We start from the raw sequence: 576716 nt of genomic DNA on the forward strand, positions 1-576716 counted from the left end.
AAAGCCGTTAAATGAACTGAAAAAAGATTTTTGTTTGGTGGATATTTTAATAATTTTAAAGATAAATTATGACTTTGTACAAACGTAGTCAGACTTTTATATTAATCTTTTATAAAAATAAAGCTTTCGGGGCAACAGAACGGTTGGGAATTTGAAGAAATCACCTTGAATTAACTTATTTTTTTTTGTATAAATTCAACACGTAAATTCTCTCCGAAGCAGCTGCATCTTTGCGCTCATGTCCAATGAGACACTATTTCTGTTGCGGCCGTATAAATTAGTATAACCAAAGTTCAGAAGCCCTTAATCCCTAAATTACAGTGTGCTATTGTAAATGCCCTTGAGCTGGGCGGCAAATTGACTAAAACGTATTATGGATTTACCATTAACCCGTCTTCTATTGAATTCACACCATCTAAAATACAAGTAACCGAAGAGTAATTGACTAGAAATTGTGAAATGTTATCATATTAACAATATTTTTTTCGTAAAACCCTTTAATTTTATTTGATTTGTATTTAAAGATTTTTTACTAACGATAAAATCTTTAAGAGCTCTAAATTAAAATATATTTAAACTTAAATCAGTAATTTCCTGTTTATATCTATTCATAAAAATAAATTACTAAGGTCTGCAAGTCCGAATTAAACTGTTCTTAGACAAATTTGCAGGCTGGCTTTCAGCAGCTTTGTATTATATAAATTACATCAAAGTCCAGAATCCTTTAATGGAAAATACAGCACGCTATGGTAAATTCCTTTTAGCAATAGCATTGAATTGCGTAATGTGTATTCCAGATTCGCTACTATCTTCCCTTCTATTGAAATCTAAATTGATATTTATTTGACTTGTATTTGTAATAGGTTTAGATAGAATTTAGCTTAGTTTGAAGTAGAAATAATGTTTTACGAATATGTCATACAAACATTTAATATCCACTTTTCATACTATATAAATATACCGTGTGGTGCATCAGACCACGGGACATAGGAAATACCATGTAAATTCTCTACCATAGTCATATTTTAAATTTTACTAAGTTGATGGTAGATTTTGGGTATATAATATACAGGGTTGTTCACCACATACGACACTGAGTATTGTAGCCAAACGATTAGATTTTTACAAAGTTCAGATCAGATGCACAATTTAATTGTCTATCAAATTGTATTATACCATTTTTTACTCATCTCTTTAAGTTTTCGTAGAAAATGCATTTTCTTATAATTTAGACCTCATTTATCACTATACCCATGGAATATTGACATTTTACATTTTATATTTTTTTAAAGCAACATATGTACAAAATATAGAGGTGTTAAAAATAATAATATTGCAAGCCCATTTGTTTAGAAAAAGAAAATTATTTAAATCTTTGTAAAAGTGTATACCAATTAAATATACCACCATTATTTCCGCCCAGAAATTAGTTAATTACATACTTAATTGTTTTAATTTTATTCTAAATAAATGTGGATTAGACTCAAAAATCAATATAATAATAAGTTATGAAAAAGAACGTCTCTATTGTTATAAATAAGCATTCGTGAATGAAATAATGAAAAAAATGAAATAAAATTTATAAGGTGTTTTTACTTTTACCACACTGTCTATTACACATACAAAATTCATTTATTTAGGATTTGGAGCAATTATTATTAATCATCGGAAACAGTCAATTAATTTAGTTTGAATACTGGCATCATATTAATTGGTCCTCTTTAACAAAAAAATATTTAAACAGTTTTTTATTTTTTAATGAAATAAGCGAACTATATCGACAATACTAGTATCTGTACTATTTGAAAATTTGTTACACCTATAAAAATAATTTAAAATGTCAATATTCCATGGGTATAGTAATGAGGTCTAAATTATAAAAAAATGCATTTTCTACGAAAACTTGAAGAGATCGGTAAAAAATGGTATAATACAATTTGATAGACAATTAAATTGTGCATCTGATTCTCGTAAAATATACAGGGTGTTGCATTTAAATTAAACAAGTTATTGCCGCTTAAAGATAGTACTTTTTTAATATAAATTTTTGAACACTCTGTATAAGGTAGTACAATTTTTATTATTGCAAAACAATATTTGATCAATAAATAATCTTCAGTAAATATTTAGTATTAAAAACCTTGATACACTTGCGGAAATGAAGCCTTAAATTTTTTACTGCAATTTCACAAAATTGGAAATATTTCAAAAACGGTAAGGTTTAAGTGTAATAAACCTTAATCAAATTTACCTTTATTTCAATCGTAGAATCTAAAAATAGAATAATATAAAGGGTGTTCCATTTAGAAAAAAATACAATTATAATATTTTTTACTTATTTAGGACACTGTATTTGTAAAAAATATTTTTAAATTGTAGTTCTAATAGTCCTTCAATGAACCCAAAATTTAAAATTTGTAAAAATCTAATCGTTTAGCTATAATACTCCGTGTCGTATGTGGTGAACAACCCTGTATAATAAATGCCGATTCCAAATGAAACGAAATTCTAGACGAAAAAAGTGAGTAACTTTAACGCCTCCTCAAAAAAGTCTATACAACTTTTGCATAAAATTATCTGGGGAGATAGTATTTGATCTTTTTAAAATTTACATAGGATTCCCTATGTCCCTATGTCGTTTTTTGATGCATCACACGGTATATTAAATACAGAGAGTTAAAAATAAAAATATAGGTTTTTATTTTTTATGTAAAAATCCACTAGTCTGAGAATCCATATATACACAATATACATCATAGGAAAGACATACTAAAACTGGAAGTCATATTCTGAATTGTATTGTTTTCTCTCCCTATACAGATATTTTATTTTAAAATTGTTTGTATTTTTTAACGATAAACTGCTGCTGTCTAAATATTTGAGAATTCGTTATGCTATAATTAATCTTCCTATTCTAATATAGCCGAAGTCGATCCAACAAAAACTCACAAATTTCCTTTTAAAGTTTCAATAATAAACTTCGTAAATCCTTAAAATCAACTTTGATATTTGAGCAGTGAATTTGGACACACTGGTTTATTTAAGGCAAAGTAGGGAGTTTATATTGCAATCATTTCCACAGTAGCTTGTTTTCCGTAGCTTTTGTTGTAGCCTTCGGGTTTTTTTCATATCATTTTAAACATTTTTCGATATTTCATTAATAATTCTTATATTTTTTGTTTGAAAATAAGATGTGTTATATTAATAAAATGCATATATTTAATAACATTTTATAAATTAAGCACAAAAATTTTTAAAGTTTCTAAATTTATGTTAACTAAAAACTATTATAAAGAACCGTTAGCGTAGTATTATGATTAAAACTTTGATCAGTTCAGCTAAAGCTTAATGATGCCATAGTTAAATATTCAGAACGTTTTTCGTAAAGTAATGAACTCTCAAAATTGCTTAAATAAAAACTTAGACTTTTTTTTTTGTTTATAGCCACAGTTTATAACTGACAATGGAACTTCAGTTGAATTTAAATACCGGGTGGTGCATGTGGGTCAAAAACAAGAACGGTAAACTAATAGCACAGAATATCTAGCGTAGCTAGATATTCTGTGCTAATAGGATTGCTCATCCTCATAAGACGTACGTTCGCCTCTTCCCGCGCTTCAGCTGACAGTTGTGACGTCATTGTAGCCCTTGTCAAAGCCTTCGTGGCCTTGTCATGATAGTGTGTATTATTAGTTGCCTATGGTAAACTTATAAAAATAACAGCTGAGAAATTTTGAGTTAATTATTTTGTCAATTTTAAATGTGAAAAAGGTGTCTTTAAAGTTTTTAGAGCTATGGAGTGTATAAATACGTTCATTTTGTGTTGTGGATTGTGACAAAGTGCATACTAAGTGCCCACGATTTTGTTTATTAATTATTTTAAAGCAAAATATGGAAGTACTCTAAAAAGAATGCTTGCAAAAGGTGATACACTGGGAACTGCTGTTCTTAAAAATGCATTATCCGAGTATTTAATACGATTTATACAGTTAATTTTCTATACTGCATACATATAAGGTGTTTAAATAAATAAACTAAATAATGAACGTTTTACATTCGGTAACCAATAATGCACGTGTGTGTATTATTGGTTGCCGGATAAGGACTAATAACCATGACAAGGGCTACAATGACGTCACAAAGCGAGTAGTTTTCGCATGCACCTGGCGGACACTTTTGGCTGAATGAGCCTTAGACAAGGAAAGAGAGGGGACAGCTAACACGCATATTCTTCAGTGAAAAATTTTTGAGACCAAAATTTGATCGGCGGCCATACTTTGGTGACAAGATTTCGAGGTGACACCAAGCGAATTTTTATGCTTTTTGTGAATACTGTTTTGTTTTAAATTTATAAACTGTGTTGTTTAGTATGGTGAAATGTTCAGCGTATGGCTGCAAAGGCCGAAGCGAGAAAAAAGTGGCTGGAATTACATTTCACAGGTAAAAATCGACACACAACTTTTGTTATGTGGTCATAAAATGTAATTTTTTCCATTATAGCAGTAAAAATATGTAAAATGCTTTTAATATGTCTTGTACCACATACTAACAAAACTATTTTTAATAATTCCAAATAGTATTTTCAATATCCTGTGTTATAATTAATGTTTGAAACTATAAATAACGCTACTCAGCATGGATTTCTCCAGCGGCGTAGGGAATTATAATTAGAGAAATACAATTTCTGCAATAAACATTTTTTACATATTTTACACTTAAAAAAATGTATAAAGTATTGTTATCAAATAGTAAAATAATTGTAAACTATAAAAAAAATGAAAAATTCTAGTGATAAAAAATTTATATGTATATAGTTGTTATATAAAACTTAAATTTACCTGCCAAGATTTGCTGGGGGTTGACAAACTTGTGGTGGGCTACTTGTTACTATATTTTTTTAAATATTCTTTCAAGAAATTTGCTAATTTAGGTGTATAATAACAGTTTCTTCAGTAAGCAATTAATAAAAATTTAAAAATAAATAAAATAACACAAAAAGCTTCTAGAATTGTTTATTTTTTTTGGTGGAATATAAGAATATTCTTATGATTGAAGGTAACAAATATTAAAAATTACATTATTCATTGAATCCGTACGCAACTGTGAAGGGAATTGGCTAGATTCATTATTATACCGTATGATCGAAAAAAAAACGACGTCCAGTTGGCTTGTAAATGACGATCGACAACATTCCCCATATAATTTTACATATAAAATGACAGCGATCTTCATTTCATAGCCATCGCTGACGCCGTCTTTTTTCGATGTCGTTTTGTATAGTTTTTGTCATTTTATATGTAGAATTATATGGGGAATGTCATTGATCGTAATTTACAAGCCAACTGGCCGTCGGTTTTTTTTTCGATCATACAGTATAATAATGAATCTAGCTAATCCTCTTCACACTTGCTTACGGATTCAATGAATAATGTAATTTTTAATATTAATTTGTGAAATTGTCATTTCCAAACAAACAAGACACCGTTTTTTTCGATCATACGGTAATATGTATATACACATTTAAAACATATATATTTACATTATTTTTTATTTAATTATGCATTATACACACGTTAATAAATAAATAATTGTCTTGATAATCAGTCCACTGTGACTGTTAAATAAATTTTGCATTATCGACTGAGATATTCTAATATTATAAAGATGAGACTATAAAATACAAAATTGTATATGCATTACTCAAAAATGAACGATATATTAGTTTACGTTTTAATAAATATTTTATACCGTCTAGGTACAAGCTAATTTCTGATGCTACGCCATTGGAGAATTTCATGTGGTGACAACTTGCCTCACTTTCAGTTGCCGTGTTACCTGTCCCCTCTCTTTCCTTGTGTAAGGAATGAGCAGTCCTATTAGGTTAACTGTTCTTGGGTCAAAAACATAGGAAATCCCATGCAAATTTTAAAAATTTCGAAATATCGGCTACTCTATTGATTTTACAGCGAACTCGTAAATAGGTTTATTAAAGGTCTGCGTTTGCTGAAAAGACATGCCAAATTAGAAACATTTTTAAAACTGAACAAGTAACAATCAGCGAAATGTCAACATTCCTTAAGTTGCGAACTTATGATTTTGTCAATGTCAAATTATATTTCTAAACCATAGACCTTTATTTAATTTGGACAAGTTTTAAATTACAAAAATACATATCGGGCACACTACTCATAAGGTACTATAACCACGGCACATAAAACAATCGGCACGCCAACTCTACTCAGATTCCATTGTTTAAAATTTCTATAAAATTTGACCTTGTCGGCGCCATTATGGTTTCCTAGTCAGGGTCGGATTAAAACGTATTAAAAAATTTCTCAGAAAATACGACAGAGTCGTATTAAAAAAATACTGTAATTGACTGAAACTGAATTTTATTTACAATACTTTTGTCCAAACAAATGAATCGTTAACCGCGCATACTTCTCGAAAATTAAAAATGAAAAGATCAATTAAATATTTCACTGTAGAGAATAGACAATTAAAATTAAAAAACATGCAACTAACAAAAACATGCCAGGAGTTACAAACAAGAATTAAAAAAATACCAATAAAATATTTATTGAACAATATAAAGAGGCTACGTACAAATTATGCCCATCAAGGGGCGTAGCAAATTTTATTAATATTCAAATTTCACAAATTAATAAATCCACAATTTTTTTGAGAAACTTCTATTTTTTTCATGGCAGGAAACAAAGTAGGTACCGCATTGTATTTTATACGGTTACAAAGTGAATTGGTAAACATTTTAAATTCAAAGTGAACAGAACACAACCTGTACCTTTTCTGGGCCTTATTTATATTTTCAACCAAGTCTTCTCTATTAGATGCAATTGCCCATGTTCTTGCCCTAAAAATGTATTGTTAACTTGTTACTAATCTATTGTTATTTTCGATATACTCATTTTATTTATTTTTATAATTTTATTTAATAATTATTAATATAATTATTTTTGAATTTAATGTTGAATGTCTAGATACAACATTAAATTTTACTAAATATTTAACATTTTAATTTTGCTAATATTTTATATACATATAGGGTGAGTCTTGAATAAGTGCAAATATTTTCAGGGGTGGTATATTTCGACCCCAGGAACACGTTTATGAGTTTTTTTTTGCTAAAAAAAGATATTGAAAATCGTGCATTTTTTTTAACTTCCTTGTATATTTTTCGAAAACTTTTTAGAACTGCCTGTTCACCGCAAATTTTCCCACGGTATAATTTCTTAATCTCTGATATTACCATAGTTGCGGCTTTACTCTATGGTTGCGGCACTAAAAGGGATGCAAATACAGAAAAAATTCGGTGGCTCTCAACTCAACATTTAAAAAAAAATTTTTTTTTAAACTTAAATAACTCGGTTATTTTGGATTTATCTGAAAAAGTAAGGAGAAAATATGTTTCTTTTATCGAGATCTGCCAGCCCTGAAAATATTTGCACTTATTTAAGACTCATCCTATATATAAGTTTGTTAACATTTAATATAGATGCTGAACTTGTATATTTTTAATTAGATCTTTCTATTTAGCTGAATGTCCTAATATGTATACTACTGTTTTTTTAACTAAAATATGTTAAAATAATTAATCACATATGTATATACATATGTGAAACAGAAAGAAACTTTTATTGCAGTTTAGTCCTCTACTCGGGCAGTTTTTTGCTGCACAACTTCGCCCAGGCATTTTAAAAACACGTAAAAATTACGATTTAAAAATGTTCAGAAAAAAACAAAATAAATTATATAACACAAGAAACGAAAATAAACTAGAAAACCAAATATATAACACAATAAACAAAAATAAAACAACAACTATAAAATATAACTCAAGAAATAAACAAAATAAATTAATCCGTACGCTACTGACTCGAATCAGCCGAAAGTGTGCGCAGTCGATGAAAGAAACTACGACACTGGTTACTTTCTGTTGATGGAAACCCTAATGGCGGCGTGCGCGACGGTATGCGCGTAGCGTTCCCGCCAAAGAGAGTTAGCCTGCCGTGTGATTTATATGCCGTGCTATAACATAATATCGTAGGCGTAGACAACACAGCAAATTGCATTCAATCGTAGGCTGACGACTTAAGGTATATTAACATTTTTGCTTTGTAATTTAAAAATAAATGTAGTTTTTCTTATATTTTTTCTTAGATCAAAATTGTTCGAATTTGGCATGTGACGTAGACCTTTAACAATCTATTATAATGCAAAATCAACAGGGGGAGCAATATTTGGACAGTTGTCTTAAAACACGTTATTTGTTTTCGAAATAAGTCTATAAAATTGTTATTATTTTGGTTCACCCTATATAATCAAATAATCAATCATCATTAGTGTTTTAAAAGTTATCCGTTTAAGTATTTCATAGGTTGTTTTATAAAAAAAAAACAAGATAAGATTAATTTTTATGATTTTTTTGTTCTGTTAAAATCAGAGAATGGTATAATGCATTTTTTTATCTGCGGCAGTAATAGCACAGCTTAAAGTAATATTTCAATCCTCCTCAATTCATTAATAAAGGAGTGCAAATAGATCACTGCCAACTGTCACGTGTCGTTCGGAAACATGGGAGATTAATTAATTTTACTACGTGACTTAGTTGCGTAACGTAAAATCCAACAAGCATAATTCATGTGCCTGTATAGTCCATTTACGTTATTGTATGACTACTACGTTATAACAAATATACTGTGTTTATTAATCGCCTATTCCGTGTAATTCTCTCTATTTAATCAGTAATTTTCTTTATTTGGTCAGCTACACGCTCTTAAGTATACTGGCCTGCAAAAACCAAATTTTTTTTAAAAAAACCACGCATCATTTTATATCTCCCTCATTTTTATCACTTTTTGATAATAATAATAATAATTTTCTGGGACATGACTTTGGAGAGGTGAAAATAATTATTTTAGCTGTAAAAAATAATAAAAGGATCTCTATTTTTATTTGGTACTTGCTTGCTATTTATACCCTGAGGTACAACTTTCTCGTCCCAAAAACCAGCAGTGCTCCACCAACATGCTTGTTTTCCACTTCCCTGAAAATCTCTTCTCCAGCTTAGCAATATCTTGATGGAACCGTTCCTCGTATTCATCCGATACTTACCCTAAATTTTCAGTGAAGAAGTCCAGGTGCGAATGAAGGAAATACACTTTAAGAGTCATGTTACATCCTGTATATGGCCACAGAAGAAGTAATAACTTATTACTTCTTCTCTGCTATGGCCTTGTACGCTAAGCAATTCCTCGACCTGGGCGACATAATCATCCCTTTTGTAGTTACCCAAAAAATTCTTACACATGTTTTGGAAAGCAAACTAAGATCCTTTTATTTTCGATTCAGGTCTTTAATAAATGTCGAATTTTGGAAAAACTGTATAATCTGGGGACCCACAAGAACTCCTTTCTTGATTTTAGCCTCACTCATCAGAGAAGCTGAACAAATTAGGCAAAGATAATAAAGTTCCCCAGCTTTGAGTGCCAGCCCACCAAAGCATAGAAGGCAATGAAAAAGCAAACAATCTAGCTAGAAAAGGAGGGAACACTTCACGAACTGGACCATAACCATTCTGTTTCCATAAACCGGAACTCAAGAACCTGGAATAATCCATCCGTATTTTGGAATGGGAACTTTCCAACGGTCTAAGACATTGAAATAAATTTCTCAGGACTTACGACCGAGAAAAATGAAACAGATTTTCCTTAATTTAAGTAAGAACAATCTTCCGATTTTCACGGGGTTTTTAACAGGACACTATCTCCTTTACACATCACTCGATTGAAGCTAAGAAACAACGGCGAGTACAGATTCTGTGGGAAAATGGGGAAACACCAGAACACTTTATCACTGAGTTCGCCGAGACGACAACCATTCGTGCCATTGTCCATGTATCAGATACTGGCTTTTGTCAAGGCCCTGAGACTGTGACTAAGACTGTATAATGTGTCTGAGTTTGTATGATGAGTTATAACTCAAGAAAGAGGGACACAATAGATCTGTAAGGTCGCGGTGATTAACCCATACATTCTACATTCTAGTGTAATAGTCTTAGAAATATTTAATTTAGATTACATATTACCACTGTCTATGTTTTTTTTTTATTAAATATATCGTTTATGGTTGTATTTGAAGTTTTCTTTGATTTTATGAAATTTTTATGCGAATATTTTCCATAAAGGTGATGTTTTTGAAACATGTTAATAGCACAATTATTTTGCCACGAGCAAGACTGAAAGTCGATGAACGATTTGAAGTTTAATTCATGAATATTTGCATGTGTTACCATAAATAACAGAGGTAATAGATTGCTTGCAGCTGGGGTGTCTTATTAGACATTCATCCCTTTCGGACTTTGCTATAGTTTGGTCATCTACATATCAGGTTTACACTGGAATAGTTTTATGTTGCTCGCCATTATTAAGATATTAATATGATTATTCTATGAGTTGTATCTATTACCTTTGATTTAAGATTAACGATTTAAAAAAAAATTCAGTAACTTTTCTAATCGAGGGCTAAAGTAAAATAAAAATATATTAAATTTACTTTAATGATTAAGGGTACCTACAAAAATTATTTGTTAGTTTGGTATTAAATGAAAATAGTATTTTCCCAATATATTGAAATAATTATCAAAATAAATACCATGAACTTGTAATAAACTAAAATATCCTTAGGTAACGTATTTTTTTTATTAAATGGCCTATTTTTAAATAAAAAAACTCTTTCCACTATAACCTGTGTTTGTTTGATAAAGGCATAATAAATGTGACAATTTCTCCATTTTTAGTTAGAAATTAGTATTTTATTCATATTTTTGCCGGAGATAAACTGACGGTTTTACGCATTTTGCATATTAATTTGGCGTATCTCTCACAATGTTATTCCCATAAGAACGAAACTGTAGCAAAGCTCTATTTCTAATTCTAAGAGCTAGTGTTCGAGGCAGGTATTAACTTGAGGTTTAGTGCGAAGGTTCTAGAACAGTTACTTTATTAATACTGATAGAGGCAAGGCGTACAAGGACAGCTCAAAAGGAAAATTAGCCATTTTACTTGTAACAATCGATTAATTTGATTTTATCTCTGATAAAGACATTCAAATTAAAATGCTTGATACTTGCGTACGAGATAACCTGAATAAAGATATTTTTTAGTAAGTTTACTATGAATATTTTTACTGTATTGTTATCATAAGTATTCTTGGCAGTTATAAAAAAGTCCCAAACTTGATATTCTCTACTAGTATACAGGATGGTCCTAATTAGATTTGGGAAAGTTTGACAGCATATTCTGCAGATAAAAATAAGTAAAAAAGTCCGTACAAATTTATGTTCTATAATGATTTGTTTCGGAGATTTTTTTTCAAATAATTTCTGAACTATAGTCCATATTGGGAAGAAAATTGGTGTCAGGGACTTTTTTTGACATGAAAAATTTGATTTCGATATCAACATGACTCTTTCTTGTAGGGGCGCCACTTAATTATTTTAACCAGTGAAAAAATATACATTTCCGCCATATTTTACGTAAAAAAATCTCTTGGTAAAAATGGATACGAGTAATGGTTCTCAAGATATTGGAATAGAAATAATCAATACAGGTCATTACTGACAAAAATTAAATATGTTTAAATAATAAATAAATTAATAAATTTGAAATGTTTTTGTGCTACAGGTTCAACACAAACTGTTTTATCATTATTTTATCTAGAAAAAAATTATGATTAATGAAAAAAATAGAAAGTTCCCAAATTTATCATTTCAGTTAAATAACTATCTAGATAACATGTTTATTTTTTGTCAGTAATAACATGTATTGACTATTTCCATTTCAAATATCTTGAGCCCGGTTACCCATAGTAATTTTTAACAAGATAACTTTTTCAGGTAGAAAATTATGGAAATATAGTATATTTTTTCACTCAGTAGTTTTATACGCAATTACTGCCGAAGGTTTCCGAATACAAATCGGACCACCCTGTATACTAATTAAAATTGAAGTAAGGATTATAATAATGTACTCTATTTTTAACATACTGTGTAATTAATATGTTATATCTTATATCAAACATTGTATATTATAGTTTTTGTCGATTTGTATATTCTGGTTAAAAAAAACACATCTATTGACAAAAAACGCTAAAATGTATATAGTATCTGTTTAATAAATGTCTCCTGAAATCTAGAAACTAATTTCAACTTTAAAACTAAATTATTAGTGCGAGAAATTGATGCTGGCGGTTTAAAATACGTGTGAACTTTAAACTAAACACAAACTTTCAAAAGTGACGTTTAGAATAATTTCCAGAAACATTCCTTTGGTTACCTTTCATTAAAATATTTTTACACTCCTCTTTTATATGTTAAGTTTAAATACCTATGTCTTTATTAAACATCATAAGCGCTGTTCCATAAAACTGCGCTTATGATATTGTCAGAAAGAAACATTTATTTTTATTTTTACTGCTTTATTATTTAAAATAGATATTATTTTTATATCTCTTTTTATGGTTTCTGTTTAAATGTCATGTACAGAGCGAGGCATTTAAACTGAGGGCAATTATTCTAAGAGTAGGGATTCTTAAAGTAAATTCTTCTGTAAGAATACCGTATACAAATTTATGTACTAAAATAAGTGGATTACTTACCTTATTTGATGCCGGTATATATTTACAGGTGCCCGGTGGCGTAGAGGTACAGGCTCTCGTCTACCAATCTCAAGGTGTGGGTTCGATTCCCACACCCGGCATTTCATCAGCCGACTATTTTTATTAAAATAAATATAGTTTGGGTACCTAGGTCGACTCAGCCTTAAATGAGTACTTGGGATTCACAATCCTGAGGTAATAATAGACAGTTGAAGCGTAGTGCTAGCCACATTACCTTCCTTGTATACCGAACGGCTCTAGTATAGCAAGCTGTGCCTTGCTACTCCCAAGGCGTTAAACGCTATATACGGGAGCTATTATTATTATTAAATATTTACAGGCTTGGTGCATTTCAACCAATGTTTTAAAAAGTTTCATTAGCTTGAATAATAAATTATAATACAAGTTAGACCTTTTTTGAAGATTCCAAAATATTTATCTTTTTATTTTTATTTTAGAATTTTTACAAATTATACTTCCCAATAGTTTTAGAATATTGCCAAGTCTATACATGTGTCAACTTGACTTTTGAGTTAGACATATATTTCATTAGTCTAGACACGGTTTATTTTTACAGTGAAACTTCTTAATGCACGATAGGATTAAAAATTGAAGGCTGTGACACACGAGACGCGAAACGCGAGAGGAAAAGTGGTAACGATTAGAGATTACAACGGAGCGTCGTAACTCGGGTCCTATGTGATCTAGGGAGCTTAAACTCGGAGTGTAGATGTGGCTCGCACCTTTTCTTGATATTTTGACGTTTCGTGCACTACGAAACTCCATCATCAATGAATCAAATAAAAAACTCGTCCGAAATTTGGTGGGTAGGTTATGTGAGCGACGGTGCACACGGTCCCACCCTGCAAAGTTGGATACGACGTTTCGTTTATATCTTCATCAGTGTGGGACTAACGATTTGATATTGAAGAAAAATGTAGGTCGATTTTGGCATAATTGGGGACGGGCTACAGGATGACGCCCTCGACGTTTCGAACCGATGCCTCTAAATGGACAAAATCATCATGATTTTTCTTAATTATGGGTGATTGGAACCAAACTAGGCACGTGGATAGAGGTACCCGAATGGAGTGCTCAGACGGACAGACGGACAGATGGGCAGACGACAGCCAGACAAACGGAAGTAAGAAGAAGTTTCACTTCAAATATGCGCACATAGTGCCCACACAATTTTTTTAGTATCATTTTCTAAGAGTATATTGTTGTATTTCTTTGGGATTTTATGAATAAAACACCATCTAATTTTCTTTTAACGATATATTTTAACATAAAGATGGATTACAATCTGCTCTTATCTAAAATACATCAATAAAATGAACATGAAAATGATAAAATTCTAAGGCTAATACAGACCTCAGTAACAGCAGAATTTGTTTGAAATATGAACGATGCAACTGTTTTTTTTTTCTTTTCTTTACACCACATATTAATTATTTTAAAAATAAAAATGTCAACCATAACGTATACATACAATAATAGAAACAATTGTTTTAGATAATGAACTTTAGTAGTGTACAGCGATAGTTTTTGTACAGCTTGGTTATTCTCATTTTGATAAAATCACGATTCTCTCTTTACTTGTCTAACTACATTACTTAAATTGTTAGCTTATTATAGAATTCACATTATAAGCATCCCTGTTAAAAACACGTTAGATATTTTCAAATTTATTTACAAACTGAACGGTTAAAATTGTAATACTTTGTATTCTTTTTTAAAACAAGGTTTTCTCTCCAGTAATAGTATACATGTAAACAATCATTATTATTTGGTATGAGTGTAGTACAGTAAATACCTTTCCATGATTATTATGGTAGACTCTTATAACTAATACTTTATTTCTTTCTATCAAAATGCATAGGTATTATTTTTTTATTCATTTGGACTAATGAAATTATTTGTACATCTTTTCAAAATGCAATGTCATGAAGATTGTATTTTTTTCTAGACTCATCACCACTAAAACTTAAAGTCTTTGTAAAATTTGTAGGAACCCCACAAGAGATTATTTATAATGACATCACTTTACGCACTCCCTTTACTAGTCGGAAACCATTTTAATTGTGACGCCAAATATTATGAAATTATATTTATACAGACTGCCTAATTCGATGTGCCTGTTGACAATAATTAGGGTTGGTGTTATATGTTGGTAGGAATTAACCCCATGTTTACACAAATCTGATTTGCTGAGAGCCTAAATTAATTTAATTTGCAGAAATGTCAATCAGTGTCGATATAACGCTGTAGCTGACTTACCACCTATTTTGTAAGTGTGTAGTCTGATATCTTCCATCGTTTAAACACATTCTTTTTTTTGTGTATTCTATAAAATGAGATATACACTGTAGATTATTGTAGATTAAAATAAACTTCACCTTCTTAAAATGAACATTAATTAAATACTTTGTGTTTATATCGACGTCATGCAGATCTGAATTTAAATTTGCTATTATAAGACCCGGTAAACTTCCTGTTTATTTTGTTATGCAAAATCTTTTAGGACAACAAAAAACTTTTAAAAAACTACTTTTAAGATTTTTGCCACGCTAAAAAAATAATTAGGGCTATATCAGATTTTGCATAAAGAATTGCATACAACCTGTACTGACTGAATAGAGACTGCTTTTAAACATTAAAACTGGTCGTTTGCCTAATAAAAGGAAATTGGTATTTCTGCAGGCTAGGGAAAATCTAATGCATAATTATATACTTTATGGCTCTGAAAGTGCTACAATGTTTTTAATCTTTAATTAAAGTTTTACTTTCTGGAAAAAACATCAGTGCTTTGGATGTTACGATACCTGGTGAGGTACGTACAGACTCTTCAATTGTGATTTAACTATTATTTCACCGTGTTTTCCAAAGAAAAAATGATATCAGAATAGTCATAGAAATAGAATTACGGTTTAACTTTACTATGCTTTTTGCTAAAATACTTGATATAACAAGTAATATAAAAAGTAATTTCAGAAACTGTAGTAGTATTTTATGTTTAAAAATGACACGAACAAAGGCTTTATTTATTTGATATGATTAAACATTTCTTATCTAATTATAGAATCTGACTGATCTAAATGAAAAATGGCCCCCAAACAGCATCCAGTTAATTTACAATTTTAAGGAATGTCCATATTTCAGAGCAACCGTCTTTTAGAGTTAGCCTATTAGACTAAAGCCACAGCTTCAAAAGCTTTATCTCTTGTTAATTTAGTTTTGAATAATTAAAAACCACCAATAGAGAAACCGCACAAGGAAGTTGAATTTTATTTACTTTAATGGAGTGCATTTTGCTTTCTATTTGTTTTATTCAGTTTTTAAATTGAATATTAGTATATTACAGATACTATAAAAAAAATTTTCTTTTAGAAATTTTGCGAAAACCGATTTATTGTTTTATAACAAACGTTCGTCTGTATTTATCTTAGAAATTGATCATCTAAGTGTACTGAAGTCATTTTAAATACAGTTGAGTGTAATCCTTTGTCTAGACTTAGCAATCAAAGTGAGGCTTCCCCGGTCCTAAAATAATTGACTTAGGTCTTAGCTTATCTATCATTTAATAGGTGAAACAACACAGCTAAAGGAAATTAAATATCTCAAACACCCTCCACATCTATAGATTATAGAAAAAAGCTATGCACGTTTTATAGTTTTTTTATTCTTTTAGATCTGCAATTTTTATGTTGTTTAACTAAAAAGCAACGTCGCAGTAGGCTTGGAAATATTATTTTAGTTCGAGCTTTACCGTGCCTATCTCTGAAGTTTTGACGTTTAACAGAACAACAATGTTTATATATGACGCCGTTTTTATCAGATTACCTTTTACATTTTTTACAGAGTTTAATAAATATGCTATTAAATAAATAAAAAATCTTAATTTTTAAAAATCGCTAAGACCTTATTAATTTTTTCGAAGAAGCCAAGAAAACATAAAAAGTGTCTTGTATTTAGAAGCTAATTTATTTTTTTACTCCATTAAATAGGCACACAAAATTAGATATTGATCCATTCATTATATAATAGACCTGACTTTTGATTTGGAACAGAGCATTGAATACAGCAACATCAAATCTCCTGTCTAGACTTACTAATTATACTAAGAATTATTTTGTTATCATGTAATTGAGTTATCTTACTGGCTGATTGGTCATCATTTAATTACATAAATACCACTTCTTTCTGAAATTACTTATGGATAAAAGGGATAGGGTCTAGTGGTGTAAAAATGGAGACATTTTTCAAAAATGGTTTTTTTCATAGTTACCACCGTTTAAATACTAAAGTTTTTTTTTATTATAAAAGGCATATGGAGGTAACGAAACTATTGCAAAAGTAAACCTAAAGAAGTCACTATGCAGAAAAGAAAACACAAAAATTAAACAAATTATGGGGATGATCTGCTAACAATTATTGTTAAATGTTCCTAACAAGAAAACTGGCTGAATATTTTGTTAAGTTTTTAGTAGTTTAATTTGAATGTCTCATTTTTTCCCTAAATATGGCATGTCTCATTTTTACATCACTTGACCCTCCTACAGGAATGGAAGAAATCTTTATGGTTATCTAACATCGTGATAAAAAAGGGTCTACATTAAACCCATTATAAGTTAATATTTCATTTTATTGATTTACGATTAACATTATCAGAAAATGGAATGAACGTCTTAGGATACAGCGATCTGGCTTTTTAACCCTGTTTGTAAACGATACCAGAATGCCTGTTTGGATATTATTTTATAATGGTTTTCTCTCGTTTTATTTGATTTTTGAATTGCTAAACCGAATTGTTTTCAATTACTGTTCGATGTTAATATTTTCTTTATACAAATTCGACTAAAATTTAAACAAATTTTATAAAAGAAATAAGAAGAGATATAAGTATAATGATTTCCATTTTCATTGTTTGTTTATGAAACCTATAGTCTACACACACTAAACTTATTAAAAATTATATGTTATATTAGAAATCATTTTTGTAAATAAACTTTGTGAGGAAATTCTTAATCTTTAGGCTAGACGATTTTTATTATAAGATATAATAATAAAAAATTAAATAGCTTTTATAAAAGAAATAAGAAGAGTTAATATAAATGATTTTTTTATTTTGAATTTTGAGATGCGTTGAACTAGATATAGTTTTTCCGAAGTCATTGGAACACTTAATTTTGGCACTGTCTTTGTGGTCGCCATTGTCGGCATCTTCTGAACAAACGAATTAGAGTCTCAGTCATTTCCATTAGTTAAAGTTGTACCCTGATTTGTTAGCTTCATTTTAAAGCAAAATCGGTTTGCAACTAACTGCAACTTTTATTGATTGCAATGCTGCGATTAAAAATTATACCATTTTTTTGTGCAATTTAATCATAAATAATATATTTTTACGGGATTTTTTGAAAACAGTAATAACAATAATTATGAATATTTTAAGAGCATTATAGAATAATTGTAATAAAACTGTTGCAGTCGTAATAAAAGTTCGAAATTAATTAAGCCTCTAATCTTTAAGCCTAATTCAGCCTCTAATCTTTTCTGAATTCTGGCAAATTTGGCTTCTTGCTTCTAGCCTAGTGTATATTTCTTTTTTAATGAATATCGAATTTACCAGTCCTTGAAGATAATTTACCAGTAATACTATACCGCGTTTTTAGCACATTTAACGTGACTGAAAATAGTTACGTGTTAATATAATTAATTAAAATTCGTATATCCATAAAATTATTAATCCGTAGTTTTTCAATTGTCTGTTTATAAATACATTCATCTATTATGTCGGTTCTGTGGAGTGATGGGACGATAACATAATTAAATGATAAATGTCTAAAATAAATAACCTCAACAATATTGGAAATTTATAATGAGGCAGTTGAGTATATGAATAAACTGAACGTATCTTGCATGCGTTTGCATGCATATAGAACTTTAGCATATTGGTTTATCATCTATTCAGTGAATGTATAATACAAAACATTTAATATTCCAAACGCTGCCAGATGCAACGTTAAAATATCTGAAATGGCGCCGCTTTTGCGATATGCAAGTGAGCGCTGCTTTATTTGTATCATAAAAGTATGCTTTAGAAGTAATTTGCGTTACAAATTCACTGCGACTAATGAAGTTTGTATTCATTCGTTCCATTCTGTTGCGCCTTCATTTTTTTCCTCTGCAAATTTAAAAAAGATGTACATTTCGTTTACCCTTGCATTTTGATTGAAATTTTGTCCAGTTCTAAACTGTTCTGTCTTTTTAAATACCTATCAGTTACAAATTCATTATTTGTTTTATAAAATCTATTTTAGAAATAAAACAGCTTTTGACGTCAACGTAAAAGTAACACAAAGGGAGCAAATTTGAATTTGACAAATCATTACGACGATATCTGAATCTTATCCTAATATTTACAAGTAAGTTTTTTTATAAACCCCCTAACTAGCACCTATTTATAATTATTAAATTAGGTATTTAAAATATTAACGTATCGTATTATCGGATGAAAACCACATCACAGTTGGCATTGAAATTACATTTCAATTTTCATATGTCTGTCGTTGAAGTTCATTAAATGTAATTAAATTAAAATATTTTTTCTATGCCTGCTCTGTCGTCGTTTTTATTTGATCAAACATTATTTCTTCAATGCAAATCAACAGTTTAGTGACAAAATAAAAATGTATTACTTTGAGCCCTTTGTGTCGCAATAGAAAACAACCCTTAAATTAGTCAATTACTTCCCTAATATTCTGACTGCATTTAAATTGACATTTATTGGTTAAAAATAACTAGAAAAAGTATTAAAGCATCAAAATATCGTTTGAGCAAATCAATTCAAATACAGTGAGAATTCTTTTCGAAGTAATATTTGGAAATTTCCGTTAACGGCAAAACCAAATTTAACATGCTAATACCTCACTGATTATGGCCAGCGTGAGAGCAACAGTAATGGCAAACCTGGGAGGTGTGCAAGCTGCTAATCCCAAACCAATTGATAAATGGGACCATCCAGGTATGGGCGATGCTGAATTTTTGCCGCGTTGCATTGCTGCCGGATGTTCACCTTTAAAGAAATTACGTATTTTATTCCAATATAAAACCAAACAAGAGAAATATTATATCGTATGCATTATTCAGCTACATAAAATGATTTACTATCTCACGACAGAAACAGTAACTATTGAAATTTTTCTACGGAACGATATTTTATTTAAACTGGCTTATATACAGGGTGGTTCAAACAACTCGGTATGTAACTGATTTAGATATGAGTATGAACTTGGAACATGACTAATGACCTATTAATTACTTTATACAGGGTGGCCCATCGAAAACGTTCCGCAAGACATAACGGCCAGGGTAATTTTTTTTTTCAGAAAATTCAAAAACACGTCAATTTTGTTTGTGATGGGGACAATTTTTGCCCTAAAAATGATCGCAAAATCTTCAACCCTCTAAGCGGGGGTGTCATTCCCCAATTTTTTTCAAATGGGAAGGGGGGTCAAGTGGTACCGCATTGAAAAGGACTTTCTATTCTCTATACTTTCCCGCTTCGTTTTTGAAAATCGGTCGAGCCATTGAGAAAATATGAAGGATTGAAATTTGAAAAGTTTATTTAAACATTTATCAGAGTAAATGATAAGGATAAATTCCTTCGACCAATTTGCTGTTTTTTTTTATTATTTCTAGATGTTTACGCATTTTTTCACTTGCCACAAGGATGAACGATCGGGTTAGGTAGAGTGTACTTTCTTTTTGAAAGGTGTAGTTAATCGGCACAACTGTCGGTACTGGGCTGAGGACAACCCCAGGGTTTTTCACGAGGTGCACACACAAAACCCTAAGAAATTGAACGTGTGGGCTGGTATTTTTAGAAATTCTATTGTAAGTCCTTTTTTCTTCCTGGAAATCTAACAGGTGATATGTACTTGGATTTACTGGAAAATACCATCGACCCAGCCCTAACTGACATCATAGAGAACAATCCTGGATACGTTGAAGCGGAACTAATATTTCAACAAGACGGTGCACCTCCACATTACTCTCAAAATGTGCGTAATTATTTAAACAATAACTTTCCCGTTCGGTGGATAGGACGAAGGGGTGCAATTGAGTGGCCTCCCCGGTCACCCGACTTGACTCCTTTAAACTTTTTTCTATGGGTACACATAAAAAGTAAAGTGTATAGCACTCCACCCGCCTCATTAGAAGACCTGCGAAGACGAATTATTGATGTTTGTTGCGAAGTGACTCCGCAAGTTCTTCACAATGTTCTAGAACGGGTTGAAAATAATTTGTATTACTGTATGGAGGTTGACGGGCAACATTTTCAGCATTTTTTTCATTAATAAGATAATTTTTTTTTAATTAATTCAATTTATGCGTTTTTTTGCAAAAAAAAGTACTTTTCAAATTTCAGTCTTTCATATTTTCAAAATGACTCGACCGATTTTTAAAAACGAAGCGGGGAAATATAGAGAATAGAAACCCCTTTTCATTGCGACGCCACTTGACCCCCCTTCCCATTTGAAAAAAGTTGGTGGATGACACCCCCGCTTAGAGGGTTGAAGATTTTGCAATTATTTTTGGGGCAAAAGTTGTCCCCCTTACAAACAAAATTGACGTGTTTTTGGATTTTTCGAAAAAAAAAAATATCCTGGCTGTTATGCCTTACGGAACGTTTTCGATGGGCCACCCTGTATAAGCAAATCATGCAAATGCTTTTCGGTGAATTTAGGTATTGACAACTTTGTACAAAAATTGCTTTTATTTTTATCCCTAAAGCCACGCCCTTTATTCATTATTAATGGCTGATATGCCTTAAAATTATATGAGGCAAAAATTTATTCGCAAGAAGCTGAAGGGGATCCTGATATCCTTATTATAAAAAAAGCTTATAAGTTTGCCTCATTAATTAAATTAATTTATTAACAGTAGTGGGAAAAGATATCAATCTTTTGGTGGTTTTGATTGTTCCGGATTGAATATGTAGTAATACACGGAAAATGGTAGTAGAATCGTAGAATTTTCTCATTTGAGCAAGATAAAGGACCAGTGTGGCTGAACCTCATTTTGAAGCCGACAAAACTGTATCCGATCATATACCTACTATTGATAATAGTACCTACTAGTGATTCTGCACGAAATAATTGTGAATAAGAAAAGTTTCTTAAATTCTTATAGAGAAATAAAACAACTGCTTGCAACTAAATAGTAATGTTTTCAAATATTACTTATGCCAGAACGAGACTGCCGAAGTTGGAATTCTATTTCTTATAACTCGATATACCGGGTGCTTCTCAAAAGTTGATCACCCCTATAACTTGTTTATTTTTTGAAATGAATAAACGAGATTTGGTATGTTACTATACGATATAAATTAGAATTAATTGACGTATTCTATTGTTTTTGGTCACAGTGTTTCACCGGAAATTACTACAACTTTTTATTTTTAAATAGCACCCCCGGTATATTTCTACTTTATGACATATGTCAATTTTTTACATTTTCGCATATAGTTTATTTGAAATTGTAAATGCGGTTCATATTTGACTCGAAATACCAAGTGTGTGGTACCTAGCAAATTATTCGTAAAATTGTGGTATATTCTTTTTCCAATTATGCTAATGAGCTGCCACTCTTTTTAACAGAGTCATGGTACTCTTGATTGGAATTTAAACTATAATATATATTTTTTTAAGCAAAAATGTCAAAAGTCCTAATTGATATCATATACTAACATACCAAATCTCGGGTTTTTTTATCTAAAAAATAAAAAAGTAATAGGGGTAAGTCACTTTCGAGGCGCTCTCGGTATAGAAAAAAACGACAACTGCAGACTAAAATTGAACGAAGCGAAGAATTTTGAAGTATCTTTAAGTGAACATTTATTGTTAAAGTAGCATAAATATGCTTAGTTGTAGTTAAAGTATAGTACTGAAAGAAACTATAATAAATATGTGAGGGGGCGCCAGATAGGGTACTCGCCCGGTCTTAACATTTTCCTTCCGCCGGCCCTGTGTATTACATAGACAGTTTCTACCAAAAAATGTATACTATTGGTTTAAAAATATCAGGCAGAATTGTTATAAATAATATAATTAAATAAACGTTGTTATTGAATGGCGTTACCATAACATGATATGTAAATGTGTGATATAAGAATATAACAAAAGCAATTCTAGCACCGTTATTTTCCGCTGAGGATTTATTATTATTTCGCAGTGTTAGAACGCAAATAAATTCCATTTTCATTTGACTTCGTACCTCCGAACCTATTTTAATATCACACACGTTACATGCCCTAGTTTTCCATTTTATGTTTATGAATCTTTCATTTGAACTTCGGAGATTGGCTCACGCGCTACAAAAGCACCAAAAAAAGTCGTCACCTGGAAACTTTCAGAACATCCCGACGATGTTGGAGTTTTAATTAATTTTGACAGGTAACATCGAGCCTGGTAGAGCACGTTAATAGAATTAATGAGAGCAAAATCCCATTCGAAGTGAAAAAATAAAATTCTTAATCTATTATGTTAATCCGGATTATAGCCGTCTAATATAGTTTTTCGCCATTTCCATCTAACGAAAACTTTTACAGCAGTTTAAAGTTTTTCGGGCTTACCTTTACATTAACATACTAGCTTTACTTATATGAAAACGAACTTTAAACTGTTCATTTCGTTGTTTCTAATTCAAACTGTTTTATGTTAATTTGAAAACTTTAACGTTGTTTTTCTTTGGCTAGGTTTACATTAGGATTTCTCTATGTTATTGAACGGAAAGTTCTTAGTACACAAGTCCAAGAGTTTATCGAAAAATTGAAAACAAAGTTAACAATGTGTTAAATGTGTTAGAATATTCTTGAAACTTTTTTTAAATGGTGTTAACGAGACATTCTTGGCCTTCATTAATTAACGGTTTTTATTATTCCATAATTTCTTTGTGTCCATGTCTTTAATAATCATACTCATGATGGCACTCTATTAGTTTTATCTTAACATTGAGCGGCGACACTTTGATCATACTCTATTCATTCTCAGTATTCAATGTCAATTACAATGTCAGAAAAAGTTGAAGGCTGTTCAGTGGATCTCAACCTGCGTTGATACTTGCGAAATTTACAGGTATCCGGAAATCAAGAGTTGCTATCATGGTTAAATCAAAAGTGGCTACTTTGATTAGGGTAGACTGGGTACGGTTGAAAAGATTTCGCTTTTCATGCCAGGGGCGGTTGAAACAGTGATTGGGGTCAATTGAAATGCATCCATTTTTAACGTTAATTTTAATTCTAAAAACAATAATTGCCAACATTAATTAGTCTTCAGTATTTGGTTTGGTCTATAAAGATAATTCTAATTAGTTTTTTTGACCACAAGAGTAAAAAAATGGGCAAAACAAGTAAGAAAATTACTTAATAGCCACAGGATTGTTTAAGACCAAGCTGCTAAATGAAGATAATTTGAAAGTAGAGCTCAGCTACTACTCTTTACTGTTTGATCCGTACCTAAAAATGTTTCAACCGTCCCCAAACCCTCCTTTGGTAAAAGTCAGTTTATAGTAATTGTAATAATAATAACACATTAAAACTAACCTTAATTTTGATTGATATTCTACAAGTTTGGCTTAAATAACAAATACACAAAATAGTTACTTTTAATTACTAAAATACAATATGACTCACTCATCTGTCACCCGTTTCACTCTCTCCTTGAACCTTTCACTCCCCGGGTAAATGTTTGTGAGATATTTGTTTTGTTTAAACCATTCTAGCCTACTTACCATTTAGAACGTGAAGAAGTACAGAAGCAGAATCTAAATTCGATGGGCTACACGTGTAGTTTCCAGAGTCTTCGGAACTGGTGTGGAATATGATCAAAGTACTGACGGTGGTATCAGTACCTTCTCTATCTAGTCGAATATCGATGGCGTTTTTGTCGTACTTCAGTACACGATCTCCATCGTGGTACCAAAATATGTAGGCTGGTTCTTCTAGGCTTTGCGTTATGACACATTTCAGTTGGACCGTGCTGCCCATTTTTACGAACATGTCTGATTCTCCTAAAATTTCGATTTTGGGCACTGAAACAAAATAGGTTCTTTTTAGGTGGAAGCAGTCAATAGCTTTTTTCGTTTTCCTGTTATTACCGATTCTGAACTGTCCTAGAACTCTGCAGCGTATGCGCAAATGAAATAATGTCTTCATATTTCCTTCTGCGCATACGCATCACAGTTCTAGGACGGTTCAGAATCGGTAATAACAGGAAAACGAAAAAAGCTAATATTGTAACGAAGAGAATTGTAACTAAGAGAATGACAGTCGGTAGTAATTTTGGAGGGGGCAAGCCCTAGAGGTCATTTACTTGGCCCGTACTCTTCTTTATTTTTTTAATGGCGCTTATTGCCAGTTGGCCTTAAGAAGGATGTGATTTATTTTTATATTGAGTAAAAATTATTTTTAAATAACTTTTAACATCACCATCGGGGTGTTTCGATTACTGGATGTCCAGCTTAAAGAGGTTGCACTGTATATAATATGTTTTTTCGCATCAAATATCTCAAACAAATATATTTTTCTTCTATATTGATTAATGAATTATATATGTTAGCCGAACTCTTTGTATTAAACTCTATTAAAGTTAGACATATTTCCTTGAAAGTTTGATTGTTACTTTATTAAGTTTTTGCTGGTTTAATTATAAATGGAGCGGCTTAAAAACTTGAAGCAAAGGATAACTTATGAAATATTCTAGTGCCTGCCTCTCTAATGTTAATTTTATCTTTAAGTCTGAATATTAGAAGATTCATTAATTATCAGATTTTATTGGGTAATAGTCATAGTTAATTTACTAGTGGCCGAGACAGTGTAAAAGTGGTTATACTAATTAAATAAAATTTATTGTAGATAATTTACCTGGCTATTTACATATATGTTACATAAAAAATACAAAAATTACCATAGGTTAAATTTAAGTAGTTGAGAGTCAAGGTTAATAGTGAGAATTTTTTGTTTCAGGAATGATTTTCTGTCTTCAAATGATTTTTCGAGATTTCAAAACCCCAATAGAGTGAAATATAGTATTGCAATCAATAGTGTTGCAGGAATATAGAGTTTCCATCAATGTTTTTGGAGTTCTGAAAAAAGGGAGCTCTGGACATCAGGATGTCGAAAAATAAATGGTGAAGTTATTTTAGGTAGGTAAAGTTTGTCTAATAAGAGAGTACCGAGTTGTCTGGTTTTTAATTAACAGGTAAAATGTATGTTCTGTTATTGTTTGGATGTCGTCTGACGATATTATTCACTAACTCGTTGGGCAAATGGACAGACTTTACTTTAAATGAAAAATTAAAGACAGTTAAAAAAGTGTTAAGTATACTCGTTTGCCTTTATAAGCAAGATTTGTACTGCATACGTTACAAATGAAATCAGAATTGGATTATCCTTTTTTAATAGAGGAAAAGAGTCTGAGCGTTTCCTAAATGACAGGAAATACAATTTACTTATGAGTTAAAATGACAGGCACAATTTTTTCGTTGTAATGGACCATTTAACAGAATTATATGCATAAAGGACACGTTAATCATGACAAAATAAAGACAAAGTAGATATTGGATTTTATATCATAGATAGATATTGGCACTTTCCAATAAAGTCGGTTTAGTAGATATGTGACATCGTAATCATTAAAATATTCATCAAAGTTAAATTGTTTTTACGGTTAAATTTGGCCAGCCCGATCACCTTAAAAACCCGGATATGTCCGGGTAAATCCGGACGTATGGAAACTTTACATTTAAAGAAATGTAACGTTCCAAATATTTGTTGCACAACGAAATGAACAGATATCAGATTATTTAGTTTATTTATAAAAGCCATTGGAAATATATTGGATTGGAATATTAACACAACACGAAAAGAAAAACGGTGTCAAAGACGGTTACGAATCGATGATAATTTTGGTAAGGTCAATCTCTAGACGTCCTTTACTAAAAATTGATATAAAATTTGTCAAAAATTAAGGTTAATTATAGAAAGACCATTTAAAAATAATTTTTGCTAAATATAAAAATAATTGCACGCTTCCTAAGACCAACAGTAAGCGCCATTAAAAAATGAATAGTATGGGCCAAGTAAATGACGTCTGAAGCTTGACCTCGCCAAAATTATCATCGGTTTTCATTTCTATACCGTTTCAGCTATACCGTTTTTTTTTGCGATCGTATGGTATCTTATTATAATTATTTTTTGAACTGACTCTTATTGAAATTGGCAATCCGTTGGTATTTCATCTCACCACTGCTACTAATGCTAATGCTAATTATTTCTTCTAGTAATATTAATTACTTACCAACAACGTTTAATGTGATGAAATGGCTCATTTTTGGCTCGGTGCTGACTTGGCACTCGTACTGTCCAGCGTCTCTGGCTTGGACGTACTTGACTTGGAGGGTCCATGTGTCCGTGGATTCGACCAAAAAAGCTTGAAATCGATCGTCAGCGATGAAGGTGTATCTATCTACAGTGAGGATGTGGGCGTCACGTTTTCGGATCCACGAGACAGATTTGTTGCCCAGCTGCTTCACTTTGCAGGGCAAATAAGCGTGGGTGCCCAGTTGCGTTGTGATGTTTGTCGTTGTTGTAGGGTCAAAGTACGGCCCTGTGTATAACCCTGTGAATCGTTTGACTGCGTGGGCCGCCTCACTTCCAGAAAACACTGAAAAGATAAAATAACTAGGTATTTACAGTTTTTCTTTTAGTTTTTTTATTTATATTTTTTATGATTACAGTTTTTCTTTTAAGTTTTTTTTTATTTATAGTTTTTTTATGTTTATAGCTAAAACCTATAAACAAAAAAAGTTCCGTAACTCAAAGGAAAAAATGGAACCCTTATAGGATCACTTTGTTGCCTGACAGTCTGTCTGTCAAGACTTTATCTCGAGAACGCGTGGAGATATCGAATTGAAGTTAAAACTATATACTCAAGTCTACAGTTCCTTGAAGCTGTAAGAAAATCAAATTTCTAAGTTAACGTAAAGAAAGATACAGGCGTTGGTGCCGCAAAGAAGGTGTATGCAAGACTTGCAAGTATCTTGCGCGAAACCAAGACCAAGCGTATCTTGGTCTTGAACTTGTATTTGCTAATTTGGTCTGCTACTTTCCTGGAATAAATAGTATAACTGCTGAAGTTTTAGTAGCTACTAACTATATTTTAGTATTAATTTGGATTAACCCCAAAATCAATAAATAAACTTTTTAAGATAATATTTTAGACCACATTTATGTTGTATTTAATTTCTTGACTTGCGCTTGATGTTCAAAAAAAACCATTAATAAATTTCAAATTTCTTGACATCTATTAATATGCTAATAGGGTTTTGATCCAGTAGACTGCGAACAATCTGTCACTGTATTGATGCCCTTTTTTCTGTTTAATAATGTTACAGAAATTCTTTGATACATTTTTAAGCGAAAGGTTATCTTTTAAAGTTTTTTGCGTAATACAATTTAAAAACAGGAAAGCTTGTTAATTTGAAACACATTCAAGTATAAAAATTATGTTAGGCTACTAAACAAAAAATAAAATAAAATACATATGAAGAATTTTATTTTACTCTAACAAATACTTATATTTTCTGTTTTGCATTTTTAATTATCAATTCAAAGATAACTTCGTTATAATTTATATGTGTGTATATTTATATACATGCGAATTTTATATGCATACGTATAATATTGTTTATTTTTCGTTTGTGAAGTTTCAGAATTTTAAATAAATATAAATATGCCCACATCTGTCCGAGAAATGGCCTATTTTTAAACAAAAACGGAAGTTAAATTGTATTCTTTGTGGGTAGCGTCTAAAATATACAGGGTGTCCCAGAAATAAGTGCAAATATTTTAACTGGTAGTATAGTTCAACCCCAGAAACACGCCTATGAGGTTTTTTTCGCAAAAAAAATGTTGAAAATTCGAAATTTTTTGAAAAATTTTTTGGAAGTTTTTAGTTAAAAAACATAATTTCTTGATAATATGGCAACATAGGTATTAGATTAAATTTACAAGAAAGAAAATCCAGAAAAGATCCAGTGGTTCTTAAAATTTTAGCAAAAAATCATGTTTTTTTTGGAAATTTTCAAAGTAAAATAACTCCGTTATTTTGAACTTTTTTGAAAAACGATAAAAAGAAAATATGTTCCTTTTATCGAGATCTATCACCTCTTAAAATATTTGCACTTATTTCTGGGACACTCTGTATACGTTTTATTTTATTTTATGCAATATCTAACTAATTTCGTAAACTTTTTTTCAATAGTGCACAAAATCTACAAGTTCGTATACTTTTTCCTATTACTGTATATTCTGAAAGAGTTTTAAATTTGCGCATTTCCGAAATTCCCAAAGGTGTCTTTTGACGGACCTTTTTTATTCGAACCGAGCCATTTTTAACATTCAATATGTTACCAGAAAATATAATACACTATATAAGTGGAAAAGTTCGAAGAAAGTTATATATTTTTTGCGTGGTTTATGCGCGAAATTTTGTGTTTGTTTTACGTTCTATTATACAATATTATTAAACGTGATATAAGACAATAGCGTGCTTCGGTGATATTAAAGTTTCCGAAAAGTTTTATCTGATTTTACGCGGAAATTATACAGGGAAATGCAACATGGCGTAAAAATGTACAAGGGAAATTTGATATTCTCGCCACATAGACTTTGAAAGGAATTTTGTAATCATTCGGAAGTGGGGATAATACTTTCTTTATACTTTAGTTATTTATTTCTTACTATTTATTATTTATGACATTTTTTTAATAACAGTTAAGCTTACCTGTAATTTATATTGTCTCTATCTTAATTTTAGGTGATCTGATTACATTTAAACTTTTGTATTATACAAAGGAAGTCAAACCCTGAACACTGGACAGCAAATTTCTATGAAACCAGCATATTAAGAACATCACCAGAAAAGCCAGAAAGGCTCTCATGATATGCAGAAAACCGGCAGGAAATATATGGGGCTGCGCTCCTAACATTTTGTGCTGGATGTATACCATGATAATAAGATCCATGATTAATTATGGAACAGTTGCTGTACTCAAGGCAAAACCTGTGCAAAGTGCACCAGACTGGCATGCTTCTGCATCACACTGCCCAACAGCAGCAATGGAGGTCATTGTAGACCTAACATAAAAGAAGCTGAACAAATTAGGCAAAGAAAACAATATCCTCCGACTCTGGGTGCCAGCCTACCAAGAGAGAGAAGGTAATGAAAAATCAGACGATCTAGCTAGAACAGGAGCGAATACTCCACTGGACCAGAACCGTTCTGAACTCAAGAACCTGGAAGACCTCATCTGTCTCCTCAATGAACACCTTAGTAGACTGAAGCCAAGAAACAACGGCGAATGCAGATTCTGTGGGGAAAATGAGGAAACACCAGAACATCTCATCATTGAGTGCACCGAGAGGATAACCATTCGTGGCATAAACTTTGGTACGACTGATATTGGCACCTCTATAAAACCGTTTCAAATACTGGCTTTTGTCAAAGCCCTGATATGATGAGTTTATAATTCAAGAAAGGGAGATACAATTGATATATAAGGTCGCGATGTTTAACTTCCCCCCTCCCGTACAATCTACATATTCTACATTAAAAAAATATGTCTAATATATTAATTCTATAATATTCCCGATTGCTACTTTTGAAATGTTCACCCTGTATTTAAAACCTTATTGATACTTGATACTTCTGCATCGTCTTGGTATTATTATTTCTTGTTTCATGTTCCTTTGAAACATATACATTTTTGAGGACTAATATTTTTAGATAGCAGAAGGAAAACATTTTTCGCCGCAAGTTACTTGCTTTGAGTCAAACTTTTCTTATTCTCAAGATATTCGATTACAGTTGCATTTTAAAAATAACAAGTACTGTTTTGATAATTGGGTAAACATGCTTGCTATAGGTAGAAAAATATTTCTACGATACTGTTGTTAAATCCTATAAAGGTTTTTGATATATAGGTGAATGTTCTTGAAAGTATATTTGACATATTGACATCTACCATTAAAATTGATATCAGAAATCTACCTATGTAGAATTTAACGTTGATTGGAAATTGTGGCTTATTAATTCTGCAAAATACGAGAGTATAGTGGCTTAGAAATACATCGATGAAATGTTGTGTGTGTGTTTCTGTTTACATTAGCCCCAATATGCGGTATGTATGTTCAAGATGCATACACAAATACGACATTGGAAGTAACTTATTGACATAAATGGTCGAAGAATGGGGAATAATCATCGCAGGATTAATTAATATGCAGATAGATTTTGTGATTACGTAAATTAAAAAATTAACGAGCTTGTTCAATCTGACGCTTCTTGGCTAGGTCGCGCATTTTACTATCAATATTCTAAGCTGGATTTGATATGTCGTATACGGGGAAAAGTGTTCTATAACTCTGTTTTTAGTTAAAATATACAAACATGTTGAATTAATATCTATAAATAAAAATGAGATGAAGTTTGTTAGTCGAGGACCGATTTGGGTAATTTTGGCCTTAAAATATTTGTAGAAGCCAAAGGAAGGATTAAGTGGTGAGAAAATATTAAGAAATTGGAAGAAGAATAGTAACAAAATAGAAAATAAATTTGACGTTTACCAACTGTAACAAAGTTACAAATTTAAAAAGTGGCGGTGGTCGTGTGGTCTAAGGCAAGCGGTTTGCAATTGAATATTGCAAAATCTAAAACTTTTTTTGATGTTACGCGCGCTGTGTGTAAAAATTCAAGGCCGTGACACGACAGACGAGACTACACGCGGCACGATAAATGGGAGGATGTTGATTGGACCAAGGCCAACTTGACCGTGTACGACACGTGTCACTGTGACAGTTAGTTTTGACGTAATAAACGTCAAAAGTTGATGTCGTCCAATCGCGACCAAATTTGGTGGGTAGGCTATGTGAGCGACGTTGCACACGGTCCCACCCTGCAAAGTTGGATACGACGTTTCGTTTGTATCTTCATCAGGGTGGGAGTAAGGATTTTATATTAAAGAAAAATACGGGTCGGTTTCGGCCGATGCCTCTAAATGGGCGAAATCATCAGGATATTTCTTAATTATGGGTCGATTGGAACCAAACTAGGCGCGTGGATAGAGAATCCTCACACGGACAGACGGTTATTTTAATACAAATTTTGTAAAAGTTAATCAAATTATTTATTAATTTTTAATTTATTACTTTTTCCATATTTCAAACTACACATTTTCCAACATTTTCACTTCAAATATGCGCACATAGTGCACATACAATTTTTTAAAAAATATATTTGGATATAACATTTCCTCTTCAAGATTTTTCAACAAATAAATTATGATTTTACGAAGCAATTAAGTCGTGTTAATTACACCAGTCATAACTCAAGAACAACTGGACCGATTTTAATGATCCCTGTTTTGTTGGATTCGTCTCCTCTCCGTATAGCAGAATAACTATTAAAATGTTCAAAAATTCACGGAATAAATTTTTTATAGAAAATGTATTTTTTAATAAATTTGGTTTCAAACCTTCCGCAATTGACAGCTCATGTTACACATCGTTACAGCTTATTTGTAATAATTGATGTCTAAAAAATACGTGACATACTATGGGTCGGCATTTCTGGTGTTGGGTGCCGGTTTTCATGTGTACGAAGAGTACGGTCAACATGCTTATTAAAATAAGATGTACTGAATAAAGACAGAAGGCGAGTATTTTCCCAAGGCGCATGGAATCTACCGCCAGTTTAAGTAGTTAAGTAATAAATACTTCGTATTTTTGCTCACTCCGATTTACTAGATTGCCATAACGACTTACTCCTATACATGTAAACGCCGATCCAAAGGTTCGCTTGCCAGCGGGGTATACGTGACATTCAACGGAAAATAGTTGGGAATATAGCATATTCAAATCCAGAAAAATATAGAAGTTAAATCACCTCCAGGTCAAAATTCCCGATGTCGCTGATGTTGGTTTCTGCTGCTTTGTCTAGTCCCTCCATTACTTCCAGATTATTCGGTTCCCAAAAAAAACTTCACTTTAATTGTGCAAAATTAAAAATCACGGATTAATTTACTCCAAACTGAATTTACATATGATATAATTTATTGTTATACATCGCGCTATTTTCTCTATTATTATGTCGCAGCGATATGCAAACTATATATTACGTATATACGTGCATGTAACGTGTAATATGAAAAACGGTGGCGTTTTTCAAAAATAAAAAACACAGCAAATATGTACATATATCGGAGCTGGGACTTTTTCCAGGATTAACAAAATGTTTTGCAGCGGGAAAAAATCAAAAACTCGGGCGCAAAAATGAACCGAGCCAATTGGACGAGGCACTGTAACGAATCGTATTGTCTTTTTGTGACAATAACAACTCGCTATTCTAATGCCGGTGGATTAGAGCAAGTCGTTCGGCCAAATTAATCATCGCCAGTTCTTGGCAACGCCAGATTAGCCGGAATTTGGGAATGGAATTGTTAAATTGATGAAAATGTATCTATCTCAGTAATAGCCATGTATTTTGAGACGAATCGTTCGCCATGCCACTTTTTATAAGCCACAGGGTGCTGGATAAAGTCACTACTCTACAAAGAGAGAGATTGTGTAGGCAGGAGAAGAAGACTTTTAGGTTGAAGCCGCATCAGAATTAATGGCTATATAGCAGCGTATTCTTCTTGGTGACCTTTAAATCTTGGAGTAATATCCAGGTTCCCTCAAAAAGGCAAGTAATTTAGATCTTTCCCGTGTTAAAAAAATGTTGTTTAGGGAGCAAGGAAATATTTTCCTTGATTTAAGTAAGAGCAATCTTCGGGTTGTTACGGGGTTTTTAACAGGACATTTTTAACATCTCTCCGCTATGGGGAAAGTGAAGAATCACCAGAACACCTCATGCCATAAACTTTGATACGACTGATACCGGAGATGGAGAACTAACCTCTGTAAAACCGTTTGAGATTCTAGTTTTTGTCAAAGCCGTGAGATTGTATGATGACTTATAAATCAAGAAAGGGGGACATAATAGATCTGTAAGGTCACAGTGATTAATCCCCCTCCCACTCATTCTACATTCTATGTTCTACATGTGGTTATTAGTAGCAGAAAAAATAACATATTTGCCGAGTTTCACAAATGCCCGTCGGATTCTTTATTTTGAAAGAGGGAAAAAAAGGACCATCGAGTGGGTATTGTTTCGGGATTTAGCACTAGGACGGTTTCCGGTCGATAAGGTTGCAGATGTGATTACGATCGTATAAAATACTAGAATACTCTTTTACTCCGTCGCAGGGAACATATCATTAAAAGTCCCCATGCGCCAAATAAAAAAGCCCTACACAGGCCTGAAATTTATCTCGCCCCTCATTATTTGCCGAACTATTTCGCCTGAAAAATCCTGTATTTATTTATTTGATTTAGCACTTTTATCAATTGCCTTTTCATTTCAACCCTGGGCAAAAAAAATTTGGGGGCTAGTTAAGGCTAAGACAAAAAAGTAGCGATTTATTTCTTCAGACAAAGTTCAAACACAAAATACAATATATTTCTTTCAGATTTAAAAATCTATATAGAAAGAAAAAAGTAAGTGTATATAAGTATGACCATTTTAAGATTAAAATGTTCCTTCAATCATATCCAAGTATACTATATTGCATTATATGGTATTACTTTTTATATTACACAGAAGCTTTACTAGTTTCAAATAATCAAATATTTTTGGAAATTAATACCAATGCAAAATGTTTCCAAATAATTTTTTATTGTATACAGGGTGAGTCTTAAATAAGTGCAAATGATAACACGATTGTGAGGTTTTTTCGCGAATTTTTTTTTAAATTTGGAATTTAAAAAAAAATTAGATTTTTTTTTAGTTTTTAGTTTTAAAACATAATTTCTTGATAATATGGCAACATAGGTAGTAGATTAAATTTACAAGAAAGAAAACACAGAAAAGATCCGGTGGTTCTCAAAATTTTAGCAAAAAATCCTTTATTTTGGATATTTTAAATTAAAAAAACTTGGTTTGGTTTTGGACTTATTTGAAAAACGATAAAGAAAAAATATGTTTCTTTTATCGAGATCTATCAGCCCTGAAAATATTTGCACTTATTTAAGACTCACCCTGTATATTGTTTTATATTTATATTAATTATTTTTATATCATTGTTTCAGAACAATACTGAAGACGCGTTCCTCGGCAAAACCTTCATTCATTCCAATTCATAAATTTTTAATGTGGTGTTTTACAAGGCAACGAGGGGAAGCAACGTTCGAAAAATTCAGCTAAGGTATAATATTTTTTTAATTAATGTTTATTAATTTTTAATTGTCAAAAGGAGAAAGTTTTAAATTTGGCATTATCTACCCTTGAAAGAGAAAATGAGTTTTCTTTGTGTCGGAAAGAAAATTTCCTGTAAAAAAAGTGCTAAATTCATTTAACAGGACCATTTTTATATAGACACCTTGTATATTAATGAATAATATTTCAGTCCCGATGACAGCTAATTGTAACAATATTGCTGTAATAATAAAATTATCGCCGATGAACGCTGTTCGTTATTTTAATGGTTCTATCGTCAATTAAAAATTTCAACCAATTAATGTAATAGACTGGGAACTAGACACATTCACCAATATTCTAACGATTTTATGTTTGATTGCTCGTTAATTTATAAATAGGGTATTGAAAATATTTATTTAGTTTTGTCAGTGATGTTTTACAAATAAAAATTTCATGTCCTTTGAGGAAGAATATAATTATATTTAAATCAAATAAAAAAATAAATATTGCAGTTATATTCTAGAGAAGAAAATTGTTACCATGACAAATATTCAAACTTTATAAGTTTCTATTAACGGTAACGAAATTCTTGAAATGAAACTATAATAATATAATAGAATTATTATTAATTTTTAAATAGCTCCACTGAAGACACAGGAGGTTTAGGTATAGGAACATGATATATCGTTGAAAAGCAATTTTAATAGTTTTTTTGGTACAGACAAATCTCACAACATCTCACGCCTCACGTGATTTATGAACGGCCCCTAATCTATTAAATCTGAGAGTTAATTATTATGCAATTTGAGGAAGATGTTGAAAAGGATCATAGCAGCAAAAAAGCTCGAAATTCCGCCTGTAATGTTTAAAATATTTGCTTTTCTCTTCGACCGGACAACAAGAAATAGTCCGAAGTTGTGTGTTTATAACAGTTTGGCTTTAAGTAACAAAAAGTGGCACTCGCGAGTTCTGCAGCGTTTGACCCGGCAACTGGCATAGACAAAAAAGCACCAGAGGATAAGCTTTTTCGCAATGTCTAAGTGTATTCTCTTGCTTTCAACACAAGATTTCTACGTAAATGTATCAAATATTTCTTAGCTTCTTACACACGTTATTAAATATTTATCAGTCCGTTTCGCCTAAGCCGAAAATCTATTTTTTATTTGAATTTCACGTTATTTTCAATGCCAGCTTTGTTCATGTGTTTGGGTTTCTAAAGGATTTAAATAAAAATATTATACTTAATAAAGCATAATAAAAAAAACTCACCTATACTTTAATAAAGTATAATTTGCACTGATTTAAGACTCACCTATCTTTTGTAGATTTTCTCAAATATCTGAAAACCTGTTAGAGATATCGGTAAACGGTTTGCTGCAGTCAATTCTACGTAAAATGAACTATCAGTAAGAATATTTTAGTTGTGATCTGAGATATTTCGGTTTTTGACTCACTACCCCAGTGCAGTTATGACATTCACCATGTTGAAATTGCAAAAATTTTTAGAAAGCTGCGACCATTGAAAATAGTTAGCCTTAGTAACCCTTATTAACATACTAAAAGTCCACATTTCTCCGATGTGTGCGTCATCAAAAAAAATCGGCCGCCATCTTGAATTTTGGTACTTTTTGGGAAAAAATGTAAATAACTCGAAAACAGTTCGTTTTAACGAGAAACTTCAAGAGGTAAAAATTAAAGAGAATAAAAAACTCTATTAGAACCAATAAAAAAATAGTTTATTATCCTAACGCAATGACGTACAAAAAAAATTTGAAAATCGAGCAGTTTTTAAAAGGAATCACCGAAATGCAAATTACTAATTTTTTAAGCTTATTAACAAATAACATGGATATTTAGCATCAATTCAACTGAAATACAATCCTTGTGACATTTTCAAGAAATATTTTTTATTGGTGGGTTAATAATATTTCAAAATTAACAAAAATTGTAAAAGCTATCCTTTACTAAACACATGTGTACTAATAATGTGCGAAAGCAGTCTCCACCGTGTCCCGGTCGGTGCTATTTGCACTTAAACCAAGGTCTTATTGTTACCATTTTGTAAACAACTTGTTTTTAAAAATACAGTGACAGTTTGAAAAATTAGGCTACAGGTTGGAAGAAAAAAATAAAATGTAATGTAAACTGACGACTTTCAAAACGTTGCAAAAAGATCCTTATCTGCGACAAATTACATCCGCTTTTTTTTAGATCCTGCAGCACAAAAATCTGAGCTAGTCGAAGCTGGAAATACATTCTTATTTTCATTATATGGTCGACATAGGCTAGCAAAAGATTTAGATCAGTTGAGGTATTTTAAATATAAAGCCCTTACATCTCGTCAGGTACTTATAGTAAAAATTTTGATTTAGCTACCTTACCTCCAACAACTAACGCAGCTGAAAATCATTATTATAGGACCTATTTATAAATGCAGTTTTTGGCTAAATAACGGAGAAGAGGCAACAGAATGTGGATGGAGTAAAAAAACGGATACCTTAGTTCCAACAACAATGTCAAACGTAGTGGCACCAGAATTTGTATTGAAAATGATTTACTGTAATTGCAAATCTGGATGTAATAAACTATGTACCATTGCGATCAAAAAATAGTAGTACAAGAATTAGTAGTCCCAGATGGAATAGTGGAAAGTAGTCCCAGGTTTTTGGATTTAGCCAACAACACTGTTTTTTTGTTTATCCCTGATGCATCTGCAATGTCCCTTATGGGAACCCCATCCCTTAATCGCGTAAATATAATCGATTTTAGCTCTGAAGTTAAAGGCATTTTTTAAAAATTACGTGACACTGACACTCAGAATGAATATAGACCAGCAGATTAAATCATATTTTGTTGTACTATTGTTAGGATAATAAACTATTCTTTCTTGATTTTTTTTAATCGCAATGGTACATGTTTAAAATCCAATATGCCATGTTCATGCTTGTGTGGTAACTGTAATGGTATTTCTTGCGAGAGGAAACAAATATCGGTCGATGAAGAACAAATCGAATAAAATTGTAAATTTCATTTTTTTTTCTAGAGATGGCAGTTTGAAAAGTTAGGTTACAAGTTGGTAACACATTTTTATTAAAATGGTCATAATTTGAATTATTGTTATTCGATTTGTAGGGGTATGTTTTTAATGTATTTATCATAATGAAAAAGTGTTAAGATCTTAGGTTAAGATCGTAGATGATATTTATGTCAAAAAGACATTCGCAAGTAGTTTATATTACATTTTATTTTTTTCTTCCAACCTGTAGCCTAATTTTTCAAACTGTCACTGTTTTTAAAAATAAGTTGTTTACAAAATGGTAACAAAAAGACCTTGGTTTAAGTGCAAATAGCCCCGACCGGAACAAGGTGGAGGCTGCTTTCGCACATTATTAGTACACATGTACCGTATGATCGAGAAAAAACGGCGTCAACGATGGCTATAAAATGAAGATCGCTGTCATTTTATATGTAAATTTATATGGGAAATGTCATCGATCGTCATTTCCCAGCCAACTGGACGCCATTTTTTTTCGATCATACGGTATTTAGTAAAGGATAGCTTTGACAATTTTTGTTAATTCTGAAATATTATTAAACCACCAATAAATATTTCTTGAAAATGTTACAAGGACTGTATTTTAGTTGAATTGATGCTAAATATCCATGTTATTTGTTAATAAGCTTAAAAAAATAGTAATTTGCATTTCGGTGATTCCTTTTAAAAATTGCTCGATTTTCAAAAAAAATTTGTACGTCACTGCGTTAGGATAATAAACTATTTTTGATTTTTATTGATTCTGATAGAGTTTTTTATTCTCTTTAATTTCTACCTCTTGAAGTTTTTCGCTATATCCCACCGTTTTCGAGTTATTTACATTTTTTCCCAAAAAGTACCAAAATTCAAGATGGCGGCCGATTTTTTTTGATGACGCACACATCGGACAAATGGGGACTTTTAGTATGTTAATAAGGGTTACTAAGGCTAACTATTTTCAATGGTAGCAGCTTTCTAAAAAATTTTGCAAATTCAAAATTATTTGCACTGGCCTACACGTATAAATAGGTGAGTCTTAAATAAGTGGAAATATTTTCAGGGCAGGTAGATCCCGATAGAGAAAACATATTTTCTCTGTACGATTTTTCAAAAAAGTTCAAAATAATCGAGTAAAATATACTTCAAAAATTAAGACAATATATTTTTTTGCTTAAATTTTGAGAACCACCGGATTTTTCTTGTGTTTTCTTTTTCGTAAGTTTAATCTACCACCTATGTGTTACTACCTATGTTATATTTTTGACCTAAACATTAAAATAACACTCATATACTTGTTTCTGGTGTCGAAATATACTATCTCTGAAATATGTGCACCCTGTTTATTAGACTTTATCACAGGCTTTTTAAAAAATGCCAATAACAACTATTTAATAAAATAATTTGACTTTTGCCATATGCCCTGAAAATGTATCAGTACGTCTCTTTTATATCTACATCCTAGTAATTTAAACAGAACCAAACGCCCAAGCCTACTCGATATTTTTATTTTATATTAAAAAGCAAAATAATGTCATAGCTTTTGCCCTGTCATAGTATCTGATATTAATAATATTTATCGCAGAGACAAAATTGTGGACATACAGAAATACAAATATTAAATATTTTGCTGCATACCTCTCCGGAAAATCAACAAGTAAAGGAATTTAATAAATTAGTTTTTCAAAAACGTATTGATTTATTGTTTGTTATTGATATTAATTGCATCAGTACAAAAATAATTTTTTCTATGGGAGAAGCAGCTCAATCTATTGAGAGTGAACTGAGAGCAGTAAAACGGATGAAATAAAATATGTATTCCATCTTGTTTGCACACGTGGAGTCTTTATGTACGAGTATTTTGAATGATATCTTGCCATCTATTTCATAAGGCGCTTTTTAAAAAAGGAAGCTTGCAAGATAAAAGAAAGAAAATCCTCGATAAAAGAACATCAATTGCTGACATTTTTCTATAGAAAGAAACAAAATACCTTTTATAATTCGAATTATAAGAGTGATATAATGTAGAAAATAATAATTTCGATGGATTAAATATCAAACTAATACCCTTATTTCTACAGGGTGTCTCAATATCTCTTGGACATAGAGCTACTACTTATTTTTGAAACAAAAACAAATTTATTGGGTACAACTTTTCTTTAGACAAAAGTGCTTCGTTTGTTCGTTAGAGGGCATCGAATTTAAAAAAAAATAAACACATTTTTAAGAATTCTTGATATTCCCATTTGAATAAGATTTGGGGTGCTTATGATTTGCTAAGTGCTTTAACATTTGACTTTCATAAAAATCAAGAAAAAGTACGTGAAAACTACTCTGACCCCTACATAAATTTTAGTAGAAATATTTTCCAACTCCATCGACGACCGATTTTTTTTCGTAAAATGGTCCTTCTAGTATTTACTAGATTTTTTGTTGTCTCTTGTAAAAAAAAAGACGTCACCACGCATACTTTTTGAGGAAAAAAAAGTTTTTTCGAACCTGACTTCCAAAAATTGTTTCTTGTCACATCAAACTATGTAGACGCATAAAATCTATCATGCGCTAATAATCTAGTTGGCGAAAATATGTAATTTTATGTTAATATCACAAATGATATTTGACAATAAGCGTCATAAATTTGAAATCTATTAACGTTCGGATTTATTTTTCATTGATATCCTCCAACGGACAAATAAAGCACTTTTGTCTTTTGTATAGAGGTAAATCGTGAACAATTAATTTATTTCTATTATTCTATTATTCTATGTCCACAGAATATAAAAATTTGGTGGGTCTGCTTTGGGAAAAATAATTTTTTTCTCAAAAACTATGAGATGTGGCGTTCGCGTTTTTTTTACGAAAGAGGAAAAATGTAAATACTGAGAGGACTATTTTACAGAAAAATAATCGGTCGTCGGTGCAGTTGGAAAACATTTCTACTAAAATTTATGGAGCAGTAGGGGTAGTTTTCACTTTTCCGGCGCTGTTTCTTGATTTTTTGTGAAAGTCAAATGTTAAAGCGCTTAGCAAAACATAGGCACCCCAAGTATCATTCAAATCAGAATGTTGGTTAAAATATCTTAAAAAATGTATTTATTTTTTTAAAGTATGATGCCCTCTAATGAAGCACTTTTGTGTATAGGTAAATTATTTCCAATGAACTTGTTTTCATTATGCAAAAACGTAGTTCTATGTCCATGGAATATTGGGACACCCTGTATATTCAATACACATTCAAAACATGAGTCAAACAGTAACTAAGAAACGATCAAAATTACGTTTTTTCTGTTATATAATTCCATTATTACTAAAATAATTAAAAAATATGTACGGTAAAAGATTATTATTTCATAATGAAACAATATTACAAATACTTAGACTTAGCGTTATTTTGAAAATAAAAATCATCGGCTATGTCTTACTAATGTGATACGCCTAACAGCTATACGAGTACTTTAATCTATTTGGAAATTTAATTTGTTGATTTACCACATGAATTCTGTTGGTAAATATAAAGCAAGAAGTAAAAAGCAAACTTTGGTATATGAATAAAACATTGAAAACTGAACCATTGGAATAACGCCAAAGACTTGTAAACTTTATGCCCAGAAAGTACGCCAAAATTTCATAACAAATATATCACAATAGTAAGATTATGTGTTTTAAAGTAATTTATGTTATTTTGAGTCTAACTACTATGTAATAATTGAATTTTTATATAAATAGTTGAAAAAGCATTAATATATTTACAAAAAAAGTATATCTACATGTTTGAACAAGAAACAACATTTTTCAGAAAATAAATAATTATTTTGGGATCCTTTTTTGTCTTATTTATATATAAAATTTTTCCGATAGTTAAGCAGCCTTAAAAGCGATCAGCCATCAATTCGAAGTTGGTCAAAGAATGCCTACAGAAGCTGAACAATTTAGGCTAAGAAAATAAAATCCTCTTACTCTGGGTGCCAGCCCATTAAGGAATAGAAGGTAATGATACAGCAAACCATTTAGGCTAAAAAAGCAGCGAACACTCCACTAACTGGACCAGAACCGTTCTGCTTCCCAAGTGGAAACCAACTTAACGCGGAACTCAAGAACTAGATGACTCATCTATAACCTGAAATGAGGATCATCCAACGGTCTGAGATACTCGAAGAAGTTTCTCAGAACTTACGACCGAGAAAAATCATAGATTTTCAATCTTAGAACTCAATTTTAAATCATAGAACAGTCTTCGGATTGTCACGGTTTTTTTTAACAGGACACAAAATCTCCTCAATGGACACCTCAGTAGATTGAAGCTAAAAAACAACGGCTAATGCAGATTCTGTATAGGGAAATAGGGAAACACCTCCTCACTGAGTGCTCCAAGACGACAACCATTCGTGGCATAAACTTTAGTACCACTGATATCAGAGATGGAGAACTAACCTCTTTAAAACCGTCTCAGATACTGGCTTTTGACACAGCCTTGAAACTGTATGATTAATTATAACTCAAGAAAGGGGTACACAATAGATCTACAAAGTTGCGGTGATTAACTTACTCTCCACAACCATACATTCTGCATCTTTTACATATATATAAAACATATATTAAATCTCTACTTCATATATGGGTGTTTAATTAGTTTTTTTAAGTATTGTAATTCTGTATTTACTAACTATTTAATTAAAAACCTGCCAAAGCAAAAAGACGAGCAACATCCTATGTGATTACATTGTCAAATATCAAAAACATAAAAACTTTGGAATATGACGATGGACAGGGACCCTAACTCCGGCCATCCAATTTAAGTTTCTACATTTAACAAGTATGTTAAAATGTAACACGTTTTACAACTCAACTTCTTTTCCAAGTTCCCACAAAAAAACTAATTAAACTTATCCTTGCAGATTGAGAATTTTGTAGAAGAAAACATGCGTGATAAAGTCGTTTTTTAAATAATAGTTGTAGTATTAACTATTTATTTGAAACGTTTGGTTAGGCATATAAAGTAAAACCGTTTGAATTTAATATTTTTGCAATTATTAAGCTTGAAAAGATTTCCGAAAAGTATTTAAGCTGTGAACATATTCACGCGTGTTTGTATATGATCCAAATACGTATTTTATCAATTGGATCAATTGTATATTTGTATTTGTAACCTATGAATAACATTTCTAAATATAAATGTTTTGTTTGTAAACTTTGTTGAGAGGCATTCATACCTAGAAATAACATTTGCTTTGAATGTATTTTTCCATATTCTTATTGTTTATTTGGGTGAAGTTCGATATGTAATTTGTTTATGTATTATATACTTCAGTTCTCGGCGCGGCGGCGGCGGCGTACGTATTATTTTATAAACAATATTGATGAATAAAGCGATTAAAATAACATTTATTTAAAACCGAATATTTATTTTAATATCTATATATTATAATATAATTGTGTTATTGTAAAACGATTAATGGCTTATATTATCGTTTAATCGACGAGCCTATATTTAGATAGCTACCTTAATAAAGTGGGTTAAAAAGTCATATTTATGCATTTTGGTTCAATATAAAAATAATCATAGCATAATTGTTTAGTGGCGAATTTTTTGTATATACAGGGTGTCCCAGGGTGTCCCAGGCTGTACCTGCATTAGAAGTTTCTAGAGAACTACAATATCTACATCGGAGATTTTTAACACATCACCGTTTCACAACGAGATCTCTCACATTCGAAAGACTCACACCAAATTTGTCGTTTAGGCTATACAGATTTTTTGACAAGCAGTTTTTTTTCCCGAAAATTTTAAATATTTTTTTCTCAAAAACGGTTAATGTTAGATATAGAGTGTTTGATATCAAAATTCATAAATTTTACAGAAAATTTAAGTATGTAATAAAAAATGGGAGTTATGTAGGGGGTAGTTGCTGTCAACTTCCGGAAGTTCCGCCGTATTGAAAATATTTTTAATCGAATATAGATCTCGTTGTGAAACAGTAATGCGCAAAAAATCACCTCTCTAGATATTGTAGTTCTTTAGAAACTTCTCATGCACACTCAGCCTGGGACACCCTGTATATGTATCTCAAGTTTCAGTATCTACAATTAGTTACATAATGTATGTAACCTACAACTTCGTCTCATAGATACAGGTTTATCTCACCGTGGAAAGGCATAACATGAAATAACAATTTCCGAAAATGCTCATTCTCCTAACTAATTCCAAGTAGAATAACTTGCTGCGACAATTTGAACACATCCCTGCTATTGGCTTCTCCCCAAAAGGGTAAATTAGGAACCACCCACACATAAATACCGAAGGAATCCATGCCACCGCTATGATATACTTAAAATTCAACGACGTCATTACAAGAGCTTGCTCTAAATTATTTCCAGCACCTTTTACATTGCGTCGATTTTCAATTGTATAATTATATACACTGCATTATACAGCTTCGGTGTAATAAATTATGTTTTACAATTTATCCTTGTTATAGGAATAACTTAATATTTATAAAATTGTTATGTCGTTTCAATCGAGAAGTCCTTTATTGTAGTCTTACGAGAACTGTAATGGATGTAGGGGACGTTTAAGCTATCATAAAAATAGCTCAAAACAAGGCTCAAAAAAATAATTTTCCCACAAAACCAAGAAATCTAAGCCTTGATTCTGAATCAAGGCTTAGATTTCTTTTAGCTTTTTCAATTTGTAAAAAATTTTTTACAAATGCTGAAATTTTCATAATTTTATGACTATGTTTAATATTATTCTACGGTCTTTCAAAATGTGTAAAACTGTCGACCATTTTCGACATATATACCGTATGATCGAAAAAAAACGGCGTCCAGTTGGCTTGGAAATGACGATCGATGACATTTCCCATATAATTTTACATATAAAATGACAGCGATCTTCATTTCATAGCCATCGTTGACGCCGTTTTTATTCGATCATACGGTATTTTTTCCATACAACTGCTACTACGAGAGTTTAGTCTTACGAGAACTGTAATGAATATAGGAAGCGTTTTAACCATAATTAAAAATAGCTCAAAACAGGGCCCAAAAATAGTATTCTTACAAAACCAAGGTATCTAAGCTTTCAAGGGTATGTATATACAGGGTGAATCTTAAGTAAGTGCAAATATTTTCAGGGCTCGGAGATATAATATAATGAATAAGTCCAAAATAACTGAGATATTTTACTTTGAACATTTAAAAAAATATATATATTTTTCGCTTAAATTTTGAGAACAACTGGATCTTTTCTGGCTTTTCTTTCTGGTAAATTTTATCCACTACCTGTGTTGCCATATTATGAAGATTATTATGTTTTTAACTAAAAATTAAAAAAATTGACAGAATTTTTTTCTCATAGAAAAGAAACACATAGACGTGTTTCTAGGGTCGAAATATATACTACCCCTAAAAGTATTTGCAGTTATTTAAGACTCACCCTGTATATTCTGAATCTATTAATACCACAAATATTACTTGAAATGTCTCTGTCACGCATATAACTGACATGTGAAAGACGAGTTATTGGCTTTCTCTTTCTGGTTATTATTTTTTCTAGAAGTTCCCATTTGTTTTTGTCACGAAACAATATTAGAAAAATTTTAAAACGCGCGTTGCTGGTTCCCTCTTTTTCGCTCAGTGTTTTGGTTATTTTACCTTTTTTATTCTTTTCGTAGGAATAACATTCCTGAGAGGAAAAAAGGCTCTCGGAAAGCTTAAAGCACAAAAGAATCCGTTATTTTATCCCCTATATATCTTCCATTGTTTGTCTAATCTTCTTACCTCCAACGTGTTTTTCTGTATTTCCAGCTACCAGAAAATTATTCGAAAACATGTTTATTTCCTATTATTTTTTTTCAATTTTAGTATGGTAATTTCATTCAAAAAGTATTGTCGTTGCAGATATGCAGATGCTATTACACTACGTTATTCCTGCAATTTTAGTATTTAAATATGACTATAATATATTCTACATATTTTCTAGAATAGGTATGTTTATGTCTTTTGAAATCATATAATATGATATTTTCATTTATTTTAAAATATTCCATAATTTAGGTTTATTAAAAAATATAAGTTTCAATGAAGCTCAGAACCAGACAAGATAAGAGTATATAACACGCAGATGCCTAACTAAAATATATTCTTTATTAGTTAAAATATTTTGAAGTTATTGTGATTTTAATATTTTTAATTTTTTTAGAAGTAGTATCATAGTTTAAGGAAAAGAGTAGTTGCACTCTCGCAAATATTTTTTGCCAGTTTTTGCAAGCTGTCGAACATCGGCAGCTTGCAAAGCGTTTCAGTTGAATTCCGTCCGTCGAGCTGCGAGGTTCGAGCGTTGCGTCCCAGCACAGAGACGGATTGACAAAAATGAGTGCCTTACTGTGTGCTGCTATTAATTGTAGTAATAATTCAAAAAATTGTTCTTTGAGTTTTTTTAGATTTCCATCGGATGTAAATCGGCAAGCTGATAGTAATTATCAATAAACATTTAATTATATTGTTTATTTTAGAAGCTGAGATATTATGTAGTTAATTAAATGTTATTATTTTTTTTAGCATGTGGGCAAATCTTAGAAATAGTTTTTTAGATATACAGGTTGTCTCAAATATGCGCATGAAAATATTCTTTGGTCAGGGGATTTGCCATAAAATTTTTATTTCAATAATAATTTACGAGATAATTTATATAGATTGGTTTTTGAAACAATTTTAGAGTAAATATTTTGTACATCTAAAGTCTCCGCAAATTATTGATATTTTTTAAATGAAAGAATTTTATAATAGCATAATCTATTATAAATTTAGTGGACTGTTTTTTTTATTTTATTTATTTTTAATTATAAGTGGTCGTAATATAACAATATTCAAAATATTATAGACAAAATATTGAGTTTATATTTGAGGGAAGAAAAGTGCCACTCCTAGCTTTAAACCACCGTAAATATACAGGGTGGCCCATTATTGCGAGGAAGTCCAATATCGTCGTTCTTGTCGCAGATGTGAAAAAAGTTTTATTCATATGTTTCAAGGTTTAGAAAGGGTCGTATCCTAAAATATTTTGTTATATACAGGGTGTCACAAAATAGTTATGGTAAAGTTAATTTTATTTTTTTTTAAATTATTTTACATCATTCTATATACATTATTCTATATAGGGTATTTTTTATGGCGATGGCGTCACCAAAATCGGAATATTTAAAATGGTATATCTCAATTTTCTTAAATGCAACATTCTGTTTATTATTTTTCGGTCAGATGCAGAATTAAAAAGTGAACATTTTTTTAAGTGTTTCTCTAAATTTTTAACGGTTTCGCAGATATTCGCAGTATTATATTACATATAGCTCTTTCAACAGTAAATTTTTATCAAAGCCACCTAATATGATCTTTGTCTGATATTTTATCGTTGAAAGTCCCATATGCAATGAAATACAGAAAATATTTGCAAAACGCCTAAAAATTTAAGAACACTTTTAAATACAAAAATGTTCACTTTTTAATTCTACATCTGAAAGAAAAATATATACTAGGTGTTGCATTTAAAAAAAATGAGATACAACATTTTAAATATTACGATTTTGCTGACGCCATAAAAAAATAATACCCTGTATACGATAAAGTAAATTTTTCTACACGAATTTATTCTGGTGTCCTTGTCATGTTTAAGAAAACATAGCTATGTATTAATAAAGTTATATTCACTCTAGTTTTTTGCCACTTTTCATATATAATGTTTTTAACCAAAGTTTTAGTAAATAAGAAATAGAATGGCAACACCGCAGTGTGCTTTAAATAGAATCCAGTTGTCTACAGAAAATTAAACTTGTTTTAAATAAAAAAAAATTGTAGAAAATCTCTGAAATAGATAATAATATAAAAATATGTCATTATACTATATATTTTCCGCATTTCTTCCCATCAGAAGATTTTCAGATATAGAAGAATTGTTACCTACACGAAATATGAAAATATTCTGTTTTCAAGCAAGTTTTTACTCGATGATCAATTTATTTTATTTTATTGGGAACTCATATTTTTCTAAATACATATATGTGAAACTACGGCGAGTGCCACGACTATACTTTGCCTAGTTAATAGACCACAACTATACAGCTACGTCAGTGGTCACGGGAGGCAAGAACAAGGTCATATAAAGTGGCAGAAAAAGAACAAAGGATTTGACAAGGAGTAAATCTACTAGTTTCCTTATACTATGGTAGTATATTTCGACCCCTCTGAGAATTTGGAATTTTTTGAAAATTGATTTTTTTAGGTTTTTGGTAAAAAAAGCATTATTTGTTGGTAATATGGTAATACAGGTAGTAGATTAAATTCATAAGAAAGAAAATCCAGAAAAGATCCAGTGGTTCTCAAAATTTTAGCAAAAAATCATTTTTTTGGATTATTTTAAAATTATCTATATAGATGATTTTGGATTTATTTAAAAATGATAAAAAGAGAATATGTTTCTTTTATCGAGATCTACCATCAACCCTGAAAATATTTGCACTTATTTAAGATTCGCCCTGAATAATTCGCCCTGTCGTTCGGCAAATTCAATTATGTTTTTGGATGTAATGATATCTTTTTAATATAAATTAACAATAAAGAGGAGGAAATCTGTATAATACCGTTGTTGTTAATTTGCAAAGTGAAATATGATACAGAACGGTTTTGTTTAAAACTTCAAGTTCTGTGCTTCATGTCTTAAGTACTTTTTTTATATAGGAAAAACATCAAAACTGTTCAAGGATATTTGTATTTCAAAGGAATCCCAACAACGAGGAACAAAATTCTAAAGTAAAAGAAGTGTCATGTTTCAAAGGGATTGAATATATTTTCTTAATTTCTTTTGCACAGGTTTACAATAATTTTTGCTGGGGCATAGTTGCTAATAAGAATATACTTGTAAATTGTTTTGTGTATATTTTTGTTTCATTTGTTATTAATTGAAAGGCATATCAACGGAACACGTAGTTTATGATCAAATAACGGCTGGAATAAAAAGAAACAGTGTGCTAAAAAGTATTTTTTATACCGCAACAGCTAAAATGAGCTACATAAATTAATGATTCTTTTTGTAGCTAATATAAGCGCATTTAACTGGTTTTAGTCGAACACCTCGGTTTTATGAAGTGCTTTATTTTAGATCTGCAAAGGGTAGTAAAATGAATGTTTATTGTCTCATTTGCTAACTACTTTGATAATGTAGAACATATAAGGTTAAAGGAAAATGGTGTACTAGATAGCTGTTACATTTGTAGAAAATTAAACACGTTTTATAATAATTAATCTATCTGATATAATATGGACAGCAAAATATATATTTCTGAATTTAGTTTTAAGCCAGACCTGGTTGAATTTTACTCTCTCTCTGACATTTATTCACTCTAACCACAAAATGCCTTGAAACGTAATTGTACATGTTGAACCAACCTTTAATAGGATTTGCATTTAAATTCGGAAACACTACTTTACCGATCCTTCTTAGTGTCTTTGCTCTTAAATAACTCCATTTAAACCGTTTAAGTTCTATTTATACTACTTAACTGGAGTTGATAAAAATGTACGTTAGTAGACAGTATTTTTTACTTATTCTTTGGGCCTGTATATCTTGTCCGATACTGTATAAAACAAGTTGATTTTATCTGTACGCCACATTCCCTTATCTATTTGGAGGTTTTATTAAAATTACAGTGGATAAAAGCGTGAATTTGAAAATTATTTTCACGTACGCATTGCGGCAAATGTTTTTTCAAGAAATCGCATAAGGGATTTTGTGGAGATAAAAGCTGAGAGCTGAATAAAAACTGACGCTTTTTTCCATAGAAAACTCAATGATGCGGTCGATTAATCACAAAATTTAATTAGCAGCCTATATCTGCATTGACAAAATTTAAATAACCCAGATTTGGCTTAATGTTATATATAAGAAAATACCGCGTGTTGCATCGTCGAACTGAACATAGGAAATTCCATGTAAATTTTAAAAATGACGAATAAGTTCTCCTCATTTTATCAAACAGAGAATTTTATTTGAAACTTTTTAAAGAACTCCTTAAAATAAAACAAATTGTGCATTTTGAATAGTTTATACGATTTCGTTTTTGTTTTCATAACTCCAACAGGAATTTGTAGAAGCTACTGAAAATGAACAATTTACTTAATTTAAAGGAGGGATTTTCTTTAAAAAGTTTCAAATTAATTTGTCTGTAAAATAATATGGAGAAAACTTATTCATCGTTTTTAAAATTTACATGGGATTTCCTATGTTCTGGTCGGCGATGACTGTATAACAGGGTTGTTCACCACATACGACACGGAGTATTGTAGCTAAACGATTAGATTTTTACAAATTGTAGGTTTTGGGTTCGTTGAAGGACTATTACAGCTACAATTTGAAAATAATTTTACAAGATACAGAGTATCCCAAATAAGCAAAAAATATTATAGTTGTATTTTTTTAAATCGAACACACTGTATATTATTTCTTTAAAAACTTTCAAATTAATTTGTCTGTAAAATAATATGGAGAAAACTTATTCATCGTTTTTAAAATTTACATGGGATTTCCTATGTTCTGGTCGGCGATGACTGTATAACAGGGTTGTTCACCACATACGACACGGAGTATTGTAGCTAAACGATTAGATTTTTACAAATTGTAGGTTTTGGGTTCGTTGAAGGACTATTAGAGCTACAATTTGAAAATAATTTTACAAGATACAGAGTATCTTAAATAAGCAAAAAATATTATAGTTGTATTTTTTTAAATCGAACACACTGTATATTATTCCATTTTTAGATTCTAGGACTGAAATAAAGGTAAATTTGATTAAGATTTATCGCACTTAAACCTTACCGGTTTTGAAATATAATTTAAAGCTTCATTTCTCCAAGGGTATTAAAGGTTTTAATACTAAATATTTACTGAAGATTATTTATTGATCAGATATTATGTTACAATAATAAAAATTATACTACCTTATACAGAGTGTTCAAAAAATTATATGAAATAATTACTAGCTTTCAACGGCAATAACTTGTTTAATTTAAATGGAACACCCTGTATATTTTACGTGAATCAGATGCACAATTTCATTGTCTATCAAATTGTATTATACCATTTTTTACCTATTTCTTCGTAGAGAAAGAAGTTTTCGTAGAAAATTCGTTTGCTTATTATTTAGACATCATTTATCACTATACCCATGGAATAGTGACATTTTAGATTTTTTTAAAGCAACATATGTACAAAATATACAGATGGTTAAAATAATAATATGGTAAGTAAATTTGTTTACACAAAGAAAACTATTTAACTCTTTGTAAAATAGTATACTAATTATTACTAATTATTAATATACTCTGCCTATTATTTCCGCCTCACAATTAGTTAATTACATACTTAACTGTTTTAGTTAATAAATTATTTTAAATAAATGTTGATTTGACTCAGAAATCAATACAATAATAAGTTATAAAAGTGAATAAGCATTCGTCAAAAAATGAAATTAATTTATAAGGTGTTACTTTTTACCACACTATCTAATACACATACAAAATTCAGTTTTTTTAGTATTTGGAGAAATTATTGTTAATCAACGTAAACAGTCAATTAATGTAGTTTAAATACTGGGATCATAATAATTAATTGGTGCTATTTAACAAATATTTAAACAGTTTTTCTTATTTTTTAATTAAATAAGCGAATTATATCGATAATATTAGTATCTGTACTCTTTGAAAATTTGTTACATCTTTAAAAATAATCTAAAATGTCAATACTCCATGGGTATAGTGATAAATGAGGTCTAAATTATAAGAAAATGCTACTTCTACGAAAACTTTAAGAGATAGGTAAAAAATGGTATAATACAATTTGATAGACAATTAAATTGCACATCTGATTCTCGTAAAATATACAGGGTGTTCTATTTAAATTAAACAAGTTATTGCCGTTTAAAGCTAGTAATTATTTAATATAAATTTTTAGACACCCTGTATAAGGTAGTATTTTGTTTATTATTGCAACACAATATCTGGGCAATAAATAAACTTCAGTAATTATTTAGTATTAAAAACTTCGATACCCTTGGAGAAATGAAGCCTTAAACTTTTTACTGCAATTTCATAAAATTGAAAATATTTCAAAAACGGTAAGGTTTAAGTGTGATAAGCCTTAATCAAATTTACCTTTATTTTAATCGTAGAATCTAAAAATATAATAATATACAGGGTGTTCAGTTTAAAAAAATACAACTATAATATTTTTTACTTATTTGGGACACTCTAGATGTTGTAAAATTATTTTTTAAATTGTAGCTCTAATAGTCCTTCGACGAACCCAAAACTTACAATTTGTAAACATCTAATCGTTTAGTTACAATACTCCGTGTCGTATGTGGTGAACAACCCTGAATAATCTTAGGTCCTTTTTAAATAAAACACTTTGCAACCATATAGATTTTATTTCTAAGACTAAAATACTGAAGATTATCAAAAAAATCATATCTTCTTTCACGTAGACAGAAAGTCTTTGTTGGAATAGTTTGCCAAAATAATTGTCGAACTCGACAAATTCGCTGTGAATGCGCGCTTAGTCTGAGAAGTCGATTGATAAATCTTTTAATAGGGCATAATGTGTATAATTAGAAATTGATTGTGGCTGACAAATGAAACAGAACCATGCACTAACTGAACAAAAGCCATCGGGGCACAAAGGACGATATCAATCAGGCCAATGAATTAAAGTGAGCGTTTTCGCTAGATCCTAGATGAACCAATGGCGTTTTAAATGCAAAGCAGGATATCGGTAATATCTCTAAACCGCCGCGACGCTGCCCTGAAGGAACAAAACCAAACTGGACCGGACTGCTTAGTTAAAATTAGTGGGCCGATACAGCGTAATAGCCGCTGCATTTAATTTTAGAATAACAATGGATATTCCTTATTTCACGAAATATACCAAAACTCAATTATTTATTACCATATACTACATAGAATAACTGTTAGATATATAGCGATGGCCCATTAGTGCGAGGATGTCCAATACTATGGTTGTTCTATGGTCCAATATCGTCGTTCTTCACAAAGATATAAAAATAAAATTAATATAAATGTTGCGTGATGCATATTCTATTATTTTTTTGTTTTACACAATTGTAAGATTTTTCTTCATTATTTTTGTTCTTTTCAAAGATTTATTCTGTTATCACTGGTGTTTAGTAAAATACCGGATGCGTCTCAAAAGTGGCTCACCTCGATAATTTTTTGATTTTTTTAGATAAAAAAAACGAGATTTTGTATGTTTGTTTATGACATAAATTAGGATTGAATGACGTATTCAATTGTTTTTGATCACTTCCTGTTTCACCGGAAATGACTGCAACTTTTGACATTTAAATGGCACCCTCGTTTTTTTACTATATTCTATAGAAAATGATACTCTGAATAGAATGACATTCATATGTCAACTTTTGACATATTCTCATATGGTTTATTTGAAATTGTAACATGTGTGGTTCATAACAACAATTTGAATCGAAATACCAATTGTGTGATACCAAACTATTGGTAAAGAATACTTTTTCCAAATATGCTAATCAGCCACCCTCGTTTCATTTGAAAAAATTGAGATATGTTTAAAAATACGATTTTGGCATCTTTTAACCGGTCAGGACAAGACAGGGAAAATATTAGACGATCAAATCTATTTTTCCAAGGCTTCTTTTTTAAAAATTAGTGTTTTTAACACAGCCATGGCACTCTAAATTGAAATTTAAAATAGGATTTTTTTAAAGCGAAAATGTCAAAAGTTGACATATGATATGTCAATCTTCATCAGAGTGTTATTTTCTATCGTTTAAAGTAAAAATACCGAGGGTGCCATTTAAATATCAAAAGTATTAATCATTTCCGGTGAAACAGGAAGTGACCGATTAATAATTTATGTCATATGTATACTAACATACCAAATCTCGTTTTTATCTGAAAGAAATAAAAAAAACTATAGGGGTGAGCCACTTTTGAGACGCACCCGGTATAGGTAAGTTAGGTAAGTATAAATAAAGTTAAATTGACTTTTGAGTTTTTGCCATTTTTTAGATAAACTGTTTTTAACCAAAGTTAAAGTAAACAAGAATAGAAATAGTTCTATTGTAGAATTTTATACTGAACCCGGTTCTCTTAAAAAACGGAGGTTGCAATTTAAAAAAACTTACAATTTTATCATTACTTTTTTTGTAATCCTGTATAAAATAAAATTGTTTTAGGATATGCACCTGTATAAACCCGGCAACATTTATATAAAACTTTTTTTCATATCTTTGTCAACAACCACGATATTTGACTTAACTAATGGGCCATTGCCCTGTAAGTGACAAAATAGCGAAAATCTGAAAGATTGCATAGTGTATATCAATACGTTTTTGTGGTATTGAAGAAAATGAGAAGTAATTCTTTGGGTGGCATATTTTACTTAAAAGTACGCGAATTTTTAATATCGGTGGTTCTCTGAATCACCAATGTTCGTTAATAGTAGGATTCAGCAGCTGCGCTGTCACAGCCAGTTTAATAAAGATGCTCTTCGATTTACCCCTGTTCTTTTTTTTCTTTCTGGCAGTTCGAGTTTTCGCATCACCTAAAAATAAATTCGAAGAAAAAGTAGGATATGCACTTGGTGCCTCGACGAGTCAATTGTGTATTTCAGCAATTTGCGGTTTCTTCAAACTCACTCTAATTTCAACGCCTTTAATAAAATACTGAAATACAGCAAATTGTTCACTTTTATATATTGGAAGTTGCGACTAGAACCATTACGGACCCGAAGAAGAAATTATCAAATCTCTTTTTATTTTCCTTTACTATTTCGCTTTAAAGTGTACATCGTGTCTATAAAAGTAAAACTTTTTCTGCACTTGAGTTAATATATCTACTTGTTTTTTAGAATGAGATTTATATTTTTTTGTTCAAAATTCCTAGGGAACGGAAAATCTCCAAAAGAAATACTCAGAAAAGGCAACAGAAAATATCCAAACTGCTATTGAGGTGTTAGCATTAACAGCTCGTTAAGCCGCCTATATGGTAAAATAATACAAAATAAACTTTAGGCAAATGTAGGTTATAAAATTGGAGATGACCAGAGCGGATTTAGGCAAGAAAGATCATGTGTCAATAACCTGTTCATCTTACAACAATTGCTGGAAAAACGGATAATGTACAACGCTCTAAACTTTGGCTGGATCTAGAAATAATCGAAACAGATAGCTCGACAACTAGAGAACGATGATATCTTTGATAGACAAGCTTGGAGACGGGAATACGGTGTCAGCAGTAGGGACTTACCTTAAAGATTAATTTATTTTTGTAATGGGTTATGGGTTCCACCCGTAATAATAATAATAAACTTGTGTTTTTTCTGTTAAAACTTTGCGTGTAAAAATAAATCATTCTAAGTAATAAACTAAGAAAAAGGATCTATAAAAACAGTAATATAATAACTGTAATAAAAAGGTATATATGGGTTTGCCTCTAGATTATGCTTGCCATTATTTTAGATGGAAAGTATTTATACTTGTTGGTTGGGGACAGAATGAGTAAGACAGGACATTTGTCTTGGATAACAATGCAGTAAATTGGCTAAATCAGCATTTATTCTTTAAAGGAAGGAAAGAGCCATGTTTTAGCGGAACATTGTTAGAGCTTATATAGGATCTTGTTTTAAAACAGGCACTTTATATCAGTTAGAATTTTGCTGGGACTTTTCGAACATGCTTTAAAGAATTAGTTCAGTAAAATTTGTAGTAGGTATATGTCCTAATTTTGTTTAATTTATTAGATTTTTTTTTAGTTTGATACATAAGGTATACCCGTTTGGATTGTTTTCGTTTTGTTTCTGTCATGACAGAAAATCTCTTTATGATCACTATTTATATATTTTTAATATCTTTGAACATAGTGTTGGAAAAAAAAAATTTCAGATATTTTTTCTGATCAGATAATATTTTGACTAAACAGATTATTCTTTTTGTCTAAAGAACTATGTTTGTACAATTTGTTTTAAGTAATCCATTATTTCGTAATATTTACAAATCCTTTCTTCCTTTTCATTTCAAAAGTACGCAGCTAAAAGATTTTCGAATTTCCGCCGAGGCTTTTGGCAAACGAACGCGCGTGTTGCATTGTGAAACGACATTCAATTAAATTGAAACAGTAGGAACATATCTGCAATCTTATTTCAATTTGAATATTACTTTTAAATTAAAATCGTTCGGCCTTTCAGTATCGTTCCCGTCCTGGAAGCCTTCAGTGTTCGAGTTATTTAATATTTTTGCAGCTCGCCATGAAACTATATATCCTGAAAAAGTACCAGTGAATTTTTAACGATGGATCTATTATTTCGTGCAAAAATGGACTCTATTAAAATGTATAGATGGGTATGCAAAACATTTTTCATAGTTCCTAGCCATAAAAGAGTCCAATATTCCGGAGTAGCTTTTCATAAAGTGTTATGGGTGTAGTTTTCAATTTGTTTTTTATTTCTTGTCGAAGAATATGTCAGAATTGAATGTATTCCTTAAATTAATAAGAATCACTGTGTCATTTCAGTTAAAAGTGACATACATATTTCATAAAATATATTATTTATAGGGTTTACAGTTTACACACAAGTTTTTTGAAATTCCACAACAGGTGAGTTCTAAAATCCAGACAAAATCCGAACTTCATCGAGAAAGATATTATGAATACCTAGCAGTGAGAGTTATTGTCTTATAAATAATAATTACTTATAAATATTTACTCAATACAAATAGGAATTAACTATTTCTAAATATCTCTGTGAACAGTGTGGATATATCTGTTAAACTTTGACGTATACCGGCCATTAAATCGATTGACATTTAACGATAGTTACTTAATGACTTCAACCATTAAGGTAACAACCATTCTTGACAAATGTCAATCAATTTACAGTAACAAATTGGGATAAATTATTTGCGATACATCCAATAAACTGAAATATTTTCTAGAGATATTGAACAAATATATAGTGGTATTTATAATTCGGACTTCGTCTCTCTAATGTAAAATGGCTGGAGTCGATCAATTTTCAATTTAAAATTACGGATTCCAGGCAGTAAAATACACAACAATTTACTTTTTTTTTCGTTTTTAAGTTCTTTCAATATTTATTTTTGCATAATAAAGAGACCAGAGGGAGGCATTTAAGAAAAGTTTTTTTTATTCTTTGCCCTTATTTTTGTGTATAACTTAATCTCCTAATCAATTTTTGCTCATTGAAAAAAAGTCCACCAAGGCACCCTCAATTAGTAAAAAGGTTTTTCTTGTAGGCTCTATTCGATTTGTATGGCCCAATATTTCGGCTTTGAATGTAATGATAGATTAGTGTCGTAGGTGACGTAAAAAGGCGCTGGACTTATAACTGTTGATGTATTTCTTTTCTTGTTATGACTTAATCGGCCTTTAGAATTTGATCAGTTTTTTAAAAATCGATATATATCTTCTTGGACTCATTATTGTCGAGTTTGTTGGTTAAAACCGCTCATATTGCTTGAAATAAAAATACCTTCTTTTTAAATTTACGGTTTTACACGTATATAAATGTATATATCGTCCAATTTCTGGTTTGGGAAATCAATCGATATAATACAATCTGATAAGCTACCTAATTAAACTAGATAATGACGGGTTTCGGTAAATCTCATTAAATGATAAAGGCTGTACCTTGTACAATATATATCTCGATCAATGTCCGACAAAATGTAGTTAGTTATATTATTTAACAACAAAATTAAAAATTTTTGCAACTCTATAAATAATAGTTTTAATTAACTAAATAATGTTTGGCAAACTGTAAAGTCGGTAAATGCTAATTAATCATTATATTGGCTGCAATATATTGAAGTATATATTAGGTATATATAAAATAATTGTTTTGTAATACAGAGAAACATATTTTTATTTTGGGGCTTAAAAATTAACTAAATGGCTAATATTTTTGGTATAAATTACTCTGTAAGTCAAAAATTAACACAAAACCCACCACTGGCTGTAGAAGTTCTGTTGTAAAAATTTAAATTTCAGCAAGGGGTGCATAATTAACAACCATTTGCGGGGAATATATCGATCGTTTTTATTTTCTGGGGTGCGAGACAGTGTGTTATTTGTTATTAAAATGACAATAATATTTAATATTTATAGCTATGAGGTTTAGTGTACAGTCTTCAGATCAGGAATACATTGTTATACCGAAATCCCCCTTACTGAACTAGTTATCAGAACTACAAGATCTCGGAAAAATTAAGTGTCTTTTTGATTCAAAACACTTTAATGACAGCAAAATAAAACACCAAATCACTACTATACACCAAAACACTTTTACTTTTACACTGGACGCGCGTTTCGCTAGCCATGTTAGCATCATCAGCAGATGATTAAAAATAAAATCCCCCAGCCCTTAGTTCATAAGTGTTGTGTCACTGTAGGTCAGATCCTAGTAAGTCATGTTGAATCTATCTCGATTATACTTAGAAATACAATGAAAAACGTAATGAGGTTTTGAATCACAAAAAATAAACATTTTTTACCTATTTTTTCTTGGTCTAGAAATTAATCGTTCGGTTCTGACCGGACGACCTTTTTAAGATAGATGATTGGGCCTTTTAAGATAGATGTCAACCTCCTAGTTATTTTTTACTTTAACATATATAGCCGCCTGACCTTTAGAAATTTTTTTAATGGTAAAACTCCTAAAGAAAACTCCAAACGTCAATGAACCTCTTAGAATGAAGCGGAATGTTATTAATGGAATTTTTAAATATATTGATATAAAGGAAAACAAATTTATATTATAAACTAAACTACTTATTTCGAAATGAAACATACAAGCTAAAATATAAATTTCTGTAGGGGAATGAACTTTTAGCCTTTGTATAAACTACTTAACACAGGAAGATGTTAACACAAATGAAGAAGAAAGAACAAATCAGGACAATAACCGCTCCAGCAATAATAAGGTGTGGAGATAGCTTAAGGTTTCATTGTTCTATGTAACAATGAACTTACATTATAGGATCTATAAGACAAGGAAGGAGTATTGGCTCTAGATTGAGAATAGTAGTTAAGCGTAGGACTTCTTCTATATAGTACAGATTCGTTTTAAGAATTAAGTGTTATATAACGTATATGATTTAAGTAATCACATTTAGAATATTGTAAAGTTTATGAACCACTTTTTAATTAAATTTGAAAAAACACGCCTGCCATAAAATCTTCCCAATTTCATAAAGCAAACTTCAAAATCCAGATAAATATTAATTACATCAGGACATACTTTATTTTTATGCTACATGGAGATAAAAAAATCGTATTACCTAAGCGGGAAAAAGTTTTTTTAAGACTGGAAGATGGCGAAAGCTTTGATCTTTAATTATTGTTTTCCCAAAGTTTCCAAAGGGATTATATCCACTGATCCCAAGAGACACTGGGGTTGCGTGAGGATTATTATTAAGATCTTATCTTTCACGGGGCATCACAATGCGACATTATGCAGCTAAGTCCACTGTTTTTTTGATTTTAGCATGCCAGAGTTGTCATTTCAAAGTAAGTCACTCACATTTTTTTTATTTAATAAAACTAAAATTAAACATTTAATAACGCAAATGGAAAAAGAATATGCGAAGGAGGCCAACACCCGGTAGAATAAAGCTGATTTTTTTAAATGCAAAAGTAAATGACGTCTAGGGCTTGACCTCGCCAAAATTATTATCGATTGTCATCCTCCGTTTTTTTTTCGATCGTATGGTAAAAGCAAGATTATGTATCGGGACACCGATCAGACGTCTTCTGTTTTTTCTTATATGTATCGTAGGTTCATGAAAACAAACGAGAAAGCAACGATGCCCATTTTTTCTGGCCAAAATGCCAACAAATATTTAACTTTCGTAGAAGAAAAATTTTGGGATCATCATTGGGCGCCATTTTTCTTTCGACTGCTCCAGTTTAAAGATTTTAAATAGACTTGATTTATGGCAGTAAGTAAACCCCCTTAAAGCAGGCAAACATGGCTCTAGAAAAAAAAGGAGGGAAGAGAATAATATATGACTACCAAATAATTCAACCTACCTGTTTCGAATTGTTAGAGTTAGTAGATTTATTTTAATATAAATTTTATATGATAATCTAACAGTTATATGAAAACATTTTTTGTTAATATTATCACTACATATACTTAGGTACTATGTACTGAAGTTTTCCAAATTCTAAATTTTTCGCATGTTATTGTTGCATTTTCATATCAACTTAATAAAAGTAAAACGTTAACTGTTATGTGCCTGTGAGGTTCTTTAATATTCCTTGGAAATAATTTTTCGGTTTTCAAAACAAATTAATTTTGCATCGTTGTTTTCAAAATAACCGTCTGGATTAAACTGGATTTTCTGAATTTTAAGGTGCCACCGTTTGTTTTCTTTATTTTTAGTTTAGGTTAGAACGTAGAGTATACAGTGGATATTAAATACATATAAAAATATTATATCATTTTTTATTTTAATTAATATGTTTCTCTTTAAACCTGAATGTGTTGAAGGATATGAAGGCTCGTTAGGGGCATTTTTTGACAGACAGATTTGGTTTAAGGCAATTAGCAAAAGGCAAAATAGCATATTTAATGGTTCGTTGGATTTGGAATTTGTAAGGTTATGTTATGGCCCAAGTCTTTGTTCACGAATAAATGGTTAATCGGATGTTGTTAATGAAATAACTGAAAAGAACAAACTCATTTGGTCTGTTTGTGAACGAGGATATAAAAGCTTAATCCTTAATTTCTCAATTAGAGCTTTGACTGTATGCTGGAGAAAAAATATAAAATTCATTTCAGCAGGTTCAGTAAAAGACAGTTTAATGTTTTTTTTTTAAAGAATGTCTATACTTTGGTGGCGGTTCAATTTCTGAAAAAAAGTCTGAAAATTTTCTGAAAATCTAAAAAAATAAATTTTGGTTGAGTATCTAAACTAATAAAAACAAGCTAGCTTATTTCAGATTATTGCTAATACCGAGGACAATCAGTAATACATCAAGCAGACTTAAATATAATTTAACTTTGATTTATACGTTTTTAATCTTTAAAATTTAGTTTCTCTTTTAATGTTGGAGTATCATTTGTCACCCGCCTGTTAGAATTTGTACCACTCGCTGAACAAAATTGATGAACCATAGCAGACTGTAATTCTTGTATAAAAGCTATATCTTCAATGTTTTTCTCATTATTTTTTCTATGTTATTAATGATTTACTAGATGTAATTGATACGAGAGGCTTAGTTCTCCTCTTTGCGTGTCATTTATATTCGTTATTATTTAGTTTAATGATGTTTTGTTCTAATATACAGTGGCGATAAATAAAATATCGTCGATTAATTGTAGTGTTATATTCAATACATTTCATTTTATAAACACGGGCTTAATAATCAATATTGGAGATTGTTGTTTAAAAGGTATTATGAAGACTATATTACAATTAATATAAAATATACTAATAAAAAAACGATCAAAATGAGGGAAATACAAAGTAAAAATATATAACGTATTACTTTATATTTGAGTTAAGGATTTGCAAAAATGGACACACACTCTTATTTGGAAATAAAAGGATAACTTTAGGCAAAACCAAAAGAACCAGGTGGAAAAATACGAAGTTCAGGAAAGTTTATATAAAGTTCGCAAACATTTTTATCATCTAGCGTAAATATTTGGTTAGCGGGTCTACAAAGCGCTAGTTTTTCGTTTGCCTGTTCGTCAGAAGAGTGATCTTTCGGCAACGTTGCAAACTTTACAACCAAGGGTCTGATATCACTCAGGTCAAGCCAATGTCTTGTACAGTATACAGTGTGTCAAAAAAATTGTGGCTTGGTGGTTGATTCTACAGATAAAAATAATACTAAAATCGATGCATCGTAACCTTTAAACGCAAATATTTTGAAAACCGCTCACCGTTTCGAACTAAACGAAGAGCAGGCCAGTTCCTGGGGTATCTGGCGCCTACGTGCAACATTCTTTGGTGCGCCCTTTTTATATTTAAATCAATTATATAATTTGTTCAAATTACGGTATCTATGAGGATAAAAGGAGTACCATCAGTAGGACTCTCTACCCTATTGAAAAGTACCCTTTCAGGGATGTTGTGGAATTTTACACCATCGCTAAGCCAACTAAATAAAGAGCACCTCTTTACATAAAAAAGTTCTAGCTTTTTATGTCATTTGTTGAAATTACTGTATCTATTAGGATAAAAGAAATACCACCAGTAGTACTCTCTACCCTAATGGAAAGTACCATTTCTGTAATAATACAACTAAAAAATAATAAAATCTATAATAAATAAAATAATTTGTCTTTTTGATCTCACTGTAGAATTCAATAGTCAATATCTTATTCATTATTTAAAGAGAAAAAACTTTAAGGAACTTTAATAAAGAGACCAGATGACCCGCGTTTTAATCAGAAGCTTACCAGGTAGGGGCTGTGACCTAGTTCGTCTTTTTTCATACAAATCGCTCGAAGAATGACTTGCAGACTATTTTTTTCTGATTGATCAGAAGACTTCTAACAAGAGAATCTACATAACATCCTCTGGAAATAACACGTCAGCGCTACAATAGCAAAAAACTCCCAGAAAGGAAGCTTCCCTAATGGATATATTCGTTATTAAAATGAAAAAGAGACTTGGAATATACGCCTGCCCATTATTGGTAGGAAATTACCCTTAAAATATACTGGCTACAGTGTAGTGGGACTAATACTAAAATTATTTATTATATATTCTGTTTTAGCTTATATTACAGGTATCTTATTACTTTTATTTTAACTTTACGACAAGATTACAACAATTATTGTATTTTCTCTTTACCGTTTTTCAAATAAGTCCAAAATAACCGAGATATTTTAATTTGAAAATTTCATAAAATTTTTCGCTTAGATTTTGAGACCTACTAGATCTTTTCTAGGTTTTATTTCTTGTAAATTTAATCTACTACCTACATAATGTTGCCGTATTATGAAAATATTATGTTTTGGTTTGGTTGATTTTGACTAAACATTAAAAAATCATTTTTTTTAAATTCAAATTTTCAAACTTTTTTGTGAAAAATCCCTTTGAAAAGGGGTAGACCCCTTTCTGGGGTAGAAATACACCCCTAAAAATATTTGCAATTATTTAAGACTCACCCTGTCTATTCCGGAAGAAATATACTGATTTAAGTCAATCAGACATAAAAAAAACTATTGAAATGCAAAAAAATGTAAAATCATTATATAAGATAGAGGGTCAGAGGGTGGGTTTTAAATAAGTCCACATATTTTCAGAGCAGGCAGATCTCGATAAAAGACACATATTTTGTCTTTGTCGTTTTTCAAATAAGTCCAAAATAGCCGAGTTATTTTATTTTGAATTAAATTTCAAGATACATATTATGTTTTTAGATTAATATTTTTTCGTAAGATGTACCTGTACATCCTGTATACTAATATTTATATATCATTCTATAAAAGATAAGCTCTATAGTAGTCTTTCTATTCTCTGTATTTTTACCTGCATAAAAAAACTGTGTAGTTTTTATCAGTTTTTATATCTCGGGCTGCCTAGTAGTGCGTAGTAATTCACATAGTCGAAGTGATTTTTAACCTGTAATATATTGTTTTCTTGTTCCTGTGTTTCTGGATGTGCTTTATTTGGATATTATATCACATTAAATAATCTTGGTAAGCTTTATTATGAACTGTTTGCATGTATATAATTCCTAATTTTTAAGTTAAGGTTTTATTGTTCAAAAGTTTATTACATAATTATATTAATTTGAATTGCAAAAAATTCAATTTTTTTGTTTTAAATACACTTAAGTGTTTATACAAAAAACTGATCTTTTAAAAACATGTGGTAAAATTAGGGAAATATTACTTTTATTGATTTACGCCAAAAATGTGATTATTTTCATAAAAAAATATTTTAATGTGACAAAATATGAAGGCTTTTGTACATGGCATAAATCAAATTGAATTGAGTTTTTAAGAAATATTTTTTGAGTACGTCATATACAGGGTGTTACAGCTACTCTTCTTGAAATATTTTACAATATACAGGGTCCGGCAATAGTGCGTCGGGCATCTTTAGCTCCTATAATATAAAAGCTAGGAATTTTGTTCAAGTGCAAACCTAAATTATGTATTAGGATGTATTTCAGGAAAATATTTTAACTTCTATAGAGTGGCTTAAAAAAGTGTGAGTACTTTTAAAAAAATTATTAAAAACACTAGAAATGTCCTAAAATCAAAACTAGATTAGGTATTTATTGTAGTGGGTCTGTACTTACTTTGACACAAATATCGTAATCTTAAACCATACAGGGTGTCCAAAATTCTATGCCAAACTTTCTAAAGTATAAAATAGTTTTTCTTGGTTGATGGAGAACTAAAAAATAAACATTTTTTTATTTAAAGTATTTCAAAATTTTTAACGGTTTCGCAAATATTCGCGGTTTTATTACCAATAATATTAAAAATTAATTTGGAAAAAATCATCCTGATCCACTCACACTTTTTTGAGCCACCAGCAGTTAAAATATTTTCATAAAATACGTCCTAGTACATACTTTAGGTCTGCACTTCGAACAAAATTTCCAAGTTTTTTATTCTAGGAGCTATCATATATGCCCGACGCACTATTGCTGGACCCTGTATAATTTTCTTTAATTTCTAAATATGTAAAAAAAATATTTAGTGTATAACAGTTAATTTAGAACATAAAACAAAAACCTTAAAAATCTATAAAATTAATAAAAACAGATGTCAGCTACGAATGCAGTAAACAACAATACAGACAGCTAACATTTCTTACTTTGAAGCCGTTGATATTTTCAAAATATTTTAAGGTGATCGTATACTACTGTATGAACGAAAAAAAAACGGCGTCAAAGATGGCTGTGGAATGACAATTGAGAATAATTTTGGCCAGGTCAATCGCTAGACGTCGTTTGCTAAAAATTGACATACAACTTCACAATTAACACTAATTATTGAAAGATTAAAAAAAGATAGAACGTTTCCAGACACACAAATCTCTTTCAAAAAAAATATTTTTTTTCTCGAATTTTAAACTACACCATTTAAAAATAACTTTTACTCAATATAAAAATTACAGTTGAGGGTTGGAACCTTTGGCGTTACGACAGCAAAATAAAACACTAATTTACCAGAATACACCAAAACACATTTACTCTCGCACTGGACGCGCATTTCGCTAACCATGTAAGCATCCTCCGCAGATGATTAAAACTTAAGTGAGTCTTAATAATTTGACCTCGACAAAATTATCACCGATTGACATTCCCAGCCGTCTTCGACGCCGTTTTTTTTTAATCGTATGTTATTTACAGTCATAATTCTTAAGGTATTCAGTGCCATTTGTTTTAAACACATATACTGGATACCTAGAATTGTCGCCCTAGAACACACAGACAATATATAAACAACAATACATGTGTGCTGAATTCGGTGATGGACAAAAAATCAGTACGATTTATAGTGACCATTTAAATTCTTATGGGTGCGCATATATCACACTTAATTATTGCAACCGTATGAAGTTAGTGAGCATTTTGAACGTTGCTAATACCTAAGGGGCCATTAAACGGGGCGATTGTACATTAAACAGATTAGTACTGTGACATATTGCTCGTTAGATTCTAATTAAAATTATAACATTTCTTAGTTTTGCTTGCGGTGCACCGACACAAAAATTATTAGAAAAGCGTGCTCTTGATATTTTATGACCTATTTCCACGCCAATACGATACAATACATTTCTTTACTTTTTTTAAGTTGCAAATAAGCATATTATTAAAAATTACCAGATAAGATCAATATACAAAATAAATTCCATACGATAAAAAAAACGGCGTCAAGGACGGCTGGAGAGTGACAATCGATAATAATTTTGGCGAGGTCAAGCTCTAGATGTCATTTACTTGGCCAGTACTCTTCTATAATTTTCAATGGAGCTTACTGCCTGTTGGCCTTAAGAAGGTTGTTTTCTAATTTTATATTGAGTAAAAAGATTTTGTGCAGTTTAAAGTACGAGAAAAATAATTTTCTGGAGATAGATTTGCATGTCTTGATAAGTTCATCACTTTTATTAAATAGCGATCTAGATATTTACGCTGAAATTATCATCGATTATCATTGCCCAGCCGTCTTTGACGCTATTTTATTTTCGATCATACGGTATAATATAATTACAAATAATATAATAAACATACAGACTGTGTAAACCTGTATATCCCTTAGAGAAAAATAGTAAGGGAAGGTTATATTATACCGGGTGTTTTACAGTAGTTGCTCACATGTTCACCCCTATAACTTTGTTATTTTTTAGATAAAAGAACGATATTTGGTACGTTAGTATATGATAGATATCGAGATTGATTGACGTATTCAATTATTTTCGATCACTTCCTGTTTTACCGGAAATGACTATAACTTTCAATTTTTATTCTCGGAATTTTTTTACTTTATTTGATAGAAAATGACAATTTTTGACATTTTTAATAAAAAAATAGCAAGTTGAGGAGCTGTTGAAAAAAATATTTGATTGTCTAACGTTTTTTTAGGTTTTTTTTCCTGGTTACACGATGACCAAAACGTATTTTTAATCATAACTGAATTTTTTCAAATGTAACGAGAGAGGCCCACTAGCGAAAAATATTTTTTACGAATAATTTTGTATCACAGACTTCGTATTTGGGGTCAAATTGTCGTTAATTTTTTGTTGTGACACTCTAGACTGAAATATAAAATGCATTTATTTTTAAGAGAAAATGTCAAAAGTTATCATATGATATGTCATTCATTCAATTCAGAATGTTATTTTCTATCAAATATAGCAAATAAAATACTGAGGGTACCATTCAAAATTAGAAGTTGTTGTTATTTCCGGTGAAACCGGAAGCCATAGATTATATATTATCTATAAAAGTTATAGAAGTGAGATACTTCGGAAAACACCCGTTATATAATGTTATATTTATTTATTTTTTTATTATTTTTAAACCGTTTAAAAGCTATACAGTGTGACCATTCCAATAGTAGCATTCGGGAATATCTTTGTAGATAAGGTATACAATGAGGAAAATTTCACAACACATTTACAGTTTAAAATGTTGCAGTTACGTATACTTTATAAAATAAAGACAATGGAACTTCGATATAACAGTTTTCTGTTTCCATTGTTATTAATCAAAACATCAATTTGCTGATTTTTTTCCCTTTTTTTCCAATTTAAAAATTCTTCCGATACAAAGGTTGATATTTATATTAAAAAGGCGGAATTTGATTCAAATATTGTCATTAAATGTTACGTTCTTCGAATTTTAAGAAATATTTGTTTTTTGTATTCTGTCTTGTTACGATGGGATTTGTTGTAATTAATATTCCTTGTCGATATTTTGTCGTGCTACGTTTTTTCTCGCAAAATTAAGCCTTTAAAATCGATGGCAAATAAAATTAAGTTCATTAAATCTTCGGTTTAGTAACTTTTAACTATTAGTTGATATTTTTTTTCACAAGAAATGTTTCTTTTCTGAATTTATATTTTTTTTCATAAAATATTTGCCTGATCGGTTAAAATTAGCGTCTATGCCCTATAAGTCTCTGTGGCAATAAATTTACATTTGTTGACACTTTTTTTCACATTTTGAAACGAGTTAATCCCCAACCGTTAGTTAATAAATCCTTATTTTGAAAACTTCACTCTCGATAACTTTTTTCGTTGTTTTTAGCTTATTAACTCTGTGAAATATCATGGGCAAAACAATGCTTTCCCACGATTTATTGGCCGAGGAACAAAAAAAAAACAGCCGCGAAAAAAGTTTTAGTTCAAACTGTAGATTGGATATACAAATTTCCCACAGGCATATACGAAAAGTGCATTCACAACGCCAACTAAAACTTTTTCGTTTCTATTTAAATTTAAATTATTTCCTTCAAGTTCTATTTATGTTTATTTATCACCTAGTTATCTAAAAGTCATTTATTAGCTTAAATCATAAAAAATGCTCTGCCACCAAAAAAAAAATCAGATGTTGGAAATGGCATTTTTAATAAGTTATTAATCAATTTGCTTTGGGTTTTAATTAAGCTGTCAAAAATTACGTTTTAAATTAGAAACTAAATGTTATTAAGTTAATTCTAAATAATTTCTGAACTAACGTCAATATGGGGATGAAAATTGGTATCGGTGTGTGTGTGTGTGTGTGTGTGTGTGTTTTTGACACGAGAAATTTGATTTATATATCAATATGACTATTACAGTTGAGGGTTGGAACCTTTGGTGTTACACAGCAAAATAAAAACACTAAATCACCACAATACACCAAAACACTTTTATTTTTACACTGGTGTAAAATATACATTTCCTTCTTTTATTTTAGGTAAAACATACCTGCTGGTAAAAATCGCTTCGATCAACCGTTCTCAAGATATTTGGAATGGAATTTATCATTACATGTCTTTATTGACAAAAAATAAACATGTTGACTGGACAATTATTTGAGTGAAATGATGAACTTTTGGAACTTTTTATTTTTTTAAATTAATCATAAATTTTTCTAGAAAAAAATATGATAATACAGTTTCTATTCAAACAAAACAAATTCAGATTTATAATTTCAGTCTAATAACTGTCTTGGAAACAAGTTTAGTTGTTGTCAATAAGGACACGTAATAATTATTTCGATTCCAAATATCGTCAGAACTATTATTCGTAGAATTTTTACGTAAAAAATGGCAGAAATGTATATTTTCTCACTCAGAAGTGCAATACGGGTATGTCTGAAAAGTTATTATACTGTTGTAGAAGTCACATTGTCATCGAAATCCAAATTTCTTATGTCAAAAAACACTCTCACCAATTTTCATCCAAATAATGACGTTATTTGAAAAATTATTTGGAAAAAATCGAAATAATGAAAAACTTCTACACCCTGTATCTCATAAACGAATCATTTTAGAACATAAATTGCTGCAGAATATGCTGCCGAAGTTTCCTTACTACAATTTGGATCACCCGGTATAATTACAAATTCATAATTTGTGCAACATAAAACATCGGAATTTTTTTTTTTAGTAAAATTTCCCATTATGTGCGTATTTAGATACTGCATTATTATGCAGAATATTTGAAGTAATATCATATCTATTAATTATTTCTGGCATAATTATTGAGAAAATAAGTTTTATTATACCGTATGATCGAAAAAAAAAACCGGCGTCCAGTTGGCTGGGGAAATGACAATCGCTGACATTTCCCATATAATTTTACATATAAAATGACAGCGATCTTCATTTCATAGCCATCGCTGACGCCGTTTTATTCGATCATACGGTATAATATTTACCATGATACATACGTATTTACGCTGAAACGAATCAAAATAACGCATTTCCAATTTGCTAAATATAATAATACATTTTTTTAAGTTTATTTAATGACATATATTAATTGTTATTTTTTTTGATAAATACATATATGTTCAGGGTGTTCCTTAATCAAGAATCCTTTCGAAAAAATCAAGAGATAAAAAAATTAGAGAAGAATAGAGATTATGAAAATAATTTTTATATTAAGAGAAGTCACTGGTGTACCACAGTTTCCTCCAAAAATATTCAATATAAAACCTTTATGGACGACACTGGTTGAAGTAAATAAAATTCTTTGTACACCAAAAAGGTATTTTGAAGCATATAACACGTGTATCAAGTTTCATAAAGATATCTATAATAAAATCAGAACAAAATTTTACTACTTCGTATCTCAGAAATTAAGATGTTTAGGACATAACATTCATTTGAAGTTTTTCTCTTAGTAATAGGTCCAAGAATCACCGCCTTAAATATTAGCATGTCATTACGGAACACCCTGTATTTATAAATAAATATTACACTAAAATACAAAGTATTTTTTTATAAGCGTCCACACATCCCATGTGTGGGTCGTCTAACTTTCGAAGCAGATGCGTCTCGAACTCCGAGCGATTCGTTACATCAATATTTAGTTTTTAGAGGAATTTAGAACATCAAGTTTTTGCTTCAGTTTGTGCATTTCCTATTTTTTTTTAATATTCGATTTTACTTGAAATAGAATATATAAGAAATAAAAATATACAATAATACAAATACACTCTACAAACACATTTTTTTGTATGGTGATATACCTAATCGTGTAATATATTATGAAGTACATTTCTATTTTCTTGAAACTGTTCCTACAATAGAAATAAAGAATGAGTGAAAAAAAAATACATCATTTGATATACTCTCGGATATATGTACATAATCTTATAATATATGAAATGCATTTTTATTTCCTCGAAACCTAACTTATAATAGAAATTCCCAGATAAAGAACGATTGAAAAGAAAAAAACCGTGTTAAATATTAATTTATTTAATACGAGGGGTTGTTATTTAATACAAATTTTAAAACTAGCAATAACTTTTTCCTTAAAGAAAAACTTTTAAAGAGAGCTTACCAGTGATAAATATGAGGAATTCGAGGAGATACAGATGTTCCGTGATCATACAAAATTTAAAAAGTAACTATCGTAAGAAGGACACTACACAGCGCAGTCATTTCTATTGCATCGGGATTTAACTCTTGTATAGTGTGGCACGTGCAAGCCGAATCGAGTTCAGCGTGGAACTATACAGACCATCTCACTCGCCCTAGGTATAGCCAAAAGTGCGAGATAGAGACGGCGCTCTAGATTCCGCGGAAAGCTTGCAAACTGCGAGGTTTCCTGCGTGAAGTTTGCAGATTTTCCTGCAAATTGGGCTTAAGTTTCTATCGCCAAGATAGACACGGTTTTGTTTTCCGTATTTTCGCGTTTGTTTGCGGCCGAGAACCTTTTCCAAAATATTACTTTCCAATTTGATTTATATTCCAAAGTTTTTATTGGACTTAAACAATGGATAGTTATTAGTATTTTTTAAAATACGCGCTTTTAGATGTTTCATATTTGAGGGATTCAGAAATGAACTGGATCAAGTCCTAGAAGATAATTATGGAGAAAATGAGAGTTTTAAAGTTTCTTAATGCTACTCAATTAAAATAAAACAAGCTGGAGAAGAAAACTTGACACAATGATGCTTTATTATATTTTAAATTGTATAATTGAAACTAAAGTAACTCGAAATATGACTGTGGTCATTTTTAAGAATGTTTGTTTATACTTTTTTGGACTTGAACTATTTTATCTCTGAAAATATTTGAAATTTTAGATTTATATTGGTTCATCGGTACATTCTTCTTCGTCATTAAGGGATTTGTTGACTTCACATTGTCTATTGATAGTGTTTTCTTCGATTTTTATAAAAATTATGGTATATAGGCGGGATAAAGGGAAGAAAATCTTTCATGTGTTGTCTTTTAGTGTGTTACTTTACTTGAAATATGAAATGAATACGTCTGTATGAAATGATAAGATTCTTCTTATAGATATTTAAGTATTTGTAAGAAAAACAGTCTAACTTATTGATGTAATAGTAGTGAAAATAATGATAAATCATAGTATACTTTCAGAATCGATAGAATCAGACTTTTCAGATGGCTGATAATCTAATTTACTTGGTGCAAATGGTTTAGACATTGTTTCATTGTCATCCATTTGATCAAAAAAATAATTTTTTAGCTCTAAACTTCAGCACTTAGCCTCAGCAGTGTTAAAGTCGCGCACAGCTTTAAATTTTATGGACTCGATCCAGTTCACTTCTGAAAGGAATCAACAGAATATTCAGAAACCAAACAGAAACGGGCTATAGTTGCTTAACGCGTGAAGTATAAGTTGATTCATTTACAGTCTGACAAACGGATCTGAAACAACGGAGCAACGGCAAGGGGATCGCAATTTTCTAAAATCATGACCGATTTCATTCATAAAATATCCACGAGCGTGCGGTGTTTCATAAAAATATATCAGGAATTTTTATAATATTTTCCAGTAAAGTTTATAATATTATTTTACTTTAAATGTACCTACATTTTGTTTAGTCATTTGCCAAATATAGTAATATTTGTTAAAACGCGTGTACTAATTACAATCAACACAAATCAAGTTAAAGATATAAAACACAATACAATAACACCGCCACTGGATTTTTCAATAATAGTGACTTTCTACTATACCTAGAGAGGGGCATAAAGTTGGGCATAAGAATCTCGACCAATCAGACTGGATGAATCCGGGATGCCATGATGAATTTTGTCAGCGTTGCCAGCTTACCCTAAGCGGACGTTATCTTAAGGAAATACTTCCCTTTTATAATAGGCAGAATGAACGAAATCAGTTAATTAGATAAATATACATTATTACAATAAGAACTACGTCAACATATTAGCATATATATAATTATGTATGCTGAAATGAACTAAAATATATTCAATTTATAGGTAATATCGAGCAACTTTGCTTTTCTATAATTAAACGTGACAACATCGACTTTTTTACCCGAATTCCTTCCGCTGTTTTAGTTTCGGCCTGTTAGGCCTTTTTTAACAGTTTCTTAAAACAAAAAGGATTTCTAAACACATTTTTTATTGCCTCTATTGTAAATTCCTTAAATCCACCCCCAAAGTTAGTTTTAAGAAATTCTTGAAAAAAGCCTAACAAGCCGAAGCATCGTAAACATATTCGCTTGCTTCCTATAACCATATTAAAAACAGCAGTAAGAAAGTACTTCATAAGTTAAGTGTTCTATTCAATGGACGAATTTTACCACGACACTGATATCATTAATTTGTTATTAGTTTTAATTTAGGGTATTGTATTTTTAAAGAAAAACCGTTTAAAATATCTAAATACAACTATTCAAGAATAGTTTACTTTTTAGCAGATACTTCTATCATTATAAACCTGATGTTCTGTTAGAATGACATTACGATAGACTATCTGCTTAAAACTCAAAACTAAAATATTCTTGAATAGTTGTATGTAGACATTTTTTTCTTCCTAGGTTTATTTTCATAAGATTATTATTTTCCATAACAATTACGTTCAGATTAAAAATATCTTTGTGTACAATTTCCAGACATGATGCTTAGGAGGAAATTATGTTTTGGGTAGTTTCAGAAACAGTTCGCAAACTGGGAGGTTTCATGCATGAAGCTTGCAGATTTTACTGCAAATTGGGCTTAAGTTTCTATCGTCAAGATAGACACGGCTTGTTTTCCGTATTTCCATGTTTGTTTGGGTTTGCTGCTTTCCTAAAATATTATGTCGCCCTCTAATTCTTGTTACAAAATTCTCTTTGCAAATACAGGGTGACCTAATGCCCTGAAAATGCCTCAAATCGGATTTTCTATTTCAGACTTTCAATCCAATCATTTTTTACGAAATAGTTATTATTCTTGTTCAAATTGTTTTTGTCCACCTGGATGATGTAGGTTAAGAATAAAATGCGACATTTTATAATTTAACGCTTACCACAAAAAAGTTGTAAAACGAATTACTTTTAAAAAGAAATAATTTATCCTACTTTTATTCGAAAGCCTGAAATGCTTTAGTGTTGTGGAGTTTCCGACATGACAAAATTTAACTCTTAAGTGGAATGCCACCTTTTAATTGCTGGCATAAAATAGCCCGGGAAGCTGTGCAGCCTGCATATTTATACTGTATGAAACATCAGCCCATTTAAAACGAGGATTCCTTGAAACCAAGTAGTTACCTGATATTTCAGTAATTTAAGTTGCCATTTTTTTCTGTTTTTTTAATGAGATATACCCTAGTCAAACTGGAAATTTAAATAGTTACGTAATGCCGGTATTTAATTTGAATTAATTAAAAATAATTAATAGCTATACACCCGTTTTGTGAATATTTTATTGCAATGTAAATAGATAATCAAATATTTCTTTTCGATATTCTTTTAGTAATTTTGTATTTCAAAGAATTTACATCTGTCTTACTCTATATATGTCAACGTAAACGTTATAGGGGCTAATTTGAAAGTGGTCTATCAATAAGGCAGCGGCACTTTTACCAAATCATCTATCTGAATGCTTGCTTACGCGTATTGCGTTTCGTAGTGCAACAGTCGATTGATGTATGACTCAAGGCTTGGTACAGTATCGCGAAATCTATTGGTGTGCTGTATGGATTATCGCAAAATTATGACAAAACGTCCCTTTACACAAACAAACTCTAATGGATTAATATTACATAAAGTTTTCCATTTATCTATTGGATCTTGTTGATATGGATATAGTTCAGGAACAAATACTCCTTCGTACATAAAGGTCATTGGTGTTTTCTTTTTTTGACGTCAGTTCGTACGTCAATCGTGTATTTAAAAACTATTAATAGATTTACTTGAGTTTATTGAACAGAACCAAAAACAATTCTATTAAAGTTATAAGAGGACATTTGTCCAGAAATAACTATTGTTTTTGAATAAATTAAATAATTCCTTTCCAACAAACTTTGAGTAATATGTCTTTTTAGTTTTTAAATATGCTGTTATTCGTTGTTTATAATTTAAGAAAACTGTAATAATATTGAATCAAAATTACTAGCCTTGGTGGTTTAAAATTTAGACCAACAAAATCCTTTTCTATATTGTTTCGAAAGGTTTTTACATTTTATAATCATTTGATAATTTTTTTAACTAATATATTATTAATTTAGAAATTTAACAAAACTTGATATAAAATTTGAAGTCAATCTATTCAATAATAGGTTAGGGTTATCATATGATTTTTAATGGTTCGATGCTTAATAGATCAGAACTAGCAAATATGTAATTTGTCTTTAAAAATACGCCGTGAAAAATGATTTAATTTTCTAATCCACCTATTCATAATAAATTACTTTGCTTTATGGGTTAGTATACAGTAAATACCAGTTTTCTTTTAAGGTTTAACTACTTTATTGATTGATGATGTGCATTACGAAATATCTAGTGTAAGCTCGGAAGATTGTAAAACTTAGCAAGTCAGTAGAGCGGATGTTCTATTGGAATCGCTAAAACAAGAATGAAAATGGTGGAACGACTATTCGGATATGCCATAAATTAAATTCTTACTCTTATTTTGATGTATAGTTGGTTTCAAATAAATTTTAATTAGTATGTAAAATTTTCTATACAGATACAGTAAAAATATCAGATATTAGCACTTTAATATCTTATATAGACGTGGATTGACCTAATTTAAGCGCAAAAATTTAATACAACCTCTTTGTACGTATAAAAATTAAGAAAGTTATGTATTTACAACATCCCAAGCCAGGCATTTTCACTCTGTTTTTTTTCTTCGTTAATACACATTTGATATGTTTGGTTCAATCTTTTTTTGTTGTGATTCTGTATTTAATTACAAATGTATAGTTTTCAGATTTTTGCCTATACTTGTAGTATAAGACGGTATTACTTGCTAAATTTCATAGTTCTAGGTCAATGGAAAATACCCTATAGATTTTTATTCCCTTGAGAATGTCTAAATATACATTTTTTGCGGCATAAACGGCCGTATCTTTTTTACGTTAACTTAGGAGTTTTATTTTTTTTACAGACTCAAGGGGCTCTAGAGCTGAGTATATGGTTTAAATTTTAACCCGATACTTCTACGCGTTCCCGAGACAGATGGCAGACGGTTGGATGGACAACAAAGTGATCTTATAAGAGTTTCTGTTGAGGTATGGAACCCTAAATATGGACACAATTTAACTGAATACAGTTGCTGTGGTTTGTAGAGTACAGTGTTTAAAAGTAAGTTTCAGAGACATACACTTCTCCAATAAATTAACGCACCACATTATGAAATCATTTGATTATTGAAATTAAAAAAAAAACATAACGTAAAGTTAATTATAGTTAATCTGGGCTATGTTTTCTTTAAGCTTAAGAATAATTTCGAAAAACTAAAAAAAAAAAATTCTGAAATTAGCGGCAAAAGCAAAATTTTACAAAATTGACAAATGCATTTTTAGTTTGGTTTGGTTGGTTAAAAAAAGTTAACAAAAAATTGGCGCATATTGTGCAAAAACTATTCACAATATAAACTGCTGGTAGGAGTTTCTTTTTGGAAAAAAGTATACCGGGTCTGTTTTAAAATCACATCAAGTTTTCTTAAAATTTCAAAGTAGTGCGTTAATTTTTTGGAGTAAGTGTAATTTTCGTAAGAATAAACTAAAAAAATTGGGTACAGGGATATGGCTAGTACTGTAAATTTTCTTCCTCTGTTGGAATTTAATTTAGCGAATAACGAACCGTGTTAAACAGTAAAGTGGTGAATAACGGCAATTAAGACGGTGACAATTCGGTTAAGTAGTCGAATGCAACGTGCTAGACTCAATGGTAAACAACTAATTCGTACTATACGCATTTGCGCCAACAGTAACAACAAGCAATTAAGTGACGGTTGATGCAATTTCACGTGCACCACAACGTCTCGACTATTGTCGAAGGTGTACGCCTTAACTCAATACTGCCGCACAAGATCAAAGGCGGCCACTAGGAGATTTTAGGCCGGTAAATCCAAATTAGATGGACAGATCCAATTTAGGCCTGGGCCCTTAATAATGCTGGATTAAATCGCCATTCCTGTGTCCAGTCTTATTTGAATGATTTATCGGACTTAATTTAAGTTTTTCTTTGTACTCTCTACCGCTGAATGCCCTTTTAGAACTATATTTTCACCTTCTTTCCATACCATTATATTACTCTGAAATGTGGCAATTTTGGCGAGAACAGTAATGGACGTAGAGGACGTTTTAATCTTCATTAAAAATAGCTGAAAAACAAGCGCCCAAAAAATTAATTTTCTCACAAAGCCAAGGTAAGTACGCATTGCAAGGCGTATATATTCTGAATCTATATAAAATTGGCTATAAATTCTCAAATTTTCACAATGTTATGACTATGTTTACTATGTGTCTAAGTCCTTTGAAAATATGTAAAAAATAGCCAAATATTTTGGTCAATTTTTTCCACACATTACTACATACTCATAAAATTTGTAGATTTTGATGAAACTCTTGTTTTTTACTAATTAGAAAGTGTGGATCACGAAAATGTAGGCCATTTTGGCGTTACGAGTTCTGAATCACCTGCAGGCAATATTTTAGCTACTATGAAAAATCGTTCTAAAAATCAAGTTTCTTAAAAAACCTAAACACAAACCTCCAAACCATTATAGATTCTAAATCTAGTAAAATAAAACATTAAATCACCACAATACACCAAAACACTTACTTTTACACTGGACGCGCGTTTCGCTAACCATGTTAGCATCATCAGCAGATGATTAAGACTCATCTAGCAGGTGATTAAGACTCATCTGCTGATGATGCTAACATGGTTAGCGAAACGCGCGTCCAGTTTAAAAGTAAAAGTGTTATGGTGTATTGTGGTCAGTTAGAGTTTTTGTGGTTATTTAGTGTTTATTTTGCTGTGTAACATCAAAGGTTCCAACCCCCAACTGTTATCTTCTAAATCTACATAAATTTTCCCACAAATACTGAAATTTTGAAAACCAACTGATTACTATTTTGATGAAACTACTGTTATTTTCTAACAATATAATAAATACGTAGAATACACTCATTATACAATACGCCATACTTATTTGATGTATAGGATACTTCAAAAAATTGAGAATTAAGTAGAATGTATTCTAATGTTTCTTTATTTTGTTCTATAGGTCCAATTTTCATTGCAACCAAGAATTAAGAGTCCAACAAAGACAATTTTGAGTGATTTAATCAACATACGGCGTCATTATCATGGTAAGTCATTCAAAAATATGCATGTTATAAAGTATCTTTCTTTTATTTTTATTAATTGCACATTTTTAAAGAATACACCAAAATATCTTGACTATTTCAATAATTGATAACCATATTTATAATTATAATATTTACATGTATTATTATAAATTTTTTGAGAGTTTTAGTGGTTCCATATTAAAATAAAGCGAACAAAAGCATCCATTATAGCATCATTGTAATGAAATACTGAATATAATTAGCTTTTTTGTTTGGAATGAAAAAAATGTAAAGCAAAGGAGGCATGGATTGATATTTGCATATTTTCCTTCCCGACACATTGTGTGGTCAAAGAATTAACATATCTGATAAAAAAATATTGGATCATAGTAAATTATGCTGCAAGAAACTTTTCACTGAGTAAACAAATTATAAAGTTGTCACATACAGAAGTTTTTTAAATATTGTTACTGTGCATTAATTCATTGTTAGCCAGTTAGTTTAATACATGAAAATGTTAAATTACAATAGCGATTTCTCAATTATATTTGTATTTTATTTTTTCAGTTACTTCTATTTTATACATAGGTGGTATGTAATAATAACCACGATTGAGAGTATTTATTTATACATATGTTTACAGTGTATAGTTTTGATGAGAGTGTATAATAATCTGCCGTTGACAGTGTGCAAAGAAAACAGGTTCACAATTTGGGCGATTTAACTTTGTCACATGCAGAGCTGCAGATATACGACGTTGATAGTAGTTATTATGGTTCTTTATTTTCATACATTTGTTTCCAAACGACTTTGATTTGTTAGGATTTCTGTTAGTAGAATTCATTTTCAATTATTGGAAACAATAGAGAGAGAGAGAGAGAGAGACACAATCTGTATATGATCCATAAATTATTACAAAATAAAAATATGTACAGTGTGTAGAAATACTGTCCTAAACTTCAGTGGGTTTTACTACAGAAAAAAACAAAAGAAAAAGTTCTTATTAACATATGCTCTAAAATGATTCCTGGTGAAGTTATAGCTCATGAAAGGGTAGTAAAAATATATTGAACATTGCATACTGTTTTCCTCAAAACTTCAGGTAAGCGGGTCATAGAAACTTTTACTTTTATATTGATATGTAGTGTCACCCTTTAAAAAGATTGGTACACTATTCCTATTACATCAATAGGATATATGTGTTTAAAAAATCAATTTTCGAATAACTAAATTTTTAATTACCTTATATATATACTTTCTGGTATCAAATATATGCGCATTTTCTTAATACATTTCTCTACCAAGTTAAATATTTAAAGATATTTAAAATATTTTATAATGGTTAAATTACGTTTTGAATGTGCCTGTAACATTCCACATATGGCCAAAATCTAACACTATTCGGACTGGCTGAATTCTTTACATATGTATGTAACTGGGGCATCAGATTTAGTTAAAACTTTTAACTAAATAAACAGAGATTGGGTTTATACGATTGTAGTTCCCCAACTGTTTGATGTACGTTACTTAAGTTAAGGTATTAAAAATTTAAAATAAATACCCTGGTTTGTTCAAACGAGATTAAATTAAATTGCATGTTAATCTAGAGTCTCTTTTTCTCGGTAGCTAACTCGCGATATAGTTTAAATACTATGGATGAAGTTTGTCATTTTTACAAAGCTTGGCTGGTTATGAATATAGTGGCATATTTTGAGAAATATTTGTCTAATGATAATAATAATGTGTCTATTTTTACAAATTTGTTTTCTAGACTAATAAAATAAGCAATGAAAAGTAACATAAAATGGATAATGAGAATATAGAACTAATTTTCAAACTGCAAAATATTGGTAGATTATTCTTGAGCTTTCTAGAAAATTTAATGTTTCTTGATTCCCTGTCGTACCTTTTATAGGGCTTAATTTAATCTTTTAAATCCTTTTTAAAATTCTATATTTTTTGTTTTCGCTGGTGTGACTGGTCGGATAAACGTGCAGCATACGTTTGAATAAGACAAATTGCCCAAATCTTTAAAAAGTGTATATAAATAAACAAAAGCCGGGATTTAGATACCGATTTGAACGACCTTTTGTTTGTGTTTGATCCTGTTTGAATCGCCAAAAATATTTATCCTGATTTTGCTTGTCGCTCTTTATTCTTATTTTATTTTTCAAACAAAAGAAAAAGAAACAAAAAATATATTTTTTTTTAATTATGAAAATTTCTTTTAGAATTTCATTTAAATTTTTTTGTTATATTAATATTCTACATATATTAATATTATTTCAGAAATCATGTGCCATCTCTCTTGGGGAGATTCCTCACGTAAAAATAAGATTTATTTTTTATATTAACATATATGCTGTTTTGTTTCCTAGGGACAGGGGGTTAAAATCTTAATTTTTTTCTGCAAAGTGTAAGATGTTTAATGCCGATTAAAAGCTGTATCTTGGTATTTTGTCGATTCTGGTCTCCTTGATGAGCTGAATGCAATTTTATTAATTTGCCGAATTCCAAGTCTAATAGCAACCTTTAGAATTTTCTAATGTTATTAACTGTTCAAAGTATTAAATAAGTACTCATCAATTCCTCATAAAAAATATGGAAAAATGTTCCTATAAACATATGTAGGTGCGGAAATGCATTGTTTTAAAGTTACATGATGTTAAAACTTTAACAAACAGGTCGTTTTTAATTATCTTAAAAACCATTTTTTTTTAATTTGCTATAGGTATCACTGAACATCAGTGTTATAAACTTCAATAAAATTTAATAAATTTGATTAAATAAATAATTTATTAATTTTAATTTTTTTAATTCTGATTAATAAAGTCGCGTTTATCCCATCAAGAAGATCGAAATCGACAAAATATCAAGATCTAACTTTTAATCGACATCAGACGGCCTTTACATTTTTTTTAACAAAAAGTCAGTGGCGCACATGGTTTTTTAGAAAAAATATTTCAGTGATATTCCATATGCACGTCCCTGGTAAGTGTGTCGACACTTTCAGAGCATTGGACACATGTTTTTAAAACACCCTGTGTAATTATATTTATGATCCCTTGGAAACGTCATCATTATCAGGCGTAGAAATAATATTTTATTTAACTTTCCTATGTCACTGATTTTCTTTCAGTGATAATTGACAGTATGAGAGGCGCCACCCTGTATTTTAGATAAATATTTGAGGAGTATTAAAAGGAAGTGACAATGGCGATCAATCAATGAATGTCGAACCTAACGCAGCATTTAAACTTTTCTACAAAATATAAATGGCCGAAAAAAAATGATTAATTATCGGTTATAATCAGCGGAGTGGTGAAACTGAATGAACATTAAGGCCACGTCTGTGCCATTAACCTAATATCAGCTTAATCTAGGTCTAAAGTAGTTTACTGATAACAACTTCTCCAAGAAGTCCATGGATTAAAGAGTTATGTTAAAAGTTTGCCAACAAATGCGTCTGTTATTCTTTCACTCGCACTCCTTTTCTAACAACAGGAGAATACTGCGGACGCATAAAATTACTCTTGATTTGAATTAATTGAATATCTCAAATAGGGGTTCAGGAGTGGTTCCTAAGTCTAAAAAAATTAGGGTGTGAATCCTCATATGTTGACCTATTATGGCAAGAATTTTTTTTAAGAGATATTTATAAGTCCATGTTCATGTACATTTTTATTCTTAAAAACGTACAAGGAATCGCACCCACTAATTTTTAGGCTACTTAGGAAAAACCCCGTAGATTTTATAGGTTTCTGGTTTGAGATTTTTACCACAATACACAGGGTGTATAAAATAAAACAAAAAAAACATTCCTTGAAAGGTAGATGAAAATAATATATTTAATTTATTTTTAAGAACATTAGTAATTCTTACAAAACTTTTTATCTCATTTGATACAGTAATTTCACTCAATCAGTCAATTTATTAGTTTGCTAGTTTACATCCTGGATATACAATTCTAGGAAGTAATTAAAAAACAATCTTCAATATTAATGTTTTTCTGGATGATATGAGTTAACAAGTTTTTAATGATAAAGGAAACTTTATTTACTTATTCCACTCATAGAATTGGTTCAATTAAAAAAAAATGTGAAATAGGAAATAATAAATTGTCATATGGCCTTGAATCGTCATAACTAAAATAAAGGTATTTCTCTGATTAAATTAAATGTTTTTATATAGTTTTGAAAATTTGCTAATTCACTGATATTGAACTAATAATAATAATAAAATAGCATGTTTTAAAGTAGACCTACATACTAGAAACATAAACAATAAATAAACATAAAACATTATACGCTATTATTACTGAAACGGATTATCGATGAGGCGTTGCATTTGTAATAATTGATATCTGTATTTAAAATAATAATATTGTTATTTGGATAATTAATTAATGAAAAATAATAGTCGGAATTTCGGTATCAAATTGGATAAATTAATCTCTCTAAAATATACGAATTTGCATGTATTGCGGATAGGATGAGTCAACAAATGTGCTAAAGTAGATATAGAAATTTATGAATGATCTCTTATTTTGTATTGAAATAAATCAGATCAGTTCCAATAAATACCCAATATAAACTCTCGATTATAGATAGTTTTTTCTTTATCCCACACTTGTGATAATTCTATAACTATTCAATTAGAATATTACTGTTAGGTAAAGGGATATAATATTGTCTCGAGATATTGATAATGTATATATAATATGTATATTATAATTGAACATACTGTTTATCATATCTATAATTACTATATAGATTTAGATTTCATATAAATAATACATTATACAGTTACTGCGGATTTTGCAATAGCAAATCTCTTTTTTATAGTCTGTAGAGTTGTTATAATTTTTTAACAATTTATAGTCAAGAAATATGTTCATTTTTAGAGAACAATTATTATAGTTATTAAAATACTGCAAGCAAAACAAAATTAAAAATAGAGTAACTTGTTAGACTTTTTCAGTAATTATTGTTAAAAAATGGTGTTAGAACAGTTTTATTTAAATTGATTCAGTGCTTCGAAAGGCTTAAGGCTTCTCAAAGGTTATTGAATATAAGAGGGATTAATATAAGATCGAAATCTCGACTTAGATTTGCAAATATTTAAGCCCAAATTGAAGTGAACTTTTAATATTAAGTCAATACCTCATCTTTGTTTCTCTCTTCGATTACTTTTTTTATTATAATATGTGACGTACACACACTGACGTATTATAACCTTAGACTAAAGATTATAACACATTAACACCGAAGTGTTTGGAGATTTAATGTGTAGTTCTAATGAAACTGATTTTGTTATTGTTAACTTTTTGATATATAAAGTTAGTTAAGGGATTAAACATAATAATATATTAACAACACTAATTCTATCGTTTAGTAGATGATTAAACCTAACATGGTTAGCGAAACGCGTGTCCAGTGCAAAAGTAAAGTGTTTTGGTGGATTGTTGTGAATTAGTGTCTTATTTTGCCGATTTTAATATATGGTTACTCCTTATCACTAATTCTGTACATCTAAGAGTTAACAAGAGAAAAATACGTGTTACTACTGTCATTAGAACTACACATTAAATCTCCAAACTCTTCACTGTTAATGGGTTATATTACATTAACATACGCCAGTGTTAACATATTATAATAAAAAAATAATCGAAGAAATACAAAAATTACACGTATCCAGTGCAAAAGTAAAATGTTATTGTGGCGAATTAGTGTTTTATTTTGCTATATTTATATTATATTTTATTACCTTCAAATGTCATATTTAAAAATATTGCAAGTTTTGCAGCTATTTGAACATACTGTATATTAAATACCAAAATGAGCATTAAATTTAAGAGTTCATGGAGCTTTTAATATTACAATCCCGTACGTACTATTCAACTTATTACTAAACATATAACTAACATAATATCAGCAAATATGAGATGCATTTCTTTACAAAACCTGTTTTACGTTCGCCAAATGTTATTATTTTAAAATTGAGGGAGAAATATATCATAATATAAATAAGATTTTAAAAACATTTTATGAAAAATATAATATTTTCGCAGTTTTTAATGTTTTCCACAATATCTTTATTGTATGCAATTTCAATATCCACTTTTAAAGATCAGTCAGATTTTAAAAAATATCCGTCACATATAAACGGATAACGATAGAAACTCCGAATCCAAAGACAAGCTTGGATAGTTTGTTTACGTTCTTTGAATGAGTAATGGAAGCATGACATATTGATTGTTATGCAGAAAGACGTATGAGGCATAAATCGTTTTACCAAACTTTTTTCTCTAAATAGATAGTCTCTCTGATAATGTTTGTCTACATTGTATTGTTAGCAAGTTATATGTGCTTAAGAAGATTTCACTCATTTACCGAAATATGTCCTAAAATTACAATTAGTACACACTTCATAAGTTGATAGCGACATTGCGATATAATCAGGAAATACCATGTCAAATTCCTTTGGTTCAGAGTATGTGCATATATAATATAGCAATTATAACTGATTAAATTGTTTATAGTAGCTTACGTTTGATCTTAGACTGATTTCAGCATGTTAACCTGTTATCTGATGACAAACTTATCTAATAATTAGACTTATAAAAATATCGGGCTTATGCACATATCTAATTAGTTTAATCCAATCCTAACTAGATTAAATCATTGTTATTGTTTGCTATTCCTTCAAGTTAGAACTTAGTGTTGCTTACCACACGGTATCTCTGTTTGTATTCCCTCAGATCTATAATCATCAATGTCTGATACAGACAATAATAATATTCCTTTGATTAAACTATTTTAATTGAAGATAATCGATGACGCAAAATTGATTTAGCTTATTAGCAATCGGAGCACAAATATATATCTTCCTGTCATATTTACTCATATTAATCCAATATGAATAATAAGTGAAATATGCCTTGTTATAGGTATTAAATTGCATGGAAAACAATTAATTGGTGTTGAGAAAAAAATGTCATATTTATTGTTATCTACGAGAGCATTGTGATTGCGATTTATATTGTTTAATTATTAATTCATTTTTATTTCTATGTGCAAAATCATTGATGTAGATATTTGTTGTTATAAAAAAATATCTTAAAATAAAATACTTGAGTAAAAAAGTTAAAAATATTAACATACTTAATAATTGTAAAGTATATATAATAATATAAAGGTATAAATAAATCCATAATCGCTAAAATTTGCATTTTTTGAAATGTAAATAATCTAAATTAGAATTTTTAAAAATAAAATTTTGAAACCGCAATTTTTCGCAGGGTTATACAAAAATTCTGATCTAAAATGTGGCCCAATAATCTAAAATTGAACAAGGTGGTCAAATTTAAATGTGCTTTTATAACTTTGTTTATAATCTACTTTGTTTTATTTTTTATTTCCCTAGATTATTTCGTAGTCTTTTTACTTTGTACCATAAATGCTGGAGGTAGGTTCTAATATAAGGCATTTTACCAGACAAATACTATACTGAAATTGGAAGGATAACTAAAAATAAAATAAACCTATTTGTAGTTAGATAGTGGCTTGTTTTAAGGCGGCTTTACACGGTCCAAGTGTACTTGGACCAAATATCTTGGATGCTATGTATTGTATTAACTGTTTTATCCAAGTTGGAAGGTTTAGTAACATCTAAGTAGGTAGGCTGGCATCCAGCTTACTTGGATTTTACCAAGTCAAATCAAAACGCCATCAAATACGATATCAAGTTGTCGTTTGCTCTGCGGCATTAATCGCATATACTTAACGAGCTCTCCATATTTTTGTGTTGGTTTAGTTTTTTCCCAACTGGACGAAAAAAACAGAAATTCAATATTCCAATTATTTCTAACCGTTTACCAAACACGAATTACCGAAGCTTTCTTGCGCCGAGTTTTTCCAACGATATGTTTAAATTGAAATAACACGATACATCTCTGGGAGAATCCCATTTTAATGGAAACTTCGATTTCGTGTTAGGAGTTATATGCCCTTACAATTACTTTATCCAGTGGCACAGCAGCCCAATATTTACACAAATTGATACTAGACAGACGGAAAGAAGAAAATCTCACCCTAATTATTTGCCTATTGATTGGGACTGATTCAAGCCAGATTCGGTTTTGCATTTTATAATGAAATATCTCGATGGAAAATCTTTTAGTCAACGAAATTGCGCGAGAAAATACCATTTCCACGTAATTACTATTTCACTATCTTCCCAGGATGAATTGAAATAGTAAAAATGTAAATCTGAAATGATATAAATTACATTTTTGTGGTCAAATCTACAATATAACAACATTTTTTTTTAATTATTTGTGTACATTTATAATTGAAGGGCTTATTGTAATAACATGATATGCCACAAATCCATAATTCTTAATTATTAATTAAATTTGTTAAAATATAAATTGGAAGACGTTTTAGAGAACTCGCTAGTATTTTACTAACAAATATGTTGGATAAAAAGCAAGAAAAACACTATTTACTAGTTAATAAAACTAATTTCTGTGCTTGAGTGGCTTATCGTGTTATTACAATAAGCCCTTCAATTATATTTATATTATTTGGGTACTTAATACATATTTTAATAGGAAAATGATTACGGAAACGTATAGGAAATTTTATAAAGAGGTAGTGGAGAAAATAAATGTATTTTTATGTATATAAAATTAATTACATGCATTTCTGGTCTTTCTGGTCTTGGGTGCCGATTTTCGTGTGTACGAAGAGTACGGTCAACACGCTGAGCAAAATAAGATGTACTGAATAAAGACAGAAGGCAAGTATTTTCTCAAGCGCATGGAATCTAGCGTCAGATTAAGTGGTTATGTAACAAATACTTCGTATTTTTGCTCTCTCCGACTTACTAGATTGCCATAGCGATTCACTCCTGTACTTGTAAACGCCGACCCAAGGTTTCGCTTGCCAGCAGAGTATTTACAAAATTATTACAAATGTATCAATGCTAAAATTCATTAGTTGTTTTATTTGTCTTGACATTTGTTTGAAGAATATATCAAAAATTGTTTACTGTGGCCAATCAAAAGTTATTTATTTACATATCATTTTTTGTTCTATTACTTTTATTGTATTCCTTGTTGGTTTTAAGTATTAGCATACTCTAGTAATACGATGTTTTTAAATATCAAATGTTAAATTAATCTCTAGAATGTCTTGTTGAAATAAACTCTTTATAAAATATCAGTTTTAAGAAAGTAGCAATGGAATAACGAAAGAATAGTTTTTTAGAACTTTAAAAGAACACAGCGAAAATTGGCATTGCAGCTTGTTAAGCAACGAAACTTGGCAATCAAAAATAATCACGTAATAAATTCTAGCGTCAATCTGTTTAAATAACCAAAACAAAGAAGCTAAATTGAAATCTTCGTGCTGAGGGAAAAAGACTATTTGAATTGGTTTATATTTGTAAATTTTATTTAAAGCTGTTTCTACCGTCAAAGTAAATTGAAATACTAAAAATGATTTAGTGTCAGAATGAAATATACAGTGGTGCCCGGTGGCGTAGAGGTACAGGCTCTCGTCTACCAATCTCAAGGTGTGGGTTCGATTCCCACACCCGGCATTTCATCAGCCGACTATTTTTAAAATAAAAATAGTTTGGGTACCTAGGTCGACTCAGCCTTAAATGAGTACTTGGGATTCACAATCCTGAGGTAATAATAGGCGGTTGAAGCGTAGTGCTAGCCACATTACCTTACTTGTATACCGAACGGCTCTAGTATAGCAAGCTGTACCTTGCTACTCCCAAGGCGTTTAACGTTATATACGGGAGCTATTATTATTATGAAATATACAGTGCCACAGATAAAGTCCGCATCATAAGGATTTTTATTTATTTTCTCTTAATGATTGAGGTCAAAATTGACTTTGGCGTTGGTTTTTGCTTTAAAATAAGTTAAAAATGACATAATAATATAGTTACCTGTTTCGGCTGTTACTCTCAGTTAGAAACCTGAGAGTAACAGCCGAAGTTTCTTTAATCAAAGCAGAAACTATCGTCGAAGTGAAATTCAGCCAAGGCAGCAAATAAAAAAAAGTTTTATATGATGCGGACTACTTTATCTGTATGACACTGTATAAAATATTAAAATAGAACATGATCCAATCCATAACCAAATATAACATTGAAAAAACTAGACAGTACAAAATAAACAGAAATATGATTTTCAAAAAAAATCCTATTAAAACATAATAATTTGCAATTTATATTTTTGTAGGAAAAAAATAGAATGAATTTGGAAAATGTCATGCTGAAACACCTATATATTACGTGATCTTGACTTCAATTAGGTGGCATATTGAGTAATATATATTTTATATGTACAAACAATATTGCAATTCTAACATACCTCAAAGTTGTTATTCATCAATATTGGGCATTAATTTACTTCTAACTTTATTAGCTGAAGGGTTACTGCTTAGGGTTTTGTTTACTCAAGCTCATAAATAAGCGATCGATAATTTTATTATGATCAGAATTTGTATGATTATTTTTTCGCCATTCGCTTTTGCATATTTTTATTTACCCTTTCGAGTTTTTTTTCTTAGGAAGCATCTTAGGGCATATGTTTATAGAAACGTTTTCTTTTGTTTTTATCTGTAGTAATACCTACTGAAGTTTGGTACATTATGATTTTAGAGTTGGGAAATGCACATTTTAAACCTCTGTGTAATAAGTTGAGCTCTTGTTTGTCAAAGGTCTGCGAAGAAAGATTCTCTACTATGTTAATATCTCCCAGTTTGTTTTTAGAGATTTTTAATTTTTTAGCTGGTTATCTGAAGTGGACATTTTCTTAACAAATTTTGAATGGATAACCACAAACATATTTCTCTGAAAAAGACACCAACGTAACATCATTCAAGAGCTAGATAAACAAAAAAAAATAAGAAAATATATAAAAATAGCTGTAATAAACATGTGTCGCAAAGATTATTCAAATTTAATGAACATACATATGCCCTTTCTTTGTCAAGCCGAAACAAAATGCTTTACAAGGGACATTTATTTTAGATTTCGAGCAATTATTTTCATTAAACGGAAAACGAAATTAGAACCGTACATTAAAATAAAAGTTGTGTAATTCTTGGCGCTTGGAACGGTTCGAGATTTTAACCAAAAAATATTTCCTTGCTGTATTTAATTTGCACTTTAGTTCAAGTTTGCTGTTCGAAAACTCGAAAATGTTTATAGCTAGAAAAAGTCGGTAATATATAGCCTGGCCTGTTATATGGCTTGGAAGCAATCGCAGCAAGGCACATAGAACTACATTAGAACTACTTTAGTGGGACTGCGCTTGATTATAGTTATTATTTATGTTATTTTTGTCTACATATTATGGCCGATTACTAATGAAATACGATCTTATCTTTTAAAGGTTGCAGAGTCGTGGTCTCTGATTCTCAATTTTCGAACATTAGAAATTCCGAAAAAAATCCAAATTGCCTGCATAACCTCTATTATAATAAAATCGCAAATTTTACTTAGAAAAAAATACGATCAGGAAGATTTCAAATATATACCGGGTGATTGGAGAAAAATTATTGAAAAGAGTGCATTATATTTTTCTGACAAATATTCGCCCGTCGAAAAGACTTAGAATCAGGACCGTGATTTGTTAATGTTTAGAAATGGAAGCGAACATCAATTCCACGTCACGAGCGTTTAATTTCGAAAAGCTGCTGTTTAGACTAATTTAATGTCCATTTATAGCACACCTATTTTGCGTGACAGCGTGATTCACGAACATATACGAATATCGCACGTTTGATTTCACACAACAAGCTTAGTCCTCAAATCTATAAAGTAAACAGCTATTTATCCAATCAGCCAATATTAATATATGTATTGATAAAATTTTATATTAAAATTTAATTTGGTTTAATAATAATTACGGTAATAATGTTTATGGTCGAACAGGAACGCATAGATAAATTAATTCGATAATGTGATGAGATTAAATTAATAGTTGTTAATCTAAGTTATATACAAAAACAAAATAATAATATAGAGTGGAAATAAAGCAGCAATTTTTTTTAATACGCGAAGCGTTAAATAATCGCAATTATATTGCATATCCTAATTGTCAATAGTCAAAGACTACAAGCGCAAGTTAACGAACTAAATACAGTCAGCAATAAACTAGGTCTCAAAATGAATTTAGCAAAAACTAAAGTAATGTACAACAAACTAGTAGACAGAAACGACATTCTAATAAATAATACCACACTGGCAATAGTAGAAGAATATATAAATTTTGGTTTGGAAAACTAATACACAGCTCGGGATATCTACTACCAGAAATCAACAGAAGAATTAAGTTAGCATGGAGTCCTTATGGAAGAAACTCAATCATATTCAAATCTAGAATGCCACTTTATCTAAAGAAGAAAACATTCAGCATGCCCTATGCATGCGAAACCTGAACACTTAAAACGGACATTATAAGGAAACTGCAGGTGGCACAAAGCTCAATAGAACGAAATATGCTGGGAATATCCAAGAAAGACCGTAAAATAATAGAGTGGATACGACAGAAGACCCAGGTAATAGATGTCATCCACAGAATCAAATCCCTCAAGTGGCAATGGGTAGGACACCGGGCAAGAAGGAGAGACAACAGATGGACCACAAAAATTACAGCATGGTACCCGCGAGGAATTAAGATGCCTAGAAGAAGACAAAACTTGAGATGGGACCATGATATTAGAAATTTAGCAAGGATAACTTGGGCCCGCATAGCCAATAATAGACAACAATGAGCCAACTAAAAAGAGAGTATACAAATATGGCACGTTGTCTTGTATTGTCGCCAGTGATGTAAATTTACCGTAATTTATAATTTTGGTAATTTACGGTGGTAATTTACGAGTTTCTATTACCAAAATTAATTACAATCGTAAAAAATGTTAATGGTAAATTACTGTGGTAATTTACTGTAATATATTTTTGGTAATTTACTGTATAAATTACCGTAATTTACGGTCAATTACAAGTAACTTTGGAGTTTATAGAAATTATAAGAAAATTGACAATGTTTGACAAACAAAACCCAGTAAATTATTTTGGAATGAAAATACGGGGAGTGGGTTGTAGGCGGCAGGGTGAGGTATATAAGTAGTTACTGTTTGAATTATTTGTTTCTTTAATAAGAGGTGGAGGTATTATTTTTTTGTTATCATGTAATAACAAGAAGAACAGAACAACATAAAACATAAACTCACACTAACACTAACCCAAACATAAACTCACAAAAGATCCATAATACGATCTAAAATATAATAAAAAAAAACGTTATTCTATACATATAAAAAAATAAATACTAAAATTACTAAATAACGTAAAAATACAAGTACAACTACTACAACTAGTCAACTATCCTTCGACACTCCTCTATTCCTACGTCACTAAGTTCGGCTTCGCCCTCCACTTCCAAACAGTCGTCCTTGGAACAGTCAGTGATGTCAGCATCGCTATCAGAAGTCTCTGGCACAGGCACAGATTGACTCACTGATTAATCACGATCCTGCTCAAACCACTCAACGTAAGAAGCTCAATTTTGGCATATAGGTTGATTCTAGGGTGTAGAGGTTCGATAAGATGGGATTTTTCGAAATTCCAGTTCCAAGGGGGTGAAACCACCCCTGAAATATTATAATATTTTTTATTTAAAAAACGGTCAAGTTTCCGAAAAAAACGCTTAAATACGTATATTTTATTTTGTTTTTTACATATTTTAAGATTTTTTAAAATTGTATGCAGGGTGTTTCGAAAAATCTGGTCATTAATCACGATGTCTGGATTAATCACGATCCTGTTTAAAGCGCTTGACGTAAAAAACTGATTTTTGGAAAATGGATTGACTTTAGGGTGTAGAGGTTCGATAAGAAGGAATTTTTCGAAACTCGAATTTTAAAGGGTTGAAACCACCCTTCAAATATTAGAATATTTTGTATTTAAAAACCGGTGAGTTTTTCGTAAAACTGTTGTTTTACATATTTTAAGATTTTTAAAAATTTATACAGGGTGTTTCATAAAATATGACCATTGAGTAATCACGATTCTGCTTAAACTGCTTGACGTTTAAAGCTGATTTTTGGCAAACGGATTGACTGTGAGGTGTAGAGTTTCGATAAGGAGGGGTTTCTCGAATCTCAAATTCCAAGAGGGTGAAAACGTCCCTTAAATATTACAATATTCGTTATTTAAAAACGGTTTGTCTTTCGGGAAAACGCTTGGACACGCATAATTTATTTTGTTTTTTTTTACATATTTTGAATTTTTTTAAAAAATCATACAAGGTGTTCCAAAAAGTTGGATAATTGATTAACCACGATTCTGCTTAAACTGCATTTGGTAAAAAAAAATTTACCAACCAAACGGATTTTTTGAAAGTCAAATTCCAACGAGATGAAACTACCTCTCAAATATTACCAAGTTATATAATAATATCGCCATATTGTTTTTTCTCATGCTGACATAAATCTGATAAAATTTTATCCAGTTTTTATGTTAATGGAAATTCTTGCTTTGCTTTATCATCACCATTACAAATGATTAATTCGACGCGAACGGAGTCGCGGGTACACGCTAGTTTACTATATTTTTGTTTCGTTTTTTATAAGTTATTTCAGCTAAAAAATAGTTCTAATCCGGTTGTCTCATTATAAATTTTGCATTAATAATCAATATACAATGACTATTTTCTTTTTCTATTATAGGTTTTCTCTTCATTATTGTTATCATGGAAAATAATTACAACATGACAATTGTCGCTGTCATCTTCAAACGCAGCGAAAGCATTAAATCCTTCGCCGTTCCTCACAAAATTGCAGACAAATCTATTGAAATAAAGAGCTCTAAACATTTTATGATGCGCAGGCATTTATTTCTATGAATAAAGTCAAAGGGATGCTTTACAATGGGCAACTGCACCGACGCGCTTCAATCTAAAGGTGCATACACACAAAGACACGTAATCTCGTCAAGTAAATTGCACTTCATATTATTACAGAACATATTTATACGACCGCCAGTTCATTACTTTTACCGTTTGTTTGGGTTGCTATCGTTTAAAAAAACGATAAAAAAGTTAAATTAAACTCAGTTATACTCTGTTCTAAATGAGAATGATTCTCAATTTGGTCAATAATTACAACCACTACACATAATTAAAATTAAACATAATAAAGGTAAAACGTAAAAACCTAACTGAATTGTAAACATCGTCGAAATATTAAGTTTTTTTTTAATAATTTCAAAATTAAATGAAAACTGCTTTTTATTAATTGATCAATATTTGAATTAATATTTCTGTATTTGGTTCTTTTTAAAAAATATAGATCAGAAAAGAGTAGTTTTATGATTTGCAAAAATACAGGTTGTTTCAAAAAGTTATAAGCCAACACGTTGACCAACTAAATGAAAGTTTTTCCCCGAATTATTTAAAGATAAACTTATACAGGGTGAGTCTTAAATAAGTGCAAATATTTTTAGGAGTAGTATATTTCGACAGCAGAAACAAATTGGGAATTTCTTGAAAAAAAATTTGGAAATTTTTTTTATTTTTAGTTAAAAAAACATAATTTGACAACATATGTAGTAGATTAAATTTACAAGAAAGAAAAATCAGAAAAGATCCAGTTGTTCTCAAAATTTAAGCGAAAAATAGTTTCTTTTAATATCCCGGTTATTTTGGACTGATTTCAAAAACGATAAAGAGAAAATATGTTCCTTTTATCAAGATCTACCAGTCCTGAAAATATTTGCAACTATTTTAGACTCACCCTGTATAATCTAATATTTATACTTTATTAAGTACTGTTATTAGTTTCATGTTAATGACTTATTAACACCATATAATATAAGCTTTATTTTGTGCTGAAAGAATAATGACAAAAAATATTTGAAGGGCCTCGTAGACAAAATAGAAATTAGTGATTTAGCGAAAACAGTGAAATCTGTAGATAAAGCGATTGGGGAACAAAAGGTCGGTCCCTTAAGAGATCCACAAAGTGCTGACCATTAAATCCACAAGTGTAATGAAGTAAAACAAGCATTTTCTATCCTATCTGTCATATGAACCGGATGAAGGAATTAAATTAAAACGGTTTTAAGCAAATATTGTTTAAATATACAGCTTTATTCTGCATGCTGTATTTAGTTTATTATTAAATTAAAACAGTATTTATAGTTAAATAACTATAAATACATATACCGGGTGAGTCTCAAAAGTGGCTCACCCCTATAACTTTTTTACCTTTTTAAATATAAAAAAACAAGATTTTGTATGTTAGTACATGACATAAATTAGGATTGATTGACGTATTCAATTGTTTTCGATCACTTCCTGTTTCACCGGAAATGACTACAACTTTTGCTTTTTAAATGGCACCCTCGGTATTTTTTTACTTTATTCGATAGAGAGTGACACTCTGAATAGAATGACATATCATATGTCAACTTTTGACATTTTCGTAACGAAAATTTCGTTTTTTTCGTAACGAAAATTTGATTCGAAATACCAAGTATGTGGTATCAAATCATTCGAAAAAAAATGCTTTTTCCAAATATACTAACCCCCCTCGTTCCATTTGAAAAAGTTGAGATATGATTAAAAATACCATTTGAGCATTTTCTAACTGGCAAGGAGAAGACACTAATAACATTAGACGATCAAATCTATTTTTCCGAGACTCCTTGATTAAGAGTTAGTGTTTTTAACATAGCCATGGCACTCTAGATTGAATTTTAAAATATGATTTTTTATTAAGCGAGAATGTCAAAAGTTGACAAGCGATATGTCATTCTGAGCTAGCAAATGAGCTAAATGCTTTACCTAGACCGTTATTCAGAATACTTTCTAACACACAACCAGAGAATATTGGTACCCAGGTACAGTATCCGTTTATTATAATGCTTTTCGTAGCTTTAAATCAAATGTTTTTTGGTGTTTGTGCGTCAAGGCATGGTCAATCGAGCGTTTCACTTCAAAAACTTGAAAAAATAATTTTTACTTCATCACAAGCAAATATAATTAATGTTTAGTCAAGAGTCAGAATTTAGTCAAAACAAGATTTCCCTGTTGCGTACCCAGCCCGATGGGTAGGCCCCCCTGTGCTTACGCCAATGGATACCGACTCTTAAGTTAAAATACGAGTAATGAAAGAATTTTAGAGAGTTGTTATTTTAAAATTAAACTTAAACAAATTAGGGAAGTTTTCCCCGGAGCAATATTTTTGCTTGAAAAAGCGAACATTTTGGCAGCGCGTTCGTTTTTTACAACGGTGTAAAAATAGCCTTAACGGGGCGTTTTAAAAAAGAGGTGTTCGGTTATAAATAGCCTTTCCAGATTTACTTAGCTTTCGACGAACAGAATAAAACAAATTAGTTTCCCTTTAGCTGTCGAAAAGAAAAAACTGTTTTGGCGCAAATAAATATCCGACAGCGGCAATGTGCAATTTTGAAACAAGTGTTGCAAAACGGTTTTAAGCAAGAAAAATCTTTGTTAGAACGAAATCGAATATTAGCTGGCAACAGCCGGCCAAAAGACAGTAAAGTTATAAAATATCTTGAATATTCTCGGAAAGAATCGTCAGCCGAAAGCGTTGCGTCGATCGGCGATCATTCTGCTACGATGTAATTTTATTTTACATTTCTTAACAATGTTCTAAGAAAATTAACAGATAACTATATAAACATTTAAATATACAGGGTAATTACGATTGTAATGATACTACTTTTATCTAAATATCTTTACAACGCATATGAGAACCTAGGTGTTCTCACTTATTGTTGTTATAGTTTGTTATATATTTATTAGTTTTTCTTTCTAAAATCTTCTTAATTTCTACAATATCTTCTATATTTTTAAGAAGTCTTTATTATTAATAATATTATCGGCATATCAGAAAATTGCCAGAAACTTCGTTTAAATTTAATTATATTTTTTAGTATACAGGGGGGATTTAAAATGTGAAATTCGCTCAATTATAACGTCTATATATCTAACTTTCTTCATATACAGGGTGGTCCGAACTGTATTCCGGAAACTTCGGCAACATATTCTGCAGATGAAAATAAGTAAAAAAGTTCGTATAAATGTATATCTTAAAATGCTTAGTTTCGGAGATGCAGGGTGTAGAACTTTCATTTTTATTTCGATTTTTTTCCAAATAATTTCTGAAGTAACGTCAATATTTGGATGAAAATTGGTGTCTGGAAGTTTTTTGACATGAGAAATTTGATTTTGATGTCAATATGACTCCTACTAGTAGATGGTGCGATCTACATATTTTTTAACTGGTTTGAAGAGTAATAACTTTTCGTCTGTACCTGTATAAAACTACTGAGTAAAAAAATGTACATTTACCACTTTTTTTACGTGAAAAAGGTCTCTTGCTAAAAACCGCTACGAGTAATGGTTTTAGAGATATTTGGAATAGAAATTATCAATACCTGTCATCATTGACATAAATTAAACATGTTGACTAAATAGTTATTAGACTCAAATCATAAATTTGAAATATTGACGTTATTTTAAAAATTATTTCGAAAAAACCGAAATAGAAGTGAAACTTCTACACCCTGTATCTCCGAAACTAGGCATTTTAGGACATACATTTATACGAACTTTTTTACTTATTTTTATCTACAGAATATGCTGTCGAAGTTTCCGGAATACAGTTCGGACCACCCGGTATATATATCTTAAAAAGCTGCCTAGAAAATTGTTTCTGTGGGATATGGAACTTGCTTGTTTTTAACACATATATTTTGAATTTCGTGTTTTTTAATCGATATATGCAGTATGTCATTAATATATTTGATTTTGTGTCATATGATCGAAAAAAAAAACAGCGTCAAAGACGGCTGGGAAATGACAATCAATAATTTTGGCCAGGTCAAGCCCTAGACGTTATTTACTTGGCCCGTACTCTTCTTCATTTTTTAATGGCTCTTACTGCCAGTTTGGCCTTAAGAATGCTGTAATTTATTTTCAAATGGTCTGATTTAAAATTCGAGCAAATATAATTTTTTTCACGTAGATTTGTGTTTCTGGAAACAGTGGAAATGTTCTTCTTTTTAATTAGTGTTAATTTTTGACAAGCATTATGTCAATTTTCAGAAGATTGTCTTTCCCAAGTTGTCTTTCCCAAGTTGTCAATTTTTTTTTACATTTTTTTATTTTCATTAGTTCGCCATAGAAAAGTTGTTCGTCTGAATTAGTTCCAAAAATTATAAATAACTTCTATTATGAGAAAAAACAGGCTTTTCAAAAGGTGAAAGTGTTGTAATAAGGGAATGCCTTTATATCGAGCGAAGAATAATTCGATCAAAGCCGCCTGAAAATGTTTGATAATATATTGAAATGAAACCAAACGCCAGCTAGACAAAATGAAATGGAAAATGACAGAAATAAAATATATCGAAATTTTTCTTTGAGGATAAAGGTATATTTTACGAGCTTGAAATGTTTGAATTAGGTCGAGATGTATGAGAGAATCTTCATCCAGTTTTATCCATGGATGCAGACGCTTTACTGCGTGGCCTCAGAAATCGAATAAAATTTTAACTGTTCAATTTTGCACTCTTTTTAATATCGTAATTATTTTTAAATCGCGATATTTTAATATTTTTCGATACTGGCATAAATTATATGTGAGCTTTTATATTATAAATCATTTTAAAATGAATAATGATGACTTCTTGAGATGTCTTGGATTTATTCCAATATAACATAGTATTGAATTATCGTTTCACATTCTACAGGGTGTTTCAAAAATCATGTGCTAAATCGTAAAAATCGTAAAAATACGATTTATTTCTTATATCAACATATAGGTCTTATTCTGTTCTGTAGCTTGGGAAGGATTACTTAGATTACAGGGAGTTAAAATCTTAATTTTTTTCGATTTATCATAATTTTCTTCCCAGTGCTTTAACGATTCGAATGAAATTTTGAGGGTAAAAGTTACTATAAGTGTAACATATTTTAATGCTAAAAAAAGTGTCTATAGATTCACCAGAGACGTACATATGGGCTATCATTAGACAATTTTTCTGAAAACAACATCTGGCGCCACCGACTTTTTTTCTTTTGTTAACAAACTTTTGTAGTCCGTTTATTGCCGATTGAAAGTTGTATCTCGATACTTTGTTGATTTCGATCTCCTTGATGATATAAACGCAACTTTATTAATTACAATTAATAAAATAAAATAAAAATACTAGAATTATTTATTTAATCTAATTTATTAATAAACTTTATTAAAATGTATAACACTGATGTTCAGTGGTACCTACGGTAAATTCAAAAAAGTAATGGTATTTAAGATATTTACAAAAGCTATTACCTATTTTTTCCAAGTTTTAACATCCTGTAACTTTAGTATTATGCATTTCCGCACCCATGGTTATATGAACTTTTTTTCATATTTTTTGATGAGGAATCAATACTTATATTTTTTATGTATATACACTTTGGTCAGTTAATGACATTAGACAATTTTAATTGGTTCCCATTAGACTTGGATTGAGGCAAATTAATAAAATTGCGTTTATCTCATGAAGGAGAACGTAATCGAGGAAATATAAAGAGATAACTTTTAATCAAAATAAAACACTAAATCACCGCAATTCACCAAAACACTTATACTTTTACACTGGACGCGCGTTTCGCTAACCATGCTGATAATGCTCACATGGTTAGCGAAACGCGCGTCCAGTTTAAAAGTAAAAATGTTTTGGTGTATTGTGGTGATTTAGTGTTTTATTTTGCTGTGTAACACCAAAGGCTCCAACCCCCAACTGTAACTTTTAATTGGCATTAAATGGTTTATACAACTTTGCTAACAAAAGAGAAACAAGTTAGTGGCGCACATGTATTTTCTGAAAAATATTCCAGTGATAACCCATATGCACGTAACATAGTGAATATATGCCGACATTTTTTTAGCACTAAAACATATCGCACTTAAGTTAATAACTTTTACCCTCAAAATTTCATTCGATTCGCTGAAAGCACTTGGAAGAAAATTATAATGAATCTAAAAAAATAAGATTGTAGCCCCCTGTAGCTACCAAACAAAGCAGAATCGAATCTATATTGATATAAAAATAAATAACATTTTTTGTTAGCAATTTCGTAGCACAGATGGCCCATGTTTTTTGAAATATCCGGTAGAATGTTAAAATATCTTATTTCAAAAGATTTAGTTTTACGTCTTTAAACGAAGTTCCAAAGACTTCTAAAGATTAATTCAAATTAAGTAAATTAAATGCACGAAATCATTTTCAACGCCACTAGTTTATTATTATTCTCTTATTATTCCAACTCTTTTATTAATAGTTTAATCAATTTCCTTTGTAAAATTTAATTAAGTGGAAAATTGAACACTTCGTTTCGAGGCAACGTCGAACATGTTTTTCCACTTATTACATGTATCTCAACCCAGGTGTTAACGATCTATAATAATTATAGTTTTCTTGTTTCTTTAATTCCATTGCAATGGCAAGTTTATTTTTCAGGCAAAACATTTAAATCATTAATGTACATACATAAATATGCACTCATAATAAGTTGTTTTATTGTAATCGTTTTTTTTTATTAAAAAAAACTTTAGTACTTCAAAAGGATAAGGGCATAATTAAGGCAGTCATTTAATGAGTTTTAAAATTTGCCGCTGTTGTTTTGCAGAAGAAAATAATAAGAGAAAAGGATCGACCGAAAAAGGTACCCAATTAATTTTTATTTTAATTATATTTCTGAGACAAACCTTTGATTTTTATTGCAAAAAAGTTTATTTTCAACTTTACAGCTAATTAATAATTTATTGTTAAAATTATTAACTTAATACTGGAGGAAACAGAGAAATTTCGAGTTTTTGTCATATATACTATACAGGGTGCTACAAATTCGAGGTACGAGCATTGGTATCTCGGTAACCGTAATAGATACGAACATGATTAAATTGGGGCAAAGTTGCGCTTTGGGATGTTCACCAAGATGCCATCAAAAAAGTTTTAAAAATAACTACGATTAATATTATGCATATTATTTGATCGTACAATGAGATTTCAATTTCACAATAAAAAAGTTAAAAATAATATCTTTAAATTGCTGACCTGGATATTATTTATTTCAATCTTTCAATTGGCTCGATTTTCCTTATTCAATGTTATTTAGCGCTGATTAATATTGTTACGATTAATATAATCAGATTAAATAATTTAAAAATCCATAGTCGGACATGAAATTATTTTAAATAATAATTAAATAGTTTTGTGATTGTTAAGGTACCCAAAACAAAAAAAAAGTATCAAGTGTGGTATATCGTTGTACTCAGGAGACCGAGTTCTTTCAAAACATGAAACAAAAAATGCAGGTCCGTATTTAAAAAAAAATAAGTTGGCCTCTGTACCTCACAAAGTATCAGCTAATTTGAAAATCTAAAAATACTACCAGCTACCCCTAATAAAGTGGCTATGAGAATGTGGAATTAGTTTTTCGATTTTCTAAAAAGTAACGACAGGAAAAAATAAAATTGATTTTCAAAGAAATCTGTTTTTTTCGAAAAAACTGAGCAATCCTTGAAATTTTTAAAACTTTTTTGACGCCATCTTGGAGAACATCTCAAGCAGCAACTTTGTAGCACCCTGTATACTATCATACGATCGAAAAAAAAAACATCGTTTTTTTTTTCAAACAAATTTTGGCGAGGTTAAGCCCTAGACATCATATATTTGGCCTGTACTGATCTTTATTTTTTAATGGCCAGCTGATCTCAAGAAAGTTTTAATTTATGTTTATATTGAGTAAAAATACCTTCAAATGGCAATGGGCACGATACCTGGCAAGAAGAACGGACAACAGATGGACCACAAAAATTACGGCATGGTATCCACGAGGATTTAAGAGACTTAGAAGAAGACCGAACCTGAGATGGGACCATGATATTAGGAAATTAGCAGGGATAACTTGGAATAGCCAGCAATAGACAACGACATCGACAATGTGAGGGAGGCTACAGCATAATTGGAAATGGTTGAATAAGATTAAAATGATGATTGAGTAAAAATTATTTTTAAATGGTGTAAAATTAAGTAGTATATAACTAAATTACAGTATCTATAGTGGATACCTACACAAGAAAAGTGTTTAGAATGTAAAGCAGGAACATGTTTTCATGTAATGATGCATTTCCGCAGAATTTTTTTTATGATTTTGTGTTTGTGGAGGCTACTGCTGTTGGATGCTACTGGATGTTTTGTTGTTATTTTATTTCAGCTAAAAAAAAGTTCACCTAAAAAAAATCGAAATCTTCAATTTTTGTTTTTTCTCAAATATGTTTAGAAATATACGAAATTTTAAATGGTTCTAAACTGCATACTATTAGGCACATTAACTAATACACAACTTTGCCCTGTCGAATTCGTTGCTTTCGTCGCAAATTTGTACAAAAAGTATTCTTTTCTATATATCTTTTTTTAACTGTTAACCACTTACTTCGTTATATGACAGATGTTTTATTGCAACGTATATTTTGGTACATTGCTACAAATAGAATCGATCAATTAATAACGCCTTGGGACATCTATTTCTCGATATAAATCTGATTTGATAGCGGCCCTATTTTATTTGGAGCAATGAAGCTGAATGTCCGCGAACGCTTTAAGTAATCTAACATGTCGCCGAGACCACCGAGGCGCTATTGCTCGCCATTGTACTTGGGCCAAGCACAAAAGGGGATTGGATACCATAAAACTTGATGGCAAGCCGAAACCCCGGTGCAGGTGGATTTTTTTAAAGTGTCTTGGAACTTCTAAACTGTTAATGTTACGTCGAATTACAACCTTGCTTTTAGTCGTATTGATCTCTCTGTTTTTCACAGAATCCTCTTTTTATTGACTTTTATTTAATTTTATAGATAATAGAGATCTATTATAATAATAGAAACAGGGTTGGACTAGACCTGAGGGGCACGGGAGCCATTTTAATTTTAAAAATATTCTTCACATTGAGGTTAAAATATTTAGATACCTAGATTTTTTGACGATATCTTGTAAAACTTGACGTGCCCATATAATTATCAATTTTGTTATATTTCTTTTTATAAATATTGCCTTTATCATATTCTGTAGAGATGTTTCAAACAAGCAGGTAATCATTCCAATAGAAGAAGGTAGGTATGTATCTGCTGGGTATCATATAAGTATATCGTCCCATTGCTGCCAACAGTCACTAACTTACTATTTATTACTTCCGAGAAAAATGCGTCTAAAGATGAATTGCATTGCATAAAGATATTATAGTTAGTAAGTATTCGGTATTAAAATAAAACATAAATAGCCAGAAATCGTAGTTAATGACTTTTGCAATCGATTCTCCGCTTCAAAACATAGTTAGTGATTGAATTTGGATGTTCGGAAAAATGTTAGTTAGTGACTTTTGGCAGCAATAGGACGATATCATAGTCCCGTCTGAGGTTTGATCTTCCTCTAGGTCTCTTAATTCCTCGTGGGTACCATGCTGAAATTTTTGTGGTTGTATCTGATGTCCGTCCTTTTAGCCAGGGGTCCTGCCCATTGCTACTTGAGGGATTTGATTCTGTGGATGACATCTATCATCTGGATCTTTTGTTGTAGCCACTCCATTATTTACGGTCTTTCTTAGTTATTTCCAGCATATTTTGTTCCACTGAGCGTTGTGTGACCTGCAGATTATTGTGTGATTACAGAGTGAGTTTTAAATTATTTATTATTATTATTATATATTTCTTGCTTAAATTTTGGGAACCACTGGTTTTCTTTTCACTAAATTTAATCTACTATGACATTTCAATATTATCAAGATGTGTTGTGAAAATTAAAAAAAAATCCAAAAATACAAAATTTTCATTTTTTTGCAAAACCATAGACGTGTTCCTGGAATTGAATATACCACTCCTAAAATATGTGTACTTATTTAAGACTGACCCTGTATAATAGTTACTTGTTTCTGTATCAATGAGCTAAAAAATCATATTCGCTTTCAAAATTGAACTTAAAATACTTTAATTTGTGTTTACCTTGTTAGATAACTGTCATTAGTGCTGAGGAAGAATAAATGTATATAAGACACGTAGAAATAGAAGAATTCGAAAAATAAATTAAGTGGAGCCATTTTAGAATTCTCTTTCCAGATAAACATATAACTGAATCAAAGAATCATTAGGTGCTTTTCACCAGTCTGATTTACAGCTTCCTAATCAGCGACTTAGGAACTTTACTTTTTTAATTACTTTAGTTCAGGCTCAGCTAACCTATTCGACAAAAGATCGGTGCCGCTTTTATCTAGCATTGAAGACCAGCCAATTTCAAACTTTTAATCTAGCTGTACAGCGGTTTCTGTTAAAATAATTCTTACTTTTTATATGTTGAATTTTATATAGTTTAGTAGAAAATAACTCTCACGATAAAAACATACATCCTACTGTGTGACATAAAAACTTCAGCACCTAGTAAATGTAAATATATTTTATTAATATTTTGGAAAGTAGTTGGGATATATATGAATAATCATCAATTACTTTTTGAAACAAATTTATTGATAAGAATTCTTAATAATTTAATAGTGACTTGGGCGCCTCCACGGTAAGTATTGATAAACCCTTCGTGACCACCCAGCCTCTTGTACGAACCCTAACAACTAAATGTTCGGACAAACAAAAATTTATTAAAAACCTTTCATTTAATTAACTGAATTATTTACATTTAATAAATACATTAAAAATATATTACAATCTAACAATTCTTATGAGTATTTAAATAATTTAGTTTCTATAAACATTAAAATAAACTGTAGGCCAATAAATAAACAAAACGATTGCACAATATCGTGACAACTAAATGTTCGGACACTTTAAAAAATAACTGTTCTAATATGGCGTTACATCGGCATGAACTTTTGCAACCACTGCAAGTCTGTTTGGCATTGTTTTTATTAATGATTGACATACGCCAGAGAAAAATTTTGCCACAATTTTTGTTTTGTTTTATGCCATATACCTATGTTTATATCTCGATAACATTAAGGTGCGGACTGTGTGAAGGCCATGAGGGGACCTTGATGTTCATGTCCCTGAACCATTTTTAGTAGTTTTAGCCGTATGGCATGCCCCGCCATCCTGTTGAAATATAAAATTATTGTCCTGGTCTTTACCAGAACAATTGGTTACAAGGATCTTCCCACTTGACACAAGAATATTTTTCAAATTTTTTTGATTTTTTGACCTCATACTTTTCTGGGCCTATTTTGTATGTCCAAACCAAACCTTCAAATCATAATGCCTTTAGGAAATTTCACTGTCCTTTTGAGGCAATCTTTATAAAATAGACACTCTAGCGGTGTTCGATTATATTTATTATATCGATATTAAGTTGTCTCATGTGCACATGTAATGCGTGCACTTGCCATTTGCGATTGAAATTATTAGCGTCGGATTGGGAAATAATTAAATGTTTTACCTTAATGTCATTTTTGTAGTTTGTGACATCAGAAGTTCCAATCCGACGCTGATAATTCTAATCGCAAACTGCAAGTTCAAGGATTACATCTGCACGCATGCATGATCTTTATGAAAGATGGACAGTGGAATTTCCTAAAGACATTATGCTTTTAGAGTTTATGTTCGCAATGGGTCTAGGAAGGTATGAGGCGATAGAAATACACACACTAATGTGTCAAAATATCAAGAAATTTTGAAAAAATTTTTTCATCACCTTTACCAGGATGTGAATTTTATATTTCAACAGGATGGCGGGGCATGCCATACGTCTAAAACTACTAAAAAATGGTTTCGGAACATGAACATCAAGGTCCCCTCATTGCCTTCGCACAGTCCGGACCTTAATGTTATCGAGACATGTGGCATAAAACAAAACAAAAACAATTGTGCATCGATCCACGATCCCCAAGAAACCGTTGACCATTTGACGATTGTCAAATTGTGAATTATGGCAAAATTTTTAGTCTGGCGTATGTCAATCATTAATAAAAACAATGCCAAACAGGCTTGCAGTTGTTGCAAAAGTTCATGCCGATGTAACGTCATATTAGAACAGTTAATTGCGTCGTTTTTTTTTAAAGTGTCCAAACATTTAGTTGTCACGATATTGTGCAATATTTTTGTTTATTTATTGGCCTACACTTTATTTTAATGTTTATAGAAACTAAACTATTTAAATACTCATTAGAAATGTTAGATTGTAATATATTTTTAATGTATTTCCTAAATGTAAATAATTCAGTTAATGAAAATATACATTTTTAATAAATTTTTGTTTGTCCGAACATTTAGTTGTTAGGGCTCGTAGGCCTGGTTCAAATTCACTTAATTAAACGATACACTGTCATGTTGCAAGAAGCATTGCTACACGATGTTTTCAGTCCAATCAATTTCCAACAAATTCTCAAAAAAAATAAAACCCTTAAAAATTAAATAAAGTCTGGTTATTTATAACAGACTGGGATAAAAATATTATGGCTTACTACACTTCATGTAGATAATTCACAGACAAAGCATTATAAATATAGCTACGTATATACTGGGTGTCGCAATTTCTATTTCACACAGTATATTATGGATATGTATAATGAAATGTTATTTATTTAAGTATTTAAAAAAAAATTGTAAAGGTGTAGAATGCACGATTATTAATGCGTTAGTCCCTATAGGGCATATCCCGTAAACCTTAATAAATCTCAACTTGGCATATCACAAAAACAGAGGACTGAGTAACAAAATTTAACCTGCTTTTTGCCGCTCTAAATAGAACTTCCTATTCTCCCCATTATATGATATAATAGTTTATTTTAAGGAGGTTGCTTAATAAAGTCTGTTTTTAAACATAAATAAATTTTGCCCATAGAAGCAGAGAAGTGCGGAAGTATATAGGTCGATAAAAAATTAAAAAAATCCTCGCTTCGTAATTTTTAAAAGGTTTTTAGTTTGCTCAAGTGCATTAAGAAAATAATAATTTAGAAATAATCATTTTGCAAGGTCCTTGCGTAATTTATTTATAGAAGTTTTAATAGATGTTTAGTTAAATTTTTATATTATCTCTTCTTAGGATGCTTTTATATTTTTATAATTAGTTAGTTTAGTTGCTTCTTTCCAAAAGTTAATCAACTTTATTTTAGAGGTACTTAATCACTAAATATTTTTAATTGACAGTTTATATAACATTACTAATACAGTTGGAGTTGAAAACTTTTCTGCAATAAGAGCAAAATAAAACGCTACTTTTTATTATTATATTCACTTTTCTAATCATTTTGTAAATCAGTTTATTTAATAGAGGCCAAATTTTTTGCATTTTTTAATATTTTTTAATTCAAGATTTAATTTTCTGTGGCATGGGTTTAAATTTAACAAAGTAATAAAATAATTTGATTAGTTAGAGTTCATTAAAGGTATTTTTGTAGTTAAAATAAAACATGTTTTGACTATAATTTAATATTATCATATTATTTTTTATATATTCAGAATGTATATGAATATTTAATAATTGAACTGGAATTGACTAAATATAGTTTTCCGGATTTCTTCATGCACGGAGGCTGAACACTAACAAAATTATGAACTCTATAATAAAATCATATAAAGCTAGTAATAGTAGTATTTGAAGTGCATTTATTCCCACAGGCTTATGCATTTATTGATTAGTTTGTTACAGTAGTGTGAAATACGTTACATAACTATGCTCAATATTCTATGTAATTAAATTAACATTGTTAATATTTTATTTTACCCTTGCTTTCTGTGAACATGATGTGGTAAATTGATTTATTAAAGCCGAAAACTAATGGATGTTCCATTTAAATTCGGTAGATAATAGAATATTTCGACTTTATTTATTATGGAAGAGCGGATTTTTTGCAACATTATTTATGTGTCCCGGAATTTATGTTACATTTCGTTTCGTTACGTTTACCGATAGTTAAATGCCATCGAAAATCCGTAACGTTTTTAACAATTTCGTAAAATATCTTAATTAGTTTGTTTAATTTTTGTTCTTCAGCAATTTGTGTTCAAGAAACACACTAATATACATATACTAGCAAATGATAAAAATAATCGAAGTATTTTCTCTTTTTGTTAAACTATTTATTCGAACAATTGTGCTTCAGAAGAATTATTGTTCGGATAAATGTGTATCGTAACAAGAGAAATTGTGATCAAGTTAACAGCTTTATCAATACAACTCATCTCTATTTGGCGTATTATTGTCTTAATCAACTTATAAAATACATTTCGATATTTAATTACTATTTATCAATACAGGGTGAGTCTTCTACAAGTGCAAATTTTCAGGGGTGGTATATTTCGACCCCAGGAACACGTCTATGCGTTTTTTTCGCAAACAAAAGATTGCAGTTGAGTGTAGGGAGTTTTGGTATGACAACAGCAAAGGATGTTGAAAAATCGTGCATTTTCTTTTAATTTTTTCTGTATATTTTAGAAAACTTTTTAGAACTCCCTGTTTGCTGCTTTTTAAACTTTTCCCACAGTATAATTTTTTAATCACTGATATTACATGGTTACGGGATTGGCACTAAAAGGGATGCAACATTGACACATCCTACATGACCTATGTTTCTAATTATTCTATAATAATTATATATATAATATCTTAAAAAGTGACAACTTACGTAGTAGATTAAAATTTGAGAAACAAATTACAGAAAAAATTCGCTGGCTCCCAACATTTTTTCAAAAAAAAATATTTTTTTTAATTTTCAAACTTAAATAACTCGGTTATTTTAGAGATCTGCCAGCTCTCAAAATATTTGCACTTATTTAAGACTCACACTGTAGTAAGCTGATAACATGATCATAATTTTTCCTGATACGATGGACATTAATTCAAAATTCAATTTTTTCAATGGATATATTTGATTTTATGTCAGACACTACAGGTTACTCTAATTACCTGTTTTTGTTATATGTTGTTCAGAACTGGTTCATTGTATTTTTTACCTGTAACAAAAGGAAACTATTAATATCATTACATTTCTAAATTAAAATATTATCTATTAGAAATTCAGTTATAATTTTAATAACATCATAATTTCTTACATTAGCTTAATATTATTCTTAAGTAACGGGTTTGACTAAGACTAAGGAATTATATAAAAAGAAATTATTTACATGGTTGAAGAAGATATATATATTATCTTTTTTGTAGCCAATGAGTCGTATGGTTTAAAAATACTATTCTAATAAAATATGAACTGGTACATAGGTTTCAATGAAAACGTTTCACCTTTAATATGAATATCCTTTTTTTTTCTAAAGGGAAACTGATACCCCTGATGCTTGATATATTTGTTTATTAAAAATGTATAATACAAAATGGCTCTTGTCTTCCTTCGTATTAGATTTAATATAAAGGAATATTTTTTTATTTAAATGGAACTGGAATATTCTGAGAAATTTAATGAATATTGAGATCAAACTTGTTATGTTTTCGTTCAAATAAGAAATTCATTATTAATGTTCTTCCGATTGGTACTGAAAGCCCGCAGGAAAGAGAAAAACTTTTTTAATATGTAATTTACGAAATGTAAATACAAAAATATATGAAGAAGTACTTAATAAGAAATATTTTAATGTAGGTAAACTATTATACATATGTAATTACAGAGAGTTTAGATTTGTTTGTAATGTGGTATGCAAATATACTATTAAAATCAATTTGTTATTCATCATCATTTTGTAGAGACTAAACTAAATAATGTTTCTCGTTGAGGTAATTCATTTCTATTCCATACCTACTGTGAAGTAATTAAATATTTTATTTTCTTTTATTTCGGGGATTTTTACATTTTTAAGATGAAACTGAACGAATACAATCTACATATGATATAACATTTAAATGGGAAAAATTATCTCTCTCGTACTGTCACGCTGGACGATGAGTTTCATATAAAATTTACAACTTTATGCCATACCTTGAAAATGAATTGTTTTTCCGAAAAATGGATTATTTTACTGTATATCTATTCAAAAAGTGCTTGCAGAACGTAAATAATTTTTTTCTTTACTGTCCCTAGTTACTTTCATATTCGAAAAACAGCTCAAAAATTCATAATAATAGTGAAAAATTAAAAAATTATTGATTCTCAATATTGTATGAGGTTTTATTAGTAAAGTATAATTGAGAAATAGTCATTTACTTATTTTTTATAGAGTTATATTACTTGAAATTCTTTGTTTTAGTCTAGAAATATGAGCAAGATTGTAGGAAGGCGAAAATGTTAACACTTTGTCTCTTAATTTTAAATTACTGACACTAGAGATTTTTTGCCAGCCATTTCCTTAACAAACACCGATACAGGGAAATAAAGCTGACACAGTACTGATGTATTATATTAGTTTTGTGAGATTTCCCAGAAGGATTGCGCCGTTCTGCTTATTTAGTATGCATTGTTAAACTCAACGTAGCTCCTTTAGACTGTGACTCGCCATATATTCAAAAAAATCATATATTGCCATTCCTAACTTTCACGCAATGAAAGCTCAACTTAGGAGATGGCTTTTAATAATAAATTTATTTATATATTATTCTTTTTATTAGTTCAACCATAAAATTCACTATTAAAAGAGTTCTTTTCAATTAACAACACAATTGCCTATAAAAACATGACATAAAATATAGTTAATACAGCAACATTATATTAAATAATAATATAAAATATGTATTTAAACTTCAATAATATAGGAATATCAACAGCACGAACAATAAGTGATACCCTATGATCGAAAAAAAAACGGCGTCCAGTTGACTTGGAAATGACGATCCATGACATTCCTCATATAACTTTACATAATATAAAATGACAGTGATCTTTATTTCATAGCCATCGCCGATGCCGTTTTTTTTTTCGATCAGATTGTAGAATTACTACTGATTTTTAAGGGTTTATTTTAAACCGCTAGAAAAAGTATCAATTGTTTTCTCATGTAACGAAAAATATTTTTTTAATTATTGTTACCGAGTCCCGAAAGTATCGGGATTTTCCGGTTTTGCGCCTAAATTGGAACTACCATACACTACCGCTTTTGCAGATTAATAATTGTGCTTATCTTTGGATCTCTAGGTTGTATTCTCCAGTCGTGTCGTTTTCAAAAAAATCTACTAACAATTTTTTTAAATCCTCAGTAGCTCTTTTTTTCTCTTGATTATCTGGAGGTGTAGAGATATTTAGTTTTTTCCTATGGATAAAAACATAAAATGAAATTCCATTCTTTGTCCCATTTTTTGTTTCTGTCATATATAAAAAAATATTATTAAAAAGTTTAATCGGAAGTAATTTAAATCGCTTTAGCTTTGTAAATATGTAATAATTTTTCCGCTTTTTTTTATTTGCTTCTTTATGAATTTGAACTTTAGCCCAGAAACAAAAAATAAAAGATAACTTTAGGAGTCTTAGCTGACGTAATGATTACAAACGATTCGGGAAACTTTTTAAAGTGCTGCATAGGATGTTGAATATTTAAATCATTTTATATCTAGTAATGACATGGTTATCTAAGAAAATAGTTTCCAACAATTTTAATCTGAAGTTACCAAATTGAATAAAACCACGGAGATGGTAAATTGCTAAAGAAAAAATAAGAGAAAAAACCCTTTTATTGATTCTGTTAGAAATTATTCAATCGTCGAGGGAAATTTTGAGGTAGTTTAAGTGTTGCAGAATATATTAATATATTAAGTTACAAAACTAGTGTGGTATTTTTTTAGTTTATTTTTATTTTCTATAATCAACAATTAGTTTAAGAAACTTAAAAATGCCGTTTCTAAATGCATTAATATGAAAGCGGAATTATATTCAATAATATAGGAGAAAGAAAATAAATCGGTATGATCAATTCATTCGTTTTAGCAGAAAAAAAAGACTAGAACTTTGCTTTAAAAAGAGACAGGGAGATGGGAAGGCCTTTCCTTTTCCTTCCTACTTCAAATATCGACTGAGTGACTTGAGAAAATCAGACCTACATTCATCAATCAATGTCGACTTGATAGGAGATGATAACCAATATGGCGCAACTACATCACTAATCGTTGTAAGACATCGCTGTTTAAAGTTATCGCAGTCACTAGTTTTATTTCTACTTTCTTATATGTGTTTGATTTTTTTTATTTAATTCTTTTTTAACATAATTACCGCTTGTCATGTATAGTCCCACAAAAGTCTGACAACTGTGCGACTGACAGTTCATTAAACTAGAAAATTTTTATTTAGCTTCAGAATATATTGAATTTCCCAAAAAAAGTTTTCCAAGCGTATATGAACCAGCTATGTAGGTATTTTTTCAAAAGGTTTTATATATAAAATTAATATTTTACCATCAGAGTTACATATTTCTTTTAGTAAATACTACAGTATTATTGAAATATTTATTTATGAAAGTTTTAAAAGATATTTCTAAAATATTTGATATTATAGACCTTTTGGTATTTAATTTAAAATTTATTAAATAACATTCTAAAGTGTAGATCTATTTGTTTTATATATCATCGGTGTCTGGTTTTTGTCATATACAGGATGTTTCAAAAAGCATGTGCCATCTCTCGTGGGGAGATTCCTCACGTAAAAATACGATTCATTTTTCATATCAACATAGGTCCGATTCTGCTTTGTTTTGTAGCTACAGGGGGATAAAGTCTTAATTTTTTTCGATATATTATAATTTTCGTCCTAGGGATTGTAGCGATTCTAATGAAATTGTGAGGGTATAAATTAAATGGTATTTAATAAATTTTAAAAAAAAGTAACAAAAGACGTATTTTTTAAAATTTTAACGTCTAAATTGTGCATTTCCGCACCCATGTTTAAGGAACTTTTTTATATTATTAGATGAGAAACGAATGAGTACTTATTTAACACTTTGCCAAGTTAATGACATTAAATAATTAGTGTAATTGGATTAAGGCAAATCAATAAAATTGCGTTTATCTCATCAAGGAGATCGAAATCGAGAAAATATCTAGATACAAATTTTAATCGGCATTAAACGGCCTATGTACAATCTTTCTAACAAAAGGTAAAAAAGTCATGGATGGACATGTTTTTTTTATAAAATTTTCTAGTGATAACCCATATTCACTTCTCTGGTAATCTGGTGGCACTTTTTTTTTAATTCGCTAAAAGAACTTGGAAGAAAATTATAATAAATCGAAAAAAAAATTAAACACTAATTCCTTGTAGCTACGAAACAAAGCAAAATCGGATTTATGTTGATATAAAAAATAAATCTTATTTTACGTGAGGAATCTCTCCTCGAGAGATGTTGATCTTTTTTTAACACCTGTATACTATAACAAAACATCACTAACATATAAAAATGCACGTGCAAAGCATTTATTTTTATTAGGACAAATTAAAAATACATCTTAATTCCCCTTTTTTCATATATTGATTCTTTCATTATCATTTTGGCATTCTTCCAATCTATTTCAGGTCCTGTGTACCATGAGGGCTCACAAATCTTAGATTTGCCAAGATCGCCTTTTTAAATAACCTTTATATTCTCCTATTTTTTATCATTTAAATGCCTTTTACTTGTTATTTTTTATATATTTTTCTGCATTTCTTGTCTTTTTTTGTTAATGGATGTCCATTTTATACGAATTTATAAGTAATCAACTTTATCTGTTAATAATATCAAGTCCTAAACACATGGTAAGGATTAGTTGGATATAACAACCGATGTCCAAATAATAAACGCAGACAGTAATAATTTTTTGTATCAGATTTGTGACAGTTTTTTTTCTTCAATTTACGTCACGTTTTTTGACAAGCAAAATTACTATGCCAGGGTGAAATAATTTACGAATATTGACATAAACTCTCAAACGAATGAACTGTAACATATACAAATCAAAGGGATTTCAGAATAAAGTGGAAAATAAAATTCAACAAGAATGTAAACTAGGTCATGATTTCTGATACGCAATCAGCTGCAGTTACATGTTGTGTGTTATTTGTGAAGGGATTGTTTTGTTGCCCCTATGTAATATGTGATGGGAAAAAACGACGTTACAGTAGGCGTAGAAATTAATAATTATTATTACGTTTATCCTTAAAATCCCTGGCAGCTAACATTTTTAGGATTTTGTACTCAAAAGGAAAAAGCGGAACTCTTATAGGCTTGGTGCATTTCGGTTGATTTCAACAAATTCCGACCGCAGCGCTTCAACGGCAAAAATCAGAAATAATCAGTACCTATTTCACGCCGCCGCGCCGTCATTTTGATCGAATTAAAATAATATTGAAATCGTGTTTTTGTTATAATATTTAAGTATTTTAGTTTTTTGCTAGTGCAGTTATTGAGACTATAAAACACCCGGGCACGAGGTTTGTGTAATGTAACGCTGTTTCGGGTAGGAAAAAATAAATGAAGAAGAATTCGAACTAGGCGTCGTGTTGTGTTGTGACAATTCCAATGTTAATAAAGTTGCCGAAAAAATGTTAATGCGTAAAGAGCGTAATTAGGGCGTTGTTGAGTGCAGTAACATTCAGTAACTAAACTTTCCCGGATATTCAACTCTCCCGAAACAATATTTTATAGCTTCATAATTTCTTACACCGATTTGATCAATAGCAAAAATGGATTCAAGAAGTTCGACGAAACAAGTCAGAAAACAAAGTGCTCGTAATAATCAAAAAATTAAATAGACATATACAGTTTGACAAATATAGGAAGAGACTTGGGGATAGCACCGGTCGCGCACACGATAGAGAGAGAACGCATTCGGCGGAAGAGAGATGCAGTTACGCTACGACAAATCTGTTGTACGAGAGAGGATGAAATATAATTTGCAATATTAATAGTATACTTTTTTAACGAACTATTGATTAAATGTTTTATGAACATCTTCTAAAATTTTAATTCTGTACCTTTGAAAAATTTCGTTATAACCGAAATAGCTCCAATTATGCCCCACTAGCAAAACCGATGATAAAACTATGCTCGCTACCGTAGTTGAACTCATCTATTTTTTTTTAACTGGAGTGATAAATTATAATGCAAGTTAGACCTTCGGAAGATACCAAATATTTACCTTTTTATTTTTTTGTTTAGAATTTCTACAAATTACACTTTCTAACACTTAGAATAATTATATAGTATTTTTTTCGTTTACTGGCCATTTAAACCCGTGTAATTGTATGTGTTCGTTATTTACGAGTTCTCCGGCGGTGGCAGCACCGGCGGAGAATGAAATTTGGCAAGTAGTACCGTCTTAAGGCCCGGACACACCTATTATGCACCTTTCCGATCCGGCTCCGGTCCGTTTTTGCCCCAGAAGCGGATCGCTGTGTGATCGGAAGTGGTGAGTACTAGTGTTGGGAAAATTCGAATTAAATAATACGACTAATTCGATAGTAAATTAAAACTAACTAATTCGAATTATCTTTTTCGATATAATCGAGATAAAAATTAGTAGTATTTTATATTATATCTGTGGTAACCGAATTACAAATGAACATAAAACATAACCTTTTATGGACGAATACGAATATTAGTAATTAGTATAGTACTATTAGTAGTATTCTTTCGTTCTGAACGAACTGAAAATTTTCACTTAAACTGATTTATAAAGGGAATCGACAAAGAAAGGAACGATCCGATATAGAAAAATCCAGAAATCATTGTTATTTCCTATACCACGTAGGAATAAATCAGTTTAAGTGAACATTTTCATTTCGTTCAGAACGAAAGAATACTACTATTATTTGGTTCATTTCCATCTCACCCAAATTTCACCGAACACCTGCCGAACACTAAAATTGATTTTTTTCTTTTATCTAAATAATTATTGATTGCAACTGATAAAATAAAAAGAAATACGAACCGCAAGTAAACAAGAACATACTTATATCGTTTTAGAAGAAGCTTTTATTTTAGATATGAGCTTTTTTCAATAGGAATTGAAACAATCATAAACTCGGCACTTTTAAATTTAAAACTTTAAATTATGGTTTAATTTATTAAACGGCTTTGGCACAGTTAATAGAATACATTGAATAAAGAATTTTTTTTTATTTTTTATTCAGTGATAGAATATAGGTATGGCAATGGTTCAGAATTTGTTTAAAATAGCCCCTAGACGAGCACTAGCTGGGACGAATTTATTTTTAGGTTAAATTTATAATACTACTAAATAATTCGAATTATTAATTCGATTGTGAAATATGAATTATTACTAATTATTCGATGGTGAAAATAATTCGATTATTCCCATCACTAGTGAGTACACACATGTCATACATGCCTCCGACTCCTTCACGATTTCGGGCTTCGGCTGGATACAATCGCCAGTCTTGATTCAACAATCATCGCATGAAGTCGTGTGCGCAAAATGTTTAATAATTTTAGCAACAGTGATTTAGCCATGGTGGCACTTTGTTTGGTAGAAGAAGATGAGGAAGATGAGAAAGCTTTTATAGAGAACAGCCAAAAACGGAGATTTCATGTCTTTGTAGTCGGAGTTTCGGTACTGATGCTCTTTGGTCTTGTCATACAGCACTGGATATTTCCTCACTTCTTCAATTAGTTTCTCCGGTTTTACTGTTGACATTTTTTATTGTTTTAGTAAAAAACTAAAAATAACACAGCAAAAACAAAAATAAACAAAATAGTTCACACTCGTCCCACAGCCGGCATCGAGTCGAGTAGGAGCGGGGATGAATCACGTATCGGAAAGTAGAGATGGGCAAAAGTAACCGGTTTTTTGAATAACCGGTATTTTCCTCTAAAATAACCGGTTATTTAAAGGTAGTTTTTTTTCACCAATTAACCTAATAACCTTGCATTACGTTCAATAACCTATAGCCGGTTATTTTTTAAAAAATCGTACTTGTTTAAAACAAGTAACAATTAAATATTAGCTGCTTGAATCGTAAATTTCGAAGAAGCGAACGGCACGGATCTTCCCGATATTACGACGATAACGGGAGGTCCCGCTCCCGCTCCCAAAACGAAAATATATGACATCAAAGTATGACATCAAACATCAAAATTAAATCAGGCATCAAGCGAACCCTGATGATAACAATCAAAACAACGGCCGAATGGCCCTGACAGGTCAGGCCGTAAAACAAAGTACTAATGCCATAGACTATTACCATCTATTACTAGCCACCAGCTAGCCAAGTGATACGAACCTAACTTCAAATAGATTCTCTAAATTCTATATTTAAATTTTAACCGACTTTAACGGATTTTCAACGGTTCTTCAAAAGTTTTCCATGGTTTCGCCATTAGGTTTCGCCCAGTTTCACCCACGTTTCACCGTAAATATATTTTATTTGTAGTTTGAAGTCTCTCTTGAAGCTTAGACTAAGAATACAAAATTGAAGTTCAAGTAATGAATGAAGATAATCTTTCATTATTTATTCAGTCTCCTTATTTTTCTTTGGTATTTGATTAAAATAACTTGGTTGTAGATTGTAGAACTTGTGAGTTGTATGGTTTATTTGAACGTTAAGTAATTACTAGTTTTAATATCATAACCATGTCTACTCAAAAAAGTGAGGTTAGCATTTTTATTTAAATTCATTTTGTACAAATACATACTTACATTGCTACAATCTCTATTTAATCATGCGATTTAACTAAGTTTATTATCTAAATTTGAAGTAGACCTATGGAGTGTAGAGGTAAGTAAACCTATAGGAAAACTAAATATTTAGTTTTGCTAGGTTAGGTTATTTCAATAACCGGTTAATTTGTGTCAGTTAATTTTGTCAAGTTATTATTTTTTAAAGATAATTCCGGTTAACCTATAACCGGTTTTTTACCAATAACCGCCCATCTCTATCGGAAAAGGTGTAAACTACTCTGGTTAAAATAACGTACCATTTCCCTCTCATACAGTCGTCCGAAGAGCCGGATCGGGAACGTGCATGGTAGGTGTGTCCCGGCCTTTATACTACAAGTATAGGGAAAAATCTGAAAAATGTACATTTGTAATTAAATCATAAAAAATAGAGTCGTTATACGGAGTCCGGCACGCAATTCCGTTTTTTTTCTTATTCAGAGCCGTGAAAGTATACTGTTTTAACTGATAAGGCACTGTAACGTAACGGGGTTTATTTGTAGCGAGAGTAAGCCAATAGTAAACCGTTGAAGATGTAAAAAAGTCAAAGCAAAAGGATTCTGTTTGTTTATCCGACTCGCAATGCATTTTATAGTGGGTGAAAGTTCAGTGTAAAACGCGAGATGACATGACATAAATAGCCTGAATATAGCTAAACCTCGCTTTTAAAGTATATTTTTTTACATTTTGTTTTTCTTTTGTCGTTTATCCTGAATATTTCCAGGTGCTTTTCTATTTTTTCTGGCCTGAATTACTTTGAGCGAAGCACCCTTAACCAGTCCAGTGTCTTGAGTTTTTCTTTTTTTTTCTTTTCGTGAATTACTGGGTTTTTCTTTATTTGAAATTTTCTTTATTTAACAGTCGTTCTTAACCGAGCGTAGGTCTTTTTAACGAAATTAAATAAAATGCATTTTACAAGCAAGAAACTGGATATTTTGTAGCGTTTAGACTGACGTTTGCAGTTGAAAATATTACATTTTGAAAAAGCAAGTTGTAGAACTGTGCAGAGTTTAAAATTATAACCTTATCTTCTCTTAAATATTTGTGAAATATATGGTTTCAGTTATTTAAAAGATTAATTTTACAGTTACAAAGTTTATTATTAAATTGATTCATTGTTAGAAACTTATTTTTAAATTGGAAATTCTTATTTATTATGTAGTAGCAGCTAATTTAGAAATATCGTAATATGATTTACATACAAAATAAAATAATCATATATGTATTACAAATTGTTACGTCTATTTCAGAAATATATTTAATATAAACAAAATTACTATGTTTTAATTATATGTATTGAAAGTCAATTTTAAAACTTATATCGTCGGTGAAACGTGATAAACTGCTAACTCCATTATTCCTAATTTTACAGGAGAGCAAAAAAACGGTACAAAAAATATGTACACATATGGGAAGTATTTTGATGCGTTAATATGATAAATAGATAAGAATTTTATTGGCTGGGGAACAATAAAACTCAATATTTCGTGTTACGTCATTTTTTTCCGACACAATAGGGAGATAGCAGATATTCGTCTTGCAGAAATAAGAAATAAAAATATACTTCTGGAGATAGCAACCTTTATTGTTTGAAAAAGTGGAAATGAATATTTCCCAAACAGATTTATAAATAATCAATTAAATTTAAAAAATATGATATTCATAACCATATATTTATAATATCGTCGGTCTAGAAGCAAAACATTCAAGTCCAAAAACGAATAAATTTTTATTGCAAATTTTAAAATTTTTTGCATTTTTAAAGAACTGAAATAGCAGAATTTTGGACTTAATGAATATGAAAATAATTTAAAAATTAAACTTATAATTCTTAGAAGATATGGTAGAATCCTTCCATGCTTTTACTTTTCTCCTTATTTTTTTAATTTTTATAAAAATTATGTATCATTTACGTGAAAATACGTTGAAAAAAATAAAACTGATTAGGTATTATGGAAATTCTTCTACAAGTAAGTACTGTTATTTAAACTATTTATAGCACGCCGATGAATTGCTCGTATATAGAGAATTTCGTTTTTCCCGTTACCCTTTACGGATACCCCGTATTTACAGAAGGGATCGACGCAGGGTCGAACTGGCCATATTATATAGATAACTATTAGGGGGGCCCCTTATAGTTCATTAATAATTAAAGAGAATTAAGAATAATTATTATTCTCTTAACAATATTTGCTTTTGCATTGCATTATGGAATTTGCATTGCATTATGGAATTTGCATTGCATTGGTTTACCTTGCATTAGGGTATTTCCCTGATTTCTACACAGGGTGAGTCTTAAATAAGTGCAAATATGTGCAGGGCTGGTAAATCTCGATAAAAGAAACATAATATTTTCTCTTTACCGTTTTTTCAAATAAATCCAAAACAACCGAGTTATTTCACTTTTACAATTTCCAATTTTTTGCTATAATTTTGAGAATCATTGTATTTTTTTTTCTTGTAAATTTAATCTACTACCTATGTTACCATATTACAAACAAAGTATGTTTTTAAACTAAAAATTAAAAAAAAATCCCAAATTTTTTTTTTTAAATTCCAAATTTTCAAAAAAAAAATTCGCGCAAAAAAAATCATAATCGTGTTTCTTGGGTCGAAATATACTACCCTAAAAATATTTGCACTTATTTAAGACTCATCCTGCATATAATAGGGAAAAATTGACCAAAACGTAAGGCGAAAAAAATACGCCAAAAAAAACATACTAGCCCCTCCTAACATTGCCACCCAGGCCCCTTTGTCCTAGTGCGACCCTGGATCGACGTACTGTACTAAAAAAACATACGACTAAGAATCTGTGTGTTTGCTTTAGCGTGATCGTAACGAAAATTACGGAGATAGCAGCATTTCGGTGGCTATTTCAGATCACTAGGAGTTAGCAGATATTATTGAGTTAAAATAAAAAATTTTCTTTAATGGGAAAAAATATGTTTACTTTCCCTACTTATAGAGTTTTTTTTTCTCTTTCTAATGGTATAAAAAAACTTATTAACGTAAAAAATGGAGTTAGCAGGTTATCACGTTTCACTGACGATATGCCAAAAATCTGATGGTAAAATTATATATATTACATAATTTTATTTTAGATAACCTACTGAATAGTGCAGGGATTTTTTACCAGATTATTATTTTATTTGAATTTCCGTATTAAAGTGACTATTACAAATTAAACTGCATAATTTCATATTTATCCTAAAACTTAATGCACTTTTTATAATATGTTTATTCTATATGAATTATGAGCTTACGATTTGTCCAGCTTTTTAATGCCAACATGTATTTGATAACAATAGTTTTGAAAATTTATTATTATATAAAAAATATTATATATAGTGCATCATACAAAACTAAACTTTAATCTTGAGTTTTAAAAAATTGCTTAAATAAAATAAATATAGAAAGTTTGCAAAATATACAGCGTGGCACTAATTCAGTTTTTAAATATACAGGCACATTGGTATGAGGAAGGATGAGGAAGTCCAAAATAGTCGTTGTTGACAAAGATACGAAAAAAGGTTTTAGAGAGGTTGCATGGTTTAAAATAGTGCATATCCTAAAAATGTTTTATTGTATACAGGGTGGTCCAAAAAAGTTATGATAAAATTTTATATTATTTTATTTTTTTACTAAAGCCTTGGTTAAAAACACGTTTATTATTCTAGTCCTCTCTCCCTCATGGATTTTCTTATGTACTGGCCGATCGGGGCGTTTGGATGGAAAATTATATGGGTAGTAGAGCATAATCCAAACAATCTTCCAAAGTTTGACCCGATATTTCATTTATCCTTCATCAGAACCAGGCTCAAAAGTATGGCAGTAGAGAACTAAAAAGTAAATAAATAAATTTATTATTTATTTATAAAAAAATGTTGATAAAATTCAATTTTTAGAATTTAAATATGCTTTTAGTATGGTTTTTGTAATGGTAATACAGAACAATATTTATTGAAAACCCTAAACTAAAATATTGACTTAATGCATTTTTAAAATAAGTCGACGATAGGTTCTTATGTTTATAAGAAAAAAAAACGATAATTCTAAGAAAGGTACTAAAAAGATGTAGGGAATGTGCCAGTTTGAGAATCTGGAGAATCCGCGACTACTTTACTTAGCATATTAAGTTTGTCAGTGAGCAAACTAATTGAATTGGCTTGATTCGCCGGCACAAGAGCTATGTTACCAGGGACGTAATAAGGGCCATACAGATTGCTTTGGTGAAACTTAATCCAGTTATGCTCGTATCCAATCCTTTGTTCTGTCGCAAATGTATATGAGCAAAATGGCGGAACGTCGCGTCGTCAAAACCGAGTGAGTCTCAGTTGGTTGGTCCCGCGTGCACGCTCTTTTGTTTCTTTGCCGTGTAGAACGGCCAACGTCAATTAGTTCTCCACCGTTTGTACTGGCTAAGCGCCACAAATATTCGATCTGATTCTGATTCAAGAAGAAAAATACAATTACACTATAGTCCAGGAGGCAGTGAAGATTTTCGGTACTTTTTTCTCCAGTCAGCAAACACCGATAGAAATATTCGATATGTTATTCTAAGCATATTTCATTTAAATGTAGGAGGAGGGGGTTTCGATGGATTGAGGTCGATAATGCGTTAGAAAGTACAAATATACTGCACTCTTTTCTCTCTCAAATTTTCAAGTCCAGGAAAATAAGAGGAAAATTTTTATAATTTTTACAATTTTCAACATGCCACGAGACTCATTTGCCAATTTCGTAAATCATCCAGCTTTCCTTTTGATTATAGTTTATGATAGTATTAAATGATTAAGTTAACGTTAAATTCCAAGCATTGAAAAATAAGGCTTACGGATTTTAAAAATCCGTAAAATTTTCGGGTCCCTAAATTTTCAGTCAGACTGACCTTCCCCTTCTTGGTATGGAAGGTGGAAGGCTGTTATTTCTTATATTATATGATTATCGTTATATGATTTACTTTAATAAATGTCAAATATTTATAACTGGGAAAATAAGTGGACTTTCTTTCTTTTTTATCTAGTTTTTTAATTTGTTATTTAATGTAATCATCTGAACAAACTATTATAATATTCTATTCTATAATAGACTACTAGATAATAGCCCAGTTATACAGGGTGATACAAATTCGAGGTACGAGCATTGATATCTCAGAAACCGTAAGAGATACAAAGATGGTTAAATTGGGGCAAAGTTGCGCTTTAGGATGTTCACCCAGATACCATCAAAAAAGATTTAAAAATTTCAAGGATTGCTGAGTTTTTTGGAAAAAACGCATTTTTTTGAAACTTTTTTCCTGGCGTTACTTTTTAGAAAATCAAAAAACTAATTGCACATTCTCATGGCTACTTTATTAGGGCTACCTGATAGTATTTTTAGATTTTCAAATTAGCTGATAATTTGTGAGATACAGAGGTCAACTTAATTTTTTTAAATACGGACCTGCATTTTTTATTTGAAGTTTTGAAAGAACTCGATCTCCTGAGTACAATGATATGCCACACTTAATATTTTTTGTTTCTGACATTTGAACACAATTTAATTAAACTAATTTCAAGTCCGGCTCTGTTTTTTTTTTAATATTTAATCTATTCATCGTTACAATATTGGTAAGCTTTCAAACTTAACAAAGACGTGGAGTAAAACATTGAATACGGATAATCAAATGCAATTAAATAATAAAAAATAATATAAAATTATTGGGCATTACTTTATGTCTTTTTTAAAAGTGACAATACATTTCAACATTACAATAAAGAGTACAGAATGCATTCGGAAGTATAAGAAGAAGATGTTCAAAGAACTATAAATAAGATTGAACCACAGATAACACATAATCAGATAACACATTATGTGTTATCTGTGATTGAACGAAAAATACATTAATTTGTGCATTAAGGACGGTAGTAACCCTTTCGAATATGTAGAGCATTACTAGTTTTAGAAACTAGTTTATAGAAGTTGGCTTATTTATAATAACTACTATTAATATTATGCATATTATTAGATCGTACACTGAGATTTCAAAATCACAATAAAAAAAGTTATAAATTATATTTTCAAATTGCTGACCTGGGTATTATTTGTTTGAATCTTTCAATTGGCTCGATTCAATGTTAATTAGCGCTGATCCATATTGGTGCGATGAATATAATCAGATTAAATAATTTAAAAAACCAGAGTGGGACTTGAAATTATTTTAAATAATAATTAAATAGTTTTGTTATTGTTAAGGTACCTAAAACAAAATAAAGTATCAAGTGTCGCATATCATTGTACTCAGGAGATCGAGTTCTTTCAAAACTTCAAATAAAAAATGCAGGTCCGTATTTAAAAAAATTAAGTTGGCCTCTGTATCTCACAAATTATCAGCTAATTTGAAAATCTAAAAATACTATCAGATAGCCCTAATAAGGTAGCCATGAGAATGTGCAAATAGTTTTTTGATTTTCTAAAAAGTAACGCCAGGAAAAAATAAAATTGATTTTCAAAAAAATCCGTTTTTTCCAAAAAACTCAGCAATCCTTGAAATTTTTAAAAATTTTTTGATGGCATCTTGGTGAACATCCTAAAGCGCAACTTTGCCCCAATTTAACCATCTTCGTATCTCTTACGATTTCCGAGATACCAATGCTCGTACCTCGAATTTGTAGCACCCTGTATAGATAATAAATCACTTTGTATTTATGGTACTTTTAGAACACGTTTTTAAATAACAGTTTCAGTGTCCAACTCTTAAAATCTAACCACTTTGTATAACGATTAAACGAACAGTCTGTAGCGTTTAAAATTTCAAAGCTGGCGGAAATAAAGTTTGAACATTTACATGCATGTTTTCGGATTAAATGTCATTGGTATAAAACTGAATGAATTAAAGTACACTTTTAGATATGTTTCAAATAAAAGAAAGCTTTCAACAATGTTTTATTGAGCAGTGTTTCAAAATTCAGAATTTATGACTGTATAAAATAAGTAAGTGCTATACAGAAGTTGTTAAAACAAGATAGTGACGTATGTATTGAACATGGGTATAGAAGTATAAAAATATTTTTTAGTAGGTACTTTAACAAAATACTTTCGAAAAATAATGCTACTTTTGTAGTTTTTTTTAATAAATATACGCCTATATTTGATTGAAATTAAAAATGTACTTTTTAAATGGACTTTTAATCCTATGAATACTTACAAAATAAAATAAGATTTAATTTTTCAGTGTTTGTTTTAGTAGCAATAAAGTGTGGTCATTATTTATACGTATTTACTATCTTATAAAAATTTCGATGTATGTTTTGTCGTTCAACCAATAAATTTTCTGCAAAATTAAATGTAACGTTCGTATAAGAATTTTGAATGATTTGAAAGATATCGATTTCAAATCAACCTTTTTATTTGGATTCCGGGCTAACTGATAAGATATGTGAAAAATAAGGTCGTTTTACTCTAGAAATAAGATTTATAAATCATCGAACGGGGTCATATCTTTTTTCTTTTCTGACTTAAAATTTATCTGAACACTTCTATTTTTCCTAATTATAACCAAAAAAGAATTTTTCTAACGCTTCTTCACAAATACATACGCCTATTAATTTTTCAGGATTCAGTAGATACTACCTTAAGATAAAAAACGGCGTCAAAGACGGCTGGGGAGTGACTATCGATAATAATTTTGACGAGGTCAATCTCTAGACGTCATAAATATTTTTTTTTCATTTATTTTTATATGGTGTAAAAATAATTTTTATACTATATAAAAATTGACAGAAAACGCCATTATGAAAGAAAAGTACGGGCCAAGTAATGACATCTAGTGCTTGACCTCGCCAAAATTACTATCGACTGCCATTCTCCAGCCGTCTTTGACGCCGTTTCTTTTCGATCATATGGTATAATTCTGGCATTATTGAAGTTTATTTATTATTACTGTTGACAAATCTTAGGTTTGTCACCCGTCACATGGAATATTATAGGAAAAATGACATTACTGTGCTTTCTACTAATATTTTATAGTTTTTGGCTTTTAGAAGTTCTTTAATGACTTCGAAACATTATCTTTCCCGTTTTATTTCGACTCATTAGAGCCAAAACGGTATTGGCTTGATCACAAAGGCCGCATAGTTCGGATCCGATTTAAATAAAGGCGTCGAAACCGCATTCCTAATTATAGACTAGAACGGTTATATTTTATCTGTGGCGCCATTTTCTGTTGGAGAATCTAACGCGATGATCCCGTGATTAAACTGATCAACCGTATATCATTGATTTAAATCTAGACAGTCAATGGCTATTAAAGGCTTGTGCGTCTCAACTGCGTCCGACGTTAATATAGCGGTAAATTGTGATGGCGTGCCCTGTTTAATTCCCGATTCCTGATCAAAGCGAACCGTCTTTGCTCTCTATTTAGATATATATCCGAAAAAAAAACAGTCTTCAATGCCACAGCAAATTAACTAGGATTACCTTACGTTTATTTTCAAACGCAAAAAATTACAAGGACTTGAAACTTAATTTTTCACTACTACACAATACTCATTTTCATTCATGAAAACTGGTGTTTTTCATCATATTACCGATTTTGCTCAAAATTCTGTTAGCTACTAACTAACAAGTGTAGAATAAACAAAATATGGGCTATTGTAGGTTTACGAGAACAGTAATGAAAGTAAGGGACGTTTTAACCATCATCAAAAATAGCTCAAAAACAATGGTTCAAAAAATTAATTTCCTCACAAAATTAAAATATCTAAACCATCAAAAGTGTATACAGAGCGGTCCGAACTGTATTCCGGAAACTTCGACAGCATATTCTGCAGAAAATAAGTAAAGTTCGTATAAATGTATGTCCTAAATTGCTTAGTTTGGAAATACAGAGGGTGTAGAAGTTTTATTGTTATTTCGATTTTTTGCAAATAATTTGAATTTGATGTCAATATGACTCCTACTTGTAGAGGGCGCCACCTACATTATTTTTAACGGGTTTTAAGAGTATTAACTTTTTGCCCGTACCTGTATAAAAGTACTGAGTAAAAAATACATGTACGACGTTTTTTACGTAAAAAAGGTCTCTTGGTAAAAATCGCTTCGAGTAATGGTTTTCGAGATATTTGGAATCGAAATTATCAATACCTGTCATTATTGACATAAATTAAACATGTTGACTAAATATTTATAAGACTAAAATCATAAATTTGATTTTTTTTGTGCCAAAAGTAGAACAGAAACTGGTTTGTCATAATTTTTTCGAAAAAAAATTATGATTAATTAAAAAAAAAGTTCCCAAAATTGGTTATTTTTCCTCTTCAAACAGTTGAAACATAAACATGTAGGTGGCGCCCCCTAAAAATATGAGTAATATTGACATCAAAATCAAATTTCTCATGTCAAGAAACGCCCAGACACAAATTTTCATCCAAATATTGACGTTACCTCAGAAATTATTTGGAAAAAATTGAAATAAAAATGAAATTTCTACATCCTGTATCTCCGAAACTAAGCATTTTAGGACACACATTTATATAAACTTTTTTACTTATTTTTATCTGCAGAATATGCTGTCAAAGTTCCCCGAATACAGTTCGGACCACCCTGTATATTCCGAATCTACATAAAGTTACCAAGTGTTGCATTTTTTGGTGAATATCCATAATACGTCTGTGTTTGCTCTTTTTCTAAGACCTTTAAAAATGCGCAAAAATAGCCAAAAATTGGAAATTTTTCCGAATTTTTCGGAGTTATGAATATTGGCGATTTTTGTCGTATTCTGGTATTATTTACTAACTAAAAGGCGTAGAATAATGAAATATATGCTTTTGTAGCCTTACGGGAACAGTAATGAATGTAAGAGACGTTTTAACAATCATCAAAAATAGCTCATAATTTTCAGGGATAGTTCGAAATTTCTCAAGGGTATTCTGTTTATGCACAGCGTAGTGGAATGTGGAGCAAATACACCGCCAAAAGTACAATAACCTGATACGGTGTTTTCAGAAACTTATAATAGATTGCAGTATTGTTTCGGCTTAAAGAAGTTGAGATTATTCAGTAAGCGTTTGTGCTTTGGAACAAGGCGAGGATTTCGTTTTGCTATTTCTTTTTTGGAACGAACTTAACAAAAGATTAATTTGCTTTAAATAGAATCGTTACAGTATATACATAAATTTTATCACTACGTTGCGAGGGTGTATAAATTTATAATCGAAGTTACATCCAGTGAGAAAACAATAGACCAAATAATCATCGTTGTTCTTGAAGTAATTCGTTTTTTTTTCGATCATACGGTATTTTAATACATTTTTAAAACCAAACTGAAAGGTAACATACGTGTTATACCTCTTAATGTTTGTGGCATTTCTTTTGAAATACTGTGTATATAAACATCTACAATTTGGAAGTTTGCAGATCTTTTAATTTATTGTGTATTTATTGTACTTATATTTTATTATCTATTAATTAAAACATTTTCTTTTTATTTAATTCGATTTACTTTTTTTTTAATTAATTCAAATTGATGTATGTTTGTCCCTTTATATAGAAATTCTGGATTTTATTAGTTAACAAGTCAACTTTCTGTCTCTGCTACTTTGGCATTGTCAAATTAATAGTGATACATTCGAAAACCCTTTATATTACATTATTGCTAAAGTTGCAATTTACTGCCATTCATTTGATTAAGACAGTTACAATTCGCCAAATTAACCGCAAGAATATTGCCTATTTGATTATATTGAGCGTTTGCGCCCTAATTGAAAATATCTTTATAACATTAATTGTTCTGCGTAATTAAATAACATTAGTTTTGTAGTATGCGGCGGTGGAACAATTTTAGTCTATATTGTATATATCGTCACTATCCCGTTTATACTTTTCCAAATTTCCATACCGTTTTATTAAAAAAATAAAAAGCTATGGTAATATAATTTCGTTTTCATTCTTTGATAGATTGTTATTGATCTGATTTTAATTAATGTCATATATTTTTCTGTTTCAAAATGTTAAAAAAATACAAAATTTATTTAGTTTAATGCTACGGAAAGGGTAGTAATAGTTATCGGAAAATATGATACTTAACTACAACAAAAAATACGAATTTAACCAAAATTAATAATAACTCTCTATCAAAGAATGAAATAAAAATATAATAAATTATTTTTGGCTATTCAATTATATTTTCATGCTTTTTTAGTCGACCTACCAACAGGTATGTAAAGGCTATGAAGATCGGCAAAAAAAAGTTTTTTTTAATTTCACTCAAAATGAGTTATTTGGGTCATAAATGACCTAAATACAAAATATTTTCATGGTGTCTGTCTGTCTGTCTGTCTGTATGTCCGTCCGTCTGTCCGTCTGTAACACGATAACTCAAAAACCGCTAAAACGATTTTAACCAAATTTGGCACAAAAATACTGTGGCATCTGAGAATCTGGCCATTAGTTTTTGGTGGGGGTGGGGGTTGGTAAGGGGGTATGGGAGGGGGTTAAAAATTTTAAAAAGTCGTAATTCCAAAATTACAGTAGCTAGCGAAACGTGGTTTTCAATTTAAGATTAGAAATAATATTTGCAACAAAATTTGTAATAACATCAAAATCAGTCAGTCGCAGTCTTTGAGATTAAAAAAAATTGGAAAAATTCCATTGCTTTGAAACTAAAAGAACTGCCTACCAACTTTTTATTAACATATTTTAGTATGGGCGGCTATACGTGCCTCCCGGTGCCAATTTTTTTAATTTTCCCTAAAACGGCATGTAAATTTGGAAAAGCATAAACGGGATTAACAATTTTAATTAGTATTCTATTATCATAAAATGAGATTGTTAACAGAACGTCAACGATTTTTAATAAACCTGTCTGTTAAGAAAAAAAGTTCTTGAATAGTTCTGAGTTTCTTACAGTAGCGTATACCCAGAAAACTTTTTGAAGAAATAAATCTCCCACAAAGATATAGACATAATTTAAAGTAAATAGATTTTTGAATATCTTATTTAATACTTTTTTTTCGTTATTTTTACTTTGATGATACGTTTGTATTTCATTTTAATTTAGGTAAAGGATGATTGTAGATTTGCAATAATGTTTTATATAAGCGACTTTATTTTTTGTTGGAATACTTCCGTTCTAGCTCCAGTTACAAGGGTGAAAACCTGAGATCGGTCCAAAAATAGCGATTTATCACGATATCAAAAACCCTGCGTTAAATTTTGTTCGGGTCTGGAACACGTCGCTACGTGACCAATGAGATACAGGATACAGATACGGTCCATTTATTTAATATTATTTGTCTCCAGCATTAGCAGCTTAGCTTCCGTTTGGACCATCTAAAATTTATATTTTTTCGATATTCGCTATTTAAACATTGTGTTTCCATTACTTGTTGTCTAATTAATATTTTATTAATTATAGTAATACAATTATATGTAGGGTTTGCGTACATTTGGATTTACTCGGATATATAGTCGGCTTTATAACGAAAAGGCATCTCGATTTTTGCTGCTTTTCAGGAGAGCAATGTAAAGAAAATCACTTACTTTATTTGGTCAATAAATTTAAAGTCTTTAATTTTTGTATTAACACCTAAACGGAGACTTTGAGGAAACGTTCTAATAATAAATTGAGCGTAATTTCTAATAAATAATTTATTTATAGTTTTTTAGTTGAGATAGGCCTTTTTGTTTTAATATAATAAATTTATTGCCGACCGAGTAGTATACATACGCCTATGTATAATAAATTTAAAAATGATGATTAGAATTTAGAATTTAGAATGAGTGGGAGGGGGGTTAATCACTGCGACCTTATATCGATATAAGATCTATTGTGTCCCCCTTTCTTGAGTTATAACTCATCATACAGTCCCAGGGCTTTGACAAAAGCCAGTATCTGGGACGGTTTTATAGAGGGTAGTTCTCCATCTCCAATATCAGTCGTACCAAAGTTCATGGCACGAATGGTTGTCGTCTCGGCGCACTCCGTGATGAGGTGTACTGGTGTTTCCCCATTTTCCCCACAGAATCTGCATTCGCCGTTTCTTCTTAGTTTCAATCTACTGAGGTGTTCATTGAGGAGACAGTGTCCTGTTAAAAACCCCGTGACAATCCGAAGATTGTTCTTACTTAAATCCAGGAAGATCTTTGATTTTTCTTGATCGTAAGCCCTCAGAAACTTCTTCGAGTGTCTTAGACCGTTGCAAGATTCCCATTCCAGGTTGCGGATGGAGTCTTCCAAGTTCTTGAGTTCCGCCTTGAATTGAAAAATGATAAAGTGTTCTTAATAAGGAAAAAATAATACAATATTCACTTAGATACATACGAGAACAAGACTAGAATCGTCAATTAGAATATAACAATTAGTATAACAATTGATATAACAAAGAGCCCTATCTCAACAGCCTTATGTCTCTTCGTCATAACGAAGAATTCTAGAAATTGATATAGGACAAATTTTTAAATGAATATAAAATGAAAAAGGTATACTATGACTATATGGAAACTCTAATTATATTATTAGATTTATTTGAATAATGTCTATTCTATAGCATAAAGTCCACACAAGAATAAATTTCTCAGTAGTCATTAATCTAACGAGACGTAATTAAAGTATTTACACCTGGTATAATTAGATATATATGGGGTTTTTAATGAATAACATAATTTTTTCATAGTAATTTTAGGTTTATATGGAATGTAATCCTTTATATAGAACATATATTTAATCGACATTTTATAGCCAATATTCGCTGTTAATAAGGCTGATAAGATATTATGCAGAAAATTCCTGCAAGGCTAGCGTTAAACTTCTATCAGGAAAAATCTAAAAGCTTTTATAATGCAACGGTATAGTGAATCGTTTGATGATACAATCTTTATGCTGATATATCCGTTTTTGATGTTCGTATTCTATTTAAAACTGTTAAAAATAATATTTGCTTTGATAGGCGAGGTCAATTTTTCGTAATATCATTAATTAATATCTGCGAGGTTTGTGTTTGTTGTTTGTTGTTTCTTTAACACGATATTTTAACTAAGTTAATGTTTCGCGAGATATAATTGCCCCCCCCCCATACTTTGTATCTACAACGTCTAATTTACTATATTTCAGAGTAAAGAGAAATGACTTAATCCTTAAAGCGTGAAATGAATAATAAATAAATAAGTAAAATCCCTCTATTTACCTGCAAGACTGATATCCTCTAGCACGGCTTAAAATGATGCAAGACACTTAATCGCAGAGCTTTTACATATTTATTTTGACAGCATTTAATATAGTTTACAGGATATTTCGAAAAACGTGCCATCTCTTGTGAGTATCCTTACGTAAAAATGTGATTTAATTTTCATATCAACATACTAGGTCCGATTCTGCTCTATTTCGTAGCTACAGGAGGTTAGTATTAATTTTTTGTTTATTTATTATAATTTTCTTCTCCAAGTGCTTTTAGTGATACTAATGAAATTTTGAGGGTGTAAAAGTTATTATAATTGGTACATATTTATTATGTATGGAATATTTCTCTAAAAAAAATCATGTGCGTCGCTGATTTTTTTTTCTCTTATTAGCGAAATTTTAAAAGGCCGTTTAATGCCGATTAACAGTTGTATCTTGAATTTTGCCAATTTCGATGTCCTTCATGAGATAAACGTAATTTTATTAATCACAATCACAAGTAATAAAATTAAAATAAAATTAATAAATTTTATTTATTTCGTTTAATTTATTATTAAATTTTATTAAAACGTATATGATATGACTGATGTTTAGTGCTACCTGCAGTAATAAAATTATGGTATTTAAGATAATTACAAAAGGCCTATTTTCTAAAAGTTTTAACATTCTGTTTCAACAACTTTAAAACTATACATTTCCGCACCCGTGTTTATAGGAAATTTATTTCATATTTTTTGATAAGCAATCAATGAGTACTTACATATTTAATACTTTAGCCAGTTAATGACATTAGAAAATTTTAAAGGATATGCTAATACACTTGGAATAAGGCAAATTAATATAATTGCATTTATTTCATTAAGAAGACCTAAATAGACAAACTATCAAGAGACATTTTTTAATCGGTATTAAATGGCATTACTTTTAAGCATTAGAATGTATCACACTTATAGTATCTTTTACCCTCAAAATTTCATTCGAATCGCTAAAAGCACTTACAAGAAAATTATAATAAATCGAATCAAAATGAAGATTTTGTAGCTACGAAATAAAGCAGAATCGGATTTATGTTGATATAAAAAATAAATAATATTTTTACATCAGGAATCTCCCCACGAGCGATGGCACATGTTTTTTGAAACACTCTGTATATAAATCGTTGTTCTAGTTTATGACTTATTTGTTTTGAATTATAATTATAAACTAATGATCGTTGTTCGATATCGAGCTCCTAAAGTACTAAATTTTAGATGACAATAAATTACACTTTTAGCAAATAGGTTTAGTAATATCGGCTAATTCGTATTTAATAGAATATCTTGGAAGTTAACTATTGACCCCAATTAAGTAAGTTTTGGATCTTGCAACTCAGATATTTCGAACTCTAATTGTTACTTTGTATTACCGTTGCTAAATGTCATTGAATTGCAATTATAATTAGTGTTGAGCGGCTCTGGAATTCCGTACACATTAGTGCAGTGTTTTCAACTAAGTTATCGAACTATTAAATGGGGGGAGGGGGAACTGGCATTGTTTCTACCGATCTGTCAGTCATCAATTTGCCGTCATTTAGTATTACTTTATTGTTACTTATATACAGTGACTTCGAATAAACTCAGTGAATATTTTTTTTATTCGAATATTATATGCTAACTTTATTTGAGCTGAATTAGATTTTAAAATTATTCGGTTTTACCAAAAACTCTCTGCGTCACTTTTACCAAAATTAGACTAATATAATCAATGGACACGTAGATAATGCGCAAATTAACATAATTAATAAGATTTAGGAGAAAATTTTGCCTGTTCCATTTTGACAGTTTTATCAATTCCAAATATGTGGTAAATGTTCTGTTTAGACTGAATGAAAGCTTATTTTAATTTCAACGCACAATACTATACCGAATTAAATTGTTTCGCTGATGAAATAACGAATCACTAATATATGAGGCCCGTCAAATATAGATTTGGTTGTAACGAGATAAACATGCTGTCGTTGCTCTTATTTAATTATATAATGTTGTACAAAGAAAAATATAGTAAATATATTAATGATTTTGTACTGCTACTTTATTCATAATTTTTTTTAAATTGTATTATATATTGTTTTGTGCACTCCAATTCAGCACGGAATTAACAGCGCTTCAAGAGCATTCAGGAAATTAAAAGACAATTTTTTTTCCAGTTTTTGAGTTTTACTCAGTTAACAACGACAACCAAAAAGTAAAGAGACAACAAAGTAATGAGATTTTTGAATGCCCTGAAGAGAGATAACATCACGCATCGGGTTTTTCAATCACAGAAAAGCTCATGAAAGAAAACACCTTGCGTAACTATCTTCTGATGCGTGTCAAATACTCGTCAGTGAGTAATGGCAGTAAGTAAGTAGTTGTAAATATTAAGACCGGTGTCTCATATATAATGTAGATTTACTATGTCTATACTCTAATAAGATTTTATTTTCTAACATTTTTATTTTTATTTTTGTTACTCATCGAAGCCTCAGTTTTTAACCCTTTCAATCATTTATTAATAATAAATAACACGACAGACCTTCAAGAGTTGATTTAATATCGGTAAACAAGGAAAATTATTAAATAAAAACAAGGGAAATTATATTCCCATCCATATAAAACAGCCTATAAATATCCATCATAATTTTCGAGTGTTGGCAAATAGCCAAAAGGTCACTGGGTATATAACAGTAAATTTTGAGAAGTGAACAACGTATTCTTTCATAGTGGTAACCAGATAGTCATATTATATTTTAAATGGAAATATTATTCACATTATATTACACTGTAAAAAAAATTGAGTGAAATTTCACTCAGATTTCACTCAATACTTTCTCAATTTCTGTCCACACCCGATTGAGTGAAATGTCTACTCTACAGAACTGAGTGAATCTTCAATTCACAGAGTGAAAAGCACTGAGTGTTTTCACTCAATCGAGATTAGACGAAAGACTCGATTTTGATAATTTATGCAACAGACGGTACCTATAATATTTTGTTGGATATTTTTATAGTCTAATTTAAAAAAATCGATAACTAAATGTTTATATATTTTTTAAACTAAAGAATTCTCGATTATTTAGCTGTAATATTGCCAGACAAATAAACTAAAACAAAGTTATCACAAATATAGAGACAGTAGAAATGTGTGTTAGTCTATTTCTCATTCGGTAACTGTTTTCCGATAGAAAAATAGCTCACCAGAGAGAAAAAAGATCGAGATATTAATTAAGGAGAAATCTAAACCCACCCTCGGTCCTTTTTTATGGCTGTTAACCTTCACTTTCAGCGACGTTTTTATCAACAAGAAATATTAACCAGCCACAGAGCAGATATCGGAAACAAACGACAAAAAAGCTTTTTATGCCTCGGATATGCAGCCCGCTACTATAAAAATAAAACACATAATATCCCAGAGAGAAATAGAAATATATGATCGCAGCCCTATATTTATATCACTTTATAAAAATAGATATTTTTGGTAAAGAAATTTTCGATTCATACTATCAAATAACGTAGCGTCTTATTTGAAATTTCTTCAGGAAAACAAATGTAAAAATTTTCTTGTTTCTCAAAATCAATTTGTTTTATTTATTTATTAATTTATATGTTTTTTTATTTTTGTGTAGGTTGTTTTTAGGGTTTCCGGAACCGGAAACTTCTGTAGGTATGTAGGTACTACGTTTTTAAGGAACCGGGTTTTCTCAGTACTTTCGATACTAGCAAATTTTTATTCAGGGATATTCGTCAATCAGCAAGAAAAAGTAAAATCGATAAAAAAATGATTTTTTATGACTGAAAAATACATCCAATTTTATTAAGTCATGAGAAAATTAACATGCACACAAACACGAACACAAGCGAAGAAAAATACATAGGTAACTTAAAGTGCAAATCAAATAGCATAAACGAACTTAACTAAATTTGAAAAAAAAACAACTTAATTTTTTTAATTAATAATGCAAATGCTTCTGAAAAATCAGTACGAAAAATCTTCACTGCCTCATAGACTATATAGATATAATGAGGTAGATAATTAAGTTTTAATACCCGAAAATTCATAATATAGTTTTCGGGATTATCAGTTATTAGTAAAACATAAAAGTAAGTTTTGCAATATAAATTTAATCTAATACGCAATACGGATTTGAAATTTTCCTCACATTATCCCATAATTAATCCGTACTTAACATTTATTACGTTCTTAGTTTCCGAGCCGTTCAGGCAATAACAAAAAAAGTAAAACCGTGTTCGTTTTGCATTTTATAGTCCTGGATAGAGATAAAAATTCGCCGGTTCAATACTCGTTAGTGATAACTTTTCCGTTTGATTAGGATCATAAAACAGTTGCCAGTGGGACAGAGAGTCCTAAGTTATACGATTGAGCCAGCTAATTTGAATGCTCTATGTCGGACCCATAAATAACAATTTTATCGTATTGGATTTTAGTTTACACAAACGCGCACCCTATTCCTGCTCGTAATGCGCTGAATATCTACGAATTATTTATAAGATATTCTTCCGCCTACCGCGGTAAATCACTCATACAGGGCGCTCTAATTTTAACACGCATGTAAAATAATCATAATTTACATTTTAACAGCTTCTGTTTGTATTACGGTTGCCAGATTGTAACAGCTAAATTCCGGGATAAGCAAAGACAAAAAACGGCGACCAAAAAAAGAGGCGACTCTCCAAACAATTACACATCACCACCCCCTTATACAGGGTGGTCCGGATTGAATTCGGGAAATTTTGGTATCTTATTCTACTATTCAAATAAGTAAAATATATGTCCCCACAAAATAGTTCGTTTCTGAGATGTAGGGGTGTAGAAGATTCATTTTTATTTCGATTTTTTCCAAATAATTTCTGAACTAATGTAAACATTGGTATTTGGACCGATTAAGGTCTTGGTACACTAGGTACTTTTTATACTCTGTATATTGAAATAAGTATAGAAAAATATACTTAGTATAAAAACTTTCTCCCTTTGAACTTGTAACCCTTAAAATGGCTATAACTTCCTCAGGAAGCATTTTAAATATATGTTTATAGGAACATTTAATCTTATTTCTGTGTTTTCATTTAAAATATTTCTGTTCTAATATACTTATTATGACGTTTGCTCTCCCCTGATATTAAATTTCGTGATATACCGTTCTCAGGTGAAGTTTCTACAAGAAAATCAACGGTGAAAACTTTCCTGGACTAAATAACTGTGCTTTTGGGTAAACGTGTGGACTCATCATTTCCTGTTGACTTCACAGCCCATCGGAGACCACTTTAGCAGCAGTTTGGCAAACACAGGAATTGATTAATTGTAAGGTGAGTTTTCCTTTTTTTGACTACACATTTACTTACTTTATATTGGAAATTTTTAAATATACATACATTTTTTTGGAAATTTAAATTTTCAGATATGTGATTTTTTTATATTTGTAGTTTTCATACTTAGTTTTCTTACAACCTAACCATACACTTTTCATACTTTCTATACCCTGTATATTGAAATACCACTTGTATTGACATATCCCTTAAAATGGTTATAAGTTCCCCAGGAAGCATCTTAAAGCATATATTTATGTTTATAGGAACATTTAATTTTATTTTTTTCTGTAGTATATCACCCACTGGAATTTTGGTACACTATTGTTTACATCCTGTATATTACTTTTCACAATACCACAATCTCCAGAAACCTCAAAGAAACAAATAACCTGGAAGACTTTTTTTTGAGAAACTCATCACATTTTTTTAAACAGGAATTAAAAATAACTAAATAAAAACAAAGTAAAACACATTTAATTAAAGAAACAATATTTAATGCACTCACACTTTATTGTGTGAGGATTATGTGAAAACAACAATGAATTTCATGACGAACATCAAAAGCATCTGACATAAAAGGCTTGTACATCCAAAACCTAAATGTGTAGCTTTTAATTCAGCAGGGTTGCTTTCCGTTTTGTTGTTTTTACATTTTCTTTGATTTTTTTCTGTACGCAAAGTACATTTGGTTTTGTGTCTCGCATATGAAAGGTTACTGAATTATAAAAGGTCTTTTGAAAAGCGATAATTTACATGAGTATTATCTTTCTTAATGTCAACTGTGCGGAGAAACTTCCCTCGTTTAATAATTTCAGTAATTATTTGTTTAAAGTTTGCTAATATAATATTACATCAAAATGAGATAAGTTTTCTAATTACTTTCTATTAAGAACAATGAAACAACTTTTTCGTAACTTAAAATTTTCTTGTTAATAGCTTTATTAATATATTAATTTTACTGATTTTGGTACAGTAGTCTAAAAAATATTGGCGTCAAGTTACCATGTAGAATGTAGAATGATTGGGAGGGGGATTAATCACTGCGACACTTTCTTGGGTTACAACTCATCATACAGTCCCAGGGCTTTGAAAAAAGCCAGTATCTTAGACGGTTTTATAGTTCTCCATCTCCGATATCAGTCGTACCGTACGTAAGTTTAGGGTGCGAATGGTTGTCGTCTCGGCGCACTTAGTGATGAGGTGTTCTGGTGTTTCCCCACTGCCCCTACAGAATCTGCATTCGCCGTTTTTTTTGAGCTTCAAGCTAATAAGGTATTCGTGCAGGACACAGTGTGCTGTTAAATACCCCGTAACAATCCCAAAATTGTTCTTACTTAAATCAAGGAAAATCTTTAATTTTTCTCGGGCTGAGAACTTTCTTCAAGTTTCTTGGACCCTTGGAAATTCCCATTCCAGGTTACGGAAGGAGCCTTTCAAGTTTTTCTCTGCTTTTAATTGGTTTCCACTTCGGAAGCAGAACAGTTCTGATGCAGTTAATGGAGTTTTCGCTCCTTTTCTAGCTAGATCATTTTTTTTCTCATTACCTTCTATCCCTTGGTGACCTGGCGCCTAGAGTAGGGGAACTTTTGTTTTCATTGTCTAATTTGCTCAGATGCTCTAGGCATACTTTGACCAACTTCGAATAGAGGGTTACTGAGTTGATCGCTTTTAACGCTGCTTGACGATAAAAATAAGATGGCTATTTCTAGTTTCCGATAGTTCCTATCTAAGATAAGTTGTACGCATCTTTGAATAGCGTATATAGATTTCTGCCTGTCCGATTCTAGGGTAAGTGCCCATTGATTCGAAACATTTCGGTCGAGTTACCTTATAGAAGTACTTAAAATTAATTCTATAAATGCTAGTATTTTTAAAACAGGACACTATAAAAAATCTAGATTTAAGTGACCTATTTTCATTTTTTTTTTAATAGATGTAAGTTATTAAAACGGGTGTTTGGAGCTGATATTGGAATAAAAAATATTATTCCCGATCACTATATATTTATTTATATTACTTTTAATTAGAAAGTTATTAAAAGCACTACGTAAAATATTGTAATATTTTAAATTGATCTACCTTTTAAAAGATATTCTCTTCATTTTAATTTCAACTTTATGACCAATTTGATGAACTTTTTTTTCTTTGATGTTAATTAATTTTAAATTAATTTATAATACAGCGTACAACCGTTAATCTGAAATATAATTTGCTCTTGCCATGGAAAATTGAAAAACGTTTTAACACATTTTTTCCTCGCAAAAGTCCTGGGAAAACAAGTGCAAAAAAAATCAGCTGTATATACATAATAATATAGTATAGTATTAATATTATTGATAGATATTTTCGAAGTACCATACAATCGCAAAAAACGGCGTCAGAGATGGCGTGGGAATGAAGATTGTTGTCATTTTGTATGAAAAATTATTTGGAGAATGTCATCGATAGTCATTTCCAAGCCCTCTGGACGCGGTTTTTTTTATCGTACATCTTCTACCGTTACTTATATAAAAGCCAATAAATAAAAGTTATTTATTTAAATATATAAATCATTAGCTTCAAATGACAAATTATGCCCTAATATAAACCAGTAAAAAATTAAAAAATATATATTTATGTAATACACTGTGATCGAATAAAAAAGACATGGCGGTAGATCTACTTAGAAAGATAAAGTTCTTTACAGCTGATAATGAATTATTTACCCTCTTTGACGTGTTAAACTTACAATACGAAAAATATAAATAGTTTCATATTAGGTTATAAAGTTATACCATACATATAGTTCTAGCTTTTATTAATAGTTTAAATAATTCAGTTTATAGTGATCACTGTCAGAACTTCAGGGATAAATATGGTAAAACTTGATTGCCTTTTTTTATTTTCAATCATATGGTTATTTTAAGTATTAACAAAGGTATTAATTATTAACATATTTCTATAAAATAGTCAATTATCGAATATAGTAAAATTGGTAAGAGACGCCCATGTTTTCTAGTAGTTACGTAACAGACAAACATCTCAATATTTATTTATTTTTTTTTGGTTTATAAATACACAAAATTGTAGAGGTTAAGTAAATGTTACACTCTTTTTAAATACTTTTGTACGTGCTGTTTACAAAATACTTGTAAAATGTGTCAGTTTAATTCAAAATGTAAATATTTCTCTTTTAATATCCTTATTGTAACGTTTTTGTTCTCCCCTGATATTAAATTTCGGGATATATCGTTCTCAGGTGAAGTTTCTACAAGAAAATCATTGGTGAAAACTTTCCTGGACTAAATAACTGTGCTGTTGCTAAACGTGTGGACTCGTCATTCCCTCAGAAGACTTCACAGCCCATCGGAGACAATTTTAACAGCTGTTTTGGCAAACACAGGAATGGATTAATTATAAAGTGAGTTATCCTTTTTTTACTACTTATTATTTACATTTTTTAAACTGAATATATTTTCAAAATATTACGTACATTGTTTTGAAAATTTAAATTTGCAGAGGCTATGTAATTTTTTTATATTCGTTTTTCAAATAATAGCGACAGATATTAATATATTCTTCCATGGTTCTATACAGACATAATATGTATATTCTTCCAATAGAAACTTCAAAGCTATAGAAAAATAAGCATTTAATCTGAGCTTTTCGGGATTGTTTGTAAATTTATTATATTTTTTTTATAAAATGATTATAGAAAGATATTAATACTGTGTTAATACTCTAAGTTTTTTGTCCATTTACTGCTACTTTTTTGAGGCTAACTGAGGCTTCTAATATCTTCCTCTATTTATATTTCTGAGATTACATAATTTTTTTTCTTTAATCTGTAAACACCAGTTTTTTTATAAATCATTACTATCAGTTAACAGGCTTGATTTTTTTATATGTTTTGTATATAAAATCTATTTCCTCCAGGAAAGGATTTGTAATCGTTTAGCAACAACGAATTTTAAAAATATGTACTGGGAAAGCCATAAGTCCATAACCATTCTACTTATCTGCTACATTAAATTTCAGTATTTTCTTCACTTTGTCACTTCATTTAAGATAAAAAGCCGGCTTTTGCCTTTTGATACGTAGTATATCAAAAGATTTCTATCTTAATAGCCCGATAAAAGTTGGCCATCCAACCATAAAACATTTATAAGATGATATAATATATATAGGGTGACTCTGAAAGGATTGCTCAAAATTCAACAAAATATTAATGGAAATAAAATAAAGCAAGCCTTGTTTCATCTAGAAGTTATACCTCCTGGTTCAGATTTATTTCGTTTATTTTAGACCCTCATTTTAATATCACTGTTAATATTAATATATACGTTTCCATACGGATTGACCTGGATATGTCCCGGTTTTTAAGGTGTCCTGGGTTGTCCGGCCGGAATTTGAAAAAATTCCCCGAGACTAACAACCTAACTAAACTCTTTTAAATATGGAATTTTTCCATCTCAACTTAAAATTGCTCTTATAAAACCTCTCTATAAAAAAGAATGCACTACTTTCTCTTGAAAATTACAGGCCAATAAGTATACTGCCAAGTTTCTCAAAAATTTTTGAGCTAGCTTTGACAAATAGAATTATAAACTTTATGAATGCTTGCAACCTGTTTTCAGAACATCAACATGGTTTCATGAAGGGAAAATCCACACTTTGAGCCGTTTTTGAACTCACTAAAGAAATAATAAATAATATGGAAAGAGGCGAACTTTCACTAGGTCTATTTTTAGACTTATCCAAAGCATATGACTGTGTGGATAGAACTTTATTAATTAAGAAACTCCAATTATATGGTATAAGATGTAACGCATTACAATTATTAACGTCATACTTAAATGGAAGACATGATGGGAAAATATTATTTTTCTGATATAAAAGAAAATTCAGCAGTTATTGCACAGGGAAGTATAATTGGCCCTATCCTCTTTTCTATTTTTATTAACGATCTAAACGTAATAACAACTGCATCACAAGGAAAAATTGTATCTTATGCTGGGGGATGACACAAATATAATTGTTGCAGGATATACTTTTGTACATCTGCGTGAAAGAGTCTACCTAATGATATTAAAAATATTATTTGTGAAACTCAATTCAAAAAACGACTTCTGTTAATTAATCTAGAACCATACTCAGAGTTTTTCTGTAAGTTTTTTCAAATTGGATTTTATTGGACAGTCTGTTGTGTTTAAATTGTTACAAGAACTACTTGTTTAGAATTTACTACTTGTTTATAATTTAAGAATCAAGTGTTATTGTTTTGAATATCGTAATTTTTGTTTTAATTTTGACGATCATTTCATTTTGTGTTTGTGCAGGCGCTACGTTTTGTACCTACCAATTCTGAAATAAAGATTATTTATATTATTATTTATTATTATTTTATTATGTAATGGGTAAATTGGTCTAAAAATAACGGTATATAACAAGCAGTATTTAATTTAACAAATAAAATTAAGCATTTAATGTGCAAAAACGAAAGTTATACACACTAATGAAATGTTCATTTTTTTTCTAATATTAAAAGGATAATCGAATTATGATATAGTTTGTATGCAGTATAAATTTTAGTATTGCTCACAAAAGCAAAAGAGTATACTTAACACTTATTCAACTGTCTTTAATTTCCTCTTTAAAGTCTGTCCCTCTGTCCAACAAGTCAGTGAAGAATATCGTCAGACGACTTCCAAACAATAACAGAAAATACAATTTTCCTGCGAATTAAATTGAAAGACAACAATTATTATTCTCCCTGTTAGGTATTCTCTCGTTTAACAAACTTTACGTAACTAAATAAATTATTTATAATTTAAGTCCGGATTTCAGAGCTGACAAATTTTATGTGGAAACCCTATTAATATACAGAATTATTTTTAATTCTGTAAACTTTGCCTCTATCGGTACGAGACGCTACTGAATCAAAAAGACTTTATCCAGGCGTTGCCAAAATTTCCTAATACGAATTAATGCGATCGCTATGCCCGTCTGTGAATCGTAATTTTATTAATAACGCTCTGTTCATTTGCTAGGTCTATTACTAATTTACAAAATTACATTGTAAAACTAACGAATCTTCTTGATCATCCCCGGGATTATATGAGGCTAATCAATTCGGCGAGGCGATGTTCTTTTTATCATTTTCTGATGCCGTTGCTCACTTAATTCTAACAACTAACAGCTAATAAGCGCCGAATTGCTTTAACATGCTCCGGCATAAATTAATGCTATCAATATAAGCAGGTAGGCAAGCACAAGAATGCAGCACTAAAGGATTCTAGACCTAATTAAAAATGTGCTTTAAATATTTTTTATATACAATATGCCTCATTTTTGAAATTACTTTCTTCAGAGAACATGTTTTCATATTCCAGTCTTACGAGAATTAATCGTAACTAAAAGAAAACAGTGATACAGGGTTAAAAAATAGTGTATCAAACTTCAGTGGGATAAAAAAGTTCCAAACATATGCCTCCAAAAGATGCTGCCTGAAGAAGTTACATCACTTTACAAGCTTTGCATCCTTTACAGCTCTCTTACAGCTCCTCTTACAGCCCTCATTTGGATCTTATCTTGAATTTTTTAGAGCTTATCTGGTACGTGATTACACTATTAATTATTTTGATAAACGTATTTAGTAAAGGAACCAAGAAATAGCCTGGCGCATCTCCACTAAAGGGCAAGAGAGAGAGCGAGAACCTCTCACCTTTGCTCCGGCAAGGATAGAAAAAGCCAGGATGAAAAGCAGTCCAACGCCGCGCCGGGAGGCAAGGAGGGACGCATCACCAGCTTTGTCAGAACTCCAATGTAAGGATATCGAGTTGGCGAATCATCAACTCGAGGGAGTGGGGCCATGGTCAGGTCCTCACAATAGGAAGTGACCTCAAATCCAAAGAGAGATATAATCTCTATTATAGATTCGAGAGAACACCGGTATCTAGGTCTAAGGAGAGATCAAATTTAAGTGATGGAGAAAATGGAGACAGATCCTCCAACCTCCGTGAAGGTCACGGAGGGCCAAACCGCCAAACCCCAGCCGTGGAAGTGTGTATACACTCGTAGGAGATAAATGTCCATTCCTTGGAGGAAGAACATCTGCTGTCACAGGAGGATGGTTCCCACTACAACAAAAAAATTCCATGTATGATGAGCTATAGTCTTTTGGTATACTATTTCTTACACTCTGTATCTTCCCCTAGGAGATGCAAGACCTTGTGGTTGGTGGGGAAGCTCCTGGTCAGGTGCTGGGGGGAATCCCCTCTAGCACTTGGCTTGGTCTAAGAAGCATCTCACTCATCGTCTTGGCCCTGACTGTAGTGCCGTGGCCAGGGAATTGCACCAAGACATATAACGATACCGGGCGGGGCTACGGACAGCCTCAAGACACTGGGAACAGTAACAATGAAAGTTGCAAGGGGCCAAACCCAAAGAGAACTACAGGAGAGGTGGCTGACACTTGCGTGAGACCATCCTCCGCAAGTGGCATACAAGCTACCACCTCCTCCAAGGGTCGTGAGCTTACCTCCTACCTCTAAACCCAACGGGCGACACAAGCTACCGTTTCGTCTACCCGGCCTGGGTCGTAGTTCCTCGACTGTGAGGGACACGGGTCTCCGTAGGAAGTCCTGGGACTGTATGATGAGTTATAACTCAAGAAAGGGGGACACAATAGATCTCTAAGGTCGCAGAGATTAACCCCCCTCCCACTTATTCTTCTACACTCTGTATATGTAAATAAAAGTTAGTAGTTTTAAATTACTTAATAAAACAGATGTATTTACGAGATAATTTCTCAGTGGCTTTTTCCAGGGGTACAAATTTACGTAACTGATGATAAACATTTGTTAAGGTGTATACATATTTAATTTATAATAAAATAAAGGGTAATTCTAGTTCTTCGATATGGAATATTATAGGGACACTGTATTTCTATAAAATATAGGTCTTGGAATGCTTAAATGACTCTAGCTACAATTTAAAATGATTTTCATAAGGTACAGAGGCGTACCCCAAATAAATAAAATTTTATTTTAATTGGGCACCTTGTATATTATTCCAAATAAATATATATTTTATTTTAATTGGGCACCTTGTATATTATTCCAATTTTTATTTATATTTTTTTATATTAAAATATTGGGTATGTTGTAACGCCAAAAAAACGTTTCTATATTATGTCAGACATCGAATAAACTAGGCGATATTAAAGTATTTTATGTATTTTATTTAGTATACGAGGAGCTTCAAAATATAAATTCACTCAAGAGTAAAATGGTGAAATCTTTAATAAAAATAAACACTGAAACTTCTACATAAAAGTTTTCTTTGTAAATAAATTCTAAAGTCTCAAGAAATGTTTTAAGTTGCAACAGTAATGTAAATTTAACTAAAAATTTCTTCTATATTTTTAGTTTTAAGTTTACCATTTTTTAAAGTGCTTAAATATTTAATAAGATACAGGTTTATTCAAGCTCTTTGGCATAATAATATTATCAGAAGACTGTATTTCTATAAAATATAGGTCTTGGACTTGTTAAATTACTATAGCTATGATTTAAAATTACTTTCATAAGGTACCACAGAGACGTATCACAAATAAATAAAATGTTAAATTTATTTTTTATAATTGGACATCTTGTATATTATTGCAGTTTTAGTTTCTATATTTTTTTTGTATTAAAACATTATGTTGTAACGCCAAAAAAGTTCCAGACCAAATTGTATTTTTTTTATTACAAGATTCTTATTTGTAAAACATGAAATCATTCCTAAAAAAAGTTTTTTCTGATCTTTTCAAGGAAAAATGTTTCTTTCCAAGACTATAAAAATAAAAAAAGACTCCTAAAAATAAATGGTATAAAGAAAGAGTATCTATTTAAAGCTACATTTGTCAAATAAAAGAAAAAGAAAAAAAAAACAGTTACTTATGATAGCCATTATAAAATATTAAAGACAAATATACAAATAATCATAATGAATTTAGATTGATTTGAAACAGACTGGTTGTATCTATCCGTTATTTTATCTAAAATACATGTAACAATTTGAATCTTTCCCTGCTTCACGCATTTTTCATTCCTTACGTTGATTAATGCCATGTAATAAATCTATGGCGGTTCATTCGATATATAAATGAAATTTAAATAGTTAATTAGTTATAACGTGTTGTATAACTCACGGAAACGATTAAACAAAAGCAAAAACATTAAAATAATAATTATACTGTTTAATTTATCGGGTAATATAACGTAAATATTGTTGGGAGCTAAAGCTTTACAAAAACAATGAATCTTGATATAAAAATGTTTTCAGCAAAATATACGTTTCGGGTTATATTTATAGCAGTGTACGTGCTTGAATAAAATTAAATAAGTAGTTTTAAACAATAATTTATCGCAAACGCGCGACAGAAAAACTATTCCAATACTTTAACACCAGCTTGTTATCTATTCCAGGAATAATCCATATTCCATGAAGCAGCAGATCCATTTGTTTTACCTTTTTCTGGTTTCGAACCGCATACTTTTGCTCCGCTAGATATTTTTACTACAACATTCATGTATGTAAAACATGATCTCGCGAGTACAGGAATCAACAGGAACTTAAATCTTCTGTATTTGTTTATTTACGATCATTTTTTAAGTATATGTAAGGCCAGCGGTGCGAAAGATCTTAGGCACTGTCGATATACAGGGCTCCAAGTTGTCATAAAATCATAATAAATCCACAACGCAAGATTTATCCGGTCTACCATATCTTATCTGAGCTAAATGTTCTTTAAATCTAGTTAATATTGATCTTCTAGTTTGCCCAACATATTTCTGATTACAATCTTTACAAGAAATTTCATAAATACCCGAGCTTTCCAGTGGAGGTGTTTTATCTTTTGGATTACCTAATAATTGTTGTAATTTATTATTAGCACTATTCACAAGTTTATAATTGACATTCTTAAAAATTCCTTTTAGACCACGGGATAATTCTCTATCAAATGGTATCGAAAAATATTTAGACGTATCTTTCTCCACTTGAAAAGTCGAATTTTCAGAAATCATTAACCTATACCTACGTTTTCTAATTATTTTATCAACTAGTGAAGGAGAATATCCATTACGCTCAGCTACATTCCTAATGTAAGCTCTTTCTATTTCATATCTTTCGTTGGAAAGTGGAATCTATGAACTAAGAAATTTAAACTACCCATTTAATGTTCACGACTATGATATGATTCATTAGGAATTTATCTGCGTGTGTAGTGGTATTTTTCCTATAGATATCAAATTCCAGACAATTATTAGTATTTATAATAACTAATACATCTAGAAATGGTAATCTGTCGTTGTTCTCAATTTCATGTGTAAATTTAATGGAAGGAAAACGATTATTTAACTTAGAAATAAAATTATCTATGGTGTCTGAATGTGTGTCAAAAACAGCAAAAATATCATCCACATACCTAAACCATACTCTTGGAAAATACTCAAACTGATTCTTAGCCTCCACTTCAAACCTGCTCATGAATAAATTAGCCAAAATGGAGACAACGGATTACCCATTGCTGTACCTTCCCGCTGTTCAAAAAAGTTGTTATTAAATTGAAAACAATTTTGTTTCATACATAACGATGTAAGCTCAATATATTCAATCACAGTTTTGTTGTCGAGACCATTTGCGTTCAGTAATTCCTTCAAGTAGCCTAAAGTATGTGGAATTGGAACACTTCGGAACAACGAAGATACAGACTTGTCCGGTTTATGAATTTTTGGCAAAGCATACAATTTTGGTAATGAGGGATTGGATACTTGCAATTTCCTCTTTAAAGAAAGATCAATAAGGGTGTTACATTCTTTTAGAGTTTTTTTAACGTCTGCTACCATCTTAGACAAAGGATTCTTTTTCAAATTTATGTAGGGCCCATTATCGATTAAGTTGTTTACCTTATCGTAATAGTCTTTTTTTATCTAATATAACAACCTTATTTCCCTTATCAGCTTTTAGATAGAAACAATCTTTGTTACGCAAACTCTTGACAATATTGTGCTCTTTGTTAGATTTTAATGCATTACTTGAAACGATATTTTTTGATAACTGATTTCTACAAGCCTCTCTTGTAAATACTTTAGAAGCCTCGGGCAAGTGCTGCGACGATTTCGATTTCCTCCAAAGCGCTACCAGAGTTGGGCAATGCATACGTTAAACCTTTGTTTAATAAACTGAGCTCTTGTTTATCAAAAGTCTGCGAAGAAAGATTTTCTACTATGTTTATGTCTCTTTGGAAAACATGTTTGTTTTTAGAGCTTTTTAATTTTTTTAACTTATTATTCAAAATGGACATTTTCTTAACAAATTTTGAATTGATAACCACAAACATATTTCTCTGAAGGAGACACCAACATTCATACTCTACATTAGTTAGCTTATAAGTAAGTTTTTTGTAAAGTCCATAGGCTTCAATTTCAAGCATACTTCGTTTACTATACAGAAATTTGATTTCTAAATCAAGCCATTTTTGTTTTGCAATTTTCTCTACCTTATCACTAACGTTACTTTTCGGAATATCAACTTTAATAAAACTAGGATAAATTGAATTGGCTTTGCATGATTAAAGAAACCAAATATATATTGTATAGTAAAGCTCGAATTGAAACTAATTTCAATTTTAAAAGATTATTATAATAAACCCAAAGACGTAAATAGTTCAATTTAAGTTTTGCGAGACTTGATGGATCGCATTTAGTAGCAGTCTCTATTTTCATTGTTTCTCAATACGCCTTTATCTACATTTATTGCTGCGTTCCGTAAACTATGCAGTCATGGTCGTGACTAGCGGAATCAATGCCTTTTTACAATGTTAAATTCCATTCGGCACTTTTATTACTTCAAATATCTCTCTTTAGTAAGTGATACATATATTGCCTCAGAGAAGCGTTTTAGATCGCCAACAATGTAATAATATGAAACGTATAAAATGTTGAATAAAAGTAGCGAGAAGTAATTCCTGGGTAATTTTAAATGTTTTAAGTTTTTTTTTCTGTTATTTTAATGTCAAGTCATGTGTTACATGGTCAAAAATTAAAATATTCTCAAAAATATCAATTTTTAGGTATAGGAATTGCTTGATAAAACAAATAATTTTTAATTTTATATAATTGTTTTACACTGTCAGTTTATAAATGTTTTGCAACGGTGTGATTTTACTGTATTTTGATTTAAATTATATGCAGGTGTTATTTATTAGTTTAGATCAGTTTAGATTCCCTTTATTTGAGATCCACTAATAAAAAGATACATTTCTATGTCTTAAACGATAGTAGATTCTTTAAGCGTAAGTTTTGTGACTGTCTCATATTTGAGAGGTCGAAAGTAAGAGTGGGATAAAATTTTGTTCAAAGCAAAAGTGGGTTTAAATTTTCTCTAAGATCAAAAATAGCATATACATCACAACTTTGGGCAAAAGTGAATCGAATATTAATCAGCGCAAAAATGGTTCGACAAAATATTCAGGGCAAAAAAGCTATAAAATATTAACCCGTTTTTGCGCTAAGAAAATAATACGTAGATTCGATAGACGATAAGAAAATGGTTCTTTTTACCTCTGCGCGCTGCCGTATTTATGTATTATCGAAGGGACGTTTTATAATACTATTGAGTATTGAGTGCTGTTTCACATGGAGCGGACGTGCGGACCATCGTGGACCATTGTGTTTATTTTTAAGAATTGACGGAGTACTTTCACCTGTAGATCGCCCATTGGTTGAACAAGTACCATGAGTATTGAATGTATGAATACTTTCACATAGGCGCGGATGATCCGTCGAAGCAAGGGATCGACGGATGGCTGTTGGACGAAATCATACGGGCGGACCATCCGCGCCCATGTCAAAATACTCATACAAGCTCATAGTACCTCTTCAATAAACGGACGGTCCGCGCGGACGCCGGACGGCCCGCCCATGTGAAACGGCACAACAGGGACGATCAGCGCGGACGGTTTGAGCGAATGCTCCGCTCCGTGTAAAACTGCACTTCATACTAAATTTTATTTCGTGTTTTTGCACCTATTTTAGTGTGTTGTTTATCTTTCTTGTCTATGGTGTTGTTCAGTATGGCAAAGCATCTCTAGCAGAGCTGCAAGCTCACAGAAAACTTACTACGTCTTTTTTTGACTTAAATCATTTTAGTGACTTAAGTCATTTGATTTTAAGTCGATAAATCAAATGACTTAAGTCATTTCATTATTTCGAAAGATGACTTAAAACACTTAAATCTTTTTTAACGACTTAAGTTATTTTAAAAGATTTTAAATCTTTTAAAAGATACAATATGACCGAAAAAAGAACGGCGTCAGCGATGACTATGAAATGAAGTTCGCTGTCATTTTATATGTAAAATTATATGGGGAATGTCATTGATGTTTATTTCCAAGCCAACTGGATGCCGTTTTTTTTTATCATACGGTATATACCTATTGATATAGTAATTATTTATATTTTTTTGCTTCACACTGCTGTACTGCTGTTTATATAATTTTTTTTGTGTTTCACACACACATTTTTATACCTATAAGATAATGAGTTTGATATTACAAAACACAGTATTTTAGTTAAAAAGGAAAATATAAAAAGCCTAACGGCTCGGAAATTTTCAAAAGTGAAGAATATAATTATACAAAAGTTATTTCCATTGTCTAGATGTGCACTTCCGAATATAACTTGTTTAGTTTATATCTGGTCGGCACCTTTTGACTTCGGCACGCGCTTTGATATCACACACGGACCGCCGCCGCCGATGCCATTTGAAGAAAAATATATTTCATAGAAAAATTAAATTACTCCCTCTTTTTTATGCGATTTTCGAAAAGAAAATGCGGACTGGGACCACATACGTATTTGCATTGATTGTGTCCGCACGTGTAATACGGAAGAATATAATATTTTTATTTGTTTAATATTTTTTTGAATTTTGTTTTATTTTTTATTTAATATAATTTATTTACGAATTTGTATTTTGAAAAATAAATTCAGTGTTCAGTGACTTTAAGGATAATAGATAAGTAAGTACACTTAATTTCCTCATTTCATTAGTAGAGTAAAAATAAATAAATTTGTAATAAACATGCATATAATAATATAATTTTTTATACTTTTTTATGGGGCGGAGTCACAACGCCCCCCCCTTACCTACCCCCCAGCTACAACGTTGTAAAAATCAATTCATAGAACTGATTTTATGCCCTTAACAATTTAAATACACTAAAAAGAAAAAAAAATTCTTTAAAATTTTTATTATGAACTTTATAACGTCATTACATAATTTTATATTATATAAAAGCTTGTAGCGAGATTTGAGTGTACAGTTGTACGACAACTTTATCTTGTAATTCCTTTTCTAGTGGTGTATCATAAGACAAACTTTCAAAATGAGACAGGGTAGACACAGGTTTTAGATTGTCATGTATATTGTATATACTTAAAGTAAAGTTGTCGTACCAGATTTTTATGAGTGCAACTGTACACTCAAATCTCGCGACAAGATTTAATATAATATTAAAATTATGTAATGACGTTATAAAGTTCATAATAAAAATTTAAAAAAAAAAGTTTTTTTCTTTTTTGTGTGTAATGACTAAATAAAAGCTTATTTTTAAAAAGTTCTTTTTCTTAAAATTTATTTTTTACTTTTTAGTTATGCTGGTTTTTCTTAAATAACTTTCTATGGGCATCCTAATAATATGTATATCGATTTTCATTAACAAAGGAGAACTTAAAAAAAAACGACAGCTGTCAAATTTGACAGCTGTCAAACATACATACAAAGCAAGTTAAATAAAAGCTTATAAAAAGTTGATTTTTACACTACTTGTTGCATATGGTGCAAATGTTATTTTTGTATAGAAAACTAGAGGAACATGAATAAACTGACTGGCAAATACGCAAACAGATTTTTTTATCTAATAGTAAATTAACGATTTTTTCTTCGGACAAAAAAGGAATATTTTTAATCTTAGAGTAAAAGTGGCATATAATTATAACCCATTTTTACGGTAAAGTTTCTTTCTCTCATTTTTGCTCTCATTGCTACTTAAACCGCTTTTGCCCTCTGAAAAACGCAAACCGTTTTTGCCGAGAGTAAAATTTTAACCCACTTTTGCTATCAGCCTCTCATTTAACTAAGCATGTCTCATCTTTAGACTTTGTAGGTTAAATATGAGACACTCTTCTCTGCTTATTGAAAGGGGACTTATGGTATCTATATTTTTGCTTTTGCAATAGTTTTGTTACCACCAAATGCCCTTTGTAGAAGAAATATTTTTGTATTTGAATGGTTGTAACTAAGAAAAAAATGTCTCATTTTTACTCCACTTGACCCTAGCGATATTCACCCCCGGCGAATGTTACATTTTAATTCGGCTATTTAAACGGTAATGCAGAAAACGAATATATCTTGTCCGTCGTATAATATATAGGAATAACAGGTTAATGCACAATCTATGTGTGTATGAATGTAACTCACACCATATACAAATACAATGGTTTCCAATGAAGTATTATGTACTGTTCAAAACCAACCAGTAATTTAGGAAACTTCATTACTATTGTAAAGGGCACACAGATAATTCGAAATTCCGACAGATTACTATGGACGCTTTAAATTTATTGTAAACTCTCGTCTTGTTTACTTCGATGACTGTAATATGTTATTGGTTCTGCTGTATGATGTTTGCCATTTGTAATTTACAATCCTAAGTTTCCATTTCTACGACATAGCAGAAGATACAAAAGATTAAAAAGAGATATAACTTCTTTCTTGATAAAAGTTTTTATATCCTGTCAAATTTCAAATAAACTAGGTAATATTAAAGTTTTTGATATATTTTATTTAATGTACGGGGGTGCTTTAAAATATAAAATGGTTCAAAAGTGAAATTTAATAAAAATAAATAATAAAACATAACTGCATAACAGTTAAATTTGTAAATAAATTTGTCAATAATCCCTAGAAAAAAAATGTTTTAATAAAATATTAAATATTGCCACAGGAATCACAACAAGCCAAATATCTGGGAATTACAATGGACAGTAAACTTCTATAGAACAGGCATATTAAGAACATCACCAGCAAAGCCAAGAAAGCTCTTATGATATGCAGAACGCTAGGGGGAAATAGAACATTTTGCGCTGGATATATACCATGATACCCTTGATTACTTATGGAGCAATTGCTTGGTACACGAAACTAGAGCAACGTACAGCAAGGCAAAACTTATGCAACGTGGCCGTGGCAGAGACTGACATGCATCTGCATCACGGGAGCCATGAGAACCTGCCCAACATCAGCTATTGAGATCATTCTAGACCTAACATCACTGTAGATTGTCATCGGTGAATTTGCCAATGCGTCATTGATTAGAATAGTCATTGACAGAAACAGTAGTGGGAAAATTTTCCGCTCAGGAGCTTGGAATACCTTCAAAAGTAAAATTCCACACATCCAACTCACAGTGGATGATATAGGAAGAATGTACAACTTTGAGAAATAACTCAATGTAGTATTGAGTAATAAAAAGTATTGGGAAGAGATTGGAAACGTTTGATCAGCAGGTAAAAGACAATACAATACTGTGTGTGGTGTATGTATGTGGTGTATTTGGGCCGAAACTTCCATACTCCGAACCAATGGGCATCTACCCCAGCATCCTACAGTATCTACCTGTAGGATGCTGGGGTAGATCATCCTACAGGCAGAAATCTATGCTATCGTAAGACTTATCTTAACTGTCTTAGATAGGAACCGTCGGAAACAATAAATAGCCATCTTATCTGATAGTCAAGTAGCGTTAAAAGTGATTAACTAATACACATCAATTCGAAGTTGGTCAAAGAATGTCTAGAGAAGCTGGACAAATTAGGCAAAAAAATAAAGTCCTTCTACTCTGGGTGCCAGACAAGCGAAACTCAGGAACTTGTAAGACTCCATCCGTAATCTGGAATGAGAATCCTGCAACGGCCTAAGACACTCAAAGAAGTTTCTCAGAACTTCTCAGAACCGAGAAAAATCAAGGATTTTCCTTGATTTAAGTTATTTTCGGATTGTCACGGGGTTTTTAACAGGACACTGTCTCCTCAATGATCACCGAACACCTCAATAGATTGAAGCTAAGAAACAACGATGAATGCAGATTCTGTGGGAGATATGGGGAAACACCAGACGCCGAGACGACAACTATTCGTTCCAAAAGCTATGGTACGACTGATATCGGAGATGAAGAACTAACTGTAACTCTGTAAAACCATCTCAGATACTGCTTTTCGTCAAAGTCTTGAGTCTGTATGATGAGTTATAATTCAAGAAAGGAGAACACAATAGATCTATAAGCTCGCGGTTATCAACTTCCCCCTCCCATACAAACTACACCTACTCCTTAAATAAAAATCGCTTATATATTTTAATTCGAGAACCTATCCTAACTATCTCTAGCATGCTATATTAAGTACCAATTGTTAAACAGAGGCTTAAACCAAGACTTAACTAAACAATAGCAGTAGTTTGTAACTAGTTGAGCTTAATTTTACCTTGATCGTAACTTCAATATACATATAATCGCATCTTACTTTGTATGTTATGAGTATAAATAATATAAGAAGCCTACATATAATATGCAAATATATTTAAAAACTAGATACTATTTGTCTTCTTTTATAATTAAATCAATAAGTAGGTAATTAATATGCATAAGAAGAAAAAAATGCACATAAAAACTTGTTTGTATAATTATAATTATGTCTAAATCTTTTATCATTTTCGTAAGACAAGAACAAAATTATAAACAAAATTAATATTGACTAAAAGATAACAAGTAGAATGATTTGCGTCGCGTAAACGTGGGGGTAAGAAGCATGTAATTTCCGTTTGTAGATCGTCGGCAGAAAGTTACAAATTGTCTCAAAGTAAAATTCGATAAGGAAATCACCGTGTTTATTTAATATTACAAATATCTTCTATAAATATGAATTTCTTAAACCTAACAACACAGTTCTAATAAATTATATTAAATTATTCGTGTCTTAAATATAATTAGAATTTTTGAAATAGCTGAGAGACCAAACCAATCCGGAGATTATTTCAGGATTAAACAAGTGTCTCGGCGTTTCTTTTGGCTTGCATACGAATTTCAATGTTTTACACTTTAAACGTCCAGATCCGGATCTAAAGAGCTTTTCAGGATAAAATAGCTGCGGAAACCCGGGGGAATGCAACGTAGTGTTGCAGGTTCGAGACACATATTCTTGAGGTACTTCCCGGATACTATTCAAATGTTCAATTTATTCGCTTGCACTTCTCAGCGCGCGTACGAAAACTGAAACTCAATCTTCGCTAAATCGCGTTTCTTATGTCGAATTACTTTTTTCTGTATGGGGAAGTTACATTATCATTTGTATTTATATAGCTCTCAACTAGTAAATTTACTAAAAATCTGTTTAAAGGAATTTTTCTTTTTTTACCTACACACATGGCCAAAATTATTGCATATGTCGTTTAAAAATATACGGAAAGGAATTTAAAGAATCTTTTTTTATACATAGCTTTGATAATCTGTAATAAACATTTTTTTTTGTTAAAATGGATATTGTAAACAATGTTTATCGTCCAGACCCAATATTCTTGCACATTTCGATATGTGGTCTTTTGGGTTTTAGAAGAAACCTGACCATAGTTTTGGCCTTAAAATGCCTAGAAACATTATTTCACAGTTTAATAGAGTCAGAATAGTAACACTGTATCAACAGGGCTACCGACAACTTGCAATAGCTGAAATTGTAGGAGTTAACCAAAGCGATGTTTCGCGAATATTAAAAAAATTCAGGAAGACAAACGAGGTTACAGACCGGCCTGGAAGAGGTAGAAAGAGAGTTACTACTGCCGTGCAAGACCGTCAAATATCCCTAATTGCACGACGCAATCCCCTGCTTTCTAGTACTGCTATTAAAAATGAGTTAGCTCGCCTTGAAGGAGTAAATGTTTCAGGAAAGACCACAGCAAGAAGACTCCATGACAGAGGATTATATTTAAGGAGGCCTCTGCGTGTTCCGAAGCTTAATTTACAGCACAAAATTACGCTGACTACAATGGGCTGAGGAGATAGTGTCAGACTCGCGATGAACTTTGGTCTGGAGAGCATCTGGAAGACGAGCACGCTTGAATGCAGCTCAACCCCATGACGCGTTTCAAGGGGGAAGCATTATGGTATGGGCAGGTATAATGCACGGAGCTCGAACTCCTCTTGTATTTATTGATGGCAAAATGACAGGTGCCTCATATCTTAGAGACGTTTTAGAGCCTATTGTGTGTCCATTTCGAGGGGCAGTGGGGGATGAATTTGTTTACATGGACGATAATGCTCCTCCCATCGCACTTTAGTGGTTCGCGAGTTTTGTGAGGAAGAGGGTATAAGAAAACTGTGGTGGCCACCGATATCTCCAGATCTGAATGTGATCGAGCATGCTTGGGACATGCTAAAACGCCATATTGCCAAAAGGAATGACCCTCACCCCCCCCCGTACCTTAAATGAATTGAAAATTGCTGCGCGCGAAACATGGGAAGCCATTCCTCAACATCTTCTGGACAACTTAATTGAGAGCATGCCACGTCATCTCACAGCCTGCATTGAGGCTCGAGGAGGCAATACAGACTATTTGTTGTGAGAAATAAATAAAATTGTTTTCAATATTTTCTGTTTAAAATGAAATTTGTCTTTGTTGATTTTCACTCATTATGAAATAAAATTATAATAACAGCCTAGTTGCACTTACATTTTTAATTTTATATTAGTTAGTCGTGTAGTAAGCCAATATGTCCAAAAATATAAAAAGAATCATATTTCTTCTAAAATAAAATAAAAATATCGTTATATGGCAATAATGTTGGCCATGTGTGTATATAAAATTTTAGAATATTCTGCTTGCTTATTTCTAATTTTTTCTTAATATTTAACATCAAATCCATGTTGTTTATTCAGCAACAAATTTAATTATGAATCCGTTTGAAAAAGCCTATAAATTTAACTTCTACGTTGGTTATTTCTTTTTTTTTCGATCTCACTGGTTGTACGGTGATGCTTCTTAAAGCGCCGAAGCTGTCAGATCACGATATCTTCTATTGGTCTATCAGCGATTTTTCCTCGTATACGATTGGCCGCTTTTTTATAGCGTGAACCTCTTCTTTTAGAACAGTACAGCCATTTTATAGCCGCCTGAAAGGTCGTGGGATGTCTCGTTCCTCTGAGAAGATGCCTACACCTGTATCTCCTGAAGTCACGGAAGCATCTGTTAACTGCTACCTCTTGAGTGTTCATTATCAGGTTGCTTTTCCATTTTTCTCTTGTCTGAGTTGTTTACTAGTAGATCTTTTATTTAATATCACATATTTTATTATATATTTAATAAATGCATGGAAATCAAGGATATCCAGGAATATCCAGTTTTGATTTTTTCCTCGTTTAATTATAATTATTTATTTAATATTTTACATTGCGCTTTATGTACACATATAGTACGTGAAAACAAAATCTAACAAAAACTAGACTTCTAAAAGATTATACTTAGAGGGCTATAAGTTTACGTCATGTAGGATCCTATTGCCAAGAAAAATCCACTAGTAACTAAACTTTTAATAGAGATCTAAGTCACTTAGTTACATATATGCTGAAGTAGATAGTTTAAGGGCTTTTAAAAGTTTTTTAGCTTTTTTTAATTGAATTTTACATTTTAGATATATCATTTTTAGGGGAAAAGCAGTGAAATTATTCTGATTTGTATAATTTTAGTAATATTAAAATATTCGCGAACTATTAAAAATGGGTATATTTTATACTTAATAAAAGTTGAAGGGTTTTATAAAATCTATCAGAAATCAGGAAAATATTAAATAGTTTTAATATATAATAATTTACGTAGCGTAAAAAATATTAAAGAATTTGTTAGATTCCTTAAATATACGAGATATATATTCCATTCTAAAGGAACATTATACAAAGTAAAGTTTAAAATTTAAGGTAGGATTCAAAAGAAAATTTGGCATAGTTTCAAAAGATGTGCAACTGGATCTCATCATTTAAAATATTTGGGTCACTTTTTTAATCCCATAGGTATAATATTTTTTGAATAAAACCTATAAAAAAATGTAAAAAGAATGTGACATATTTTGAGATGTTAAAATTAACTTATAAATACGTGTAAATATTAATAAGTAATTAATTCAGTAATCGACTATAGGTTTATTTCCTGGTGTTATTAAGATATACTTTTTATGATTGTGATATTGTGATTTTTAGGAGAAAAATAAACGTATCATGTAGCCCTTTATACAATATACTGTATGATAGAATAAAAACATTGTCATAATTTTATTTTTGTACTATATGACTTGTAAACTTTTATACAAAAATATGCAAATAATTACTATTAATTCTTTTTCATAACAAATCTGATTCAGAATTTACGTTGTATCAACGGTTAATATACTTTAGGTATTATTTTTAATAAACAGAAAATACCCTGGTGCCTGGTTTTTGTATTCTTTTTTCTCCAAAGAACTCTACAAGCATGTAAAATTGTTCAATTTGTCAAAAGACGACGTTAAAAGCTGCCCGATTAATCATACCACTATAAAATAACTTCTAGAAAATAACGTTTATAAAATAGACTTATGTGTAACAATTGGGTCGTGAAAAATTCATAAATTTTCAAAATTATTTATCTATTTTTGTCAAGTTGTCCAAAAGCCAATTAATAACCATATCATAATATTATTATTTAAATCTTAGAGTCAGTAAACAACATTTTGCTATTTAATATCTATTGACATCATATACTCCATAGGTATTTGTGATGTATATGATGTGACTTCATATACACAAGAATTTTACACACTTTAAATCACTTCATAGGGTGTTCTTATTTCAATTCCCCTAATTCTCTGTACGGTATATTTATTGTGACTTTTTAACATAAAATAGATATATGTATTTTTATTTATAATGTCGATACTTTCTAAAGCTTGTGTCAATATTTTACCTAGATATGGTATTCATTTTTATTGGAGCTAAATCTCACGATAACAAGATCCCCTATTTTGAATTTGTCACAGTTTTCCAAAGAATTGTTTATCCTAGGAATATTTTATTTAGTGCGATGTCCATATCTTCTCTGTGCATATTCTTTTGACTGACATCTTATTAAAAGTTCTCAAATTCACGCATCTCTTGTGTTCTTGTTTTATTGAAGTTGAACGTTAAGGTCGAAAGCCAACTAATACATTTAGAACAAATAATAACTAAAATTAAACAAACAACTTTTGGTGGATGCAACTTTTAATCATGCACGCTGAAATACGCGAGATATTTTAAACTCAGAAATACGAACATGTTGTAATGCTTTTTTCGGTTGCAATCGTGGCTTTATAGAACAGGTGTTACAGGAACGGCATTTATTTTTTAATTAAAATCGAAAATAACAGTTTCCTAAAACGCGTTCTGAAATTTGTTTTATATTTTTCCTTGTTCGTTTAATTGCAAACTGCACTTTTTTGGATTTCCTTTTAGTTTTCAAAATTCACAATTTTTTTGCGGTTATATACAGAGTTGTTGATGATGATGTCGTACACGGTATAATTGAACACATAGAGTTTATACAGGAATACAATTTTAGTATTTTAACGCGTAACAGACGTTTCCTTTAATTTAAATTAAAATCCAGAAAGCAGGAGGCAACGAATTATAAGTTAGTCTGAACAGAAGTGTCATTAAACTATCGTACTTCTTCTTCATCTGGCTTCGTCCGCAACGCAACTAGGGAGCCATTAGGCTACAATATCATCTCAATTATTTTTGCAATTACCTTTAGCCAGAAATCCATCGTATATCACGGGAATTCGGATAATTTCATTTGTAATTTAAAATGGTTTAGGAGTTCAATATTTCAAAATCCTTTTATTCTTGCGAAACTTAAAATGAAATTGAATAAGTTACTTTAGCAAATTGGTACAGTACTAGAAGGTAATTCGAGCAAGAGCTCTAATTTATGAAAATGAAATTCTGCATATTGTGCTGGGTAAGCAAAATACATAAATATTAATTATTTTTTACTAGCTGGTATTTCGAAATGATCTTCGAAATTGTTTTAAACTAAATAAAATGGCACAGCTATGGTATGTTTTTTTGTTATATACTGTTTTACCATTATGTATATAACTTATACAGTGTAATAGAATAAAGACGACGTCACAGTAAAACGTAGTATTATATCTTCTCTAAATCGAGCTCCTCGAGAGAATCCTTTAAAAAAAGTAGAATAGTAGATTAGATATTGTATGATTTTGTTTGCATATGAATGTAACACCAATAAATCAAAAATTATGAATTATTGCTAGCCAAACTTCTTTAACTTTGACAGTGACTCACTCACCGTCATCAAAATTCTAAGGTACTTCTATAAGTGCACAAACTTCAAATTTCGAATTTTAGATTGCAAAAAATGATAAATCTCGAAATATCCTTATGGACTAAAAGTTAGCAGTCTAGCAGCTACCTGTAACTGACTTTCTAGTCTATAAAAAGTTAGAAAACTGGAATTAGCCAATTTGATATTATCTGATTTTATTTGTATATGAATGTAACAACAATAATTCGAAGTTTATGAATTATTGCTAGTCAAACTTTGTTAATTTTGACAGTGACTCATACCGTGTCCGTTATCAAAATTTTAAGGTACCTCTAAGCAGTTCTAGGGTACCATGCAAGCATGTATTGCACAATTATTTTACAAAAAAATACTATTTCGATTACTATGTAATTCTGAACAGTGCATTTAAGAATAAAATAGGCATTTTAGTTAGTATAATGTCATACCGTACAATTGCCAAATCATTATAATTATAACAGAAATAAAGAGATGTCTAATATTGATGATGAAAAATTTATAATAAAATTGTTGAATAGATGCTTAAATAGAAACTAAATGAAATGAACTGACTTGGTTTTACATGAGATCTCACAATTTCTTGAATTGAATTGTGTTGCGAAACTTGGCATTTTTTACATTCTATATGTTTTTAATGGGATCTATTATTACCTAATAATATATTAATATATTTATTAATACTATAACAGCGCTTTCAGATGGAGCGGAGCGTCCGCGACTTCGAGCAAGTACCATGAGTTTATATGAACAATTTCACATAGATGACGGCCATATACATAAACACATTAATATAAAAACACGCGGACGGTCCGCTCCATCTGAAAGCGCTGTAGCTGAAATCTTAGAACTGCATTTGGTGAAAACAGTAATTCTTAAATTATTTCCCTTGTCTCCAGGTGTGTTTTACGTTAAAGTAAACTTACCCCACTCCAGACAATTTATGAAAATGATATTCAGTTTATTGTGTAACGAAAATAGATTCATAAATATTAATCCGCCTTTTTTCGCTGTTTTCGTAAGTGAGCGGAAGTTGTGAGCCATCGCGTGTCGAAATCTACATATTGACAGTGACTGCGAACGCACTGTTTCGCACAGGGACTAGTAATTATCCCACATTCCAACCTCAGTTCTAATTTCTCTAGTTCCAATCTGATGCATTGCCTGATTACAAACCTCTTACTCAAAGACATTTATAATTAGACGGGTTAGTTAGTTGTCTTCGCCTTATTTTACTCAATCCATCCATAACTAGGCGGGGGTTTGCGTGACCCGTTCTGATTATGGATAACTTAAAACCATTTGTTTCCTTAATTTATTTAACAACTTCGTGACATTACTACTTAAGACCCTTTATTTTTTCTGTTAGAGCCTAAACTGTTAGTATTATAAATAACTCATATAACCCAATTAGCTCTATATTAGGCCTCAATCTATCATAGTGGATAGTTATAAATATTATTTCGTTTTAGACCTTATAGATATTTAATTTCAGTCGTCTACAAATAAAAGTAAACGTAATTGAATAAGTACCGTATGATCGAAAAAAAAAATGGCGTCCAGTTGGCTGGGAAATGAACATCGATGACATTTCCCATATAAATTTACATATAAAATGACAGCGATCTTCATTCCATAGCCATCGCTGACGCCGTTTTTTCTCGATCATACGGTATTTTTTCAGACATGTTTTTTTTAGGAATTTAAATTACCTTATGATCGAAAGAAAGACGGCTGGGTAATGACTTTAAAAAAACAGCTCCCAGCGCGAATCTAGTTACGCCACCGAGTTCTACGTGAAAACTCTATAGCCCAATATTTTCAAACTCGCCCTGTATTTCAGAAACTAAGAAGGCTAGGACAAATCTGTTTGTAGCAACTTTTTTCATAAAAGAGTAACACAGCGATGAAAACCGCATCTTTGTATACGCATATTTTCTACTCATAAAAGAGAAACCCCTTAAAATATTTGAAGTTGGGAGACCCTGTACACTATTTTCGTGTTATTCAGGAATTTAATAATTGATTTAGTCGTTAAAAGTATAAGTTTGAAATTATATTTGAAACCGATATACAGTTGATCTAATTTTGAAAACGAATTTTTGCCGAAATGTACAAATATTGGAATTGCTTGACAAAAAGAGCACAAAGGACTGAAATCAGTGGCCTGAAAACAAGCCCCAAAAATCTGTGATTGTATTAATATTCAGATGGGGATTTACAAATGATGTGTTTGTGTTTCTGTGTTATGTTGGGTTCTGTGCTGGACAAAAGCGATAAGAGTTGAAGCCGTTTCCCGTTGCAGACGGATATATATAAATTTTCACTGTAACGCTCGCACGTATGATAAAACTCATTTTTATTACAAATTTAGCGCCCTTAATAATGTTTCATTTCGGTATTTTGTCAGCTTAATAGGTTACGCCACTTTCATGTATTTCTATAATACACTGTTTATTAAATTGTATAAATTATAAATTTATATGCACAGCGGCGTTCTGACTTTTTTTTGTAAGAATTGGTAGAATATCTTTTTTAAGGATAAAACATTTATTAAATATATTTATATATTTCTTTGTTTTACAATGTAGTAAATAAAAATATACTCAATATTAAAAAGAATTGTATCGCAAAGCACACCAAGTGCAGAAGTAATAACTTAAATATAACGTCTGATTTTCATTTTTCTGACGATATAGAAATTTTTACGACTTATTCGACCGTAAAAAATATATAATAAAATTTCAAAGGTCTCTGAACTTTCTATAAATGCATTTCGATTTATTCAAGGTGTTGATTTTGATAAAAAAAAACAAACAGACAAAAAAAACTTTTTATATTTTCAGCTATTCCAAGACGGAGGCAGAAGCCAATTAATACTCAAATTATTTTTTTTAAATTACATGGCTACGACCATTTTCGAAATGTCTAATACATAGTTTTAAATACAAATTAAAAGTCTGGTAATATTTTCAAAATTTCTGCTTTAGAGTGAATCAAAACATCAATTTTTTGGGACTTTTTTGATTTGTCTGTAAAATAATTTTGTCAGCTTAATAGGTTACGGCACTTACATGTATTTTTAAAATTCACTATTCATAAAATTGTGTAAATGAAATTATAGTGATATGCACAGCGGCGTTATGATTTTTTTGAAAGAATTGGTAGGATATCTTTTTTAAGGAAGACACATTTATTAAATATATTTATATTTCTTTGTTTTACAATGTAGTAGATGAAAATGTTTACAATATACTCAATATTAAAAAGAAATGTATGGCAAAACCCCAAGTGCAAAAGTAATAACTTACATCTAAAGTCTGATTTTCATTTTTCTGTCAATATAAGATATTTTTATTGACATTTTTACGACTTATTTGGCCGTAAAAAATATATAATAAAGTTTCAGAGGTCTGTGAGCTTTCTTTAAATGTATTTGGATTTAATCAAGGTGTTGGCTTTTGTAGAACTTTTTATTTTTTTAACTATTCTAAGCTGAGACAGAACCCAATTAATATTCAAATTAATTTTCTTTCAAATAACATACTACATATAAAGTTGGTAATATTTTCAAACTGGTAATATATGTATGTATATAAACTAGTAATATATAATTTTCTTTAATATATCAAACTATTTTCAAAATTTCTGGTTTAGAGTGAATCAAAACTAATTTTTTGGGGGATTTTTGATTTGTCTGTAAAATAATTTTGTCAGCTTAATATTAATAATGAAATCACGAAACTAAAAGTAAATAGAATAGATATTTTTCACGTAAATCTAATGTCACGAAAGATATTTCCTATCCTAATATATCTTTGTAGCGGTCGAGAATATACGAATATTTTGGGTAAAACAAATTTATAAAAGAAGAAAAGTATGAATAGCATATAGAAACAGTATGTAATAAATCAAATCAGCAAGGACGGTATATTCAAATCTGACGAGCTTGTATCATTTATTTTTTATATCAATATATGACGAGATACTGAGAGGCCTTATCATTTTACTTTCTACTTTTTTCCTCGAAGAAGAAGGCATGATAGATGGTCCGGAAATTTTGTTATGTCACACGATAATGCATTTTCGAAAAATTCACTTATGTACGCTTGGATTGATAGTTTAAATTTTATGTTCTTAAAAGAATCTATTTATTAATATTGTACTATTTAAACTATTTATTTTCTACAGATGAAAAGTTATCAAAGAAAAAAAAATAAAATGTATTATTTGAAAGGCATTAGTATAGGAAATTTTTCTAGTAAGATCGTTTTTCATTATGTTGACATCAGTATAATCTAAAATGTCATTGGAAAATTGAAAACTGTAGTTTGACAACTCGTTATAATTTTTTTTCTATTTTATTTCGAGTAAGAGTTTTATTTTGGGCACAGGGAAATTGAGTTGGCCAAATAAATCATACGCCAATTCGATATAAAAGTAAAATAACACACAATAATAAATGTAAATAGCGCACGCATAGTATACTGGCAAATAAAATATTGGGCTGTTTCGAAAAAAGCACGTTCAATCTAGACTAACGAACCCAAAATAACAAAAATTTATAAGGCATTGAAGCATAATTCTCTCTGTGACAATGTATCTATCGATTGGTGTTGCAATAAAATTAAAAAGTGAAAAAATGTAACGGCTATCATTAGTAACGTTTATACATTTGAAATAATATTGCATGAACGTGATAACATAACAGTGAATCAATACAGCTATACATGACTATGTACAAGGTGAATCAACTATTACAATAATAATTTAAAAAGGAATAACATGTTTTTGTTGTTATAATAAGCATGTTCGTAGTTTTAACCGTTTATAAAAATAAATGGAATTTACTACAATGAAAGCCAAGTGAACTGTCTATTTGACGACGAATTTTGGAAAATATGATCATTTTACTCTTCACACAATTTCCCTGTATATAATGATAAAAACTTAAATTTTTACTAGTTTATTAGTGCTATTTTTTTCACATGGAGCGGACCGTTCGTTGGTTTAACAAGTACCATGATTTTATATGAATATTTTCACATGGACGTGGATGCTCTGTCTGGATGATTTCGTCCGACGGCCGTCCATTGTCGGGCCGTTGTTTCACATGCGCAGATTGACAGCACAGGTGAAAGTACTCCGTCGGATCTTAAAAATACACATGACGGACGTTCCTCTTCATGTGAAACAGCCCTTAGCAATTTTCCTGGATATATAGAGTTACCGAGAGTAAATATTTCCGAAATTGCCACCGTACCATGAGTATATTTACTGGGTGGTGTATTGTCATTAGAAACATAGCAAATCCCCTGCAAATTTTGAACTATCCAAATATTGGCACCCCTGTTAATTTTACAGCGAAGTCGTAAACATGTTTTTTAAAGATCAGCGTATGCTGAATACACGTGCCAAATTTGAACAATTTTTGACAAGCCTATTACTATACTACAAGTAATTTAATAAAAACTGCATCTATTTTTAAATTAAAACTGAACAGGTAACAATACAAGACCAGACAAATTCCAACATACCTTAAGAGATCATTCTATGATTTTGTCAATATCAAATTGTATTTCGTAAAGGTTGGGGTTTTGCCTATTTCGAACAAGTTTTAATTTACCAAAATGCATTTTGAGCATACTAGCCGTAGATACTGTAACGTAATAGCGTAGACTGCACAAATTGTAGTTAACATCAAACGCGTTTGCTTTTTATTGTTTCTAACCCTATTTTACTTTAACTAATGTACCCCTCAAGTTTAGCAAATATTTTTGAAAAAAGGCATATTATTCAAAATATTCTAGACGTATCATTTAATAGAAAACGAATTATTTTATTTAATATAAGGTGATAAGAAATGGTATTGCGGAAATTAGCTTAATCACATCACTATTAAATATTTTAACTGGTAGTATAGTCCAACCCCAGAAACACGACTATGATGTTTTTTTCGCAAAAAAAAAAATTGAAAATTCGAAATTTTTTGAAAATTTTTTTGAAATTTTCTTAGTTTTCAGTTAAAAAACATAATTTATTGATAATATGGCATCATAAGTATTAGATTAAATTTACAAGAAAGAAACTCCAAAAATGATCCAGTGGTTCTCAAAATTTTAGCAAAAAATCATTTTTTTGGAAATTTTCGAAGTAAAATAACTCCCTTATTTTGGACTTATTTGAGAAACGATAAAGAGAAAATATGTTTCTTTTATCGAGATCTACCACCCCTTAAAATATTTGCACTTATTTCTGGGACACCCTGTATATTTACAAACAAATACCGTATGATCGAAAAAACGGCGTTCCCCATGGATTTTTACGTATCAAATGACAGGGACCTTCATTTCAGTTTCAAAGCCATCGCATCGCTTACGCCGTTTTTTTCGATCATTGTGTACGTTGTACAGTGTTAACATTTTATGTTGCCCGACTTTCTTTTTTCAACATTTAGATGTAATTAACATTTAATGAACCTTAAACTGTTTGACAAGTGTATTTTTTTCTAATTCATCTCGTTGAAACGCTTTTAATAGTTTGTTTCGCCTTTTTTGAAGAAGGATATTGCTTTCCAAAAAGCCTGTTTTAGTCAGTGCAGCAAGTTCGTGTCTGTTCCATTTGCTTTCAGTACATTTCCAATCTCACTTTTTTTTCGTTAGAATATACACCGACAACTAAAAAAACGTCTTTTGTACAATACGCAAAAGTTCTAAAAAATATTTTTTACTTACTATATATTTTATTTTTGCGTTTTTTTATGAAATAAAATTAAGTTAAAGATAAAGTTGAGTATAAAGTAGGGAGTACAGTAGCATTTTTTTATTAATTCTAGTAAAATTCTTTATATAATGTAATAAATTTACCCTAATTCAGCATTGCCATTTATTCTACTATTCGGGCAAAAAACCGACTAGTTCGATAGAGAAATTAATCTGATATCTCCCTTTCTAATTCGTCTTGCGATTGAACCATCCTGTACCATGCTTGATTCCTAAAATCTTTCTTTTATTCTACTTAATCGGATTCATACAAAATGGAATTCCCTGTGTCGAGTACATGGTATTTTAAAATTTAATTTAATTTACCTATGCCAACAAGAGAATTGCAATATTCTTACATACATAACAGAGGTTTAGCCTTTTTCTCTCACTATTTCTTCTTATTCCTTTGTCTCTCGGTTCTTGTGTCGTTGAATGAGATACAAAACAACCGAAAAAAAAACGGGTGTAGGTTTTTTAAATATTTTTGTACGATGTATACAATAAAATCGGATAGTATACAGTTGATCTTTTTAAAGAAGCAACACCAGACTTCGTAACTTACATAGACTACCAGAGCGCAATGTTTGCACGTTCGAATGAAAATAAGTAAAACAACCCCAAAGTATACTAATATAATATTACGTCTATAGCTATACTTCTAGTACCTATTAGCACAGTTTAAAGAATATATACTAATATGAACAAAACAACTAAAACACTATTTTTGATTCACCCTATGCGTCGGGCGGAACACAAAACTAAAATAAACTTGGAGCGCTGTGTACACGTCGAGCAACGGATATAGACTGACCAAAGTCTACAAGACAGGCGGGGAGCCGCGGGATGGATTTTGATGAAGAGTGAGCCAACTGGTATATATTCTTTAAACTGTGTTTTTTTTGGTGTTAATTAATAATAATTAATAGGTCTATTATTTCCTACTATGAGTATTTCATTATATAGTTTAAATAGTTCACTAAACTTTAATGCCAGTATAGAGATACCGAAGTCAGTTGGAATGGTTTGAAGCTCTTAATTTCGGCACTGTCTTTGATGGCGTTACTCTCGGCACCATTTGCACAAACAAATAGAGGCTCCTAAACCAGTCTAGTGGAGTTTGGAGATATATCTCACATATTTTAATATAATTGTTTTTATCTACTAAGACTGATATTAAAACACAGATTTAAATGTTAGTTGTGTTTATTATTAATAACGTAACTATATAACAAAAATTATATTATTTTATTTTGCTTCAGGAGGAATTCTGGACTGGTTCTTGGACTTCTAAAGCTTGAACCTCTTCGTTATGGTACTAGCTGAAAAAGAGAACAGAATTAGACAGATAGGTAATGAACATATGTGTGTATGTACGACAGATATGTCCTATGAAGACGTTAATATACATACGTCTCCATAGACAGCATTTCTATATGGACCTACACGTCTCTGTAGACATTCTATAGAGACGTCTATGTACATACGTTGTATGTCTATATAGTCGGAACATCACCGTAGATGTTCATTTATATAGACATACGACAAAACCCCTTAAATATAACATAATTATTTGAACCGGACACTCTTTTTGTTAACTTATTTACTAGGTTTTTGTTAATTTAATAATAATTTAATAAATCCTTTTTTGAAAACTTTGTTTTTTTAAATTTATAAGCGTCTATTTCACCCTCTGGTGGCAAAACGTTGAACTAAACTAGGGTTGTGGTGCCATCTGGTGGCAAAACACTGAACTAAAATAGATTGGTGGCGCCCCCTAGCGGTAAAACGCTGAACTAAATTTGTGTTCGTGGCGCCCTCTGGCGTTAAACTGCTGAACTAAACGTTGTGGCGCCATCTATTAGAGGGTGGCTGAACTATAAATTTTAGTTCAGCTACCCTCTAATAGATGGCGCCACATTCGCTTTTAGTTCAGCAGTTCAACACCAGAGGGCGCCACATTCACAAATTTAGTTCAGCGTTTTACCGCTAGAGGGCGCAGCATTCTCAAATTTAGTTCATCATTTTGCCGCTAGATAGCGACACGTCGCTATTTTAGTTCAATGTTCTGCCACCAGAGGGCGCCACATAAAAATAATCTTTTAATGATAATAATAAAAATGCATTTAGTATTATATTTCCTAAGTTAGCAAATAAGTTAACAAAAAGAGTGTCCTGTTCAAGAATTATGTTATATTTAAGGGGGGGGGGGTTGCCATATCCCTATATAGATAGAACGTCCATAGAGAAGACCTGTCTATATAGAAATACCACTAAATATATAGACATGTTCTATATAGACAACTCTATCAGTTATGCTGTATATATGTTGTCTATATAGACAAGTCTATATGGACGTATGTATATATAGACTGAACGTTTAACAGATGTTCGTCTATATAGACATGTTGTCTACGGAGACGTATGTCTATATTCTATATAGACTAAACGTCTGAAAGACCTTTGTCTATATAAATATATGTTTTCTATGGAGACGTATGTCATATAGACTAAACGTCTAACAGACGTTTGTCTATAGAGACATGTTGTATATGGAGAGGTATGTATGGTGTCTCTCTAGACGTCATTTATACATAGACATTTGATGTATATATCAATGTATATGTCGACATATTGTCGATAGAGAAATAGATATAGTGTCAGGTTATATACAGGTTGTTAATTTGTTCATTACTCGCGGCAAGAGCTTTATGGTTGAAATATGGTTGCAACCTCGGCCCGCTCGTCGATAGACGACGCGACGGACGGGACGAGTCGGCAGAAAAATCAATAATGCATGCGTTCTCAATAGGCAGTGTTGCAATTCTGTTCCCCTATAAGTAACTGTCGAGTTAACAACCTGTATAATCTTGCTTTATATATGTATATTTACAATTAAGTTAAATAAAAGGGGGTTAATGGCCGTTTTCCCAGCACTTATTAAGGTTACTTTAAGTGTAGCTTTTAAGGTGACTTCATGTGACTTTTAAATTCGCTTGTCATATTCAAACCTCCGCTTAACGACATAACGTATAAAGTGTCATCGATTAGTAGTTCTAAGATTACTTGTATGTATTATGTGGGTGTAATTACCTTTGTGTATAATTACCTTTGTAATGAACAATAAAATGTATGGTTTACTACTTAAAAGTTAGCATGCTGTAGTTTCTGTTAAATGTTAGTTTTATGTAAAATATTAATTGTATGTTTGATTTGTTGCAGAAGCTGCAATTTGTGATTGTGCAGTTGATAAGAAATAAACTCAAATTCGACAAACAATAAGGAAATAATGGTGAAAGATGGAAGAGGTGAAGAAACAAATAATTTCACACACATATATACACACAGAGAGAAGAAAAATGCCAACTGAACCTGATAAAGCTCATGTTTCGTTAGAAATATGTAATCATTCAGATTTTTAATTATATTATTGTTTAACAGAACGAATTAAATTAAATTCTAATGTAAGTTTAAATTTGCTCTGTATCAGTGTTATTGTTTTTGACAAGTTATATAAATTAATAGTAATAAACTTAAATATTATTATTACTGTATTATTATTATCCACAGCAAATCCTTGGACTGTTCAATGGACCTACGCTTCTATTTCTAAACTCAGTATATGCCCAATGGCCTGATATTTATAATATTAAAACATTCATAATATATTATACAACATAGGGACGCTATAACATCACAGTTTGCCTTGATAAAAATAGCAAGAAAATAAAAATATTCTTATTAAAAAAGCATTTAAAACAAAAAAAACTGTAACGTCTAAAAATATCGCATATTCCAACATATAAAAATATGTAACTTACAGTCAACAATATACAGTCAGTCGAGATATTCAGAGTGACAAGAACGGAAAAATAAATTGAGTATCTCATCTCTGACAGCCTATATATTTACTGAGTAGTAAGGCACAAAATAAGAGTGTGATATCGAGATAACATAATTATGGAAAGAACTATTCAACCAGTTGTTTTTCCTCCTATCTTCAAAGAAGGCCATGAAATTGATTCATGGCTTACATTGCCATAAAATAATTCTAACAAAACGGTTCTTTTCAGGACCACAAAATATTTAATAAAAAAAAAAGAAATAAACCCGTCGGCACTGGTACAGGATTCATTATATAATTATTTTGTAATTATACTAAAATTAATTTGTTGTATAACAATAAAAATCTAAATTCTATTAAGAAAAGAAAACGACGTCACAGTAGATCTGGAAATAATACTTCGCTTGACCTCTACTATATGCATCTCTGAAGTTATTAATAGTTATTACAGAAGCGGCTGATCACAAGCAATAAAAAGCAATTAACCATATGAGGTATGATCTACCTACAGCCTAACAAACTAAATTGCTGTATTCAGAAACATTTCAAATTTTTATATATAGTTAAAAAATAAATAATCCCGAAAATAAAAAAAAACAAAACTGCAACATTCATAAATAAAGAATACTATTGTCACAGTATACCTACAATATGAATAAATAAAACAATAATAAACAAAATAAACCGCTTTATAAACTGTAACCGTATGCATATCTATAAAGTTAAAAATTAACTAAATTATTATGTTTTTTTCCTGTATTCTTGCTTAGCTACCTAGAAATTTTTATCACTAAAATGTCTATTGTCAAAAAAAAATATGAAATAATTTAAAGGATAAAAAACATATTAAAAATCCGCAAATAAAATTATTTATGAACTGGCAGAAAAATCTAGAAAAGAATGTATTTACAAAATTTATTTTATTTCAATATAACCTATAAACTAGTATATTTTTATATGCATTATATGAAAAATACGACAAATGGTAGAACTGCGAAAAAAAACTGCTTTCTCTTTAGTTTTGAAATTTCTTTTTCGGAAAAATATATGTCTATAAAAAACTATGGAAGAATATAGCAATAACTGTAACTCATAAATTGAAAACTAATGAATATAAGGAAATAGTACTACACAATCTTTGTAAATTTGACTATGTAAAAAAAATATTGTTTTTTGAAAATACATTCGGGCTCCAAAAAAGATGCAAATTAAAGTAACTAAATAGGGAGACAAAAAAATAAAAAAAAACCCACCTTAAAATTAATCCACTTCTTTTCCAAAATGTTGCTGCCCAAGTTGTCTCCGATCCTCTGTGAGGTCTTTGGAGGAAATGATAACACTACAACATTTAGCAGAAGCAGAGTTATTGAGTGCAGGAACGTTTTGACTAACGATTTTCTTGGTTGAGGTTCACCTAAAGAACGGAATTTCGAGAAAATTAATATCAGGAGATAAACGTTAGTAAGTATATTTTTAAACCGCGAAGTATTTACATTTTCAATTCAACTCATATAAATATACGTATGATAGCAAAAAACGGCGCCAAAGAGGGCCGAAGAATGAAAATCGATGGTAATTTTGCCGAGGTCAATCTTTAGACGCCTTTGAGTAATTGACATAAAGCTTGTCAAAAATTAACACTAATTATAGAGATTTCTAAAGCATATAACGTTTCCAGACACACAAACAATAAATTATTCAAGAAATTATTTTTTCTCGAATTTTAAACTATACCATTTAATATTAATTTATACAATATAGAAATAAATTACAACCTTCTTAAGGCCAACTGGCAGTAAATGCCATTAAAAAATAAAGAAGAGTACGGCAAAGTAATGACGTCTAGGGCTTGACCTCGCCAAAATTATCGTAGATTATCTTTCCCCAGCCGTCTTGGACGCTTTTTTTTCTCGATCGTATGGTATTATATATATTATATCTAAAAAGAGTTCAAAAGAATAAGCTAGGAATATAAAATAAAGTTTCGTAGTGCTACGAGTCACTTACTATTTAATATGAAATTAATATTAGGTGTAGTGTTAGGTTAGAGTTTGATATTTGTCCCTAAACGTTGCTTTGTTTAACTTCAAGCCTATGCATGCATACGACCGCCACTAGATTATTGGCCTAATTACCTGAACGTATGGCCAATAAACCATACTAAGTATATCCTGGCATGTAATTGTTGCACTATTGCCACAACGGCTACCAAATATTCCATCTATACTACAATTTCAAGTAATGAATTAGACAGACAAAGCTTTGAGCTATTTTGTTTACAAATAGCCACTTCAGCGAAGTAAATGAATCAAATTATGTCCCTTATTGGACGAATATGTTTAATAATAAATAAAAATGTCATATGGGAATAAACTACTTTAAAATTAAATTTAAGCTAATGTCAAACGGACATAAATATTTTATTATATAAAGTCGTTTTTTAAAAAATTAAATATGTATTATAAATATAGACAACAAAAGAATTTAAACTATACACAATTTGAATTATAATTTAGTATTTATTATTATTATTGTCATTCCCGAAATCATTGAAATCATCTACATAATATAAAATGCTAATGTTTATCTGTGTCGTCTCTACTGAAGTAACGACTTGCTCTAGAAAGTTGCTTCTTTTACTAAAAGATAGCTAATTTGCTCTTCTAAAAACTGTCGTCGCCGGATTTTTGATTTTTCATTTAATTAAAAATAAATAAATAAAAAGTATTTTTTTCTGATGTCGTGGCGGATGCGCCAGGCTTCAACTAGTAAAATAATAAATATATAAGAACCACTTCAAACCACGTGCCGGTCGCCGGAGGAACGGCTCCTACGGTGGCGCCCAGTGGCGGATACAGAGGGGTGCCCATGGGGCCCGGGCCCCCTAAAAGCTAAAAATTAGGTTAAATATTCGGCTTTTGGTTTAAAATAGCGGGTAAAGGTGTGGATCCGGTGGCTGACCTTGAAGCCCATATTTGCTGCATTTGATCATCGATTCTACGCAAGCGCACATCGTCGATGTTGCCACATTGCAGTTTATTTTCGAATTATTTTTAGTCAAAAACAAATGTTTTTTGACTGTTAATCAGTAATAATAATATTTCAAATTCTACAATTAATTTTATAATTTCAGATTTATCTTGATATCAAAAATTAAAAAGGTAAGAAGGATAATGGAGATTGTGAAGTTAAGGTATTATAATTGTAATCGGAGTTCTAAGTAATATAATAATGTAATAATAATATATTTATTTATATATTTACATTATAATTAAAAATTATCATTTTATCATACGGATTTTTTCTTATTAGTTTTAAACCTATTAGAATTATTTTGTATCATCAATATGACACATTTATTGCAGCCATTGTAGGTATATATTTTATCGAAGAATGCTGCTTCTTTCCTATATAATACCAATATCTTGATAATATGGTGAAAATTCATTTCTGATCTTATTAGACTAACTTAAAACTTAAGTTAGTTTGTGATTTATATTAAGATATTTCTTATAATTTTTTTATGTCTTAATACCTCTACTACATATTATACTTTGTGGTGTGGAGAATAAATTATAAGATATCTTAATACCTGCAAATCCTTTCCATTAGGAAAAATATTGTTTATAAATCATATTATATGCTAATAAGAAAATCACATAAATTAGGTGTAAGATAGAAAAATCTTGTCACAGAAAAATTAATGCAATATAAGCAGATACAAAATAAGGTACCTATTAATACTGCTCACTCTACAGTTATAATTACGGAGACCTTTTTAAGGCCTACGTAGTTTTAATGGAATGTTATAAAATCTATTATGAACATGATATGGTGCTACAGCATTTAAAAATTCAAAAAAAGAAGAAACTTGGACACATCTTTTAATTTTGCGAATTTTTAATAAAGCACTTTTTAACGTAGTATAATAAATCTAGAGCAATTAAATTAGAGTTTTATTTCTATTTAATTTTATTGACTATGAAAATACATAATAAGCGTTCACGTATTGTGTGAATATTAAAATAATACCAAAATAATATCGTATGATCGAAAAAAGTGGCGTCAGCGATGAATATGAAATGAAGATCGCTGTCATTTTATATGGAAAATGTCATCGATCCTCATTTTGCAGCCAACTGGATGCTGTTTTTTTTTTGATCATACGGTATACATTGACAAAAAAACGCTGAAAAATACAATATTTGTTTTCTTCTGAAAATAATTCCAAAATAATCTGCAATCTGGCAACATCCACGACGTGCGCATGCGTAGTATCTGTGACTATAAGCAGCAGAAACTCGTTTCAAGGTCAGCCACCGGATCCACACCATTACCAAATAGCGCTCTAAAAGCATATTCTACATTATTTTTTATTCGGCCCCCCCTAAAATAAATTTCTGCATCCGCCCCTGGTGGCGCCATCACGTTAGAAACAGATTATAAATTACTTAATCAAGACATTGAAAGCAATCAGATTCGTATTAAAATGTAAAAAAAAAGATTAAATTACCGATTAACCCCTCAAAAAAGTTGAAACCAACGCAATCTAACCTCTTTAGTAAAATTTTATAGTTATAAATAATCAATTTGTGGTGAAAAATAAAAATTAAGTGGTTAATTTATAAAAGGAGTTATTCCTCCAACGAAAGCCTTGGCTTGAAAAAACACCACAGAAAAAATATTCAAAGTAAAAACTTTCAAGAATCTCTACCATAGAGAAATATAGTTTCTATATGATCTCTACACATGCGCCGTAAAAGTGACAGCCACGCAACTATGCTAAGCGATAATGGACCGTAACATATGGAGGCATAAGGAAAAAAATATTCTGACAGCGACAGCTATAGCGACTGCGCAATGTATCTATGGTTTCTAAATATTAAATACTCCAACCAACTCCAACTCCAAATATTTGTCTGGAATAAATTATCGATTATAAAATTACCGGTATCGATTATTGGAACCCAAAGAATTGGTTTGGATAATTTTCTGGCAAGTTAATAAATTTTAAAACATATTAGAGGTATGAGGGAGGTCCTACCAGTCTTAATTTTTACTCGTATTCAAACAACCATGGAGACATAGAGAAGAAAGAACATTAAATATTAATATATTCATAAATTTCTTTTTGTGAATAATAAACTAAAAAGGCACAGAAATAGGAAAATGAGTGGAGTATGCGGTTCTAAGAAATATAATCATCTATATTTGATACCTGACAATAACCTGCCAATTATGGCAGAGTTTATAGAGAAACAACTGAATGATGAGTAAGTTGAATACCTACATGAGAATTTAATATGATCGAAAATTTTTATGATATAGGGTGCTTTGTATGATAATAGATTGAAAACAAATTCATAGAGGAATTAGATACAATAGAATTGTTTCAATTCCCGAAATAATGCATAAGTCAATACCTACCTGATCATAAAACTTTTTGATCTTAAATGTACAAAGTAATGACGAAGTTTTCTAATTAAACAATCCTTATTACATTTAACTGTTAAAGTAAGAGCACGCTTCATTATATAGTATCAATTATAACTCCGAAGCAAATAGGGTCAAGTGGTGTAAAAATGAGACATTTTCCAAAACTTTTTTTTCTTAATTACAATAATTTAAATACAAAAGTATTTCTTGTATAAAAAGCATTTGGTGGTAAAGAAACTATTGTAAAAGTAAAAATTTACAAAAAGAACCCCTAAAAAAGTTCGTGTGCAGAAAAGTATGTCTCATTTAACCCATATGACGTTTAAAACTGAGACATGCTGGGTTAAATATGAGACAGTAAACGCACGTTTAAACGCAGTGCTATTGTTTATATCAATTGCTGTGGTAAAGATGAGAGTAGGAGGATAGAAATTAGACATAGAAATTTATCTTTCTTATTAATAGAACTCTCTAATAAAAAAATCTAGACTAATAAAGAACCACTGACACCTACCTATAATTTAAATCAAAATTCAGTAAAATTATAACGCCGCAAAATATTTATGAACTGAAAGTGTAAAACGATTATATTAAATGAAAAATGAAGAACAAATATGCGTTACATCTCCGCTGCTGACTAACTTTGCAGGCTTTTTAAGATATTTCTCTGTATTCTTGTTTGGTTTCATTACATTTTTTTGGTTAGTTTTGAGTTATGACTAAAATTTAAAAATATACCTACATGCTATTAAGTTGTCTCATTAAGTTAAGTATATTTACCCTTAACTTGTCTCATTACTACCCCTGTGTGTGTCTCAAATTTACCCCTAATAAATTATGTGGAAATGATTATGATGATAGTGATAATGAAATGATAATTATGATGGTCTGTTAACAATTATAGTTAAATGTTCCTACGAAGAAAACTGACTGAATATATACGCCATATTGACATCACTTGACTCTACAGTAGACTCTGTTAAAGTTTTATTTATATTTGATGGAATCTTTAACAAATATTTTCTATGTTTAAGACAATTAATGCGGAGCATACCGGAAGACGATAAGTGTATAATAAGAACGTGGTATGATCAGTTGATGTTTGAGGCACACAAGAGAAAATTTTCAAAATGTTTAGAAGAATTACTCACTATGGTTCGATTTAAATATATGAAAAAAGAGTTGGTTCACAGCTGGATACGAAATATCGACATGAACAACCTCGAGCAGCTAGACCTGGACAAAATTATGGAATCTTGTGACAGATGTCCTATATTCGACATAAAACCAGAATAAAGTACCTATTAGGTATTAAAGAATGTATGTATGTCAGATTTTTAATTAAAATTTTCTTTGAACAGAGCCAAATTATGTAGTACCTAAGTTTAATAATTTATATAAACCGTCCTATAATATTTTATTGAGCATTATGCAATAAAAAAATAAAATATTTTTAATGCAAGCGAAAGACTGTATAATGTATTTATAAATTAAGATCCAAACTACTTTGAGCTTTGAAATAAAAGTTTCTATGATAAAACAAATATTTGCTTAAAGCAATAATAAGCCGAGGCGACCCGAGGCGCGACAAGAAAGGACAGTCCTAAGCAATAGCAATGTACATATCGTTAATTTTTTGTCGCGCCTCGGGTCATTTCGGCGAGCGTGTATTTCTAGCATTAGTACACACTCGCCGAGTTGACCCGAGGGGCGACAAAAAAGGACGGTCCTAACCAATAAAATGTATATATCGTTAATTTTTTGTCGCGCCTCGGGTCGCCTCGGCAAGTGTGTACTTCGAGCATTAGCATAAGCGTAAACATAATAATGTTTTGGTGTTTCAGTTTAGTCCTTTTTAGGCAGATTTTTTTTTAAATTTTAGAATATAGATCAGATAGTTTAGAATTTTAGAATATAGATCAGATAGTTAAAGGAATACATCGGTATATATTTTGGATTATATTTTGTTAGTTACCTAGTTCTCAATGTATAGTTATTATAGCTAGTGTTAATATGGTCATATTTTGAACTTAAATATTATGTATTATTGAAATATTGTAATTAAAAATAAAAATTTTGAAAAATAAAATCCTTTAATATAGTTACGGCAAGTAACTTAAATAGATAAAATCGCTATTTCAATCATGATTTTTTAGAATAACTATTCAAAAACCTTAACAAATACTCCTAGGTATATAAATAACACCGAAAATATCAAAATGATATGGGATTCAATCCCATTTTCCCGGTAGTCTAAATTTTTAAACCCCATTTTTTAAAGATTATACAAATAGCATTATCCCAAAACCTACATCACCATATTTTAGGTAGAATATAAAGTCACTCTGACTTTGAGAAATTCTATTATGTTCCTCTTTTAAGGTTTTGCCTTATTTTAGTTGTTTCTGTCTTTTTTCTTGTGTTACATTTAAAATATCGAAAAGACAAGCGTAGTTATAACTGGATTTTAGTCAAAATACCTGGAAAAAGTGACAGAATAAGTCGCCACGGAAAGATTTCAATCAATTTTTACGCTTGAGACGATTTATCTTTCTATAGAATTGTCCATGAAATGGATATTTAAGGAAACGTCAGTGTCGCATTGTTACTCTTAAGCTGTTGATATTTGCTACTGGGGATTTTCGCAGCTTGATGTATCAACATTAGCTTTCAGATACAGAGAATGTCAAAAAAGCAACACGATATTCCAGCTTTTTTCTCTAACCTTCGAATCTTTCTGTCGAGAACTCTGCATAAGAAATATTTTCACTTGGAACATACTAATTATATTTATTAAGTAAATAGTAACTATTTATATTATTCAAAAACATCATCTATTATTTATCTAAACCCAAAAGCCTCTAAAATGTGAAGTCAATAATTGTATATACTACTTATATACAGTCTCACCAATAAAGTCCCATCATATGGAACTTTTTTTATTTATCGACTTAAATTTGACTTGGGCGATTGTTTCTGCTTTGAATTAGATTATAAACAACCTAAAAAAAATTACTCTGTTGCCCTCTGGTATCTGTCAAAAAAGAAACAACTTTTTCAAATAAAGTTTTTCGAAATTCTGCCAGTAAACCCATTTTTTAGCCATTTGTTAGTTTAAACGTTAAATTTGACAGTTATCTGGGGACAATAGGCAAATTTTTCTTAAGTCATTTTTAATCCGAATCAAAGGAAAAACTATCGCCAAAGTCATATTTCACTTAGGTCAATAAATAAAAAAAATGCCGGCTTTATCTGTGACAGTGTATAATAAATTATTATGTACATGAAAACTATAAAAATATATAAATTCTTAAAATAAAAATCGAAATTAAATGGCTAGAAAAGTTAAAACGTTTACTATTTGTTTAAACAGTTTATAAAGTGTTTCAAGTTGTTGAAAGTGGATCTTGCAGTAAAGTTTTGGGCTTAAAAATACTTTAACAGATTTATATAACAAAATTAAGTTGGCTACTTCAGAATATATATTCTAAAAGTTTTATTAAGTTAAGCGATACAGTTAAGTCAAGTTCAGTTTGAAAACAAAATTTAATAAATGTTACCTTATACATTAGTTTCGATCATGATTACATCTTTTATATTTTTTTGTATTTAATAGACTCATCACCGCGCACCGGCACGAAAAACGGACACTATAAAATTTTAATGTATTTTAATATATTAAAAATAACTAAATTTTTAATATATTATTTTGAGATAGTGAGTTGATCTTGATGACTTTTTAAGTAATATTAAGCTGTATATTTTATAGTTTAATAAAAACAGCGTTATAGCAGGAGTAGATATGATAGGAATTGCATAAATTATATATTTTCAGAGAATTGTGTCCCATTACAACATATAATTTTCACACCTTTCAAGTCCATTGTGCCATTTTTAAATAGTAAAGAGACAACAACGAAAAAAAAACGAATGGTGTCGTTGATTTAAGATAATGGAAAATAATTTTGCAGAGAACTGAAAAGGGCAGCTTTTGAAAAAGACAGACCAGGTTAAAAAATCGATATCACGAAACGCTTCTAGGGTATAAATTTCGAATACGTTTTTTTAGTCGCCAGACTCTACTGACATAGAAAACGTACCACAAATCATACATTTTTTTGTTTATTATCTGCGTTAATAAATTGCATGGAACATATCGGGGACGTTCTGTCCGAACCATCATTCTCCATTGTAATTATATACTTTGTTGTTTTTTATTGTAATTTATATTACAACGATATTTAATAAATATTGTAGAGGTATTTTTCTAGTTTTTAATCATTTTTACATATCTATTACAGGAGCGAAAGTATTAGCCAATAAATTTAAATAAAAATATAAATATATTAAAGATATCTGTACATAAATCTGTATATCAAACTAGATAGAAATATAAACGTCTACTATATAATAATTACTAAAGGGTATTTAGTAATATAAACATCTTAACGTTGCGTTACCTCTTAAACGTATCTGTCAGATAAAATAGTAGACAAAGCCAACAAAAAAATTAAATGAGTGCCTCTACAACCACATAACCATGAATACACGATTTTAATTTAGTATTAATATTCAAAATTTGCTTTGGAGGTCCTTTTTCCATAGCTTTTAATTTTTCTGAATGCACCATAGAACTGAAGGATGATTGCAAAATTATTTCGATTTTATAGTATAGCCGCACTAATAATCGGTCATCGCGACGAGCGACCATATTTTTTATTTTATACCGCGAACAAGATGTGTTAAAAAAACCGTATCACATATTGACTAAAACAGCAAACGGGAGACGTAATCGCGGCAGGAAAGTTCGCTGACCCCGGCTCGCGTTCGGTGGCGTTCAAGATGTAACGAAGACAGTCGCATCATCGCGCTGTCGAGGTATTTTTATTTTTAGCGTTTAGCGTAGGTCTTAATCATCTATCAAAGAATGAAATCGAAATTATTTTACCATAGAAACCGGCTTTTGATTTTTAGGATTTTAAGAAAAATTCAACCATATTTTCATGTGTTTTGAATTTTCTCTAAAACGGTATGTAAATATGGAAAAGCGTAAGCGGAATTAACCATTTTAGAACGAGCAAATGTTTTTTATGAAGAATATATTTTTCTCAAAGTGTCAATAATTTTTTTTTTCCAGTTGTAAAGATAATCCGGTGACATACTGTAGTCTTTATTTAAAGTCTATTTATAATATGTACCTAAAATTTTGTACGGAACCCTGCGTGGGCGAGTTCAACTCGCATTAGTCCGTTTTTTGTTCAATTAAAAGGTAACAAACTACTATACAGTTGGTATTTTTTAATCTGTAAAAGAATAGTATTTACTGAAATCGACTGATAAAAAAGGTTTAACCTAATGTTTTTTGCCGGTGTTTTATTTAATTCTCTTCAATTTGGATGCCAAAAAATTCCTGTTTGAAAAAAAGCCAAATCGTTCAATTCGTGATTAATTGTAAAAGCGTTTCCAAACGGTGTAATCACATTTTCTACTCTTTTGTGTTCAGTCATGAAATAAGTAATATAGATACTGGCACAAGAGATCCTCCACATTGTACTTCAAACAGTTATAATTCATTTATTCGCCAGTTAGTCAATCATCCACGAAATTCACCCTTTGATATGGCTTTTTTCACCGACTGCTCATAATTAATTTTTAATTGTAAAGGTTTAATTTTCTTTCATTTTTTGTTGATTTCCGGAATGCCTTCAAGGATTTAAAAAAAATGTATTTTAGGGTAAAATAAAAATGATTTAAACATTAGATGCTTCAGCGAGCATATTTTATTGTTAAAAAGTCCGTGTTTTTGACTTACAAAATATTAATTTCAATCAAAAACAAAAAGCTTTAATGCTTTGAAGTACCGTATGATTGAAAAAAAAAAACGAGAAATGCCATCGATTGTTATTTTCCAGCCAACTGGACGCCGTTTTTTTTTCGATCATACCGTGCCTACTCACACACGCAACTGTTTGAATTTATTTATTATTTTTACTATATAATTATTCTAAAAGTGTTAGAAAGTATAATTTTTGGAAATTCTAAACAAAAAAATAAAAAGGTAAATATTTTGATATCTTCAGAAGGTCTAACTTGCATTATAATTTATTATTCCTTCCAGTTAAAACATTTTTTTAGATGAGTTCAACTACGGTAGCGAGCATAGTTTTATCACCGGTTTTGCTAGTGGGGCATAATTGGAGCTATTTCGGCTATAACGACATTTGTTAAAGGTACATAATTATAATTTTAAAAGATGTTCATAAAATATTTAATCACTAGTTGATTAAAAAAGTATACCATTAATATTGCTCTCTAATTATATTTCATCCTCTCATAATATATGTCTATTTAATTTTTTAATTATGTAACAAGCACTTTGTTTACTCACTTGTTTCGTCGAACTGCTTGAATCCATTTTTGCTATTGACTATTGACACAAACTAACTTAGGTTAGTCTGTGCTATTGATCAAATCGGTGTAAGAAATTATGAAGATATGAAATGTTGTTTCGGGAGAGTTGAATATCCTGGAAAGTTGAGTTATTAAATGTTATTGCAACCAACAACGCCTTAATTACGTTCTCCTTTACGCGTTAACATTTTTTTGGGCATTTTTATTAACATTTGAAATTGTCACAACACAACAAGACGCCTAGTTGAATTCTTTCTCCTTTATTTTTTACTACCCGAAACAGCGTTACATCACACAAACCTCGTACCTGAGTGTTTTATAGTCTCAATAACTGCATGACAAAACCACGATTTCAATATTATTTTAATGCGATCGACATGACGGGGCTTGAACTCACAGAATATACTAACGAAAAAGAAGCCCAAGTTCCTTGTAATAAATCGGTTCCATTTTCGTAACGCCATCTCTCGACATAGCTAACATTATAGGTTAGCCAAAGGGGTGCGGGGCCGGGGGGAATTGTAAAATACACTTTTTTATTTTAATTATTTTTATTCGCTATTCGCAATTTTATATTTATTAGAGGTGTCTACGACCACTCTGTAGCGATTAAAGGAATGTCTTATTGCCAATATATCCTGTTTTTCGCGTAATATCGAAATCGAGGTTGCGTAAAACGGGGTATTACTGTACTTGTGTAAAACTACGAGTATTTAACAGTCTATTAATTTCAAAAAAATAGTAATATAGAAGTAAAAAAGCATGTCCCTATTACTCCCGTGCAGCTAAAATCTTTATACGTATGAGCCCCACTCCAATATAACGATGGCCGGTAAAAACCCTAAACACGTATTTTAAATTTTTAACATTTCATTTAGATTCTGTGGAGGGAACCTTGGCAAAGTGGAAAATAAATGGTCGGTCCAGGCAAGGCTATAGAAAAATCAATAACCAATCTTTGTTAATTATATATAAAGGGAAAGAGATATTCGTAAAAATTGGATAACTTGTAATATGAATTCTGCATAAATAATAGAATAACATATATAAAACTATAATAATATATATTTTAGACATATACACGGTGACTCAAATATATTTTTTATTTTTTGCTAAAGTTGTGTTTTTAAGTTTACATTTTTTCGCTCAGTGTTTTTTAAGTTTACGTTTTTTCGCTCAGTGTTTTTTAAGTTTACATTTTTTCGCTCGGTGTTATTTGCACTAAAATTATCATTCAAAAATACTATAATGTCACTACTACATTTTCTGCACATTTAAAGCTGTTCTTTAAATGTGTAGAAATTTAAAACTTGGCCAGTCATGAAAATTGGCGATTTTCATCATGTCACCGATTTTGCTGAAATTGCTGTTATTTATTAAGTAAAAGGTGTAGAATCAGATAATTATAGGCCATTGTAGTCTTATGAGAACAGTAATATACCTAAGGGACGCATTTAGTATGATAAAATTGTTATCTGAATTGTCATTTTCTCGAGTTTTTTTCATACATATATAGTCATAAATTTTTGTCATGTTACCGATTTTGCTAAAACTTATTTGCTGTTATTTATTAACTAAAAGATGCAAAATAAAATATAAGCCATTGTGGTCTTACGAGTACAGTAGTAGCATAGTATAAGAAAAGTTTCCTTCTACTATGGTAGTAGTTGTTGGGGAAATTTTAACCATCATGAAAAATAGCTCAAAAACAAGAATCCCAAAAAATAATTTTCTCTTACAATCAAAGTAAGTACGCCTTCAAAGGTGTATTCTACTATATTGAATCTACATAAAATTTCCTACATTTTTCATAATTGTAAGACTCTGTTTACATCATCTATGATCTTTCAAATTCAATTTCAAATGGAGCACCCTGCAGGGGCGGATACAGGAATTTATTTTAGGGGGGGTCCAAAATAAAAAGTAATGTAGAATATGCGTTATAGGGCGCCAATTTTAACCCAAAAGCCTAGTCAATAACATAAGTCACAGATGTTAGGGTGGGCCCGGGCCCCCCCCCTCTGTATACGCCACTGGCGCCCTGTATTTTATGACATACATAAATGTAATTTTATCTTTAACTATATAAACTTAAGTTTAGATAAAATAATCAGGACATTTTTAATAGACGAGCATCGAATAGAAAAAAATATATTACACTAAGGAATATGTAGGAGTAGCACTTCGCTGTTGTTAATTAAAAGTTAAGGTAAGGGTAATAAAAGGGGAGAGTATACAAAAAGCTGAATGCTATCCTGAAATAAATTCCGGCAGTAGAAAAATACGCAACACAGGAAAAACGAGCTGTTCCTACTAACAAATAGAGGCAGTGCCATCTGCCCTATTTATTGCAACCTTTACTCCGCTATTTTAGCAAAACCGTAAAAAGAGGAGCTCTCGTTATATGGGTTAATGCCTTTCACTAAAGTTGTGCTTCATGACGAATTTAACATTTTTAACCCACATATGTGTAAATAAAATGGCAGAGTTCTCGTAAAAACTCAGTTAAGGGATATATTACTTTTCACAATACAGCCGCGTCGCAGATCTTTTAAATATTTCACCCTGAGAAAATTTCAGATACTGAGGGAATATTTTGATAATCTCGAAAGCAACGTTTTCATTGGGATAAATTCTAAATGTAAGTATAGGACACTGGTCCTCAATGAACAAAAAATATATTTTTTTTTCTACAATTTCAAACATCATTTAAAAATACAGTTGGGGGTTGGAACCTTTGGTGTTACACCAGCAAAATAAAACATTAATTCACCAAAAAAAATTACTTTTAAACACTGGGCGCGCTTTTCGCTAATCATGTTAGCATCATCACAATTTTAATCATCTGCTGATGATGCTACATGGATTGCGCGTCTAATGTTTAAAAGTAAAGTGTTTTGGTGTATTGTGATGAATTAGTATTTTGCTAGACAATTTAAAAATAATTTTTCCTTAATACACTCAGATGCAAAAAAAACGCAACGGTTAAAGACTAATGATAAAGTAAAATAAAAAAACGTTAAAAAAATAAAAAAAAACGTTAAAGACTAACGATACACTTCTGGTTTTAATAAACATTCATAACGATAACAGAACTACCAATACTAAAGAAAACTTCTCTGTAATACTCAAGTATAAAAATAAATGATAAACTTCAAAAATAAATGATAATTGAAAAATTGCAAATTGTCGGTGGCAAGTTCATTTCACTCTTAAAAATTAACCAAGGCATGTATTGACATGATCCAAAAAATAAGATACTCAGGAGACATGATTCTGACCGTAAAATTATATTTTAGGAAAATTGACACACGAAATTATTGCACAGGGTGTCTTAAATTTACTGTAAAATAAAAAATCGTTAAAAAAACTTTTAAGTTAAACGGTTTTATCTTATGTGCACTGAAAACTAGAAAATAATAATAACAATTAGGAATTTTGAACTTCTAGTTCAGAAATATTTTAGTACTAGGCAGAATAGCTTTTAGGCATATTAGACTAAAATAAAAACGTGGGGCCCCTCTGAAATCCTACCTATGGCAAAGCATATCTTTATACTTTGGTAGATCATGAGCTCGGCGTTCGCTGGTGAAGCCGCCACGGCTGGTTATTGATTGTCAAAATCTCCAGTTACGATTATGTAAGTCCATGCAATCCACACTTAGTATAGAAGAAAGTATTACAGCAATAGTTAATGGGCCCCACGTTTTTATTTTAGTCTAATATGCCTAAAAGCTATTCTGCCTAGTACTAAAATATTTCTGAACTAGAAGTTCAAAATACCTAATTATTATTATTATTTTCTAGTGTTCAGTGCACATAAGATAAAACCGTTTAACTTAAAAGTTTTTTTACCGATTTTTAATTTTCTAGTTTTTAGTATTTAACGGAAATGCCTACCGAATATTCCTCATTCTATTTAATTCATTTAGTGCATCATTATTACATGGTTTTTTACCTGATAATTTATTACAATCTGACGCTCAGGTGTTTCTGACGCTAACAACTCTCTCTGTCTGTCGCGTTCTGATGCTAGCCTAGACTCATGACGCTCAGGTGTTTCTGACGCTAACAACTCTCTTTGTCTCTCTCGTTGTGATGCCAGCCTAGACTCATGACGCTCAGGTGTTTCTGCCGCTAACAACTCTCTCTGTCTGTCACGTGATGCTAGCCTGGACTCATGACGCTCAGGTGTTTCTAACTCTACCACCTGCCTTTGTCTCTCACGTTGTGCTATTAACCTGGCATCATGTTGCTCAGGTGTTTCTGTTGCTAACCGTTCTCTTCGTTTCTGTAGTCGACTATAGGTTTCATTTTTACTTTCTTTTGCACGTTTCGTTCTATACTTTTCTTTCGCCTTTTCGAGCCTTCTTTTTCGTTGTGTAGCAGTTTCGTTTTTATTTTTGTTTGTTTTTTTATTTATTGTTTCCCTGTTGTCCCCACGAGTAATGGACATTTTAACGGTCGACCCCCCCAGAGGTTCAGTAGAGGGGCAAGGCTATAATATACAACAAGAGGCGCCCAATCTTGAGGGGAAAACGCTTGCGACATTACATTTTTAGCCACCCTAATGCCATACAGTCCTCAGCACGTTTTAACCTATTACCTTAACTTGGGTGGTAAAGCTACCGCTAACTACGTAGGTACATCTAATCACCTATATTTTTTTTATCTGTCCTTCTAACGTCACACAATCTTGGATAGAACTGTTCTGGACACGACTACTCATGCCCTCACCTAATACGCCATTTTGTAACGACGTCCATCTTGGATTTTAAATTTTGTCATAATCACAGTATTCTACTAGTGTAGCCCTTTCATTTGATACCCATATTGAGGGGGTTGTGGAAAAATATGAAATCCGCCATTTTGTACCGGCGGCCATCTTAGATTTACAATGTTATTGATATTACTATATTGTATTGTCATCGGAACTAAAGGTGTGTACCAAATTTCAGATCAATCTGACAGCAGGAAGGTACTTAAATTTCAATTTCTAATTTTGACCCAAATAAACAAACAAATAAATAAATACCGTACGGGTCGAGCTAAATAAAACCCTTTAAAAACAACCCATCGATTAACCCTGTATAATATGCTAAATACTAAAGTTAATAAAAAAACTGAGTTTACGAATTAAACTTGATATAATTGTATACAGTTTGCTAAAAAAATCATGAAAATAGGGCTAAAAATAACAAAAATAAAACACTTTAAATTTGATTAAAATTTTTGCCGTTGCGTTTTTTTGCATCTGAGTGTATAAAAATAAATTACAAGCTTCTTAAGGCTAATTGGCAGTAAGCGCCATTAAAAAATATATAAGAGTACGCGTATTTAGACAATTTTTTAGAAAATTATATAAGGACCCTTAAAAAAATTGTAGGATATTAAACAATTTTCGTACAATACCTAGTACACCCATTGAGTGCGAAACCGAAAGACCCAAGATAATTCTAAAACATTTTTCGCGAAAAAAGAAAAGATTAAAAATGCTGAGTAAGCTACTCTGAAAAATCTTTTTCAAAGAGTGCGGGTGATATATCAAACCATCATTGGAGCTATTAAATAGCGTTCTAACATATTGTTGGGTTTCGGGACACTTTGGGAATAGATAAAAAGCGTTTTTTTGCGACTTCCAACGGGAACTTTTCAGTTATGCTCTTTTTATAATTCAAATGGTGCATATGGTAACATTCTTTAACAGATATTTCACGTCAAATTCACATTTTTTCTTGCTTTATCACTTTTTAAATGTTTTAAAATAGTACTTGACATATTTTTAGTAACTATTTAAGATATAAAGTGTACAGGGTGTTCCATTTTCGTGTGTTTTATGGGAGCTCTCGCTTAAAGTAGAGATACAAAGATAAGATGCGGTTTTCACATCACTGTGTTACTTTTTTAGAAAATTAAATATGCTACATCCATATGTAGTATTTGTATTTAGTCCTAGCTTCTAATTCCCTTAATTCCTGAAATACTAAGCAACATATACAGGGTGGTCCGAACTGTATTCCGGAAACTTCGGCAGCATATTCTGTATATAAAAATAAGTAAAAAAGTTCGTATAAATGTATGTCCTAAAATGCTTAGTTTTTGAGATACAGGGTGTTGAAATTTCATTTTTATTTCGATTTTTTTCCAAATAATTTCTGACATAACGTCAATATTTGGATGAAAATTGGTGTCTGGGAGTTTCATGAGAAATTTAATTTTGATGTCAATATGACTCCTATTTGTAGGGAGCGCCACCTACATGTATTTCAACTGTTTTGAAGAGTAATAACTTTTCGTCCGTACCTGTATAAAACTGCTGGGTGAAAAAATATAAATTTCCGTGACTTTTTACTTAAAAAATGTCTCTTGGTAAAAATCGCTACGAAAAACCGTTCTCAAGATATTTAGAATGGAAATAGTCAATACCATGTCATTATTGACAAAAAATAAACACACGTTGAGTAGATAGTTATTTGACTGAAATAATAAATTTGGGATTTTTTTTTAATTTTTTAAATTAATCATAAATTTTTATTGGAAAAAATGACGATAAAACCGTTTCTGTTGAACTTTTGACACCTTTTTTACCTAAAAAACTTCGTAAATACATATTTTTTTTTATACTTAGTAGTTTTATACAGGTACGGATAAAAAGTTATTACTCTTCAAACTAATGAAAAAATATTTAGGTTAGGTTTGGTTAGGCGCGTCATGAGAGTGAAAATCCTTGCGCTGTTAATCTATTCCACAGAGTGTTTCAAACTTTCATCAAAATATCAACATTTTGTTTTCCCTCGTATAATAGACAGATGGGAAATTTAATTTAGAAAAAAATCCTAAGACGTCAAATAATTTAGCTACTAATAACTTAAAAAAACATCAAAATCGGTCCACTAGAACACGATTTATAAAACTTTAAAATACATCAAAATTGTAAGGAGCCCGTTTTTCGGGCCGGTGAGTGTAAATTCGCAAATTCCTTTGTAATCACCGGTTCTAAACGTTTGTTTTAAAACCATTTAAGATAAAACGAGTGGATTGTGTATTTATTGAAATAAATAATCCGGCGGCAATGGCTGCTTAGTTGCGAGCTGTATCTGTTACAATGCTCGGCTTATTCTAACGGAAATTCTTTATAACAGAGAAGAGTGTTTTGTACTTAATAATTAAATTATTCTGAATTAATTCTTGAAAGGAGTGTCCCAAAAATTTTCGAAATTAAATTAGTGCGCTTTGTTCCAATATTTGTTTTGTTTTGTGTGAATTTAATTATGTCAGGCACCTATTTTTAATAAAGGAATCCCTGGCTGTAGCTACAATTATCACAACTTATAATTGGCTACAATTAAATTATTCTACAACAGGAAATAAAAACTGATAATAATTTTGATATATATGTATAAACTCTTTTTAGAAGTTAAGAAATCTTTATAATCTTATTAAGTCATTTTATTAAATCATAAATCATTAATTTTTTAAACCTAGAAACGCCATACGAGCGAAAAAACGGTGTCAAAGACGGCTGAGGAATCATAATCGATGATAATTTTATATAGCGAGATCAACCTCTAGATGTCATTACTTGGCATGTAATCTTCTTTATTTTTTAATGGCGCTTTTAATTTGGCCTTAGAAGGTTATAAATTATTTTCACATTGTGTAAAAATAATTTTTAAATGGTTTAATTAATAATTGTGGAAAAAATTATTTTTTGGAAATAGATTTTTGTATCAACAAACGTTCTTTTAATCTTTCTATAATTTGTGTTAATTTTTGAAAAGTTTTATGTCAAATTTTAGAAAATGACGTCTCCAGAAGATTGACCTCGCCATAATTATCATCGATTGTCATTATCTAACGGTCTTTGACGCCGTTTTTTTTTCTCGATCATACGGTATTATTACATATCTTTTATATTTAACATGAAGTTCTCATAATGCAGTAACTTACAAACGGAACCGAAATGTATTGTAAAGAATTACCAATAAATGCTTGAGGTTTGACATCTGCGACGGTATTGAGATTGAGACGTTCTAATTCAATGGCCGACCCATCATTACCGTTAATTAATTTTGAATTTCAATATCCCTATTGAAAGAAAAGGTATTCTGCGATATTAAGTAATTAAAAGATTCCTCAGTTTTCGGGACCGCTTTACACAGAACCGAAAACTTTCTCCAATAGACTAAGTATTTTATTCATTGGCACACATTTCTTCTTGTCAAGTTTGAATTCAATTATTTAATACATTCCAGAACCTTATTTCTCTATTGCTGACGACAGATCACCCTAGTGCAAAATTTAAGACAATATAAGAATGCGACCCGGGTCGTAGAACCTTATTTTCCATATAAAAATTTCCAGTAAAATAAATCACCGAAAATATTTTAGCAGGAACATAAAAAAAGCAATATAAAAGGCTATTGTCAGGAGATTCAAATAATTTTATTTGAATTTGTTCCAATCAAATAATTTTTAAATTTAATTGGCAGGCCAGGAATTTTTTATATTTTACTTTACTAGGCAATTGTGTGTTTTTATTAAATTTTATTTTTTGATACAAGTAATATTTGAACATTCCATCCCTACAATGGAATCTATAAAATATATTTATACAGGGTAAAAAAAATAGTTTACCAAACTTAGTGAATGATACTACCCTTATACTACAAATGAAAATAAAACAAAACGTTCCTATGAATAAATGCTCTAAAATGCTTTTTGAGGACGTTACAACCCTTGAAAGAGTAAAACGTTACAACCCTTGTATAAAGATACAAATATTTTATATTTTTTAATTTTAAGAATATTGGTATGGGGGTGTCTATTAATTAAGTGAAGTAATCAAGGGGGGAGGGGGTCAAACCGTGTCTCATTAAATCTCATGTGGGGGAGAAAAAAAAATGTGGGTTCCGGAAAATATCGCGTAATTTTTTTTGGTCAAAATAGTGTAAAAATATGACGCACTCGGGTTAATTTAAAATGAAACATGTTTCTGGACTAAAATGTTTTGAAATCTGATACAATACTTTTGTATATTAAAATTCATGAATAGATATAAATTATTCGTTATTGTTAAAAAACTCCCAGACACCAATTTTCATCCGAATATTTAAAAAATCGAAATAAAAATGAAATTTCTACACCCTGTATCTCCGAAACTAATCATTTTTGGACATACATTTACACGACCTTTTTTACTTATTTGTATCTACAGAATATGTTGAGGGAGTTTCCCGAATACAGTTCGAACCACTCTGCATATTATTTTATCTACCAGGGACGGCATATTGTTTATAGAAACTTTTTCTTTTAACTTTATCCGTATTCCATCTGATTACTATTTTTTACATCCCGTATATTGATAAAAATATTTTTATTATAAAATGTGCGCTACCACTGACTTCATATCTTTATAATAAATGAGCGAAGATTTCGCTGAAAAAGCTGGCATGGTGCTTTTTAAGAACCAGCAACTATAAAATAAAGATAAACCTTAAAATAAAAATTTCATGGCTACGTTACTTTATATGACTGATTAAGTCCGACCGAGGAATATAACGCAAGTGAATAATTGTATAGATAAAACATATATGACACCTGGGATAGAGCAATAAGTAGAACTGGGTGGATTAAATCTGAGGTATGTGGTCGCGTGCGCACTGGCAACGATCCCTTAGGAATTTTAATCAGACCTAATGGCTGTTGAGAAGAACCGCCACAAAATGCTCCAGATTTATGGAACATACGGAAAATTTAATCGTGCGCTAGGTAAACCGCAAATTGTTTCGAGCGTCTTCCCCAGTTCGATACCCGATAGGGGCTGCTTTCTCTACTCACCCTTCTGCTCTCCATACTTTAAAGTGGCATTGGACAATGTCCCTACATTGTTTTAATTAAGAATAAAGGGGTTTAATGTAGGGATATATTACGTTGAGTCTTAATTTAATTACTACTATACTACGTGTACTCTACAGGGTGTAGCCTGTAGCGCACTTCAGTGGGTGATACTAGCGATAAAAATAAAAGAAAAAGTTCCTATAAACATATGCCCTAAGATTCTTCCTCATGAAGTTATAACCGTTGTAAAATTTACAGCCTTTATTTGCAATATGACCCTACATTGTTTTAATTAAAAATAAGGGATTTTAATGTCGGGATATATTACGTCGAATCTCAATTTAATTACTACTATCTACGTGTACTCTACATGGTGTAGTAAACTTCAGTGGGTGGTACTAGGTGGTACTACAGATAAAAGTAAAAGATATTTCTTAAGATGCCCTAAGATTCTTCCTGAAGAAGTAACAGCCCTTGTAAACTTTTACAGCCGTTACTTGGAATAGACCCTACATTGTTTTAATTAGGGTTCAGAACCGGGAAATCCCGGTACCGCAAGTACCAAAAATTCCCGGTTCTTTTGAGACATCAAAGAACCGGGACTGGAAATTATTAATTCCCGGTTCTTTCGGTACTTTCGGTACTCGGTAATAATAATTAAAAACATATTTTTTGTTACGTGCAGAAGACTTTTGATACTTTCTAGCGGTCGAAATCAAACTCTTCTAAATAAATAGTGATTAGTTATTTTGAAGTTTCTATAATGTTTATCAGCAATTATTGAAGTTTAAATATGTTCATCTATTATTTAGTATAATATTGCTGAATGTATTAGTTATATTTTTCTAGGCATTTGCATCTTTTATTGAAAATGTTAATTTTTTTCTCTAATTTAGTTAAGTTGGCTTCGAGGTTGGTGGATGTTGGTTGATGTAATTTTTAAGTTACCTATGTGTTTTCTTTTTTTTTCGCTAGTGTTCATGTTTACTTTCTCATTACTTAATAATTTGATATTATTTTGATTTGAAACTCATTTTTTTATCGGTTTTAATTTTGAGAACCATACCTTGCTTGCTAATTGACGAACTCCACAATCGTTGAACGAAAATATTTTAGTACGGTTCTCTAATTAATACTACCAATTAAGGTTCAGATCTTTTTGGCGCTCACAGAACCGGTGCTAACAATAATTAAAAAAATATTTTTTTGTTAACGAGAAAGTCCTTTGATACTTTTTAGCGGTCGAAATCAAACTCTTCTAAATAAGTAATTATGCTATTTCTTATTCTCCTTGCTTCTTTTCTCTTTTGAAGTTCCTATAATATTTATTATGTTATGTTTTAATAGATATTTGCATTTTTAATTCAATATTTTAGGGCTTTTGTGTCAAATTCAGTCAAGTTGGTTTATGTTGTTTGATGTGAAATTTAAGTTACCTATACTTCTTTCTTTACTTGTGTTCATGTTAATTTTTTCATGACTGATTACTTAATAATTTTATATTATTTTCATTAAAAATCTCAATTTTTTATCAATTTTACTTTGAAAAACCATCCCTTGCTTTCTGATAGATGAACTGCACCACCATTGAACAAAAGTTACTCAGTACCGAAAGTACCGAAAAAACCGGGAAATTCCGAAATTCCCAGTTCCGAAAAACAACTCCGGTTCCAGAAACCCTAGTTTTAATTAAGAATAAGGAGTATTAATGTAGGGATTTGTTGTTGTGGAGAAGAGTTGATTATGGGCGGTTAGATTTCCCGGACATTATTTCAAATTCCGGCCGGACCACCCCCGACAACTTAAATCCGGACGCATGGAAACCCTATGTAGGAGTAAACGCTTTTAAAAAATTATCCACTTAAGTTGTCTAGCCAAAACAATATTTCTGATATTTCACTTGGGCCGCGAATCGTTTAATTAGCATTTCGAGATACGGGAATTAATTCAAGGAAATCGCAGTGCGCGACATCCAATTAGAGTTGTAATTAAAACAAGCTATCGATTTAAAATTTCGAGTCTAGATCATAAATACGGTATGCGCTCCGGCAGATACAGGGCCGGTGCACCTGCTTGTACGTCATTACGGATTGTTCAAATGCTGACGTATGTCTGCGATGAGATCGCGGATGAAGCGGCTCAAATTGATTTCAAACAATATGTTTTCCTGATTTTCTAATAAATTATCCGGCTGTCGTAATGCTCCAATGACGAATTATCGAAGATATGTCTTAGTTCATTATTCAATACAAGCTTTTTTACGTAATGTTTAGCATTTTGTAATATTTAACTGTTAAATCACTCACTGTGCATTACTAAGAACTAGGGTTCAGAACTGGGAAATCCTCATTTCCTCTGGTTATTTTGAGACATCAAAGAACTGGGACTCGAAATTATTAATTCCCGGTTCTTTAGGTACTTTCGGGCAGGGTTGGCTTGATTTAAATCAAATGATTTAAATCATGATTTAAATCGTGATTTAAATCAAGTGATTTTTTTAATTTTAATCATGTGATTTAAATAAAAAAAAAAATAATTTTATTGAAACTTTATAATAAATAAAAAAATAACTGTAAAAGTTATAAAAATGTGTCTTAGAAAAGTATATAAAATATTTCTATAACAGATATAACAGATAAAAAATCGAAAAATAATTGTAAATGTGATAAAACTATATAAAAATATCTGTTCATCAATTTAAATGTTGGACCGATTTTTGAAGTAATTTTGTGTGAATCCATTAGACCGCTAAACTAAAATTTTAAAATTTATGTATAAGTGACAAAAAGTCGCTGTTCGAATACGTATCATTCGCAGTGTAGTGCAGAACAAGGTTCTTCTGATATAGAGACTATATCTTCATTCCCGAGAAATTATAATCGTTGTCAGAAAATATGTTGTTTTATATATTTTTTTTTTCAAACAGTGTATTTTTTTTGAAAATGTTTCCAAATTCCTACCGACATTTTGATGTAAGTTCCTTACACTTTGACATTAGATAATAACTTATTAATTTCATTTTCGAATTAAGACTATTTCTGAACAATAGTGTATTGTTTAGTCGGAGTAAAAATTATACTTTTTTTGACGAATTGAAGGACCATCGTAAAGTTATTCCGACGTTACAGGGAGGCACAAAAAGTACATTTTTACTCCGAAAAGGACATACTCTTTTCTTAAAACATTACAAATAATTTTTTAATCAATTTGAAACATTGCTAATAATAGAAACAGTAATCGAGCAACAATTTGTAACTCGTTGAATTTGAAATCAAATTTTTTAAATTTGATGATATATTTCATGATTTTGTGCTTATGCGTAACAGTGCTTTACTTTTATGCATAGGCGTTAAAATTACAAAAATTAATACTCTTGAGACGTTTGAAAAAAAAAATCCTTTTGGTTTGAAGCGAGCGAATTTTTATGCGGAATATATTGGTGACCGATGTGGAAAAATGACACGCGCCGTAAATTTGTTAATCTATATGATTAACAAATTTATCGGTATCGGGCAGAATTATAAAGATTTAGCCATTTATGATAGGACTTTAATTGGAAAATAAGTCCTAATCATTTGGAAATCCGATTTAAATATTGTTTTGAATTAAAATCAAAAAAATCTGATTTAAATCAAAAAAATATGATTTTTTTGATTTTTAAAAAAATATGATATATATATTTTTTATAAAAATCATGATTTTTATATATATATATATATATATATATATATATATATATATATATAAATATATATTTATATTATATATATGAAAGATTTTTGATACTATCATGATTTTTATATATCATGATTTTTTTATATATCATGATTTAAAAAAATCAAAAAAATCATATTTTTTTTATTTAAATCAGATTTTTTTGATTTTAATTCAAAACAATATTTAAATCGGATTTCCAAATGATTAGGACTTATTTTCCAATTAAAGTTGCTAAATGAAAATATTGCTAAATGTATTAGTTATATTTTTTTGTGTTATGTTTTTATAGGCATTTGCATCTTTAATTGAAAATGTTTTTTTTCGAATTTAGATAAGTTGGTTTCAAGGTTGGTCAATGTTGCTTCATGTAATTTTCAAGCTACCTATGTGTTTTCTTTTTTTTCGCTTATGTTCATTATTTGTGTTCATGTTTACTTTCTCATGACTTAATAATTTGATATCGTCCTATTACTGCCAAAAATCACTAACTTACATTGTGTTGCTTTCGAAATATACGCGTCTAAAAGGTGATGGCATTGCACAAATCAGTTATCCAATTTTATATTTTATTTTTGATATTAGCGTTGATTGAAACGATACTAGGAAATATGTCATTTTTTGAATTATATTCATTTTATAAAACTCTTTAAGATAAAAAATATGTAAAAAGTGTAGTCAATAAAATGTCAGTTAATGACTTTTAGCAGTAATAGGACAATATTATTTTCATTTGAAACTCAATTTTTTATCGGTATTACTTTTCAGAACCATGCCTTGCTTGCTAATTGACGAACTTCACAATCATTGAACGAAAATATTTTAGTACGGTTCCGGAAATTCTAATACTACCAATTAGGGTTCAGATCTTTTTGGTCATCACCAGAACCGGGCGTCGGTAACAATAGTTAAAAAAATATTTTTTACGTGAGAAAGTCCTTTGATACTTTCTAGCGGGCGAAATCAAACTCTTCTAAATAAGTAATGATGCTATTTCTTATTGTTCTTGCTTCTCTTTTGAAGCTACTATAATATTTATTATGTTATGTTTTAATAGATATTTGAATTTTTAATTCAATATTTTAGGGCTTTTGTCTCAAATTTAGTTAAGTTGGTTTATGTTGTTTGCTGTGAAATTAAAGTTACCTATAGTTCTTTCTTTACTTGTGTTCATGTTAATAATAATTTATATTATTTTCATTAAAAATCTCAATTTTTTATCCATTTTACTTTGAAAAACCATCCCTTGCTATTTGATTAATGAACTGCACCACCATTAAACTAAAATTAGTCAATACCGAAAGTACCGAAAAACCGGGAAATCCCGGTTCCTAAGAAGCGTGGTACCGAAATTTCCGGTTCCGAAAAACAGCTCCGGTTCCAGACACCCTACTAAGAACCATACGATAAAAAAAACGGCATCACAGACGGCTGGGGAATGACAATCAGTGATATTTCATCCGGCCTCAATCCGGCGCGGCGCGGCGTGAATGAGCAGTGTGTGTCAGTAAATTTTACACTCTTACCATGGAAAAACAGAGTGTCCAGACGATCACCCGTCCATCTACTCGCATCGTCTAATGTCGCTTAACTTAGGTTATCTATCGGGAACCGGTGTTTCGACGTAGCTGTGCCGGTTAGATTTGTGTGTCTGGAAACGTTCTATCCTTTTTTATTCTTTCTATAATTAGTGTTAATTTTTGTCAATTTTTAGCAAATTACGTCTAAATATTGACCACGCTAAAATTATCACCTATTTGTCTTTCCCCAGTCGTCTTTGACGCCGTTTTTTTCGATCATACAGTATTTTTTATGTGTTCTGGACGAAACAACTAAAACAAAATATAAAAGAAATAATATAAATATAGTTCCTTAACTATATATGGGGTTTCTCTGTCTTAAGTGTCTTAATAGAGTAGTTACTTAATTATTAATTATTGTAAGGAAATTTACACCGCAGGTAGGCGTAGAAACTATGCATATAAGTCAAACTGCGTGCAGTATCACTAGTGAGCGATACGGAAACTTCCGAGGCTAAACTGCCGGCAAAACTTTTCCCTCTATAAAACAAAATATTATTCTGCAGTGAAATATTAATCCTCTACTAAGCAAAACCTAAATTGTTCAAAACGCCTCCCGCCTAAGGTGTTTCTAGCTGACTGGCTAATTTTAGGATTAAAAACTTTCTCCGGTGTACCTTTTTAGCAACTTTCCGAAGTTTGTTTAGCGTCGTAGTGTAAATAGAATCCCGAAAGTTTCCGAATTTAACTTAATTTATATGTTAAAAACCATCAGCTGTAACATATGCAGCAAAGGCTAGGGCTAGTCACAAAAGAAGAGCAAATTACAGCTTTGGAACGGCCAATGTAATTCCCTTCTTGAAAAAGAACCGAGGCTCTAATCGAAATGATGTTTTCAACACAAAACTTAGTACGATAGAAAGCTTTTAATTAAGAATTCTATAGGTAAACTTCTATTAAAAATTTCAAGAGACTTGGGAGATATTTATTGAAACACTACAGAAGGTGACCCGAATATTGTAAATCGAAATTTTATAACTCATTTTAATGATAAGTTATCATAAAGACTTGTTTAACAAATTAATTTTATCTCTAATAAAATAAAAGAACAAATATAAAATAAAAGAACAAATATAAAATTAAAGAATAAAATCAATACTAATATATAAAATCCTTAACTGACTGACTCACTGATTAATCACGATCCTGCTCAAACCACTAAACGTAAGAAGCTCAATTTTGGCATACAGGTTGATTCTAGTGTGTAGAGGTTCGATAAGAAGGGATTTTTTGAAATTCCAGTTCCAAGGGGGTGAAACCACCCCTCAAATATTACAATAATTTTTATTTAAAAAACGGTCAAGTTTCCGAAAAAACGCTTAAACACGTATATTTTATTTTGTTTTTTTAAATATTTTAAGATTTTTTAAAAATGTATACAGGGTGTTTCGAAAAATCTGGTTATTGATTAATCACGATCCTGCTTAAAGCGCTTGGCGTAAAAAGCTGGTTTTTGGGAGAACGGATGATCTACACCCTAAGTAGAGGTTCGATAAGAAGGGATTTTTCGAAACTCGAATTCTAAGGGGGTGAAACCACCCCTCAAATACTAGAATATTGTTTATTTAAAAACCGGTGAGTTTTTTGGAAAAACTCTTAAACACGTATATTTTATTTTGTTGTTTTACATATTTTAGCATTTTTAAAAAATTTATACTGGGTGTTTCATAAAATATGACCATTGAGTAATCACGATACTGCTTAAACTGCTTGACGTTTAAAGCTGATTTTTGCAAACGGATTGACTGTGGGGTGTAGAGTTGTATATGTTCGATAAGGAGGGGTTTCTCTATTGTTTTTTCTCATGCTGACATAAATGTGAGAAATTTTATCCAGTTTGTATGTTAATGGAAAGTCTTGCTTTGCTTTATCATCACCATTAGAAATGATTATTTCGACGTGAACGAAGTCGCGGGTACAAGCTAGTTTCTAATAAAATGAAAGAATAAAATTATAATAAATCGAAAAAAATTAAGACTTTAGCTTCCTGTAGTTAGGAAACAAAACAGAATCGGACCTATGTTTAGATATATAAAAAATAAATCCTATTTTTACATGAGGAATATCCCCACGAGAGCACATGTTTTTTGAGACACCCTGTAATTAAAAATTGAGAAAAAAACTACTTTTTAACCCCTATAAGAATATATAACAGCGTTTTAATAGTGAGAAAAATTAAAATACTAAAACAATACAGAATTTATTATTTTGGGGGTAGAGATTAAAATAAGAGAAATATATCCTATAAACATATGCCCCAACATGCTTCCTGAGAAAGATACAGCCCTTAAACTGATAGCTAAAAATAATACATTGTTTTTATTTCTAAGGATTTCTAAGATTTTCTAAAAATTCACTAAAATTTTTGAAGATATACTCCAAGAGAGAGCTAAGGGCTGTAAACGATTGCAATGGCTGTTACTCAGGAAGCATCTTAGACCATTATGGCAAGTATATGCCATTTGTTATTGGCATATACTTGCCATACTGTGTGAGTGATTTACTTGTGCAATTATTTGTAACTCGTCGCGCCGCGTGAGCACGAAGCTTGTTGATTACAAATGAACAAAATTTTTGTTTACCAAGGTGGTGTACTTGCCAAGTACGCAAATATATTGGTGTATATTGTGGAGTCATCTGAGTCCGGCTTTACAGACAGTTTTATCTCATACTTACAAATATTTACGGACAGGTGTGGAAACCATGAGATAAATTTAAAAAAAAGTGAAGTAATCTACTGATGATTTTCAGATTTAAAACAGAAAATTCTGCACCCCGTAAAGGAAATCGATGGTGAGAAATTTCTTATCTGGAAAAATTGTAAAGATCAATTTTAAACAGAATTTTAAAGATGGAATTCAAACAGTGCCGAGCTGAGTAAACGTTTTAATTATAGAAATTGTGGAGGTATCTTCAAATGAAAAAGCCCGGTGGCTTTCCAATAAAAATGCCAATTATAATTCTCGCAGCGTCCTAGTTGGCCAGGGCACTTTCGAAACAAAATAAAAATTGTAAAGGTCTTTTTTCCGGAATTAAGATGTTGTCGTTCTTTTTTGCAAATTAATTAACCTAGTAATTTATTTTATCTCCTCTTTCCTGCTTAGAGCTAGTTCACAAAGACAGACAATGGCATTTAATTATTAAAATAACGTTATTAATAGCCCAGGAAAATCATTTATAAAATCGCTCGAAAAAGAAAAGTTAAATGGCGATGTTTCACACAAATTAGGTCTTGTTGACGAAACTTCTGATGACTTTATTGTTTCGTTTTTATTATACAGGGTGACTATTTGAAAGGGTTGGAACCTTCGGTATTACAACAGCAAAATTTAACACTAATTCACCACAATACATTCAAATACTTTACATTTAAACTCTGATAAATGGTTAGCGATACACAATACTGATACATGGTTAGCGAAACGCGGCGTCCAGTGCAAAAGTAAAATGCTTTGGTATATTGTGGTAAATTAGTGTTTCATTTTGTAACACTAATTCTCTACACACAGTCTCTAGTACATAAAAATTTGTTTGAAAAATGAGGTAGTGTTAAAAAGAATAAACGATTCAATACATTACAGTTTTCTAGGACAACCAACGTGGGCTTAAGCTGACTGACTAAGTCGTGTAAGCCGATTAAGGGTCGATTTAGAATGATTTGACTTGTTTATTTATCTACGATTTGGCCTGCGGAATTACGTCGTTTATGGAGACAAAGTAATTAAACGGAATTACATGTAAAATAAACCGACAAAAAATCGTATTGGAACATTAGAATATAGATTTTTCGCTTTGTTTTTTGTTTAACATTCAAATCGGGTGCCAAGCTCGGACAATGAGCTGCATATTTTTGCGTTATCACGACCATACATTTTCGAAACAATCTATAAAAGCTGAAATTACATTGTACAGGGCGATAATTTTTTTCGGGAATGGTATTTCTTTGTGGAATTATTTGTTTAGCTAGCTGGCCCGGCTAACTTTGTACTTTTTTTGTTAATCCTGTATATTTGAAAGATGTCATTTGTAGTTTTATTTAAATCTTTCTTCAATATCTTTCTAAACTCGAAAAAAAGCAAAGGAAAATGTTTACGTCAAATTTAAGTGTTATATTTTTTATAATTTTATCCCCACTTTCATATTTTTTTAGCGAACTGTATATAAATATAAATAAAAGATGTTATCGTGGGGACTGTAATAAAAAAGAAGAATGAAATTATTGGCCAAACCCACAGTAGATTAGCCATGAAACTTAGTCATGTTTCATCATGTTTTATAAATATAAATATATCAACTTTAAGTTGTAAACTCAATTTTTTTCATAAATTTTAGTATTTGGCTTATTATACAGGGTTAATCGAAATGTTGCTTTTTACCTTAACTTTCAAACACCCTATGCAATAATTTCGTGAGCAAATTTTCCTAAAACGTTGTTTTTCGGCTAAAAAATGTGTCTCCCGAGCATTTTCTTTTTCGGATTGTTCTCAAATATTTGTTGATGCAATTGTTACTTTTTTTGTTTATATCTTGCATTGTATGTATATTATATACATGAATATTAGTTAAACCAAAACAGAAATTTAATCAGAAAACTCTTTATAATTTGTATACTATATTATTATATACAGGGTGAGTCTTAAATAAGAACAAATATTTTCAGGGCTGGTAGATCTCGATAAAAGAAACATATTTTCTCTTTATCATTTTTCAAATAAGTCCAAAATAACCGATTTATTTAAGTTTGAAAATTTGATTTTTTTGGAAAAATTTTGAGAGCCACCGGATTTTTTCTGTATTTGCATCCCTTTAAGTGCCGTAATCATAGAGTAAAGCCGTAACTATGGTAATATCAGAGATTAAGAATTTATACCGTGGGAAAATTTGCGGTGAACAGGCAGTTCTAAAAAGTTTTCGGAAAATATATACAGGGAAATTTAAAAGAAAATGCATGATTTTCAACATCTTTTTTTGCGAAAAAAACCTCATAGACGTGTTCCTGGGGTCAAAATATACCACCCCTGAAAATATTTGCACTTATTTAAGACTCTAAGATATAGCAGTAAAATCTAGACATTTTTCCAATTTCTCGTTATCACTTGCATTCCCGTTGCCAATGATTAGAGATTTTTCTCTCACTATTTTCAATCTCCCCCTAAGAAATAAGAACCGCAGATATAAAACCTATTTCTCGTTTATCGCACAATATACATGTATATATATACATATTTTTTCTTTACAGTTTTTCAAATAAGTCCAAAATAACCTAACCTAACCTAAACAATGGCACTTTTCTAGATTTTCTTCCTTGTAAATTTAATCTACTATCTATGTTGCCATATTATGAAGATACTATGTTTTTTAATTATAAATTAAAAACATTTCCAAACATTTTTTCAAAAAATACGAAGTTTAAATTTATAATTTAATTATAATATGTTTCTAGGGTCGAAATATACTAACCCTAAAATATTTGCACTTATTTAAGACTCACCCTATGTAATAATTATTAAAATAATTGAAATTGTCTAAAAAATAAATATTAAATATTATAATTTAACCTTTATATCTATTAATTTCTCTGAGATTTACAAAGACATTATTGGTTAAGTTAATAGTTAGTTTTCGGAATCAAATTAAGTTAATAGAAAAAAATCATCCCTATCAATCCCTTTCAATGTAGACACATCATGTATATTCAGGTATCTAAAAAAAGAACACGTGTATATAAGAGCACATGCATCATTTATACCGAGTGTCAATTTAAAAAAAAAAACTTTCTACCCTAAATATCTCTCCCTTTCAGGAAATGACATTAAAAATCGGGAAAGACACATCAAGTTTAGGCCCAGGAGAGACAGGTTTAAGGAAGAATTGCAAACCTTTGGGTGAATCTCTTGGGAGTGCGGATATATACCCTTATAATTTTAAAAGAAAAGAGGGACAGCCTTGTTTAGTATGTCCAATTACACCCTAATTTATTACTTTATTATCTGTGCCTTCTCAGGAATTGTATTCCAATGCAACCTCTAATCCGGAGATTTAAACTATAGCTGTGTTTACATAATTCTGTTACTAAAATGAGTTTTCTATTTAACGAATTTAGGTCTCAATAATTAATAAATAATTGAAGTAAAGTTAATATTTGTTGTGTCCGAATAACCTAATTTTCTGGCAAATTAGATGTGTAAATTCTCAGATTTGACTTGTTTTGAATTTAATTAAATTCAGCTTATCTGTTATAGGGCAAATGCAAATGATGTATGGATAATCATTATTAAAGTAAGTTAAATTTGCGTTACAGGACTGCAAATTGACCATTGCGTAATGAATTAATTGATTCATGGCTGTTATAGATACTTTAATAGGCCCTAATTAACATTGATTATATCATGTTAAAGCAATAACGAAGAATGATTTTCATTAATCATTACACTCAGACGTGTCAATGAGATGTCATGAAGATAGTTATATAATATAATCCTGAATCCCTTGTTGGATATATTAAAAATATATCTATACCAGGACAGAAAATATAAATATTTATTCTGTATAAATTATCTCTAAATTTACCTTGAAATTTTTGTTAATTAAAAATATAAAATGATGACAGTTGTTCAGTTATATTGTAATCAGCTAATGATATTTAGTTACGAAGAAAAATTAAAATAGTTCAAAGTATTATACAGGTTGAATCTTAAGTAAGTGCAAATATATATATATATATATATATACAAAGAGGAAGTCTTGACCGATCAGTTATAACCAAAACTAAGAAGAAAATTCTTGGGGATAGCGGTCTAGAGGCAAAAAATTAAAAAATTTATTACAAACGCCGAGCTGGAGAATATATATTTCCTTTTTCAAGGCTAAAACATATCACAAAAGTCAACTGAAAATAATATAATATTATATAAACTTACGTGTAAAAAGTTTAATTATAAAAATAGAAAAATATATCAATTTCCATATGGAAGAAAGGAACTAAAATTTGTATAAAAGTTAAAATCTTCTTAAATATTCATGATTTCTGACATTACTAAAAATTATTTTGACATAGAAAGGTAAATTTAATTATTAATAAAAAACACGTAAAAAACATATAAGGTTAATCACAAATTACAAATAAAAATAAAGAAAAAATCAAATTTTAAATATTATTTTTATTTTTAATAAAATGGAGTAAGAAAGAATATATATTACTAAGATCCTCAATATCTTATCTTTTTATATAAATCTGGTGTTGTTTATAATATTAGTTGTCTTGATTGTAATCTTTCTTATATTGGACAAACTTCTACTGTTCTTAAAGAACGTATTAATAGACATATTAGTGATTTTAGATTATGTAAACGTAGTTGTGCATTATCAGAACATGTGATTGATACACTACATAATATTGATTTTAAAAATGCAAAATTTTGGATACTGAATTTAATACTAATAAAAGACTTTTCTTGAAATGGTAGAAATTTACATTTATGATAATTGTATTAATAAAAGAAAAGATAATGAGGATCTTAGTAATATATATTCTTTCTTACTCCATTTTATTAAAAATAAAAATAATATTTAAAATTTGATTTTTTCTCTATTTTTATTTGTAACTTGTGATTAACCTTATATGTTTTTTACGTGTTTTTTTATTAATAATTAAATTTACCTTTCTATGTCAAAATAATTTTTAGTAATGTCAGAAATCATGAATATTTAAGAAGATTTTAACTTTTATACAAAATTTTAGTTCCTTTCTTCCATATAGAAATTGATATATTTTTCTATTTTTATAATTAAACTTTTTACACGTAAGTTTATATAATATTATATTATATTCAGTTGACTTTTGTGATGTTTTAGCCTTGAAAAAGGAAATATATTTTCCGAAAGCTCGGCGTTTGTAATAAATTGTTTAATTTTTTGCCTCTAGACCGCTATCCCCAAGAATTTTCTTCTTAGTTTGGTTATATATATATATATATATATATATATATATATATATATATATATATATATATATATATATATATATATATATATATATATATATATATATATATATATATATATATATATATATATATATATATATATATATATATATATTCTCTTTTACTGTTGTTCAAATAACTCCAAAATAACCGAGTTATTTTACATTGAAAATTCCCCCAAAAAAATTTTTTCTTTAAATTTTGAGAACCACTGCCTTTTTTCTGAATTTTTTTTCTGGTAAATTTAATCTACTATCTATGTTGTCAGATTATGATTTTTAATTAAAAACTAAAAAAATTTCCAAAATATTTTTCAAAAAATTTAAAATTTTCTAAATTTTATTTCGTGAAAAAACCCTCAAAATCTTGCTTTTTTGGGGTCGAGATATACTACCCCTAAAAATATTTGCACCTGTATACACGACACAAACGATACATTTTTTTTTAAATTTTAGGTTCATGTGTCAATTTCGAATTATTAAAAAGGAGACAGACATATATTACTAACATCTACTGATGTACAGGGTGAGGCAATGATAGAGTAATGTTCATTATCCTTTTTTGAGAATTGCAAAAAAATGTTTTGAAATGAAAAGTTTTAGGGAACTTGAAGATACAAAATTTAATACTATTTGAGTATACAGGCTAAAAATATATTTATTTGTTATATCCACCACAATTTTTAACGCATCCTGTATAAAAAATAATTTTAAATTGTGTGTCTTCGCATTCCTTAAAATATTTTCTATAATTTTCTTCTCATTCTGAAAAAAAACAAGATAATATGAAGGGCAAGGGAAAAAGAGACGCCTGTACATTTTATAGGAATTCTTAAGTAATTAAATAATATAATTATTAAAATTAATTACATTTCAATAAAAATAAAATGAAAAATACAAAAAAATGCAAAACGTCAAGACAAAAACCCCTTACTTCAAGCAGAAACTTTTTGTCGAAATCTTTATAAAGATTTCACTAAATTATTACGAAACATTTACTTTTTGTTACATGGAGAAAAAATGTTAACGCCTTTTCAAGCACGCCCTTAACTTGAAGACATCTTTAAAGTTATAGGTTTCCAAACAAAAATGCCTAAAAATACCCTTTTTCCCCGTAGCGGCTTTTATATTATTATCTTGGTCATAATTTTCGCGCAATTTATTCAGTTAGACCGCTGTAGTAGGCTCCGACCAAAAGTTTTGACATTTTCAGGATAAGGGGTACAATTTTATTAAACCGCCGTCAACAGTGCTTAAAATTTACTCATAAACTAATAACGAAATATATTTTACAACCAACAATATACCACCACAAATTTATTGAACCTACAAGATCCTTTATAGAAATTTATAATATTGTAATATCGACTTGGAGCCTGCAATTTCTCCTAAGTGTTGATTGTTGATAGACCAACTTTTCTTTATTTTATGCTTTTAATAGGAGTTGAATTAATATTAGTGATTTATCCCATCATTACTCACGAAAATTCGCTCGAGTACTCGATTATTGAAATGACCGACATCGCTCGATTATGAACGAGCGACGCAAGTGGCGAGTTTCGAGCGAAAAATGCAAGCGATCCTAGAATGAAATAAATTGAAATCCGATTTTAATGTGACATACTTGAGAAAAAGCCGAGCGAATTTTCTACATACATTGCAGGTAGCAAATTTATACGACGTTATCCGTTGTGTGTTGGAGTGACAAAATTTTACGACCTACATCGACAATGCCTTAAATGAAATAAATCAAGAAAGCGATCAATGCGATCAAGCGAATCGCTCGTCTCTTGCTACTTGCCATTCATCACCGATATGTGCTCTGCGCACGCAACTTAGTGCTTGGCGTTACGAGTACAACAAGCAACAAGCGACAGGCGATAAACCGTATTTTTAAATACGAGCGATATTTCGCTCGATTCAATAATCGAGTACTCGATTATCAAAATCGCTTGAAACTTGAGTACTCGATTATTGAATTTAATCGGTTTTTCCCATCAGTAATTAATATAGGATATTTCGACTTAACAATATCAGTTAGGAGATATTGTAGGATACGAGTAGTTCTATGTCCAGGGAATATTGGGACATCCTCCAGTTTAATTTCAGAACGAATCGATGCTATTTAGATAAAAAAAATATCAAATAACATAATATGATATAAAAATGTACTTACAGTTCAGATGTGCAGTCATATTTCATTTCATTCCATCATTTCATATATGTAGGTAGGTGTTACATCAACTGGACTCACCTATAACAAAAATAAGATTAAGTATTATAGAAGACAGAAATAAAGATTATTAAATATTGGAAACATTTCAATTATAAAGTCTATTTTCCGTATTGAGGATAAACAAAAACCACTAGGAAAAATGAAAAGGCCGAATCAAAACAATCAGGAGTTCGACTGGAGCCGTTCAAAGTTTTCCCGCAAATGATTAAGGAAAGTTTCTCGTTAATATAAAGGAGAAATAATGTGGCGAAAAATCTGACAAACGGTTCCTTCCTTATTCAGCACCGACCTTATATTTCAAGGGGTCACTCAACCCTTCCTCGCTGAATTAATATATTACAAGGTTTTCGGCGGGCGGTTTAACATTTAAGTTCCAGAACTATTTAAAATTTATAATCCGGGGATTATTATTCCAAGTTTCAGCCAGTTGTTTTCTGTTCTATTTAAGAAAAACATTATTTTAAGTATTTTCATAAAAAATATATACTATATCTTCTTTACAGGGTGTCCCATTTTTGTGTTTTTTACACGATTTGTCGCTCATAGGTACAAAGATGCGGATTTCACATTATTTTGCCACATTTTTATGAAACTAAAGAATATATACAGAGATTTGTTCTCACCCTTTTAGTTATTTATTGTTATCTTATAACTCATGGAAAAGGTGAAAACTGAGTCTCAAATTTTTTTACGTACAGTGATTCCTAAAATGTGACCCAAACTTATGTTTTATTAATGGTATACCCTGTATATTATACTTTGATTTTATTTGACCTGTTCTGAGCTTTCTAAAATATAATAAACTCTATATTTATTCTAGAAAACAAGATAAAAAATGCATTATTTAACGTTATAACATAGGCGGCCGGTTTAAATTAAGTAATCAAAACAATCAAATAATTTGTTCGACGTCAAATTTCAGTTATTCCACACTAGCTATGTATAGAATTATCTATAACTCGAAAACTATTTGAAACTCTGATTAACACTAAGTTATCTAGAAGCTGCACAAGTTTATTTTCAGTGCAGTTTATTAAGATAACACTAAGGAAACGAAATAATCTGGTTAGATTAAATAAAATAAAATAATAATAGGTACTCTATTAAATTAGGTTGATTTATGTTAATAAGTTAAATAATGCATTTTTTAAGGCAGCTTATAACAGAGCAAATAAAATTAAGAAAAATATACAGGGTCAATAAAAAAAATCATATTTCGAAAATTACAGCTCCCAACAAAAAAACTAGTTACGCTATTGAAGTCTACGTGCATCATTCTCAAATTCGCTTTGTATTTCAGAAAACAATGCTAGGACAAATATGTGTAGCATCTTTAGTTTCATAAAAAAGTAGCAGAGTGATTTGAAAGCCGCATCTTTTATTTCTACCCATAAACATACCCACAAGAAACACACGAAAATGGGACACCCCGTATTCTATTAATAATAATTAAGAAAATAGGAGATATGTTTAAGACAAAAAAAACTAACTTTTGTGAATAGAATACGAGTATTAAAAGAATTCTTCTGGATAATTCTGTTTCCCGAACAAAAACCGCTGAACATTACAGAAACTGGAAAGAATTATAAGAAGGAATGGAGAAAAAGATACGGTTGTGTTTTTATCTTGCCCGAAAAGCGGCATGTGTAAGTAGAGGTATTAGAAGTGCATTACTGCTGGGGGTAAGAAGCTTTCAGGAAACCAGATCTTCGAGGCGATTTCAAATCAGCAGAAAGCGTAAGTAGCCTTGAGATATGACTGTGTGTTGCCTTTTTGGGATGCGGTAATGACTTAACCCACAGTGATATAAAAAAAAACAATTTAAGGAAACTATATTTGAATATATGCAGCGTTTTTAATAAATAGTTCCTGAGTCTGGTTGGTTTTTTGTTAAACATCGTTGAAATATTAGTATTTTAATAAATCACGTTTTTAGATATTTCAAGTTTAATGAGAGTAATTTTATCTCTACATATGGTTCGGCTTGTTAGGCCTTTTTCAAGAGTTTCTTAAGACTACACTGTAAAGATATACAGGGTCCGACTAGATCAGGATGATTTTTTTATTGGAACACCCTGTATATGTGTGAGGTTCAAGTTAACGTCTCCTCTCTGCTGCAATGGCTAAACTGGACGGGACCTACTTGTTTACGCGGAATCCGAACCGCGGTCCTCGGCCATATCATGGTCAATGGCCTACCGACTTAGGAAGTGTCTAAATTAACTCTTACTCACGAGATATCCGATCTCATCCGGCCTTGAACCGGCGTGAATGAGCAGTGTGTATCAATAGATTTTACACTTTTCCCTTTTTGGACAACAGCACGATGCAAAGTTTCGAACCGGTCACCCGTCCATCCACTAGCATCGCCTTACGTCGCTTAACTTCGGTGTTCTAATGGGAACCGGTGTTTCGACGTAGCTGGGCCGTTGCCCACCCTGTATATTATTGCATTTTTAGCTTCCTTCTTGATCACTTTACATAATCCTAAAATATGAGTAAATATATTTTGATAGTTTCAGAGATATTAATAAATAAAAAAAAATTATATTTTTCAACCTTCCTTAAAAAAATTATTACAAATACAAGACCTGTCCTGAAGTCAAAACTATATTAGGCATTTACTTTAGATGGTCTGTACTTACTTTGATATAAATATCATAATTTTAAATCATACAGGGTATTCAAAATTTTACTCCAAACTTTTTAAAATAATATTTCTTCGTTTTTTTATTTAAATCGAACACCTTGTATATTATTTTTTTGATAGATGGAGAATTAAAAAATGAAAATTTTTTGTTATACACGGTAAAATACGAGAAAAAAATCTTTGGGTGGCTTTGATAAAATAAGTTTACAGTGGAAAATATATCTTAGAAACCGTTAAAAATTTTGAAATAGTTTAAAGTACAAATAATGTTCATTTTTTAATTCTCCATCTATTTAATTATGAAAGGATGCCAAAAATGCAACAATATACAGGGTGTTCCATTTAAAAAAATCTCACATCCCGATCCACTCACACTTCTTTGATACACCCTATAGAAGTTAAAATATTTTCCTGAAATACATCCTAGTACATATTTAGGTCTGTACTTCAACAAAATTCCGCAAGTTTTATTCTCCCCTATTTATATGCCCCACACACTATTGCCGGACCCTGTATATTTGCTATGGTGGTGGGTTTAAGTAATTTACAACTAAGACAATAAATGGGTTCTATAATTTCACCGTTGTTCGGAGAACATAACTTATTAGGCTTGATATATCGAGATGAATTGAATTTTCTGAATTTGGTCAGGGCAACGAGAAAAAAAATTATAGTTTTTTAACCTTATTAAATTCAATTAACCCTAAAATACAATTTACTATCGAAAAAGTTATTAATACCATCAATTTTCTTGACATTAGAATTATAAAACAGTCGAAAGATACCCACTACCCACAGACATAATACACGATAACTCACACCAATCCTGGCAAATTAAAATCATATTCATTCATAGATCACTAATGCTTCCACTGAGTCCAGAGAATACTAAATATTTTTATGAATATTTTTTTTTCATATGTTCAAAGAATAATTCAGAGGTAAAAATACCTTCGTTTTGAAACCGAAACGGGCCACGATAAGTCATTTACATTCGAATCCAGGCAATTCTATGGAAAAGTCCGTCTGAAAGTCGTTTCCCATTTTTATTCCCTGGAAGTATATTAACAATGATAATGTCCAAGTTTTATAAAGCGCAGAAAGAGTTAGGGAGAAATTTTTATTCATTGTCATTGCGTATTGTGCCAGTTCAAATAGAACTGGAAGGATGTTATTGGCTGGAACCCAATGACATTCGGCAGGAAGGCAAGGAATCGATCGAATGGCCTGTCGTAACCCTTTACTACAGTCTCCGGAAGCTTGCTGGCCCGACCTGAATCATTATTACATTCTGAAAAGCAACACACTTTTCCACGTCTTTTTTTCACGCTCACCTCACCAATTTCCCTATTTTACATGTTCCTTTATCATTGGCTTTTACCATATAGTCGTTATTTCTATAAAACTACGAAATTATTAACACAGAAAAATCATACAGATGATAATCTAAAATTTAATCTACCTGGAAAATTTAATATCGTATTCTTACAAAAAAATGTTGTTCCCTTTCTTCTGACGAGTGAAGAGGAGTGAGTCAAAAATATGTCATTTTCTGTTCCTCTATACAGGGTTATTCAAAAAACAAAAGTAAAGTAAAGTAAAGATTTCAGTTAACGTCTCCTTTTTGCTGCCAGGGCTAATCTGGACGGGGCCTATTTTGTTTACGCGGAATCCGAACCGTGGTCCTCGGCCATATCATGGTCAATGGCCTACCGGCTTGGCAAGTGTCTAAATCGACTCTTACTCACGAGATATCCGATCTCATCCGGCCTCGAACCGGCTTGAATGAGCAGTGTGTGTCAATAGATTTTACACTTTTGCCTTTTTTTTTGGACAATAGCACGATACAGAGTTTCGAACCGGTCACCCATCCACTAGTATCGCCTTACGTCGCTTAACTTCGGTGTTCTAATGGGAACCGGTGTTTCGACGTAGCTGGGCCGTTGCCTTCAAAAAACATATGCCCTATTTCGTGGGGAGATTCCTCACGTAAAAATTAGATTAATTTTTTACATGAACATCGGTCCGATTCTGTCTAGCTACTGAAGGTAAAATTCTTTTTTCCAATTTGTTATAACCTGTGTTACACACATGTCTTTTTTTTATATTCCACTGATACTTATACTAAGGGTCGGCATTTCTGGTCTTGGGTGACGATTTTCGTGTGTACGAAGAGTACGGTCAACACGCTTAGTAAAATAAGATGTACTGAATAAAGACAGAAGGCAAGTATTTTCCAAGCACATGGCATCTAGCGTCAAATTAAGTGATTAAGTAATAAATACTTCGTATTTTTGCTCTCTCCGACTTACTAGATTGCCATAGCGATTCACTCCTATACATGTAAACGCCGACCCAAGGTTTCGCTCGCCAGCATGGTATGCACATCCTTGGTAAATAGTAACTTTTACCTTCAAAATTTCATTCGAATCCCTAAAAGCACTTAGAAAAACATTATAATAAATCGAAAATAAATGAAGACTTTAACTCCTTGTAGCTACGAAACAAAGCAGCATAGGGCCTATGTTGATATAAAAAATAAATCTACATATACTATACTTCTATACTAAGGGTCGACATTTCTGGTCTTGGGTGCCGATTTTCGTGTGTACGAAGAGTACAGTCAACAAGCTTAGTAAAATAAGATGTACTGAATAAAGACAAAAGGCAAGTATTTTTCCAAGCGCATGGAATCTAGCGTCAAATTAAGTGATTATGTAATAAATAGTTCGTATTTCTGCTCTCTCCGATTTACTAGATTGCCATAGCGATTCACTCCTATACATGTAAACGCCGACCCAAGGTTTCGCTTGCCAGCAGGGTATACTATATATCTACATATACTATACTTGTCTTACTACCGTGTATATATTAAAAATCAAAACATTCACAATCATTAATTATGAAGATTAAGAGACTAGTTATCTACATTATTGACAGTTAATTAGCCTTGGTTACTAATATACAAAACAATGTAAATAAAAAAAATGTTACAGTAAGCCAAGTTAAACGCGACTTCTTTGAAAACCTTGAATTGATTTTTTTATTCACAGTTTGAGAAGAATACATAATATCCTAAATCACGTATAATTTCAAACAATAACCGTAAGTTATTTTGGGTTAAATATGTATTTTTTGCCTTTTTCCAAAAAAATTCAAAATTCAGATCTATTTATTAATTTACCTTGACATCAATTCGCGTGTTGAAAAAACATAAAAGAACTAATATACTTATTAAATACGTGAAATCATTATGATGTGAAATAATATAATAAGCAAATGGTTATCACCCTTTCCAATTTTGTCAAAAAATGTTGTGGTTTCGCCTAATCATTTATTTAGTATCGTTTCAGTGATCCAGTTTTAATTACAGATGCATTTGAGCCAATAAATTTAAATAAAAAATCCGGTGCGGGATGTTATTACCGATAAAAAGTGTTTTATACGAGACTAACTTTTACAGCGTATTTATTAAATTTTATATGAATATTGCTTAACTACCTGCGAAACAAAAAAAACGAGTTAAATAAATGAATGGCTGCACCCGAAATAGGCAATAAGCTTTTATTTCCCTGTATTTTAATAATACGTTTTATATACAGTGTCAACCATAAAAAAATGAATATCCGTAATAATAAAACATGAAATACAAAAGCCTGAAGATCAAAATTAAATTTTTACACATACACACATCAAAATGGTCTAGTGGACAAAGTTAAAATTTTGTGTTCTCTGAGCTCTTTATGTTGGAGTTATATAGAGTGCACACAGTGTAGAGTGCCGTTTTCGGTTCTACGAAATATGGTGGCTGCGTTGCTGATGTTACACCAATCCCGTATGTTTCTTAGCCAGGAATGTTTTTTTCTTCCTGGGCCTCGCCGTTGCTTTATTTTTCCTTGAGAATTGGTTTAGGAATGTAATATTTGTCTCCTCTAAGGATATGGCTGAGGTAGGAAACTTTTCTTTCTTTAACTAAGCTAAGTATTTCTCGTTCATAGCCTGCAGTTCTTCTGTTAACTTCTTCGTTGGTGGCATGTGCGGTCCATGGCACACGTAAGAGTCTCCGGAGAGTCCACATTTCGAAAGCCTCTTGCCTTATGGGCTAAATGTTTACTACCTGTAGTCTATGTGCTAGCGGGAGACTGCGTGCTAATAGAAAGTTTTTAAGTTTGAAACATGTTGTTTTTGCATAATTCGTTCTAAGTTTAACTTCTTCATCGCAGTCCCATCGTTCATTGATTATGGCACCTAGATATTTAAATCGTGGTACTCGATCTATAATATTTCCATCAACCATCAATGCAATGTTGATTATAGGCTGATATAACCCTATAAAAAATCTTTATTCTACGGAAATATTATCCAACATAGGTGTTTGGGAAATTTGTCACATTTATCATTAAAGGCAAAAAGCAATAACCAATTAAGAAAAAGACATAACTTACTGCATACCAACCTTGGAGTCTAAAATTCTTTTAATTAGAAACATAGTAATTTCACCTTTGTCCCCTAGACCATTTTGGTGTGTTTATATCTAACGGATCAATACTCAAACCTGATTCAAATTGTATTTACGCCCGATCATAACAAAGAGTGCAAAAATCTCGCGCTTTTATTGGCCAGAAGCGATAAATTTACCTACGTCACCAGTTTAAAAAGTGATGATCTATTTATTAGTTGGGTAACAAGTTTTATACAGTGCGTTAAAAAATACTGTACAAGACTTCAATATTTAAGTGGATGATTCTTCAGATAAAAATAAAATTAAAAGTTTCTATGAACATATACCCTAAAATGCTTCCTGAGGAAGTTGAAGTGTCATAATCTAAGAAGTGTCTAATCTCATAATCGTGTTTCTGGGTTGGAAATGTATCCCTATAAATATTTGCACTTATTTAAGACTCATCCTGTATAGATGACAGTTTTCAATTAAGTGTTTTCAATTCTCTGTCTATAATACTCTAATATTATTTATAAAAGACAAGAAATAGTACGGCTCTGTATTCGATAACTAAAACATTTTCTTAAATAAATTTTAGTGTTTCACTACAAGAATAAAATATTCTCCTACAGAAAAGTAAACTTGTGGATACAAGTGTAATTCTGTTATTATTGTGCTAATGTAAGCAATTGATATTGAAGTGTATAGTATATTGAGTGTGTTGAATATAATGTGTAAGTTTCAATAAAATTAATTAATAATAAAAATTCATTTTTGTGCAATAAATAATCTGACATTATTCCATGATTACAATTAAATACTGAATGTTACCAAAAATAAACGGCGTCAAAGTAGCCTTGGAAATGACGATCGATGACATGCGACATATAATTTTACATATAAAATGACGGCGATCTTCACTTCTTAGCCGACTCTGACCTCAGTTTGTCTTGATCGTATGGTTCTTTTGTAAAAAAAATATATAAATACTTGAGAACCCCTATTTTACGGTTAAAATTTACAAAGTACTGTACTAAAATCCGCTTTGCTAGTTTTTAGCCTTTTTGTGCAGGTAGGTACATCAATTTTTACCACAAAAAGATAATACCTCGCCCTTAGAATATTTAATTACATTTCCGGACGAGATTTAGAAAAGTTGAGCCCCTTCTAAAAGTGATTGTATAGTTAAGCCCCATGAAAATTACATACATTTTTAATGATTTTATTAAAATTTATAAAATGTTATAGATAACTCAACATTCCAATAGACTGTTCATTCCAATCTGTTTTTATCATATTATGCTCATTATTTCATATTTTTTATGTAAAAATTATTGTTCAAATTGTAGATCTATACAGGGTGAGTTTAACATAGGTGCAAATATTTTTAGGGGCAGTATACTTCGATCCCAGAAACACACATACCTATAAGGTTTTTTTGCAAAAAAAAAATTTGGAAGTTTGGAATTTTTTTTTAAATTTTTTGGACTTATTTATGACTCACACTGTATAAAAGTAAAGCAAAATTCTCAAGATATAATAAAATTAGCAGTAACAATATCTCGTCGCCTTTTCATAATAAAGTTATTGAGAAATTCCAATTTCAGAACGCCAGAGCTAATAATTCTGAGAGCACAGACGAAATCTTTTAATAAATTTCTTATTTTTGTGCAAATATTCGGAGAGCCCTTTTGGAAATATCAATTTTTAAGTGCCTTTTCAACGCCATATTAATAGACAATATCGAAATAGAAGGAATATACTTCATGATTTTAGAGGGTAAAATATTTTCCAGCTTCTTTTTATATTTAATAGATTTTTATTCAATTAGATTTCCTTTCATACTGTGACACTTTCGAGGAAAAGCAATGTTATTAATATAAAATATATGTATATAATGGAAAATAAAGCAAAAATTCGTTTTTAGTTTTTTTTTGTTTATGTTGTGGAAAAAAAAACGGCGTCAAAAACGACTGGAAAATGACAGTTTATGATAATTTGGGCGAGGTCAACCTATAGACGTCATTTGACATCAAGTCATGATAAAAAACTTAAAAAATTAACACTAATTATAGAAAGATTAAAAAATGATTTTCGAATTTTAAACTACACCATTTAAAAATAATTCTTACTCGAAATAAAAATAAGTAAGACCTTAACTTATAAAAATAAAGAAGACTACGGACCAAGTAAATGACGTTTACGGCTCGACCTCGCCAAAAATTATCAGGGATTATCATTCCCCAGCCGTCTCTACCGGCGTTTTTTTCCGATCGTATGGTATCACTCAAAAGAGTGTACTGATGCGACAACGTAGCCAAGAACTTTTTACCCTAACCTCTAGACCAGTGGTTCACAAGGTGGAGCCCAAACCCCTGGATATGGTAGAAACGTAATAATAATAGCAGGGGGTCCAGTAAAATTTGAAAGTGGTCTACGAGAAAAAAATGCTTAGGAGCCTCTGCTCTAGAGCAATATGAAACTAGCAAAAATGTACAAGAAGTATTAAATCATGGGATACCAAATCTGTAATATATTAAAAAAAATTATCGATATAAATTATTAAGTAAATTAAATTTTGAGAGAGTAAATAATAAATTCCTAATAAAAAAGTTTCGAGATATAAAATATTACTGAAATTCAAAATTCTGTTTTGCCCTTATTACTTACAAAAACCTCGGAATTATCCTCAAAGTGTTTTCATTAGTCTGTGGGGTTAATTAAGAATTTATATTGTAGGGGTTCCTTAAACAGTGAGTTTGTAATGAACTAAGGGAAGATATGACCGACCTTTATAATAACATGTAGGTTCATGTTCAGGCTTTCAACCCAAACATACTGAAAACCCAAAAATTTCTTCTTGTTTACGATGCGCAAACAATGAAGGGTTTTGATAGACAAAAATTCGAAAAACTACCTTAAATAAATATTTATTATAATTAAAAATTATATTTTGCTATCATTTGAGTAAAAAAGGAACATAACGGAAATCAAAGAATTGGAGGTACAATGTATGCATTCCTTCGTATTGATATCTCAATAATTTATGATATTTTTATTCATAAAATGAACGCTATCAGTTTACAATGGCTGACTGGAAAGGCACAATATATGTATTTTCTTCTATTCTTCTAGCACAAGAAGATATCTGCACTAGATAGAAGGTGCTCGTGAATTCTACTTGAAAAACGGCAACTTCTAAAATATACTTTTATTTTTGGTTAGAATGCGTTAAATTCATGGAAAGAATAATAGTCAATATAATATGAAATAATCTCTTTTTGTAGATACATATGTAATGTAAAAAATGTTCGCCATTGCATTTTTACTTACAAAAATTACTATTTTCAAATAAACTGTGCATTTTGATAATTTATACCAAAAAATTTACTAACTGTAACCAAGAATATGCAAGAATGAACTCAATTTCATAAACTATATTATTATCAAATAAGCTTTCCACATGTTTTGCTACCAGCTTGACAATTTTCAGAGTAATTTAGTAATTTCTTTACCCTTATGGTTCAAATAATGTCCACTACAGTTACCTTTTCCACTTTCAAAGAGTCCTTCGTTAAGCTACCATATCTCAAATAAGTCTAATTTTCTACAATTTGATTTAATTTTGTGTAAAATTTCTGAAGCTAACAGTAGATATATTTTTCTTCAATTGAAAATACTTTTCAGAATTTTTTATATCAATTTTTAATAACTGAATAAATAAAAAAGTCACTGTGACGCTCTTTTTCTAATATTCCGGTATTTTTTAAATATTATGAAATTTAATATTAATATTAACTACAAAATTAATAGTACAGTGGAAGACAACGAAAACAATGTCACAGTAGGCGTAGAAGTAATACTATAATAATTTTAAAATTGAGTCTATTACTAAAGTTCTAGAGAGTGACAGTCAGCTGTTATAGTTTGTAACTTTCACAGCTTTGTTAATTTTTGTGTAACAACTTTAAATAAACAAATCCTACCGAAAATTCTATAAAATTGCTGCAATTTCCACGAAAATTGTAAGAAATCCATACTCAGTCTATTACAGCTTTCTGCAAAGCGATATCAGGTGACACTACTGCCACCATATGTCTCAATTTTAAGCAGAACCGTATTTCGCTGGCTTTATTTTTAACGATACGTTTGGGAAAGTCGCTTACAAAGAAGTTTTATAAAATAAACCAAAAAGAGCTAAACAGTAAAAAACGTGTACTTAAATTGTCTCAATTTTATGAAGTCACAAATATTTTTTTCAAAGGTAATTTCACTATTTTTTAAATGTGTAATTAAAACCCACAATAGGCACTATTTTAGACACGTTTTTAAATCATATAAATCAAAAAATATCGAAGACCACGCAAAAAATTAAAGAAGTTTAAGAAAAACAAAAAGTAACACGACTTACCAACAAATCATTGATACAGTATATCCAATTAGTTCAGGAGGCAGTGAAGATTTTCGGTACTTATTTTCCCAGTCATCACACTCCTATAGAATTTCATTATATGAGTGTATGTAGGGGGGTTTTCCGATGGATTTAAGCGGAAAATGCGTTAGAAACTACAAATATACTGCACTTTTTTTCCAGGGATAAAAGTAGTTCTATTAGTGAGAGATGTTATGCAGTCTGCAATATATTTTACGATAAAAATTAAAGTTGATCTTTAAAATTAGTGAACTTCTACGCGGTGTGAGCAATACTGCCTGCAAATAGTAAACAAAGTCGTATCACAGGTATTATACTATCGATTTTTTGGAATTCCTGAGCGTATCTGTATTACATAACTATTTGAAATGTTTCCACCACAGCTTATTCAGCACCAGGTGGTCAGCTTTGCTAGGTTTTAAGATTTTATAAAATGGATGACAAAAGCTGTGACAGGTGCCATTGTTTTTTATACTTGTTTGTTGATTAGAAACCATTCATATTTTTATAATGCGATTTTAACATTATACCGGGTGTTACTCAAAAGTGGTTCACCCATATAATCTTTTTTCCATATAAAACAAAATTTAAATTTCTAATTCTTCTAATTTTCAAATTTCATGACAAAACACAAAAAATTATATACTGTCAGTCGTAGTAATATCTTGGAAAGATAGAAACTGATGATCTAACCGAATAATATTGGGAAAAAGACTTAAGAAAGAATCAGGGAATCAAGATAAACGTGTTTGAGAGGGTATTAAGGGTTGCAAATCATGTCATGTCATGATGAAAGTTAAGAGCAAGAGTTTGAATCCCTTTTCACCGATGAATCAATGGGGTCAAACCATAAATAGGTATTCTGTCAGGGGCTGTAACGCAACCCTCGTTGCCTAAACCTTCTTCACGGCGTCTTATTTCCACGCCAAGGAGCAATCGCCAGTGTTTACGCTTTACGTTTGGGGCATTAAGGTTTTCGGCACATTTATTTAACTAAATGTTGGTAATCCTTTCCCGAAATTGTTCGGGAGGGACCGACAAGCATACATCTATGTATGGTCTTCGAAAGGATAGAAATTTCAGGATACTTGAGTGGTTTCTCGATAGCTTTCATACCGATTTCCCCTTTTAAAATATATACCATAAATGCGTACGAAGATGTACATATATATTCGCATAGAGATTGAAAGGTATAGCAAAAAGTACATTTATGAAGAAAATTCGAGACAGGGTTTCCATTTAATTTTTTTTATAATCTTCATTAATACTTATTGTATATAGTTTTTAGATCACCTTTTACATCAGTAATGCCAAGAATTGGGGCCATTTCGGCTATAACGAAATTTTTTAAAGGTACATAATTATAATTTTAGAAGATGTTCATAAAATATTCAATCACTAGTTGTTGTTAAAATATACCATTAATACTGCAAACTATATTTTACTTATTTACTTATTTTTTTTATTTATTTACTTACTTACTTTTTTTTATTTATTTACTTACTTACTTTTTTTTATTTATTTAAATTAAATTTTTAACTGTTGTAAAACTACATTTTATTGCCTTTTACTCAATCATTGACACACCCTGGACAATAACAGGAAGTTTGTGTATTCACAATTAATTTATTATAAAGTTCTGCAACTTGTCGTACATTTTCAATAAGAAATATATACACTCAGATTATGAATATTAACTGAAAGTTATTTCGCCAGTGGTTCTGTCAGATAAAATTATAACGGAACTTAACACTAGCACATAAATAAGCGACTTTGCCTCCCTGTTCCTTATTTCACTATCTAATTTAGGAACTTGGAACATACAAAACCTTCCCACTTGTTCAGCTAATTTGTCTTTGGTTGTTTGTCTTGTTAATAAATAAAATCCTCCCCGTATTTCTGTTCAATTTATAACGCATTCTAACTGTTTAATTATTAAATAATTTCGTAACGTAAATTCATAAGAAGCAAGCTAAGTTAAACAGAACCATTTCAGTAAACTCCAGTTAACAATTTAAGCATTTATGATTCTCCATTTTTAGTAGGAATCGGTTTGACAAAATATTTATTCGCTTAAATCTTTGAAGAATTGATATTTCATTGTTTTAATCTTTTTTATTTGTGCTTTACCACCCGATCAAAAAAAAAACTACGTCGAAGACGGCCTGGGAATAAAAATCGATGATAATTTTGGCGAGGTCAAGCACTAGACGTCACTACTTTGCGTAACACGCGTCCAATGTTAAAGTATTATATTATATTGATCATTATTTGTTCTCTTACACATTTTCAAATTATTTTTCTATAAATATAATTTAGACAGTTATTATTCCCTATTTTAATATATATTTTAAACTCTAGTTTTTGCTAGATTTTTTCTCTTTAAAACTGGGTCACACAACGTTCACTGAATTTTATCAAATTTATTATTGAAGCTTTTAGTAGCTATAGCATTATATTAAATATATATTAACTATTTAAAACCTGCAGTTAAAATAACTTTTTGTTTTCCATTTATGTTTAATAAAACTATGTCTCATTTTATTATTATTCCAAAGAAAAAGCATTTATATAGATACCCTGTGATATCAAAACGAAAACATGATAAAATATCAGTGTTACAAATTATTACAAAATACTGTAGTACTTTGTAAAGCAACTGATTACCAAATGCCGTAATATTTAGTAAATCAACTGATTACAAAGTAAAGTTATTTATTTCGTGTTACCTCTATGTTTTCCCATTTCTTTTGAGAGTCGCCTGTTATTGATAATTAATTTGTAATCAAATACTCTCTTAACGACAGTTTACATTGATTAAAGTTAAGTATCTAAACTAGATACGCTTGAAATGATTTTAAGAGTAAAATGTCAAAGAAGAATTATTAAACTTAATTTGAGATTTATACAAATATCCCTTAAACAACAGCAAAAAACTAGTTTTCCAAATACAAAAACAGATTAATTTAATTTAAGCTTGGTCTAATGACTTATTGATGTTTATATAGATGTAAAATGGGTGTATGTTAAGAACAGAAGAACATATGGTTGTGATTAGTAATATATTTCTCTTTGACACGAGGCAATTTTTCAGTAGTAGAAATTGATTTCAAATTAACTAGGCTACAAACGATTTATGTGTAGTTTACACTTGTACGTAAATTGATTTATTTACCAAGATAAAATATGTCTAAAATTTCAATTTATTTTACCTAAAGCGTATCAAATATACGCTACTGTTTAATACCGACTAGTTAAATGGGTTAAGCGCAACAAAATATCACATTCCTTTAACAGAGTTTAATATATTTTCCTTTGCTACGTCATGCACCGTGGCCAAGTTTTGTTCGTTCCAAGTGGCATTTTAATTATAGAATAACTGAAATTTAGCCCTAGGCAATTTGTAACATAACCTAATATGGGTTTAAACATGTTCACCTCCCGAACTCAGTCTATCCGAACTACATCACATTACGTATACTGTGTATCGTAATTATCGCTTATTTGTAACATAATATACTGTATATGATGTAGTAATTATTGTTATAGATGTACATTTATTTATCATTAATCAAAATAAAATCAAGAAATATATGGTAATAATCAATGCCTTATACAAGTACTCTCAAAGCAGAATTCACAACACTATTCACCACAACACACCAAAACCATTTACTTTTGCACTGGACGCGCGTTTCGTTAACCATGTTTTTTTTTAACTTTAATTTATTAGTGTAAAGACGCATTCTCACGACTCGTGTACTTGGCAAATATTTGTAATTGGTATACAGGGTATACACGGTACCTCGGGCATTTATACAGAATTTCTGAGTTTTTTTAAAGTTCCGTACCCAAAGGGTAAAAACAGGAACCCTATTACTAAGACTTCGCTGTCCGTCCATCCGTCCGTCTGTCACAAAGGACTATCTTATTAACCGTTATAGCTAGACAGTTGAAATTTTTACAGATAATGTATCCATGTTGCCGCTATAAGAACAAATACTAAAAACAGAATTAAATAAATGTTTATAAATAAAAAGTACTTTCACAAACATTATCTTTTAAGTAAGAAGTTTTACATAGTATCTTTCAAGTCCTCGGTGGCCGCGTGGTTAAAGCGTTATGACCAAAGATATTTAAACTAGGTTTGGTTATTGAGTTTAAATATCTTTGGTTAGGACTTTACGCTGCTATGACGTTGGAGCCCCAGTAAGGCAGGTTCGAATCCTAGTCAAGGCGACTTCTTTTTAATCGTTTTTTTTAAATTTTTACATATTTTTACATATTTATTTTTACTTTTTACATATTTATTATTGATTAATACAATTTTTAGTAATGTGTTTCTTCAATTTTTTAAATTACTTATACGCGCATTCAAAATTTCAGCTAAATCGGAAAAAAAGTTTATAATAATATAGTGTCTAATGTTGTATAGACAATGAATGGTACGGAACCCTTCGTGCGCAAGTCCGACTCGCATTTGACCAAACCGACATTATAAGAAAACTGCAGGCCACGCGATGATGGAACGAAATATGCTGGGACTAACAAAGAAATACCTTAAAAAATATAGTGTATAGGACAAAAAACCCAGGTAACTGAAGCCATCCACAGATCCCCCTAGTGGCAATGAGCAGGACACCGGCAAGAGGGACTGACCACAGAAAGGCCACAAAAATTACAGCATGGTACTGAGGAATTAAGAGACATAGAAGAAGCTAATAACAGAACTTAAACAGCTAAAAACTTGCAGAAAGAGCAAAATAAAATATGTATTTCTGTTGATACCAAATTTGGTAGATGTAGTATTGTTTTGTCTAAAGGAATATTCGTGTAACCAATTTATGATTATTTGAAAACATACTATATAATAAATTAAAAAATAAAAATAATGAAAATTGGAAATACATAATTGTAGGTATATAGGCATTAAAATATTTGTTAGTATTTGCCCAGCCTATAAAATTTCATATTCTTTCTTGAAAATAAGAGTGATTTTCAAAATATGACTAGCACTACAAAACACAATACTCCACACATTTTTGTATTTACATCTTTATAACACCTTTTGAGATCAACACACACTCAAAAGGCTGCCAAATGGTTGTGACATCTTCACAATCAAACTGAATTACATAACCACTCCAAGAAGTGAATATTCGTATATTTCGACTGTCCCGACTTGAAATTCGCCCTCAAAATAAATATTCGATTTATTCTCAAAGGAAGAAACGATTTTTGAAGCCAACTTTCATATTGTCAATGCTAAACACGACCCACTTTCAGCTAATAGCCATTCATTTCCGTTGAATTTATGTAAAATTACTAATTATACCGACAGCAAAGTTAAATATGTAATTAAAATAACCGAAATATATTTTAATTATACGGTTAAATTGAATATGATTCAATACGCGATTAAAATATGTCTCGTTTATTTTAATTATTTTTAATATTTTACAGCAATATTTTGACTGAAGGGGAGGTAAATTTTAGAACTGTTAAACTCTAATATTGATCAGTATAAAATTTATTTTATTACTATAATTCAAAATTAGATATGGAGTATCGTAAAAGCGATGGGATAGATTTTGCAAACAATATAAACATGTGGTAACACAAAATATTTATTTACTGCATGCGACAGATATAAATGCTGTTTTACAATTTCCTCATTAGTGACGATCCCGATAAGTTAATAACAAATAACCAGTATATTTCCACATTACACTGTGGTTAAATTTTTGATAATCGATTTTGGTATGGCAAAACATTACAAATTCAACTAGACGTTAGATTTTAAATTCTGAAAAAATATATTAGTTATAGTTTCGAACAATATTAGTGGCAACTGAAAAAATATGTATAAAATGTATTATATTAAGGTGCGTATTCACTATCCGAACGAACGAACGGATGTTCATTCGTTCGTTCTGTAGTAGTATATGGACGGGACCGGATTTTAGAACCAAACGAAAACACCTCAACCCATTCGTTTGCGAACGCCTTTGATGTACCGACTCGAAACGGATGGCCGAGCGAACGAAGAAACGAACGATGCGCATGCGTTCGGTTGAACGATGCGCATGCGCATGGTACCCTCGAGGAATTAAGAGACCTAGAAGAAGACTAAACCTACCTAGGTCCATAGTATTAGGAAATAGCAAGGATAACTTGTAACCCGCATAGCCAACTATAGACAACAATGAAGACAGTTGGAGACTACCTGAAGGAGGCTACCCCAAAATTGGAAATGGTTAAATAAATAAGCTAGAAATCATGATGAAGATATATTTTAACTAACAGTGTATCTACTTACTGATAAAGTCCACTTAAAGTTACCACCTTAAAGTTACGATGAATTTACACGTTTTAATTATAGCATGGTACCCACGAGGAATTAAGAGACCTAAAAAAGACAGAACCTGAGGAAATTAGTAGGAATAACTTGGGCCCACATAGCCAACAATGGGCTCAACTACAAAGAGAGTATCCAAATGGCTACACCATAACTGGAAATGGTTGAATAAGCTGCAAATGAAGATGACAATATTAGGTATATATAAACTTAAAATAGGAAAGTGTTCAAAAAATATTACGCGTAATTTAATATGAAAAAAAGATTCTCTTAATTCTTATAATTTAAAAAAATAATATGACAGCATAATGAATATATAATATTTTAATTCCTTGTTTAAACTTCAAACAAAACTCTTTATACTCTTGGTCAAACTTCACGGTTAACATAATTAAGGAATGATATTTTCATCCTTTGTTTAAACAGCAAAGGAAACTCTTTCCAGTGCTGATAAAATTGACTTTGAAAGATTAAATTATTACGCTTTATAATTTTATTTCAACCGTGCAGTATAATTTACATTATCCTTCCTCATGACCCTCTCTAACTCCCACGCTTTATAGAGTTGTCACAACAAAGAGAACTCATATCGAAATTAATAGGTAATATTACTGTTGTCAAGATATTTGAAATGGACATTATCAATATATGTCATCACTGACAAAAAATAAATATACAGATTGTTAACTGGACGGTTACTTATTGGGGAACAGAGTGGCAATACTGCCTACATTGCAAATGAGTACTAAGCTAAGCTGCCGACTCGTCCCGTCGCGTCGTCTCTCGACGAGCGGGCCGATGTTGCCATATTTCAACCATAAAGCTCTTGCTGCGAGTAACAAACAAATTAACAACCTGTATGTTGACTATATATGATAAGTTTGTGAACTTTTTATTTGTTTAAGCTAATCATATTTTTTTTTAATCCTGTTTTCCCGTTACAAGTTACAAGTTCGGCCACCATGTATATCGTGAGAACTGAACATCTATCGATTCTCACATTATATTTTTTATGTAATATTAGATAATTTATTAGTTCTATTATCCGAATCAGGGTAATAAGGGTGTTTTTATCAGCTGACCTAGTATTTTATCAATTGGACGACATCTTGATTAAGAATCTCAGCTAGCAGTTCAGTGGAGGGGTAAAGGGGGAAAGCAACTGACAACTTGGTCCACAAATATACGGTTAGCACCCGATAAATCCTATTAACTCGACATGAAATATCTCCGCCGCAAGGCATAGACGGCGGGCATTTTTTTGTTCCTAGATCACTGTTAAAATTGATCTTCAAACATTTTTTTCTTGTGAAAAACGTTTACACATAGAATAATAATAAAAATGTCTCTATTGACGAATAGGGTGGACATTTAAGATCCATTTTTTAGCCCAAGGCTCCAAATAAAGCGATATATCGTCTAATATAGACGTTGCGTGCCTTTTGGTAGTTAGGGCCATCGAAAAAAATGCCGTGTTTTTAATAGAATGAGTGTCTAATATCGATTCTGAGATTGAGGACATGTCGCTATTTAAAAATAACATTCATTCGTTTATATAACGACTTTTCTGATAATTGTAACGTTGGTTTTAATTAATAAAAGATATATTCGACACCAGAAATTCCGAATAAAAAAAATAAAAGGGAAGATATCTGGAGTTGTAGGTGGAGAATGAACTGTTATATAATTAAAGCAAAGGTTTTAGTTCAATTAAATATAGAAATCATTAAATTAATGTCACAGCAGAAATAGAAATAATATATCTGACAATCTACAATAGAAAAGAATTTCTAAACCTAATATATAAAATTCTCGTGTCACAGTTTTTGTTACCATACTCCTCCGAAACGGCTTAACCGATTTTGGTGAAATTTTATATGTACATATATTCAGTAGATCTGAGAAGAGGTTGTTATCTATTTTTATACCCCTAAGTGATAAGGGTGGCCTACCCCAATTTTTTTTATTTTTTGGACAAAATTTTTTATTTTAATTTTTTTATGATTTGGCATTAAAAATACATACAACCCTAAATTTTCACTCTTTTACCATCAACCCCTATTTTTTAATAAGAGTTGTTTTTTTTTTAAACATTTTGTTACCATACTCGAAACGCCTTGACCGATTTTGATGAAAATATGTATATACAGTAGGTCTGAGAATAGGTTGTTATATATATTTTTATTTTCCTAAGTGATAAGGGTGGTCCACCCCAATTTTTTTTACTTTTCGGACAAATTTTTTTATTTTTATCTTTTATGATGTGGCATTAAAAAATACATACAACCCTAAATTTTCACCCTTCTCCCATCAACCCCGATATTAGTAATTCAATAATTTTAATTTAACAACAAATTGTATTTAAAAATTGTTAGAATACCTTAAATTAAAAACGTGGGTATGATTGAATATATACCGGGTATAATGGTATTTACCCAAATTCAATATACTATTTATTGACCTTTTGGGTATACACCGGGTGCAAAAACTTGGCTATTTACCAAAACTTCAATATACCGGGTTGTAACTTACCCATCACTGACCTTAGCCATAACAAGGCGTGGTCGGGTCTGCTAGTTGATTATAAAATGTGTAGTGGTGAAATGTCAAAAATCAAATAAACACTACACTTTAACACACATATATAAAATTTTATGATATTTCCAAAACCAAAGCAGGAACGGGGATAGGACTATTTAAGCTAAAACTAAATACTCCAAACCAATGGGCACCTATCCCAGCATCCTTGAGGCAGAAATCTACGCTATCGAAAGATTTATGCAAAATAAAAATAACTCAAGAAAGGGGAACACAATAGATCTATAAGGTCGCTGTGATTAACAATCTACATCTACATATAAAATTGAAAGTAATTTGACAAAAACAAAATGATGTAGATAACTCAGAGATACAGAGATCAAACATAAATAACTATTAAAACAAGTAGAATTTCCATTTTCTAAATCAAATATCATTTTACTTTGGGAGATTTAGTTCGGCGTAAACTAACAGATTGTTATTTTGTGAAATCGTAATAAAGTTAGTTATTCAGTTTGTTTATTAAAGTCGAACTGGCAAAGTTACTAATTACAGGTAGCATCGACCTTTCTCAAAACCAAACCGAAGAAAACAAGAAATATCAATTGCCGCTTCTGGCTATATCTGATTCTAGCCTCGATATTCTCCGCTTTTATCTCATTTCCAACAAATATCTATTATTTCATAATACTTCAGCCACTGTCTCTTCTGACCTATACAGTTTCCCAGCTCTTTGAATATAGCAAATGTAAATTCGCTGATTTCGCGTTTCAAAATGCTGTGTAACTGATTAAAGCATCGATATCGTTCGTTGTTCTCATTTATACATCGATTTATATAGTTATTTAGAGGGAGTTATATATTTTAACTTACTACCAGTCATGACCAACACAACTTTCGAAATAGTAGGATATTTGGTAAAACTAATACCGGTGCTAATACACGGCTCAGGATCTCCACTACCAGAAATCAACAGAAGAATTAATTTAGCATGAAGTATACATGGAAGATACCGACTGCATAAAAAAAAAACCTTTCATAAAGAAAACTGCAAAACTCCAAACCAAACCACGATAGAAAGAAATATGCGGGGAATAACTTTAAAAATGAATGGTTATGACTAAAAAGCCAGGTAATAGATGTCATTCGCAGAATTAAATCCCTCAAATGCCAATGGGTAGGACACCTGACAAGAAAAAATGAGAACAGATGGACCACAGAAATTACAGCGTGGTACTCACCAGATTTTAAGAGATCTAGAAGAAGACCAAATCTAAGACGGTACCATGATGTTAGGAAATTAGCAGGGATAATTTGGACACACATAGCTAACAATAGACAACACAGGATACAATTACAGGGAGAATACCTAAAGGAGGCTACACCAAAATTGGAAATGGTTGAATGAATAAGCTGGAAATCATGATGAAGATATATTTTAACTAACAGTGTATCTACCTACTGAAAAGTCAACTAATTTGGACAATTTAATAGTAATTGTCAATCACATACGTGTAAGTTATGATGAAATTAGCACGTTTTTATGTTATTCTCCTTATAAATATTATCCCGTGGAGATCAAGCTCATTTAAATTAATTTATATGTAGTTATCAAGAGTAAGTTAGTTCGGTGTACTAAAATTTGTATACTAAAATTCATAAAAAAACTGCAAAACTCCAAACCAAACCACGATAGAAAGAAATATGCGGGGAATAACTTTAAAAATGAGTGGTTATGACTAAAAAGCCAGGTAATAGATGTCATTCGCAGAATTAAATCCCTCAAATGCCAATGGGTAGGACACCTGACAAGAAAAAATGAGAACAGATGGACCACAGAAATTACAGCGTGGTACTCACCAGATTTTAAGAGATCTAGAAGAAGACCAAACCTAAGACGGTACCATGATATTAGGAAATTAGCAGGGATAATTTGGACACACATAGCTAACAATAGACAACAGAGGATACAATTACAGGGAGAATACCTAAAGGAGGCTACACCAAAATTGGAAATGGTTGAATGAATAAGGTGGAAATCATGATGAAGATATATTTTAACTAACAGTGCATCTACCTACTGAAAAGTCAACTAATTTGGACAATTTAATAGTAATTGTCAATCATATACGTGCAAGTTATGATGAAATTAGCACGTTTTTATGTTATTCTCCTTATAAATATTATCCCGTGGAGATCAAGCTCATTTAAATTAATTTATATGTAGTTATCAAGAGTAAGTTAGTTCGGTGTACTAAAATTTGTATACTAAAATTCATAAAAAAACTGCAAAACTCCAAACCAAACCACGATAGAAAGAAATATGCGGGGAATAACTTTAAAAATGAGTGGTTATGACTAAAGAGCCAGGTAATAGATGTCATTCGCAGAATTAAATCCCTCAAATGCCAATGGGTAGGACACCTGACAAGAAAAAATGAGAACAGATGGACCACAGAAATTACAGTGTGGTACTCACCAGATTTTAAAAGATCTAGAAGAAGACCAAATCTAAGACGGTACCATGATATTAGGAAATTAGCAGGGATAATTTGGACACGCATAGCTGACAATAGACAACACCGGACACAATTACAGGGAGAATACCTAAAGGAGGCTACACCAAAATTGGAAATGGTTGAATGAATAAGCTGGAAATCATGATGAAGATATATTTTAACTAACAGTGTATCTACCTACTGAAAAGTCAACTAATTTGGACAATTTAATAGTAATTGTCAATCACATACGTGTAAGTTATGATGAAATTAGCACGTTTTTATGTTATTCTCCTTATAAATATTATCCCCTGGAGATCAAGCTCATTTAAATTAATTTATATGTAGTTATCAAGAGTAAGTTAGTTCGGTATACTAAAATTTGTATACTAAAATTCATAAAAAAACTGCAAAACTCCAAACCAAACCACGATAGAAAGAAATATGCGGGGAATAACTTTAAAAATGAGTGGTTATGACTAAAGAGCCAGGTAATAGATGTCATTCGCAGAATTAAATCCCTCAAATGCCAATGGGTAGGACACCTGACAAGAAAAAATGAGAACAGATGGACCACAGAAATTACAGCGTGGTACTCACCAGATTTTAAGAGATCTAGAAGAAGACCAAACCTAAGACGGTACCATGATATTAGGAAATTAGCAGGGATAATTTGGACACACATAGCTAACAATAGACAACACAGGATACAATTACAGGGAGAATACCTAAAGGAGGCTACACCAAAATTGGAAATGGTTGAATGAATAAGCTGGAAATCATGATGAAGATATATTTTAACTAACAGTGCATCTACCTACTGAAAAATCAACTAATTTGGACAATTTAATAGTAATTGTCAATCATATACGTGTAAGTTATGATGAAATTAGCACGTTTTTATGTTATTCTCCTTATAAATATTATCCCGTGGAGATCAAGCTCATTTAAATTAATTTATATGTAGTTATCAAGAGTAAGTTAGTTCGGTATACTAAAATTTGTATACTAAAATTCATAAAAAAACTGCAAAACTCCAAACCAAACCACGATAGAAAGAAATATGCGGGGAATAACTTTAAAAATGAGTGGTTATGACTAAAGAGCCAGGTAATAGATGTCATTCGCAGAATTAAATCCCTCAAATGCCAATGGGTGGGACACCTGACAAGAAAAAATGAGAACAGATGGACCACAGAAATTACAGTGTGGTACTCACCAGATTTTAAAAGATCTAGAAGAAGACCAAATCTAAGACGGTACCATGATATTAGAAAATAAGCAGGGATAATTTGGACACGCATAGCTAACAATAGACAACACCGGACACAATTACAGGGAGAATACCTAAAGGAGGCTACACCAAAATTGGAAATGGTTGAATGAATAAGCTGGAAATCATGATGAAGATATATTTTAACTAACAGTGTATCTACCTACTGAAAAGTCAACTAATTTGGACAATTTAATAGTAATTGTCAATCACATACGTGTAAGTTATGATTAAATTAGCACGTTTTTATGTTATTCTCCTTATAAATATTATCCCGTGGAGATCAAGCTCATTTAAATTAATTTATATGTAGTTATCAAGAGTAAGTTAGTTCGGTATACTAAAATTTGAATTTAACTTCCAAGCCACGACTAACCGTGCCCGAAACTAGTTTTAAGCTTAAAGTAATCCTATTTTAGAGGAAATAATCCCTGTGTTACATAAATAGACACTATAACAATCCTCATTTAAATTTGTGTTCATTGAACATTTATCCTCAATTCATTATCGAGGAAAAAAAACAACCAGAATTAAGTGAAAATTTCTTCCTGTTTTGTCTAGTTCATATTTAATCCTCGTTGTAATCTCATAATACACTTTTAGAGTAAAAATATATTGCACACTTCGCTGACCATGATAGCGTGTACCAGTATATAATTAACAAAGATTTAGATTTTGTAGATAGACAGAAAAATAGCAGAAAATTTTATAAAAAGTGTAGTCAGTAAATTTAGTTGTAATAAAAATGTATAATAGAAATAGCTTTTTCATGTGGTCTACACTAAGTCATAATTAATTTTATGATTTATATTTCCTGGAACGACTTTTGATTTTACCTAACATCCATAAGCAATAATTTTGGGCATATTATGTATATCGGTTCTGTGCAAAGTTATTTTACAATTCCCTAAAAGTATCCGAAAGTTTTACAGTTCTGTGACTAGAGACAGGGTGCTGAAAAGTCAGTTTTAACTTGAGCTGCATGTTTAAAGGCCCGTGAAATGTCCTAGTCGCCGGCAAGTAACTATCTCAGAAAACTAATTTCATTTTTCACTGCAAAGTTGTCAGGGCGCAATAAAATTAGTATTTGCCCTTAAATTAAGATTCTCCTGATTACCAGGCACTTTGTTCTATCCTAATTTATAAATTGAGGTAATAAAAGTGATGACTATTTGACAAAATATTTCTCTTTTAATGTAAATAATATTTTGATCAAATTAATATATTTCTGTTTTCTATCTTTATGTTTTTGTAAATAACGGATGTACAAAACAGATGATTTTCATTGTATATTAGCTTTCTAACGAGCTGCCTCGACAAATTGCTTTATATCATCGGAAATATATCTTCGGAAATCAAATATCTTAAAACGAAATGAAATTTGGATCTATCGGATTTCATAGACGATTTATTTTTATTGAAAAGTTGCATACACTCCAAATTGAATGCTTTAAAGCATATATCCGTTTAGTTGCCATCAGGTATATATGTCCGTAGATATATATTGAAAATGATCAAAAAGATTTTGCAACACATGGAAGAAATGTATTATATCTATAGTAATGCGTAACAAACTAAATTTATTACTTTATATACAAGGTTAAAATCAATGTTTTAAAGCTGTCAAAATTATTTATTATAAATTTTCGCTTAATTCGTCGTAGTAATAACCTTTTTCTTTATTTCAGAATTATTCTATTCGCAACATCGAAAAATGGAAAAGCTCCCTTGATTTCTTTTTCTTTTGATGTCCATCCAATTGGAAAAGTGACAGGTCGGGAAATGTCAATTTGCCAATCTGGAAATATACCTGGAAATATCGTAATTTTTTCAAGTCAAAATATGCTATTTAACAAATATGTTGCATTACATATGTTGTGTATATACCGGGTGCGTCTCAAAAGTGGCTCACCCCTATAACTATTTAATTGTTTCAGATAAAAAAACGAGATTTGGTATATGTTAGTATATGACATAAATTAAGTTTGATTGACGTATTCAATTGTTTTTGGTCACTTCCTGTTTCACCGGAAATTACTACAACTTTTGATTTTTAAATGGCACTCTCGGTATTTTTTACTTTATTCGATAGAAAATGGCATTCTGAATAGAATGACATATCATATGTCAACTTCTGACACTCTCGCTTAATAAAAAATCGTATTTTAAAATTCAATCTAGGAAATCCTATCAAGGAGCCTTGGAAAAATATATTTGATCGTCTAATGTTTTGTCCTGTCCTGGCCAGTTAGAAAATGCTCAAATCGTATTTTTAATCATATCTCAATTTTTTCAAATGGAACGAGGGTGGCTCATTAGCATATTTGGAAAAAGCATTTTTTTACGAATAATTTGATAGGTACCACACACAGTATTTCGAGGCAAATTTTCGTTACGAACCGCAAGTTATAATTTCAAATGAACCATATGCAAAAATGTCAAAAGTTGACATGTGATATGTCATTCTATTCAGAGTGCAATTTTCTATCAAATAAAGTAAAATAATACCGAGGGTGTCATTTACAAATGAAAAGTAGTAGTCATTTCCGGTGAAACAGGAAGTGACAGAAAACAATTGAATACGTCAATCAATCCTAATTTATGTCAAATACTAATATACCAAATATCGTTTTTTAACAGAAAAATTAAGGAAGTTATAGGGGTGAGCCACTTTTGAGACACACCCGGCATATAAAATGCTTTTATTTTTATAAATTATCAATTTAGTTGTTAAACCTAATATGCCTAAAAAGAAATTAATCAAATTACTTTTAGGGAAATTTTAAAACAGGCAATACCAAGATATAAACTGTCGATATTTATTAGAGCCTATTTCAAAATGCTTGTTGTAAAATGGAGATTGATACAATGACACGGTAGGTAATCCGTTTAGGTTTTTTCTGTCGGTAGATGCATCCGTAAAATCATTTTTTCGCTTCAAAAAAATGCATGCACCTATGTTCGAAAATCACATTTCGTTTTTTGCTTCGGCTGAAAATGACACTTCAAGTAAGTGGCAACTAGGTTTTGTTTTAATACCTCACATATGTTTACTGCCAAATATTAGAAAGAAACTAAAGTAAACCCTGTGCTTTACCTTTGATTATTTTTAAATATCATTAACTCAAAAGAATCAAATAATATTAAAATTTAATTTGTAAACAACTAAAAAAATCTTTTGGTTTTATTTCACTGTGTATACATTTCAGTTTACTTTATGACAGTATATACTTAATATGTCAATAAATTGAAGGACCTATCTATTGATTCGATGTTTCTTCTGAATTAATTATCGCAGTTATATAAGAATTGCCCTATTTTCTTTTTCTAGTATGTTTCCATACCTATCTTTTTTCTTGCCTTACAAACATATCAAAGAATAAATTAAAACAGAATGGTTATTCCGCAGTTAAAATTCTTACCAGTTCGAGAAACAAAAAGCTACTTTTTGTATTTTTTTAATTAGAAAAGGGCAAAATTACAACATCTACATCATTAATTCAATTAGCTTTGAAGGAGGAAAAATAAGTGTACCTAATTACTGCAGTTTTAGCGATTTCTTTCTAGCTTTGTTTTCGCATGTAGCGATTTAGAAAGCTTTAGCTTTAAATGAACTTGTATACAGCAAATATTATTGATTATGTAGAATGTATGGGAGGAGGGTTAATCATCGCGACCTAACAGATCTATTGTGTCCCTCTTTCTTGAGTTGGGGGATGGGTGGCACCTCGCTAGGAGCTTCATCACCAACGACAAGGTCTCGCATGTTCTAGAGGAAGTATAACTCATCATACAGTCCCAGGGCTTTGACAAAATCCAGTATCTGAGACGGCTTTGCAGAGGTTAGGTCTCCATCTCCGATGTAAATCATACCAAAGTTCATGGCACGAATAGTTGTGGTCTCGGCGCACTTAGTGATGAGGTATTCTGGTGTTTCCCCATTCCTTCATGCTTTGGTTTTGGAAGCATATTAAAAAAATAACCATTTACTATAATAATGAATAGTTATTCTTTTTAATAATTTATTATAATTAATTTTAGATTTTGTTTATAATATTGCGATGTTTTTCATTAAATCTAATCGAAGTTTATAATTGTAAAACTGTTTTTGTTCTTGAAAGAGAAAAAAAGAGAATGGCTTGAAAATGTGTCGCTGGCAGAAGTGTCTGAGGTGTTGATTTTCAATTGACATAGACAAGTTCGTCGAATTCCAATTTGTTTGGACGACTTTTTTGATTTGAATTTTCGGCAGTTATTGCCTTTTCCATGTCTGTTCAACACCAACTAGGTCGCGGACTTTCCTTTATAAAACTCGGCACTTTTTTCCTCAACTAACACAAATTTAAATGTCGCTGAAATCCGTTTTAGTAGAGTTAGGAATTTTACATATTTCATTACTACGTTTGAAGCGCTGTTTTAATAATAAAGTTGAAAACTACAGAATTAATACTGCATCTCTAATGTTTGTTTAGCTTTTTAATATACTTCAAATTAAAGATCCTATTTAAAAGTGCCGGTATGTAGCATGAAAATATGTTAATTCGGAATTTAAATAAAAAGGGAAAATTCTATAAAGTAGTATAAAAAAAATTGACTGGATTATTTTAAATAAATGTTTGTATTCTTGTTGAAAATGATTTCTTGGTAAACCGAGGTTTCGAATATTTCACGACACAAAACTCACGTCAAAAAATCAAATCCGGTTAAAACTGAAGTTGAATTGAAATTTTAATGCAAATTTTATTTTAGCAGCAAAGTTTGCCGGCCCGAATATGTAAAATTGATTTGTTAAATTCTATTTTCAACCGCCCGTGTTAATAAATCCATTATTCCAAATTTTACAATTTTATTTCCAATTATTACACACACACAATGCGTAAATTCCAATCCAGTAAGGAGGAAATAGAGGTAGAATTTTTGTATATTTACATTTTCCAATGCAGAAGGATTAAAAAGCAAAAATATAGACAAACTGAGAGAAAATAAATCAAAATTTACTTACAAAAAAATTGTGTGTGCACAATGTGCGCGTATTTGAAGTAAAACTTCCTCTTACTTCCGTCTGTCCGCCTGACGGCTGTCCATCTGTCTGTCTATCAGTCTGTCTGTCTGCCCGTGTGAAGACTCCATTCAGGTACCTCTATCAACGTGCCGAGTTTGGTTCGAATCGACCATAATTAAGAAAAATCCTGATAATTTCGTCCATTTAGAGGCATGGGTTCGAAACATTGAGGGCGTCATCTCATGTAGCTCGTCAATATATCAAAACCTTAGTCCCACCCTGATGAAGATGTAAACGAAACGTTGTATACAACTTTGCAGGATATGACTGTATGCATCGTCACTTACAAAGCCTATCCACCAAATTTGATCGCAATCGGATGACATCAAATTTTGACGTGGTTTCAACTAGTCCAAAGTTTAAAAACTGAAAATTATGTATTTCCGCAGAAAAAATTTAGTGACTTTCTATTTGCAAAAGTTTCAAAATACTAAATAATCAAATATTTCTTATATTGACAATGAAAATTGAGCCAAAAATTCTTTGACAAAAACTACTTTCAAATCAAAATAAAAGTATTACAGTACGCAATGGTTTTGTCCATGTGTATATATTAAACTTTAATAATATTATAAACGAAGTATATGTGTAAACTGTAAACTGGCAACAGCATTTAAATTTACGTTCCTATATTTAACATGTATACTCGGCTAAATTATGTAGATACAGAACTCTATCTTGTTATTTTATGATACCGTAAAATAAAGTAATTTTGGTTCGGGCGTTCAGCTCTGTGAGGTGCAGCAATGCTTTAACAGATATCATCCTCAGCATGGCATCTCATCATTAAAAAATAATTTTAATAAAGTATTCTTATTATGTTTTATAAACAAACATTAGTATTACATTCTTTAAATATCTATAATAAAATTAATCAAATTAAAAGTTCTAAAATAGACAAAAAGTTAGTTTATTTTGCTTAATTTAATGGCCAAACATGTCCGGACCACATAACATACAGCGTAATGTTAAAATGTAACATACATTATTTAGAATTCCATTTGATGAGGAAGCATAAAAATTTTATTATCGGATTTTACTGCTGCCGGAATATTCGATATAAGCATTCTGTATAACGTTTCTTTAATTGTAGATTATGTGGTTTTAGCCTTTATGCCATAATGAAATTAGAGGCTTAATATTAAACATAAGAAACACACCGGATACTATTGAAAGGCTTCCAAATATCTGTTTTCAAATCTAATTTTACGTTTGTTTCGCCAAGGAAGCTATTTATCCCTTATTAGGGTGTAATAATACTAAAATAAGTATATTAAGCTTTAAAGAAACTATTTTTTAAAGAAGCTTTAAATAAAGATATGCGTCTAATAATGTTTTCTCACTTATTTGGAGACAAAATAGTTTTTAAATTAAAAATATTTTACTTTTTTTCAATTATTTATAAATATAACACACATCAAAATGGTCTAGGGAACTAATTTAAAATTTTGTTTTCTCTGAGCTCTTTATGTTAGAAAGTAAAATTAAAAGATAAAACGAAAATGTCATTAGAATGTCTTTGTCTACACCAAAAATAAAAACATTTAATTCTATTCAGCTATTCTATATAATAAAATTAATAATTTTAATTAAAAAAATATAAAAACAAAATCTAATACCATGTATGGTCACCCCCTATTGTTTATGACAACTCTACACGACGAGGCATACATACTTCTAATTAAATTATCTTATCTCGTTTTGGTCAATTAGTTACCACTCCTCTCTTAAAGAGCTTTCCATCTACGCTCTACTTTGGAACACCATTGCACGATTCATAACACGTCTTTGCTTTATAGGATTTAAGTCAAGATACTGGGGAGGCTACGGCAACACGCCACGCCACGCGAAGCTATGCTACCCCACGTCATGAAGATCTGTACGTATATTTTTCCATTATTTAATTCCATGTATTGCGTACACACTAGGCAACACGCCACAGATTTCATGTGTACACTCTTTCCCACGTCGCAACACGTGGGCCCACCAGCACCTCTGCCTATAACTTACAGCATACCAATCTTGGATCCTAAAACTCTCTTATTTACAAGACGGCAAATTTACCTTTGTCCCCTAGACCATTTTGATATGATAAGTAATACAAGAATGTAACATGATCACAAAATCAAATTACTTTTAAAGATAATATTCTATGTCGTGTATAAACATGATTCCACGCCGTGTATGCATAATAAGAATGTAGGAATAAAAGAAGATTAAAATTGGTTTATTGATTTTTAACCTTACTGCACGTTCCTGAAAAGCCTCCGGCCTGAAGAAATGGCACTCCACGCAAATTGAATGAAGATTTCAGCAAGATAACGTTTCTTCTATAATGAAAACTCGAAGGAACGCATGATAAGGTAACATATTTGTTAAAAGCCGCCGAAGAATGGAGGGAGAGCAAATAATTTATTACGTTTATCAATCAGTGCGTTTCAAAAGGCTAAGTAGGGCCATTTTTTAAAGTCATTTCCCAATAAATTTATTTTCCAATTTGCGACTTTCGAATTTGATGACTTGATTTCTCTAACAGGTAAATTGTTTCTCGTGCGATAATTTTTTTTTACAAAAAAAGTAATATTTTTAGAAAAATCAGTAAATCTAGAGAAGTTATACAGGGTGGTACGGATTGTATTCGGGAAACTTCGGGAGCATATTCTGCAGATAAATAAATAAAAATGTTCGTATAAATGTATGTCCTAAAATACTTCGTTTTGGAGATACAGAATGTAGAAGTTTCATTTTTATTTCGATTTTGATCAAATAATTTCTGAACTAACATTGATATTTGAATGAAAATTGGTGTCTGAGTGTTTTTGAGATGATAAATTTGATTTCGAACTAATATTTATGAATCCTACTGGTAGTGGGCGCCACCTACATATTTTTATAACTGGTTTGAAGTGTAATAACTTTTCATCCGTACCTGTATAAAACTACTAAATGAAAAAATATACATTTCTGCCGTTTTTTAGATAAAAATATGTCTCTTAGTAAAAATCGCTACAAGTAATGTTTCTCGAGATATTTAGAATCGAAATAATCAATCATGTCATTGTCATTACTGACAAAAATTAACCATGTTGACAAGATAGTTATTATAGAAATAATAAATTTGCAATATTTTTGTGCCAAAAAAAGTCTACAACACCCTCTATTTTTTGTTGACATGTATTGATAATTTACATTCCAAATATCTTGAGGACCGTTACTCGTAGCGATTTTTATTAAGAGGCTTTTATAAGTAAAAAATGACGGAAATATAAATTTTTTCACTAAATAATTTTATACAGGCACGGATGAAAAGTTATTACCCTTGTAACCAGTTAAAACATATTTAGATGGCACCGCCTAAAAGTAGGAGTCATATTAACATCGACACCAATTTTCATCTAAATATCGACGTTAGTTTTGATTGAAATTATCTGGAAAAATCGAAATAAAAATAAAACTTCTACACCCTGTATCTCCAAAACGAAAATACTTTAGGACATACATTTATACGAACTTTTTACCTATTTTTATCTGCAGAATACGCTGCCAAGTTTCCAGAATACAATTTGGACCACCCTGTATAATATTTGCTTGATACATCTGTCACAGTTGAACAGAAATTCGAGAAATAAATAAATAATATTTAATTAATTAGTAAATACCAATTTATATTTAATGTCTCCTTTAACTATGCATGTTCTATCTAAACAAATATATTTATGTGTTCCCCTATCTGATTTATACATTTTTTGAATTTCGATTGGATTCGGAAAATTGAAAACATGCCCATTCGTGATATTGCAATGAATAGCCGTAGCAAAATATTTAATTTTTGAGGCAAAAAACATTCAAACTGCCGCACATTAATAACGGGGCTTGTTGGAAAATGACATTTTGTTAGACGGACAAATGTTTTAATTGTTCAGAAACATAAAAAGACTTTTTAACTTCTTTATATATCTGGTACTTTTGTCTACTACATAAATTTTAAATATTTTTATAAATAATAAAGTACTAGAAATAATAAATCTGTTAAGCATCCCGTTACTTTTTAATTTATTATTTAAAAAAATATATAAAAAATATTAATAAACCAGCTTTTTAGATTAATAAAAGAAACAAATGCTGTTATAATAAACAGTCATATTTTTGAAGCTTTGTTCTAATAAATTGTAGTTCAGCTAACAGTTTAATACTGTTTTATAAAATATATTTTCAATATAAAAGAATAACAGCAGTGATTGTTTAAAGAATAATGTACTGGAATATGATTTCAATGGACAAAATTAATATTTCGATTTGACTAGGTTTTCCATGGCAGATACATCAACAAATATTTAAATAAAAAAAAATTGATACACAAGAAATTGTCTGCAAACGTTAAAGATTTCTTTAATTTTGATTTAAAACTCTACCAGAAATTCAGATATGATTTTTTTTATATAAAAAACTTCATGTCTAAAAACAGTCCATCCTTATTGAATTAATATATTATTATCATATTAATTATTATTAATTAGAGAGCTGCAAATTAATAAATTTGCAGCTCTGGCTTTATTAATATCTGAAAATTGTATTTCCTTTGTGACAGGCCAAAAGGATTAATAGAAAAGGCGCCAATATTTTCCCCGGGCACGTGAAACGCATTCAAAGCTCAGGATTATTATTGAGGTAGTTTCCTTATTACTCTCTATGTTTGGAATAAATTATTAACCAGATTAATACGTGACATATAATCATTAGTATTCGTCTTGTCATTGTGCTCGTATTCATTAGATGCACCTGTATAATTGTATATGAACGCTGATGTAGCTATATGATCTTAACATTTATCCCTGTTCATACTTGATCCCATATTTCGACTAAAATAGAGAACTTCATATTACTTATTACTTATAAATGTGTCTTGACTACGATATTAAAAAATAAATTAATAAACTAATCAAAACAATTTAAGGATCAGTTATATTATGTATATCTTTATTTACTATGTTTATTGACCGATCACCCTATATTTATAGCAGCATATAATTAATTAATAAATATATCAAAAATACGCATATGCTGAAGTGGGAATCGAGCCCCTTAAATACAGAAAGAAGAAGCAATCCTACCTCACTTCGGCATTGGCAAATCCTAGCTATATAGTGAGAGAAACAATGCTATCCCTTCATATGGAAGAACATCTGCCTATGATAATCAATGAAATCCCTTTAATTAATAGAATAGCCTAAGAGCTGACGACATATTTAGAGAACATATTTTAGGCAAGCTAGAATAACTAAAAATGTATAGTTTATTAACTGGTGAACCCAGAATCCTAAGTCTGGCTGAGGGGTTGGGGGTATTTCGCTACTGCGCAACCCATAACATTTGCAAAAAAATAAATCCAAAAAACATTCTTTAGGCAACTTGAAATTTGTTTATTCTTAAATTTTAGCATCTTTTTAACCTAGAAATAAGTGTGCCAGACTTTTTTTTTCGGGTTTAAAGTGTAACCAGACCATTCCAAATATGTTTAATTATTATACCTGGAAAACATACTTTAGGCATTCTAAAATTTTTACAGCGTGTTTATTAGATGATATTAAAAAATATGTGTTAATTGCCGGACGAATTCAATGGGATTTAATACTTGCCAGACGCGAATAAAGATTTTAAATGAGCGCGATAAGAAAGTCTTATGAGTATCTATAAGCGCGAGAAAGATAGTTTATTGAGACCCGGTCCGCAGCCGATGCGGCTGACGTAACAGCATTTTGGAATCGTAAAAACTTAAAACTAACTAATATTGAATAAATAAAAAGAAACATTTTTTAATAAAAATGTATGATTGAAATCCTTTCAATAAGAAGACTTTTTAATTTAAGTATTTTGTATCTGAAAGAATAAAAAGACGAATAATTATTTAAAAATTAGCATAATATAAAATATATTTTTTTCAAACGTCACAAAAGTATAATTATTATTATACTTTTGTGAGACATATTATATTATTAATTTTGCGACCTGATTGACAATATAAAAAAGTCATTTTAACGCCTAAGCATAAAAGTCGTCATGCACGTCCAATATTTAATTTATAAATACATATTTGTACATGGTAACTTAATTCCACCCATATAATCTCTGAATTAAAAGCCTGCAAATAATTGAAATGAAACCGAAAAAAAATTGTTTTTATGAAAATTTGAAGTACATACTCCAAAATACTGTTACGTCAGCCGCATCGGCTGCCGACGGGTCTCAATAAACTATCTTTATAGATAGCGTTTATAGATACACATAAGACTTTTTTGTCGCGCTCATTTAAAATCTTTATTCGCGTCTGGCAAGTATTAAATCCCGTTGAATTCGTCTGGAATTAACACATATTTTTTAATATCATCTAATAAACAGGCTGTAAAAATTATAGAATGCCTAAAGTATGTTTTCCAGTATAATAATTAAACACATTTGGAATGGTCTGGTTACACTTTAAGCCCGAAAAAAAAGTCTGGCGCACTTATTTCTAGGTTAAATAGATGCTAAAATTTAAGAATAAACAAATTTCAAGTTGCCTAAAGAATGTTTTTTGGATTTATTTTTTTGCAAATGTTATGTGTTGCGCAGTAGCGAAATACCCCCAACCCCCCAGTCAGACTTAGGATTCTGGGTTCACAAGTTATTAAACTTTTTTTTTTGTTATTCTGACTTGCCTAAAATATGTTCTCTAAATATGTCGCCAGCTTTCCGGCTATTATGAAAATCCTCCATGGATAATACCTGAAACGGAAGTAATATTAGACCTGAATAACCTCACACGTCAAGACACTGATATATACCAACGACAGTGCCAGAAAATACTAGATCAGTACAACGAAAAAATTGTCTTTATAATTGGAACCAAAACAAAAACTGATGTTGGATGTGCAAAAATCATCAACGGCTTTCCACATCAGCTTTCCAATGGACTTTGGGAATTTAGAAATTTAAAAAAAAATAATTTTACAGTAGATTAAACATTTTTGTGAAACACAAGAGTGAAAACTTTTCGTTATTTCAAAGCAACAAAGAAATCCAATCCATTTCGTTTGGCTTAATGAATCGAAGGGATAAAACATTTTTCCGGCCACCATTTAAAAGCTCAATGTCGAATCTAATTTAAAAGTAATCAATCATAAAATTAAACCTGATATTTCGCTATATTTGGATTAAAACGATTTAATTGTGATCAATCAGGCATAAAAGTTTCAAATATTTCTTGGAATAGCTAATAAGTTAAAGCCGAGATTCTGAAAATCGCCAGTAACATTTAATGAAATATTTTATTATGCTCTTGCAATTAGCAAACTGCGTACGTCATCATCCTAGTCATCCTTTAGATAGTAAAAATGTATACAGACTGTCTCAATGCTCCCTGGACAAAAAGTAAGTATTTATGGAATCAAAATAAGTTCATTTGACACAATTTACCTCTATACAAAAATGTTTTGTTTGTCCGATAGAGGATATCAAATGTTGAAAAAATAAACACATTTTCATTTAGAACCGATATTCCGATAACCGTTACCCCGATAACTGTTAAGAACCGTTACTCCTAATAAAGACTTACTGAATAAATTTTAAATTAGTTAACGTTAATGATGTACTACTTGAACTTTAGAATTTTTTAATCGCTTTATAACATACCCACATATGTACGCTCCAATACCCTCAACATAGGGCGTTAAATCCCAAGCATTTGAGTTTAGAAACTCATTCTTAGATATGTCTTCTTTAATTCTTTAATACGTTGTTGTAGCTTTACATAACTAGGTGATTTTTCTAAATCTAGAATAATTTCGTCTCTTGTTAATAAATTAGCAGAAGATAAAATTGATACTAACCCTAAATTTGTTGCATTCCCCTTTTCACCAATAATAATGCAAAATTTGCAGTTACTTCAGCATCTTTAAAATCTGCAGGTGATAGGTCTTTACATAGAAACAATAATAAGTCAGCAAGACCTAGGGCTAGCATGCAGTCCCTCAATGTTTTGTTGGAGCACTAATATTTCAATAAAATTCCAATAAACCTTTTCATCATTGAAATCGGAATGTATATATTGGAACACGAAATATGTATATATTGGAACGCAAAATAGTTCTTTACTAATTTTATCATGTGAGAGATAGACATCTAATCGAAACTTAAGTTGCAAAGTAAAACTTTTTCACTCTTTTTGGATTTAAATTTTAAAGCATCCAGTGCCGCTTGCGTCCTTCCTGGTTCTCCATTAATAGGACGGTACCAAGTGAGGTAGGGAATTGTTAAATGTTTTCCTAACAATGTCGTATGCCTTCGGGGAATAAAAAACAGCGTTAATGCAAATGACCGAACACAATCATTATATTTCTGCGTTTTAGATCCACTCAGCATTCTTTCAAATATTTCTCTATTTGGACCTTGGAAAGAGTTACCTAAAAAAGAATATCATATAAAATATCAACATTTTTCAACCTGAATAATAGATTAATTTTTTTAAACCCACGTCAATATTTACTTACTAAATTAAAAAAAAAAAAAATATATATATATATATATATATATATATATATATATATATATACAGGGTGAGTCTTAAATAAGTGCAAATATTTTTAGGGGTAGTATATTTCGAGCCCAGAATTACGATTATGAGTTTTTTTCGCAAAATTTGATTTTTTGTTGAAAATTTGGATTTTTTTAGTTTGTGGTTAAAAAGTTTAATTTCTTGATAATATGGCAATACAGGTAGTCGATTAAATTTACGAAGAAAACTCAGAAAAGATCCATTGGTTCTCAAAATTTAAGCAAAAAATCATTTTTTTGGAAATTTTCAAAGTAAAATATCTCGGTTATTTTGGACTTTTTCGAAAAACGGTGAAGAGAAAATATGTTTCTTTTATCGAGATCCACCAGCCCTGAATGTATTTACACTTATTTAAGACTCTCTGTATATAATAATCGGATAAAGAAAGCACCGTCGTCGGTGGAGTTGGAAAATACTAATACTAAAATTTATGTAAGGGTGGGGTTAGTTTTCACCCTTTCCGTAATTCTTCTTTATTTTTGTGAAAGTCAAATGTCAAAGTATTTAGCAAAACATAGACACCCAAAATATCACTCAAATCGGCATAGCGGTTCTTAAAATATCTTAAAAAATGTATTTATTTTTCTAAAATTTGATGCCCTCTCGCGGATAGAGGTATTTTTTTTTAATATAATAAAACATTGAAAACTTGAACATCGATATAATGTTACATCCCTATAATAGGCGAACGGTTGAATGGCAAGGGAAGTTAATCGACCCCTCATGTAACCTAAGGAAGACGAGGAGGAAAATTAGGAGCTTGGTACACCCTATACATTCTACTGCCCAATGGACTTATTTTGATTCTATATCCACGGATTATTGGGATACCCTGTATAGCTATGTTAATATTTTATACGAGGAATGCTCCAAACAATAAATAACTAGTTTAAACATTGAGTGTGGCCCAGTTTTCTGAGTTTAATAAGACTATACGGAATATTTCTATCAAATGACGTCACAGTGCCTGTTATAGAGTACATCTAATACGTGTGGAAACTACGATATATGTCTTTGCGTGCTTTACTTACATATTACATACCTAATAAGCCCAGATGCAGTTCTACGAAACAAATCGCCCAATACAGTTAAGTGTTCTATTTCACCATACGACATTTTAAAAGAAAACCAACAAGACCCTTTTTATTTATTCTGTGGTACTAATAGCAATTGCACTATTACCACACTATTACTAAATGAAGGGTCCAGGGGAAAACATAATAAGAGCCATTTTACTAATTTTACAGGAGAGCCAGAAAATGTGAGAAAACTAGATTAATCATAAAACATGTTACAAAGACAACGCAAAGTTATTTGTTATTGATATATCGAAAATGATGGCGCGCAATTTAGATTTCACAAGACGAGATATTGAACTTTGCGCAAGTAACAAGGGTTTAGAAAGGCTAAATCAGAGCGAAGTTGAAGGAACAATTATTACTGAAAATCACGTGGATTTGTTGGTACCAACAGTTTCCAAAGTCTCCATGGACTGAATTAGGATAAATATTCCCTATTCATTTTAGTAGTTCTATTTAAGGTATTATTTACTGTTATCACCGCTATTTTAGATTACTATCTAAACAATCTCAAATACAAGTCTTTATTAGTAGCAAATTTCTTTTGTTAAATAAATCCAAAGCATTTATACTCAAAACTCCAATTTTGAAAGATCTCACGTTAGATTAGAGGAGAGGTGAGGCAAATCTCAAGACATCTCACCAGTGAGGGAGTCAAAAATCTTCAAAAATGCCTCACTCAATTTATGGACATAAGTCTACAATTCATATTAATTTTAATGAAATATAAATAGCCTTTTACTATAGACAAAAACTAATTTGAAAATATTTTGAAAACTAGTTTATTTAATTTTTTTTATAAAACTTGTGTAATGTAAAAAGAAATGGGCTTGAGTATTATTATTTTTTACGAATCAATTTAAAAGAATTTATATGAAAAATGGCAATTGTTTGAGCTAGTTTTTTATTCGATTGGGTACTGAAAGAGAATATCGAATGGAAGGAAGCAAATAAAAACGGAGAAAGAGCCAATAAAACAAATCGACGATAAGTTTGCCATTTTTCAATTTCCTTCAAAGGAATAGGTTTATATATACATGTCCTTGCGGTCTAGCTGACTGTATATTTAACACTCCACATCTATCTCCATTATCAAATTTAAGGGAGGTCACTCGACCACCATTCATTGTGTGGTATTTATTTACCTTTCTTTTTCTCAGTATATTTTTTTTAGATTTTTTTTTACTTTTTTCCCGTGAGCAAAATTTCTAAATATATTTATTCAATTTACCGTTACAAAAAATGTTAATATTACACACAGAGAGTGGTTTTTTTAGCTGAATTCACTTATAAAAAATCTAGTATGCGAGTTATAACTCAAGAAAGGGGGGCACAATAGATCTGTAAGGTCGCCGTAATTAACCCCCCTCGCCCTCCTTCTACATTCTACTTTAGCTAAACGAAAGCTGAGCTCCATTTGAATATCTAGTATCTAAATTTCATAGATACTAGCAGGTCAGTGATCGGCAAGTACCCGGTATATTGAAATTTGGGTAAATATCCAAGTTTTTGCACCCGGTCAACGTTTTTAATTTAAGGTACTCTAATTAATTTGTTCTAACAATTTTTAAATTAAAATTATTGAATTACTAATATCGCTACTTAAAAATATGGGTTGATGGTAGAAGGCCGAAAATTTAGGGTTGTATGTATTTTTTAATGCCAAATCATAAAAAAGTTAAAATAAATAATTTTGTCGAAAAATAAAAAAATAAAATTAGGGTGGGCTACCCTTATCACTTAGGGGTATAAAAAATTGCTAACAACCTATTCTCAGACCCACTGATTATACATATAAAATTTCATCAAAATCGGTTAGACCGTTTCGGAGGAGTAAGGTGTAACAAAAACTATGACACCAGAATTTTATATATTAGATAGATGCATTAATAAATCAATTAAATTTTATCTGTGCTGATTGTATGACACTGCCAGAGATAAAACTGTAATAAAATGGAAACGACAACAGGTAACAAAAATTATAAAAAAACCCTTATTAAAAAATAGGGGTTGATAGTAGAAGGGTGAAAATTTAGGGTTGTACGTATTTTTTAATGCCAAATCATAAAAAAATTAAAGTAAAAAATATTGTTCAAAAAATATAAAAATAACAAAAACTATGACACCAGAATTTTATATATTAGATAGATGCGTTAATAAATCAATTAAATTTTATCTGTGCTGATTGTATGACACTGCCAGAGATAAAACTGTAATAAAATGGAAACGACAAGGGAACGATGTCATACAAAGTAAATTAATAATTAATTAAATCGAATAATAAGGCAGCAAATTGGTCAGCATCGAGTGGGGTCCCTTCCTAACGGGATGAACAACTTAGCTGTCTCCAGGGATCGATGTCCGGGCATTAATATCGGCCGGTGCTGCTATCCCGAGGGCACAACCTATAAAAATTTTATACTGACGCGTTTCCCTTACATCAGTGCTTTGGATTATTCAGGCGGCGTGCTGATGCCAAGATTTTTGCGAGGTTTGTTCGATGATTATTTAAAAAGCCCTATAGAAATGCAAATTTAACCCAAAAAATAGAGAATAGCAAGGAAGCGTTGGGATATATAGCAACATCAACATTATAAATATAAATCTAGAGTAAAATGTTTGAATAAACAAGTCAATATCATATTTAACCTTTACCGGCTAAAGAGTGATCTGCTAAACACCTCGAGCAAAGAATTCCTCTTTATTTCGCAAACGCAAGCAATTGCAGCGGTGAGAATGCATGTACCTTTAAGTCAATAGGCGCTGAATAAGTTAGTAAAGCAATAAACGCGTTAGTGTTCGATTTTTTATGTAAAATAATGGATGTTTACGAAGTTCGTGAGAAAATTCAAATTGTAAAATGGTATTTCCAAAATAGGTCTTATCGGGATATACAAACAATTTTTCCACAAACTTTTGTACACAGGCCAATTCCATCTTTACCTACTGTATCAAGAGTTATTAATAATTTTGAAACACATGGGTGCGTGTTCACACAAAAACACAAAAAGCCTGATGTGTTGATTAATGAAGAACAGGAGTTAAAGCAAGTGTTCATTTGTGCTACCGCGGATCAAAATCCCACGTTTTCAAGTAATCAAATTGCTGAGGTGGTTGTCCTGCCCACAATGCCCGTATTGTTCAAGAATATTTGAACAATACTTTTCCCAACCGTTTAATTAGTGAAATGGAACTATTTTGTGGCCCGCTAGATCACCAGATCTTTCTCCCAATAACTTATTTTTGTGGGGTTATGTAAAATCCAAAGTGTATGGTCATAATAGGGCTAATTATCTGGATGAGCGTCAAATAAAAATACGAGAGGCTTTCCAAACTATTAGCCCTAATATGTTAGCCAATGTCAGACTAATTTTACGACCGCCTGGGCTTCTGTCTAGCACAAGAAGATGGTCTTTTTGAACACTTGTTATAACTTTTTTTTATTTAGTAGAGTAATATTTTATTTTTTTTTTTTGGTTTAGAGAATTTATTTAGAGGATCTCCAGCAAATAATAAATAAGATAGGGGACATGGGAAATCGTTTCGGTCTTAAAATCAACGCTGCCAAGACCAAACTTATGGTAATAGGACGCCAGCCTACAATCAACACCGCATTGACCGTGGATGGAAATATTATAGAGCGAGTTCCACGATTTAAATATCTGGGTGCCATGATCAATGAACGATGGGACTGCGATGAGGAAGTTAAACTTAGAACGAATTATGCAAAGTCAACATTTTTTAAACTTAAAAACTTCCTATTAGCATGCAGTCTCCCGCTAACACTTAGACTACGGGTAGTGAAATGCTACATATGGCCCATCTTACTATACGGCGCAGAAACCTGGTCACTCAAGGCTAGAACCCTGAACCGCATCGAGGCTTTCGAAATGTGGACTCTCCGGAGACTCTTACGTGTGCCATGGACTGCACATGCAACCAACGAAGAAGTTTTAAGAACTGCAAGCTATGAACGAGAAATGCTTAATATAGTTAAAGAAAGGAAAGTCTCATACCTCGGCCATATCCTTAGAGGAGACAAATATTACATTCCTAAGCTGATTCTACAAGGAAAGATAGAGGGACGGCGAGGCCCAGGAAGAAAACAACATTCCTGGCTAAGAAACATACGGGATTGGTGTAACATCAGCGACGCAGCCACCATATTTCGAAGAGCCAAAAACGGCACTCTACACATTGTATGAAGAGTACAGACAATCGCCAACGTGCGGCTAAGCACAAGGCACAGGAAGAAGAGAATTTATTTATTTTTAGTTTTGGCTTGTAAACACACTCCAATAATAAATATTTAAGTAATTTCAATTTAAATGTTACCTTAAGTGAAGGTAAACGCTTAATATGAAAATAATAAATACTCGGCACTCCTCGAGTCATATTCCTAGTCTGTCATGACCGACCCGTCCAAGCACAACGGGTAAACGTAAATTCGTCCGGCAACTTGCTATGTTACTAGTAGCCTGGTCTTCTCTGTATATAAAGCGCTAAGTGCCACGGCTATTAACGTTATAGAACACTGCTAAAATACCTTGAAAATGGAATGTCTGGATTTTTTTGTACGTCTGGCTAGAGCTGCTTCAACTCCATTGAAGGAAAAAGTTTGTTCAACCCAAGTATCCCAAGAGGACTAACTACAAGGCGAATATTGGAGGACACCTATGCGAAACAACAGCTAAAGAGGAGCACCTAGAAAAAAGACATCTTAGCTCTAAGTGTCATTGTAAGAAGATAAAAAAAGAACATAAAAAGAAGCACAAAGTATATATGTACAGTTTGTAAAAAAAACATTTGTCTACATTTCTCAAGAGTTTGAAAAAATATGTTTAGACTGATGCGAGGATGAAAATATGTAAAAAATTAATTTATAATCTTTACCATATACTTTTTAAAATAATGATTTCCTTCCTATAGCGATTAAAGGAAACTTAATAATAACAACCCCCGTTAAGGGTTAAAATATTACAACGCCTAAACCAATAATTTCAAAAGAAGAACTTGTTGCCGATTGACATAAAAACCACTAAAAGTATTTCAATCCAATATTCAGTTTGCTCAGTACGAGAATCGTACTCGTTATGTTTACAAAACTGTGCTCCTAAATCAATATGAAAACGTTCATAATATCAGGTTTTTACGCATTCTCTTTGCTTACTCTATGGCCACTTTTTATCTCATTGATTGTTTACTTAACTTAAAACCACTTTTATTCTTGTTTTGCATTTTACGATATTAATATCAAGTAAAAAAAAAACTTATGTCCTTATTATAACAATGAAAAATTGTATTATACTTCATTTTGTATTATATTTCATTCGAAAGTGGTCAACTTGACAAGTTGTTTAATATAAAGCTACACAGGTCTTTTCTTATAACTCCAAATCTCTGAAAGACACTGTATGAATTATGATATTATAAGCAATATTGCTGAAAGTTTAAAAAATAAAAATAAAACAGAGATATGAATATGGATGTAGAGAAAATGAGCATAAATTGCTACACTTGGCGCAATTAGTAAAATCAGGGTTACAATAAAATTACATTGATTTTTTGAGAGGCCTCTAATGAAGCATGCTTGCGTAATCCATCAATAATCCGTTTTATGGTAACAAAGGGACATTCATTAAGTGGACCAATGAGATTTTTCAATCCGTTTAAAGGATTATTAGGCATTTAGAGAGTTGTAGTCCTGCTTAAAGGATTTACTTTTGGCTAGTCAAATTTTTTTTTAGATTTTCAACTTTAGTGATAAAATAACAATGAAATTCACGGCTCAATTTTAAGGACTAAAATTAACAATTTATAAAAAATAAAATTTTTAATTTTATTTCGAGATGAAAATGGCATATTTCCGCAAGAAGTTTTTGATGTGTTTATGTGTAGAATATAAAGCAGGAACATGTTTTCATGTAACTGATTTCAGTTATTCTAAATTTGGAAAGAAGAAAATGATGCATTTCCACAGAGATATTTTTGTGATTTTGTGTTTGGGGAGGCTTCTATATACTAGATTTTTTGTTTCATTTTTATAAGTGATTTTAGTTAAAAAAATTCACACAAAATCACTAATTTCTTTTTACGAAATCTATCGAATCTAGCTGGAGATAACATGAAAATCGACTGATCTAATACAGATCTCGCGCGATTCTAATTTTCCCGTTCTAAAGAAAAAGCCATCTTCTCGTGTAAAAGGAAAACTCCTGATTGCTACTGTCTATCGTCCTCCTCGGCAAGGCGTATCCAGACCGAGGCGGTTTGGGAAAAGAATCTAAAACCTGGATTACGGCAAATCGTGGACTTCCATAAAATATTCTCTTTAAACGCTTTTGACACGCCTCAATCGCTTTCCTGTGCGATCTCTTTGATATTTAAGGTTGGAAAATAAAAAAAAAACGAAATCTAACATTCTTTCCCCTTGTTTTAATATCAATGTTCCAAATTCGACACCAGAAACGATTTTTTTTGTTAATTTTTTGTCTGGAACAATCTAAACTCTAGAATATTCTCTCTTATTATAAACAAAACATTTTTTCTCAATAATAAGGGACCGTCCTATGCCGAAACCGTAAACAGTGCGACTTGTGAGGCCTATTGTGTTTGTCCCCTTTGCATGCCTGCAGCCATTCTCCTATGCCTGTACCTTGCACCAACTTGTGCAGGTCCTTGATAGGATGGGAGCACAGTTTTCCCAAATAAAAAAAGTGATGATCCAAAGACTAGCAGTGACATATTATGTGCTCCGCTCTTTCAGCAGCAAAAACTTTCTTGATACAGGTTGAGCTTGTTGAGGTAGCACTTGGCAGCCATATATATCCTGTCAAGAGATCTGCTATCATCCGCACTTTATTCCTACTAAGCATTAGGAGTTCCTTTGTAGTTTTAGAATTAGGCCCTTGGAAAAAGGCCTTGCTGTGCCTGTGCCCCTGTCTATTTCTCAGCATAGTTGGTGATGCTGCCGCATCTGCTGGTGATACTAACATGGTAAGCAAAACGCGCGTCCAATGCACAAGTAAAATGTTTTGTGTTGAATTAGTGTTTTATTTTGCTGAAAAATTATAATAAAATAAGGATTTTTGTGGCAAATGTTATTGAAAATTAATTTCCTTAAAATAATATTATGAATGAATTATTGATTCCGGATATTCACATAAAGAAAAACTCCCAGAAACCAATATCCTATTAAAACTTTCCGATGTTTTTATATTATCCGAACGAAATCGTATTGTCCTAAGTAAATTTACTGGTCAAATACATTTCCAAATGAGAAAGGAAACCTATTTGAACTTTTAGACAACAATAAAGTTGAAAAACAAAGGCCATGCATTTCCCTACTCTCTGCCATCCTTCAGTAAAAGACCGCAACAGTACATTAGAAAGTAATTTTTTAAAACTTTTGGACACGATAATTACTTTATTTTCTATAGACACCATGATTTTGTGCAAAAATTATTTTTTTTGGAACTATTTTTTACACATTTCGGTCAAGGTCAGAATCATAATAAATATAGTCATAAAATTATGAAAATCTCAGCATTTGTAGCAAATTTTATGTAGATTCATATACACCGTTAAAGGCTTAGATACCTTATTTTTATGAGAAAATTAATTTATTGAACCCATTTTTGAGCTATTTTTGATGTTTTATCACTTTCCTAACCTACTATCACAGATAACAGAGTTAAGAGTTTAGTTACTTTAACTACTATTAATACTCTACACCTTTTAGTTAGTACGTAACAGGAGATTTAAACAAATCGCTGATTTGGCTGACTACATTATGGGGAATAGTCATCATTGTTAGCTATTCCTACATATTTTTAACGGCTTTAGCAACATAGTAAACACAGTCACAAAATTATGAAAATTTCAGAATACGTAGGAATTTTTATGTAGATTCAAAATATATACACCTTTGAAGGCTTAGATGCCTTGGTTTTGTGAGGAAATTAATTTTATGGACCCTTGTTTTTCAGCTATTTTTGATAAAGATTAAAACATCTCCTACGTCCATTACTGTTTTTGGAAGACTATGGCGCCACCACCTACAAATAGGAGTCTTTGTAATCAAATTTCCCATGTCATAAAACACCCAGACACCATTTTCATCCAAATGTCAGCTGTTGCAAATTATTTGGAACAAACCAAAATAAAAATGAAACTTCTAGAATGTATCTACCAAACGAAACATTTTAGGACATACAACTTATACGAACTTTTTTACTTATTTCTATCTGGAAAATATGGTGCCGAAGTTTTCCGAATGCAATTCGGACCACCCTGTATATTATAAGTTAGAAACTAATTTTACAGCAATCTACGATTAGCAAAGTGTTAAAAAGAATAAGAGACAGATTGCAAAGCCAAGCGAATCAAGCGAATTAGATTAAACACAACCAACAGTACGCCATTCAGTCCCTGTCTGGTGCAACATCTGCCGCTTATAACCTACTCGAGGAAATCTAATTTGGATAAGAAAAATACGATATAACATTATTCAGCGATATGAGAAAAGCACTTGATACAATAAGCAAAAACCTGTTACTTCATAAAGTAAAAAAATATATATAAACCTAAAAAACGATATTAAAAAAGGATGTTATTTAAAACTCTTTTATTCCTTTAATGTCCATCAAAATTTAGAAAAATAAAATCATTTTCATAATATGTTATGTTAACGCCCTTGGCTTTAAAACGGTTTATTAGCAATTCGGGGTAGATATATAATTATTTCATAATTCCGAGTCCAGCAATAAAAAATGTGGTTTGCTTCACGTTGTTCGCTTTATTTTGCGCCGCCTTGATGAATAAAAGGGTCTTATTTACACATTTCCAGTTACAGGGTAATTGAGTTTTTCTGCTTTGTAACATTATTTAGATGATTTTCAAAACAACGGCAGCTTAAAAAAGCTAGAATTTCGCAGCGACAATATCACAGCCACAAATCTTCATTATTATTCAAAACTTAAAAAAATTATTTAAACCACAAAACAAGGATTGTTTTGCATTCAACTGAATTTCTTTAAGAGAATATACTAAGGTCGACAAGGTATAAATTTGGGTCGAGATTTCCGTATGTAAGAAGAGTACAATGCATTTATAATGTACTGAACAAAGAGAAAAGAGTAAAAACGTTGCCAAACGTATGAAACAAACCGAGAAACTGTGCACATTGCAAATGTATCATCTTCACGATTTGATTACGTCTCATTATACTTCATTTGTTTATTTATTAACGAATTGTTGTAATTTTCCTTATAGCTTGTAAATTACTAAATGCAAGTTAGAAACACAAATTAAACACAAAAACGGTAAACGGTAAACGTGCACCTGTATCTCCGATAAATGTGACAACGCCGTAACAGCACACCGTCGCGTATTTCTCACTCCCACTTAATAATATCTCTACGCGATTCCCTTCCACACATGTAAACACCGGCCCAATAGCAAGACTTGCCAGCGAGGTATTTGCTTTTATAAAAACAAAAAAATTAAGGAAGCAAGAGAAGCAACTTAAATTTTAAGTCAGATTCTATCGATTTTCGACTTATAAGCTGAAGACTAAATATTTACGTCACTAGCAAAGGCTATTAATAAGCATTTATTAAAGTTTAGAAATAATTTATTCGAATTAGAGCAATAAATAAACTTATTAAGATCTTTCCGCATTTTAGAACAATTGCCGAAGTAATTTATACTAGAGACAATTCCCTGTCCTCCGCGTAGAGCAAAATACTTGAAAATTTAAAATACGCTTTTAGATCATTTAAATACAGTGAAATCTTACTTAACTTAATTATCTTTATTTAAGCGGGCAATTTGGTTAACATTGTTTTGGGAGATTCAGGAAGTCTAATTGAAAGAGATTTTCGGCTATTTGCAAGCCAAAACTTTATAGGGTGTTACACAAAAACGATTATGTTAATAACGCAAAATAAAATTTTTAAAAAAGAAAATGTACAAAACAAAATAGTTATTTTTTGTGAGCAGCCACTGCGTTGATCCAACAGAGATCAATTTGTCAGCAGTATTTTACCAATAAAACAAATTTGCATAATGAACAAAAAATACTTAGATCATATTAATGCTTGACATTATGGTACGTATACATTGGTGAGCTGCGCCGCGAACGCGCCGAGCGTTGGCCGCGCGTTACTTTTAATGTTTTAACGAACATCCCGCGATCCGTAGAAATCCCGCGAACATTCGTTTAATCGATAATCATGTAAATATCATCCAAGAAGAACTACAATTTTAGTAATGAGTAGTGCGACTCTTTAAACACCCCATTAATAAACAATAATCAAAGAAAAACACAAAAAAAGGAATTTATTCAAAGAAAACACACATAGTCACTGATAAATGCGCGCGGAATGCGCGCGGTGTCCTCACCCCGGCCCACAGTGTAACGAAATCGGGAAATGCGGGACATTAGCGCAAAAAACAAAAAATTTAATTCATCAAGTTTTTTTATATAGATGGATAAAGGACATCCCAGAGCCCCACCATGTGAGATATTTCTAGAGTTGACCTCTTAGTCGGGGAGTTATGGCGGGTTAAAGTTATGGTTTTCTTAATTTACCAAATCTGTACAAAAATTTCATACAATGAAATTTATTATTTTCAGAAGTTTCCTTGTGTTGTTCAATTCCAACAATTTTTTCCGTAAAGAGAGGTTTTTTACCAACAACAAACCTGGAAAAAATGTCCCAATTTTTTTCAAGTCTAGTTTCTACATATTTATTATGACTTTCAAAAAAACACTTTCATTCGCGCAAGGTTATATATACAAAATATCATAGAGTGGACCTTGTAGTATACTGTTACATAAAAATTTCATCCACCTAGATCCGAACCTGGAAGAAAAAAATACATTTCTTCGGCAATAATTAGGTTTTCCATTGATTCGACCGTAGTTTTTATACGTAATTTTTTGTGCTATATTGAAAAAGCTATACGCTTGCTATGAACATACTGAATGCTATTTTAGGGGCGAGGAACCATCCTCACATTGGGGTGGGGTACAGCTTACAACAATTCAGAAAATCTCAACATTGGAGAAAAATTACTCAAGAGAATATTTTTTCAAACCGGCAAAATGTTCTTCGATATATTTAACACTCCACCCTCAATGCTGCATCATTGTTGGTGCCAAACTATTGAAGATATATTGCACAACTTATTGATATATTCAGATCCTCTACTTTCACATCTGCGACCAAAGCACTCTAAAAATAAAAAAGTAGACTTGTTTCCGGAAGCGAAAGAGCTCTTGTATATGGATGGAGAAGAAATTGAGAATTATTTTTAAGCATGTTTTATGTAAGTGCCTTACATATTATGTTATTTTGGAATAATATACACCCCACATAAATTATCGCATCACTTATTAATTTGGAAAACTGCAAAGTATTCTTAAATTCTCTTGGTTAACAATAATCTCAAAAGTTATTTGCATTAATAGCAACTTGTAAAGAAATGGAAAGTATATCATAACTCAGGCAGACCTTAGATTTAAGTTTTTCACATAAAAATGTTTGAAGCGTTTCAAGAATAAATAATACGAAAAATATGTGTTGCCAATTTTTTTGTGAGGTGTGTATTATGGTTTCCTTTGTTGAAGTTGAATACGTTTTCTTCGCATATTATCATATTATTTAATACTGTTAAATGATATTTGCCACTTGTGTCGTTCTCTTTGAGTTTTGCAGTTTTATCTAATTTATCCCTGATTATTTGAATATTTAGGAATGTTGATTGAGTTTTGACATATTAGCGGGAGATAAATCATTGTTCGACAGTGATTTGATAACGTTTTTGGTCCATAAGAGCTATAAACTCTTCGTAAATAAAGAAATATACCTGTAAAGTCCTTTTATAAAACTTCGTATTTTTTTTGACCTTCCATTACGCCTTTTTTTACTCTTTTCGTCCTGTAGCAAAAATTCCTAGTCGTATTATTTAATTTCTGTCAAAAAATGTCAGCAAGAATAGTGATAACTGAAGAAAAATGCCAATGTCCCACTATTTTAGTTTTCGTTACACTGTGCGGCCCGGCCGTCCCAATTGAAGAACGAACATAGAAGAGCGTCGAAAAACCGACTGGAGATGGTTCGCGACAAGCTGTTTGCGCGCAGAGTGCGCGCAACTTGAAAATACGTACCAATAGAGGCGAATCGGTGCGTGCGTGCCGCGCGTTCGTGGCGCAGCGCGCCAATGTATACGTACCATTAGATTCATTTTAAGGCTCAAACGCACTGACGACCAGGTCGTAGCTTCCAGCATTTGATTCTATGTTATTAGGAAACGCAGCTGCGACCAGTAATAACATTGAATCAAATGCTGATCACGGGATCTGGTCGTCAGTCCGTTTGAGCCATAAACCAATGAACAACAAAAAATGTAATATACAAAATACCATACGAATCTGATGTGATTCTATATTGGTAAAACATCCGTTAAATGTTCGAATTAGAACATAAAGATTAATTCGTAGGACACAGAAAGACGTAGAAAAGAAGCTTTTTAATTCAATTTAATATAAATAAACCTATTGTTGAGGCATTTTTAGAGGATAGTAATGTATGCATGACTACAGCTTCTTTGATTTTAATAAACATAGCACGATTAAAAATTAAAAACAGACAAAAAATAGGCATATACAGAAAGTTTCATGCTTATTGGTTTTACCTTATTAAGTTATTGTCATTTTAACAGAACGTCAACGATTCATAATAGACGAATCTGCTAAAAAACTATTTTGTTGAATAATTGTATTTAGATATTTTAAATAGTTTTTTCTTCACACGTTAAGCATTTTTTATCCGTTAGGCTTTATTTTTTATTATTAAAATTTGTCTCCGTTAGATCAACGCAACACGCAGGGGGTTTACAAAAAATAAGTATTTAGGTGTAGATTTTCTTCTACTGGCAAAAAAGCCAGAAGTCTTTTTTGAAGAAATACACTCTCCGCAAAGATATAGACATTATTAAGAAAAAAAATTAAATGATGACAAAAACTACTAAAAATTACGAAAAAACAACTAAAACAGCTACAATTTCTGAGACAATGTCAACGCTGTATTTTTTGGCGTTTTCCTAATTCCATTCTACATTTTTGCAGTGTGAACAATATAAAAACCATTACGCCATAATTTTTGTTAACAACAGGAATTTTGTCCTTATTCAAAAACTCGTGTTGCTGAAATACACGTTTTTATTCTCCGTTTTCGCACTCATTTTTTTTTCTTTCCCGCGGTTAGCGTTTTACTGGAATTATTTCAGTTGCCAAAAAAAAAACAGTTCAAATATTTGTTCAAATAATATAACGATTTAGCCTACGACTTTTTATATTTATTTGCCTTGTATGTTTAATCTTTGGCAACCAAACCTAACAAAAACTTCGAAACAAATACAACCGATTAATAAGACATAATATATTATATATGCTTTAACCTACGAGAATCATTTTTGAAAAATAAATTTTATAAAAATATTTTTAATATTAAAGTGGAGTGGAGATATTAATTTCGCTGTTTATAACTTAAAAGGAGAAAAGAACAAAGCAGACCCCTTTGACAAAAATAAAAGTGAGGTCATTATATCAATTTCTGAGTTGATGCAGAGATGTTTTGGTAACCGTAATGGATGGACTGGTTCTATTGTGTTCTCTTGAATTAGGAACTTTGATTTACTGCCAAGAAGAGTAGAGCAGCAGTTTATTCGGTCGACAGCTTGTTTACGAGTTCATAGGAATAGATGTCGGCCGCTACGAAAACATCTTAGTAAAAGTGTCCCTTTCTTTCGACCAAAACTAACTTGGCAAAGAGAAAAAATGTCCAAACTTATTTTCAATAATGTCGTTAAAACTGATCTAAAAACTTCCAAAGTTCCAGATAGAGTTTAGAAATTATCAGTGTACTTACAGAGTGTTAGGGGTTTTTCGTTTATTAGTAGAAGTACAAATCGTAAGAGATTTAAATAGGCATTTTCAATTTCATAAAAAACTAAAACTAAACATGTAGAATATAGAATGAGTGGGAGGAGTAACCTTAAAGATTTATTGTGTCCCGCTTTCTTGAGTTATAACTCATCATACATGGCAATTTTCCTTTTGTAGGGGGTAGAGGGCATTTCCCATGCTCCTATGACAACAGATGACCTTCTTACGAGGGTATACACCCTTCCACAGTTGGGGCTTGGCCCTCCGTGTTCTTCACAGTCGAGGAGCTTGTCTCCGGCTGAGGTGCCCCTGAGGCGGAGACTGGAGGATCTGTCTCCATTTTCTCCACCTCTTTAACTTGGTTTCTCCTTAGACGTGATACCGGTGTTGTCCCGAATCTATAATAAAGGATATATCCCTCTTTGTCTACTGCCTCCTTGGATTTCAGATAAATTCTTAATGCTACCATGGCCCTCCTCCCTCAAAACTAAATAAAAATAAATGCATTATTTAACTTTTTAACACAGGCGGCCGATTTAAATTAGGTAATCAAAACATTTATTCGACGTCAAATTTTGGCTATTGGCTATTCCCTGTGTGGAGAATTAATCTATGGAAGTCTATTTCCCCTTTTCGATAAGTTATGAAATAACCAAGATACGAAGGGGGTCAAAAAATGCAAGATTTTAAAATTCGACCTGTAATTCAGGCACTAAGAAAGGTATGACAAATCTATGTGTAGCTTCTTTAGTTTCATAAAAAAAGTAGCACAGTGATGTGTAAGCCGCATCTTCATATCTCTACTCATAAGCGAGAAACCCCATAAAGCACACGAAAATGGGACATCCTGTACATGGGGTACCAAAACTATTAACATTTTGGTATTTAAACCACAAAACAAACATTGTTCTGCATTCAACTGAATTTCTTAAAAAAAAATTATATTAATTCGCTTTAATGAGAACAAACAAATTAAGGAAGCAAGGGAAGGAACTTTTAAGGGAGCGTCCACGTATTTTTTTCGGACAAAAATAGTATACAAATTTAGGAAAACCAGTTTAATTCAAATAAACATGTTTCTAGACTTAAATATGTTGAAATCTTACAAAAAATTCACATGCCTATAAACTATAAACCCCATAAAACACACGAAAAGGGGACACACTGTACAGGGTGTATCAAAAAGTTGCCAAACCAAACAAATGCAAAGAAAATGCGAAATATCGAGCAATTCAAGTTAGGAACTGGTCGCAAGGGTATATAGGCATTATTTGTATTTATTTAAGAGACACTTGTGCGTAAATTGAATTTCCAAAGAAAAATAGATGAGTAAATATAAACAAACCGAGAAAAAATAAAGCTTATTCTCTTGTTACACGAGACGAAACGGAGCAAAGAAAAACATCTCTAAGAAACGCTTAATAAATATAAAAAGCAACACGTTTAGAAAATTCGACGAAAAAATAATGCAGAAAGATACTCAATCTGACAAATAAGAGGCGCCTCGGAAAGTTTTGGGGAAAGATCGATCGAACCAACCGTTGTTTCGATAAAAAGTTTGTCATTGTGTTCATTGGAGGAAAATAAAACCAAGCCGGGGGTATTTTCTTTTATTGAAATAAAATAACCTGAAGAATTGATTTCCTTTTCTGGCGACAAACATTGATATCGATACGATCCCATAATTTTAATAAGTTAAAGTTTAGCAGAATATAATCCCATCAAAAACATAGATTGTAAAAGAATGCCAAGTCTCGCAACACAATTCTTCCACTATAAAAAGTTGTGAGATCTCATTTAAAACCAAGTCAGTTTATTTTATTTAGTGTTAAAGAGAGCACATATTCAACAATTTTGTTATGAATTGTTAGTATCAATATTAGTCATCTTTATTTCGTTAATAATTATGATGACTTGGCAGTTGCACAGCACCATAATTATAAAAGAATAGAAATTAAAAATAAGAAATCAAAAATAAGAAGAATCTCGAAGAATAGAATAATTTTTTTTTTAATAGAACAGAATATCATAACGTGCATATAATTATATAATTTGTAGGAAATTTTATGTAGTTTCAGAAAATATATACCTTTAAAGGCTTAGGTATCTCGACTTTGTGAGAAAATAAATTTTTTGAGCCCTTGTTTTTCAACTATTTTTGATGAAGGTTAAAACGTCCCCTATATCTATTACTGTTCTCGTAAAACATAAATGGCCTATATTTCCTTACTCTGCGCCATTTAGTTAGCAAATAACAGCAGTTTTAACAAAATCGGTGACATGAGGAAAATCGCCAATTTTCATGACTATTATGTATGGAAAATACTCGGAAAAATGCTCAATTTTTGTCTATTTTTTACACATTTTCAGAAGAGATTGAAAAATAGTAAACTTAGTCATAAAGTGGTGAAAATTTCAGATTTTGTAGTAAATTTTATGTAGATTCATAATATATACAGGGTGGTCCGAATTGTATTCCGGAAACTTCGGCAGCATATTCTGCAGATAAAAATAAGTAAAAAAGTTCGTATAAATGTATGTCCTAAGATGCTTAGTTTCAGAGATACAGGGTGTAGAAGTTTCATTTTTATTTCAATTTTATCTAAATAATTTCTGACGTCAATATTTGGATGAAAATTTGGGTCTGGGAGTTTTTTGACATGAGAAATTTGATTTTGATGTCAATATGACTCCTACTAGTAGAGGGCGCCACCTACATGTGTTTTAACTGTTTTGAAGCGTAATAACTTTTTGTCCGTACCTGTATAAAACTACCGAACGAAAGAATATACATCTCTGTGACTTTTTACCTAAAAAATATCTCTTTGTAAAGATGGCTACGAGCAACCGTTCTTAAGATATTTAGAATGGTTAGGTTAGGTTAGACATGTCATTATTGACGAAATATAAACACGTTGAGTAGATAGTTATTTCACTGAAATAATAAATTTTTATTTTTTTAAACTAATCATAAATTCTTCTGCAAAAAATGATGGTAAAACAGTTTCTGTTGAACTTTTGGCACAAAAACATTTCAAATTTATGATTTCAGTCTAATAACTATTTAGTCAACATGTATAATTTATGTCAATGATGACAGGTATTGATAATTTCGATTCCAAATATCTCTCAGAAAACCATTACTCATAGCGATTTTTACCAAGAGACCTTTTTCACGTAAAAAACGTCGTAAATGTATATTTTTTTACTCAGTAGTTTTATACAGGTACGGACGAAAAGTTATTACTCTTCAAATCAGTTAAAAATATGTAGGTGGCGCCCTCTACTAGTAGGAGTCATATTGATATCAAAATCAAATTTCTCATGTCAAAAAACTCCCAAACACCAATTTTCATCCAAATGTTGACGTTACTTCAGAAATTATTTCGAAAAAATCGAAATAAAAATGATAACAATTTAACAAAATCGATGACATGACCAATTTTCATGTCAATATGTATGGAAAATAGTTGAAAAAATGCCCATTTTAAATATTTTTATACATTTGCAAAGGCCTTAGAAAGACATTAAACTTATGAAAAAATAATAGAATTATGAAAACAGAATAAAATTATGAAAATTTCAGAATGAAAACATAAAAAATTAAGTGAATTCTTCGACTTAAAATTATTGAAATATAAAGGCCATATCCGTATATTTAAAGGCTCGAAATTGGAGGAAATGTTCTAGCGCGAAACATCCCTTTTGGTTTATAAACCATACATTTATATCCTATTTTATGTCTCGTGTGTATTTTATTTCTCAATTCGTTTCATAAAAAAGACATAAACGTACTAAACCCAATTTAAAACACAAAATATATTGATTTGCAAAAATATGCTTTATTCGAAAAGATTGTTGCTGGCATATTAATTATTTTATTTATCCAATCCGTTATAAATATTTAAATTTATTGCCGTAATACTGGCATATGTAGATGCAAAAAGAGAAATATGTTTTAAGTATGATATATTTTGCGATTTTACATAAAAAGCCAGTAAAATCTTCAATGTTGGAGTAGAATAGGAAAATCGTTAGCTTTTCAAACGGTCTAAATATTCTTTTGAAAGTGTTTATACTGATATATGTAACTTACTTCCAGATTCTCGCCTTCTATAATGCTTTCTAAATAAAAATTTATGTAAAAAAATATTTCAAAATTTTTGTTTCGGTTATAAATATATTTTATAAGCGTTTTGAATAATTAAAGTTAAATAAAAATAGCTATTTGTGTTTGGTAAAATTCCAAAAGATTTATACGTAACCGGAAGAAATATGTCAGATTAAACTGACCGTTTGTTAGCCGGCTATTATCCCGAATAATTTATAAAATGGTAGATTACAAACTAATTAAAATCCCACACTTTGTATTCTCTGTAATTTTTGCCTCCATTTTATAATCCTGCCTTTTAGATTTAAACGCTTCCATCCACAAATATTTGCATTTTATTATCAGCTTTTACACGAGCATTTCTGATATTTAGACAGTGTAATTTGGAGTTTCGCTATATGAATAGTGCTATTTGCTATATTAACATTTCACAGTTAGTTATATAATTCATTAATAAAAATTTGCAATACACGATAATCTAACAAGTCATCGAAATATAAAAAAATGTGTATACATTTATGCTGTTTAAACTCTACGTAAAAGTACGAAATTTCGGGGAAAATGGTTTACCAATGTTCTCAAAAATAAACAGAATATATTATTTTGATATGCCATTTTAAGGACTGTAATTTCACCGGGATGCTTCCCGCGATGCCTTAAGATGCTCTTAGGGCACAAACATAGTGAGGCATCTCGATGCAATGCTTGTCAAGATGCTTGCCGCGCTGCTCGCCAGGAAGCTAGCCACGATGCATCCTACGCGCACTATTTTAAAACGGCAAGTAAGTGCGCGTAGGATGCATCGCGACTATTGTACAAACATAGTACGGGGCATTTCATCTCGATGCGATGCGCGCCATTCACCTCGCCATCCGGCGATGCTGAATCGAACATGTACAAATTTATGCGTCAAAACATACTGGAGCCTCGCACCTCGCCACACACCTAGATGTTCAGCGCGATGCTTCCTAGGAAACAAAATTTTTGTTTTTTTCGAGAAGCGGACGCGGATGCGGACTTTACATTTGACTGGTCGTTTAGGATCACAATTTGTGTTGAGCATATGTCGAACTAGAGTCGGGTGGAATAAAATGTTCACAATACATAATATTTAATTTATCACCAACAATGTAATAACCCTGATTCTATAGGGTCCGGCAATAGTGCTGGCCGACGCACTGCAGTTCTAATAATAAAAAACTTATGAATTTTGTAGTCCAGACATAAAGTATGTATTAGGATGTATTTGAGGAAAATATTTGAACTTCTAAACGGTGGCTCAAAAAAGTGTAAGTAGATCGCGAATATTTTTTTAAATGGAACACCTAGTGTACTACAGAGTGGCGCAACTCATTCGCCTCGGTTGATTATACGAAAACGGAAGTATGTAGAAACAAAATATTTTATGGGCATATGTGGGAAGACCATGTGCATAATTTAAAGTTATTTTGAAATGTACAGGGTATGTCAGAACTAAGATTTACACCAAAGTTATATTTTTTCTAATGGAACACCCGGTATTTTATTTCATATTTGGATCCTTGGGCTCAAAATAAGGCCTTTATTATACGGGTTATTATATATTAATATGTTTAGAAGCTTTGGTTTTTGAGATATTTAAAGATATTTAAATATGCATGCTACAATGGAATCGATTATCAACACCCTGTGCATTACTTTTTAGAATTAATTATTGTGCTGAGTTTAAAGATAGAGAAATAAACTTTACTGAAAAATTGTATTGCTCCCTTAAATTTATACAGGGGTACCAAAAATTGATGATTTATTTTAAATATTTATTTTACATAAAAACCTTGTTATTTCAAATACGACAACCTGTATTATTTTAAATAAATCGAAACAGATTCAAATGCTCTTTCAAACTATTATTAGGGTATCCTATACCTATCTAGCTCAGATTTTGAATAGAGAGCAATTTTTCAATAAAATGGCAACAAAGAGGGCTGATGTCGTCATGGCAAGTTTCTAGTGACAGTAGCTATTTTCAAAATCGAAATTAGTTTATGGACTATTTATTTATAGCAAGTACTTTAATCGCTAGTTGATTAAAAAAAAGTATACCATTAATATTGCAAATTATATTTTATCCTCTCCTAGTATATGTCTTTTTAATTTTTTGATGATGTAACGAGCACTTTGTTTACTCACTTGTTTCGTCGAAATGCTTGAATCCATTTTTGCTTTTGATCAAACATATGAAGCTATAAAATTTTGTATCGGGGGAGTTGAATATCCGGGAAAGTTTGAGTTATTGAATGTATGTAATTGCACCCAACAACGCCCTAAGTACGCTCTCCTTTACGCGTTAACATTTTTTCGGCAATTTTATTAACATTTGAAATTGTCCAAACACAGCACAACGCCTAGTTCGAATTCTTTTTCATTTATTTTTTATTACCCGAAACAGCGTTACATCACACAAACCTCGTACCTGAGTGTTTTATCTCTTTTTTGTCTCAATAACTGCACTAGCAAAAAACTAAAATACTTAAATATTATAACCAAACCACGATTTCAATATTATTCTATGCGATCAACATGATGGCGTCGTGAAATAGGTAGGGATAATATCTGATTTTTGCCGTTGCAGCGCTGCGGTCGGAATTTGTTGAAATCAACTGAAATGCAACAAGGGCCTATACTAATTAATTAATTAATAACTACTTTATATAAACCAGTGTTTAACAAAACGGCGATGATAAATGCTTCAGTATGCCTACGCGCACCTATTCGCCGTTTTAAAACAGTGCGCGTAGGATGCATCGCAGCTACCATCCTGGCGAGCAGCGCGGCCAGCATCTTGGCGAGCATCGCATCGAGATACCTCACTATGTCTGCGCCCTTAGGCCTCCTCCTACTCTGGGTGTCAGCCTACCAAGGGATAGAAAAGGAGCAAACATTCCCACTAACTGGACCAGGACCGTTCTGCTTTATAAGTGGAAACCTTAAAGGTTCATTCTCACTATACCTTCCGTTTCCATTCCATATCCATTCCATTTCTTCCGTTCCTCCTATGCTTCCGTTCCGTATCAGTTCCATACTTTTTATTGTACAATTTATATCATTACGAAAGTTTATTTTAAAAATTTGTATCTTTTGAAAAAGGTAATAGATTTAATTAATTAATTATTTTAACAGATCTAGTACAAAAGTAAGAATCTGACAACGCTGTTTCCGATACGCTTCAGTTAAGATCGATTAAGATGGGCTGGTCACGTATGCAGAATGCAAGAAAACCGCATACCAAAATCACTGCTTTACGGTGAGCTTGTAGACGGTAAGAGGAGGCCAGGTGGACAACTCAAAAGGTACAAGGACATTTTCAACGAAAACTTAAAGGGGATTAATGTGCAGAATGAGTGGGAAGTAGCAGCTCACAATAGAACTCAATGGAGAAGAATTGTAAACTCAGTTAACAGCGAGAACCAAAAAGTTAAGAGGCAACAAAGCAATGAGATTTTTGAATGTCCGGAGTGCGGTAGACAAATAACATCACGTATTGGGCTTTTCAGTCACAGAAAGGCTCATGAAAGAAAACGCCTTGCGTGACCATCTTCTGATGCGTGTCAAATACTCGTCAGCGAGTAATGGCAGTATGTATGTATGTATGTACGCTTCAGTCCGTCCGCCAAAAAAAATGTGTGGAAGGAAAGGATATGGAATGGAAGGGAAGCGGAACGGATTCATTTACATGATTTAATATTTTATGTAAACGGAAGGGGGCTGATATGGAAGGCATAGTGAGAATCAACCTTAATGTGGAACTCAAGAACCTGGAAGACTCCATCCGTAACCTCCAATGCTCTAAGACACTCGAAGAAACTTCTCAGGACGTCTGGACGACCGAGAAGAAAATATTTCCGCTGGCTTTTGTCAAATCTCTGACATTGTATAATGAGTTATCACTCAAGAAAGGGGGACACGAGAGATCAATAATGTCGCAGTGATTATAACTTCCCTCCCTCATATTTATAATCTACATCTACATTATATTCACAGGAACTTTATTTTTTAATTCTTTTTATGGTATATACACTCTGTATATCTAGAAAGTTAATTAAAAACACAGTCAATTTAGACTGGGGCTGGCTTTCTAAAAAAATTCGAGAGAAAATTTCGACCCTTCAACGGCGGTCAGTTGAAAAGTGTACAAGGGGCAGCCTCTCAGGCCATTAGGGCCTTGAAAAACAATCCGTCCAGTCACAGAAACAATGGTTCGAAATCCCCCGCACCTACTTCTTGTTGAATAGTTTGGACTTTCATTATAGCTGAAAGTGGTTTACCATTAACAGCTGGTCTTAACACTTCACGGCCCTTGAATGCCTTTGATCGTTTGCCCTTTCGAAATTGCAGGAAAAATTTAAACGAATACTCCGAAGCGCCCGCAGTTCAACCATTCTTTAAAAGACTTTTTATTAAAATTCTTATATCGAAAATAATATGTACGCAGTATAAGATACAACACTTAAGAGATTTGTAACTGGTAGTTTAATAGGTTCAAATGATTTAAAAGTAGGATATTTTCATAAATTTTAGTTTTTTTCTTATCATTTGCAAACCGGAAACTATTGCAAAATAAAAATATACCAAAAGTACCCCAAAAACAGTATGCCGAATAGATTGTTTCATATTTAACCCATTAAGTCTCAAAATCAAACATGCTGGGTCACAAAAAATACATGTTTCAAAACCCTCCTATAGTTTATATTAAATGAGGAGTTATCAAAGAGCTGTGACTAAATGGATAAAAATTAGACATAGATTTTTTTTATTAGTAGAACTCATATAAAATCTAAACTAATAAAGAACACCTGCATATAATTCAAACAAAATACAGTAAACTTAGTTTAAGCTTTTCTAGACTATGTGCCTTAACTATGGAGGGCTTAACAGTATAGGGGAACAGAATGGCAACACTGCCTATTGAGAACGCATGCACTTATAGGGTTATCGACGAGCAACAATAAAGCTCTTGCCGCGAGTAATAAACAAATTAACAACCTGTATATGCACGCAACGACAAGAGTCCAACGCTTACCACTTCATACTAATGTCACTGGACAAAAGTGTGGTAGCCAGTTTTAAAAATTTTAAACCTCAAAATGAGACAATAGATTTGTAATTTCAGTTTTTCCATGATTCGCCACACAAAGATTAAACAAATAGTGAGGAAGATCCGTTAACAAAGTTTTCAGTAGTTTTATTTGAATGTCTCATTTTTTACCTAAAAAAGGTGTGTCTCATTTTTACACCACTTGGCCCTATTCCCTATTTCCCTAATCTAAACTCTTTTTATTGCAGTTTTCCACTTGATTAAATGACTCTTCGAAATAAAAATAGGAAATAAATTAAACTTAAAACACGATAGAAAACGTATTAAAGCTGGCTCAGTGTTTTGTGTATTTGTACACCTGGCAGAGTAGTGGCACAACATCCGGCAACTTTTGAAATTCAATTTGAAAAATTTAAATTACATTTGCCCCAGTGTTTCTCGAAGATGTTCCCGAGGGAACAGCCGAATAGCAAATTTCATTTATAATAAGAAAATCGTCTAATAGAACTGGTAGCCGGGCTTGCGGTTCTTTGGGGCATATACCTTTGAGGTTTGTTGTAACTTTAGTATGGGGCATTAATAATTTCTTTAGCCCCTAACAATCTCTTTTTCTTTTCAAAGAGGGAATTAAATTTGAACCAAACCAAACCAAACTACCTAAATATAACCGACGTTTTAACTAAACTTTCTTCTTCATATTTTTATTTAAGAGTATAATTATATCATTATAATATACAAAGTATAAATAAATAGGAGCGAAAAAGATCAGGAAGTGACTATGACTTTTCATCCCATAATCCTTCAGGCAGAAAAATCTACGATATCGAAAGATGCGTACAACTTATGATAGATAGAAACCTAACTATCGGAAACAAGAAATAGCTATCTTATACAATAGTCAAGCAGCATTAAAAGCGATCAACTCAGTAAGCAAGTACGACTGATATCGGAGATGGAGAACTAACCTCTGTGAAACCGTCTCAGATACTAGCTTTTGTCAACGCCCGCAAGAATGGGTGCCACAATAAATGTATAAGATGTATGTAGAATGTTTAGGAGGGGAGTTAATCACCGCGACCTTACAGATCTATTGTGTGTTTCCCTTTCTTGAGTTATAACTCGTTATAACTCATCATACAGTCTCAGGGCTTTAACAAAAGCCAGTATCTGAGATGGCTCCACAGAGGCCAGCTCTCCATCCTCGACATCAGCCGTACCAAAGTTCATGACACGAATGGTCGTCGTCTCGGCGCACTCAGTGATAAGATGTTCTGGTGTTTCCCCATTTGATAAGATGTATACAATGATGCATTTTTAAAGAATTTAAAATCCATTTTTTTCTATTTCATCAGGAATATAAAAGAACGATGAGGTAAAATACTGGAGTAAAATTTTATACATTTTACCTCACACATCGTTCTTTTATATTCCTGATCAAAATAAAACAATTTTGGATTTTAATCTGGAACAAGTGCGGGGAAGTAAAAAACTGAATTATAAATTATATATTTTACCACATCAAAATTATTTATAGAAGCATAAAAAGTAAAATAGTAAGTTTTGATATTTTTATAAAAAAAAACTCTTTATAATCATAGTATACAAGAAAACAACCTATATCTCATGTAAAGATACAGAATACGCAGAAAAATGATAATGGTAAAAAATATAGTGTTCACAGCAATATTGCCATTTTAATTTCAAATATGGCCGGCCTGTAGCTTTTTTAGGACGCAACCTATGTGAAAAACGATTTTTTATTTCAAGCGAGTGAGACAGGAATACGGGCATTTTAGAAATTAGCAATTTCACATTTTCAAAGCAATAACACAAAATTCTTTGCAATATTCGGCCATGGTGAATTCTTAATGAATTGTAGCAGCCGGTTTTTCCAAATCACCTGGCGCAGGTAGAGTAGAATAAAGCATTTCATATAAAAATTGCCTTTTTTAATTTCCAACGTGCCCATTTTTTCGCCAAATGATATTTGTTTTGCCGTTTCGAAGCGTTTCGCTAATAAAAATATAACTATGTCGAGTTTTGAATATTGAAACATATTTCGTTGTGCCACTTTTTTTTTGCATTTGTGCTATAAGTCAGCTTGCATATGCGGAGAATTTTGATTCAATTCTATTTTGTCTCGTTATATATTCTCCGCTGCAACTTGCTTGTGATATATGTATTGATATAAATAAATGATATTTTACAAGGTGATGCATTGCCCTGTATCTCCTATAGAGGTAGTATTTTCTACTTGATTCTTTTTTTATATTTTCTTTTAATATAAACAATCATAATATAACACCATAATATTAAAATTTATATAACATCTCTTCAAAAAAGTCCCATACCCTACGTGGTACATAATTACATCTTTGTTCTTTGGCTAAATATGATCAATAGTAATACATAATTATGTAGAATGTTAAACAAAAAGAGTATCCATCAAAAGAAATATGATACAAATCTGTCGCTAAAAGAAAAATACTTGTATAATATAACACAAAAAGTATTTTCTCTTAACGTACCTGTCCCATTAATTAAATACAAAAAGCATATTTTGTTACATAAACAAGCAAAATGGTGGTTAAAATATTTATAAATAAAAAAATATGTTGCAATCAAAATTCACTTACCGACTAGGTCTACATACAGTGTAATGGTAGTAGTTCGGGATATACCTAGAAACAAAAAGAAATTATCAGTAAAGAAATATATATTTAATTTAATCACTTAACAAATGTAAAAAGCAATAAACTAAAAAAATGCATAGAATCAAAAAAATATTTTATAATTATTTTCGATTTTGCAAATATGACTTAGGAAAATTATTTATTTATCATTATATTTATTTATATTTTTTATTAACTGAATGTTTACAAAAATTCTTGGTTTTCTTTAAGTAATCTTGACGATTCTTTTACAGCCTTTTGTACTTTGTAATCCTTTTTACTTTTTCGACGAAATATCTTTATATTTTCCAGAAAGGAATTTTATATCAAAAATATAGATAAATAAATAATTTTTGACAGTGAGAGTCAATTAGAAATGTGGAAAATAAAGATAGTACGAGAGACTGTTCACGAAATATATAGACATAATAATTTTATTAGAACATAAGATTTTATAAGCTGTAAGAATGATTTTACAACATGTCGTTAGACACATTTTACTCTTTCTAAAAATTATGCAGATTAAAAAAAAAGGAGAAAATGACCGGGAAAAGTAAGTAGCAGAGACAATAAATTTTATTATATTTTTCCCGAAAATTTGATCTCTTCCTCACTTTGTGCCTCTCTGTATTAGAGAGAGAAAATGAATTTTCTCCCCCTACAGCCTATTTTATGCGTGATTTAATTTGACACTTTCCCTAAACGCGAATTTTGCCACAATTGTGCCATTTTTATTCTTAAAATTCTATTTGCCGGAAAATCGTATTATTATATAGTTTGGGAATAACAGAACTTTGATGAGTTAACTTAGAAAGGCAGTCCCCAGTGTTTTTATCTCTTTTCAGATAAAACCTTCTATTAGAAGATATGTAAGAGATTTCTTTTTATTTACTTACCATAAATATATACCGTATGATCGAAAAAAAATGGCGTCCAGTTGGCTGGGAAATGACGATCGATGACATTTCCCATATAATTTTACATATAAAATGACAGCGATCTTCATTTCAGACGCCGTTTTTATTCGATCATACGGTATTTATGGAGTCCTATAACTTTTTCTATATGATTTCATTTGCATAAAAAATTAGAATTACAGATTTAGTAATTAACACACCAACATCTTCTTTATCTGGCTACAAGTTTATTTTTTATTTTTAATACACAAATATACGCTTAGTTATAATAACCAGACTTTTTCAATACTATACTATCGAAAAAAACGGCGTCAAAGACGGCTCGGTAATAATAATCGATGATAATTTTGGGGAGGTCAAGCCCTAGGCGTCATGTACTTGGTCCGTATTCTTTGTTATTTCTTAATGACCCTTTGTAATTAATTTTTATATTGAGTACAAATAATTTTAAAATGGTGTAGTTTAAAATTCGAGAAAAAATAAATTTTCGGGTTGTCTTCTTGTGTGCCTGAAATTTTAATCTGCTTTATTTTAATCTTTCTATAATTAGTGTTAATTATTTGAAAGTTTTATGTAAATTTTTAGTAAATGACGTCTATAGAGATTGCGACTTCTAAAAAATTATCATTGATTGCCATTCCCTAGCCGTCGCATCGACGCTATTTTTTCTTTCAATCATACGGAACTTGATCTGAATAATAAATCTAATAGAAACAATAACATTCTATTATTCAATATTTTTGCAAATAAAGATAAATAAAATCATATAAGTAAAAAAACGCAAGTTTACAACTTAGCCCAAAGTTTACTCTAGAGCTTTTTCTTCATCTTAAAAAAGCACTTAGAGCAACAAAAATGGCTGAGATTCCAACTATTTGCCAGGATATTCATCTGAACTTTGTGCCTGACAAGGGTTTGGAGAAATTGTTGGCTCATACCGAAAATCTTCTAAATAACAAGTAAGTTAACAATAATTTTATGAGAACAGTTCGTTTTAAATTCATCTAGTCTTACAGAAAACAACTCTATTTTATTTTTTCCCACTCTATCTACGTCAGAATCACAGCAATTTAAATTTATATAGGTACAAATTATTTTTTAGGAAGTACTATTTTAAGAGACCTTTTTATATTGAAGTTTATATATAAAAAAAATCAACTGTCATGGCTCTATGAATCATAGTATTATAAAAAGTACATGCAAATACAACAGTCTATTTTTTAATAAATAATTAGTACGAAAAATATTTAATATATTTATTTATAAATCATAAATAACAAATTTAAAAGACTACTAGAAAAAAAGTAACGCCAACTACTTATTCAGAGGCCAATTAATTCATGAAACTGAAAATCTGCTTATTAATAAAAAGAAAAATTAAAACTTTAAACATGATCAACGTTCATTTCAATGACAACTAACTTAAATTCTTTCTTAGAGAATTAACATAAACCATACAGTATTAAGTTGAATATAATATGTGAATATTCTCGAATGAAAAAAATAAAAATATCATAAATTATTTTAGGAAATGAGTATGACCTTTTAATTCTAATTATATCAAAGTATTCTACGTGTTCTGGGTCATGCACTTTCAAATTCCTTAGCCAATTTTCCACGCATACTTTTCTGTATTTCTTGAAATAATAAAGAACATGTAATTCTTCCAAGCAAATGCAGAAACGTCTTTTATGATATTCTAGTAGTAGTTTCTCGTAACGGTCTTGGATATATTTTTCTGGATAAGGTAATTCATGAATCGAATCTCTAAAAAGATTTAATTCTTTTATTGGCAGATTATAAAACGTGAAATGTACGATCAGCGTTATGTTTAACTTACGTATTCTCTAAAAGGTTCTCAGTATATCCTATCATTCCTTTCAGTGTATTGTCTGACACTAGACTCAAATAAATATCTTCAGTTAATGGGATATGACTCATTTTCATGCTTTTTGAGGCTTAAAACAGTAAAAATTTAAAAAAAAGAAGGGTTGTTTTCCAAACTGACTTTTTTGAACGAGGAATTTGACGTTTGTCAAAACACGTAACCATAGCAATCCAAGGAACCTTGATATAAGAGTGAGTTAGGCTTTTATAAAACCTAAAATGCTTCTATCTTCCATTATATATAAATACATTTGTCGAAATGAATAAATAGCATAGCTACTAGCTTAAACAATGCTTCAAAATTAATTACGTATTCTTTTAAATTCTTAAAGCATTTTTTTGTTTGTTTTGCTGACACCTATTGGTGTAAGTTGAAACTTTCTATGCAAGTTAGGGATTTTTGGAAATTAAACGGGCGTACTTTAGGGACTTTTTTATATAGTTGGAAACCCTGGCATCTATGGGTCGATAAAATCGATTTATACTGGATTTAAGGTTCTTAAGCTTAATTTTAAAGATTTTTATATTGGCTTTTAAATATTATGCGCTCTCTTTATTGTAGTATTTTACAGTGGTTTAGTATGAATTTAGTTAAGAAATAACTTAAGATTGGCATGATTCGTTCAAACAGATTTGTACAGATATTCTGTAACAACACGTGGAGGTAAGGTGTATTTTATACATTATCACTATATTTACTGATATCTTTTTTGATTCTCTCTCTTTTCTATAAGAACTACACGATTTTAATAATATTTTAGGTTTTACTAATAAAAAACCAAGGGTTTTAAATATTTTATCCATGGATTAGGTATTCCCTATTGACAATTTTATTCTCGTGCAAAGAGAAACTAAATTAAGAGCACAATAGATAATTACCTAATTAAATTACATAAAATTTAGAAACATTTTTGAATTAAAAACACCCAAAGTAGTTTAATCTAACCTAGGTAGTGAGCGTGATCTTTTACAGTCTTGGGTTATTTTATCCAGTTCTATTTCTTCCTGATTGTTTACATCGAAATTTCTCATCCACCGTTCCACATATTCTCTTCTCTTTGCATTATATTCAAAAATACTGTGTAGTTCTTCTAGACAAATCCAGAATCGTCTTTGGTGAGCTTCCAGCAACAGCTTTTCTAATCGACTTCGTATATGTCGTCCGTTATCAGGTAATGCTTGAATTAGTTTCCTAAAAACAAGTTTATATTTGTTACAGACCTTTAGATACACTTGAGACCGCAGAAAATCCACAAAAAGAACCAGTTTTCGTTGATATATATTTGTAATGGAGGAATTTGTACGTCTGAATTACTTGTTCTGTAAAAGCTTCTGAGCATGATTCATTAAATCTGCCAAACCACTGTCTGTGATGAAATTTAAATGGATATCGTCATTGATGCCTGGAATCCTATTCATTTTTGTATTTTTGGGAGTTTTTAATACAAAAAATAAAAAAATAGTGGGCAAAAAGTCTTTTTGAAACTGACGTTGTCAAAATTTTCAAAGTGATGTCTACTAGAGGTGGGTTGTGAAATCGCAGTCCGCTACTTTGTCACAGCTCCACCAACGTCGCAGTATGTGACTGCTCCAGTTCCAAGAAAATCGCAGTGACATTTCGGAGCAGTTTACAAGTTTAGGACATCTGCGCTCGTGAGTAGCAATAGGAGCAATAATTTATTTGTAATGATTCTGGTTGCTTAGACTTAATATTAATATTTATAATATATATTACATCATAATTCATGAATGAATACAACATTAGAGAATGCGTAGAAATATCATTTTAATCTAGCTTTACTATATCTATTAATATTTTTTTTATACAGTCAGAGCTGCTTGTGATTTATTTAAAGTTCTTATTAAACACCAACACTAGAATATAAATGATTTGTGAAAAAGCTATTATTTGTTTTAATCATCTATAGTTTTGTATTGTATTTTTAAATATAATAAATATATTAGAGTTAAGAACTTTCGCGACAGACAGAGGAAAGCCCAAACTCAAATGTTATTTCTACGTCTACTAACGTTATTCTCGTTATAACACGAAGAATATATATCATTATTACTAATTTCTTAAGTAGGATATGAAGTAATATTTTATAATTTTTATTACTAGGAATAGAAGATATGAGTCCGGTAGATATCCCTAGTTTACGAATAAAAATTAAATAAATATAAGAAAATGAGAGAAGTCATCCCATATGTATGTAGATAAAAGAAGTTTCTACGCATATAAGAAAACTGTATCAAATCCAATTTGTATTTAAAATAGTCTTCCTTTTAGGCCCCTCCACAGAATTTATGTAAATGGTAAGTGAAAGAAATATTTATCCTGTGTCTCTGATTACATATTTTGAGTAGATAAAAGTGTCTAAATGTATATTTTTTCACTCACTAGTTTTATACACGTACAAATATTACTCTTCAAAACAGTTAAAACACATGTAGGTGGCGCCCCCTACAAGTAGAAGTCATATTGACATCAAAATCAAATTTCTCATATCTAAAATCACCCAGACACCAATTTTTATCCAGATATCGGCTATAGCATAACCAACATGAGATACAGGCTAGAGACATCGATTTGTGACGTCACCGCAATAGTCGGGCTTTTGAATTGTACCATATGGTACTGCATATAGTTTTTGCATAAATAATAGTATTTAATATGAAAAATATTATACACAAAGGTATTAAAAAATAACATTAACTTTTTATCACGTTAAAGTAATTGAATAGCATTAAAATTTAGATCTAAAACACGAATATTAATATGAAATAAACAACAGCATAACATGAACAGAATAAAATCCAGATAATAAAAAGCATGTCCTAAAATTGCGTTAGTGAGTATTTAGCAGCTAGTAATAATATACCTTGTGATAAAGTTTCCAAATATTAAAAAATTTGAAAACTATACTTTATCGACAAGTTAAGAAAATGTATTGTATATGATAAGGGCAGAATACATTTTAAAGTTTAATTAAAAATAATTGTAAAAATCTGCCAAACATATTTAAAAAAACTGGATATCAGGTAGAATTAACTATTATCATTAAGTAATTTGTAATTCGATGTTCAAGTAACCATTTCCATAAATCGTAAATAAAAAGATAAAGATATTTTTTTTATATAAAATACTGAAATAAAGTACCATTCATTTAATTTCTTTAAAATATATTGCCATTTCATAATAATAATAATAATTTTCAATATTTATTTCATCCTGAATTTCCAAATCTTGTTTTCTTTCATCGGGATGTTTTCTCTTTATGGGAACATGCACAGTCATATAAGAGGGTTGATTTGGAAAAATTGTAGGCACAGCATCTTCTGTAGGTTTTGAACGTGACTTAGTTACAGTTAATATTGTTGGGAAAGAGAATGTAGACAGATCCTGAGGACTTATTATAATTGCTGCTACAAGGCACAGACACAGAACAATGTCGCGGCATTTTTTATTTCACAAAGTAAAAATAAAGAAACGACAACTGTTTTACCTAAAAATACACGTCACTTACGTTGGTTTAACACTATACACTAACACAAATGCTATTAATTATGTTTTTATATAAATTCCCCAACTTTTTCCTAGTCCGGACACACAGCCGGCATCGCCGGTGTTACTATAATTTTTACCGAAAGTATGGTTTTTTTTCGCGGGTACGATGTTATGAATCGGATCTAAATAGTTCACTATTCACTCAAAATTATTTAGTATAATTTTATTAGCATAGAAACGCGTAAAAACACAGATTTGTTGCGAAACTAATGAAAACAATTGGTTTGTTTACGACTACTAATTCTCGACCACTTCGGTAGAACTGTCAAAACAGTCAGGCCTTGAATATGACGTTAGCCACGGCTATAGTTATATTATTTGGAAAAAGCCGAAATAAAAATGAATCTTCTACACCCTGTATCTCCCGGAGCATTTTTGGACATAATCGAATGTGCTCAAATTATGTAATTTTTAACCGTTATGTGCAATACTTAAAAACAAGTTACAAAAATATAAAAAAAAATTATTCGAAGCTTATATTTTTGCTCAAGAGTCATATTATAAACCATATACGTCTGTGAGACGTCACGTTAGGGCTTAGGTCATAAAATTAGCACGTTAGTAGGTTTATTATGCTGTACTGTACGGGTCGGTCTCAGGGGTCGGGTAAAGAGGGTGTGTGGCCGAAGGAAATATATATTATATTTCAGAAAGGAAAATTTTCTAAGGCTTAGCCCGATCCTGTAGTGTTAAGCCACATCCAAAATTCCAAACACATGTGCTTCGATTAAGGCTTGATTAAGGTTTGCAGAGCTTCAACATTTTCCATAAAATAGCGAGCAATTTGTTACAAAACCATATAAATTATATATCACTGTAATCATAAAACTACAATCTATTTCCGTATTGTAACGGAATTTTAAATTATGTCTTTATTTTTGAGAAAATTTAGTTCAAACATAAGAAATATTTTGTTGATGTTTGACCATCAAAATCTTGGCGCTGGATGTATACCATGATAGTAAGACCCATGATTACTTATGGAGCAGTTGCCTGGTACACAAAACTAGAGCAACGGACGGCAAGGCTAAACCTGTGCAAAGTCCAGAGACTAGCATGCGTTTGCATCACAGGAGCCATGAGAACCTGTCCAACAGCAGCAATGGAGGTCATTCTAGATCTAACACCACTGCACATTGTCATTGCATATATGCCAATGCGACAATGATTAGAATGGTCACTAACGGAATTAGTACTGGGAGAATTGTCAGATCAGGGGCTTGGAACACCCTCATAAAGGAAATACCACTCCTGCAACTCCCAGTGGACGATATGCCAAGAACCTACAACTTTGAGAAACATCTCAATGTAGTATTGGGCAATAAAAAGGATTGGAAGAGCAAAACGCTTGCCCAGCAGTTAAAAGACCATACCATAACTTGGTATACTGATGCTTCCTAAACCAATACGGGAACAGGGATCGGAGTGTTTGGGCCGAGAGCTAAATACTCCGAACCAATGGGCACTTACCCTAGTATCCTACAGGCAGAAATCTACGCTATCGAAAGATGCGTACAACTTATATTAGATAGGAACTATCCGAAACAAGAAATAGCCATCTTGTCTGATAGCCAAGTAGCGTTAAAAGCGATCAACTCAGTATCAATCAATTCGAAATTGGCCAAAGAATGCATAGAGAAGCTGAATAAATTAGGCAAAGAAAACAAAGTCCTCCTACTCTGGGTGCCTGCTCACCAAGGGATAGAAGGCAATGAAAAAGCAAATGATCTAGCTAGAAAAGGAGCGAACACTCCACTAACTGGACCAGAACCGTTCTGCTTTCCAAGTGGTAATCAACTCAAGGCGGAACTCAAAAACTTGGAAGATTCCGTCCGCAACCTGGAGTGGGAATCTTGCAACGGTCTAAGACACTCGAAGAAGTTTCTGAGGGCTTATGATTAAGAAAAATCACAGATCTTCCTGGGTTTAAGTAAGAACAATCTTCGGATTGTCACGGGGTTTTTAACAGGACACTGTCTCCTCAATTAACACCTCAGTAGATTGAAACTAAGAAGAAACGGCGAATGCAGATTCTGTGGGGAAAATGAGGAAACACAGTACACCTCATCACTGAGTGCGCCGAGACGATAACCATTCGTGCCATGAATTTTGGTACGACTGATATTGGAGATGGAGAACTACCCTCTATAAAACCGTCCCAGATACTGGCTTTTGTCAAAGCCCTGGGACTGTATGATGAGTTATAACTCAAGAAAGGGGACACAATAGATCTGTAAGGTCGCAGTGATTAACCCCCCACCCACTAATTCTAAATTCTAAAAAATTCTAAATCAAAATCTTAAAAATAAAGAAGTTGTCTAAAAATGTGCTACAATACGGATATAGTATAATCCTTTATCTTTAATTTCCTTCTTCATTTGTGTAAAAATACCTAGCCAGTTTTACATAAAACATTAAATGCCGAACGGTTATTTTGCTACTTTTTCGGACTAGTGAAATGGACTTAAAGAATTAATGGAATTAAGTTATGAACAAAAAATATATTCATTAAATTTTTAAGTAGGATATACGAAAAAATAATTTTTCTCCTTAGTATTGAGTATAAAAATACGATTTTATTAGAAGATATAGTCTGGTAGGCGTCCCTAACACATCCATAAAAAGTAAGAGAAATAAGGAAATGAAAGAAAGGTCGTCCCATATTGGGCGTAGTTAACGAAAGTTTTCGAGGCCTAAAAGCGATAAACAGTCCCAGTTTGAGACGGGAACGCGATCCGGGAATAATTCCTGGAGTCGAAGTCAACATTCCATCGACAATTAAGTCCAGAAGGTCCGTCCAGGACGACTAATTTCGGGTGGGACCCGCTAACTTCCCCAGTTAGGCCGTCACGTTTACTTCATCTGTCTGTGACTGGATTCTGCTTGCCTTGCTCCTGACCATGACGTCCCGTCCGGCTAACTAAAATTTTGGAAGATACTTTAATACAGTGGAACGTGCAGCCGCAGCACCCGCTTTCCAACTTCTCTCCAACTGACCTGGATAAACGACTTTTATTTGTACGTGTTTCACAATGCACCATATTGCAAGCTTCAAATTTCTACAATTAATACGATTAACGTTGTTTTATTGCGATTTACAACTTCGGAATACGCTTCGGTTCCGATTCATCCAATTTACACGGTTTATGTTGCTCTGCCGACTGATTTACGCGCCAAGGTAATTAAAAACTTCGCGCTTTTGCCGATTCCATGCCTTTGAAAAACTTTTAATCTGCTTTTTGAGTTTTTCTGATCGCGCTTCCCCTCAACGTTCGGCGTGTGGTATTTTATTATAACTTTTTCTCCATACCCTATTATAGTCCAGTCAAATTGTAGTTAAGAGTCCATTTCACTAGTCCGAAAAAGTTAAAAAAATAAGCTTTTTTTATTAAAGTACCTACCATTGTTAATCTTTCTAAATAGATTCAAAAGTAAGTAAAAGTGCTTTACTTTTATGCTTAGGCGTTAAAATGACTTTTTTATATTGTCAATCAGGTCGCAAAAATTAATAATAATATAATATGTCACAAAAGTATAATAATAATTATACTTTTGTGACGTTTGAAAAAAATATATTTTATATTATGCTAAAATTTTTAAATAATTATTCGTCTTTTATTCTTTCAGATACAAAACACTTAAATTAAAAAGTCTCTTATTGAGAGGATTTCAATCATACATTTTTATTAAAAAATGTTTCTTTTTATTTATTCAATATTAGTTAGTTTTTTTTTTTTAGTTTTCGCGACTCCAAAATGCTGTTTCGTCTGCCGCATCGGCTGCCTAAAGCATGCCTAAAGTATGTTTTCCAGGTATAATAATTAAACATATTTGGAATGGTCTGGTTACACTTTAAATCCGAAAAAAAAGTCTGGCACACTTATTTCTAGGTTAAATAGATGCTAAAATTTAAGAATAAACAAATTTCAAGTTGCCTAAAGAATGTTTTTTGGATTTATTTTTTTGCAAATGTTATGGGTTGCACAGTAGCGAAATACCCTCACCAGTTAATAAACTATACATTTTTAGTTATTCTAGCTTGCCTAAAATATGTTCTCTAAATATGTCGTCAGCTCTTAGGCTATGAGTCTATATGAACAATTTCGCATGGCGCGTATGCTCCGTCCGACGGACGGCTATCTTGAACCGTCCGTCGTGTTTTTTCAAGACAGCCGTCATACGAACTCCGTCGGACGGAGCAAACGCCATGTGAAATTGTTCATATAGGCTCATGGTACTTGCTCGAACTTGCGGACGGTGCGTCGCGGACGGTCCGCTCCATTCAAGATAAATTGGACTCGCGGTACTACTTAATAAATTCTACGGTTTTATAATCATAATCTATAATCTGTAGAAGCACCTATTCAACAATTTTGTTATAGTATCAATTTTAGACATTAGTATCAATATTAGACATCTTTATTTCTGCAATAATTATAATGACTTGGCAATTGCACGGCACCACAATTATAAAACTACTAGCGTGTACCAGCGACTTCGTTCGCGTCCATTTAATCATTTGCAATGGTGATGATAAAGCAAAGCAAGAATTTCCATTAACATACAAACTGGATAAAATTTTCTCACATTTATGTCAGCATAAGAAAAAACAATATGGCGATATTATTATATAACTTGGTAATATTTGAGGGGTAGTTTCATCTCGTTGGAATTTGACTTTCGAAAAATCCGTTTGCCAAAAATAAGCTTTTTACGTCAAGCAGTTTAAGCAGAATCGTGGTTAAGAAATTACCCAACTTTTTGGAACACCCTGTATGATTTTTTAAAAAAATTCAAAATATGTAAAAAAAACCAAATAAATTATGCTTGTCCAAGCGTTTTCCCGAAAGACTAACCGTTTTTTAAATAACAAATGTTGTAATATTTTAGGGGCGTTTTCACTCTCTTATCGAACCTCTACACCCCACAGTCAATCCGTTTGCCAAAAATCGCTTTAAAGGTCACAGCTTTAAAGGTCAAACAGTTTAAGCAGAATCGTGATTACTCAATGGTCATATTTTATGAAACACCCTGTATAAATTTATAAAAAACCTTAAAATATGTAAAACGACAAAATAAAATATACGTGTTAAAGAGTTTTTCCGAAAAACTTACCGGTTTTTAAATAAAAAATATTTTAATATTTGAGGGATAGTTTCACCCCCTTAGAATTCGAGTTTCGAAAAATCCCTTCTTATCGAACCTCTACACCCTAAACTCAATCTGTTTTCCAAAAATCAGCTTTCTACGTCAAGCGCTTTAAGCAGGATCGTGGTTAATCAATGACCAGATTTTTCAAAACACCCTGTATACATTTTTAAAAAATCTTAAAATATATAAAAAAACAAAATAAAATATACGTGTTTAAGCGTTTTTTCGGAAACTTGACCGTTTTTTAAATAAAAAATATTGTAATATTTGAGGGGTGGTTTCACCCTCTTGAAACTGGAATTTCGAAAAATTCCTTCTTATCGAACCTCTACACCCTAGAATCAACTTGTATGCCAAAATTGAGCTTCTTACGTTGGGTGGTTTGAGCAGGATCGTGATTAATCAGTGTATGTCAGTCACTTAAGGATTTTATATATTAGCATAGATAATAATCTACCACTTCGATTACTAAGTAAATCTAAACGGTGCAATTAAAAATAATTTTTTTTAGTTAATAAAATATCATATCGTGCAATTGCCAATTCATTATAATTATTACAGAAATAAAGATATTTAATATTCATACTAACAATTTATAACAAAATTGTTGAATAGGTGCTTCTACAGAATCTAAATAAAATAAACTGTCTTGGTTTTTTCAAGAGATCTCACAACTTTTTGTAATGGAAAAATTGCATTGTGAGCCTGAAATTTTTTACATTCTATGTTTTTGATAGGATTGTTATTTATAATAAAATTGTATGGAAATAAAAACAACTTAGACCTAGAGAGAGCTGGGCGTTTCTCCGCTCAAACAAAAATAAAACTCTGGTTTTAGAATCAAGGCTCACAAATTTCTTTGTGGTTGTTTATTCGTCAACAAAAATGCTTTTAACCTGAGAAAGTGTATATATCCCCCTAAAAAATGTTTTAAAACAACTTATATTACGGTCGAGCATTTAATAACCAAACATAAGAACTGATGAGTAAAATCTGGCATTTTAACAGCTAAAAAGTTCAATTAGTTTTGTGTCGCTTTATAAGTTAAATTGAAAGCTTTATATAAGACGGGCGCAAGTTTTCAGTCGTGAGATTCACTCGTGATTAATGTGTTCGCTTGAGGAAAGCCAACCTGGTAGTCTTGGTTGTTTGTACCATATTCCGGAGTAACGTTTTTTATCATTCCTGACAGACACTTCGAAATGCAGTTTGTTTTTAAATGAAAAAGTTCCGAAGACCATCTTTAGTTTCCCGACGGGGACGAAAAAGTGCGAACGCTTTGCGGGAAACAATACTTTATTTTGAATTCAGCGATATATACATATTACAAAGTAAAATTAATGGACCCGGCAACTGAAGAATCTTTTAAAACTCGATGTCGACGTAACAATGAGGAATTGTTATTCGCATTTACATAATTCTTTATGGTCCAACATTTTCAGCAATTAATTCCAGACAATAAACTTTTTTGCTACAAAACTACACCAATGAAAAATTGCTCTTGAAGTGTTTTCACTGCCTTCCTTATTGAAACGACACCAGGTTTCATATTTCAAATGTTAAAATTTATATATATGAAGCCAGTAAAAGCTTGCATAAGTAAAACAGGAACAGTTTTATAATTCATTAACATAGATTAAGAGTTTTTCCAGTATACCGGATGTCTCAGAACTCGTATTGTAATAAAAAAAATATATTTTTACAAATGTACTTCCCTATACCTTATGAGATACACACACCGGAAAAGTCTAGGGATATTACAATTTTATGCAGCCATCGTCAGTAATTTTATTATTTGCATTTCTGATATAATAAAATTAAAATAAACAAATAGTTTACAGGACGTATTGGAAATAAAAATGCGAAATTTACCGAATTTTTCAAATTTACCTTGATTTTTATTAAACTCAAAAAAATACACACATTTTTTTTATTCTAAACAGTGAATTAAAAAAAAGATAAAATCATTTTTACTTAATAAAGGGTATGGACTCCTCTACTGTTCATTACAGCCCTACATTGTCTCTCCATGCTCCTGATCAGGTTGTCGATCTCTTCTTGAGGTACAGCCTGCCACGCTGCATTCACGGCCCGAACCAGATCCCTACGAGTTTCACGAGGCATACCCATTCTCAAAATTCTTCTTTGGACCGCGTCCCATACGTGCGCGATGGGGTTGAGGTCAGGAGATTGTGCCGGCCAGGGTAAGATGTTTAATTGATGAGCATTGATAAACTCACTTACCACTCTGGCTGTATGAGTCCGTGCATTGTCATGCATGAGAATGAAGTTTCTCCCAAAATCATTGGCATATGGTAACACGACAGGCTCAAGAATTAAATCACGATATGTGGTTCCTGTTAGAAACCTTTCAAGAAAAACGAGATCGGTTTTTCGGCCTAACTGGACTCCTCCCCAGACCATAACTGTTCCACCTTGATAAGGGTGCACTTCCTGAACATGATCCAACCGAATAAGATTTCCCGGTTCTCTTCATACCCTAAAAGATCGCGCACACTATACCTACACGGACCAGTACGGACCAGCACAGCACAAACCTGTATCCTGCATGACGTCGCACACTTTACCGCCACAGACCAGCAACATAAGCGAGAGTTTCGAAAAAAGTACAGTTGTCAAGGCTCAACTACTAGAGCGTGCAACACAGAAGTATTGAAAATGAGTAGTTCAGAGGAAGAAATTATTATTTTAGCCATGTTGTGTGAAGAAGAGGAGGAAGAGAAGGAAGCTAAGAAAAAAGAAGATTTTGGGTTCACCCTATAAATCAAAAGAAGAGCAATATGGCGAATTTCATCATTTGTTTCCTGAATTAAAAAGATTCGAAAAAAGTTTTTTTCCAATATTTTGAATGTCACAAATCAAATTTGATTATTTTTTTTTGCTATCGACTCCCATATTGCATCTTTTCTTTCTTGGTCTCTATATATAAAATGCTTGGGTCGTATCGCACAGCTCTGGATACTTTTGTACCAGTAAAATAAGCTTTTCTTCATTCATATTTCAAACGATTTAAAGGTTCGAACAAAAATAAACGAAATCTAACCTACATCATGCGACTTGAGCCAGCTAGCGTACTCGAACCCTTCAATATTTGCATGTTTGTGAAGGTGTGCTGGTTCGCTGGTGCGCACATTAGGTCGGACCAGCACGACCAGGCATAAATATTGCCTTTCATATTTGTCCCTGACCGACACGACCTGTTTTGACGGTCGTGGCTTGTGGCGGTACGTGCTGGTACTGGTCTAGTGTGCTCTACTCTATTAAATAACACGGTCACCTTCACCGGTAGATTTTACTGGTCTGGTCCGTGCCGGTCCGTGTAGGTATAGTGTGCGCGATCTTTAAGCCTTCTCGAATCCGGATGAATTCCAAAGCGTGACTCATACGTGAAGAGAACATTGGCCCATTGTTCATTCGACCACTGAACATGATCTTGAGCCCACAAATATCGTACCTCTCGATTTCCTCTCGTTAAGGGTTGAGCTCTCCAGGGGCGTCTGCTTCTTAAGTTGACCTCTCTTAATCTATTGCGAACAGTGTCAGGACTAACGGTTACATTATGTGTTTCCTGGAGAATTAAACTAAGCTCTGGTGCTGTAAGAGTCGGTCGGCGTCGAGCATTTAATTGTAAAAAATGATCTTGCTGGGAAGTAGTAATGCGATGTCGCCCTGTGTGCCTTTCAGCAACATCACCACTGTCACGGTAGCGTGCACTTAATCGCGATATTACACTTTGCGTTGTATTTAATGCTCTAGCTACGTCGATTTGGCGCATTCCAGCTTCGAGCATACTCATGGCCTTTAGCATTTCGTCTCTGTTAAGATGTATACGCTCCATAATGTCGTTTAATACTAAACAGAGTTATTTGAATGAATTCTGGACAGTTATCATAAAAACATAGCCAGTACAGGTTAAATTGGAACGATTGATGCAAGGTGCTTTTTATACATTTGACAAAAAAAACACAAACATTTCTGCAAATATCCCAAATTTAGAAATAACTAGTGTGACTACTTCGTTTCTTCGTTTTTAATCGAAGTAGAAAGAATCGGCCTACAAATATGTGGTTGTTTATTCAAAACATTTATTTTTAACTTTAATAAAATGATATCCCTAGATTTTTCCGGTGTGTGTATTTGAAATATAGTGAGTGACAATGAAAAATAAAAATTTTCGTTAGAATATAAATAAACGATCTAGCTAGAAAAGAGGCGAACACTCCACTAACTAGATCAGAACTGTTCTGCTTCCCAAGTTGAAACCAACATAAAGCGGAACTCCAGAAGCTGGTATACGATCTAAGACACTGGAAGAAGTTTCTCAGGTCTTAAGCGCGACCGAAAAAAATCAAAGTTTTTCCTTGATTTAAGTAAGAACAATCTTCGAATTGTCACGGGGTATTTAACAGGACATTGTCTCCTAAATGAAAACCTCAAATAGATTGAAGCTCTCCAGAACACCTTATCACTGAATGCGCCGAGACGACAACCATTCGTGCCATGAACTTTGGTACGACTGATATCGGAGATGGAGAACTACCCTCTGTAAAACCGTCTCAGATACTAACTTTTGTCAAAGCTCAGAGACTGTATGTCGTGGTGATTAACCCCCCTCCCACTCATTCTACATTCTAGACGAAGCATGCAAGATACTGACAATCTTGCATTCTTTTCACCTTTAAATGATATAAGAAATTACTTAATTGTTCAAAATTATTGTTTTCATTTATTACAAATTGTGTTTCTGATTTTAAATAAAGAAATGCTGATTGATATACCGATTTGGTCATCGAAACTGTGCGGTCTGGATTTTAACATGTAAGACAGTGATGTAGACAGCTTAATGGAAAATCAAATGTATTAAAAAGAGATAAAAATTGAGTCAACACATTTCTTCTATGCGATATTGCCGGATTTTGCATCAAAATTTCAAACCGCACAAGTAGGCGATAAATGTTGCATCTAGGGTTGGAACTTTATTTTTCACTATTAGTTACTCATTTTACTACAGCTGTAATAGATTATATTTAGTTTAGATATATTATCATCATTTCAGTAGTATACATGAAAGTTTTTAAAATAGCTTATATTTTTCTACACACATTTTCCTACAAACCTAAAAAACCGGCAACACTATGCCGCTTTTGATTTTGTCTCTCTGTCTATCAATCGGTCATGTATATTACTCATTAAAATCCAGACCGTATAAATTAGGTGACCGGCAAGGTATAAAAAAAATAAAACTTTTCATTAGACAAATATTCAAATGATTTCTTTCAATAGTTTTATTTGCATAAAATTACAAAAAATTCTATTTATTTAAAATGTTCTATGTGGATCTATTAAAAAGTGCATCTATTAAAAATTTATTAAAAAAATGCAAGACTTGACTTTCAGCAAAACCAAGACCAAGGGTGTATCCTTTAAGATCAAAATTAAGACTAAGATTTTCTCTGTAGAAAGTGTCTCTATAGTAAAAATGTATTAAAAATGTCCAAGATTTGCAAGTCACCAAGACTACTTATTAGACTGCAAGACCAAGACCAGGGAGTGTTAGTTTTGCATTTGCTCATAACTTGGTGCATCACAAATACAGCTTATCCGCAAACATCAGTAATAAAAAATAAGGATCTTTCAGGGGCTTATAAAATATATTATCCATCCTGTATATAAAAGTTTCGGACATTTCTGCATTTAATACAGACAGTACGCTTATCTGTATGACGGATTATTTATAGGAATAAATAAAGCGAATTGTCCTGAAAGCTGAAAACTTTACTTTTGACGCTTGATAAATTAAACCGAAAGTTTTATATAAGCCAGCCACTAGTTTTCTGTCTTTTGATTGTAAAGCCACTGGCACTTATTCAGTTTCGTGCGGCCGGCGGTAAATTACCACTGACAACACAAACACACAATTCCAACAATGTTTCGTCATAAGCAGTATCAAATGAACTCGTAATTAAATTAAATACAATACAAACTATGAAGTTTTCTTTCAAACTGTAGACATTGTTACTGTTTAACTGTGATCTAAATGTAACTATAAAACTTGAGAAGCTACATTCACCGGCACGAAAAACGTGCACCTTAAAATTTTGATGTATTTTAAAGTTTTCTAGTGGACCGATTTTCATGATTTTTTAAGCAATTTGTAGCTACATTATTTGACTTTTTAGTATCCCTTTCTAAATTAAAAATGATGGTTTCCATACGAGTTTATATACGAGGGAAAACAAAATGAAAATATGAAAAAGCGACTATTGATGATGAAGCCACTATACAGGGTGTTTCCAAAAACATGTGCCATCTCTCGTGGGGAAATTCCTCACGTAAAAATAAGATTTATTTTTCATATCAACATATATAGGTCCGATTCTGCTTTATTTCGTAGATAAAGGGTGTTAAAGTCTCAATATTTTTTCGATTTATTATTATTTTCTTCCAAGTACTGCTATCGTTTCGAATGAAATTTTGATGGTGAAAGTTACTATAAATGCAATATATTTTAAAGCTAAAAAAGTGTCAACATATTAACCAGGGACGTGCATATGGGTTACCACTGTACGCCATGGGTTACCACTGTACAGCATGTACGCCACTGACTTTTTTTTCTTTTGTTAGCGAAATAGTGTAAGAAGTTTAATGCCGATTAAAAGTTGTCTCTTGATATTTTCTCGATTTCCGCCTCCTTGATGTGATACACGAAATTTTATTAATTTGCCTTGATCCAAGTCTAATAGCAACATTAAAAAATAATATCATTAACTTGCGAAAGTTTTAAGTAAGTACTCATTGATTCCTCATCAAAAAATATGAAAAAAAAGTTCCTATAAACATGGGTATGAAAATGCATAGATTTAGAGTTACAGGATGTTAAAACTTAAAACATTTTAAAATTAGGTTTTTTGTATTATCTTCAATACCATTATTTTTTTATTTGAAATTGCTGTTATTATTTAATAGTAATAATAACTAAGAGTAATAATATTTAATAATAAATTAGGTAAAATGTATAATTCATTAATTTAATTTTTATTTTAATTTTAATTGTTATTAATAAAATTGCGTTTATCTCATAAAGGATACCGAATTGGACAAAATATCAAGAGATAACTTTTAATCGGCATTAAACGGCCTATACAATTTTGATATCAAAATAAAAAAGCCTGTGGCGCACATGTTTTTTCTTATTAAAAATATTTTATTGATAACCCATATGCACATCCCTGATGCAGTTATCGACACTTTTTTAGCATTAAAATATGTAGCACTTATACCAACTTATACCCTCAAAATTTCATTCGAATCACTAAATGTACTGGGAAGAAAATTATAATAAATCGAAAAAATATTAAGACTTTAACACCCTGTAGCTACAAAACAAAGCAGAATCGGACCTATGTTGATATGAAAAATAAATACTATTTTTACGTAAGGAATCTCCCTACGAGAGATGGCACAGGTTTTTTGAAACACCCTGTATATAGATTGTTGTGCATTGTTAGAACTGCAATGAATTTATCTATTTAGACATATAGAAATCTAATATGGAGCTTATGAAAAATTAAAGTTGACAATCGTGGTTAAAAGAGGGAACGCTGGATGATAAATCTGAAAACACTGTGAAAAAAATGGAAATAAAAATGTGCCTTTAGTTTTGCAATTATACTGCAAAACATACGAAGCTATTTACAATTTTTATGTACCAATCCTTTGATCTAAGATGAAAATTACCATTCTTTTGGCACTTTTAATCTACTGAATATTAAAGATAGTAAAAATACGATTCTGCCTAGCCGTAAAATATTTATAATCCTCAAAATATTTAAGGAACACTCAACTTCAGGGTTTGTGTATTCGAATACGTTTTAGGGTGACGTACATTATGCATTTCTATCCCGGTCAATATTCCTTCAGACCTCTTACGCTGAAACTTGCAACCTTCACATTATTACCTTCTGTTGCATACAAGATATGAAACGGTCTCGTATAGAGTGTCTCAAAAACGATGAAGAAATCAAGGATGTACCTACCAGTCCACAAGAAAAATATTTATTTTTTTTATTTGAATAGTTTTTTTATTTTATTTTAGATAGTATAGTACTTCCGGGACCAATAAAGACCTTTAGACCCAGGGTACAAAAAGTAAATTGAGGCAGCTGATCCATCAGGAACCTTAGTATCATTCTGGTAAAATTAAGGTAAATATTATAAAATGTTACTAACAAGAAGACCTATGTAGATAATGAATGACTAGTTTGTATTTAAAAAAAATGCATTAGTGTTCAGATATATCTGAATCACCCTATGAAAATATTTTCGAAATGTGTGGAGTAAAAATCTTAAATATGAACTCTAATATAATTGTGGATCACCCTGTATAACATGTGCCCCTCATCTTGGTAATAAATTCCAAAACTTCATAGTGATTATGACTAAGATTATGACGATACCTTGCAAAAAGCTTACTCAAACAATTTCAAATATACAGGATCCGGCAATAGTGCGTCGGGCATCTGTAGCTCGTAGAATAAAAAACTTAAGAATTCTGTTTAAGTACAAACCTCAAGAATGTAGCAAGATGTATTTCAGGAAAATATTTTAACTTATATAAGGTGGCTCAAAAAAGTGTGAGTGGATCTGGATGACTTTTTTTTAAATGGAACACCCTGTATATTATTTCATTTTTCGCTTCCTTTCAGAGCACCTTACATAATCCTACGATATGAGTAAATATATTTCGATAGTTTCAGAGATATTAATAAATAAATAAAAAATTATTAAAAATACAAGAACTGTTCTGAAATCAAAACTGTATTATTATCCCGGTCCACTCGCACTTTTTTGAGCCACCCCATAGAAGTTAAAATATTTTCCTGAAATACATCCCAGTACATACTTTAGGTATGCACTTAAACAAAATTGCTGATTTTTTTATTCTAGGAGCTACAGATGTCCGACGCACTATTGCCTGTAGAGAACCCGTTATAAAAATATATAGAAACATATCACCTAGATATACTGTATAAAAATACCCCCCAATATAATTAATATTCCTATATTTCAAAATAAGTCATGTTATATTTGAAAAATCCAGAAAACAACTAATAAAATAAATCCAATTGTTTATGTAATCAGAAAATAAAATTATAATACCTATTTGTGTGTGTCATTTTTTTAATTCTAAATATCAATAATGACAATACTAAAAAAATAGCAATCTTACAACATATAAAAAACAATAACTAACTTTTTAAAGCGGCTTAGAAAACTGTTTAAACCGATTTTAGCCAGTTTCACAGCGCAAAAACAAAGTTTTCAATTTTATTTTGTTGCAAAAAAATCTTATAATAAAAAATCGGGAAAAACTTACATGTTTAACAGACACAAGAATACATTTCACTACTCTATCACTTCTATAATCACTTTTTTCAAGAATATTTTACAAATAACACAAAACATTTCGCATGAATCATAACTTCTTGCTTGGCACTAGAAATTGACGTTTTTTTGCGCGCTGACGTTTTTCAGAATAATAAATAATTGAGGTTCTGCGCACGTTAAGCAGGGTATAGACTGTTTTCTACTGATAAAGCTTGATTTACATTAGTTCTAATTATAAATAAATAATAAATTGACGAAAAAATTCTCGTTTATGGTGGTTTTTGAACGATTAATCGAAATTTATGTGAAAACATGTATAAAAATACGAAAAAATATGATTAGTTAAAAATAATAATTAGTGTAGGAGTTTAAATTAAGATATTTTTTAGTTAAGATTATCAGAAAACGATAAAAAAAACTTTGGGATTTTAATATTATTTTATTTTTTATAAAAATATGAATATTATGTGCTTTGATAAGTAAATGTTGATTTACATTAGTTATAATTATAAATGAATATTGAATTGGTGAAAAAATTCGAGTTTATGGTAGTTTTTGGAATTTTATTAATTATTTATGCAAAAATATGTATAAAAATACCAAAAAAAACATGCTTAGTTAAAAAGAATAATTAGTGTAGGAGTTTTTGGTTAAAAATGAACAAAAACGATAAAAAAACTTTAGGATTTTAATAATTTACAAAAATAATTATTAATTCTTTTTTATTTTCTTTGTTTTATTTAAAATAGAACAAGGAAGACAGACGTTATTAAAATATATATTCGCTTTGTTTGAGTTTTATTAAGAATGGGAACGTATTACACTAAAATATGAAAAGTTTTTAATATAAGTGCAGCCAAAACGCCGCGACAGAAGGGCAAAAATCTAACATTAATTTATCAGGAGAGTAAAATGAAAGTTTTCAGCAGAGCGAAAACTTTCTAAATGACATAATTACACGTGATAAATTTTCGTTTTACTATTGAATAAGAAGAACTAAAAGCGCGAGGGCAAAAACACTGTTCTTTGTAACAACGCTCTGGCAATGAGGGAACCTGGCACAAGAACGGCTCTTATTATAATGGACAAAAAACAAAATCTGTTAATGTAAAAACTTGTTATTTAACAAAATATACATAGGATGACTCATATTGTATATTACAATAAGGTTAGAATTTAGAATGAGTGGGAGGGGGGTTAATCACTGCGAAGTTACAGATCTATTGTGTCCCCCTTTCTTGAGTTATAACTCATCATACAGTCCCAGGGCTTTGACAAAAGCCAGTATCTGGGACGTTTTTACAGAGGCTAGTTCTCCATCTCCAATATCAGTCGTACCAAAGTTCATGGCACGAATGGTTGTCGTCTCGGCGCACTCAGTGATAGGGTGTTCTGATGTTTCCCCATCTTTCCCACAGAATCTGCATTCGCCGTTTCTTCTTAGTTTCAATCTACTGAGGTGTTTATTGAGGAGACAGTGTCCTGTTAAAAACCCTGTGACAATCCGAAGATTGTTCTTACTTAACTCCAGGAAGATCTTTGATTTTTCTTGGTCGTAAGCCCTCAGAAACTTCTTCGAGTGTCTTAGACCGTTGCAAGATTCCCATTCCAGGTTACGGATGGAGTCTTCCAAGTTCTTGAGTTCCGCCTTTAGTTGGTTACCACTTTGGAAGCAGAACGGTTCTGGTCCAGTTAGTGGAGTGTTCGCTCCTTTTCTAGCTAGATCATTTGCTTTTTCATTGCCTTCTATCCCTTCGTGAGCAGGCAGCCAGAGTAGGAGGACTTTGTTTTCTTTGCCTAATTTTATTCAGCTTCTGTTCTCCAGCTTCTCATTCTTTGACCAATTTCGAATTGATTGATACTGAGTTGATCGATTTTAACGCTGCTTGACTATCAGATAAGATGGAAGGTTATTAGTATATTGTATTTACTAAGAGTGAAGCGATGTAAGTATACTGCATAGTGTACAAAATTTAAAAAAGTATACTTTAAATTTACCCTCCAGACCCTCCTTGAAAACACCGTGTATTGCAACTAACTTTATGACATAAATTCTACAGGGCGAGTCAAATAAATTCAAATACTTTAGGGGTGGTATATTTCGACCCCAGAAACTAAATTGAATAGAGTTTTCAGTGTTATCTCCTGTGATGTTAAGACTACATCTTTATTTCTATCTTCAGTTTCATTCTTATGCTCCAATTCTTTAAATTTGTCTTCAGTGGGTTTAACAATATGTATGGGTTTAACAATATGTATGTATGTATTAAACCCTCTCCAGGCAACGTCTTTCCTAAATCATCAATTTCTTTAAGTTAATCTCTGATACCAAGCACCTGCGCATGGTAATGCGTGGACAATATCTTTTGTCATTTCTCATCTATGTTACAACTCATTGATTTGTTCTCGTATTTGGTTTGGTTTGTCAAACCTTTCATATCTAATATGCAATTGATAAAATCGCTTAAAACAATCCTGTACCATCCATTCCTTCCATTTGGATGTAATGTAATTTCAGAAAAGAAAAAGAAAAATTTCAGTAAAAAAACACTTTAAGGAATATCTAATATAACATTTTTTAAACAGAAAAATGTCCTTGAAACATACAAAGTAAGGTTTGAAATTCAGTTTGGAAGAATTCGAGCTTATGGTATGTAAAGTTTATTTACATATATGAATAGATTTGTTGTTGATGCGGCGGGTTAAACTATAGAAAACATATTTTCGGTTGTATCTGACACCGCCGCGCCGTTTTGTTTATCAATTGTTCCAAACGAAAATATCGATAAAATTTTCTCGCTCCAGAAAGACATTTTAAGAGCCGAATATCGAACTTAGCATAAAGGAATAATATGCAATATTTTGCTCAAACTTGGTAAAGAGCATATCAGCATGAAATATCGTCAGGGAAAATATCAAAGCTTTGCCAGTGAGCTAGCGAGTTTCCAAAAAATTCGATAAAATTAAATTTTCCGCAGCAGGATTTCCATCAAAAATATCTTTTCCTCTATTATGAAAATGTTTGTGCACAACATAGCAATCATTTAAAGGGACTACGCGTGTATGAAGCGCGTTAAATGTAAGAATAAGCTTTCCTTCGGATATATACATATATTTCCAAAATTGCATATCCATAAATAGAGCATCTTTATATTTTTACAATTAAATATTCAGTATGTAGGTATTGTTCACATGTTTTGCACAAACTTATATTCATAAAATTCATAAATTTCTGCCGTGTGGATTAGTAGTATTTTAGCTCTTCTGCATTCTGATCACGCTATTATCGTATAAAAATGCCAAGAAATGCTACTTCCTACTTTAGCAGAATCCGAATAGTAACTTTGTTACAAGGTCTATCACAAGAGGAAGTGGCAGAAATTCTAAGCGTTAATCAAAGTGATATGTTTCAAGAATTAATAGAGAGTTTTGCGAAACCATTGATGTTAAGAACCGACCAAGAGGAGATCGGAAAGATCATTTTAAAGCATTAATAAATATATTGCTAACTATATATTCCATACTATAATTTGAATTTAAATAGTCTGTTGTTCACGATATGTCACAATAAAAATACCTCAATTTCTGTTAGGTTTTAAAATAATATAGTTCGTTAAAAAAAGTATCGCATTGACATTCAATATAATTTTAATCGTATATGTAATACGACAGTATATTGACTGTGGTAATACGCTGAAGCCGAGACTACGTGCATAAATGATGTCGGTTTTGCTCGATTTGGCTAAAAACTTTTTCAAACAAAAAGTTCTAGCACTGGTTCGTTATTGCTCCCCAGCTAGCTTTCCTACATTAATTAAATTTATTTTAAACTTTTAATTTATTACAATAAATGTTGAGCAAAAAATCGGTTTATTACCCTAATTTTGGTTAGATGCTAACGGGCTTGGTTTTGCGTTTAAAAAATGAAAATGCAATAAAATTACTTCCAAATTATAAGAACTATTCTCATCTAAGAATAGCTGTCTCTATTATCGTAATTTAATGCACCGTATAATAATTCATACCGTCAAAATTTCCAATGTCCTGACTATGCAGAAAATTGAGCAATTAAGTGATGAAAGTTATCTTGTAAGTGCCCTTAAAACTTCCAAGTTTTACTACGAAAATATTAACAGATCGCTGTTAATTTATTAGGTTATAATTGCTATGCTGCTCTTGTCGTCACACATTTCTAATTAGAACACGTCAGGAATTACTTGGCTCGTTATCGTGAATATCACATAATATAACATTTTAATTAATTTATTTATTTATTGACATACTTACACCTTACAGGTTAAACCCCAATTAAAAGACAGAACACATACACAGTTAATATAAATAGATACAGTGGGTTTTTTTTGTAGATCTGGGGCCTTCTCCGCCGGTTCTGCCACAATCGGAGAATACCGTAAACAACCGATATATATGCTACTGTATAAATGTCCGAAATGCGGTAAAACCTAGGATAAGCGCGCTAAACCTAGGATTTACCAAAAACATTAACTAATTAGGTTATCCTGGTTATATTTGGAGGATGTTAATGCATTGGCTAGCCTGGTTATTTGGGGGGTGTTAATGCATTGGTTAGGTGGTTATTTGGTGGGGTTGGTTGGTTTTTACTACCACTTGCTTTTGGTAAATCCTAGGTTTTACCGCATTTCGGACATTTACAGTAACATATACAAATACACGGGTTTAAATAGCGAATACACGAACAATTTTCTTTACAGATTATTATTTTAAAACTATTAGTAAGTGCAATTTGAGAACATTCTAAAAAATATGATATAAGATTATGAAGAACATAGTCAAGATCTTTGCAAAATTGCATAATGATATTGGCCTGTGATTCTGAATTAATATCATGATGAAGTTTAAACTGTTTCTCTGTAAAAAAATTATAATAAATAAATTAACTGATTTTTATCAGATTCAGCATTATAGTTTGAGAGAACCATTAGTCTACATTACGACAAGCTTTATAAAGCTTCCAAAGTTATGATTTAATATAATATGATCCAACTTAAATGGCCGCATCTCAAATTGCTGAATAATGAAATTTTTCTGCAGTACGCCTCAGCAGAAAATACTAGAAAATTTTAATTAGTTGCCTTAATTGGCAAATAATTTTTCGTAACCACTTTATAAAAGTTCTTAACTATCAATTTGACAAAGTTACTACTCAGACGCGATATTACAAAGTGCTTGTATCGATATAATGCAGATTTTGCTGGATTTTGTTGAAAAAAAGCTTACGAAATACGAAAGTTCGTACGGATTGCTGAATCTAATTTATTAAAATTATTTCAAACTTCTAATTTATTGCAATAAGCGTTCAGATAGTTTTCCTCATTATCTTAATTTCTAGTGTTTCGAGTAAAATCGTGCGAGATAATTTAGTGTCTTTATTAGGCAATAGACTTCCCAATTAATTTGTTAGTGCTTAATTAATGTTCTTGAAAATATATAAGTTGAAAACAAAATACAAAATCATGGCAAATAAAATTAAATTTGATTGAGGCATATAAAAATAAAAAAAAACAAGTAATTGGCAGAATGAATAGAAATAAATACAGAAATCAGTTTAACGTTGAAACGAATTCTAATGGGTCGCTTTACTTCAAAAGTAATTTTATGTTACCGGTGTGTAGAAGTTTTTAACTGTCAATTTAACAAAGTTGCGCCACGGATCTGGCATTAAAACTGTCTTGCATCGATAACGTGCATGTTACAAATTTTGTTCTATTCAATTAGAAAGTTTGCTAAACAAAAAGTTTGCAGTTTTGCGCTAATCCCCATTATACTAGCCTTTTCAAATATATCTCAAATTAAGAATTTATCACATTATAAGTTGATGACTTCACAAAATTAGAGTAGGTCTCTCTATAAAGTACGTCTTTAGTTTAAAGTGTTATAAATATATTAAATATTAAATGATTAATAATAAAATATATTTCAGTGGGGGGGTTTAATTATTGAAGTGTCACATTATTGAAAATAATTTTAGTAAATACATCACTAGCTTCTGAAAAAAAATGATGAACCTTTTTATTTTACAAAACAAAAATGTAAGTAAAAAGCTGCATACCCAGACAATCAATAGTAAACTCGATGATGGATAGCTGCAATCCTTCCAAATAATTTTATTTGTCAGCTTTTATTTCTCCCAAGCTTTTAGAATTTTTATCCATTCCAAGAATCCATCAAGAAAATTGAATTTGTTTATGCGTTTATTTAAGAGATTATTTGATATTAATTATATGGTTATATCGTTAAATTATTCTTGTATTGGACAATCTAAATTATTTCAGAAAATGTGTTATATATAACAGATCATTCGCAGTAAACGTTTACAAGTCTGCTGATTAATTAAAAATATTGTTGGAGCAAATTTTGTCTTCTGTGATGACAATGCACCACCATACCGGGCAATGGAAAATGGAAGTGCAACACTTTTGTGAGGAAGGGAGAATAACCAACCCTTAACTTTATGAAAATTAAGAATTACAGCAATCGAAGAATGGGAATCAATTCCACAGGCCTACCTAGATAATCTGATAGGTAGCATGCCAACCGTCTGACAGGAGGAAATACAGACTATTAATTTCATACTTTTCGTCATTCTTTGTCTTTACACTAAATTTTAATTTTAATTATTAAACTTTATAAATCAATTATCTATTATTTATTAAATTTAGTTGTAATAGAAGTGTATCATGCAGAAATAGCTTTTTCATGTGGTCTAAACTAAGTGAGGATTAACTTTATAAATTAGTATTTCCTGGAATGTCTTTTAATTTTATCAAACATTCATGTAATAATTTTGGACATACGTGTATGTAGAATTAATTTTCTAAAATAATATTACTGATAAACTGACTTAATTAATGACATTATTATCTTTAACGTAGAAGTTCATTAGAACCGAAAAGATTAGAGTCAACGAAGCTACAATTAATGAGCTGCACATTGAAACAATCGATAGAAAATCTGATGACGGATAGCCCTAATCGTTTCAAATAATTCTATTTTACAGTTACGACTTTCCTTGGACTTCATTCTCTGTCAAAAATGTTGGTTTCATATTTGTGTCTATTTTTAAGAAAACAGTAAAGATTATTTTATGTTAAGTTAAAAGATATATAGTCATACTAATATGATTAATACTAATAAGATATTTAATCAGGATCTAATTGTATGTGACAAAACAACTGTATTTATGATAGAACAACTTTCTGTAAGTTATAAATTATAAAATCTCAATTTCTTGCGATTTTAGAAAACCAAAATGCAAGAAACGAGATGCACATGTAATAATCAAATAGAAAGTCCGATGATGCATAGCTCTAATCCTTGCGAATAATTCCATTTGACAGTTTTGATTATTTACTTCTCTCCAACTATTCCTATTCTTATCCTTTTCGAGAACCCATCAGCTAGATTGAATTTGTTTACGTATTTATTTAAGCTCGCTGTAGACATTAATTAAATAGTTTGTGTCGCATTAGGTTTATAGTATTTCTTTATTTCGATTGTTGAAAGGAGTGATATACAGGGTGTCCCAGAAGTAAGTGCAAGTATTTTAACCGATAATATAGTTCAACCCCAGAAACACGTCTATGAGGTTTTTTTCGCGAAAAGTTTTTTTTTCAAAATTCGACATTTTTTTGGATTTTTTTTTTAGTTTTTAGGTAAAAACATAATTTCTTGATAATATTGCAACAGAAATATTAGCCTTATATTAGATTAAATTTACAAGAAATAAATTTCAGAAAAGATCCAGTGGTTCTCAGAATTTTAGCAAAAAATAATTTTTTTTTAAATTTTCAAAGGTTATTGGCAAAATTATTGGGAAAACTGGAAATCGTCCGACTTTCGCCAAAATTGGTATACACCCTATTTTGAGGTCGTAGATTACGAATCTGAACTTTTTTCCTGGCGGTCTCTTACCGTTTTTTCAGAAAAACGAAAAATAATTTCAACATTTAATTTTTCTTTACTTCAGCCCTATAAAGTAATAATTTCACTATATTTTCATTATATTATAGTTTATCTAAAAACCACACTTGATTGAGGATCGAAAAATGTCCAAAAATTTACTGAAAAACACTCTTCTTAACAAAATAACGAAGAAAATTGAGGCCAGATGGAAGTTTGACATTTCATATATCTTTCTTTCTCTCTCCAATGTAATGAGAGAGGCAAATATATTCTACATCTATTCTTGAAATTTGAAAATTTGCAACGTTGCCATATCTTGTAGGTATTTTTTCGGGTAATTAGGTATTTTAAATAAATTATATACCCTGACAATAGTTAAATATTAAATATACCTATATCTTGCCTATATCCACAAAGTTGCGCGAAAGAGTTTTGATTGCATTGGTTACAACTTCTATGTGGAGGGGGTTATTTTTTTTTTGTTATATTATATTTTCTAACCACGAACAAAAAAAAGATTAAACCCCTCCGCATACAAGTTGTAACCAATGCAATCGAAACTCTTCGCGGAGGGGTTTAATCTTTTTTTGACATAATATAACAAAAAAATAGATTAATCCCCTCCGCATAGAAGTTGTAACCAATGCAATCAAAACTCTTCGTGGTTATAAATAGTTAGATCTCGTTGGTAAAATAGCAGTTAAGGGAAGAAGCCGTTCCTCTGGCAACCGCCTTTCGTAATCACAGAATGAGCGAAGAAAACGCGCTAAATTTAGGTTTAGCATTGGCAACGTTGCTTTAAATGTCAGAAACACGTAACCCAACATTTTCAGATTGTTTACAAATATATTATAGCAAATTTTCCTCTATTATGCATAGAATTGGTTAAAAAAGTAACAGAAAATAGCAAAAACCTCATTGTTTATTGAATACCTAACAAAGTATGTGCTAGATGACCTTAAAAATATGAAATTAAGAAAAATTCGATGTTGAAATAATTTTCCGTTTTTCCTGAAAAACGGTAAGAGACCGCCAGAAAAAAGTTCAGATTCGTAATCTACGACCTCAAAATAGGGTGTATACCAATTTTGGTGAAAATCGGACGATTTTCAGTTTTCCCAATAATTACCTTTTCGGTAAAGTAAAATAACTCCGTTATTTTGGACTTATTTGAAAAACGGTAAAGAGAAAATATATTTCTTTTATCGAGTTCTACCACCCCTTAAAATACTTGCGGTTATTTCTGGGACACTCTGTATAACTGATCAGGAAATAAATGTTTATAATTGATAATTGATTAATAAATTTGTAAGCGCATAAATGTGAACAAGGAGATCTAGCTGAAATCAATTAAAATTAATTATTAATTTGGATGCTATCTATTGCAAAGGTTTTAAACCCTTTTTATTAGTCATTATTGCTGTATTGTTGGCTATCACCAATTAATGCCTTTATTTGCAAGCTTTTTCAGAGACGACGTCTTTTTTCCTAATAAATCCTCAGAAATTCTGTAGTGACCGCATTGATTTTCTTTCTTAAGAACTGTAGAATGTATCGGGGACCCCGAAGAAATGAAAAAGATCGGGTTCATAAATCTTAAACTCAATACAAAACGTGTAGTAAATCAAAAAAAGATTAGAATTATGAATACCACACTGGATTCATAAAATTTAAATTATTGTTATGTTGTACTCTTACATATATTTTACGGTCCTCGTAAACTCTAGCTGTTTTATTTTTACGTAGTTTTCTCTTTAGTTTATGTCAGAAGATTTTTATAAGGGTATTTTTATATTATTCTTTTAACAAGGAATTGTTATCTAATTCTCATTAACGAAAATGTACATTGATTTAGCACCTCTTTAGGCATTCCGATGAACTAAACTTGTATATCTATTTGTCAGTAAAATAACATCAATTCTTGTAATATTCCATTCTTAATGCTACGATCAAAATAATAAATAATTTTTGAGAAAGCCTTAAATGCAAGGCGAAGCGTCAAGAAGAAAACCTCAAATGCTAAAGAACCAAAACTTATTTCAAAATGGTTTAAGAAAAGATAAAAGGAACTATCTTTTTATAAGAAAAGATTCGACAAATGTATACTAGCAGTCATGAACTATACATGCGGAACCTGGACACTTGAAATGGACATTATAAGGAATTGCTTGCAGGTCGCAGAACACATAGAACGAAATATGCTGGGAATAACCAAGAAAGACCGTAAAAAAATAGAGTGAAAAGTAAAGATTTCAGTTAACGGTCTCCTTTTTGCTGCCAGGGCTAATCTGGACGGGGCCTACTTTGTTTACGCGGAATCCGAACCGCGGTTCTCGGCCATATCATGGTCAGTGGCCTACCGACTTAGGAAGTGTCTAAATTAACTCTTACTCACGAGATATCCGATCTCATCCGGCCTCGAACCGGCGTGAATGAGCAGTGTGTATCAATAGATTTTACACTTTTCCCTCGGACAACAGCACGATACAGAGTTCCGAACCGGTCACCCGTCCATCCGCCAGTATCGCCTTACGTCGCTTAACTTCGGTGTTCTAATGGGAACCGGTGTTTCAACGTAGCTAGGCCGTTGCCCTAAAATAGAGTGGATACGACAAAAGACCCAGGAGATGTCATCCACAGAATCAAATCTCTCAATGGCATTTTGTAGAATATAGAAATAGAAGAAACTCGAATTTTATGCGGACGAAGTCGTAGGAAAAGTCAGTTACTTGATAGATATTACGTCAATTTAGTACGCCCTGTATTTTAGTAATACATAGGGTATAAATTACGTATTCACTCTGATATCTATATGCATTGTCGAAATCATACAGAACCGTAATACTGTTGTTAAAACGAAGTCTCATTAAACAGAAACGCCAGACGCTATAATATTTGAACCATAGATTTCATATGCGAGTCTTGCAGAATATGCAAGTGCATTCAGTTCTCTAAGGCATATCGGATTAGTTCCTAGGTCTAAGGTGTTTACGAATCTAATTCTATAAACCTAGTCATCATAGCTCGTCAAATATAGAATAACTACAGCAAAGTGATAAAATTGGTCTGCCTAAATCAATATCGGTTACGTATTGAGCATTTCGGTGATGCGATCAAAATTAATAGTTTATGAGTATCGATGTAACTCGACAGATGTTGGAGTTAAATTAAATAATAGTTCCAGGTTTATGTGCTTGTATTATTATTAATTATGCACTATCAATATAAATGTTTAGTGTAATACTACATACTGCACATTTGGTTTGCTTGTTTAAAATTAAGAAGAAAGAATCACAACAAGCATTAAAGCAATATTCAACTTAAAAAAAAACTTTAATTAAAATATATATATTTTTGTATAACCACGGACTTTTTCTGGATTTTCTTTCTCTTAAAAAAATTAATCTACTAACTATTACTGATGGCATCTCGATTCTTTTTAGCGAATCGAATAATGGGACTTTCTCATAATAAATCGACTCTTACGATTCATTCATTTGAACAAACATTTTGCCTTTCTATCACAGTACAAATATTTTTTTTTTAAATAACTTTCATATCTCTTGCATTTTTTATCCACGACGTTTGTTTAGGACTTTTGTTCGAATCTGTTGATGCCCTATAAATATGCATTCTTCATAGATATTATTTACGGCGTTATAAATTATAGTTTATTTTATTACTAATATATAAAATTGCTATAATAGAGCATAAAATTTTATCACTAAGATAATAATTACTTATCTATTTATATATCATTGTTATTACCTATGTTACAAACGTTTGAGTACCAAAGCTCATAGTATATAATTCTAGTATTTATTTTATCTTTTTATGAATCACTCATAAATATTATTATTGATTTGATTAAACCACCATTCATTAAAGTTGTGAAATAACAAAAAAGTTTTAAGCTAAATGGAGCCTTAAATCCTTGCAAAAACGAACAATAGAAACTTATTAAATGTAAGATCCAGGAAAATAATTTCCTAGTTGAAATTCTATAAATCCGGGCGTTTTTCACTCAAAGAATGGCCAATTGAATTCTATTTAGTCTTCTGGAAACGAAAATAGCATCAATGGTGGCGGAAATTTGTTGGGAGGCTGCAGAAAAGTGGAGTTTATCCGGCAGGAAATCCCAACAAATTATCAAGTCCTAAATAGCACAAATCTAGCACAAGTTAATGCGCTGCTAATTTCTCCTTCCCCAGAGACACTGCGGTTTTGTCAATTATGAAGCTACATGTATTTAAGGCTTTCTGAGTTATAACCTACATCCAACATTTGCGGTTTACGCATGAGATAATATCCTATTTGTTTAAACTAAAAATATATACCGTCTAAAATAATTTATCATAGCCACAATCTGGAGTACTTCAAAATATACATATGTTCTTGATTTATTTCTATGAAAACGTGCCTTTCGTACATATAATTCCTTTTATTATCATCAAGTCCAGTTTTGTTAACAACAGTTGTACAGGGTGGCATTGTATTGGAATGAAATTTTGTGAGCATATTATGTAGGTTAATTTAGAGCATTTTTTAAAAATATAGAGAGTTCTACAAGGAGTCCCTAAAAAATTACACATAAGTGTGTTTTATAATAGAACACCCTATATATTAATTGATTTTCGTATTCTAGAAAAAAACAAAAGGTGAGTTATATTACAGAAGCATGTGACTTAAATGTAAAGTTTTTGACATATTTAAATTTTATAAATAACAAATTTTAAATTTCAATAAGAGCTACCTAAACTCGAACTTTACCCGGTATAGCCTAATGTGTAGTTAAAATAACCACTACTGTACTCTAAATCAAGTTAAAACTTTACCCAAAAAGTTACACAAGGTGAAACAAAATTAATATTTAAAATTGGCCAACGTTAAATGCAAGTTACTCTTTTATTTTGAACAGAACACTCAGTATATTATGTCAGGAATTCATGTCCCTTCAAAATATTATTAAGGTACCCTACCCTCCAAAAAAGCGTTTTCACAAAATCTGAAATATATCAAAATCCTTAAATTTCAGTCATATGCTACTTTAATGAAACTCACCTTTATTTTTTGTTTGTAATTCAAAAATCAATTAATATATAGGGTGTACCATTACAAAAAAACACAACTTATGAGAAACTTTTGTTGGGGACACCCTGTAGAACTCGATATATTTTTATAACATTCTTTTGATTAACCTCCTTAGAGCCTCGCGTCGTATGAGAGGGGTACTCTGTATTTACACAGTGTGCAAAAAATGGTGTACGATATAAACAAAATCCATTAAATTATATTTTACTTTGCCAATAAAGACGGTTTTTAATTTTTCCCCTGTCAGTATAAACCGACGAAAAAGTCTAATAATTTTTATGGATGGATAACTTTATATCGAGATTAAAAACTACAGCTAAGTCGGGATTTGGCAATTTTTCAACGGAAACAATAAAAACTTTTTCTCCCGGAGTCAAACGCTATTCGCAGACGATTTAGTTCGTACAAAACCGATGCTGCCACCACCTTAATTCGCTTGGCGTTTTCTTTCCTACCCCATATTAAGCAATTGCCGAATATCAGTTCAACCTGTTCGTGAATAATAACTGACAAGTTTAGTGAGACTGATTGTGCAGTGGAAAACATCATTAACAACTTCACCGAGGTACAATATGCTTTTGCCGCTAACTTATCTTCCATCTTTGTTCTGCGAATTGAAAAGACAGCTCCTTGCTGGAAATCCCAGACAATATAAGCAAAACTGGAGTATGGTGCCAGAACCACAGACGCGTCACTTGAATAAACATTAAGCAGACTTTTGTTCCTCGTTTTAATGCACTTTTAGGTAAAAAATTATTAGAGATGAGCAAACAATTCATAGCTATTAAAAATGTAAGAATAAACCGTGAATAACGCCGCTATAGCACTCTCAAATTCAAAAAAGAATTTCGTTGCAAACTAACAAATAATAATGCCCCATTTTACTCAAGACTGATGCCTTCCCTTTTCAGTCTGTGAATTAAAGTCAAATAAAAAGTTTTCAGTGAAAAAACTGGCCTTTTTTTAACGCATCGCTGTAGTGTGACTCGAATACTAAAGAGAGCGCTGTTGGATTTTTCAGTGCTGAAAATCAAACCTTTTCAGTAACGGACTCAATTATTTATGCTTTTTTCCGTCCTGTATTTCTATCTCCAAAAAATATAAGTAAAACTATATAAAAAATAATATATGTTGTATTATAGGCTTGGTGCATTTCAGTTGATTTCAACAAATTCCGATCGCAGCGCTAACGGCAAAAATCAGAAATTATCAGTTATATAGTTCACGCCGCCCCGTCATGTTGATCGCATTAAAATAATATTGAAATTTTTATATTTTAATTTAAGTATTTTAGTTTTTTGCTAGTGCAGTTATTGACACTATAAAACACTCAGGTACTAGGTTTGTGTTATATAACGCTGTTTAGAGTAGTAAAAAATAAGTGAAAAGTGTATTAAGAGTAAACAAAGTGCTCGCTACATAATCAAAAAGTTAAATAGGCATATACTATGAGAGTAAACTCTACTTAAATCAAAGAAAATTTTTGATTTTTCTCGGTCGTAAGTTCTACCTTTAGTAAAACTAAATAAAAAATAACATTAAAATAATTTTAATCTAAAGAAGAGCCTAAAATACCTTTAAAGAATAGTTTTTAACAAGATATATCGGTTAATTTGAGCTGCGTGTGCAGAGTACGTCTCTGCACTGAAACTGGAGCTGCTCAATGCCGAGTAATAGGTTCTGTTAGGGGGTAATTTTTAGACTCCTCTCTCTAATGTCAACTAATTAAAAGCTGTCTATGTTTCGCTCTACTCGATTTTGCCTGGAATGGAAAATGTGCCCAGAAAGACGAATTTTCTAGATTTCCTATCTCTGCTGTTTTCCAATAAGATTAAATGTATTTTCCCAGTTTACCTACTTTACCAGTATCAATACCAAAAAATATTCTTAAAAAGCTAGATCACATTTTTTGGTTTTCGAAGGATTGCATTACCGGTTTATCGTGTATTATGGGTAATTTTTTAGATCTAAAATCACAAATATCTTAAGGTTTGTCGATAACATATACCCGTATGAATATAACATTAAAAAAGGATCTTGTTTAATGTAGGGTAAAATTTATTAGGTGCTCCGTTTCCCATTTTATATTTTTAACAGCTTTATTCAGAAATAGTGCCCTGCTCTCACACAGCCCTTATTTTTACGTGAGCGTGGTTTAAACCACTTTGCCTAAATTAGTATTTCTTTAACTCTTTTTAAACAGGGCATTGTGCAAAAAAAAAATCTGTAACACTTCAGCAGAGCTCTCAAATGTCCATTTCCCTTTGTTCAACGTACATAACAGACGTCTGTCAGCTTAATTTATTTTTCACTCTCCACTAAACTTGGCCTTTATTCCCAAAAATTTGCAAACGCCAGATAATAGTACATTATAAAACTGAATTTTATGAGGAAATGAAGAGGAAAATCTTTATCTAAATAATGAATTTTTCAGTATTTTTATATTGGAATTGTTGCAAGGAATGGTATGAAAATATATATTTGATTTACTAAATATATAGGAAAAATACTCAACCAATTTGAAGCATTTTCATTATTAAAAAATTATCAAATGCAAAATATTTTTGTTTATATACATAAATTTTATAGATTTTCTCTATATATATTATGCTTTTCATTAACAAACATTTTTGAACCAAGCTTGGCTTTTATAATTAAAAATATCTCTTTTAAATTCGAATGTTTACAATTAAATTGAACTAAACTGTCAACATAGCACATGATGCAATGAAAAAGCGATGTCGCAGTAGGCGTAGAAATATTTCCTTTTTTTTTGCAGGTTCAAATTTCCTTTTTTTTTTTGAACTTTGTTGCATCTATAGAAAAAAAAACAAATTATATATTATTTATACCAATTCCTAATGCAATTTAATCTTTGTAGAAGAATGTAGAAAAAAAAATTAAATTCAAAAACACCTCATCACTAAGTGCGCCGAGATGACAACCATTGATGCCATGAGGTTTTGTACGACTGATATCGGAGATAGAGAACTAACCTCTGTAAAACTGTCCCAGATTCTGGCTTTTGTCAAAGACCTGAGTCATTATGATGAGTTATAACACAAGAAAAGGGTACACAATAGTGATGAGAATACCGGTTCCACATGAGTCGCGTTACAGTAGCAACCGTTCCAGAAAAATACCGCGACAAAATAACGCTATTTTGTAATCGAGGTTCCGACTTCCGCAGTGTCGCGGTCCTCGCTTATGCAGTATTTCTGGCATTAGTTACCTACTCCAAACCAGTGTTGTCAGATTCTTACAATTGTACCAGCTGTTACAACCATTCGTGCCATGAACTTGCGTACAACTGATATTGGAGATGGAGAATTACCCTCTATAAAACCGTCCCAGATACTGGCTTTGGTCAAAGCCCTGGGACTGTATGATGAGTTGTAACTCAAGAAAGGGGGAGACGATAGATCTGTAAAGTACCAGTGATTAACCCCCCTCCCACTCATTTCTACATTCTACCACCTCAAAATACATTTTGCTGAATTTTTCCACCACCTTTTTTCACAAACTGCAACTACTCCCAACCTTGCCGTTATTTCTGTACCCGTGTAAATTCATAAACAATTTCATAGACAAATTTGTAAACAATACACGATGACTAGAAGAATTTATGACAGTGGCAATACGTTAGGTTTCAATTTCAAGACCTTAAAAATAGATATAAACAATAAAACTTATATAAATGTATAAAAGCAAATAATAACATTTTTATTTTGTTTTATTCGATTTTACGTTTCATCTTTCTAACAACGCTATTTTATACCATGCCTAGTTCATACCAAGAATCGCTATTTCGAAAATAACGTAGCGACGGAAGCACCAACGCCAATAGTAACCGACCAAATCGCGACAGGCGAAAACGAAACCCTAGAAGCGCTCCAGCGACTGCTGGAACGAAGTAAGTCGCCGACGCGCCGCGCCGCCGAGGTCGAGCGTCGATAGCCAGTTACAGCAGGGACCAGTCATTTCTGTTCGCGACAGGGAACTAAAACTCTAGGAGCGCGACGGCTGGAGCGAAGTAGGTCGCCGCCGAGGTCGAGCGTCGATGCCCAGTTACAGCAGTTACTTCTGTTCGCGACAGGGAACTACAACTCTAGGAACGCGACGACTGTAGCGAACACGTCCCGATCGAGATCGCGCGGCGCTACGGACATACCAGTTCCTGATACTACTGTTGGCGACCGACGAAATCGCGACGGCTGGAGCTAAACACGTCGCTATGCGGTTACTACGGTTCGAGCTTACTTCAAGAGCGATTATAAATAATTTATTTCCAAATTATAAATAACTTATAATTTTGTCGTTATTATAATCGTCGTTCTTCAGTAACAGGTTCATGATTCGTTGTGGAGCGCGACACGACGTTACAAAAAAATACCGCTCCAAAATCGCGTTACTCAAATACCGACACATCACTAGTACACAATAGATCTGTAAGGTCGCGGCACATAATATCTAGCTACGCAACAGAAGCCTCGTTACGTGTATAAAATTGTAGGCACATTGTAGGTAGCAAAAGGAGACAGGCTTTTAAAGCCTGTCTCCAAATCAGATATTTTGATGCGGTAGTTTCGCTACTACATAATAGAGGGCAATAAATTTAAAAGAAAACAGTTTTCTACAAACAAAATTTAAAAGAATTTTGTGCAGTGTTGCCATTGTGTAATTCATATCGTAATACTTCCTGATAAAGCCTACCTTCAAATTTGCTACATCATTTAAACATATTAAAATAGATCAGAGCTATTTTTTTCAATTTGCCATGTTAGTTGGAATTAAATCTTATGAGCTAAATTACAATCACTTCCTGACGTTTGATTGTATAATTGAATCCTGAATTTTCATTGTAATTCGGCGACAATATAATAAGTATTGTTCTACTATTATGATACCACTTCCTGACGTTCGATTGTGTTCATACCAAGTTCATATCGTATAATCGGGAAAAAACGGCGTTAGCGATGGCTATGAAATGAATATCGCTGTCATTTTATATAAAAATTTATATGGGAAATGTCATCGATCGTCCTTTTCCAGCCAACTGGACGCCGTTTTTTTCGGTATCATACGGTATTTGATATATACTATTTTTCATGACATTACAATATTATGGTACCATGAAGCATATCAAGTGATACCATAATATAGTACCATATTACGATCCATGGCGTTCGATTGGGCTTAAACTTGATATACTATATCTTCAGTGACGTTGTAATATCATGGTACCATGGAGCATATAAAGTGGTACCTTCTATAGTACCATATTTGATGACATAGCAATATTAGGTACATGGCGGCAATAGGGCTTAAACTTGGTATACTACGTATTTTCGGTGACATTGTAATATGATGGTACTATGATGCATATATAAAGTGGTACCTTAAAATAGTACCATATTTCAATACCATTTCCTGACGTTCGATTGAGCTCATATTTGATATATACTTGCGTATTTTTGATGACATTGCATTATTATGGTACCATGCAGCATATCAACTGGTACCATAATATGGTACGCCATATTATGTACATGGCGTTCGATTGGGCTTAAATTTGGGATACTACGTATCTTCGGTGATATTGTAATATTATGGTAGATACCATGGAGCATAATAAGAGGTACCATATTACCATACCATTTCCTGGCGTTCGATTGGGCTTAAACTTGGTATACTACGTATCTTTGGTTACATTGTAATATGATGGTACTATGATGCATATAAAGTGGTACCTTAATATAGTACCATATTTCAATACCATTTCCTGGCGTTCGATTGAGCTCATATTTGATATATACTTGCGTATTTTTGATGACATTGCATTATTATGGGACCATGAAGCATATCAACTGGTACCGTAATATAGTATATATTACGTACATGGGGCGTTCGATTGGACTTAAACTTGGGATACTACGTATTTTCGGTAACATTGTCATATGATGGTACTATGATGCATATAAAGTGGTACCTTATTATAGTACCATATTACGATACCATTTCCTGGCGTTCGATTGGGCTTAAACTTTGTATACTACGTATCTTCGGTTACATTATAATATGATTGTACTATGATGTATATAAAGTGGTACCGTAATATAGTACCATATTACGATACCATTTCATGGCGTTCGATTGTTCTTAAATTTGGTATACTACGGATCTTCGGTGACATTGCAATATTATGGTACCTTAAAGCATATCGAGTGGTACCATAATATAGTACACTATTATGATATCATTTCCTGGAGTTCGATTGGGCACAAAATTTGGTATACTTGCGTTTCTTTATAAAGATTTGTTTAATGAATAATTTTAATTTATTTTACGAATTTTAATTTATTGTTCGATGTCGTGACAGCAACTTTTATGTTGAACTAATATATTATTAATTGTACCTGTGTCACTTTTTAAAATCTACCTAGGTCTATAACGTGGCAAACGGAAGAAATTTGTTATTATAGTATTTTTTAGTCAGTTAACATTTTTTGTACTGCATTTTAATAAATTATTTCCATTATTATTAAACTTATATTTCATTACTAACGTTCCAGCATTAATAAATATCACTATCAATCGCCCTGTATATTATTAATTTTTAAGGTAATTATAAGTTTAAGGTATTTTCTTAGTTAACATTATAAGGTAGTGTATATTAAAAATGTATATGTTTTGTAATAATATACTTAAAACTATTTTAATAGCCAAAGGAATAATTAATATAAGTGTATCTGACAAGAAAAGAAGAATATAAAGAAACACATACTGCATTATACACAGTAAAAAGAATGGGATGCCAATTCAAGTCTTTTTGAATCTGGCAACTGTGCATATTTAGCCGAGCTACAAGGCAGTCGACGAGCGGTCGATCCAAAACCGAAAGTTCAAAATTTCTAATTATATTCTGATTATGATATTGTCGCGCCATCTAGTATTCTATTTGTGCAATTTTAGCTCTTTCATTTCGAGTATTTTTCTGTTGCGTAGCTAGATATTCTGTGGTCGCGGTGATTGACCCCCCTACCCCCTACCATATTCTACATTCCACAATTCAACCTTTGCAACAAACTTACATTTTTCCAACTAACTTGACGCCGTTTTATTTTCAAACATGCGGTTAAAGTAACTTGTAAAATTAATTATATGGAAATTCAATTTTGTGTTTTATCTTCTTCAAAATTAGGCAACCAAGAACATGTGCCCAAAGAATATGTCTAGTAAAACATAAAATGTCTTTATTTTGCTCTATTTTTACGTGGCGCGTTGTAATGCCGACAGTTTTAAGCTAGATTTAGAAAAGGGAAACGATTTTCGCCCTTGAGAGCACCGTAAAAATGGTATAAAATTGTTTGAGCTGAAAAAAAGACTGAAAAAAGACAGACCCAGCAAGCAGAATTAAAATGGAATAAATCCAGACTTGTACAATTTTATATTGGACAACGAGAAGTGCAGACTACGGCAACAATCTGATATGGAAATTATCATAAACGAGGCATTTGATTATTGTGGCTTTCCAGGTAATTAGTCCATTAACTCCAATTAGCAAAGGCTTGCGTGTATGTAATTACCGTCACGCAGTGGTGACGTATATTATTTATCTTGTATCTATTAAGTGAACAGTTTAGAATGTTGAAAAACCAATTAGAACGTGTCATCTACACAAAGATTAATGCTTTTATTTAGAACAATCCAGATTTTAAGTATATGGTGATATTATTTTGTATAACAAATATTTAAAAATTATTGAAACAACTCCATAATCAAACGGAAAATAAAACAAATGTTTCTTAAATCCAAAGTAACAAATTTTCAACATGTTTTGCTAACAGTAGCTTTCTCAAAACTGACAAATTTCTACTACCTACTTTCACTATTATATTACTATAGTCTATTTTTATTTTCCTTCAGATTCCAAAGATGTTTTTTAAAAAAGGTTCAAAGCTTCTTTCTTGAGGTCTAATTGGCAGTTTAATAAAGCCTGAGAATTTTCAAGTTTATTTATCTCCAGTCTAGGCAGTCCAATTTGACACATTTTCAGTATGTAATATTTCGAAATATGTATGAAAATTATGACTATCTTCAATTAAATAAATGGAATAATAGGAGTCACTCTCAATAATGAGAGTCAATTTGGATTTGCTGTTTTTTACAAATTTCTGGTTTGGTTTTGAGTTATTTACTTTAAAGGCATTTACTTTAGATCTATTTTCAACATTTCGAAAATATATTAATATTTTTCTATTTTCTAAAGAGGAAAAAGTTCGATTTTTAATTTGTATTTTAAAGCTGATACTCTAAAAATTCTAGAAGTAGTAGCAGATAAAGGCAATTGGGCTTGTATTTGTAGAGTTAAATTTTTATTGTAAGAAAGTTGTTTCTAAAAATTATTTTGGTCTAAGAAGATTGAAAGTAATGAAACACAAATACATCGCATTGACATATGAATCCCCAGAAGAAATAAATCTTGAATTTTTTTGGGCATTATCGTGAAATGTCTATAGCTTTTGTGTCTGAAAGTATATTATTCTCCAATCAGAATAAAAAAGATATTAGAAAATAATGATCTTGGGGGATTTATATTTGGAAATGTCTTAAGATAGAACAATGCTTTAGGAATATTAAACTTCCTGTTCCAAAATTTCGCTTAGAGTCCTCTTACAGATTCTCTGATTAGACGCCTCCCAATTTTCATCTCTAAACTTCTGTTTTGCTTTGTCCTTTTCCAGGATTAGAATTATGCTCTCAGTTCCACAAAGAAATGTTTAAGTAACAGAGGATATTATTAATAATTTAACCGGACTACAGCTTTCCTGATAATATTTAGAGAAAATTGTTAGAACTTTATTACCTTTCAACTTAACTCTGTAACTCAATTTATCTCTCTTTATGGGAGGATAATACCTTTCAAATATTATTCACGTATTTTTATTTTATTTCTTGATATTTATGTTTCTTTTTGGTTAATAAAATACGGATAAATAAAAAAGCTTTAATACTAAAAAATACCTTTATATCATCATTGTAAATTGATATTTGTAAATTGTTTCAGATAGAATATAATAATTAAACTGTTGGCTGGTAATTAGTTAAGTAATGTATCATGAGAGACGGCAATTATTGCAATAATCATTATTAAAATTATCATTTTATCAAACATTTTGGACTCGAGCTCTGACATTTTCCATCGAACAGGAGATTCATTGCAATAATTCTAAATTAAATAGCAAATTCCAATGAATTTTTATTTATTACATTATCTGTTCTGGCTTCTGGAATTGGTGCAATCGATAACACATCAGTAACATTTTTCCCATGTAGGTACACACAAAAATATAATTAGTGAGATGGTGTACACACACTCAAAACTGAGTATTCAGTTTTCCAGTTATGTTTACTAGCATTTAAATTAAACATTTACATCGCTATTGAAAATTATTTGCCGCCATGCATAGTCAATTTTTTATCATCATTGATTAATTGAATATTGTTTATAGATTCCTACTATATATTTAATTTAATTATTATTATTTAACTACAATAAGAGTCTTTATTTGTGATACACTGAATGAAACTGGATGTTATAAATTAAATTTAATAATTATGTTTTGGGTAAAATACCTCGTTCTAAGGAAGACCAAAGAATATAAAATATAGCAATTTAGTTTAAGTAGTGCTTCTCTATTTTATTGCTCTATATTACTAGTTGTTTTCTTACTAATAAATCTGGCTAAATGGTTTCGCAATTGTGACTTGGATTTTGAACAGGCAATTTCAAAATATTTAACTTGCTTTTAAGTGAATTTACTACTCATGGTTTTGTAAAAATCAGCTAAATCTATGGAGGAAAATCTTTAAAAGTTATTTATATTTAACAATGTAAAACAAAATTTAAGGTACAGAAGTATGTGTTTACCTTTATTTATCATCATCATCATCATCATCATCATCATCATTTTCAGCGTATTCAACCATTTCCAATTATGATGTAGCCTCCCTCAAATATTTAGGTACTCTCTTTGTAGTTAGGCCCATTCTTGGGCATTGTTGGCTATGAGGGTCCAAGTTATCCCTGCTAATTTCATAATATCATGGTCCCATCTCAGGTTCGGTCTTCTTCTAGGTCTCTTAATTCCTCGTGGGTACCATGCTGTAATTTTTGTGGTTCATCTGTTGTCCGTTCTTCTTGCCAGATCCTGTCCATTGCCATTTAAGGGATTTGACTCTGTGGATAACATCTATTACCTGAGTATTTTGTCGTATCCACTCTATTCTACGGTCTCTATTAATAAAGGTCTCTCGCAGAATATTATTATATATAACTGTTACATGTATCAACCTATATGTATAATGTTCACCTAATACTTTGTAGAAATGTTCGCCATAATATACCTATGTATTTACTACAAAACTATTTTTAACTCAAGAGTAAAAAATAAAAATACAAAACTTTCAATTTCTTTTAAAGGACAAAATCTTGTAGACGTGTTCCTGGGATCGAAATATACAGCCCTTAAATATATTTCCATTATAAACCCACCCTGTATTGTTTATGAAATATAAAGTTTGTTTCAATACAGGCTTTCAAGGAACTTAACGAGAGACTCCTATATTCCTATTTTTGACCATGACATTTTATATACAAACCGAGTTTTTTTTTTCTATTTATTCCATCAATATAGCGCTTAAGCCATTTGCATTTATGGCTCCAACAGAAAGGGCTTAAGCCAGATATGTAAATGACCATTATAAATTTCAGCGATTCGAAAATCGAAACTAAACAGTAATCTCAAATGGTATCGAACGCCCTTAGTTCGGGATAAAGCCTTTTTTAAATGGCATTTCAATTATAACAAGATAACGCAAACAGAATTGATTCGGCTGCCATAGGATGCTCGATATTTGACTTTATCTGAATTCGGAGTGATTACTCTTGCCTCGGAAAGGGTTTTGCGGATATTTTTGAAACATTACCTTTGTTAAAAGACCGTTTCGTTTTGTTTTATGCAAAAATAACAGAGGAAATAAAAAGTTAAATTCGGATAGTATCATACTATCTTTTTAATTTGGTAATTTTAGCCATGCATTTATGTTAGTAAATTGTAGATTATATGGGCGGGTGGGAGGTTTGTTAATCACCGCAACCTTGTAGACCTAATGTGTCCCCCTTTCTTGAGTTATAACTCATCATACAGTCTCAGGGCTTTGGCAAGGTTAGTTCTCCATCTCCGATATCAGTCGTAACAAAGTTCATGGTACTAATGGTACCGTCTATTACTACATCTTAGACCGTTGGAGGATTCCCATTCCAGGTTACGGATGGAGTCTTCCAGATTCTTGCGTTGCGCTTTAGATGGTTTCTACCAGGGAAGCAGAACGGTTCTGGTCCAGTTAGTAGAGTTTTCGCGCTTTTCCTAGCTAGGTCGTTAGCTTTTTTATTACCTTCTATCCATTGGTGGGTTGGTACCTAGAGTAAGAGGAATTTATTGTCTTTGCCTAATTTGTTCAGCTTCTCTCAGCATTCTTTGGCCAACTGCGAATTGAAGGTTACTGTGTTGATCGCCTTTAAGGCTCCTTGACAAGGGATAAGATGGCTATTTCTTGTTTCCAGTAGTTCCTACCTAAAATCAGTTGTATGCATCTTTCGGCCTAAATACTCCTATCCCTGTTCTTGCTTTGGTTTTGGAAGCATCAATATACCCTTTTTACCTGATTTTTATAGTAATAATACAGGCATAGTTATATTAATTTGAGGCTATAAATTAGTTGGTAGCCAAGCTAGCCATATCGGCAATAGATTTTCCAGTCGTCAGACGTAAAAAAATTGAATCCCAGATTTTTCAAACAGATTTTTTTAATAACGAGGCTCACGGGAATAGTTTTATCACACATGCCGCCTGCCTCTGCAAAAATTGTTCCGTTTAGCTTGAGTTATTATTTGATTAAGTGCAATCTGAAATTTCTCTGGTATTCTTGCAGAGTTTCAGCCCTTTTTTCCACTCCTGTACTTTAATTATTTCGTTTCTTTTTTTTATTATTCACTTCCCTTTCTTCCATGTTTCTTTCTCCTAAACGGCGACTTTGTTAAATTACTTCTAAAAATTCCCGCCAGTTTATTCCGAGTTAATATTTTCTATTCGCCAAAAACGGTCCCTATAATAGTTTCCCAGAGAAACAGTATCACTCAGTTTTCGGAATTGTAATTTGCAGCTATTATGCTAACAAAGGAAGTGGAAAATTCTTCTTAGGCTTGCTTATTAGTACCTTTTGTAGAGTTGCAAGGTCTCGTATTTTATTTTAGTAGAGCAGTTATATAGGGCATATTTTACTTTAAATGTATAGTTTTAGTGAAAAAATGTTCATTATTTATTTTAGCTTGAGGATTACGAAAAAAAATGTAAAATAGAATTGTTTTTGAGAATGTCACGGTATATAATTTAAAATTAGATTTGAGTATACAGACTACACAAATATTTTTTTAAGAAATCAACCTGCTACAAAGGCATAGACATTAATTACCCTAATTTTTTTTGTCTAATTTTTAGATTCAGAAAAGATTATAAAATCTTAAAAATGAACAAGATTTTGTGTGATCACCATCACCCACAATTTACGCCAGGAGATGTAAGAAGTAAAAAGATCAAGTTCTCCAGGAAAAGTAAGTCCTTCAGGAGCAATTGCAGCAGTTTGCACAAAAAAATATTTTCCTTACTCGGATCAGAGCAGATATCATTCCTCCGAACTCTTATCGGAAATCAACTTTAACATTCCCTCAGTCTCAACTCGATCCCAGTTCTTTTTTATATTTTTCCGAATCGAAGCAATGTAGGTAACTTGAAAGGATTCGCCTATAAATTGCATGTGTTCGCTCTATAACAGCTTTAAAGATGATTTCGACATTTTCAATTGCAGCTATTAAGGTATAAAACTGTTTGTTGTATGTTCAGATATTAGAAATATGAAACGTAGAGTATAGGGTTATATATAGTTATTATACAGAGTGGGTCCGAATTCTATTCGGGAAATTCGGCAGCATAGTCTACCGATACAAATTTGTAAAAAAGTTCGTATAAACTTATGTCTTAAAATGCTTCGTTTAATATCAATATTTGGATGAAATTAGTGTTTAGGTGTTTTTTTTCTAAATGAGAAGTTCGATTTCGATATTAATATGACTCCTACTTGTAGGGGACATATTTCTTAACCGGTTTGAGGAGTAATACTTTTTCGTCGTTTCTCTGAAGTAACGTCAATATTTGAATGAAAATTGATGTCTGGGAGTTTTTTGACATAAGAAATTTGATTTTGATGTCAATATGACTCCTACTAGTAAAGGGCGCCACCTACATGTATTTTAACTGTTTTGAAGCGCAATAACTTTTTGTCCGTACCTGTATCAAACTACCGAGGAAAAAAATATACATCTCTGTGACTTTTCATGCAAAAAATATCTCTTTGTAAAAATCGCTACGAGCAACCATTCTCAAGATATTTAGAATGGAAATAGTCAATGCATATCATTATTGAGGAAAAATAAACACGTTGAATTAGATAGTTATTTCACTGAAATAATAAATTTGGGATTTTTTTTTAATTAATGATAATTTTTTCTGCAAGAAATTATGATAAAACAGTTCCTATTGAACTTTTGGCACAAAAACATTTCAAATTTACGATTTCAGGCTAATAAGTCAACATGTTTAATTTATGTCAATTATGAAAGGTATTGATAATTGCGATTCCAAATATCTTGAAAACTATTACTCGTAGCGATTTTTACCAAGAGACCTTTTACGTAAAAAACATCTTAAATGTATATTTTTTACTTGGTAGTTTTATACGGACGAAAAGTTATTACTCTTCAAAACAGTAAAAACACATGTAGGTGGCGCCCTCTACAAGTAGGAGTCATATTGACATTAAAATCCAAATTTCTCATGTCAAAAAACTCCCAGACACCACACACCCTGTAGGTATTTCCGAAACCAGGCATTTTAGGACATACATTTATACGAACTTTTTTACTTATTTTTATCTGCAGAATATGCTGCCAAAGTTTCCGGAATACAGTTCGGACCACCCAGTATATCTTTGAGAAGCTCATAGCAAGGCGTATAATATGATCTATAAATATACAGGGTGTTCCATTTGAAAAACCATAAATTAAGTTCATATTTTCAAAAATATTTTTTTCGTAGAAAAATAGACTACACCACTGTATTCTACTTAAAAAGTTTTACAAGTATCAGTTTTCACCTTCGAAATCATCCGGACGGAGCATACGAGACCCATGTGAAATGTTCATATAAACTCATGGTAGTTGCTCGAAGTCGCGGACGGTCCGCTCCATCTGAAAGCGCTGTCTCAGTATGTTCCGTTTGACAATTAAAGTGAGACAGATTTGTGCAAACCGCATCCTTCCATCTTTACTAATAACGGAGATACCGTATGATTTCTACCAAAATGGGACACCCTGTACAGACCATGCTTCTACGGTGAGCAAATCTGTGTAAAGTGTTTATCATATGCAACTGATTTATTTCTGTAAGTTTCAAAACGCCCGAACCCCTATTTATGTCATGTACGGTATCCTGGACACAATAAATAAATAAATAAATAGGTTTGCTATGTTTGTTTGTATAGAAGTTGAAAGGAAATAAATCAGATCCGATACGCAAATGCTACATTACTCCGAGTCGTCATAGAAAGAATATTGAAAATCGTATTACGGTACACATTTGTCGAGATTTCATTTTGACATTACCTTCAATACGTTTATCACATAACTGCCTCGTCTGTTAGAAATTACCTGGAAGGAATGGGAAGGCGACTGAAAGAAGGCGCAATACCGCAGCTCTCTGTTCAGTATTCAGCTCGGAGGCTCGCATCGACGTTTCGTCATTTGTATTTCACCCAATAACTCCCTTCAGCCCCTCTTGCTATCCTTTTCCTTTCCACTTTGTACTCTTTTTTCCCTTACCCCATCGAATATACGCGTACGTGCAACTTGAAATTCTGAATTGCCTTGTAAGATGTCGATTATTCATCACCAAATCTTTTATTATATCTGCGAAGCGATTTCGGTTTCGACCGAATAAAAATTTCCCTCTTTTGCTTTCAAACACTATTTAAATTCATTTTTTATCTCTTCTTCCGACAGAGGAAAACATCCAAGAAAACATCGTCTCAAAGTGCTTCTACACTTCAACTTTTTCATATTCGATATTCTTGTAAGGATGTACCATATGATCGAATAATATCAATGTTGTAGGACTCTCTGGAGGCCTAAAAATATCAATTTACTGCGAGCTTTAAGGTCTATTCTTTAGAGATGCACCGAATAGCGGATTTGCAGAATAGCCGAATACTTATCATTTAAGTCAAATAACTATCTACTCAACATGTTGCTCAACAATGGCATGTATTAGTAATTTACATTCCAAATATGTTGAGAACGGTTAGTCGTAGCGATTTTTACCAGAGGCCTCTTTTACTTAAAAAACAGCGAAAATGTCCATTTTTTCACTTAGTGGTTTTATACAGGTACAGACGAAAAATTATAGGTGGGCGTTCTTTAAAAATATTGCCCCCTATAATAATAAAAAATTAATTTAGGTATATTACACAGAGTGAGTCTTAAATAAGTGAACATATTTTCAGGGGTTAGGTCAGTTATATATCGATCCCAGAAACACGTCTATTAGGTTTTTTTCGCAAAAAAAAATAATTGGAATTTTTTGAAAAAGTTTTTTTCAAGGGGGGATTATTTAATCTATATTACCATATTGTAAAGTAATGTTACGTTCTTTAACTAAAAAGTGAAAAAAATTCCAAAAATGTTTTTCAAAAAATTCCAAATCCTCATTTTTTTACGAAAAAAAAACCATAGACGTGTTTCTAAAAATATTTGCACTTATTTAAGACTCGCCCTGTATAATTTTTTATCCTTTATTTTTAATTTTTATCAAAAACAGTATAAGTACAATGCTAAGAAAAATACATTTTGGCATTTAGTATTGTTTAAATAAGTCAAATAAAAATAAACATATTTCTTTGATATAATTACATTCAGTTGTAAGACACTCTGTACACATAAATAAAATTATTGATTTTTAAAATATTATTCACAAACTAGGGAGAGGGAAATCAGACAATGAACAGGATTTATAGGTGTGTTAGGTAATAGCTTTTAGACTACATTTCTAGACGCATTGATGTTATTTTGGTTTGTAAATTTTGGTGATTGTGATCAAGAATGTTTTTAAAGGTAAAGTAAATGTTTCCTTATTATTTAACTAATGTTAACTAAAGCATATATATATTTTTTTTTCTGTTGTAACATTCTGTGCTAAATCTTTTGTTGCTACAAAAATACTAATTAAAAAAAATCTTTATATAAAGTGCACCTAGAAAAAATCTGTTTAAAAAAATGTAAGACTTCAAAGAGTCCTAGGCAAGACCAAGATCAATAGAGAAAAGAGAAATGATCTCTTTTGATCTACAAAAAATTACCTACTCTGTAACCTAATGCTATTCAAATTATAATTATATAAAATTCATTCTGTATTTTTCAAATCTCAATCCTCTTTAATTATTGTTAATAGCATTTAACTTACTACTCTTTATTAATGTTTATTTATTGAACTTATTTCAGGGATGTTCTAATTAATGGATATTATAGAATCACAAAGATATATAAAAAATGGTAAAATAAATATGCATAAGAAAAAAATCAGATGGTCAATAAAAATAGGAAAATTGTTATCATATATTAAAAGTATTTACTGCCAAAAAAGGTAAGTGAATTTATTATAGTTAAAATGTCGATACGTATAATACCCTATTTTTTCTATAAATAAAATTCTTATATCGATAAGGCTATGAAATCGATACGACCCTCTCGTCCCTAATTCGAACAAATAACGCCAAAGTGTAACTGAGTTTAAAGGCTTTAAATCACGGGACTGCACAACTTAAATTTATAGAAAAGTTCTATCGTAAAGGTGGTGTGTAACTTTAGCACAAACCAGCCACCGGGTATATTTATGTCTATTTAAAACTTTAAGAACTTTCCTGCGGTTTTGATCACCCTGTTTGACTGTTAATCTAAAACCATAAACCCAAATGAGACACTAAAAGATACATTCTGGAGTAAGGAAAGTTTATGCGTGAAAAGTATTTTTCTATTTTATGTTATTGCGCTTACAATTTTCTTTCTCAACAGTTTTGTTGCCTTGTTGTTACGTGTTTTAGTGGCAATCTTTTATACGTAACGTTCGATTATTTTATGAGATGTTTCTGTACAGAGTGCTCCTATTTTATTAAAAATAAAACTTTTATAGATTATTGAACAGGCTGAGCTGAACGAGGATTTTCGTAGAGCATATTTCAATTTATTTAATTTTATTACTTATTACTTATATTTTCTAAAATTAAAATAAATATCATACCATTGAAAAAAAACAGCGTCAAAAACGGCGTTGTCAATCAGGCGCGATAATTTTAGTGAGATCAAGCCTATGTAGTCATTATTAGCCATTATTTAGTTGACTCACATTTTTCTTTGTTTTTTGCCAGCCATCTTTGACGCCGTTTTTTTTTTCGATTAAGCGGTATAAAGAACATATTTTCCTCTATTTCGAATATAGATAACCACAGAATATACATATTTCCTTCTCTTTGCTGGGAAAATCTATATTTAATGCCTGAAATGAAAAAATGTTACCGACATTCATAAGTAATGATGATGTAAAGTACAGGAAAGTTGATTTTTCTTTTACGTAGATCGGGTGACGGTTCAATTTTTCACGATGTAAAAATAAGATGTAAAAAATAAGGAAGATAAAGCTAGTACACGGTAAACACTGCATGCTATAAAGGTGTACCGTATTTCCCAATGGAAAATAGCTGAAGAAAATTACATTTTCTGGTTCATAAAATTTGAAAGGCTATGAACTAGTTTGTAAACAACTTGCGGACAAAAATCTTACGAGAGCATTGTTTTGGGTCTTTTAATTTAAAAAAAATAGTTATTTGACTTTAAATTTATTAATAAGAAAATTATTAAGTAATATCGAATTCTAGATGGCACATAGAATATAATGAGTTACAGTTACTGTTACTGTCTATTGTTGCACATTTTTAAAGATCTTAGTAAAATACTAAATATAATTTTAAAATTATGAAAATGTCAAAACTTGTAGGAGAATTTTATACATTTAGAATGTATACAAGTTTGGAGGCTTCGATACTCTCATTTAGTGAGAAAATTAATTTTTTGAACCCCTCCTTTTGTGCGATTTTTGATCATGGTTAAAATGTGTCTCCTACATTAATTACTATTCTCGTAGGGCTATATTTTCTTATTCTATGCCATTTAATTAGCAAAGAACAACAATTTTAGCAAAATCGGTGATATGACGAAAATCGCCAATTTTCTTAGAAAGATAGTAAACATAGTCCTAAAATTATAAAAATACAAGCATTTGTAGAATTTTGGGCCCTGGTTTTTGAGCTATATTTCATGATGGTTAAAACGTCCCCTAGATCTATTATCGTTCTCGTAAGACTACAATGGCCTATATTTTCTTATTTTACGTCTCTTAATTAGTAATGAACAGTAATTTTAACAAAATCGGTTGCGTGACGAATATCGACACTTTTTATGACTATATGTATGGAAAATTTCTTTAGATGTGGATAGCATACTCCATCAGCAGTACTGTAATACCGAAATCCTCCTTTAGTGAACTAGTTTACGACTTCTTCGGCAAAAATATGAAGAACATAAATTAAAAAAATTAAATTAAACACTACTAGTTACACCCAGAAGGTGTACAAGCTCCATGTCTTTAGAAGTGGAAAGCACATGCCATCAAGAGCATTGTTATACCAAAATCCCCCACCCTAATGAACAGTTAATTGTATTGCCGTCAAAAACTAGTAAATTTAACATTAAAAGTATTTTAATCGTAAAAAAAATAACTAGCAACGACCAATAATAACCAAATAAGTACCTATTACTAGGGATAATGTAAATAATAAAGCCAATGACAATTTTTAAAACAAAAAAATGCATTAGTTGCACCAACACATCCTAATAGACCACGCAAAATCGACAGTTCAAACCGTATTGAACTTTCCACTTAAACTTTCAAGCCGAGCTTAATCCTGTTTATTTTTGCTCGCAGATATTTTTTCATTAACTCTAATTTTTAACGCTGAATATTAACTTTCTCTGTATGTCCAGGCAGCGTTCGTTTTTCTTTTCCGTGCGCTTTGTGCCGTTCCTGCGTTTTTTTTTTCGTCAGGAGGTTTTTCAGAAATACAATGGATAATTTATATTTACGCTGTAGATTTTAATTATTACGTATGTTCTCGCTTTGTTCTTCCTCCGTTGTGTTCAACAGAATAGATAATTTTATTTGTATTTCAAAGACAAAAAATTGAATTTTTCTACCAGTTAAAATAATACCTATTATATAAACTTTAAAACAATAAAAAAATCAAATACATGCAAATAGTACATAATATGACTTACCAAATACATATATTGTGATATAATATACAAATATACGATATTCGATAAAACAGACCACAAAACAGACACACAAATATACTATTTTTGAGGTTAAAATCACACGCGGCTTTGCACATTCATTTACAATGAATTTCTACTCGGTTCTGGGTTCGAAAAATTATAAACAGTATAAAAACTATACAGTTTTTTTTTTCGTTTCACGCGCCCAGACCAGAATGCCTAGAAATACCTGTGGAAATACAGAGAATAGAAAGACTACTATAGATTTTATATTTTATAGAATTGATATACAGGACGAGTTTTAAATAAGTCAACATTTTTCTCTGTTATTCCAAAGATTTTTATTAATATTTCTTAAAATTTATTCCACTGTAATCTTTTCAAAAATGAAAATGATGAATTTCCGCAAGGAATTTCTTGCGTGTTTATGTTTAGAATATAAAACAGAAACGTGTATTTATATAACTGTGATTTCAATTTTTCTAAAGTTAACACCTTAATTCAAGATAAAAAATAGATGAAATATTTCCGCAAGAATTTTTTTGTGTATTTATGTTTAGAAAACTGTTTATAATGTAACGGCAGGTATATGTTTTCATGTAACTGATTTCAAGTCGGAAAAAAGAAAATGATGCATTTCCGCAGAGAAATTTTTATAATTTTGTGTTTGGAGAGGCTATATACTAAGGGTCGGCATTTCTAGCCTTGGGTGCCGATTTTCGTGTGTACAAAGAGTAGGGTCAACATGCTTAGTAAAATAAGATGTACTGAATAAAGACAGAGAAAAGTATTTTTCCAAGCGCATGGAATCTAGCGTCAAATTAAGTGATTATGTAATAAATACTTCGTATTTTTGCTCCCTCCGACTTACTAGATTGCCATAGCGATTCACTCCTATACATGTAAACGCCGACCCAAGGTTTCGCTTGCCAGCAGGCTTTACCGGACTTTTTGTTTCTTTTTGTGTAAGTGATTTCAGATAAAAAAAAATTACACAAAACCTCACAGACGTGTTTTTGCAGTTGAAATATACCACTCCTAAAACTATTTGCACTTGTTTCACGACTCACCCTCTATATATACTTACATACAGGGTGGCCCATCGAAAACGTTCCGCAAGGCATAACAGCCAGGGTAATTTTTTTTTCAGAAAATTCAAAAACATGTCAATTTTGTTTGTGAGGGGGACAACTTTTGCCCCAAAAATTATTGCAAAATCTTCATACGCGGGGGTGTCATCTCCCGATTTCTTTCAAATGGGAAGGGGGGTCAAGTGGTACCGCAATGAAAAGGGCTTTTTATTCTCTATACTTTCCTGCTTCGTTTTTGAAGATCGGTCGAGACGTTGAGAAAATATGAAGGATTGAAATTTAAAAAGTTTATTTAAACATTTATCAGAGTAAATGATAAGGATAAATTCCTTCGACCAATTTGCTGTTTTTTCTTATTATTTCTAGATGTTTGCAATCAGGTTGCACAGATATTCAATGAACGCCATCCTGACAAACACCTTTATGGCAAAATTGTTCGCCAGTTAGTAGCAAAATTTCAGGAAATTGGTTCCGTTATGAATAAAAAGAGGCAGAGGGAAAATCCTGTAGTAAATGAAGCTATGGAGGTATTCGTATTGGGCCAAGTTGCCATGGACAGTATTCTGAGTACAAGAAAATTAGCCAATGAGACCGGCGGGAATCGTACAAGTTTCCAAAGGATATCAAAAAACACAAGTTCCACCCGTACAAAATTCAGTTGGTACAAGAACTCAACGAAGACAATTTTGATCGTTGCTTGCAATTTTGTGAAACTATGAGTGAACGAGTGGCGAATGATAATAATTTCCTATTTAATGTGTGTTTTTCAGATGAGTGTACTTTCTTTTTGAACGGTGTAGTTAATCGGCACAACTGTCGGTACTGGGCTGAGGACAACCCAAGGGTTTTTCACGAGGTGCACACACAAAACCCTCAGAAATTGAACGTGTAGGCTGGTATTTTTGGAAATTCTATTGTGGGTCAGTTTAACGATATTGAGAAGAACTTCAACGCACAAGTCACAGAACAGCTATCTAGCAACTACCGCACCTGATCGTTCAACGTTGTGGCAAGTGAAAAAATGCGTAAACATCTAGAAATAATAAGAAAAAACAGCAAATTGGTCGAAGGACTTAATTATCATTTACTCTGATAAATGTTTAAATAAACTTTTCAAATTTCAATCCTTCATATTTTCTCAATGACTCGACCGATTTTCAAAAACGGAGCGGGGAAATATAGAGAATAGAAAGCTCTTTTCATTGCGGCGCCATTTGATCCTCCTTTCCATTTGAAAAAAGTTGGGGTATGACACCCCCGCTTAGAGGGTTGAAGATTTTGCAATCATTTTTGGGTCAAAAGTTGTCCCCCTCATAAACAAAATTGACGTGTTTTTGGACTTTTTGAAAAAATAAATACCCTGGCCGTTATGCCTTGCGGAACGTTTTCGATGGACCACCCTGTATATAAACTAATAAAGTGCAGAAATATGCGTTGTTTAAAATTTACATCTTTATTATTTTTTGAATAAAATTAATTTAAAGTTTATTTAGTTAATATACGCATAGATAGATATAAAATTAAATCACTAATAATTGTTGTAATTCTAGCAAGATACATATATTTATAATATTATTTGCTATTGAAAGAGATCCTGAAATATACCGAGATTTTTGTCCGGGATACCTTCAAAGAATACTTTAATTAGACAGAAAGAAACGGACAAAAGACCATCTGAGGGACTTTTATAATATTTGCGTTGTCGGACAAAGAATAAGTGTATTATTTCTGAAAGAATTCACAGAGAGCAAAGTTTGAAATTTGAAATGGCGCCGCTAAAAAACTTCACAGAGCCAGAAAAGTGTCATAATGCACCTTGAAAAAGCGTGTTCTGTCACGGCTTATATCACTTCTTAATGTCTTCCAGCAAAAGGATATAAATTTCGAATATTATATATGCAGAAGAGTAGTAAAGAGTTAATTTAGAGTCTTTTAATTATCTCTTAATTAGGGAAAAGGGGATCTAGACAGATTTAATTTAAGACTTTCAATAAAATGGTGTTCAAGTATAAAAATAAAAGCACATAAAAAAAGAGCTGAAAATAACTGTTCACATTAAAATTCACTCTACTTGTATGATGGTTTAAGTTAATAAAGCAAGGAGAACTAGATAAATTATTCCCATATATGTATCAGCAATTTTAATGAGACAAACAAAAGCATGATATAAATTATTAAACAAAAGCATGATATTAATTAACAAATGCATGTATGTATTTTCTATACGTAGGCAAACTTTACATAATATTACTAAAAATATTCTGGCTATAATACAGTTTAATATTAAATATTTTTCGAATTTTTTCATGTAGAATAATTGAATTAATAAAATAATTATAACAATATTCAAGTATGGTTACACAAAGAAATAGGTTAATTAAAGTTATTTTTATTTCCTATAAACCTTTATTATAATTATACGTTGTAATTAGTAATAGAGTTTCATTTTTTTCCAATTTTGCAGAAATTTGTATATCCCACTAAAAAAATTGATGTAAAAAAATGTTCGCAACGCAAATTCTTGCATTAAAAAAAGTTATGAGATCTCACGTAAAACCAAGTCGGTTTATTTGATTTAGACCGTGCACATACGGGTCGTCTCAGACTCGAAGCGGAAGCGTCTCGAACTTGGACCTACTCAACAATTTTGTTATCTATGAATTGTTAGTGTCTATATTAAACATCTTTATTTCCGTAATAACCTTTTATTATGATTTGACAATTGCACGGCAGCATAATTACTACATACATTACTATTATTAATCATATACCATTTCGATTACTAAGTAAATCTAAACAGTGCACTTAAGAACAAAGAATATATTTTAATTAGTAGAATATCATAGGCGTGTATTACACTCTTTAATGCTTTTTGGAGCAATTTTTTTTTTATTTTTAACCATATTATATTATGATTTGGGCGCCTTTTGAATCTGCTGTCCGGGCAGTAAATTCTCAATTAATTTTGATGCATTGTTTTAATTCATTTTGTGAACTGTAACCCATAAGTGGTCATTAATATTAAATAAAACGTTTTTTTTGGTTGTGCTTGTAGGTTTTTATGTCAGCCAATTAATAATCTAGTTAGGCTTTTTTAATTATTTATAAATATCATTAAATATGTTAATTCTTTTTAACTAACAAAAATAAAGAAAATTAAGAAGAAAAAATGGGACTTAAAATCAAAAATGCTGCTAAAAAGTTACTTTATTTAATACCATCTACATCAAGAAATAAATGCATTGCATAATTTTAACTGAATATTTTTAATAGTGTTTCTGTTTGCGCGTGGGTTAAAATAAGGTCTGTTATATCACATTTCCTCCAGCAATTTTCTGAACAGAGCTTGTTTTAAAAGGAACACAGCAGAAAAATATTCCTTTCAGTTGTTCTTTGAGAAAACACAGAAGAAAACTCAACACGGCTTACAATAGGCAATTCGTTTTATCAAATTAGTATGGGTATCTTAGAAGCTTTTAAATTATGTTTTTTAAGGACTCCATTACGTTGTTCAGTGGAATCTTGATGTGATTCTTTATATTAGTTTTGCCTCTACAGACCAATTTTATAACAAAAAATAAACAGAAAAAAATGCCATTAGTTAGATATGTATATTTAAAAACCAATAAAAAAATTCTGAACATTTAACTGTTCACTTCGATAAATACGTCTATGTATTCATTCGTACATAAAAGGCCAAACCTCAACGAGATAAAAAAAGGCTACTTACATAACAGCGTACAATGGTAGGTGCTCAATATAACTAGAATGGAATTTCCACACAATTTCCATCGTGTGGAGTTATTGATTCCACGCACTCACAAATATTTTCCGATTTTCACATATCCGTTTTCGAATACCTACACCGCCTGTTCTTTCTAATTCGGGGTATTGTTAAAAAGAATAAAACTACTAGCATACCACACAATACTATCGATTGTTTTTAGTATTCTTTATCCAGCATTTTTTTTTGCACTGGCTAAGAAAAGTCTCTAGTATTATACCGGGAGGTGCATCGGCCATTGGAAATACATAAATCCCAAGCAAATTTTGAACTGTCCAAATATTGACCCCTGTTGATTTTACAGCCAAATCGTAAATAGTTTTTAGGAAGGTCTCCGTATGCTAAATACCCAAGCCAATTTTGAATAAGCCGTTTTTAAGTAATTTAAGAAAAGCTGTGTCTCTAAATTAAAACTGAACAACTAAAACTGCTAAACCACGCAAATCTCAACATACCTTAAGTTGTCAACCTATGATTTTGTCATTGTCGATTTTAAAAATTAATTTTAAGATTTAACACTCATAATACCTTATTGTTATTACATATCATGAACCACACAGTTGAAGAAAAAATCAGCATGATAAATTGCTAGTCTGCAGGATATCTTGTCCTGAATACCAAGTCGACAATAAAAAAATGTGTGTCATTAAAATGTGTTTAAAAAGTGCCAAATTTGAAGACAAACGGTTTACCAATATTCTTAAAAATAAACAGAATATACTATTTTTATTTACCCTTTCGAGGGTTGTAACTTCCTCGGGATGCATTTGTTCATAGGAATTTCTTGTTTCATTTTTATCTATAGAATTGCCCATCAATGTTAGAGACACTATTTTTTGATACCCTGTATATATATATATATATAGAATGAAGTTGACTATCAAATAAAGTCTAATATGTAATATACAGTTTGTTAATTTGTTTATTACTAGCGGCAAGAGCTTTATGGTTGAAATATGGAAACCTCGGCCCGCTCGTCGATAGACGACGCGACGACGGGACGAATCGGCAGAAAACCCGATAAATGCATGCGTTCTCAATAGGCAGTGTTGCCATTCTGTTCCCCTATAAGGAACTGTCGAGTTAACAACCTGTATAATATTCGAATGCTTAAGAGTCTAGTGCGCTGTACTGTTCGGGTCCTCTCAGGGGTCGGGTAAAGCGGGTGTGTGGTCGAAGGAAATATATATTATATTTCAGAAATCTGCCTAAGGCTTAGCCCGATCCTGTCGTGTTAAGCCACACAAAATTCCAAAGACACGTGCTTTGATTAAGGCTTGACTAAGGTTTGCGGAGCTTTAGCATTTGGCATAAAATAGCGGGCAATTTGTGACAAAACCATATAAATTATATATGACTGTAGTCACAAAACTTCAATCTATTTCCGTATTGTAACAGAATTTTAAATTATGTCTTTATTTTCGAGAAAATTTAGTCCAAACATAACGAATATTTTATTGATGTTTGACTATCAAAAGCTTAAAAATAAAGAAGTTCTCTAAAAATGTGCTGCAATACGGCCAAAGTATAATCCTTTATCTTTAATTTCCTTCTTGATTTGTGTAAAAATATCTAGCCAGTTTTACATAAAACGTTAAATGTCGAACATTTATTTTGCTACTTTTTCGGACTAGTAAAATGGACTCTTAATATTTATAAAATATCACTTACCTCAAGCATCAAGTCTGTATATTTCTGTACCATAGTCGAACATAAAAAATAGTTTTGATGCAACCAAAGCATCCAAACCAAAGCATATTCATACCTGTAATTAAAGAAAGAATACATTAATTATTGTAATATGTTCAAGAAAAATGCTAATGATATTTTAATCTAAAATAATTTTATTATAAAAATATATCATAGTGTTGTAATGAACATCATAAAAAATATGACAAAAGCAACTTGGAAATTTGAGCTAAATTCATATTCTTTATATTTTCTGGAAATTTATGTAAATCGAAATTATCTTGCGGCAGCAGGTTTGTCACAGAATTTTACATAAATATGGATATTTTTATTAAAATATTTCGACACCGTCCAACAGAAAGAAGAGAGCCTAATACAATTATTTTTTTTTCTTACATCAGGTTAAAAAACAAATCAAATATTCTTCTTTTAGATCAACTAGGAAATTTTGTGTACCAATTTTGTTAGTTACTATATCAACCGAAAATAGACGGATCAAACGCGAATTCGAATATTTTAAATAATTAATAAGGTTCTAAACCAACTAACAGAAATGTGTCAACAGCCTGCTATTGTACAACACGGAATTGTAACAGCTGTAACCAATATATTGAATTTCTATAGTTTGTACAGTTTCCAATAGGGTTAACCATGATTTCAGACTTTACCCTGTTTATTTTATTCAGATACAACAATATTGGTTTTAGTCGATAACAATATATTATTATTTTGTGAAAGGCATATTTATCATCAGAAAAATAACACTAAATGATTTTAGTATTTTACATTCACTACACGTTATATTTTAATTCTTCCGCAATATTTTATATTTTGATTTGTAACATAAAAGAGGATGAGCAAAATACCGAATAAAAATTTATGTTTTATCTTATCGTTCTGTTATGTTCCTGATGAAAATGTATGTGAAATACAGGGTGTCTCAGTATTCGGTGACATAGAACTAGTAGGTATTTCTGGAAGTTCACTAGACACACACTCAATTCAAAACTGCGAGGGGTGCCTCACTTGGGAAAAAATGTGTGCCAAAATATTATTTTACTGCCAAGAGAGTGCCAATGACTGCGAAGAAGACTGCCTATGTCTGTCATATAATTATAATCGACTGCTGCCAACGACTGCCAAGAAAATGTACTTACAGGGCATCAAACTTTAGAAAAATAAACACATTTTTTAAGATATGTAGTTTAAGAACCGATAACCCGATTTGAATGAGATTTGGGGCACCTATATTTTGCTAAGAGCTATAAAAATGTGGTTTTCCGGTAGAGGGCAGCAATCAAAAATAAACCCGAACGTTAATTAATTAAATTTTAAATTAATTAACTGGTAAAATACCGAAAAAAACAATTTTATATATTTTGTCGCATCGTTCCTTTAAGTATACGATTAAAATTAAATTGCAATGAAGGAAAATGGTAGCAAAGAGGTTAAATAGTGAATAAATGTTGATATTTTACCCTCTGGTATTTATTTATTTAGCCCAAATTTTAGTAGTTGTAAAAAAAACTGCCGTAATAGAAGTGTTACTTTATATAAAGGTTTATTCTTAAGAGATTGGTTTCCAGTCAGCCTACTGGAAAGCGTTAAAAAAAAAGAGATTACATTCTTCTGTGTGCCCTTTCTCAGCTAATATCATTAAGAATTAAATAGTCATTAGTACATTTCGAAAACGTAGACATTATAATTAGTTTTGGTAGCGTTCTTGATGGAATATATCAACGAAAACCTCTGAATAACCCTGGAAGAGACAAGAGTGAGGGAGAGCTTTGTTGGTTCTGAAATAGGTTTCGGCTTGAAGCAATATTAATTACTAAGATAATTTTTGTAAGAGGTTTGTGACATATGTCACACGCGGAGCTGTTAATTTGTTTGAAGCCCGTGAAACTTTCAATTTTCGAAATTTCGCGTAATATACAGTCGTCTGTCGGTAAAAGTTTGGGTATGCTTTTAATTTACACATAAATTATCTATAAATCTCCTGCATATAAACTAGATAAATGTATTTTACTATTCGTTAGGTATACCTATATAATGCCGCGTATCAAATTTGCCCAGGCAATTATGTAGATTAGTAGCAATAGGGATAATTATTACAGTCATAGGCATAATGTGAATTCAGCAAATAACTATTTACCTGGGTTTTTGTTAAGTATCGCAAATACCAAATCAGTTATAAAATAAGAGAGGTTTTACGAGAGTCTTCGCATTACTAAGTTTCTTTTTCAGTAGTTATTTAAATTATTGTATCCCCATATTTATCTAGCTCATTTAATAAATTTATGTATATTAATATGTAGCATAATGAATTTATATACCGTTTGGCTTTAAAGCGCTTTTAGATATTCTTTAGCTCTTCACTAATAGGTAATTTCTAGTCAATTGTTTGATATTGCAATAACTGGTAAATAGCAAAAGCTGAAGCTGTTTTATCACAAAGCTAGACCCTTTAGTCATTATACCTGATAATGAAATAGTGACCAGATTTAGAGCCACACAATGAGAGGCGCAGGCAGAGCGGCAAAGTAATAGCAGACGCATTTTTCAGGAAAAACACTGACAGCGCTTTCAGATGGAGCGGACCGTCCGCTGGGATGTTTTTTCAAGATAGCTCATCCGGACGGTGCATACGCGACCCATGTGAAATTGTTCATTTAAACTCATGGAACTGGCGGACGCTCCGCTCCATCTGAAAACGCTGTGAGGCATTATTTACTTTTTACGTTTTACAGCGCTTTCACATGCGACGGACCGTCCGCGACGGAGCGTCCGTCGTGTTTTTTCAAGATAGCCGTCGGACGAACTCCGTCGGACGGAGCATACGCGCCCATGTGAAATTGTTCATATAAACTCATGGTACTTGCTCGAAGTTGCGGACGTTCCGCTCCATCTGAAAACGCTGTTATATCTTATACATTTTAGTATTATTTATAAGGTAACAAATCTTGGGGACGGACATCGCATCTGATTATCGCCCTGTCCATCATAATGTCCGTTTTTTAGATAATGACATGTAAAATAATACTTTGCGTCAACAGAGCAATTATACGAAGGTTTTGTTAAAATGCCTCACAATTATTTAAAACATTCTTTTTTTAAAGAAGTCATTAAACATAAAAAAGATACCACAGAAAAAAAGGACTTCGTTATTCCTGTTCTAAAAGGAAAAGGAAATCTTCAAGAGCAAAAAAAGTCCAATTAAAAAATTAATTTCGAATACAGCCAGATCCGTCTTATTAAACCCTTTTTAATCAATCCTAATGAATGCATCTATCTTATTAAATTAAAAGTGAAATTATAAATGAAAAAAGCGCAACGTTACAAATCGTTTTATAGCAAAGGCCGCAAGGGAAAATTTGCTTATAAATATTTTTAACCAGAATTGTTGCGTTGTACTTTACTGCCACTTAAAAATATAAGTTGCGATATTAAAAAAAGTCATTTATAATAATGCTTTCATCAATCTTTCAAGCCCTTCTACTTGATAGTTTGTATTATTTATGACTACGATGACTAGGCATATTTTAAAAAAGAGAGGATCATTTTTAGTACATTGACTTCTTTGGTCGATATTTTCAATATATCTGGAAAGAAAAAAAACTTTACCAGCGAAATTTTATCTGTTTACTACAAAAAATATTACATTTTTCGAACGTAGTGGGTCCTGACACACATTAATGGCTCCATCTCATCCGGTATATTTAGTCATTTTCCTTTTTTTTCCACATCCAAATGTTAAATTATTTTAAAAACAAGTAATAATGACATCTTTAGAAATAGGATTTCTATAGAAAAATCATATATTCACCCAGGTTTATCATCAAACAAAAAAAATTCAAAAATACCCTAGGATTGAAAGCAGCGTAGTAAAGTATCATTTTTCTTGGAAAAAATATACTTCAGACAATGAAAATATTAAAGGAAACTATAATTGAAAATGGTTGAATAAGATGAAAATGATGATGATGTAGAATGTAGAGTGAGTAAGAGGGGGGGGGGTTAATCACTGCGACCTTAAAGATCTATTGATGATGATGATGATAATATAAGAAAATTGTGAATAAATTCATGTAAAACTTCCTGTCATATAAGAATTATTGAATAGAACATTACAAGAAACAATTATGTTTATAGATGACTAAAAATTAAAATGGCTAGAAACCTGTTAGTCTGGAAATCAATTGGAAAAAGAAAATAGATATCAGATTAAAATTAATTTAACAAAGTTAAAAAAGTATATAAAAAACTTAAATGAATAAAGACCAAAATTAGATTTAGAAAAAAGATTTTTTAAGATATTATTTCGAGTTTTAAGATATTATTTCGTAAATATTGGCGGCTTTTTTAAGCAAAATTTAACTTTATAATATTTATGAAGCATGCTTTATCTAAACCCCGAAACAACTTGATTAATTAAGCGTCGATAGATAGAATTATTTATTGGCGGATCTACTGAAAGTTTAGTGAGTGAAATCTTTTGCCAGTTTATTTAAATTTGCTTGGGGTAATTAAAATTTGCTTTGATCCTCTGATAAAATAGTCCGATATCTGGAGGAAAATGTATGAAAATTATTTTTTTTTATTAATTTACGGATATTGACAAATTTTATTACTTTGAGTGGAAAGTTGACGATCGAGAAAAAACATTGTTAACTGAAATGAAGAAAAAAACTTGAGACTGACGAAATGTTATTGCTTATATCGAGAGAATTTCTGGAATAATCTTTATTTTGCTTAAAAAATTAATCGAAAAGTTTTAAATTGGTATTTTTTTTTTGAATATAAATTTGAAAAAAACGTGCCAAGGGAAATTGGTTTCGTTTTTCAACACGAACGATTACTTACAAAACAACAGTCATATTAAAAAATATAATTTTATATTTACGTTCGATAACGTGATAACATACATCATCAGAAGAGATGTTTTGTTTATCTATAAATCAACTATGTACTATGTAATTCAAGGGTTTCTTTTAAATTTTGCATATAAAGGTAGGAAAAAAAACGGTAGATACCTTTTAAACACTTTTAATATTTTTGGAAGTATTCTGCACGAAGAGAAATTCATTTTTGCATCCATCGGAACCAATTCTGAAAGCAGTTATTCCACTCGCTTTTTGGTACCTTCAAAATTGCGTATTTGAAGGCGCTTACTGCATCTTCTGGAGACTGGAACCTGTGACCACGCAGTCCATTCTTAATTTTTGGAAAAGTAAAAAAGTGGTCAATTTACTTAAATTGGGACCATATGGAGGATGGTCAACAATTCGATGTTTTTTTAAAAATCCAATTGTTTTTCGAGCTGTGTGGGAACTTGCATTGTTTTGGAAGAGAATGTCTGGAAACTCAGCAATTAATTCCGGCAAACCAATAGATATGTACCAATCAGTAGTAATTATTTGACCTTGCTGAGGAATTCTTGCTACATGAAGAAGAACGGATAACCTCGGTTTTGATTCATCTAGGAACACTGAAACAGCCGATTGACGTTTATTTTAAGAGTATATCCGGGATTCATCACAACTACAACACTAAAAATATTTTCGACTACAATTGACTCTAATTGCTTTCTGTTCTTCCGCCAACAGATGCGGTATCCAACAAGAAACTAATTTTTGTTTTACAGATAATTCTTCATATAAAATTTGTTGAATTGAGATCTTTGAAATTCCCAATGATGCTTCTATTTCATGATAACATAGTGACATGTGGATCTTTTTGGATCAGCTTACGTACAGCATCGACGTTTTCCTGGATGACTTCCGTTCTTTTTTTGAAGCTCTGACTCGGTACCTTCAAAAATTCAGTTTGGTAACAGCTTTAAACGAAGCGGTTTAAAACTTTGGCGTTGAGTTAATTAAAGATGACAGTTAATTTTTACTTTTGATATATATGTGAACAGGTGCCTAGGAACTATGTTTCTATATGAAAAATATAAAAGACAATCTCCTCGTAGTAAAGCATTGTTCCCCGAACTGAATTATGTATAATAATGAATATTCAGAAATTTTCTTTCGAATTTGAACCTATAAAATAAAGGAACTTATATAAAACAAGAGCAAACATTAAGATGCCAGGAGATAAACAGTAAACTCTGTATTTAATGAGTCAACGTTACTAGACAATTACCTAAACTAACCCAGTTCGTTAGGCAGAATTATATTTTCTAACCAATCATTGTCTGTGAGCCGGAGAAAATCTCAATTTATATTACCAACAAAAACCTTCTAATGTGACACATTAATTGGACAAAAGAGCGATCTTGCCCTGATGAACATTTTCCCTACAAAATAAAGTGAAGTTAGACTTAGATATTTAAGTAGATAGAACAATTCAAATGTATTCGTTTATCTTGTAAAATATAACTATACTTTGTTCATTGGTCGGTGATATCGTATACACTATGATAATTAAATCGTATAAAGTTCAACGTAGTTCATGCTCTTGTTTCTCATTCGCTTTCTGCTTTAAACCTTTATACCCTGTTTTAGAATTTAAATGACATTCATAGGTACACACATATGTTTGCTTGTTTTACAACTACAGTTGTTTCAAAGTTCTGTGGATTATACTCCTGTTTTTAAATGTCATGGGAAAAAAGAAAACAAATTTCTCTCAATATTACACAAACTTACAGAAAAAAATATACGGATCACAGCATCATACATTGTTATAATGAAATACAAAGAAGTACCTTTTTGACTATAGATAATTAAACTATTGTTTGTAAAACACATATTAAATTACAGTAATATAAAATCGTTAAGAATTCAAAAAAGAAAAAAAATGTAAAGTCAAATTAAACTAAAAGCACGGAAAATGCTTTTCTATTTTCTTTTTGAAATGTAAGATTCTGAAAACCATTTCTCGAACCTCCAAACGGCTTACAGTAGATTTATCTGAAGTGATACAATAAAACATCTATTTACTCCCAAAGGGTAAAAACAAATTTTATCTTTTTATTTAACTGGAGAAAGTTGCTGTAAACGTAAATATTTTTAAAAGCTTCTAATTTATTTAAATACTGCTGCTATTTAATTTTACACGATTTGTTTCCAATTCTACTGAAAGTGTTTCTTTACTGAAATGTATCTAAAAAATATATAATTTATAGAAAATTATATAAATGATGATCGCTAATTTGATTGCGTGTAAAATTTCGTTTGAAAACGGAAATATAACTAGGGCTCTCAATAATTTCAACAAAAAACACCTGGTTAATACCTCTAAGTTGTAGTAAAGCGCTGTAAATACTCTCAATCATTTTAAGTGCCAAACTACAAGTCCCTGGATTGAGCTATTTTTCCGTTTCCCCTTAAATCGGACCACCGCAGACACTATCTAGGGAATTTCTTTTTAAAAGAATCTTATTGTGGCTTGCCTTAAGACAATTGTCGCTGTTCTTTATTGTTGTCTTTTTAAGAAGTTAAAAAAAATATCACAACCACTTTAATTTTCATCCAAAAGAAGTAAGCTGTTCTACTCTTAAGACGATACAAAATAATTAGTTATTCGTAGATTAGATGAGACTTCGTGGGATAGCTGTGAATACTGCGATCTTTTCACATATATTGTGGTCCTCTTCTGATCTCTAGGCTATATTCTCCGGTGCAATCATTTTTAAAAAATCTCAAGAGCCTTCACACTCTTCCTGGCTTTACTGTTCAGGTACAATGAATATTTTCGCCTGTCTCTGGACCTGGTGAATTTCTCCACCATTTTGACTGATTTTGCAGCGCCGTACAAGGGTTCTGGGCCTTCACATGGCATTGGTGAGCCTTGTTTTGCCATTTCATAGTTATTCATAGTTATTGGTAATATTAACAATATGAACACGATTGGTATATTAACAATAGCACAAAATCAAAACACACTTCCCCCTGTTTTGACTTTGTGGTAGTTTCTGATTTTTTAATTTTTGCATTAAGAAAAGTTATGCGATGTCCGGTTAATGTCGACATTAACAGGTTAATGTTTGGGTTTGGTTATGTTTTTGGTTTTTTTGTTGTGTGTTATTCTCGAGATTAACCGGGTAATGTCGACATTAACCGGACATCGGACCTTACCCGTAACATATACATATATACCATAGAAAACATAGAGATTTTTTACAAAAACAGAATATATATTCTCCCGAGATATATACACATATCAAAACAAAAAAAGATATACAAAACCCGGAACAAGTTGAGCTCCATGGAGTAACAGAAAAAAACAAACATAAACTTCTCAAGCCGTCCTAATTGGCGGGGAAAAAGTTTTAAAGAACTTTTTTCTTAAACAAGTTACTTATGAATTGCTGCATTATAATCTAAGCCCGCGTAATAAAAAAATGTAATAACTTTAACCCTCAATCTTCATAAAACTTATTCAAGAGAATATTTACAAAATAAAATTTTATAATGCTACCAATAATATTCCCAGCTGAGACCTCTGTTTGGAGTTTATTTTAGTCTTACCAAAAATTGGAAAAATTCCTTTGATATTATTTTTTTAGGGAAAATACCACAGGATCGAAAAAAAAAACGCCATCAGAGAAGGATCAGAAAGGCAATCGATGATAATTTTGGCGAGGGTCCAGTCCTAGATGTCATTACTTGCAGGCCTTAAGAAGGTTGTAATTTATTTTTATATTGAGTAAAAAAAATAAATGCTGTAGTTTAAAATTCAAGAAAAATAATTTTTTGAAAATAGATTTATGTGTCTAGAAACGTGTGTTAAGTCTGTTTATAATTAGTGTTATTTTCTGAAGTTCTATGTCAATTTTTAGCAAATGATGTCTAGAGATTGACCTCGTCAAAATTATCATCAATTGTCATTGCCCAACTATTTTTCTTCGGTCGTACGTTATAAATACTGTATATAAAAACAACTACAGAGATCCTGTAAACTTTGGCAGTGCCATGCGGAGAGAATAGATTAGTAGGTTAAGTTTTAAAATATAGCATTATTTCATTTTGTTGTGCAGGACAATAAACTTGTTTTCTATTTTCTTTAAATTCTGCAGCGACTAAAGCTAACTGGGATGGAAGAATATATCTGACCCATAAGCTACATATAGAACTAGATTAGAGAACTATAAAACGGTGTCTGAAAAACTGCAAGTTTAGTATAGCCCGAAAAAGGAACACGTAGCAATCGGCTTAAAGAGATTAATTCAAGACAAGACAAGAATTTTATTTCTTTCTCCTTTTTACGATGATTTAAGTCGAACAGAGTAAAAGTAATTGGTAATAAACCAAATAGACCGAAGCATAGCCGAAAGACATAGAAATTTTGCAACAGTGTAATCCAATGCAGCAATTTAGACTATTAAGTTTAAACAGTTATGTGTCTAGATGCTGAAATGATATGATCTTAAATAAAAATTACTAAGCAAATCATGACATTGTATTTAACGATATCATTCTAATATTATGCTGTCTCTGTAATTTTTATGTATTAACCTTAGTTGTTTTTTTCTGTACAAAAATACTTCGTAGTACTCGTTTTACACGGCTACTTTAAATGTTTTTTTTATTTTTACTTTAATTTTATTAATTGTGATTACTAAAATTGTCTTTATCTCATCAAGGAGATTAAAATCGACAAAAGAAATAAAATTCAGTGGCGCACATGTTTTTTTTATTATCCGGTGATAACCCATATGCACGTCTCTGGTAAATTTATCGACTCTTTTTAGCACTAAAATACGTCGCACCTATAGTATAACATTTACCCTTAAAATCTCATTCGAATCACTAAAAGCACTTGGAACAAAAATTATAATAAATGGAAAAAAATATACTCCCTGTAGATACAAAATAAAGCAGAATCGGACCTATGTCTATATTCAAAAAATACATCTTATTTTTACGCAAGGAATAACCCCACGAGAGATGGGACATGTGTTTTGAAACACCCCGTATGTATGTAACTTTTTAATAAAAAAAAATATTAATTATACTCAATCCTACTAAATATAAATATTTCGGAAACGAAGAAACCGATCCCAAATCACAAAAAACCAGGAAGCAAACGATGCAACGAGGCACCGTGTGCAACCCAGGAGATGGAAAAAAAATTGATGAAGAAACGAAAACAAATGATGGAAAAAAAAGGAGCAAACGGGAGCCCAAAGCCCCAATTTGCAGCCAAGAACCAGAGTCGCCCAGGATTGTGGGCTTCGTCCAGAACAGCCGCGGAGGTAGCCAACAGCAACCCGCAGCAATACCCTTAGCCGTGGTACCAATATGAAAGAGAAAGAAATAGTGAGGGAAATGTATACATTTTATAAAAAAGAAGAAAAAAGACTAAACGGCTCAGCCCTCAACAACTCGCAACCGTATACACCAGTGTACACCAATGCAGACACGCACACCCACACACTCACACAACCACACCTACACTAGTGCACACTGATGTAACTGCCTCAGGCTTCATCAGTACGGTAAGGATTCAGGAAGCGAAGAAACCGATCCCAAATCACAAAAAACCAGGAAGCAAACGATGCAACGAGGCACCGTGTGCAACCCAGGAGATGGAAAAAAAAGGAGCAAACGGGAGCCCAAAGCCCCAATTTGCAGCCAAGAACCAGAGTCGCCCAGGATTGTGGGCTTCGTCCAGAACAGCCGAGGAGTAGCCAACAGCAACCCGCCGCAATACCCTTAGCCGTGGTACCAATATGAAAGAGAAAGAAATAGTGAGGGAAATGTATACATTTTATAAAAAAGGAGAAAAAAGACTAAACGGCTCAGCCCTCAACAACTCGCAACCGTATACACCAGTGTACACCAGTGCAGACACGCACACCCACACACTCAACTGGGTTGTGAGTGTGTGGGTGTGCATCCATCTCCTGGGTTGCACACGGTGCCTCGTTGCATCGTTTGCTTCCTGGTTTTTTGTGATTTGGGATCGGTTTCTTCTCTTCCTGAATCCTTACCGTACTGATGAAGCCTGAAGGCAGTTACATCAGTGTGCACTAGAGTAGGTGTGGTTGTGTGAGTGTGCGTGTCTGCACTGGTGTACACTTGTGTATACGGTTGCGAGTTGTTGAGGGCTGAGCCGTTTAGTCTTTTTTCTTCTTTTTTATACATTTCCCTCACTATTTCTTTCTCTTTCATATAAATATTTCGTTATGAATATGGAGGGGTGTCTCACCTGGTCAAAAATATACATATACTGCCAAAATATTTTACTGCCAAGCGACTGCCAATGACTGCAAAGAAGACTGCCTATGTTTGCTATATAATTATAGTCCTTAAAACTGATATCAAAGACTACAAGCGACTGCCAAGAGAATGTACATGTAGTTCAAAAAATGATGCACCCTTCGATCAATATATTATGTTTTTTTAACTGAAAATTTAAAAATTTCCCAAAAATACAAACGAAACTCATAATACAAAACAAAAACCTCAAACGTATTTCTGGGCACCCCACTGATGTGGCATCCCTGAAAATATTTGCACTTATTTAAAACTCATCATGTATAGTTTATATAATAAACAGTTTCTCTGAAAATAAACCGTGTTTTCAAAGAATATAAACTCCACGTAAAACAAACAACGGTCTCCTGTACTTGTTTTTCATCGTAATATATCAAAATTAGTACGACCTAAGAATAAAAATACTAAAGAGTTTGAGGAAAAACGCTAATCAAATTTTCTTCAGTATTCTCACTTTGTATTTTCCATTGTAGTTTTTAATAACGCATGTAGAACCATATAAAGTTTCCAGTTTAATATTGCATGCGGGGTATGTTCTCGAGATTCAATAAAGGCATAAATTAATCTTAAATTGCACGCAGTTCAGGAGATATTTTTATATCTTTCGCCCCGTTAGTTCCGGAGCAAAATTTTCTTTTTATCGCTGACACAGCCGCAACTACCGGTGTAACAAATCGCCAAAGTTTTTTGGCGTTATATATTTCAGCTTACCAAATCAGCTTGCAGCGATCTCTTATATAAGTCATTAGTCTTTTTTTTCGGTTATTACACCAAACTGCCGCAGAGGTTTTTTAAGATTTTTAATATACACATATGTACAAAATTATCTCGATAGAGTAATAGTTCCGAGAACATCTTTTAACATTCATACGCAATAATTTTGAACATTATGTGTATTTTTCTTGTTAGTTACGAGAATAAATGGAATATAAAGACTATTATTTTCCTTTAAAAATATTCTGTTTTTTGTTCTGATCAAATCTAATATAAAAACAGAGTAGTTTCTTCTTTCTTGTTATATTTCTATGGGCTTAAGATTTTTTTCACTTCACGAAGCAACAAATAAGTGGAAAAAACAAAAAGACTGACAAAATATAAATCACTATAGAGAGTCCTTTAAGGTCTGAGTACCTCTAGAAAAATAACAAATGGTCGTCTTTTTTTCGCTAGCCATAATATTTTCATTTATACATTTTTTCCTAGAAGTGGAAAAGAAGAAAAAATAAACGCAAGGTGCGTGTTAAATGTTTTCCCTCAACTTGAAAATTTCTGATAATAGCAGGAAAGTTCGGTAGAAGGTTGCAGGAATTTATTTGAATGTATCTGCAGAATTGGTAAAGTTTTGTGGTCTCGCGGGATTCGATACTGAAGAGGTGTGGAGTTTTTTTATTGCTTCGGAAGTAGTCATAAAAAATATCGCTCGAAAATGATCTTGGAAATTAGGTGATTGGGGTTTTCACCCTCTCAAGGATTTATTCGCCCAAATAAAACAGTTACTGAGTTTAAGGCAAAATGATTGGTTTAACTAAAGTAAATGCTTTTTAAATTGTAAAATAACGGCAGTATATTGAGTTAGATTAAAATTCAAAAGTTAGTTTTCAAAAGGATTTAAGTCTTAAGTCAAATTCAACATAAAGTTCAAATGGTTCATTTTATTTCAAGTCAAGTCATTTTATTTCAAGTCAAGTCATTTTTGTAAAGACTTAAATCAATATAACGTTATTTAAGACCTTATGACTTAAGTTTATATTTTTATATGTAAAGTTTCTTCAAAAAAGTCCTATGGGTTATTTCGCCACTGTAAGAAAATCTTCAAAATAAAATAGTTATTTTTTGTAATCACTGTTTTGTTAATCCAACGCGAGACTAATTGTCAGCAGTGGTTTACTAATAAACAAATTTGCCTAACGGGCAAAAAAATGCTTAACGTTACCACTTTTTACCACTTTTCGTCTCACTAGCTTTTGTGTCACGGCTTTTTATGAAGAAGTTTCGCTTCAAAAATTAATCATATTATTGACTTTTTAGTTTGTTTTGATGATAGCTGATAAATATTTGAATTGTTGTATTTACAAATTATCCCAGAAACATTAATATTTAAATAAAATTATATAAGGATTCTTGCCACTTAACTGCCAATATAGAAATTTAATTCTACGCTGTGTTTGTCATAATGCGGATCAACCTGCTCTCACTACCGGTTTCGGAGCCCTACTCCATCATCAGGTGAGCTTGGGAGATCCACAAAATGACAACTACAGCGCAGAGATAGTTAATTCCGACTTGTCGGAAAGTATCGGTTAGATATTAAGTCCCGAACGGGAGATAGCGGCCTGCGTGCAATGGTAGTACTTTCGTACAACCGAGGCGCAACTATCGATAGTAAAAGGATGGTAAAAGACTTTTTTTTCAGGCAAGCCAAATTATAAAATAGAAAACAAATTTCTTGCAGTAGAGGTATCTAATAAAATTATATAAGGATTCGTGCCACTTAACTGCTAATATAGAAATTTAATTCTACGCTGTGTTTGTCATAATGCGGATCAACCTGCTCTCACTACCGGTTTCGGAGCCCTACTCCATCATCAGGTGAGCTTGGGAGATCCACAAAATGACAACCACAGCGCAGAGTGGCAAGAATCCTTATATAATTTTATTATATACCTCTACTGCAAGAAATTTGTTTTCTATTTTATAATTTGGCTTGCCTGAAAAACAGCCTTTTACCATCCTTTTACTATCGATAGTTGCGCCTCGGTGGTACGAAAGTACTACCATTGCACGCAGGCCGCTATCTCCCGTGCGGGACTTAATATCTAACCGATACTTTCCGACAAGTCGGAATTAACCATTCTGCGCTGTGGTTGTCATTTTGTGGATCTCCCAAGCTCACCTGATGATGGAGTAGGGCTCCGAAACCGGTAGTGAGAGCAGGTTGATCCGCATTATGACAAACACAGCGTAGAATTAAATTTCTATATTAGCAGTTAAGTGGCAAGAATCCTTCTATAATTTTATTATATACCTCTACTGCAAGAAATTTGTTTTCTATTTAATATTTAAAGAAAGGCATTACTTGCGGACACATTTATAAATTCTTAAAAAATATTTCGAGGTTTTGTTCACGGCAGAAATGTTTTGCATAACGGCTTCACCCTAATTTCTGTCTTCTCCCTTCGATGCCATCCGCCCTCACAAAATTTTTATTAACAGGGGGCTCCGAATGCCACGTCACTTCAACGAAATAGCTCTTTAGATATTTTATATAGATTTGTATTTATTTATTCCGCCCACACATTCGCCATTTGTAGTCTACTTATTCAAACTTCAAGTTTTCTTGAAAATTGATCTATGTAAATATTACAGGTTTTATTATCTCCATATTAGATAGAGAAAGATTGTAACTCATACGAGAGGAAATAGACGAGTTGTCGAGTTGCAACATACGAAGAAAAACGGAAATGACGTGCAACGCGCAGGTGATTGGAATCAGAGATTCAAGAATTTTTCCTTGATTTAAGTAAGAACAATCTTCGGATTGTCACAGGGTATTAAACAGGACACTGTCTCCTCAACGAACACCTCAGTAAATTCAAGCTAAAAAACAACAGCGTATGCAGATTCTGTGGGGAAAATGGGGAAACACCAGAAAATCTCGTCACTGAGTGCCCCGAGACGACAACCATTCGTGCCATAAACTTTGGTACGACTGAGTGCGGAGATGGAGAACTAGTCTCTGTGAAGCCGTCTCAGATACTGGCTTTTGTCAAAGCCCTGAGACTATGTATGATGAGTTATAACTCGTTATAAATCAAGAAAGGGGTACGCACAATAGGTTTCTAAGGTTGCGGTGATAGTCCTTACCAAACCAAACCCCCCTCCCAAATAATCTACATCAGAGATCAAATCAAAGAGATTGCTGATCTGACACCACAGGAGTTTATACTGAAAAATTTACACAAATGTCTTTCCATAGTATAAAATAGTAAGTTTGCAAATTAAATATGGGGTCTATGTGTGAGGTTCAAGTTAACGTCTCCTTTCTGCTGCAATGGCTAAACTGGACGGGACCTACTTGTTTACGCGGAATCCGAACCGCGGTCCTCGGCCATATCATGGTCAATGGCCTACCGACTTAGGAAGTGTCTAAATTAACTCTTACTCACGAGATACCCGATCTCATCCGGCCTTGAACCGGCGTGAATGAGCAGTGTGTATCAATAGATTTTACACTTTTCCCTTTTGGACAACAGCACGATGCAAAGTTTCGAACCGGTCACCCGTCCATCCACTAGCATCGCCTTACGTCGCTTAACTTCGGTGTTCTAATGGGATATATTCTTTAATTCTAGGGTATATTCTTTAATTTAAGCTATCCACCAAACGTTATGGCAGATCAATCCTTTTTAATTATATCAGGTTTTCCTCCTATTTTCAAGCATACTTCCTAGATATAGTTTAATATTAATTTAATTGCTACAGTAAATTAGAAGGACATTAACGTCTTGATAAAACTCCAACTTTCCTTAATCTCATTATGACTAATTTCGAGTTATTTACTGCCGAAGAAAAAAGTTAGGAATTTTAATAGCTTTTAAAGTAGCAATAAAAATATTTCCCCCCTTAACAATCAAAAGCCCATGTATTAAGCGGGAGAATTAATCTGTGGTTAAAAATAGCTGTGCGGGATTAATAGGAACTATTTGGAAGTCTCCCGAAAACAATTCCGACAGTTATTAGCGACGGGTGATTTTTATGTTTAAATTTTAATCATTCGACGGCTCGAATCCAGTGAAAATGTTACTGTCAGTGTGCAATGTAACAAAACAAACATAAATCTAACTTGAACGTAAAATATTTCGATGCTTGTAGCTGACACTTAGGTCTATTTATATTAGAATGCCGTTTTCTTGTTATTCGGTTAACCTAGCGGCTTAACGTTAGCTGATGACTTATTTCCAGATGTTCAATAATAAATCTCGCTCTCAGAAATTCTCAGCTGTCTGGGTAGAGTGATGTTGTTTTGTTGCTCTGTTCGAAAAATCATTAGCGAATAGATTATGTTAAACAGTTAAATATGATACTATGTACTTCAAAGAGCACTATAAACGCATTAACAAATAGATAATTTCGCAGAAAATTATATTTGGCTAATGAAAAGCACAGCTTTCAAGTTGAATATAGAATAGTATTTATGTGATCAACTGACAAATCTCACCTCACAAACTCAGTTTTGTAAGTTACTACCTGACCCGGCTAACTTCGCACCGCAAAGTTATAGTGAAGTGAGTTTTTTTATCAATATTGTGGTATAGATTACAGATTGACCGAATGATTTGGAAGAATTGAGACCAATCGACTTGACAGTTTTAGTCTATATTTTCCCACTTTTTTCCAATGAACTTTTATTGTATAATGTCTAATATCGGATGCGCCTCAAAAGTGGCTCACCCCTATTACTTTTTTTATTTTTTCAGAAAAAAAAGAGATTTGGTATATTAGTATATTACATACATTAGGATTGATTGACGTATTCAATTATTTTCGTTCACTTTCTGTTTCACCGAAAATGACTACAACTTGTGATTTTTAAATGGCACCCTCGGTATTTTTTTTACTTTATTCGATAGAAAAAAACACTCTGAATAGAAAATTGTATTTTAAATTTCAATCTAGAGTGTCATGGCTGTGTTAAAAACACTAATTTTTAATCAAGGGGCTTTGGAAAAATAGATTTGATAGTCTAATGTTTTTGTTTTTAGTGTCTTGTCCTGGCCGGTTAAAAGAGCCCAAATCGTATTTTTAATCATATCTCAATTTTTTCACAAACGGAACGGGGGTGGCTCATTACAGTCTGACAAACGGATCTGAAACAACGGGGCAACGGTGAGGGGATCGCAATTTTCTAAAATCATGACCGATTTCATTCATAAAATATACACGAGCGTGCGGTGTTTCATAAAAATATATCAGGAATTTTTATAATATTTTCCAGTAAAGTTTATAATATTATTTTACTTTAAATGTACCTACATTTTGTTTAGTCATTTGCCAAATATAGTAAATTTGTTAAAACGCGTGTAGTAATTACAACAAACACAAATCAAGTTAAAGATATAAAACACAATACAATAACCCCGCCACTGGATTTTTCAATAGTAGTGACTGTTTCTACTATTCCTAGAGAGGGGCATAAAGTTGGGGGTAATGGCGGCAAGACGTGCGCGAATCTCGACCAATCAGTCTGGTTGAATCCGGGATGCCATGATGAATTTTGTCAGCGTTGCCAGCTTACCCTAAGCGGACATTATCTTAAGGAAATACTTTACCTTTTATAATAGACAGAATGAACGAAAACTGTTAATTAGATAAATATACATTATTACAATAAGAACTACGTCAACATATTAGCATATATATAATTATATATGCTGAAATGAACTAAAATTTATTCAATTTATAGGTAATATCGAGCAACTTTGCTTTTCTATAATTAAACGTGACAACATCGACTTTTTTTTGCCCGAATTCCTTCCGCTGTTTTAGATTCGTTTGTCAGATAATAGCATATTTGAAAACAGAATTTTTTACGAATAATTTGATACCACACACTTGGTATTTCGAGTCAAATTACCGTTATGAACCGCATGTTAAGAGTTTCAAATAAACCATATGCGAAAATTTCAAAAGATATACATTTGACATACAAGGTTTGACATAATATGACATGTCATTCTATTCAGAGTATCATTTTCTATCGAATAGAGTAAAAAATGCCGAGGGTGCCATTTAAAAATAAAAAGTTGTAGTAATTTCTGGTAAAACAGGAAGTGACGTAAAACAATTGAATACGTCAATCAATCCTAATTTATGACACATACTAAAATACCAAATCTCGTTTTTTTTTTATCTGAAAAATATAAAAAAGTTATAGGGGATGAGCCAGTTTTGAGACCCACCCGGTATATCACTCTTTAGCAGTTACAGTTGGGGGTTGGAATCTTTGCTGTTACAATAGCAAAATAAAACACTAATTCTATTGAATGTTTTATTTTGCTATATATATTGTATAGAATATTGATTTGAACAAGAATGAAAAAAATTGAAATTATGCATTTAGCCAGCAAGTTAGAGTGAGGCAAATGCTCCATGTTGCCCCACAAGGTTACGCCCATGACTAACCGGACTTTGTTTTTTTTTATTTAGATTAAAGTCACATATTAACAATTTGTGTTAAATGTCTTCTATTCACATGAAAACAGATTTTACCCAAATTACGTTTTGAAAAAAGATAAATAACATAAACATTTTGGATTCCAGTGATTAATTTAAAAGTTATATTTGGAATGAATAAAAATGAATTCGACCCACTTAAAAGTCTGCAAAGTTATGCAAACTGTAAAGACGAAAAAGAGAAGCAAGCTCTTCCGTCGTCTCAGGTCCATCATCGATTGAGATTCGTTCTCCCGCGTGGGGTTCATCAGTTTTGGTATCATTTTTAACCTTCCTCCTTCATGCTTTCATAACGGTAATCTGTTTTTTATACCGCAAGCATCAAACTTATCCTCTCCGGTTGGTTTTCCACGTCCCCGTTTTTTTTTTCTTTATTTTTTTGCCTCTACCCTTCATAAATGGGGAATACCAACGTTTATACAAGACGTTCCGCGGAATTAGACATATTAAAAAAGCTGCCCGTGATGAAAAAGACATCACGGTAAGCGTAGAAATACAATTTCTCTTTTCTCTCCAACTTTACTTTGTCTATAAATAAAAATTTAATTTCGACCTTTCTTTCGAACTTTGCATTATTGTTGTTGTTAAATATCAAATCAATTAATTCTAGTTTAGTCAGTTGCCAATAGGGCATAACTTCCATAAGGATATTTCAAGATTTTTTAATTCTTCCTTCAATTATAAGCTTAAAGCTACCTAAAATTCAAAATATGAAGTTTGTGGAACTTCTAGAAGCACCTTAAAATTTTGACGATGACGTGTGAGTCACTGTCAATTATTGTTGTTACATTAATATCCAGATAAAAGTAGACAATATCAAATCGTTTAATTCCAGTTTTCTAACTTTCTCTCTACTGGAAACTCAGTTACCGGTAGCGGCTAGGCAGCTAACTTTTAATCCATGAGGATATTCGAAGACTTTTAATTTTTCCTTTCGTTATAAGCTTAAAACTACTTAAAATTCAAAATTTGAAGTTTGTGTAACTTCTAGAAGTACCTTAGAATTCTTCCTCTTTCCAACTTTGTCTTCCACTTGTATTTTATATAATATTGTCTAACTTCTTTTTAATATATTTTTTGTTAATCGTAATCTAGCACAGACGGCCGAATGTATATTTCCTCGAGTGTAAAAACTGCTGAAAAGGCACAATTTTTTATGACATCATATATTAGTTTCCTGTTTTGTTGGTCTTCCCTACCCCTGACGTTTTTATTACGTCAAATTTTTTATGTAGCAAATTTAAACAAAATAAGGAAATGAAAGAGATTTGACCTCAGAGAATTCGCAGGGAACGACGTTTGGTGAAGGAGAGAGTTGAAGAAAAATGGAGATGTTTGGTTTTACAAATAATCCTAATTTCTGAAATAAAAGTATAATCTGTATTGTATAACAATATTATAATAAAAACAATACATAGGTAATTAACTGAGTATCGTTTATGTGTCTGACTTGAACAATTATATTTATATTATAATATAGAGGGTATTATAAGTAAAATTAATATCACTACAGGGTGCGTCTCAAAAGTGCCTCACCCCTATAATTTTTTTTAATTTTTTTCAGATAACAAAACGAGATTTGGTATGTTAGTATATGACATAAATTAGGATTGATTGACGTATTCAATTTTTTTGGTTACTCCCTATTTCACCGGAAATTACTACAACTTTTGATTTTTAAATAACACCCTCGGTATTTTTTTTTACTCTATTCGATAGAAAATGACACTTTGAATAGAATGACACATCATATGTCAACTTTTGACATTTTCTCATATGCTTTATTTGGAATTGTAACATGCTGTTCATAACGACAATTTGACTCAAAATACCAAGTGTGTGGTACCAAATTATTCGTAAAAAATTCTTTGTTGAGCCACCCTTGTTCCATTTGAAAAAATTGAGATATTATTAAAAATACAATTTGGACATCTTTTAACCGGCCAGGACAAGATACGAAAAGCACTAGACGATCAAATATATTTTTCCAAGGCTCCTTGATTAAAAATTAGTGTTTTAACACAGCCTTTTACACACACTAGATTGAAATTTAAAATACGATTTGTTTTTAAGCAAAAATGTCGAAAATTGATATATGATATGTCATTCTAATCAGAGTGTCATTTTCTATCGAATAAAGTAGAAATATACCGAGGGTGCTATTTAAAGATCAAAAGTTGTAGTCATTTCGGCTGAAACAGGAAGTAACCAAAAACAATGGAATAGGTCAATCAATCCTATTTTATGTCACATACCAAATCTCGCTTTTTTATCTGAAAAATTAAAAAAAGGTATAGGGGTGAGCCACTTTTGAGACGCACCCGGTATAGGCAATATTTTATCACGAATACAAATATAAGGAATTATTACTCACAGAAATAAAGATGTCTAATATTGATACTAACGATTTATAACAAAATTGTTGAATAGGTGCTTAGAAATTAAATAAAATAAACTGACTTGGTTTTACATGAGATGTCACACATTTTTGTAGTAAAAGAATTGGGTTGCGAGACTTGCCATTTTTTTAAATTTTATATTTTTGATGTGGTAATTTATAAAACGACTTTTTCTTCGAAATAAGTTTTATATTGACATTTCTATTATTTGTTTCCCATGGCGAAATACAAAACTAATAACAAAATACAAAAGTAATAACAGAAATCGTGCTTTCAACTTCTTTGGACACCATCTATATCGTTTTTATGCAGTAGAAGAAGCGATCTTTTGTGCTTATATCGTTTCCGAAGCCCCGTATAATCAATACGGTTTTTAGATACGCCGAAACAATGCAGACATGTCAATTTGGCGTTTTTCAGAGTGATATATTGCCGAATAGCTTAGGGCATCTGTTAACTTGTCTCGTTCAAATGCGCTATCGGTACTTTTGTATCTAATTATGATGTTTTTTGCATGGGTTCAGGTACGCGATGTGGTAATCGAATTCCTAACGTCAGACGATCCTGAACAGAATTTCCGAGCTATCTCCAGTAGAGATGAGCAAAAAAATCACTTTCTGTGATATTTTCGCTGCGAAATAGATTTACATAAATCCGTCAACAATAAGCCACATTCGTATTAAAAGTTTTTTGTCGAAAATATATTATTTGGAAAATTCAATTAAATAAATGTGATGTAAAAAGTAACTTATTTATTCAAAATCATTGTTTTAATTTATATTATATCAAGATATTTAATGTTCGCAGGAATGCATCTATATGGTAACAAATCTATTAAAAAAAAGCTTGCAAGAGTCATGTAGCAAGACCAATTCCAATAGCAGGACTAGACCCTGCAAAACCAAGACTACTTATTAGGCAAAGAAAACAAAATCCTCCTACTCTTGGAATGGAAGGTAATAAGACAGCTTAGCCCGATCCTGTCGAGTTAAGCCACATCCAAAATTCCAAACACACGTGCTTTGATTAAGGTTTGATTAAGATTTGCAGAGCTTCAGCTTTGCCATAAAATAGCGAGCAATTTGTTACAAAACCATATAAATAATATATCACTGTAATCACAAAACTTCAATCAATTTCTGTATTGTAACGGAATTTTAAATTATGTCTATTTTCGAGAAAATTTAGTCAAAACATAAAGAATATTTTGTTGATGTTTGACCATCAAAATCTTAAAAATAAAGAAGTTGTCTAAAAATGTGCTACAATACGGATATAGTACAATCCTATATCTTTAATTTCCTTCTTCATTTGTGTAAAAATACCTAGGCAGTTTTACGTAAAACTTTAAATGCCGAACGCTTGTTTTGCTACTTTTTCGGACTAGTGAATTGGACTGTTAATACGGAGAAAAATCAAAGATTTTCCTTGATTTAAGTGGGGAACAATCTTCGGATTGTCAAGGGGTTTTTAACAGGACACTGTCTCCTCAATGCCTGGACCTATAAGGCCCCTATATATTTATAGTTGCGTCTCGAGACGCCAAGACGGTCTTGGGCTCTTGAGAGCGGAATCCACAGAATACACGAGCAAACGTCATTTTGGAGATTGCGATTTTCATTTTGGAGATTGTCATTTTGGATAGTTTATGTGATCTGTGGATAGTTTCTTAGCCTAACTTTTTTAGTAAACAAAAACAAGTAAATCCGTTTTGTCTGATTAAACAGTTTTGAATATGTTAGAAGAGTTTGAGGATATTTTGCACCATGTGGAAGAAGAAAATCGTCTTCGAGTTCCAAAAAGATATATACGGGATGCAGGAAATCCAATAGAAATGTTGGTATACCGAAATGTTTAGCGAGGGGGGATTTATGCCGATATATGTTTAACGAGGCTACAATTACAGAAACTATTTTACCTCTTATAAATTGAAGACTTGCAAAAACCTACCAATCGTGGTTTACCCATTCTCCCCGTTATTCAATTACTAAGTTGTTTACAGTTTTATGCGACTTGTAGTGACAAGTGTTAGCCAACCTACAATAAGCCAGATAATCAAGAATAATGCAATAATGTGGAAGTATTTCAAAATCCCAAAAGTTTTTTTAGTCTAAATGTTCAGGTCCCAAAAGGGAAATTGTGGATATTATAGTTAGATATCCAGGGTCAAGTCATGATAGTGTTATATTCGATCGAAGTAATTAAGAATGCTAATGGAAAGGCGTGATATTCCCGGTTTACTTCTTGGAGACAATGCATATAGATGTAGGCCATTTCTATTGACCCCTGTTCTACAGCTAGGTAATCAACAAGAAACCAGGTATAACTTTGCCCATAGAAGAGAACACTTGAAATGTAAAAGGCTATTTGGGACTTGGAAAAACATCTTCCATGTCTCTGAGGTTTACAAAACAACTGTTGCTATTATTTGTGCCACAGCTGTTCTTCATAATATTGGTTTAAGGGAAAATTTAGATAATTTTGAAGATGCTAATTTACACATTCCAATTATAAATAAAAAGGAAGAGGGTTAGATTTTTGAAGAAATCTTATTCAACATTTTGTAAATTAATGTATTTATTGTATTAATATATGTATATCTAGTAATTATGTAATATGTTAAGTAATGTTCCAAGGTAACTAGTACCTATATAATAATTTTATTTACTTTTCTATTAGTGTTAATTTAGTATTTATATATTTACATGTAATATAATTGTAAGTAATTCCTTATAGACTTTTATTAGTTATCTTAAAAATACTATTTTTCTATACTAAATAATATATGATTTCTTAGTAGTTTTACGCTCACTATGACCAGGCAGCTAAGTGCTTGTTTTAACTGGTCACACAGAATTTTCCCACTAATACATTAAAACTAAAAATATTGTCTTTTTTTATTTTCATCATGAATATTTACATAAATATCATATCACATAATATACAATATTGGATGTATACACCGTATACCTATAATTTTCAAGATTTTATCAAGCTTGGTGTAAATTCTGTATTCTTATTGAGTTGACCACTCTATATAAAGTCGATACTCCATGTTTTATAGTTTTATTTCAAATAATATTTCACAATACGCACTCTATGATTATTGCATTTTTACTGCTTCCTTATTTCTTTTCGTCTAGATGACATTCTTCTCTCTTCTTTTTTTGCTAGTCTGCTAGCCTATACATTTTTTTATACTTCCTTTGTTCTATTTCTATATGTTCTTTGACCTCTTCTCTCAATTTTTCAGGTAATCGAGTACTTTTCATTCTCTACTGTCAATAACTTCACTTGTCCATCTTCAAATAAATCTTCAATCCTCGGAATCCTTTCTATATTCTTAATATAATGTATCCCATTTGTTGTCATCATCTGCACAAGCCGAAGCCAGTATCATTGGAATAATAATGCTGTTCAACCATTTATGGTTGTATCACTCAAATGTTCTGCTGTAAAATGGACACCCTCTTGATAATCTGGCTTATTGTAGGTTGGCTAACACCATGCAAGTCTCCACTTACTATCTGAAAATTAGAAGTCGCATAAAACCGTAAACAAATTAATAATTGAATAACGGGGGGAATAGGTAAACCACGATTGGTAGGTGTTTGCAAGTCTTCAATTACAAGAGGTAAAATAGTTTCTGTAATTGTAGCCTTGCTAAACCTATATCGGTATTTAAATTCCCCCTCGCTAAACATTTCTATTGGATTTCCTGCATCCCTTATATATCGTTTTGGAACTCGAAGACGATTTTCTTCTTCCACATGGTCCAAAATATCCTCAAACTCATCTAACATATTCAAAACTGTTTAATCAGACAAAACGGATTTACAAGGGATTTACTTTTTATTGTTAATCTAAGGGATTTACTTTGTTTACAAAAAAAGTTGGGTTAAGAAACTATCCACAGATCACATAAACTATCCAAAATGACAATCTCCAAAACGACGTTTGCTCGTGTATTCTGTGGATTCCGCTCTCAAGAGCCCAAGACCGTCTTGGCGTCTCGAGACGCAACTATAAATACGGGCCTAAGTAGAGTGAAGCTAAGAAACAACGGCGAATGCAGATTCTGTAGGGAAAATGGGAAAACACTAGAACACCTCATCACTGAGTGAACTAGTGAACCTCTGTTAAACCGTCTCAGATACTGGCTTTTGTCAAAGACCTGGGATTGTGGGATAAGTTTTAACTCAAGAAAGGGGGACGGCATAATAGTTCTGTAAGGTCGCGGTGATTAACCCCCCTCCCACTCATTGTACATTCCACACGACTACTTATTAGACTACAAGACCTAGAGAGTCTTGGTATCAAACGATACAGCATTGCTGATGTATATGTACAAGCATATAAATTAACAACAATAATCAGGACAAATTTTGTTTTATAATAGTGGTTACCTACCTGTTAAACATATAATGAGATTCCTACTAATTATAATAATTAACAGTTTAAAATTAACCATTAATACTATGCTAATGTCGACACAAAGTAATGTACAGGCACGTCACTATTTTTGAAAAATCGGACGTAAACAAATATGTGCCTAACATAATAAAATAACGCCGTGTTGTCGTTGATAATGGAAGCCGGATTTGAAATTACCAAATACAAATTATCGCATTTCGGATAGGTTTGTGCGGAAACAAAAACCGTGTATTCTTTAAAAATAAACAATGGCCACACGTAGGAAATTTATTTCGTGATTTTTAAAAATCACGTAGCGAATAAATCTGCAAAGCAAAACGGCAAGCCGTATTTTTTTCTCCTTTGTATAATTTCTCATTCTGTTATAATTCATACAGTTTCCGTGAGTCCCTTGCAATAAACATGGCCATATTGTTCGCATAAAAAATTCATTATTTCTGGACCTGACGATTTTGCTGTTTCAGCTGAACTGAGCATTTTTCCAGAATAAATTCATACGATCGGTCTAACATGGAAATAATGAACCGTTTACCACTTATACATTATACATTTTATTGTACGCTATTCGCTATTCTGACTCTTGTTTTATTTTCATAAATTTTCTTATTTTACCGTAAAATATCATCTGTACAACAGTTAGTACTGGATATGATAATTTATATAGTTTATTTTATTGTTTTAGAGAATTTAGAGAATACGAATATATTTAATAATAAAATATATACATACTTCAGAATCTCGATTACTTAGCACTATTCATACAATGTTAACTACAGACAAAATTAATCAAAGTTTCTCAAACAATTCAACGTCCTGAATGTAATCTATTAATATGTTAATATGCTCTTGAATACATCATGCATATTATTATGGAAACAATGTTTCCTCCTATAAATATCAAAAATTATACAAGTAAATAAAATATTGCCAATTGACAGCTCTCATTGCATGGCTTAGTTAAGTTCTTTGATGGGTGAATTTTTAAATTTCTCTGGTATATTTTTATTTCTCCATAATTATGTATTATAAACTTGTCAGAGTATAATTTCAGCTATTTGGGTCACAACTTCTAGCCATATTATCTATGCTCTCATTTAAAAGGATCTTTATATGGCCAAGGCACTACATGAATATTAACAGCATTTTACATAAAAGAAATATTTCGATTTTTAATGCTTTTTCATGCAGTCGGCATATTTTCAAAAACTGAGAGAAATTTGAATAAAATGTGATTAAATTTCAGGCTTATCTTTGGAATAATTCCATATAAAAAATAACGATTATCGAAAAAAAGATCTTCTCAAAATTGAATGTAGTGTTTGTATCTGATAGTAAAATTTGCTCTCTGTGCTCTTTTTATCTTTGAAATGCATTTTATCTACACATTAGAATGATTAAGCTTTGGCGTAATCCTTGTATTAGTCTTTACAGCAGTGTCGACGCTGAAAAACATTCGATGTTAATAAACATGTGTCGCCCACCATGTGTCTACAATGTTTTTCCAGCTAATTGCCCTACTTTAGGATATAATCCAATTCGGCTTAAATGATTTTACTTTCTGATTTACAGCACGTAATAAAGCAAGCAGACGAAAAACTGAATTTTCCTTCATTTAGATTTATAATTGCCATTTATAGTCTGCATACGTTGTATGAATATTTAAAAATCTGAATGTCGGCTTATAATATTAAGTCAAAGTTTAAGAATTAAAAATATATTACAATACTTTATTTTATATTTATAAGTATCTCCCCATAACGCAGTGTCTAAACCTGTGCAGAGATTGGCATGCATCTTCATCACAGGAGCCATGAGAACCTACCCAACAGCAGCAATGGAGGTCTAGTCTTATGAATTGAAAGAAAAAAACGTGTGCTCAATGGTTAGAAGGCCATACAATAACGTAGTATACTGATGCTTTCAAAATCAAAGTTGAGTTGAAGAATAAATACTCCGAACTAATAGGCACCTACCCCAGAATCCTTCAGGCAAAAATCTACACTATCAAGATGCGTACAACTTATCTTAGATATCAGAAACTTGAAATACCCAACTTATCTGATAGTCAAACAGCCTTAAGAGCTATCAACTCACTAATCATCAATTCGAAGTTGGTCAAAGAATTGTTGTTGGTATAGAAAAGCTGAATAAATTAAGCAAGGAAAATAAAGTTCTCCTACTGTGGGTGCATGCCCACCAAGGGATAGAAAGTAATGAAAAAGTAAACTATCTAGCTAAATAAGAAGCCCCAATAACTGGACCAGAACCGTTCTGCTTCCCAAATGGAAACCAAGTTAAAGCACCACTCAAGAACTCCATGCGTATGTTGAAATGGGTAACGTCCAACGATCTAAGACTCGGAAGAATTTCTCAAGACTCACGACCGAGAAAAATCAAAGGTTTCTCTTGGTTTAAGTAAGTGTCACAGGGTTTTTAACAGGACACCGAACAATTCGTCAATGAACACCTCAATAGATTGACGCTAAGAAACCATCGGCGAATGCAGATTCTGTAAAGAAAATGGGAAAACACCAAAACACCTCATTACTGAATGCGCCGAGACGACAACTATTCGTGCCATAACTTTGGTACGACTGATATCGGAGATGGAGAACTAACCTCTGTAAAACCGTCTCAGATACTGGTTTTTATCAAAGTCTTGAAACTGTATGATGAGTTATGACTCAAGAAAGAGAGACACAATATCTATAAGGTCGCGGTGATTAACATCCCCTCTCCCATATATTCTACATCTACATCCCTCTGTAAGTATCTATCATTACTAACTAAACTAAACTTATAAATGTGAGAGTTTCCTTTTTTTAAGTATCCAAAACTTTTATAATACCCTGTAGATATAGTATCATTCACATAAAAAAATCTTTGACAAAATAACTTGAAAGAAAAGAAAAAACTTCATGGTTTGATGGACATTATTAACTTACAGACTTGTCAAGTTGGAAAATTCGAAAACTTCTTCTGAATGAAAAAGGTTCAGCCTTTGTAAGAAAGTGGAAAATAGTTGACAGAAATCATTTTACAGAAATCATAGCGATGGCCTATATATCCATGTTTTTTAAGATAAATATTTATAGATGGACGCACAAGAAAACTTAATTTGCGTTCAGTGGATTATTCAATATATTATTAAGGGTTTAAACAAGAAATTTTCCTTCGACCATGTTAAATTTCGAGATGAAATAGATGGATAGTTTGGGGAACAGAAGTTTAAGCGGTAAATTCTCATGACAGCAAACATTAGTCCTTCAAGAAGCCAAGACTTATGCCGTTACAGCGTTGCCTTGTTATAAGTTGTTTTACTTTGATAGCATCTAAATATAAACAAATGGACCTCTTAATAGTCTTTGTGTTCGAGGAATACCGAATAAAACGCTTATAAATAAAAGAGTATTTAAGGTACGTTGCTAAATCATCCTCAAATATTTTAAAATTGGCGTAAAAAGGATATTATATATTTAATTATAAAATTAGTTCCAGGTATAGTCCAGTAATATTTATTAGTAATTTAACAATTTTTTAATTAATTATCTTTTCTAAGAAGATTTTTTTTATTAATATATATTTTTATCTATGTTTCATTTTCAAGACATCGGATATTATACAGGGTACGTCTTAAATATGAGTAAATATTTTTAGGGGTGGTATATTTCTAAACACGCCTAAGAGGTTAGGTAGGTAATATGTTTATTTTAGGGAGATCTACCAGTTCTGAAAATATTTTCACTTCTTCAATTCTCGCCCTGTATAAAAGAGTTATTGAAAGTGACCCGCAAAACAATTGTTTCATGGGGCAAAAGGGAAAACAAAAAGGGCTATTGCTCACACTAGGTGGTGTTTCAAGAATTGGGGATTATATCTTCTGATTTTACGTCGGTGAAAGCAGTCGGTAACGCCTTTAACATGTAACGTTAAATGGACTCAAGTTAGTTGAGATAATCGAGACAATAGCATTGATGAATACGGAGGGAAAACGCCAAACTCAAGTATAATGACGCAGACCGTGATAGCTAAAAATTATCGTCGACTAGCTAACCTCTTCAATTTCTATAAATTTAATTCTACTCGTTTTGTATTTTTTATTCTAGGCCTTTTAATTATTAAATATAAGCAGTTTTAATAAAATAAGCGAAAAAATGGAAAAACGTTGCAAATATGACCATTTTTGACCATAGATAATAAAAATGTAGCTCCTAATATTAACAAACATTCATTATATAAATTATTATTATGATTATCCAGGGATACAAGATCGTATTTGGCTATTAACTTTAATTCTATCCTAAAATACAGTGGAGTTATAACACTTATTTTTTAATACAACGATATCGTTTTCTTCACTAGTATACTAAACGTAAAGTTTCAATATTCTAGAAATTGTAGATCTAGTAAGTTTTTTTAAAATATGTAAATTGTTTATAGATATCAATGATTTTTTGGCAAATTATCGAGATTTTTTAAGAAAATTTTCAATATTTTTAGATAATTTGGTTATTATATCACCCTTAATGAATCAACTAAATTATATTAAATAATATACCGAACAAAACAATTTAAATATATGTAGGTTTTATATAGATAAAATGTAAAGTATAAATATAGTTGAATAATTCCATTAATATATTTTATTATGCTGTTTAACAGGGTTAATTAAAAATAATTTTGCATCAATTTTAAATCACTCTAATAATAATTTACATATAAACTGTGAGTGCTGTTCATAAAACATAAAAATTTATATTTTCTACGTTAAATTAACACAAAAATAGATGGGAAATAATAAATTATGCAAAAGCAAACTTTTTACAGCTTTTCCAAAAATTGAAGGCAATATTATATTTTTTAAAGCCAATTTAGAGTATGCATTTTACTCTGATGTTTAATTTTTTCCAAACTGTATATATGTTATTTTTAATCACTATAATCCCGATAACAATGTTCGCGGAAAAATAGGACGTCAAATAAACAATAAAAACTTTTCTATATACCATCTGTGTTTGTAGTTCGAAATAGAGACAAATCGAACAAAAAATAGTATTACTAAAAAAATATAAAACTGTGTTAAATGGCCAATAATTATATAGACCAATAATTGAGTGTTGAATGTTCGTCTATGAATGAAAATTTGAAAGAGTATATTGCAAAAGACCATGCGGTTAGGTTAAGTTTGTATCGTTAATATTGAAAATCAGTCTAGTTTTATATGAGGTTGTTGTTTCTATTGAAATTTATGAAATCAAAATTGAAAATTACTGCTTTAAAGGTAGAGACAAATTTCGGAGAGGCATTTCCATCAATTAAACGGCAACATTGCAAGGGAATACAGAGCAGAGCAGTCAGAAACAGCACGGTGTCATTAGCTAATCTATTTAAGGTCCTATTTGTTCTAGGAGCGCACTCGTATAATAGATGGTCAAATGTCGCAGCCCAGTTAGAATTGGGACCGCGGTGTGAAACTGAAATGTCCCAGTGGGGCGCCTTGGGCCTACGCCCTGGACCGGCTTTTCTCTGGGGGCACAATTGCGCTGCACAGTGTGATCGGAAACCGAGGGCTTATTTGTTAGCGTTTGTTATGGCCGTTGAGACTGTTTCCAATTCCGAGTTTTTTTTACATCCGCTTTAAACACAATTCGGCTTTATTTAAACCTAAATAAGTTCATTTGTTACAAAAAATCCATGTTTTCAAGATTAACCGTAGATATATAAAAGCAAAATTACTCGATATTTCCTATAAATTTATTTATATTTTTAGCTCATTCCAGCATAAATAATCCCATCAAAAACGTAGAATGTAGAACGTAGAATTATACAAGATGTTCTGCGGAATAGGACACATTAAAAAATCTGGTCATGATGAAAGAGACGTCACGGTAGGCGTAGAAAGTTTCTAGAAGTACCTTAGAATTTGGATGATCGGGGAGTGAGCTACTGTCGAAATTAAAGAAATTTGACAAGCGATAATTCATGAACTATGAGGTATGATCATTCAAGTCAAAAGTTCCGAGAGTCGCTTCGAGAAAAGGATGGTACGGCCTCTGCTCGACATATTATAATATACAGGGTGAGTCTTAAACAAGTGCAAATATTTTAAAGGTAGTATATTTCGACCCCAAAAACACGATTATGATGTTTTTTTCGTAATTTTTTTTTTCAAAATTTGGATTTTTTTTAATTCTTAGTTAAAAGTAGACCAATAACTTAGTTAATTTCTTGATAGTATGGGTAGTAGTATTTCTTGATAGTATGGGAACGCAGTTAGTAGATTAAATTTAAAAGAAAGAAAACCCAGAAAAGATCCAGTGGTTCTCAAAATTTAAGCAAAAAAATTTCGGAAATATGTTTCTTTTATCGAGATCTACTAGCCCTGAAAATATTTGCACTTATTAAGACCCTGTATACACTAAGAATTTTAACGTAGTTCTTATTGTTAGATGAATACTTTGTATTATGGTAACTGATTTCCTTCATTCTGCCTATTATAAAAAGCAAATATCTCCTAAAGATATCGGGTTTATTTACTATAAATAGTAAATAAATATTATAATAATAATAATAGCTCTTGTATATAGCGTTTAACGCCTTGGGAGTAGCAAGGTACAGCTTGCTATACTAGAGCCGTTCGGTATACAAGGAAGGTAATGTGGCTAGCACTACGCTTCAACCGCCTATTATTACCTCAGGATTGTGAATCAGAAGTACTCATTTAAGGCTGAGTCGACCTAGGTACCCAAACTATTTTTATTTTAATAAAAATAATCGGCTGATGAAATGCCGGGTGTGGGAATCGAACCCACACCTTGAGATTGGTAGACGAGAGCCTGTACCTCTACGCCACCGGGCACCACTAAATAAATATTAACCTATTGACTATTAAAAATTCAAAATGAAATTTGCTTTCAGGGCAAATATTTTAGGTATTCGTATTTTAATAAATACAAACCATTACACATGTACGTATTGTACAGAAATAGGTTATATTTTTGAATAAAATAAAATAATACCAGCGAATTGACGTGATAAACAACATTGATTATCATTATAATAATACTATTTGTTATAATTACCGTATTTATTACAATGTGTACAAAATTCATCTAAACTAGCTGAGGTAAAACAGTAAGCTATTAGAGTATTATTAGAATATTATTATTGTTATCCTATTTAGCTAAATGGATATTCAGATATAATTATATTTGCAAAATTTTAGCTAGTTATTATTATTTCGATTAACACATTTCATCTCAATTATTCTAATTCGTTTAACTGAAAATAACATAGGTGCATTTTATCTTTCAAGAATAGGCAGAAGTAAGGAATAATATTTAGGCTGTCAAAGAGACTTTTTAAGGTAATTTCTTTTCTCTTTTCGTGTTTAAGTAACTGCATTACTCTTTCCTTTGAGTGAGCACCAACCAAGATGAAAATAGGAAAGCTCTGTTTATTTGTTGTATTATAAATGTACTAGACACACATTCATAGGAATACAGGCAGGTTATTTTATTTATATATTTGTGATTTTAGAGACGGCAGAAAATATCTGGCTTTGAATATACATAGTACATAGTTTATTTTTTTTAATATTATAAGCCATCAATTTCTTTTATTTTTATATCTTATAGCTGTCACATATACAACCATAAAGATTTATACTATTTAACCCTTAACACCCAAGTGGGGTCTCCCCGGGACTCCAGCATTAACATTTACCTTAACAAATACTTATTTTATACTTATTTTATTATTACATATTGGTAAGACTACATTCTAGCTATATATCATATAGTCATTCCCTTTTTCCTTAAGAGAGAAAGTGTTAATATTTATTTACTTTAGCTTTACTGCCCTGCAGATATTGATTTTGTTCTAGCTAGTTCCTGTTTAGCATTTTTTATTGTTTTTTGTCATCATTTTTTACAAAGAAAAATTTATGATTAATTTTAAAAAATAAAAAGTTCCCAAATTTATTATTTCAATCAAATATCGATCTACTCAACATGTTTATTTTTTGTCAATAATGACATGTATTGACTATTTCCATTCTAAATATCTCGAGAACGGTTGCTCGTAGCCATTGCTCATTATCAAGAGATATTTTTTACGTAAAAAATCGCGGAAATGTATATTATTCACACAGTAGTTTTATACAGGTACAGACAAAAAGTTATTACTCTTAAAAACAGTTAAAACACATGTAGGTGGCGCCCCCTACAAATAGGAGTCATATTGACATCAAAATCAAATTTCTCATGTCAAAAACTGTGCCAGACACCAATTTTCATCTAAATATTGACGTTACTTTAGAAATTATTTGGAAAAAATCGAAATAAAAATGAAACTTCTACACCCTGTATCTCCGAAACTAAGCATTTTAGGACATACATTTATACGAACTTTTTTACTTATTTTTAATTGCAGTAATATGCTGCCGAAGTTTTCGGAATACAGTCCGGACCACCCTGTACAATTATTCAGTTACTTATATTATTTAATAATTACACTTTCAAATGATTCAAACTATGCATTTCATTGAAACAACTATACTTAAAAAATATTAGGGAACTCCTGTTGGGTATTTACTTTGATGGGTGTTTAAGGGTTAAATTTTCTGTTTTTTTTGTCTGGTTTTTGTTATATTAGCTAGGGGCAATAAAGTTTACTAAATACGTTCTCTGTTCCTCATTCGGTTTAAATAACTAGAACGGTAATATAAGACAAGCGAAACTGTGAAATGGAATTTCTTCGAAAAGTTACGGAAAGACCTTACTAATTCCAGCGGAATTTCAGGAAATCACTGAGCCTTATCCAAATTGCTTTGACCGACTTGAAATGTATAAGGGATTAGCGTTATATAAGGAAATATATTAGAGCTCATTTTATGAATTTCCTTTGATACAATCAGATCTATTTTACAGAAAGATATTGGTTTATTTATTTATTTCATTTTATCTTATTTTTCAATGCCCTTTTTCTCTATAAAACAAATGCTGTTAAGCACTTTTAACCACCCATACAGAACTTTTAACCACCCTGTAACTTCGTTAACAAATCGTCAAAATTATAAGGTATATACTTCTATAGAAACAGTTTCACAAACTTCAAATTTTGAAATTTAGGTAGCTTTAAGCTTATAACTGAAAAAAAATCAAAATTTCCTTATGCATTATAAGTTATGTGTCTAGCCACTACGGAAACTGACTTTCCAGTTGAGAAAAAGTTAGAAAAGTAGAATTAATCGATATGATATTGTCTGATTTTATTTTTATATAAATGTAACCACAATAATTCAGAGTATATGAATTATTGCTAGCCAAATTTCTTTCATTTCGATGCGGCATAATAATTATAAAAGAATAATCTACCATTTCTCACTCTCCCACTCCTTCCAACGCTATCTAAGATTATAGAAAGGTTGGTAAAAAGAAGGCTGGTATCTTTTCTGTTTAGGTACAAAATACTTACTGAATATCAATTTGGATTTCTAAGCAACAAGTCCACAAATGATGCTATGTTTTCCCTCCTTAATAAAGTTTACTCCAGCCTAAACAACCATCATTCTACAGCAACAATTTTCTGTGATTTTTCTAAGGCGTTTGATTGTGTAAATCATAAGATCCTAATTAATTAACTGCATCACTATGGGTTCAGGGGATCATCTCTCGAATGGTTTAAGTCGTATCTGAGCAACAAAAGTCAACTTGTGAGGGTGGATACCACGTTGTCTTCTAGCAAGCCAATAGAATGTGGAGTACCACAAGGCTCAGTACTAGGCCCTATTTTGTTTCTTCTTTTTATTAACGACATTGCTAACATAAACATAAGTGGCAAAATGTGACTTTTTGCGGACGACACTAACTTCATTTGGAGCAACAAGGACATCACGGCACTTCATAGGATTATATCAAATGACTTAATCACCATTAAATCATGGTGCGATTCGAACCTCCTGAGTCTCAACATTTCTAAAACTAAAGCTTTGTCGTATAAAAACTCGTTGCAGCCTTTTGTACTTAACAACACTACCATTGACGTCGTAAAATCTGTAAAATTTTTAGGGCTTGTTGTGGACAATTCTCTGAAATGGGACATACATATCGAAGCTTTGTCGAAAAAATTGGGCTCTGCCTGTTTTGCATTAAGGTCTGTTTCTAAGGAGCTTAACTTGTCAGTGGCTAGAACTGTTTATTATGCACTTTTTGAGTCGCACCTCAGGTATGCCCTTCCATTCTGGGGTACGTGTTGTGCGACTCAATTTGACCGGATTTTCAAGCTCCAGAAGAGAGCTATTCGATATTCACTGGGACTAAACAGCAGAACTCATTGCCGGGACTTTTTTAAAGAATTAAAAATATTGACTCTTCCTTCCTTATTTATATTTGAATCCGTTTGCCTAATACGTAAACATGTATCAGCTTCTCAAGAAAGGCCATCTCACACTTATCCACTCAGGAACGCGGAGCAAGATCTTTATCTACCTACTCCACGCTCAGAGTTAGTTAAAAGTTCAATATTATACAACTCGAAAAAAATGCACAATCAGCTGCCATTTGAAATCAAATCCATAAAATCATTTTTTTCATTTCGCAGAGCATTGAACTCTTATTTACTAGACAAGGCTTTCTACGCCATAAATGAATTATATTTTGAAAATCGAATTTGATCTTGTAAACACTGGTCTAATGTTTGCTATTGCGATATTTACTAATGACTTCGAAATAAATTTATTTAGAGGTCATTGATATTTTACTATAAACTAACTAAATATTTTTGAATATTATTTTTAATTTTGTTCTTTGACATTGTAAACATTTATAAATGTTTATTTTAAACAATAAGACTGACAGTATTATTTGTATAATGTTTTGTAATATCTTTTGTTTGTTTGTTTGTGTACCTTGTTTTTTTACTTTGTTTGTTAGTTTACCTTTGTCTACAAATTGAAAAAAATTTTGACAATAAAGGCATTTATTTATTTATTTATTTCATTTCGATTACTAAAGCAGTGCACTTAAAAAAAGGCATTTTAATTGACAATTGGCAAGTTATTATAATTATTACAGAAATAAAAATGTCTAATAATATGGATTGAATGAAATAAACTGACTTGGTTTTACATGAGATTTCACAACTTTTCTAGTGGAAGAATTGAGTTGCAGGACTTGGAACTTTTTACAGTCTATGTTTTAGATGGAATTTTATTTCTAATAAATCCTTTAAGGTAAAAATTGTTCTAGTTATAAAATGAAAATTTAAATCTCTTTTTTGTAGATACTATACGATGGTTCGTTTCAAAAATAATACGTTCAATTTATTTTGAAACATGACATTCGAAATTTATACGCCCTCTCACCTCAACTTTAAGTTAAGAGCGAAGAAAATTCGAGAGGATCACGCTATTTGAGTTAGTGAAAAGCAAATAGTGTAAAAGCAGACCATAAGCGGCGATAGCTGCCGGAAAATAAGAATTTCATTGCAAAGACATTATCTAAGAGTACTCCATTGGAGAAATGTTACTTCTGTAAGTACGTTGGATAAAATGAATAAATTATTTCAAAATAAGTAAAGAATAATATCTGAACTAACTGAAATTGGTGTCTTACAATTTGATTACGATACTAATATAACTCCTACTTGTAGGGGGGCCCACCTGCATGCATTTTAACTGTTTTAAAGGGTAATAACTTTTCGTCCATACCTATATAAAACTACTGAGTGAAAAAATATACATTTCCGTGATTTTTTACGTAAAAAAGATCCCTTACAAAAATCGCATATCAATGTGATCATCACAAATACAGGTCATTGTTGACAAAAAAATAAATATGTTAACTACATAGTTATTGGACTATGAAGGGAATTTTTATTTTTTAAATTAATCATAATTTTTGTAGAAAAATTATGTTTCAGAAATTATTTACAAAAACATGAAATAAAAATGAAACAATTCTCTATCTACAATCTATCGAGGCATTTTAGGACATACCATTTATATGAACGGTTTTACTTATTTTTAAATGCAGAATATGTTGTCGAAATTTCAAATATAATTTATTTCGAAAACAATTCTTACTACCCTGTATATTCATAGACAATTATTTCATATTAACATATTTTTTTAATATAAGAGTGAAGAGTTTATTAGGTAATCAAAAACACTTATTTAATTATTGTGTGGACAAAGCAAAGAAAATACTTCACCACCTCGATGTTATTGTCATTTAATGTCCTTCAAACAGTTTTTTCATTAATATATGGTTTATAAATAATATCCATCTGTAAAACTTAATTTTTGGATTATAAAATCGTTACGCATATATAGCAAATTTCTAATGTTTGGTCCTATTATTTCCTTTAGCTATCCAGTTGACTAAATTGTCGGGGACCTTTCAAAGACAGCCCGAAAGTTGGTCTTAGTAAAAAATAAGTTTGGTAACAACACAATCTGAGGTAGAATCGATAAGTTTGGAGTTTTATGTGTATTTTAATTGGGTTTTAGTTTTCCGGACAAACCAGTTTGATGTTCCTTTTTCTAATTGGATGGATTTCTTCACCCGCAGTGCGAACAAAAGTTTCCTAAATTTCGACAATAAACAGAAATGGAAACTCTGCTCAAATATAAAACAATAGAATCCTTAGTTAGAAACTTAGTAAATTGGCTGGATATAATTCTAATACTATTTACATTTCATTAAAATGTTTTAAATAATAAATTTTGCCAAGGGACACGCAGCTAAATTGCCACGTTTAGTTGCCACACAGCGATTGTTTTATTTTTTAATAGTTTAATAGTCTAACTTTATTCATATTTGAATACTTTCATAAAATTCAGAAGACTCAATGTATTTTATGTTTTTTTTTTGGTTGTCCAGTTGATTAATATGTCGGGGACTCTTAAAAGACAGCCCGAAAGTTGGTCCTAATAAAAAATAAGTTTGGTAACAACACAATCTGCGGTAAAATCGATAAGTTTGGAGTTTTATGTGTATTTTAATTGGGTTTTATTTTCCCGAACAAACCAGTTTGATGTTCCTTTTTGTAATTGGATGGATTTCTTCACCCGCAGTGCGAACAAAAGTTTCCTAAGTTTCGGTAATAAACAGAAATGGAGACTCTGCTCAAATATAAAACAATAGAATCCTTGGTTAGAAACTTAGTAACTTCTCTGGATATAATTCTACTACTCTTTGCATTTTATTCAAGTGTTTTAAATAATAAATTTTGCTAAAGGACATGTAGCTAAATTGCCACGTTTAGTTGCCACACAGTGATGGTTTTATTATTTAATAGTTTGATAGTCTAACTTTATTCATATTTGAAAACTTTTATAGAATTCAGAAAACTCAATGCATTTTTTATATATTTCCAACTTTCCTGTTTTATACAGTTAAAAACATTTTCGCTTAAACGCTAATTTTCAACTTGCTCCATTTTCCTTAGCATGTAAATATATTTAAAATTGCAATTTACTTTATGACGCTTTCTCTAACTGTTTTATTATCTTCGCTAGAAATATATAATGTTGCTTAAAGTAGTTTAGTTCTATTCCTAACTTCTTGATATACGCTTATGGAAACTTTCTATCTCTTAGCTATTTATTTTCGGCGGCAAACTCAACATTACACAAGGTGTTATTATTATCTTTAACACAATACGAGATTAAAGTACATAAAAAAACTTTAAAATTAAAAAAAATTGTGTGTGCACTATGTGCGCATATTTGTGTGAAGTAAAACTTCTTACTAATAGCTATTAAATTGAAGGATTTGAAGGACGTCTTTGAAAAAGTGTAGTATGAAGCGTTGAAAAAGTAATGAATTTAAAAAATACTTTTTAACGCGTATAAAATAGTTTTTTACGGGTAACAAATAGTTTTTGACACGTGAAAAATACCTTTTTGGCTGTAACAAATAGTTTTTTACTTTAAACCGTAGTAGCTCGTGTGTCACGGCCTTGAATTTTTACTTCCAGCGTGCGTAAATAAATTTCACTTCAAAAGGGGAAAAAACAACATTATGTTGAATATTGAAAAGACTGAATAAATTAAGAATTTCTTGAATTGGACGTATTCTGTTTTAACTACTACTCTCATTTTAGCTCAAAAAAGATCAGAATGAAAGGATTTCACCCAAGAAAAGTTGAAGGAAAGTGAGCATCCAGCTAGGGTACCTTGGGATTACCACACCCGTACTCACAAGATGCGAACCCCTGAGGGAACCATTGAGGTTCTTTTTCTAAACATTTGGCTGTGTAATAACTGTTCCAAAGAAGACCCTACAGGTAAACAGGCCACCTATATCATGCATTACTGTTTGCGGAACTTTGCTACCGTTTCGTTAAGTTTGTTAATTAATAATATATTCTCATTTTGGTGCATTAATAATTACAACAGAAGTGGACAATGCTTTATAATATACTCTACTGCATGTTTTAATTAAAACGTTGATTATTTTCGCTTATTAGAACATTTAATAGTAATTAATTCCTTCCAAATCTATGACATAATAAATTCTGTTGTTGTTTGGTTTGGTAGTTATTACATAGTTATATTAGTATATTTGTTAATGAATTGTGTATTTTCTCTCTAACTATATATTTTAGAAAACTAACTTTGTTAAAATCAGAATAATCCTTATATAATATACAATTTTTAAATAATGGATTAGTAAAAATTACACTTACAAATACTATTACATACCAAGTAATTAACTATATCAGAACAATATTTATTGGACAACTTTCTGTTGAAGTTTTTCTTTTTTGTTTCTTTCTTTTGTGACATGAAATCTACATGTACTACATTATCTTATAACGATATTTTCTTACATTGGCGTTCAATCCAGAAAAAGAAAGAAAATTATTTTTTACTTCAAGATGTGTACAGTTTTACGTTGTCCACAGTTTGTATTTTATTCCTTTGGCATACAAAGGCTACGTTAAAAAATATACCTACCCTATAATATTAATAGGTCTATAGTTATTTGGATCTTATTTTATACTTTAAAAAAAACTGAAATATAATAATTAGTCAGGAATGAGACTTTCGAGTTGAGTTAACTAAGCAAAGCAGCTGTATTTAAGCGCGTAATAATTATTAAAGTAATTTAATGCAATTGTCATAATTTAAGTCCAACAGCCCAGCACGTAGTTCCATATGGTACTTGAGATTATCTTACTATCTGGATGTTTTATTGCTCTGGCTAACACTACTCTATTTTTTGCATAAAGTTATGTATCTTGTGAACATATTTAACATTTGAACGTGAGTTTTTTACTTAGTACACACATATGCAGCTTTATATTTATATTCTTAAAACTATTTCTAGTCTTCTTTCTTTAATTTAACAAAATTATTTGAAAAATATAAAAATTAGCAGAGTCTCAAAATCATTTTTGGATAAATGAGTTTAAGAAAATACATGAAAGGCTACGAATTCAGGTGAAATTTTGTTTGATATTCTATTAATTGGTCAATTAATTATAGCAATGTGATTTCGCAAGGTAACTAGTCAAGAATTTTAAAACTACACTAGCGCTAATGAGCAATAACCACTCAGGCATAAAGTTCTGTTAATTGTTTTGGTTCCACAAAGGGCGCTATCTATAATTTAGCAATTATCTTTGTCTAAAATAGCGAACTTTAACGACACTGGCAATTCTTCTTTTATAATTTGACTGGTGAATTATTTTCGATTGAAATTTCAGTCTAATTAGAATAACGGTTTCGGAAATGACGGGCATCTTGAACTACACATATGTCCAAAATGATTTCATGTTGATAAATAGAGCATTTTTGTATTTTTAGAATTTAATATTCAGTATGTAAGTATTGTCAACATGTTTTACACAAACTTAAAAAAAAATAAAGTAAAATAAGACATGTTTCTCTTCACCACCCTGTAACTTCTTTGTGGATAAAGCAAGAATATTAATTTTCACTACAAATGAGGACATACTAGAGCTGGCTAGATTACCAAAATATCTAGTAATTATACCTCATAGTTTATGAATTATCGCTTGTCAAATTTCTTTAATTTCGACATTGACTTACTCTCGTACATCATCAAAATTCTAAGGTACTCCTAGAAGAGTTACCTACAAACTTAAAATTTTGAATTCCTTATGGATTAAAATTTAGCTGTCTAGTCGTTACCAGTAACTGACCTTCCGGCGATGGTAATATAAGGACCGGAGATAGGATTGCTTTGAAAATTTCGATTTTTATATAAAGGCACCTTCTCCATCTATTTAAAATATTATCAGCATTACAGTGTTGCCGGATCATTTGAAAAGTGGTAGCATCTTTGTTATTTTAAATAGAAACATTTTATTACTTTAAGTTAAGCATGAATTTTTCTAGAAAATATCATGATATAACAGTGTCTGTTGAACTTTGACACAAAAATATTTCTAAAATGCTTATTTAACACAACCAGTACATTATCACATTTTTTGAAACTACTCTCATATCTCATAATTTTTCTATTATACTAACCTATACCCAGGGGCGTAGATAGGTGTATGCTATGGGGGTGGTACTATGATTAAGTCGCAAAAAAAAATCACCGTCGGAATTTTTTTGTCGAATTAAAACGACGGCGATTTTTTTGTCTTCAAAAAGATATAAAAAACATAACACAAAAAATTAAAATATAGATTTGTAAATAACATAAACAAAAATGAAACAACGACGTTTATTAGTTAATTTTCTATAAACTATAAATAAAAAACTCTAAACTAGGTATCAAAAAAAAAACTATAAAAACTATAAACTATAAATAAAACTACAAAACAAAATCAAGTTTTCTAGTACGCTGTTTGGAAAACCTATCAATAACAGCATCAACATTTATTTCAATATCTTTATGGATATTGATTAGAGTTAACCCCACTAATCTGTCCTGGCCAATAAGAACACTTTGTGTGCTTTTAATTAGGTCGAACATATTATTAACGATAAATCAACATAATTAAAAGCATACAAAGTGTTCTTATATGTCGGATATTAATTAAAAAAAATCCTTTCATAGTCAATGATTATTTCAATTCTCGTATCTCGTCAAGCGTCAGGGGGGGGGGGTACTGTCCCCCAGTACCTCCCCCTTATCTACGCCCTTGCCTATACCTATCTCTTATAGTTTTCGAGATAAAAAATAAAATATGTATCAAATTGACAAAGACATAATTTGGAATAAGCATTGGTAAAATCACGAATTAAACATTTTTATAGTTGAAATTTGGGTTATAACGAAAGTCGGAAACACAAATCGTTAGAAAACTAGAATTAATCCATTTGATATTATCTGACTATACAATAATTCAAAGTTGATGAATTATTGCTAGTCAAACTTATTAAATATTATTTTGAATGATAATATTACCCTATAAAATAATAGGAGGATAACCTACAAAAAAATGAGATCCCATCTAAAACATAGAATGTAAAAAGTCTCGAATCTTAAACTAAGTCAAAATTAACTTTATAAATTAATATTGTCCTTCAACGTTTTTCGATTTTACCAAACATTCATATGCAATAATTTTGGACATATGTGTATATCTTTTAAAGACAGATTTAAAGAGTGTTAACTAGATCTTGGCTTCTTTTTTCTAGTAGTTCTGAATTCAAATCATGCGGCCGATTATGTGATCGCTGAACCGTCGATCCTTTAAAACGATTTGATTGATTTTCATGATATTTTCATCGGTTTTGCACGTGCCCATTTCGACCGGCCACTTCTTGGCCTTCCAATTCTGGCTGAACCTTTTGCGCCAATCAAAAACTATATCGTACGTGATATGACGATGGGCCCTGATTGGCGATTCATCTATTCCTATCTATCTCTCCAAACGTTTGGCAAAAGACCATTTTAAGCTTAACTAGAGATGTTCTCAACCATTTTCAATACTTAACATTATTTGAAGAACAATAGACAAAATAGGTATTATTCTTCGAAGAAACTAGATTCATATACAGGGTGGTCCGAATTGTTTTCGGGAAATTTCAGCAATATATTCTGCAGATAAAATTAAGTAAAAAAAATCTTATTGCTTCTTTTCAGGGAAATAGGGTACAGAAGATTCATTTTTATTCAAATAGTTTCGAAACTGCGACTTCGATATTTGGCTGAAAAGTATGGCTATTTTTAGGGCGCCACCTACATTTTTTTAACTGTTTTGAGGGGTGCTAACTTTTCGTCTGTACCTGTATTACACCAGCGAGAGAAAAAATATACATTTCTGTCGTTTTTTATGTAAAAAATATTTCTTGGTACAAACCGCTTTCGAGATATATTGAATCGAAACAATCATTACATGTCATTATTGACAAAACATAAACATATTGACTTTGATAGTTATTTGACAAAAATTGATGACAAATATTAATTATTTAGATTCCAAATATCTTCAGAGCGGTTCCGCGTATCGATATTTTTATCAAAACACCTTTTTTAAGTATAAAATGGCGAAAATGCATATATACTGAGAGAAAGCTAGTATAATACAGGTACGGACGAAAAGTTATTACAATTCAAATCAGTTAAAAAACATGGCGCCCTCTACAAATAGGTGTCATAGTAACATCGAAATCAAATTTTCCATGTAAAAGAACACCCAGCCACTAATTTTCATCCCAATATTAACTAAAATAAATAAAAATAAAATTTCTACACCCTGTATTTCCGAAAAGAAGTATTTTAAGACATACATTTATACGCGAACTTTTTTACTTACCTACAATTCGGACCACCCTCTATAACAGAATTATTAACGCCTATTTTTCCCAACTGACAATCCTAAAAAGTTAGAAAAGTCCTGTTCGTAAATCTCCTTCCTACACCAAATCACTTTAAACTTGTTCCGACTATATTGACTTTATTTTAAATTAACATTACTGATTCGGTATACTCAAATAATGGCACTGCACACGAAGAATAAGTTTTTAATAAAATCTCAGCGAAAGTCTGTACTCTCGAAAGAATAGTATAACTTGGGAAAGTTTTTTAATGAAAAATATTCCGAGGTAACAAGACATGCAATTTTCATAACGTCTTTAAATGAGAGTGTAGATGTAAATATTTTATGCACCCGGGACAAGGGGACCTCGTAATTAGCTGTAAAATTGACGATAAAAAAGTTTTATAAAGATTTAACGCTCGTTATAGATTAACCTTTAAAATATAAAACATTTATTAGACCTCTATGAAAAAAGTATAGAATTTTTAAGTGAGAGGTTCTAGCTGGGTACACACAAATACATGAATGATTTTTTCTGAACATCTTCTAGATATGTATTGTAGATTATGTTAGTTTCAATCTACTGAGGTGTGAAAATTCGAAGATTGTTCTTATTTTAATCAAGGAAAATCTTTGATTTGTAGTTCTGCTTTATGTTGGTTTCCACTTGGAAAGCAGAATGGTTCTAGTTCACTTAGTGGAATGTTCGCTCATTTTCTAGCTTCTCTTTCTTTGTGGACTGGCACCCAGAGTCCTGGTCTCCAGAGCACCCGGAGAATTTTATTTTCTTTGCCTAATTTGTTCAGCTTCTCTAGGCGTTCTTTGACTAACTTCGAATTGATGGTTACTGAATTGGTCGCTTTTAAAGCTGCTTAGCTATTTGATAAGATGACTATTTCTTGTTTCCGATAGTTCCTATCTAAGATAAGTTGTAGGCATCTTTCGATAGCGTAGATTTCTGCCTGCGAAGGATGCTGGGTTAATATGCATAATTTTCGTAACTAAATAATAATAACGGTAACTATACAGTTAATCCTCTCATAGCAATGAAATATAGTATTTATGAACAGAATGAGAACGGTGAATAATAGAAACTGCCACGATTTCAACAAAAAATTACAAACTTTTCAGTTCATTTTCTCCGATTTACGAGTCTGTTTGTCTTTATAGCGGAATATTTTCTTAAGTAGGTCGAGTTGAAAGCTGAAATATTTTTTTAATTAACGAAAAAGCACGATATACATTGTGCAGAAAAATGTAACGATATAAATTATCGCACACAATTTAATAAATTGCAGGTCTTTAATCGCCTCTTTATTTTATGAGTACTTTTATAAGAAGCAAGTAATTTTTACTGGTTTATTTTAATAAATATCCTGGATATAATACGCACACATTAAAGTAACTAGTACTTTTGTACATGAACTTTTAAAAAAAATCGAAAAGAATGTTACAATTAGCGAACAATAGACGCGAGATTTATTACTAGGCTCTTGAAAGATATTTTGATGACAATACGGAGTATCTGGAAATTACACAATTGAATTTGAGCTTTAATGAAAGAATTTCAAGCTTTTGCCAATGGTACTTATTGAGCTTTGTTAAATACCTGTAAGTTTTAAATTGCCAATATCGTATGTACCTCTAATTTTCTACTAGAACTTTATTGGATTCTTCCTAAATCTGTTTGACGCTGTTTGTGTCACGTTATATAGGAAAAAAAAAGATTTTAGTCTCTTTAATGTTCTACAAAAAAATTATCTTAATTAAATAAGAACATAGATCAACACTACTAAGTATAGAAAAAAAGAGTTAAAAAGTTTTCTTCATAACAAAAGTTTCTACTGGGTAAAATCCCATGCAAATTTTGAACTATCCAAATATTGACTCTCCTGTTGATTTTACAGCGAAGTCGTAAATAGGTTTTTTAAAGGTCTACACATACACAGACCTTAAAAAAACTACTTACGACTATACTAAAATTGCATGGGATCCTCTGTCTTCAACCCCAATGCACCACCCGGTATATGATACAGAAAATGTCTCCTAATAATATTAATCATATTTAAAATATAAAGTACCCTGTATACTTAGATTTAAATAGAAATATATTAGGTACGAAGCAGAGCTCCTGTATAAAAGCTCTTGTGTAGAAAAAGTAATTTTCAGAATTTTTTCGTGAGGTATGAAAAGCCTCCTAACATAAACTTACAAAAGGTACAATCTGGAACTGGGAAAGCTATAAATATTCACTTTTTATGCGGTATAAGATTTACAGTGACACAACCACTTACTTTCGAGAAGCATTCTCGAATGTTCATCAATCACTATCAAAGAACACCTGAGACAAATCTAAAATTTATCGAGCATTGCTATTTTCTGTTTTCTAATTAAAAAAGAATTTAGCGAAAGTAAATATTACTGGATTTAAACGAGTAATTGAGAAAACAATAGGAGCAAATAATAAATTGACTTCTCTAAAAACTATATACTATACCGAAAAAAAACTTTGAATTCATCTGAGACTTGATTTAATTTTCGGAAGTTTCGGTGAACTAAAATAAATAAATTAATCAGTTTTCGAGGCTTGTAATATTTAATATTGGTCGATAATATTATTTTAGCGTCCTAAAGTAAAGCCTATTAATCAGACGTTATCCAGGTTCAATATTTTCACTGGCATAGTCAAATTAATTAAGCTTAAAGATAAACCGCAACAAACAACTTGTTACAGGACAAATTCGTGTAAATACATAAAACAAATAAAGCAGTTGAAAAATGATCAAGTAGAGCCTTCTGTGTGTATTTTTTCAATGATTATTAACATTTTACCAGTATGTTGTAAGATGAGTAACGAGGACTGAAAATATTAATTCGCTGTGATTTTCAATGAGAACTATCGGTTTCTGGAATGATTTAACCTACAATAAAATAAGTAAAAGATTCAAAATGTTATTTTAACTAACACGAATGAATGGCAAGAAGAAAGTGAAGCGAAAAAATCAGAAGAAAAGGGAGGAAATGTATTTGTATAACGCTTAAGAATTTAGAAGCAAATTTGATGGCGCAGCCTATTCGTGCAGAAGTCTGTACTCATTTATATTCAATCGCAATATCCTTCTTGTCTTAGGGACACTAGTTCATAGGCGTCGATGTGTAATAATGGAAACCCACATTGACCCCTTTCTGAATTATTACGGCGGATCAGAAAGTTTTATGATATATCTTTATCCTATTTTATATTAATGTTGAGAATTTATGTGCCACTGGCAGATATTGATAGATACATTATGAAATATATGATTAATATTGTTATTATTTTTCTGAGATTTTTGAAAATGTATAAAAATATATAGTATAAAAATAATCGATATTTATTTTCATAAATAGGTATAGTCATGAAAATTGGCGATTTCTACAGATTCACATATTTTGCTCAAAACTGCCGTTCAGCGATTCACTAATTAAATGGTGTAGAATAAGAAAATGTGGGCTGCTGTAGTCCTATGAGGACAGTAATCAATGTAGGGGACGTTTTAACCATCATCAAGAATAGCTCAAAAACAATGGTTCAAAAAATATATTTTCTAACAAAACCAAGCTATGCCTTTAAAGGCAAGTGTATATTCTGAATGTACACTTGCGCGCATAGAAATCGGCCCAAGGCTAACTTTTGAAGTTAACTATATATTTTTTAGAATCTATTTGTCAGATTAAGAAATAATATATGCTGTTTGAAAGACAATTTCATATTCTTTGAAAAGAGTTTAGAGCTATTAATTTGTATTTAGGTTTCTTTGGATTAAGATTATTAAATTAATGCATGAAACAAATTATCGTTTTTTATTACTAAGAGGTATGTTATTATTTATTTATTTATGTATGGACAATTGACTAAACTAAATTTTCAATAATGGGTATGAGCCCCTCTTGCCCTAACAACATCTCTCATACGATTTGGCATAGATTCGATCAAATTTGATGTTTCTTTCTGGATGTTAAGCCACTCTTCCTCTACTGCAACAATGAGCTCTGAAATAGAAGTTGGGGCTCTCCGTCTAGCACGAATTCTTCGTTTTAGCTCATCCCATAAATGTTCTATCGGGTTTAAGTCTGGACTGCATGCTGGCCATTCCATAACCCGAAAACCGACTTCTGAAATGTAATTGTGTACGATTCTTGATGTGTGTGCCCTCGCATTGTCATGCATAAAAGTGAATTCGTTTCCAATGTAGTCGATGTAAGGTACCACATGAACTGCTAAAATCTCCTCAATATACCTAGCACCAGTTAAACTTCCTCTCCCGTGCCGACGCGACGGTCGCTCCAATGGATGAAAACTAGGTTGGTTCGCGCTGTCTTAGAAATTGCACCCCAGATCATGCAGGAACCACCTCCATAAGCAGTCCGCTCCTCGCAGCATTCTGCGAATCGCTCACCTGGCCTCCGGTACACTTTTCTTCTTCTGTCACCATAGAGGCAGATCCTGGTCTCATCTGAGAATAAAACAGATTCCCATTGTTCTAGTATCCAATTCAGATGTTCCCGTGCAAAACGCAGGCGTGCTTTACGATAAGCTGGGGCAAGTTTTGGACCAATTACGGGTGTTTTGGGGGTCATGTTACTTTTCTTCAGTCTTCGTCTTACTGTCCACTGACTAATAGTCATTCCTCGTGTGTCACGGTGCTGTTGTTGCACCTGAATAGCATTAAAACGCCGATTTCTCAACATTGTTGACACAATAAAGCGGTCATCACGATCCGTTGTATGTTTCTTTCTACCAGTTCCAGGTCGCCTACTAGAAAGGATCGAGTCTCCTCATATCGTTCACACACTCTTCTAACCGCTTGCCGAGCTACAGCTCTCTGTTTAAGTCCATTTTCGATTAAAGCGATGACTTGGGCGGCTTTTTCCGGTGATGTATGCATTAAATTGAAACACTAATCCAACAGTGAAACACAACTAATCCAATAATAAAAGAACAATGTGAAAATTTCGATAACAAAGGTAGTAATTGCAATATTTGACAAGTTTGTTATTCTTATTGTCACCACAACACAAATACCTTTCATTTGTTTACCCGTTACTACGCATATAAACGATAAGTACTCTGGATAAATTTATACTCATATTAAAGCATGTTAAATTGTTTTTGAAACAGCTCATATTTTTTACTTGCTCTGATAAATAGATTCTAAAAGACACAGTTAAAACCAAAAGTTCACAGTGCAGTGGGCCGATTTCTATGCACGTAAGTTTATTTAAAATTTCCTATAAATAATAATGCTGTCTCGATTATTTCAACTAAATTGTTCAGAGTTCATAGTTATAACTCTTAATGTTAACTGTTATATATAAAGAGTTATAATATAAAACTTCTAAAAGTAACTCTTAATTTTCTATGAAAACGTAAAACTAATATTAATTTCATATTCATTTACTATTACTGGTCTCAAAAATAAAAAACATCGTTTTACGTGTTTTTAAATTTTAAAAAACATTAATATGCAGAAGAGGCAAACAAATACTATTATTATTCTTCTATTTTATGATTCATTTTCTTAGGAAAGCACACTATAAACAAGCTGGGTGTTAGGTTAATGGCAGAGAAGCTATTACTATAGCCATTCTACTTTTAAAGATGCCATTATAAGAATCTTACCGCAGATTGTAAACTGAAAAGTTTATCAGCTTTAAAAGTACAACGAATAATGATAAATATATGTGGTTTTAAAATTATCTTTGAAAAAATTTGAAACAATAATTCATCATCCAACAATTATGTTGTTCGATGGTGAATCACGTTTATAAACTTTTAAAATCTTTACATTTATTTAATTAAACCCTTGTAAACCTTACAGATCTATTGTATCCCCCTTTCTAGAGTCCTAACTCATCATACAGTCTCAGAGTTTGACAAAAGCCAGTATCTGAGACAATTTTACAGAGGTTAGTTCTCCATCTCCAATATCAAACATTGGTACCACAGTTCATGGCACGAATGGTTGTCATCTCGGCGCACTCAGTAGTGGGTTCTGGTGTTTCCTCATTTTCCCCACAGAATCTGCATTCGCTGTTGTTTCTTAGCTCCACTATACTGAGGAATTCGTTGAGGAGACTTCTTTGGAAATCTTTGATTTTTATTGGTTGTAAGATCCTTCGAGGATTCCCATTCCTCGTTACTGATGGAGTCTTCCAAGTTCTTAAGTCCCGCTTTAAGTTGGTTTCCACTTAGGAAGCCGAACGGTTTTGGTCCAGTTAGTGGAGAGTTTTTTTTTTGGTCAGTATACCATGTTTTGGTATGGTCTTTACCTCAGAAAAAGAGAATTATATAAAGATCAAGCAGGATAATAGTAAGTAATATAATCCTAAGGCTACTGTGATATACAAAAAAATGTGTAAAAAATCTTATATCAGATATATCAACATTAAAATGCTTTAACAGTTTTCTTTAGCCTGTAAAAGACACTCGCATAGACATATAAAATATGTATCTCAAAAGGAAAGCAAAAAAATCCCATAAAACCATATAGCCTTGAAAAGTATTTCCCAAGATATAAATTGAATTTATTACCGTTTAAAGAAAAAAATATATAGAGACCTCCGCTGTTGTTCCGCGTCAACGTGTTTTTATAATTTTCTCCTACGATACGCGCAGAACGTAAACATAAACTCGCTGTAATCAAATCTGGCACGACCCTTAACTTCTGTCAAAATTGAAGCTATTTCAATTACAGCTTTTCCTCAGAGAGTCTAAAGAAAATTAATTCAATTCACATTATCTTTAATATATGCGGACTGAACGGCGTCCCGTTCTCCATTTTCAAGTATTCTGTCACCTCCTACAGGCTTTTTTGATTCCCTATTGGTTAAAGAGCAATTATACCAGCCCTAGTTATGGACCTCTCTTTTGTGAATTATTCAGCCCCATGAATTTCAGATATTCCGCTGCAAATCCTACCTATTTCCAACTCCAAAAATTAATCTATTTCGGATAATAATACACCAGGTCCTATTCTAATTAATAACAGTAAGGATTCTATGAATTGAAAATACCTGACACAATTTCTAAACTTTAATCTTTTCCTAGGTGATGTTATAGATAAATCAATGCCAATAATAATATATTATTATTCTCCCTAGGTGTGAAAAAGATGACACAATAACTCATTAAGTATTTGCTCAAGGATGGGAGTATTGGTACTGGGTAATACTCCGAACCAATGGGCACCTACCCCAGCATCCTTCAGGCAGAGATCCACGCTATCGAAGGATGCATAGAACTTATCTTAGATAGGAATGCAGCACTAAAAGCGATCGACTCAGTAACCATCAGAGTTGGTCAAAGACTCCCTCAAGAAGCTGAATAGATTAGGCAAAGGAAATAAAGTACTCCAACTTTGAGTACCTACCAGCCGCCCAAGGGGTAAAAAGCATGAAAACTGAACACTCCCCCACTATCTGGACCATAACCGTTCCGCTTCCCAACTTAAAGCGGAACTCAAGAAGTTGCAAGACTCCATCCGTAAGCTGGAATACGAATCCTTTAACGGTCTAAGAGACTCAAAGAAATTTCTCAGAGCTTACAACCGAGAGAAATCAAAGATTTTCCTTGATTTCCGTGACAATTCGAACAAGCTTCGAATTGTCACGGAGTTTTTAACAGGACACTGTCTCCTCAACGAACATGTTTGAGAGATTGAAGATAAGAAACAACGGCGAATGCAGATTTTATGGAGAAAATGGGTGGAGAAAATCACTGAGTACGCCGAGACGACAACCGTTCTTGCCATAGTTACGCCTGATATCGGAGATGGAGAACCAGGAGAACTAACCTCTGTAAAACCGTCTCAGGTACTTTAGTTATTGTTACTGACTCTAGACATTTTTGCCCCACCCTAAGTCTTAACCTAGCTAAGCTCATAGTAATACCAGTAGCATTTTCAATACAAAAAAAAAATTACCACCAAACACAAGCCTATAGGACTGTAGATAACTATTTTGTAATAAATACAAGTTTATAATTTTACAGTACAATTAAATGATTTTATTAAATTTTATAAATGCTCTGCCCCCTTAAAGTATCTGAAAATAATTCTCACCACATCTCTTAATTAGAGTACTAAGAATTAATTTAAGTGGAGGAATTCTATTGTCGTGTAAGCTCCAAGTCCTCTATAGAGTGCTAAAGTGATAAATAGCATTGGAAAGTGGTAAATTTCGTATAATAGTGCAAACGGGAACAACATCGAACACAATCTCGAATCCAATGGCGAAGATACAGTCTATGCCTTCAGTTAGACCGTTTTAAATCTACTTGCTAATCCAGATAGACTTTACGCTCTATCAAGCGTGACACACTTGTTGTAACTTGTGCTCTAAAGTTTGTACAAAATATTCGGCAAGAATTTCGCCAATATAAGATTAAAATAAATGAAATTTCTGTACGTACCTTTCTTTAATTCATGGAGTCTTATTACTTAATTACTTATATACAAAATGGTAAAAAATAATAAACAATTTTAGTGGTTTTATTTTTTAACAGGTTACTACTTTGAATTTCCCTCGCAACTCAGTTAGCAATATAATGCATTGAAGAGGAAGAAAATTTAATCAACGTGACATGTTTCGGGGAAAACAACGTGACAACCAAGTCAAAAAGACCAACGCATTCAATGAATTATACGAATGTAAAAGGAGTGTATTTATAGAGATCATTTTTTTAAAGATATGTTCCATACAATAGTAGGTTGCACGTTGTACAAAATGAGGTATGTAGGTTTTCCAAAGTACGCTATTATTTATTTGTAATTTTAAGTTTGCCAAGCATTTCATCGAAAAATTTTGCCACATAAACAAAACAAACCAAATAATTGTAAAGATTTATCCGGTATTTGTTTGGATTGACCCAGATATAAAATATTGCTCGAAATTGGGATTGAAAAAGACGGACAGCTCTAAAGAAAACCAAGGCCGTATTATTTTTATGTATATAGTTTATCCTCTTTTTCTCGATACCTTGAGCTTACTGAATTGCTAATATAAAAGACAAATAAAAATTTCGTCCACCGAAACACATAACAGTAAAGAATTATGGGAAACCAGCCAAGAATTTTTATTCCACTTAAAATTTTTGTTAGGGTAAAATGTCTTTAAGCATACAATTTTTTGAATATTTATAGTTTCTCCATCTCACCCTGCAACATAAATATATAGTTTACATTGTTTCAGAAAGAAATAGTTGCAAATTTAAAGGATATTTCAAATTCTATATTTATTTCTGACACTGTTATACCAGGTGCGTCTCAAAAGTGGCTCAAGCCTGTAACTTTTTTATTTTTTCTAATAAAACGAGATTTCGTATATTAATATATGACATAAATTAGTATTTATTCACGTATTTATTTGTTTTCGGTCACTTCCTGTTTCCTGGAAATAACTAGTTTTTTAAATTTTATTTTTTCGTTATTTTGTTACTTTATTCAATAGAGAATGACATATTATATCTCAACTTTTGACATTTTTGAATATGGAACAATTTGAAATTGTAACATGTGGTTCATAACGACAAATTGACTCGAAAACCAAGTGTGTGGTACAAAATTCTTCGTAAAAAAATGCCTTTTCCAAATATGCTGACGAGCCACCTCGTTTCATTTGAAAAAAATGAGATATAATTAAAACAAAAAAAATGAGATATAATCCAAACCAAAACAATATATCTAAAAAAATATATATATATATATAAAAAATAAATTATAAAATAAAAAAAAATTGGCGCCGGGAGGCACGTATGTATAGACAGTTCTTTTAGTTTCAAAGTAATGGCATTTTTCCAATTTTTTTTATCTCAAAAACTGCGACTTTGACTGATTTTGATGTTATTACAAATTTTGTTGCAAATATTGAAGCTTAAATTGAAAACCGCGTTTCACTAGCTACTGTAATTTTGGAGTTACGATTTTTTAAAATTTGTGACCCCCTCCCATACCCCCTTACCAACCCCCCAACCCCACCAAAAACTAATGGCCAGATTCTCGGGTGCCATAGTATTTTTGTGCCAAATTTGGTTTAAATCGGTTTAGCGGTTTTTGAGTTATCGTGTTACAGACGGACAGACAGACACCATGAAAACATTTTGTATTAAGGTCATTTATGACCCAAATAACTAATTTTGAGTGAAATTAAAAAAAACTTTTTTTATACCGATCTTAATAGCCTACCATACCTATTGGTATGGTCGGCTAAAATACGATTTGGGCACCTTTTAACCGGCCAGGAAAAGACACTAAAACAATAGACGATCAAATTGATTTTTCCAAGGCTCCTTGATTAAAAATTAGTGTTTTTAACACATCCTTGGTACTCTAGACTGAAATTTAAAATTCAATTTTGTTTTAAGCGAAAATGTCAAAAGTTGACATATGATATATCATTCTATTCAGAGTGACATTTTCTATCGAATAAAGTAAAAAAATACCGAAGGTGCCATTTAAAAATTAAAAGTTGTAATCATTTCTGGTGAAACAGGAAGTGGCCGAAAAGAATTGAATACGTCAATATATCCTAGTTTATGTCATATACTAACATACCAAATTTCTTATTTTTGTCTGAAAAAATAAAAAAGTTATGGGGGGTAAACCACTTTTGAGACGCACCCGGTATACTTTTTGATATGACTAAATTTGTTATACTAGCATTTTTGAATATAATACCAAAAGACTGGTTGATTAAAAAATATAAATTAAACTTGCACTGACAGTTTGGAATATCCCATAACCAAAATGGCGTCCTCAAACAAGCGACTCCTTTAGAAAAGGGTGGCTTATTGCCTGGGTCATCTGCTAGGTAATCCAGATCCTACTAAATGATACTGGATCGTGTACATTTAGAAACTCCATACTCGTTTAGCTCCACCAAAATGTGTGTAGCAAATATACGTGGATTATTTCAACAAATTCTTTTAATCCTTTCATTCTGCCGTTCTGTTACGTTCCTTGGTCGTTTGCCTGGGTTTAGCTTAGCAACCCTTTTCATAGCGCCGATAAGATTATATTTAGTAAGGTTTAAAACAGCTGTAACGGCGCTGTATACAGGGCATAAAATAACTTTCGCCATCAGGATATGTCTTAACTTTTAGCAATTGACAGGAAACTTCAAACGTACTTAGTCTTTATTACTACTCTGTTTTGCCAGTTAATATGAAAGTACTAATTTTAGGATATCATTTATCAAATAATAATGTGCTTAAATTCAAAGCATTTGTGCCTTCTGATAAGCATATACTGTGTGGACAAATAAAAACGTACATTATAAAAACTACATATATTTTTTATACCCTAACTGTAACTGAAAGCAAAAGCTATTTTAAGTATGTTAACTGAAATATACTTTTTTAGTAGTAGTTTTTAAACGACGGTTTAAATATATGCACCTAAAAAGTTAATGTAAAAAGTTTCCTCAGCCATTTTCTCACTTTAGGCGGGATTTCTATTTTTATTTAAAAAAAGATTATGTTAAAACTCTCAATTAATATATCTTTAAAACTTTTAACATCCTCTTAAAACATTATTAAGTTATGTTAAGGTCGAATTTAGTTATAAGCTCGAAACTTTAAACAAGCTCCTGGAGAATTTTTGTTCATTTTTAATCCTACACTCGTTGTACCTAATTTTATACAATGCAAATGGAATTTAACCACTGTATTACAATTTTTTGTATGGATCTTTAGAAACATCTCCCATAGGCATTTTTGTAGAGTTTCAAAGTCATTAAAACTTTCGGCCAGTTTTAGAGGCCTTTCAAGTCATTATTCTTTCGAATAAAAAAGGGATGATTAAAATTTTAGCGCAAAATTACTAAGAAACTTTTTAAGTAATATTTATGTTATCTTTAGTAGTAAAGTATACAAGGCGGTGCCCAATTTCACATTTTCATTCAAGTTCAGTTTTTGTTAGTTACCTTTTTTTGGTCGCCAAATCAGAAATACTTTTTATTACTTACAAATAAATACAGTGCGACAGATTGAGTCCGCATCATATGATTTTTTTTATTTATTGACTCAAGTCAATGAAATTTATCTTCGGCGATAGTTTCTGCTTTGAGTTTGATTAAAAATTACTTATTATGATACTACTTCTGGGTATATACCAGATATATACCCAAATTTCTTTATTATACCCATTGGGTATTTACCCACCGTCGATCACTGATAACACTGTATATACAGGGCGAGTCTTAAATAAGTGCAAATATTTTCAGGGCTGGTAGATCTCGATAAAAAGAAACATAATTTCTCTTTATCGTTTTTCAAATAATTCCAAAATAACCGAGTTACTTTACTTCGAAAAAAAAAGTTTTTTTGCTTACATTTTCAGAACCACTGGATCTTTTCTGGGTTTTCTTTCTTGTAAATTTAATCTACTACCTATGTTACCAAAAAAATATATGTTTTAACTAAAAACTTAAAAAAATAATAACTTAATATTTAGTGTACCAACAAAACTGCATAGAATTAAAGTCCATCGCAAAGAAGAAAGCAATTTCCAGCTTGCAATATTGCTACGAAAGTCCAATATTTGCGATTAGACTAATTATTTTAATCGGCAAAGTCTTTGTCTAAGTGCATCCAAATTAATTTTAGTCCTATTTGCTATAAGCGCCACAGTTGGCCGTTTTAAGCTGACCTATTTGCCAAATATGAATTTATGATATGACTAGCTTTTAGCTATTACGGCATCTAACGTATTTGACCGTGAACCTTTACGCTTTATTTAAATATATTATTTAGATAAATTTGCAGACATATTTTGTATTTAAAATTACGTGCAGTAACATACAGCTTTAAATTTTCACATATAAAAAATTGACGCTAAACAGAAATTAATGCTAATTTGTTACTTTATTTTTAACTATTATTCCTGCATCTATTTTTAAATTAAAACCGAACAGGTAACAGTGTAAAACCAGGCAAATGCCATACCTAAATTGCCATGCTATGATTTTGTCAATGTCGAATTGTATTTCTTGAACGTTAGGCTTGTTTTGCCTGTTTTGAACAACTTTTAAATTACAAAAATGCATTTCGGATACACTAACCGTAGGCACTATAACGTAGAAGTGTACAACAAATTGCATTTAAACGTATTTTAGTTTAACTAATGTTCCATTTTTATTTAGCAAATAGTTTTGAAAATGACCTTTACATTTTAAACGCATATATTAATAGAAAACCAATTATTTTACATTTTACTTAATAGTAAAATAATAAGAAATGACCTTATGCGGGAATTAGCTCAAGGAATGTACAGCAAAAGTACCATTTTATAACAGATTACTACTGCATTCTACGTTGCCTTCTGGCATTTTTTAATAATTTTATTATTTAAATGAATAATTTTTATTTTTCTTCTTTTTATATTTTCTAAAATACTTCTTATATTAATATTGTAATTTTCTTCCATGTGAAGTACATCAAAATTATCTTCAGTCATCCGCGATAACTTTTTGTATTGTCTACCTGGTATAGTCTGTGAAACGAATAACTTTGAACTTGACAGTTCCCGCGGGCTTTTCTAGTGTATATTTTATTAGGTTAGCAACTTGCGGCCATGCTGATGCAATGCCGTCTCTAATAGAACAGCCTTAGAGCGAGATTTATGACGTCACGCTAGTTAGATACTACGGATAATAAATATGTTGTAGAATACATGAACATAATTATTTGGATTATATTCGACACTATTTTTTTCATATGACAGAACACTGATGAAGGCTATAAACGTTAGCTATGACGTTTTTTTTAAACTAAAAAAAATAATGAAAAACCAAATGAAAACCTAATCAGCGTTTTTCCCGAACCTAAATCCCAAGAAAATCAAAAATTTTAGAATAATTTTACATATAAAATGACAGCGATCTTTATTTCATAGCCGTCGCTGACGCCTTTTTTTCTATGATATTGTATTATTTGCAAATATAATTTTTCGAACATTGATGCTTGCAAAATATACATATAAATTTTGTGAATGCAAATAATAATATATCACTATTAGTAGATACTGAATGTTTTTGGTTAAATTAGATCGATTTTCAAACCCCAAAATTTAAAATATATTTTACATTTTACCCATTATCTTATGTACCTATTCATTATTAGTATATTGTAAAACATTTGCTGCATTTGTATGGTTCATAGTTTATTTGCCAAAGTATTTATTACTATAAATAGGTATATATATTGTATTTATTAACTGTATATTATGCATATTTCATGTAAACTATATCATTTTTAAAATACAAACCAAAAATACGAGGAATAATTAAGTTTTCCGTGTATTCTACAACATATTTATTAATCCGTGGTATCTAACTAGCGTGACGTCATAAATCTCGCTCCGAGGCTGTTCTATTAGAGACGGCATTGGTCTGATATTTAGAAATGTCAAAGGCTGATGACATTTTACTTTTGTCAATTATGACATTTCGCGTTAATTTTTGCAAGAAGAGGAAGAACTGTCTGTCACTTGTTTTATTATTTTCCTTTTCTATATCACGAAAGTAAAAAGAGTTACCTATCTGATTCGTTCAGGCACTCATTTTAAAGAATATCAGTAACTTTTTGGACAGAGGGATTTTATATTTGCCATGTTGGTAAAAAATAACGGTCAAAATTCAAAGTTATTCATTTTATAGACTATAGGAATTGGTTTATCAGGAAAATTAACCGAAAATATATCAGATACACTGGGGCCTAGGACATTTTCCAGCTAGTAACATTTTGATATTTTCTTAAGAATAGACACTAAACAGAAATTAATTATGTTTTTTTCCGGGTGTAAATTAATGATTTTCTCCAATATAAATTAATTAAATTAAGTTAAGATGAGATAAAGCCCAATTACTGTGTCTAAACAAACTTAATTAAACTTTTTAAGTTTGTAAATACAGGAAAAAGAAATTTAATATTATCGAGGTTGTTGTAAGTGGAATAATGATACTTCTCTGCAACTTGCAAAGTAAAAATTAAATCTCTCTGAAATATAACGCAACTAAGTCTAGGCGAGGAATATTAAAAGAGCGATATCACATTTCTCTGCTCCCAAAAAGGAATCCAGGTATATCTTTTTGATAAATCGCATTATTTTCTGCCACAAGGCGATGTACATTTATCGTTTTAAGCGTACGTATATATAGATTCTTATTAAAATGCGATTCTTTGTCACTTGATATCCTTTGCTCCTTTATGAAAAATATTCCTTTTACGGCTTTTAAATCACACAGAACAAACAGGAACATTTCTAAAATGCTGTTACTGTAACATCTGCGAAAGGCAAAAATATGTCTCCTGGAATAAAAAAGGAAAGATGAATTTACTGTTACATCTTTTTTTCTGTGATTTAGCGCAAGAAAAATCTATTTTGCGTTTAAAAGAAAGATATACGACAGCGTCCTTAGAACAAAAAAATCAAGAAAACTATTGCTTATAAAGGAAAACCTTTTCCGATACATTAGGTGAACTTAGTAGCTCAGGGCTATTCATTAATAATGTATTCTAAACAATCTCGTTTTAATTAGGGTCAACATTTTGTAATTAATGTTATCAACCCTTAAGGCAATCTATATCACAAAGGGCTTGGGCAAACAAAGTTACTTTTCGTGAAACCTCTATTTGGCTCGTCCTGTACCAGGTTTATTAAGGTTTTAGTCGAATTTTTGTTTACTCCATCCCACACAAACTTTTAAAATCTTTCTTTGAATTTTATCCCTTGCATTTTTATTTCTCACAGTTACCATAATACAGAAAGAAGTAAGAACTATGAAACTGTATTTTTTTATAGGCTTATTCTACGAATTGGTAAATACCATAAGCAAAAAATAATAATGACTTTAATAAAAGTCTACACTCTACATTTTCTCAAGATCATTATATAAAAGAGAAGGCAAAATAGATGGAACAAAGAAAATGTGGTTTGGTTTCGTCAATAACTGGAAAATTAAGATCCGGGAAAGCTTGTTTATAGTCGGTTTTATCTTCCCCTCATCTCATTATGGCGAAAGTGTGTTCTATGTAAGTTTAATGCAGTCTAAGTGCGAAATAAATAGTTTGAAATAAATTTTAAGATTACCACCTTAAATGTACAGTCTGCGAGACGTAAAGTGTGCTAAATAATAAATTTTATGGTTGTATGTAACTTTGGGAAACTAGGTTAGCTTAGTTTGCGGAAATACACCAACTTCTTTACGTAGCAAAAAAGAATCTCTTAACTATTCATTAAAAAATACTCCAAGTAGGGTCAGCTATGATGCATCGTCGTTGGAAACAGAAAATCCCATGCAAATTTTAAACTGAAGAAATATTGGCTTCACTGTTGATTTTACAGCAAAGTCGTAAATAGGTTTTTTAAACGCCAGCGTATGCTGACTACATATGCTAGATTTTAATTATATTGGACAAGCCAATTTTAAGTAATTTAAGAAAAACTGCATCTATTTTTAAATTAAAACTGAACAGGTATCATGGCGAAACCAAGCAAACATCAACATACCTTATGTGGTTATCCTTTTGTCATAGCCTAAATCTTAATTTTTAATATTTAACACTGATAATACTGTATTGAAATTACAACTAGCTACACAGTTTAAAAAAATACTATTAAAAATATTACTATGCTGGAAATTTCCTAGGCAGTGTATCTGATATGTTTTCGGTTATTTTTCCTAATAAAAAAAAACAATTCCTACTGGATCGAAAATACAAAAAGTTATTTCTATTTGGCTGGGTTGGTTAAGGTCAGTGATGGGCAAGTACCCGGTATATTGAAATTTGTGTAAATACCCCAATTTTTGCATCTGGTATATACTTAAAGGTATATTGAATTTTCGTAAATACGATTATACCCAGTCTATAGCCAATCTTACTCGCGTTTTTAATTTAAGGTATTTCAACAATTTTTAAAAACAATTTGTTGCTAAATTAAAATTATTGAATTACTAATATCTCTATTAAAAAAATAGGGGTTGATGGTAGAAGGGTAAAAATTTAGGGTTTTATGTCTTTTTTAATGCCACATAATAAAAAAATAAAAAATTTTGTCCAAAAAAGGTCTTGTCCATCGCTTAGGGGTATAAAAAATCGATAACAACCTATTCTCAGGCCTACTGAATATACATATAAAATTTCGTCAAATCGGTTAACAAAAAAATTAAAAAAACAACCACTATTAAAAAGTAGGGGTTGATGGTAGAAGGGTGAAAATTTAGGGTTGTATGTATTTTTTGTTGCCGTTTCGATGCCGTTTCGGAGGAGTACAGTAACTAAAATTGTGACACGATAATTTTATATATTAGACTGTATAAAATTTTATAACCTGCTAAAATTATGACATAAGAAATAGACGAATTGCTTTAATCGGTACATTCGAGGAGACGAATTTTCCACCATCTTAGTCGTGCTCAATTGCCTACCCGTTTAAGTTTTATTAAAATATTCTTCCAGCCCAAGAGCCCTACTTAAATCTGTGAAATTGAATCTGCGGAGGATTTCGTGCTGAAATAATACGCGAACTTAAAATTATTTTAAGCGGAAATATATGTATCTTTCTGATCAATATCGTCTCTATTGAATTTCGTCTAATTTCGTACTCCGTATTCTTAACAACGAATAGAACTCGGGCTCATATTAAAGATGCCTCTGATACGAACAAATCACCAACGTAACATGTTCATTTAATAGAACGAACGATGACATTTTACGTATTTAAAAGCTACTTTCGAAACAAGCTGCTATTAAATTTGTAATTTGTAATTTTTCTCTATATATTTCCTCACGAATCTACTTCTCTATTCATTCTATCCTAGAATTTTTCATGTTTTACTTACTCAGGCATTTATTTTAAACACATATCAGAATAATCTCGCTAGTATATATGAAGAAAAGAAACAAAAAATAAAAAGCTCTCTATGAAGAGTTTATTAAAGTGTATTATACCGTGAATGGTTCTGAATTAAAAATTAGGCAATTTTTCCAGGTTCTTTATAAAAAGCTTTGTTAAATTAGTTCATTATTAATTTTAATTCCTCATCTAATACTTAAAAGGACTTAACGAAAGAAATTTTTGTAGCCATTTGTAACCAAAAAAATTGTTTGCTATTTTTTCACTGGCATTATATTTTTGCAGGCAAAACATTCGACAAACGAAAATGTAAAATTTTAATTAGTAGAAATTGTTTGTAGTAGAAAGTGGATTTTTTATTGTTTTACGTTAACAATTGACAGTTTGTTCGAAATATCTTGAACAAAAAAACTTGTCTTTATGACATCTGACATTTTTATCACCGGCATTATATTTTCGCAGGCAAAACATTCGACAAAAGAAAATATAAAAATTTAATTAGTAGAAATTATTAGTAGTAGATCGTGGATTTTGTATTGTTTTACGTTAACAACTGACAGTTTGTTCGAAATATCATGAACAAAAAAACTTGTCTTTATGACATCTGACATTTTTATCACCGGCATTATATTTTTGCAGGCAAAACATTCGACAAAAGATAATATAAAATTTTAATTAGTAGAAATTGTTTGTAGTAGATCGTGGATTTTGTATTGTTTTACGTTAACAATTGACAGTTTGTTCGAAATATGTTGAACAAAAAAACTTGCCTTTATGACATCTGACATTTTTATCACCGGCATTATATTTTTGCAGACAAAACATTCGACAAAAGAAAATATAAAATTTTAATTAGTAGAAATTGTTCGTAGTAGATCGTGGATTTTGTATTGTTTTACGTTAACAATTGACAGTTTGTTCGAAATATGTTGAACAAAAAAACTTGCCTTTATAACATCTGACATTTTTATCACCGGCATGATATTTTCGCAGGCAAAACATTCGACAAAAGAAAATATAAAATTTTAATTAGTAGAAATTGTTTGTAGTAGATCGTGGATTTTGTATTGTTTTACGTTAACAATTGTCAGTTTATTCGAAATATCTTGAACAAAAAAACTTGCCTTTATGACATCTGAAATTTTTATCACCGGCATTATATTTTCGCAGGCAAAACATTCGACAAAATATAAAATTTTAATTAGTAGAAATTGTTTGTAGTAGATCGTGGATTTTGTATTGTTTTACGTTCACAATTGACAGTTTGTTCGAAATATCTTGAACAAAAAAACTTGCCTTTATGACATCTGACATTTTTATCACCGGCATTATATTTTCGCAGGCAAAACATTCGACAAAAGGAAATATAAAATTTTAATTAGTAGAAATTGTTTGTAGTAGATCGTGGATTTTGTATTGTTTTACGTTAACAATTGACAGTTTATTCGAAATATCTTGAACAAAAAAACTTGCCTTTATGACATCTGACATTTTTATCACCGGCATTATATTTTCGTAGGCAAAACATTCGACAAAAGAAAATATAAAATTTTAATTAGTAGAAATTGTTTGTAGTAGATCGTGGATTTTGTATTGTTTTACGTTAACAATTGACAGTTTGTCCGAAATATGTTGAACAAAAAAACTTGCCTTTATGACATCTGGCATTTTTATCACCGGCATGATATTTTCGCAGGTGAAACATTCGACAAAAGAAAATATAAAATTTTAGTTAGCAGAAATTATGACTATTTTGGCCAACCCTTGGGTACAAAAATATATTCAAAAGAGTAGAGATCTGAATCTCAGTTTATGTAATTAAATTGTTTTTAATTCATTTTAAATTCATTCTTCTTAGTTTACAGTACTTTATTTAATATCCATTAGGTCTTAATCACATTAGTTTAACTTTTAGCGTTTATCTTGTACTTTTATTTGGTAAAAGAACCTATTACAAATCGCTCTCTGTCTAAGTTTGTTTTTCAGCTTCTAAATTTTATAAAACTGAGTGAAATTTTCTTAAACTTTTTTTTATAATACAAAAACCTTTTTTATTTTAAAAAACCGTAAATTTAAACGCAAACTCCATAGTAATTCAACATATTTTATAAAAAGGTTTTGGAAATCAGACCAATATTAAACAACAAATATTCGAGCAACTCCACTCGTTACGCATACATTCATCTTGCCATGCACTGATACTCATCGCTGAAAAACATGTTGACATATATCACATAGCCGTTACTCTTTCATCAGTTATCGAGTTTCAATACCAAGCAGCAAATGGCACTATATTTCGTGTTGGGTGACCAAATATCGTCGATACCTATCCTTACATTTATAGTCAAAATAAAGCATAGTATAAATGTTTCAAAAAAAAAATAATCCTTCATTTACTTTACCGATTAATCTCTGAAAATTTATGCCTGTATCTTAAATTTATTAGAATACGCTGATCATTTTCTGTAGCCCTTTTTTACTGAACTTGAACTAAGGTCTAAATTAAACATAAATAAATAAAAAAGATAAGGTTCTAATATAAAATTTTGAAGGAATAATTATATTTAATGAGAAAAAAGAGCGAGTAGAAATGAAAGGAAAAAGTTATCTGAAATTTGAATCTATGTCAGGGAGCATATTTATCGGTCGATTCAAAATGTGATTTTAAGGCTGATAATGATTCACTAAATTTTAAAGAAAAAAAAACATAATCGATTTTTAAAACACAGTTTTTATTATTATACAGGCCGAGTCTTAAATAAGTGCAAATATTTTTAGGGGTTGTATATTTCGATTTCGACCCTAGAGACACGTCTATGAGTTTGTTTTCGCGAAAAACAAAATTTGAAAATTTAGAATTTTTAAAAAAAATTTTAAACTTTTTTTAATTTTTAGTTAAAAAACATAATCTTCATAATATGGCAACATATGCACTAAATTAAACTTACAAGAAAGATAACCCAGAAAACAGTCAGGGATTCTCAAAATGTAAGAGAAAAATCAATTTATTTTTGAAAATTTCACAGTAAAATATCTCGGTTATTTTGGACTTTATTGAAAAATGGTTAAGAGAAAATATGTTTCTTTTATTGAGATCCGAGATCTACCAACCCTGAAAATATTTGCACTTATTTAAGACCCGCCCTGTATAAATACAACTCTTAGGAAGGAAACGAAAATAAATATATTCTGATTGTATTTAAATATAATTCTATATGGTTCTTTTCGTGTAATTGGGTTAAAAGCTCTGTATTTTCGAGGGCTGTATAAGTTAATAAATTTAATAGTCAGTTGCAAGAATAATAGATGCAGTAAATCTAAACACGCGACGATAAACATATGCTACATATTTATCACTCGATGATTCGCAGATGTCAAGTTCGTTTTCCACTAGAAAGATTTTGAATACTTGTCGTTCGTTTATATCCCGTTTAATAAAATTAACTATTATTCCTACTAGACTATAATTACTAGACGAAAACGACTCAGTGCTACATCTACGTCGAACTGTTTTTCTTTCATTGATAAAAAAATATTTCCAGCTTATTGCGGCCCGATCAAAATAAAACTTTATTTTAAAAAGGAATCTTGTCTTGCACACCACTCTGTATAGAAACAGGCTGAACAAAAGTTCAATCTTGAAACTTTCATTATACCTTGCGAAATTAAAGGGAGCAAAAAGGCATTTCTCCTTCGAGGTAATAATTATATTTATTTCCTATTGCTAATTTAAAAAGTTTTAATTTAATTTAAGAATTGTACGGCGTAAAATGCTATTAATTGAACGTAACATTGAAAACAATTTAATTACAAACGATCTAAATTGTTTTGTTAATTAGTTTTAACCTAAAATGATCGGTCCGACGCGACGTAGTAAAGATTGTTCTTAAATCAAGGGAAATCTTTGAGATATTTTTCTTAGCCGTAGGTTCTGAGATGAAACAGAGTATCTTAACTAGTTTTCTGAGGGAAGAGAAATATGTGTCATCAGCTCCATTCATAGTCCTCATTAAAGTAGTTACAATTCAGAGTAAATACATTTATGCTTGAAATATCTGTTTCTCGTAGGTAATCCACAAATTCCACCTGCATCAAAGTTTTAACTAAAATTTGTTTCCCAGGTAATCTCCCAATTATAAACAGATTAAATAAATAAATAATTACCATACAGTACTTCAGCATTATGAAACAAGTATTTACTAAAAATTTAAAATATTTAAAATTTAATTACGTTAGTAAACAAAGAAACGTCCATGAAGTTAGTAATCATTAACTCTTAAATGGAGAAACAGCGATTTAATCCGAATAATGCTTCAAAATTATTTTCAACAAGATTTACGTTTATATATTTCTTATAAATCATTGGGGCCGGTTTTTCAAATAAAATAGAAAAGTTATTCACCCGTACGAGCCATTATTCATTCGAAATTATTGTTGAAAATATGGTGCGGTATGTTCTTCTAAATATATTTTACGCTGTCACGGCTTTTTGTCTCTGGGGCGCAGCGATATGTTGCGTTTGTTTTTCTTCTAATCTTTTTACTGTCACGTTGTTGGGTTAGGTTAGGTTACTGTTTTTCACTTTTCGCTCTTATCGAAAACAAACTTTTCTAAACATTTTAGGCTATAAAAAAGTATTTTTATACAGAAAATCCTTCCTGTTACTAGTTAACTATTTGTCCGGCAAAAATATGAAGGAAATAAAAGAAGTCACAGTCGCGGAAGGTGTACAATCTGAAGATATAGAGGACTCCTCCACTCCTTCTGTAGCTCCTCCACGTCTTCAGATGTAGATGCCCCTCCCGGAAAGTGTTGATGAAACAACCCATCAGAAGCATTGTTATACCAAAATCTTCCCCTAATGAATTTGTTAACGAATGTTCCGGCAAAAATATGAAGAAAATAGATTAAAAAGAATAGAGTACCCTTAGTTACAGTCTCAGAAGGTGTACAAGTAGCTATCAATTGAAGCGAGTGCCTTGAAAATGTATATTACTGTTGGTAAGTAATAACAATGCTTCCAAAATCAATGTGTTAATAATTAATAGGTAATACCAGAATTTACACTTGATAATGGTCAGTGATACTTCTGACCGAAACGTTGTGTTAATAAAAAAATAAAATAAAGACGATGGAATTCGTTTAGTTTCAACCACCAGCATTTACTATTAATTATATATCTATATAATATATAAATATATTATAAACAAAAGATGTTATCGTTGGAACTGTAATAAAAAAGTAGAAAGAATTTATTGGGCAAGCCTACAGTAAGATTAGCCATGAGACATGACTAAAACATGACTACCGGTAGACACTCAGTGTTTCTGCCTTCCGGCTTCATGAATACGGGAGGAATCAGCAACGATGAACTAGTGATCCTGAAAAAAGAAAAAGGGGAAGCAAACGAGGCACCAGGCACAGCCAGGCACAACAAATGGTGCCTGGTGCCTCGTTTGCTTCCCCTTTTTCTTTTTTCAGGATCACTAGTTCATCGTTGCTGATTCCTCCAGGCACCATTTGTTGTGCCTGGCTGTGCCTAGGTGCCTCGTTTGCTTCCCCTTTTTCTTTTTTCAGGATCACTAGTTCATCGTTGCTGATTCCTCCAGGCACCATTTGTTGTGCCTGGCTGTGCCTAGGTGCCTCGTTTGCTTCCCCTTTTTCTTTTTTCAGGATCACTAGTTCATCGTTGCTGATACCTCCCGTATTGATGAAGCCGGAAGGCAGAAACACTCAGTATCTATGGATAGTCATGTTTTAGTCATGTCTCATGGCTAATCTTACTGTAGGCTTGCCCAATAAATTCTTTCTTCTTTTAAATATATTATATATATATATATATATTTATATTCAGCAGACTTTGATAAAACATATGTACGTATATAAGACGTATTTTTTTTATTAATGATTTAGATCAAAATGAAATTAAAAGATTTATCATCGGAAAAAGAAACAGTCGTAGAAAAATCTGTTTTTGAGGATCAGCTTCTTGTCGGGCCGTTTGAAGGTAAAATAAATTATCTTAAACGCAGAAGAAAGAAAAGAAAAATGAGAATTGTGTCATTTTTCACTAAAATTATGCTATATCTCCTTCTTGCTCCTTGATCTAAGTTAGTTCGAATAAATTTTTTCCCTGCTGCCTTTGTCTAACTCGACGATGTACTAAAAATATGTGTTTACTCGAAACGGCACGTTATGCGGATTTTTACTTCCGCCCAAATTTTCCTGCTGAAAACACGACAAACATCTACCAATAAAAATGCATATGTGTCCTATTATACAACATCACGAAACTTGAGAGCTCGCATTTTCCTCTAGAATAGTTTTTTTGACTGCTGGATTCTGATAAAATATCAATTTTCACCCTATTTTATCTGGGTTAACAAAGACTCTCTTATCTCTAATATTCTCGACAGTTTTTAAAAATAGTTTTATCGTCTTATTTCCTTATATAAGCTTTTTCAAGTTACTTATATAGAAAGTTAAAGTATATATAGTATTTCCAACTGCAAGAGTTTCTTATTTAATCTTGGTTTAACAAGACATAATTTTTAATTAAATAAAGGAAGGAATTGAGAGTTAATACATTCAAAAAAACAAATTTTCTCACATTCTGACTACCCCAAAACATACATACATATTGCCATTACTCGCTGACGACTATTTGACACGCTTCAGAAGATGGTTACCCAAGGCGTTTTCTTTCATGAGCTTTCTGTAACTGAAAAGTCCAATACGTGATGTTTTCTCTTCCGCTCTCCGGACATTCAAAAATCTCATTGCTTTGTTGCCTCTTTACTTTTTGGTTGTTGCTGGTCACTGAGTTTACAATTCTTCTCCGTTGTGTTTTATTGTGTGCTATTATTTAATTAAGTTTTCGTGGAAAATATCCTTGTACCTTTTGAATTGTCCACCCGGTTTCCTCTTACCGTCTACAAGCTCACCGTAAAGAAGAGATTTTGGTAGGCTGTTTTCTTGCATCTTGCATACGTGACCAGCTTATCTTAAGCGGGATTTAGTAATCGTAATTTCAACGCTCTCGCAGGTAACTTTTTCAAGGACCGATACGTTTGAGACATGGTGGAACCATTTGATTCTCAAGAGTTGTCTAAGGTGTCTCTGTTGCAACTTGTTTAATGCGTTCATGTGTCGGCGGTACTACCCCAAAAATAGATTTACTAATTGCTCTCTTAAAACAAAGAAAATCTTGTATTATTATTATTATCAAGAAGCAATTGATAGTTTCGTGTTTCCTACACCAATGTCTTTGTGAAAAAGTAGTAAATGTATAAAACATTTCTGCTGCACTGAAATATTTCATTTTTAAATTTAAAAAGGCTCTTATGCAGCACGGAAATCAAGGTAGATTTTTCTTATCCACAAAGACTCTAAAAATGCATTATTATAGTTTCTTCCTAAAATATTCAAGAGCACTATAGATGGCTTTGATATTGATCGTCAATTGAAGCTATAAAGAACCTCTAAATAAAGTTATAAAGCATTCAACAAAATGTTGAAAAACCAGACAAAATATACAAAAATGATAGATACGAAGCCATTTAGATTTAAGTATAGATCAGACAATACAAGTACATCATTTTGTTAAAATAAAAATTTATTTTATTTCGGCATTCAAAGCATCTTCTTTATGACGTTTTATATGTTCCTACATTATTTAGTAAACACTATTATATTAGATACGTATACTTCCATATATTCTTCTAGTTATATAATTATTGTATGTTTTAGACAAATTCGTGGTAATAAAGAACCAAACAGAAATCATGTTCAGGCATTTATAACCATATGGCATTTTATTCCATTCGGAAGATTCGAGTGCGTGCGAATTAAACAATGTTATTTTTCATAATTATTTCTATTTTGTTTTTCTTTTCGACTTGACTGAATAATTTAAAAAAATGCTGCTTAGTGTTATATAATATATACGATATGCTATCTTGCTATCAAACATATGAAACAAACACATCGGGTTTTAGCAAAAGACTGACAAACATTCAAGAACTAACATTAGGGATTGTTTAGTAGGAAATTGATTTTTGGTCAGTTCATCTATGTACTTGTTTAGATAACAATAACAGCTTAGTTAGATTTTAAATAATTAGTGTTCAGCTTGAAACTGACATTCACGTCTCTTTACTGATACATTTAATTCTCTAATAAATCATCGTTTAAAAACTATACGTTGTTTAAAAAATATACATGTAATGGAAATAAAACAACGTCATAGTAGGAGACTGAAGTTCTTGACTATGACAGTATTATTGTATGATTATATTATGATTCTTTAAGTTTTAAAGATTTAAAAAAGAATACAAGTTTTGATAGCGTAAAATTAACAAATATTTTAGAAATTATATTATAACAATTTTAGCAACATGGTGAAGCTCAAACTGAAATGTTACTTTTACGCTTACTGTAAAATCATTTTAATTCAGAAAATATAGGCAATCCCTCTGTACAAGATATACAAAACGATATTGAATGCAATCATTCTGATTAGACAGTTATCGCCATATGAGATTAAGAACTAAACCTTGGTCATTTGTAGAAAATTGGACTGGCGAGCACTGCGATTCGAAAGCAAATTGGATACGAATTTAGGGTCCAGTTTAGGCTCGCAAAGGACACGTTTAATACGTCTATATTTGGGAATATTAATTTTCAATAAAGCCATAAGAATCTTCTAAATCTATTTCCGGAATATGCATATTAACAGCTGCTAGGATATTATTATTCTTGAGTACGATGACAATATTTTAATTGAATTAATCAGGCAGTATATAAAAAATAATGTAAATTTTAAAATGACATTTAAAGTAAATAACAGAACTAGAAAAATTTTATTTGGAGAGTTTCTTCTTTCACGGTATATATCTGAATAATAGAAGTTCCGATAAGTTGGAATTTTATATTTGGCTTGAGCTCAACAACGTTATCGATATCCTAATCCAGAAAGTTATTCGAACTTGTCAGTTAAAAATATCGAATATTCGTTTTTATCAAAAGTTTGTAAACCTCATAATTTTAAATTAGTTATTAGCTTTGGAATAGTTTCGTCGATCCGTAGAAAAGTTTTCATTTCATTCATTAATAATATTTTTCGTCAGTGAATAAATACGAGGATGAAGATTGGGGAGGAACAAAATGTTTTATATTGCTGTGTTGTTGTGGAAGTTAGACAATCTGTAACTTAAGAAGTGGCTTCTTGGCCCTAAAATTAATGTGCCTTTCTATTTATATTAGACAAAGAAAATAAAATTATCCCACTCTGGGTACCAGCCCACAAAGGGATAGAAGGTAATGAAAAAGCAAACGATATAGCTAGAAATTTTATATAGCCCGGGCCCCATAGGCCCCCCCTCTGTATCCGCCACTGCTGAGTGCGCCGAGACGACAACCATTTGTACCATAAATTTTGGTACGACTGATATCAGTGATGGAGAACTAATCTCGGTAAAACCATCTCAGATACTGCCTTTCGTCAAAAACATTCCTCCCGAAAAGTATTTTCATACTTGATTTTTTTTGATTTTTTTTCCATCTTCACCTTTCTGTGTATTTCTATTTAACTTTCTGATTAATTCCAGAACTAGGCTGAACCGAATAATCACAACAGTTGATTGATCGGTTTTGCTTAACAGATTTTATTCCAGTGACTCGGATTTTCTTCGATATTCGGTATTCTTTTTTGGTTACTAATTAATTTGTTTGTTGGATTTAAACGTTTTAATTTGTATTAGGAATTGGGAATGCCGGCCTTCGTACGATAAAGACATTAAATAAATTGTATTTTTCTTTTTATAGTGTTTTCGCTTTAATAGAAAGAAAATAACCCTAAGATTTAACTAGCTCGAATTAAAAAAAAACTTTAATAGAGGATTAACTATTATTTTTCGGACATTTTTATATTAACTAGAGTGCAATGCACCGTAATCTGAACCAGTAAGCTCACATATAACAGAGTCTTGAGTAAAGTAAATCGATATCTAAATCCTAGGCTAAGATACGTGTAAAATCCTCGATAGTACATAATGAAACTCTCTATAATAGACTTTAAGCTACAATAGATTAAAATCTGTTGTTCTAGTCCATTAGAAGCGGACTTGTGACATAATGCAACGAAGAAGTATATTTAGGTCTTCGGTTTATGCAATATTTCATTTCAATGGTTCATTTATAGTAGTTGGAAGTAAAAATTATAATTTTTTTTTAAAATCTATCCAAATCAATAATATATTAAGAGAATTAGAAGTAGGAATAATAAAAATAAATTGTTAATCAGAGGATAATAACATACCCGTAACTTACATTAATTTTCTGAAATCTACAGACTCAGCATTTTCGTTTTAAAAGAATTGGTTTCTATCTTTTCTCGAAATCGTGCAATTAATTTTGAAAAATCGCTGTTGCGGGCTTAGAGTAAAGTAAAATCCGGATCAAATACCAATATTATTCAGAACTTAATGGCAGTATTAGATCACTGACCAAAATGGGACGTCAGAGTAAAAAAGAAATGAGAATTTAATGCAAAAATGGTCCCAAACTGCTTGCCCGATCCTTTACGCTTAACTTCAGGTCTTGGCATATTGGAAGTGATTGATTTTCATGCTAGATTCCTCGGTGCTAATTTCTGCTGGCGAATATCTCCGAATTTATTTCTCCATTGTCAATACAAATTTCATCTGATATCTGAAGCGATACCAGTGGTTTGCTAACGATTTTCTGTATAATAATTACACCTTTATATAATAAAGATATTGGAATAATATACGATTGCAATTCACGACATTTAAATTCAGTTTTGACGACATAAATAGATTAACAATTAATTTTACCTCAATAATTTTTGACAGATATTAGTCATTGTAATATTAAGAATACCTGTGTCATTGAAGAATACATTTTTCAGAAATAAATCTGGTTATAGAAATATTTTCGATTTATATTATCAGAAAATTAATTTAAACATTCGATATTTTATCGAATGTTTGAATTAATTTTATTAATTTTCTGATATTTAAGTTACAAAGTAGATCTCAAAATAAATTTAGCAAAGACTAAAGTAATGTAAATAAACTGGAAGATAAAAAAGACATTCTAATTTCTAATAAATAACACTGTAAATAGTAGAAGAATATATATTATATTTAGGACAACTAATAACATAGCCCAGGATTTCTACTAACCGAAATAAACAGAAGAATTAAGTTAGCAAGGAGTACATATGATAGAAATTCAATCATATTCAAATTTAGAATGCCCAAATATTCGACCAATGTGTACTACCAGTCATGACCTATGCATGCAAAACCTTCACATTTAACACAGACATTATCAGGAATCTGCAGTTCGCACAACGCTCGATGAAAAGAAATATGCTGGGAATAACCAAGACACCACAAAAAATAGATTATATATAACCAAAGACCCAGGAAATAAATGTCATCTACAGAATTAAATCCCTCAACTAGCAAAGGGCAGGACAACGAGCAAGAAGAACGAACATCAGATGGACCACAAAAATTACAGCACGATACCTACGAACAATTAAGAGACCTAGAGAAGACTAAACCTGATGATAGAAAATTATCAATTTTATCAGAGATATCTTGCGCAATTACAAAGAAATTATCTAAACATTTGGGGGAGGCTACATCATTATTGGAGCTGGTTGAATAAGCTAAAAAAGACATTCTAATCGCTAGCTTTAGGTCTTGAGGTCTTCCTTGTATGTTGGTGCGAATATACCAGCTCAAATACATATTTTTATGTAATCAGTACCTAAAAAGTTTTTCCCCGCTATATATTTAATATGTACTCGGAAGTCATCATGAGGGAGGCATTACACAATAAAGCAGCTGGAGTAGTAGTAAACGGAGTTCCTATAAACAATATACGATACGCAGATGATACCGTACTGCTAGCAGAAAGTATACAGGATCTGCAACGAATGGTCCAAAAAGTGTATGAAACAAGTATCCATTATGGCTTGAATATGAACCTTAATAAAACAAAATTCATGATATTTACAAAAACACCAAATCAAAATACTCAACTGATCGTAAACCATCAGATAATAGAGCGAGTCTATAAATATAAATATCTAGGAACCCTGATCAACGACAACAATGATTACTCATCAGAATTAAAAACGAGAATTGAAATAGCACGTAACACCTTTATTAAAATGAAGCAATTCTTTTGTTGCAAAACTTTAAGTAACCACCTTAAAATACGAATGCTAAGATGCTACATATTTACAACAATGCTCTATGGTATAGAAGCTGCCACTCTTAACAAAACAAATGCTTAAAAAGATAGATGCCTTCGAGATGTGGCTTTACAGAAGGGTACTCCGGATATCATACGTTGACAGAATTACCAATGAAGAAGTCTTACGAAGAGTCTCAAAAGATCTAGAATTGTCCCAAGAGGTGAAAATCAGAAAACTCCAATATATGGGCCACGTAATGAGAGGTACAAGATACAAGCTTCTACAACTAATTATCCAGGGTAAAATAATAGGGAAGAGAAGCATAGGAAGAAGATGGATGTCGTGGCTTCGAAATCTCAGAGAATGGTTCAACTGTACATCAAACGACCTGTTCAGGGCAGCAGTCAACAAAATAAAATTAGTCATGATGGTCGCCAACCTTCGTAAGAAGTCGGCATCTTAAGAAGAAGACCTAAAAAGTTACAAGAAAAATCTACTAAAAGTAGTAATTCCTGTAATTGTCTTTATTAGGAGCTTAGAATGAAGGCTGGTAATAAAGCTCACTAGAACAAGAACTCTTCATAGATCTAGTTAATTTTTCAACTTCTAGAATACAATAAAAAAATTTATAAGGATACGACAATTTACCTACATTATTAAATACATAATTATTTACAAAGTTTTGATAAATTTAAGGAAAGTTTTGCGCGATAAAGACGATTGAAGATTAAAAGATTATCAAATAACCATACTGTACGTGTACGCTCTTGTTTACTTCCCTTCGTATTTACGGTAGCTAAGCACTCTTCGTTTTAACGATATAACTCAGAATAAACATGACAATTTTATGCATATTTAGCTTTTGTCGTAAAATCCGAAATCCTGAATAATCGCTGCGAGTTTAGCGCGTTAGCTATAAATAATAAGATTAGAAAGATGTACCTGTGCTTAGTTCTAGAAGTAGCAACATCCACGGCGAGAAGAGGAAAAACCCTGACGACATCTTGCCATTCGCTTTGGTCATTTTTCAATCCTTAATATTGTTTCAACGAGATAACACTGCACTTCACTCAATAATCACGCACAGAGTAAATTACACCGTCTTGCCAGTATATGTCTTTCATATTATAAGAATTTAGCTCAGAAATTGCTTGGGTACCAAGGGCATTTACTATATTATCCTTGTAATACCACGAGCTTTTTCTGCAAATAGAGAAGAACAGTAAAATAAAAATCGCTAAAACTATGCGAAGGTCTTCTCTACGTAGCCTAGTAATATCACCCCTATAGCGAAAATAAAGTCCAAAAATGATTTATAATAAGAATAACTTCAGAGACACTTAATAACACAAAGAAACCCAATATTTTAATATTGAGAAATATTATTTTGATTTTTAAGAAAAAGACACTGTAAATCAGTACGAAACTTTTTTGAAAAAACATATAATAATTAAAACTTAATTTCTAAACTTATTCAATCTTGCTCCAACTAATTTAAGCTCCAACCAAGAAAGTTTACAGACTAAATATTGCTATTAAAATATAATACCCATTTAATTTATTTTCTGATTTTAGAAAATGCAGTAATAATTAAAATACCTATATAAGAGAGGCTATTGTTTTAAGTAATTTAAGAACTGTAACAAACTGTATGAACTTTTAGAGACGTATCTTGAAATTAAACAATACAAAACTAACGTCTATTGTTAGCAAAAACTTTGGAAATATTGCCAACTTAGAAAAGTATGGAAATATCTTTAAAACAAAGAAAACTTTCTAGATATATATTCATATTAAGCACTAATTCAGATGAATTATTCAAAGTAACGTCGCCAGTTAACATTTTAAGTTTCAAAAACAGGTTTATGATTACTTATAGAACAAAAATAGCAATAATATTCTATATAGGGGCAGCCATTTTTAAATGCAATTAAGGGGAACACTAACAGAATTCTAAAAGTTGATATATATATAAATATCTATTTAGTAAGAATGTTAACTAATGTTTAAAATGTTATCCTTCGTGAAGATAAAAATATGCAATTTCATAAAAACAAAACCTTGTGATAATATTTGCAATAAAAATATCAATACTAATTTAGATGAATATTTATAGAAAATTAAATTGCATTAATTATCACACAGAAAAATATTATTTCCAATCAAGTATATAATATATAAAAAACATAATTTGAAATGCGCCATTTGTACCAATTAGTTTGGTCATCTTGATATGATCATTGATGATTGGTCTCGAAATGGAGAGTAAATAGAATAAAAAGTATTTATTTTAACGTGCTTGTAATAATTTAAAATTATTTGTAATAAAAGATCTAAAAATTTGTTTTGCTTTTCTACCAGAAATTGTAACTAATATGACAATAACCTTATGGTCAGAAGAAATCTTTTTACTAGTTATTAAAAACAAAATCAATGCGTATAAAAGATACTAACACGTTATAATCAATTAATTAAAGTGTTTCTGAAGTTATACTGAACAAAACGTGCGGAAACATACTTTTAATTGAAATATATGAGAGGAAAACTGATGTTTATGCTTTTTCCAGATAATGAAATAAAAGACTCCGTCAAATCGACTCTTGATTTTGTTTTGTAGCAAAATAACAACTTTTTTCCTCTTTTATAATATTCAAACGCCAAATAAAAAAGTTTTAAAAGAACTATCTAAAAAAAAATAAAAATGAAATAATGAATTAAGTTTAGACAGCATGGCATTCGATATGTTGACATAAAGCAAATATTTTTTGACCGAACCCAAAACAAATCATAAATATTCACATGTTTGCCTACCACAACAAAGTGTTCTAATTCATTATAAATTCCCTCTGAAAACTTTTAAACCGTGTTTTGGTGTTAAATAATCGCTAGGAACAATGTCCTATCTACCTGCGACCGAATCAGATTTATCCAAATGGAAATGGTTCACGTACGGCTACTGTCACTGAAAGATTTGAATGTTCGAAACAAGTCACATGACCTAAGCGCGCGAAAATCTTGCGGGATTCAGACGGAAAACGGGCGCATATGCCGACAGATGCGGAATACAAGCGACTATGTGAGAAGAGACGGACCGCTATGGTGGATGAAAATTTCCCGACAAAGCGCAGTCGCTCCAAAGCGCCTGCGTCACCGGCTTTTCTCACCCTTTTATTTTAATGCGATTGCTGTAGAATGTTAACTATCCACCAATAAGCTTATAGCTATCGACGGCTTAATTTGTTTGCATTTTTACTAAGCCAACTTTTCACTGACGCAACTTCCAAAAGAAACTATTCCCGCAGTCTTGTAAACTTAACTAACAAAAAGTTGCCAAAGGTCAGAACGGGTCTCAACAAGCAAGTTTTAGTTTATTCTTCTGGGTATATCGCCACTAAAATATATATTTAACGATCAAAATAACTGATCTTTCAACATGTTTTTATTAGCTTCACCTGTATACCGGGCGTGTTTCAAAAGTATCTTTTCCCCATAACTTTTGTTCTTTGCTTTTATATAAGGAAATTCGGTATGTTAGTATATCACAAAAATAGGGATTGATTGGGCGCATTCAATTACTTTCTGTTACTTCCTGTTTTACCGGAAATGACTACAACTATCGATTTTTAAATGCTACCCACAGTATTTTTTTACTTTATACAGGGTGAGTCTGAAATAAATCCAAATATTTTTTCAAAAAAATAGTATATTTCGACTTCAGAAACAGGACGTTTTTTTTCGCGAACATTTTTTTTGGAAATTTTGGAATTTTTTGAATAAATTTTTGTATTTTTTTTAGTTTTCAGTTAAAAACCGTAATTTCTTGATAATATGGCAACATAGATAGTAGATTAAATTTACTAGAAAGAAAACCCAGAAAAGATCCAGCGGTTCTCAATTTAAGCAAAAAATATTTTTTTTGTATATTTTCAAAGTAAAATAACTCGGTTACTTTGGACTTATTTGAAAAAACGGTAAAGAGAAAATATGTTTCTTTTATCGAGATCTACCAGCCCTGAAAATAATTGCACTTTTTAAGACAACCTGTATAATAGAAAATCACATTCTTATTACAACGACTTTTGATATGTCAACTTTTGACATTTTAAAAATTAAAAATTGGCAAATGGCTGTATTAAAACCATTAATTTTTAATCAAGGAGCTTTGGAAAAATATATCTGATAGTCTAATGTTTTTCGTGTCTATTCCTAGCCGGCTAAAAGATGCCCAACTCGTATTTTGAATCCTAACTCAATTGTATCAAATCGAATCAGCATATTTGAAAAATGCATTTTTTAAGAATAATTTGGTATCACGACATACTTGGTATTTCGAGTCAAATTGTTGTAACATTTATGGCCATGGCACTCTAGATTGAAATTTAAATTACTATTTTTTTCTAAGGGAAAATATCAAAACTTGACATATTTATAATATGTTATTCTTTTCAGAATGTTATTTTATATCAAATAAAGTAAAAAAATACCGACGATACCATTTAAAAATAAAAAGTTTGTAAAAAGACTCTTTCAATCCTCATTTATGTCATATAACTAAAGTACCAAATCTGTACCTCTACCTTACCTTATAGAGGTGTGAGGTGATTAACTTTTAGAAAATACATGTACATTGTACTAAAACTTTGAACTGGAATCGCTCATTTTACGCGGAGGTTAGTTTTTCTTGAACACACCGCGTATATAGAAACATCCATTTAATGACATTAACTACATAGCACTTACATATGATATATTATATAGAACATTTAAGTACACGTAATATTTTTCAAAAGATGTATACAGGGTGGTCCGAATTGTATTCCGGAAACTTCGGCAGCATATTCTGCACATTAAAATAACCAAAAAAGTTCGTATAAATGTATGTCCTAAAATGCTTAGTTTTGGAGATACAGGGTGTAGAAGTTTCATTTTTATTTCGATTTTTTCGAAGTAACGTCAATATTTGGATGAAAATGGAAAATGTCTGGGAATTTTTTGAATTTAATTTTGATGTCAATATGACTCCTACTTGTAGAGGGCGGCACCTACATGTTTTTTAACTGGTTTAAAGGGTAATAACGTTTTGTCCGTACCTGTATAAAACTACTGAGTAAAAGAATATACATTTACAACGTTTTTTAAGTCGTACCAGGCCTACTAACTAAATTTTGTAGTACACACAATTTTTTTGCCGAACAACATTTTTCTGGAAAGTGCCTGTAGTAAAATCTATTATATTAATTCACAGATTATACAGATTATAAACTTATCGTCAAAAGCATTGTTTCTCGTGGTTCCAATTTTTGGAGTCGCGCACTAGTTACGTTACTAGTTTGCGCACAAGCACGCCCATTTAGAGGCCATATGTGCCTCTAAAATTGTGCACAGCGCCTGACCGGCCTTGTGACCGGCCCAGTTATTACGCTGTTTAAACGGGAGTTTATTCCTGCGCACAAGAAAGTTTACTCGTTTGCTCATGGTCATAAAAAACAATTTTCGTACCACTTGGTGCTTGGCGTTAACGAGTACTTACAACAAGCGACGGGTGAAAAACCGTATTTTTAAATACGAGTGATATTTCACTCCAGCGATCACTCGGTTATTGCAATCGCTTGAAACTCGAGTACTCGGTTATTGAAATTAATCGGTTTTTCACATCACTACTTATAATAAAGATTCTAAATGTATCTATATATTTTTGCAATATAGTATTGTAATAATATAGAGCATTACGGAAGTAAAACAAAAAAGTAATTTTATCATATTACGAGTTCTGTTTTTTATATTCTCAACAGTATTGATAATATTGGAAATGCTATTTAATTACAGTACAGTTCCACAAGTATAAATAACAAATATAACAGAGTATTGCTTACAGAAGCACATACATGAACGGTGGAAATTTCTTGTGATTAAATTCCAATGTCAATTTATTTAGCTGTATAATATTTCATCCGTGCATCGCTCTTAAGAAGCAAGTAATCGAATACTTTACACGAGGGTTACGTTACATAATCAGAATGCCCAAATATTTTCTCAATAAAAACCACAAAATTAATTTTCACTAATATATTATTTCCAATATAGGGAGAAAACTCAAGGGTGTTTTTCTTTATTTCAGATCAATAATATTTTTTTTAGTTTCAATACAGTACATACGCTGTCTTAAAAGATTAGTTCATTGGTATTCTGTAAACCAAGGAAACTTTAATCAATCTCGACTGAAGGGATTGTACGGTACACAATAAACAAGCAAATTTCAAAAAGGCGATATTTCGTGGAAGCTGTATTTCAATCGTCCAAGCTGAAATAGTTTTCCTTTTATAGTTTTCAATACAAAGACTTATATTTCTGTTCAGCTTCTAGAAATAAATTAGAGTTTATTGTCATTAAAATCTTATTTCTAAAATTATAGAAATTTTGGTTTCTAAAAAAAACTAAACCATACTTTCCAGTTGTATAAACACTGTCAAAACGTATTGAAGCTCTTTCTAAAGTAATGTTTTGCTTAAAAACTTTGTGGTAATTCGCCATTCGTGTGATTCCTTGTTTTTCTTAAAAAATGTCATTATGTAACTAAGTAAATTTCTGGTTCATAAAATTTTAAGTTTCCAACTTCTTGTTTGTTTATTCAGTTCGAAACTTTTCTGAACCAGTATCGAAACTGGGGATAAGTCTTCAATAAAATTCTTTCAAGCTCTCCACTTTAAATACTTCTTATTTTTGTCGCCATAGAATAACAGCGTAAATTAAAATATTTAGTTATTTTTTTTACAAAACACGTTCCGTTTTTTGGCAATACGACACGGACAAACAAAAAGTAAGAATAATATACATGTACTGATTTCTTTCGAAAATCGACAACTATGAAACTATGAACTCTTCCCGGACACAAACGGTACATTGTGAGACAGGAAATTGTAGAGAGAAACAAGCCCTATAACATAGGATACAACATTTTAATGAACAGTGCTTTCCATAAAATCAATAAAATGAAAAATATACGAAATAATATACATGTACTGATTTCTTTCGAAAATCGACAACTATGAAACTATGAACCCTTCCCCGACAGAAACGGTACATTGTGAAACAGGAAATTGTGGAGAGAAACAAGCCTTATAACATAGGATACAATATTTTAATGAACAGAGCTTTCCATAAAATGAATAAAATGAAAAATATACGAAATAATATACATGTACTGATTTCTTTCGAAAATCGACAACTATGAAACTATGAACTCTTCCTGGACACAAACGTGTGACGTACATTGTGAGACAGGAAATTGTAGAGAGAAACAAGCCCTATAACATAGGATACAACATTTTAAAGTGTTGGTTGTTTAATTTGTTAGTGTTTCGTATTTAAAGTGTTGGTTTAAAATATTGGTTGTAAAGTGTTATTTTTAAACCTAACTTTAAAACACCCTGTGCAATAAATTAGTGAGGAAATTTGCCTATAACATTATTTTACTGTCAGAACCTTGCCTCCTGAGCATTTTGTTTTTTGACTCATATCAACATACGACATATGCTTTGGTTAATTTTTAAGAGCGAAATAAACTTGCCACCAACAATTTGCAATTTTTTCAATTATCATTACTTTTTGATGTTATTTTTTAATAAGGCAATGTGGCTTTGGTGAGTATTATCATAATATCATATTGAAAGCTACATTTTGTATACCTAATGCCGATGCCGGATCCAGACCAAGGTGACAAAAAATAAACACGATTTTGAGACAAAAACAAGACAAACTTGTCACAAAAAATGGAGGCTTCTGATAAGACAAACTTGAGACAAATTGTCTACACCGCAATGACAAAAGTACAAAAAAGTCAAAAGTTTAGTTATTGCGAATGAGTTTTATTAACCATGTGTGATTTCACTAAAAAACAGGAAAATTGGGCTAAAAATAAAAATACATATATAATTCTCTAAATTTGGCGAGAAAACCTTCTGTTGCGTTTTTTTGCATCTGAGTGTAAAAACATTTCATTTAAATGTACAATCTACCTTCAGTCCGTTGCTCAACGAACAACCGCTAGTAAATTAGATTAAATGTTTCCAATTCAACACAACTTTTCCAATTTATTATTTAACAAATCAAGACAAGTCCGAACAACTTCCGACAGTTTTACATTGCAACAAAATAGCATTCGTTTTGTAGCTGAATAAAACATTTTTATTTGAACTTCAGCTGACAAATTCTAGGGGATTTAAACTTTTCCGAGAACTTATTGTCGGAAAAATAATAATCTTTTCATTAGCTTTAAGTTGAAATTCATGTTTTTATCTTTTATTTCCATCTTCCTGCCCTTCGATAATTTAAAGACAACACAAAACGGAATAATAGAATTGATTTCAATTTTCTCCGGAATTATATGATTCATTTATTTTATTTTCCAGTTTGCCTTAAATATACCGTGTGATCGTATAAGATCAAATTCATAAAATAATTTAATAAACTGTGAATAAAAAGATGAAACTTAGGACGAACGCGATGGGGGATTAATATGGCCGACTTAAATTCCGGTTTATCAGTGCCGTTCTAATTTTATTAAAGTGTAAAAATATAACGTAAGTAGTAGACTCAATATTTTTTTGTATTGTTTTACGTTGTCAAAAAGTGTTGTAAAATTGTTAATAATTTAATAACAAAAATATCTGATATGCTACTGAAACACCTAAGAGGACCTAAGTCAAATTATTTATCCTAACTATTTTTGACAAGTGGTAAATAAAAGCAGATATGCAAGAAAAAATATAACTTTAAAATTGGTTGGTTTACTACACGGTAATGTAACGTATGATCGAAAAAAAACGGCGTTAACGAAGGCCGGGGAATACAAATCGACTATGATTTTGGCAATGTCAATCTCTTATGATTAACTAATAATATTGACATAAAACTTGTTAAAAATTAATACTAATTATAGAAAGATTAAAAATAGATAGAAGGTTTCCAGACACAAAAAAAATTATTTTTTGCTTGAATTTTGAGAACCACTGGATATTTTCTGTGTTTTCTTTCTTGCAAATGTAATCTACTACCTGTGTTGCCATACTATCAAGAAATTATATTTTTTAACGAAAAAAATTCAAATAATTTTTTCTCGAAAAAAACCCTTATAGTCGTGTTTCTGAGATGGAAATATACCACCACTAAAACAATTCGCACTTATTTAAGACTCATCCTGTATAAAGTTACTTATGCCTAATAATAAGTCGGAATGACTGCTGGCTTTTTGATAATTTTAAATTAATTAAAAATTTTCTTTATCTGCTATAATTTTGTACACGACGGTTTTATATACGTTGAGCAATATTTTTGTAGAAGTACTGTAGATTTATAAGTTTTGTCGAAGCAATTTATTGCTTTGGGACATTTTAAATTGCCGATAGCGTAAATAGTGCACTATTTCGTTGGTGTGTCACGAGATCTATTTAAGCCCTTTTATAGTTCAGTACACGGGTAACAAATGCCCCTTGTTAATGTACCTCTTCTTTAAAGAATAAAAAATATTAGTAATCACACCCAAAAAAGTTTACTATAAAATACTAGTTTTATTTCTATGTAAAAATATGTTAAAATATATGTCGAACTTTTCACCTAAAAAAGTTAGTGGTAAATATCGCAAAGTTTTGCGTAAAACTAAATTCTGTCAAAGTCGTAAAATTGCCCCAGGAAAATAAACTGTATGAGTGTAAATAGAGAAAATGATTTCTGATTTGAAACGATTCTATTACTGTCAAACTTTTATTTTCCTCTTGTATATTTTACACGATATAGGCCATTACGACTAAATAAACAACGCATTTCAACATATTTTCCCGTAACGCGTCTTTGAGTCTAACCACTTTATATGTAAAATAATATTTTATGCATCTAAAATTCTCAGGATTTTGTAGAACTTAAGAAATACATATTGTGCGATAAACGAGAAATAGGTTTTATATCTGCGGTTCTTATTTCTTAGGAGGAGATTGAAAATATTGAGAGAAAAATCTCTAATCATTGGCAACGGGAATGCAAGTGATAACGAGAAATTGGAAAAATGTCTAGATTTTACTGCTATATCTTAGAGTCTTAAATAAGTGCAAATATTTTCAGGGGTGGTATATTTTGACCCCAGGAACACGTCTATGAGGTTTTTCGCAAAAAGATGTTGAAAATCATGCATTTTCTTTTAAATTTCCTGTATATATTTTCCGAAAACTTTTTTAGAACTGCCTGTTCACCGCAAATTTTCCCACGGTATAAATTCTTAATCTCTGATATTACCATAGTTACGGCTTTACTCTATGGTTACGGCACTTAAAGGGATGCAAATACAGAAAAAATCCGGTGGCTGTCAAAATTTTTCCAAAAAAATCAAATTTTCAAACTTAAATAACTCGGTTATTTTGGACTTATTTGAAAAATGATAAAGAGAAAATATGTTTCTTTTTTCGAGATCTACCAGCCCTGAAAATATTTGCACTTATTTAAGACTCACCCGGTATATTATTATATATTTGAATTCTTTAAATCAGAACGAGGGTGGCTTATTAGCATATTTGGAAAAATAATTTTTTACGAATAATTTGGTACCACGTACTTGGTATTTCGAGTCAAATTGACGTTATGAACCGCCTGTTACAATTTCAAATTAGCCATAATATGCGAAAATGTCAAAAGTTGACATATGCTACGTCATTCTATTCAGAGTGTCATTTTCTATCGAATAAAGTAAAAAAATATCGACGGTGCCATTTAAAAATCAAAAGTTGAAATCATTTCCGGTGAAACAGGAAGTGACCGAAAACAATTGAATACGTCAATCAATCCAGATTTATGTCATATACTAACGAACCAAATCTCGTTTTTTTATCTGATAAAATCGATATTATTAATTTATTTTGTCACAAACGACTCTGGAGTATCTACTTTGAGTAAAGTTTTGAGTCTAGCCCCCTTTTCCAAAATCCTGGATCCGCCCCTCCCCGGTATAGGATGTAAATGAATAAAAAAAAAATTGGCGCCGGGAGGCACGTATAGCCGCCCATACTAAAATATGTTAATATCTCAAAAACTGCGACTTTGACTGATTTTGATGTTATTACAAATTATGTTGCAAATATTATTCCTAATCTTAAATTGAAAACAGCGTTTCGCTAGCTACTGTAATTTTGGAGTTACGATTTTTTAAAATTTTTAACTCTCTCCCATACCCCCTTACCAACCCCCCACCCCCACCAAAAACTAATGGCCAGATTCTCGGGTGCCACAGTATTTTTGTGCCAAATTTGGTTAAAATCGGTTTAGCGGTTTTTGAGTTATCGTATTACAGACGGACAGACGGACAGACACCATGAAAATATTTTGTATTTAGGTCATTTATAACCCAAATAACTCATTTTGAGTAAAATTAAAAAAACTTTTTTTTTGCCTATCTTAATAGCCTACCATACCTGTTGGTTAGGTTAGGTTAGGTTTGGTCGGCTAATAATTTGGTGATTGATTTTTGGAAAAAAAGTCTCTCTACAAAGTTATTTCAGTGTACAAAATGAACCTAAGTCACTAATAATTGAGGGGCTTAGAATAAAAGGGGTATATCCCCAAGGGGTGACTTTTTATTTTAAATGGACTTAAGTACAGATTGAAATACTTTAGATACCAATTTATCTAGTATAAATGTAGATTAAGTAGATTCTACGCTCTACTCTACTAGGCACCCCTGTAGAATTGACTGAATTTCATCTTATACGAAATAAATTGGCACCTAAAATATCTAAATCTGTACTTAGAAAAAATTCACTTGTATTCTTTCTGTTCTAAGCCCCTCAATTAGTCCTTCCTCAATTAACCCTTGAATTATTGTATTAAACAGAAACAAATGCATTGCTGTGCATATATTAACGGCTTACTCAGAAACCGCTCTCCGCAAGATAGCATCGCGTACTTTATATCGTGATTTAGCTTGAAGCTGAAGCCCAAAGCAAACTGACCATCTCACTTATACGGCCTGCATAGCCAGTTGACCGGTGCAAATAGAATTTCAATGGACCATCGAAATTTAGCCTCTAGTACTTGAACTTACGTGGAAATTAATACTGCCATTCAGTGATAATGTAGCATGAGAACGAAATAAAATACCACATGTAACCTGTTGCGCGAATTATTTTTCTAATCCAGTACACAATGTCATCTGAGAAAACCAGTTGCATCGAATTTTTTAAAATTTCTCTTTTATAAACATGATTTATTGTTATTTTTCTATAATTCTTTATTCTAGCAAAATTTTACAGTATGCTTATTGTTGCAGTGAAAAATTAGTTATATATTAAAAAAATATTATTAGTTCTATAAAATTACTATGGTCTCCAGAAAAAAAAAACGTCACAGTAGGCCTAGAAATAAGATTCAAATTTTTTACTTTTGGGGGTAATTTGCTAAAAGTTACAAAACTGTAGCACAGTCAAAACTCAAGGCACTGCATTAATGATAGGAAATCATTTAAAAAATAATAAAAATGAAACAGTTATAGCAGTTTTCTACCATTCTGTAATCCTCTTAGATAATTGGTTTCCTATTTTTCTTGCAAAGGTCCACTTCGCTCGCACATTTACATTATAAGCGGGGGTAAGGATTTGGGAAAATCCTATTTTTTTAAAAGCTTATATTTAGGTAGAAAAAGGATAAAAATTCGACCGCTCTGCAATATATACAGCGGAAACGTTCGGACTAAATCAAAATTCATTGTGGCGGCGCATTTTCCACTAAATTTTTTCTTTTAGTGTTTTTTTTTCTTTTTTTTTTCTCTCTCTGAAAATAGTGCCTTAAATTTTCATTATCTAAACGGTTTTTTTGCATCTCCATAGTATAACAGAATATGAAAAAGACCCTAAAATATCTGACCTATTCACTTAATAGCAATCACTGTCGTTTATGTAAATTTTACAAGAACAAGCTTTTAAAAATATGCTGTTAATAAATAAAAAAGAACTGCTTATGTAGTTATTAAAAGAGTTGTTTAAAATGTTTTTTACAAATTAAACCAATTAAGTTTACAGAAATATTTTTTTCTTGTTGACTGACGATACACCCGTATTTCTCTCACCCGATACATCTTTGTATTTTTAAAATTAAATATTCAGTATGTAGCTAAACCTTCAGATATGAAGGTAATAGAACATGCTTGGGACGTCCTAAAATCACGAATAAAGAAATGAAATAGCCCACCCTTAACTTGATGAGAATTAAGAATTGCAGATTGCAGCAATCGAAGAATGGGAACAAATTCCACAGGCCTACCTAGAGAATCTGATAAGTAGCATGCCAAACCCTCTGAGCATTTAATGCCCGAGAAGGAAATATATACTTTACTATTATATACTTTTCCTCACTCTTTGTTTTTACACTTTGAATTTAATTTTAATTTATAAATCAAGTTTGCTGATTAATTAAAAAGATTGTTGGAGCAAATTTTGTCTTCTTTGATGACAATGCACCACCATACCGGGCAATGGAAAATGGAAGTGCAACACTTTTGTGAGGAAGGGAGAATAACCCACCCTTAACTTAATGAAAATTAAGAATTACAGCAATCGAAGAGAATGGGAATAAATTCCACAGGCCTACCTAGATAATCTGATAGGTAGCATGCCAACCGTCTGACAGGAGGAAATACAGACTATTAATTTCATACTTTTCGTTATTCTTTGTTTTTACACTTTGAATTTAATTTTAATTATTAAACTTTATAAATCAATTATCTATTATTTATTAAATTTACTTGTAATAAAAGTGTATAATACAGAAATAGCTATTTTTGTGGTCTAAACTAAGTTACGATTAACTTTATAAATTAACATCTCCTGGACTGGCGTTTATATAGTTTTACCTTGCTTTTACCAAACATTCATATGTAATAATTTTGGACATATGTATATTCTTGCAAATATATTCAATATTACAAAAAATAATCGTTAAATTCCGTGATTTAGTGGTGTATGTCGTATTTCGAATAAATCTACCGTAATAATATCATTTATATGATTATTTAGCTTTTGTTGAATTATTTTAAATTGATATCGATATTGTATAAATTAAAATGTGAGGCCGCTCAAAAAATATTTACTTAATTAATTATTTCACCACGTGTATTTAATAATGTAAAAGTGTTTCTGTTTATGCAAAACGCAGGTACGATTTCATTAGAATTTGAATTGTAAATTGATATTTATGTATATTGGGTTTTTACGATATGCTAGAAATTCTATTTTGTATATGTGCCGAAATACAGGATTAATCTCAATTCCCTCAATTATTTGTTAAATTTGATTTCACAATACGCTAAAACAACTAAATTAGTTCGCATGCATAACAATATCGACGCGGAACCTCCAATATGCAAAATCTAGCTGAAATTGAAAGAAATTTATTTATATCAACCCCCTTTTGTTTAATTTATTTAATAAACAGCATGAACAATCCGCACTACTTGCTGGAAAACAAGTAATGTCCTTTAAAGGCAGCTTTAGAAAAATTACAATGAGTTTAATTACTCTTATCTTTAGCAACAAGAATACAGTTTTAATCACCCTTACAGCTTCCTGTCTTCTGTGGCATTATTTTTAATGACTTGATTTCGTTGTATTCTCCCCCTTATATACCGCAATACCGGAATGTTAAATGACTTAGATTTTATAGCTAATATAAAACAGTGAGCTTTCTTCATCTGTTATACCAAAATTATTTCTCTGCTTAACTTAGCATGTTTCAGTCATAAACTTAAACTCCCCAAGCCTTAAATGTATTAGTAATTAAAGAAAAGCTTCATAATAAAGATTATCTAAAATATATAGGTACTAGAGCCTAAATATTTGAAAAGTCGAACTGTCAGATCACTCTTGTAGAAATAAAGGTTTTTGAAGCATTTAGATAAATGTTCTTTAGGGTAAAAAGGTCTGTCGTCGGTCCAGGGTATCTGGAGACTTATCAGGCAATCTTTTAAGTATTATCAGTCCGTGGTCACCGGAGGTTTTACGAATTTACACAAAAACGGGCTTTGATAGGAACACTGATAAGTATTATCTATAATTAACTTCACTCGATGTTACATGAGCAGTATACTAGGTGGGATGGGTTAATTCAATTATTGATTAAGTTATTTCAATGCGATTTCTTATGAAGAAATATACTTCTATAGATAGGAGATGGGTAAGTTCTGTTGAAAAGGGCCTTAATGTAAGAGACAAAATGTATACGGGAAGTGCTGGTAATTCGGAATACTGTTGGTAATTTGGGATACTGACTTATTGAAACTATGCGTGGCGCTATCTGGTTAAATATGGTACATAAACTACTAGTTCAGCTTGTATATAATAACAACAGATTTTGTAGTTATTTTAATTTGTAGTACAGCGGAGACATATTTGAAAAATTAATTGTGACGTAATTAAAATTTTTATAACAGAAAATAAATTGGGAATTATTGCAATAATTTTTTTAAACTAAAACTTTGCAATATTTTTTGTAATAACTATTCCGAAATACCTTCACCTCCTCTACACCTATCAAGGAAGTAATTCCGAAACAAGATGCTAAAATAAGATAACTCCATTTAAGCTTAATTATGCCCTTTTCAAATTAAATCTTGGCTGGAACAAAATAAAAAGTTGATCAAATTTCCAGCGGCACAATACAAAGACTCGAACTTAAACGTTTTAAATGTAGACGCTGAACCCTTTTCCGCTAAATGGCAACAAGTTATTTCAAATGCATGTCAAGTTTTCGCTAATTTTCAAACTCGATAAAGTGCGCACCACGACAATTTTACGACTCAGGGGGATGTTTTTTACATGGCCTGGGCTAAATATCCGAAGAGAGAAATTAACAATTACAAAATTTAATTATTTCTGCTCCGTGCAATACTACGATAAAAGCTACCAATTTCCTTTGTCTTAAACATAAACGTCTCGAAAAATTAAACTTCAACATTAATTAAATCTAATCAAAAATATATAAGTTAAATTGAAAAGTGTATTGTAGACTTTGAATAAAATGATTAAGGAATAAGGAGTATTTTAAGCATGGTCCGTCCACTATCGACATCATAGATACTTGACAGTTTTGTTTGGCGTTTCAATTGATATATTACAATTTGATTTTAATTTTTGTGGATTTGTTAGTCTTTACTAAGATTATTTTATGATATTTATTATTTATTCTACAATTGGTTTTGTTTAGAGGTCAGAACTTTAATTAACAGTGACATTAGTGCGATTTATCAAAAAAGACTGTAAAATAGTTGGTTATGTAGCGCGGTCAAAAATCGAGACAAATAATGGAATAATTTTTCTTTTGTATATGACTATACAGGGTGAGTCTTAAATAAGAGCAAATATTTTCACGGCAAGTACATCGATAAAAGAATCATATTTTCTCCTTACCATTTTTCAAATAAATCCAAAATAACCGAGTTGTTTTACTTTGAAAATTACAAAAATATATTTTTTGTTTAAAATTTTGACAACCACTCGATCTTTTCTCGGTTTTCTTTCTTGTAAATTTAATCTACTACTTATGTTGCCATATTACCAAGAAATTATGTTTTTAGCTAAAAACTAAAAAAAAATCCAAAAATTTATTAATAAATATTTTTTCACGGAAAAACCTCGAAATATACTACTCCTAAAAATATTTGCACTTATTTAATACTCACCCTGTATAATATGCGTACGTGTAAACCGATCATTTATGAAATTCACACAGAATTAATTATATATTATATTTTTTTTTTCTTGCATTTGTGTTTTTATTTACTACTTGTCAAAAACAATTAAGATACGCCAATTTGACTTACATGCAATAAAGCGTAATAAAATAAAAAAAATAATAATAATGTAGCGTATCTAAAGTTTGTTTTATAAAATAATTATTATAACTTATCTATTTTTATTTAATTTTAATCCCTAATAACATTTATTGACATCGTAAAATAGAACAATATATTATTCTACCCTACACACTTTTTACACGTTTTGAATAAATTAGAACGGTACTGATAAACCGGAATTTAAGTCGGCCATATTAGGTTCCCATCGCACCCGACCAAAGTTTTTTGATATGCTCCTTCCTTAATCATTTTATTCAAAAACTATCTTGAACATAGGTGTCTCTAAAACCTCTTTCATAAAAATCATTGTGGGTATTTCGCCACTGCAAGAAAATCTACAAAATATAATAGTTATTTTTTGTTAACACTTCTTCGTTAATCCCAAACGGAAACTACTTATCAGAAGTTAGGTTTACAGATATATAAAATTTGCCTAACCAACAAACAAATGCTTAAAGTTTCGGAAAGTTTATCTCTTTCCGTCGTCGGAAGCAAAAAAATACAAAGAATAAAGAAAAAAAACTATTTAAAATATTTAAATTCAACTATTCGAGAACACTTTAGTTTTTTTAAAATTACAATTATATCAAGTTAAACTTCAAAATTAACAATTACTACCTGATAACAATTACTTAATAAGGTAAAACCAAAAAGCCCCAAACTTTCTGTATGATTATTTTTAATTTTTACGTAGGTATGTTTATTAGGTTGTATTAAAAAAGCCTCTTTTGTTTTTCTTTTAGAGGCTATCGCTTCTTTCATTATAATTTTGGCGTTATTAAAATTTATTATGTACCCTGTGTCCCTATGTCCCAGAGGTATAGACATTTTTCATAAAAATCAAATTTAACCACATTCTTTAAAATATGTAGAACCTAAATGGAACAGAACTCATTTCTCTGAGGGCGGAAAAAGAAATGTGTGAACGAAATTTATTAAGCCCTAATATAAAAGCCGCCTATTAAATTGTGCTTTAGTCTGTAGCTTGGAGCAAAGCGCACTACAGCTAAATAAAATAGTACACTATAATTTTTCGCTGGCCGTTCTGTTTGTATGTGCGGCACGGATTTAAGCAAAGGCCAGTTAAAAGAAAAATCAAACATTTTTCTTGGCTCCTGGACCCGTTTTTATTATTTCGGCCCGAACTGCTTGCCTCAGGAAAACTCAAACTTGATACACGTTTTTAAGAATTCAATTTTGTTAATTGCTTTAAATTGTTTCAGGTTGAAAAGCACACGAGAAAACATTCGTCAGCAACCGCAGCAATTTTATATGGTATCGGTAAATACACTCAGATGCATAAAACGCAACGGATTTTTTTTTGTCAAATTTAAATTGTTATATTTCTTTTATTTCTAACTCTATTCCCATAATTTTTTTAGCAAACTGTATAAATATATTAGCTCTAGTTCGTAAACTCAGTTCTTTATAAACTTTAGTATTTGACTTATTATACAGGGTTAATCAAAGGGTTGTTTTTCAAAAAAAAATAATGAAAATAAAAAAAATATAATACTTTAAATTTGATAAAAAAAGTTCCCCCCCCTTGCGTTTTTTGCATACATAAAATTATATACACATGTTTGAAATCCTATATACTAAAGAAAAAAATAATAATAAAACTTACCATCATATTAGGTGAAGTGCTATTTCCGATCTACCAAAACTTGTCCTATCTGAAAAAGAAAATAATAATAGATATATATACAGGGTGAGTCTTAAATAATAAAGTCTAGGTTTGAATATGACTGAGTTTCTTGCATATGTACTCCATGTTAACTTAAATTCTTCTGTTGATTTGTGGTAGTACAGATACTGAGCTGTGTAGTAGTTATCCTAAATATATTCATTCTTCTACTATTTCCAGTATTATAGTAGGTATTTATCAGAATGTCTTTTCTGTCTACGGGTTCGTTGTACATTACTTTAACTTTTGCTAAATTCATTTTGAGATCTACTTTGTAAAAACATATCTTAAACAAAAAAAATACACATTATATATTAATGTATTAAGTGTTTATAATATAATCAGATAACACATCAAATATTTTAATTAATTTTCTGAAAATATAAATCGGAAAATTGAAATATTTTTAATGAGATTTATTTCTAAAAAATGCCTTGTTCAATGCCACAGGTATTTCCAACATTATAATGATCGAAGTCAATATAGGTATAAACAAATACCAGGTTTTCTAAAAAATGTATATATCTATATATTTTTGTATATTTATATTTTCAGTTTTCATGAAGATTAGTTTCGTAAAACGTTTTCAAATACAGTTGATTATCTATCTGTCATAATAGCTATAATATTGAACTGCATTGTTTATTTTACGAGGAGATGTTTCTGATAATTCCCGCACATATCACTATCTTAATATTTTCAAATGAATCACAGCACTGCAACAGTAAGCAGAACTATAAAAGCGATAACTGACATATTCGGTATTATCAAATTTTTATTTTCCTGTATACGAGGTGGTCCACAAATATCACGGTTTACCAATATCAGCAATATCATACCCTGATCCTGATACTGAAAGTAAACATTCTGTTTTATAAAATAATCCAATACATTGTTTTATAAAATTAAAACAATTTAAAAGTAACAGAATAATATTATTTATTTGATATACGCATATAAAAAAAATCTAGATCTAAAAATAGATCTGTAAAAAATTATAGTCCTACGTATAAAACCACACCCTATACTATAATTCACAGACATTCACATTTTTATTTATTTTTTAGTCTTTAAAGTGAATTAAGTTTATTATGTCCCGATACTGGTAGTATAAAACGGCATTACTTGCCAAATTTCATAATTCTAGGCCAACTGGAATAATTACGATTCCCTTGAGAGTGTCGAATTATACATTTTTTTGCGGTACAAAGGACTCTGTATGTTTTTTTACGTTAACTTTGAAGTTTGATTTTTTCACAGCTTCAAGGGCCTGTAGACCTGAGTAAATGGTTTTAATTTCAACTCGATAACTCCACGCGTTCCCGAGGTAAAGGGTCTTGACAGACAGACGTACGGAAAACAAAGTGATAATAAGGGTTAAAAGCTTCCAAAAATTCTTTATTTAAATAGAGAACAATTAAAAAAAATAGTCAGTTTTAATAATAATTTAATTGTTATATAATTTCAATTTTAACTCTAAATGATTCCGCGACATACCCGGAACAAATTTTACATTACGAGACACCCCGTATAAACTAATGGAACTGCCAACACTTGCAATCCTGATTTTTCACCTTACAGAGCACACACTCCAGTCATTTGAATAGAAGCTGAAGCAAGAAATGGATAGCACATTGAGTAAGTCATATATAAAATAATTATTGTTTTAAATTTAAATTACTGACTTAAAAAATATTTTAGAGATGTTTCTTGTAGTATATTTGCTGCTGCATTTTTCACTACTTCTACCACCGTCAAAGAAGCGTAGTGTTATACTCGACACTAGTAACTATCTGAATTTGAGCTGCCTGTTAATGAGAAAACAAATCGAGGAGGATATACAGGCTATAGCGAAATTAACAAACATTAAAATGACTGCTAGAGCTACAGAGATTGTTGTTCGAGAACTGCTGAGGCAGAAAAATATCACATCTCACAGGTATTTAGGATGATAAAAAATCATGTTTCATTAGAACTACGTAGTCGATTATTTAATTATAGTTTTTTTTATTTACTCAAAAAATAAAACTATATGTTTTATTTTTTGATTAGTATAAAAACGATGCATTAATAACTTGCCTTTAAATTACCTTTGTGGGAAATTTGTTATTGAAATGTATTTCTCATACGCCAGACTAGTTAAGCATTTTCAATGTTTACGGCTTCAAAAAATCAGTTTAGTTTTTTATGATTCTACTACAGAAAATCATTATATTGCATTAAGAAACTCTAATCTATATTTATGATTTAGTCTTAGTTAAATATGGCCAAACTATTATATTAGTGTTTAAGTAAATTGTATTATAAGTTAAGAACTCTGGGGTAACTAAAACCTGTGATAACTTTGTATAAAAAATGTATATAAACGCTGTCATTTTAATATTAAAATCTAGTTTATTCCTTAGAAAATAAAAACTCAAAACTATATTTAAACTGCCAGTTTTCAATATTATTTTAGTTTAACATATAAATATTCACTTTTTACTGTAGATTGTAGCCATATACTTGTACAGAAGTGTAATTAGTACATTATTTTATATTATCAGTTTATAGCTTATACTTTTAGTGTTTAGGTAATTTGTATTATAAAGCAACGATTCGTCAAATTACTGTGATATTTTGTACATAAGCTGTTCAGAAAAACTATACTGATATTATTCTTCTAAATTTCTCTATTGTAAGAGAACTTTTTACCTTTTTAATCAAACTGCCAGTACTTTTATTTCTTATAATATATAGCAGTATTATTATTGATAAAGTTTTTATTTTCACTAATTTTAATTGTTTTCTGTTTTAGTATAGATAATAATTTCTTATTTTTATTCATTATTTTATATGATAATATGTTATAGTATAGTATTTTAATATAGTTTAATTATTATTTTATTTCAATCTATGTAATAATTTCTATTTTATATTAGCAATATGTTCCTATAAACATAAACTATAATTTTTAGATCATACTTTGTTAATTTGTTATTATATATTTTAATTATCACAAATATAAAGTTTAACTTTTTTTGTTGTTATTTAACACTACTTCTTTTTACGTAATAAAAATAATTTGAATTACAAAATATGCCTATATTCTTCTAGAAATAACTTTAATTCTAAGGATTTTTATAATTTTTTTTTATAATTCTAAGTTTTTAAAGCTGATAATTTTTTCTGTTCTCGTGTAATTATATTTGGATTTTCTCTTACCATAATACATTAAAGTCAATATTTAAAGAATGGTCATTCAGAAAGTTATATTTAATTCATAAATACATAAAGTATTTAAAAATATAAAATAAAGGAGTAGATCTTTTAATGCTTTATGCGAGAAGTACTACAGGCGACATCTGTGGTCCTTGCCCGCAATTTCTCAATAAAAAGCTTTAAATATTTGTGGATCTCTAGATTTTCGTTATTTTTAGGCATTCGATTAACTCGATAAAATTAGAGTTTTCTATAGCATCTTGAACTTTTATTAGAAGTTTTTATTGATTTATATTTTTACATTATTGACTGGTATTTATAAGATTTCTTTTTCATCTCCCTTGGGCTATCCATTAAACTCCTAAAATACAGTTTGCTATACCCTTTTGCCTGTTGGGGTTCCTGTTAATTTTTTTATATATATTTTTTGCTTTTCTAGCTAATAATAACACAGATAACACATATGTTATCTGTGATAATAATTTTAGTTATAAGCTAGTGCAATAATATGTAAACTGTTTTTACTTTTAATACTGTTTATACTGTATTCTCTCATATAATATTAAAAAATATATATATTTAAAAAACTTATGATGTTTAGAATTTTTTAATCTCTAATTATTTTGAGCAAAACGAAATATAAAAGATCTTATAATTAAATGTAATTTGAAATTATGTTTGCCGATATTTTTTAAGTGTTTAAAAATTTAGAACAAAGATGAAATAAAAATTCTGTCGTGTGATGGGGCATCCATAACTAAAAATATAAAGTTATATTATTTTAGATTATATTTACTGTGCTACTTATTAAAATACTGTATTTTGGAAATATAATTCACTATATTATATAAATTAAAATACTTTAAGCTGATATTCTTATTTAAAGAACATACTATGAAACTTAAAAAAAATATAATTAAAAGTAGTAGTGAGCGCGACTGGTTATGGGTCATAGTTAAAGAACCAATACCAAGACTAGCATTTGATTTGCAAGACCAAGACAAAGCATGTAACTCCTGTGGTCATGCATTTTTTCTCGTTTATATGTGATACTAGCTGATATATCAGTAGTCCACTTCACTGTGCATAAAAACGATATACATCTTGCAATGTTGGTGTACAGTGTGAGTATGCTTTAAAGTGGATTAAGTTAATTATATCAAACACAGAAATGAAATTAAATGATTCAAGACATGAAAATTTTATTTTTTATTTGTTCAAAATTATTGTTTTAATTTTTTACAAATAGTGGTTTCGTCACTATTGCATAAAATTAAAAAAAAATAAGTTAGTAAAAAATACAAGACTTGCAAGAGTTTTGTGGAAGACCAAGACTGAACCCTGCAACAAAAAAGTGGGAAATTGCTAATATTGGTAAGGATATTTGGTGGTGCATAATAAAATAAGACTTTTTTATATTTACTTTATTTTGACACTGATTATACAGCTATGTGGAACTAGATTCTTTAAAATACCTGTGCTTGCTAAAGGCAGTAAAATATTTTTAAAACTTCTGTTATTAGACAATACATCTAGCGTTTTGCTCTGTCTCTAAGAGGCACATATAAAGTGCTTTAATAAATATCACATTTATTCATTTATATAAAATTGGATATAGTTTATTGGTTATACAAACGCATCTTGAAAGCATAGTGTTTTCAATTACGATGGAATTGCGTACAGATCTATAACAATATCATAATAATAGAGCTTCTTTATATTAAAAAATACAATATCTTCGTCCCTTGAAAGCTGCTTGCTGAAAAACGAAGTTATATTTGATATGTACACCTAATTATATTAAAACATCACATTTTGAAGTAAATGGAGATGGGTCTGAAAGTATACATATATACATCATTTTTCTATTCGTTATTCGATACTTGGTTTAAACAACGACAATATAAATACATAATTAGAGAAGAAAAGAGATCTACTATCCATAAGTTGCCATAAGCCAAAAATCAAGACCCATATCCATTATAACCTTAAGAATAAAAATAGTTCTATCTGAAATATAAATAAAATTTTAGCTTAATATGCAACATTTCCTAGGGAAGAAACATAACGACATCTTATATAGATGTTATATTATAAATAAGATATAAACATACTGAATATTGGTATTTAGACAGTTGTTACTGATAGCAACCCTATAAGTTTTCCATTTGCTGGTGGTGGCGTTTTTTGACCATGGACCACCACCTCCTGCACCGAATTTTCATGGCCCTCTTTCTCTTTGTGTGTCCTGGACTTGATACTTCGATGTTTCTTTACTGTGTTGTCAAGATTATTGGCTGCTTTCCGTGATGATGACTTAAACTGTTCCTCGCTGACTTCTTCAATATTTCGTGATGCCATTAGGATCTCCTGCCTTTGTTTTCTTTCCCTAGATTTCTCCAAATGCTTCTTGCGTTCTTCTTTTGTCCAGTACCGACCGATCTAAGGAAAAATCGTAATAATTATAGTAAATGAAACTGAAATTTCAATGTACCTTAAGTTCAGAAATGGTATCGTCCTCTGTGGTTAGTCCAGCTCTTTCTTCAAAAATTTTCATTTCTCTGTTCTTCAATATTCGGTTTCTTACAGGTCTTCTGGCAATGTATCTAGTTCCATCCGGTCTTCGTTTTACCTTCCATTCCATTTGAGACTCGACTGAACTTTTATCTGGTATTGTGTTGGTGGTATAACTCTGTAAATAGTATAGTAAAGGTAACCAAGTATGTAATGGCGGAAAAAATTAGTAACCAACAAATCAGCTGAAACGTATAATCAAAAACTAAATCTTCTATATTATCTATTCATTTTTTTAATGCCTCTGGCATATATGAAATAAATAAAATAAAAATAAAGACACTTTTTTGTAGAAAATTAAATTTCAAAACTTTTTCCTTGGATCATTTTTCCTCTAAAGTAATTACTAATAGAGATATAGCTATTTTTAGTGCGTCTATGGCAGATATTAAAACTTTCTGAAGCCAATCAACTATAATATTTACATTAATAGTATAATGTTAATATAGAGTAACCAAGAATAAATTTAAGTATTTAAAAAATATAAAAATAAGGGTGATTTTCAAAAAAAATTGTCTAATTATGTCGTTTAAAATTTAGTTTTTTTACAAAAAAATGGGTCTCTAGTTTTTTCGAAAAAAAAGTTATCCAAATGGATATATCTGTAAGGCAATCCAAGGCTGGGACCGAATGGGACTTTTGAGGGGTTAAATAGCATTCCAGCTCAGATTGGTTGGTTACTAAATTCTTCAACCTCAACCTCGAGATGGACTGGGCTAAAAGATAAACGCAATTCATAAACGGGTAACTTCCATTCAACACTTATATATTTACTGTTAAATGACATAGTGAATTTACCTGAGATCCACTAACAAACTGATACTGGCTGAGACTAGGTGAAGTAAAACTAGTAGTAGGCCTTGTACTGACCACTTCAGAATTCTGCGCTACGAGTGCCTGTCTGAACAACTGTTGTTGCAGTAAAATCGTTTGTTGAAGATTTGCAACGTTTGTGTACATCGTATCAGACAGAATGTGGGCAGGACTTAATCCCATTTGCCTTGTGGGCGACGATGGGCTTACAATTTTAGAACTCGATTTAGATTTCTTTGCTTTATTTGCTACTTGGCGTTTGCACGATTCGCACGTAGTTTTGGCTTCTTTTTCTTTGGTCACATCTTCTTTTTCTTCTAGAGGGCACAGTATTAAAGTTGATCTATAAATAAAATTTATTTTTAATTTCTTCAATTAAAAATTTGATGAAATGAAATGATGAAAATTCGGTATAATTCGTGTAGTGGCCAATCAATTCGTATTATCTACTACATTTCAAATTAGAATTACATTTTTCATTATAAAAAAATATACGATATAACCATTTTTTTTTAATATTCACAGTTTCGGAGGCCTTAAAAAAAGCGACTATTCAACACCATGTGATATCCAAAGACAGAAGATCTGACAAGATCAGTAGGCGTTTAAAGCTGATGGGAATGTTGGACGAAGCCATGTGCAGATTTTGATCAGAAGAAAGAACGGAAGGACACATAATATATACCAGTGTAATAAATGTACGGTTCTTTGTACTAGGCCATGATTGGTAATATAGATCTTTACCAACTCATTGGTAAAGATCTATATGGAGCGGTTAGTTTCCAAGTTAGTCTTTTTAGAAAAAAATACGACTCGGAATGTGACCTAGAGATCAGAAGACGAAAATGTCATCTAGATATATTTAGGGATAAAAACTCTAGTAGTTTACTATGATAGATAGTAAGTAATTGATTTATTTATAGCTTTTCTATAATAAACACATACAAATTGAGAGTGGTGGATGATATAAGTAAATTAAAATAAAATATTGTTTCAAAGCTTACTGTAACATCTTACTCAATCTCGCAGTATATATTACTAGCACCTAAAAATTCAGTGGTACTCTAAATTTTATTGGGTATTAAATGAAAAATATATTCACTACTAAACATGTATCTTGAAAACAAATACCGTTTTACATATTTTTATAGTGATTGTAAGAGTGGTTACACAACAAACAAATTATTTTCAACAAAACATCTTTTATTGAATTGAAAATTCTATCCCATTTTTTATGACTTCAGATATAAAATTATTAAAGGAATATGAATGGAAAATAATAAATATGTAATAATATAAAAAAAATGTCTAGATCAAACTAGAAGATCAATTATCAATAGATATCCTACGGGTCAACATATATTTGACTTCTTAAAGAATCATTACTTTAGTGTTGAAAAGTTAGTGTTTTAGTACTGAAAATTTCTCGTAATGTAGTAATTTTAGTTATCAAAAAATGGATATTAATTACCTATAAACGTTCTTTTGCTTAGCATCCTGAGTAGCAGCAAGTTCAAACGTCAGAGGGTTACTGTTAGATGACCCTCCAGTGTTGTAAGCACTGGAACTATTTTCGTGTTCCTCCCCACTGCTATTACTCTTTGGAGGTTTCGATTTTTTCTTTGGCTCTTTTTTCTCTTCCTCTTCATTGTTCAACATTTCTCTTGCCACCCACGTGTCTTCCTGATGAACCTTCAACCACTGCTCAATCATATTCTCATCCCCAGGTTCGTAAGGATGTGAATAAATCGGTTCGACCTCACCATCGATGATTGAATCTTCTGGTATCGTCTCGTAAATATGCTCTGTATCTGATTCCGGGGGAGCTGGTATATTTGGTAACTGAGGAGGTTTGCGTTTGTCGCTTTTGAAAGAGATATTTTGCATTCGCACATCTAACTGGGAGATTTCCTGGTTAATGGAATCGATCTTCGATCGGACAAGAGAGTTAGTTAAATTAAGTTTATCGGTAAAGTGAGGTGGGACTTTGGGAGTTGTGGTCTCATTTTTCGGAGATTGCTGAATCTCCGCTTGTTGCTGAACTAGTTGTTCGATGATACTGTTTTGGTATGCGGCACTCTTGCCGTTTGGTGAAGTTAACGATTCGATTACCTCGGTGTCTAAGTATTCTTCACTCTGCACAAGAAAAAAGAAAGATTTTATTAGAACTTGGGAGATTTAAATCGATAAATGCTTGCTCCGAGCTTAAACGCAAGAGGGAGCCATAAATTCCAGCTTTAAACTCGTTCAAAATTAGAAAAACGCTTACCCTATTATAGCATCTGCTGACTAGTAAAGTAACAGCTTTCCTATTCTCAGCAAAAAGTATTTCAGTCTCTTCCTTATTTGCCACGTCTTTGCCATTAACCTTGAAAAATAAAAATAATTTATAGCGCTCTTCATTCTCTAAGCTAAAAATTGATCTTTATATTTATAACAAGCAAAATGAACCACAAATTCACCAAAATACAACAAAACACTTTATTTTCAAGACTGGACGCGCAACTATTTTTTTCGCTAACTATGTTAGCCTCATCAGCAAATGATTATAACTGCGTTAAAATTAGCTTTATTGATTGCTGATGATGCTAACATGGTTAGCGAAACGCGCGTCCATTGTTGAAAGTAAAGTATTTGCTAGTTAGATTATAGCGAATAAAAAAATTGTCTAAGTTATGCAGTATTTGATTAATCAAATAATATTTTGAAAGAAATGCGGTACATAAATTATTAAGCAATTTGTAATATAAGAGCAATAAAAAATATGGCAATATTTTATGGATACCTGTAAAATTTGATCACCCTGTCTTAATCTGCCATCTCTGTCTGCGACGCTTTGCGGCGCAATATCTCGAATATACACTTCAGTGCAAGTATCCACTTCGGAACCGGAGCTATAACACACTGTGAGCCCCAGTTTTTCGTCACTACTGCATTTTCTTAAAGTAACTTCCTGAAACAGAACGTTACACTGTATGAAACAAAATAAAACGGATTTTCCACTACAAGCAAAAAACGCCTCGTTTAAAAAATGACTTTTATTGGATACGGTTAGAAAATCTTTTGCGCAAAACTTTTTCTCTCTTGGAGTATTTTCGAGTGCTCGATAATAATTGTTCGTGCCAAAAAACTGCGCTCTTTTCTTTTAATTAAACCTTCTACTATACTCCCTATTACAGAAATAAAGATCCGATAATTTTCTAATAATCAATCCTTCTCCGTTAAATGGGGATTTCAAGCAATATGAATAGAAGAATTCATAGTAGTGTGCACTAGCCAGCATTTCATTACTTTACTTTATAATAATCATAAATCATTCTACAGTTTGAGTTTTATTATTTATAATATATTTTCGAGACAACTTTGTTAACATCAAAGAAGTTGAATACAGTTTCTTACATTAATCACACAGTTTACAATGTTGACCAGTAGCAGAAATTATCTTATTTAATCAGTAGCAGTAGTGATGAGTGAGACTGGCCTTGGTACTGCACAAAAAGCAACACCGTGCCCAAGAAGAGAAGAGATGATTGATTACCTATAACGGTAACGATGTCCCAAATAGTGAATGATATCCTGACTTCAATTTCTACTACGAACTAGGCTAAGAACTTCTGAAACATCTACAAGAATATGAACAGAAGCCATTAGCTCTGCAGTCGTCAAACAGCATCCTGAGTAGCAGCAAGTTCAAACGTCAGAGGATTGTTGTTAGATGACCCGCCAGTGTTGTAAGCACTGGAACTATTTTCGTGTTCCTCCCCACTGCTATTACTCTTTGGAAGTTTCGATTTTTTCTTTGACTCTTTTTTTCTCTTCCTCTTCATTGTTCAAACATTCCCTTGTCAACCACGTGTGTGAAACTGTCTCCATCTGGATCGACTCTAAGAAGCGAATAGAACGAATTTTTCATAAGAGAAACAAGGCTGGAATCATCGAAATAAGAGAAAGGGTGCATCTACCAGGTGCCTTGTGAATGCGGTGAGTTGTATATTGGAGAGATTAAACGTCCTCTAAATGTACAACTTAACGAGCATAAAAAACGTGTACAAAAAGGTGAAACAATGAAGTCAATAGTAGTAGTCTCTGCACATACTGTAATATGAATTAGAATTTAGAATTTAGAATGAGTGGGAGGGGGGTTAACCACTTCGACCTTACAGATCCATTGTGTCCCCCTTTCTTGAATCATAACTCATCATACAGTCCCAGGGCTTTGACAAAAGCCAGTATCTGGGACGGTTTTATAGAGGGTAGTTCTCCATCTCCAATATCAGTCGTACCAAAATTCATGGCACGAATGGTTGTCGTCTCGGCGCACTCAGTGATGAGGTGTACTGGTGTTTCCCCATCTTCCCCACAGAATCTGCATTCGCCGTTTCTTCTTAGTTTCAATCTACTGAGGTGTTCATTGAGGAGACAGTGTCCTGTTAAAAACCCCGTGACAATCCGAAGATTGTTCTTACTCAGACCCAGGAAGATCTGTGATTTTTCTTGATCATAAGCCCTCAGAAATACTGTAATATGAAGGTCGGTTATGATTTTCAAAAGGGCCGCAATATTGGACAGGCGGAGTTTTAGATTTTTCTTGAAAACTATGAGTGAACATTATGATTATGTAGGTAGTGAATGGGGCACAATTATTAACAGCAGAATATTATAGTTGGGTCTAATTATCTTAAATGCTAGAAAGCTACATTTTGAAAGGCGTATAAAATACAATGATCTAGTTTGGTCCTCACTGAAAATAGTAAAATTACTGTGGATAATTGATGTCAAATACATTATTATATAAATACTATGTGCATTAAATTAATATGTTTCAGAGGGAAATAGTGGATTATTTATTGTTTTATTATATGTATTGTTATTGTCGCATTAGTTGAATTTTGATGTAAAATGTTATCATTATTAGATAAATTAAAATTTGAAATTTAAATAATGCCTCAAAATAAACGAATTAGTATCAATTTGTCATTTAGTGGCGTTTATATTAATGGAATACAACGAACGTAAAATATGACAATAATGACTCTTATTTACACAAATAAAAACCTTTTCTTATATTTTGAACAGTTTTTTTCCAAAATAAGATCAAAATTCTCCTGCATGATTGTAAGTCAACTAAACCAAACAACAGTTACTTTTTTATCTTATGCTAATTCTAACAACTACAACGTGTGATTTGAACCATGAAATTTCAACACTAATAGATGGTGCTCGCAAAATGTCAACTAACGTGCAGCAACGAAAAGCAAACTGTGCCATAATGGCTGTACCAACAAAGCGCTAATTGAAGCACCATTGCTTACTTGTATATATTTATATAATTTTCGTGAAAATTCCAACAGGATTTGAGATAATAACAGAATTTTAAGAATCCTTGTACCATTTAAAAAAATATTAGAAAAAAATATAAAAGGTTGGAAATAGAAACTAATTTTAAAGTATTTCCCAACTTGACTATATTATGTTTGTCCGTTTTTGCCAGACAAAAAACAGCTTTGCTGTAGTTTTCTTTAAGTTACATGAGTGAGCACAATGTATTTTTTCGCCCAACCGTAATATGTTATTTTGATGTAAGAGGTCAATAGGAAATGATCTCTTATATGACAGATATCGTGAAGACTCGCTCCCTGCACATTCCATTATTTTCTTCCACTTCTTTGTACTTATCGATATTGGAGGACGACCACAGATTATTTATCGACTTTTCGGGCCTTTCAAAATACCATTTCTTTTTCTAAACATGTTTTGTCAATAAAAAATCGTTTATCAGAAATGTTTCTTCTTTTTTCTACTGCCGTACCTTAAACGAAGTTTTCATTTCCTCTTTGTTGTATTTAAAAATAAATCTGTCTATTAGTAAAGCTATTTTTAAGATGTGTACTATTATTTACAGCTTCAAAAATGTCTTCTGGGTATTTCGCCACTGTAAGAAAATCTACAAAATAAAATAGTTTATAAACAGACACCAATTTGTCAGCGGTATTTTACTAATAAAACAATTCGGACAAAAAATATTTAATATCTCAGGTGGTATATCTCCACCGGTCCTCGGAAGTAAAAAAAATAACAAAAAAACTATTTAAAATATCTAAATACAACTAATCAAGAACGCTTATTTATTTTTGTATCCTTTAGGCAAATTTGTTTTATTAGTAAAATACCTTTAAAAAATTGGTCTCACTTTTCAATACCGCTGACAATAATTGTAGATGTTTCTGGCGAGAGAATTACCCAGGAGATATTTTTGAAGAAATGAATCCGCAATGTTTTAGACATTATGTACTATTTTTTACTTGCCCGCTTAGTTATTAACAGCAAACTATACCGTGTATGAAAAATATTGGTACATAGAGAGCTTCAATTATATTTAATGGCCAAAAACACTACTGATATTGATATAATTTAATTTTATCCATTAAAGATGACAAGCTGTTCTTTAGATAATGCATCGTAATGGCCCAATCTATCATAAAATATAAAAGAAAATGGAATGAAGAGAAAAACAACAATATCTAGTTCAAAGAGACGCAGAAAAAGTGAAGATTGCGGATAGAAGAAATATGATTCGAAAGGAATAAAAGACAATGAAATTACTTAGAAAAAGGAACCTGCCAAACAGGATTAGTATGCATGGAAAATTTAAAACTAACAGAGCATTTGCCTAAATTTAAATTTGAAAACAAAATGTTACCGATGCGGTAGTGGTATTATTATGTAAATGAAAGAGCAGTTTTAAAACACTTAAAGGAAAAGAAGAACCAAACGAAACAGCCCTATTTATTATTAAATTTCGGAAGGCGGAATGGGAAAAAAGGAAACCTGATACTGATTTAATTTAATATGCATTTTTTAACAGAAGGGTCGGATATTAAAATCCACGTGACACTTTTGCAGGGGCTACAACACACTTCGTAATTCTAACTAACCTAAAGAAAAGGATCGGTTTGAATAATTCATAAGTTTGCTTTTTATTAGTACAAAAAAACGTATCACTGTATCTTGCAGATTTTCTTTTAGAAAAATGATTTCCCCAACTATCTGTACTTAGTGTTGTTCAATAAGCAGTACTTTTTAGAAATCTAAGTTGTACAGGATGATGCAACGATAACAATAGTATCAAAATAAATATCCTCAATCTAATAAGAAAATCTAAATAGTTTTTCGCCAAATTCTTAAAATGAACGATTTATTTCTAACCGATTTCGAATATTTTGTCAGTACTTGGATAGAATATTTACAAGAATTCAATACATTTTCATCTAAAAGCGTAAACCCTAACAAAAATAAATAAAACCTCTAGAGATTGTTAAAATGCAAAGAATGTTAAGATATCTTTTGAGATTTCTTCGGCACTAAATTCAGTGTTACTGATCTTAATCCACTATAGCCGGTGGCAAAATACTTAAGACTTTATAAAACGGAAACGGAGCAGCCGGCGTATTGTCACTTCTGTTGCGATATTAAATTTATCGTTCTATATAACTCCTAATAAGACAGGTATATATCGTCACAATTTAAATTAAGTTCAAAATTACAGCTATTGACCATAACAAATATTGATAATAAAAGATTACCTTATCTCCCACAATAAGTATTTAATTGTACATGTCTGAAGTACAAGTTAAATTACAAGAAAATACATCTGCTCAGTTTTTTATAGGCGATGGTACTGAAAGTAATTTACCAGAGCAGAGCAGGCCCTAGACACTCAATAGTAATTTTATGGAACTACAAATTTAGTTTCTTCCGCATCGCCAGGTGGCGCAAAAGATATTAAAAAGTACAGGTTTCTAATTTATATATGAAGGTGACATGACAGCCTCTATATTTACTACCATCTATGGTCTAGTTTTGGTCTAGTTGTCAAAATGTTGGTGATCCGTCAACAAGAACGGTAAACTAATAGGATTGCTCATCCTCATAAGACGTACGTTCGCCTCTTCCCGCGCTTCAGCTGACAGTTGTGACGTCATTGTAGCCCTTGTCAAAGCCTTTGTGGCCTTGTCATGATAGTGTGTATTATTAGTTGCCTATGGTAAACTTATAAAAATAACAGCTGAGAAATTTTGAGTTAATTATTTTGTCAATTTTAAATGTGAAAAAGGTGTCTTTAAAGTTTTTAGAGCTATAGAGTGTATAAATACGTTCATTTTGTGTTGTGGATTGTGACAAAGTGCATACTAAGTGCCCACCATTTTGTTTATTAATTATTTTGAAGCAAAATATGGAAGTACTCTAAAAAGAATGCTTGCAAAAGGTGATGCTGGGACCTGCTGTTCTTAAAAATGCATTATCCGAGTATTTAATACGATTTATACAGTTAATTTTCTTTACTGCATACATATAAGGTGTTTAAATAAATAAACTAAATAATGAACGTTTTGCATTCGGTAACCAATAATGCACGTCTGTATTATTGGTTGCCGGATAAGGGCTAATAACTATGACAAGGGCTACAATGACGTCACAAAGCGAGTAGTTTTCGCATGCACCTGGCGGACACTTTTGGCTGAATGAGCTATGTCCTATTATGTTAACTGTTCTTGATCCGTCAAGTTATTTTTAATTCATTTTCAAATAATTATTAATTCAGATATTCCTGATTTGCCGGAAAGTTCGGTGATTTGTGTTTATAGTTTATGTTTTTATTCATTTGTGCATTTTGATATTTACAGTCGATCATTATTTTCGTGCTGGATACTAAACATTTTTTATTAAAGACATTTTAGACATCTTAGAAATAATACATTTATGAACAAACTAAAAAAATGTTTAATCATAAATAAGTAAGTACATAGTTGGTAATATAGTATGTTTAGTAATAGTTAAGTACTAGTCTATACTATATTATAATTTATTTGTTAAATCAAAAAATAGGCGGTATGTGCTCTATTGTTGGTGTTTAAAATGTATGTTTTCATAATTTTATTTTAGTTTTGAATGTGTTACACTTTTTAATGATCAAATAAAACATAAAATATAGTAAACAAGTCTATATTTATTATTTTATATTTTACAAGGAATAATTTTGCGCTTGAATAACGTTACCGTTTTAGTTAGCGTTAATAAACAACGGAACGCTAAAATTATGCTATGCAAAAACTCTCCATTAGTTTCTTCCGGATCACCAGGTGGCTCTAAATGACCGACCCATTTGTTTTATATCAGTGTCCAATCTATCTCTAGTACGTGACATTAGTCTATGGAGCAGAGGAAGGAAAAAGTTCATAGGAGAACATTCACCAAAAAATTCACGGCAGACTGGATAAGCAAAGACAAAAAGACAGTCAAAGCTGTAGTGGGTCTACTAGCAGGACATTGTAAGTTTAATAAGTTGGGTAATGGTGTGGATCCGGTGGCTGACCTTGAAACGAGTTTTTGCTGCATATAGTCACAGACACTACGCATGCGCACATCTTCGATGTTGCCAGATTGTGAATTATTTTGGAATTATTTTCAGTAGAAAACAAATATGTGCTTTTCAGTGTTTTTTTGTCAATATATACCGTATGGTCGAAAAAACGGCGTCCAGTTGTCTGGGAAATGACGATTGAGGACATTTCCATAAAATGACAGCGATCTTCATTTCATAGTCATTGCTGACGCTATTTTTTTCAATCATAGTACGCGGTATATTATTTTAATATTTCGCACAACACGTGAACGCTTATTATGTATTTTCAGTCAATAAAATTATATAGAAATAAAACTCTAGATTCCTATCTAGATTATTATGCTACGTTTAAAAAGTGCTTTATTAAAAATTCGGGAAATTAAAAGGGATGTGTCCAAATTTTTCTTTTTTTAATTTTTAAATGCTGTAGCTCCATGTTATGTTCATAATAGATTTTTTTAACATTCCATCAAAACTACGGAGGCCTTAAAAGGCCTTTTAGCCTCCGTAATTAAAATTGTAGAATCAGCTTCAGCAACATTAACAGTTACCTTGTTTAATTCTGTCTATACATATATTGCATTAATTTTTCTGCTACATTAAGATTTCTCTATTCTTACACCTAATTTATGTGATTTTCTTAGCATATATGATTTATAAACCATATTTTTCCTAATGGAAGGATGAATAGGATATGCAAAATTAAGATATTTTAACATTTATTTTCCAGACCAAGCATAATATAGTATTAAGATGAAGACATAACAAATATTATAAGAAAGATCTTAATATAAATCACAAACTAAGTCTTAATTTAGTCTTGTATTTCTATTATTATTATTATTCTTATAAAACTAATAAGATCAAAACTCAACCTTCACCATATTGTCAAGATTTGGCATTATAGGAAACAAGAAATTACAGTAAATTAAGAAAAGAATAACAAAGTACACGATATTAAATACTGTAATGTATTTTACGATACAAACCATCTCCCTTCTAAAGAGAAAAAGATAAAACATAAAGCTTATTTTAGTCTTATCAACACACTCTTCGATAAAATATATGTCTAAAATTGCTATTAATCCACTAACTTGATATTTTTAAGAAATTATGATACAAATAGTATAATCAAAGTATATTATATTATAGTAACATTATAGGTAAGATGTTACCTCTAACTCCCATTGACGTGTATTGTTCTATGTATAAGACTCGTCATGGTAGTATTTCAAAACATCAATACATATAATCAAAAATATTGTTGCCTGTAAATAACTAGAAATTAAATAACTTGAAAGAAATAAAATAATTCTAATAAGTTTAAAACCATTAAGAAAAAATCCGTAAATGATAAATTTTATTCTAATGTAAACATATAAATAAATGTTATTATTATTACAATTTTATACCGTATGATCGAATAAAAACGGCGTCAGCGATGGCTATGAAATGAAGATCGCTGTCATTTTATATGTAAATTTATATAGGAAATGCCATCGATCGTCATTTCCAAGCCAACTGGACGCCGTTTTTATTCGATCATACGGTATATTATAATACTTTCATTTCACAATCTTCATTATCCTTCTTACCTTAATTTTGGATATCAAGATAAATCTGAAATTATAGAATTTGTATTATTATTCATTAACACGCAAAAAAAAAAATTTCAAATGCAAATAATTCGAAAATAAACTGCAATTTAGCAACATCGACGATGTGCGCTTGCGTAGTATCGATGATCAAAAGCAGCAAATATGGGCTTCAAGGTCAGCCACCGGATCGACACCTTTACCATAAGTTGATATGAGCCGTGGAGATTTTGTCAATCTGAATTTGAATCTGAAACTAGCCAATTAACAAAAAGCTGAAAGGTTGAGTCTATAAGTTGCTAGACTTTTTGAAAAGTATAGAAAGGGCCCTACACGTAACATCCGAGAGATTTGGACTGTATTGTCCTTAGATCTCATCGAAGAGATGAGATCTGCGATCCTTCAGCATGCTGAATATTTTTAACTGCACAGACCAATGGCACATACCACACATTTGGCGGGAACTGTATTAGACTATCGACTTGCGAAATTATCTTTTGTAAAATCTGAACGTGTAGTGTGAAAAGATCGCTATCTATTTGGTCTTATGATCTGAACTGTGGGATCAAATTTTGGCATGCAGATTGTTGCGTGTAGGGTCCCTTTTAGACTGGAGATTGTAACCTAAGGATCTACCCTCCATACCTAAGGATCAGAAGAGTCCCAAAACAGATCTGAAAAGGTCCCAGTGTAACAGGCCGATAGCTACCTTAAAAATATAATTTAATGAAATGCATGTTGTAGGAAAGGCAATTACAAAAATAACCACAGAACAGTGGACAAATCTCTAGATTGACGTAATTTACCTGATTAACTACGTGTAGTTTTTCTTCAAAAACTACGTCTTTCCCCGTTCATTAACTGGTAAAGGTGTGGATCCGGTGGCTGACCTTGAAGGCCATATTTGCTGCATTTGATCATCGATACTACGCAAGCGCACATCTTCGATGTTGCCAATTTGCAGTTTATTTTCGAATTATTTGCAGTTGAAAAATTTTTTTTGAGTGTTAATCAATAATAATACAAATTCTATATAATTAATTTTATAATTTCAGATTTATCTTGATATCCAAAATTAAGATAAGAAGAATAATGAAGATTGTGAAATGAAAGAATTATGAATATATAAAATTGTAATAATAATAACATTTATTTATATATTTACATTAAAATTAAAAATTATCATGTACGGATTTCTTCTTAATGGTTTTAAACTTATTAGAATTATTTTATTTCTTTCAAGTTATTTAATTTCTAGTTATTTACAGGCAACAATAGTTTTGATTATATGTATTGATGTTTTGAAATACTACCATGACGAGTCTTATACATAGAACAATACACGTCAATGGGAGTTAGAGGTAACATCTTACCTATAATGTTACTATAATATAATATACTTTGATTATACTATTTGTATCATAATTTCTTAAAAATATCAAGTTAGTGGATTAAGAGCAATTTTAGACATATATTTTATCGAAGAGTGTGTTGATAAGACTAAAATAAGCTTTATGTTTTATCTTTTTCTCTTTAGAAGGGAGATGGTTTGTGTCGTAGAATACATTACAGTATTTAATATTGTGTACTTTGATATTCTTTCTTTCTAAATTTACTGTAATTTCTTGCTATAATGCCAAATCTTGTCAATATGGTGAAGGTTGAGATTTGATCTTATTAGTTTTACACCTGTGTTTATACAAGACCAAATTAAGATTAGTTTGTGATTTATATTAAGATCTTTCTTATAATATTTGTCATGTCTTAATCCTAATACTATATTATGCTTTGTCTGGAAAATAAATGTTAAAATATCTTAATTTTGCATATCCTATTCCATCCTTCCATTAGGAAAAATATGGTTTATAAATCATATTATGCTAAGAAAATCACATAAATTAGGTGTAAGAATAGAGAAATCTTAAGGTAGCAGAAAAATTAATGCAATATATGTATAAGCAGAATTAAACAAGTTAACTGTAAATGTTGCTCAAGATGATTCTACAATTTTAATTACGGAGGCTAAAAGACCTTTTAAGGCCTCCATAGTTTTGATGGAATGTTAAAAAAAAACTATTATGAACATGACATGGAGCTACAGCATTTAAAAATAAAAAACAACTTGGACACATCCCTTTTAATATTTACCGAATTTTTAATAAAGCACTTTTTAAACGTATAGCATAATAATCTAGAGCAATTAGATTAATTATAGGAATCTAGAATTTTATTTCTATTTAATTTTATTGACTATAAAAATACATAATAAGCGTTCACGTTTCACGTGTTGTGCGAAATATTAAAATAATAATACCGTATGATCGAAAAAAAACGGCGTCCAGTTGGCTGGGAAATGACGATCGATGACATTTCCCATATAAATTTACATATAAAATGACAGCGATCTTCATTTCATAGCCATCGTTGACGCCGTTTTTTCTCGATCATACGGTATAAATAATATACCGTGTACTATGATTGAAAAAAATAGCGTCAGCGATGACTATGAAATGAAGATCGCTGTCATTTTATATGGGAAATGCCCTCAATCGTCATTTCCCAGCCAACTGGACGCCGATTTTTCGATCATACTGTATATATTGACAAAAAAACACAGAAAAGCACATATTTGTTTTCTACTGAAAATAATTCCAAAATAACTTGCAATCTGGCAACATCGAAGATGTGCGCATGCGTAGTGTCTGTGACTATATGCAGCAAAAACTCGTTTCAAGGTCAGCCACCGGATCCACACCATTACCCATTAACTACATGAAAACTACGTTAATAAACTATGTATTGATATTATGAATAATTTTGCTTTGTATGAGGGGTCTAAATAATATGATGTGTGTGAATATTATATTTAAAGCCATATTTCTTCTGTTTTCTTAAATACATTATGTGTTTTTCTAAAGCTTCAACTTATTATAACCTCACCTCAAACCTTTGACATTTGAAAGTTACATACATATGTTACATAAACTACACCCTCTACATAAACTACCTTAACTACATGTAAAGTAGTTTATGTAGTTTTTAAAAGTAACATGTAGTTTTCCGAACCCTGGTTGCAGGTCCAGTTTATTTCCATTATTATAGTTTTTGCTTTCAAAAATGTTGTTCATGTTATAAAAAATCAATAATAATCAATATTTGGTATGTTTTGCTTACCACATGACATGATGGGCATAACTTCTGACATATATGCCATAGAAGAATAAACACATAATAATCTGTATTCCATAATCTATATCTATGCTATTTGTAAGTTTTCTGTTGTGTGCTATTTGTTTTTTGGTTATGCATGTAAGTAAATTATAATTTTTAAAAATAAACATATAAATTTCAATGAAAAGTAACACAAATTCTAAAGCTTTTTCATTCTTGCTGACATAAGAATAAACCAAAATGATATTCGTTTAAAAGTTAAATTAAACGTGTAAAGTTATACGGATAAAACGTTTTTAAAGTTTTTTATTTAGGTGAAATCAGTATCGTGTTAACAAATTTAAAGTGCTCTCTTGGAGAGGCTGAATAGGCCGAACAGAATACTTTTTTAGTTAGTTCACAGAAGATTTGGTAACATTTTTGTGTTAAAAACACCCAAATATATATTAATCTAGAATAGGTAATGAGCGAGATCGCTGCTTTACTTTACGGATTTTTCTTTCTTCGTCAAGCTCGGGTTTTTCCTGATAGGTCATATCGCATTTTGTCAACCAGCTATTCACAAAATCTCTCCTTTTTTCAACATAGTTTAGCAGGGTATGTAATTCATCCAAACATATTTGATATTTTCTTTTATGCGCCTCCAGTAACAGTTTCTCATACTGATCTTTTAAATTTTTTCCCTGGTCAGGCAAAGAGTCAATTAGCTTTCTAAAAATTATTAAATATATGTCAAAGAGCTTAATAAACATGAGAAGTTCCACAAGATCTATGAAATCTCAGTTTTTATTAGTAATTGTGTATAATATACGAATTGGCAAGTTCAACTTACTTGTTCTTTAAAATTTTCTCAGTATGCTTCAATAAATCTTTCAATCTTTTGTCTGTAAGGATGCTTATGTTGAAATTATCTCTGAATATCGAAATTGTATTCATTTTTCCTACTTTTGGGAGTTTTTAAGACAAAAAATACGGTGCGAACTTAAACGTCATAAACTTAACGTTTTGACGTTACAAAATTGTGAAATTGACATTCTCCAAAGAGGTTAACAGAATTACACCTATACAGAACCTTTAAAAGTTATACTTGTTATCCAAATAACTAAAGTACAACGATTTTTATATTTTTAAATATTTCAAAAGAAAATAAATAGTAAGAAATAAAGATGGAAATTTAAGATTTTTCATAACTCTCTGCTGAAGAGATAAAAGCATGTTATATCTAATATTGGCATAACAATTTAAACCTCTGTATAGTTTTTAGCTGGCAGTTTCTTGAGCCGTTGGATAAATATATGGAGATAATGGATAAAATCAAAAAAACAAAAGACAATTCAAAATGGAAAAAGTATGGAATTTGGCTAGTGTAAAGAAAGATACTACAGTAGGAACAAACGAGGAATTGGTCATCTTGAAGCTTACTTTTCCGTTACTGATTACATACGTATGAGGAAATTTGTTAAAATAAAGAGATTTTTATGAAAATATAAGATAATATGGTTTGCATCAAACAACTAATGAAAGGTAAGGAGTAGCACAAAAATTAAAAGCTAAAATATAGTTAAATATTACCTATCCTAAATATAAGAGGCTTCAATTTTCTAGTATTTTGTGGTTCTAAGATGTCTAGAAGCTAGTTTATTTAGCTAAACTCTAAATGTTATCAGACCTCCGTTTACAGTGTTTTCACTGGTATTGAGAAAAATCTTCTCTCTGAACTTTTGCTGAAATTTGTATTTTCCCAATACAAAACGATGGTTTTGTATGTTATAATTTTTTCTAAACTTTTAAACTGAATTTTTAATTATATTGTTGGCAGTACTCATATTTCCTTTTTTTCATTTACATTCCAATTTTGATTGATTACACTGGGCAACCCCAAAATTTGTTAAGAAATGTAAGTTTTATACAAGATTAACAAACTAAAAGTTATTATCCACAGTGTTATCAAACAATATTATAGAACTAACTGAGGGGTCTGTATCATAGCTTAAAGCTGAGGATAATCTCTGTAATATTTCTGATTATGGTCACTGTCCCTAGAGAGAAGTACCCCTGTAACTTGATGCTGCCCGTTTAGGCTTCTACTGTATTGATTATTTACCCCAAAATTTTCTAGCTAAGACAAAAATTGATCTTGAAATTGTGTGTAAATTACATATTATTTTCTACACCACACATTTCTAATGAGGAAACAAATAATCTAAAAAACTATTTACACTAGATTGTTATTCCTTTAATGCCGTTGGCTTTAAAGCCGCTAATTTACAAGAAAATCATGACATTAAAGCAAAAAAGAACAAAAAACAAAAACGTATTATTACTAATAACTTTTTCTAACGTCGAATGGCCTGGTATCTAGCTTTTTACATTCCACGGTAATTTTCTTTCGACTGTGACAATTTAACTGAAGATAATTTAAAATTTTCCAGCCTAAATAACAAGTAATTAATGAGCCATTTCTTTATATCGGGGATACTCGTCTAACTGTTAATAGAAGTAAATAAGAAAACAAACAAACAAAAAAGAAACAAGTAAACAATTGGTTGGAGGTTCTACATTTCCGGCATCTTGATGGGCATATACCTTTTTATTGCCCATAGTAATGAGAATAATAATTACCTATCTGCATGATTTGTATTTAACATGGTTTAATAGATTAATCCTAGGCTAAATTACGGGGTCACTTCATCCATACGTTTAATTTTAAGGTAATTTGTTCTCATCGACACAATTACCTTTTTAATATTACATAATTTACCTCTTGTTACAATTAAAATATAGGTATTGATTTATCAAATATTATTCATTAAAATTGACAATATATTTCAGCTTTAAAATAATTATTTCCGTACAAATCAGATATAATTTCAGAATTTGAAATGAGAAAATATATATAATAAGAAAGATTTTTATTGTTATCTGAAAAACAGCTTAATATTTGTTTAGTTTTAAGGTAACTATTATTACAATACGACTGTAAAGTCCCTTTGGTAAGTTGTAATATAAAGAAAAGTACATAAAAAATAAATAATTACTCATATTTTATCTTTGAACTTCTTCGCAATGACTAATAATATCAACATAGATTAAATTTTCAATTAGTGTACTAAAAATCAATAAACTAGATTTTGTTCCTACAAAGTAGTTGAGTATTTATCAAATCGTTTGCTTGAAATCTATTATCATTCTAGGGCTGGGTATACATATGTATAGGAACAAATAATTCGGTATTTTTTTAACATAAGAGTCTATTACGCTGTAGTGTTCGGGATGCTCTCAGGGGTCGGGTAAAGCGGGTGTGTGGCCAAAGGAAATATATATTATATTTCAGAAATCTGCCTAAGGCTTAGCCCGATCCTGTCGTATGAAGCCACACCTAAAATTCCAAACACGGCTGCTTTGATTAAGGCTTGATTAAGGTTTGCAGAGCTTCAGCATTTGCCATCAAATAGCGAGCAATTTGTTACAAAACCATATAAATTATATATCACTGTAATCACAAAACTTCAATCTATTTCTGTATTGTAACGGAATATTAAATTATGTCTTTATTTTTGCGAAAATTTACTCCAAACATAAGGAATATTTTGTTGATGCTTGACCATCAAAATCTTAAAAATAAAGCAGTTGTCGAAAAATGTGCTACAATACGGATATAGTATAATTCTTCATCTTTAATTTCCTTCTTCGTTTGCGTAAAAATACCTAGCCAGTTTTACATAAAACGTTAAATGCGGTTATTTTGCTACTTTTTTGGACTAGTGAAATGGACTCTTAAGCATTTAATCATTGTACTTTTTAAGTAAAAAATAAAGATTTCAGTTAACGTCTCCTTTTTGCTGCCAAAGCTAATCTGGACGGGGCCACTTTGTTTACGCGGAATCCGAACCCCGGTCCTCGGCCATAACATGGTCAATGGCCTACCGACTTGGCAAGTGTCTAAATCGACTCTTGCTCACGAGATATCCGATCTCATCCGGCCTCGAGCCGGCGTGATTGAGCAGTGTGTGTCAACAGATGTTACACTTTTGCCTTTATAGGACAACAGCACGATACAGAGTTTCGAACCGATCACCCGTCCATCCACTAGTATCGCCTTACGTCGCTTAACTTCGGTGTTCTAATGGGAACCGGTGTTTCGACGTAGCTGGGCCGTTGCCTGTACTTTTTAAATCGTAGTCTTATATACTCGTAGCTACGAATATAACACTGTATAAGCATATTAAGCTATCGAATCTCGTCAATCTTAAGCATAGTATAGACCATTAAACAGTCATAATCGCTCTGAGTAAGAACTCTAAAATCGTCAGACAATCGCAATGTAAAATTTAAATATAAATTAAATGCTCTACAGAAGTGTCATTCTTTGGCCAATTTTTCTTTGCTGTCGAGTGATTTTTCTGTCATCAATCTAATCATCAACTAGACCGCATGAAGCCTCGTCCGTCAAATAAATAAATTGATTTTCGGTTTTTCCTTGTCTATGAAAAGCACTGGAAACTTTTGTTGGAAACCTAACTAGAAGGGTATGAAAAAAATATTCTTTTTATTTCGTACAATGAAGCGGGGTTTCGTTAGAGGAAATTACATATTTAGAAAAAAAAAAACTGTCGTCAGATGTCTTAATAGATCTTTTTTTTTGTTAACAGGAAAAAGCTTTTAACTGAAAATCTTCTCGAGTTGAAGAAGTAACCAGTGAGAATGGGCGTTTTTTTATAACCGATTTTAATCCAAATAATAAAAAAGTGGAATATCTTAATTTGATACCCCGTTGTGCAGGAGATGTTATATTTTTACGCCTTAAGGATATTTTTTTCATACCTCATAGTATCTATATAAAAAAAATCTACTCATAAACGCCAATGCCACGAAGGAGTGATGGGCGGTGGGTAAATATCCAACGGGTATAATAAAGAAATTTGGGTATATATCTGGTATATACCCAGAAGGTGTAGGGTATATACCAACTGAGAGAATATTTCGTCGGAGAACCCCCATCTAAAACTCGATTATTCACCTAATCTAAATTGAACTGTCTGCGTTGTGCTATATTTCCGATACAATTAATTCTATGATTATTCTGGTATATACCCAAGTAAAAATGTTTATTTTGTTAACTTACTATAACAAATTTTAACAACAATTTGTTGTTATTTTACTTATCTTAACCCACAAAGTCTGCACAATAGACTTAATTATATCAAAAATAATGCACAACGCAGACCGTTTAATTTAGGTTAGGGGAATATTCCAATTCTACAAGGGGATTCCTCAACAAAATATTCCCTCAATGGGTATATGCCCTACACATCCTGGGTATATACCCAAATCTCTTTATTATACCCATTGGGTATTTACCCACCGCCCATCACAACCACTAAGCCTATATAATATGATTAGCTGGTGAAATTTGACCTGCGTAATTGCGGACACTTTGTATAGTTCTGTAATAATACTGAATTTCGACTATTATATACGAAGAATTATTATTTAATTTGGTAGATAACATGATTTTTTTTTATTTCATAAGGCCCTTTAGAATAACTAAAATAAATGCAAATATTAGATCTATATTTCAATTAAAATAATATTAGAATTGGTGAAAAGTTTTTTTAACAGATAAAGAAGTAATAAACGTTATAATATTGATAGATGGAATATATTTTTTCAGTTTTAATAATTAATTTAAACTAGAATGACCTATAAGGCTTTGAACCGAATAGTCGAAATTATTTATTTATTAAAATATAATTTTTTATTTTCGCCCTTTATATTTTTCATGAAAATATGGAATTTATAGAAAGCTGAGAAATAATTAATAATTGGCAAAAATAATATTTAATATGGGAGATTGAAAATGATATTTTCTTAAATGTAACTGAATGGAGATTTTATTATAAGGGTATTTTTGTTGGAAATGGTCATAGTGCCTAAAAGCATTTTAGTAAAACGTATCAGGAACCCTTATTTTTATTGAAAGTTTTGTCACATTTCTCTTATTTAATGCCAGGAGTTTATCTTTATATTTTCCCTCTTTTTATTTCTATTGTTATAATATTATGAACAGATAAAATGAAGAGATAAGAATGCCACGACGATATTGGCATTATTTAGGAACCCAAAATATAAAAGTTTTGTGTTGCTTTTATTCTAGTTTAATTCAAAAAGTTTTTGCCGCCACAAAAATATAACTAAAATAAAACAAACATATCTAACAGAATAAAATAGATGAAAACGTTTTAATGTGTTTGTAGTAAAACTTTCTCATTACAAACATTCTGAATTAAATCTAAGCACGGTTTGCTGTTTCATTCTGTTAGATATTAATTAAAATTAGGTAAATGTTTCATTAATATTTTATAGCTACATAAATATACTTTTGGAATACATAAAGAAGCAAACGCCATTATTTTAGATAGGGGAATAAAGTAAAAATTATTTTAGGTAGTATGTAGTAATTCACCGTGAAACTCAGTTTGGAACCATAGGGATGATAAAGGCGGGTGGGAATATAAGGGACGTTGTACATGACAGATTCATTTGAATTCAAGCACTTCAGAACCCAAACCTTACAGCTACTCAAATAAGAAATGAACTGCTAAATGTTCACCAAGTAAATGTCAGTGCTCAAACTGTTAAGAACAGATTACATGAAGATAGACAATTAAGGTTATTATATGCAAATATATTAAATCACACATTATATTTTGAATAATAGTTTTTGTCTAAATATTCAATTCTTTGCTATCACCCTAAATTATTTCATTATCTGCTTTTGATTAAGCAGATAATGAAATATTCAATAGCAAACTTCCGGAACTAGTAGTTTGCAAGGGGCTACATGTAAACATTACCTCTTACTTGCAAAATAAATCGTGACCATATTGCAACTACTATGCACACGATCTGTTCTACGGGAAACAACAGTAAACTGAAAATATGTCATTTTGAAGAAACACTATACCGCTTTTATGTACATAAATAAATAAAATAACTATAGAAATCGGGAAATACCTGAAGAAGGTCTTGTACAATACAAATATCTTGACATTTGAAAACAGCTATACAATAACACTATACAGGGTGTCCCAGAAATAAGTGCAAGTATTTTAACTGGTAGTATAGTCCAACCCCAGAAACATGCATGTTTTTTTTTGCGGTTTTTTTCGCGGAAATTTTTTTTCAAAATTCGGAATTTTTGGAAAAAAATTTTGGAATTTTTTTTAGTTTTTAGTTAAAAAACATAATTTCTTGATAATATGGCAACATAGGTAGTAGATTAAATTTACAAGAAAGAAAATCCACAAAAAATTAAGTGATTCTCAAAATTTGAGCAAAAAATCATTTTTTTTTTGGAAATTAAAACCAGTAAAATAACTCCGTTATTTTGGACTTATTTCAAAAATGATAAAGAGAAAATATGTTTCTTTTATCGAGAGCTACCACCCCTTAAAATACTTGCACTTATTTATGGGACACCCTGTATAAAGATCATACACATCTCGACTTATCTGGAGTTCGAAATATTTTTAGTTCAATTAAGTTTCCTTTTTAATCTCCATAAATATTTTTCATTGTCAGTGTACAAACAAAATAATGTTTACTTATTTTAACTCCTTGAAAAAGCATTGCAAGATTTTCTTCTGCTATAGATATACATTTATAAGTCTAATTTAAGTTAAGTCTATGTAAATTGTGATTTTTGCTTTCAGAATAAGTATTGATAAACAAATATATATTATTATTAACAGTTGACTTCCTTAAGTAAAAAAATATTTATTAAAAACAGTAGAAAAAGTGCCATGATTTATAATATTTTAGTTCAAAATTTGACATATATTTTAAACGTTTTTATACTGATTTTAACAAAAGGAAAATAAATCTTTTTCTGTGCAACGAACAGCATGTCAGCTAAATACCGGTTTTCTCGTAATTACTTGTCATAACAACGTACAATTAAAAATAAAGTACAAAACATAAATTGACTTCTTTTCGAGTTTAAACTCCACTTTAAATATTAAAAAAATCTACTTTATATAGACTGCTTACTTTTTATACTCATCAGCTCATTGTAGTTAAATCTCTACGGCAAGTTGCTTTTCTTTAATCTTTTGTAAAAGAGATTATATTATAATATTGTTCTACTAAATTCAGATAATAAAATGTTACTGAACAAGAGCATATATAAAACCGGACATACGACATAGACATTTAATATAATTTTGGAGAATCATGAAGAAATTAAATGTTGACTGTCCCCTGTTGCCATCCTCCTCCAACTGATACAGATTTAATACTTGACGAAGAGAATATAGCCTCAAGAGATCTACTTGGACCTTCAGATAACATCAAAGCCATTCTTTGTTTACCCTTAGTCCGAAATCTCAGCCGATAATGCAAATAAAGAAAACGATAAACCAGTTTCACTAGGTTCTTTTTTCTCGTTGTGTAACTGTAAATGAACTGTCCTTCTGGTGGTTGTAGTAAAAACAAAGGAGATCTATTTCAGCCATTAGGCGGGCTGTTAATTAAAAATTTATTGTCGAACGATCTTGAAAAGACAAGACTATAAATGACAAGTCTGTTACCGAACTTTTTCACTAGAAGAATAGTTATATGACAGATAAGGATTGCTTTTGTAACCTCAGATGTTTTTTAATTTTACATCATAAAATATGTATAAACAGTTATTTATTTTTAGTTTAGAGTTATTCACTGCAACCTTATAAATCATGTGTCCCCCTTTCTTGAGTTATAACTCATCATACAGTCTCAGGACTGACAAAAGCCAGTATCTGAGACGGTTTTACAGAAGTTAGTTCTTCATCTCCGATATCGTACAAAAGTTTATGGCACGAATGGTTGTCGTCTCGGCGCACTTGCGCACTTTTTTTTCCATAACAAGGGGCCGTCCTCTGCCGGAAATACTGCGACCTGTGGGCCTATTGTGTTTGTCCCCTTTCTATATCTGAACCCATTCTCCTATCCCTGTGCTCTGCACTAGCTTATGCAGGTCCTGATAGGATGGGAGCATAGTTCCTCTGGTTCTAGCCTAGCTTTTCCAAATAAAAAGTGTCGCTTGCGATCCAGAGCCTCACAATGACATATTATGTGCTCCGCTGTTTCAGCATCTTTATCGCAGAGTCTGCAGCAAAGACTTCCTTGATACAGGTTGAGCTTATTCCAAACCAAACACTTGACAGCCCTGTATCCTGTCAAGATTAGAGTAAGACTACGGGCCATACATCTGGGTATTCCCAGTACTGGCTCTGGACCAAGATAGGATGCCGATGATCCCTGCCTAGCTAGCTCATCGGCTTTTTCGTTGCCTTGGATGCCGCTGTGGCCCGGCACCCAGAATAACCTAATTCTGTTCCTCCGTGCCAGAGTTCCCAGTTGACCCAGGCATTCCCAGACGAGTCTCGGCGATACCTTTGGGCTCATAAGCGCCCTTGGCGTACTTAGTGATGAGGTGTTCTGGTGTTTCCTCATTTTCCTCATAGAATCTGCGTTCGCCGTTGTTCCTTAGCTTAGATCTACTGAGGCGTTCATTATCCGGAGACAGTGTCTGTCAAAAACCTCGTGACAATTCGAACATTGTTCTTACTTAAATCAAGGAAAATATCTCTAATTTTTCTCGATCCTGAGAAATTTCTTCGATTGTCTTAGACCGTTGGAGTTTGGACCATGTTTGTTTCTAAATTTTGCCCATACCATCTATTATGGTATCGAAATGAAGGCTATCTATCTTGGCTATTAAACCGTTGGTTAATTAGAAATTTATTGTCATCGGTTCGAGCGAAACAAGAGACATTTTAAGATAAATGACAACTCTTTGGATATTGTATTAAAGCGATTCCTTCGATGGCTCAAACTTTGATTTATCGACCCCATTACTTTGCTGCGCTGATTTATTTTGACCTGCGTGAAGGATTCTTAATGTCATAATTGGTAGGAATAGTGCCGCAGATGCCTAAACATTTATCAAGCTCAATAGCGATCGTTATCAATGGCGCATTGGCAAACGTTTTAATTTATTTTTATTTAAACGTGCAGCCAGTACAATAGATAATGTCTGGTATCTGCTCACTAATAATTCAAACTAAACCAGAAATTTATCACTGAGACAATTGACTTATTTACTCGTGATTTATCTGTGATCAATAGAAAGTTAATTAAGGCAACTATGGAATTGACAGTCTAATAATTTGTTTCAAGTAATATGCTATCCGAAACGGATAAAATATATATGTATTATTAATATTTTGAAAGATTTATTTTTCCAATTCTTATCTATTTAATTTACAGATATAGCCACATTCATATTTCTAAAATACTTATGAGAATTTGCTTTTAGTAGTCTACATTTTTATAAAAGTGTTTATCCTTTGTATATAAAAACACGTAATATTAACTGAATAAAAAGAAAATTAATAATTTATTACGATTTTTGGTCCACAGAGAACTGATAACAATCAGAACAACGTCGTATAAGTGAAAGTGATGAACTATTAGGAATTACGCCAGTATAATCCAATCAGAAGGTCATCAAATTGTCAGTAACAGATTATAGAAGTAAATCGCTCATCGCTAATTGATATGGATATACCTGGTTGATTTCATTCATAGATTTAAGGAGTAAGTATAACGTTTATTAAAACATAATGAATATCTTTTGCAAATTCGTAACATTTGAAGAATTCATTGTAATAATTTTGAGAAAAGCTCATTATAAATACATTAAGATTGTTATATTAAAATTTCTATTTTTCTAACAAGGATGTCACGTATTCTTAGAGAGAAAATACGAAAAGCAATAAATAACAAAGCAAAATTTAATACCAGCCCGAGTGTGACGAAAAAGGACAAAAATCTTGAAGAGATTACGGCTGATCCACGCCAGAGCCTTGAAGTTTAAAACGCGTAGGTCGGGAATTTATGAAAATTTTAATAAATGTCTCCCAACTTCTTGAAATATGTTTCAGTTAGCAGTTACCGTAATAGTTTGCAATTGTAGAAGCTGCAGAAACTAAATTGCCGCGAGATATATGATGACGGCCAGTCTCAAACTCTTAATTAAAAAAATAAATAAACTTTTTTAATAGACGGTTTTGGATTTCTGCAAGAAAATTGCGCTATATAAATTGGTCAACTGGAAAGAAATAAGCAGAGTAGAGCTAACCGAACTTGTTCGAAAGGGCTTTAATAATTCATTTCAATTTAAATTATGTTCCGGTTCATTCCAGCTTGTTTTAGGCGCCCATCGTAAACTATACTCTTCCTTCAACTAAAGAGAAAGAAAGAAAAATACTTGACGTAAAAAATAACTGGCGAAAAAAAAATGGCGAACATCTTTCAACTAGAAATTTCATTAAATGATAAGATCTAAATTTAATTCGAAGCTACGGAGAGGAAAATGTATCAAAAATGACATCCAAATTAAACACAAAATAGTTACTGAAAAGCTGAAAATAAAATATAACCTGGAAAACTGAACGTTTGGAATATGGCATGATTCTGTTAGATATGGTGTTAAACTTACTTCTAAATCGATGTCGTGGGTGAAACAATCGATTGCAGATTCGTCGATTAATTGAATGCCCGATATATCAGTCTGACAGGCGGTCGATACGAATTTGGAAACATCTCTTGACTGAATCGCAGAACCAGATATTCTTCTCTTGACTTCGACAACAATGGGTTCCTGTGCCGTTAGGAATGCTCTAACGGCATCCTCATGAGGATAACTACTTACATCCGTCCCGTTAACCTGAAAATAACAATAAAAACAATCACTATATATTTGAAAACAACAGTTTAACCTATAAAGGGCTTTTTATCCCTAACTAAACTCTGTCCCTTTGAATTTTGAGTTATAATAATTATTTCGTAACACAAGTATCAGATACGCTACTGAAGCACGCAAGTCAAATTGACGTATCTTAATTATTTTTAACAAATTGTGTTGGAAACATAGAGATCTACCGCACGCTGTACAACAGTTTTTTTACGGTCTTTTTCGGTAAATCGCCGTGTGTGTCACTGCTAATTTAAGTTCTGATACGAAATTTCCTTCTAGATTTACTAGCTCTAAATAAAACCAATTGCAGAATAAATAGTAAATAACATAAAATAAAAAAGCGCTCTAAGGACAAACATACAGATTGTTAACTGGACGGTTACTTATTGGGAACAGAATGGCAACACTGCCTACATTCTCTCGACGAGCGGACCGAGGTTGCCATATTTTAACCATAAAGCTCTTGCCGCGAGTAATAAAGAAATTAACAACCTGCATACACAAAGCTTCAAATGGGGACCTATGATGTCGATTACGTCTACCATGCATGAATACATGGATAGCATTATACTCCTTCCATATTTTTTTTTCAAAGGTGTGTCCAACGATTCAGGGAAGATTTCAATAGACGAAATCCAAAAAAATCAGAGAAATACGTTTCACTCATGAATAATAATGACAGATACGACTATCACTGTTATGTATCCTCCTGTTGGAGAGACTATATTATTTATCTCTTACAAGATCCAGTAAATAATGAAATTTCAATTTTTCTTTCGGTCTATTTAAATGTTTTAATTAATTTATTATTTATTATTATTTATTAGTTAATAAATTATAATATCATTATACAGGGTGAGTTTCCTACGATGTTCTCTATGGGTATCTCGGAAACTACTGCAGATAGAGAATTGGTTAAATGGGGAAAGAATTGCAGTTTGCAAACTATTACGGTAAAAAATTTCGAAAAAAACAAATTTTGGCTATTTTAAAAATTGTCCCTAATTCCATTATAATCTATTTAGACAAAAAGTTTTCAGATAAAAGTTGTAGATAATCACATTCCTAATGAGTTTGTGTTCTTCGATTTTTTCTAAAGCCTGTCATTTTTGACATATGACACAAACATATGTTTTTTTAAATGGAAACCATAGTTGGCCATGGCTTCATAAAAAGCACCATTTTTTAAGCTTTTCAGCGATATAAGCTATAATATGTTTTTTTCACAAAATTACTGAGTTATAGCCACTTCTTATCTTTCTTAACTAATTTCACTTAGTTAAACATGGAAACAAGTTCAATCGTCGTTGCTCTCAGAAATGCGAAACTGTCACATCCAAACTTTGGAAATTAAAATAAACAAAAATTGCAAATATGAATTTTTCAAATGAAGAAAAGTGTGTAAGTAAATGGTAAGTAAAAGTGTAATAGTCATGGCCAACTAAGGTTTCCATTTAAAAAAACATATGTTTGTGTCATATGTCAAAAATGACAGGCTCTAGAAAAAATCGGAGAACATAAAATCATTAGGGATGTGATTATCTACAACTTTTATCTGAAAGCTTTTTGTCTGAAATAGATTATAATGGAATTAGGGACAATTTTTAAAATAGCCATTTTTTTTTTCGAAATATCTAGTAAGCCATGAACTTTTTCAAAAATCTTAAAGGCGCATATTTATGACCCTACAAGACTGCCATTCTTTCCCCATTTAACCAACTCTCTATCTCCAGTAGTTTCCGAGATACCCATAGAGAACATCGTAGGAAACTCACCCTGTATATACATTAAAAAGGTCGTTCTAAAAATTCATTTTTCATTAAATAAACCACTCTATTTTCCTTAATTAAAAAGAAAATAATTCAATTAGCTAGAAACTTCCACAGGCAGTTAATTGAATATCAATAATTATAGAAATTAATCTTGACGTACTTTCAAGTGGTGTAAGTTGAGCTTAAGTTCGAACAAAAGTTCGGGTTTATTGGTTAATTTACAAAGTTGGCTAAATAAATTTGAGAAAAGTCGTAAATACAATTTGAACGATAAACAGAATTTTTGTAGAAAGCCGGGCTATTTTATAGAGAAATAAAAGTAAAAAAATACCGAGTGAACCCCTTAGTACAAAAGCTAAAATTTCTTTTTAGTCGTACGGTTTCCTTTTGACACGTTCCAATTGCATATTTAGGTTTCAATTCAACAAGTAAAGGTTGAAGCCCCATTTGGTCTTGCATGAACTCCATTGTTACTCAAACGTAACACAGGGTGAGCAACGGATAACATAAAATAGACGTACATTATTATGGCAAAATCTGATAACAAACCATTTATCTTTTTTTAATTATTCTTTTTAAAATAGTTCATATAGAAAGTGTAATAATAAGTCACATGTGAGCATTTTTCTGTTTTCTTCTGGTAAGTATACAGTATGTTTCAAAAAACATGTGCCATCTCTCGTGAACAAAATAATGTCGACTAGAAGTTGCCTTCATATTTTGTCGATTTCGGCCTACTTGATGAGATAAACCCACTTTTAATAATTTGCCTTGATCCAAGTCTAATAGCAACCTTTTAAAAAAATAATTAATTAACTTGCGAAAGTTTTAAATAAGTACTCGTTGATTCCTCATCAAAAAATATGAAAAAAAAATTCCTATGAACATCGGTATAGAAATGCATAGTATTAGAGTTACAGGATGTTAAAATTTTTCAAATTAGGTTTTTTGTAATTATCTTAAATATCATTATTTTTTTATTTGAATGATGCCAGTTTATAATCATCTGCTGATGATGCTAACATGGTTAGCGAAACGCGCGTCCAGTGTAAAAGTAAAAGTGTTTTGGTGTATTGTGGTGATTTAGTGTTTTTATTTTGCTGTGTAACACCAAAGGTTCCAACCCGCAACTGTAATGGACTAATAGTAATAATATTTAATAATAAATTAGATAAAATATTCCAGTGATAACCCATTTGCACGTCCCTGATGAATATTTCGACACTTTTTTAGCATTAAAATATGTAGCACTTATAGTAACTTTTATATTCAAAATTTCATTCGAATCACTAAAAGTACTTGGAAGAAAATTATAATAAATCGAAAGATTATTATGACTTTAACACCCTGTAGCTACTAAACAAAGCAGAATCGGACCCATGTTGATATAAAAAATCATATTTGTACGTAAGGTATCTCACCACGAGAGATGTCACATGTTCTTTGAAACACCCTGTATATTCGGTATCTTCGTTTTCTACAATGTATGGGGGGGGGGTAATCACCGTGCCTTGCTGCATAAAATAATTAACTAGAAAGAAGTGTCAACTCTGTGTTAAATCGTGGAAACACGATACGCCACCGAAAGCCTTCGTTGTCGTCTGGAGAACTAATTTTCAATTGACAGGTTGACATGACGGCTTCATTTTTATTTCCGTTTCCGGTTATTCAATGGCGGGCACCTCTTTCAGTTTAAATGTATTTTGTACTCTTTCTTATCATAAATAAAACAAAACAAAATTTTATTCAAACATATTTATTTGAAATATGAGACAACGTGACTAAATATATATAAAAAATAAAGAATTGAATGATTTCAACAGCAATTACTTAATTATATGCAATTTTAACGTAAATTAGTAAGGTATAAGCATGACTTCACAGCCATCAGGGACAGAAAACGGGGGCAGGAACATGAAAACGGGAGCCTTATACAAAAACCTGAAAACAGAAAAACAAATTTTTTTATACTAAAATTAACAAATAAAAATATCAGTAGGTATAAAATACAAATATACTGTTTAAAAAAAGCGTCCATTATTCCCAAAGAGACCTGGTTTATAAATCAAAAAGAAGCAAAAAGAGAGTTTTAGTCGAATAACAATCGGATTGTATCAGTCAGATTTATTGTGCATTATTGACAATAAATCGCACATACTGGAGATAACTAATGTTGGCTATACCTAGTTAAAAATGATCTTACCTTGCCGTAAATTGGTTCCATTTTCAAAAAAATCGCCGATCATAAACATAACAAAATTTTCTTGCATCTAAAAAATACAGAATAGTGTTTATTTACTACCTATTTTAAATATACATGGGACATACCTAGTACTGCAGAAACGTCTTTTTCTCCAGGATTTTTCATGTAATATATATTTTATATGCTTTATAAGTTAGAGAGAAATATTGCTGTCCTTGTCTAGGCGGCCATACTTATCGTCAGGAGATGACAGGAATGACACTAATGACTGTTTCCAATTTTCCTATTTCACTGTCACCCCCCTGCCTTGCTGTACGTTACGTCATAACTGCTCTTTAAGTAATCATGGACTGTCATCTTACTGTCATTGTATAGATCCCGCGCAAAATGTTATATTTCCCGCCAGTCTTCTGCATATCATATCATGTGAGCCTTTGTGGCTTTGCTGGTAATGTACTTAATATGCCTGTTCCATAGAAGTTTACTGTCCAGAGTTATTTCTAGATAATTCTTCCTGTAGTGGCAGTTTCTACAGTATGGTTTATCTATTTTTATTATTTACATTATTAAACTATTTTTAAATAAGGGACTCCCCTCTAAACAACTTGTTTTCTATAATCTTTCTTCGATCGAGATAAAATTAGTTTACTACTAAAGTTCAACGTCTCAAAAAGAAAAAGAATAAATCAGTTTCACGGATTGTGAGTTACTTTATTTCGTCAATTATATAGCTGTAAACTTTTTACGACAGAACAGTAACCCGAAAGTAAATGTTTTTCGTGCTATAAAGTCAAATTCAACCCTGCATACTTAGCGTTTGAAATAATTTATACATCAACAGAAAGTAGCCAATTTTGTTTATATATCTTTATACTTTTTAGCATTTAACAAAAATTGCGTTTATTTTTACTTTAATCAAAATTACTAATAGTACCAATTTCACATATTCTATTATTTTTCTTGTTAAAAACTTTCAATGAATTGAGTACTTATGCAATAAATATGCAAAAAAATATGCAATAAAAATAACACAGCTGCTATTATATTAAAAGAAAATTTTCTCCATTAAAAGTATTTTGAGGATTTACGTTTAGGAGCTTCGTATCTTCGTTGTTGGTATATTTAATGAGAAAACTAAACAACCATGAGTTTAATAACTTATACCCCAGTTTCAATTTCATGGTTTTATTTAATTAAGCAGGATAAATAACTAGAACTTAATTTCCTTATACACGAAATCCTTAAACATATTTGATAAGAAAAATTGTTGGCGAGGATATTTTCCAGCGTCAGTTTTTTTCTCTTTACATTAAGCTATTTTTATTTTAATAAGATTTTTATAAGTGAAGTTTACCTTCTTTGTTCTTCAGAATCATTAAAGGTATTAGATCAACAGACTAATTTAAAACTCAGAATAGTTGTAATGTAGGGGACGTTTTAACCATCATCAAAAATAGCTCAAAATAGAAGACTCAAAATATAAAAAATAATTTTCTCACAAAACCAGGGTATGTAAGCCTGAACAAGTGTATACCGGGTGCGTCTCACAAGTGGCTCACCCCCTATAACTTTTTTATTTTTTCAGATAAAGCAACGAGATTTGGTATGTTAGTATATGACATAAATTTGGGTTGATTGATGTATTTAATTCTTTTCGGTCACTTCCGGTTTCACCGGAAATGACTACAACTTTTGATTTTTAAATGGCACCCTCGGTATTTTTTTACTTTATTCGATAGAAAATGACACTCTGAATCGAATGACTTATCATATGTCAACTTTTGCCATTTTCGCATATGGTTTATTTGAAATTAAAACATGCTGTCCATAACGAGAATTTGACTCAAAATACCAAGTGTATGGTATCAAATTATTCGTAAAAAAATGCTTTTTCCAAATATGCTAATAAGCCACCCTCGTTCCATTTAAAAAAATTGAGATATCATTAAAAATACGATTTGGGCATCTTTTAACTGGCCAGGACAAGACACTAAAAACATTAGACGATCAAATCTATTTTTCCAAGGCTTCTTGATTAAAAATTAATGTTTTTAACACAGCCACATGGCACTCTAGATTGAAATTTAAAATACAATTTGTTTTGAGTCATTCGATTCAGAGTATCATTTTCTATCGAATAAAGTAAAAAAATACCAAGGGTGCCATTTAAAAATCAAAAGTTGTAGTCATTTCCGGTGAAACCGGAAGTGACCGAAAACAATTGAATACGTCAATCAATCCCAATCTATGTCATATACTACTAACATACCAAATCTCGTTGCTTTATCTGAAAAAGTTAAAAAGTTATAGGGGTGAGCCACTTTTGAGACTCACCCGGTATAGGCTATGGTACTCAAGAACAGTAGATGTAGGGGAGGTTTTAAGCATCATAAAAATACCTGAAAAACAAGGTATTGAAGCCTTTAAAACGGTATTTATTCTTAAGCTACATAATTTTTTTACAAATCCTAAAATTTTCGTAATATTATGACTATATTTACTATCTTTCCAAGACCTTTGAAAATGTGAAAAATAATGAGCAATGAAAAAGTGTCAAGAAGAAATGGCGATTTTCTTCATGTCATCGATTTTGTTAAAACTGCGGTTATTTACTAATTAAAGGGTATAGAATAAGAAAATATAGGCTATTATACAGTCTTAAGAGAACAGTAATAGGTGTAGGAGAGGTTTTAACCATCATCAAAAAAAGCTCAGAATCAAGGGTTCAAGTAATTAATTTTCTCACAAAATTAAAGTAGCTATCTATCTCAATGGCAAATACCTCAATGAATCTACATAAAATTTCCTACAAATCCTGACATTTTTATAATTTAATGACTATTTTTAAGACCTTTGAAAATATGTAAAAAATAGCCAAAAATGATAATTTTTCCGACTTTTTCCATGCAGTCATGGAAAATTGACGATTTTCGCTACTCCATCACTGATTCCGTAAGAAAATAAAAGTTACACTACGTGAAAACGGTTGGTACATTAGAGTTATCAATTTTGCTAGTTAATTAGCTTATATTAGCATTAAAAAGTATCAAACTGAGTCCTCGCGTGACATATCAAGTTTTTCCTCATGGTCACGTAACCAGAACAATCCAACTGAGACTGTTATAACAAGAAGTAATGCACGACTTTGAAAAATGCATGTAAACAATCAGCAGAATGATGAGCATGAGCTTTCCATTTAAAGCTAATTTACTGTAATATCACAGAGTATACCAAAGAATGAAAATAATGCCATACAAAAACTAATAATTGTACAGTATAGTAACAATTTTTCATGTTATTAAAAAATATATCTACTATTGGTGAAAACAAGCAAATTAATACGAGAGGATATTTAAATTTCACCACAACTTCAAATAACCTCTAAATATAAAATATCATCTCCGTTAAAACGAGAGAAAGAATTCTAATCAGAAACCCAAGTAAATACGAATTTGATAACTGAGCCCCAGTTTGAATTTCTTGGTTTTATTTAATTAAAAACGGTAAATAAGTGGGAGCTAATTTTCTTTTTAGAGGTCAGAAATTAAACAGAGCAAAAACATTAAATATATCTGATTAAAATTAAAGAAAATTTTGGACAATGAAATTCAATACCTGTTTAATTTTTATTTTATTTTAATTTTTTTGACCATTGATACTGACTAAGTAGCATTTACAAAAAAAATTTGTTAGTATAGCATCATATACTATAAAAATTCACATCAGATATCTTCATTGTTGAAACAAGAGAACGAAATCTAATGAAACAACCCCCAAACAGGTACACAATTAATAATATAAATCTCCAATTTCAAATCCCTGGTATTATTAGATTAGAAAAAGAACAGAACTAGAAGATTTTTTTGATAAAGATGGAAAAGAATAGACATAAAATGGTTATTATGAATATTCCCTCAATATAAGATAGAATATCCTAGCAGCAATGCAATAATATTGCAAGATTCAAAATAAAAAAACTGCCTTATAGCCCTTAAATTCATATATGAATGTAATATGTTTTGATTATGAAAGATAATATTTTAACACAAATTATTTTAACGCTGAATTAATTGACAGCTTACAGTTTTATTTAACTGTGAAGTATAATAAGTCGAAGCAAATTCGCTTGTTAAGAACCAAAAAAAAAACTAGAGAAAAAAGTGACGAAAACAATGAACCCTTTGATTAAACCCCAGGGAAAGCGATAGGGTTAAAAATTAAGAGCTTGGCGGTTTTAGTTTGTTTTGTCCCACTAAGCCGCGAATGTTAATAAGATTGTTTATAAAATAAGACCCGATTTGCTTTACGCCCTTTCGTTTGAAGGCCTAATTAAAAAAATATGCGATTTAAAATCACGCGACAGCAGTAGGCTTTAGAGCAAGTAAATTACTGCTTTAATTACCTACCTTAATTTAACACTAAAAATTATCGCAAACCATATACAGTGTGGGTTTACGCTAATTTAGGACTTTTTTTTTAATATATAGATCAGAGTATTTTATAAGACGGCATCCATGAATTACGTAAGGCGTTGTGAGGATTTTCTGATCCCTTCTGGGTGAAATTTTCCCCCCTACTGGTGAAATTTTGTGAGATTTGTCTCGACTCCTCCCCCCTCCCCTAATCTCAGTTGATATCTTTCAAAATTTGTATTTTGAGTATAGATGCGTTGGATTTATTAAAAAAACACAATTTGTCTTATTATTTTTTATTAAGACTAGTATTTGAGATTGTTTAGATCGTAATCAAAAATAACAGTACTAATATTTTAATAAAATCTACTAAAATTAATAGGGAACATTTAATTTATTCTAATTCCCTCCATGGAGACGAGACTAGTACACGGTCTTACTAGTTGGTACCAACGTTGTCCTGTGAAATTTAATCTGCGAGACATAACGGGGATCAGATTTTCGATATAATTACTAAATAACTTTACATCTATTCATGTATTTTAAAACTCAGAAGAATTGTATCAGATTTGACATATTTTAGTCTAGAAACATATTTTAAGTTACATTAATCTGACTTTGTCTCATTTTTACACTATTTTTTCCCGAAAAAAAATACGTGATATTTTCCAAAGCTCCCTCTCTCCCACACATGAGACTTGTGCTTGACTTGACCCCTTGATTCCTTCATGTAATTAATGGAGACCCCCTAAAGAGTTTTGTATTTTAATTAGGAATTGCTTTTAATATTCCTTGTAAAATAGAACCACTCTGTATGTCGTAACACATCAAACGTTAATCACTATCACGTTAGCAAAAACAATAAAAAATGGGGCGCAATTTATAACAGCAAATGTGCGCTGGCTTATCCAGTAAAAAGTGCCAAGTCAAGATTCCAGGATTAACTTTGATGGCATAATCAGCATAATGCCCTAAGTGCGTTCCTCTTCGTATATCTAATTAGTAGTACAGGATTTTTTCGTTTGAAAAAAACGCGGAAAACTTTATACACGTTAACACTATATATGTTTCAGCTGCTGAAAGAATTAAATAATTCGACTAAACGTTTCGCGGGATTTTTGAACAGAATGATTTATGACAAAAGTTTGCTTATTATTTTTATTTTTGAAAGCTCATTTATAGAGTTAATTGAAAGTGTTTTCAGTTGCCTAATTTTTTATATAGATTGTAAATGATTGCTTATCAGCCCTTCAATAAAACTTTACAGTTTCCTTAATGAACATTTCAGTAGATTACAGCTAATAAATAACGGCGAATGTAGATTATGTGGGGAACCATGGGGAAACACCAGAACACCTCATCACTGAGTGCGCCGAGACGACAACCGTTCGTGCCATGAACTTTAATACAACTGATATCGGAGATGGAGTACTAACCTTTTTAAACCCGTCTCAGATACTTGCTTTTGACAAAGCCCTAAAAAGTCCTCAAGAAAAGTCGCAGTGATTAACTTCCCCTCCCATTCAATCTATAATCTAGCCCTAGGAATGAAATCTCATCATTCCTCAAAGAAATATATGTTGAATGTTAGAATGCCATATTCAGAAAGAACAAAGGGCGAAAACATAATATATATCCCTATAAAATTACAGAATATCTGGACCAAAAAAAAAAGACGAAAATAAGACCATTAGATATTGTATAAGCATTGAAAATGGCGAGAATATTTAAATTTGTCCTAAAGAAAAAAGGCAAATTTATAATTCTCTTCTTCCGCTTTTTTCCTGAAGCCTAACCTTCCTTTTCTAAAGAAACACCGATTTTATCTCACACCGTTTAAACAAGATTAGACTGATGTATGTTTTCCATAACCTTTATTTCTCTAAAGCGATGGTCTGAATACAATTTAGATATTGGGAAACAAAGAATGATTGCTCTGTAAGCTTTTCGCATTTTTCCCTGCTTTTATAAATTAAGCTGAAATGAGCTAATAAAATGGACTCATTTTGAGATCAGGGGAATTTTACTCTCTAATCATAAGTTTAAAACGGCACAAAAAATGTTAAAGTTTACTAATTTAATTTATATCTACATAACAACATAGAAAATGTATACAGACGAATATAATGGATATTTTCAATGAAGGAAACTCCATATTTTACCATTTAAAAGCGCTTTAAAGGTTAATGCTCTTGATATTTCCTACAACCACATAAAATCATATATATTATTCGTTCAAAGCATCCATAAACATAGTATTAAAAGTTCAGAAACTCTTTGGGGTGACCGCTATTATTTGCCTAAAACCTAAGTCCTATAATAACCAGAGATATAAATAACACATGTTTGTGTTATTTCGTAAATATGACGAATATGGGCTTTACATTCGATTAAAGTTTGAACATTAATAACTTGTTCTTGTATTCGGCTAGTTGGGAGACGACATTACTGTCAACTTAATATAAGAAAGAAATTTATCGAACTAATGCTGTTCCGTTGATATGGATCTTTAAGGAGATTAAAAACAACATTAATGCTTTTGTCGGAAATTTTATTAAACATATCTAATAGAATTTCTGTAGATAAATAAAAAAGAGTCCTCCATTTCTCAGTTCAGTGATTAACATACGAAAATATAGATACAGAGTATAGTCAAACTAATTATTAATATCATCATCATTATCATTTTCATTTTCATCTTATTCAACCATTTCCAAGTAGTATTCTAGATTTGAATATGATTGAGTTTCTTCCATAAATACTAATATAATTCTTCTATACTAACTTAATTATTCTGTTGATTTCTGGTAGTAGAGATCCTGAACTGTGTGTTAGTTGTCCCAAATATATATATATATATATATATAAACTGTAAAACTTAGAGTTACAATTATGTTTTTTCCCACGAATAAAGATTTATATTTGACAAATTTATTTTCCATTTTCCTTAAAGGTGCCATTTTGCCTTCGGTTCCCCTATATATATTCTTCTACTATTTCCAGTGTTTTGTTATTTATTAAAATGTCTTTCCTGTCCACTAGTTCGTTGTACCTTACTTTAGTTTTTGCTAAATTCATTTTGAGACTACTTTATTGCTGGCTGTATTTAGTTCGTTAATTTGTGCTTCTAGTTCTTCATGACTATTGGCAATTAGGACTATGTCATTAGCGAATCATAGATGGTTAAGATATTCTCCATCCATATTTAATCCCTTGTTGGTCCAGTTCAGTTGACCGAAGATTTCTTCTAGTGCTGCGAACATCTTTGGAGATAACTTCCTGTCGGTGTTTTATATATCAAGCCCTTGTTTCAAGGGCTTCTATTATTGCCTTGGGATATTGAGTCGAAAGCCTTCTCAAAGTCTATAAAGGCTATGGCTATTGGAAGTTCGTATTCTTTTGTTCGGCTGATAGTTTTTCTTAGTGTCTGTATATTAATCGTGCTGAAGCCGCTTCTAAAGCTTGTTTGTTCCCGTGGTGGTGCAAACTATTAATATTAATGTATATAATATTTTTAATATGAAAATAAAACTTCTGAAATTATTTAAGGTGTGTCATTCGATGACTCATTGTTGATTCACTTGTAAAACATCTTGTTTGGGTTATTCTACAAAATATAGAACCATTTAAAGACAAATATCGATGTTTATTATAGTGAATGTTTGCAATTCGAACGGTCCCAAAGCTATACTTCTCTGTATAAAGATATTTGCACGGCACTTCATCAAAACGTGAGCGCTATGAAAATAAAACGAACGACAAAACAATTTCAGCAATAGAATACGTCCTTTTGCTTTCATAAATCCGTTCTATGCCATAAATCCTAATATAAATCATGTCGGAAACTCTGGTTTCACTCCTTGCACAGCTATCATCGTTTTATTTGCCACACGTGCTCATCTTTTTGGATATTTAACGAGACTGTAATGCACTGCGATCATTAAGCGGCCATGTTTATTCTCAAAACGATTTTCGATTATTTTAATTTCATCATAACCAATCGTTAATTCGTACTCTGAAGATAAATCCAATCACTAAATAGATTGGCTTAATAGATTTTGATAATTTGTGTGAGAAATAATTGTAAAGTTGGTAAGATACTTAAAATTTGTGTAAAAATGTATCTGCATTTGAGTCGTTTACTGCTAAAATCTTAAATTTAAGTGTAATTTGTAAACCATTAAACGATAATTATTTTTTGTCAACTAATCAATAAATAATTTATTTTATAGGCCATTTTGATTAATCATCCGCACTATAATGGAATCGTTGCAATAATGTGCACAACTCGAATGCACTAGAAAGTGCTGAGTGATAACAGTAATTATTTCAGCGCCATCCTGTTAAGCTAAAAGTAAAAAAATAGGCACTCACAGCTGCCCACAGTCTAACTTCGCGAGAATCAAGTAATCGTAAAGTCAAATTAAGTATTATTAAGAATAATTTAATATATAAAGATAGAACTGTAACAGAAAGAAACCATGGAGAGACATGATGGATCTGCTGAATTTGATTACTCCTGTTCGAAAATCGAAATGACGGATCCTTATGTACAGCTGATGAGGAAGGTATCATTTGCATCTTTAGTAATATTGCTTTTGTATTACAAATAACAATATAGCAGAATAATTATATATTATTTTTTATGAAAAGTCTGTAATAAAAATGTTTAATAATTATTCTTTTCTGTGATCAAAAAATTAAAAAAAAACATTTCTGATGATAATTTTTTGGCTATTCTTTCTTATTGATCTTGTATACTTTTAGATAAAAGCTACACGCCTTCTACGAAATTTGTTTGTCTTTATATTATAAGGGAATTTTAAAAATCAATACATCCTATTTCATCGCGTTTCTCCACTTTTAGTTTTAAGGAGTTAATCGATGTGTGCACTGAAGAGCTCATTTAATGGTAATAATACTCGTATATCTACGGAGTTAAAAACATCTTTTACGTTAAGTTTTTAAACGTTTCACGTCACCAAGATAATAAACTAACCGAAAAATTCTCGGCTTAACGCAAACGTCCTTTTTTATGAATTATGCGCTCACTTTTTATTACACACCCCATTATTTTTCATGTCTGAAATCATGACGAGATTTGTAAAGGTCCATAAATCTATCACGCTTTTACCAGAACGGACTAAGAGTTCTGTGTTAGGAAAGCAATCTTTGTAGGCTCAGTGGCGTTCAATCATAAAACTCTAATAACAATCACATTAAAAATGTTTATTGCCCCTTAAAAATATTAACTATAGATAACTACTGCATGCATTGAATTAAATGGGGAAAATTCATATGCAGATCGTGTCTAGATTTTATAAAATATATCTGAAATGGTGCCAGTTTTCAATATAATACCACAGATGCTTGGAACAGATGATCAAATTAACTAAGTTACTGAATCTCTGCACAAAAAAAAGTTTGATTAGAAAATAACACACAAAAAGCAGGGTTATTGGAGTGTTCTTAGAGAACTTCACTCGAAGAAGAAACAACATTTTGAACTGCAAAAAGCAACAGCTGAGGAAGGAAGGAAGACTGTTTACACAAAACACGCATTTTTAGGCAGCTACATAAGACACAGAAAGTCACATATAAGAGAGACAAAGTTAATCAAAACTAGAGACATTAGTACTTGGAAGTATGGCCAAAACTCTAGGATTTACACTATAGGTCGAAATAGGACTAACCACAGTGCACAAGCCATTTTCAAAGGGAGGAAGTCCGAATCTGGTCGAATCCAATCGTAGATAAATCTTCGTAGTACGGAAAAAATCCCTTGCTTTTCCTTAATTGAATTTAATTGTTACCAAATAAAATATATTTCTTGTTGTAATCAAAACAAGTAGCAAATTTCTTTTAAATATGTGAAGTCTTTACTGATATTGCCTCTAGAAGATGTTAAGGGAAAGATTAAAATATAAAACAGACCATAGCAGCTATATAATTTCATTCACTCGAGGTACTTCATGGTTGGAAATTATCATAACTATCCTTGAAAGTTCTGAGAGCTTCCATTATTATGCGGATTTTCTTACGTTTCCAACTGAGGTTAAAATGTGAAAACTAGCCCTGGCAACTGCCGTAACACAAGACCATGTATACGAAGAGAAGTTTCTAAGTCAGTTACATTTAATATAAGCACTGCAAAAATAGCTAATATGTTTTAATGTAAGAATTCTCAGACACAGCCATATAAGATAATTCTATACGTTTATATTCAGTTAACTACCGAAATATAAGTTAAAGATTTAGTTATCATAAAACAAGTATTTTTAAACAACAAAATATTTCGTACAGACACCATAAAAAAAATTTTGATGTGAAAATTGTAAAAAAGAAAGATGATAGTGTATTAGATATATGTGACGCGGATCAGATATTGCTGTCTTTTTTTAATGATTTAACACGTATGACTCACGTGCCACCAGGGACCGTCACGCTGGACATCACTTAGCGAAAACGTAATTGCGGTATTCAAATTGGCATCAGATTTCGTTACAAATTTATGCGATGGCATCAGTAAACTTTGACATTAATTAATTAATAACGGCGCAGTAAAATTGGGAGAGAGGGAAATTTCGAAACTTCACCGGGACTAAGTTGTTTTTGTGTATGAGAGCAATTAATAACGAATGAGCCGGCCTGTCAGGCCGTTCGAACTTATTAAATAACATAATGTCACTTTGCTAGTTGTTTTTTGATGTATTTAATTTTTTATTTCAACAAACAACTTCGAAAAACACATTTGTGTTTTTGTTTCAGAATAATTAAACAAGTCCAAAATTATTGAGAGTTCCAATTTGACAGTTGACAAAAGATTCTGTGACTTCATGTATGCTTCAAGTAATGCATAAATAAATAGTTGTTAAACCACTGCGTTTTTCTTAAAAGTATGAAATGTTGAAAAAGTAATAAATTAAAAATTAATAAATAATTTGATTCACTTTCACAAAATTTGTATTAACTTAATATCAAATCGTTAGTCCCACCCTGATGAAGATGTAAACGAAACGTCGTATCCAACTTTGCAGGGTGGGACCGTGTGCACCGTCGTTCACATAGCCTACCCACCAAATTTAGTCGCGATTGGACGACATCAACTTTTCAGACAGTTTGACGTTTAGTGGCGAAAATTTGATAGTAGCCGAGGCTCTTGCGAATAAAAATTGATTGTCTATCGACACAAAGTTTGGTTGCTGTGGTTAGCCTTTTTTTGGTTTTTTTGGTTGCGAATTTTTTGGTTTTTGTCTTTTTTAGTGGGTTTTAGGCAACCAACGATACATATGACGTCAAACTGTCGTGCAAAATAAAATTATGCGTCGTACACAGTCAAGTTGGCCTTGGTCCAATCTATCGACATACAAATTTCATTTAAATCAGACGATTTTTTCGTCATTGATAATGGGGTTTTATATTTCACGAAACATTGTCAAAATATCATGAAAAGATGGGACTCTTCGGGCCCCATCTACATTACGAATTTTAGCGTCCGAATTTTAACTCACATAGGGCCCGAGTAAAACGCTCCAAAACCCATCTCAACTTCCTCATTGGCTATCATTTTCTCGATCGTTACCACGTTTCGTCTCGCGTGTCATCCTTGAATTTTTACTCCCAGCACGCGTAAAGAAGTTTAACTTCAATAAAGACAATGGATGCTCTGTAAAAAGCATACAATTATAAGAAGAAGATTGACGATGAATATGGATAATCCGTGTGTACTTGTGAAACAATGACATACATCCTTTGCATACATCACTAGTACATACAAGAGATGGTCAAGAAACATACAAGAAGAAGATTGACGATAACTCAATAATTCATGTGTACATGTGAGATACTGATGACACACATCACAAGTAGGTACATGCAAGAGGTGGTCTATACACATAAAAAGCATTGAGAAAAGATAATCCATGTGTACTTGTGAAACAATGATAACACACATTACAAGTACAGGTAAGGGGTGGTCTATATTCTGTAAAAAGCATGACATTATAAGAAAAATATTGACGATAAGTAGATAATCCCATGTGTGCTTGTGAAACAATGATGACACACATCACAAGTACAAGCGAGAGGTGGTATATACTCTGTAAAAAGCATTACATTGCAAGAATAATATTGACAATAAGTAGATGTAGAATGTAGAATGTTAATCACCGCGACCTTACAGATCTATTGTGTTCCCCTTTCTTGAGTTATAACGAGTTATAACTCATCATACAGTCTCAGGGCTGTAACAAAAGCTAGTATCTGAGACGGCTCCACAGAGGCCAGCTCTCCATCCTAGACATCAGCGATACCAAAGTTCATGGCACGAATGAGCGTCGTCTCGGCGCACTCAGTGATAAGGTGTTCTGGCGTTTCCCCATTTTCCCCACAGAATCGCCGTTATTTCTCAGCTTCAGCTTCCTGAGGTGTTCGTTGAGGAGACAGTGTCCTGTTAGAATACCGTGACAATCCGAAGATTGTTTTTACTTAAATCAAGGAAAACGTTTGATTTTTCTCGGTCGTAAGTTCTGAGGAACTTTCTCGAATGTCTTAAACCGTTGGAGGACACCCATTCCAAGTTACGGATGGAGTCTTCCAGATTCTTCAGTTCCGCTTTCAGTTGGTTCCCGTTTGGAAAACAGAACGATTCTGGTCCAGTTAGTGGAGTGTTCGCTCCTTTCCTAGCTAGACCATTTGCTTTTTCATTACCTTCTATCCGTTGGTGAGCAGGCACCTAGAATAGGAGGACTTTATTTTCTTTGCCTAATTTGTTGAGCTTCTCCAGGCATTCTTTGACCAACTTCGAATTGATGGTTACTGAGTTGATCGCGTTTATTGCTGCTTGACTGTCGGATAGGATGGCAATTTCCTGTTTTCATGACAATAAGTAGACAATCCATATGTAAACAAATGTCCAAGATCCATAAATCAAATCAAAGTAATCGAAAAACTATTCAAGGACGGTAATGTAGTAGAGTGTGTAGTAATATATCAAATTTAAGCACTCTAAGTAAATTGTGATTTTTTCACCTCGCTTATTTTTTTAATGAGGGTTTGGGTAAACAGATAAATATTTCACACCTTCATACATAAAAAAAATGACAGAATGAAATCAATAAAACTGATTAAGTAAAGAGGCATATAAATCGAAAACCGATGTTTTTCATATTTCATCCTTATCACATGAATTTATTCCAGTGATGATGTATTAAGGGTAGATGGGGTAGATGCTTGAATTTTTATGCCATTATAAAACAAAGTAAAAATATGATACGACTAGACCTGACAGAAATTCTCTCTTTTTCTTTTAATCTTTCGTTTTCGAAAGACTAAAATAAATCTACTTTTCTATCTAAATGTAATTTTTAAATCTGCTACACTCAGTCCATCGTAAAATAAAATTATATAATTTGACAGTAGCGAAAACTCAATATAAGAATAAATTGTGTGTAATCTGCTCGAGAGAAAAAAAAACATAAAGCAGAGGTCTCCAAATTAAGGAGTATAAATATTAAACAGCTTTGATTTATGTTTTTAAAGCAATAAACGTCGATGTCTCTTGAAATTTCATAATCCTTTCCCTAAAATTAGTTTTTGCGGAAGTGTAATAAAACGAACGAACGCAAATTTCGCTAAGTTTAGAAAATAAATTTGAGATTTCCTGGGAAGTTCCTCAAAAAGTCAACTGTTCTCAAAAGGAAAGGAGGGTCTTTACAATAAAAATTTATGTTGTATCCATTAGTGCAGTCAACTTTTAGTATCGCTATAAATTTCAGATTGAAACCTCAATATAAATATGACCTGTAATGAAAACTTCGAACTACACAGAGACGATTAGTTTAAACCTTATTTAAAATGTATCTTTTCCTAGATGATTAATGATGCTTGATATAAAATTACATTTCAGCTGTATACCTGTCTTAAATAATGAGCTTGTATGCACTTCTGTCACTGTTCAATATTAAAATATAAATCTACTTTTCTTATGCTAGAGATCATTAATAAAATAAAACCAGCAGCTAAAACCATAACTTAAAGAAAAATATAATAAAATAAATGAAGTTACATGAAGTACAACTTTAACATACCTAGCTCCAGCATTAGAAGAATGAGGGAAAAGGAAATATCCATTAGTCAATCATTAATCCTGGAAACTCTTTGTTTTTGTTGTGGTTTAAATTAAGGCCCTCTTAATTTGCCACGAAAAATAACACTTTTTTGTATTACATTTGTCTTCTTGCCAATACAGTAATTTATATTGTTCAGTACACCAATAGAAAGTTGTAAAAGAAGAATAGCTCTCTAGAAGAATAAATTTCAGAGAAATAAATGTTTCTGGAAGTACATGGTGTAAAAATATATGCAATAAACACTTTCTAAATTATATAAATATAAATATTTCTCTTCTTTCAAAAGAATTTTACATTCATGGATAAGTGAACAATTATCAGCTCCAAGGAAAGACCCGAGAACTAAGAAACTAAAGAAACAATCTAGCTATTATTTTCAGCTGAAAATTAAGAGTCTGTACTTGTTTTTTTTGTGGGATGTAACAAAGCTTAGTAGAAATTCTTTAATCTTTTAAACGATTTAATGCGCCGTCTTTATTGCGTTATTAAGAAGAGTAAAGAATCATTTGTTACATTCTTTGAGTGCTAATTTCGAATTAAAAAATTAGCAACAAAATGGCAATTGTAAGAAAAGCGAAATAATTAGTCTCGTCTATTCTATATCATTTCCCAAACAAAAAAAGAAAGCCTGAATAGCTTTGTTAAAAATATGTCTCAAATATATTTCGTGAAAAGACTCTCAGGGTATGTCTAAACAAAAAAAAACGTGGCTGCTTTTATTTACTGTTATGTTTTGTATAGAAAAATTACCCTAAAACCATAATATTTTCTCCCTCATTTGCCGCCAAATTAGCTATTCACTAGCGAAACATCGTCTGCTTTTTATTGAATTTTCGCAATTTTTTAAGCATAGAAATTTTTGTAGTTTCTAATGAAAGGAGAAGTTCAATTTAGGCCATATTTTATCCCAAGAATAGAACGTTTTTTTGGCATAATGCCTTTTTAGAGTTTGCATAAAAAATGTCTTTTTAATGTAGAGTCTAGATTTTATTTGCATATCAATGAAACAACAATGATTCAAAGTATATGAATTATCGCTAGTCAAACTTATTTAATATTATTTTGAAAGATATTGACCGAGAAAAAAATAGGATGAGCTACAAAAAAAAAGAAATGAGATCTCATCAAAAACATAGATGAAAAAAAGTTCTAACAAAACTGTATCTATCTATTTTAAAATAATAAAATAAAACGTTTAATGTACCTCTCTACTAAATTTCTTCTATTTTTCTAGGCCTGCCACTCGATTATCTAGTGCTTGAGATGTTGGCGTGGTTACTCAGACGTCGATTTTTTGGCCCTTGTTTAAAGGTACTCGACGAAAAGGTAAAATAAATAGAATTTGGAGCGCAATAAAGCGATAAATCCTCGATTTAGATAGTTGAAGACGAAATTAAACGAGATTGATTTTATTCAATGAACGTAAACCGAATAAATTAGGAGCTTTGTTTAAAAAAGGTTCGAATAGAAAAAAATTCGCTGGGGAAAATTTAGAGACGACAAAAATAATTCGTCGTTGCTAAGAAAGTCCCTTGAATTTTAACGAAGTTATTATTTTTTCTCTTGGGAGTTATTAGATCTTTTTCACGCATGCCCAAAACACTCTGAAGGGTTTACATAGATGCAGAAAAAATAAATTGGGTTTTGTTTTCAGATTTGAAGACAAAAGTAATTCTGTATTTTGAACAATATCAGGGTCAAGTGGTTTAAAAATTAGACATTTTTTAAAACTTAGTTTTTTCTTAGCGACAAGTATTTCTCTACAAATCTACAAATCTAGAGTAGAAGAAAATGAGTGTTGCAAAAACGGAAAAGTAAAAAGACCCATTTGCACTAATTTTTGAGCAATTCAATTACCTCAAGGCAATACAGTTTATATATGATTAGCTGCAATTAGGCTATTTTTTAGCATTTTCTATGCGAAACGTTTGCCGTGCTTGCTGCTTGCAAAACATCTAATCAACATCGTGTTTTTCAATACAGAAATGTTATGTAGTTAGAAAGTTAATTACTAGTCTTAGGTGTTGGGTATAGTACCTTCACAAATAACTCAAGTAGTGTTTAAATTTTATCTAATATTTAATAATACAGGTTTGCGTATTTTCACGTTACTAAATGAGAACTATTTTCTCCGACTTATTTGATATACAGGAGTCCCTTGTCTTACTTGAGGGTTACGCTCTTTGAAAACATCGCGTATGTTTTTACCGCTACAAACTTTTCATATCTATATTAGTCCTCTTCTGATCCTTAGGCAGTTTTTTTTCAAGAGGTCTAGCAACTTGCAGACTGAACCCTCCATATAGCTCTCTGTCTCTGTCTACCCTATCATTGCATATAACAGAGAATAGCACATTTTCCAGGCTGTCGCACCGACATAAAATGTGATCTGTCTTCTCTTCAATGCCCTCTTAGTAGACCCACTACAGGTTTGACTGTATTTCTGTTTTTGATTATCAAGTCAGCCGTGAATTTTGGTTCTACTATGAACTATATTTATCTTGCCTGTCTCTACCCTGTTAAATTTCTCCACCATTCTAGAAATTTGTTGGCCACCCATCGTTTTGTGGCCATTCTCGTGACTGCTGTTGCAAAGCCGTAGAAGAGTTCTAGGCCTACGAATGGTATTGATAAGCCTTGTTTGACCATTTCATCTGCCTTTTTTTACCTTTGTGACTGTTAAATAATTTGACACCAATATATTCACCTTAAGTCTTTCTCATAATTTCGATAAACTAATAAAATAATCACGGAGTATTGATTGAAACCATTAGTGGAATAACTTCTGAAGATATCTAATGCGAAAGGGCAAACATCTCCAATCTTGATAACTGATTTTGTACTAACATCAAGAATGATTTACATTGTAGATAAGAGTCGCAGGTATACGAAAGTCAAATCGATATTACTTTAAAACAAATAGAGCAGAAGATCAGCCCAATATCGAACAGATTAGAGGCAAGCAACGGCAGTTCGGAGCAGTTTAAGCCAGCCATTGAATTTTAAAATCGTTGTAATTTTCATAAAAATTCAAAACACAACCTTCGATTAAAAAGGAAAACGTTTTCTGCAGCATTACAACTTAAATAATTCATTAATTGTTTATTATTAGTTTTTAACAAACAATTTTTTTTAGTATAGGTTATATTTTCTAGATCAAATAATATAATACAGGATGTAGATGATTAAATTGGATAAAATCAAGAAGGTGAATTTATTTTTAAAAGTAAAGTGGATCTATCCCTTTAAAATTTTTCTATTTTCTTACACATTTTTAGTATCAATATTAGATATCTTTATTTCTGTAATACCCTATAATGATTTGACAATTTCACGGTATGATATTCTACTAATTCAATTTTATTCTTCAGTGCACTGTTTAGATTTTAGATTGACTTAGTAATCGAACTGGTTGATTATTCTTAATTATAAAAGAATAATCAACCAGTTCGATTACTAAGTCAATCTAAAATCTAAACAGTGGTGCCATTAAGTCATTATGATTATTACAGAAGTAAAGATGTCTAAATTGATACTAACAATTTATAACAAAATTGTTGAATAGATGCTCGAATAGAAACTACACAAAATAAACTGACTTGGTTTTCCATGAGATCTCACAACCTTTTGTAGTGGCAGAATTGCGTTGCCTGTTGAATTGAAAGACTTGCCATTTTTTACATTCTATGTTTTTGATGGGATTAAATTTTACATATGCACGTAACGCTAATGGTGCATAAATAAAAGATTGAAGATGTATAACCGATTGTAACCTGACTACAATTATTCAAAAAGCGTTTAAAGGCTTATAATTGTGACGCATGTCACCTTTATCTTAAGCCATATGGTCTTAATGGCCGCGAAACCATGAACCACCGCCAGTAAATCCTTTAACGCCTCTTTTTAATAAAAAACTAAAATAAGAAAATTATGCATACTAAAAATGTCATTGGATTAAATACATATGACCTTTCCGAAATCACGAACCCTAGACCATATATACCCCATAGATGCAGATTGTATGTGTATTATATCACTGTTCCTACATCTTAAAAATAAAATATTGTATCTTAGGGTTCTGTACCTCTAAAGGAAAAAATAGAACCCTTATAAGATCACCTTGTTGTCTGTCCATCCCTCTGTCTGTCAAGACCTTTTATCTCGGGAATGCGTGAGATATCGAGTTGAAATTAAAACCATATACTCAGGTCTACTATATACTCTCTTGAAGCTGTGAAAAAATACAGCTAAGTTAAAGTAAAAAAAATATCTACGGCTATTTATGCGCATTTTTTAAGAAACGTATATTTCGATACTATCATGAGAATCAAAATTTACAGAATATGTTCCGTTGACCTAGTACGATGAAATTTGGCAAGTAATACCGTCTTAAACTAAAAGTATAGACAAAAATCTGAAAACTATACTTTTGTAATTAACTCACAAAAAATATTGTCTTATTTAAAGTAGGTAATCTCAGTTATCGAGGTTAAGCAACGGTATGCGTGGTCATAATTGTATGGGCCACCAAATCTTCTGGTAGATTTTTTTTTAACTTTTACTAATTTGTACAATAGAGAAAAATCTGATCCGTATCTAAGCCGTATATTTTGAATTAAATCACAAAAAACAGGTCTTTATGCAAGGAACGACAGTCTATTTTGAAATGAGTTCGATTCTAAAATAGAAAAGTACTAACAACAAAGACAGAAAATGGAAATGCTACACGTACGATAGAGAGAGAAGAGTGAAGATTGTCTTTATGTTGACATCAGAATTGGAGGGTCATATCGTTATCCACAAAAGTATACATTATGATCACTGCCACGATGAACGGCGCAGGTAGAAAATTTGCACCAAGATTTATACAGCCCTGTCCCATAAATTCGACACGCCCCTGCCTTTTCCAATATGGCCTGTTTATTTGACTTAACACCCTTGAATTTAGATTTATTTAGTCATTTTGATAATTAAAAGGCACACAGGCACTCCGACGACAGTCGCTATTCATTCTTATTTCACCCCAAAAAAACACGTCTTCATTTTATGCTATAAATATTTTACTACTTCTTTTATTTATTATTTAACATAGTTCCCCGAAACTGTGACCTTAAAATACATAAAATATGAAGTTATATATCTTAATAATTTATATCTGTCATAATTATGACTATTAGTGTTAGTGAAATAATTTTTTAAAACCAGCGATAAATTTTATGAAATATGTATTTGTTATATAAGAATATAAAAATAATACAGGATGTTTCCTAAATAGTCTAAAAAAATTGGGTGGATATGGATATATGACCATGGGGGATCTACAGGGATTAAAAATTTAAAAAAAATCGATTTTCATGTTTAAAATGCATGTTTCGAAAAAATATTTTTTTTTCAATTGCTGATCATTTTTTTGAACTCTTGAGTTTTTCTTGTACCTCGAACTGTTTGGCAGAAAGAAAATCGACTACATCGCATATCTCAAAATCGCTAGAAAACGACCATACAGGAATATAAAAACGGGTTTGATTTATTTTTTTTCTTGAAAAACGCTGTGGCGTACCATTTATTTTTATCAAATAGAAAAACCACAGTTAATGAAAAAAACATGATAAATATAACTGAGGAAAATATCTAAAGTAGTCTCCAATATGTTGCTAGAAATCCGATTTTTTTTTTAAATTTTTCAACACCCTGTAAAAAGGAAGTACTTTAGGCCCCATGTTCATATAGACTTTTTTCTTAGAAATATACAAGGAATCATATACCCTAATTTTTTTAGACTTCTTAGGAAACACCCTGTACATCAAAAAATATACAGGGTCGCTTTTATGTATGGAAACGGTTGATTATTAGGTAAAATGTAGTACCCCAAAAAGTTAAGTATAAAAGTTCTGGGGTTTAAAAATATCTATTAGCGGGTAATAAATTTAAGTAGACAGGGTCGGTCATAAAGTCGTGGCACATCAAAGTTTCATTTTTTTAAATGTGACAAAACTTTATGACGACCCGTATAAATTTACTAGTAGCTAATAGGAATTTAAAAACCCATAACAACAGTATCACAGTTTCGGCAGAATGGCATCATTAAATCAAACCAAACACATCGAAATTAATTAAATCGAATTGTTTAAGTGATATTTTCGCAAAAGTCAATAACTCGGAAACGGTTGCTTTGAGGTACATTGTGTGTATTTCGATTTTTGCTTAAAATTGAAGGAAGAATTGAAATATGTAATAATATACAGGGGGTTCTATTTAAAAAAAAAAGAAACTTTGATGTGTCCCGACTTTATGAACGACCCTGTATACTTAAATTCATTACTCGCTGATAGATATTTAAAAATCCTATAACTTTTGTATTTAACTGTTTGCGGTACCTCCTATATTTTACCTAATAATCGACCGTTTCCATACATAAAAGCGACCCTGTATAATCAAACAATTATTAATTTCTTTGTAATAAGTACCGCTTTATTATTCTTCGGAATGAAATATTTAACGTATTTTCCCATCGAAACCAATTACCTGTACACGAAACTCAATAATTTTTCCGCTAATTTTAGCTTTGTATTATTGATTTCAAATATAAATGTGCATATCGTTCATTAAGCTAATTAGGGTAGATAATATAATGTATCAGCGATACTAAATAAAGCCATATTTTCAGTTAGTTTCAGAAGTTTTTTTCACAAAGTCACTTACCCGGTAGCGGCTAAAATATTGATGCTTTTTGAGGTTACGTATTTGTTTTGATATTGTTTTCCTTGTAATTTTAAGATTTATAATTTATAATTAAGATTTTTAATTAATAATATTTTTTAAGTGTATCTATCAGTTTAAAGGTTATTCAATATTCTTAACAGGTTTATTTGTTCCAACTTCTACCAGTCACTCCCTACTGTACCATATGACTTTTACTGACAACCTTTAGTAAACGACTCACTAGTCAAATGCGTAATCGTTAGCAATTCCTAGTGATTGTTAACATTACAAGATTTACCACTTGTACTGTATAGACGATGCAAGAAATATGTTTCTCTTAAGTGAATAGAACTAATAGGTTTGATATTCACAGCTAATATAGCTACATGGCAATTATTAGGCAATAATACCGCTTCTTGTTAACTTGATATCTACTCATGTAATCCTGAAGTTTTCTAACAATATGACAGCTTACTAATAACGATTAATGAACTCTAGTTGTTTCAGATTTACCAGAATTTATAAATTATGTTTGTTTTAATTTATTTTTCGTTAAATATGTAATAGTTTTTTATTGCATATATATTACAATATACACAACAGAACAATATAGAAGCACTCCGAAAAATTTGTAGGTACGCCTGGGAGCTCGATAAATATTCTCTGAACTACAGCAGCCAGTATAAAAGTTATAAAGTAAAACTGCAAAAATAATAAGATACTTTCAACTTTAAACAATAACAATATTTCATTGTTTATCTTAGTTCAGAAGTGTTGTAAACACAAAGTAACTAAGAACTTTTTAAAAGACTTAAAAGGGTTTATTCGCTCCTTTAAAGTAGCATTTTAACATTTATTGTTTACATGTTGTCCAAAGCTAATTTAATATTGATATCCAGATTAAATAAACTAACATTTTAAACTTACAAAAACCAAGATTCTAAAAAGAACTATTATATAGGCAGGTATTAAGTGTACGCTAAAATTTAACGATGGCAAGGTTGGTATTACTGTTGTTTTTATATACAAACAGTAAATTTAAGACTCTACATTTTATATGTATTTTATGGCTACATAGAACAACCGAAGTCATGAAAAATATATTAGCTCACCTCCTAATGTTTCATAAGTTTTATTTCCTATAAACTGTTACTATAATTGCTGGACATGGAATAAATGACAAAAATACTAAAATTTATTGCAAGACGCTTAAGCAGTATTTTATGGGGCACAAGGGCATAAGTCCACCTTTCACTATATGTATTGAGAAATAACAAATTTATAGATTTATCTTGAATGTTTTATCCAAAATTTGCTTTCATGTCATCTCACCGTTAGTTTAAAATAAGGAAACTGCATTTATATTAAGAAAAACTTGAAATAAATTGTTATTATGATTTATAATTATTTAAACTAAATGAATTTTTGTATCAACCTTGTATGATTAATTGAAATATACTTTTTTATATATATACGTCTTTACTAGAATTAGAAAAATAGATTTGCAAGAAAGACAAATAAAACACATCCGGACGAGTTTGGTGGACTTTCTGGAACTTTTTACAACTTTGCTATTCATTTTAATTCTTTTTATTCCGCAGATTGCGACATAAGCACAAAAACAAACCCGACATTTGTTTTTATAAAACTTTAGATAGATTCATTCAGACGATCGCCCGAAGTAGTAGACAAGTTAGGATGGCAGCAAGATGCAGCTATATCATCCCAAGTAAATTTTATTAATGTAGTTTTTGGTAGAAAGACGAATGACCTTCTCTGAAGAATGTCTTTGTTTGTTTGTAAATTACTAGCATTAGGAATAGGAAAGGACAGGAACAGTGCAACAGACGTTGAACTCAAAGGACAATATTTTAAATACAGTTCAGAAAACTTATTAGAATAAATTCTGGATAAAAGTTCGTCTTATGTTGCAAATTGCAATAAATTCTAAAAAAAATAGTAAAGACCCAAAAAAGTTAAAATACGTGTTGACAAAAAAGTTTTTCTCGATACTATTAGTTTAATCACACTTCTTGATACACGCCCTCCAAATACTTGTTTTTTTTTTCATAGTCTGCATAATAAATCAAGACCGTATACTAATTTTCGCATGTAATTAAGCCTAGATTCGCGAAAACTCGTGTTAAGAAATTAATTTCGCATTAACCCGAACTGAACAAACATTAAATCTCAAGTTTAATGTCGGAAAATCTGTTCTCTATTAGAATTAATAATGTTAGAATAGTATTTTACTGATGTAATAAAATTACTAACTACATCGCACGAGATTAGTGCCGTGGCGAATATTGCATTATCTTTGCGTTAACTCTATGACTGTAGCAATATTTCTTACAAGAGGGAATGAATATAATAGTCCAGGAGGCAGTGATTTTTTTTTGTGTTTATTTTCCCAGTGGGTGAATATATTATCAGGTTCAGAGGCTTGGACACTTAAAAAGGCCGAAATAGAGAAACTTGAGGCATTCGAAAGATGGTGTTATCGGCGTATGCTGAAGATTACATAGACTGATAAGGTTACAAATGTAGAACTGCGACGCAGAATTCAGAAGGACGAAGAGGAGGTTAACACCCTTAAAAAGAGAAAACTTGAGTACTTTGGACACATAATGAGAGGACCTAAATATGCCCTGCTGCAGAACATAATAGAAGGAAAGATAAAGGGCAGAAGGAACCAAGGAAGAAGAAGAACATCATGGCTCAAGAATTTGGGAGAATGGTTTGGAATAGCTTTAAACCAGTTATTCAGAGCAGCCGTTAACAAAGTTAGAATTGCCACGATGATTTCCAACCTCCATTAGGAGATGGAACCCGAAGAAGAAGAAGAATATATTATAGTTTGGATGTAGTGAAATTAATTGACAATTTGTGAGTTTAGAGACAAATTTCGGATAGGTTGGTTCACTAAATAGAAAAGAAAAAGGGTTCACTAATTTTCCCAGGTATAAATATTATATTTATTAAAGTGTATCATTTTATTAATGAAAATAATAGTCTGGTACATCTCAAGTAAAGGAAAGTCAGTCATGATTGAAAGTTTGCGGATGCAAAAATTTGATAGATTTTTGAAATCCGTAACCCTTATTTTCACATACATGAAATTTAACTATAATCAAAAGTAAGTCTGGCTCGTTTACGAAATTGGCAAATGATGCAAACGGCATCTTGAACATTGCAAAAATTACAAAATGTTTGCTTTTATTTGCCCGGATTTGGAAATTTGTCGCATGATAAATAACGCTATAATTTCGTAGAAAATACACGTCTGGCTGTCATTTACAATCACGGAAGCCCCGCCAGACTCACAATCGAGGTAGTGAAGAGAGGAACCAGAATGAATGTATGAAAATGAGGACTTTCGTACTACATTTCGTATTTTTAGATGCGGAAATTTTTGACACACTGCAATTTCGTTACTTTATATACAGCCAAATCGAGCCTAACCTAACACATACATATGATGAGAAGTTTAGGACAAGTCATATTTTTGTTGGTATATATTTGTAGAGAATTCAATTTCCTACAATAAACAACATTATTGTATCTATGATAGTTAATAGCTACAAAGTTATTGGCGAATGAAGTTATTTGATGATGGACTTTTTGATGACTGACATTTTGATAAAACCATGTTTTTTGAATTCCTAGGGTCTCCAAACGTTGAGAAAATTGTTTTTAACCATTTCGCCCTAAATGAATATTTTTTTTATCACAAATTGTGAAAAGTAAAAACATGTACAGATGACAATAATCACCTACTGACAATAATCGAGCGTGACGAATTTAGCGCGCCTGACGAGTGTTGGACGAGTCTGGCAAGTCTTTCGGGCAAGTCTTTCCACATTAGCCAGACTATATTGCAGCTGTATATATATAATTACAATATAAACTATAATCAGACACACTTTAAGGCTTGCCAAAATCAGGGCAATGGTTTCAATAATTGTTATCCAATTTTTCACCTGCCAGACATATTCATCAATGCGATTCAATTCCATAATATTCTATTAAAATTACTGTTTTTTGTGTAGTCCGGTTGTCAGTTTAGTATACCCCATGTCAACATATTTATTTAAATACACCCCTAAGGGATGAAAACCTGAATATATGAAAGATAAGTCACAGGTTTCCCGACCAAAATTTACAAATAAATGGAAAAGTATATCAAATAATATATGTCCTTCCAAAGATGTATCGGTATTATTCTATGGTATTGTTATATTTTTTCGATAGTATACATTATTTTGGTCGTATAAGTTTAATCAGACAATAAATTTAATTTACGGTTAATTATATTCAAGATAAATTTAAAAAATCACACTATAATTGAAAGCTAACGATATGAATCCAACATAAAAAATAATAGAATATATTAATGAACTTGAGTGGGAAATATATGCTAGAGAAATCGATAAATTTTAAATTATTTTACGTTATCGTTAAACAAAATGAATGGCTCATGATTATGCAATTAGCTGATTGATTTTTGTAATCAATCGGCAGAGATTATATATATATATATATATGTATTAACATAACAAAAATAATTTATGGTTAAAGGAAATATTATAACTCATTTTCAATGAATATAATAGTGATTTTGTCTCTATAATTGAGTATATGAGTGGTATGTATATCATTTTAGCATAAATTTAATATTAATAAATTAGATAAATATATCATAAAGAAGATACTGGGGGCTTTAGACAATAACTAATACTGGTATAATAGATGACAGGGTTAAAATATTGAAAAAAAAACAAAGGATATATATATAAAAGTTCGGTAATGTAATATGTTATTTTCTGGGGGCAGGTAAATCAAGACGAAAATCGATCTGTCTTTAATGGAAGTATGGTTTGTAATCTAACCCTGGGTATTACTTTAGCATTTTTAAAATACTTTGCCTTGACTAAATCGGTAGCCCGATAGGCAAACATATCGCAAAATGCTTTTATTCGACAAGACGAGAAAACAGAACAAAACTTTAAAATGACTAAGAGAGGTATTTTTATTTTCATATTACTTTTCCATGCCTGAAAGGAAATCTACTATTTCGGCTTTACATAAAACTAAAATATATATGGCGGGAACACATACCATTTATATTTTATTGAAAAGGGAGGAAATCAAATGTCTAGGTTGAAAAATTCTTCAAAAATTGCAGAATAAGAATTTCTAGATTAAAATACGCTATTTCTCAAAAAATACATGTCAAAAACATATGAATAAAACTTTACTATTTGATATTAATTATTAAATCATAATTTCTATTTTAGTTACATTTATATTTGGCTGTTAGAAAAATATTATTTTAAAATGAATAAATTTAGAAAGATTACAGACTCTTTAAATAGTTTATATTAATCAGGCATACTAAATTAAGCTGTAAGTTAAGTGTGATATGATCATGACTCGTTGCGAAGGTTTATAATAAATTGGATTACGGCGGCTTCAATATAAGGGCCTGGATACACAGTCTGCGATCTGTCGTTGCGGTCAGAGAAACCAGAACATCACACTGACCATGATAGATTTCGATAGCTAGCCAGTAGTATCGCGGCTGCTTTCTAGCGGATTATCTTGATTTTCTGTCATTGTTTTGCTGTTCGAAAGCAGTAGCTTAGATGAATTACAATTCTATGTTAAACAATATAACTAGGTAACGTATTATTCTGTTGTACGCCTTAAAAGATAACTAGTTCCAAACGAAAAAATTATTTTTGATTATATTGTAAAAATATTATTAAATCTTTCAAAGGATATTGTTAAAATATAGACTCATACACACGATACTTTCTAGACTTTACTTTGCACTTTGTTAAATTAAAAAAAGGTGTGTTAAAGGAGGTGTTTGTCAAAGATAGGTAGTAAAGATAATTGCAAATAAATTCTTTTTATGCCGTTCAAGTGAAATTTATAGGCCTGACATTTTATGACTTAATGCTAATGGCCAATTGCATTTAAAATAAAACAGCGATTTTATAAGGTATAAATGTTGGCGGACATTATGGAATTATTCTACACAGCTATAGGATGTAAATAAGTGATTTCATAGAAGCTGATATCTGATTAAAGAAGGGGATATTGTCACTCGCATATAAAATATTTATGGGCATCATTGAAAATTAGAGCTTTTGAAACAGACACAAAAATAAATTCTATTGGAGACTCTTGATTGCTTAAAAATATATATTATTTTATGTCATAATTCATCACAATAAAACAATGTTCTTGTCTTTTAATATCCATGCAAAGCTTATAAGACATGTATTGAAAACACAAAAAATGTCAATTTTTGGCTATTTTTCCCCATTTTCAAAGGTCTTAGAAAGATAGTAAACATAGTCCTAAAATTATGAATATATCAGTATTTGTAGAGAATTTTATGTAGATTCAGAATATATACCCTGAAAACTTACGTACCTTAGTTTTGTGAGAAAATTAATTTTTTGAACCCTTGTTTTTGAGCTATTTTTGATGATGGTTAAAAAACCTCTTACATCCATTACTCTTTTCGTAAGACTACAATGGCCTATATTTTCTTATTCTACGCCTTTCAATTAGTAAATAACAGCAGATTGAACAAAAACACTGACATGACAAAAATCGCCAATTTTCATGACTGTAAGTATGTATGGAAAATATCCGAAAAAATTGCTATTTTAGGCTATTTTTTTACTCATTTTCAAAGGTCTTAGAAAGATAGTAAACATAGCCTATGAATATATCAGTATTTGTAGGAAATTTTATGTAGATTCAGAATATATACGCCTTTGAAGACTTAGATAGGTACCTTAATTTTTAGCCTGATTTTTGAGCTATTTTTGATGATGGATAAAATGCTTCCTACATCCATTATTCTTCTCGTAAGACTACAATGGCCTATATTTTCTTATTATATGCCTTTTAATTAGTAAATAATAGCAGTTGTAACAAAAACATGGCATGAAAATCGCCAATTTTCATATTTTTTACTGATTTTCAAAGGTTTTCGAAATATAGTAAACATAGTCCTAAAATTATGAAAAGATCAATATTTGTAGGAAATTTTATCTAGATTCAGAATATATACGCCTTTAAAAGAATAGATACTTTGATTTTGTGAGAAAATTAATTTTTTGAACCCTTGTTTTTGAGCTATGTTTGATGATAAAAAGGATGTTAGGATAAAACAGCTCATACATCCATTACTCTTCTTGTAAGAGTACAGTGGAATATGTTTTGTAATTCTACGCCTCCTAGTTAGTAAATAACAGCAGATTATACAAAACAGTGACATGACGAAAATCGCCAGTTTTCATGAATATATGTATGAATGAAAAAAAGTCGAAAAATATCCATTTTTGGTTTGGTTTGGTTTGGTTTGGTTGTAATAATTTTCTCACGCCTTAGAAAGATAGTAAACATAATCCTAAAATTATAAATATAGATACTAGAATTTGTTGGAAAAAAATCTGTATAACAGTGTTGAAAACGCAATTGAAAAACTTTATATCGCGGATATTTTTAAGCGACGCAAACAATGAATGACAAAGTAACAATAATCCGGAGAGCGTAAATGACCTCTTAATAATTTCCACTACACGATATTCCACAGGCCGAAGCTACGCCAATGGCTTAATAAATTTATAATTTCTAGTTACGTTTAATTTGTAGGTGCAATGACTCGCTAAATGACCTTCTGCCGTTGTAAAACTGGAGAAGAAATTGGCGCTAAACTGTACTTGTTCTGTTTTGAATTCGCGGCTTAAATATTTAATTAGAACAAATCCATTTGCCAGCCTTGGCGCAATCAGAATGAAATGAAATTTTGTTTTATCTGAAGCCGAGAAACTTCGTCGAAATCACGAAATAAGATTATTATTACGAACGTCAAAACATTATTCTCTAAAGTGGATAATATAAATCATGTTCTAAACTAAAACATTTTATGAAACAAATCGTAGCAAAACGGAGGAAGGAAGGAACAAATTGTTTTATTTGTCATACAATAAGAGTAACGAAGGTCATTTGTGTGATTTAATTACAATAATATCAGTAACGTAACATTTGTCCATTTAAAAATAAAAAATTAACGGTTTAAGACAACTAGCAATAACTAATAAGTACTGTGTTCTTAATACAATATTATAAAGTACAAATAAAATTATATCTAAACAAAAAAGTCGGAAATAAATAATTTTAGGATAAATTAAATTGTTACAGAAGAAAAAATACCAATATTACAACTACAAATGTATCTCACACCGGTACTATTAATATCAGTATCACTGAGCCCTGTTAATGTTAATGTTGGTCCTGTTAATGTTAATGCCTCTTAATCCGTTATTATTAATACCAGTGTCTGTTATACTCAGGGCCGTTCCTGGCGAGCGTGCAGTGCGTGCACGCACGTAGGCGCAACATTTTGGGGGCGCAAAATCGAAGTGTCAATCAGTACTTTGTAACAAAAAACCGATACGCTTTCTTGTTAATAAACAAATACTTCATACATCATAGGATAAAGTTTGCTTAGCGTCTTTTTTGCGTTGGCCGCACCGAATAAACAAGTCTAGGGCAATCTGTCGGCAACACATTGATCTCATCTATTTATTTTTCATTTTATTCATTTTATGGAAAGCACTGTTCATTAAAATGTTGTACCCTATGTTATAGGACTTGTTTCTCTCTACATTTCCTGTCTCACAATGTACCGTTTGTGTCAGGGACGGGATCATAGTTTCATAGTTGTCGATTTTCGAACGAAATCGGTACATGTATATTATTTCGTATATTTTTCATTTTATTGGTTTTATGGAGAGCACTGTTCATTAAATTGTTGTATCCTATGTTATAGGGCTTGTTTCTGTCTACAATTTCCTGTCTCACAATGTACCGTTTGTATCAGAGACGGGATCATAATTTCATAGTTGTCGATTTTCGAAAGAAATCAGTACATGTATATTTTTTCCGATTTTTAGTTTATTGTTTTTATGTATTTCATATAAAATGGGTCAATTTTTTCTTTAGGGTACTATTTTTGTTACTAAATATTTTTGTGGTTTTGTTTGTTTTCTTTATTTAATAAATGTTTTTATACTTTAATTAGAATAGTTTTTTTACATTTCCAATTACATATTGCTCGTTTGTCGCAGAATATAAATTCTTTAAAATTTTGAGATTAAGATTAAAATATATAATTGATTTAAATATAAAAAGGGCGCACCAAAAAATGCTGCACGTAGGCGCCAGATACCCCAGGAACGGGCCTGGTTATACTGGTATTATAAATACCAATGTCCGAAGTTCTGATATTATAAATGCCAGCCTCTGTAGTTCTGGTATTAGATATACCAATTGTTCCTACGCTGGTATTATTTAATTATTATTAATACCAATCCCTTTTGAGTCTCTTTTCATAATACCAGTATAAGAAGCATTGCTATATATAATACCAGGACTACAGACACTGGTATTTATAATACCAGTGTACCAGACATTGGTATTAACAGTGTAAAAACACTGTGAAATGTTATTTATTATGAAACCGATTAAACGTGTACTAAACTAATTATGAATGCACTGGTTAAACATTGCCGGCGGTGTTGTTGGTGTATACAAAAAATACCATCATCCGGCGGTATGATATTTCTATATTTGTAAATGAGGGTGTAGAATTGAATTAATAAATCGTTGATGGCGGTATGTACTCAGCTTGAAAGAAAAAAAGCCGTCCAATAACCGGCGGCATACTGTATTTTAAATATCAAAAACCGCAGAAATGATAACATAACGTAGCCTAAGCTGTCGTTGATATTCCAAATTCTGAAAAAATTGTAAAACAGTCAATTTTAAAATTAAAATATTCAAAGCAAGAAAAAAAAAACAGAAAAACGAAGAAAAAAAAAAGAACAAAAGAGTAAAACGTTATAAAAATAAGAACGGTATTTCTGTTTTTTTTTAAATATATTACCATATACCGTATTCATGCAAATAAATATGTAAAACCGTTTAACGGCGGTCTTTCTTTCGTCAATTTTATTATTAGTCTATACCGCCGGCTGGGGGCCCCCCTCCCACTCATACCGCCGGCTGTAATTTAGCCAGTTTGAATTATGAATAGTTATACAAATAAATAAAAATGAATATATATTATATTTCTTATTTTATAAAAATTATTTCGATTCATCAAATTTATAAGAATAAACAGTATATTATACAGTTGTAAAAGGCAATATTAAAAAAAAAGAATTTAATAAAAAATTCCTCAGAATTTATACCAACATAAATGTCAGAAAAATTGAAAATAGAGTTAGAGTCATCATTAGACTTGGCATGTTTTCCCGTACATATAAATTCAGATATGAAGTGTGACAAATGAGGATGAATGACCCCTGAATAAAAATCGAAAAAATGCATCCCCGCATGCGAAATGTTGAAAGCGTATCCTATGTTATTGAGTTATAAATATTTCTACTCCAGATGTAAAAATCATACGATACGATATACATCATACTTTTAAAAATATATATCTATGAAATGTATCCCGACAGTCGCGTAGAACTTTTTTGATGCAAAATTTCCGTTATTTTCATTCCAGTTAGTTTTACACGGACATAAATTCACTAAAAAGTTTCAATTTTTACATTATTCTAAAAGGTGTGGATATATTCCTGCATTACCACACCTTTACTATTTCCTATTCAAGAAAAACTCGGATTTTATTGAACCGAATTTGTTTTCGAATATCTTTTGGAGAATCAGGAAGATCCAATAAATTTTCTAGAACCTTTTTAGGACTCCTTATGTCGCTGCTTTCATTCGTAGCGAGAAATATGCGAATTTCATACATATATTTATATTTCTGATGGTCATTTTACTATTTCCAGGTCATGTATCATTATTCTTTTCACTTTCAATTTTTATTGATGTTTGTAACAAGAAATTTATGTTTAGTTTGCTACAGAACTGCCGAATATAATAAATTCCAACTATAAAATAAAAGAGAACAATCTAAAAAGAAAAAAAGGATTTAATTGTACCGGCCCTTAAGCTCTTACCCTTTTTAATATTGTAACGAAGTTACAAAAGAGCACTTAACACATTTAATTGTGTTGTTTGCGCCTTACTTCCTGTCATTATTCAGCAATTTAGGATTTTAAGGTTCGACTCGAGCTGCAAGAGGTAAATCAAAATTTGCTCTCTATAATATCCTGGAGGTGAACGGAGGAATCGCTAATCCATCGATTAATATTTAAGCCCTATGAAATTAATTTATTGCCGAAGGGTCTGAGCTCGCCTAATTCGCGGCGACACTGGCCCAAAATTGCTTTGTCTGAACAGTGTTTTATTAATGGACCCCGATTTATAAATAAATACGAGTCAAAGATCTTGAAAAATGCGTGTAATTCTCAAAGGACAAACAAAATTAAGCCATTAATTTACATCAGTAATCATGTAGTATCGCGTGCGGTTGTCCTGTTAGATGTACGACTGCAAGATATAAATAGGAAATTCTTATACAGAAATACTTATTAAATCTATGTATTATCCAAAATGTACATATATATATATATATATTGATATAATTTTATAGAGGATATAGAAGGAAGATATTAATTTTTGAAGGAGCATTTTCAAAGGCCTTGGAAAGATAGTAAACATAGTACTAAAATTATTAAAATATCAATATTTGTAGAAAATTTTATGCAGATTGAAAATATATACATATAACCTTTGAAGACTTGGGTAACTTGGATTTGGGAAAAAAATAATTTTTGAACGCTTGTTTTTGAGCTAATTTTGATGATGGTTAAAACATCTCCTACTTTTATTACTGTGTCTCGTAAGACTACAATGGCCTATATTTTATTATTCTACATCATTTAATTAGCAAATAACATAAGCTGTAACAAAATTGGTGACTTCGACGAAAGTCGCAATATGGAAAAAAGTCGAAAAAATGCACATTCTTTGGCTATTTTTTACTCATTTTCACAGGTCCTAAAAAGATAGTAAACATAATATTAAAATTATGAAAATATGGATATTTGTTGGAAATTTTATGTACATTCGGAATATATACACTTATAAAGGTACCTTGGTTTTGTGAGAAAATTAATTTTCCGAATCCTTGTTTGTGAGAAATATTTGATGATTGTATAAACGTGCGCTACATGTATTACTGTTCCCGCAAGACTACAATTACCATTATATTAACTCATTCGACACCTTTTAATTAGTAAGTAACTGCAGTTTTAACAAAATCGGTAACATGACGAAAATCGCCATTTTCCCGAAAAAAGTTATTAAAAAATTGGCGCCGGGAGGCACGCATAGCCGCCCATACTAAAATATGTTAATAAAAAGTTGGTAGGCAGTTCTTTTAGTTTCAAAGTAAAGGAATTTTTCCAATTTGTTTAACTCAAAAACTGCGCCTTTGACTGATTTTGATGTTATTACAAATTTTGTTGCAAATATTATTCCTAATCTTAAATTAAAAACCGCGTTTCAGCTACTGTAATTTTGGAGTTACGATTTTTTAAAAATTTTAACCTCCTCCCATACCCCCTTACCAACCCCCCACCCCCACCAAAAACTAATGGACAGATTCTCGGGTGCCACAGTATTTTTGAGCCAAATTTGGTTAAAATCGGTTTAGCGGTTTTAGCGGAGTTGTCGATATTTGCAGCGCCCTCTGTAATTCGTTGTCCCTCAGTCCGCTGATAAAACACTGGGTAGCGAGTCCCTAAATCCATCCGGTGCTTCTGGATATGCCAGGTGTAACAGCCGACGTAAGTCTGCTTCAAATTCCTGCAGACTCTCTCCGGACCTCTGCAGGCGTGTCTTAATCTGGGCCTGGTAGAGTTGACGTCGATATTGGTCGCCATATCTTCTGTCCAGCGCAGCAACCAAAGTCTCATACTCCTGCTGTTGGGCTGCGGGAATAGTTTGTAGCAGTTCCAGGGCAGGGCCACGAAGCGCGATGACCAGTGCCGCTGCTTTCTCCTGGTCAGTCCATCCGTTGGCAGCGGCGGCTGCTTCAAACTGGCGGTGGTACATCGTCCAGGTTGGTTGTCCATCGTAAGTCGGGGCCTTGAGGTTCGCAGTTCCAGAAACGCCAGGTGTCCTTACTTGTACCTGGGTCTTCTGTAGGTCCATCTCTAATTTTTCCATTTTCTGTTGAAGGCGCTCCTCCAGATCTTCTACGACTTCTTGGAAATGGGTCTCTTGTCTTCGTTCCGAATTTTCGATACTCTTTTGAATACGGTCCTGCTCTTCTTGTTTGTTTTGTTGTCGCTGAATTTTTAAATCTTCAAACGGACAGACAGACAGACAGACACCATGAAAATATGTTGTATTTAGGTCATTTATGACCCAAATAACTCATTTTGAGTGAAATTAAAAAACTTTTTTTTGCCGATCTTAATAGCCTACCATACCTATTAGTATGGTCGGCTAAAAAGATATTTGAAGGAACATTTCGCCCAAAGTTTTCCTATCAGTATATGAAGTTTTAATTAGTACAGACAGAAACAAATATTAAATCACTTAATATTTAAATACGCCGGTAGAATTAAATGAGTTCTTACACTTTAAAGCAACGATATAATTAACTTTGTAAATAAAAGCCAACTCTCGACAAAAATATAATTATATAATTATGATTAAAAACTTGGAAATAGAGAGTTCTCGTTTCGGTTAAAGGAATCTTTGAAATTACCACCCACTTTTTTGAATCATAATATCAAAAAAAATCTCGTTTTAAGGTCGTTTTTTTATTTCAGCTATTATTTATTATGAAGCCCTAAACTAATGATTTATTGTCCGACACGACACGTACCACACTTAATTACATAGTTTTGTTTAATTGCCTAAATGACTTCCGTCAATTGAGGATGAGGATATCGTTCAGTTAATTCGAGGTTACTTATTTGAATATGAATTTGTTTTATTTATTCGTGCGTGTTGGGAGAGAAAAAAAAACGAAAATGTCCGCTCTTGGACCGACCACTTGAAAAACAAGATTAAAGCCGATTTAAAACAACATGATTTTGCAATTTAAGGATTCCGACCATATTACCATTTAATTGGCTACTGGCTGCTAAACCTATTAAGTATTTAACGCCATATATCTTATATATCTTTACATAAAACATACATGATTATTCATGCTGATTTAGTTTGTTTATCCTTTAAAATTCTGTATTAAGTAAGATTTTTTTTGTAGATACAGCAGCATTGTACAGGGTGGGTCAAATTCGACGCTTTTAAATGGAAACACCCTTTTCTATAGGAGATAGACGAAAACTAATATCGGTGTCTGTAGCTCAATTTTCATCAAAAATATGATGGTGAAAACCGCACATCAATATCTGTTCCCGTTTCGGAGTTACGGGGTGTTTTTCAAAAATGAGCATTTTTAACAAATCGCTGTAACTTTTTTGCTATGAAAAATTTTGTATTTTTATGAAAACATTTCCAAAGCACCTTTTTACGTAGAATTTAATGGTTTAAGTATAATTTTTTTAAAATTAATAATTTAAGAATTATCAACAGAAAATTTGATTTTTTATATGGGACACCCTGTATATTTTTAATTTATTGAAAATAATTTAAAATTACCTTTCCAAAAATATAACACACTTGATATTTTGATCGATTCTTCTTCGAGATATAGAGTATATAAAAATTCGCCCGCTTTAAATAAGTAGGCTTTGAACGGTACCGGCTGTAATGCAAAAAAATTCTAGCTGTGAGCATCAATTGAAACGAGAATAATATTTGCTATGAGAGATGCAGAATTTTATAACAATTTAAAATATATTTAACCAACATCAACACATTTAAACTATGTATATCTAATAACAATAAAAATAAATAGCAAACCAAGACATGAGATTTTGCTACAGATGTTCGACATATCGAGCGTCTTCTGTTATGGATAGACGGAGCAGTTTTTGAACATTTCTCGCGGAATTCATTAACTCAGTGGGGGTGAAAGATACCCTCTCATAACTGCTAAGTGTTTCTAATTCTTGTCTAGATTATACGGAAGAATAAGGAACCTTTATTCTTCCGCAAATATATCCATAGGATTAGATCCATGAGCACTAAGTCAGGCGGCCTCGACGGCCAACAGCTTGAATCTTGGTCTATTCAATTATTCTTGAAAAATTTGCTGATAACTTCAGCGTTCAGAGACGGTGCGTCGTCTTGCTGTAAAAATATGTTTTCGAGTTCCATTAAGGGCATATCATCAATAAGGAGTCCAAAGCCTACTAGTTAAAAGTAGCGAACTTTTAAAAATTCTGTATTTCGAAGGAGATTATAACAAAATATCAAGTGTGCTATATTTTTGGAAAGGTAATTTTAAATTCTTTTCAGTTAATTAAAAATATAGAGGGTGTCCCAAATAAAAAATCATTTTTTCTGTTGATAACTCTTAAATTATTAATTTTAAAATAGGTAATTATACTTAAACCATTAAATTCTACGTAAAAAGGTGCTTTGAAAATGTTTTCATAGAAATACAAAATTTTCCATAGCAAAGAAATGACAGCGATTTGTTACAAATGCACGTTTTTGAAAAACACCCCGTAACTCCGAAACAGTAACAGATATTGATGTGCGGTTTTCGCCATCATGTTTTTGATGAAAATTGAGCTCCAGACATCGATATTAGTTTTCGTCTATCTCCTATAGAAAAGGGTGTTTCCATTTAAAAGCGTCGAATTTGACCCACCCTGTACATGTTTTTTGGGTAATTTTTTTTACGGAAAAATATCATTCATTATTAAAAAAAGAAACATAAAATTCAGTATACAGTCGTTTGCTTCGTTATAGAGGTACAGGGTGTAGAGATTCCATTTTTATTGATGAAAATTGATAAATGGTTATTTTTTGATATGAGAAATTCGATTTTGATATCAGAATGACTCATATTTGTAGGGTTAGGTTAGGCCCTATACATATTTTTAGCTGTTTTGAGGAGTAATAACTTTTCATCCGTACCTGTATAAAACTACTGAGTGAAAAAATATAAATTTCCGTCATTTTTGACGTAAAAAAGGTCTCGTGGTAAAAATCGCTACGAATAATAGTTCTCAAGATATTGGGAATCTAAATAGTCAATATATGACATAATTGACAAAAATTATACATGTTGCCTGGACAGTTACCAGTATGAAACAATAAATTTGAAATGTTTTTGTGCCAAACAAAGAAACTGTTGTATCATTTTTCCCAAAAAAAAATTATGATTAGCTTTTAAAAATAAAAAGTTTCCAAATTTGTCATTTCAGTTTCAAATAACTCTCTAGTCAACATGTTTATTTTTTGCCAATAATGACATGTATTGACTATTTCCATTCCAAATATATTAAAATGGTTGCTCGTAGTGACTTTTTACTAAGAGACATTTTTTACGTAAAAGATACGGAAATGTATATTTTTATATTGAGTACTTTTGTACAGGTACGGACGAAAAGTTATTACTCTTCAAAACAGTCAAGAATCATATTGACATTGAAATAAAATTTCCTGTCAAAAACACCCCGACACCCACTTTCATCCAAACCTGGGCGGTTAGTTCAGAAATTATATGGAAAATATCGAAATAAAAATGAGCCTATCTATATCTACTTCTACACCCTGTATCTCTAAAACGAACCATTTTAAAACCTAAATATATACGAACTTTTTTTTTACTTTATTTTTATCTACAAAATATTCTGCCGAAATTTCCCGAATACAATTCGGACCACCCTGTATACTTAATTTTATGTTCCTTTTTTTATATTTACTTCGTACATAAAAAACAAAAAAAAAAGAGTGATACCAAAGCAAGAGTTGCTTTTTAGTTTATTGCATATTATGATTAGAAAAATGTCTAGAATGAAGAACAGAAACGTGTTTTGATAAAAATAAAAGTTTTACATTTTTCTTAACTTTCTGATGGTCTTGTTTATTTTTATTATTTTTTCTAGCGGTGCAGGTAAAACTCTGCAAATCCTATATTTAAAGTTTTTTACTACCTCAAATATTTTGCAAGTATGGTTACTTGCAAAATCTTATCTCTGAAAACCTTTTACACGACATGGTATACATAGTTGTTGCAAAAAATAATAATATAAATAATTTACCAACCAAATCTACCACAACCCCTTTTTATAAATTTACAAACAGATATATCTAACTTAAAATAATGCAATACAACAAAATACACATTTGCTACATTTAAGTATATTTTTTAAAGAAATTAAATCCTAACGGAAATGGTCATATATTTCTAGTGTGACTGGTGCGCTATAAAACATACTCCAACCAAAATTAGAATACATTTGTCTTCCTTAAAATAAAATTGCAACTTTTCTGCATCGGAAACTGAAGCGAACAGTAATATGTTGGTATATCCCCATGAAGGTGTCAAGTGTGCCATAAAACTACCTTTATTAGTTTTAAAACTTTTTAAATTTATCTCCAAAGTAAAACACTTACTGTAATGTGACGCCATTTGTCTTGAATTAAATTATCGTGTTGAAGAAGTTTTTCTTATATGGCGGAAACAAATAACCCACTAAACCTTTCATCGTTACAAAGAAAGAGAAAAACGATAATTGATTTTACAAATGTAAAAATTGTAGCGGAGAAAATATTACCTAGCAGATCGACGAAGAAAATAAGTGAATGGTCAAAAAGCGTGTAATAAATTTTTTTGTCCCTCATAAATGTTGTAAAACCATAGCAAATTGGTACGCGGAAAATGTAATTTACAAGTCAACCTTTCAACAGAATTCCATCAGGAATCATAAATGCTTTAAAAAATGTTCATAAATATTTTGTAGGAGCTTATTTCATATTGCAAAATAGTAAACATCACCAATGGGAAAAAATGATTGGCACTGTGTTTAATTAACACTGATGTGAATACAGCTCTTGGCAAATTTAATCTGAACTGACTCTAATAAGTGCTGTTAATAGTCAATATCTGCACCGATTTCCATTTTGAACAAGTAAAAATTAAATTCTTCCCTAAACTGTTTTTTTTTTCGTTTTTTACGCACTTTTATGAAAACCTTTTCAAATTTTAATTAACAATCTCTGATATTAATTAACTAACGATGAAAACATAACAGTCACCTCCAAAAACCAAAATATCTCTTTTGTTTTACGTAAAGAACTTAAAGTCCATAGAAACAAATAGTAGAAGAGTAGAAAGAGAAATATTTTACAATAACGTGGAGAAGCAGTTTAGGTAAGATGAAAGAAAAGGTTTTAAATAAATGAAAAAATACTTAAAGCAGAATCTGAAAATACAATGTTTAATATTTTTACTCCAGTAATAGTTATGATATAACTTTAAAATTTAGAGTATGTAGTTAGTAATTGATTTATTGGAACATCTACCAACAATATAAAATATTAATTTAACTAAATATAACACGAATTCACCACAATACACCAAAACACTTTACTTTTGCACTGAACGCGCATTTTGCTAACCAGAAAACGACAGAAAACATTTTATGCGACAGTTTGACAGCCTGGCAAATGTGCGATTCTCTGTAATAGGCAATAATATACCATTCGGGTGTATCAGTGCCCAGAGACTACTGTAATAAAAAGAAGAAGCCTCACTAATATGTAAAAATAAAAAAAATATGCGTAACAAAAATATTTATAAATGAACAAATTATTGTCATTTCATGTAAAAAAATGTTTAACAATATATCCTTTCGAAAACCACGACAATTTTGTTGATGAAAAGTTTAGCATATATGAAATGGTAAACGTTTCAACAGAAATTACTAGAAACTGCGTAAATCTGTTGCTTTTAGAAACTGTCCATAAACATTTTCATGGCTCGGATTTTCGTCCTGACGCCTGGAAATAATAAATCACCGATGGCAAAAAATTGATTGGCATATGTGTTTAATTACCGTCGATGTAAACACAGCTCTTAGGAAAATTTAATCAGAACCGACTCTGTTAAGTGCCGTTAACAGTCAATATATGTACCGATTTCCATTTTGAAGGATTCCGAAAAAAAAACAATTGCATTTTCCAATTTTTGGGTTGTTTTTCAAATTTAAAACTCATTTCACTTTAATATCCAGATTCATGTAGTACACGATTGGTACGTCCTTTATTAAAATATATCATATGATCGAAAAAAAAACGGCGTCAAAGACGGCAGGGCAATGACAATCGATGATAATTTTGGCGAGGTCCAGCACTGGACGTCATTTACTTGGCTCGAACTCTTCTTTATTTTTCAATGACGCTTGATATCGGAGATGGAGAACTAACCCTGTAGAACCTTCTCAGATACTGGATTTTGTCAAAGCCCCGAGACTGTATTAAAAGGAGTATATTTAACTTTTATGTGAATTTCTAGTAAATGACGTCGCTAATATTATTATCGATTGTTTTTCCTAGCCGTCTTCGATGCCGTTTTTCCATCATATAGCATTAGTTTTTTATTTTTACTGACACATGTTTGTTTGATGTCTTCTTCATGATGGCAAATGGATACGAGAACCTTTTGAAATGCCCTCTGATTTTTGGAACAGGATATTGGACCTCTATTCATCGATGCAAGGTGTAAAATTCGACTTTGATTTATTGAGCGGTTTGTTCTCTCCCTTTTATATAGAGAAAGCTCTATGAAAAATTGAACGTATCCGAAATTACGGATTTGCAGAAAATAATCCCCTTTGTTTGAGAATTCCTGTACGTTATGAGATAAAAAAAGAGCCAAGTGCAATATGAAAATTTTAATGAACTCTCAGCACCAGTGTGCATTTGGAAGGAGAACAAATCCGACGCCCAATCACTGGATCGAATTCAAAATAAAATCTAAAGACAATAAATCGCAAGAGATCTTTGTCAGGGCAAAACTATAAAATAAAAAATATATATAATATATTTCATCAAATATTTACTTTATATTGTAGAAGTACAGTTATTGAATTGGTGCTTTCGCAGACACTAACTAAACTAACTGATTTGGTTTATCATGATGATTTCAGAAAAACTGAGAGATGGCATTGTTATATATTTCATATTTTTGATTGGATCACTCCGTATATCTTTACCAGCATAATTTGTGTTCGATAGAAACCAGCGATTAAATCAGCTCTTACATATCTTTCTATATAATCAATACGAAATAATAAAAGCATATACACAATTACGCAAGCAGCTCTTATCATTTCCTGGTATCGTTTCAGAGTGAGCAGCATTTTGAAAAACCTATCTGCAAAGAAATCATTTAAGCAACAATCTAATATCAAATCTGGTACAATCTCTTCCTTGCCTTTCTATAAACAGAGTTAAAAATGAAATGATAAAAGTTCCTTCACCAATGATATGTTTCCTGTTAAATTACAAAAACAAATAGTATCTTAAACAGAAAATACAGGAAACGGAGGTAAATAATTAACAAGAATTAATAGCATTAATAAAAAACAGATTTTTTTAAGTGGAACGGATCCATTATCCAGACAGATAGGGCGATTTTTTGCAAGACCTTAAATTCAGAGGCCCTATTTTTTATAAGATCTGTTACAAAAAGAGGAAGACAAAGTTCTCAATCAATCACAGCCCTGTTAACACCTTTTACCGTTAAAGAAGGCCCAATATCCTCTTCCGAAAATCTGGCAATATTGTGAAAAGACTATATATCTGTTTGGCGCCGTTTTCAATAAGACACGAACTTTTCTTCAATGTAGAATTATTGTCAACAACGTTACAAAACAATTATTTAAACTTTCCCAGACCAAATTTTCGAAAAGTTTACATCTATTTGCCATAAAAAACTGATTTCGACGTAGATAAGAGAGTTTCCTTTGATGGGGAAAGAAGAAGATTTTCCAAAAGAGATGCTTTTAGCGCGTTGAAGAAAGGGGAGTAAAATTTAAAGCTAGTCTTTGGAAAACGGGCGGAAAAATCATGTCTTCTAATGGAGCAAAATGCTTTTATTGAAAATATTCTTTTAGATTTATTCCCTTAGTTATTTGCGGTGGCGGTATACTTGAGTTATAATTCTTAAATTTATTTCCACGGCTTTCGCAAATTTATTACTACATTCCACTTTCCTTTATTCGACTCTTAAATGAAAGACTTAATTTTCTTTAAAAAATTCTCCCTTAAAGTTTCTAACAGTTGCCACTGTTGAATTTTTATATTCGAATACCTCAAAAAAAAATTATCAGAAAAATTTGTTTTAAAATAAATACATCAGTCATATTTCATTTCAGTCAATACTTGCCTGGTAACCTATGATTTATGTTACTTTTCGTTTACCTGAAATAAAAAAAAATAAATTAGATTAAAAATGCCAATAAAAAAATCAACTGTAATTACTATTTTCATTTACTTAAATAATAGAAAAATAAAATAGTTTGAAACATAAAATCTATATAAAGTGTAAATGACAATTTAATTTAATAGAATATTCAAAACTACATATTTTGGTACATATTAATGCTGATAAATAGATATTTAATTATTTACCGTTAGAAAAAAATGTATAGGTTCAAATAGTTTTGTCAATGCCAATATTTGACGAAAATATTTGGTATAGAATATATCCAAAAGTATTTTTATTTCTTAATTCATCATTAATTAAATAAAAACTTAGGATAAAAATATTCTACAGGGTGTTTCAGAGTCAGCTCTCGTAAGGAGATTCCTTACGTAAAAATAAGATTTATTATTAACTTTTAAAAATAGCTGTTTTGTAAATATCTTAATTATCATTTTTTTTTTAATTTTCTGTAGGTAGCACTGAACATCAGTTTTATACATTTTAATATCATTTAATAATAAAGTAGATTCAATAAATAATTTATTACTTTTATTTTTATTTTGTTTTGATTAATAAAATCTCATCAAGGAGATTGAAATCGACAAAATATCAAGATATCATTTTTAATCGGCATTAAATGGCCCACACAATTTTGCTGCTAACAAGAGAAAAAAGTCAGTGGCGCACATGTTTCTTTTAGAAATATATTCCAGTGATAACCCTTATCGACTTATCGTAACTTTCACCATCAAAATTTAATTCGAACCGCTAAAAGCACTTGAAAGAGAATTATAATAAATTTAAAAAAAATAGATTTTAACCCCCCGTATCTACGAAACAATACAGAATCGGGCCTAAGTTGATATAAAAAATAAATCTTATTTAGTGAGGAATCTTACAAAACACCTTGTATAATTTAATGTTAAATTCCTAGAATTATAGCTTGTCATTTAATCTATTCAGTTTACTACGAAATAAAATAAATTTGAAGTGATTTCCTGGCACCTGGTTTTACTGTCAATTAAAATGCAACGATCCAATCATACTTGAGCACATTCGTATAATGTGATTTTAACTATGGCAGAACACTTCATAAAATGCCAGTTAATAACTACTTGGCGAAATATTGTGTGAAGGACAATTTTAGAAGGCCGTAATAAAATTTTGGCGGTATGGGGCGCACGACCCCTTACTTTAGCAACAAAGTAAACACAACAATAGACCCAGGCCTGAATGCGCCATATGGTTCGAAGACACCATGGGGTGTTGTCCATCTCATATTAAAGCCGTTTTCTCACGTATCCCTCTTTACAGGGTGTTCGCCAATTAAATATCAATTTTCACCGAGGACTGTCGCTCCAAGTTAAAACAAATTTGTTTGCTGAGGACATATGGCGTGCCTAAAGTTTCTAATAATGTGACCACTTCAACAAAATACACGTTAAAATTTTAGTGATTACTTGATTTCATTATTTGTTGATCAATTCTACTACATCTAAAAAAACAACTGTAAATTTAAATTGTTTAACTCTAAATTAAAATTAATTTAAAAGAATCAAAATTTACTGAAGATTATGATGTTATTATTTCTGTGATTACAGTTGAGGGTTGGAACCTTTGGTGTTACACAGCAAAATAAAAACACTAAATCACCACAATACACCAAAACACTTTTACTTTTACACTGGACGCGCGTTTCACTAACCATGTTAGCATCATCAGCAGATGATTATAAACTGTTAACTATCTAACATTCTTTATAACATTATTTCTGTGGTTATTTGCCAATATGTGGCAAATAACCACAGAAATGTTTGTGTTTGGCAAAACATGATATCTCAATATTCAAAAATAAGCATGCATCTAATGTGGTCATTACTTTATATCTGTTTTAACTCTGTTTCAGTTTTGGGCGAAACAAAAAAAAAAATGATGAAAATCGATATATCAGCTTTTGGCAAATAACCACAGATTTATAGTACCCCTTTTTGGGCAACTTACTGTAAAAATTCCATTTTTGTATTTTTCATAGGAGTTGCGCCCTCTAGCGGCCGTTCTATAAACTTGAAAATAATTTCCAACAGTTTCTCTTCTTGGTGGCTTTTTTAGTTATAAATATTTTTTTCTGTATCGTCTACGGCTAATACTTTCCGAGATACAGCCGAAAGCTATTCTTCGTGGGATATCTTTTTTTGTTTTGTTTAATTTACTCTACATAATCTATTCTCTTGATATTGTTTATATTTGTTATTGAAGTTTATTTCATCATTACCAGTCCAGTTGGCAAGTAAGCCTGCGTGCGTACATATTTAAAGCCATTTATTTATTTTCTATGTCTACTAAGTATACCCATTAAAGATTTTCAAAAACAAGTTCAAAACCAGAAATTTTTAAATATTTTTCGACGTTCAAATGCAAGTAATATTTAGATGCTTTTATTTTTTTTTTTTTCTATTTTAATTAATATTCTATTAATTACCCTAGTAGAATAACCCCCTTTCAATAATGGGTCCTATTATGAACGGCATGATTTAAATAGGGCTTGTAAAGTAAAATTACTCCGCGATTTGGCAAAAAAAGAATGCTTTTAAGTGAATAAAAAAAGGGCAAAACATATATAGACGTAAACTCCGTTAATCAAGCAGCTAGCGCGTCATTTAAATCTCACAGAGTGGCCCTTTTTATTTAATTGCTGTATATTAATTACTTCATTCGCCAATTAACTAATCACACAATGGCTTATGTGGCTGTCAATAACAAGTTCATAGTCGACCAATTAATTAATTAAATTCGGAATGTTAAGGAAGCGAAAATTGTAGTGGATGGCACTTAATGAAGTTTGTATGATAGGATTATTTTTTTTTGGGGTTATTATTAGCTTTAAAAGTCGCGGTGCTGCGACCTGATTTCTATTTAGTTTGAACTTATTAAAAAGTTAAAAGCCCAGTTTGTTATTATCAGTAAGTACTAGATAGAACCAAACTTGTAGTGGTGAAATTTCATTAAAATTTTAATTAGTGGAAGAACTGAACAAAACATAAAAGAAAATAATTAAATTTAAAGAAACGCTCGGTGCTTTTCCGCAAATAGTCGAATTTGCGAGAGCATTTAAAGGATATTATGCTGTTTTTGTGTGTTTTATCTGTAAAAAAAACTTGTTTCTCTTATTTTTCATCTCCGTAGTTACAAATAGCCTCCGAACACGTTAATGCCTTATTATTTCTTTTATTTATGAAAGGTTGTACAAGCTACAAAATGTTTTGAAAATTAAAAAATATAGTTTGAATATTATGACCATCTTCTTGGAGAAAAAGAAGAAATATGGAAACGCCATCAGAGCAACAAAAAGCAGTTGATGTATAAGCTCATTCTTTTTCAAGCATTAATTCTTTTTTTGCAATTCAGGAGTCTTTTACTCTGCTTCTAGTTATAAACTACGTCCCTATATATCCTAGGATAAATGTTCTAAAACTGTCTACAGCCAATCTTTTTGTTGCTTTAAACTGAATGAGTAAATTTAGAGATCATAACTTAAACCGTATGTGACCTTTAATTTGCAAATGAATTGGTCCAAACGCAAATATGTATGTTTATTCTTTCTTTTTGATACTTTTTCTGTTTATCTCCTGTAACATCTTAATTTTATTAGTGATTATTATAAAAAATAAAGAAATTTTAACTCCAATAGAAGTCAATATTGTTTGAATTCTTTTTATTTCGGTTTTTCGAATTTAATATAATTGGGACAACAAATATCGAAATATTATTTCCTTGTTTTATCAAACACTGCAACCTATAAATAATTTAGCAATATAGACGATTTATTTCCGACATGTATTACTTCAGCACATGGAATTCGCTGCAGCGAAAATATATTTTCAAAACGTGATTCCCAACATAAGTGTTTCATTTTGTTATATAAATATTGTCAAAAATTGTTAACTCGATTTCTAACGAGACCCTACATATTTATTTTTTCGGATGTGCTATTTACATTCCGTTCTTTTTTTCGCCAGTCGCAGAACTTTTGATCAATCAAGGATTTTTAAACAGAATTCTTAAGCAAACCGTCTAGTTCAAAGGAAGATGAGATCAAAAGCTCTCTATTTTACTTGTCAACTACAGCCTTTTTACTTTAGGGAGATAGACCGCTACCGAAGTACAAAATAATCTGTTCGCAATATTAATCATATATCTTGACGCATCGTCCGTATAGTGTTTGCCGCGGAGGCTGCACCATATGGAAAACTTTTATATTCTTTTTTAGCTGTTCGCAGGGTCGTTTGGGCATCTTAAACATCAGGAAAATCTCTGAAATTGCTTTCATGCCAAGCGTTCGGATGACATCACCATTATCACTCAACAAATTAACTTTAGAAAGTTATGAAATGTTCAAATTAATTATAAATACATTTAATAATTAAAGACTTTCTAAAAATGAATTGCCTAAATGAAATTAAAATTTGATTTAAAATGTATGTCATTAAACAACTAAATTTTATACAATAAGGGCTCGACCCCACCCCCTTCCCTAATCTCACGTGAGATTACTTTAAATTAATCTAATTTTCACATATTTTTATACTGTTTTGGCCCCCAAAAAAACACGTGATGTTTGCCGAAACCCCTTCTCTTCCCCACGTGAGATTTAGTGAGATCGGCTTGACTCATTCTCCCCTGGTCCCCCCTCAAATAATTAAAGGAGATAATAATAAAAAATATATAATATATGTAACTACTAAAGCAATATTCGTAGAAAGTGTAAATAAATGGATTAAATCGAATTCAGAATTTGACAAATAAAATTGATGTTTGGAGACCTTAACAATGGCCTTTTGGTTATATTTTTTACCCGTAGTGGTAACCCATTTCATTCTCGTCAAACGTTATTATCGTATTTACATAGGGACTGTCTTTTTTATTAGTGCTAAATCTTACGATAACGAAATCTCCCATTTTGACGGTGTTTTTTGAAACCTCTGCTTTGTCGGTAATATATATTTTTTCTTTCGGGTACATTTTTTACCGAATTGAGATTAATGCTGAAAAAACTTTTATTAGAGAAAGAAAACTTTTTTTGTAAAATGTAACTGGGGTTAGAATCCTCCAGACAAAATATTTTAAACCTAAATGATTTTCGCCAAATTTCTGACATCTGACAAAATTATAACTAATTGCTAACGACAAACTAACTTGACAATTCCTAACACAGCCACCTAGATTTTATCAAATAGAAATTATCTACTGATACTAAATCATAAAAATTAAAATATCTAGGAAAGGTTTTACCTGCGGGATACCTAGGCAACCTTCGTAATTTGAAGAGACATTGAATATCGGAATAATATAATGGATGTTCCGTTTGAAATGAAAGGGTAACTTGCTTTTAAAAGTGACCAATATTCAATAATAATTTTGTCTCATCCTGTACAACTTTGACCTTTCGGGTCAAATTTTTATTTGATTATAATGATTTTTAACTACATATTAGGCTATACCGGATAAATTTGATAACTTTTCATTTTTAGAAAATGTTAAATATGTCAAAAACTTTATATTTTAGCCACAAGTTCGAAAAAATTAATAAATGGTGTTCCTTTACAGAAAATAAAGCTTTGTTGTGTAACTTTTTTTGGGAACATTTAAAACTCAATATATATTTATAAAATGTGCTCTAAATAAACATACATATGCACACAAAATTTGATTTCAACATAAACTGTCGTTCTTCTTGGAGCCTCGGCGTCGTGAGAGGCGCCACCCTGTACATGCAGGGTTGGGTAGGTAGAAAATTTTATATTTTCTACATCAACTTATTTTCTACATTTTGTTACATATCCAGAACGCAGAAAATTAGTTTTGTATATTGTAAGCATTTTTTTGTGTTTATATATTTATTTCAAATTCTCTCACAACGATTAGTACAAGAAATAAACTAATAACGATATCTCTAATTGTTATTTATTATTTAACAAATGGATAGTATATAGTATGTCAAAAAGATTAACTATTAACTTCCATATTATTTTAAATTGATTTGTACAACGGGAGGATGCGTGACAGTGACTGTTGTGTCATTATAATTCACACCCCTATCGTATTTTGTCCAATATATATCATATTATATTATCGCAATCGCAATATATATTGTATCTGTCCAAATCTTCCTTGATTTGTTACTCACTATAGTCGAATTTTACAGATATCTTAAAAGTTTTCAATAGTAAGATCAAAGTTTACATAATAATTCTATGTAATTCTGTGAACTTTGGTAAAACTCAAACAGAACAACAAAACAAAATAACATCTAACACAATGAAAATTAGAACTACAAACTACAATAATAATTATGATATATGTATAGTTTATGAAACCACAGGCTTTCTATGGTAAAATTAAAAAAAAGGGAGAACAAAAACTTTGAAAGAAAAAAAAAACAGACTTTTCTGTACGGTCTTCAGATTAAACAGAAAAAAACTATTCTAATAGTCTTCAGATCGATTACTGTCTCTTATCTTCAGGGAGTTAGTACCGTTACAGAATAGAGAGATAGCGCGACACACATTACAGTTTTAACACTTTTTGTACCTGTTCTCAGATTTTATACATTTTCTACTTAATATTCTACATTTTCTACGCACTTTTCTACATACATGTAGAAAATTAATTTTCTACGCGTCGTTACCCAACCCTGTGTACATGTTAATAGCCACCCTGTACATAGTAAATTTAACTGTACCATAGTACGGATGAAGCAACAAAGTATTGATTTTTTGTTTGTTGTCGATCGGTCGTTAAAACGAAGACAAATTTTTCGCTCGACAACTCCTCTGAACATGTTGAGGATTTCTAGGTAATTCTGTCTGGGTTACGCTGTGCCGTCGACGCCGGTGTGAAACCTAATGAAGCAAAAGCGATGCAATCCTTCATGGCTACGCCATCACACCGCTCTTCTCTGCATTAAATAGGGGAAAGCTGTCGCTGAAAATGTCTGCTCGAAATTTGAGCAAACATTATGCGAAAGCACTATGTCGAATCTATCGGAAGATGGCCGATCTCTTCTCCCCCACCCTTCTGGCCCTTCTTTTGCGCGTTACTCCGCCACCTTTCGAATATACACACAGAACTCGATGGATTTTGGAGGGCTCTGAACTCTTACATTAAATTCGTATTCTTTTATTTGAGAACGATTTAGATATCCGTTTTATTTTGCCCGTATCACTTCTCTTCGACGAATATTTTTCTTCGAGCTTTGTTGGCTAGTTCTTGGTGGAAATCCATTTCCTATTATGGAGAAAACAACTATACATATGGACATTCTCACTATGTTTTTTAGTATTTTTACTTCGTGTATCAGAAGAAACTTCTCACTGGAAGAATAAAACCTAATCTAATAAAACTAGTATCTAGTATTTTATATCTAGTATATTTAACTATCTTCATATATAGCGCTAAAGGCATTCGGTTGCATGGATGTCAATTCTAGACTACTGTGAGATTTTGTGCAGGCTCTAAATACACTGGTTGAGGGTAAAGAATGTAGAATATTTTGATTGGTTAATCACCGCAACCTTAGATCTATTGTGTATCTCCCTTTCTTGAGTTGAGATATAACTCACCATACAATCTCAGGGCTTTGACAAAAGCCAGTATCTGAAACAGCTTCACGGAGGCTAGTTCTCCATCTCCGATATCACTCGTACCAAAGTTTATGGCACGAATTGCTGTATCTCGGAGCACTCATGATGAGGTGTTTTGTGCTTCCCCATTTTCCCTACAAAATCTGCATTCGCCGTTGTTTCTTAGCTTCAATCTACTGAGGTGTTCGTTGAGGAGACAGTGTCCTATTAAAGCCCCATGACAATCCGAAGATTGTTCTTACCTAAATCAGCACGAGAAGCAAAGGTAATGAAAATTCAAATGAAATTACATCGAGTTCTAATTCTATAATAGTAGTTGGTGGATTTTTTATTATACCTAATATTTGTTTAAGCGATCTTATCTCGAGAAGAGAAAAATAAAAAATCCTTTACGTAAAACGTATTCGAAAACAAAAAAAAATAGCTCATTAATATCGATATTCAATTATGAAAAACCATTAACTATCTTCAGTTTTCCCAAATATTTGTGTAAGATATTGGGATAGATACATTTTATAATTTGCATGGCTTGGAATTGGGCCAAATAGGAATTTATGTTTTCAAAACAAACTGGCTAAATCCAGCTTTTCGATTTAAAGACCAGCAAGAATGGCTGTATAATATTTTAAATAAATGTTTATCGAAGTGAGCAAGGCTCGCAGGGAACTTCGATTGTGTCATTATTCCCCAGCCAACTATGTTAATATTAATTCTGGATTCCCCTAAATCTGGGTTAATGATCTTTCTATTCTGATCCAGCAAAAAGTTGACGGATGAAAATACCATCTTATTCTTTTGACGAATTAATTGAAATATAAGGGCTAAGCTAGTATTTGAACAAAAAATTAAAACGGTGTCATAGTAGGTGAAGCATTAAAGCCCAATATACAATACGATCGAAAAAAATTGCGTTAAAGACGGCTGGGGAATGACAATCGATGATAATTTTGGCGAGGTCAAGCCCTAGACCTCATTTACTTAGCCCGTACTCTTCTTTATCTTTTACTTGCGGTTACTGCCAGTTGGCCTTAAGAAGGTTGTAATTTATTTTTATATGGAGTTAAAATGATTGTTAAATGGTGTAGTTTAAAATTCGAGAGAAAATAATTTTTTGGAAGTAGATTTGTGTATCTGGAAACGGTTCTACCTTTTTTAATCTTTCTATAATTAATATTAATTCTTGACAAGTTTTATGTCAATTTTTAGAAAATGTCATCTAGAGACTCACATCGCCAAAATTATTATCGATTGTTATTACCCGTTCTTCTCAGGCCGTTTTCATCATACGGTATTAAGCTAACTGTTAGAAAAATGTTGAAGTAGAGAAATAAAAATAATATTAATTCATTCTAGGTATTAAAAATCCGCTCTATACTTTGCTTTGAGCAGGAGATTATACTAAATTATTTTGATTATCTAGAAACATACATTATATGACATTAAATTGTTACGCTCGATTTTACAAAAATAATCAGATTAGGAAGTCTAGAGAGTGACTTTTGCGGAAAATTTTAACGAAACAAGGAATAAACGGAATATTAAAAGAAAAAACAGAGGGTAGGTACGTGGCGTTGTATTTTTTTCTAGAAAATCTAAAATAAATAAATTCCATGATTTCCATCGCAAAATTCTGAGCACTTCAGTAAATATACCGGTTCCTGCAGGGATTTGGTATTAATAGAGGCTCCCAGTAGGGTAACAGGCTTAGGGGAACGAGAATCTCGTCGCAAAAATAATATGTCTCGTTAAGATACGGTTCTCGGGACTTACACTTTACGTATTATTTTAATAAAGTGAAATGGCTCGGGTTTAATATTCGTTAAAATGAGTAAATATTCCTTTCCGGAACCCACCAGGCTATTAACGCCACTAAAACGATTATACACTCACCGGCACGAAAGACGGGCACCTTAAAATTTTGATGTATTTTAAATTGTTATATATATTGTTTCTACTATCACTTTCTAAATTAACATTGAAAGATCCCAGCTGTTAATTATACGAGGCAACACAAAATGCTGTTATTTTAGTCAAAATTTAGAACGCCCTGTGGAATTATGTTAAAAAAGCCAGGAATTTGAAAATAATTTTATCATCCAGGTATCTTTTCTCGATATTATTTTTTTGGTTCATCTCAATAGCTTTATTTTCAAAATAGTTTAATTTACTAGTCAAATAGTGTATTTTTAGATTTATGTACTTTAAAATGACAAAACCTCTCTTTTTTAGTTTCGAGAATTGTCTGCAGCTTCGACTTTATGATAGTAAGTCGCCAGTGGAAACAGATGTTTAAATTTTATGCCAAACTCTGTGCATTTTCACGGTTGTTCTTCGTCCACATAGAAAATACAAACTGTAAACACTTTCCTAACCTATTCTGCTTAAGCTTAATAAATCGTCAGTTGTTATTTGTTGTGCTGGTTGTAAAATGCCGTTGGTGTTCGAAGATTTTACACAGATAAATAATTCGGAAAGTGTAAACGCATAATTTTATTATTTTACGTTCTTTCTTAGTTACTGCTATCCAGAATCCAGAGATAAAATTATCTGTTGAATTTCTTATTGTTTATTACTTGATCTATTAAGGCCTTTTTCTACAAATTATGGCCATAGTTTATGTCGTTAGTTCCACTATCAATATATAACAAGAAGCAAAGTGACAAAGAAATTATTTTATCTACATTAAACTTATTTTTAAAAGCGTGGTTAAAAGACTTTTTCCTGCAGATATTAAAAGTCCATAAAATTTTACAGCCACTATCTTTAAGTAATAAGATTGAAATTCCTGACGTATTTCAAACATTTTTATCAGAAAATTGAAGTCATTTAGCACCCCGTTAAAAACAGATAATTACACAAAAAATCATGGTTATTTAGTTAAGAGATTAAGATGTTTTACTCTCTTTTAGGTTGTTCGACTCGCTCAGATCTCATTATCAAAGTATTAACAAATAATATGAATAATGAATTAAAGCCTAAATGAACTGAAGGAAACGAATAAAAGTTTTAATAACCTGAGTGTAGGGTGTAGGGTTACAAGCCATGAAAAAGGCGCTAATGTCCAATGGAAACTTTTATATTTAAAAACTGTTCCAACTAAAACGTTGGCTCGTTATATTAGATTGAAGTAAATGCAAAAGAAAGTTTGCCCAATTCTTGAAGCGAGAAAAAAAATATTTGAATTTTTATTAGTTCATTTCCTCATCCTCTGAAACAGAAAAATAAGCACAATCAAAAAGACTCTTTAACTTTGAGAATTTAAACTTTGATTTTTATTTTCTTATTCCGAAAGATTATATTTCCTCGAAAAATAAAACTGATTAGCGTGGAAAAAATGTGAAAGTTTTCTTCTTCGCATTTTTCCCGTTTCCATTTCTCCTTTTTTTAATTGTAATAATAAAAGCAAACCGACGATAATATTTTGTAAACACCAGCAAGGTTTTATTAAACATTCGAAAACTTCCAATAAACTGAAGGAAAATAGTAAAAATATCTTCGTTTAATTTCGAGAGAAGTTCAATTTGTTGCCTAAGGCTGCGGGATGCAGAAAGAGAATCTCCAGTAAAAAGGAAGTTAAAGTTGGAACGCCACAAATGGCTGATAGTTAGGGACTGTCTGCGAACAATTATCTGAAAACGCCAATATGTCTCAAAGTCTCAAACGAAGGAAAAATATTGTTTGCAGATTGCAGATGACGTGTTTTCGACGTGAGGGTGCATTCCTAATTATATCCTCTGTCTCCTCAACGAATACTTCAGTAGATTTAAGCTAAGAAACAATGGTGAATGCAGATATTGTAGATGGAAAACCAACTTATGTAAAACCGTCTCAGATACTAGCAAAGCCCTGAAACTGTGTGATGAGTTAAAAATCGTCAATAATTCAACAAAGGGGGGTACAATAGATCTGTAAGGTCGCGGTGATTAACCTCCCTCCCAACATTCTACATTCTAGGAATGGGCTCTTTCACAAAAAATAAAATACCCAATTCAAGGACAAAATCTAAAAGAGAAGACTATTTTCAGTATATTTATCCAAAAAAAAAATAGTTCCATGACATTGAATAATTTTTTTATAGGCCCTCAAAATTGCTTTAATTTGAAATAATTTTAAAGTGCCAATTGATGGCGTATGAAAAATACGCCCAATCACATTGCAGAACCGTGCTCGTGCGCCAGCCAACAACTGGCAACATTGCGATTTGATTTGACCACAACCACCTCAACTCAAGACCAATCAACATGATATGGGCAAGGCAAATATGGCGGCGAAGGCAGCGCATTATTAAATTGTTTGGTTTGGTTTGGTTGCGATTGCATACCAGAAATAATTAATTATCTCTAATTTGTTGTGCTTCTGCAACACGTTTGTTTAGTTCTTAGTGTTCAGTGCATGTTGTGATCAGAAAATTGTGATAAAATAACAGTGTAATAAAAATCCAAACCAGACATTCCACATAGGGAACTTCAAAGTTCTGTGCTTGTCGTACTCCTCTATTATTAATTATTTTAAGGTAAGAACTAGAAGTATTTATCAAGATATTACACCTAAATGAGTAAAAAGCCTTCGCCGCCAGTCTGCATAATACTTTATAATGGTTACTTACAATAATCAAAGGATAGGTATTAAAGGCTAGGTATTAACATTTTATTGTAGCATGCCTTTTACATGCTCTGTTCCAAATTGTCACGGGAATTATAGAGGGGGTCCCAAGGTTTCTGCTTTTATATTCCCCAAAAATGACGAGCTTCGTAAAAAATGGTTGACAGCTATTAAAAGAGATAATTTCACTCCTACCAGTAGTTCTCGGGTAAGAAGTGCATTAAATATGCCTCAAAAAGGGCAAAGGCCCCAAAGCCTCTGTTACCCTAGTGAGGATGTAGTTATGGCTACTGTTTACACTTACCTCACTATAAGTAAAATATTGGAAGAAGAATCAAGCTTTTTATATAAAAAAGATCACAGAAAGATACTGACATTTGAAAATATAAATGGATGTAAGTCTTTTTTTAGGTCACAATTGCCCCTCACATACGTCAGAATTTATTATTAAATCCATCTTGTTCAGAATATCCAATATTTTATTGAAGAACTATGCAAAAAAAAAGGAATGACGTCTTTACTACAAAGACAATGCCCTATGTAAAGAGAAAGAGTAAAGAAAACTAAGCTAAGCGTAAGTTTTACTTACGAACCCCCAAAAAGGTATTTTAGTTTTTTTTCTATATAAAATCTTGAAACACATATTATATTTTTTATTTATCCTCACCTATTATAGTTTAAATTTATTCCCATTTGTGTAATGCTGCAAAACATAAAAAAAAATATTCCATATTTTTTGACCCAAGCCAGTGTAGTTTATAATTCCAAGAGCATTTACCAAGGCTTTTACTAAGACAAGTAACTTCATATACTGTCCATAATAGTATATATTTATCAAACGTTCAGTAAATTCTAAACTATGGTAGGTAAGTGTTTGCAATTGAATATTTAGTTTATATTGCTATTTTCTGTCATATTTCTGGTTATTTCTTTTTCTGATGATTTCGAACACCCTATATATGCTACGACTCCCTGTATATTAAAAAATTAGTGAAATATTACGTAATCTAACCCGACATTTGTATGAAAAATGTCTATTTGGAAATAAAACAGGTTTTAAAATACGCGCCAAATAAAGCACTTCTATCTCCGCCATATTGGAAAAGGTTGAATGGCGTTGTGTGGAGGTGGTGGTGGGTCAGCATGGTGGCCCGGCCGCGGCCGTGTTGCCGCTTTTCAACATGCCAGGTGTGACGTATTAAAAATAAAGTGCGGATTTTTATTCTGGGCTTTTTTGTTTTTATTTATTTTCTTAAGAACGACTTCAAATTTTTCGAAAGTGAGATAGCAGAAAATTCTAGAATTAATTGCTTTATTCAATTATACTAATTCCAAAATATAGTGAAAGAGCCCATTGTCTGCGAACAATTATGTCTCAAACGAAGGAAAAATATTTGCAAATGACGTCTTTTTAACTTAAGAGCGCATTCGTGAGAGTAATCATGCAATTGATAGTCTTTTGTTAACTTACTATAATTTATGTTAATTTCATATCAGGAGTTAATAAAAAAAAGTCAAACATAATTAAGTATTTCTGCAAAAGTTATCTTGTGTTTTCGCACGCAGATTGTCGATCTAAATGATTCCCTTGCACGAGCAGGTGCGTTAAAGTTTCAAATATAAAAGTATAAAATTCGAAGTCCTCCAGTCGTAAAAGTGTTTGTTATGATTCAAATCAGGCAATTTATAAGCCAAACACTGTTCGACATTTTTTATGAAACGAATATTCCGAGCCAAGGCAGTGTTGTTTACTCAACTCCGACCGTGGTTTCGAGAAAATCGAAATCCCCAATTTTCTTTCACAAAAGCCCAAATTCTGATCAATTATCTTAATAATATAATCGTTCCCCATTTTCTGAACGATATTCTTTATAATTCTCTTTTCTAGAACTTTTCCGTAATACAGATTTATATTAATTAGAACTATATAAAAAAAAACTCTTCTAAGATATTTTGCATTTATTAAATCTCAAAAGAATATAAAATATACTACGATACTTACAGGTTTTGTTAGAGTAAATTTTGAAATTCCACTTTTGTTTCAACCTTAGAAACTTTATACATAGTAAAGTAGAATGGTAAAATAGATTTAACTATAAAAAACCCTATGTTTCAATATCAGCCTTTGAGATACTACATCAACATAAAAAATATATGTTTTTGCTCTTAGACAGGTACTAAAAAACCACAAGACAATCAAAGAACTAAAATCACTTGGATATTTAAAAAAAAATGTTTTGAGAGAAAAATAGTAAAAACAGATATTAATTGTTAAAAAGCGAGTCCAGCATTTTCACTTATAAAACATCTTATAATGAGAATATGTTATGATAATATCTCCTATTTTTTGTAGATTAAATGGACAATAGCAAATCAAAATAACTATAAATCATCAAAGTATCATAGAGTGTTTTCAGTTTAAAGAAGCCGGTGAAAAAATTATGGTTTCATACGAGAGATCTGCCAAATAGGAGGATAAACTGGCTTTTATATGAAATGATAGGTTTAACGAGTATTTAATCTACAGTCGCTAAAGGAAATGAGAAAATTGCGGGTCAAAGGTCGCCATAATGCAATTTACACAAACGCGTACACATTTCCAGTCATAATATTTAGTTTAGTCTGAGCTTCACGTTTATTTATCACATTAACCTGCTTAAATTATACACTATTTTACGGTAAAATTAACTAAAGGATGTCCGAACGTGTTGACAATAATTATTATGTCAAACCTTCAGAGCAATATCGGCATAATAGGCTTGGTGCATTCTCCGCCGGTGCTGCCACCATCAGAGAATACTGTAAACAACGGACTAAAGAAATAGACGGATTTAAAGAGCAAATACACGAAAAAGTTGTTATATAATTACTCTAAAAATGTTAGGAAGTATAATTTGTAAAAATACAAAAAATATCGAAATAAGAAAGTTAATGTTTTGATATATTCAAAAGGTGTAACTTGGTCTAACTTGTATTATCATTTATTATTCAAGCTAATAAAGATTATTAGATGAGTTCAACTGCGGTAGCCAGCTTAGTTTTACGCATCGGTTTTGCTAGTGGGACATATCTGGAGCGATTTCGGCTGTAAAGTACATAATTATCTTTTTAGAAGATATCCATAAAAATTTAAGCACTAATTGATTAGAACAAGTATACTATTAATATTGCAAATTATATTTTATCATCTCACAGCGCTTTCAGATAGAGCGGAGCGTCCGCGCGGACCGTCCGCGAGTTCCATGAGTTTAAATGAACAATTTCACATGGGTCGCGTATGCTTCGTCCGGATGAGTTCGTCGACGGCTATCTTGAAAAAACATCCGCGCGGACGGTCCGCTCCATCTGAAAGCGCTGTAATAGCGTTTTCAGATGAAGCGGAGCGTCCGCGACGGATCTTTCGCTACTTCGAGCAAGTACCATGAGTTTATATGAACATTTTCACATGGGCGCGTATGCTCCGTCCGACGGAGTTCGTCCGACGGCTATCTTGAAAAAACACGACGGACGGTCCGCTCCATCTGAAAGCGCTGTAAGTGAACAATTTCACATGGGTCGCATATGCTCCGTCCGGATGAGTTCGTCGACAGCTATCTTGAAAAAACCCGAGACATCTTTATTTCTGTAATAATTATAATGACTTGGCAATTGAAGGTGTGACATAATTCTATTTATTAAAATACTTTATTCTTAAGTGCACTGTTTAGATTTACTTAGTAGTCGAAATGGTCGTTTATTCTTTTAAAATTATGGTGCCGTGCAATTGCCCAGTCATTCTAATTATTACAGAAATAAAGAATGTCTAATATTGATGCTAACAATTTATAACAAAATTGTTGAATAGGTGCGGTTTAAAAAAATATCTAACCGATTTCAAGCTGCGAAAGTTTTTTCAGGAGCGTTAGTTTGGAAACAACACAGATTCGCTTTATTTCCAAATGAATGTTTCAGAAAGTTTCAGCACATTTGCGTGAAAATTTAATGTTCGAGTTTAATAAAATCTAGAATATGCAGTCGGCATCATAATACCTAACACTCCAGAAGTAGAAGTGACACAATAAAACTCTTGAAATCGAAATGAATGAATGTATCTTGATATATAAAGTACAAAGTTTTTTGTAAAAATAATCCTTCATTTGACATTTAATTTTTAAATTTAAGGTGTTGATATTTTGGTAATATATTTTTTTAGAATATTACAGTAATGAATTTCCAAAAAAAAAACTATCGTTATATTTATATCTTCATTCGCCGTCATCAAATTCTAAGGTACTTCTAGATGTTTCACATACTTCAAATTTTGAAAAATATAGGTAATTATAAGCTTATAATGGAAGGAAAAAATAAAAAAATCTTGAAATATCCTTATGCATTAAAAGTTAGGTATCTAGCAGCTAGCGGTAACTGAATTTCCAGGCGAAAAAAAGTTAGAAAACTAGAATTAATCGGTTTGATAATGTCTGATTTTATTTGCACATGAATGTAACAACAATAATTCAAAATATTGAACTAGTGAAGCATCAAGACATCTTTATTTCTGGAATAATTATAATGACTTAGCAATTGTAGGGTATGATATTGTACTAATTAAAATGCTTTATTCTTAAGGACACTGTTTAGATTTACTTAGTAGTAAATATGAACAGTGTAGTCTAATATTGGTACACTAACAACTTATAACAAAACTGTGTCTAGGTGCGTCCGTCGAAACTAAATACGAGTATAATAACTGACTTAGTTTTACTTACATGAGATCTAACAACTTTTTGTAGTGGAAGAATTGCGTTGCATTTTTTTACATTCTGTGTTTTGATGGGATTAATTGTTTACTGTGATATTCCAAACTATTTGCATGTTGTCTAAACATCAATTAAGCTGTGTGCGGCACTAAATCGAACTTCTCAAAATTGACTTACAGTTCGTGTATAAAGTTTTATTTAACGGACCATCACTCGATACCTAAACTTCCAATACCTAATTTCATAAACAAACTTCAACCACTTGCAGAATCTTCACTAATGGACGGTATGTCGACAATGTTATCAAATTCTTCTAAGTCGAACAGGAAAGTAACGCATAAAGTTTAAATACCAATGTTTTCAAAAGTAACATTCATACGGTGCAGACGAAAGCGATAGACGACCCCAACTTTTGATCCGTACAAGATAAAAGCTGGCCACAATGCGGATGAAAGGGCATCAAATTTACCGCTTTTTGACGTAAAAAAGAAAGGGGTTAATTTTTAAAGATGGCGCTGCCAGCGTTATCAACTTGACGCGCAAGGGGGAGAACGTGCTTTCCGTTGTTAGAAATATCTTTTAATTTTATATCGCACTAGATAATTTTTATTGTTCTCGTATCCTATTAAATAAATATCTGTAATACACTAAACAAATTTACATTATTCATTCAAAAAAGACTTCTGGGTATTTCGTCACTAGCAGAAAACAAAATAGTTACTTTTTAGGGTTCCGTACCCAAAGGGTAAAAACGGGAATCCTATTACTAAGACTTCGCTGTCCGTCCGTCTGTCACAAAGGTCTATCTTATGAACCATTATAGCTAGACAGTATGAAATTTTTACAGATAATGTATCTATGTTGCCGCTATAAGAACAAATACTAAAAACAGAATTAAATAAATGTTTATAAATAAAAAAGTACTTTCACTAAACATTATCTTTTAAGTAAGAATTGTACATAGAATCTTTCAGGTCCTCGGTGGCCGCGTGGTTAAAGCGTTAGGACTTTACGCTGCTATGACGTTGAAGCCGTAGTAAGGCTGGTTCGAATCCTAGCCAAGGCGACTTTTTTTTAATCGTTTATTTTTAATTTTTACATATTTATTTTTACTTTTTACATATTTATTATTGATTAATACAATTTTTAGTAATGTGTTTCTTCATTTGTTTTTTAAATTACTTATACGCGCATTCAAAATTTCAGCTAAATCGGAAAAAAAGTTTATAATAATATAGTGTCTAATGTTGTATAGATAATGAATGGTACGGAACCCTTCGTGCGCGAGTCCGACTCGCACTTCACCAATTTTTTGTAAACATCCCTGTGTTGGTCTAACGTAGAGCAATTGAGATCTTGGATAAAAGTAATATAATTAATTGTAACTAATTATAACTTTTTGTTTTTAATTTTTAAAATATAAAAGCGTGAACGGTAAAAAACCTGCTAACTTAATGCAATACAGCCATAACCTCTCCCAACTAATGTGTTAGTGTTGCAACTACTTTGCCTCCGCATTTTCGACTTCGTAACTCGACATGGCTCAGCGAATAACCCCTCACTTTATGCCGAATAAAACTTCTAACATTAGCCAGTGCACGTGTTTTACCGGGTTACTTAATGGTGTGGATTCTTAGGATATGTGATTTTAACAAGGGACGCAATAAATCAAAATAATTATTCCGTTTCCTGAACGCGTTACCTCCACGAAACAGTGACGTAATATTTCTCATTTTTTATATGACTTTTTTGAAAGAGGTATAATATAGATATAACATATATACAAACTATACTTCTTTTTGAAATAGAATTCATTCTTAGGCTTATTGCTTATATCATATTGCAAATGAAGGGCCCAGGGGAAAAACATGATAAGTGCGATTTTAGTAACATTACAGGAGAGCACTGGACGGCTAGTGGTGTTATCAGGTTTTTCCCGTGCATTTTATATTTTTGCTTGGCCTATATCATTAACAACTTATTGCTCTGCAGAGTTTATACATTTTATAGGGACCACGTAGACCTACTATAATATTGTAAAACCTTAAAATTAAGAAATTGGCGCTTATCATGTTTCCCTTGGACCCTTCAAATAAAGTCTTCCTACTCTGGGTGCCAGCATATCAAGGGATAGAAGAAACGATCTAGCTAGAAAAGGAGTGAAAACTTCACTAGCTGGAGCAGAACCGTTTTTTCCCCAAGTGCTTAAAGCAAAACTCACGAACTTGGCAGACTCCATCCGTAACCTGGAATGGGAATGCTCCAACCTCCAACGGTCTAAGAAACTGGAAGAACCAGACAAATCAAAGATTTTCCTTGATTTAAGTAAGAACAATCATTGGATTGTCAAGGGGTTTTTAACAAGACACTGTCACCTCAATGAACACCTCAGTAGATTGAAGCTAAGAAACAACGGCGAATCCAGATTCTGTTTGGAAGAGGGGAAAACACCAGAACACCTTATCACTGAGTACTCCGAGACGACAACCATTCGTGCCATAAACTTTGGTACGACTGATATCGTAGGAAGAGAACTAACCTCGGTAAAACCGTCTCAAATACTGTTTTTTTTTTCAAATCCCTGTGGATCGTCGTGGTGATGTCGTGGTAATTCCACCCTCTTATAAAATCTACATCTACATTTACATCTAGGCTTATTGTTTGAATCAAGTGTCTATAAATATGGAATTGTAACGCTGCTTGCCCTTCTTTTCTTGTTTGGTTCCACGCAAATGGGAATAAATGCGTTAATAAAACAACAGTAATTTAAAAGCCGAGAGAGAGAATATCAGAAGCGTTACTTGCAAAATAGAGTTTCGATCATGGAAACACACTACACTGAACTTCTAACAAAAGCTTTACGGTCATTTGCTTTAGTTTATGCGGAAGATATGTCGCTAAAATATTCATTTCATATGTGTTCATACCTTTAGTGTTAATTCTAGCCCAAAATCAGTTAAACAGTTCATATTAGTTCATTACTTTAATGGTATTTCTGAATAATACTCTAATATATGTATTCAATATGATTTAGTAATGTACCCGAGTCTTAAATTTATTCTAATATAGAAAATAAAAAAAATATAAAAATTGCTTCCTATTCTTATGAGGAATTAATATTGTAAAGAGGATAAACAAAATCCCTACTTATTAGAATCAAAACTAAGATAATTTAACAGATTTTAATCTTTTTGGACATTCTTATATGCTCATCGTAAATTTGGAGAGAAAATACGATATTATTATCAATTAAAAAGATTTTTTTTTAAATAGGCACAGCGCACTAAACGGTCTTTAACAACGTACTGTATAAAATTTTAAGCTTCTAGTCCTTTTCAAAATCATTCTTACCTGTCGGTATAAATATGTACAGGTAGCTAAAAGGTTTGTCGTTTGCAACGAACAACTGTTCTGTTCCTTCTTGGTCAGTCGCAAGGATAAAATTCTATAATTTATATTCAAGCCTCAATTCGAATTGATACAACCATTGTATTACATTAACAATAACTGTTTTTTTTATATAAAATTAACTTATTTTTAGATGGAATGAAATATGGATATTTTATTAGTTGGTTTAGTATATAAAAACAAATGTTCTAATACTTTTCATAAATTTAGCGTATACAGAAGTCGTTCAGATTACGCGGGAGTTACATTACATTAAAAAATACAATTGTTTATTTTAAATTAATATAAATATTAATAATTAATATAATTTATTTATAACAAATGTATTCTGAGAAATGAAATATATTCTATGGTCTTAATTGTTGCTTCTTTGGGTAAGTACGTAACCTATAAAGATTAATGCGAGTACATACATTTTGAACCCCGTCATACGCGATTTTCCAAAGAACGCATCTACCGCGTAAAGCGGGGTATTACTATTATTAATTAAATCATAGATCCAATATACGCTTTGAAGTTAAAGCTAGTGAAAATAAAGAGGTTTTAAAAGTCTATAAACTGTAAAAAATATTTTGCCTACTGGAGGGTAAGGTAACCGTATGGATTTAAAAAAAAAACACCCCAAATCAGGGCGTTTCATTAAATTTTGATGTGGAATTAAGTCAACAAGAGGGCGTTAATATAAACCAGTGAACCGTATGTTTAGATAACATTTGGCAAGTGACCCAAACAGGGATGTGTGCTGCAGCCGAATTTAATTAAATTTAATCGCCATATTACACTTATGTCCCAGCTAATTATGTTTATATAGTACTCTAACTTGTAGAATATCTCGGACTAGTTTAATTGTTCAATTTTAATTAGATTGTAGACGTTGATGGTACTAGATCATATTATATATTTTATACTTGCTTGTTGAGATGTGTATCGAACTTCCTGGGAGTATCTGTTACCTGCAATAAAAACAATATTAATAATAACAATTCTGAAATAGTGAAAGTTATGATTTCATTATACAAGCATGTGATAAAATCCGCTGTAGCAGGAAATAAGTTATTAAATACATATCGCAAATGTTGTGACCAGTGGCGTATCCATGAGAAGGAATAATTCAACTGTATTAAAATAGAATCACCGCCACCGGTACGAAAAACGGGCACCTTTATTTTGATGTATTTTAAAATTTAACACATTCTGTTCTAGTTGGCCGATTTTGATGATTTTTTAACCAATTTGTAGCTAAATTATTTAGTTTGAAACACCCTGATGTGGAATATGTTAACTAAGCAAGGAATTTAACAATCATAGACAGGAAACTTTCATTTTCAATTTCGAAGGAAATACTAAAAATCAAATAATTTAGCTACAAATTGCTTAAAAAATTTCAAAATCGGTCTACCATAACATCATATCATATAAAACTTTAAAATATATCAAAATTTTAAGGTGCTCGTTTTCCGTGCCAGTGAGTGTAGATTTTTCTGATACAATAATTGGGGCCAGATGACAGTAAAAATATTTAAGTTAATAACTGGAAAAAATATACCACTATACAGGGTGTCCTAGAAATAAATGCAAGTATTTTAACCGGTAGTATAGTTCAACCCCAGAGACACGCCCTATGATTTTTTTGAAAAAAATTTTGGAAATTTTTTTAGTTTTTAGTCAAAAAACATAATTTCTTGATAATATGGCAACATAGGCAGTAGATTAAATTTACAAGCAAGAAAATCCAGAAAAGATCCAGTGGTTCTCAAAATTTTAGCAAAAAAATATTTTTTTTTAATTTTCAAAGTAAAATAACTCCATTGTTTTAGACTTATTTGAAAAATGATAAAGAGAAGATATGTTTCTTTTATCGAGATCTACCACCAATTAAAAAAAAAATATATATATATATAGTTCTGTCGGGGACCCAATGTCGCAGGGTATATTGCTTCCCCCTGTCCAGGGTTACGGATGAAGCCCACAACGGTGGAGAAGGCGGAGAAGAAGAACTTCGGTACGGCAGATCCAGCGGAAGTGGCTACCCAGTTTTTAGGAAATATAAAAACAAACTGATGGAAGGCAACATATTTAGATAATCTCTTTATTCGGCCAATTTTAGTCTATTGTTTAGTTATCCTTTATAATTTATATATATATATAAAGCGGGGTCCACAGCTTCTGCCGCATCCCGCATTTCGACCTCCATATTGCTCGATTTTGCCATTCTTCCTGGTTAATAGCTCTGTCTCTCATATACTGGTCTACTCCATCTAACCACGTAGTTGTAGGTCTTCCTCTTTTCCTTCTGCTTTGGGGACGATACTCCATTGCCCTTTTTGGTCATCTTTCCTCTCCCATTCTTTTTACGTGCCCATACCATAGTAGCTGTCTCGATTCGATGTTGTCGGTGCTGGTATATATTCGCCTTGTTCTTTGCCTGATCTCCTCATTTCTAATGTGTGCCATCCTTGATATGCGACATACTCTTCTGAGAAAGTCCATCTCCACTGACTCGACCATCCTTCTTCTTTTGCTGTAAATTACCAGCATTCGGCACCGTATGTTAAAATTGGATCTACGATTGCTTTGTAAATCCTTATCTTTGTTTGGATGGATGTTTTATTTGACCACAGGAGAGGGTTTAAAAGACCGATTACTTTCTTACCTTGTTGAACTCTACTATGTATATCTTTCTTGGAGTTCTCTTCTTCAGATATAATACTTCCTAAATATTTATATTCGCTACATCTTTTAATTTCATGTATGTGTAGTTTAGGATCTTCAGTTTGTTCTTCTCCTACTTTCAGGTATTCGGTTTTTGTGAGGTTGATATTGAGTCCCCATCTGTCGTATTCTTCATCAAGTTTCCTCAACATATAGTCGGCATTCTCCTCACAACCTGCAACAATAACTTGGTCATCTGCAAAGAACAAGGTCGATAGACAGTGGTTGTCAATCTCTATTCCCATAGCTCTACTCTTCCTTCTCCAGTTTTTCAATGCCTCCTGGATATATATTTTAAATAAGGTAGGTGATAAACTGCACCCCTGTCTGGGTCCTTTTGATGTCAGGAAGGATTCCGATAGGAACTTCCCCTGTCTGATCATACTTTTTGGATTCCAGATTGCATTGATATATGTTTTACTCACATTTGACTCATCCAAGATTTCAAATAATTTCTTCAAAAGCACCGTGTCATAGGCTTTCTCTAAATCTATAAATACCAGATGCGTGTCCAAATTTCGAGCTCTAACAATTATTTGTTGTAACACAAATATGTTGTCTGTACAAGAACGCCCAGCGCGGAAACCACCTTGTTCTTCTATTTCTTCAAAGCTCTCTTCTACTCTCTCTTTTAATATCCTGCCATACAACCTTCCCATTGAGCTTGTCAAACTAATGCCTCTGTAGTTACCCACCAATTAAAATACTTTACACTTATTTCTAGGACACCCTGTATATTCTGAAACTCCAAATTACCTATTGCATTGCCCTTTATACTAGAAAATTATTTAATACCACGAAAGAGTGGTATATTAATTATTGTCCAATATAGCATTTTATAGTAGAACTAAATTTTACAGCGATCCTCATTAAAATAGGTAATGTATGTAAATATGTAAAATACAACTAATATGATTATAGTGCCACTGTACACAGTTGGTGTATTTTTGCAATGCAATTATAATTATGGTTTATCTAAAATTCAATTTTATTGATACATTCTGATTTTCAATTACCATTGAAAATGAAAACCAAAAAGGTATATTCATGCTGTATCAACTCATGGCAAATTTGATTAATTCCTTATGAATAAATGAAAATAACGAATAATAAGGTGATTACGAATTTGAGAGATCATATTTATTTGCAAATAAACATACATTTTGAGTTACAGGGTGTTTTTTATTTGAATATGAATTATTCAAATAAAACAAAAATTCTAAACTCTGAATTATTTATAAATTATAATAAATATTAAAAATTAAAAAAGGCATTTAAGAAGAGTTTAAATAAGTAATTAAAAGAGACTAAAATTAAATAACCGCGATATTCTCAAGAGCTTCGTACTTGTAATGAATAAATAAAAATGACGAATTAAATGAATGAGATTTATTGAAATTAAATGTACTGTACTCTATGCACCCTTGTAAGTCAAGTCATCCAGTCAACACGACATATTTCAGAAAATTCATTAAAAGTAAGAGTGGCTAAATGTTAAATGCGTCGGTTTATGTGATATTATGTTACATATTCAAAACGACAAACGATTCCTGCTATTGCATTAAATATTATCGGCTTTCTACGAAGAGAAGGTGTAATAACGTAAATAAGACTTGAACGGAATTTTGTTTCAAACAAAAGGAAATTGAAGCCGCTTAATCCAATCGTCCCCGATACTTTAAGGTCAAAATAATGTAATATGACCTTTTGAGATTCTCTAATTAATGCAAAATTGCTTTATAATGGATTCATTATAGAAGAAGTAGAACATTAATAACGTTTTTCATTTTAATTAGAATTAGACCAAATTAATACTTATATACTATTTAAATATATTATACCATTTCTTTCAATTTATTCCTTAAAAAAATATAGTTATATACAGTTGCTTCGACAAATTATTTTAAGTTTTAAAATAGTTTTATAACAAAAACTTATAGACAAAAGCTTATTTAGGGAAAAAACGGGATAAAATATTTTAAAACGAGCAAACATTTTAATGAAGAATATATTTTTCTCAAAACGTACCCAAGTTCTACTAAGTTCAAATTTTACTATATCTATCGATGTGATTCTTATTATAAATTAAAATAGCCGGTATATTAGTAGACCTATATCAGTAAAATAGTTGAGAAAAAATAATATTTAATAATGTCTCTGAAATGCGAATCTGCTAGATACGCCACTGAACCAGTGCTAAATAAAACAAGAAGTGCGTGAATTAAAAGCTATTAATCCTTTAAAATACTAAATAAAATCTACAGTTCTCCGTCTGATGAAAACTAAGTAAAATGATTTATTAATGTTTTCAGTGTTGCGGGCACTAGCCTCAAATGCCTTTTTTATGATCGGTAAGCATGTAAACGTCGAAAAAAAAACACTTTTACAATGTTTATGTTGGTTTTGGACCCGTTTTATACTTGCTTTATGCCTATCGGTTCTATTTCAAATAAAACACAACCAATTTATGCGTCCATAACATGCATATTTTTGGTTTATAACAAACTTGAATTACGCGTACGAACATAAAGCATTTTACTGTACATAGGATGAAAATATAATGGTAAAACGTCTAATTGAACAGCTGGAGGTTATTACAACTACATATCAGTATATATAAATGTTATACTTGTCGAACCTTAACATAATATTTTGACTGGTAATGTTGGGATTTGTTGAGGAAAATAAATCTATTATGAATTGTGCCTTGTTATTGTGACTAACCTCATCTATTTTTAACGAAATATGAACTGCAGCTCCTCTACTGTCTTCGGATATGGGGTGTATTAATAACGCTGTTCAGACGTAACAGAAACAATTCCATTAGAAATGTCAGGATAAACAAGTTAAGTAAATAAGACAAATGCTCTTGTATTTCAACTAGCATTTAGAAGTTAACAAAACGTGATTTTTCAGGTGTCTTCACGATTTAACAAACTATTCTGTATAACTAAATAGGAGAAAAAGAACAGTTTCTTAAATAATCACTCGATTTAGTTGTTATCAGAAAAACTTAAAGAATGATTGGTTCAGGAGAAGTAGTCTTGCTACTATAAATTATAATTCTTATTGATTTTTGATTAATGAATTCTAAAAGGCAATCGTAAAGATGCGAACGATTAATATAATATCAAATGTTTAGTTAGTCCTTAGTGGCCAGGGAATTGCACCAAAAGACGAATAACGGATAGTAACTTACTATTAAGAAAAGTAATCCCAGCCTTAGCAATTAAGTATTTTTGACAGTAATGACAGTGTTTGTTGCATAAAGAATATTAACATAAGTGTGGAAAATATTAACATAAACTTTTCCTTACTAATAACACTACAAAAAGTATGAAATTCCTCTGTATTAAATATGTAAAAATATGCACGTCGGGCCGAGCCGAGTGCCTAATAAAACGTTTTTATAAATTATAAAATTTTAAATAAGAAATCCAGATCGAATTTACGACACTGCAAATAACCGGAGAAGTAACATAACAAAACCATGCGAAAAAATGTCATTCTCGAATGTTTTCTGAAACTGCTCAACACCTACAGATCTCTTCCTACTCAGATTTTTATCAGCGTTTTAATTTGCAATTTTGCCTCGGATACAAGCTTTATTCAACGCCATTACATTATACGTTATAAGAAATATTATAAGAAACATTATATTACATTATAAGAAAAAATCTGATAACTTTTGTCGGTCCAAAACCATTAAAACAAATAATGTCTATACCTTTGTGGCGGATTCTTTTCTCTAAAAAAATCTTCTGGGTATTTCGACACTTACACTGTAAGAAAAACTACAAATTTAGTAATTGTTAATTTTGAAGTTTAACTTGGTAATGTAATTTTAACAGAACGTCAACGGTTTTTAATAGACGTATCTGTTGAAAAAACTGAAGTGTTCTTGAATAGTTGTAGTTGTGTTTTATTGCTTCAGACGACGGGAGGAGATATACCTCCTGAAACTTTAAGCATTTTTTGTCCTTTAGTAAATTTGTTTTATTAGTAAAATACCGCTGACAAATTGGTCTCCATTGGAGTAACGCAGCGGTGTTTACAAAAAATAACTATTTTATTTTGTAGATTTCTTTACAGTGCAAGTGGCAAAATACCTAGAGGACTTTTTGGACCCCCATTAAAACATTTAAACCATATTCCTCCGCGTGAAAAAGAAATACAATAAAAGAAAGGAGAAAGAAAACAATATGAGGTAAGTTCTAGCGAAGAAGTAGTTATATTTATACCTTTTGGAAGCTTCCAGCCATGTGTGTCTGTATCTGCCTTCAAATATGTTTTAAATACATTAACTCCGTAAACTCCAACGTCAAATATAAACACTACTAGGTCAAACAAAAATCTATTTTTGGCTTTTAGCTGCGGTACAAGACTTCGGCAGTTCAAATTTTATCAATATACCTGAGAGAAAAAGCGATCTTCAATAACACAGACCGCACCTCCCAAATAATGTTCCTTTGTTTAAACTGGATTACATTAAGTGGTTGCATTAAAGGTAGTCAAAATTTTATGAATTATTTATGCTTTTGGGTATAAAATGTGTATTAACATTTTTCAGAAAATAAACATAAAAATAAAATGCTTCACATTTAATCATCTTCACTTCTTTGGATCCTTAAGAGGAACTTTATTTTAATAATACTTGATTCCTATTCTATTGTCACGAGTTCAGATTTTGAAACTAATATAAACCGACTTAGATAATGTTTTTAATGATTTCCTACTCCACGCATTGTAGAAACTGATAATGAAAGTCAATTTACCTCTGAAACTTCTGTAATTCATTCAGTAACAATAGATTCAAATTCTTGACTTAACAGTGATGGGGAAAATTCAAGAGGATCTTTATAAAATCTTGTCTTAGAAAGGTTTTGCTAAAGTAAAATATATTAAAACATGTCTATAAAGATGTATGATTATTTATTGAATAAAAATACATATTATTTTTTTGTTTTTTAATAGAACAAGACTAGATTTAATGAGAATAATGAAAGATGTGGATTGTGAATCCCAAGTACTCATTTAAGGCTGAGTCGACCTGGGTACCCAAACTATTTTAAAAATAGTCGGCTGGTGAAATTCCGGGTGTAGGATTCGAACCCACACCTTGAGATTGGTAGACGACAGCCTGTACCTCTACGGCACCACACAAAATTTATCGGTAATAATTATATTATTATAAATAATAAGGTTGTTGCAATTTCCCATTCTGCAATTGTTATTTTTTTGAGAAAATTGAATAATATATCAAAATAATAGTTATATTTAAATTATATTAATTTTATTTGATTGAATTATTGTTTAAAAGCGGCAATAAAAAAAATCTTGCATACAGGATGTTCCAATATTTCGTGAGGTCCTTCTAGTTTTTACTACATTTTTTGTCTCTTGTAAAAAAAACGCCACCACGCATACTTTGTAAAGAAAAAATATATTTTCGAATATTCATGCCCCAGTAAGCTATGTAGGCGCATAAAGACTATTATTATGCGCTGATAATCTAGTTGGCGAAAATAATATTGTTGGCGAATACAAATGATTGACACACAAATTTATTTGACAATAAGTTTCATAAGTTTAAATTAATTAACGTTCGGGATTATTTTTGATTGATGCCCTTGAAAGTACTTTTGTGTAGAAGTAAATTATGGCCAGATAACTTATTTTGATTCAAAAAATACGTAGTAGTTCTATGCCCACGGAATATTGGAACTCCCGGTATATTTGTAGGTTTGCTTGGGAAAAAAAATCTCCAATTTTCTCAAAAACTATGCGATATAGCGTTTTTTCATAAGAAATAAAAATGAAGTAAATAAGTAGAAGAATCATTTTACGCAAAAAAAAAATCTGCGGTCGGTGGAGTTGCAAAATATTTCTACTAAAATGTATGTAAGGTGGAGGTAGTTTTCAGCCATTCCGTACTTTTTCTTGATTTTTGTTAAAGTTAAGTTTCTTGATTTTTGTTAAAATCGGAATATAGGTTCTTAAAATATCTTAAAAAATTTGTTTTTTATTAAAGTTTGTTGCCCTCTAACGGAAAAACGAAGCACTTTCGTATAGAGGTAAATTGTGTCCAATAAACTTATTTTGATTCCAATACTACAAATACGCAGTAGTTCTATGTCCACAGTATATTGGAACACCCTATACAGGGTTTTTCACCACATACGACACGGAGTATTGTAGCTAAACGATTAGATTTTTACAAATTGTAAGTTTTGGGTTCGTTGAAGAACTATTAGAGTTACAATTTAAAAATATTTTTACAAAGTACAGAGTGTCCCAAATAAATAAAAAATAACAAAGTTGTATTTTTTTAAATGGAACACCCTGTATATTATTACATTTTTAGTTTCTACGATTAAAATAAAGGTAAATCTGATTAAGGTTTATCATACTTAAACTTTACCGTTTTTGAAATATTTTCAATTTTGTCAAATTGCAGTAAAAATTTTAAAGCTTCATTTCTCCAAGGGTATCAAAGTTTTTAATACTAAATATTTACTGAAGTTTATTGATCAGTTATTGTATTGCAATAATAAAAATAATTCTACTCTACCTTATACAGAGTGTCTAAAAATTTATTTTAAATAATTTTTAGCGTTAAACGGCAATAACTTGTTTAATTTAAATGGAACACCCTTTATATTTTAAGGGAATGAGATGCACAATTTAATTGTCTATCAAATTCTATTATACCATTTTTTACCTATCTCTTCAAGTTTTCGTAGAAAATGCGTATTCTTATAATTTAGACCTCCGGTTATCAATATATCCATGGAATATTGACATTTTAGATTATTTTTAAAGTAACAAATATACAGGTGCTAAAAACGATAATATTACTAGCCCAATTGTATATAAAAAGAAAACTATTTAAATCTTTATAAAAGAGTATACCATTGAATAAATATACCACCACTATCCGCCCAAATATTAATTAATTACATACTTAAATGTGTTAGTTAATAAATTATTATAAAATAAATATGGATTTGAATCAGAAATCAATAAAATAATAAGTTATGAAAATGAACGTCTCGGTTCTCGGTTATTATAAATAAGCATTCGTCAAGAAATGAAATAACATTTTTAAGGTGTTACTTTTTACCACACTATCTTAATACACATACAAAATTCAGGTTTTTAGTATTTGGAGCAATTATTATTAAGCAACGCAAACAGTCAATTAATATAGTTTGAATACTGGAATCATATTAATTGGTCCACTTAAATAAATATTTAAACAGTTTTTTTTATTTTTTAATGAAATAAACTAACTATATCGACAATATTAGTATCCGTACTCTTTAAAAATTTGTTACATCTTTAAAAATAATTTAAAATGTCAATATTCCATGGGTATATTGATAAATGAGGTCTAAATTATAAGAAAATGCATTTTCTACAAAATCTTGAAGAGATAGGTAAAAAATGGTAAATACAATTTTATAGACTAATAGAATTTTATATATAGGGTGTTCCATTTCAATTAAACAAGTTATTGCCGTTTAGAGGTATTATTTAAAATACATTTTTCGACACTCTGTATAAGGTAGTATAATTTTTATTATTGTAACACAAAATTAAGTAAATAGAAATACTTCAGTACAATATTTGGTTTTAAATACTTAAATACGCCAAGAGAAATAAAGCATTAAAATTATTAGTGTATTTTGACAAAAACACAAATATTTCAAAAACGGTAAGGTTTAAGTGTGATAAACCTCAATCAAATTTACTTTTAATTTAATCATAGAAACTAAAAATGTAATAATATATAGGGTGTTCCGTTTAAAAAAAATACAACTTTGATATTTTTTATTTATTTGGGACACTCTGTATCTTGTAAAAATATTTTTAAATTGTAGCTCTAATAGTCCTCCAACGAATCCAAAACTTACAATTTGCAAAAATCTAATCGTTTAGCTACAATACTCCGTGTCGTATGTGGTGAACAACCCTGTATAAAGCAATTTGATAATCGGTTCCGTAAACAAAAATGTAATATAGAATCCACGAACGAATATTACTATGATTGAAGAATACAAAATAAAGTGTATCAGGGATATAAAAGACATCTGTTCGAAAAGACGATAGCGACTTGTGTATCTTCATGTTCGTCTACGAATTCTGAACAATCGATACCGTTATGCCTTCATAGAAAGAATGATGGCTCACAACTATATATTAAGACATAATAATAACCTTTTGTTATTCAAATAACCGTAAGTATTAAAATTAGCGATGGTACGTGTATGAATAATATATCAGAACGATTATTGTAATGTCCCTATATATACGATCATACAAATTGTCATCTGTCTCGTAATAAATAGTAAGAAAGAAATTCGACAATCCATTAACTCCATATTATCGATAATTTATTGAGCTGAAAACCTGTTTAAACTTATGCAGTTAACAGAAGACAGCACGAGGAACAGATGTTTCTGCTTTTATAAACACTCTACCTTTCGGATGAAATTCTTTTAAACAAGAGAAAAAAATGAATTACATGGCAGTTCACTATATTCGATGGTTTTAGAAAAAAATAAACCAACGTAATAATTTAAGCTTCATCTTCGCAATGCTCTTCTATATAGGATGCTTCAAATTTCAAATAGTTAATGTAGTGTTTACCAGTTACCACAAACTAAATATTTAAGCAACAAATATACACTCTACAAGACAAACAAAAAGAAAAAACGTTGTCATCGTTGGAATGGACGTCGTCCAAATCAAACAGCAAAATAAATTTTTGCAAGATTTGAATATTTTGTAGTACGATTACGTTATGGTAAATAGATAAAGCCAAGGCCGATTTACGAGTACCGAGGCCAGAGGGCATCTACATTTATAATCACCTTTCAATCAATTACAAAGCAAGCAAGCCAGACTTTTAGTACTCTTCGGCTTATATTGTTTAATTAGCCTTAACAATATTAAAGAACATAGTTATGAATTGTATTATACGAATAATTGTTATTTAGAATAGAAAAAAAAATATTATCCATTCAAAGTTTATTAACTATTGGTTTTCTGATGGTAAAAACCCTTTGTTATTTATAAAACATCAATAGTTTTGTCTGGTAATTAAAGAGAACTAAAATTGTTACTTTGATATGTTGGAGTGGAAGAACCTAACGTTGACATAATTTGTCGTATTCTGACATCAATTTTGAAGCTGATATGATTCGTATTATTAAAAACTGCTGTAAGTATAATTCAAATTAATTAAATATGGCCCTGTGAGCTTCCAGACTTATTCTTACAGCCGCTACGTTCTCATTTCGACGATACTGTACAAGTGGTTCGGCATTATTAACTCAACTTTTTAGACCAACTTTAGTTTTCTAATTAACAAGAGCTGCCTACTACTTAACCAACAAAATTCCCTGCGCTTGAAAATTATGAAATCGAAAGAATTTAGAATTTGAACCAGGGATTTTTTCACGACTAAAATAAAAACACCAGAAATCTTAAAGATATAGTATTTGTGAACAATACTTTTAATTGTTGTACCTCTCAGGTGCTGTGGTGATTTATAAATCAAATATTTATCTCTTGAAGTGTTCGAAAAATCGAAAGCGTCATAGAATTCCATGATTATATTTTTTATCATTAGTTGTAGTATTTGTAGTAGTTTTAATTTAGAATAGATATAAGATATACATATACAGGACAGTTTATCAGGTTCCATATAAAGATCTTTCTATCACTTAATTACAAATGTATAGTCTTTAGATTTTTTCCTTCTACTTGTAGTATAAGATGGTATTATTTGCAAAATTTCATAGATCTAGGTAAACGGAAAATACCCTATCAATTTACATTAACTTAGAAGTTTGGTTCAGCCATAGAAATATCATTTCTAAGTCTACTGTGGTGTGGTTAAGGTTTGTTTCTTACATTTTAAATATTAAAGAAATGTGTATTAAAAAAATAAAGTGTAAATCTTTGTTTCATAGAAGAATGGGAATTCTCCAACGGTCTAAGACACTCGAAGAAATTTCTCAGAACGTTCGAGAAAAATCAAAAATTTAAGTAAGAGCAATCTTCGGATTGTCACGGGGGTTTTAACAGGACACTGTCTCCTTAATGAACACCTCAGTAGATTGAAAACTAAGAAACAACGGCGAATGCAGATTCTCTCAGCAAAAGTCAACTATTCGTGCCATAAACTTTGGTACGACTGATATCGGAGATTGAGAACTAACCTCTGTAAAAAAGTCTCAGATACAGGCTTTTGTCAAAGCCCTGAGACTGTATGACGAGTTATAACTCAAGGGGATTAACTTCCCCTCTCCAATACATACAATCTACATATAAGTTGAAATATACGAAAATTAAAATAAAACTCTATTTCGAGTTCTGCATTGTTATATTGTAACATTACGGTATTGAAATGATTTAAAAGAGTACTTACATATAATAAGACACATGTACGTGTACGTGTACATACAGAAGGTGACAATATTTCGATTTATTTAAACTGAATAAAGTGCAGCTCTCTATTCTTACCCCAGCCTTTATTTATCAATCCGCGCGAATGCAAAAACCCATTTTACATATTGTGCAGCGCCAGACGGGAAAAATAATTCGACGTCTTGAGAGAATGAAAGAGACAGAGGTTTTTTCGTAATTTCTCCATCCACATAAATCTATTATGATGCAAAACACCTCTAAAACGATTTCAATGACAATCACGTTCGAATTTAAATGTTAATTACTTTTATTTAGATGGAGGGCATATGCTTGAGATATGGTTTCAGGCAATCTCGGTAATGCGCGGGTACAATGCGAGAAAGGGTTAATAACTACAATGACAAATGAATCTTTACCTTAAGTAATTAGTGCCAAGTCTCACACCTTTGCATTTTCATTAAACATTTCTTTTAGCAAACAACTAAAAGCAACGTGGTATGTAGTGTACAATCCTTCATTAATATGCTATAGAAGTATCTTTAATTATTGCTGAAAAGAGAATTAAAAATCCCTGGAGCTGACGAGAATAACACATATGGATAAAAAATAGGAATAACAAATCAGTTTAAAGCATCGTAATTAATAATAAAGAATGACAATTACCACTGACGAGTTTTTACATTAATATTTAGTTACATACAAAATAACACATTTATTATAACTAATTCTTGACAATGAAAACTGATCACGAGTTATTGAAGACATTAGAATTATAATTTAAAAATTATTTGTCAAGTATAAGGGTACAGAATATATCCCATCAAAAACATAGAATGTATAAAATGCTATAAAAAAAGTCTGACAACGCAATTCTTCCACTACACTTTGTAGTTTATTTTATTTAGTTTCTATTAAAGCATCTATTCAACAATTTTGTTTTAAATTCTTGGCATCAATATTAGACATCTTTATTTCTGTAATAATTATAATGACTTGGCAATTGCACGATGTGATGTTCTACTAACTAAAATATTTCATTCTTAAATGCATTGTTTAGATTTAGATTTACTTAGTAATCTAAATGGTAGATTATTCTTTTATAATTATGGTCCCGTGCAATTGCCAACTCATTATAATTATAAATGGCATTTATAAACAATTATTATAAGTATTATTTGTGTTGTAGTTTTAACAATTGACAAAAAAATTGACTTTAATGACGAAAAACTGTTGATAACTCTTAGTGTTAACGTCAAATTTTTATTTCATTATAAGTTGGGAACTATTTATTTACAAAAAGATATAGTAACAGAGAACAGAGCCATACAATTTTATTCTTTATGATCTTATTACAATCATAGTCCAATCTATTTACGCTTTTTAAACAATGTAGCACAAATAACAAACTACTCCTATGTATATTTTTATTTAAAACCATAAACAAACAACACATTTAATTTTATATGTTTATTTATTTGATGGATAAAAGAGAATTAATAGTAAATTAAATGATTTTATATAAATCAATTTAACTAATAAAGTATCTAGTATTTAAGCACAAATTTGGTATTTTTGATTATTCTATCGCTTTTTAATGTTTTCTAGTGTTTTGTCCCATACCAGGAAATGGATAAATCGATGTGAAACAATTCGAAATATGAATTCTGCGATTTTCAGTGGGCCATAAAACAATATTCTCAATACAGCGTAACGTTTTGTTCGGTTTACCCATTTGAAACCAATGCAGTGTGCAATATAACACATAGCAATAAGCACTATTCCGCACTTTCGGTTTTTCACAGTACTGTGGATTATTTTAAATATATACCTACGTATTACAAAAATTTTATGATGTAAATATGTAATTATGATTTGAAGAAGATAAATTATATAGATAATCTGTAGGAAAAGGCATCAGCCGTTTTAGAAAATTATAGTGCTGGTTGACTGTATGATATATCAAAAAATCTAGAGTGAAGGAACATGCCTGTTTCCGATGTTGTAAATTAATATCCCCTCTTGACAGGCGGATATTTGAAAAATTAGAAAATAATCTCTACTTGAACATTAACTAATGGGTTTGCGTACATATTCAAAATTTTAGCAGGGCTGCAATTCTGTGGTGAGCTAAATATAACATAGTAATCAGTCATTGCAATGCATCAAATATTATAATTAATTTCTTTAACCTAAACGTTGTATTATTATCTCTAGTATTAAATATTTGTATTGCTGTCTTCTAGATTACCATTAGTTGAAAAAAATATATAGAATATGAAAGTAACAATATAGAAATTAGCAACAAAAAAGTGTATTAATGGTAATCATTTAAATATTTGTTTGAAATACAAAAGGTCTATATTTTTAAGCCGTCGTAATAACCATTTTTATTGTTTTTGCTGTTGGAACTCACTGTATTCATGTTTGTTTTAAAAATAATATGTACGTTGGGCACTTAACAATGATCAAAACCAAAACACACAAGCGCAATAATTAAATAGTGTTTCAAATAAAACCAATCGACGGAACTTGATTGTTAATGTCCATAGAACGATAAAATATGAAAATTGGTCACTTTCAGTTTGCTAGTTTTCCAAAATAAAGTATTATTTGTAAAGTGTCATTGTTTCATCCGTTTATATTTAATATGACGTGTAAATAGAAATGTCACAAAATTAAGCTGTAAAAAAATAAACCCAAATATACACATTTTTCAGAAAGGGGATACTGTTACGCAGCTTTTACAAAGAATATAATTTATCGAAAAATCTCAAATATAATTTCATTATAATATACCGAATGATTTAGTTATTAAAAAGTATTAATTTGTATTAGAAATACTCCTGGCACGGGTTGGGTGAAAGAAAGAACTAAGGGGTCGATTCTCGTCGAATGTCACCAATTTTGTTAAAATTGCTGTTATTTACTAACTGAAAGACGTAGAATAAGCAAAATAGACCAATGAAATCTTACGAGAAAAATAATAGATTTTCTTACAAAACCAAGACATCTAAGCCTTCAAAGTTCTACAGGGTGTGGCAGAAATAAGTGCAAGTATTTTAACTGGTAGTAAATTCAACCCCAGAAACACGCCTATGAGATATTTTTCGCGAAAAAAAAATTTTGAAAATTTACAAGAGAGAAAATCCAAAAAAGATCCAGTGGTTCTCAAAATTTTAGCAAAAAAAAAACATTTTTTTTGGAAATTTTCAAAGTAAAATAACTCCGTTATTTTGGACTTAATTGAAAAACGATAAAGAGAAAATATGTTTCTTTTATTGAGATCTACCAGCCCTTAAAATACTTGCACTTATTTCTGGGACACCCTGTATATATTCTGAATCTACATAAAATGTCATACAAATCCTAAAATCTTCATATTTGATGATTATGTTTGCTATGTTACTAAGACCTTTGAAAATGTGTAAAAAATAGCCAAAAAACGGGCATTTTCGACTTTTTTCCACTCATATAGTCACGAAAATTTTCTTAGCACTGCTGTTGTTTAATTACTAAAAAGCGTGGAGTAAGAAAATACAGACCATTGTTTCTTACAAGAACAGTAATGGATTTAGGGGGCGTTTTAACCATCATCAAAAATAGCTCTTTTTTTTTACATATCTCAATGATAAAAAATCTTTTCACCCTCAATTGTATAAAATTTCCTATACAGATTCTTATTAAACATAGGAACTAAAATAATTGTCACGAGCCAACTAATTTTTAATATTTGATAAATGCAGTTTGTGACACCCTATATATTTTACTCCAAATTAGACGTTAGAAATTAAATCGATTAGAAATCATAAAACTCATATTTCCGTAATTAAATTATTAAGTGATATTGTAGAACACAAAAAATGTATAATGCGGGCTATCTAATTAATAAATTACATTTTCATTTTTTTTTATTAGTGAATGCATCATTAATTAAAAGAGTTATAAGGAGCATTTACAGTTAAACTGATTGGTTGTAATTATAGTAATTTGTTCGCAATTAATTTTGTATGAATAGGGCACTAATTAAAGAAAGACACACACGCTAATATTATCAAATACAAGGCGTCTTTGTGTCCTTTAACAATTCTTCAGATTAGCTACACTATAAACAATACAGCCCTAATAAACGACGTTATGAAGCCTGATTTTCACTTCAAATCAGTCACCTCAATCCGTAGTTAATTATATAGAAAAATAAGCAGTTTTCGTGAAGCAACTTGTTTACAAGTGGTGGCGTAATCACGACTTAAGCGACAGCATAAATAAAGCATAAAATGTTTATAGAGTCATTGCTTATAAAAGCAGGAGCTTGTACGGGATTACTCACCAATTTTTTAAAGTTGCAGTAAAAGCACCATTATTTTTGTTAGTGTAGTTAGGAATTAAAAACACAAATTTCACTTCCTTACTCGAAAAGACGAGACTTATTGAGAGATATATTGTATGATGCCCTACACAAATGCCTTTTTTAGTGAATATTTATTCTTAATTATTTTGATTTTAGAAATTTCTTTTTTTATAGAGTTTTGTAGAAAAAGTTTCTGCATTTTTATCAGTTCAATATAATACTGTGACATACAGAACACTCAGTAAATGTTAATATATTTTATTAATATTTTGAAAAGTAATTGAATAATAATTAATGAAATTTTCAAACAAATTTATTAAAAAGAATTCTTAACAATTCAACAGTGAGTTGCACATTCATGTAAGTTTTGATATTTTGTAACTCATCGCGGCATGCTGCGAATCAGATAATCTCCTGATTCCAGGCCGTTCTTAATACCATGCCAGACGTAGCTGTCTATTGGTTACTGGCAATACCAATGGAGGGCCGTATAACAATATAGCCCATAAGCTCTAATTCTTCGAGAAATCGATCTTGTAGATATCTGTTGACCCGTAGTTACCCTCCACTCATTTCCGATTGCGCTACTTGTGCTGAAGCGATCTATGAAGGTACTATAATGTCCTACTGACTGACTGCGCAATCACTGGTTCTTCATCACTGGTTCTTCAACATCACATCACTCTTGTAGCTTTCCTTCCAATCCTGTTTCCAATATCCCGAAAGGATATCCGAAAAAACATTAATTGATGGCACGTCTTCTTACAGGAGGCATTGCTAAATGATCTTTTCAATACCCATAATGCAATAAAACTTAATATTACAAACCAATTTCTCAAAAAAAAAAATTGATTTTTTTGGGAAAATAAATAGGTTGGTTATTTGTTAACAGACTGAGATAAAAATGTTATCATTTACTACAATTTAATGCAGGCAATCAGCCGACAAAACATTATAAATAGAGCTAGGTATATACTAGGTGTTGCAATTTCTGTCACACAGCATATATAAAAGAAATCGAACCGTCGATGTATCTTTAGACTGACTGAATGAAAATGTTCTATTTTTGTCCCGGACTAACCTTTTCTGGATTAATTAATAACGAAATCTTAAACAAAAACCTCTGTTCTGTCACTAAATGAAACCTTCACTCCCTTTCAACATCGAACAGTCCTTTTAATAATTCCCAAACCGGTCCCAAAACAATGCGGTCCTTTGCGGTGCTCGAACTTTTTTTGTTTCAAATTTATCTCAATTCAAGTTTGCTTGTCAATGCCGAAGAGCTCCTACTATCCATAATGAGAAGAAAATTAAAATACTTATTTTCTGTCAAAGAAAAATCGTCAAAAACTTCCTCCTAGTCAAAAACTATACCCTATTTTTCTTAAAATAAGTAATATAAGTATAAATTAATACTCGAAAGATAAAAGTATTTTTCCGCAGAAATAGCAAACTATTCACATTCAAAATTTAGTAGTTAATAGTTTATTATTTAAGAAATTAATGATTAAAAACGTCTTGGCGACTAAATATAATATTAGATATTATAGATACCCATATTTTTCTTGTAAGAACCTAAAAATGTCCTAAATAACTCCTCTTAGCTTCACCTGGTGTCTCTCCCTCCCTCCAATTTAAGACTAATTTCGCATAACTCTAATTCAAGTAAATAGCGTTTGGGATGTAGGGGCTCCTGAAGTTTATTACCCCTTATTACGGCAGAAGTCTTTTCTTAAGGGATATAAGGGTATTCTTCTAAGTGAAATAATGTGACACTTTTATATTTTGACCTTGTTTAATGAGGGTGCTCATTTTAAATTTAAATTAATCATAAATATCTTCAACGTTGTTTTTTAATAATTACCTGCGCTAAGTAGCTTTTAGGATTACCCCATTCCTAATTAAAAATAATAGATTATAAATACAGGAAACCAATGTTTTTTAAACAGAAATGATAATTACTTTTAGTTATTTTGTTTAACACAAACATTAATAAACATTAGTACAATATAACTGTTAAGTATTTACAGTAATAAGTAATAGAGATAAATATTATGTCTGAAAACAAAAATTTCACAAAAATAATAGAAAATTTTTGTGACCAAAGATTAGAATAACTGTACTTCTATAAGACTCTCAGTATATATGGAAATTTTACAGATATGAGATAACATATTTTATGTTAAATTTCTTTATTTGAAGTGAATTTGCGGACAGGCGGAGAAAAAAAGGAAGAAAATTGCATTTTTTAATCATGTGCCTTTCTCAATTAGAAAGAATGAAGTGAAAGAATAGGGATTTTCAAACGACGAGGAGCTTTTGGCGATTTAAGTTCAAGCGTACATTGGTCTAGTCAAAGAAAAATGGAAAAGAACTTGAAAATTGCTTTGTGCATACGTATAAGTGTATAAGTAGCCAGATTTTCGAGGAAGATGCGAATTTATCACACAAGAGCTGAAGACCATCTTTCGACAAAAAATACAAAAATTTCTCTTTGCCACAAGTTAATTTCGTTGGCGACAGACATTACAAATAACCGTTTTGTAAGCAATTGAAATAATATTCCGCTATACATTTTGAATGCTTTGAACTATTTTTTATATATACAGGGTGTCCCAACATTTACAACCAGAAATACAAATAGTAGTTTTAAGTATTGTGGGTATATTTTATACGATATTTTAATATTTAAATCAAATTTCCTTTATAATTATGGATGTAAAAACTATGGATGTTGTAACCATTACCAAAAAGACTTCAAAAACAAGGGTTTCAACTCAAAATCAATGCATAGAAGCTCTCAGAGGTTCTAAATCTACAAAAAATTCTGCCTATAGATTCTAAAATTTTCATTATTTTAATAACTATGTTTACTACTTTTCAAAGGAGTTTGAGAATGTGAATAAATGGCCAAAAATTTGCTGGTGTTTGGGAAGGTTCAAAAGGAAACAATGTTTTTGCGACGTTTCGCGACTTTATTGTCGCTTCTTCAGGCACCAAATATATATTAATCCATATGCCTACAAATAGAATCGCCATGAATATTTGAAGGCATATGGATTAATATATGTTTTGGTGCCTAACAAAACCTAACATTGCTTCGTTTGGAGCCTTCCCAAACACCCACAATTTTTTTCTGCGTACTAACTATTGGGAACTAACAATGATTGATAGTATCAAGATATCTATATTCTGAATCTCAATAAAATTTCTTACAAATTCTGACATTTTCATAATCTTATTATTTACTATTGCCTATGTCATTTTAATCTAGTATTAAAAATAATAAAAACATGCATAAAAATCCACTAATGCTCAAAAGAAAATCAATTTTGCACAATCCCCAGCTGCACCACCTCTAATTAGCAAAATAAGGCGCCGACTTCCTCATTTTATGAAAATTAAAAAGTTTCAGAACTCACAAAACGGAAAAAGTAGTCTAATATTTCCCGTATCTTTTAACTTTTCTATCGAGTCGACACTTACGACGATCATACATACGCTGTGCAAGAAGCTTTTTAAAGACGTATTCAAGACTACTAAAAATTTGAGAGATTTCCTTTTTACAAGTTTATACATACCCCTTTGAAACGTGAAGATATATGTTTTACATGTTTAATAAACATAACCGATTAAATTGCCATATTCAAGATATATTGGATATACAACACGTAGTTTAATATATAAATAGTCTTTTAGATTAAATCTTATTACAGTTGGGTTGTGAACATCTGGTGACGATGCTAACATAGTTAGCGAAACGCGCGTCCAGTTGAAAAATCAAGTCTTTCGGTGTATTGTAATGAATTAGTGTTCTAAATCTTAGTAACTCATTAAAGTACATTTTCTTTTTTTAATTTCTAATTTGCTTTTAATTAATTCTTTTTATATGGTCCGAATTTATGTGAATTTTTGACCTGCAAGTAAAAATAAGTAAAAAAGTTGGTGTGTAGAAATTTTATTTTTTATATCAATTTTTTTCAATATAACTTCTGAACTAATACCGATATTTGGATGTAAATTAGTGTCTGGATGCTTTTTGATAAAAAAAATGATTTTGATGTAAATATAATTGACATTTATACGTAAAGTTTTACTTTAATATTGATCTGCAGAATATTCTGCCGAAGTTTTCCGATTACAATTCCGACCACCCTGTATACTTGCTTTTTTCTGTATATCAAAACTTTTAAAAATTATAAGTTACATATTCAAATGACATTGAAATAATATTGCTCAATATTCCATGTAAACTTTGGTGTAAATTGCTTTAATATAATTCTTGGATAATGAATTTCTTACTACCATAATATTTAGTCAGTATTTACGTCAAAATAAATTAGTAATTTTAATTGAAACATTTTTATGGAATTATTTTATTTATTATTACAAAAGTGGTACACTTAAATTTATTAAGCAGAAATTTAGAAATGTTTTAGTTAAACTTATAAAATATCAGAGAGCTGACAATAGCTTGTGAGTGCTGAAAAGGGGAAAGGAACGTTGTCTCTGTGTGTCGATTTAATTAAAAATATAAAACAAGCACCCCCTTAATATTATAAACTTTTAAAAATCGATTTTCAACGCCCTTCAATATTACAATTAACTTTTTTGTCAGTCCTTTGTATATTAATAGTATTGAAAAACATGCAGAAATTTTATCCATGACAGTTTTTAATTTATTCTCAATATTTTTTTTTATATTATTATTAATTTTTGTTATTAAAGGTTAAAAAAAAATAGGAAAATTGTTTACCAAATCATATATAAAAAAATCATGATTAATTTATAAATATTTACTATCTTCTCCACTTCTCCATATTTTTGCAAAATAAACTTTTTATATTAAAATTAAATTATCATTATTTGGGAAATAATAAACTATTGCGGATTGTTATGAAATTATATGGCACAAAATCATAATTGACATGGCGTACAATAATATCTTCGTTAAAAAACACTTCATTGCGAACACTGCAATGTCGAAAAGCCTTGTACTGGCCGTACAGCGATAAAAAATACATGAATGGCGTGAAAAAATCTGCAAACAAAGCCAAAATATACTGTTGGAGACTTGAGAGCGTATATTTCAGAAGTTTTAAACTGCAGAACCGCTGACCAGCAGCAATTCAATAGAGGTTCACGTAAAAAAATCTTCATGGAAAGCACGGAGCTGGTAACATACACTGTTCCATTTTAGTTTTGTTCTTGTTTAATTATATATTCCCATTATGTACTCAGAAATTCATACTAAATCAATACAGAAAAAAAGGGCAATAAAAAAACATTTTGGAGAATTTGTCAAAAAAATCAAATTTATATTTGATGCCAAATTCTATACAGGGTGTCTCAGAAATAAGTGCAAGTATTTTAACTGGTTCAACCCCAGAAACACGCCTATGAGGTTTTTTTCCCGAATTTTTTTTTTGAAAATTCGGATTTTTTTTTAGTTTTTAGTTAAAAACATAATTTCTTGATAATATGGCAACATAGATAGTAGATTAAATTAAAAAGAAAGAAAATCCCGAAAAAATCCAGTGGTTCTCAAAATTTTAGCAAAAAATCATTTTTTTTTTGGGAAATTTTCAAAGTAAAATAACTCCGTTATTTTGGACTTATTTGAAAAACGATAAAGAGAAAATATGTTTCTTTTATCGAGATCTACCACCCCTTAAAATACTTGTACTTATTTCTGGGACACCCTGTATACAGAACATACGTCTACAGTGTCACAGATAAAGTGCGGAAAATGGACCTTTTTTATTTATTGACTTAGGCGATAGTTTCTGCTTTGATTTATATTAAAAGTGACTTTGGAAATTGTGACTTTGGAAATTGTGCCTGTTGTCCCTGGATATCTGCCAAATTTGACATTAAACTAACAAATGGCTAAACTGGGTTTATTGGCAGAAGAACTGTGTTTGAAAAAGTTTTTTTTTTAATTTTATATAAGCGTACCAATTTTGCTGCCATCTACATGAAAAATAACTTTTTCTAATTTTTAATCAATAGCAACCGATTCTATATGTTAAAAGTTAAAAAAAATTGTTGTTAAAAATTAGTCAAAAAAATGATGCATAATATGAATAACTTCCGCATTTATGGAGATGGCATTACAAAATTCATATTGGTACATGCTGGGAACTTACTTGCACTATACTAGGTACCAAAATGTATTTTTCATAGCCTTTTTATTATTATATATTTTAGTATTGTTTTGCTTAGACATTGCCCTTATAAGGTCTTTTTTCAAATTAAAATGAAAGTATTAATTTTTTTTTAAATAACTTACTACTATAGCGGGTCTGATTTTTAAAGAAAATCTAAACTTAAATTGTATAGAAATGATATCACCTCGATCTATGGAAGAATTATATTTGAATGACAAACGGATTCCTATCAATTATATTATTTTTGCTTCTATATCACGAGAATCGGCTGCTACTGGTTAAAAATGAGAGAAGAAATTTTAATTTTTCATCTAGAATTAAAAAAGAAATAACTTTTTCATAAAGGTTTTTGAAAATTTGGCCAGGAAACCGGCTTTTTAGCCATTTATTGCTTTAAATGTCAAATTTGACAGATATCCTAGGGCAACAGAAGACATTTTTAATTTAACTCGAAGCAGAAACTATCGCCTAAGTCAAATTTCACCTAAGCCAATAAATTAAAAAAGTTCCATACGACGCACAGTGGGTTATTCATGAGTTATAAGACACCGATTGTTGATCGATTTTTTTTTATGTAGACCTTATACAAATTATTGCTATTTTCAATTAAAGCGGAAATAATATGAACAAAATAAAGGATAATTCGCGATTCTAAAAAAAAGAAAGAGAAATCACTGTTCCAGTGTTTCCACGGTCAATGCCGCTAATGCCAGTAGTAATATCGCAACTAATACTACCAAAATACTACTAATGCTATGACTGATCCGCGACCAATTCCCATACCACTAAAGCCGCTACTAATGCCAAATTGTGCTATACTGCTAATGGCACTAATGTGATCGCTTTGTACACAACAATGCCATCGCGTTTTACACCTCACATTAGTATATCATTGATTTGCAAATTAGAGGAAACCAAGAATGTTTTTCTCATTTTATCAGCAAAGTCGCAAAAAGTCGGAGTATTTTATTTTACTGTATGAAAGTCCAATGTTTACTAAGTAAAACGTATATAGACAATATGCTGAATTCTTCGAAATGCGCAACTAAATCTCTAAGTATAATAAAAATGTCACAAATTTAATCAAATTTTCTGAACGCCTAACTTTTAGTTGCAAAAAAATTGTTTGTATAGAGAATATCAAAATAAATAATATGTTTTCGTAGAATACATACCTGCAGCTTGCTGAGCCATTTTCAATCAAAACAATAATATAAACGTAAAAGGAGCACAAGAACAACAATAATTTATAATTTTAAACATAAAATTTAGCCATTTACCTCTTATCTCTGAGAAGTAACAACTTTGACGTTTCATTGAAACAAATGAATGCAACTAAACACACCCATAGCAACGCCATTCATGACAGACATGATTTAACTTGTCATTTATCTTTTTTTGGGAAATCTTAAACACATTTGCTTTTTCGAATTTCGATCACCTTTTTCATGCTAATACCCCACCGTGCGACGCAGACGTTATCTGTGACTCTGTATAACGTAACATTTTAGTTTTTATTCTTTTATATCGATTATTCCCATCACGATTAATAGAAGTTAGTTAGTGTTCCTTCATTTATCTCCACCCAGCTGAAGTATGTAATTAATTTCACAATGAACTAAGCCGAGATTTTTATTAATCATATTTTTTACGAACGCTTCATAATGGTGAACATGGATGCTTATCCATCGAAGCATCTAAAACGTAAGCTTATTGTACTGCATCCCGATGCTTCCGCATTCACATATGCACTTGTAGTGTGTCATATCCTTTCCGCTTAAGAAATTATAAACAGCCGACTTGCCATGGAAATGGTTTTTCGTGTGGAAAATTTATTTTCGGAACCGTCAGAGTATCGAGCGCTTTTTAATTAAACATAAAAATGATAAAAATGTTTCTGGTTTTATTAAAAATATACCTTTCAATCATGCCGACGGGAGTGTTATCAACTTTGACATAGACACGTTCTGTATCGCTCTCGGTAATCAATCAGGGCTTGTCAAAATGGATCTTCATCAAATCGTGTCAACCACCTGGCTTCAATAGGAGACCGCCGATATTTACAATTATTTTTACCCAAGGGGAGCGTAAAAGCAATCTTTTTTAATATACCGTACATTTAAATTTCTAATCCACAATTTTCTTTCATATTTCTCAAATAATTTTCCGTCTGTATAATTTTTATTGTCTATTTAAAGAACTGCTTGTACTTGGCAAACATTTCCAAACTATGAATTAGGCTTATTATTGGAAAATGTAATTCTAAACAATTGACTAAGTTAACTGAATGTTTATGTTATGTACTAATTAAATACAAATATCTGTAATTAGGCTGACCTTACTCATTAATCAGCTTTGAAAAATAAAAGTACGTTGTTTTTGAAATAAAACGATATCGGTAACAGAGTAATATCTGATGCTGGGTTGGTTACACATGCATGCATAAACTGGTCAATAGTAACCTTGTTAATAATAGTTACGTGCTAATAAAAATATATATATAAAACTGACTAGTGGTAATAGATATTTAATAAGTATGTATGTATTTTAAAAGCTATAAAATTCGTAAGTACTAGTATTCTATTAGAAATATTTGAAAATTTGCCAATTTAGTCTGATCATCTCACAAGCTTCCTTTATAATATAAATCATGTATCAATTAGCACATATTCGAAAGAAATTTATTTTTACAAATAATAAACATATTTGCAAATATAACGGTTGATGTTTTGTTAAAAAGCCAACGTTGATTGCAAAGAAGTTACAAGGCTGACATTTAAAACTCGATTGAAAAAGAGTAATTTAATAGATATTGATAGAGGAGAATTTTTTAATCAAGGGATTTGATTCGGCGTGCTGATGCTATTTTTATTCAAAATCTGCTTGTTTACATAAGCCAATAGTACGTGACTATTTTGGCAACAGGAAAATACCATGGGATCGATCGGTTGCGCTATGCACCGGTCTCTAAACCTATCTTAATGCTCTAAACACTGCAATATTTGAATAAAAAATATCTACCTGGTATACAGGCAACTAAGTACCAGTAAAACATTAATTAAAAGTACCAAGTTTAAAGAATTCTTGAATTAAAATTTTTTTATATTTTAATTTCTTTTGTCTTTGTTATTTCGATATGTTGTGATTTCTTGATAATTTTTTATTACCTCTATCTTGCTATTTTTGATGCTTTGGCAAATTCTTATTAATATAGTAGTATATGCATACGTTTTATATATAAATCCATTAGCTCTACATGAAGACGTATAAATGGCCTTTTCACAATTTTCGGTTTTTGATCATTAAACTATTGAAAAAGTTAATACGCACTTTTTAATCTATAAGTTGAAAATGTAGATATTTCTAGATGCGACACTAGAACTAAAATTTGTTAATCCCGTTAAAGTGGAACTAACACAAATTATTCAAGAATTTAATCTCGGCGATCACTAAATTTACAACGCAGATGAAAGTGAGTTATATTGGAAATGCCTTACGGACAAAACTTATGTTTCACTTTACGATAAGACTGCACCAAGTCTGAAAATAGGAAAATAGAAAATAAAGGTTGTAGAATGGCCAAATGCAGCAACAGGTACATAAAGCCAAACACCTTTTAATAATAGACGAGATAAATTCACATAAATGTTTGGCCATTCCATTTTTTATACGGTTTACACAAACTTCTGTTTGAAATGCAACAACTTTTGAACTTATTACAAAGTTTATTTGACTTAATTCAACATTAAACTAAGTTTTAAAGTATTTTTAATGTTATCCATAGAATATCCTTATGCCCTGTATTCCATTTAAATGTGTTTTCCTACCATACATATTTGAATAAGCGGTTCCTTTCAATATAAACATGAATATAAAATAAAATATCTTAAATCTGTTCCTTATCCATGTCTTTCTCGTGTAACATTATGCCAAAGCAATCTGTTAAGTTGTAGTTGACGAAAAAAATAAAACGCTCAACATTTTTGATAAAAGGAAACGCGGCTATACATTAGCCAGGCACGGTCTTTTTCTTGGAGATTCTAATCTGGCAGCGCATTATGCATCTCTGCATCGCTTTGTGACACCTATCTGTCTGAGGTGGTACTTGATGACACCTACGGACCGGATAACATCTTGCATTTCAGTTCTGCCAACCGTGCGAAAAAGCTTTTCTATTTATATGTTTTTTATTCGACGCGAATAAAATTAGATTCCTACTTTAGATTGATGAAAAGATATTCGAGTTGTAGGGTTTTTAATCTTGGCTATACCGTCACAGAAGTGTAATTGATTTAGTTCTGAAAGACGAGTTTACAGTGGAATCCCTTAAATCTTTGAAATTTTTCAATACATAATTTGTCTCAAGGTATCAGACGAATGTACAAATTATTAAGTTAATATTTTTTGCCTATTTCTATAATCTATTATTTTTAAACCACAGATAGGAATACTATATCAGTTTTGTAGCATGGTTTTGATAACATATGAAATTCAGTTAACCTTCATTCCGTGATATAAAGCTACATACCATACGATCGAAAAAAAACGGTGTCAAAGACGGCTGAGGAGTAACAATCGATGGTAATTTTGGCGAGGTCAAACCCTAGACGTCATTATTTGACCGTATTCTTCTTTATTTCTTAAAAGCGCTCATTACCAGTTGGCTTTAAGAAGGCTGTAATTTATTTTTATATTGAATAAAAATTATTTTAAATGGAGTAGTTTAAAATTGACCAGTTTTTTGTCAATTTTCAGTAAATGACGTCGAGCTATCGTACATATCAAAATTATCATCCCAGCCTTCTTTGACGTCGATTTTTGTTCGATATAGTATACATACGGTAGCATAATAGCATAATCAGAACGATGAGTTTCTGGAGTTTAAAAAAGATGTTTTGGCTTGTCAAATTAAATTTATACCATTTGACTCGCACAAAGCATGATTATATATAGAGCAATTGCTTGGTACACAAAACTAGAGCAACGTACAGCAAGGCAAAACCTGTGATCACAGGAGCCATGAGAGCATGCCCAGAAGCAGCAGTGGAGATCATTCTGGACATAACACCGCTGCACATGGTCATCGGTAGATATGCCAATGCGACAATAATTAGAATGGTCATTGACCGAAACATTACAAGGAGAATTGTGAGCTCAGAAGCTGGGAATATCCTCAAAAGGAATTTTACTCTCCTACTCCTCCAACTCCCAGTGGATACATACCAAAAATGTACAACTTTAAAAAAACACCTCACTGTAGTATTGAACAATAAATAGGATGATAAGAGAAAAACGTTTGCTCATCAGATAAAAGACCATACCATAAGGTGGTATGCAGCTGCTTCCAAAACCAAAGCAGAACGTGGATAAGAGTATTTTGGCTGAAAACTAAATACTCCGATCCAATGAGCACTTAGACTCCAGGGGAAATTGGAACCCAGAAACCTTCAGGCAGAAATCTACGCTATCGAAAGATGCGTACAACTTATATTAGGTAACAACCATCGAAAACAAGAAATAGCCATTTTCCCTGATAGTCAAGCAGGGTTAAAAAAAGTCCTCCTACTCTGGGTGCCAGCCCACAGATGTAGTGGATAAGGCAAAAAACCCTCAGGGCACAAAATGCAGTTACAAATGGTTACTGTAACATAATTCAATCAATTAATAAAATTGGATATTTTTACAAAACTGGTAATATTCAAATGTAATTACTCGGCCACAAATTTTTAGCAATATTACGGAATAATAATAAAATTTATCTGAATATGTTCAGAACGACAACCGTGCCATTTCCTGATAAAAATATGTAAAATCATATTTTTTAGCTTTATTTTGTGAAATACAACTGAGCGGAATGAAGCAATTTAAGAGGGAAATAATATAATTTGACTATTTTAAAATGCAAAATCTCGAATGCCATCGAAAATTGTGCGAATTATCTTTGGGAAGCATCTTTTGTATTCCGCGGGGGTTTGTTGATAAAAGCCCGCATAATTTTAACAGTGTGTGCTTTAAATTCGAGGGAATGATGTCTAATTAAAAGCAAATATCGTCTAAAAAGTGTCGGGTCGTAAGACACAATAGCGAAAATCGGAAATTGGATAATTACACAGTACCTGAAACCACTCCGCAACACGACAACAAAAAATAACGTGGAAGACAATGAAACAAATGCTTCAGTCATAACAGGATTGTCGATATATCGCAGAAATATAGTTTACAGTTACCAAAGGCGTGACTAAATTATCTTTTGAACACACCTCTCCAAGCAATCAAATTTATTTTGTTTTATTTTGTTCCTATATTCTATCTCGTAATTTAAGAAACATCTTTTACATGATGTTACTTTAATAATAATTAATTAATCTTAACCATTACAATTAATTAAGAGATAATTCATAATTTTCTCTCTACACTTTCAACTGCATATTTTTCTCTATGGAGTTCTCCCAGGTGACGCTTCCATTACATGTTTTGAGAATGTAATTCCACGTCGTAATCGTAAAACCAATATTCATCAAACCTAACGACGCTCAAACGTCTGGATGCCGCTACAGACTCATTTTTCAGTGTTGGCAAATTGTTACTCAATTTGATTTTTTCTCGTTCATCACTTTCTATATCCGCAGCGCCACCTCCTATCGATCCCATAAATCTTTAGACGCTCAGGCTTATAAACAAAAAAATCCCGCAGCTTTTGTAGTTTCCATAGCAAAAACTGTCTCTCTTTATCTGGGTCACTTGGTATTTGGTACGATAGTTGCATATCTGTTTTAATAATAATATAAATTTGCAACTAAATATATGTAGTTTTAATTTGTAATTTCAGTATATTGTTTTCCCACCTGTTGCCATATAGAAATATAAAAATAAAAGAATGGAAGAAACCATAGGGTTTGCTTCTACACTGCATTGCCCTTCATGTTTATTATTATTTCTTAATTAAAAACTTATTAAAACTGGGTTATTATTCAGATCTGTGTGTATCATACTAACATAGTTTATGGTATCAGTACATTGTGATGGTTTCTATTTCGGAAGCAGAACAGAAAACAATTTGTTTGAAGATGCATTGCCTTAATCTTATTCTGTAACATAACGTTTAAAAAATAAATAGTGTGCATCAGATACAATGCAGGTCAGTGAGGCATGAATGCAACGCAAACCACAAAATAAGTTTAAGGCAATGCAAGTTCTATTAAATTAAGTATTTTCTTCAGGATAATTAATTAAGTCTTAACAAACATATACTAGTTGACATAATTTAAAGAATAAGTGTTTTGATGGATCTAAATTTCAACCCTTTTTAAAAATTAATATTGCCGCCCAAGGAACGAGTTTAAAAATAGAAAAGGTATTATGAACAAAAATTTCAATTAAATCAGATCGGCCCGGAATATGATGACGTAAGAAGTCCAAAAAGAACTTTATTGAAAAGCCCAATGAGACGCCAGAATTCAATTAGAAATAAATTTTCCGGAAAGCATTTTAGATTATAAGACATTTACATAAATTGTTTTTGCGGTTACTTCACTTGTAATGTAGCAATTTAAAAGCAAGCTAAGGCATTATTATAGTCACACGAAACTACCTTTCGACTTTTAAGACGTCTTGTTTATATATAGGTAAACAATATGCTATTAAAAGAACAATTAGTATTATCCGTAACATTACAATTAATATCTTAACGATTATGGCATGCATCTCGCCAATTAGTATCCAATATATTGTTCCATTTGTTTGATCTTATCGCATTTTAAATACAAATAAAGTAAATTATGCAAAGGCTGCATAAAAAAATGCAACAAAAGAAATTAGCCTTGAGATTTATAGTTTCCCGTGCACCTCTCGAATTCTTTATGCGTGTGAATGATTCAGTGGCGTGACCTGTGTATTGATGTTCGTCAAATATAGAGAAACCGATAAAAATCCAAGAAAAAATGCCAGTATTACCAAGATGGCTTCAAAATTCATGACCCGCCGTGGACTACACGGTCTCAAACAGCCTTTAAAATATAATAGGTGTTATTTATTGTCTGATTTTATTGAGGGGTGAAATTTGACAGGAATTTTTACAATATTATTTACTGTTCTGCAGTAAATTCTGCTAACTACAATATGTATATATAGGTAAGTTAGAAACTTTATAAGGACATTTTTTGAAATATACCTAATAAAATGAACTGTATGATTCAAAAACGGAAAATTGGAATCACTTTTAATTAGTACAGTGTTAGATTGTACCAAAAAAGTTTAAATGGCTTTAATGTACAGGGACATCATTTTAAGTGTCTCACCCAATTTAAAATTTTCCTGTTACCTATTTGAAGATAGTAAAAATACATTTTAACGTAATTTCTCGTGAGGATGCCGATTTTTTATCTGAAAATTTTTTAAAACGTCAATTTTGACAGATACGACGCCATCTTCATTGGTTTTTTACATGAATACAATTATGGACATGCCACAGCCTTGTTCGACATCCATAGATCACTCTTACTAACTTGACTTCTGACAATTGACTTTTGACGTTTGGATGTCGCGGTTGTCGCCTGTCAGTTGTTTTGCGCCTCCACGCTTCGGATTGAGACGCAAAAAATTCTTTAATTTAAAAATTTCTAACATCTCCTAATTATTCTAATGTTCTAACTTATATTTGGCGGCTTAACCGCCTTACAAGAGTCCTTGTGGTTGACTGGTCAGCGATGCTTTCACGGTGGAGTTATCAACACAAACCATGTTTAATGTAGTTTTTATGAAGGTCTTTTCTGGTACCACGTTAATGTCCTGAGGAAGAAATAAATAAATTCCGAAAGCTTGACAATTTCTAACTTGGTATTTCCATTTTAGTGTCCTGAGGAAGGAATAAATAAATTCCGAAAGCTTGACAATTAACAAAGTGTATTAATTCTTTGTCAAACCCTTCCGACTGCAACCCCACTAAATCCCAGATTTTCTTTCTCACTAGTCAGTCGAGACTATTTTCTGCTTATATATATATATATATATATATATATATATATATATATATATATATATATATATATATATATATATATATATATGCTATATGCTGCTATATATATATATATATGAGTATATATATATATATATATATATATATATATATACTCCTCTGCCTATATATATATATATATATATATATATATAGGTAAGTTGAAAACTCTTTATATGGCCATTTTTTTGAAATATACCTAATAAAATGAACTGTATGATTCAAAAACGGAAAATTGGAATCACTTTTAATTAGTACAGTGTTAGATTGTACCAAAAAAGTTTAAATGGCTTTAATGTACATAACGTGTTTATTTTTTATAGTGACTTAATTTAAAGCATATTAAAAAAATTCGAGCTCGTCTTCTAATGTTTAGATTAGACTTTTTTCCATTGCGACTTTTTCAGATCTGTTGTGGTCCTCTCCTGACCATTAGGTTACATTTTCCAGACTTATCCTTTTAAAAAAGTTTAGCAACTTGGAGATTGAACCCTCAAAGCTCTTTGTCAATGCCCTATCATTGCCTAGTACAAAGAACCGCACATTTGCCAGGCTGTCGCATCGACATAAAATTTGTTCTGTCGTTTCTTCTTCAGACTGACCGTCAATCATGTCAGCTTTAAATGCATATTAAGCTTAGAAAATACCCTGTTAATAGACCCACTAAAGTTTTGACTGTTTTTCTAGAGATTTCTTGACCACCTACCGTTTTGTTTTAATGTTCTAAGAGTCCAAAAAACAATAGAATACCAAATATTCTGTATATATCTAAAAATAACAAAATATAACTATTCTGGAAAGTTTAATAGATCACAACTCGAAAGAGACCATAAGTAAAGCCCATTTAAACAATAGCGCTAAAAATATTGTCAGTAGCATAAGTAATACAAACATTAAAAGCAAAACGTGGATATATGTTCATATTCTACTGCGCGATATTGATTCAGTTGCAATCAATGCCAGGCAAATATTTGTACTTAAACAATTTTTTGACGTTCGATATGAATTATGGATTTTAGATAATGCCAAGATGTGTGTGGCTCGCAGATATTTTCATTCTTCGTCTGTACACTTATATTTTTAATTGATTGTTGTATTGTTGACATAGGTCCCCTGTTCGGATACGGTTACATCATAAATTCATTAATGCTTATTACAAGTAACTCATTTGTCCGTATTAAATAGCGTGTTTAATCAATTTGGTAAGATTGTAATTCAGAGAAATACTTCGTTAGTCGTTACAGTAATTGTCATACTTAGTAACTTTTTATTGTAGCTTTGAAATCCTTAATAAAAGTCTTTAAACGTAACTAAAACATTTCTGAAATAACTGACTGACAGTGATTGATAATTTTCCATAACCAGCTACAGCTGCCCGTGGCAGTGTAGAAAGATAAATATAATATAATAAAATTATCTTTGGTGGCACTAATTTTATAACCAATGTGTACAGAATAATAATTTGATTTTCTAAAAAAACGTATTATGTAAATATTCAATTTTTATTTTATTATTATGTTTAAAAAAAAACTATTTATTTTAAACTCCAATGAAAACATCTAAGAGAGTAAAAATAAATTAATAAAATTGGGGATGCTGTTAAAAATAAAATAAATCAAATCAATATCATTATAGTTAAAAATCCTTGAAATTTATGATGATATTTTCATTGCGTTATAAATTTAATAAGCAATAAAAATATAAAATAACGAGCCATCAAAGTTGAAGTAAAATGAAATGTTTTTTGTCAGTATTAACATAAAACATAAATAAAAGTAAATATAATTGAACTTGACTTCCACTAATAAATATGCACGTTAAACATATTTTTACTTCTATCATCACATATCTTTACAATCGAACCAATAGTAAAACGATTATCAGTGAATCTCTGATATTTATTCTATGAACATGTTTATATTGCTCGTAACCATAACCGTATTTATAGTCACAAACATATCTTTATTTTTTAACACATTCGATGTTTATGCACCTTCCTATCTGTACTCTTGATTTATGTCTATATGTGCTTTCATCTGAATGCCTGTTTTACTTTTACTTTTATTACTTCATAGCTAAAAGTGAATATTATGTATACATTATTCGCTTGTTACCTAATTCAATACGTGACATTGATAAGTATATTAATAATAATCGACTAAATATAAAAAGAATAATAATAATTGTAGATTGTAGATTATATGGGAAGGGGAAGTTAACCACCCCGATCCTATAGATCTACTGTGTTCCTCTATCTTGAGTAACTTATCATACAGTCTCAGGGCTTTGGCAAAAGCTAGTATCTCAGACGGTTCTAGAAAGGTTAGTTCTCCATCTCCGGTATCAGTCATACCAAAGTTTATGGCAGGAATGGTTGTCGTCTCGGCGCACTCTGTCACGAGGGGTTCTGGGGTTTCCCCATTCTCCCCACAGAATCTGCATTCGCCGTTTTTAGCTTCAATCTACTGAGGTGTTTATTGAAGACACACGGCCCTGTTAAAGAATCCGTGACCATCCGAAGATTGTTCTTAACCTTTTCTTCAAGGAAAATCTTTGATTTTTCTCGGTCGGTAAGTCCTATACAAATTTCTTCGAGTGTCTTTGGCCCTTGGAGCTTAAAGGATTCCCATTCCAGGTTATGGATGGAGTCTTCCATGTTCTTGAGTTCTGCTTTAAGTTCGATTCCACTTGGGAAGCAGAACGGTGCTTGTCCAGTGAGTGGGATGTTCGCTCCTTTTCCAACTAGGTCGTTTCATTTTTCATTTCTATCCCTGGGCTGGCACCCAGAGTTAGGAGGGCTTTATTTTCATTGCCTAATTTGTTCAGCTTCTCTAGGTATTGTTTAACCAACCTTGAATTGATGGTTACTGAGTTGATAGCTCTTAAAGCTTGACTATATCTTGTTGTCGATAGTTCTTATCTAAAGGCTCATTTACATTTGTCACTTTGAATGTACAACTTGGATGAATCATCCAAAGTGATAAGTATAAATTGCCTTTCATCACTGTTTCATCCAAAGTGTACACTAAAATTGAACGATGAAACAAGTTGACGGTCTTCCTACTTTTGTTGAAAGAAGCGTTCAACGAACCGTTGATTCATCCAGATTGAACGGCAAGTGAAAAATGTAAACAGCCGATGCCGATCCGTGCGGCCAACCTCGATATAAAAAACACCGGGAGAGGTGGCAGCCTGCTGAAGATGAAACAGTGAACTGCTGCGAACTGGATGAAAATATGTAAACAAGGATGTTCAATTTGGATGAATTCAATCTGACTGATTCATTTTGGTTGTACATCCAAAGTGACACAGTGTAAATTCTGCTTAAGATAAGTTGTACGCATCTTTTGATAGCGTATAGATTACTGCCTGAATGATGCTGGGGTAGGTTCACGTAATACCATAACATGGTATAATACCCACGTAACGTGGGTATGATGCCACGTTATGGTATCTATGGTATGTCTTTTAACTGCTAAGCAAACGTTTATCTCTTCAAATTCCTTTTGTAGCTTAATACTACAGTTTCTCAAAGTTGTACATTCTTGGTATGTCCACTGGGAATTGGAAAAGTTAAATCTCGCTTTTGAGGGTGTTCCAAGATCCTGAGCTGATAATTCTTTTATTTTCGCACTGGAATATCTACCAATGACAATGTGCATTGGTGTTAGATCTAGAATGACCTCCGCTGCTTTTGGGCAGGTTCTAATGGCTCCTGTGAAGCAGATGCATGCCAGTCTCTGTTTTTGCGTAGGTTTTACCTTGCTGTCTGTTGCTTTAGTTTTGCTTCTTTCATAATAAAAGTTAAGAAAACAAAATGTGTTCCTTAAAACACCATTTATTAAGAAATAAACAAGAAGTTAGAAATAAAAAAATATTAATTTTCCCTAAAATCGACGAGAACAGCACTTAAGAAAGCGGTTAAAACAATTAAGTTAATGCTCTTTTATATCGGCAAATGCGATAATTTCCAAAACGATCCCGCGAATATATAATGTATAACGCAAATGCAAATGATTTAAGAGGAAGGCACATTCACGGCAGCCCATTTAGTGTTAAAGGCATCTAATTAGAAAACCATTAAACCGGATATTAGACTAATAATTGGTTTAGATCTAAACTTAGCGACCTGCAGCTTGGAAAAATCGATAATTTGGTCATTGAAAAGCTTTAAACAAAGCGTGAGCCGTGCTTTGCTCGGCTTTATTTACCGATGAAATTCTGCGGCCCGATAAACGCTACACACAAACGTATTAATTTTAGTTTACAACTTGGAAATTTATGGTAAGGAAAGTCTTAATTCGTGAATTATTGTTATTACGTGAACGTGCTACGGAACTAAACAATTTTTATTCTTTAATAGACGCTTAAACACGCTAACGCATATGGAAATACTAAGATTTGTAAGGAGGTAGTACCCCATTACTTACAATGCACACAATATTTTTTTTTTAATTTTAATCTAATCTCAGTCAGAGCTGGCAAGAAGTCAGTGTCAAAAATATTTAAATTATTATATTTAATTAATTATTATATATTATGACAACCAAACCCAACCATTCAATCAAAGAACAATTATTTCTTATGTTACATTCACTATTTTCTTTATCTTTGAACTAGTTCTAATTTCTATTTGCCTAATAGAAATCACCAAAATATCCTAAAATTCTTCCTGGCCGCATCGAAACCAGAGGAAAACAGTATAAATCAAAACAGCGAAAATTACTTTGCTTTCCCAAAACACCCAAAACTTTACTAGAAACATTATTTTACAGGCACACTGTTTGTGCCTCACTGCTCACAGAAAACTATTAATTTTAGTTTACAGCTAGAAAACATATAGCACGAATAAAGCTCTCTGTGTTCCTCCTTCGATCATTATTATAACTACTACATGAACGTGCCAGGGAATTAAACATTTTTCACCGGTTAATCAACGGGTTGGGTACGCCAATGCCTCAAAATATTATTTGTGTAAAGTGGATACTCCTGCCTGCTTATTTTATTTCACCATGAGTTAATGACCTAAGAGATGTATTATAGTCACTAAATCCATGTATAGCTACGAAAATACTGGGTAAGAAATAAATAATATTTAAAGCTTGTCCAAAATGTACTTATTCATAAAACGTTTAATAGTATTTAATTATAATAAATATATGTGGTTGAAATAGGAAAAAAACTTCAAAACAATATAGCCTGTTATTAAATAAATTACTATAATTAAAACAAATAGTGTGAGTCAACTACTGACCAAATAATATATAGCCGCTAATATGTTTAAGAGACAAATGAGCCTTACCAACGTTGTGTTGTAACACAAATATGATACATATAAAAATGATGGAATGTGGTTTAGCTGAAGTAGTTTCCACGATTTTATTATGTATCCATTCTCATTTGGGTTAAATTTAATTTTTGTGCTATCAAAATGAATATAAGCTATTTTTCTGTTCTAGACAGAAATAGTGTACTAGACAAATATACATCATTAGTCTTTATTTTATATACTTATTTAATATCAGTATTAGCCCTGTATATGCTTTCCAACATTCTTCGAGATAATTTGTGTATTACATACTTATCATATTGCTAAAAATCCCGAATAAAAAAAGCTCTCATAATCTCCAATAGGAATACAAAAAGCTCTGCATAATGAAATGCCGAATTATGTTGTAATTAACCCAAATGGGTCTTTTAAAAATGTTTGTACTACTGCTTTCAATAATCCTTATTCCAAACAGCAGGGATTTTTTCCCACTCTTTCTTCACTATATGAAGTATTTTTGAAAGACAAGAAACATATTGAACTAGCTGTTTGAAACAGTTTCATTAAAATAGAAATTCCTTTAACTTATTTTTTCGTTAATTAAAACAAGTTTTTTAGCTTGCTTTCGTTTGATAAAAAAACATAAAATTATATTTTGTGGATTGATTTCACGGTAATTAAAGTTTTGTTTGATCATATCAGGATCAAGCTATTTTTATATATGTTTTTGGATCTATAAGTATAAAATAAACTCTAAGTATATCAATAAGTGCTCGCTTGGTGTTGCAGTCTAATAGTAGTCTAATCTTGCAGTGTCTAGTGTTGGTTTTGGTCTTGCTACAAGACAAAATATATTTTTACTAAAGGCACTGTCTACATACAAAATCTTTACATAAATAATAATATAGAAAAAAAAATTATTAGAACATTGAAAAATTATTAGACAATTTTTTTTATTTTTTAATTAAATGAGCATTTCTTTCTTTAAATTTTTTTGCAATAGTGGGAAAACCTTTGTTTGTAATAAATATTGAACAAATAAATAGGTTGTACTAGTCGGTCTTGGTCTTGCGGATCGAACGCCCATCTTGGTCGTGCTTTTTATGCAAGACTAAAGTCGGACCCACACGATGTAGCAAACACCTTCCAACGCTGGACACACGGACATTTGCCACATTGTGTGGGAGACACACTTGCCAGTTATGTGTATTGTATAACATTGATGAAAACTGTGCCAAATATTGGTGCCAACGTTGGAACCAACGTTGGACGCATCGTGTAGGAGCGGCTTAAGAGCAAGACTAAGAATAGAAACATATCCAAGATATACCAAAGCCTAAATTTACAAAAATGCGGAGCACATTTCTATTTAATTTTGATGAGAGTATTTAATGTCACTAATTTTGTGATATTTAAATTTTGCAGCCCAGGCCGATTCTACAATACGTTGGAATAAAGAACATGTCACACGGGCAAAGCGGGAATTTTAGCATGGCAATATAAACCAGCTGTTTTATCGTGAACCGCAACCAGCCGTCCCCAATATATTTAATGAAACTGCCTGCCGTTCCTTTGATTCTTTTATTAATTAGAAGTTTCTTTTTATGTATTTCCGAAGCTTCCTTAAGATAAAAACAGAAAGCACTTTCCTGTCACCTCGTTAGAACCTTTCAGCAACTTCAATGGGAATAGTTTTAATGTAAATTAAGAGGTGAATAGGGCGTGCGAGGTAAAAAGGAAATTTAGTTTTAAAACACCTTGTTAAAAAGGTTTTGCTGAAAGACCATCCCTCAATAGGCGCTGCAACATTTGGCTAACACACTTGAAAGGTTGGGATTTACGGGGAAAAACATATTTTACAAGGCTATTCAGGCATTAGACCGAAGAAACGCTCTCTATACACTCAATTGCTTTTAGGTTTTTATTTAACTTGCGCACAGTTTGCTAAGAAGGTTACGCTTTAACGCTTTGAAATTTTGCATTGAAAATATTCGTTTATGAATATTTTTCAATGCTAATTGTTGCATTATGCATTTTAATATGACGAATGCACCGCAATAGGTCAAAAAATGCATCGTTACAATAGCGATATGCATATCCTATGACTAAGGAAGCGATTAAAAAAAAGGCTGTATTAGCAATAATTTTGTTTTGACTGCTACAAAATTTTACACAAATATCTAACTAAACAAAAATTAAACTTTGGGAAAAAATGTTTGATTTGATTTAAGTGAGTGCTATGTAAATTTCATACTCACTAACGTAATCAAAGCAATAACAAATTACTTCCTAACTCCGCTAGTAAAATAAATAGATAAAATAAACAAGGAACCGCGTAAATTAAAATATTTATAGAAAATCCGGAATAACGGAGAGCACTTAAAAACGAACTAAGAATCCTGAGGCTGAAAGCTCTCTGTACCAAAAAGTTTGTGCCCATTGCACGTGAACCAAACAAAACACCAAATGTCATTAAACTTTCAAGTACCTTACCTTAAGTATAATAAAATCCATGTATAGAAACCAGCGACAGCGTACATATAGTAAATACACAAGAAAAAGCGCTAAAAGTTTTGTAAAATATATATTTATATTTTGAGAAAAGTTAGACGCGGAGGAGCAAAGCGCGTATCTCGTGCTGCAGAGGAGCCCATGCGTTCTCACCGGACGCTGAACCAAGACTGACTACACTACCCTTTACGCCTGATGCCAGTTAGAGGCAAAGCAACGCCAAGTTAGGCATCATAAGAACTATTATTGCAGTCAGAACTTATGTCACGACACTTGGAACTTGCTAAATGGGTTTTTGAGACGAACAAATTATTTTTAAGATGCGAATTCTTTACTGGCTTCGGAAATACAAGAAATTCCAACTTCCGCTAAGAACTCTATTATAAATCGTTCAAATAAATGCTATTAAAAATCAGTTAGAAAAGTTAGAAATGTTTTCGAATTATAATTTAAAACTAGGGTTTCCAGACAAATTTTTGGAAATTCCAGAATAAGCTCTGAAATCCAAACGAAATCCATCCAGACAGAGTTTGTTGAAAAATAAATTGATCTACTAATCTACTGATGTGAAATGTTTGCCTAACGAGATATGTTCGACAGTGAGATATCTCGTTAGAGTCTGTCATTTTAATCCACAGGTAAGTTTTCCTTTCTGTCATTCTTTAGATGTCTTCTGATGATATTCTTCCAATAACAAACTTTACTTTAAAGGGTAAATTAAAGGCAGCTAAAAAAGTTGTTTTTCGTAGTTTTTATCTAAGATAAGTTGTGCGCATCATTGGTTCGAAGTATTTAGTTTTCGGCCCAAATACTGCTATCCCTGTATTGGTTTTGGAAACAATTGGTTTTGTTCCTGCTTTGGTTTTGGAAACATCAGTATACGTTACAGTATGGTCTTTTACCTGGCGAGAAAAAGTTTCTCTTTTACAATCTTCTTTATTGTTCAATACTACAGAAAGGTGTTTGTCAAAGTTGTATATTCTTGGTATGTCCGGGTAAATCCGGACACTCGTCCGGACTCCTGTAAACCATACTTAAAACCCGAATTCAATTAAAAGCAAATTCTTATTAAAATATACAGGTGGGTCTTAAATAAGCGCAAATATTTTTAGAGGTAGTGTATTTCGAACCCAGAATCACGATTACGAAGATTTTTTCGGCAAAATTTTTTTTTGGAAATTTGCAATTTTTTTTAATTTTTTGGAATTTTTTTCTAGTTTTAAGATAAAAACCATAATTTCTTGACAATATGGAAACATAGGTAGTAGATTAAATATACGAGAAAACCGAGAAAAAAATCCACTGGTTCTAAAAATGTAAGCAAATATATATTTTTTTTAAATTTGCAATTTTTTTAAATTTTTTTGGATTTTTTTTTAGTTTTTAGATAAAAACCATAATTTCTTGATAATATGGCAACATGTAGGTAGTAGATTAAATATACGAGAAAACCGAGAAAAAATCCACTGGTTCTAAAAATGTAAGCAAAAATATTTCTTTTTGAAAATTTGCAATTTTTTTTTTGGGATTTTTTTAGTTTTTAGATAAAAACCATAATTTCTTGATAATATGGCAACACAGGTAGTAGATTAAATATACAAAAAAATTGAGAAAAAATCCACTGGTTCTCAAAATGTAAGCAAAATTTTTTTTTTTCAAATTTTCAAAGTAAATAACTCTGTTATTTTGGACGTATTTCAAATACGGTAAAGAAAAAATATGTTTCTTTTATCGAGATCTACCACCCCTGAAAATATTTGCACTTATTTAAGACTCACCTTGTATAACATTAAAGTATTTTACTAACAACTGTCGTTAAAAATGAAATGAGAATATATATACTAAATGTTTATATCCTAATAGTGATTGGAAATAGCACATTTTAAATTAATTGCTTATTGATTCTAAGTAGAATCTGCTGTGGCTTTTTTTTTCTGTGGCAAATTTTTCGGTTAGAAGAGAGGGATATTTGTCGTTCTCTGTGACATCGAATCCGCTAGTTATTTCAAAGATCCAATTCTAAGCAACGTCCAACAATATGAGGTAATGAAGGGTTTTATTCTTGATCCAAACAGACTGTGCCGAACAGCAGGCTAACTTTTAATATTCAGTGGCGCAGGTGGATCAAATTTGCTTATTTTATACCCGAATTTCATCAAAACGCGGCTGGCTGCCTGGGCCGTTTGTTGCCAACTTTGTTGTTAAACCCCGTTTAAAATTTAATAACGAAATTAACTTATATTGATCCTGCACAACTAATTTACTATGGACAGGCGTATTATTTTAGTTTTGAATTTATATATAAAATAAAATTTTTCCAATAATCCTTATTTGATTTTAAATAAACAGAAGACATATTATCAGATCCCATCCATTTCAATAGTAATAAACTAAATAAAATAAACTGATTAGGTTTAACATGAGATCTCACAACTTTTTGTAGTAGAAACAGTGGCGCAACTGTGGTGGGTAGGGGGGTGGTAGTGATCTAAGCCCCCCTAAAAGTCTATGTCTAGTTGCACCCCTGAGTGGAAGAATTGCGTTGCGAGACTTGGCATTTCTTTTACATTTACCTTGATATCACCTTGATATGAAGTGTATCCAAATCAAAAACTTGTTATTATTTATCTCCACCAACCGAATGATTGACTTGTTTATTTTAATCTTCGGTTTTATCGAAATAGCTAGTAAGCCTTTAATATTTAGCGACAAACAGGTAGTTCAAATATCCACAGATTATGAGAGAATTGCTTACAATGACAAACGATAACCCAAATGGCTATATTTATCATTCTATGCTAAACGGAAATGTATAAATCTAATAGACAGACGATTACAATACATAGACTGAAAATAAAGAGCACATATTGCAAAATTATGTTTCAAAACTGATAAACACACTTTTGTCGTTTATTTTTATTATTTACATTTATTTGTCTTTTACGACACCTTAATCTATTTTTTTCATATCGTTGCCCGAAAAGTTCGTAACTAGGTAGTTCATTAGGGAGAATTGCGGTATTACAATGCCTTCTGATGATATTATGTTCCATCCACATCTGAGGACATAGAGGGCTCTTTGTACATCTTCTGACATTGCACCCACAGGTATTTATCTATGTTCTTCATTTTATTGTACCGCAAAAGTTGTTAACTAGTTCATTAAGGGAGGATTTCGATACAACAATGTTCCTGATGGTATTATGTTCCATCAACATCTCAAGATATGAAAGACTTGTACACCTTCTAGCATTGAAACCACAGGTGTTTAATATGTTCTTTCTAATCAATTATCTTCATATTGTTGCCAGAAAAGTCGTTAATTAGTTCATTAAGGGAGGACTTGAATAGAACAATCCTCCTGATAGTATTATGTTCCATCCACATCTCAAGATATGGACGACTCCTGCACACTTTCTGATATTGCAGCCACAGGTGTTTAATATGTTCTTTTTAAACAATTGTCTTCGTATTGCTGCCGGAAAAATTATTAACTAGTTCATTAAGAGAGGAGTTCGATATAACAATGCCTTCTGATGATATTATGTTCCATATCCACATCTGAAGGCCTTCTTGTACGCCTTCTGGCATTGCAACATCAGGTGTTTATTTTGTTAATTTTAATATATTGTTTTCATATTATTGCCAGAAAAGTCGTTAACTAGTTCACTAAGGGAGGATTTCGATATTATAATGCTCCTGATGGTATTATCTTCCATCTATATCTAAAAACATGGCTCCTTGTACACCTTCTGGCACTATAACCAGGAGTGTTTAATTTACTCCTTTTATTATATTTTTTTTCACATTTTTGTCGAAAAGCTCGATAATTAGTTAATCTAAGGAGGATATCGGTATAACACTGTTCCTGATGGCTTCTTTCCATTAAATTAAGTTTAGAAATAAATGAAAAAGAAAATAAATTAAAAAATTGCGATATGGCCACGCCACTGGAGTATAGTGTTGCAAATTCCATCAGCATCCCCTTGACAACTCACTCCGATAAGTTTGGGAGGGTAAAAAAACCGAACAACCTGAAAGGGTTTATGTTAAAACTTAATTTTTGCAGGATTTTCTCAAACTTTATAACGATATTCAGCCTGCGTAAATAGTGAGGGAATGTGTGTATTTTCGAGACACCCATTTTCACAAAATACCCTTTAATTACATAAAGGTGTTTGCGTAGATTTAAATACGCTAAAATACTTTAGGAAGGATCTATCCTACAAAGTTATTTGTTAGAGAGAAGTTTAAATCATATTATGTTTTCCGCAGTTTTAGTATTGAAAACTTTCTTATCTCAGGCGGAAATTTCGTCGGTGAAAGTTTAGCTTTGTATTTACTGGTAGAGTGCTTTTTAAAGGATTATGATAACGTACAATTAGCTACTATTAACAGTCTATTTCGTTTATCAATTTTATGTGTTTTTATTTCCTTTATTTAGCGCTAAGTTTTGCCTCTTAAATGTAATATTTATTAAAGAAAAATATGGATGTTTTTACGGAAAATGTTCAATCTTTAATCAGGATAAGATGTCAAAGATTATTAAAGCTCATAAAAGTAAAATACCAACGCTAGGTATAATCGCGAATTCATTATAATAAAACTAATATTATTATACAGTTTGCTAATGTATTATATTTTTTTCCTCTCGCTTATATTCTTAATATTCTTTAAGATGACCACAAGGTGCAGTGAAAGACCTATGTCACTTTAAAAAATGAAGGGTCCATGGGAAAAACTTGATAAGTGCCAATTTCTTAATTTTAGTATTTTACAATACTATAGTAGGTTTAAATGGTCCCTACAAAATCTATAAGGTCTGCAAGGCAATAAGTTGTTAAATAGTATGATATGTAGTCTAGTAAAAATATAGAATACACGGCAAGTACACAGCAAGTACCTGATAACTACCAGCCGTCCGGTGCTCTCTGTGAAATTGCGCTTATCGTGTTTTTCCTCTGGACCTTTCAAATCTAATCTAGATGATGGATTCCTCTCCAGTAAGAGATTGTCACCATCTACACCAATTAAGCTTACTTCATGTAGAAGAAGCAAACTTCGCTTCTACGGGCCACTAACTCGAAGATCCCAATTGATATATTAGAACAACAGTACATCTTAGTAGTCTACTATTGGCGAAGACTAGGTTTTTACTGCATTAACAGTAAAGCAATTAAATGATATCGTACTTACACGGCATCAACACATGAGTCCATGTCAGACCGTTCTGGTGCCAAAGAAATATCCTGAAGATATTTTTTGATGCATGAAATTTCAAAGAAGTTGATGGAAAATCTCTTAAACTATTTGAAATAGAAATTACATTTTTTGGATGCTTTCTTCAAGCAAAGAAAATTTAGAAATGTTAGAAGGTAGGTGTATTGAATGGTGAATCAATATGGTTAGGTAAAAAGACAGTTTCTCGGCGCCTATGGCAGATACTTTATCGGTTTTAAATTGTCGTCCCAAGCAGAAATCTTGAGCTTTAGAAAATCGGCTATTCGATTAATTCAACGATTCCTGATCGAACAGGATGAACTACTGCTACTTCGAATGTGATCGCATTGTTACCCAAAGATTACCGAATTTTCTTTTCGATTCCGTATGGTAATAAGCCTCTTTTTTCGGCAGTATGGATGTCTGTTTGTAAATACCGTTCGAGAATGGGAGGAGACTTTTTTCGAATTTAAACCATCAGTATCGACACATACGTACATCTGTTTCAAATTAATACATCAACAATAGGCGATATGGGTCCTCTGATGTCTCGCCGAGAAAAAATAATTAAGGTTAGCGAAATGCAACCTTTTCCTTGTGTTAATGTTTATCAGCGTGACTTAATTGCTTGGATTTTGCTTGTTTATAAAACAATTTGATAAGAAATGCATTGAGTACGTCATGATTTTATATAGAGTATTTAGTCGATGCCGCCAGAATATTTTATAAATTCACGCTATCAAATGTGACATTGATGGACACGTATTAAAATAGATATTTAACAAATAATAGTAAACAATTAACAAGAAATTGTTTCCAAATCATCTAATGGCAGTAAAAATATCGGAGAAACAAATTAAGTGTTTATAAATTTTAATAGGAATGTAAGATCGTATCTCCACTACATCGGAAAGCGGAACAATATCCATTATTTTATTTTAAGTCTCTGCATATAGGTATCCCACAAAGCAAATATTAAAGGGGGATAAAATTTACGTTTCTGGTCGGTTCGAATTAGAGAAATCCCACATAATGTTCGCCTCTGACATATTTCATTTATAGGGCTTAGGATTCTTTTTACAAATAAAGGATGCTTTCATAAAAAGAGTGAAAAATGTTTCGCGATTATCGAACCCGAGAATAAAATTGTTTTGGAAACCCATTTCCTTTCGACAGTGCCGTCGCTTAATCCAATTGCTGGGCTATATTTAGATATATTCCTTTGAATTCGTTATAATTTTGTTTCTATAACATGTCACCTGTGAGATAAATAATCAGATGGCGAAGATGCCTTTTGTTTATGGCCGTGATAGGTATTAAAAGTATTACGTCCTAAATTTCACAAAAAATGTACACCCTGTATATACAGGGTGTCCCAGAAATAAGTGCAAGTATTTTAAGGGGTGGTAGATCTCGATAAAAGAAACATATTTTCTCTGTATCGTTTTTCAAATAAGTCCAAAATAACGGAGTTATTATACTTTGAAAATTTCCAAAAAAAATGATTTGTTGCTAAAATTTTAAGAACCAATGGATCTTTTCTGGATTTTCTATCTTGTAAATTTAATCTAATACCTATGCTGCCATATTATCAATAAATTATATTTTTTAATTAAAAACTAAAAAAAAATCCAACATTTTTTCAAAAGAAAAAATGTTGTTTTTTCGCGAAAAAAAACTCATAGGCGTGTTTCTGGGGTTGAACTATACTACTAGTTAAAATACTCGCACTTATTTCTGAGACACCCTGTATAATATAATTGAAAAAAAAACGGCGTCAGCGATAGCTATGAAATGAAGATCGCTGTCATTTTATATGTAAAATTATATAGGGAATATCATCGATCGTCATTTTTAAGCAAACTGGATGCCGTTTTTTCTCGATCATACGGTATTATAACCATTTTACAACAGAAACATGCACAAAGGGTGTTATTACAATTATTATTCTATTCAGGGACAGCCTATTCTCCAGATAAATATTAGTAGAAAAGTTTTTATAAATTTACGTCCTAAAATGCTTCATTTTAGTGAAACACGGTGTAGAAGTTTTATTTTGAATTCCATTTTTTCAAAATAATTTCTGAACTAATTTCGATATTTGGATGAAAATTGGTGTTTTTTTTTTGACTTGGGAAATTTGATTTCCATGTCAATATGACTGTTAACATCATCATTGACAAAAAATAAACACGTTGACTAGATAGTTATTTGGCTGAAATTATAAATTTGAAAACTTTTATTTTTTTTAAATTAATAATACTTTTTTATAGAAAAAAAATATTAAACAGATTCTGTGAAACCTTTGGTACAAAAAGATTTCAAACTTATGATTTCAGTCAGTCTAATAATTATCTTGTCAACATGTCTATTTTTTGTCAATGATGACACTTATTGATTATTTCGATTTCAAATATCTCGAGAACCCGTAGCTATTTTTACCGAAGAGACCTTTTTTACTGACGAAAGGTGATTACTCTTGAAATCAATTAAAACATATGTGGCGTCTCCTACAAGTAGTTAGTTAGACACTAATTGTCATCTAAATATCAACGTTAGTTCAGAAATTATGAAAAAATCTAAATAAAAAAGTAACCTTCTATCTCCGAAAAGAAGCATTTTATCCAAACATTTTTACTTATTTTTATCAGCCGATAAAACTTCTTTATATCCATTAAATAATCAAGGACTGATATGGTCAGAAAGTAGGTGAAAAGTGAGAACGCATTGACAGGAGTTTTTCCATTAGAAGCCCTACAAAACGCCTAAGAAAGTAACGTACAAAAAAGAATGTCAACATGCGTCAGATGAACTCTAAGCAAAGTGCATTCTTGAGTACCTTTAGATGTTTACCGTTGTTGTGCAAGATAGGGCTCGAAATGACTCAAATAAAAACCCCTTTTATGCAATGCATAGAATTATTCACGTGGAATAGAGATAGCAAAATACCTTCCTTATATTTCTTTACTCCCATTCCAGCCTGAATAATAAAAACTAATTAATTAAACATGGCCCTGTTGCCATTGTTTACAAACGTGCATTTTTCAAATTTGAGCAAAACGAAAATAATAGAACACCACAGCGGATGCGCCGGGTGCATAAAAAATTACACGTATACAATTCCTGAATACTAAATGAGCAACTCTATCTTCAAACACGAGTAATATGATATTTAATGCTAAGTGAATGTAACAAACAATTTTTTTCCCAATGTAATGTTCTTTTTAACTTTACACTTGTTAATTGTACACGGTAGTGTTGAATGATATAACCTAAATATATTCTGAAATGTAAGCTCTAACATCCCTAAAATGTATTAATCAATTACAGGGTGTTTCAAAAAACATATGCCATGTATCGTGGGGATATTGTTCAAGCAAAGACAACATTTATTTCTGATATCAACATAGGTCCGATTCTGATTTGTTTAGTAGCTGCGGTTCTTATTTTTTTACAATTCTTAATTTTTTCGATTTAAAACAATTTTCTTCCAAGTGCTTTGAGCCGATTCGAATGAAATTTTGAGGTTAAAAGTTACTATAAGTGCCACCTATTTTAATGCCAAAAAAATTGACATATTCACCAGGGACGTTCGTGTAGGTTATCACTAAAATATTTTCCTAAAAAAAAGTGCGCCACTGACTTAATATTGCCATTAATTATTATAATATTATATTAATTGGCCAAGTGTTAAATAAGTACTCATTGATTCCTTATTAAAAGAAATAAAAGCATGGGTGCCGAAATGCATAGTTTTAAAGTTACAGGATGTTATAAATTTTAAATAATAACGTCTCTTGTAATAATTAACTTAAAGACCATTATCATTATAACATTTTTTTAAAATTTACTATAGGTAGCAAATGAACTTTAGTATTGTAGATTTTAAGAAAAAAAACATAGTATTTTTATATTATATCCAAAGGGAACTATGATTAAACAATAATTTTCCTAACGATAATTTCCTAATTTTAACTGGAAGGCTTGAAGCACCATAATAAGACAACCAATTTAATAAAAATGAAGTGCCGCAACCAATTTGCTCTAGCTATAAGTCGTTATTAAATTTTAGCTTAAATTTATTAAAACACTTAATTACAATTTTAGAGTTATATCTTCCACCTAGAGAAATATATTTGCTTTACCTTTCTTGGGATAATATATTATTTATTTAGTGTATTTATAAAAATTACTAGATTAATATCAAATAATTTCAGTAGTCAAAAAATATAATTAAAAATAAAACACACTAAAACTCTTCTTTTGTAATGATTTTTTTAAGTTCTCAAAAATATATTCTTTTTATTAAGAATAAGACTTCTTAGTAATAATTTCTAAACATACAAGAACAACTTTTGGTTCCTAATGTTCAAATTATATGAAAACACCATATAGTGTAATTTTATATATTTTTCTAATTTTGTATTAGTGATGATCGAGACTGGTCTCGGTCTTGCACAAAAAGCAACCAAGACCAAGCATGCAAGACTCTTGCGGTATTGCATTTTTTTCACAATTTTTAAAAATTTAAGAAGACTTTGAACTAAAATAATGCGACTTCTGAAACTGACTATATTTTTTTGAAAAAGAAAAAAAAAGAAAATGTAACCGTTTAATGGTGAAAAATTTACTTGTGATTAAACAAAATAATTAAAGTTAATTTACTAAAAACGACGATTTCCCTTGTTTACAAATATAAACTAAACAATTTTGGGTTTAACCAACATTTAAGTACAGAACTGGGAAAACAAATTCAATGCAAATCAAAAGATAAGAAGTCGATGATAATTTACGTAAATTCGGGCGCCTTGCAAACGAGCCTTAATATCTAGGGTTTAACTTGATTAAACTCTCTTTAAAGGGCCTATTTGGCTTCCTGAAGGAGTGTTTCTTCCAACTTTCAAATAATTAAAATAATTAAAACCGACACGAAATGCAAACATTTCCCAAAATGATAAATATGTAAGTAATATCCATTCATAATTTATAATATTGATTAGACTGTTTACAAAAAAAAAAACTAGCCTGTTTTTTATCTTCACTATATCAGAAACGTTGAAAGGAAATGACGAAAAATACTTTGAAAGTTTGAACTCTCATCACAAATTTCCTCTTTCTATTTTAACATGGGAATTTTTTCTTAAACCTAGTTGGGTAGAAACATATTCTTGGAGAGAATTAAACGCTCTACAAAAAAGATCCCTTATAATTTTTTGATATATTTATTGATTCCAAAGTTATTCAATATTGTTATATTTGAATTGATGATAAATTTAACATTTTTTCAATTTTTGAACGAAACTATCAGCTTTATGGGAAATTTTGAAATTTTCATATTTTTGTAGAGCTTTTCATTCTCTATAAGTTAAGTTTTTGGTACGTTTATATAAAGTTTATAATTGCGCCAAAAAAATGAAAAAATGTGAAAATTTATCATCCATCCAAATTTATCCTTGAATAACTATGGAACCAATAAATATATCAAAAAATTAGAAAAAAAACTTTTTTGTAGAGTGTTAAACTTTCTATACGACTATGTTTTAACGAAAAAAAAATAAAATTTGCAAAGAGCTCAAACTTGTGTAGTACTTGATACTGCGCAAGGCTATTGATCCTAAATGATCCAAAAACTACTTTTTCCAGTTCTTTCTTCTGCTGGATGTCATTCAGCAGAACTAATTTGTTACTAAATATAATCCTACAAATATTTATCTTACTACGAAGTAGAACAATTATTATCAGCTGCACTTTTAAAATTAACTGAATTTAATTAAGTGAGATAAACAGCTGGTATTTGCAAATAATATATTTAATTTTCCTTATTATCTTTGGCTAGCAATTAGAAAAACATATGACCCCTGATGAGTTCTTTATTATACGTTTAATTTATACAACAAAACAGAAAAAAAGATATGATAATTATCGAATCATAATAATTAAACTAAATACATCTGGAAAATTTAATTATAATTAACTTTTAGGATTTATTTATATGAAGTACTTTTATTATATGGTTTATAAGGATGCCTCGCATAAAATAGTTTCTTTTTTCTCTAAAATTCTCAAACTCTCTAATCCTTCTTAAATAAGTAAATATGTATACAAGTAAAGAGTCACTGAGAGATTTGCCTCTGTTGACTTTTGATTTTCTTAGATGGAGATATCTTGATTTTCCATAGTTTGTTTTAGTGGAGGTATACCCAGAAAACTCTGTTGCAATAAATACATGTTATACACTGTATTTGAAAAGCAAAGTTGACTGCAAACATACTATCATCATAGTATAAGCTATCGTGCTAGAATATGTCGACAGAAACTATTTTTATTTTATATTTTCTAATGATAAAGTAAATACAAATGTTTAGTTATTAAAACATATTTATTTTCGTAGTCAGAAGAATATAAGATTATACCGGGTGGTGCCTCTCAGACGACGCGGGGGCTCCAAGGTATATATTAAAATACCGTATAATCGAAAAAAAAACAGCGTCCAGTTGGCTGGGAAATGCCGATCGATGATATTTTCCATTTAAATTTACGTAATATAAAATGACAGTTTTAATTGAAATTTAAAATTTTTTCCATAGCAACTGTTAAAATTGCCATATATGTATCAAAAATAGTAGAATA

At 31.1% G+C, this 576716-nt stretch overlaps 5 protein-coding genes and 1 long non-coding RNA gene across 17 annotated transcripts; 2 read left to right on the forward strand and 4 right to left on the reverse strand.

The window, feature by feature from the left end:
* Window positions 1–16189: 16189 nt before the first annotated feature.
* Window positions 16190–409407, reverse strand: LOC115882301 (hemicentin-2-like). 6 transcript variants are annotated; one of them, XM_030900284.1, is made up of 5 exons: window positions 409261–409407; window positions 407296–407470; window positions 27036–27401; window positions 24469–24768; window positions 16190–19750 (listed from the first exon to the last, which is right to left on the reverse strand). In XM_030900284.1, the coding sequence occupies exons 2-5, from the start codon at window positions 407375–407377 to the stop codon at window positions 19587–19589; spliced, it is 912 nt and encodes a 303-aa protein (XP_030756144.1). In that variant the 5' UTR covers window positions 407378–407470; window positions 409261–409407; the 3' UTR covers window positions 16190–19586. The 6 variants fall into 6 exon arrangements, with proteins under 6 accessions (XP_030756144.1, XP_030756142.1, XP_030756143.1 ...); XM_030900282.1 differs by having other exon boundaries at window positions 407296–407556; XM_030900283.1 differs by having other exon boundaries at window positions 409165–409407.
* On the forward strand, window positions 63717–169821 carry LOC115882308. Of its 3 annotated transcripts, XR_004050171.1 has the most exons (7): window positions 63717–63844; window positions 75698–75894; window positions 77828–77912; window positions 135923–136082; window positions 139324–139485; window positions 167581–167670; window positions 169541–169821. It is a non-coding gene; the product is annotated as an uncharacterized LOC115882308 (long non-coding RNA). The 3 variants fall into 3 exon arrangements; XR_004050172.1 differs by lacking the exon at window positions 139324–139485; XR_004050173.1 differs by lacking the exons at window positions 167581–167670; window positions 169541–169821 and adding an exon at window positions 140702–141541.
* On the reverse strand, window positions 167520–325744 carry LOC115882305. 5 transcript variants are annotated; one of them, XM_030900289.1, is made up of 6 exons: window positions 325617–325744; window positions 275846–276091; window positions 272060–272104; window positions 207304–207381; window positions 171416–171576; window positions 167520–167640 (listed from the first exon to the last, which is right to left on the reverse strand). In XM_030900289.1, exons 1-4 carry the CDS (start codon window positions 325730–325732, stop codon window positions 207378–207380), a joined length of 411 nt encoding a protein of 136 aa, XP_030756149.1. In that variant the 5' UTR covers window positions 325733–325744; the 3' UTR covers window positions 167520–167640; window positions 171416–171576; window positions 207304–207377. The 5 variants fall into 5 exon arrangements, with proteins under 5 accessions (XP_030756149.1, XP_030756151.1, XP_030756152.1 ...); XM_030900291.1 differs by lacking the exon at window positions 325617–325744 and adding an exon at window positions 276215–276389; XM_030900292.1 differs by lacking the exons at window positions 275846–276091; window positions 325617–325744 and adding exons at window positions 274555–274779; window positions 274853–275027.
* Window positions 175053–176956, forward strand: LOC115882307. Its single transcript, XM_030900294.1, has 2 exons — window positions 175053–175435; window positions 176633–176956. The coding sequence occupies exons 1-2, from the start codon at window positions 175332–175334 to the stop codon at window positions 176892–176894; spliced, it is 366 nt and encodes a 121-aa protein (XP_030756154.1). The 5' UTR covers window positions 175053–175331; the 3' UTR covers window positions 176895–176956.
* A 20232-nt stretch (window positions 409408–429639) lies between the features above and the next one.
* On the reverse strand, window positions 429640–565032 carry LOC115882287 (PDZ domain-containing RING finger protein 4). Its single transcript, XM_030900254.1, has 8 exons — window positions 564849–565032; window positions 457225–457452; window positions 434296–434463; window positions 433780–433878; window positions 432982–433646; window positions 431496–431853; window positions 430618–430815; window positions 429640–430565 (listed from the first exon to the last, which is right to left on the reverse strand). The coding sequence occupies exons 1-8, from the start codon at window positions 564867–564869 to the stop codon at window positions 430251–430253; spliced, it is 2052 nt and encodes a 683-aa protein (XP_030756114.1). The 5' UTR covers window positions 564870–565032; the 3' UTR covers window positions 429640–430250.
* On the reverse strand, window positions 446000–446680 carry LOC115882288. The gene is made up of 2 exons (XM_030900255.1): window positions 446512–446680; window positions 446000–446390 (listed from the first exon to the last, which is right to left on the reverse strand). Exons 1-2 carry the CDS (start codon window positions 446613–446615, stop codon window positions 446126–446128), a joined length of 369 nt encoding a protein of 122 aa, XP_030756115.1. The 5' UTR covers window positions 446616–446680; the 3' UTR covers window positions 446000–446125.
* Window positions 565033–576716: the final 11684 nt, after the last annotated feature.

This window comes from Sitophilus oryzae, unplaced genomic scaffold, assembly GCF_002938485.1.
Source record: "Sitophilus oryzae breed Bouriz unplaced genomic scaffold, Soryzae_2.0 scaffold_177_pilon_pilon, whole genome shotgun sequence".
Lineage (NCBI taxonomy): Eukaryota > Metazoa > Arthropoda > Insecta > Coleoptera > Curculionidae > Sitophilus > Sitophilus oryzae.

Coding starts and splice junctions, on each gene's coding strand:
- LOC115882307 (XM_030900294.1), top strand. CDS start 175,332: ATGAGTGGAGTATGCGGTTCTAAGAAATATAATCATCTATATTTGATA. Junction 175,436..176,632: donor GAGAAACAACTGAATGATGA/GTAAGTTGAATA, acceptor TCTATGTTTAAG/ACAATTAATGCGGAGCATAC.
- LOC115882305 (XM_030900289.1), bottom strand. CDS start 325,732: ATGTGCAAAGCCGCGTGTGATTTTAACCTCAAAAATAGTATATTTGTG. Junction 276,092..325,616: donor TATCACAATATATGTATTTG/GTAAGTCATATT, acceptor ACTTGTTTTTAG/GAAACTAATTCAAGCATTAC. Junction 272,105..275,845: donor AGATCACGCTCACTACCTAG/GTTAGATTAAAC, acceptor TTTTGTTTCTAG/GTATATCCCGAACTACTACC.
- LOC115882301 (XM_030900284.1), bottom strand. CDS start 407,377: ATGACCAAAGCGAATGGCAAGATGTCGTCAGGGTTTTTCCTCTTCTCG. Junction 24,769..27,035: donor CATCACATTAAACGTTGTTG/GTAAGTAATTAA, acceptor ATTTTGTTTCAG/TGCCCAAAATCGAAATTTTA. Junction 19,751..24,468: donor ACTTCTTCACGTTCTAAATG/GTAAGTAGGCTA, acceptor ATTTCTTTAAAG/GTGAACATCCGGCAGCAATG.
- LOC115882288 (XM_030900255.1), bottom strand. CDS start 446,615: ATGAATACAATTTCGATATTCAGAGATAATTTCAACATAAGCATCCTT. Junction 446,391..446,511: donor GAGAAAATTTTAAAGAACAA/GTAAGTTGAACT, acceptor AATAATTTTTAG/AAAGCTAATTGACTCTTTGC.
- LOC115882287 (XM_030900254.1), bottom strand. CDS start 564,869: ATGGATTTTATTATACTTAAG. Junction 434,464..457,224: donor CCCACGACATCGATTTAGAA/GTAAGTTTAACA, acceptor GTTCTGTTTCAG/GAAGTTACTTTAAGAAAATG. Junction 433,647..433,779: donor TCAGCAGATGCTATAATAGG/GTAAGCGTTTTT, acceptor TTTCTTGTGCAG/AGTGAAGAATACTTAGACAC.